Genomic DNA, 500245 nt, shown 5'->3' on the forward strand with positions numbered 1-500245 from the left:
AATAAATAAATAAATAATAAAAAATAAATAAAAAGTATTTTGGGGGCACCTAGGTGGCTCGGTTGGTTGAGTATCAGGCTCTTGATTTCGACTCAGGTCATGATCTCACAATTCATGAGATCAAGCCCACCGTCAGGCTCTGTGCTAACAGCATGGAACCTGCTTGAGGTTCTCTCTATCCCTCTCTCTACCCCTCCTCCATGTCTGCCCCCACATTCTCTCTCACTCTCTCTCAAAATAAATAAACATTTAAAAAGTATTTTTTAAGGGTTGCCTGGGTAGCCTAGTCGGTTAAGCATCCGACTCCTGATTTTGGCTCAGGTGATGATCTCAAGGGTTGGTGAGTTCGAGCCCCGCGCATCAGGTTCTGTGCTGACAGTGCAGAGCCTGCTTGGGATTCTGTCTCCTCCTCTCTCTGCCCCTCCCCCGTTTGCCCTTTGTATCTTTTTCAAAAACAAAAATAAACTCTTAAAAAGTATTTTTTAAATGTTAACATACGAACATTTTTGTATAGGTTAACAACTTTGTGAGCTGCCAAAAACAAGGATCACTATTTTTTTTTTTAATTTTAGAGAGAGAGAGAGAACACACATACACACAATGCACGCAAGAAAGAGGGAGAGGGAGAGAGAGGCAATCTTAAGCAGGCTGCATGCTCAGCACGGAACCCAAGGCCAGGCTTGATCTCACAACCCTGGGACCATGACCTGAGCCAAAATCAAGAATCGGACACCCAAGTGACTGAATCACCCAGATGCTCCTCGCTAACACTGTTTTAAAATCAAGTAAACAAACTCAGAAAAGTTAAGTGGTTTGCCCAAGTTATCTAGCTAGTAAGTGACAAAACCCAATGTAGAAATACCTCAGCGCATTATCCTGGTCTCCATACCAATCCTCACCCACCCCAGAAAGTAGGCATGGGTTAACAGGTTTCTTACTAGAATGTCAGCTTCTGAAACACAGGAACACATCTAATCTCTCTTCATTTTTATTGTACCAATGCTTAATCTGGGCTAGGCATATATTCAGGAAAGGGATGTTCAGGACAAGATGTATGGGTAAACAAAATAAACCCAAGTTGCGACTCCCTGTTCTGGCTATTTTCCACCACGTAACATTCCTTTCTTTACTGTACAGATTTCATTTCTGGCATATACCAAATACCGAGAGTCAAATGTAATGTCACTCATCTTCCATACCAAACATCCAAATGGGTTTAGTCACATAACACATAACAATATATTAAAACACATGACACCATCATGAGCCAACTGGAATCAAGTACATGTTACTGGCAGTGAATGTGCCCTTACCCACTGCTTGTACTGAAATTCCGGTAGAAGTCTGAGTTCATGTGCCTTCCTGAACGCCATCATGGTTCTTTCCAGCCTCTGAAATCAGAAAAATCTCTCAGTTCATTACAAACATCCCCACAGGGGTCTGTGGCCTCTGATAGGAACATGTGCAACCAAGAAAAGGAACTTGAGGTAGTTTCCCTTATGATTACACCAGCTAAACAGCCACACCAAACACAGCCCAGTAACAGGGTGCTTCTTAGTCAGGTGGCCGGAAAAAGGATACAGCAGGCTCAGACCTTCAGAATGACAGGTCAACCACAAGGGGAAAGAGCTTAAGTTCTTGGAAGCTGTCCCAGGCCCCAAAGGAGCCACGTGTCTGCTCTTTTTACAGAAAACAGTCACTTTCTAGTCAGCCACTATAACCATGTAACATAGGCCCTCACCTTCTCTCTGAGGAACTGACTGCTTGTCTTCTTGGTGAATCTTTCCAAGCAGAAGGTGATGTAACACTTCCACATGGCCTCTGGAAAAGTCAGATTATGCGGATCACGTCACTAGTTCTCTCCATTTAACAGTAATCTTTCATTTAACATACATTTAACATACATCTTTCCTTTGAAGGGAAAATTCCTCTGAAAAAGGGTTTAAGCTAGTCCGGTGGAAAAAACTAGTTATTCTGATTACAGCTAATCAAACATCTCAAATACTGAGTAATGACTTAACTATAAAAAGTAAAGGGCAGCCTGTGTGGCTCAGTCGGCCAGGCGTTCAACTTCGCCTCAGGTCATGATCTCATGGCTGGTTTGAGTTCAAGCCCCGCGTCGGGCTCTGCACTGACAGCTCAGAGCCTGGAGCCTGCTTCAGATTCTGTGTCTCCCTCTCTCTGCCCCTTCCTTCCCTGCTCACGCTCTCTCTCTCAAAAATTAAACATTAACACTCCAATATATAAAATTTGGGGGGCGCCTGGGTGGCGCAGTCGGTTAAGCGTCCGACTTCAGCCAGGTCACGATCTCGCGGTCGGTGAGTTCGAGCCCCGCGTCAGGCTCTGGGCTGATGGCTCAGAGCCTGGAGCCTGTTTCCGATTCTGTGTCTCCTTCTCTCTCTGCCCCTCCCCCGTTCATGCTCTGTCTCTCTCTGTCCCAAAAATGAATAAACGTTGAAAGAGAAAATTAAAAAAAAAAAAAAAATTTCTTTCAAAAAAAATTTGGAAGCAAGTCTGTATGAAAAGAGAATCAGAGAATGACAATCTTCTGAATTATCATTTCCTATGTACCATTTCCCCCAAACGGATACCATTACTATCGAGGAAGGTCTCAAAGCTCCATCTTTGACCACCACAGAACAAGTTGGAAAGGCAGGCACACTGTAAACTAGCACAGAGAGAATCCTGACACTGACGTTGGTAATGGGAACGGAAGCTTCGGCTTCCCATTCGTGAATACTAACTTCGACACCACCCCAAGGGTTGGTGAAGTTCACCTGTAGGGAGAGTCTTCACCGCCTCTTCATACACAGCACAGCACCTCTCCTCCTTCCGGCCCACCTCCACTGCTCTGGCTTGTTTCGTCGCAGGCTGCTCTCCTCCTGGCTGTGACTCTATCTCTAATTCTCGCCGTGCCACATAATCCCAAGTGAGAGGGTCATCTGTGTGTAGAGCCTGAAGGCTGAAAAGCAGTTCACTGGCATCAGCCCTATGACACGAAACTTAACTCAATATCAAACAGAGACAGTTCCCAATGCTCTAAAAATGCACCCAGGAGCACCTGGGTGCCTTAGTCGGTTGGGCAACCGACTTGGGCTCAGGTCATGATCTCACGGTTCATGAGTTCGAGCCCCATGTCGGGCTCCGTGCTGACGCTTGGAGCCTGGAGCCTGCTTCGGATTCTGTCTCCCTTTCTCTGTCCCTTCCCTACTTACACACTGTGTCTCTCAAAAGTAAACGTTAAAAAAAAAAAAAAAAATTTAAGAGTGCACTCAGGACACCCCTTTAACAATTCCATTACCAGGAGACAATTCCCCAGCAAGCCCTCCAGAGATCTTCACACTCACTGTATAAATTTTGTCAATCAATCAGAGTTGTGGCACATTTATTAGGTTTCAGAATGTTTCAGATTTCATTCACAAGTTAGCTTTCAAAGTTAAATCAACAGGTATGTGTGATGAGACAGTCCTTGAGCCCTGGAGAACCTTATATCCGGGCTCTTGATTTTCTGTAACAGAGGCAAGAAAAAAAAAAAAAAAAGCACGACCTAAACCTCTACCAAAGCTCTGAAGGCATCCAAAGGTCAAACAAGCCAAGTTCTCTTTTATCTCCTGTGAAAATAAGGGGTGCTACCTAAGAGTGATGTACCCACAAGGCAGGCTGCAAAAAATTCTCAAACAATATGCTCCAACATTAAAGAATAAAATAACCTACAGCAATCACCTGCAAACCTTTATGAGGACCACTCTCATTCTATGGACAAAAGACATGCCAGCACAGCAGAAATATACGTCTTGATATCAGCTGTATGATATGTTTGTCACTGAGTAAAGACAAACTAACTCCCAAGGGAAGCCCAGAAGTGAGTCAAACAAGTTCTCCAGAGATATTTACTTTTCTATGACTTACTATGATACAATAGCCCTAAAACCTTGCTTTCTTCCAAGGACTTAGCATAGTGTCTTCTTTCCCTCTTTCTAAACACCCAACCTCAAACTTTTACCACAAGATCGGAAATAGACATATTCACCTTTCCATGAACTTACTTACTCATCATAAATTTCTCTTTGCAGATCTTTGGCAAAGTCAAATAGCTGTGCAATTGTAAGCAGTGACACGTGAAATTCTGCACCTAAAATTTTAAAAATTGGGAAGGGGAGTTAAGACTGTCAAGTGTCATTTTACTGTAAAGAACCACTTTCTTCTATAAGAAAGTACCACTTTCTTGATGTACTAGAGCTAATTCTTTTGTATTATTTGAGAAATAGGACAAAACAGAAAAGAAAAATCACCCATAGCCCCACTACACAAGCAATGTCATTAGTGATATTTTAGAGTATTCATAAGTACTTCTTTTCTTCTAAACATCTTAAAAGCATAAAGAAATGTTCTAAATCACCTATTTCTTTCCAACTCTCCATGTGAATTAAATACTCGATAAACTTACTGAAATGTTCAAGTATACCCTAAGGGGCTATCAACGGTTTCTGAAAAAAACAGGACACTATTCCCATAGAATTTTATATACACTCTTAACAGAATTTCTAACATAAATTTTCAACATTAGCTAAAGGTCTTCCTCCCTTTTAATTTTTTTAATGCTTATTTTTTAGAGAGAGAAAGAGACAGAGTATGAGTGAGGAAGGGGCAGAGAGAGTGGGAGACACAGAATCTGAGGCGGGCTCCAGGCTCCGAGCTGTCAGCACCGAGCCCGATGCAGAGCTCAAACTCACAAACTACAAGATCATGACCTGAGCTGAAGTCAGTCGCTTAACCGGCTGAGCCACCCAGGCGCCCCGGTCTTCCTCATTTTAAATAGAACATTGTGGGGTGACTGGGTAGCTCAGTCAGTTAAGCATCAAACTTCAGCTCAGATCATAATCTTGCAGTTCATGAGTTCAAGCCCCATGTCAGGCTCTGCACTATCTGTACGGATAATGCAGAGCCTGGTTGGGATTCTCTCATTCTCTCTGCCACACCCTCCCCACACATATTTGCATTCTCTCTCTCTCAAAATAAACAGAAATAGAATGTTGCACTTTCCATCATAAATAAATATTCAAAACATACGTACCTTTAATTATGTTCACAGAATTTCTGTAGATAATCCGTGCCAACTCGCCCTTAAGGATTTCTTCAGGATAATCAAGATTCCCCTAAAGAGTATTATAGTAAACATAACTTAACAGATAGTGCCAGTAACTAGAAAAAGCACTAGGATAAAAATTAACAGCCCTAGACTATCTGTGCCATATGACCTCTGGCAAACCACATCTCTCTCTGGGCCACTTCCCTCACTTGTAAAATGTGCAGCTTGAACAAGACCACTGACCTTCCCAATGTGTTCTCTCAGGCTCCTAGAGCAATAGCAAGATCACATGGCTTAAGGCCTGACTCTACTTAGACCAGAGCAGGTCAGGTTTTACATGGCTTGTTTACCCTTCTGGGTAAACTTTTATTTGAATAAAAAAGTTCACAGCTAGGGGCGCCTGGGTGGCGCAGTCGGTTAAGCGACTGACTTCAGCCAGGTCACGATCTCGCGGTCCGTGAGTTCGAGCCCCGCGTCGGGCTCTGGGCTAATGGCTCAGAGCCTGGAGCCTGTTTCCGATTCTGTGTCTCCCTCTCTCTCTGCCCCTCCCCCGTTCATGTTCTGTCTCTCTCTGTCCAAAAAATAAATAAACGTCGGGAAAAAAAAAAAAAAGTTCACAGCTAGAAACCACAATAACAGATGATAGCAAAGTTCCTTTTTCAGCTCAAACATTCTAAAACTTTTCTTTAAAATTACCGTCACCAAAAAAATTATATAAAAAGCTAGGAACCACACATTTCACAACCTTCCTCGAGCTCCTTCAACCCATTAGTATGTCATTTCATGAAACCATAAAGTATTAGGGAAACCATTTACCCTTCTATCAGTAATAAATTATTTTGAGGACTACTTCAAACAGTCCAAATGTGTATTTTTAAAGCAAAGAATTCCATTTTTATTACTAAGCCCATTTAATTAAATCAACTCTAGATTCATCTCAAAGTTTCAAAACTGGCATTAAATAAAAAATACATTTAAAAAACTGTCTCTTATTTGGGGCGCCTGGGTGGCACAGTCAGTTAAGCGTCCGACTTCAGCCAGGTCACGATCTCGCGGTCCGTGAGTTCAAGCCCCGCGTCGGGCCCTGGGCTGATGGCTCAGAGCCTGGAGCCTGTTTCCGATTCTGTGTCTCCCTCTCTCTCTGCCCCTCCCCCGTTCATGCTCTGTCTCTCTCTGTCCCAAAAATAAATAAACGTTGAAAAAAAAAATTTTTTTAATAAAAAATTGTCTCTTATTCCTAAGAAGGCTCAAAGCACTATTAATTGTTAATGTGTGATGACACGTTCAGATCTTACCACATCCATTTTGGCTTTTTCAAATTCTTCCTTTTCCTTCCTCAGTTTCTCAGTATGCATCAGCTCCATCCTGAAGTACTATACAAGGGAAATTATAAACTGAAAATCTTTGGAAATATATTTTTTTTAATTAGAAATACATAAGATGCCATTTTTTACCCATAAATATCAGATCTGTGAAAGTTTGGGGATAGCGTGATATTTTTTGTTATGAAACTAGATGACACTGACAAGAAGGGAGTTCCTTGTGATGGTAGAACAGCTCTGCATTTTGACTGTGGTGGTGGTTACACAAATCTACACATGTAAAAAAAAAAAAAATGACAGAGAACCAACCATATGCACACATTAGACCAATGTCAATTTCCTGATTTTAATATATGTATTATAATTTCATAAAATTAACCATCAGGAGGTGCCTGGGTGGCTCAGTCGGTTGAGGGACTAACTCTTGATTTCAGCTCAGGTCATGATCTCACAGTTGTGGGATCGAGCCCTGTGTTGGGCTCTATGCTGACAATGCAGAGCCTGCTTGGGATTCTCTCTCCCCCTTGCTCTCTGCCCCTCCCCCACTTGCATTCTCTCTCAAAATAAATAAATGTGAAAAAAAAGTTTTATAAATTTCTTAAAGTTTATTTATATTTTGAAGGAAAGAGAGACAGCGTGAGCGAGAGAGGGGCAGAGACAGAGGGAAACACAGAATCCGAAGCAGGCTCCAGGCTCTGAGCTGTCAGCACAGAGCCCAACACAGGGCTCAAACTCCCGAGCAGTGAGATCATGACCTAAGCCAAAGGTGGACTCTTAAACCGACTGAGCCACCCAGGCACCCTCTAATTTACTTTGAAAAAGAATAAGCAATAAACCTGTTTCTATTTTTGGAAATACCAGTTTGAGTATTTAGGAAAACTTCCAAAAAACATAAACAATACTTCCATAAAATAACCTTATAACGGCAGGGAGGAGTGATACTTATTGTTTCTCAATCAAAATACTACAGGTAGCAAAGGGATATCGAAAAGAATATGAAAACAAGGGAAGAAATGCTGAGCTGCTATATAAAACATCATTAAAGAACTACAAGACCAAAAATCACTAGTTAGGACAGCTAGAGAACCTACAAGCATAAAGACCCAAATCGGGGTGCCTGGGTGGCTCAGTCAGTTAAGCATCTGACTTTGGCTCAGGTCATGATCTAGTGGTTTGTGAGTTCGAGCCCCGCATTGGGTTCTGTGCTGACAGCTCAGAGCCTGGAGCCTGCTTCAGATTCTGTGTCTCCCTTTCTCTCTACCCCTCTCCTGCTAGCGCTCTGTATCTCTCTCAAAAATAAACATTAAAAAAAAAAAAATTTTTTTAAAAAAAAGACCCACATCTTTTTCCATCAAATAAGGCTTCATTTTCAATTGAAGACAAGACAGTAGTTTCTCCCTTATCCTGACAAATACCTCAAAAAAGGGCAGCTTCTAATAATACACCATTTTTAGCACTTGCTTTTTTCTTAATTGAAAGTCTGGCCATCACTGTTCTAGTGCCTCCCTCTAAGGTGTTAAGTCCAGCAAGAGGGGAAGGAGGGATATATCTCAAGAAAAAAGAGACAATAAGAATAAGTGGGGAAAAATGAAGAGAAGCCAAAAGAAGAAGATAGAAAAAGAGAAAGAAAGGAAGGAGAGAAAGAAGATAAGAAGTAGGGAAGGTAGATGCAAGGGAAAAAACAACAAAGGTATAAAGATGGCTGAACCCTGGCCCCACAACATAAATAGGTAGGGTCCATTTCCCCACCCCTCCCAACCATAATGGGCAGTAAGAGTTCTAATCTCTAACAACCTGGAAGATGCACATGGTCAACACCTAATACTGGCCAAGAAACAGCTTCGCCGCTCTCCTTTTCCAGCAGCTCCTCTACTTATCCCTAGCCTCCACAAATCCAAGTCTTTTTAACTTAATCAAGAATGTAAGTCCACAGAGGACCAAAACTGAGACATCACTCTTTCACCTTACAGGTACACAACTCACTTCTTGATAAAGTTTTGGGCACTCTGGATGAAAGCGCAGAGCTCGAAGAAATAGTTGTCTTGCACTTTCTGAAGATAAGCGATCTTCCATTTCCCATTTGGCTGCCATAATCCACAAAGCTATATAAATAAAAAACATCAGACTTCATTTCAATAAATCAATCAAGTCAGACTAAAAAAGAAAGATCAATGCTCCAATTTTAATACTCAAAGAATTTTTTTTAATCTTCCCAAAAGAGGAAAGGGATGGAGAAAGGGAATTTCAATGGTTATTTGTAAAGTATTGCTGCTTTACCTAAAATTAGAGTATTCTGGGGCACCTGGGTGGCTCAGTGCGTTAAGTATCCGAGTATTGATTTCAGCTCAGGTCATGATCTCACAGTCCATGGGTTCAAGCCCCGTGTCAGGCTCTGAGCTGATAGCACAGAGCCTGCTTGGGATTCTCTCTCTCCCTGTCTCTCTGCCCCTCCCGCATGCTTATGTGTACTCTCTCTCTCAAAATAAACTTTAAATAAAATAAAAATAAATAAATAAAAATTAGAATATTCTGAAGCGAAGAGGTAAATGATAACATCTGTGGGTACGTATGTGCCTCATTCAATCTAAGATCAACATCACTATAAGTCACATATAAACTTTAGAACTATAAAAATACTGGAAGAAATTGTGCATCTTAGAATCAATGAAATAAAAATATTTCACTCTTTTTCTTTATTTAAGTAGTTTATAATTTCTTTTGAATGGCTCAACATTAAAAATAAAAAATTTTTATCACACCTGTTGGGAATAAAGGCTTTAAAAACAAAAACCTGGGGCGCCTGGGTGGCGCAGTCGGTTAGGCGTCCGACTTCAGCCAGGTCACGATCTCGCGGTCTGTGAGTTCGAGCCCCGCGTCGGGCTCTGGGCTGATGGCTCAGAGCCTGGAGCCTGTTTCCGATTCTGTGTCTCCCTCTCTCTCTGCCCCTCCCCCGTTCATGCTCTGTCTCTCTCTGTCCCAAAAATAAATAAACGTTGAAAAAAAAAAAAAATTAAAAAAAAAAATAAGAAAAAAAAAACAAAAACCTTTGTCTTTCTACACAGGAAATCAACGTCGAGTTAACATTCCAGCTATTTCCCTAGAAACTTAATAAAAGTCAGCTATGTTACCAGACAAGACTGCCTTCGGTAAAAATGACTCATGGTTAGTAACCACGTCTGGACTAGAAGGGTTATTAATGAGAGAGCGCGACTGCTTTGGGCTTTCCTGAGCATTTGACTCCTGAAATTGAGCACAGTCCTTTCTAGGATCCCTGGAAGCTGTGCCCATCCACAGGACTTCTAAATCAGAGCTGTTCCTCTACCCATTCACATGGTCTCATTCCCTCACACCTGAACTATCATCTTGGGGACCAAGGACTGGCCTCCAAATTGCTAAGAGTACTCTACTAAAGACTCTCACCTAATGCTGTATCCTCTGGTGAATTAACTGGTGCCAAATGTGGCTTATCTTAGCCTGTGTAGCGTGAACCTGGTTGAGCCTAATACTTGAGAATAGGCACTGGAGTACCTCCCCTATAAAATTATGTGCTATTCACACAGTATTCACAAGAGAAGTCTTTCTCTTACAAAACATGAGTACCTAATATGTGCCAGGCACTCTTGCAAAATCTGCGTTGACATTTTCCCCTTTAAGTTTTTAAGTTTTCCCCTCTTAGTGCCCCTTAAATGTGAATACATCCAAATAGAATGTCTCTCAAAGGACCAAGGAGTTTCTTTCATCATCATCTAAAAAGAAACTTAGTGGGGTGCCAGGCTGGCTCAGTCAGTAGAGCAGGGACTCTTGATCTCTGGGTCATGAGTTCAAGTCTCATATTGCATGCAGAACTTTTTTTTAAACTTTTAATGTTTATTTTTGAGAGAAAGTGGGAGAGGGGCAGAGAGAGGGAAACAGAGGATCCCAAAAAAGCTACACACTGACAGCAGAGATCGATATGGGGCTTGAACTCACAAACCATTAGATCATGACCTGGGTCAAGGTCGGAGGTTTAACGTACTGAGCCAACCAGACGCCCTACACAGAGCATATTTTTAAAAATAACAATAAAATAAAGTAAAACATACTTTAAAAATAAATGAATTAAATACTTTTTAAAATAAATAAATCAGTAAGTAAATAAGTAAGTAAATAAAAAAGAAATTTAGTCCTTCTTACCCACAGATACAATACTCAACACAATAAATGATACACAACATACAGGGATGAACTAAGAGGCAGCTATTCAGAAACCAGAACTGCTGAGGCCTAGTACCTATGCTCAAGTTCTCAAACTAATTTCTTTTAGGTTTATGAAGCAAAATAAATGCCAAAATAGCTTGAGTCTACATAAAAGGTAGAAGAACTGACAAGGATCTCACCATACCTGGCTTGTTTGAATGAATGGCCAACATGGCAGAAAATACCTTGCTAAGTTGAGCTTTGGTGGCCTGTAAGAGAGAAAAAGCAATTCTACTTCCTATACACTGAACTCATTATTAGTCATCTCTAAGTGATCTGTACTGTTTCCTTACCAACTCAAAATCCAATGGGGCAAGATATGCTCTTGTAGGGACACAGAAACAAATATAGACACACTCATAGTTTTTTCTACCTAAACCACTACATGCAAACAGTCTAAGTATCTAAACAAATCTAACTTTACTAAATAAATACACACAACAAAGATCATCTTCTGACTTAGAAACCATTTATATAGTCTTCAGATATGCAAACGTTGTTACACTGAAGTTCAGCCTTCTTGGAGTCTTTTCCGATTTACTAACCCTACAACTTTGGAGAAAACATGGAGTTTAGTACTCAAGCACAGAGCTTAAAAGGCAGACTTACTAAAAGAACAAGGAAGCAAGACACAACTGCGCAATACTCACCCATTTCTTACAAAAGACTATATAGGATAGCCAAAGTTGAACATCATCCTGCAAGAAAAGCAATGTAGTAAGCTGCTCGAATTTGAACTTAATACATAATACACTTTTGCACTAATTAACTTTTTTTAGAAAGAGAGGTAAATTTCAGGAAAGCCAATGTGTTATACATTGCCCAGCCTATTAGGCTGTTACTCACTGAGGTCTTAGATCTCTTAAATGTGTTAACTCCATCTGGCCACCCATTCTCACCTACCATGCTCCAAGACAAAATTTGTTGTCTATCCAATTTGCTCAATGCAGTTTTGTTTTCATTTCTTTAATGTGTATTTATATTTAATGGTGGGGGAGAGGGGGAGGGGCGGCGGCAGAGGGGGCCGGGAGACAGAGGATCCAAAGCAGGCTCCATGCTGATAGCAGAGAGCCTGATGTGAGGCTCGAACTCACGAACCGCAAGATCATAACCTGAGCTGAAGTCAAACATTTAACCAACTGAGCCACTAGGCGCCCTTTGTTTTATTTTTAAAAATATTTTATTTCATTTATTTTTGAGAGAGAAGAACAGGGGAAGGGCGGAGAGAGAGAAAGAGAGAATGTGAATTCAAAGCAGGCTCCATGCTATCAGCACACAGCCTGACATGGGGCTCAAACTCACAAACCGCAAGATTATAACCTGAATTATGCTTAACAGACAGAGCCATCTAGGCGCCCCTTGCTCAATGCAGTTCTTAAATGGTCTCAATCAGGGGTAGCAACCCCAAATTTGTCATTCCCAGGATCTAAAGTACTCCCAGTCCCAGAGCCCAACTTGAAGAACATCAAGTTAGTGAGGTGCTGCCCCTACTCTAACCATTTATCTTCCACCTCCAAGTCTTCAGTGTTCTTCACTTAGAGATTTATCCATACATCCCAAACTTCTAATCCTTAACCATGTATCAAATCCACCTTTTTCAGTACCATCCTCAAAGAAGAACTATAAGGTAATGAGATCAATTTTCTTCACGGTTTGGTAAGTGGTTTCAAATAATACCATTATTAGGTTAAGTATTGAGACACCCAAGAATAAACAATACATTTGAATACTGAAACATAATACATATAATACATATCTTCACATCTCTTACAATTAAAAATGCTCTGATCACTTACTTTCCATTTTGCTGAAGCACGCCGGAAGACACCTTGTACCCGGTGTACAATAGAATTCTCAATCTCATCCTTCTTAAATGAATACCCGATGCGCTTAAAGGTGACATTAAAAAAAAAAAAAGCCTCAATTTAATCACATTTATCCATAACAACATTCCTACCTGATCTTAAACTGTACTGATAGGGGTGCCTAGATGGCCCAGTCAGTTGGGCGTCTGACTCTCGATTTCCACTCAGGTCATCATCTAACGGTTGGTTGAAATCAAGCCTCGCATCAGGCTCTGTGCTGACAGTGCGGAGCCTCCTTAGATTCTCTTTCCCTCTCTCTCTGCCCTTTCCCACTTGCGTGCACTCTCTCTAAATAAATATTTTTAAAAAGGTGCTGATAAAGAAAACAAATGATTACAAACACCCATTATGAACACAGCACCACACAATTTATCAGTGCCAACTGCTTCCCAAACCCAAGTTCTAGCTATAGAGCCACACTACCTAATCTAAATTTTTTCCAATTTCCAGAATATCTACTTACAGTTCTTCTTCTCTGAATCAACTCCAAAAGATTAATTTCATACTATGGAAGAAAAACATATAAGAAAAGAGAAAACAATAAAATTTATAACCTTTTAAATTATAACCTTTTAATTTATAAACCTTAATTTATAACAGGAACTGCATTTAGTTAAAATCGTAAAGTAAATAAAAATCAAGAATATAAAACAAGATTGGGGCAGCTTGCTGGCTCAGCCGGTAAAGCATGCAACTCTTGATCTTTGGGTCATGACTTCAAGCCCCAAGCTGGGCATAGAGCTTACCTTAAAAAAAATTTTTTTTTAAAAAAGACTATAAAAGAAGATAATATGCTATCAAGCATAATTTGTAGTAAATGTCTGTTAAAAGTCAGTGATAATTCACCTTACATCTACAAAACTCATAAATCCATATGTTAGCAAGCATATAAACATCTTAGAATCAAAGCAAGTATGTTTCTAAAATCATAATATTTCTAAGATTTGGGGCTCCTGGCTGGTTTAGTCGGAAGAGCACACAACTCTTGATCTCAGGGTCATGAGTTCAAGCCCCACGTTGGGAATAGACATTACTTAAATAAACAAACTTTAAAAAAAAAAAAAGAAAAACTTAAAAAAAAAAGACATAAGGTTCATAATATCAGACTTTCTAGTCTACAACAGCATGTTCCAACTTTGAGTAAATTAACCATGCAAAAATGTTAGCTTAACATAAGCAAATGAAAGACACAGTTGTGCCTAATTGGTTCTCCCTACCCTACCCTCTGAAGGACCACTTAAAACCTCTTAAGGTTCTCTAAAAACCACTACTATTCAATTCCTCTCTAAGCCTCAGTTTTAAGACTGTTAGAGACACAAAACTTAAGGCTTCACAAGATTCTATGCTTCATTTTACAAGTGCTTTATGAAATATTCAAGCACACAGAACACCGAAGCAGCTATTACACAGCTACATCAAAGCCTACATTTTATTAAACTTGCTTCGAAGTTCCCTATGTATCATGTCTAATTCCACTCTTTTCCCTCCCCAGAAAAAATGACTATCTTGACTATTTATCATTCTGAAGCAAAACTTTGGACTTTATTATAATGTTTTCTTGAATGCTTTTTTTATGTGTGTGGTTTTTTTTTTTTAATATTTATTTATTTTTGAGAGAGAGAGAGAGAGAGAGAGAGCGAGAGCATGAGCAGGTGCCTGGGTGGCTCAGTCAGTTAAGTGTTCGACTTTGGCTCAGGTCATGATCTCGTAGTTTGTGAGTTCAAGCCCCACATCGGGCTCTGTGCTGACAGCTCGGAGCCTGGAGCCTGCTTCGGATTCTGTGTCTCCTTCTCTCTCTGCCCCTGCCCTGCTCATGCTCTGTCTCGGTCTCTCAAAAAATAAATAAACGTTAAAAAAAAAATTAATTAATAAGGCTAACATTCTTTTCATAAGTTGATCAGTGAATGGTGTTTCCCCTTTGTGAACTGCATGTTCATATTTTTGTTGTTTTTATCCTTCATAGTTGTCATTTTCTTCTGAATCTGTAGTTCCTTAGATATTCTAGATTCAAAATATACGTGCTGCGGGGCACCTGGGTGGCTCAGTCGGTTAAGCGTCCAACTCTTGATTTCAGCTTAGGTCATGATCTCTTGGTTTGTGAGATTGAGCCTCGCATTGGGCTCTGCGCTGACAGTGCAGAGCCTGCTTAGGATTCTCTCTCCCCCCTCCCTCTCTGCCCCTACCCTACTTGCTCTCACTCTCTCTCAAAATAAATAAACTTTAAAAAAAAAAAAAAGTGTCTATATATGTGTGTGTGTGTGTGTGTACACACATATATTTATGTACCGAAATTATTTTCTCCATTTTGTGGCTTGTCTTTTTACATTGTGGCACCTTTTTTGCACAGACATGCTTATTTTAAACATGGCCAAATCAATCTTGTCATTGTGCTTTCATAGTCTCATTTAAGAAAACCTCTCCTACTCCTCAAAGTCATTCTTTCATATTTCTTGTAGAGATACAAAGTTTTCCCCAAATTTACCTTTTCCATTCAGAAGGATTCTCATTTTGCTTATTATATGAGAGGGGTCTAATTTTATTTCCTCAATGAGGACAACCAGAACCTCACTGATTTAAAATGCCACTTACGTCTTATAGCAAGTTTATATGGTTGTGACAATTGTGTGCACAGGGCGGGGATGTGAGTGAAAGTATGTACGTGTGGGAGTGTGTGTGTGTGTGTGTGTGTGTGTGTTTAATTTACTTATTTCAGTTATGGCCTCTAAAGCTAATCAACCTAATCCACAGGTACCTCTTCAAATATTTGAAGAGTGGAATTATCTGCCACTTCTCAGGTCTCCTTAAGGTTAAACGTGTCTATTTGTATTCTTTCAATGATTCCTCCTAGAACGAGGTTTCCATGCTGGCTGCCTTTTAACTAACCTTTCAAAGTCCTTCTTAAAATGCAGTCTCAAGCCTAATACAATGCTCCAGACACTGTCTGTTAAGTGCAAAACACCTTTTTTCAAACTAACATCTTCTGAATGGCTACTGTTTGCAGTGTTCTTTGCTCAGCTAACTTACTCATCACTCTACTTTTGTTAATATGGTCCATTATTTTTTTTCTTTTGTCCTTTTCCAAGTTTATTCCTGAAGTACAGTTGACACATAGCAATCCACCATGAGCTCCCAAACCTCTTCCAAGTACAAGATTCGTAGCCAGGTCTCATTTGTTCACCTGTTGTTGTTTTTTTCCAATCTAAACTCAGAAAACCTCCAGTCTTATAATATTACGTCTTACCACTGGGTCCAGATTTTGTTATCTAACGTATTAACTATTCTCCTCTACCTGAAAATTGGTCTAGCATGTAAACTTTAGATTCACTCAAATCTCCCATTCATTTATAGTACTGAAGAATTTGCAGTATTCCTCTAAAGTAGCAGACTTACAGACACATAAATACTAACTTTCCAACCATCTACCATCATCAAACTCACTCTCCTTTATTTCTCCCCACAAGAAATAGTATGTCAATTCTCTTGCTTAAATCCTAATACACAGTATCTTTGGCAGTATCTGGTCTACTAACTCCATAGAAGGAAAAAAGAAAATTTCAGTTTGCCAAGGACTAAAGCCTTAGTGGGGCAACGTTATTCCCACACCACTTCTATTCTTGTTCAAAAATTACCCGTTTAATCATCAATTCTAGAATTTTGCAAAAAACACTGAATCAAGCTCACCATTCTAGAATTGATTTAAAATTTGTGAGGGGATTAGGGGCGCCTGGGTGGCTCAGTCAGTTAAGTGTCCGACTTCAGCTCAGGTCATGATCTCACAGTCTGTGAGTTCAAGCCCCACGTTGGGCTCTGTGCTAACAGCTCAGAGCCTGGAGCCTGCTGTGGATTCTGTGTCTCCCTCTCTCTCTGCCCCTCTCCTGCTCATGCTCTGTCTCTCTCTCTGTCTCAAAAAATAAAAAACATTTAAAAAAATAAAAAAATAAAAAATAAATAAAATTTGTGAGAGGATTAAAAAGTAGTGAACTTATCCACTTACTTGAACATAATTGATGAAGTCTTCCTTAAAAAGAGCTCTTCGCTGTATTTTGTATTCCAGATCTGAAGCCTTCTTAATGATAGCCCTGAGGAGAAAGCCATTTAAGATATAACAGTTGAAAAAAGCATAAGTTAAATAATTTTGGAGTTTTAAGTTTATTTTAATAAATTTAAAACATAATATATATATTAAAACATTTCCAAAACCTGAAATTCCCAAATTATCCTTCATAAGCAAGTTTTCTCTTACCTGATTACTTCTGTGTGCTTAGGGTGTGTGCATTAGGATTTTTTTTTAAATGTTTATTTATGAGAGAAAGTGACAGAGTGTGAGCAGGGGAAGGGCAGAGAGGGAGACACAGAATCCGAAGCGCGCTCCTGACTCTGAGCCGTCAGCACAGTCTGACACGGGACTTGAACTCACAAACCATGAGATCATGACCTGAACTGAAGTCGGATGCTCAACCGAACCACCCAGGCGCCCAGTATTTTAAAATTTTCATGAAAATCATCTTGTAGTCAACTGCCAGGACCATTGACATTCCCACCAGCAAAGCAAATAATGTTAAGTACTTTACATTATTTGTATGTGATATTAGTAAAGATTTCTTTCCCTCCAAATTCTGGTCACTTGGGTTTTAATAATAACCAAGTATCTTTTCTAAATTCCTTACTTCTGAGTTTTCCAACACTCAAACTAGGAAAAAAAAAAAAAAAAAACACCTAGATTGTCTCTACTGTCTCTATCTAGAAAGGTTTATTAACAGTACAAAGGACTCATGGGAAATAATTGACTGTATTTAGCTAAAGAGAAAACACAACATGTGTATATTAAGAGAATTTAATGCAAGATGTACGAGGTCAATTACTGTCTCTAGTTAATGGTAACTGAACACGCACTGAGTGTCCCCACTGCTGGAACACCTGGGTGGCTCAGTCAGTTAAGCAATGGACTCTTGATTTTGGCCCAGGTCATAATCTCACCGTTCTTGGGTTAGAGGCTGGCATCAGAACCTCTTGGGATCCTCTTCCATTCTCTCTCTGCCCTTCCCCCTACTCTCTCAAAAATAAACATTAAAGAAAATTTTTTTGAGTCCACGCTATGCTGCATTTCACTAACAAAGGTTTACTTCAAGGCCCCCATAGTCACATTACTACATTCCCAGCCATTGTAAAATGCAGCAACAGTCACAGAAAACCACTAAAAAACATTAGGCTTAATTGTAACAAATTACTAAATGCCAACCTCGTGCCGCACGTTGTTGGCTAAACCCTGGGGTAGAATACGAAATTGAATTAAATGGTCCACATCTTCAAGTCTTACTAGAAAGAGTTATCTCTTGGCACCCACTGCAGTTTGCATCTCTAGAGCAGTACAAACAGACCACCGTGCAACGAATGAGAAATTCTGGGAGTCAACAAAATCTGAAAATGGGCTTCTGCCATGTTACAAAATATAAACACAATTAGGTGCCCCGGCATCCCTGCCCCCCCCCAGGCTCCCCCCTCCCTTCAGCCCGCCCCAGCTCTTCCACTTCCTCAGCTCTTTCTCACTTAATCTCCGCATGACTGAACAATCCAATACGCTCCAGCTGTTCCAATTCGGGGAGTCGATCTTCTATGCGTTCCTGAATTATCTCCGCCATGAGGTCACAACTCTAAAGCCCACCGGCGAGCCTCTCGACCGCCAACACGCGCACGAAGCGTCCACCATCTATTCCGGAGACCTAGCCCTAGCGTTCGCACGTGCTGACGTAACGTGCGCCCTAGGTCCCGCCTTTTCCGCTTCCGCCGCCTCCGCCGTCGGAGATCGTCCCCCCGGCCCTTGCGCCGGCTGTCACCTCTCCGAGGCCGACTGTGGGGCTTCCGCGGAGCACCCCTCCGGCTCGGGAGGATTCACATGAACTGGAGTGGAGGGGCGGGGCCAGAGTGGGGGCGGGTCTAGACGCGCCCTGGGCTAAACGTGGGCGGGGGTTCGAGAGAGCGCCTCCCAGTGTCTAGAGGGGTTACCTGAAAGGAGTGCTATTCGTTTCTGCAGAATACTGTCTCCTTTTATTCTATTGCGGTCCCATGTCTTCCCTTTCCAATAGTAACCGTTTCAAAAAATCAGTAATGAAAAGCGTAGGGAAACTGACCAGATATCCATAACACTATAGCTTTGCTTTCGGCTAGGTTAGTAAACCAGTGTGATAACACCGGATTTTCACCTGCCAATTAGAATCTCTAATTGGCTGATTAATTTTAAAATAGGAAGACCTTTTCATTATTTAAACAATTATTCTGCCTTTATAGACAAGATCTTTTCAAAAACACATGGCCCTGGGTGGGTATCAGAAAGTACATATATTTCTTAGAAAAGGGGAGCTTGGTATTGAAAAGGTTGGGAGTTACGAAACTAAATCAGTAAGGTATGGACCCTCCTTAAACCATTGCCCAAGGAAGTTAGTTAGCATTTCTAAGGGAACCATCAGACAACTCAGCTTGGAAGCGACATTGTTGGTATAATTGCTAAACCTAAAATAATAACTACATGAATCAGTTCTTTTTAAGTTCTGAAAGATGGTTAAAAAACCAAAGCAGGAGTTCTTGCTAGACCTGTTTATTTCAACATTTGCATTAGCACCTTGTGATTTATGAAAGGGAATAAGCTTAACAGGTAACCATGTTCCGCCTCTGTGCCTTTCCTGTTTTTTTTTTCCTTTCACACTTTACCCCACTGGTCTCAGAAGTGAGGCAAAGTTTGGCTTCAGCTTCATTTCTTGATCCCTCAGCTTTAAGACACGAGAGAGGGGAAGAAACTCAGGGATGTAAAATAAAGATGAAATTTCCTTGTAACAGAAAAATCCCCAGTCTGTGTTAGGAATAAGAGTAGCAATGTCACTAGATAGTAAACTCCAAATGGGTAGGGAATAGTTGCTTTGTTCACTAAGACATCTGGGAGCTTACAACAGTGCCTAGAAAATAATAAGTGCTCAATTAAAAAATGCCTGAGAAAATAACAAAAGGCATTTGCTAAATTTATTTAGGACCAAGGGGCTCAGCCAGCTGAGAGATTTTAATCTTTCATTTCAAGGCTAATTTGATAGATACCTACGATTTTCAAATCAACTATACTCTCCTCCCTTATTTTCAAATTTAGCATCTATGTTTATGCTGTTCTAAGAATTATTATAATAATATTGGCAAAGCCTTCTTTTATTTCCTCTACATCTCAATATAATAGCTATCTCTCTTATCTAGTGCTTCTATGTACCCAATCACTATGTGTACTAAGTTCCTTATGTATTAACTCACTCTGATCACAAATATTTTAAAATATCAACTCAAAGAGCTCTTGAAGAGGTAAAAAAAAAAAAAAAAAAAAAAAAAAAAACACCTGCTAGAGGAAGCCCAGTACAGGCAGAAGAAATTGTGTTTGAATAATGTCCATTGAGTCTCAGAATCCTTAGCTGAGCACACTTTCTAGTTAAGAAACCCTAAGGCCAGAGAAAAAGTGCTCTTGAGTCTGGAGCTCTAAGGTGCACCTTGGAAAACTTGACGTTTCTTTTATTCTTTCATTTGATCTTTAAAACTCACCATGGATGTCAGATTGATTAACAGGCACTAACTGGGAGGGGGCACAGGAGAGCCCTCTGAATGTTGGAAGTGTTCTATACCTGGCTGATCTGGGTTGTCATTATACATATGCATGGATATGTGCATATGTAGAAATCTATCCATTGAGATACATACTTAAGATTTGTACACTTTATGAAAGTTACACTTTAAAAGAAAGCATTAATGAGCAGACCCTCTCTTTGAGGATATCATTCTCTTCAAAAGCTTCAATTATCATTTGTATATATGTGGCAGGGTCAAAATATTGAAACACAAATGATCAAAGCCCTCTCCCTCTGCAAAAGAGTCCATACAAATTTTACATTCTAGCCCACGATGTATTATTATTCATTTTATTTTTTAATTTTTTTGTTCACAATTTCTTTTTTTTAAGATTTCATCTTTTTAAGTAATCTCCACACCCAATGTGGGGCTCGAACTCACAACCCTGAGATCAAGAGCCACATGCTCTACTGACTGAGCCAGCCAGGCGCCCTTAATATTTGTTTTAATATAAACTTTTGTGATTTTTTTTCCAGATTGTCATGTAAGATTAATTTCAGAAAGGTGTATGCTACTCACCTCATGCTGGAGAAACATTTGACCCCATTGCAGTGCTTATGAGCCAGTTTGGAAAATAGAGAAGAGGGTGTCTCACTTAGGGTCCCAAGACAATGTCTTAAGGACTCTGACAAATGAACAGTAGCCAGAATTTGCAGATCAAGTTAAAACATCTATTCTTGTCCCCAAAGTACTTACATGTAAACTTCAAAATAAACTTGAACTTTTCCTTAGAATTATCCATTCCTTAGAATATTCACGAAGATTAAGGTCATGGACAGCTCAGCGATTAAAAACAAGAAAGGAATGCTCTCTTTTTTTTTTTCCATTATTATTATGATGATGATCATTATTATTAGATAAAGAGAGGTACCTAATGTCAGTGATAATGAGAGGTGTGACACCTGGAATCCCATCCCCCTACCTTGTTCGAAGTCCCCTGCCTGCTTCTCCCCGCACAGAGCTCTGGGTAGACTTCAAAGTCAAGCAGAAGTGATAGACACAGACTGGTCTTTGATGCCTAAGAACATCGGAGCCCTCAATTTCATGTGAATGCAAAGCATCTGTACTTTTCAAACCTTTCATGTTATCTCACGTTGCTAACAACAAAAGCTGAAAAGTTTGAGGTGACACACATTACACACATTAAAATATTTGGAACCAGGAACTTTTCATTTCTTTTTCTATTATATATAGCTTCTTTTACTTTGCAAACCACACTGGATAGTAAATTACTTCTGGCACACAGCCTTGTCAGCTTGCCAAGTTTCAACTGGAGCAAGTTTTTACAGCCGGGCTAATAAGCCCTGAAAATTAGGAGGTAAGTATAATGGAAATAATGACATAGTCTTTAACTGCAGGAGCATAGAATGACAACGTGAGATTCTAATAGAGTCTACTTTGAAAAGTTTTTTTTTTTATTCTAATGAAATCTTTTTTTTTTTAATTTTAGGTTATTCTAGTTCAAAACACATGTAAATGGAAAGAGTTTCTTTTAATTGGTGAACAGCATTTTTGTGGGTTTTTTCTTGTGGCTTAGTTATTGCTTTTTGCAAACTTGAAAAAAAAAGAATAACAAAAAGAAAACCAAGAATATGGTAGTTTGGGGATAGCAACGTACTATTAAAACAAACTGACATCTTGGAAAAACATGTTCTGAAATGATTGGCTTCCAGGATGGGGCTTGGCGATTGTGTATGAGTACATTTCATCAAAGCCATAGCTGATTAGGTACGTCAACTTTTTTTTCAGTTTGCCCCCACTCCAGATAGAAACCCACTCCCTGCTGAAGTAACTCCCAGGTCTTTATCGAACAAAGCTTCAAAAAATTGAGAGTGAATATCACACTTAATTTTTTATCACTGAAAGAAATAGTATCTGTTCTGAGGTAAATATCCATTTCCCTAAATTTAATTCTCACATCCGTTTTTGCTCACAATTTACAAGTTGATGAGGAAATTTTTTTACCCTTCTCATTTTGCCCTCCAATTAGACCTGAACTGATTAGCCTCAGCACCTCATGATCAGTCCCAAATTGTTTAAGCAAAGAAGAGGTTTAGAGTTGTGTGTGTGTGTGTGTGTGTGTGTGTGTGTGTTTAACTATACTAAAATAATATGGCCTTGCTCCAGAAATGCCAGCTTTCTTATAGTTCCCCACCATACCACGCATGCTATTTTATACTTCTTTTAAAATACACTATTCCCTACTCTGGAATGTCTTGTGTCCTAGTCCCCATTTAGTCCATGAAAAAAAAAAAAAGGAAGCCTGCCCTTGACACCTCACTATCCTACCATCGCCACCAATTTGTGTACTTATATCCATTTATGTAAAGGGTTCAGTCTCTGAATCCTTTCACCACCTCCCCTCACTAATTCTCTAGGTGATCTTACCCAGCCTCATAACATTAAATGTCATCTAAGGTGCTGTCCAATAAAAATTTCTGTGATAGTGGAAATATTTATGTCTTCACTGTCCAATACAGTAGCCCTGAGCCTCATGTAAGCTATTGAGTACTTGAAATCTGGCTAGAGCAACAGAGAAATTAAATTTTTTATTTCATTTGATTAAGTTACATTTAAATTGCCACATGTAGCTAGTGCCTGCCACATTTGACAGCCAATTAAAAAAAAAAAAAAAGGATTTATTTTTGAGGAAGAGAGAGAGAGAGAGACAGTGTGAGCAGGGGAGGGGCAAATAGAGAGAGGGAGACACGGAATCCGAAGCAGTCTCCAGGCTGTGAGCTGTCAGCACAGAGCCCAACTCCAGGCCCGAACCCACAAATCGTGAGATCATGACCTGAGCTGAAGTCAGACACTTAACTGACTGAGCCACCCAGGTGCCCCTGGACAGTCAATTTTAATTTTTTTTTTAATCTTTATTTACTTTTGAGACACACAGAGAGACAGAGCATGAGCAGGGGAGGGGCACAGAGAGAGGGGAGACACAGAATCCGAAGCAGGCTCCAGGCTCTGAGCTGTCAGCACAGAGCCCGACGCAGGGCTCAAACCCAGGAACCGTGAGATCGTGACCTGAGCCGAAGTCGGATGTTCAACCGACTGAGCCACCCAGGCGCCCCTGGACAGTCAATTTTATAGCACCAATCCATAACTGTCTCCTGAACCCCAGACTCATGCCAGTATATGCAACTGCCTACTCAGCATCTCTGCTTGGAGATCTTACAGGCATTTCAAAATTAGTATGTGCAAAACCAAGCTGCTGATGCTCTCCCTCCAAACCTGCTCCTGCTATTATCTTCTCCATCTTGGTTAATGGCGATTCCATTCTATTTTTTCAGGCCAAAGCCTGGGAGTTGTCCCTGCCTCCACATCTAATTTGTCAGCAATCCTCTCAGTTCTACAGAATATAGTCAGACTATGACTTCTCCCCATCATTGCTACTGCTGTCGTCCTAGTACAAACTGCTGTTAATTTTCACCTGGGTTATTGCTCTGGCCCCAACTGGTCTCCCTGTTCAGTGCGGAGCCTGACATGGGGCTCGATCCCACACCCCTCAGCTCATGACCTGTGTTGAAATCAAGAGTCAGGTGCCCAACCAACTGAGTCATCCAGGTGCCCCTCTTGAGTCTATTCTTAACAGAAATCTATTCTTAACAGCAGCCAAAGTTAAAATCTAAGTCAGACCACATCACTTTGCTCGTAGCCCTACAGTGGCTTCTTAACTCAGAGTGAAAACTAGAATCCTTTCACTTGCCTACAAAGTCCCATATGGTCTGGTGCCCTGCCCCTCCCTTTCCTCTCTGACCTTATTTCCCACTCCAGATACATTGGCCTCCTTGGTATCCCCTCAGCATGGCAATGTGGCAATACAGGGCCTTTGCGCTGGCCGGAATTCTCTCTGGAATCCTCTTTCCCAGATAAATTCAAGGCTCATTCCCTCAACTCCTTCAGATCTTTCTCAAATGTCACTCTCTCAAGGACGCCATTCATATTTAAAGTTGCACTTCCCACCCTCAACAACCCTTATTCTACGTGCTTTTTTCCCCTCCATATCACTGATCACCATCTACAATATAGTAGTGTTTATTGTCTCCCTTCACACATACACTAAAACATAAACTCCAAGGAGCTGAAATTGTTTGCTGCTGAATCCGGAGTTAGGCATGCAATACGTGCTCATTACATATTTGTTGAATAAATGAACGTTTGTATAGTTGCATTACTTTGTATTGCAACTTATGTCTTTTTATATGCCTTCATATTATTATGACTGCCGTAGGAGAGAGAACTAGTATTTTACTTATGTTTGAAGTCCCTAGGACCTAGCAATGGAAAACATTAGGTACTCAATAAACATTCACTGAAAAGAAGCAATGCTACATTATGCATTACACCTGGTATAAAAGTCACTCACCGTGTTTAATGTGCCCAGAACCCTTCCTAAAGGAAACCTGTCTGCCCACAGCTATTTTTTTTCTTACCACCTGACCCTGGACAATTTGCCACTACTGGTCAGACTATAAGTAAGCTCCTGATTCAAGGACAATCAGTCTGTTGGCTGGTCAAAAACCTGGCATGAAAAGATGAACTGGACTAACTTAACTCTCCCTCTTTGGACTCTGAATTAAGAGGAAAAAAGAGAATTACGTGATGTGAACATACGAGTTAAAACCAAAGAGAATCCATGAGTCAGAGATAGAAGCTTGAGGAACTTGGCAAGGCAAAGTGGTAAGGAGGCAGAAACTAGAAAATATGGAAAAGGTACACAGAGTGAAGGGGGGGAGTGGGGTGGGAACACAGTACCTAAGAGAAAATGGATAGTCACTGAACCCCATTAATAAGAGCACTGGAGAGAAGCCTGTGTGGTTCAGTTGGTTAAGCGTCCGACTTCGGCTCAGGTCATGATCTTACGGTCCATGGGTTTGAGCATCAGGATCTGTGTTGGCAGCCGGGAGCCTGTTTCAGATTCTGTGTCTCCCTCTCTCTCTGTCCCTCCCCTGCTCATGCTCTTTCTCTCTCTCTCTCTCTCTCTCTCTCTCTCAAGATTAAAATACTAATAATAATAGCAACTTGGAGGGACAAAGTCATGCAATTGAGGTCCCATTTTGAAATGCTTTGAATACAGTTCTCTTGAAGATCCTTCTTGTTCTCTGTATCAACTTACAATAACACCCAATTGCTTAGGGTGCCTTAAGAGATTGTCTCTATTCTTTACAACTCTCAACCTTGACTAAGTTCTTAGTTCATACAGTTGCTGTCACATGTAGAAGAGTGAGAATATTTTCTATCAAATGATAGATTTGACATGTTCTTCAAAGCCTTTGGCAATTGACCCTTGGAGATTTGAGCATTTATTAAGAAGCACAGGGGTGGTGGTGGGGGTGTTCTCTTTGGAGCCATTTGGTTTCCCTTAAAGTCATACTCTATTGGCAAGCTAGAATCCACTTACAGCGTGCGTGTACCTTGCTTTAAACAAATTTGAAACTCTGGATTTACAGCAATAGATTATCATTCGGTCACTTTTCACAATCTTTTATTTATCAGTCTTATTACAAAAGCAATATACTGTCGGAAATTCAAATGCTGCATTCTTTGAAAAAGTGAGGATTTATGGACCAAAAGAGAGCCACAAACCTAAAGTTCCCCTGCTACGTTTCAGTGAATACCATTGGCGACGGTAAACACAAAGCACCTAAGGAAAAAGGGCTTTCTGCTTCAAAGACTTGGTCACAATCTTTTTCTTTTTCCTTCTCCATTAGTAGCCCTCCCCTGTGGGTCCACACAGCTGTCACTACCACAGAGAAAGCCGGCTATTTCAAAATGCACTCGCTACTCTGCTCCCAGAGGCAGTGGGGCACAACGGTTAAGACCACCAGCTTTATTTGGGTACATTTTCGCAAGTTCTACCAACATTTTAAATATACATGTCTTAAGGCTCAGCCGTCGGACATCTACAAATCTCTCCTACAGAAGTACTAACAAAAGTGCACAAACAGAAGTATAAGGAAGGTAACTGAAGCAATGTTTATAACAGCAAAGACCCTCAACTGCCTATCAGCCAAGTGGTTAAATAAATTATAGTACATTTGTACACAGGTATACTATGAGGAGTGTATGAAATAAGATGAATTATACATTGTTAATCTAAAAGAGGCAAGTTGTAGAACAGTAGTTATTGTACAATCCATTTTAAATGTGTGTCTAGACGTGTTATGAGCAAAAAAAAAAAAAAAAAGCTTGGAGGATTGCCCACCAAACCATTCACATGGTGGTCACCTCTGAGAAGTGGAATGGGAAATTTACATTGGTATAAATTGAGTATTGGTACACTATTGAGTAATATAACAAAGATGAATTATGTTTGCGATTTCTATTTAAATAAAATATTTGCATAGAAAAGTGAAAGAGGCTTCAGAATCAAATTCTGTTTCAAATCCTAGCTCCATCATCTTTTAGAGTTGCTTCAAGTATTAAAATGAAAATTTGCCTTATTTTTATTTTTAGTTTCAGAGGTAGAATTTATTGATTCAACGCTTGCGTATAACACTCAGTGCTCATTACAAGTGCCCCCCTCAATGCCCATCACCCATTTACCCCATCCCCTCACCCACCCCCCCCTTCCGCCAAACCTCCGTTTGTTCCCTATAGTTATTGTCTCTTAGGGTTTGCTTCCCTCTCTGTTTTTATCTTATTTTATTTTAACTTCAGATTGACACTTCACAGCAATTGCTTGAAATATCTCAGCTTTTGTTTATACATTATCGTTTATAAACACCAGAGAAGATTCTGCCTTAAGGGACTTTTGATCTGTTTTATATATAAAGAACACTTTGTAAAGTGAGTGACTTCACTCCCTAACTTATCTGTTTGCTAATAAAATACCCATAATAAATAGGGCATATTCTGTCTCTTTCGCAAATCCTCTCTTTTCTCCCCATCTCACCCCAAGCCTCCACAACCTGGGAGCTGTCCAGGTACAAATTAACATTTAAAAAGACCTCAAGTTGTTCACACAAGCAGCTCTATTATTGCTCTCTCCTTTACAGCCTTGGTCTGCTCAAAAACCCACATTCAAATTGGATCACATCCACTCCAGCCCTTCAGCACCCAGGTATTGTGGGTGAGAGGCCGCTTTTGGCTACAAACTCCTTTATTCATTCTAAAATAACTTCATTCATAAGGTTCATTGAACAACTAGTTTGTACCCATCACAGGCTCTGACCAAGCACTTTTGCCTACCTTGTCACTAATCCTCATAGCAACTGTGTTAGGTGGGTCAAGTTTCATTTAACAGATGAGCAATCCGGCGTTCCAGAGGTGAAGTGACTTGCCCAAGGTCACACAGCTAGTAAGAGGGGGAGCCTGCTGGGAAATCTAGGCTTGGGGGTTACTGAAGGTCACTAACGGTTCTTCTCCCACCCCACCCCTTTTTTTTAGTTAACTAGTTTAAAAATAAAAATAGTGCTCTAAAACTTGTAAAGAAAAACATCGTTCCCCTACCCCACTCGTCCCCTCCCTCCTATTATAACTCTCCAGTGCAACCACTTGGAACTTTTTAAAGCTAGGTCTGCTGGTTTACCGCCCTGTATTTCCAAATGAATAACCGGTGCGTTGTGCAGATTTAACAATGTAACCAAAACCCCACTCTACCGTCAACTCCCTGCGTCCCTCTGTACTTCACCGGGTCGCCCTCCCTTCTCAGGTTGAAACCTGGGTCGGGTCCCCTCTCTTCGCTCACTCTTGAGTCTCCAGCACGACCGCTGCGGTAACTAGCCTGGCCAAGGCTGAGAAACCACCCTCCCCCGGCCCGGCCGGGCCTCGGTTCCCGGCCTTCCTCCCAGACCCTTCTCGGGCTGCGCGTCGGGGGCGGCGGTCAGGGTCTGAGAGCGAGGATAGGGCGATGGCGAGAGCCAGGGAGGCAAGGGTCGGAGTCAAGAGGCACGGGGCCGGGATCACGGGGCCAGGGCCGTGTCGCACGCCAAAAGTCGAAGTACGGGGGTGACAGCTGGGTTGGGGGGGCAAGTGTCGGGGAGCGAGGGCCAGGGTTGGGGCGTGAGGGAGGAGGGTCTGAGGCGAAGGCCCTGGTCGCAGGCAAGGACTTGGGTCGCAGGGAGAGGGCCAGGGTCGGGGTTGGGGGATCCGGTTTGGGGTCAGGGGTCGGACAGAATCGGTGGCGAGGACCGGGAGGGAGGGGACGAAGGTCAGAGTTGGGAGCAAGTGGGGTTTAGGGCGAGGGGCGAGGTGGGGTCTGGGGTGAGGTGCGGGGGTGGCGAGGGCTGGAGTCAGGAGGGCGAAGGTCAGATTTCGGGAGGAGGGCCGGAGCCTGAGGCAAGGGTAGCGATCGTGGGGCGAGGGGCGAGGGGCGGGGGTGGGTGCGGAGGGCGAGAAGCAGGGTCCGGTCAGGGAGGGGGGTGGCGGTCGCCGGGCGGGGGCGCGGGCGCGGGTCCCGGCCAGGGCTCGGGGATTGAGGTCGCGGGGTCGCGGCGGCGGTTGAGGAAGGAAGGGGAATGGGGGACGTCAGGCCGTCTGGGTTTAGCCGAGGGGCCAGGGCTCTGGGGGCGGCAGCGGACGGGAGCCGGCGCTCCCGCCGCGGCCCTTTGGAAGTGTACCGCGGGCGCTCGACAGGGCGGCAGCACTCGCGCGGAGAGGGCGCCGACCTCGGCCCCGGCCTCCTCTCCGCGGCACTCGGCGCCCGCAGCCCCAGCCCGACTCGACAGCCTCGGCCCCAAGCAACAGATTCCCGGTGGGAGGCGGGCCAGGTCGCTGCCGCCTCGGGCCTGCGGCATGGGGCGGGCTCCGGGCTTCGGGTTTCCCGGCTCCGGCGGCTGGGGCGCCTGGGAGCACCTCCGCCCCCCATTCTCGAAGGTGGGGGGCTGGGCCCACACTCCCGCAGCCTTGCTCCTCGGAAACCGCTCCACCAATCCCCGCCCACGTTCCCCTGACCCCTCTTTAAGTCCTTTATTGGGCTGAGGGGGTCCAGGGCTTAAGCAGTTTCCGAGGGAAATTTCCTTTGTTTGGGGGGTGGCGGTCTGTCTGTTTCGACGAAATGTAGTATACTTTCACTGGTCTTTCGTCAACCGTCCCCTCCCCTACACACACTCATCCTCCTCCATCCTCCCCAAACCGTCCTCGAGAATGTGGGTTAAACAATTTTTAATGTACGTTAGAATGCATTTGAAAATACTTTGTACAGCGGGTCTGTGTCATATACTACGATGATATCTTTCTCATCAGACTTTTTCTTTTCCCTGCGGTTAATCATTGTCTCGATTCTTTGTAAGCTTTCTATGTATCTGTCACTAATTTTTTTTTTTCCCAGTGCTGTACCATAACTGTAAATTTCCATTCATTCAAACTCTTCAGGTAATACGTCTGTTTTTGTGTGTGTGTGTGTGTGTGTGTGTGTGTGTGTGTGTGTGTTTGTTATGTTTTTCCCCCCTTGGAACTATTCCTCCCGTTCCAATCTTAAGTGTTGCTCTCTAGGCCAACTGCACAGCTGTTGTTTTGGGATTTCCCTTCATCATCATCCTGGGAATTTTCCTTGCTTCATTTTGGGAGCCCTGTGTCCTTGGATCCCGAGTTTTGTTTTTCTCTGTCATTTGGTACAGCCAGTCCACCGGTAGCTTCCTGAGAAAGGGTGTAAAGGAGATTTTTTTGTTCAGATTTTGCAAATCTGAACATATGTTTATTTGACCTCCTCACTTGACTGATGTGATCATTTGTTTGGGTATATAATTCTAGGTTGGAATTCATTTTTTCTTAGAACCGTGAATTGTCTTCTACCTTCCAATTTTACTGCTGACAATTCTAATGAAATTCTTACTTTTGTACATGACCCATATACCTTTGTGTATTACTCTATTGTTATTACTATTTCTGGAAGCTTTATCTTCTATCTTTGATGTTTTGAAAATACACAATGATATGCCTTGATATGGATATTTTCATTCATTTTGGTAGACACTCACAGACGCTTTTAATTTAGAAACTTTTGCCCTTCAGTTCTGGCAAATTTCTTGCATTACTTTATTTTTCCTTTGCATTCTTCATGAGATCTCTCCCCTCTACACATCTGTGCTCTATCCTATTCTATTGCCCACCCATCTTTTCCATTCTCACTTTCTCAATGTTTATTTTATTTTTGAGAGAGAGACACAGAGTGTGAGCAGGGAAGGGGCAGAGAGAGAGGGAGACACAGAATCCCAAGCAGGCTCCAGGCTCTGAGCAGTCAGCACAGAGCCCGACACGGGGCTTAACCCCACCAACCATGAGATCATGACCTGAGCCGAAGTCCAGTTTAACTGACAGCCACCCAGGTGCCTCTGTTCTCACTTTCACAAATTCCTGTTATTTGTATCCTGGGATCTGTAAATAATTCTAATCCTCTCAATCATTTTTTCTTTCACTTCTCCTTGCTCTTTTTATTGTCTGCAAATTTTCTCAACTCTATTTCTAAACTCTTCATCTTCTATTTTCCATTTTGTCTTCTAAATAATGGTGTGCTAGTAAATGTCTAACAACCAGCTCTTAGAAGGGGAGGAAAAAGCCTTGTTTGCCCATTTCCATAGTGTAAATACTTCCACCATGGCTGATTTGCAAGCTACCAAATGACATCACTGAATGCAGACTTGGAAGTGAGGCATGGTAGTGTATTAGTGTTTCTACCATATACACACCACAGACAAATAATCTCAAGAACATAGATAATATATGTAGGAGAGTAATTTGGAAGTGAGAAGTTTTTAGTACTTAGTACTTTTGTTTTTAATATATTTAATTGTAGCTTTATATAATTGAACTTTTAATAATGACTGTATTTAACAAATGGCTTGCAAAATTCCTGAAAAATCAACAATTGGTTTTTCCAAACTGGTAGGAGCCAGTTCCTGCAAACTACTGCTTCAAAGTAAAAAATCAGTCCCTAACATAGTAAAATCAAATCAGAGTAATTTAAACACAGTTCTGATCACATTACTTCCCTAAGTGAAACTCTTTGTTGTTTCTCTGCCTACTGAAAACCTCAACAGTCAACCCTCAATTCACATTCCACCTTTCCTACTTGTCTATTAAACAAATATTGATCAGGCATCTGCTATAAGCAAGGTTTTAACCAAGAGAGTGAGGATACAAGGATGAATAATACACATTTCCTTTCTTTGAGATACTCCCAGTGTAGGAGAAGAAAAACTTACATACTATTGAATGTGATAAGTACCGTAAAACACACACACACACACACACACACACACACACACACACACACACACACCATGCACAAGTACTATAGGAATGCCTAGCAAATGACTAATTCAGCATGGCGGATCTGCCAAGGAAAAACTCAGTTTGTCTTTCCTTGTGTTTTAGGTCTACTAGTGGGTTGGGATTTTTGTTTCGTTAAGCATTATATGCTTTCTCATCACAAGCCCTAAAGGTAAAAAAAAAAGAGTTCATTTTGAAGACTGCTAATCTCTCTTTTTTTAAAAACCTTTTTTTAATATTTATTTTTGAGAGAGACAGAGACAGAATGTGACTGGGTTAGGGGCTGAGAGAGAGGGAGACACAGAATCTGAAGCTGTCAGCACAGGGCCCGACACGGGGCTCGAACTCACCAGCCATGAGATCATGACCTGAGCTGAAGTGGGACGCTCAACCGACTGAGCCACCCAGGCGCCCCTCTCTCTCTTTTTTTTAAGTGAAAAGAAATGTCCTCAGAACAAACTGCTGGTTTATTCGGTTAAGGACAAAAATTTCAGAGTGAACCAACAAAGGATTTCTTTAAGCTATCAGTGTATGGGAAAGGTGGAAATATTAAAGTATATGCTGCTAAGTTTGTGAAGTATTTACAAATGTGAATGGAAGAAATGTCATGGAAATAATATGAAAAATAAATGGAAGTATTAGAGTATAAGGTAGTGGAAAAATGTACTTCAAAGATGTAATGTGCTATAGGCTAGACAGAAATCATGTATTTCATGATTTCATAGGGTTAGTAATCATCAGAAGATCACAAAGATTTTTATTTTTCTTTTCTTTTCTTCAGGCCTCGAGAACCTATTATATTCAGGAGAGTGTTTCAGAGCCAAGGAGTCATATGTATAATCTCCAGTTATCTTCACAAATTGGATTCCTGGCCCTTGCTCACTAAATAAACTTAGTCTCCTTCGAAGTATAAAATAGTTTCTTTACCATTCAGTTCACTTAACACAGCATTGGCTTTGTCCTACTTTTTACTTGTGCTTTCTGACTTGCTGCCAGATTTTCAAAAATAAGTGATTTCTAGATCTGCAAATGTATACAAACAATTTATAGTTTCTGAGAATTTTTTAAATTTAAATCTAAGTTAACAAGATTTTTCTGACCCAAAATATTTTAGGCGATGATCCTATTTCAGAAGTGAGAATAAACGATCTAGTAGAATCTTTGAATTGTGCAGGTGCACCTGGGTGGCTCAGTCGCTTGAACATTTGACTTGGGCTGAGGTCATGATTTCATAGTCTGTGAGTTCCAGCCCCGAATCAGGCTCTCTGCTGTCAGCACAGAGCTCGCTTCAGATCCTCTGTCCCCCTCTCACTCTGCCCCTCCCCCAGCTCATGCCCTCTCTCTGACTCTCTCTCCCTCTCTCTCATTCTCAAAATTAAACATTAAAAAAAATTCTTCGAATTGTGTAGAGAAATAGGCCTGAAAAGTTGAAGTGACTTTTCTAAGGCTACATAGATGTTGGCTGAGCTAGGATTAGAGGACCTAGGTATCCTGGCTCATACTTCAGTGTGCCTTTTCCTCAAAATACTTAAAATATTCACCTAGGGGCAAGCTCTGATGTCCACCAAGCAGTAGAGAAACAACTTTATGTCCATATGTTCATTCCTTTGTTGACTAGTTCAACCAAGATTTGTTGCATGCCTATTCAATAACAGGCTGTAGAGATGCACAGATGAATTCAACAGTAGCTAATAGGGTAGACAAGCACATATGCACTATTGGTAACTTATTATATCTGGGAATACTGGGGGATATTTTCATGCGCAGAGATGACATCTGAGTTAAAGTGATGAATGTGTAGAACTTTGGTGAGGGAATGGCGGGGGGAGAGGCATTCCAAGCATATTAAGAAAGTACAAAAATGTTCATGGAATAATCCTGAACCTAGTATGACCCAGAGCAGGCAGTATGGGCAGGAATAGAAAGAAATGAGGTAAGAGGGTGGGAAGATTCTGATTTGCAAGGCCTTTACCTAAGAAATTGAGGATATTGATTAACTTTACAAAAGGCGCTATCATGGTATTGTTTCAGTCAGGAATCAGTAGCTTAGGCATTCAAAAAAGTCTTCATGGCTTTCCAAACTACTTGTTATGTGTCATACTTTCCTCTGAAATACTCCTGAATTCACAGTGTCAGGAAACATCTAGCCCAGAATAAAACAAGTTCCCCAACTTTATTTGGGAGTTTTATGGTGAACTCATTCTTTCTGTTCATGTTATATTCTGCTTTCCTTCTTCTACTCCAACACTTCAACAAAATTTCAAGATTTCTAAGTAATGAAAAGTAGCATCTTTTTTTTTTTTTTTTTTTTTTGGAGAGAGAGAGAGGGAGAGAGAGAGAGTAGGGTGGGAGGGGCATTGGGAGAGGGAGAGAGAAACTTGAGCAGGCTCCATGCTCAGCACGGAGCCCATGCAGGGCTCCATCCCACAACCCGGAGATCATGATCCGGGCCAATTCGAGAGTGGCACGCTTAATCAACTGAGCCACCCAGGCGCCCCTGCAAAGTAGCTTCTAATGAGAAACAAACAAAAACCTCTGCTTTAATCGAGTATATAAGCAACATAATCACAACCATTAAAATATAGTTGCTAATACAATTTTTCCGGGAGCCCTTAAAGACAGAACCCCAAAACATGCCTCTTATGATGGGGATTCATGTTTAAATGAAGAGTAAGCCCCCAGTCTAGAGAGTGGGCTCTGCCAGTGAAGAAGAGACATCACTTTTTTTTTAAATTTTTTTTAATGTTTATTTATTTTTGAGACAGAGAGAGACAGAGCATGAACGGGGGAGGGGCAGAGAGAGAGGGAGACACAGAATCGGAAGCAGGCTCCAGGCTCTGAGCCATCAGCCCAGAGCCCGACGCGGGGCTCGAACTCGCGGACCGTGAGATCGTGACCTGAGCTGAAGTCGGACGCTTAACCGACTGAGCCACCCAGGCGCCCCGAGACATCACTTTTAAGTAGACCTTCAACTCATTCACTACCCCCATTGCCTCTTTCCCTCACCAGAGTTTGCTGGGAAGAGCTAGGAGCAATGCTGTGTTTCCTATAACTCAAGAATTTGGTTGTCATATATTTCTTCCCTGACATTTCAAGCTTCCTGGGAAAATGAAATTAGTTCTCACTAAAATATGGTAAACGTGTATGTAATTGTATTAACAACAACTGGGCCCCCTTGGAATAAGTGCTCAGGAAAGAGAGAGATTGAAAAGAATAGGACTACTCTCATTAACAACAGAGAAACAATGGGCACCTGGGCGGCTCAGTTGGTTTAGCATCCGACTCATGATTTCAGCTCAGGTCATGATTTTCACAGTGCATGAGTTTGAGCCCCATGTCAGGCTCCACACTGATTATGTAGAGCCTGCTTGGGATTCTTTCTCTCCCCCTTTGCTGCTCCTCCCCTGCACTCTCACGTGAGCTCTCTCTCTGTCACAATAAACTTAAAAAAGAAATAACAAAGAAACAAGAAAGGATTAGAGTCAGAGACAGCAGTATGAACTCATGTTTATCAATATAGAGATGGATAGATACAGAAATAATTATAAATTTGTATGCATATAAGTATTAATTTACATACACATATTTCCTAGTTCTGTCCACTGAGAGCCTAGAAGCAATGACACCCCAGAGGCAATAAACACACTTAACACCCACATCTTGGTTTCTGTATCATTTTATCATAATGAAAGGAACCAGGGCTCCTTGGAGAAATGGCTGATCTAGAACTGGGGTAGGGAATATATAAAATGAGACATGCTTCTCATAGTACAAGAAAGTAAGGAATTGCTAAAGGCAAAAAAACACCCACAATGATAGGGTCATGTCAAAGGGACAGAGGAATCAACTAAAAGATTTCCCAATGGCCAAAGAAAGAACATTATGAATAACAAAACAAATAATGTAGTATTAGATACATCAAATATCCAAGAACTCATACTGATACAAATAAATGATTGAATAAATAAAGAAATGAAGGAAAAGAGGAAAATCTCCTTACAAAAGAATTGGAAATAATTTACATAGATACTCCCCAAATAAGAAGGTGGAGCTTAATTCACCACCCAATCACTACCACCACACTTGAGTGTGGGCTACACTTGGGGACTTGCTTCCAGAATGCAAGGGAGCAAGGGAGACAAAGTAACTTTACAGTGGAAAAGCCTGTCAACTACTAAGTTGGTGGTGATTAAGGTTAACATTATCAATGACAGTCATGTTGATAGGATGTACCCTGGATATGATGTGATGAGAATGGTCACATCTGTCATTTTCCTCCCCCAAACCCATAACCCCACTCTTAGAAGAACACCAGACAAACCCAAACTGAGGAACATTCTACAAAATACCTGGGACCAGAACTCTTTAAAACTGTCAAGGTCATTAAAAACAAGGGAAGTCTGAGAAAGTGTCACAGGTCACAGACCAGAGCGGACTAAGGAGATATGAGGATTAAAAGTAATGTGGTATCCTGGATGATAGATGGAGAGATAGGTAGATAGACATAAACAGTAACCTTTTGCCCAACAGAAAATATGCATATTATTTTACAGCCATGAAACATTTAAAGTAATTGACCAGTTTAGGCCTTGAAAAAAAATTCAGCAAATTCTCAAAAGCAGATATTATACAGCATTTTCCCCCTTACTATACTGCAACACAGAATAAAAGATTGGTTAAAGAAATTATGGAACATCAAAAAAAAAAAAAAAAAAAAGAAAGAAAGAAAAATAAAAAAAGGCCTAACTTCTTTATTTTGTGATACACCTATCAGAATGTTCCTATCTTTTTGTACTTTCAGTATTTTTAAGGTATTCCTGCCATTTGTGAAAGAGGATTTTGAGATTCTTGCATGATGAGTGTGATACAAACTCTCCCTTTCATTTCCAATTCTAAATGTTTTGCAGTTCACCTTCTTACTGGCCACCCTTCGACATCATTTGACATGTTTTGAGCTGAATTTGTAATCCCCTTCTGTTATATTAGAAAAAGGATGACACGATTTTCCTTTTGTTTATTGATCATTCAGGAACCAAAAAGGGAATCCAAGCTACATAATTTTATAGAAAAGGGACAATAGTATGAATTTAACTTTGGTATAGCACAATGAAATTTCAGTGACTTTCTTAGAATTAAAGAACTATGATAATTTTAACAATAAGCTACATCATTGTTTCTTGGTTTTTCTCAATGTCTAAATTGATTTTTTAAAAATTCCTATCCCCCACTTCTGAAATTATCTCTTTAGAGCAATGTGTCTTACAAACACTGTATATCCTAACATCCAATGATGAAGAATTTTGTTTTCAGTGATTACAGTGAAAAACTACAAATGGACTTTGTTTTTGCTTGCCAAAAATAAAATTATAATGTTGAATATGATTTTCCAAATTACACATGACCCATCCTCAACTTTCAGAGATCATGGCCAAAAATCACTGACCTAAATCAAACCTTAATTTTCTATTTGAGGAAACTAAGATCAGAGAAGTTAAATAACTTTCTCAAACTCACACTGTGAATTAATGATTAAGTCAAGTCTTGAGTATAGTACAATACAATGTTCTTTCTCCTAAGATTGTTGCAAAGGGGAACTTGAGGATAAAATAGGTTTTAAAAATAGAAATAGAGCCAGAAGCGTTTCTCTCCTGTTAAGAGAATTCTCTTCAAAGAGAACTCTTCTTTCTTTCTGAAGAAAGCCCGACCAAATAAAAATTCCTTGGCCTCTGTGTGTTAATTTGATCCTTATAAACTGAAAGTTAATTTAGAAACTTAATTTATTTCAATATAAAGTAAAAGTCCTAGAAGTCCTACTCCTCCAACCGTTCCTCCTCTTTGAATGCCTGTATGATAGAAAGTGGTTACAGAATTCTGAATTCTGTTGTTGAATGCTTTTGTAATCTCAAGGAATTTCTTCCAAGCACATAGAGTACAAACTCTCCTACTAGTGACAACATATAAGCCCTTGTTCTATCAAAAACAGCTGCTAAGTCATTCTGTGGCCTCGTCAGTACATCTCTTATTCAGCTCAGTCATGAAGGTGGCAACCTTCTAAAACTAGTCACATGAGTAAGTTGTCAGAATCTTCCGTGCCAAAAATTATTGCGAGTGCTAATAAGTACAGGCAATGTGGAATGACAATGCCTTTCAATGGATTCACAGCAAATTTCAAATGCTACAGGGTCCTAGGAAAAATCTTCCTGCAGACTGAAATTAAGAGATAGGAAGCCATCAGTATGAAGAAAAAAATAGTAGTTCGACCAGAAATAACAGCAACATTTCACCAGAAACTAGTTCCACTGAGTAGTGTAAGCAGAAGTAAAATCTTGCATACAGTAAGGTGGGTAAAGGCATTTCTCGTGTGAGGTACGTGAAACATCTCAAAGAACACGGAATTTCTAAGCTAGGAGACAACTCTTCCACAAATAGATTCTCTCTCAACATGTACTTAACCTCTGGTATGATCTTGGCAAATTACTTTAAACTCTGGGATTCCATTTCCTCAGGTGTAGGAAGAGGCTTAAACTAGATGCTAAGTTTCCTCTAGCTATAAGTGTGTCTTCATATAACTAAATTTCTAAACAGTAACTGCTAAATAATATCCTTCAAACAAAAATCACATCACGGAAATAAGAACGATATTTGCAATAAAAACTAACTAAAAATTAAGGCTCCCTTTTATCTCGTAATTTGTTCTGATTAACAGTAATTAGTAATGGTGAAAAGATGAATTTATACTTTCAATGGAAATGCAGACTACAGTAGTATTACGGAAGTGGTTATAATACCTGGTTATACTGACCTGATTTATCAAGGACAGCTACACAGCAATGCTCTTTCCTCCTCAGAAAATAAAGAAAACATTTTGGAAACAATAAGCTCACACACAGATTAAGAGGGAACAACAGCAAGACTAATTTTTTTTTTTTTTCCTGAGCAGAGCATGCCTAAGAGATACACAGATTGATTCTTTCATCTGTGTTTCATGACTATGAAATGAAATAGTCTCCATTCTTATCATAGGTGTGTTTTTAGTGCTGTTGATTTTGGAGGTGAGTATAGCCCAGGATATATTATTAGTGCCACTTTAACTCATTGTCTCTCATTACCAGACTTGGGAAGGTAAAAAACACATCGTGTGGTGTTTTCAAAACACATTTGTTTAGTAACTACAACCACTTATCTTCAAACAAATTTTCAAACAGATAAAATCAGAGTAGCTGCCTGCGGGTGCAGACCCCACCATTTTGCAGCCTTGTCTTTCCCCTGGGGTAGCTTTTGAAACCCTGGGGCTTTCAACATGACAGCCTAGATACCTTTGTTGTACTGGAAAACACGTGGGGTTTTGAGTCTCCTGTAACTGGGCTCAAATCTCAGCTGACCCTCTTACAAGCTGTGGGAGGATGAGTTAATCTCTTTGAGATTGAGTTACGTGTATGTGAGGTCACCGATAGCAACTAAAATTACAGTTTATGATTGTTGTATGGATAGGACGTCCAATAAATATCAGTTCGCTTGTGCTTTTGTTTAAAATTAAACATGAAACACTGATCCCACAGTTAAACACACACACACACACACACACACACACACACACACACACACACACAGGGGTAATAGCTGTCTCCAGATGTAGGCCTCCCAAAAATTCAGGTTTAGATATTTCCAATTTGTCTCAGGTGTTTTTTCATCCCTCAGGTTATTAGTATCAAGTTTCTTCTTGTCCCAGGGGTTCTAACGATGGCCTACTACCATCCTTATTATATCTAGTTAACTCCAGATAAACACACACATTCAAATCAGCGGTTTGTTACAAACACTCCATAGTACGCAGTAAATGTTCCATGATTCCCCTGTTTTTCTTTTCTAGACAAAAGAAACAAAAGTAACTTTTGACTTTAAATTTCAAATAGAACTGTTAAAATTATTCCTTTACACTCTTATTAGGAAGGCTATTGCTATTCTTAAGGGGAGGCCATTCCTTTTTTTTAAGTCAAATTTGATTATATTTCTCTAAGAACTTATTAGCAAATATAAAGTTTTAGTCTCCTTAGAGCAAGATTAAAACAAATTTTTTTCTGATATAGCATTTATTGGCTTGTTTCAATAGTCTCAGCACTTGGTTAAGGTGATAGGAGTGGACTGAGGATAGAAAGACACTGTACAATTTAAAAAGGAAAACTGAGGGGTGCCTGGGTAGCTCAGTAGGTTAAGCGTCCAACTTCGGCTCAGATCATGATCTCGTAATTTGTGAGTTCACGCCCCACGTCAGGCTCTGTGCTGATAGCTGAGACCCTGGAGCCTGCTTCGGATTCTGTATCTCCCTCTCTCTCTGCCCTTCTTCTGCTCACGCTCTGTGCCTGTCTTTCAAAAATAAGCGTTAAAAAAATTTTTTTAATGGAAAACTGATATCTAGGTTTTGTCGGCAAATGCATTCAATGCTGATGATTATTTATCTCAGTATTTCAGAGGTAATATTTACTGATCTTTCTCGACTTAGAAATGACATGTTCAGCATCTTATATCTCTAAAACTCTCCAGCTTCATGGCATGATGGTCAAGAGTGAGGGCTCTGGAAACTGTCTGGGTTAGAATACTAGCTCCATTACATACAAATTTTGCTGTTGTTTCCTCATGTATGAAATGGGGATAATAATAATTACCTACCTCAGAGAGTTGGTGTAAGGATTGAATGTGTTAAAAATGTTAAAAACTTAAAATACTGGGGTGTCTGGATGGGTCAGGTGGTAGAGCAGGCAACTCTCGATCTCAGGGTTGTGAGTTTGAGACCAATGTTGGGTGTACAGATTACTTAAAAATAAAATCTTTAAAAAAAAATTTAAAAAATTTTAATTGGAGCACCTGGCTGGCTCAGTTGGTTAAGTGACCAACTCTTCTTTTTTTTTTAAATTTTTCTTTTGGTTATTTATTTTTGAGCGTGAGTGGGGAAAGGGCAGAGAGAGAAGGAGAGAGAATCCAAAGCAGGTTCCAGGCTGTGAGCTGTCAGCACAGAGACTGACCTGGGGCTCAAACTTACAAACTGTGAGATCATGACCTGAGCTGAAGTCGGCCGTTTAATGGACTGAGCCACCGAGGCACCCCAAGTGACTTTGATCTCAGCTTAGGACTTGATTTCAGGGTTGTGAGTTCAAGCCCTATGTTGGACTTCATGCACTGGGCATGAAGCCCACTTAAAAAACAAACAAACAAAACCTTAAAATACTGCCTGTCATTGGCACCGGTAATCATTATTGTTACTTATACTTGTGCACTGGTATCCATCCTTATTCACCAAAACTCATTGGATGAGTTCCTATTCTATGCCAAGCATAACGGTAGACATTATCTATCTAAGTTACTAAGACAAATCACCCATCATCCCTGCACCCAAGAGGTTACAGCAAAGTAGAAAGAAAAAGATTTGGCGCTATAACATACGGGTTGCTAATAACTTGAATCAGATTCGAGGAGTCCCTAAATGAAGTGAGCATTTCCTTCAACTACTCATAACAGTGATAAATCACAGTAGTGTTAGCAGTGCCTGTGGCTTTGTTTCCAGGAGAAATTACAGATATTTCCGTATCATATTACGGTTCTTGCAGGTATCTCAAAATATTATTTGCCGTCATCATTACTTTGAAAGTTATCAGATTGAAATGCTACTAGATCTTATTTAGTGCCTTCAGAAAGAGGCATGACAAGTTTCCAAAACAGTTGCCACCCCAAACTTAGAAATAACAACACAAAATAAGCTGGCCGCAGAAACAACCAACCGCGTGATGATTTCTAAATAGTTATGCCTATGGAACAAAATGTGATTATGCAGACTGGAAAAGACAACTCATCAGTTAACTCTACCTTGTCCAAGGTAATACGATTTTTTCAGTGTTCTACATGTATTCTAGACAAAGAATACAAAAAGGGAAAATCTGTTACTCTGCCTCTTCTACTGTACATCAAAACCACGCCCATGCCTAGCCAAGAATGCTACCTAACATGGAGTTCTTATGGGAAATACCCCTTAAGAACATCCCAGCTCCCTTAGCTCCATTTCTCTGTTCATCAAACACTGACGACAGCCTGTGCCTTGCTCTTTTTCTTTGATCATACCTGTCCCCCACACTCCCCTGCAAAGGAAAAACCCGGTATAAATAATGGATCACTTACGGGTTATGTTTACTGCGAATAAATTGGCATTCTAGTTTTTAACTTGATATTTTGTGATTTGCCTAGTGTGATTTAACTCTCCAAACCCCGACCGAATGATGAAGCCTCATTTTCTAACCCGGCAAAGTTAAAGACAAGCAGTTTACCAACATCTAAAACCCCAATCTAAAATTGTGGGGTGGCATCAATCAGAAAAGACTTATTTCAGAAATCTAAAAAAAGAAGAAAAAAAAAACCCTCTTTTTGTGGAAGGTGGGAGTTTTTCCAGAGAGCACAGAGCAGTATAAGAAATGAGGGCATTCTGAACTTTTTATCTGACTAAAAATACAGGCAGTACTTATGTATCAGCAACAGGTATATCTTAGTTCAGATGCGTTCCTGAAATGCCGTATTTTATATTAAACACACCATTTGTAGAGCTCATTTTCTTAGGTAGCAAATGCTTGGATTAAAATCAGTACTTCAGATGTTTGAATAACTGTTCCAAAGACACTCGTTTTGTAAACAGCTTGAATAACCAACCATTCCAAAGATACAGTGTTTGCAGTTGCCTTCTGCGAAGGTCCCCAAGCAGCCATGTGAAAGTGTGAAAGTATTGTTATTGGAAGTATGAAATGGTTCTGTGCTTTGAGATTGGGATATTTGAAGATAATGTTTCGTTTTAACGTAATGCAAGATCACAGTATTTGAACTGGAAGAACATCTCAGACATCACCTTGTCCCAGCTGAAATTCAAATCTTGGAGAAGGTCAGCTCACCTCCAAACCGCATAAATCGGGCCTATGCATCTGTCTTTTTAGCAGGACCGGCAAAACCACGGATTCCTTCGAGTTTCTGAGCGCAACACGAGCAGGTTCCCAACAAGGGTATACATACTTTTAAGAAATCGTTCAGTTTATCTCTGCCCACTCCGATGATGCCTGGCGAGGCTGAGTGGGGAGAGGGGTGGAGTGGGGGGGGGGGGGAGGATGGAATGGGGGTGGGATTTGGCTTCCGACACGTTGAGAAACCACGACTTTCTCAGCAACGATCCTGAAGCTTCAAAGCACCTACCAAAAATAGTTTTCCTCATTTCATAGGTGATTCCTGTTACACAGAAGTCGCTCCCTTTGGTGGAGCCCGGTCGCGTCCGAGAGCGGCAGCCACAATCCCCGGTTGCCCCCAGTCCTCTCAAGGGCTTTGCTGGGTGGGACTCGGCCTTGGGTGGCAAGGGGCACGTGGTGGCGAGGGGCCAGGAGACGCGCGATCCACGCCCTGGGCGCCCCTCTGACGAGAAACGACCCACCCAACCCCTAGCCAGGCCCCTTCCTGTGAAGTTAGAGACTCGATGATCTGTAATGGATCTTGGTTCGTTTAACAGGCCCCTCGCCCCCAGTTCCTCAGAGGCCCGCCTCTCTTCAGGGGTCTTGTACCCCCCTGGGGGCGGTGACTGACGACGCTCAGAAGGCGAGAAACGGCTCCCTAAGCCGTTCGCTGGGTCCCTCTCTCCCCACAATGCACCGGGGCCAGCAGGAAGGCCGCTCCGACCCCTAATTTTCCCGCGAATTCAGTTCAAAGAGGCGGCCGGGCCCGCGATCGGCAGCGCGCACGGGCCAACCAAGCCGCGCCTCCGCGAGAAGCGCCTCCGCGTGACTGACGGGAGAATCCGCGGGCCAACGGGCTGGGCGGCCGGGCGGCGCGCGCTCCCGCCGGCCAATCGGGGCGCCGGGCGGGGGAAGTGGGCGGAGCGAGGCCAGGCTAGGGTGAGCGGCCTCCCGAGCGGAGCGGGGCTCTCAGGAGGAGACACTTTTTTTTTCCTCCCTCCTTTCCCTCCTCTCCTCCTCCCTTCCCTTCCCCTCTCCTCCCCTCTCTCCTCCTTCCCCCCTCGGTCCGCCGGAGCCTGCTGGGGCGAGCGGTTGGTATTGCAGGCGCTTACTCTCCGGGGCCGCCCGGCGGGTAGCTGGCGGGGGGAGGAGGCAGGAACCGCGATGGCGCCTCAGAAGCACGGCGGTGGGGGAGGGGGCGGCTCGGGGCCCAGCGCGGGGTCCGGGGGAGGCGGCTTCGGGGGTTCGGCGGCGGTGGCGGCGGCGACGGCGTCGGGCGGCAAATCCGGCGGCGGGGGCTGTGGAGGCGGCGGCAGTTACTCGGCCTCCTCCTCCTCCGCGGCGGCAGCGGCGGGGGCCGCGGTGTTACCGGTGAAGAAGCCGAAAATGGAGCACGTCCAGGCTGACCACGAGCTTTTCCTCCAGGCCTTTGAGAGTGAGTGTGTTTGAGGCTTTGAGGGCAGGAATACCCCCTCTTCCAGCATTAGGAGGCCGGGACGCTCGTGCTGGGCCCCCCTGCCTCTCCGGGACTCGACTTGATTTGGGAGTGGAGGGAGAAATTTGAGGGGGCTGTTCCCACTTCAGGGATTACGGCCAAGGGGGCCCGAAGTCTAGGGCCTTCGGGGGAGGTGGAATAGGGGGTGCAGGTGAGGTTCTTGACTCCCCGAAGATTTACACAAGAGGTTGGGCAGTGTGGCCCCACGTTAAGAGCCGGTTTCTTTTAGATGAGGAGGTTACAGTTGGACGGAGGATGCAGTCAGATCCCAAGACTAGTTCTTGCTTTCTTTCATGTCTTTTTTACTCTGGAAGTACAAGGGGTTTGTAGGTTGTAGGTTTTGAGGAGCAAAATGAAGCCTGTGAAGGGATGAGTTGCAGTGAAATCGACCAAATTGTCATTTGTCTGATATGCTTTCGCACTAACTTGGTGCTGCATGTTAACATGGCACCTTTTGGTGCTTCTAACCTTTCAAATCTATCCACCCATTTCATGGGTACATAAACTGAGTCAGGTAGTGTTTTAAGCATCGCATCTTGCGGCGACCTCGGAATGCTGCCGGTTGTACTTAATTCCGTAACATTTTCTTATGTCAATTTCGGCTTTTATGGTCTTGTTGAAAGGGCAAAAGCTATGACATGATTTGGGAAGGCAGGCAAGGTTATCTGGAAATAAAACAATAGAATTTATTAAAAACATCATGATTGTAAATAATCTCAATTGTCCTGTAGTGAGTATTATACTCTGTTTTCCTTTTTTGCTTTTGTGTACATTTTACAATTCGGACGATCGCTAATAGCTAAATAAGAGAAACTTGAATAAACTCGGCTTTACCGCGGAATGTCTTTATTTACAATTTTACCGTGGCATATGTTAAGGCCATGGTATCAGCTGTGCTTGAAAAGACGTATTACATTGTTTAATACCCTTCTTTCATTCTCTCTGATTAGTGCCTCATGAAATTCTAATTGGAATTTAATACAAGGAATTTCAGTTTTTATTGAAACGAATATTGAACCTGCTTGAGGGAGGTTCACATTTCTTTTGCTTAATCTGCTTTGAAAATTCTGGAGACGCTTTAAATTGGAAAAATGATAGAGCATTGAAGGGCAGTGATGACAATAAACATACATGTTTGTACTCCTTCTAAAATATCCTCTCTTTTTCGTTTATTTGCCTCTAAAATTAAACTACCTGAAGATTAAGTGGACATTTAAACAGTTCCTTCTAAATGTTAAGAGAAGACAGATCTGCCAAGAAAGTTTTAGCTGTTTTGCTTTCTGATGAGTCTACGTTGGGAGGAGCAAACTGTCATTAAGGGCTAGATTTTGTCACAGAACAGCTTGATTCTTCTGTAACGTTGATCTTAATTTCAGAGAGGTTGGAATGCTTTGATGTATTTACTGATATAGTCAGTCATCTTTAGTTTGTTTTGATACTCCTTTATTAAAGGAAGTGTGAAACTAATAGATCATTAATGTAACTGGTATTATTTGTATACAGGTCCTTTTTATCTATAAAGGCAAACTGATTTTAACTAAATAGCATTAAAAAGTCTAGGAATCTCAATTAATTAAATATGTTTTGAGGTGGTATTTACATATTGGGATAATATTTACATTGAACAAAATGGATACAGACTTGAAGTATAACTAAATATTCATTGGAAATTTCAGCTACAATTTGAGTCATTTTTTTTTTCATTATTGACAGACTTTCTATCTGTATTAGGACATCTAGGAAACAGTTGTATTCTGTTTTGGTTTACTACAAATTTTCTAAAAGACCAGTTAAAAAATGAAAATTTCATTTTGCTATTTGTTATCAATAAGTTCTTTTGTTGGATCCCAGCTACCTCATTTCAGCTACTTTTAAAAAGTAGCTACCTTAGAAATGCAAGGCTTAAGCACAAGACTGTAGAGAACCTTAAATTTAAAATAAATGTAGAGGGGTACCTGGGTGGCTCAGGCGGTTAAACATCCAAGTCATCACCTCAAGGTTGGTGAGATCTGCGTGGGGCCCTTCATAAACAGCACAGAGTCTGCTTGGGATTCTCTCTCTGCCCCTTGCCCCTCACTCTCTCAAAATAAACATTAAAATAAAATAAAATAAATGTAGGTGAGTTTTGTGAATATATGCTGTAGATTGAGTGTCTTTTGGTTTTATTGTGCATACAAATTTTCTTGATGTCAAGATATTTAGTACATGATTTTCGTACAGGTGATTGATTGGTTTACATTGGTTACAACACTGGCTAGATTGGTTATTTTCTTGAGAACTTAAATAATCCTTTTGTTTCCTGTTACCTAGAACCAACACAGATCTATAGATTTCTTCGAACTCGAAATCTTATAGCTGTAAGTAATCAATGCAATTAATGAATATTATTTTTTACTAAAAATTTCACCTATTTAATTTTAATATTTTTAAAACTTTTTTTATAGCCAATATTTTTGCACAGGACTCTTACTTACATGTCTCATCGAAACTCCAGAACAAACATAAAAAGGTACATTTTATGAATTTTATTTCGAGTTGATTAAACGATGTTAAAGTTTTGTATTAAAGTACTATTTCTAATTAAAGATTAAATATGAAAACTGAGGTAAAAGAGTAATTGAATTGATTGCCAAGTGATTTTTAATAAGTACATTTTTATAAATCCCAGTTTATTACCAAAGTTTTTCCTAATAGAAATGATTTAGTAGTGAAGTATATGAAGTAGTTTTACTGATTCATATTTTTCCTTTGTGCTAAGAGTTTCTTTCAAGTTTGATAGAAGTTGAGGATTTAAATATTAAAGGGGTCAGGGGAACTATCTTTGATACATAAAATTAAGTTAATTTTTAAGTATTTCTTATATGTTCTAACAATAAAGAATTTGCTTCCATAATGATAGGTTCAGAAAGTCTCATTTTATACCTTTGATGGTGGTCTTTGTAAAAGAGGAAATATTTTTGAAGTCACTACATTGAATGTCCTTAAAAAACAAGAAGTCTTAATTATCTAGTCTTCAGGCAGAGTCTGGAGGTGTTGATCAGAGCTTATTTTTGTTTATAACATGTGATATTTAACTATATGTAATTATGGAATGCTAGTTTCTTATCCTGTGTGCAAGATTATTGAGCACATCAAGTGAACAGTTTTAAGTTTAAAGGAGAGATCTTGTATTAAGCATTTGGTAGTTGTTAGTTGTTAGTCTTGACTCACTGAAACCATTAAGTTATCCCAATAGACTTTGAAACCAAACTCCTTTGGAGGCTCATACTGGTTACTAAGTAAGCATCATGTTTCAATAGCAAGACTTGGTTTATCTTTGTAGATATACCTGTGTGTATTTTGAAGGATGGAAATGTTAAAACTATTTGTCTTCTGGTAATCTTTTCTGAACAGAGAGCGTGGGAGCGATTATGCACTTGTGCGCATTACATTTAATAGGTGAAGCTTGCCAAGAGCCTAAATAACTAGGAAGACGGTGATGGATTAGGCAACAGAATTAAATTTGTCAGCTTTTTGCCTGTCTATGCAATTATTTGATCTATGACAGAGTTCAGCAGACTTTTTCTATGAAGGACCAGTTAGTAAATGTTTTAGGCTTTGTGGTCCATGAGGCAGAATTGAGGTTATTAAGTAGAATGTAGGTGGGTACTTACACAAAAAGAGAGGTAACAAATGGCTGCAAATTTTTTATTGATGAGATTTAAAATATAATAACTCAGTACAATGTTTTGTAATATGGGCCTACTAGTGAGAAATGTGAGATTCTTTTATTTTTGTGGCTTGGGAGGAGATAACATTCTCCTTAATTGGGGTTTAGAATTCTGTATCAAATCAGTTGCAAATATTTGTCCACAAAAATCATTCTTAGCTCGTGGGCTGTGCATAGACAGATAGCTGGATTTGGCCTATGGTCCGTAGTGTGCTGACCGCTGATTTAGTCTATAAAACTAGGAGAATTTGATTAAGCAGTTAACTTTTACTCTGGTATTTTTAATATGGACGATTAATTGAGTTATCATTTAGGTTGCTGCCTGATTTTAATTTTAAAGTGATTAAGTTTTTTAGGGACACCTGGCTGACTCAGTAGAGCATGTAACTTCTGATCTTGTCGGGGGGGGGGGGGTGGGGAGGGTATAAGTTTGAGCCCCACGTTGGGTGTAGAGATTACTAAGAAATAAAATCTTTTAAAGATTTTTTTTTTTCAAAATAAGTGAGTTAATCCATAAATAAATACAAAATATGTTTAAAATCTAACCCCATTTTCTTGTCATATTTGTTAATGGACTATTTGTCTCATCGTGGGATACGTTTCTGTTGTCAGCTAATAGGTGGAGACAGTTTTAAAAGTTTGGTAGTAGAAACTACTTTTCTTAATTTGTTGTACTTTAGGCAACAAATTGTCTTTTGGGGGGGTTCTGCAGCAGTTTACCAGCCAAGAAACATATAAATCCCAGTTTATTTTCATGCAAAAATGCATTAGGAATCCCTTAATGCTTTTGTTATATGCCTGGCCTGTGAGAGATGTTAAAACTAAGTTTTAACAAATTATATGACCTACATGTTCAAATGAGAGCTGTTCTTTTCAGAGTAATTGGTGACTTTGGAGGGTGGTGAATTTAGCCTAGTGATTGTGGTCTTTGTTAAACATGTTTTAGGGACTCCTTTTACAAAATTGCTTTTAATACTATCCTTTTGTTCAAAATGTTTTTGGAATTCCCTTTTTACTATTGTAACAGCATAATATCCCTTGTTGGAATAAATATATCACTCCCTTTGAAGTCCTACACTCAGTTGTAATATTAATTCTGGTATGTTTGTCAAACTCCCCTTGTACTTTAGTCTCCTTTCATAGAGGTATTCAAATGCTTTAGACTAACACAACACTGATACAGGGGAAATACTCGTGAGGAGACAGGCATCTTTTATTAAATTCATTTTACTAGATTTCACGTAAGTTGTTTCTGAATCCTCCCAAGACAATTTCCTGGAATTTCTTGAATTTTAAAAATATTCTCCTTTTTGATGATCTTTTGATAACTATTTCCCTTGTTAAATCTGAGCTACTGTTGCAGTACCTTTCTAAAGAACAGAAGTAGAAATACTTGGTGCTTGGAGTGGGGCTGCTTTTGTATAGTTGCTTATGTGGTTTGTTTTTTTTTCCTAAGGAAGGCTGGGTTGCCTTTATGATCTTACTTATTTCAAATGGTTGTTAATATTCAACTTTCCTATGCACTTGTCCTATGCACATGTCCATAATGTTGGAAGAGATGAACCTTGTGACTTCTAGTCTTAACTTTTCTTCCTACAGACAGGATTTCTTCTTAATCATTACATAAAGATAAACATTCTTAAAAGTTTCCAGTAACTTTACAACCTTCCTCAGTAGTACGTTTCAGCATTTATACTGAAAAGTTCTTTTGTAAGTAGCCTAAAATAATCCTACATTTTTCTTCTTTCTTCTCTCTTATCTGTGGAGATTGAAAATGTATTGCCATCCTTCCTAAAATACTTCTTAACTGTGCTCATTGGATGAAACTTTAATATTGAAGTTTTCAGTAACTCTAAAGGTAAAGAGAGAAGCTTTTTTTAAAAAAAGATCTTTTGTTAATGGAGGCTATTCACCTGAATTATAGATTGCATCAATTCTCTTCCTGTTGGTGTTTTATTGTAATATATTTACATTAACATTTCTCTGTTGATAATTTTATGTTATACTAATTGAGTACGATAGCTATTTTTGAGGAATGAGCACATCAATAATTTCTAATATCTGAATTCAAGCTTTACAAAGTAATTTATATAGAATACACTAAGCTTTTCATGTTTTAAACTTGAAGAAAATATATGAGTATAAAGGGAAGTATTCATTTCCAGTTAACATATGGGTCTAGATTTTTAGCCTCTGTCTTAGGACAGGTACAATAATAGACCACCTTAAAAACTAAGGTGAAGCTTGTTCTAGAGTCCATTCATTTTCACTTTGCTTGGGAGTGCCTAGGGGTTGAGTTTCTGTTTTGTGGAAAAAATACTTTTTTCTCTTAACCTTGTAAAGTTAAAAGCTAATAATTTTATTATGATTTGATGGGTGTATCCCCTAAACTTCAAAATTTTTTCATGATGGTTGACACCCATCTCTTTAATATGACATATCATTTAACTTGAGCCATTACTAATAATCTTTAAGACCGTTTTATTAACTTCGGATATATTTTATGTGATAGTGCTAGCATATACTTGTCAAGTTACTTAATAGAAATATGAATATTTCACAGTATACATGATTTGCATTTGTTTGGTTCAGTCCAGCAGATGCTTGAATACCTTCAAAATATAAGGTACCGTGCCAAGCACTATGTGACTTTCCTTGAAGAAAAGCAATCTCTACCCTTCAGGAGCTTATAGTCTAGGAGGAGAAATAAAATATTTATGCAAGTTCACATTTAGGAGACTAAATGTCAAAATAAATATAAACCAAGTGTCGTAGGTGAGGGCAAATCACTCTGGTTTGGGAATAATTACAAAAGGTTTCATGGAAAAGTTAGCATTTGAGATGGGACTTGAAGGCTCGACTGCTGTAATATAACATACACTGTCTCAATATAGTATTCATTGTTACGGCTAACCATCCACAATTTATCTTATTAAAAATAATCAAAATCAGATTTCCAACTTGCCTATTATAGTGACAATAAAGTGTAATCTGTTTTTTTTTCCCCAGTGGAGAAGTGATTATTTTGTTTATCTGTTTCTTCCAGGAAAACATTTAAAGTTGATGATATGTTATCAAAAGTAGAGAAAATGAAAGGAGAGCAAGAATCTCATAGGTAAGATAACCTATCAGTTTACATTAAGTGACATACTTGAGGAAAGAGGAGAAATTATAGTGATCATTTCTCTAGTGATCACCCCAGTATTGTAAGGAGTTAGAAGGAACCTTAGGGGTCAGTTGGTCTAAACTCATGCACAAATCAGGAATTACTAATTCTATAGCATTTGTGACAGAGAACCCTTAAGCCTCATCTTGAATACTTCCAACATTGGGGACTTGCTGTTTTCTAAGGCAGTTGTATTCATTATTGTTTATCTCTATTACCAGCTTCTTGCATTTTTACTCCAAGTTTCTATAACTTCTGCAGTTGGTATTAGTCCTGCCACCTTATGTAAGGAGGGATAGAGACTCATATTTATGGTATACTTACTACATACCAGATGCTCTGCCAGGTGCAACACATCACATTTCTTGTCAGTAATTGTCTTCAAATCTGAGAGAGGCTCTCTTTCTATCTTGACCTTCCCCACATTTACATCTTTCCGTCAGAATATTCCTAACTTTATTTTATACTTGAAATATGTTAATCACATTACAGTTTCAGAAACTTGACCCTTTGGATAGAATCTGTTGTATGTTTTCAAGTGTAATACCCAGAACTAATCCCTAAATGTTCTGACTAGCCTAATATCTGCCTAAGCTAGATAGTGTGCTTCCATTTACTCTTGATATGTCAAACTAAAGAAATTTGAGTATTATTCTAAAGAGACACAGGAACTTGGGTCGTTTTTATTTATTGACTACTTTCAGGGAGAACACAGAACTAAAAATACTAGATTTTTAAAAAATGAAGCTGGTAAAATTGCCACAGTAGATTTTTTTCTCTTGAAAAAATTTTAAGTCATATTGATTTAGATAGCATGTACACTGACATAATGATGCTTCATTTATGATTTCTTATCTGTAGTAACTGGTGTAAAATGTCATTTTTGTAGTTGCTTATATTTTAAGTTTGGCTTTTGAATTAGGTTCTTTTGTTACTTGAATTGTAAAATCACATTTTTTATTTTATATCTTGCATTTTTGTAGGACTGAACTGTAATTTATATTTCCATATCTAGGCAGTCTTGAACTGTGAATAAGCTGTGATAGTCTATTCTGGAAGCTGAGATCCCAACTCTTTACCTAATCCTAATCTGTTACTGCCCAAGGAGTGCCTTACAACATAGGACTGAGAATATTCTCAGTAGATGTACACTTTTTTGCTTGAATTTCTATTCCAGATCCTTGTCTGGTCACCTACCGTAGACAGAGCTCTTGGGATCCTCAGGGTCTTTTTAATTTAAAGTATAAGCTGTAGAGTCAAACCCTGATCTCTGAGCTTCCTGTTTCTTCTGAACATTTTAATAGTTTGCTCTCCCGGTCTTTCAGGGTTTATGTGAGAAAGAATAATAAACCAAAAAGAAAACTTGACCCTTTTCTTCATCTTCCCCATCAAGGTTCCATGTTTATCACTGCTAAACCCTACTACTATCTCATTGTGATACTGGCTTTGATAAATACTACAGAGCTTCCCTTAGAATGTGTGTTGTGAGGGAGATCAGTAATACTGGTCAGTTCTCTCTGAATAATCACCCAATAATTTTGTTCCTTTTGACGCAGTGAGTTCAGTAGCTAGGGCAGTACTGTAACAGGGGTATATTTAACTCACAGAAACATCAGAGCTTGTAAGAATTTCTGTGATTCTGATAAAAACAACTTTTTTAGTCTTTAGTATCGAACTAGGACTAGTGAATTAGCCATCTGAACCCCCCAAGATCCCTCTCCCTCCTCCCCCCCTTCGTCTTTCTCTTTTTAAAAAAACTTTTTTTTTGGGGCGCCTGGGTGGCGCAGTCGGTTAAGCGTCCAACTTCAGCCAGGTCACGATCTCGCGGTCCGTGATCCGTGAGTTCGAGCCCCGCGTCAGGCTCTGGGCTGATGGCTCAGAGCCTGGAGCCTGTTTCCGATTCTGTGTCTCCCTCTCTCTTTGCCCCTCCCCCGTTCATGCTCTGTCTCTCTCTGTCCCAAAAATAAATAAACGTTGAAAAAAAAAAAATTAAAAAAAAAAAAAAACAAAACTTTTTTTTTATGTTTGTTTATTTTTGAGAGGGAGACAGAGTATGAGTGGGGGAGGGACAGAGACAGAGGGAGATACAATACAAAGCAGACTCCAGCCTCTGGGCTGTCAGCATAGAGCCCAACGCGGGGCTCAAACTCACAAACCATGAGATCATGACCCGAGCTAACGTCAGATGTTTAACCAACTCAGCCACTCAGGTGCCCCTCTTTCTCTCTCTTTTTTAATTACAGACCTATGTATGTTGGAGCTGACTATGCTTAATACCCAGGAAGGCACTTTAGGCCCTGGAGGTGTTGAGTTACTGTGCTAAGTGCTTCAGCAGCCCCCACCCCAGTCTTTATGAATGTCTCAATGTCACTCCCAGAGTCACTAAAATGAACTGGGAGATTGCTTCATTTTAAGTTTACCCTAAGGCTCTATATTATTAAATTATTTGAATGTGTTTCTCATCTAAAATTAGGCATAATCCTGGGGTGCCTGGGTGGCTCAGTGGGTTAAGTGTCCGACTCTTGGTTTCAGCTCAGGTCATGATCTCATGGTGTGTGAGTTTGGGCCCTGCATCAGGGTGTCCAGACTTTAAAAAAAATACAATAAAATTAGGCATAATCCTATTGTTCCACTGAACGTAACACATAGGATTGTAAGAAGTTCCTTACACGGCAAAATATGTAATGCCAGCACTGTAAAACTTTGTAAAATTTGGTCAAATTCTCCTACAAGAGAACAATACGAATCTTTGTTCTTCCTTGACGTTAATTAGTAGAAGTTAAAATCTTAAGTCATACATAAAAACATACCTCTCTTCCATCTATATTTTTTATTCTGTACCATCTCAGACAGATCTTATTCAGTCTAGTTGGACCCTGGATTTGTTCAGTAGTGGTAGTCTGGGAGTCTTTCATTGGAACTCATGTTCTTTCAGCATTTCCCAAGTTACATTTCTACTCCTAAATCCCATGTATTTCATTCCCCAAAGTTCCAGAAGAATATCATGATACGAAAAATATTGTAGTCCCACAGCCCAAAAGTTAGAACAATCAGCTGCCTGACCTATTTATGACATTTGTAATAACTCATAAACCAAACCAAATTCCCAGCATTATCTGTGCAAAATGAAGCTAGTGTTCAAGGATCTTTTATTATTTTATATTCTAGATCTACAGTTGTCTTACCTAGTTACAGATATTGGTAAAACTTACTAGGGGAAGCAGCTGATAGAAGAAAGAAAAACATGGACACTTTATGGTTTTTACTTCTTTAACATGCCAGTCAATTCATGGCAATAGGCCAGAATTGACATTTATAACCCTAAAACTCAGTAATAAGCCCTACCATCTATGAAGATTGTTTCTTTTCTTGAAGAATGACTTCTGAAAACTCCATACCAAGTAGCAAATTTTAGAAATTCATAGTGGTTGCACCTACAGTCTCAAGTTTTTCCTGCTCTTTCTCCTTGCCTTTTTTTTAGTGTGATAGGGTATATTTAAAATATGTCTTTTTAGAATGTCTGAAATAATTCCTTATATCCTGTCATCTTCAGCTCTAATTTTGACATTCCAGTATATTATGAGTTTTAATTTATTTTGGGTTTTGACCAAGCACTGTGGCTTATTGGAGTAAGTCTCTAGTCTTTCTTTAGTTTTATATCCTGGCACAATTCCAGGAGCCTTTTGTGCTGTTAGTACTACCAGTTTCGGAATTCTGTAGTCATAACTCCTCTGACTTCTAAGTGTATATCCACTGGCTAAATGGTAGCATGAAAAGATTTCCAAATTTGAGTTGCTTCCAAAAGTGTTTCCTGGGGCCAGATGAGAAGCAAAATGTCTTTTCTCTCTTTCCCTTAATCATTATCCCTTCCTGGTCCACTGTTAGTTTTTTAAGAAATCCCCTTAAAAGATACCAGAACTAGGGGCACCTGGGTGGCTCAGTCAGTTAAGCATCCAGCTCTTGATTTCAGGTCAGGTCATGATCTCATGGTCATGAGATCAAACCATGCTGGGTGTGGAGCCTGCTTAAGATTCTTCCTCTCCCTCTCCCCTCCCCTGCTTGCACACCATGCTCACTCTTTCAAAAAAAAAAAAAAAAAAGAGAGATTCCAGAACTTGAGCTTTTACTAGGGATATTTTCAAGCCAGTGTTTTTGTAGATTAATAACATAAATTGCCTTTCATCGCTTTTTATTGTTGTTGTTACAACCTAAGCTTTTGAGTTAGTAATCTTCCTTTTTTGAGCATCTTTTGTATAATGAAGTTTGTATCTATTTTTGTCTGAGATTGTAGTTTTTTGGTGTATCAGGTCCAAAATTCTATACTAGTCCTAGGGGACAGGATGATGAGCAAAACAGACGAAGGCCCTGCCGTTATGGAGAAAAAAGGCATAATTATATAATAATTACAATTAAAAAAATAATTGCTAGGAAAGAAAAAGATAGGGAAACTGGATGGAGCAGGAGAACCAGTTCTTGTTTGAGATGTTGGATTTGGGAATAGTGATGATCAGGGAGGCCTTCCTTTAAAAAATGAGCTGAGATATAAGAAAGGTGAATATAGGAATAAAATGGGGAGAGAGGGTGAAGAGATGGGTGATTCTAAATAAAGAGAATATTATATATATGTCATTTGAGGCCAGAGTAGCTAACTAGAAAGAATAAGGAGTGTGGTATTAGATAAAGCTAGAGCATATGGCCAAGGCCAGATAATGCAGAGGCTTGAAGGCTATTTGAGGATGTTGGTCTTTATCCCAAGAAACCTATAAATTACTTTAAATAGATGTATTGAATTAATGTCATTTCCCCACCCTTCTCCTTTTTAGCTTAGCTGCATTTTTAAAACTTCAGCCTGCTGCTTTAACTCAGTTGTACATCTTTTTCACCATTAATAAGATCTTAGGTGTTTCTCCCCTTTCTGTTTTCTTTAAACAATCTTGTATTGACTATAAATTTTGAAGTTGTTTTCAAATCAGCATGTTTTCATGTTCAAGTTTTAGTTGTTCCTCTTTCAGAACATAAGCCATAGATTTCTTTTTACTTACCTATTCCTACAGGTGTCTTATCGGTTGCTACTGAGCATATCTGATTCTTAAAATCTAAGTGTTTAAGAACAATTTTAAGGTGTTTCTCTTTTTATAATCTTTGGGTTTACAATAATTCCTTTATGTTTTGTCTACTGTACTTCTGAAAGGAGATTTATTTATTTGTAATGGACTCCCTCACCTCATTCAACTTTATCTTCTCATTACAAAGTGTTCCCATCTGTATCTAAACCTCAGAAGATACGCTAGATTCCAGAATAATGGGCTTGATGTAGTCACCAATTCCTCAATTTTATACATCATAGCATTAAATACATAAGAAATTATACGTTAAATACGTTAAGTGTATACTTCTAACAGAAATAGCTTATCCTGTTTTGAGGTAATATAGCTATAACTCTAGAATTGAAGCCTTACATCTACCACTGTCAGATTAATGTGTACAAATTAGAGGCACTAATCTTGGTCTCTTTCCACCATAAAAACTTTGGTCCTTCAGTGAGATCTGGCTATTGGTTTTTTTGAGAGGGCACATTCTTAAAATTTGAGTTTTCTACATGAACGTCATCTCAAAATGTTAATCCCTTATGAATTTAAATTTATTTAACCTCATTCCGTAGACAGCTTTAGAATTGTTAGATGTTTATGCTTGGAATCCTACCTCAGAATTTCAAATTCCTGATACAGTTTGCTGTTGCCCCATAGCTTGCTTCCTCAGAAGATACAGATGGGGGGGGGGGGTGCTTGGGTGGCTCAGTTGGTTGAGCATCCGACTTCAGGTTAGGTCATGATGTTGTGGTCCATGAGTTCGAGCCCTGCTTGGGGCTCTGTGCTGACAGCTCAGAGCCTGCTTCAGATTCTGTGTCTCTGTCTCTCTCTGCCCCTTCTCTGCTTGCTCTCGCTCTCTCTCAAAAATAAATGTTAAGAAAAAAAAAAAAAACAGCTTGGGAACACATCACAAAGATGAACCGGTGTCTTGTCTTGATTAAGTTAGGATCATGTGCAGCCTGGAACCAAATAGGCCTGACCAGTCCTACATGTTTCTTTGCTTTCCATTCTTAACTATTAAGATGTGGATATAGTAGCCACAAGAGAGGGAAGAGGGTAGGGGCGCTTGCGTGGCTCAGTCGGTTAAGGGTCTGACTCTTGCTTTCAGGTAAGGTCATGATCTCATGATTAGGGAGTTCGAGCCCCACGTTGGGCTCTGCTGACAGCATGGAACCTGCTTGGGATTCTCTCTCTCCCCTTCTCTTTGCCCATCACCCTCTCATGTGTGCGCTCTCAAAATAAACAAACATGAAAAAAATTTAAAAAGAGGGGGAATAGAGTATCAGGAAGGGAAAGAAAATTGCCCTTTTTCCTTGAATGAAGCCAGCTATGGAAGAGGGCAACTAGGCCTCATTGTTACATTTTATTCCAGGTATATATTAGAGTTTTTACTTTTAGAAGGGGGAGGTACAGGGGAAATTATGCATAGCAAATCACATTCCCAAAGTTATTTTTTAAGTTGGTTAATTGAAACTTGGTGTTCTTTTTCTTTTTTTTAACGTTTGTTTATTTAAAATGTCTATATTTTATTTTTGAGGCGGGGGGGTAGTGAGAGAGAGGGAGAGAAAATCCTAAGCAGGCTCAGTGCTGTTATTGCAAAGCCTAACACATGGTTCAAACCCACAAACTGTTGAGATGATGACCTGAGCCGAAATCAAGAGTCAGATGCCTAACAGACTGAGCCACCCAGGCACCCCTGGAATTCTTTTTCTTAAAGAAACAATGTTATGGGACACCTGGGTGTCTCAGTCGGTTACCACCAGGCGACTTCAGCTCAGGTCATGATCTCGCGGTCTGTGGGTTCAAGCTCTGGGTCAGGCTCTGTGCTGGCAGTTCGGAGCTTGGAGCCTGCTTCCGATTCTGTGTCTCCCTCTCTCTCTGCCCCTCCCCTGCTTGCTCTCTCTCTCTCTCTCTCTCTCTCTCAAAAATAATAAACATTAAAAAAAATTTTTTTTTAAGAAACAATGTTAGGCTGATAGCTGAATGTGTGCTTCATATCTTATTTAACTCACAGTGTACCGTTTGTTATTTTTTATGTTTCGTTAAAAATTTTTGATATTTATTTTTGAGAGAGAGCAAGTGGGGGAGGGGCAGAAAGAGAGGGAGACATAGAATCCAAATCTGTGAATATAGAGTCCAATGCAGGGTTTGAGCCTATGAGCCACGATATCATCTGAGCCACAGTCGGATGCTGAACTGACTGAGCCACCCAGGTGCCCCTAGGGTGTACCATTTATTTAAAAACAAATTTTTGTTTTTAGTATTTATTTATTTATTTATTTATTTATTTTTTTTTTCAACGTTTATTTATTTTTGGGACAGAGAGAGACAGAGCATGAACGGGGGAGGGGCAGAGAGAGAGGGAGACACAGAATCGGAAACAGGCTCCAGGCTCTGAGCCATCAGCCCAGAGCCCGACGCGGGGCTCGAACTCACGGACCGTGAGATCGTGACCTGGCTGAAGTCGGACGCTTAACCGACTGCGCCACCCAGGCGCCCCGCATTTATTTATTTTTTGAGAGACAGAGAGAGACAGGGCATGAGTGGGAGAGGGGCAGAGAGACAGGGTCACAGATTCTGAGGCAGGCTCCAGGCTTTGAGCTGTCAGCACAGAGCCCGATGTGGAGTTTGAACTCCCCGAGCCGCAAGATCATGGCCTTAGGTAAATTCGGATCCTTAACTGACTGAGCCACCCTGGCGCCCCCCTAACAATGTACCATTTAAAACTGTCTCAATCTGTCTGTGGTAAGGGACCTTTTTGTTTGTCTTTAATTTTCAGTCTTTCATAGATAGATACCTTTGTAAATACACTTACGGATCACAAGCTTAGATGTTATGGCAATGTTAGATTTCTGTAAAAGTTTTTAAGTTTCCTCTGTTTCTTGTTGTGGAATGGAAACAAGTTTCCCCTGTGACCTCAGTTTGCAGAACACATTTTGAATAACACAAATTTAAAATATTTTCTGGGGTAGATCAATGTCAGATGTTTCTGGCATTTCAGAATTGGAATTTAGAATCACATATTCTATAAAACAATGTAAATAATACTATAAGCAGAGCACTGAAGTATAATGGGTCATGATCCCTGGCCTTAAAAATCTGTTACTCTAGGGGCACCTGACTGGCTCAGTTGGTAGAGCATGCGACTCCTGATCACGGAGTTGTGAGTTCAAGCCCCATGTTTGGCATCGAGTTTTAGTTTTAAAAAAAACCCTATTACTCTAGGAGGACATTGCTATTCTTAATGAAAAGCATTGCTAGGTGGTAGGGACACTGATGTAATAAAAAGATGGTGTGTGAAACAACAATGACAAAAAAGTGGGAAATAAAAGTACTTGGGATTAAGCTCTGATCAAGCTCTGGGATGGTTGGGTGTGGGACCATGGTAGAAGAGGATGAGTACTTTGATGGATACTTTATTATTTTATACAAGCCTCACAGTTTTGAGAGTGCTCATTTCCTCATTTTACAGATATTAGGTCACAGCTCATAACTGAGCCAGAATTTAAACTTGGGTTTTTCTGTCTCTGTTTTACCATTGTATCTAATTTTCCTCTGTAGGGCTTTAGTGGAGATAAAAAGAAATGGGAGCCATATTCTAGACAGCAATTAGAGAAAAGATTTGGCAGTTAGGGCTCATTGGAAAATTTGGAGAAAGGAATGATACATACAGAATGGTGTTTTAAGAGAATTAACCTGGCCTTGAGATGTAGGTTTAACTCAAACAACGAAGAATAGGATAGATGGGTTGTAATGGATTATCTTCTAACATGTGGAAATTATAGAATAATCCTCTTTGTCTTTCAGTTATGCTTTGGAGTTTCAGTAATTCTGCTTTGTAAGGTGACATTTATGAAACTTTTTTTTTTTATAGGAAAGTGCTTGTTTTCTTCTAGTAAAATGACATGTAGATTTTGTAGATGGCAGATACACTTTTTAAAATCAGCTTTGGATATAACTACCATTCAATAAAATACACCCACCTTAAGAGTATAGAGTTTTGACAAATGTACACACTTGCATAACCATAACCACAACCAAGATAGAACATTTCTATCATCTTGAAAAACCCCTTTGGGCCTCTTTCAAGTTTGTCTCCTTAGTGTACTTTTTGGGTGGGGATGTGAGTTGTATGTAGTTAGATTCGGTCTTTTTGGTGTATAGTTCTGAGTGTTGACAACTGCATGCAGTCAGGTAGCAACCACCACAATCATGATAAAGATTCCTAAAAATTCCCTCATGACCCTTTTTTAGTCAGCCCTCTTCTTCCCCACCCTTTCTTTTAAAATCTGATGCATGTCAGAAAGTGAGTAATATACATTATTTACCTGTTTTCAAGGATCCTATTCTATCCCATTTATATTTTGTTGATGCTTAAGTTATAGTTGTTATTGTTAGTTTTCCCCTTATATTTATGCTTTCTAACTCTGCTTGGACCCTTACATTTCTACTCTTTCATAATCATTTTGTCCTCTATTGGTATCCTAGCATACTTAGTACTGTTCTAGAAATGCCTTTTGAGACCACTCACCCTGTAGTTTTTTTAGCATACAGTTTCATGGCTTACCTCAGTAAGAAGATAGAGACATTCTCACATTTTCTGTTGAAGGATCACTCTCCTTTTACTTCTCTAAGAAAGGGAGGAATCCTGGGCACAGTTACACAGCTAATCTCTTTATAGTATGACCTCATTTTCAATCATTACTTGCTCCTTAAAACTCTTTTGCCTCAATGTCTTTACATAACTCTTCTCTGATTATAAGAATGACTAGATTGTCACCATCATTAAAAAAAAAAAAAACATACAACCATACCCTTTATTGATCCTTATTGTCTTTTACACTAGTAAATTTTTTGATTAAGGAATCAATATTCCTTCCCTTCCCCAACATCTGTTCTCTATAATTTGGTATCTGTCAGTATCACACTACAAAAACCGTATTCTAGAAAGTTATGAATGGCTCCTGGTCAACTAATAGATTGCTCTCTCTTTCAGTTTAAAGGTACTACAAAAGCCTATGGATGTTTCTGTTTATTCTGTCTCATCTTCATAGTTTTTCCACGTCAGTTGATGATTCTCAAAACAAAAGGATCAGTATAGTTTATGTTTCCTTTTCCATTGCTTCTAAAACAGTGAAAATGACATGTTGAAACAATAAATTACAAATCTATAACAGATCTGTAATTGTATATTTCACCCCTAATGGAAGAAGAAAATGATGGTTCTGCATCATTTGTTAGGAGATTGAATTTCCCCAGCTTGAAAATATTCAAGCATTTTTGTATGGATTCAGCTACCCTTATCAAAATTTTCTTTTTAAGGCCTGGGAAGGGAAATGTGTTCACATTTTATAGGTAGATGGTACTAAATTACAGTAAAGTATTTGCTGATCTGTTTCTTTTCTGCCTTATTCCTTTGGTATTTTTTTTTAATATATTTTTTAATTTACATCCAAATTAGCATATAGTGCAACAATGATTTCAGGAGTAGATTCCTTAATGTCTCCTACTCAATTAGCTCCTTGCCCCTCCAGCAACCCTCTGTTTGTTCTCTGTATTTAAGAGTCTCTTATGTTTTGTCCCCCTCCCTGTTTTTGTATTAATTTTGCTTCCTTTGGTATTTGTGTATGGTGTATTTTTATGTTTTGTTTTTCATAGGCTTGTGTGAAGTTGTGGGCTTGCATAGCATTAAGAGTAAGAAGGTCAAACATTATTTGTAGATTACCTGAAGTAACTAATTTGATTTCAATCTTAATTTTTAAAGTTTAGGCTATTTTTATTATAGAGTGTTAAAGTGATACATTTTTTTTTGTTTTTTTAGCTTGTCAGCTCATCTACAGCTTACATTTACTGGTTTCTTCCACAAAAATGGTATGTACTTGAAAGTAAATGTATTGGCATTCTAACATCAAAACACCTTTGTGAATGTAAAAAATTATTTTGCGTGTATGTATAAATTTCTAAAATTAGGGGTGCCTGAGTGGGTCAGTCAGTTAAGCATCCGACTTGGGCTCAGGTCATGATCGTACAGTTCATGGTTTCGAGCCCTGCGTCAAGCTCTGTGCTGACAGCTTGGAGCCTCGAGCCTGCTTCGGATTCTGTGTCTCCCTCTCTTTCTGCCCCACCCCCCTCTCTCTCTCCAAAAATAAATAAACGTTAAAAAATATTTATAAAATTATATTTAATGGAAAAGATGTCGATTTTGATAATTCAGTTTCTCTTTAGTTGATTTTTCCAACAATTCAGTTACTGCTTTATGTGGTCAATGATGGGATGTGGAAGATATAACTTGTCACTCTTTAAACTTTTAAAGTAGTGGTTCTTAAATTTTAGTGTTTGTAGAAATATTTTGACAGTTTGTTTAAAATATGTATACCTGGACCTACAAAGACTCAGATCTAGTAGGATATAGCTTTGGTATACCAACGTTTGGTAAAACTTAAGAGTCTGCATTTTAATAAAGCACCAAGGTAATTCAGAAGTTGGTTGTCTCAGGAATAAATTTTATGAAACTGGCTTAAGAGTTTTTTTTAGGTGGACCTTATACATAAGATCTTGTTCATAGCCTGGTTTCCTTATTGCTTTCCTGCTATTGATTTAAGTTTTAAGTAGATTTTGAAATTGTTAAAATTATTTAGTGTTGTGTGTGATCATTCTTGAAGGTCAGTGTTAGCTGCATCTGGCTTATGTAGAAATAGATGAAATTCCACCTCTTCACTCCAATTGGTACTTTTTAGGGCACTAACTATTGCTATAAAAAAAGGCTTTATAATATTGTCTTACCCATCTCAGAGCCATCATCTTTCCAGAGATCATAACTAGAAAATGGGAAAATCTTTTCATATAATTAAGTTTCTTAGATTTTGTTATTTCTTCCAATGTATTTTGAACTTTAACTGTCTTAGAATCTGGAATAGGTGAAGCGTCTCCTGAGTAGAACCCTTTCTGCATAAACATTTTTAGTTGATGTTATTGCATCCTCAATTTTATTTATTTTTTTTTTATCTGTTCTTGAGAAAGAGAGTGCGCACGAGCAGGGGAGGTGCAGAGAGAGAGAGCGTGACAGAGGATCTGAAGTGGGCTGAGCACTGACAGCAGACAGCCCCATGTGGGGCTTGAACTCATGAATTGTGAGATCATGACCTGAACTGAAGTCAGACGCTCAACCAACTGAGCCACCCAGGCACCCCGCATTATAATTTTTAAAAAATACAGTAATAAAACAACAGAAGCAACCACTGCTACCAGTGGAATATATCAGTATGTTAGATATTTTACAAAGAGAAGTATATTGTCTTAAATGTCACTTCATTAAAAGAAGTTAAAGTATGCTAGGTAGAGTTTCATTTGGTTTCAAAATGGATAAAATGCCACTTGGCTTATCCATTTTTAATTGTGTAATGGAATAAAATCTTTACAAGAAACATGTCAAGTTGGTAATCCTTGGTATTGTTTAATAACAAACAAAGTTTAATAATAATATATTAGAACACTTTGAAAACCCTTATCAGGTTTTTTTACGTGAGAAGTTTGAAATCTGGTCAGATCTGTATTAGCAGCTACTGTAACTTTAATTCTAGCTTTACCTTAGATCTGGTCCATTTTTTTTTTTTATATATAAGTAAACTGAGTAGCATTTTTATGTTTTTTCCTAAATTACTTATAATCATCTTGTAGAGTCCTTTTTTCTATTCATTCGTTTTATTGGTTTTCTGTGGTACTTTTAAGGTACTCTGGGGGGCACCTGGATGACGCGGTTGAGCCTCTGACTCTTGATGTCAGCTCAGGTCATGATCCAAGTGTTGTGGGATCAGGCCCCGTATTGGGCTCCACACTGAACATGGAGCCTGCTTAAGAATCTTTTTTTTTTTTTTTTTTTTTAATTTTTTTTTTTTTTCAACGTTTATTTATTTTTGGGACAGAGAGAGACAGAGCGTGAACGGGGGAGGGGCAGAGAGAGAGGGAGACACAGAATCAGAAACAGGCTCCAGGCTCTGAGCCATCAGCCCAGAGCCTGACGCGGGGCTCGAACTCACGGACCACGAGATCGTGACCTGGCTGAAGTCGGACGCTTAACCGACTGCGCCACCCGGGCGCCCCCTTAAGATTCTTTCTCTCCCTCTGTCCATCTCCCCTGCTCACATTCTCTCTAAAATAAAAAATTGAAAAGAAAAGTAGTAATACAGTACATGGATCATAATACTTCAGAAGCTTATAGTTTGAATTTTATAGTTTCGTTAGCCCTTTGTTCCCAGGGATGTACATAAAACATGTAAAGTTATTCATAACTGAAATTGGTGATGGATATTAATTGAATATTTACTAATTAAAGTTACTTGATTAATATTTAAGTTGAATTAATTTTACTTAGTTGAAATTAACTGGATAGTAGTCTGATTAAACTTTTTTCCTGTCTACATAACAAAAATATGTAAAGTTCAAAATTGCTCAAACTCAAAGTTTTAATTTTTTCTTGATGTTACTGAAATAAATAAGAAAGTAAACTCTGTTGATACTTCTGTTTCCAGAAAATAATTTGCCACTTTTTGAAAATTAGTGGAAGTTGGGAAGAAGCAGCTATATTGCCTCTCTTGTCTAATTAAGCTATATTTATACTTGTTTTTTTTTTTTTTAAGAAACCAAGATAGAAAAGCAACATTAAGATTCCTAAAATGTGATTATTTTTCCTTTTGTTTTATTTTTTATTTATTTATTTTTTCCTTTTGTTTTTAAATGAAGACTTTTGTTAGCTATTACTACTTGAAACTGGTTAGAATGAATGTACAAAGATTATTAGGGTGCTATTTTCATAGTTAGTATTGTTTGGAGAGTGTTTTTTGTTACTGCATTTTAAACATTGGATTTTTTTTTTCTGCTGTATTAAAGTTTTTTATCCTGGATATAACTTTCAAAGATACTAATTCAAACGTATTTTATGTACACCCCTACATAAGAAGAATGTTTTCAAGTAAAAAAAAAGAGTTATCCAAAATCTCAGAACAAAAATTAAGTTTTTTTATGTCTTGTGGATTCATCTATTATGGTAGTTCTATATATATTATTGAAACAATGATAAATGATTAGTTTGAACTATTAATAATGCCTTTAGGATTGAAGACAAGTATGTTATAGAAAAGTACTCTTAGAACCGCAATTTGCAAAAGCTTTTGTTAATTAATTGATACAGGGAATATATATAAAATACAGGATTTTAAATTAAAATCCTTAAGATTTGTAAACCCAGGTAGTAAATAATATCCTAGTTTTTGCTATCCTGTGTAGGCTTTAGAGAAATTCTGGGAAAAAGATAAAAAACTAGCTATTTTTCTTGTGAAATTATATTATAGTTGTTTAGGTAACTTTTACACTGTTAAATATTTTAGAAATCCATTATTTTATTCCCTTTGGTCACAAGGCCTGGTCAAATCAAAGAACTTTTCTGGTTTAACATCGCTGTGTATTCAAAATGAACATATATAATAACAACTAGTTCAGTTTAAGTGTATCTTTAAGTAATTTTTGTAATAGATTTTGGGAGAAGGAAAAAACCTTTTAATGTTAATTTTGTGTGTGGTTGTCTCTCCTGAATATTTCATTCGTGTTTTCTGCCATGAAGCTTTAACTGTATTTGTCAAAAAATATTTTTGACTAACAGTGTATTATATTCTCTTATTACTGTAAATGTTAAATCTTTATAGCCAAATAAATTTTACTTATCTTTATAGCCAAATAAGTAAATATTTTTAGTATTAAAGTAATTGAGCATCTTACTTGAATCAAAAGAAAATCACAGTATTGTAGGAAGGTAATTATAATTGTATTGTGAAAGGTTTATTTAAATGACTATGAAGGCTTTGAAAGAGTTTGCTGCAAATTTGAAAATGATTTCGGGGGAAAAATGAGGAAACTTCTGAGAAGTATTCATTATAGGAAGTCTTTTGTTGGAAATTACTTAGGAAAATGAGTATGATATTTATATTAAAAAAATACATTTTAAAGTATTGATTTTCTGTTTAGATAAGCCATCACAAAACTCAGAAAATGAACAAAATTCTGTTACCCTGGAAGTCCTGCTTGTGAAAGTTTGCCACAAAAAAAGAAAGGTAACATGTAAAATGATACTGGTAGATTATGTGGAATACTTTTTTTAATTGAATATGTTCGTGCATATGTATTGTGCTTTTTAAACCTTGAAAGCTTTTAAATATGTCGATGCTGAATTATAAAACTCATAGCCTCTTTTGCCAACCTTGCAGACTCATGTTTTTTTCTGGACTGGCTATAGATATCTGCATAAAACTTTCTTTTATAGGAGCTTGACACTGAAGGAAAGAAACTATCTTTTAGCATCTTAGGACATAAATTCAGTTGCTGCTCTACCACTTCAGTCTCTTAGCTAATTTTTTTTTTTTAGCTATTTGAACCAATTGAAATTTAAGTAAGGGCTGAGAGAGTTACCTCTTGTAACACTACTCTCAGGAAAGAAATTTTGTTGCCAGTAGTATCAGCCATTGCTGATAATTTTTATTTGTTGCTTCAAATTTTTATTTGTTGCTTCAAATTTTTATTTGTAAGATTAAATCATTTCATCATAGAAACACATGTTACGATAGTTAAATTACCTTGGCAACCCACTAAAGCCAACAGTTATACTTCTGGTAGCTTCAAGAGCTAGGGTATTTTAAGAGTAGGAATGACCTGTATAGAGGTTCCTATTGCTGATGTTCTTCCCAAATCATGGTAAGGTGATACAGGGCTTGAACACTACTAGAGCACTTGTATGGAGTGCACTAAGGTGATAGACAGTGCAATCCTGGTATGCATGATAAACAGTGATGTGAAAATTCTTCAAGATATGTTATATTCAGGCAAAAAAAAAAAAAGTGAATACAACTATAGTGGCCGTTTTTGTGTTTCAAAAAAATAATAGATGTAAACATTTGCTTAGAAGGATATACACAACCAACTGCTAATGTTAGTTATCTTTGGAGTGTAGGACCTGGGGAAGTGGGGCGGACTTAAATATTTCTCATTTTATACTCTTTTGTAGAGTAGAATGTTTTTTTTTTAGATAATATGTTCTATTTTCAAAAAGAAGCTGCTAACTTGCTATAAAGGTCTTCCACATCTTCTCAGTTTTCAATTATTTTTTTTCAGTATAACTCCACTTATATAATTACACACTTGATCTCAGCCAAAAGGCCGAGAAGTGATTCCACTTATATAATTATAGAACATTACTCATAAGATGATTAATATTGCTTTTATTAAGCAGCATTTAAACATACGGATTTACTATTTCATAAAGTTGACAGTGATGTTATTATAATTTTCTCATTTCTAATGGTCCCATCAATTATTTTGTTAAAGTAGAAGATTTAAGGGAAAAGATTATTAATTTATATGAGCTTAACATTTTAAGCATGGTTTTAATTCCATATTTCTAAGGTAAAAGTATTTTAGATGACTACCAGCTAAATATTGGATATACTGTATCATTATCTTTATCACATTGGATTGGAGAAATCCTCAGTTGTGTTAAGATTTGGTATATGGTTATTCCAAATTTTTTTTTTTGTTTCATCACAATTTTCAGAACTATGGTTAGAATTTCAGCATGCCATTTGGTAATGATGTTTCCTATATCTGTGATTAGAAGTTTTATTATAACTCATATAATTGCATATGGATAAATAAGTATAATTTCATAATCTTTGCCTTTGCAGGATGTAAGTTGTCCAATAAGGCAAGTTCCTACAGGTAAAAAGCAGGTGCCTTTGAATCCTGATCTCAATCAAACAAAACCTGGAAATTTCCCGTCCCTTGCAGTTTCCAGTAATGAATTTGAACCTAGTAACAGCCATATGGTGAAGTCTTACTCATTGCTATTTAGAGTGACTCGTCCGGGAAGAAGAGAGTTTAATGGAATGATTAATGGAGAAACCAATGAAAATATTGGTAATTTTTGTTATAATAATTTCAATTTATTTTAAACTTTACTTTTCCAAGAAAGAAGTAGAAGTAAATTGCATGCATTCTAAAGGCATGGCCTTTATCTGCAAATCTTTTACAGTCTGATAAGATCATTAATCTTATGGTAGCTTGCCCTGGATCTTAAACTGTTGGCTATTGTGCTGTACTAGGTATTTAATCTGTAAAGTTCTCATTGTTCCATGACGAAACGTATTTCATGTAGTAAAAAAAATTAAACAGTGGATAGAGAAGACTGGTATTTCAAATTAGTCTCTCAGCAAACAGAATTTCATTCCCCGCCCCCCCCAGAATTTTATTGTGAAAAATTTCATACATACACAGCCATTGAAAGAGTTTATGTAGTGAACATCTAACTACCCACCGCTTAGATTCTGTAATTAAGATTTTACTGTATTTGCTTATCACATATCTATTCCTCTGTCTTCCCAACAGTTCTGAATCCACCTTTGAGGGAATCATTCAACCAAAATATAGGTGCTGAGGATACAAAGATTAAAACATCCAGTTCTGTCTTCCAAAAGGTCACAAAAACTGACCTAAGAGTACAGAGATATAAATAATTGTAGCAAAATGATGAGTGGTATAATAGAGGTACATGTGAAGTTTAGTGGAGAAGCACCTTGGGAGAAATAATCTTTGAGTCTTGAAGTATCCTTTGAAGTTCTTGAAAAATAATGATAAATGAGGATTTTTTTCTCCTTGCCTAGTAAGGACATACACATATGGTAAAACATAAAATTGAAGAGTGTAAATCTGGATACTGTATCACAACTTAATCGTAATTTATACGTAATTTGGGATAAGGGACCATATACCATAAATATGACATTTTTGTTTGAATATGTGATTCATGAGAAATGTTTGTGAAATACAGATGTCAATGAAGAACTTCCAGCTAGAAGAAAACGAAATCGTGAAGATGGGGAAAAGACATTTGTTGCACAAATGACAGTATTTGATAAAAACAGGTAATGTTGATGGACAAGTGAGGTTCCCATAATGTTCTAGAATGTTTTTATTCTCAAGCATAATATAGTGTGATATTTCTCTGCCAAATTTCTCTTTATTCTTAAAAATGAAAAAATGTGTAAATACTGAATTTTTCTCTTTGTCACATAGAAAGCAATAAACACAGACGAGTTGTTACTGGAATGGCTCAGTTAAGATTGTGTATTAGGCATGTATTTTCTGAGTGTCCCTTCTTTGTCAGGCACTGTTCTAGGTTAGTGAAAAGGCAAAAGAAAAAAAAAAAGAAAAAATCCCTCCCTTCATGGAGCTTAACTTCTAGTGGAGAAAACAGACACCACTGCCCCCAAAATTCTGTCAACTAATGTCACTTAGTGATGAGTGTTAAGTGGTTGTTTTATAGAGAAAGCCTCTAGGAGAAGGTAATATTTGAACAGAAATCTGAGGGGCGCCTGGGTGGCGCAGTCGGTTAAGCGTCCGACTTTAGCCGGGTCACGATCTCGCGGTCCGTGAGTTTGAGGCCCGCGTCAGGCTCTGGGCTGATGGCTCAGAGCCTGGAGCCTGTTTCCGATTCTGTGTCTCCCTCTCTCTCTGCCCCTCCCCCGTTCATGCTCTGTCTCTCTCTGTCCCAAAAATAAATAAACGTTGAAAAATTCCTGTAGAGATAAGGAAGAAATCTGTGTGTCATCATGTAGCTCTATGTGCATTTGGCACAGGGTAGCAAAGATGACCTGGATTTGTCATCGTCTCTGCAGTTTTCATTGGGGAGGGAAGCATCTTAGTGCCAGTGAAAGAAGATCTAGGAAACAAAGGCGGCATTTTTTTTTAATGTTTTTATTTTATTTTTATTATTTTGAGAGAGACTGAGCAGGGGCGGGGCAGAGAGAGAGAGAGGGAGACACAGAATCTGAAGCAGGTTCCCGGTTTTGAGTTGTCAGCCCAGAGCCCAACAAGGGGCTTGAACTCCCAGACCATGAGATTGTGACCTGAGCCCAAGTCGGACGCTTAACCGACTGAGCCACCAGTAGCATTCTTTTTTGACCCAGTTGGAGAATGGAACCTGTAATGTGCCATGAGTTCTTATTTCAGGCTGCTTGCCAGTGGTTAACACAGTTCACTAATAGGTATAGGAGAAAGAGCCAAGGACAGCAACTAGTACATTCTCCCTACTCTTTAAAAAGTACTAGCTTGTTGCTTTTTGTGATCACTTGTTAGCCACCAGGTAAAGAAAGTCACGAGGCCTTTAATAGAAAAGTAAAGATGGTTAGGAAAAATGCCATAAGTTCTGGTTACTGTATTAGAATAAATCACTTAACATCACTATTAGAATATATCACTTAATATTAAAACAATATAGTGTCTTTGTGAAGTTTAACTTACGACTTAAAGATTTATTTTTTAATGTTTATTTTTGAGAGAGAGAATGCAGGGGAGAGGCAGAGAGAGAGGGAGACAGAGGATCTGAAGCTGGCTCTGCGCTGACAGTAGAGAGCCTGATGTGGGGCTTGAACTCACAAACTATGAGATCACCTGAGCCAAAGTCAGACGTTTAACCCACTGAGCCTGCCTGGCACCCCATGAGTTAGAGATTTAAATGGAAAACAACAGAAACAAATGTTCTAGGAGATAGTAGTTATATCAGTGGGAGAAGCAAGTAGGATGCAGCACAGTGGGCTTTGTTGGTGTTGGTCAGTGTTCTATTTTAGGCAGCACGGGGTGTGTGTGTGTGTGTGCGCGTGCCTTTTAAAATTCTTTCTACCTTATATATGTATTAACACATTCCTTTTACTTATGAAATACTGCCTTTTTTTTAAAGTTTATTTTTAAGAGAGAGAGTGCACGTGTGAGCAAGTGAAGGGCCGAGAGAGAGGGGGACAGAGTATCAGAAGTGGGCTCTGCGCTGACAGCAGAGCAGAGCCTGATGTGGGGCTCGAATTCACAAACTATAAGATAATGACCTGAGCCAAAGTCAGATGCTCAACCGACTGAGGCACCCCTGAAATACTGCTTTCTGTTTAATAAATAAAAGTACCAAAAAGAAAACACAGAATTTTCCCCCCACTTATATTGAAAATTTCTTTTTTTTTTCTTTTTCTTTTTTTTTTTTTGTAATGATTTTATTTTTGAGTAATCTCTACACCCTATGTGGGACTTGAACTCGCGACCTTGAGATCAAGCATTGCATGTTCTTCCCTACTGAGCTAGCCAGGCGCCCCATTATGAAAATTTCTGAACTATGAAAAAGTTGAACAATAAATATCATTAATACCCACATAACCCTTCACTGTTAACATCAGTTGTTAACGTTTTACCTTTGCTTTATTTGTGAATGTGTATTTTATTCTTGTGCTTAACCGTTTAAAAGTTAGTTTGTGACAACTCTACTTTCATTCCTCACTCCTAAAGTATGTATGCATCTCCTGGAAACAAGGATGGTTCCTTCATAACCACAATACATCTGTCATACTCAGGAATTTTAATACTCTTCCCAGCTGACCACAATAATGCCCCCCCATAGCTATTCCCCCTCTCCCACCCCGCCCCCAGTCAAGGGTTGTGATCTGTGAGCTAGTTGTTAATTGCCATATCTATTCAGTCTCCTTCAGTTTGGGATAGTTCTTCAACCCTTTTTCTTTTTTCTGTTCTTTCTGCCTTTGCTACACTTTCTACTGTTAATTATAATTCGTATTACGTTGTTGTACATGGAAGTATAGGTGACACATGATACTCCTTTCGGGGATACAACTAGTAATTCCAACATAGTGATTTGACAATTCTGTACATTTTGCAGGGTTTCCAATAAGTGTAGTCACCGTCTGTCACCATAGAAGGTTATTACGGTGTTACTATGTTCCCTATGTCGTACTTCTCATCCCTGTGACTTATTTATTTTATAACTGGAAGTTTGTACCTCCTACTCTCCTTCACTTCTTTTTTTTTTTTTTTTAAGTTTGTTTATTTATTTATTTTGAGAGAGAGCACACATGTGTGTACAAGTGGAAGAAGGGCAGAGAAAAAGAATCCCAGGCAGGCTCAGCACAGAGCCCAATGCAGGGCTCAGTCTCACACGCCATGAGATCTTGACCTGAGCTGAAATCAAGAGTTGGACGCTTAACTGACTGATCCACCCAGGAGTCCTGCTTTCACCTATTTTGTTTATCCCCCACACCCCTCCCCTCTGGCAACCACTAGTTTGTTTTCTGTTTATGCACCTGTGTCCTTTCTCTTTTTGTTGTTTATCTGTGATACTTTTTAAAGTACAGGCCTGTAGTTTTGCAAAACGTCTCTCGTCTCTCGGTTTGGACTTTTGTGATATGTCCTTATAATTACATTCAGGTTAAACATTTTGGGCAGGAACATTGAATGGTGATGTGTTCTTTGTGTATATCACAGGCACAGGTAAAATTAGGTTTGGTCACTTGGTTAAGGTGGTGTTCATAGTATTTCTCTAATGTAATAGTACCTTTTCCTTTAATTAATAATAGGTAATCTCGGGGCATCTGGGTGGCTCAGTCAGTTAAGCGTCTGACTTTGGCTCAGGTCATGATCTCACAGTTTATGAGTTCAAGCCCCACATCGGGCTCTGTGCTGACAGCTCAGAGCCTGGAGCCTGCTTCAGATTCTGTGTCCCCCCCCTCTCTCTGCCCCTCCCCCACGTGTGTGTGTGTGTGTGTGTGTGTGTGTGTGTGCGTGCGTGCGCGTGCATGTGCACGCCTCAAAAATAAACATTAAAAAAAATTTTAAATAGGTAATTTCTGTGGTAATATGTGAAACTGGTAAATGTCCATTTTCTCCCCAACAGCCTTTTACCCAACAGTTTAGCATCCCTTGATGATTCTTCCTTGAAAAAATTATTCTTTAAAAAAGAATTTTTTCATTTTGCTTGTTGTAGAGAGCGTGAGCAGGGGAGAAGACAAAGGGAGAGAGAGAGAATCCCAAGCAGGTTCCATGCTCAGAGTGGAGCCCAGTGGCAGGGCTTGATCCTGTAACTCTGGTGTCATGACCCAAGCTGACATTAAGAGTCGATGCTTAACCACCTGAGCCACCCAGGCGTGCCTGAAAAAATTATTCTTAGGACAGTTGCCAAATTTTAACATTCTATTATTTCTTTCATGTTTATTGGCATTTTTTAAATGACATAGAAGAGCATTCTTCCCCTCAACTTATTTATTTATTTAAAAAAAAAATTTTTTTTTTTTAACGTTTATTTATTTTTGGGACAGAGAGAGACAGAGCATGAACGGGGGAGGGGCAGAGAGAGAGAGGGAGACACAGAATCGGAAACAGGCTCCAGGCTCTGAGCCATCAGCCCAGAGCCCGACGCGGGGCTGGAACTCACGGACCGCGAGATCGTGACCTGGCTGAAGTCGGACGCTTAACCGACTGCGCCACCCAGGCGCCCCTCAACTTATTTTTTTAATCAGTATGTTTTCTTAATCAGTAACAAATACCATTTTTAGTACGTCTGTTTTAATCTAGCCATTGGTTATTCATTTTAATGTCCAAATTGTCCCAAATTTAGTCAGGAGGAGGCCCTCCCAACAGGGTCCTATATGTCTTTTTTACTTTTATTTATTTTTTTGTTAGTTTTTCCTAATTTTTTGAATAGTAAGATATTTCAGGCTTACATTTTCCCTCTCTACTTCTGCTCTGGAATTGGCCACTTCAAGGAGTTTCGATCCCTTTTAGTGGAGGAAAAGTACTTTACACACCAAGATGTGAGGAGTTAGATGTATAAAAATTCTTCTTATAATCTCAGAGAAGTTAAAGTCTCCTTAAAGAATGACTACAGTTTAAAAGCCATAGAGAAAAAGTATGAAATAGTGACCAAATTAAAAACTTACTCTGAAAACAAAGAGGTTGTCACAAGCTAAGTCAAAAACGACAAGAGGAAAGTAATTTCAACTCATACTATAGAGTATGGCTGTTTCACAGCACAATAGAAGAATGAGCAAAGGATAAAGATGTTTACAAAACAATATATGTGGTTCTTAAACATTTAAAAGATAAGACATCTGAATATAAAAGTACACTGAGATGTCATTTTTTCACTTACCAGTTTGGCAGAGATCAAAAAACTGATAAAGCACTGTTGATGAGGCTGTGGGAAAAAAGGGCCTCCTCATGCATTACAGGTAGGAGAGTAAATTGGATTGTAGCTATCAAATGTGCAACTATAAAATAGGATATTTTGTAGCCATGTAAACGCATGAGGGAAGCTTCGTTTCAGTTTAGAAGTATGTGAATGTATTACCTATTCAAATAAATAAAAATAGTTTTGTAAAATACTAAGTTAAATAGCTTTGCTGATGTACTGTCAAAGAATAAATACAAGGAGCATAGCATAAAGACAAAAACTGTTAAGTCTCAAAATCATTTGGTGTTAAGATCAGACTTAGACTACCTGGGTTCAGTTGCTAGCTCTGTCTACTTCCTGTGTCATCTTAAGGCAAACTACTTAATCTTTCGGTGCCTCAGTTTCCTCTTCTGAAAAGCAGAGTAATCTACTTTATGGAGTTGGGAAGGTTAAATGAAACGTTAAGTCTTTAAAATAGTGCCTGGCACATAGTAAGCACTCAATAAATGTTAGCTGTTATCATCTAACAGAATTTTCCCAAGACTGACGAATAGAAGCCAGATTGTTGCTGTATACAATGAATTATTGAGCATGGTTGAAGAATGGTGTTTAGGGTAGTAGTGTTACCAGTGATTAAGGTATGGAAAAAAATATATATAAACCTTACATACACACACATACATGTACACACACATTAAAACTACACTGTGAATATGGGCATTAATTATTTGTTTCAGTTGGTATTTCATTCATCCATTCATGAAATGTTTATTGAGCACCTATATGTGCCAGGTGCCCCCAGGATCGTGTAGTTATCAGAGTCATAATCATCAAGTTTATTGGTCATGATGAATGAAAGTGAAGAATTCTAGTTCAGATATTTTCAATAGTTAGAAATAACAGAGGCATAATTCTTAGTGGTTCCCTAAGGCAAGTATTGTAACACTGTTGTTACCCTATTTTTTTAAAAGTATAAAGCTTACACTTATGCTTTATACTTAATGTTTAAAATTTACCAAGTTTTGAGACTTGAGGCATGTATTATACTTTAAATGTTTAAATTTATATCTGACTAGCTACAATAACGAAACAATTCTCTAGTAATAATAGTTATTAGTGCAAATCATTAAAATTGCTTTTGTCAGGAGTGGAGAGTAGGTATATTTCAAAAGCTTGTTGGGTATGTAAGCTAGTTTATAAATTTAATAAATGCTTTTTAGTATAAATCTAAAGATGTAGATTTGTGTACTTACAGTAATACACAGGTTACTTTAAAGTGTATGTGTTTGTCTAACAGGCGCTTACAGCTTTTAGATGGGGAATATGAAGTAGCCATGCAGGAAATGGAAGAATGTCCAATAAGCAAGAAAAGAGCAACATGGGAGACTATTCTTGATGGGAAGGTATGGAATACTTAGAAGGTGGAGCACGTTATAGTTACGAACTCCCATTTTTTTAATCGATGTGTTCTTTCCCAAATGCAAATTCTTGTTGGAAGTAACAAGTTCTTTGTTTTTATACCTTAAAATACACAAAGTAAAAGTTACCTAGTCAGAGTATTAAAGGAAGGCACTGTCCTTGGAGCCAGACGGCCAGGTTCAAATCTCCATTCCAAACTGTGTGGCGTTCTGGCAAATTATTTAATCTTTTGTGTCTCAGTTCTCTCATCTGTAAAATGAGGCATAGAATTGATGTTTAATGAAATAATGAAATATGCTTACCACTGTGCCTGGCATAAAATAAGTGCTCAATAAATGTTAACTATTTTAAATCCCATTCATAGTAACAGCAGGCAACATATGATGACCAATTTATCAAGAACTTAGATGAACCATACTTAAAGTAACTTTTCTAAGAGACTAAAAAGAATAAATAACATTTCTTGGGTAGGCAGACTCAACAAAATAATGATGTCGTTTGTTTCTAAACATGTTAGGTCAATGTGCTATCATGAGCAAAATCTCAGCAGTTTATTAAGTCTGAAAATTAGTCTCAAGTTAAAATAAAACAATTTATAATAATACTAAGGAAAACTGTGGAAGTTTTCTGAGAACGTTTACTTAATAAATAGTAGAACATAGTATAAAGGTAAAAAAAACCCCAAATTGTATGGTATAATAAACAGGAATAGAAGTGCTGATTACTGAAGCATAGTTTTAAAAGTTTCATGTACATTTGGACTTTAATCTGTGACAAAATTAGTATTAAATCTGTGTGGGAAAGATGGACTGTTCATTAATTGTGACAAAACTGGTCTCTAACCATTTGGAAATAAACACAGACCTAATAAATTCCAGAAGTCTCATAAATGAAATGTAAAAACTAACACTACGTAACTGCAGAAAAAAATGGTAAATATTAATATAATCTTAGTGTGAAGAAAGCCATTGTATGTATGATGCAAAAGCTAGAAAGCATAAAATAACTAAAGGTGGATCATTTCTAAAACTGCAAAAATCTAAAGTTTAAGACAACGATAGGCTGGGGAAAATGTAATATACAAAAAGCTAGTATTAAGAATGTGTAATTTTATAAATCAACCAGAAAAAAGATAAGCTATCTAATTAGAAAAATGGGTAAAGAACAATCAGGCAGTTCTTAGGGCAGCAAATATAGATGGCTAGCAAGCTTTTAAAAAGATATTCAACCTTATTAGCATTCAAAGACACATAAAATCAGAGATCTTATTTTAACTACTAGTTTGACAATTAAAAAGATTGACAGTTTCTAGTTGGAGGTGTGAGGACACATATTCTCAAATAATGCTTTAATGTAAGAGTAAGTTGGGACACCCTTACTGGAGGGCAGACTGGCAATATGGATGACATTTTAGATTGTGTATGTAGGCATTAGCAATTAAGTCCAGTTACTCAATTTTGTCACAAGGTGTAGTAACTGGTTAACTGATAAGTTGTAGGTAACAGGTCCTGGCAAAATTTTTAAATAATGAGAAATTGGAAGTACCTTAAATCTACAAAGTTAGACATAAAAAGAACAATACTTTGATAGGATTTCCATGGTATTTAATTTTTACTTAATAGTATACATATTCCTACTTTTTCTAAAATTAATAGTGGTTACCTCTAAGTGACGGAATTTTAAATTTTTATTTTTTTATGCTTATCTACAGTGTTTGAATTTCATGCAAGTGTTCATTATGTTTTAAGTTTCTTTAAAGTTCTTATTCACAAGAAAATAAGAATTATATATATATGAGTTGATGGTTTTTCCCAAGAAATTAAAGCAATATGAAATGAGCATCCTTCTAAAATTGGAACATTTAGATTTGGTTCTAACTTTTAAAAGTGTTGTGGTATTCTTTTAAATAAATGTCCCATAATTTACTACACCAATGCTATTTTAATGGGTAATTCAGTTATCTTAAATTTTTTTTTACATTTTCACAAATGTTGTGGTAAATATACTAGTACATGTATCTTTATGCGTTGTAAGTATATTTACAAGATAAATACCTAGATACAGACTTAACTGTTTTAAAACTAGTTTATAAAAGCACACTTACTTCATTCCTGTCTAAAATTACAGTTTTAAGAGGACTGTTTGTAATAAAGATGTAGGAGGTTAGGCTTGTATGGCAGTAAAATATACAGGAGCCCACTGAAGGTTTCTATGGAATAAAATGAAAGTAGTCTTTCAGAAGATTATTTGGTCTCCTATATATGAATTGAGAGGTAAAAAGTAGAAGCAGGAGAGCAGGTGAGATACTGTAGTAAAAAGGTAATAAGGATCTATACTTGGTGATTATGTAAGAGAACCAAAAAGAAAAATATGGTCAAATGTAATTCTAAAGTTTTTAGCTTAGGATCACTAGTAGAATGACAATGCTGGGAACAAAAATAATTATGCCTGGGAAGGAGAGAAAATAGATTCACATCTAAACATATTTTTGGTTCAAGGTGACATTGATGTCATCCAAGCAGTAGCGTCTCAGAGGCAGTTGGAGATATATGGGGTTAGACCTCAAGCACAAAGAATTGAGGATCAGTTTGGGATCATCAGCCTAACAGGCAAATCCTTGACGATAGGTGAGAGATTAGGGCAGATGGCTAAATGTTAGCTGGGAATTAAGGGAGACCAGAAGGGTCGTTTTATAAATGATTTGAGGTTGAGGAGGAAGGCTGATAGTTCCGGGTCCCAAAACCCAAACAAGAGAAACAAGGACAGCTATCATTGAAGCTGAAGAAGTCCAGGAAAATTTACAAATTGCCATAATCGTTCAGTTTACAAAAAGAAAGTAGTTTGTCATCTAACAGAGGTTGCAAACTGGCAGGCTTTGGTTACCACGGTTTTTTTTTGTTGCCTTTAAAGCCATATTCCATTGATTGCCAACATGTAAAAATAGGAAGATTTCCCACGCAAACTTGGATTTCTGACTTTTGAAAAAAATCTGAAAATGTGATGGTACTGGGCTTGTGTTTGCACATCGCAACAGTTCATCTGTTGCTGTTAAGTGGCTCTTTGTACACAACCTGAGCACTCCAGTACTACAGTCTGTACAGCGCCACGGATTTGCTTTATCTGCCTGGCCATCTCTGTAGGCATTTAGGTTTTCAAATCCACGTTAATTTATCATAATAAATATTGGGAGGCTTTTTTTCTCCCCTATGATTTCTTTCATTATATGGAATCTTCACTCCTCTCCTATGCTTTGTTTTTTAGAGGCTGCCTCCATTTGAAACATTTTCTCAGGGACCTACATTGCAGTTCACTCTTCGTTGGACAGGAGAGACCAATGATAAATCTACAGCTCCTATTGCCAAGCCTCTTGCCACTAGAAATTCAGAGAGTCTTCATCAAGAAAACAAGCCTGGTTCAGTTAAACCTACTCAGACTATAGGTAAGAAAACATTGCTGTCAAAATAACACTTTGCATAGGTTCCTGGCTGGCTCAGTCAGAAGAGCATGCAACTCTGGATTGTGAATTTGAGCCCCAAGTTGGATGTAGAGATTACCAAAAATAAATAAACTGTAAAAAAATTACAAAATAATGCTTTACAGAGTTAGGACTTGGCTTCGGATTAATTTGTTTGCCTTTTGTGCTAATAATTATTCTTTTAGAAATCTCAGCAGTTCTTTATGTTTTCTGCCAGATATGTCTGAGAATTTTGTGGCTCTTGTTTTTAATGTTAAAAGCCTGATAGAACATATAGTATATATATATGCCATGTGTTATGGAACGCCTCCAGATGAGGTCTAGAGATAGCCTCATGTCTATTTAGAACACGTTTTTCCAGTAAATACATTTCTCAGAAGCTCATGAGAAAAACAATTAGTTTTTCTAACTTTTTAGATTTTGGAACTGCAGCTATATTAAGGGTTTTGGAACTGTATGCTTTTTATAATTCATGTAAAGATTTGTATATGTTATAGAACTGAATTCAGTATTTCAGAGTGTTTTCACAGTTCTAGGTGTGGATCATCATAATTTGAATTTTATCAGGTTAAATTTATTTATTTATTTGTAATGTTTATTTATTTTTGAGAGCGCACAAGCAGGGAAGGGGCAGAGAGAGGGAGAACACAGAATCTGAAGCAGGCTCCAGGCTCTTGAGCTGTCAGCACAGAGCCTGACGTGGGGCTCAGCCTCTTGAATGGTGAGATCATGACCTGAGCTGAAGTCAGAGGCTTATTAACTGAATGAACCACTCAAGGTGCCCCTTTACCAGGTTAAATTTTGCAGTCAATTTTTAGAGGAAAAACTCTTCTAAATGAAGTTAATTCTGCTGAGTTAAGGCCCAGGTGCAGTGTTCTGTCATCTTGTACCTGCCTGATAGGAACACTGTCCTTGATTGAGAGCATCTATGTGTTTTTGTCTAAGTCTGTTAATTTTTTTTTATTTTTATTTTTTTCAACGTTTATTTATTTTTGGGACAGAGAGAGACAGAGCATGAACGGGGGAGGGGCAGAGAGAGAGGGAGACACAGAATCGGAAACAGGCTCCAGGCTCTGAGCCATCAGCCCAGAGCCCGACACGGGGCTCGAACTCACGGACCGCGAGATCGTGACCTGGCTGAAGTCGGACGCTTAACCGACTGCGCCACCCAGGCGCCCCTAAGTCTGTTTAAAGAAGACAGAAGGTGTAGGACAGTTGTCTTTGACATTGACCCCTCATGTCCATTTATGGTGTGCAAGTTACTGTTAGAGTCCAAGAGATGTAAGAAGTGGCCTGTGTCAGGGCAAAGATTTCCCAAGTAAATTGTGGTCTGGGTACTTCTGAAAACACTCTGTGGCCAGTCTGCTAGGTAAAGAGTTTCAAAGAAACTGAGAAAAAAAAGTTTCATACAAAATTGTACACATGAAATTGTTCTGTCAGGGAAAATAAAAACATTTTAAGTCTGTAAAGAAATAGAACAAAATTATTGATGGCCATTATCTTTGGATTTGCAATGAAATTAATACAATCATTTTTAATTTAATTTTTGTTAAACTAACACTTAGTGGAAGTCTGCTCACTGCTGTGCATTGAAAATACAAAGACCAGTCAGAACCACACTCTGACCTTCAGAGTGCTTAAAATACTGTAGTGACTACATATAATTATTTGGGGTACTTTTATAATGGTTTAGAATATAAGAGGTGGTTTTTAAAGGGGAAAAAATGGCTCCTGCCAGTAAAGACCTTAACTGATTAGGGGTGCTGGTTAAGGAGATTGTTCCTATAATCATCACATGAGGATGAGAACAAAAAGCGTTTTAAGTACCATAAGTAAAATTCTTTGAAACCTTTCATGTTTAATTATTTTCACAAGATGCATTATTTCACTTTTTATAAGCAGGTATTTGCATTAAATATAAAAGTATGTATTTTCAGCTGTTAAAGAATCCTTGAATACAGACCTACAAACAAGAAAAGAAAAAGATACTTCAAACGAAAACCGACAAAAATTAAGAATATTTTATCAGGTAAACATCTGGCCCTTCATTTTTATTTATTTTTTTTTTTTTAATTTTTTTTTTTCAACGTTTATTTATTTTTGGGACAGAGAGAGACAGAGCATGAACGGGGGAGGGGCAGAGAGAGAGGGAGACACAGAATCAGAAACAGGCTCCAGGCTCTGAGCCATCAGCCCAGAGCCCGACGCGGGGCTCGAACCCACGGACCGCGAGATCGTGACCTGGCTGAAGTCGGTCGCTTAACCGACTGCGCCACCCAGGCGCCCCTGGCCCTTCATTTTTAAGTAATCATGAAAAACCTTTGTTTTGCACATCATGTCTGGAATATTTTGCATATTTAAATGAAAGAATGTCTCTAATTTGATTTTCTTTTTAAGTCGTTTTAACTATTTTTAAAGGGGATGATGAAACAATATCTTGAGATGTTTAAGTTGGAGATTTGCTGTTTTTTGTTATTTTCAAGTTCCTTTATAACAACAACACGAGACAACAAACCGAAGCAAGAGACGACCTACATTGCCCATGGTGTACTCTGAATTGCCGCAAACTTTATAGCTTACTCAAGCATCTTAAACTCTGCCACAGCAGATTTATCTTCAATTATGTTGTAAGTAACTTTTTTTTAATGTTTGTTTATTTTTGAGAGTGAGGGTGAGCAAGGGAGGGGCAGAGAGAGAGGAGGCCGAGGATCCGAAATGGGCTCTGTGCTGACAGCAGAGAGCCAAATGTAGGGATCGAACTCAGCGAAGTGTGAAGTCATGACCTGAGCTGAAGTCGGACGCCTAACTAACTGACCGAGCCACCTAGGCACCCCCTTTTTTTTTTCCTACCAGTAATACGTAAGACAGTCTGACTTTCAAAAATTGTGCTTTTTTTAGGAGTACACTTAGCATGTTGAGCACCAAGTAATGTATAGAATTGTTGAATCACTTTTGTACACCTGAAACTAATATAACACTACGTTAATTATATTGAAATTAAAACATGATAGAATAAATTTCCCTTCTGCAAAAAATACCAAAATCTTTGCATTTGATGGATTGCTCAATGCATGAATTACAGTGATTCAGTTTGTATATATTTGGATATTGCACCTATATTGACATACATAATCCTCACACCAGCTCTTTGAATTAAGTGGTAATTTCTTTATTCTTGCTCAAACAAGAAATAATTTGTACAAAATTACCAAGCCAGTGAATGTCACAGCCAGGATTTTAACGCAGATCTTGAGTCCAGATCTTCTGACTTCCCTTTCACCATGCTGGTATGTGTAGTTTATTTTAGTTTTCAAAACATTAAGAACCCACTAGTACTTTTTAAAATAAATTGGCATGTTAGGTGTCCAGGGTAGGGATAATTAATATTTCCTTGTTATAAGCATCTTGCCATTTTTCTTACAGTATCATCCAAAAGGTGCTAGGATAGATGTTTCTATCAACGAGTGTTATGATGGCTCCTATGCAGGAAATCCTCAGGATATTCATCGCCAACCTGGATTTGCTTTTAGCCGAAATGGACCAGTAAAGAGAACGCCTATCACACACATTCTTGTGTGCAGGTAGGTAAAAAGGTCATACAACAAAAGTTTATCCTCTGACTTTTATTGATGATGGTGGAGGAACAAAGGAGAGCCAGACAAAGCTACTATTTAGGTGGGAGTCAGTATTTCAGATTGTTAGCTAAGTCTCTGGGGTGGTATACTGCTTTATAACCCTCCCCAGCTCCCACAGTGATTTTCTTACTTCCTCCTTAGAACTTTTTCCTATGTTTTAAATGTTCATATCACGACTGCTCTAGTGGTTCGAGAGATTAAGGAATTTTTCCAGTGGAAGTTACTATGTGCATACCTAGATAGGAAACAAGGAACATACTCTATTTGAGAGATGTGAAATAGAAAGAATCCCTGTCACTCAGTGTTCCATCAACATCTCTTTCCATTAGACCAAAACGAACAAAAGCAAGCATGTCTGAATTTCTTGAATCTGAAGATGGAGAAGTGGAACAGCAGCGAACATACAGTAGTGGACACAACCGTCTGTATTTCCATAGTGATACTTGTTTACCTCTCCGTCCACAAGAAATGGAAGTAGACAGTGAAGATGAAAAGGATCCTGAATGGCTAAGAGAAAAAACCATTACAGTAAGTATTACTAGTATCACTATTGACTGTGACTTTAGAATCTTATGGATTTGTGTTTAAAAACTATTGTTTAATATGATTTAAAATCTTGACTTAATGTACAGGAGCTCTTTCTAAATGAAGGAATTTGGGAATCTGCAATTTTTTTATTATTATATTTTATTTAAATAAATTTTTTTAATGTTTGTTTTTGAGAGAGGGAGAGGGAGGAAGACTGTGAATGGGGGAGGGGCAGAGAGAGAGGGAGACACAGAATCGGAAGCAGTCTCCAGGTATGAGCTGTCAGCACAGAGCCCAATGTGGGACTCAACCTCTTGAACCATGAGATCATGACCTGAGCCACTCAGGTGCCCCCACAGGTTTTTTTTTTTAAGATTTTATTTTCTTTTTTTATTTTAGAGAGCACGTATGAGTGGGGGAGAGGGGCAGAGAATCTTACGCAAGTTCCACACTCAGCACGGAGCGAGACATGGGGCTTCATCCCACAACCCTGGGATCATGACCCGAGTCAAAATCAAGAGTTGGATGTTCAACCAACCGAGCCATCCAGGCACCCCTAAAGATTTGATTGGATTTGATATTATTTACTTGAAGTTTATTTATTTATTTATAGAGAGAGAGAGTGAGCGGGAGAAGGGCAGAGAGAGAGACAGAGAGAGAATCCTAAGCAGGCTCCACAGTGTCAGCACAGAGCCCAATGGGGCTCAATCTCACGAACTGTAAGCTGAAATCAAGAGTTGAATGCTTAACCAACTGAGCCACCCAAGCACCCCAAAGATTTTATTTTTAAATAATCTCTACACCTGACTTGGGGCTCGAACTCACAACCCTGAGATCAAGAGTCTCATGTTCCACCGACAGAGCCAGCCGGGTGCCCCTCCACAATTTTTGTAATTGTGTTATTTAAACAGTTATCAACTGGGGTGCCTGGGTGGCTCAGTTGGTTAAGTGTCCCACTCAGTTTCAGCTCAAGTCATGATCTCACAGTTCATGAGTTCGAACCCTATGTCAGGCTTCACACAGCATGCTTGGGATTCTCTTTTTTTCTCTTTCTCTCTCTCAAAATAAGTCAACTTTAAAATAAAAAAAATTTTTTTCCCGTTTTTTGTTTTTTTATTTATTTTTTATTTTTTTAAATTTACATCCAAATTAGCATATAGTGCAACAGTGATTTCAGGAGTAGATTCCTTAATGCCCCTTACCCATTTAGCCCATTCCCCCTCCCACAACCCGTCCAGCAACCCTCTGTTTGTTCTCTATATTTAAGAGTCTCTTCTGTTTTGTTCCCCTCCCTGTTTTATATTATTTTTACCTCCCTTGTGTTCATCTGTTCTGTGTCGTAAAGTCCTCATACGAGTGAAGTCATATGATTTTTGTCTTTCTCTAATTTCGCTTAGCATAATACCCTGTAGTTCCATCCACATAGTTGCAAATGGCATAAAAAAGTCTTTCATAAATAAAAATGAAACAGTTACTAACTAAAGAAAATACAGGTTTTCTTCTTGTGATTTTGTATTGTGTTTTTATTTTTTAATAGGTAACTTTCGTAACTTAGGGTTTCCCTTTTAAAATTACTTAAAATAAAAGCTGTTTGATGTTCCCACTTTGCTGTGTAAGTAAGTTGTGGTATTAGTTACAAAAGTTCAGTTTTTTACATTCACACAATTTTTTCTTAGAAATACCAATTCTGTTTATTGTGCACTTAATAGATATTTTTTCTTTCCTTTTTTAGCAAATTGAGGAATTTTCTGATGTTAATGAAGGAGAGAAGGAGGTGATGAAACTATGGAATCTCCATGTCATGAAACATGGGTAGGGTATTCCTAAATTTAAATAATTCCATTTCCTTTTTGCTCTTCTTGCTACTTCACATTCTATAAATCTGTGTTTGAATCTTATTTAAAATTCCGTTAGCTTCGACATAATGTGCCCTAATCTTACTCTAATCCAAACTATTATAACTGCATAAGGAAAAAGGGATTTATGTAAGGAAGGTGTAACCTCTAATGGCATTTTTTATCTTTAATATGTCTTTTTAATGACCCAATTTTCATTTCTTTTATTGCCAAGGATTAAAAAGATAACGTCCTGTGCTGTATGTGTGGAAATCCTGAAAATTACTTATCACAGTTATTACCATAATTTTTTAAATTGCTTAATTATGAAGAATAAGATATAAGTAGCTTTTCTGATTTCTTACTACCGTTCCATAGAAGTCAGGGTAGAACAGTACTTCTTGTGCCTTTATGGCTAAAAACGTGTTCCACGACATTGCTTTTCCTACAGTTCTGTCTCCTTCCCTGTGGGAATTGTTTGCCCGTCAATGCACGTTTTTTTTCTCCTCTGACTCCATTAGATCCTCATTTAAGGCTTTCTTCTATAGTACAAGCAGCCAAGGTGTTTTCATTTGTAATGAAATAAATGGGAAGGAGCACTTTTGTTTCTTTATTCCTGGGAGTGAAGAGGAATTGGTGCAGAAGTTCTGTCTAGCCCAGATGTCTAGGGTGCATGAGCCATAGCCTTTTTTTGTATATGGTCTTGAGCTAAGAATAGTCTTCACATTTTAAGTGGGTTGAAAGAAAAAAAAAGGAAGACAACGGATCGCAAAGCCTAAAATGTTTCTCTGTCCTTTCATAGAAAATGTTTGCCTGGTCCGTGGTCTAGTCATTAAAACTCCATTGTGAGTAAAGTATGTATGTGGAAGCTTAGTGTCTATTTTTTCTTTTGTCCTGATATGCCAGTTTCAAGATAGAATTTTAGTCGTATTACTATATTGAGTTCCATTTTCATTCCTTGATCCAAATCTGCTAGAATAACAACTATTGGGGTTCATGATTTACCAACATTTATAAAGTGGCAGGTCGCTGGGTAAACTTTGGATTTTACGATATCTGCAGGCAGACTTTACAGACCTTGTTGAACTCACAGTTTCAGTGGGTAACTGAGCAGCCATTCTCCTATTTGGTTTAATTTTATTTTTTCAAATTTTATTCATTGTGGGTGCACCCTGCATGCTTTCTACTAACACAACCACACTGTACCACATTTGTTGTGACATCTTCGAATCTTTTTTTTTTTTTTTTTTTTTTAATGTTTGTTTATTTTTGAGAGAGAGACTGAGACACAGTGCTTCCTGGGAGGGGCAGAGAGAGAGGGAGGGAGGCACAAAATCCAAAGCAGGCTCTAGGCTCTGAGCTGTCAGCACACAGCCCAACGCAGGGCTTGAACCCACGAACCGCGAGATCATAACCTGAGCTAAAGTCGGACGCCGAACCCAGGCGCCCCTCAAATCTTTTTTTAACGTGGCTTTTTTTTCTATTGTATTGAGAAATAATTGACATATATCACTTTATAAGGTGTATCATATGATGGTTTGATTTACATATATTGTGAAGTGATTACCACAGTAGTTTAGCTAAAATCCCTGTTCTCATACAGATATAATAAAAAGAATAAAGAAAAAAATTTTCTCCTTGTGTTGAGAACTCTTAGTACTCTTTTGACAACTTTCCTATATATCATACAACAGTGTTAGCTATTGTCATCATGTTGTGCATTATATCCCTAGTTCTTATGTATCTTACAACTGAAAGTTTGTACCTTTTGAATACCTTCCTCCAATCCCCCCTTCCCCCCACCTTCTGCCTTTGGTGCCTGTAAGTTTGATCTTTTTTTAAAATGAGTTTTGTTTTTATTTTTTTTAAGTACTCTCTCCCAGCATGGGGCTCAAAGTCACGACCCCGAGATCAAGAGTCGTATGCTCTACCAACAGAGCCAGCCAGATGCCCCTGTTTTTTTTGGATTCCACATATAAATGAGATCATACAGTATTTGTCCTTCTTTCTGACTTCTTTTACTTAGCAGAATGCTTACAAGGTCTATCCATATTGTCACAAATGTGACATCTTTGTTTCTTTAAAGGTTTTCCATGAACTGAAAATGCAGAGAAATGCTGCTTCTGAAATAGCAAAGTGTGTCAAGGTCAAGGGAGAGAATAAAGGGGATAGCTAACTTGTTTGTAGAGAGTTCATGAAGGTGGTGCTGGCAAGAGAAAATGCTTTATATACTCTTAATACTGTTGTGTGCAATTTCATTAGGACAGACAAATGATTTCTATTTAAGCTCTGGTTAAATTAAATCTCTTAAAAATTTTAAAACAGTAAGCCCATTCAGGTCACTGAATCTCAGCTTCATTGTAGTTTTACTGCTTGTTAAATCATCACTTACTGGACTATCGTCATAGTTATGTTGCATTTGACAAAAATGCTTTGTATTACTATTGATGTTTGTGTTATTTTTATTAAATAGGTTTATTGCTGACAATCAAATGAATCATGCCTGTATGCTGTTTGTAGAAAACTATGGACAGAAAATAATTAAGAAGAATTTATGTCGAAACTTCATGCTTCATCTAGTCAGCATGCATGACTTTAATCTTATTAGCATAATGTCAATAGATAAAGCTGTTACCAAGCTCCGTGAAATGCAGCAAAAATTAGAAAAAGGAGAATCTGCTTCCCCTGCAAATGAAGAAATCACTGAAGAACAAAATGGGACAGCAAATGGATTTAGTGAAATTAACTCAAAAGAGAAAGCTTTGGAAGCAGATGGTGTCTCAGGGGTTTCAAAACAGAGCAAAAAACAAAAACTCTGAAAAGAAAAGGCCTAACCCCATGTTACGGACAAACACTGAAATTGTCATTCTAGGGAATTCAGCCTCTAGGAAGGGTTTTGTTTTTGTTTGTAATCATAGGTTTCAAACAGGCACTGTTAGATGAAGTAAATGATTTCAACAAGGGTATTTGTATCAGGGTTCTACTTCACTTCATTATGCAGCATTACATGTATATCAGTTTTATTGATGTCATTAAAACACTCTCTAGTTTGAGCATGAAAAGCAATACTTCAAAGAAAGTATTTTTAACTTTAACAATTGTCTTATGAAATATATTGAATTGATAAGCTAGAAATTATTTCCTATATTTAAATTACAATGTTTTTTGCATTTGTGACTGGCTGTTTTCTACTTTGTAATTGTGAAACCTTTTCTTGGGGAGGGAAAATTGGAGTGTGATTCCCTTTTTGAAAAATTGGAGATTTCTTGAAATTATGTTGCATTATTATTTGCAATCAAACCTTGATCCTTGATTTTGAAATCATTTATCAATTTGGAATGAGATTACAATGAGATATTTTATCTAAGTTCATTTTACAATTTTAAAATAGCACTTCTTCATCTTATGCCTGTTTGAGGAAATGTTAATTTTTCATGTAGTTGACAGTGAAATGTCATATTGGCTTACAAGGTTACTGACCATTTGTTTTTATGTGGATAATTTTATTGCATTGCTCACCCAGTATATTTTTTTAAACTTGAACATTTGCTGTTTGGTTTTTTTTTTTTTTTTTCCCAACATGGTAATCACATTGAAAATTCAGCTGTCCGCATCTTTTCATTATAAACTAAGGGAAGAATGAGTTTGGGATTTTTAAGATGCCACTTTTGAGGAAGGAAATGTTCTATAAAAATGAACCAGAGATGTTATAACTTGTTTTTTTCTTTGCAAGGATGTCTTTGTAATGTATTTCATGATTAGAATATCCAATACAGATAAGCTGACTTGAATCGTGAGCAGTTTTGCCCTGTGAGATATGTGTTTTATGCACATATTTGCAGTTGGATTTTCTCCAACAGAAAGTGGTTTCACTACTGGCACATTAACAAGCACCAATAGATTTTTATTCCAACTCCAAGCACTGTGGTTGAGTAACATCACCTCAATTTTTTATTATCCTTAAAGATAATTGCATTTTCATATTCTTTATTTATAAAGGATCAATGCTGCTGTAAATACAGGTATTTTTAATTTTTTAATTTCATTCCACCACCATCAGATGCAGTTCCCTATTTTGTTTAATGAAGGGATATATAAGCTTTCTAATGGTGTCTTCAGAAATTTATAAAATGTAAATACTGATTTGATTGGTCTTTTAAGATGTGTTTAACTGTGAGGCTATTTAACTAATAGTGTGGATGTGATTTGTCATCCAGTATTAAGTTCTTAGTCATTGATTTTTGTGTTAAAAAAATAGGAAAGAGGGAAACTGCAGCTTTCATTACAGACTCCTTGATTGGTAAGCTCTCTACATGAGGAGTTACAGTCAACTCTGATCATGCCTCTGGATAGTGAATCTCGAGCATTTCTCTCGGGCTTTAATTTGCTAAAGCTGTGCACATATGTAAAAAAAAAAAAATAGATTATTTTAGGGGAGATGTAGGTGTAGAATTATTGCTTATGTCATTTCTTAAGCAGTTATGCTCTTAATGCTTAAAAGAAGGCTAGCATTGTTTGCACAAAAAGTCGGTGATTCCCTCCCCCAAATAGTAATGAAATTACTTCTGTTGAGTAAACTTTTTATGTCATCTTATAATAAAAGCTGAAAAAATCCCTTTGTTTCTATTTATAAAAAAATGCTTTTCTATATGTACCCTTGATAAGAGATTTTGAAGAAATCATGTAAGATGATAAAGCATTTGAATGGTACAGTAGATGTAAAAAAAAAAAATTCAGTTTAAAAGAACGTTTGTTTTTACATTAAATGTTTATTTGAAATCAAATGATTTTGTACATAAAGTTCAATAATATAAAAGCTGTATTCTGTTTTGGTTTTGGTTTTGGTTTTATTATGCATTGTTAATGCGTATACTAAAATATTCTTTTGGCTATGATAGTAAGGATCCAGAAAAAGTACACCCACTGGTCAGAACTAGTAAGAAATTAAGAAAAAAAATTAATGTAAAATCCTGCTTTCAGTTCCAGTGACGTCAAATGCAACTAGTATGTTACTTATGGAAATTTTGGTAATAGTCTAAAAATATTTTTACAGTTCAATGGCAATGTTAACCTAATAGCTTATCCATCTCTGTGGTTTTTTCTTTTTAATGAAAAAGAATTTATCTTGGCCTTCAAAAAGCTCATAGAGGGGGTACAAATGAGAACTACAAAGTAAAATGAGGGGTGCCTGGGTGACTCAGCTAGGTGTCCGACTCTTGGTTTCGGCCCAGGTCATGATCTCGTGGTTTGTGAGATCAAGCCCTGCTTGGGGCTCTGCATTCACAGTGCAGAGGCTGCCTGGGATTCTCTCTCTCCCTCTTTCTCTGCCCCTCCCCCGCTTGCTGTCGCTCAAAAAAATAAACTTTAAAAGGATACGCCGTATAATAAAGTTATATACTACATTCTGTGAGGTTAGTTGTTGAAGTTAACTCTGGACAGATAGGGGAAGCTTTACAGAAGAGTTGACAGTTCGGCTGCTCTTGATTGGTAATAGCCTGTGGCCCGTATGCAGGTTGCTGTGTCTTCTTTGAGCTGAGTGCCCCTGTGCTTCCAAAGCTTACTGTATGTAGTATCTTCTAAGCAGTTGCTTTGCCTTTCATTACGTTGCAAGGCCCATCTCACTGGCCTTAGTACTGCCTCACGGTTTTAGTTGGTGCTCAGATATTTGGTGACACGAGCTCAGGGCTTTATAAGCCATGCTATGGGTTTGGATTTCAGCCAGTAGGAGTATTTGGAGATTACCGCACAGATAGGACACACACCAACCTGTGTTTTTGTGAGCCGTGGCGGTAAGAATCTGGGAGGGAAGAGGCTCTGCACAGGAAGAATCCATCACTAGGATGCTACTGTAATAGCCCAGGTGAGATATGCAACAGCCCGTCCTGAGAAGCCCTCGTTCAGCGGTGTTGTGGGATGAAGGAGTGATGAGGCGAAGAAGAGTACTGCAGAAAGGAAGCAGTAGTCCTGTAGTGTAGAGAAGGAGTAAGAGCCACTTGAAGGGAGTGAAGTGCTTGGAAACAGTGTTGATGCGTTGAATGCATGGGAAAGGAGTTAGGCTTATGAAGAGTGTGTGGAAAATGGGGCTCTACCAAGACAGGCAAAGAATTTGGGGGAGAATGGATGGGAGGCTGAAGCATGAATGCAGACTAAGACGAGACGGAAGCCAAAGATAAAAGTTACCAGAAAGGGAAAGAATAAGAGCAAGAACATAGATGGACTCCGCTTGCTAAAGGAGGAAGTTTTGCTAATACAGTCATTAGAAAGTCACTACCGGCACATCAACAAGCACTCAAGACATTTCCAGTGGGAAAATAAGTTGGTACGAGTCTAGAGAGAGCAATCTGCTATGTTCTATTAAAATCATGCATTTTGCTTTTGCCCTAACAATTCCATCTTTAGGTAGTTATCCTACAGATAAACTAGAACATGTGTAAAATGACAAATTGCTACCACTGTTGAAAACAGGTTAGATAGAAGTCACCAGGGAACCAGTTAAATGATACACTCCATATGTGGAATACTATGCAGCAATGAAAAAGGATCAAGGTTTTTTGCAACGATAAAGGGTACAGAACAGTTTCTAGCATGCTTCAAATTTAATTGAAAAACAAATATACCCCATTTGGTTATAGAATATGTCTGAAGAATACATAGAAATAGCTGCTTTGGGGGAAGATAGCTGGAGTAGAGAACAGATGAGTCTTTTCACATTGCCATTTTTGGAACATCTCAATTTACTACGTATTTTTTATAGTTCATGTTTATTTTTGAGAGAAACAGCGCGCCAGTGGGGTAGGGGCAGAGAGAGAGGGAGACACAGAATCTGAAGCAGGCTCCAGACTCTGAGCTGCCAGTACGGAGCCCGACATGGGGCTCAAACTCACAAACCATGAGATGGCCTGAGCCAAAGTCAGCCGCTTAACTGACATAGCCACGAAGGAGCCCCAAGTTCTTATATGTTTTTTTTAAATGTTTTATTTATTTGGGGCTTGGGGAGTAGAGAGAGGAAGATAGAGAATCCCAACCAGACTCCACACTGTCAGCGCAGGGCCTGACACAGGGCTTGATCCCATGACCCTGAGATCATGACCTAAGCTGAGATCAAGAGTTGGACGCTTAACTGAGCTACCCAGATGTCCTCCAGTTTTTTTTAATCTTTATTTTCGAGAGAGAGACAGAGTGCGAGCAGGGGAGGAAGAGAGAGACAGAGAGGGAGACAGAATCCCAAGCAGTCTCCAGGCTCCAAGCTGTCAGCACAGAGCCTGACGCGAGGCTGGAACTCCCGAACCGTGAGATCATGACCAGAGCCAACGTCGGCTGCTCAACCGACTAAGCCACCCAGGCGCCCCTTCCTATAGTTCTTATATTTAAAAAATCTTTAAAAAATTAAGTCCGGACAATAGAAAAGGTAATTGAAGAAGGATGGTGTTCTCACTAGGAAAAAGGCAAAATGGGTAAGTGTGTAGCACAGAGCTCTGAGCACAGTAAATTTCTATGAAGTAAAAATAGTCATTGTCAAAAATAGTTTCTAAAAATTCAATTTGGGGGCACCTGGTTGGCTCAGTCGGTTGTGTCCAACTCTTGACTTTGGCCCCCAGGTCGTGATCTCAGGGTCATGGGATCGAGCTCAGCATGGAACCTGCTTGGGATTCATTCATATTCATTCTCTCTCTCCCTCTCTCTCTCTCTCGCCCCTGCCCCCGCTCATGCTCTAAACTTAAAAAAAAAAAATTCCATTTTATTAAATATAAATAGTATGCCGCTCCTAAAAAGGTGGAAATATGCGAGGTTCTGTTAATTACACCAAGTACCATATTAAAGGAGAGATCTCATTAATGGTTCCTGGTTGTTGTCAGAATGAAATTCATACTCTTCCTGACCTGACTTTATTTATCTTTCCAGTCTTATCTCATGTATGCAGTCTCCCCTCCAACCAAGTGGAGTACCAAGACATGGCAGAAGTTAAATACACACCATGCACTCTTGTTCTCAGGATATAGTCTATGATCCAATTCCTGGAGTATCTTGGGTTCCTATGTACTGCTTCCTATGAGGGTAAGGTTGATTTTTATAAAAGGCTAAAAACTCACTAAGTACATTCTTAGACAAGCCTAAGATTGTTACTTAAATGTCACATGGGATGAATCACTTTATAAAGCTGGTTCTAGAAAACAGGGTTGATACTGGACTATTGTATTTATCTTTTCCCATTTTTAAAAAAATACTTATTTTGAGAGACAGAGAAACCATGAGCAGGGGTGGGGCAGAGAGAGAGGCAGAGAGAGAGGGAGAAAGAATCCATGCTGAGCGTGGAGCCTGATGTGGGACTCGACCCCATGAGCTGCGAGATCATGACCTGGGTGGAAACCAAGAGTCAGAGGCTTAACCAACTGAGTCACCCAGGCGCCTCGAGATTAAAAGCTTTTATGAGAGATTAGTTTTATTTTAGCAAATACAGTTTTTGTCTTTTAAGAAGAAAAGTACTAGGTCTTCATTTAAAAGTATTTCTCAGGGGTGCCTGGGTGGCGCAGTTGGTTAAGCGGCCCACTTCGGCTCAGGTCACGATCCCACGGTCCGTGAGTTCGAGCCCCGCGTCAGGCTCTGTGCTGACAGCTCAGAGCCTGGAGCCCATTTCAGGAGCCCTGTGTCTCCCTCTCTCTCTGCCCCTCCCCTGTTCATGCTCTGTCTCTGTCTCAAAAATAAATAAACGTTAAAAAAAGGAAAAAAAGGATTTCTCAGATGCCCGGATATCAGGCAATGTAGGGTGTCGAGGAGATCCCACAGTTGTGTATTTCACAGACCAGTAATACACATTTTTCACATTGCTGACTTTTTGTTTTGTCTGGTTAGACGATTTGCAAACAGAACAATCAAACCTGACTGACGTCCACTGGCACTGTCACTTTATAAAAGGTCAGTACATAAAGAACAGGAGGGATTATTTCAGAATAAAGGATAGTCTTTTTAGCAGAATACATTTAGATTTGCAACAGAATTACTGTGGAGACTGACTTTTGGTTATTTTGGAGCAGTTGCTCCCAAATCTGCCTTCCAAATAGAACCATTCTGTTTCTTTTTTTTTTTTTTTTTAATTTTTTTTTTTTTTCAACGTTTATTTATTTTTGGGACAGAGAGAGACAGAGCATGAACGGGGGAGGGGCAGAGAGAGAGGGAGACACAGAATCGGAAACAGGCTCCAGGCTCTGAGCCATCAGCCCAGAGCCCGACGCGGGGCTCGAACTCACGGACTGCGAGATCGTGACCTGGCTGAAGTCGGACGCTTAACCGACTGCGCCACCCAGGCGCCCCCTAACCATTCTGTTTCTTAAAACACACACACACACACACACACACACACACACACACCCCACAACAACAAAAAGCCTGATCTCCACTGATACGGATTACATCAGAATTTCTGTTATTTTTAGAAGTTCTCCAGGAAATTTTAGTATGCAGCCAGGACTGAGAACATCTGCTAGAGTAGATACAAAACCTCAAGGAACTTACAATCTAGTGAGTTCAAAGCAGGTTATCACCAACTTAAATACCCACAAGGCCAGTGAGTGAAAGGACACCAACTTGGGAAGACCAGGAATAAAGTTTTCCAGACAGAAAATAAACATACAACATACAAATGAACAGGCAGCAGCAAAGCACCGAGACTTCTCAATACTAGAAGCTAGAAAGAGCGATGCCTTCAAGTTCTCAGGGGAAGTGATCTCCGATCTAGAATTCTTAACCAGTCACCACCACTCAAGTGGAGGAAAAAGGAAGGAATTTCCACATCTCTTTCCCCAAAATCTTGCCTCCTGGGTAATGATTCCCAGGAAGTGGAGGAAACTCTTCACTAAAATAATGGAAGAGGGGCGCCTGGGTGGCGCAGTCGGTTAAGCGTCCGACTTCAGCCAGGTCACGATCTCGCGGTCCGTGAGTTCGAGCCCCGCGTCAGGCTCTGGGCTGATGGCTCAGAGCCTGGAGCCTGTTTCCGATTCTGTGTCTCCCTCTCTCTCTGCCCCTCCGCCGTTCATGCTCTGTCTCTCTCTGTCCCAAAAATAAACGTTGAAAAAAAAATTAAAAAAAAAAAAAATAAATAAAATAAAATAAAATAATGGAAGAATCCAAGGAAGACGACCTGGAATGTGGGGAACAGAAAGGGCCGCACTGGATGCGAGCTGAGCAAAGTCCACGTTCCGGCGCGGAGCTCTACCTGCATGTGGCTGCCTGAGCCAGGTTGGGAGACACCCACATGAGTGTGTTTCTGTCAGTAACAGTCGTCACAAGAGCTTGCTGTTACCAATAATTTAATACATTTCGCTTCTTGACCTTGGACTAATCCTTCATGTAATAACAGAGGCCCTCAGGTGCTTGCTTTTACCCCTCTACAGGGAAATCCCTCCTAAGAGCTGCATTTACTTTTTCTATTTACTGTTCTATTTTTATGTTTTGACATTAAATCTATCACATAGCTTCAGAATTTATGCTTCTCCGAGAAAACGGAGTATCATGTCTTCCCTATTCCTCCTGGTAAACACAACTAAAAGTTCTGGGAAAAAATGTGAAGAAAAAAAAAAGCCACCTAAGAAGGCTCTGAAGATCCGGTCAACTGGCTCGGAATCTCAGAACCCAAGGATCAACACAGTGGTGAGTTCCTTGGATTTTCTTGTCTCATGTATCCCAGAGCTGGGGCTGAGGAAGCCAGCAACCAGGAAATGCCAACAAAGAAAGACAAAAAAAGCCCCAACAAAAGCTGCTCTCTCTAGCCAAAGGACCACAAAAGGGGCAGCCTTGTAAGACAGCCTTTAGCCAACCACAGCTCTCTTTCAGGCAAACGCTACTGTACAGGGTTGAATAGTGGCCCATAAAACAATATGCCCACATCTTGGAACTTGTGATGGTGGCCTCATTTGGGAAAATAATCTCTGTAGATATAAATAAGTTAAGGATCTTGAGATAAGATCATCGTGGATTATCTGGATGGGTCCTAAAGCCAAGACAAGTGTCCTTGTAAGAAACAGAAGGTGGCCGTGAGAAGACAGAGTCAGACTCCGAGATTGGAGTTATGCAGGGGCAAGTGAAGGAGTATCTGAAGCCACCAGAACCTGGCAGAGGTAAAGAACGGTCCCCTGTAGACCCTTTGGAGGGAGCACAGTCTTGCCAAAACCGTGATTTCAGACTTGTGTCCTCCAAAACTGTGAGAATTAATTCCTGTCTGTTTAAGCCACTGAGACTGTAGAAATTTGTTATGGAAGCCCTAAGATTAACAAAAATAACTACAGAAAAGACTGTTTCCTTATCCTGCCTGTGTTGGCAAAGGCCCGGGGTAGCCTAGACTTCCACATTCATGAGGCTGTGATGAGATACCCCAACACCTCTGCCAAGATGGTGTCAGAGAAGACCAAATAGGGAGGCAAAACCTTCACCCCACTGGGCAGCAAGGAAGCCACTTCCCACGGTGAGAGAGGAGCCTGGACCTCCACACCCACCTCCAAGATCCCTCTCCCCCTCTCTGATATGCAGTCTTAGAAGAAGCCTACTGAAGAGTCAGGACTTCCACCACTGCTGAGGGGAATGAGGCCACCCCTGCTGCAGTGTCAGCGGGGGTCACAGAAGGAACCCCCCATGCCCATGCGACCAGTAACAGGGGTCTGGTCTCCTCCTGGCTGTCAACAGAGGCCAAGGGGAAGCTAATCTTCTATCTCCACGTGGCAGTAATGAGGCAGTGCCCACCACCCCCACCCCCCGCCCCAACTTCTCCCGCTGGAGTGGTATCAAGAGACCAGCTGAAAGAGATCCAAAGTCTCATAACATAATACAAAATGCCCACATTTCAATAGAAAATCACGTCGTATCAAGAACCAGAAAGATCTCAAAAGAAAGACAACAGATGCCAACCCCAGGCTGACAAAGCTATTTGAATTATCTGACAAAGATTAAAAAGCACTGTATTAGAGTTCTCCAAAAAACACAGAACCAGTGCACGATTAGAGAAGCTGAGAAGTCCCAAGATCTGCTGCCTGCAAGCTGGGAACCCAGGGAAGCCGGTGATGTAGTTCGTAGGCCTGAGAGCCAATGGTGTAGATTCCAGTCCAGATAGGAAGGCCCTAGAGCCAGAAGCACTGAGGGCAGGAGATCCATGTCCTAGCTCAACAGGCAGAGAGTGAATTCTACTTTCCTCTGCCTTTTGTTCTATTTAAGCCATCAACAGATTGGATGAGGCCCAACACATTGGGGACAGCCACCTGCTTTACTCAAGTCCATCAATTCAAATGCCAATCTTTTCCAGAAACACCCTCACAGAACACCCAGAATAACGTTTTAATTAGCCATCTGAACATCCCTTTACCCAGAAGAACTGACACGTACAACTAGACATCACCAGAGCCATGATTAAAATGTTTCAACAAGCAATTACAAACACACTTGAGCCAGATGAGAAAATGAACAGCCTCAGCAGAGAATATAAAAAATCTGCACGGAAACAGAAGATATGACTATGACCCAAATGGATGCTTTAGAGCTGAAAAATACAATAACCAAAATATATAACAAAGAGCTCAGTAGGGGCCCAAAAGTAGAATGAATGTGATAGAGGACAGATCAGTGGACTGGAAGTACAACAAGAGGAATTACCTAAAATGAACAACAGAAAGCCAGCTTCAAATAACCAAACAAAACCTCAGGAGTCAGTGGGGATATATGAAAGATGTAAAGTTTGTGTCACTGGAGTCCTAGAAGAAAAGGAAAAAGGGCAGGGCTGAAAAAAGTACTTGAAATAATGGCTGACAACTTTCCAAATTTGGCAAGAGATATAAACCTAACAATTCAAGAAGCTGAGGAACCCAAACAAGATAACCCCAAAGAATCCCAGGCACAGACACATCATAATTATACTTCTAGAAGAATGCCGAAAGTAGGTTCTTGGAACAGAAGGGAAATGGTAATGGACACTTGGAACATCATGAAGGAAAATAAAACATAGTAAACAGAAATACAGATAAATAACAACAGACACTTGAGTTTTCGGAAATATTTTTTTGTTAGGTCAACATTGTCTATGTTCTAAATGTTTATAGAGAAAATATTTAAGGAAGATAATTACTGTACGTGGGGGAGGATAAAGACATGTAAAGATTATTTCACTTGAATGGATAAAACGATGACACCAACAGACTGGGAAGTTTTATAGCCCCCGTATCCCAAAGTGGAGCATGGCTATTTCATAAGCGGGGTACCTGGGTGGCTCAGTCGGTTAAGCTTCCGACTTCAGCTCAGGTCATGATCTCACCGGTTCATGAGTTTGAGCCCCACATTGGGCTCACTGCTGTCGATGCAGAGCCTGCTTGGGATCTTTTGTGCCCCTCTCTCTCTGCCCCTCTCCCACTGGTTCTCTCTCAAAATAAATAAGCTTAAAAAAAAACAAAAACAAAAACTTGTTGTAAGCTGAAATGGCATAAAGTGAACAATATCCCCCGCTTTCTAAAAGTTCACATTATGCCACGTCACTTTACAAGAAGACCTACCTCAGTGCGTTTTCACTAATGCAAAGAAATCCAAAGAGGATTTATGCTTTTATGAAAAAAACCATCACCGTATTAATGTAGGTATACCTACATATGTATATCTGTAGAAACACACATACACAACATATATATGTAATGTATATGCTATACATATATTAATGTATATATACTGTGTATATCAATTGTGTATGTTATAAACGTGTATTTTTAATATCTAGAACAATTACTAAAGAAGCTACAGAATGAGACACTCAAAAACACTATAGATAAGTCAAAATGGAATTCCAAAATATGTTCAAGCAACCCACAAGAATGCAGAAAACAGAAAACCAGAGAGAACAGAAAACAAAAAAGAAAAGTGGCAAACTTAAATCCTGACAAATCAATAATAACAATTAAATATAAATGGTCTATATAGACCAAACGCAACTCAGAGACTGACGGAGTAAATTAACGACAAAAAACTGTGGCTCAGCTATATGCTATGGGAAACTGACTCCAAATATATTAATATGGAAAAGTTGAAAGCACAGGACAGAAAATATATATCAAGTGAACATTAATCAGAGGAAGGCAAGAGAGGCTGGATTCATATAGATAAAGTAGACTCCGAAGGAAAGAAAATTATCAGAGAGGGACATTACGAAAAAATGGTCAGTCCACCAAAAAAGATACGGCAATCCTAAGTGGGTATTCATAAGACAAAAGAGTTACAAAAGATGTGAGTCAAAAACTGATTGAATAAGAGAAGAAACAGACAAACCCATTATTACAACACCCCCTTCTCAAGAACTGATAGAGCAACAAGACAGAAAATCAGGAAAGATATATATAGAACTCTACAAGATCAAAACATTCTACTCATTAAGAGTAAGATACGCAGTCTTTTTAAGTGCCCAAAGAACATATACCAAAACTGACCATATGCTGGGATATAAGTCAACAAATATGAGATAATGGAAATCATATACACTGTTCTTCAAACACAGTATAATCAAACTAGAAGTCAATAACAGAATGATGGCAGGAAAATATCCCAACACTCAGAAACTAAATAACACATTTCTAGGAAGTCCATGGGCTGAAGAGGAAATCTTGAGGGAGGAAAAAAACTGAGTTCAGCAATTTTGCAGGATACAAGATAAACTACAAAGACATATTCTATATATTAGGAATGAACATGTGAAAACCAAAATTAAAAATACAATACCATTTACAATCACTAAAATAAAACAAAACAAAACACTTAGGTGTCAATGTAACAAAACTTAGCTTGTATGCTGGAAACTACAAAACGCAGGTAAAAGAAATCAAAAACCTAAATGGATGGAGAAACATACTGTATTCATGGATTGGAAGAATCAACATAGCAAGGATGTCAACTCTTCCCAAATTGATAGGTTTAAAACAATGCCTATAGAAATCTCAGCAAGATTTTTTGTAGATATAAACAACATATTCTAAAATCTACATGGGAAGGCAAAGAAACTGGAATACCTAAACCTTCTCTTTCACCTTTTTTCTTTTTTAAGTAATCTCTACACCCAACGTGGGGCTCGAACTCACAACTCCGAGATCAAGAGTAGGATGCTCTACCAACCGAGCCAGCCAGGCACTCCATTAAAACAACTTTTTAAAAGATGAATAAAAGAGAAGTCAGCCTACCCAATTTTAAAACCTTATATAGCTACAGTAATCACACTGTGTGGTACTGGCAGAGGGACAGACCCACATATCAGTGGAACAAAGAGCCTAGAAACAGGCTCACACAAATATGTCCAACTGATTTTGGACAAAGGGGCAACAGCAGTTCAATGGAGGAAAGACAGCCTTTGCTACAAACGACACTGGAGCAACGGATCAGCCGTATGAACAGATATGTTCCTAAGTGAAACTTAACCTTATAAAAAATCAAAATGGATCACAAACATAAATGTAATAGGTTAAGCTCTAAAACTTTCAGGAAAAAACACAGGAAAAACTCTTTGGGGTCCAGGGCTAGGCAGAGTTCAGACTGGAGAGCAAAAGCACAATCATAAAAGGAAAGATTAATAAATTCAACTTCATCAACAGTAGAAACTTTTATTCTGGAAAAGACCCTGGTATAAGGATGCAAAGACCAGCCAGAGACCAGGTATTTGCAGACCATAAATCCAACAAAGCACTAGCATCTAGAACATATAAAGATAACGTGCTACTCCAATAACTGCTATCATTGATCCCATGGCTGATTCTTATCTACACCTGAGGCTTTCCCCGTAGTGTCCACTCTTCCCAGGAGCACAACGGTTATGAGTAGGGGCTCCAGACCTAATCGGGTCTGGGCTAGGATCCTGACTAGGCTAGTTACTAGTCTTGACCTTACACAAATTAGTTCACATCTCTTGTGCCTAAGTTCTATTGTCTCTAAAGTAGAATAACAGTAATAACAGTACAGTATATATCATGTGGATTAAATAATAAATGTATTTTGAAAATTCAGCATTGTGCCTGGCACGTAGTAGGGGCTCAATAAAGATCAATTCTTATTATCGTTTTAATTATCATCACCCAAACTCTCTCATCCCTCCAAGCATACAAATAGATTTGGAATACTGGGCTCCTTTATCTGTTTAAACAGAATGAGTTGGCTTTTAACAAAATCTTATGTTCACAGTTCAAGGGGGCAAAAAAAAAAAAGCAGGGGCACCTGGCTGGCTCTGTCACACTGGAGTATGAGACTCCTGATGCGAGATTCCTGGTGCGAGCCCCACACTGGGTATAGAGATTACTTAAAACCTTTTTTAAAAAACTCTTTTTATTATTTTTTAAAGTTTATTTATTTATTTTGAGGGGGGTCTAGGGAGACAGAGAGAGAGAGAGAGAGAGAGAGAGAGAGAGAGAATCCGAGGCAGGCTCCGTACCGTCAGCACAGAGCCCAACGTGGGGCTCGAACTCACAAACCAGGAGATCATGACCCAAGCTGAAACTAAGAGTCAGACATTTAGCTTGACTGAGCCACCCAGGCATCCCCAAAAATAAAATCTTAGAAAAACAAAACAAAACAAAAAAACCCCGCAGTATTTAAAGTAGCTTCAGAGTTGAAATTTTGCAATCCACTCCTATCTAGAATTAAGTCAGGTTTTAGTCATTTTTGTGAAAAGGCAGATTCTAAGGATATAAATGTAAGATGTTATCCTCCTTATGCAGAGGATAAGAAATAATGAGATTCAATAAGGAACTGACAAATGAAGGAAATGAGATGAAAACACTCTGGAGAAAATAACCCATCCATATTCATTCAATCCAACTTTTTTTACTGGACACACGTTATATGTCAGGCACTATGCTCAGTATCAGATACACAGAAGATAAAGCCTAAGTAACCTGACAACAAGTTACAATGATATTTGCATTAAAATGACTGGAGACACAAGAAATCCTTTCCTCCCTCTACTTAAAAGTAAAGATTAAAATTGGATTCATCACATCTCACAGAAGAAAAAAATACACACATTTAACTTTGAGGTTTTTATTTTGTTTCAGACAGCTGGACGAGACATCTACACTCTAGCATATCTTCTTAACGGTCACTAAACAGGTGAAAGCGACTTACTTGTATATAAAAAGGCAAGGGGAAAAGGTCATGATTGTCCAACAGGGAATGTGAATCCCCAAATAAATTATCTTACAAAAATATCAAAGTTGCGTTTCCACATTTCTACTGTTAAAAATGAAGGAAAAAAATTCACATTAAAAAAAATCTGTAGGCTGGTATAGCAAGTTAAGCTAATCATTTTTACACACTAAGTCCTTCAAATAAATATTTTAAACAAATTGAAGTTTTCCAAAAAACAGGTCAAGTATTTAGCCTATAATTCTTTGGTCCACTAACAGACCGTTTATAAAACTGATATTAAACCGGACTGTAGCTCATACCCTATCAGGAGTAACACATACATCACTGAGGCTGGACATGCACATGTGCACATGACATACGTGTGAATGGCCACTGCTGTGCGTACTACTTCGTAGTTTTACCCTGTAAAAATCCTCCAAACTATCATGAATCGAACTGCAAGGAAAGAAAAAAAAGCAAGTACTTGCCTATTGTAGACATGTGCTCAGTAATTTAAAAAAACACAAAACCTATCACGCTTTTGGGACTTCAAGATCACTGAACAGGAGATAAAATTCAATACTGCTTACAGATACGTGAATATGGAGAGTATACTCAACACTCACGTGGAGAGCACACAAGTGAAGGCATATTACAGAACTCTGGCCTCTGGCTGGTCTAGCCCTGTTTTATCCTAAAGTCTTACATGGCCTTGGATCCTTAAAAGATAGAGGTTTAATAAAATAATGTGACACTAGGTTTTTCTGTTCTAATAACCAGCTTTTAAAGAAGTACAGTAGAAGGGTACAGGGCTTTCTGTATCTCCTCATACTTTAAAAGCCAATTTGATTTTTATCGTGATGTTGATATTCCAATTAACACTACGCTAAAAGTAAAACTGACTGCACTACGGTTTTGTCCACAATAGTCAAATCTTTTCTTGCTAAAATGTTCCAAATGAATCCAGTAAACAATTTCCATTTTCAATGGCTTAACTGAGAGATGAATCTAACAATTTTTTTTTAACCAATTTCAACTAAACTGAGCTGAGGACAGCTACATTTAAAACCCTGCAAACCAAAGCCAATCATCCAAAAATCTAGAACACCAACACTTTCCATCCAGGATAGAAAAATGAGCATCCAAAATAAAGAGAACCACAAGATTGATCCAGTAGCCAATCAAAAACCACTTCTCTGTTATTCGAACTAATAGTTACTCGAAGCTTGAAGTTTCCTCCTTCGTTATTATTGGTGGATCCCAGAGTCACAGCTTCAATGTCAAATGTGACAGTGGACCCAGAAGTAACTGCTGGCAACTGATTAGTCATTTCTTTTCCATTTACAAAAACTGCACCTAAAATGTTAAGGTAAAGAGTCATTTACATGTGAGCAATAATGAAGAAATGAAACGGATTCTAGATTACTGATAACACAGCTATAATCTCCTAACTCACATCAAGAAAACATTTTGGAACGCCAACTGGTCAAAGAGAATGCATCTCAATATGTTAATTAACCGCCATCCCCAAGGCAGGAGAAAAAGTTAAAGCTTTAATCACATTTCAGAGTTCTGGTCGAGGGTGCTACTCTTTTAGAACAGAGACTGAGTTTCCAATGTGGACGGGATCAAAAGAAACTTGACTCCATTACAAGATTACATCCTGTGAAACAGAAAGACTGTTGTTGCACGTGAAATAAAGAGTCTTTTTCTACCTACTGCTTGACCCATACCAGGAAATAGTAACACATCTTCAGAGGGGATTTTAAAAGTGTGATTATGGTACAGTAAGGGGCCAAAGAACCCTACGGAGTTAAAACAAATTAAGTCAACACTCTCTTCGGTTCATCGATCTGTGTTGAATTTAGATGCCCTATATACACAGAATCCAGAGGTAGACTCCCTGGTGCAGATCCCACAGTCACCTGTAAGCTAAGGGAGTTAAAGCTGGTCACTTAACCTCTCTGTGGCTCAGTTTTCATCATCTATAAAATGGGTATACTACGACTCCCCACTTCAACAAGTTGTTAAAAGGATTAAATAATTTACTATTTATAAAGGGAACAGAATAATGCCTGGTACGTGGTAGCCATATAGGTATGTCATAAAGACTTGAACTTTCTCGTGTCCTGCTACAAATGCGTGATGTTGGAATAGGTTCAGATGTTACCACAGTAATTCATGTATTTCAAAGAGGAGAGCAGTTGTGTATCTCTTACCATTTGTACTAATGCACACTGCTTGGTCACGCTGCAGAGAGTCATAGCCATTCTGTTTTTCTGCACACACTCCTATACTGTCTCTTCTGTCTGGTTGGCCCACAGTCTCAACTCTGTAAATGAGGGAGAAAGTCATTAATCTTTTTTCTTTTCTTAAATATGATCTGTAACAGTTACTAAGGTTAAAAAGAACAATGTCATCATAATTGCTCTTAGTAATAGCTAACAATGATTCAGCACTTCCTAAATTCCAGGCACTATTCTAAACATTCTGTATCTATCTGCCAATCACCTCATTCGATTCACGTAACAAGCCATGAGGTAGGTAGTACCTCATTATTACCATACCCATTTTATACGTGAGAAGAAACAGGATTAAAAAGAGGCTAAATACTCTGACCCTGATCGCCTGGCTGAGTGCTGGGCCCATGACGGCAACTCAGGCATTCTAATCGCAGGGTGTACGTTAACTACTTGCAGCTGTGATGACGCATTTCCATTTTATGTTCTGGCTCTGGACATATATTCTAGAAAGCCTGTCATGTCATACTTGCCATTATAATAAATGTGACTGTTACTGCCATCACCTAAACCTTGAACGTGAGAGTGTAAGCAATGGTTTGATTACTGTTTGTCAAGTTTTTAAAGCCTTTAAAAAATAGACACTCTAGTCTTTATCAAATGGATAATATAGTTACGAACATACTTTGCTTGGAGGACTTCATGTGTGGAAAGTTGAAGTACTTCTTTTTGTGTTTTAGTCTCAAAATACATCATCATGCCCTCCAGAAATAGGAAACTTAAATATAAAGTCAACCTATATCTCTACCACCAGATGCATCTTTCCCTCTGTTCCAGAAAGCCAGACTTTGCAAGGACAGAAAAAGAAAAATTAGCAAGGAACAAGATGTAGCTTTACCACGGGAAGAGGTGATGATTTCTAGTCAGCAGAGCCTCAAAATGTCTTATGTTGCAAAGTGGCAAATATGCAAGATCAAGATAAATACGTAGGCAGGTTTCTGAAGTCACTGCACTTGTGAACTGGCGGCAGTCTTAAAGAGGACAGTGACGTCACCGTTATAGCAGAATTGGGAGTCCCAGTCCTCACTCTACCACAGAAACATGGCTTTCACAATGATACTCAGAAACACCTTTCCGAGCACTCCAGAATCCAGTTAAGAAGTGGCAGGAGCCCCAGGGGAGCACAACGCTGAAAACAGCTACACTGCAATGGGTAACAAGAGACATTTCACTTTCCCAAGTCAGTCCCTCTTCCAAGCTACCACAGCTCAGTGCCTGGTAAGAACACCTGGCTTCTGACTTTTTCTTTGGGGGGGGTGGGGGGGAGAGGGAAGGAGAGAGAGAGGGAGGGAGGGAGGGAGGGAGGGAGGGAGGGGAGTGAAGCATTAATCCAGCATTCTATTTTTTTTTTTTTGAATGTTTATTTTTGAGGGAGAGAGAGACTGAACACGAGCAGGAGAGGAAGAGAGAGAGGGAGGCACAGAATCTGAAGCAGGCTCCAGGTTCCGAGCTGTCAGCACAGAGCCCGACACGGGGCTCAAACCCAGGAACCACGAGATCATGACCTGAGCTGAAATCAGATGCTTAAACAACTGAGCCACCCAGGCGCCCCATAATCCAGCATTCTAACTCTTTGGAAGGTTGCCTGAAGGACTAATTTCTGTGATGCCTCATTTGGAGAACTGACAGAGTGAGCATAGTATGGCTTCCCAAATGCTGCAAAGAGCAAAGAAATGTGAGTGGTGTGACTGGGAGAAGGTTCATAACTTCAGGCTTCTCTCCCTCGCGAGGAAGGGAGAAGAGGCAAATGTGCTTCTGCGCCAACTTTTCATAGGGCTGCTCAAGACAATGGTATCTGTCTCACTTGATGTGGGCACTGCTGGGGAGCTGGCCGGCTCTGGATACCTGGCGGCCACTGAGTACAAGAAAGAGGCAGGCGGCTTGCTGCTGTCACATCAGAGAACAGCCGTGGCACCAACAGGCACCAGAGGGAGCAAGAGACTATGAGCTCCGGAAAGACCCACAACACTCAGCCCAGGAAAGTCACGTTCTCCCAAAAAAAGGTTTCCGAGGCCCCCAGAATCTCTAGCTGGGTTCACGTGCGAGGGTCACCTCCTATACAAAACCAGATCATAAAAACTGTCAGAGGTGGCTGTTTTCTCATGTGTACAGATCCCAACACAACATTATAGGACATATAAAGAAGCTGGGAAAAAAGACCCAAACAAAAAAACAAAATAGGTCTCAAAAATATCCAAATAATTCAAAACAACCATCATAAAGATGCTCTACAAGCCCAAGAAAATAAGACACGAACAAAATGAGAATACCAACAAAGAGATGAAAAATATAAAAAATAACCAAACAGGTATTTTGGAGCTGAAGAATACAGTAAGACCTGAAAACTTCACAAGAGGAGTGCAATATCACACAATCAAGCAGAAGAAAAAAACATCAAAATACAGGTCTTTTGAAATTATCCAATCACAGGGAAAAAAAGCATGAAGAAAGTCTAAGAGACTTACAGGAGAAGAGAAAGGGGCAGAATGTTCATTTAAGGAAACAATGGCTAAACACTTCCCAGATATGAAGTTTTGGGAAGCATCAGCCTACTGGACACCAACTAGGATGAACCCAAGAGAGCACGCTGAAACACATTACAAACTGTCCAAAGTCAAAGACACAGCGTTTAAAAGTGACTCATCATGTACGAGGAAGCTCACATAAGACTATCAGTGGATTTCTAAGTTGAAACCTTGCAGGCAAGAAAGGAGTGAGGTGATACACTCAAAGTGCTTAAAGGAAAAAAAAATTCTGCCAACCAAGAATACAATATCTCAAAACTGTCCTTTAGAAAAATGAGGAAGAAATAGGCATCCCTACAAAAGCTGAGGGAGGTCATCCACAGCAGACTTGCCTTACAAGAAATGCTAGAAGGAATCCTTCACGTTGAAATGAAAAGACTGTAAATAGCGACATGAAAGTATGTGAAAGTATAAAGCTCCCTGGTAAAGGTAAGTATATAAACACAGAACACCATAATACTGTAATGGTGGTGGATAAATCACTTTTAATTCTGGTGTAGAAGTTAAAAGGCAAAAGATAAAAAATAATATAACTAAAAGATGTTAATGGATATACAATATGAAAAAATGTATTTATGACATCAATGACGTACAGTGTGGGAGTTGTTATCAGCTTAAAAGAGATTGTTATAACTATAAGCTGTTTTATGTAAGCCCCATGCTAACCACAAAGACAATACTTTCAGAAGACACACTGAAGAAAATAAAAAAGGAATCAAAGCATGTCACTACAAAAAACAAACAAAAACACAAAACAAAACAATAAAACACAAAGGATGGCAGCAAGAGAAGAAGAGAAACACAAAGCTACAAGACAGAAAGCAATGACAAAATGGCAATAATAAGTCCTTCTCTATCAGTAATCACTTTAAACATAAATGGATTGGAGCACCTGGGTGGCTCAGTCAGTTGAACAGCTGACTCTTGATTTCGGCTCAAGTAATGATCCCAGGATCATGGGATCGAGCCCCACATCACGCTAAGCATAGAGCCTGATTACGATTCTCTCTTTCTCTCTCCCTCTATCCCTCCATCGCGTGCTCTCTAAAATAAAATTTAAAAGATCTAAATGGATTAAACTCTCCCACTGGAAAGATTGGAGTGGCTGATGAATATAAAAGATCCAGATACTCCATTCAAATGGTAAGCAAAAGACAGCAGAGATGGCCATACTTCTATCAGACAAAATAGACTTAATGTCACAAAATAACAAAAGAGGCAAAGAAAGACATTATATAATTAAAAAGGGTCAACTTACCAGGAAGAGATAACAATTGTAAACATATGTGCACCCAACATCAGATCAAATATAGAAAATGAACAATGAGACAACTGAAGAGAAAAACAGTTACACAATAATAGTAGGAGATTTCAATATCCCATTTTTAAGAAAACAGGACAGAAAATCGATAAGGAAGAGGATTTGAACACTGTAAACCAAAAGAATGTAATAGACATATACAGAGCATTTTACCCAAGAGAAGTAGAATGAATACATGTTCTCCACAAACACATGTGGAACATTCTCCTGGAATCATCATGTTAGGTCAACAAGTCACGACAAATTTAAGAATACTAAAATCAGACTACATACATTTTCTGACCACAACAGAATCAAACTAGAAATTAATGGCAGAAGGAAAACTAGAAAGTTTGAGTACTGTCATGCTTGAGGGCCAGGTATCCCACAGAACAATGGAAACTTCATATTTGGAACCCCTCAGACCTTGCACTATGGGTCTCTCCCTTTGGTGGATTCGCATTTGTATCCTTTTGCTGTAACAAAACTCTCATCGTAGTGTAGTGCTTTCCTAAGTTCTGTGAGTCATCCTAGCAAATTACAGAATTTGAGGGTGGTCGTGGGAACCCTGGGATTTGTAGTTTTCCATGTAGTTAGAAGTGAGGGGAGGCCTTGGAGACCCCTAAACTTGCAGCTGGTACCTAAAGGGAGGCTACGCTTTTTTTTTTTTTAATGTTTGTTTGCTTAGAGAGCTTGAGCAGAGGAGGGACAGAGAAAGAGGGAGAGGGAGAGGGAGAGGGAGGGAGGGAGAGAGGGAGAGAGAGAGAGAGAGATAGAGAGAGAGAGAGAGAGAGAGAGAGAGAGAGAGAGAATACTAAGCAGGCTCCACACGGTCAGTGCAGAGCCCAATGTGGGGCTCGATCTCACAAAGTGTGAGATCATGACCTGAGCTGAAATCAGGAGTCGGACGCTTAACTGACTGAGCCACCCGGGCTCCCCTGGAGGACTATGCTTTTAACCTTGTGTCTGGCCAACTTGTTGCAAGTATACATTTTTTTAGTTATTAAACATTTTAAACCAAGAATTCAATTAAAATGTCTTGAAATTAATTAAAGATAGTAATACAGAAAAGGTCCTCAACGCAGTGAGAAAAAAGAAATCCTAGGAAGAAAAAAAACCCTCCTAATTTGAATAAATCACAAAGTAATTCCTAAAAGCATCTTACCAAAACAGCACGTAATAAATAAGACCAGCACAGCATAAAAAGTTTACAAAAGTTGCTCTGAAAATGGAATGAACCAGGGAAGTAAATAGCCAATATGCCCGAAACACAGAATTATTTTCATAGTTCACTAAGAAATAGAACGTAAGTTTAAAATCACTGAATTTTTAAATTACAAGACAAGTAGGGAGGACAATGTACCCTAAAAAAACTACTGTAGGTGTTCTTTCACATAACAAGTTTTGTAAGAAACTATATAAGAGAGAAAACTACAGGGCAAATGGGTGGCTTGGTCGGTTAAGCGTCCGACTCTTGATTTCAGCTCAGGTCACGATCTCACGGTTCGTGGGTTCGAGCACGAAGCCACTAGAAATGCATCCACTGCATAGACGAAAGTAGTAGAAAGTCCTAGGCAAAATATTCTGAGAAAGAACAGGGCCACAAAGAGGAGCAATTTCGATGGCAACAAGAAAGCTAATCTATTATCCCTATTATTCTGCACTTTGGCTAACTTTGATTGCGTTTAAGTGACACTCTTTTTATTATACAACCTCAAACTTTTTTCTTCACAGTGAATGCTTGGACAAAAATCCAAAAATTCAGTTGCGTCGCTAAGAAATATATGAAAAATACCCAGCTTTATGATAAACAGAAGAAATAAAATAAAGTTTTTGTTTTGGCCTAGCAGCTGCAGATGGAATAAAAACAGCCAGGTCTGCAGCGACATGAGTACCTCACACACTGCCGGGAGGCCTGCAAGTGCTTCCAGAACATAGCCAGTCAGTCTGTGTGTCACTAACAGGAAGACTGGCCCAAGAAGAGAGAATGAGCCGTGTGTCGACAAAGAGGGTCATGGCACAGCTTGACACGTCAGGAGTAAGAGAAAGAAGGGATGCCTTGTCAAGTCATGGCAAAGAAGGATTTTTGAAATATATTTGAAATAGAAATACGTTCCTTACCATACAAATCCTAAAACAGCTTTTATCCTGTCTCAAAACAAAACTGATAACTTGAATAGTCCTTTATTATAGAAATTGGAAATCTTCCAACAAAGAAAATTCTAGGATGGTTAACTGGTGAACTCTACCAAACACTTAAGGAAGAAATAATACCAATTCTACACAAACAGTTCTGGACACAAAAGAGGAAGAAACACTTCCCCATCTCACTTTGTGAGGTTAGCCAAAACCAAAACCAAGGACATCGTAAGCAAAAAAGACAAATACCTCTCTCATGAAGAGACATAAAAATCCCCTATATTAAAAAAAAAAAAAAAATAGATTGGGGCGCCTGGGTGGCGCAGTCGGTTAAGCGTCCAACTTCAGCCAGGTCACGATCTCGCGGTCCGTGAGTTCGAGCCCCGCGTCGGGCTCTGGGCTGATGGCTCAGAGCCTGGAGCCTGTTTCCGATTCTGTGTCTCCCTCTCTCTCTGCCCCTCCCCCGTTCATGCTCTGTCTCTCTCTGTCCCAAAAATAAATAAACGTTGAAAAAAAAAATTAAAAAAAAAAAAAAAAGATATTAAAAATCAAATTTAGTGCTAAAGTATATATAAAGAATAGCACATAACTCAGTGGAGTTTCTCTGGGGAATGTAAAGCTGGTTCAATGTTCAAAAATCTATCACTGTAATTCCCCATATCAACAGAAAAAAACTGATTACCTTAATAGGTGTATAAAAATAACTAGACCAAATTAAACACTCATTTATGGATAAAATTCTCAGCAAACCACAACCAGAAAGGAACTTTCTTAACCTGATAAAAGGTATCTACAAAAAACCTGGTGCACCCGGCTGGCTCGGTCAGGAGAGCATGCAACTCTTGATCTCGAGGTTTTAAGTGGGAGCCCACAATGGGTGTAGCGATTACTTAAAAATAAAATCTTAGGGGTACCCAGGTGGCTCAGTCAGTTGTGCATCCAACTCTTGATTTTGGCTCAGGTCATGATCTCACAGTTTCCTGAGTTTGAGGCCCACATCGGGCTCTGCACTATCAGCCAGAGCCCGCTTGGGATCCTCTCTCTCCCTCACTCTCTGCCCCTCCCCTGCACACATTCTCTCTCCCTCTCTCTCAAAGTTAATAAATGTAAAAAACATAATTTATATAAAAAAACAAGTCTTAAAAAACCCTCAAACCTACAGCTACCATTCATACTTAATGTGAAAGACTGAAGGCTTTTTTTCAACACTGTTATTCAGAATCATACTTCCTAGCCAGTGTGATGAGGCGAAAAAAAAAAAAAAAAAAAAAAGATGACAAAATACTGATGAAAGACATCGTTTAAAAAACTAAATTGGGGCACCTGGGTGGCTGAGGTGGCTCAGTTGGTTAAGCATTTGACTTTGGCTCAGGTCATGGTATCATGCTTTCGTGAGCTCGAGCCCCGCATCTGGCTCTGTGCCGACTGGCAGCTCAGAACCTGCAGCTTGCTTCAGAGTCTGTATCTTCCTCTCTCTGCCCTCCCCACTTGTGCTCTGTCTCTGTCTCTCAAAAATAAACATTAAAAAAAGTTAAACAATAAAATCAAAATGTTGTCTTAAAAAAAAGAAACTAAATTAAGAAATATATCATAACCAGGGGTGCCTGGGTGGCTTAGTCAGTTGAACCAACTCTTGATTTCGGCTTGGGTCATAATCTCATGGTTTGTGAGACTGAGCCCTGCATCACACTCTGCGATGACAGTGCCAAGCCTGCTTGGGATTTTCTCTCTCCCTCTCTCTCCAACCCTCCCCTACTCAAGCTCACTTACTCTCAAAAAAAAAAAAAAAAAAAAAAAAAAAGGAAAGAAAGAAATATACCATATCCATAGATTGGAACAATCAGAATATTAAAATACCAATTACTCCCAAACTGATTTATACATTCAAGGCAATCTCAATCCCAGGAAAAAAATTTTTCTTAGAAATGGACAAGCTGAATCTAAAGTTAAATAGAAAGACACAGGAACCAGAATAACCAAAATAAAAAAAGAATAAAGTTGGAAAAATCACATTACTTGATTTGATAACTTACTATAAAGCTACAGTAATCAAGATTTTAGTTCTGGGAAAGGAGAAACACATAAATCAATGAAACAGTCCAGAAACAGTTCCCCACACTGTCAACTGATTTTTGACAAAGGTGAAAGGCAATTCAATGGATAGAGGACAGTCTTTTCAACAAATAGTGGAGGGACTACTGGACCAGAGGCAAAACAAACACAATTCAACTCATATTTCACACATTATACTAAAAGTAACTCAAAATAGCTCAGAGATCTAAATGTAAAATTTAAAAATATAAAGTGTCTAGAAGAAAATATAGGAGACCTTATGACCTTGCATTTGGGCAAAGATTTCTTAGATACAACACCAAAAGTACTAGATGAACTGATGAATTGTATTTCATCAAAATTAACAACTTCTCCACAAAAGACATTGGTAAAAAATATTTTCAAGACATATACTTAACAAAACCTTATATTCATAAAATTTCAGTAATAAAAAAAAATCTTTTTAAACAGACAACAGGTTTGAAAAGACACTTCACCAATGGAAATATATAAATGGCCAATAAGTGAACACATGAAAAGATGCTATCTTTTAGCTATCAAAGAAAAGAAAATTAAAACCACAGTGAGGTACAACTACATGTATATAGACTAGCTGAACTTAACAGTCAAAAGTGGGGATGCCTGGAGCTCAGTTGGTTAAGCATCAAACTCTTAATTTTGGCTCAAGTCATGATCTCACGGTTCAAGATCACGACCGTGATCATCGGGCTCTGTGCGGACAGGGCAGAGCCTGTTTGGGAGTCTTTCTCTCTGCCCGTCCCCTGCTCTCTGGCTCTCAAAATAAATAAACAAACTTTAAAAAAAAAAAAAAAGCACAAATGGAGAACCTGGGTGGCTCAGTCTTAAGCATCCAACTCATGATTTTGGCTTATGTCATGATCTCATGTTTGTGAGATTGAGCTCGAAATGGGGCTCTGCACTGGGCATGAAGCTTGCATAAGATCTTTCTCTCCATCTCCCCTGCCCCTCTCCCCTGCTCACTTGTGTGTTTGCTCTCCTTCTCTCTCAAAAAAAAAAAAAAGAAAGAAAGAAAAGAAAAGAAAAGAAAAGAAAAGAAAAGAAAAGAAAAGAAAAGAAAAGAAAAGAAAAGAAAAGAAAAGAAGAACCAATACAACTGACAATACCAAATACCAACAAGGATGAAGAACTGAAAATCTCATATGTGCTGGAGGGAATGTAAAATGGTTACAGCCATTCTGGAACACAGTTTGACAGTTCATTAGACAGATAAGTAAACACAGTATGACCCAGCAATTGTCATCGAAGATATTCGTTTACTTAAGAGAAATGGAAGCTTGTGTTCACAGAGAAACCTGTAGACAAATGTTTAAAGAGGCTTTCTTATGGCCCCAAATTGGAAACAACTCATGTCTTTCAACTAGTAAATAAACTGATATATCCACACGATAAAATAATAAAGGACTAAACTGCACATACCACATACATATATTATTAATAGAGAGAGAGAGAACTCCATATTATTAATATATCACTCCATTTGTAGGACATTCTGAAATGGCAAAATTATACAAACAGAAAACAAATCAGTAGTTGACAGAGAGAGGCGGGGTTAACACAAGAGATAACACAAGGGAATATTACAAAGTGATGAGATTGTTTTGTACCTGATTGTGGCAGTGGATACATGACTCAACACATTTGTCAAAACTCAGAACTGTACTACAAAAAGACTTTTCTTTTCATGTTTATTTTTGAGAGTGAGAGAGAGAGACAGAGACAAGTGCAAGCTGGGCAGGGGGGGGGTGGGGGGTGGGGGGGGGTGGTACACAGAGAGAGAGGCAGACACAGAATCTGAAGCAGGCTCCAGGCTGTCAACACAGAGCCGGATGTGGGGCTCGAACCCACAAACTGTGAGATCATGACCTGAGCTGAAGTCAGATGCTCAACTGACTGAGCCACCCAGGCACCCCGACTTTTTTTTTTTTTTTTTTTAATTATAAGCTCTACACCCAATGCGGGGGCTACACTCACAACCTGAGAAGGTCAAGAGGTACATGCTCTACTGACTGAGCCAGCCAGGCACCCCAAGACTGATTTTTACTTCCGTAAAATTTTAAAAAGTGAAAAAACTGCCCATATACATATAAGAATGTTACTTGATCCAGACTGCTTTATGAAACCTTCAAGGAAGAGATAATCTATCATGTAAAATTAAAAAATGAAACAAAACAAAAAAACAGAAAGAAAACAGGGAGGAAAGATCACCCAATTATTTCATGAGGCTTTTATAATCTTGACACACATATTGTAAGAGAAAAATTACAGGCCAATTTCATTCATGAATATAGATTAAATTAAAAAAAATAAAAATAGCACCAAAATCAAACCAGTACTGTGAAACAGAAAGCAATACCATCAGGTAAGATTTATCCCAGGAATGCAGAGTTAATTTAACATTATAACACCTATTCACAGGGCACCTGGGTGGCTCAGCCTCGGATTTCAGCTCAAGTCATGATCTCATGGTTTGTGAGTTTGAGCCCCCCACTGGGCTCTCTGCTACCAGCATAGAGGCCACTTGGGATCCTCTGTCCCCCTCTCTCTCTGCCCCACCCCCGTGTGTGTGCACGTGCATTCTTTCTCTCAAAAATAAACAAACATTAAAAAAAAAAAAAGAACATCTCCTGGTGTATATCACTGCAGTAAGAGTTTGAGAGTGGGCAGAGAGATGCAGAAAAGATACGTCACAAAGTTCTACAGCCATTACTGATTTAAAAAAATCAAGATAAATTAGAAATAGAAACTTTTATTTCAGAAATGTTTCTTGAATTGTATTTTAAGGTGTTATGTTCCCACGGTTCTGATTTCCTTTCTCAGGGCCTCTAATTACATTTGCTGGATCTCTTTTTGCTTATCTCTTTTCTTTCATTTTCTCTTGAATCCCTTTTTGATTTTTGTTTCACTTTGCTCATTTTTCATTACTATCCCTGTTTCCCATGCTATAAATCTCCTTTGTGCTTCTTGTAATTTGGTCTTGATTTCTGAAATAGTGCCTTTTTCTTCTATCTCTCTGCTAAGTTCTGGCAGCTAGCATTTCATAGATTCCTGCTCTCTGTGCATCACCTCCTGCTATTCAGCCATCTCTTCCCTGAGTTCTTGTATTTAATCTTTGTAATCTTCCTTCATAACTGCGATTAATTTTTTTTTTTAATTAAGGTTGAAACGCTGAATACAGTTTTCTCTTCGTTTCTGGCAATTATCTTTGCTGGTGTTTCATTATCTATAGAAAAGATTTGACGATCTTTTTCATTTCTTTCCCTTATCCTATCTTTGTATAGACACCGTGGACATTCACGTTTTGTTGCTCGTATTAATGCATCGGGTTCCTGTAATAGGAGGGATGAAGGGGGTGGGTGGGAAACCCGGGTAACTCTCAGGTTTACAGCTCTATGGCCTGTCGTCCCCCCATCGCTGCAGAACTACACTGCCTCATAATGTGGCTCCTCTATTAGGCCTGTCTCCTCTGACACTCAAGACCTAATGTGTTTCGAAAGAGCTTCTACTGCCAGACTTCAGCTTCTGTGGTTTCTTCAAAGGCTGCTTCACAGACCATTGACCACGGTCACCACTTGCTTTCTTAAGATCAAGCATTTTAAACTTGCTCAGGCATTTTCCACATCTTTTCTCTCTGCTTCCTCAATCAGAGCACCGAGGCACTGTTCAGTCCTAGCCCTATTTACAGTCTCCAGGGTGGGGCCTTCTCCTTTTGGGATTGAGTATTTGGAGATTTCTAATCTTCTAATCTTTTTTTTTTTTCCCTCAGCAAACTGTCATGATTTCCTCAGTGGACTTCCTGCCTATCTGCGGCTTCAGAAGTCTTTAGACCTAATCTGGAATTGAGTTTTCTGTATCTTAGTTTTGTTGAAAAAGCACTCACGGGTCCTCCTACCTCTATTCTCCTTATTACTCCAAAAAGTTTCTGCGAGTGGAAAAAATTCAGAACTAAGGTGCCACCACATAGGCACTGGTCCCAGAAGCTCTCATGGTCTCTTCTGAGCCCTCTCACCAAGGCTTCTCCACAACGTCCCTGGAACCGTTCACGTAAGGTCACCAACAGACATCCACACTGCAAACCCAAAAGTCAATTCTCAGTCTTTTTCTTACCTGGTGGATCAGTGCCATCTGACATGACTGAGCCCACACTACCTCCTCTTTGAAACACTTCCTTCGCTTGACTTCTAGGACACCGCATCCACTGGTTCCTCCTCCTCAGAGTCCTCTGATGGCTTTCTTCCCTCCCCGGCTGCTAAATGTTACAATCCTTCAATGTTCTCTGTCTACACTCACTCCTTGGTTGATCTCACCCAGTCTCATGGCTTTAAATTAAATACTCATCTACAATCTAAAAACGCTCAAGTTAATCTCTCCAGCCTGGCTCTCTCCACTGAATTCCAGATTTCTGTATCCAGCTGTCTATCCACCTCTTTACTCGTATGTGCAGTAAGGAACTCAAACTTACTAATTTGTGAAAGAACAAACTGATATTCACTCAGAAATACACTCTAATTGCCTCTTACATACCTCAGTAAATGACAATTCTATGTCAACAGTTACTCAGACCAAAAGCCCTGCGGTCACACTGGACTCCCTTCTTTCTCACGTCCCACAAGCAACACATCCTGTCAGTCCTTCCTTCAAAATATATCCAGATTCTAACCATTTATTGTTACCTCCACTGTTCCATCCTAGTCCAAGCCACCATTCACTCTCACCAAGATTACTGTTACAGTCTCCTGACTGGTCTCCCTGCTTGTATCCACACCCTTCACAGACTAGTTTCCCCACAGCAGCCAAAATGGCCTGTAAAACATGTATCAGATGATGTCATTCGTTTGCTCAACACCCTCCAACGACCTTTCACCTCACTAAGTCGGAATAGAGGCCTATGGGGCTAGACTGTCAAGATTTGAATCTCGGCCCCACTATAAACCATCGGCACAACCTCAGGCAAGTCACTTAATCTTTTTACATCTCAGTTTCCATATCTATAAAATGTGTCTACCTGATGAGGATGTAATGAGGATTTATAGATATTAACTCATTAAGTCCTTAAGAACTAGGAGCGCCCGGGTGGCTCAGTTGTTTAAGCGTCCAACTTCGGCTTGGGTCATGATCTCACAGTCTGTGAGTTCAAGCCCCATGTCCAGCTCTGTGCCGGCAGCTCAGAGCCTGGAGCCTGCTTCAGATTCTGTGTCTCCTCTTTTTGCCCCTCCTCCGCTCATGCCTCTGTCTCTCCCTCTCTCTCAAAAGTAAATAAACATTTAAAAACTTAAAAAAAAAAACACACACACACACAGCAAAGCTCAATAAATGTTAGCTGACCATTATTATTTTGTACCATCTAGCTCAACTTGTGAATTCATGAAAAGTAAAAAGGAGAGCATGTCTCCCTCCCCAAGAGAATGAAAATGTAAACTTCACTTGGTGAGGCCTTTGTTGGGGGGTGGGGAGACCTCCATATACAGTGTCAAATATCCTCCTTGTAAATGGCCACAGGCGACCTTCAAAAGGGTATTTCTTTGAGGAATTAAAAAAGAAATATATGCAGCCTGTTCAAAAGTATAGCCTACTTTTCTGGGATCCTCTGACTATAGTGCCTATCTCTATTAACCCGATCCAGACTCATGACTTGCTATTTGTACTTTTTCTATTCCGTATCTTTGATTCTTGCTTTGTTTCCCCACCTGAACTGCCTGTCCACCTCTACCTGCACTAAGCCTCATCAACCCCTCATCTAGAAGTAACTTTTCCTCCCTCTGTATTGCAGAGTAGCTTGGATCTTTCTTACACTAATTTATAAACTGCTTACTCTACGATTAATCAAAGATTCTGGGGGTTTTTTTCTTCCCAAACTTCACACTCATGGCAATACCAAGTACTTTATGTAAATACCACCTGAATGGAGTAAAGGCTGAACGAAATGATTAGCCTCACTCAAAGACTAGAGTTGATAAGGAGAACTGTCCTTACATTAAAAAAAAGTCATTTTAGGGGCACCTGGGTGGCTCAGTCGGTTAAGCTTCCGACTTTGGCTCAGGTCATGATCTCATGGCTCATGAGTTTGAGCCCCACATCGGACTCTGTGCTGAAAGCTCAGAGCCTGGAGACCGCTTCGGATTCTGTGTCTCCCTCTCTCTCTGCCCCTCCCCTGCTCACACTCTGTCTCTCTCTCCTTCAAAAACAAATATTAAAAAAAAAATTTTTTTAAGTCATTTTAGGGGGGACTGGCTGGCTCAGCTGGAAGAGCACGTGACTCTTGATTTCTATGAGTTCAAGCCCTACATTGGATGTACAGATTAAATATTTTAAAAATAATAAATAATAAAGTAGTTTAACAAAGAAAGAGTATGGACAGGAAAAAGGTCCAAGAAATACTCCTTAGATTATTTGGAAGAGTTGCTATATGTGAACACTTCAGAGTAGATACACCTTCTGGATTTCATGTAACCCCCCACCTACAGACAAACTAAAAACTAGGGTATAGAATCCTAAAAGAGATCTATTTAGGAAAGGAGCTATCTTATCTCATCCAAATGTACATAATCAAGAGTTTGTGGGGAAAACTCTCTGTCTGGCATTCTCCACATCTGTCATAAAAGCCAAATTCCAACCTGAAAGGCCTACATATCATATCTCTAGAGGGGACCACTTTGGCAAAATACAAAACCCAGCAAAGCTGTATTCTCCCTAGGACAGAGCATTCTGTCTCTATAAAAGGAGGAACTGACAAGATTTCAAAGACTAATAAAAAACAAATTACCTTCTTTAAAAAAAAAAAAAAAAGTTTATTCATTTATACAATCTCTATATTCAATGAGGGCTCAAACTCATGACTCTGAGATCAAGAGTTGCACACTCTTCCTACTGAGCCAGCTAGGCGCCCCAAAACAAATTAACTTCTTAATTCAACTATGACCTGTTGGGCTAACAATTAGTATTGAAAATACACCCGGTAATGACAGAGACCAGCCTTATACAGAAAAGAAAGATCCCCTCAAGCTTAAATTTATTCAGAAAAGGTAATGTTAACTCTTAACCAAAGGCAAGCATTAAACCAAATTCACATATCCCAAGCGACCCCTTTCTTACAGCTATCAACCATGCCATTTCTAAGATAAAGCCCCCAAATTTTTTGACACTTCTCCCATCAAGAAGTGGGGTCTATTCCCTTCCTGGGATCTAGACTCTGTGAATGTACAATAGAATGTGGTAAAGTTAACACTATGCCAATTTCTAGGCCCAGGCCTTAAAAAGTGACAGCCTCTGCAGCTTCTACTTCCTATCTCCTGAGATGCTCATTCTTAGAACCCAGCCACCATGCTGTGAGGAAGCCCAAGCAACCCATGGACAGGCCTACACAGACAGGCACACAGAACCAGGGTTAATTTGCCAGTCATGTGAGTGAGCCATCTGGAAAGTAGATCCACCATCCCTAATCAAACTACTGCAGCTACCGACAAACAAGCAGAGATGAGCTGTCCTTGACACTGCAAATTGCAGTTTCTTGAGCAAAATAAATGACTATTGCTGTTTTAAGCTTCTAAGTTTTGGGGTGATTTGTTACACAGCAATTGATAATGCTAACTGTAACATTCACTTTTTATGTTCTTTAAAAGAGAAAGTTTATAACAATAAATAGCCAGCCTACTGCCCCTTGATTTACCACCACATGTGACTTGTGGGAGGCAGACAGCACAGTGGGTAAAAGCACAGACTTTTAGGGCTAGACTGGCAGGATCTAAACAGTGGCAAGTCATGTACTCCCTGTGCTTTGGTCTCTTCATCTATAAAAGATGACAGTAACCTCCTAGGCTATTAGGATTAAGGAAGGCTGTTTGAAAAGAAGCTGTTTTAAAGAAAGGAAGTGGTAGAGAAAAGAAAATAAAAATATGCTTAAAAAAACAGGAAGATCAGGAAATCTTAGAAGCAAGGAGAGGGAGAGCAGGAATGTTCAGGCAGGAAATCAAGGAGAGGCCTAGCAGGAGGAGTTTGCTTTGCAGACCTGGCCACCAAATGAGACAGGGCTCTAGAGACTGACGGAGCCCGCCAGTAACAGGTTTCTTGGCTTCTGCAGCTCTACACATTCCGGCAACTTCATCAGGAATAGACTGGGGGGAGCAACAGGGCAGTGCCTACAGGACTATAATCTTCCCTCTAACTGCAAGGCCTTCCAACACCCTCAAAAAACTGAATAAAGTTTACCTTTAGTCAAGTTGGCCCATCTGTTCCCCCCTTATACAGAGAAGGTGCCCCCCATCTCTCACATCTTCTGACTTAGCTGCTGATGCCTGCAATTGCTTTTAACACGGAGAGAAGATATTTTCCTTTCGCATTCAAAGGAAAAATGACAAAAATGCAAGGGTCTGGCTACAATAATACTGAGCTGAACTAAGTTTCGGTTAATCACTCTGCCAAGTGGGGCCCGGTCAGACATCTTTGGAAGAGGAGGAAGGAACAAATGGTTTACTGAGGCCTACTAAATGTCAGGTCATGGTCCACAGATAGTGAGTAGAGTGACACCAGTTTGGGTCATTTCCAACGTCTTAAATATTTACTGAATGACATAAGAAACAAACCTAAGTACACCATCTATCAGACCTCCCCCTGTGTTCACAGAGGAAGCATTTAAAAGCAGGAGAGCATCAGGTCACCACCACTGGGGGGGAAATGGTCACAGAAGAGGGAAAAGGAAAAGAGCTAAGGATACTGACAGAGAAACTGTACATTTCAACACTAACTACAATCACATTTATTCTCCTGTGAAGAGGACAAAAACAAATAATACAGACTAGCTATGCCATTTACCAGTTATGTGACACTGGGTAAGTGACTTAACTTCTGTGTGCCTTGATATCCTCATCCCTAAAATGGGTAGCTATACCTATTTTATTGGGTTATTGTAAGAATCAAATGAATATAGGGGCACCTAGGTGGCTCAGTGAGGTAAGCGTCTGTCCTGGTTTCAGCTCAGGTCATGATCTCACGGTTCCATGAGTTTGAGCCCCGCATCTGGCTCTGCACTGACCGTACAGTGCTTAGGATTCTCTCTCTCTCTGCCCCCCCCCCTCAAATAAATAAACTTAGAAAACAAAGAAATGAATATAAGTGCTTAAAATAGTACCCCGCATGTAATAAATGTCATTTAATTATCAACTGCAATTATTATTACTACGAGTACTATTCTTACTGTCTGATATATCAGACCTGAATCTATCAACTCAGGAAGCGCTATCATTACACAGGAGCACATTGTTCTCCAGAGATTCACTAACGGCAGTATTTCTATAAACAAAGGATATAAGATGAAAAAGAGTTTGTTAGCAAACAAAACTCATGAACTCCCCTTTAGGGAGTAACTAAGAGGACTTCAGGTAATAGACTCATTTCTCTCTCTCTCTCTCTCTGTTGGTATCTTTCTGGTTATTAAGTCATTGTTCAAAACCTAAGGTGTGAGAGGAGGTGTCAAAAATGAGCAGGATGGCTCAGTCAGTTAAGCTTCTGACTGCGGCTCAGGTCACAATCTTGCAGTTTGTGGGTTCAAGCCCCACATTGGGCTCTGTGCTGACAGCTTAGAGCCTAGAGCCTGCTTCAGATTCTGTGTCTCCTCTGCTCCTCCCCCACTCACTCACTCACTCTCTCTCTCAAAAATAAACATTAAAAAATTTTTTTAAATGAGACAAAGCATAAACCAGTATATTGTGAGAACTGCTGACAGTTAAGATGATTTGGCTGGGGGAGAACATGGCCATATTAGCTTACATAAAGCTTTCAGATACTCTCCAAGCTTCATATGACAAAGGGCTGAGAACAACAGAAACTCTAAGCAACGATTCACCATAAAATCTGATGATCTGGACTTAAAACTTAGAGAAGAGTTGGCTACCCTGCTTTTCCAAATCAAAACTGGGCTTTGGTTTCTAGCAGGACCTATTCAGAAATAGGACTATAGAGAACGCATCTCAGATAACATGAAAACAAGGAAATTGTTCTAATACAGGAAGACATGGATGAAGAAACAGAAAAATGATTGGTGGCAGGAGAGTTTGCTTTCAGTTCTATTTTACAGAGAATTATACACATCACATACATTATGTATGTAATTCTCATTATGTTTACACCAGCAGGTTGTCTTTCACAGAGACTTGCTCATATTCATTCATAAAGGAAAAAAATTCTTGGCCTCTGATTTTTTAAGATTGACTTTTTAAAAAGTTTACCTACTTATTTTGAGAGAGAGAGAGAGAGCATGCATGCCTGTGCACAAGCAGGGGAGGGGCAGACAGAGGGAGAGAGAGAACCCCAAGCATGCTCTGTGCTGTCAGCATAGAACCCAGCGCAGGGCTCGATCTCACGAACCCTGAGATCACAACTTGAGCTGAAATCAAGAATGGGATGCTCAACTGACCAAGACACCCAGGCGCCCCTAAGACAGACTTCTGAGAGGTAGTCTACTTACCTCTATCTCCCAAGAAAAGAGATAAACGTAAGTATGTGCTATGTATCAAGCATAAGCGAGACATCTTATATACATTATCTTAGTTCATCTTCGTAATAACCCTATGAACACATATGAGAAAACCAAAGCAGAGAGAAATGAGGAACTCTCCCCAGAGTAACACTCCCTACAAATGACGAAGTAAATTCAGGTCTACTTTGAATCCAAAGCTCATGTATGTTCTATGCACTTCGCTCTGCTGCCTAAGGCATAACAGATACTGTAATATCTACTTGCCTGAATGTCAATGTCTGCCCACAGAAGTAAGTCGGAGCGCTGGAGTAGAGGACACCTGAGGATTCAGAATCATTCCGGAGGGCTATATTTCTTCGACTACTCAGGCTGTAGCCCTCAAAGCCAGCTGTCCACTCTTTTTAAAAAGCAAAAATATTGAAATTATTGAAACCCTGTGAGGAGTATCTTCAATATAGACATATTAAATAAAACTTGGAAGCAGAAGAGGCTGCTCTTAGGGGTCATGGGCAAGTTCCATAAAAGAAGAGAGGCAGTGACAGGGTATCCTGGTTAACCCTACAAACCACGAAACACATGCTAGTCTATGGTGGCATGGAAGATCAAGTGAGAGCTCTCTCCTACCTCATAAAATCAGAGTGAAGCATAACTGTTTGAGCTTATTCCAACCTGATTAAGAACTAGTCAACAAATAAGTCCAAATGTTTTAAGGTAGTAATACAGGAGAGACCAATTTCATTTTGTTTTGTCTTTTTAGGAGAGACCAATTTCAAATCCTAAGACCTCCATCCTGATACTCATTCATTTGAAAAATCAGTATTCTGATGCAATACTTAAGTCCTTGGATTTAGGGAACGCTAATAATCCTGCCTGGCACTAGTTTTGGACTCTGGAGAGAAGAACTGATGAAAATTTCTCAAAATTCACATGAAGCAATTTGAACAGGGCAGTTTCCATGTTTTTCTTATCAATTCAGGTTTTACTGTCAGCAAATGTGGTTGTCAGTGTGCTGACGGAACAGGTACAAGTGGTCTGATACACAGTGAAGCTTCAGGAGTGAGAAGGCAACAGCATACCATGAGGCACCAACGTGGAGTGACCCATTTGCGGGACGCTCCAAGGACTCCACTCCTGTCGGCCATCTCCTCGAGCGCAGACTCTGAACTGATAATCAACGTTGGGGTCTATGTGCAATACTATGAACTCAGTTTCAGAGCCTACATACACATCCTCAAAGTGATTTGAAGTGCATTTGCGGAATTGGAGCCTGTAATCTTGGGCTATAAAGTCGTCATCCACCTAAGGAGAAAGGCTTTATGTTAGGTAAAAATCAGGAAATAATTTCTCTCAGCATCATGGCTTAAGAACTCTTGGGCCAAGCACAGAAGCCCATGTACTGAATGTGGGCTATTCACAGGAAGGTCACAGAAAATATGCCATCATTATTTCCCTTCTTTCCTTTATTGAGCCATATTGTTTTACATTCCCAGTCTGATTTGGAAAACTCTTCTTTTGAAGAATTGTATGTTTTCTATACAATAAAGCCAAAGGTAAAGTATTCAAAATTCAAAGATAAGAATCCCACAACTAGGTGCACCTGGGTGGTTCATTTGGTTGCGCGTCTCTTGATTTCGGCTCAGGTCATGATCCCAGAGTCATGGGATCGAGCCCCATGTCAGGCTTCATGCTAACTGTGGAGCCTGCTTGGGACTCTCTCCCGACCCCCAACCCTACCTCTCCCTCACTAGTATACGCTCTCTCGCTCTCTCTAAAATAACAAAAATTAAATTAAATTAAAATTAAATAAAGAAAGAACCCCACAACTACATCATTCATATAACCAAGAGAATTAATATCTAGAATATATAAAAGACTCCTAAAACTTAAAAACCACCCAATAAGGAAATGGACAAAAGACCAAAATAAACATTCTATAGAATTAAAATGTAAGCAACCAAAAATATATAAAAATACTCAACCAAATTTGTAACATGGACAATGAAATCTAAAACCAAAATGAGGGAGGTGCCTGGGTGGCTCAGTTGGTTAAGCACCTGACTTGGGCTCAGATCATGATCTCCCGGCTTGTGGTTTCGAGCCCCGCATCAGGTTCTGTGCTGACAGCTCAGAGGCTGAAGCCTGCTTCAGATTCTGTGTCTCACTCCCTCTCCTTCTACCCCTCCCCTGCCCTCTCTTTGTCTCTATCTCTCAGAAATAAACAAACATTAAAAAAAATTTATAGACCCAAAATGATGGGTGCCCAGTGGGGTGGTTCAGTCGGTTAAGCGTCCGACTGTTAATTTCGGCTCAGGTTGTGATGTCACAGTGGTGAGATGGTGCTGGACGTGGAGCCTGCTTAAGATTCTTTCTCTCTTTCTCCCTTTGCCCCTCCCACGCATATGCACACACTTTCTCTTAAAAAAAAAAAAAAAAAAGATATAGAAAAAAATAAATAATAAAGAAATAAATAAAACCAAAATGAGATACCATATCGGCAAAAATACAAAGTCTGACAAAGCCAAGTATTGGTCAGGATGCAGAGTAACAGGAACTCATACACTGCTGGTGGAAACACTGGTACAATCACATTAAAGAGAACTTAGTATTATCTAGCAGAGTATGGGTCCTATACTCTAAGACCTCATAATTTTACTGGGTATACACTTAAGAAAAACATCTTACACATGTACACAAGGAAATATGAATAATAATATGTTTATAACAAAAAACTGGAAACTCTAGGTCCACTGACAGGCAAAAGAATAAAAATGGAATGACAGTCTTTGTTTTGAACGAACAAAAACCTCTCTATTTTTTTTCTATTAATAAGGCTTCATTAGAAAACCCATTTAAGAAAATTATTTCCAGAATATGAGCACCCACTCTGAATGATGTATTTATCTGTCAACAGCCAAGACACTTATGACCCATTTAGACATGGTTTTTTGTGTTTTTTTTAAGTTTATTTATTTATTTTGAGAGAGGGAGAGCACACGCACATGCACAAGCAGGGGAGGGGAACAGAGAAAGGGAGAGAATCCCAAGCAGGCTCCGTGCTATCAATGCCAAGCCCAATCCAGGGCTTGACCTCACAAACGGTGAAATCATGACTGAGCTGAAATCAAGAGTCAGATGCTTAACCAACTGAGACACCCAAGCACCCCAAGTTACCATACTTTAGATAGAAACCACGTCCAAGGGGCACCTGTGGCTTAGTCAGTTAAGCTTCCAACTCTTGATTTCGGCTCAGATCATGATCTCAGTTCAAGCCCAGTTCCGTGCTAACAGTGCAGAGCCTGCCTGGGATTCTCTCTCTCTCCCTCTCTCTCTCTGACCCTCCCATGCTCTCTCACTCTCTCTCTCCCAAAAATAAAAACCTTTTTAAAAATTAAAAAAAAAAAATATGGTAACTCATATACATAACATGATTTAACACACAAAATTCTCAGCAATGCTGAGAATGTGAAAAAACCACATTTTAAGAACTTTATTTCAGAAATATTAGTTCAACGTGGAACAGAAAATATCAGACACCCAATCAATATTCAGTACGATCTTTTGACTTTCGTAATAAACAGAAATGGGAGAGATCTTCAACTCACTAAGGGTTAAGTTTGGGAAATATGTGATGGGAAATACTGTTGTGATACAGAGATTTTTAAAGGCATCTTCAAAACTATCTCAAACTGGAAGAGCTACCTCCATTCAAGTTCCCTGTGACTTTAATTGTAAAGCCGAAGAGACTTTTGTTTGTGAAGAGAAGAAAATCTTCAAAGGTAATTAATAAAAAACATCCTAAAGGCCCTCAAATCTCAAATCCACAATGTTGAAGCCACTTCTACAATTAATTACATACCTTACACCATCGAACAATGATGCCTCCAGGTTTCTCTATTAGTTCTTCTATCTGTACCGGTGGGCGAGATGCTACCGTTCCATGCTTGAAAATGTGGTCTTTCACTATGTTCAGAATTGAGTCATCCAACTGAGCAGATAAACAAGGCACATCAACCAGTAAAGGCACTTCTGGTAAGCTGAGGAAACAAAGCTTATGTGTTTATGAGGCTTTTAACTGGAAGTTAAAAATATGACGCAGAGTTTCAATCAGTCACATACTATAATGATGCTGAAGCCCCCAGGAAATAACGCCAATGGCAACAGAGGCTTTGCAAGATGTTACATAAAGATTCTCTTCCCAGACAAATATAACCAACAAAATAGAAAATTGGTAGGATCACCACTGTCAAGTTTATACTGAAAGATCCAATGTACTCAGTTTCAATATGTGCAGAATATCTAAAATTTAACAATTCTCTTACACATTAGAATTGAAGAAAATCTTTAATAAAACTATACCAAAAATTACAATCACAACTATTTCATACTACTAATACTGGTATTGGGCAGTGGACCCTGAAATCTATATTCTCTATCACACTTACTCAGAATCTTTAATAGGGAGGGGGAAAAAAAGCAGACAGTTTAAATGCTTAAAACCAAATCCTGAAGGTACTAACTACTTTACCTGTCCAACTGAATGTGTGAGGCCTTTTTGGTAAAGTTCCACAGTTTTTCATTCTGTTCTCCTACACCACCCAGAATGGCGATCTCCCCTACAATCAGGAATAAGAGAACAAGTACAGTGAAAAACGGTCCCGTTACAAAGTAATCACTACAACCCGTGTCAAGGTGGGTCTCTGGTTTTCCTACAAATAATTCTTAAGTGATTCCAGAGTCAAATTCCCAAAAAGCAAAAGTAGAAACTATTTTAGAAGTGACTCTAGGGGCGCCTGGGTGGCTTGGTCGATTAAGCGTCCGACTTCGGCTCAGGTCATGATCTCACAGTCCGTGAGTTCGAGCCCCGCGTCGGGCTCTGTGCTGACCGCTCAGAGCCTGGAGCCTGTTTCAGATTCTGTGTCTCCCTCTCTCTCTGCCCCTCCCCTGTTCATGCTCTGTCTCTCTCTGTCTCAAAAATAAATAAACGTTAAAAAAAAAAAAAAGAAGTGACTCTAAGGTGAAGCTCATGAGAAGGCGTACATGATGGTAACATTTTGCCAGAAATGAAAAAATGTGCTCTAAACAAAGAAATACCGTTTATCAACCAAAATTTTTTTTATAAATTTTTTTAAACATTTATTCATTTTTGAGAGATAGAGAGAGACAGAGTATGAGTGGGGGAGGGGCAGAGAGAGAGGGAGACAGAATCTGAAGCAGGCTCCAGGCTCTGAGCTGTCAGCACAGAGCCTAATGTGGGGCTCGAACTAACTGACCTCGAGATCATGACCTGAGCCGAAGTCGGGACGCTCAACCTACTGAGCCACCCAGGCGCCCCTAGTTTGTCAACCAATTTTATGTAGTGGAGAAGGTGCAGGTACTTTCTGCCATCTCTCCTACAGAATCTTGACTTACAGAACTCCAATAGGAGCCAGTACAGGTATTACCCTGACAGAAGAACAGGGCAGGGGGTCTTATAAAGTCAAATGATACAGCTATTTTCCTGAAAGAATATCACACATTAGAAATGATTCCACAGAGGGGCATCTGGGTGGCTCAGGTCATGATCTCGAGGTCAGTGAGTTTGAGCCCCGCATCAGGCTCTGTACTCTCAAGCGCAGAACCTGCTTCAGATCCTCTGTCTCCCTCTCTCTCTGCCACTCCCTCTTTCATACACACACTCTCTCTCTCAAAAATAAACATTAAAAAAAAAATTATTCCACAGAAAAATAAAAAGGAGGAGCTATATAAAGACAACTTCTGTGTCCTTCCAGGACCCCAAAGAAACAGTACCGGAACTCTTTCCATCTGAATGTGCCCTGGAGTGACTCAAGTTTTTGGGGACCATATAACATGACATTCTCCCTCACCAACAGGAAAACAGAGACATACTGAACAATGCCTGAAAGTCCTCAAAATTCCATCAATAAGTCTTTATCCCTTGAGAGGAAGAGATTGAAATTCAAAATATTTCTGAAATATAAAAAAATTTAAGCATCAGATGTTGTAACAAACAAGTTTGTGCCTCAAAGGATTTCTTTTCTAAAATAAAAACATTTCTCAGTCCTCAGGGTGATGGATGACCTGTGAACTACTTCTGCGTTTGTTTCCAAATGCAAAGCCTCCAGGGAAAGAGGTTCTGTGGTCCCACTAAGAAGCATTTTCTCAAAGGCACTGCTAGGGTCAGTGTCAAATAAGCAGTTCTCACTGAAGAGAAGACAAAATGTAATTAGCATCTACAGATAATACCAATACCACATTCTAAATGTTACCACAAAGGGATGAATTTCCAGTTGGAATGACAGACTTGTTAGCCACTCACCCTTTTTATCTCATGCCATTCACAGCACTCAATGCAGAATGGGTGATATTCAGTCTCTTCTGGCTCCTTTTTCCTCAACTGTCCTTTAAATGCTGGCATCCCCCACAGTCTACCCTCTGCCACCCTCTCTTCTCAATATTGTACACTAACTCTTGATGATTTACTTACTCTCATGGATTCAGACTCGATGTATACACCATCATTGTCATACTGCCATACTGATCTCTCTCCTAAGCCACATGCCACATTCCCAACTACCTTCTGGGCATCTTGCCCCATACTGAATGCCCAACTACCCAGTGAAGCCCACCCTTCTCCTTTGTTTATGTCCATAAACAGCACAATTCACCTGGTAATCCAAAATCAGGCTGGTTTTGGTCATCCTAAGGCCTTCCCTTTATCCTCCAATATCCAGACAATCACCAGTAATCAACACTCACTGACAAGTAAAATCATCAATTCTCTTTCTGAAAAATCTTAAAATCAGCTCCACATCATCTCTACCTGTCATTGCCTTCATCATTTCCTGTCTGGATTAGTGCTACAACTTCCTAATTGGCCTCTTTTACCTCAGTCTTATGACCTCCAATACAGTCTCCAAACTGTAGGCAGTACCATTTTGTTGTTGTTTTTTTTAATTCAAATCTGATTGTGTAACTCTGCTGCCTAAAATACTTCAATAGATCCCTGATACACCATTCACTTCACTCGTGATGTTACTTCTGCTTCAAATTGTGCTGTTACCTCCTTTTTTCCTTTGTCTGCTTAATGAATTCCTTCAAGCCTCTGTGCAACTCCTCCTACAGAAAGCTACCCTACACTCTCCCGGAGTTAAGGGCTTTCCCTTCTGTGCTCCTGTGGGTCTTAGATTGCTCTCAGCATGTATGCCTCTCTCACTGTACTGTGAACCCCACAGGGCAGAACTGTGATCTTTTTAATTAATACACTCAACAAAGAAGTGTGTGAAGGGAGGAAGGTGGGTGTGAAGACGGGAAGGTAGCAAGGCAAGATCTGGGCATGCTTTAACCACAATTAATGGGCTACAGATAGGTATGGAAATACTACAATTTCAGGAGCAAACACCGATCGTAACTTGTAACCTTCTAAAACTAACAATGGAATTAAATTATTTGAACACTGAAAAACATTTAAATAGACTCAAAAGGACCTTAAAATCACTGTGTTAACAGTGAGTAAGACCCTATCATAGAACCATTTGAGAAAAACCCTTTACTCCTTGTTTTGTAAATAATTATAATTAACACTTTAACTGCACTCACCCTGGGATACCTCGCAGTATCTGCTGTCCTATATTACAAACCATCCTAAGGCAGGAACATTCTAAGCACCCCACAGATGGCAAGAAGCCTGTTGGTACCCTGAGAAATCGACAAAGTGCCAGTCTGAATGTGCCACTTAACAGGCTCCCTGGACTCCCACCTTCTTGGACTAAGTCCTCTGCGGTATGAACTCCGTGCTCTATGAGTTTCTGGCAATCATCTAGAGGTTTAATGGTCTCCTGTTCAATGGTGTCCACCTCTTGCAGAAGGGTCACCAATCGCTCATCCAGGAGCTTCCCAAGAGTTCCCTTTAAGTCATTAAAATGCTGTTTGAGGACATCTCTGGTCTGGGATGCACTCTCTTTGATCTGAAAAGGAAGAACATAAAAACTTAGAATCTCTGAATAGGCTAATACACGGGCAGGCATCACTCAAAATCTCAAGGCACTACACAACAACCATCTTCCATTTCTTGATAAATCAGATGTGACTGATTTGCACAAACTTGCAGAAATGCATAAAACTGGCCTTCAGGTAAAACTGAATGGGCTCAAATCCTGGTCCCATCGTTCACAAACCCCGTCGATTTTGGTCACGTTAATTAAGCACTCTACACCTCAATTTCCTTAATTGTCAAATCAATGTAATGCTTACCTCATGGAGTTGCTGTAAGGATTAAATAAAAATAATCTATGTATTACACTTGGTAAAATAACTGGCACACTGATGTTCCCAAAAAATGTTAGAAAGTATTATCTACACAAAGTAGTTCTTGGCAACAGTATGTTTCAGTATAAAAAAATTTTAAATTAGGAGGGGATTAAGGTTCATTTTACTGAAAAGTAGTAAATAAAAGGTAGATTAGAAGGCCATTAATATATTTTTTTTAATTACCTAATGGATAAAATGCCCTCATTGTGGTAAAACTAAGAATTTATTTAGAGTTCAAAGAGGCTCACAGAAGGCAGAGAATGTTCATGAAAACACACCTCTGGGACAACGCTTTCATCCTTTCTGAGTCCCATTCCTCTTCGCAAATCTCAACAAGAGGTTTATAGACCCTCTTCCCAGTAAAATGAAGAACACGTACCCTAAAGAAATTAATTCAATTTCAAAGCTACAAATTCCCTCAAATTTCAACCATGGCTTGCCTGAAACAGTAATTCTGAAACTTGGTTTGCAGAAGAATCATGTAGGCTGCCTGTTATAATTTAGATTGTAGGGCTCCATCCCAGACCTAATGATTCAGAACCTTCGAGAAGGGTGAAGGGGTATATGGATACAGTTCTCATGTTTCACAAGCACACCTGTGATTTTGCATCCCAGACTCTGAGAAACACTGCTCTCAGGTCCACAGAGCCCAGAGTAAGAGCTGCTGTTCTGGGAGGTAGGGCAGGGAAATCTTTACAGCTCATACATATTTTGAAAACAAACCAGCTGTCTATATAGACACAAGATTTTTTTTTTTTTTTTAAGAATATGGATAACACACTTTTCACTCCCACTTAACAGGAAAATTCTAACAAAAGCCAAAAAATTGAATTAAAGCAAACACATACTTACTTTGCAGATATTAGTTTCATAATGACATTATTACATTTATACTCTAACCCTTTTGCTAACTTTATCTTTGCAAGAGCATTTGAAGTCCAAGAAAATCCACAAAGCATACGACTTTAACAGTTAACAGAAATTTAAAAAGTTTCCATTTATTCTCTAATACTAAATTTAAAAAGCAGAATACAAAATTGTTTTCCAGAAATATTCACAACCATGTAAAAACAAAAGATGCCTATGCTCAAAGAGTACAAAGAAATACAGGGAGGAAAATACAGGGACAGTCTGATGATTAGATGAAGTGGAAGGATCATGGAAATAATTTTTTCTCCTTCCAACATTAATTTAACTTACAATAGTATGTGTGAAGTGAACAAATTCCTTTTTTTTTAATTTTTTTTTTAATGTTTATTCATTTTTGGAGACAGAGAGAGACAGAGTATGAGTGGGGGAGGGGCAGAGAGAGAGGGAGACACAGAATCTGAAGCAGGCTCCAGGCTCTAAGCTGTCAGCACAGAGCCTGATGCCAGACTCAAGCTCACAGACTGTGAGATCATGACCTGTGCCAAAGTCAGAAGTTTAACCAACTGAGCCACCCAGGCACCCCAAAGAATTCCTTAAATCACAAAGAAAAAGAGAGATTCTGGGCGCCTGGGTGGCTCGGTTGGTTGAGCGGCCGACTTCAGCTCAGGTCATGATCTCGCATTCCGTGAGTTCAAGCCCCGCGTCGGGCTCTGTGCTGACAGCTAGGAGCCTGAAGCCTACTTCAGATTCTGTGTCTTCCTCTCTCTGGCCCTCCCCCGTTCATGCTATGTCTCTCTCTGTCTCAAAAATAAATAAACATTAAAAAAAACATTTTTTTTTTTTAAAGGAAAAAGAAAGATTCTAATTGAAGTTTGTTGATCACTGTCTGTGCAGTTACTAAGGAACTTCTATGAAATTAGCCCAAGCCAAGGTTGAAGAAAAAAAAAAAAAAAAAGGGAGGGAGCCATATTCAAAATGTACTTGATTTGCTTCATGAGTCACTTGTGGGATCTTTAAGACTCAGGCCCTAACATACATAGCACCAGGGAAATAAATGTTGCTGAATAAAAATGAAGTTAATCATGTACATTTTTAAGACCTTTTTTAAGGAACTAGGGAAAGAATGCCTTATGATTTTGATGTTATCACCTGAATGCTGTTAGAAATGCAGACTCTTGGGGCGCCTGGGTGGCTCAGTCAGTTAAGCGTCCGACTTCAGCTCAGGTCATGATCTCACAGTTTGAGTTCAAGCCCTCATCGGACTTGGTGCTAGTGGCTCAGAGCCTGGAGCCTGTTTCGGATTCTGTGTCTCCCTCTCTCTCTGCCCCTCCCCTGTTCATGCTCTGTCTCTCTCTGTCTCAAAAATAAATAAAAACATTAAAAAAGAAAAAAAAAGAAAGAAATGCAGACTCTTAGGCCCCACCAAGAACCACAGAATTAGAACCTACGTTTTAAACAAGATCCCTAGGTGAATCATGACAGACCTTACAGATTCCAAAATAAATGAAGATAACATGTCAAAACCCTGTAGTACAGTTCACACTCGCAGCACCAAGAGGAAATTCTGCAGTTGAGAAGTATACCAATGAGGTCCTGTCTCACTCTTTAACGGATACTGCACACACAGGAAGTGCATTGGTTAGGTAAAGTCAATTTCCTCTTTAGAAAGAATTCAAAAGCTCCTTCAACTGTTTCAGAGGCCAAATATGTTTTGTTTTTATTTCAGAACCTCAGAGGGGGGAAAAAAAAAGGAAGTATGTGAACATAAAGCAGTGAGAGGGCCAGGGAGGGGAGACTCCATTTCCAAATCTACTTCCTACACTTCCATTGTAAGCGTGGTCCCTTTTGTTCACAGAATCCCAACCATTGCCGGTTCAGACCTGATACTACCTTGGCATCATCTTCTCCACAAAATGGTCCCCCCCCTTTTTTTTTTTTCGAAAGAGAGAGACAGAGAGAGAGCGAGGGCCCAAGTGGGGGAGAGGGGCAGAGAAGGGGAGAGAGAATTCTGAGCAGGCTCCATGCTCAGCGCAGAGCCCAATGGGGGGCTCAACCCCACAACCCTGGGATCAGGACCTGCACAAAATCAAGAGTCAGATGCTCAATGGACTGAGTCACAGAGCACCCCTGAAACAGTTCATAATTTAAGCCACAGTCACCTTTTATCCAATCATGTAACTAATCAAGTTCATTTGCTTGGCTTTATGAAACTAAACAACACAGACTTGACTGCTGAGTGGTTTCTTCTTATTTGACGTGTTACCATGGTCCAACGTGTTCACCGTTAGCTCATTAACTTCACAATGACTCTAACAGGTGGGTCTCCATGGTTTACACTGAAGAGGGTGAATCTTGAAGAAATCAAATAACTTTCCCAAGGCTTCATGGTGCCAGAAACAGTCGGACTCCAAGGACCATGGTCTTTCCACTTTTCCCATTTTCAGGAGTTCCCAGGTAAACCTATAAATTATGTACTGACTGAAAACACTTCCTGCTATAACATGTATTTATCCTTTTTTTTCTTTTTAAATGTTTATTTCTGAGAGAGACAGAGACAGAGTGCAAGCGGGGGAGGGGCAGAGAGAGACAGAGAGAGAGGGAGAGAGAGAGAGACACATACAGAATCTGAAAACACTCCAGGCTCCAAGCTGTCAGCACAGAGCCCGACACAGGGCTCAAGCTCACCAACTGCAAGATCATGACCTGAGCCAAAGTCGGATGCTTAACCAACTGAGCCACCCAGGCGCCCCTGTATTTCTTATCCTTGCATAAAGAATCGTGTGGTTGGGGGCCCTGGGTGGCTCAGTTGGTTGAGCATCAGACTCGTTTTTTTTTTTTTTTTAATGTGTATTTATTTTTTAGAGAGACAGACACAGAGTATGAGCGGGGGAGGGGCAGAGAGAGAGGGAGACACAGAATCTGAAACAGGCTGCAGGCTCTGAGCCGCCAGCACCAAGCCCAATGAGGGCTTGAACTCACAAACTGTGAAATCATGACCTGAGCTGAAGTCAGACCCTTAACCGACTGAGCCACCCAGGTGCCCTGAGCATCAGACTCGTGATTTCAGCTTGTGTCACAATCCCAGGGTTGTGAGATCCAGCCCCACATGGGGCTCCACACTCAGCATGGAGCCTGCTTGAGATTCCCAACGCCCCTCCCTCCATCCAGCTCCTCTATTCAGCTCTCATGTTCTCTCTCTAAAATTAAAAAAAAAAAGAAGAATCATGGTAGACTACCAAACAGCCCCAAATTCTACCTAGCCATTCTAGGGCAAAACAACTGTGATAGTAACAGAGTACATTTAAATAGAATACAAATGATAAGCAACTCAAGGTCTCAAAAAGGAAGTTGTCATATACACTGTTTATGCTGATTAATAATATTCCAAACCAATTTTCCATCAAACCTCTACTGTAACAGACCATTAAAGCTTACTTACAAAGTTTCTATTGCAGTTTAATCTAATCCTTTAATCTAATCCTTAAACTGGGGGGGGAGGGGGGGGCACCTGAGTGGCTCAGTCAGTTAAGCGTCTGACTTCAGCTCAGGTCATGATCTCACGGTTCTTGAGTTCGAGCCCCACGTCGGGCTCTGTGCTGATGGCTCAGAGCCTGGAGCCTGCTTCGGATTCTGTGTCTCCCTCTCTCTCTATCCCTCCCCGACTAGTGTCCTGTCTCTCTCTGTCTCTCAAAAATAAATAAATGTAAAAAAAAAAACATTTTTTTTAATAAAAATTTAAAAAAAATTTTTTTTAACTAGGTTTCACACCCAGCACAGAGCCCAACCAGGGCTTGAACTCACAACCCTGAGATCAAGACATGAGCTAAGATCAAGTTGAATGCTTAATTGAGTGTCCCCTAAGCAACTGTGATTTTTTTTTCAAGTTTATTTATTTTTGAGAGAGAGAGAGAATGCAAGCAGGGGAGGGGCAGAGAGAGAGAGGAAGAGACAGAGAATGCCAAGCAGGCTCTGCACTGTCAGTCCAGAGCCTGACTCAGGGCTTGAACTCACAAACCGTGAGATCATGACCTAAGCCAAAACCAAGAGCAGGACACTCAACCAACTGAGCCACCCAGGCTCCACCAAGCAACTGTATTTTTAATGTTTTAACATGAGGATGGGTTCACAAAATGCCAAAAAGTCATCAAGTTTACGTATCAATACTAAGGCTTGCAAGAGCCTAGTAAATGCATACTTCATAGCCCTCCAAGATAACAGAGACTGATATATTTTCCTCATGAGTTTAGATACTAAAAAGGTTATAAAACCTATATAGAATGCAACTTAAAACATCTGTGGTCTTCAGTGGCAATATACAGTTGCTACATCAATATAATGTAAAACAATATGATATAATAAATATAATAGCATATTTCAGAAAATTAAGAAACTGAAATCTCCTCCATCTCCTCTAAAACAATTTTGACTTTATAGAAGAAAATAATTTTTATCCTCCAAGTTTAGTTTCCCAATTAACAAACAAGCAACTAAAACTCTTTTGTTATTTTTTTAAAAGGTTTTATTTTTAAGTAATTTCTACACCCAACATGGGGCTTGAACTCACAATCCTCAGACTGAGGAAACATGTTCCACTGACTAGGCCAACCAGGCACCCCAAAATTATTTTAAAATTAGAGACTGGCTTTGAACACTTAGCTGAAGAACATAACGATCAAAAATAAGATATAAAATAGTCCACTGAAATTGGAAAAGCTAACCACAATGTTTCTTCTCAATTCATGTGAAATGTACTGCATCAGCCACTTGTCTTTGCACGGACACCAAGATATCAGTCACTGAAAATAATAATGATGATGGCAATAATAATACAGCAACAACAGCGATCATCTGCTGAACACCTACTGTGTGTCAGGTACTTACAGCCATGGTCTCATTTAAATGCTACCACAACCCTGTGAAGAAAGCATCTGTAGATGAGTATCATAGTGGAGTCAGAGAGATAAACATGTCCACATCACAAAGCGAGTAAAGTGACAGAGAATTTGAATTGCATGACTCACTTACGGACTCGTAAGTGCCGCTACATTTCCTCCTTGCCTCTCTTAGAGTTAGGCGCTTTTTTTTTTTTTAATATCTATTTGAGAACATTCAGAAACATTTATTAGTGGTCCCCAGGGAACCAAGAACCACACGTCCTGATACTCTATCTTTGTTCAGTCCCCGAGAGTACGGGCCGGGCTGTGACATGCACTTGCAGGCGTAAGTGCACAGTGGAACTAAAGCTGTGTCAGTTTCAGGTCTCAGCCTTTAGAAGCTCTGGCAACTGCTGCTTCTGCACTTTTGAGGGTCTTGAGCCACTTCTTTGTAAAGAGTGGAAAGAGGAGAGAAGCGGGAAGGGAGGGAGGAGAGAGGGGGACTAGCATCCAGGCCCAGCCATGACAGCTTTCCAACTGAGTCCCACTGCCACTAAGGCTCCTAACAGGTAAGTGAATGTTCTTTCTTGAACTTTCCAGTCTTAGCTACCATCTGACTGCAATTACACGAGTGTCGCCAGCAAAACTGGAAGAAGTGCCCAACCCAGTCCCAGTCAATCCCCAGAACAGCAAGCAAATAAGATTGTTTTTTAAGCCGTTACACTTAGGCATAGTTTATTATGTAACAACAAATAACCAAACTGTATGATAAAACAAATTTAATTCTTGATTATCTGCATTAATGAATCAAGACCATGAATAATCTAAAAAGAATGTCTGCAAAATTACACCCACATCATTCATAAAGGCACTTATTCAGCATTTATTGAAGTCTAATATGTGCCAGGAGCTGGGGTTATAAAGATGAATAAAGCATGGGCCTGACCTCAAAAAAACTGTCATTCTGGTAAAAGAGATAGTTGCATGCACACGTAACTATAATAAAATGTATTAAGTTCTTATGTAAGTGGGATGGCCACAAACTGCCATCTACACTCAAAAACAGCATTCTGCTGGGAAACACGGTAGGAGACATTTGAAGAAGCAGGGAATGTCTCCTTGAATAACAATGATATTCAGTGGTATTATTACTATGGCTAATATTTATGAAGTGCTTTATATGTCCCAGGCATTGTGCTAAGCATTTTAAATACATTGCTCATTTGAATTCCCACATTGGCCAAGCAAAGTAGGTACTATCTTTATCCTCACCATACAGATAAGAAAAGTGAGGATCAGAAAAGATAAGCTTCTCGGGGCGCCTGGGTGGCTCAGTCTAAGTGTCCAACTCTGGCTCAGGTCATGACCTTGTGGTTCGTGGGTTCAAGCCCTGCATCAGGCTCTGTGCTGACAGCTCAGAGCCCAGAGCCTGCTTCGGATTCTGTCTCTCTTGGAAAGAAAAAAAATAAATAAATAAAGAATAAATATTAAATATATATATATTAAAAAAAAAGTTTCTCAAGGTCTCATGGCTAATAGGAGCAAATGCTAGCAAAGTAAAATAACTGCAAATATAAGTGACCCCTTGATAACCCTCAATAAAAGCCTGTCCTACGTTTGGTTGACTTTTTAGATCATAAATTAGCCAGATTAACCAGATTTATAGCAATAAGTAGTTTTTCTCTATCAAAATTATACGTACACTACATTTACACCGAAAACAACATCTACACAGAGAAAACCTGGGCACCTCTGTGACGTTCACACACTCTGTAATTAACATCACTGATTTTAACATTGTTGATTCAGAAGGCATGCTTTATTTTATTCTTTTAATTTTATTTTAGAGAGTGAGAGAGTGAGAGAGCGAGCAGGGTAGCAGGAGAGAAAGGATCTTAAGTAGGCTCCATGCTTAGTGCAGGGCCTCACCTGGGGCTTCATCCCATGAACCATAAGATTATGACCTAGGCCGAAATCAAGAGCCGGATGCTCAAACAACTAAGCCACCCAGGTGCCTTCAGAGTGCCATGTTTAAAAACAATTTGTTGGGGCACCTGGGTGGCTCAGTTGGTTAAGCATCCAACTTTGGCTCAGGTCATGATCTCGTGGTCCGTGAGTTCGAGCCCCGCGTCAGGCTCTGTGCTAACAGCTCAGAGCCTGGAGCCTGCTTCGGATTCTGTTTCCCTCTCTCTCTCTCTACCCCTCCCCCACTCACACTCTGTCTCTTTCTGCCTCTCAAAAATAAAGAAATGTAATAAAAATTTTTTTTTAAAAATGTGTGAAAAGAATTGAGAAAATATGTTTGAAAGCCAATGTAAACACGTGGTCTTTTGCACACAAATATGTGTGCAGCTTTTTTCTTCCCCCTTGGCTGTTGGTTAGTTTTGCTTCTAGAGAGTCACTTCCAGTATTCTGGCATACCTACGTCAATACAGCTTTAGCCTACCAACAAATGCTCCCTAAGCTGCTAAATGTTCCATATAAAACTAACCAAAAGGAAAAAAAAAATGAATATGAAGTTGTATATACAGTAGTCTCTCAGTTTTGCAAAATAATATGCCTAGAAGGATACACCAAAATGTTAACAGTGGTTGCCTGTAAGTAGTAGAATTATAGGTTATTTTAAAATTAGTTCATCTGTTCTTGGTTTTCCCCAGCTCTAGATTTAACCTTTTCTTAGGACACTATGATCACTACTACTGTAGTAACATCATTTTCAGTCAGATTTTTGGACTGTTTTGAAAATGGGTAACAGAAGGGGAAGTGGGAGATAAAAGAAGCAATGATAGCTTTTTCTTTGCTAAGCTACTCAAGACTTCCTGCCCTGCTTTTCTGAAATGACTTTTTCCTCTCCGCTGAGTTCTAGATCTGTCCCAGTCTTTAGTATGCTATGCATTTTCAAACCCTGTGGAAATAATGATCTATAGAGGACATGGTATTATGCATTAAGAATATCAAGACTGCTAGTTGAATCAAAAAATTATCTGAACTGACAGCTCAGAGCCTGGAGCCTGCTTCAGATTCTGTCTCCGTCTCTCTCTGCCCCTCCCTGGCTTGTGCCCTCTCTATCTCTCAAAAATAAATAAACTTTAAATTTTTTTAAAAAAAAATTAACAAACCTATGCTATCTCAATGTTTGTTTTGTTTTTTTTTTTAAAGTAGCCTCTACAACCAATGCAGGGCTCAAACTCAGAAACCCAAGATCAAGTTCACATGCCCTACCAGCTAAGCCAGCCAGGCTCCCCTCAAACAATGTTTTAACCTTGAGGATAAAGGACAGCAATTTTTAACAACACACCTACGGGTTTAAACTAGGGAAATCAGTAGAGGGCTCGGGGTGCCTGGTTGGCTCAGTTGGTTCAGTGTCTGAGTCTTGATTTCAGTTCAGGTCATGATCCCACAGTCTTGGAATGGAGCCCCGAGAGGGGAGTATGCCTCAATTTTTAATGTGCATGCATATCATACCTGACAATCTTGTGCAAGTACAGATTATGATTCAGTAGGTCTGGGCAGGGCCTGATTGCTATATTCTTCATAAGCTCTCAGGTCACGAACCACATCTGTGGTAGCGAGGATCAAAAGGACACCACTGTGAGGTGCCTGGGTGACTCAGTTGGTTGAGTCTCTGACTTTGGCTCAGGCTGTTATCTCACATTTCGTGAGTTCGAGCCCTGCATCAGGCTTGCTGCTGTCAGCGTGGAGACTACTTGGGATCCTCTGTTCCCCTCTCTCTGACCTCACCCATTCACGCTCTTTGTCTTTCTCAAAAATAAACAAACATTAAAAAAACAAAGGACACCACTGTCCAGAGCTATGCAGGGTCCTTACCAGAGTATCTTAATTAGGTAACAAGATCTGGCCCTCTATTCTCAAAGAACAGAGACTTGCTTTCATCAATGCCCCAAGAGACACTGAATCATACCAAAAGGCACATGAAGGGGATGCTTGGCTGGCTCAGTCAGTAGAACAGAGCGCAACTAACTCCTGATCTCAGGGTCTTGTGTTCAACCCCGAGGTCATAGATTACTAAAATAAACAAATCAATCTTAAAAAAAAAAAAAAAGGTATATGAAGGCCAACATGTTCACTTTCTAGCATGTATTATAACTGTACACAGGCTAGAAAATTGGTATTTCTCACTGTAGGCACCTCCTCCCATACCTCAAACTAATCCATCCCCCTTTATCACATACAAAGATGGAGTTTCTGGACCTGCAAAGCTTAAGGACCAGGCCCCAGACAGTGGCAATGTCATCAAGGCAGTGTCACTCTGTGAGGCACATCTGACTGGCCAGATGACATCACTAACGTGACATCTTGATCAGCTATCTCTACTTACAACAAGCAGGAAAACCAACGCTGCAGAAATAAACAAGTGAGGAAAAACACAATGGAAGTGAAATCTGAAAATGAATACACAAGGATTTAGGTGTTTGCTATTTGTTTTGTTTTTAGGGGTAACAGTCCCAAGACCCACCAACAAAGGGAAGAGTAAATCCATGAGAGCACTAGTCTGTTTCCCTAGCCACAGTATTTGTAAGACCTAGAAGTATCTCTGAGCCACAGCAGGCACCTAATAAATATTTACTGATGAATGAACAAATGAGTATTTAAGGAGAGTGGGAGTTAATTTCTCTGGTATTTACATCTTAGTACCAAGGATTCCAGGGAACTTTAGAGAATTATTCTTAATGATTTCAACATCAGTTAGGCCAGGCTGGCTGTAAACATCATCTGATTTCCTGAAGACAACGAACATACCTCTCTAGTCTTTAACTTGTTTAAACGGCAAGAGTTATAGAGTACCCGTGCATTCCTACACAGAACTTCCTTTTCTGTAAAGACAGAGGGTAGGGCCTAAACTAACCACAAGAGGAGAAACTGCTACATGCTGGCAGTTGTTTCTGACAGAATAACAAAATATTTTTACTCTTCTTCCTTCTAGATTTTCATAGACATGATTTCTTAACATGAGACAAACTTCGTAAGACATTTTTTTTTTTTGTTATGTTTTAATTTATTTTTGAGAGAGAGAGAGAGCATGAGCAGGGGAGGGGCAGAGAGAAAGAGGGTCAGAGGATACAACAGGACTTTCCACTGATAACAACAGCAAGGCTGACATGGGGCTCGGACTCACAAACTGTGAGATCATGACCTGAGCCGCAAGTCAGATGCTCAACCGACTGAGCCACCCAGGCACCCCTTGGTGAGAGATTTTTAAAGGGTAAGAAACAAAAGAAAAAATAAAAAGTGCTCAAAAGTGTGTTAAGCAAAGGGTTACCATACAGCCCAGCAATTCCTAAATATATACTGAAAGAACTGACCATGTATCCACATAAAAACCTGTACATGAATGTTCACAGCAACAGTATTCATAATAGCCAAAAAGTGAAAGCAATCCAAGTATCTATCAATTGATGAATGTATAACTAAAATGTGGTATATCCACGCAACAAATGTTATTCGGCCATAAAAAGGATTGAAGTATCGATAACGTGCTACCACAAGGATGAACCTTGAAAACACTGTGCTAAGTCAAAGAAGCCAGTCACAAGGGGCCACATCCTGTATGATTCCATCCACACGAAATGTTCTGAAGAGGCAAATCCAAATAGAGAAAGTAGTTTACTGGCTGTCAGGGACAGAGGGAGTGATACCTCACAGGGAGGAGATTTCTTTTTGGGGTGATGAAAATGTTCTGGAATTAGTGGTGATGGTTGCAGAACTTTGCAAATATACTAAAAAATGCTGAATTGTGCATTTTAAGGCATGAATTTTATGGTATGTAAATTTTATATCAATAAAAAATCATACACCAAAAGGAAACAAAACCAATGAATAAAAAAATATACACAAAGGGGAGGATCTCTCCTCTGTGCTCGTCCTTCCCCCATACAAAATCTTTGACTAAAAAGCCAAATATTATGTAGTTATTCTGAAAATGACTGGGACCCTAAAAATACCCTAGCCACTAAACAAAAGCAGCTGCTTATTTTGATAACATTTTTGTAACACAGACTCTCCTTAAAATGCAAGTTGACAGAGGGCTTATTCTACAAACCCAAACATACACAGTCCACTAGAATTAGCTTTGAGGGGAGACGCCTTGTAACTGGGACTGGCACAAAACACATTCCAGTTCACAAGAGAGAAAACTACGCTATTAGTCTAGTCAGAAGGCAACGTCATCAGGAACCTGTGATGGATGTTCTCTTGGTGTTTTCTGTCTCAAGTCTGACACAATGGGCCTCAAAAAACAAAACAAAAACCCATACTGAACTACACCAAATGGCAGGAAAGTATGTCCTGTATTTAAATGACTGGATATAAGAATTAAAATATAGGCCTGGAAACTGAATTCTAATCCAATCAGAATGGGATCATACTAAATTTGTTAAGTGAATTCAATATTACACAAGAAATTAGTAAGTACTACTCCCAGGTGCTAAACTCATTCTTTTAGTGTCAACACTACTGTGTCTTAGTTGCAGATGAGTTAAACAAAAGTCCTGCTCATATATAAGATATCTTAAGTGGCTTAAACATTAGTCAAATTGGGGCGCCTGGGTGGCGCAGTCGGTTAGGCGTCCGACTTCAGCCAGGTCACGATCTCGCGGTCCATGAGTTTGAGCCCCGCGTCGGGCTCTGGGCTGATGGCTCAGAGCCTGGAGCCTGTTTCTGATTCTGTGTCTCCCTCTCTCTCTGCCCCTCCCCCGTTCATGCTCTGTCTCTCTCTGTCCCAAAAGTGAATAAACGTTGAAAAAAAAAAAAATTAAAAAAAAAAAAAATTAGTCAAATAATAAGAGAGATACTTTAATCTCTTTCAAAACAATGAACCTCTATTTCAAAATAGCAGAAGGAATAAGGCAGATGTTTTCAAGTGGAAATCAAGATGAACGCATTGGAAGGCCATGAAAAGCATTCACCAGACTGGTGAAACCATATCTAAATTTTGCTCCCAGTTTTACTACTAGGCTACAAATAATGCCTGGCCTACAGGAGCTCTATAAGGTTTGTTTGTTTTTTGTTGTTGTTTTTTAAAGTTTATTTGAGAGAGAGAGAGAACAAGAAGGGGAGGGGCAGAGAGAAGGAGAGACAGAACCCCAAACAGAATCCCACCACGGGGCTCGAACCCACAGGAACCCCTGAGATCATAGCCTGAGCCAAGATCAAGAGTTGGATGCTTAACCGACTGAGCCACCCAGGAGCCCCTACAAGGTTTTAAAAATATATAAAACCTAGAGTATGTTGAATATCCTTAATGAGGAAAATATCCAAAGGCACTGTTATCACAGCACTTTTTACAAGTTGTACATTTTCAGATTCTGTGCAGCATGGGAGTTACTAGGATAACAATATAGATTAATATCAAGTGTGATGTAGAAAAATCCCATTCACCCAAATGATTCCACTCAGATGGAATCCATTCACTCACACAGCATTTACTAAGCACCTGTGTGACTAGTAGCTTGAGGATTATCTGTCCTAGTAACACACTGGCAGTGGGTTGTATCTTCTATATTCCAGGGTGTTCCTTTATCTTTGATAACCATGTCCCCATTGAACAGATAAAACTGTCACTTGAAAGTATATTTAGCTTCTCCTTTCAGCACTCCTTTCTTTAAATCTGTTTTTCCATTTCCCTACACTTTTGTATTCTTTCCTTCAAGTATTCTGATCTCCTTTTGCCCTTCCAACATAGCTCCGCCTTAAATTCTAAACCATATAGAATAGCGTTCTGCTAAAGACTTTTTTTTTTTTTTAATGCATCCAAGGTTATATGAGATATTAAGTACCACTAATCCCATTCATTTGGTGTTAACTCAATTGCTTCTCAATCACCCTCTGTCTCTGTGTCTTCAATCCTCCCCTTCCAATATCCTCCCCAGGCTCTCTAAAATCAGTCTCCATCCCCATGGCAGGTTTTCCCAAAGAATCCCCACCTCCCCCAGCGCTCCACGGTCCCCACTGCCCTCTCCTCTGGGACGCCCTCGGTTTTTGCTCTGCTCTCTCTCCCTCTCCCCAACCTCGGACCCCACCCCTATCCCCATCACCGCCCCCACAAGGTTTAGGGAACGCTCCTCACACTCTCCCGCGATCCCCCAAAGTTGTTTCTTCCCCTTAAGACTCCCCACTACCGCACCCCACCCCCCCGCCAGCACCCACCTCCCTCGTTCCCAGACCCTGCTGGGCCTCCCGCACCTTCAGAGCCCCCTCCCTTCTCCCTTCAGAGTTTTCGGACACTCGCGCCCCTCCGTCCCTCCTGGCCTCCACCCACCCGCCGGCCGGGCACCCCGAGCCCTCCCCGGGGCCCTCGGCGCCCCTACGGGCGCGGCCCTCCGACCTGCCTCTGCGCCTCCCGCAGCCCCTGCAGCCTCTGGCCCAGCTCCCGCCGGTAGCTCTGCGCCGCCTCCACGTTCTCGCGGGCCTCCTGCAGCAGCTGCTCCGGCTCCAACTCCATCGCCCCCTCGTCCGGCCGCGCGGCCGGCGGCTGCGGACGCGGTTTCCCCACTGAACCGGGCGCCGGCGAGCGGCCCCGCGCGACCACGCGCAGGCGGAAGCGCCGCCCCGCCCCGCCCCACGGCCGCCTTGATTGACAGCCACGCCGGCGCCCAGCGCGACCCGCCTCCGGGTCCCAGCGCCGCCCGCCTCCAGTCCCACCGCGCAATGACCGCGTGCACGCGCAGCCCCTGGCTGTGCTGCTTCCTCCAGACACGCGTGGGGTCAGGGAAAGATTAGTAAGGACACTTTGCGGGGTGCTTCCCACATCTTATCTCATTCTGGCCTCCCTGCCAGCCCCCCTTTGTGTCTCCATTTCACGGAGGAAGAGACGGGCTGAGAGGGAAATCAACTTTCTCGAGATTTCAGCCCAGATGGCTCTTAAATCGTCCTAGTCCTACCTCCTAAGCAAAGGAGCGTCCCTGCAGCGGCTTACTATGAACCAGGCACCACGCTCAGAGGGTCAGACGAGAGCCCCACCGTCCAGAAGCTCGCAGACTAATGAGGGAGCCAAGGCGATGACCAGCGGCCAAGATGGGTGTAAGCAAGCCTTTTCAGTAAGGGGCAAGTAGTAACAATTGGGAGCTTGGCGGGCCACCGTGTCTCTTGCAACATCGTGAGTAAATGGGCGTGATCGTGTGCATATTAAACCTTATGGATACAGATTTGAACCTCACATAATTTTCACGTGTCACAAAATATTCTTTGCATCATTTCTCAGCTATGTAAAAATAAAAATCATTCTTCGCCAAGGGGCCCTACAAAAATAGGCGGTGGGTCAGATTTGGCCGTGGGCCGTAGTTTCCTGACCCCTGGCCATGGATGTTAGAGCTGAAAGTTGCCTCGGCCAGGAAAGAGAACAGACAGAACGGGTTTTGCTGAAGGTTACACAACAAGACTGTAATAAAGGCTAGATCGCAATTTTTCTGACCAGAATAAAGCTCTTTCTACCACCGTGTTTTGTGCTAGGTTAATGACACTTGGAACTAGAGAAATTTAGAAAAAGGGAGCCCTTCTGGAGAAAATGGGAAAATAGCTTTATCTTGAAGGTGAGGTAGTTGGGCACTTACTAAATACTCAACAAGTATCTGTGGAATGAATCAAGGTATGAACTAAGCAAAAGGGGTGTGGAAAGGCATCCTAGGTAGGACAAAATTAAGTGAGGAAAGGTATATAGGTCTTGGAGACAGGAATGTAAGCGAATTGTTTAAGAAAAAAGAACAGACCACTTTGGAGAGGTAGGACTGAATAATATATTGCGAGATGAGGTTGAGAGAAGAATAAAGGCCATGGAATTCCTGTTAAAAAGTTTAGACTGTAGGGGCGGTTGGGTGGTCGGTTACGCGTCTTTGGTCATGATCTCAATGTTGGTGAGTTCCAGACCCACATCCCCTCTCAGCTGTCAGCGAGGAGCCTGCTTTCCATCCTCTGTCCCCTTCTCTCTCCCCCTGCTCACTCTCTCTCTCTCTCTCTCTCTCTCTCAAAAATAAATAAACAATTAAAAAACATTTTGACTTTAATGAGTAGACATTAAAGATTTTTGCATTTACATTTGCAAAAAAAAAAAAAATGTTTTAGGATGGTAAATGACAGACCTGGCATTTGGGTGTGTCTTAAGATAAAGGAGGGGGTGCCAATTGTAAATTTTCAGTAAATATTTGTTCAGTGAAATGAAAATACATAAGATAGATGGATGGAGTGGTAAATAAGAAAAGACCATAGGCACTAGTCCAGCTATGATGTGATAGAAGCTTGAATTAGGATGTTGGCCTTTATAGAGGTTTGAAAGTAAAGCAGAGGAAAAGATAGTCAAATGGTTCGAGGGAATAGGAGGGTGTAGGCACAGACTGGGTCAGTAAAAAACAGGATTTACTAAATGCTCTTGAACACAGTGTGTTCTGTGTGATCTCTAAAGCTAATTGAACAGAATTGGATCCTACCCCAGAAGGCTTACTGTGTGAAATTTAAAAAGAAAAAGAAAAAAGAAAGAAAGAAAATGTCTAGAGGCCAAGACTCTAATCTTGGTCTCGTTCAACTTTTTTCCTTGATCTCTACCACCTGATGGGAGGCAGGAAATATGTATTTAATATAGCCACATTATACAAAAAAATAATACGAACTAAGGAAAATCTTGTGAAACCACTCCTCCCAGGCTTGAAATTTTTGGTTGTTTTGTTTTTAGCTTTAGAGCAAAGTAAATACTCTAGTCAATGACAGGAAGATTGATCTAGAGGTGGGAATGATAGAAGCCAGCAGGCCATAGTTTTTAACTCTTTCACATCACACTGGTCTAGAATTGACTTTTCAAGGTTATCCAGAGGTAAGCAGATTCAGGGTCACAGACTCCCCATGCTAATAAGACTTAGAAGAAACAAATAAAGCAACTTGTTAAGTTATTTATTTACAAAAGGATATAATTGCTCTGAAGATTACAACAGCTGGAAAATCAAGTTATAACCAGAGTTATTTGGTAAACATGGATTCAGTCCAGAATACTTTGATTATCTGGTCAGCCAAGATTTCCTCTCTCCTCACTCCAGGCTTTTCTCAGAAAGCTTCTAACTGTATTGGGCATGTACTGACTTTTTTTTTTTCTTTTTTTTTTTTTTTAACTCTGACTCCCCTTTCTACACACTTAAAACTATTAATTCATTGTTTAAAATCAACTGGCTACAACTAAGTAAACCTTAGTGTCTAGTTTTTTTGTTTTTTAATGAATTTATTTAAGAAAGAGAGAGCATGCATGTTCGAGTGGAGGAGGGTCAGAGAGAGGAGGAGAGAGAGAATCCAAAGTATGCTCCATGCGGAGCCCGGCTCAGGGCACAAGTGCACAAACCCACAAACTCTGAGATAATCACCTGAACTGAGATCAAGAGTTGGACACTTAACTGACAGAGCCACCCAGGTGCCCCAATACCTGTTTTTTTAATAGGGACTCATACAAATAAACACTATTGTCCAATCAAAAATAATTCAGAGACAATTCTAATTTTGACTGTAACTCTTAACATTTTAATTAATGCCATCTAGTTTTAATTTTGAGGACTCACATTTACAGAATGTCAGAAGTCAACAGAAAAGTTGCAAATACAGCTCAAAAAATTTTTTTTCCTCAGTAAACCATTTGAGAATAAGTCGACAGATTCTTTCAGTACATTCTTCTATGAACCCACCCACAATGCACCCTCAAAAACAGGAATTTAACATTGATACTGTCTATTTTTCAGATCTCATTCAAGTTTAATCCATTGCCACAATGATGCCCCTTATAACAAGTGGATCCAATCCAGAATCATGGGTTGCATTGAATTGTCATAGGTCACGACAGTCTCCAATTCATATTAAAACACAGAAATTAAAAAAAAATTTTTTTTTTTGTTTATTTATTTTTGAGAGACAGAGAGGAATAGAGGGCGAGCAGAGAGAGAGCGAGACACAGAATCTGACGCAGGTTCCAGGCTCTGAGCTGTCAGTACGGAGCCCAACCAACGTGGGGCTCAAACTCACGGAGCGCGAGATCATGATCTGAGCCGAAGTCGGACACTTAACCAACCGAGCCACCCAGGTGCCCCAAGTCACGGCCATTCTTAATATTCTCTTCTCCACTCCCGTTTTGTTTTAATTCCCCATTAGTGCTCTGGAGTTTCTTCCCCAATCTCTTGCAAATCTCCTACTCCCTACTCAATGCAAATCTCCTGATACCCAGCTCCCTCCTTCCCACCTACCTCTTCAGTCATTTCTCTCAATTCTGTGCCACAGAATCTTGGGAGCCAGGCTGAAAACAAGCTGCAGGTGAGAAAGTGAGGGCAAAATTCTCTTTGTTGATAGGCTGGGATGTAAGAGCCAAGGCTGGGAGTGTATACATGTTAATACATTTTGGTTTTGTCAGTCTTTCCTGGGTTACCTCAATGGCCTCTTGATTTATTCAGAATGTTTCTAAATATCTTTAGTATCTATTTACATGTTTTACAAAGATCAGTTAGTTACACATTCAGTCTCCCAAGTTTTCCTTTCTATGCCTTCTTGCATCTTGCATTCTTTATGATACTTTCAGTTACAAGTTACTGCGGACTCAAACTGCCTTTAACAATAAATGGGATCCATTCCCTAACATGGTGTAACTCAAAAGGCTTTAGCATTAGTCTGATTCAAAGGTCAAACTTCCCAACTCTTTTTCTGCCATTGGTAAGGTACCATTACCTTATTTTAATCTTACCCACCTTCTGGAAGGAGGGAAAGGACCCCTTTCTCTGCTATATCAGTAGTCCAAATTTGCTTATCTCCCAGAAGCACCCAGAAGATCTCTTGAAATGTAACAATCCTACGTTGGCCTACACTTGGTCACATGCCCACCTTTGAAATTTTTCTTTAACGTTTATTCATTTTTGAGAGACAAAATGTGAGTGGGGGAGGGGCAGAGAGAGAGGGAGACACAGAACCCCATGCAGGGCTCGAACTCCTGAACCCTGAGATCATGACCTGAGCGGAAGTCAGGCAGCCAACTGAGCCACCCAGGCGCCCCAACACATGCCCACCTTTGAAATGGTAACTGGCCAGGAGGTGGAATTATGCAGATTAGTTTCAAAGGATCCAGAACCAAGGATGGAATTGACCAAGTGGGACAAGTGTATACCTGAGAATAACAACAGTAATGGTTATCAAGGGAAGGAGATATAATATTGGGGAGAAAAGGATATCTTTCACAGTCTTTCCATGTACTGACTACAATGTAACATTGCAAAAAAGCACAGAAGCTAAGAAGTTAAGAGACTTGGCTAAACACTTTGTAAATATCTCTGAACTAGTTTTTTTTTTTTTAATAACTTTTTTTTTTAAGTAAACTGTGCCCCCAAAGTGGGGCTCGAACTCACAACTCTGAGATCAAGAGTCACATGCTCTATAGGGGCACCTGGGTGACCCCGTCAGTTAAGCATTCAACTCTTGGTTTTGGCTCAGGGCATGATCTCCCGGTTTGTGGGCTTGATCCCACACTTGTGATGAGCACTGGGTGTTGTACGTAAGTGACGAATCACTGAATTCTACTCCTGAAACCAATATTGCACTGTATGTTAACTGACTAGAAGTTAAATAAAAATTTAAAATAAAAACTATATTGGAGGGTAGTGGTACATGAGAATTAAATCTTTAACCAGAAAAAAAAGGACATTAATGAATACTGTTTAAAATTGTTAAATCAAGGGGCGCCTGGGTGGCTCAGTCGCTTGGACGTCCGACTTCAGCTCAGGTCACTATCTCACCATTCGTGAGTTCAAGCCCCATGTCAGGCTCTGTGCTGCCAGCTCAGAGCCTGGAGCCTGCTTGGAATTCTGTGTCTCCCTCTCTCTCTGCCCCTCCCCTGCTTGCGCGCGCTCTCTCTCTCTCTCTCTCTCTCAAAAATAAATAAACATTGGGGCGCCTGGGTGGCTCGGTCGGTTAAGCGTCCGACTTCGGCTGAGGTCATGATCTCGCAGTCCGTGGGTTCGAGCCCCGCGTCTGGCTCTGTGCTGACAGCTCAGAGCCTGGAGCCTGTTTCGGATTCTGTGTCTCCCTCTCTCTGTGACCCTCCCCCGTTCATGCTCTGTCTCTCTCTGTCTCAAAAATAAATAAACGTTAAAAAAAACATTAAAAAAAAACATTAAAAAAATTAACAAAAAAATGAAATGAAATAAAATAAAATAGTTAAATCAAGAAATATCTGTATAAGCATATTACTGTAATTAAAAATAAGGAGATATCTAGGGGCACCTGGGTGGCTCAGTTGGTTGAGCGACTGACTTTACCTCAGGTCATGATCTCGCGGTTGGTGAGTTCAAGCCCCACGTCTGATTCACAGCTGTCAGCCTGTTAGCACAAAGCCCACTTCGGATCCTCTGTCCCTCTCTCTCTCTCCCTCTCTCTCTCTCTCTCAGTCCCTTCTCTGCTTATGTTCTCTCTTCCAAAAAATAAATAAAACATTAAAAAATATTTAAAAAATAAAAATGAGATATTTATAGTGCTAGAAGACTTTTGAAAGTGGCTGCCCTTGGGAAATTACACCAGGTTATGAAATGGAAATCAGCTCTTAGGCTGGTGGTCAGTAGATCATGTGACTCTTAATCTCAGGGTGGTGAATTCAAGCCCCACATTAGTCATAGAGTCCACTTGAAAAGGGGGAGGGGTGCCTGGGTGGCTCAGTTGGTTAAGCCTCCAACTTCAGCTCAGGTCATGATCTCAGGTTCATGGGTTCGATTCCTGTGTCAGGTTCTGTGCTGATAGCTCAGAGCCTGGAACCTGCTTTGGATTCCATGTCTCCCTCTCCCTCTGCCCCTCCCCAGCTCATGTTCTCAAGAATAAATAAACGCTAAAAAAAAAAGAGGGGTGGCTCACTCAGTTAAATGTGCAGCTCTTGGTTTTGGCTAAGGTCATGATCTCATGCTTTATGAGATTGAACCCCACATGGGGCTCTGTGCTGCTGACAGCATAGAGCTTGCTTGGGATTCTCTCTGCCCCTCCCCTGAGCACGCTCAAAGTAAATAAATAAACTTTCAAAAAAGAAAAGAAAGAAAGAAATTAGCTCTTTTTTTGATAGTAAGTTTTATAATGCTCTCTGACATTTCTTAACCAAGCACAGGCATTACTTTTGATAAATATAAGGGTTAATAATAATTCTTTTTTAAAAAAAATTTTTTTTAACGTTTATTTATTCTTGAGACAGAGAGAGACAGAGCATGAACGGGGGAGGGGCAGAGAGAGAGGGAGACACAGAATCAGAAGCAGGCTCCAGGCTCTGAGCCATCAGCCCAGAGCCTGACGCGGGGCTGGAACTCACAGACCGCGAGATCGTGACCCGGGCTGAAGTCAGACGCTCAACCGACTGAGCCACCCAGGCGCCCCGGGTTAATAATAATTCTTAAAAGTAGCAGTTAGCTAGATGGGGAAGATGATAAAAAACCACATGAGCACATTGTAAATACTTAATTGCTATGCAAATGTTAGAGCTTATTTAATTTAAAACGTATAAATGCCATGAGCTCCTTCAGAAGAACTACATATCTCAAAATAAACTCAGTGCAAATGCTTAACAAAACAATGCAGTTTAAATACTTAGAAATTTAGAAGAATGAATAGTCATGGAGATATATAGCATATAACCCCGCAATTCCACTTCTAGATGTGTCTTCTAGAGAAACATTACACATGTTCAAGGAGACATAGACAAGAGTGTTCACTGACTCACCGAGACAGAAAACTGGTGACAAATGTTCATCACTAAGGGAATGGATAAATAAAATGTGTATAATTGGACAGAATACTCAAGAATGAAAGGGAGTGAATCAGATCTACATGTATCATGGATAGCTCTTGAAAACAATGATGAATGAAAAAAGCAGATTGCTGAGTGATATTTACAGTATTACTGTTTATGTAAATAAAAACAATAGTAAAGCATTTTCTATGGATATACATACAAATATAAAAAGTGTGCAGTGCTACCCACCAAACAGGTAATAATGACTACCACTGGGCCAAGAGGTGGAGATTGAATTTGGGGATAGAAGTCAAGGAGACTTTCAGTTTTCTCTGTAATTTTCTCATTTGTTTCTCCTCCCCCCTCCTCTTCCTTCTCCTTCTCCTTGGGCAGTGTTCTTACTCTACAGTGAGGGAAAAAAACCCAAAAACCAGATCAACAAAACAGTATCTATTTTAGAAAAACCTTATTCTGGGCTGACAGTTTTATTTTTTTATTTAAAAAAAATTTTAGTCTTTTTTTTTTTTATTTTTGAGAGAGAGAGAGAGAGAGAGAGAAAGAGAGAGACACAGTGAGAGAGCAGGGAGGGGCAGAGAGAGAGGGGGACACAGAATCTGAGGCAGGCTCCAGGCTCTGGGTTGTCCTCATAGAGCCCGATGCAGGGCTGGAACTTATGAACCATGAGATCATGACCTGAGCTGAAGTCGGATGATCAACTGATTGAGCCACCCAGGCGCCCCTTGGCTAACAGTTTTAAAAGAAAAAAATAATTACCTCCAATTTCATTGGAGAAATTTGCACCCTTTATGTTGTGAAAACAATAGCAATACCATCTTTATGGTATTGAGATGGACACAGTTACATCCGTAGTTAAAATCAGTTTGCATAGCCAGATGCAACAAGGTGGCTTCCCGTTATTATTTGGTATATCCTTTTACCTGACCTACTCAGTTCTTACACACCATGCAGTTAAAAGTATGCACTCAAACAAAATAAACGTACTCTATGTCTATATCACTGCAACAATAAACTCATGTGAAAAAAAAGTCAAAGCTAAACAAATCCGTGAAAAGAATGCAAATGAAGTATGAGATTATCATCACTACAAACCAGCAAACCCCTGGAACAACTGGCATGCACTCCAACCAGCTGAGGCCATGATGTTGGGCTCCTGGCTGCCGGGGAGGAAGAAATCCGTGGGAAACAATGCCCTCTTTTGCTCAGTTTAGGGGAAAAAGTCAAAATCTCGGATCCTGTGTGTGTATTTCGAGGTAAGAGGCTTGCCAAAATAACATTTTATTCCATGGGGGTGGAACGTAATCAATTATTTCCTTTTCTGTATTTTTTGAATTCCCACTTTATGTTTTTGAATTTCCACTTTTTTTTTTTTTTTAATTTGAGAGAAAGCAGGGGAGGGGAAGAGACAGAATTTTCTTTAAGATTTTTAAAAATATTTATTTATTTATTTATTTAATTCCTGAGAGCGCACCAGCAGGGGAGGGGCAGAGAGAGAGAGAGAGGGAGACGGAGAATCCCAAGTAGGCTCAGAGCTGACAGCGCAGAGCCAGAAGCGGGGTTGGAACCCATGGACTCCAAGACCATGACCTTAGCCGAAATCCAGTGGGTTGCTTAACTGATTGAGCCTCCCAGGCGCCCCTTGAATTTCCACTTTTATTTATTTTTAACATTTATTCATTTTTGAGAGACAGAGAGAGCAGAGCGTGAGCGGGGGAGGGGCAGAGACATAGGGAGACACAGAATCCCAAGCAGGCTCCAGGGTCTGAGCTGTCAGCACAGAACCCGATGTGGGGCTCGAACACACCAACAGAGAGATCATGACCAGAGAGGAAATCAGACGTTTAACCCACTGAGCCACCCAGGCGCCCTTGAATTTCCACTTTTTACAAGGGGCTAGCCTAGGGCATCAAAAGTCTACAGTTTTAATTCTGTCACCGACGGACTTTAGTCAACTCACGTCCTCATCCGTGAAACTGGGCGGGAGAAGCCCCGCTAGTCTGAAATCCCTTGGTAAAACCAATCCCGCCTCCTGCAGTTTCGTCCGAGAAGTATTTTGGCCCTCTCTGCTTACCGTCCGCGCAGCCTCTAGAAGCAATCCTAAGCTCCGCCCCATGCGCTCCAGACGGCGCGAAAACCCAATTGACAAGAATTCCCTCCGAAGCCCGCGGGTCGGGTCTGCGTTCGGCCTGCTTTCCCGGCCGGGGTCGCGGTCCCGGGCGCTTAGCCTGGGGGCGCCTGTGTCGAGGGCCCCCTGCGCTCGCCGGCCGCGCCCCGGGGTCCTCGCTGCCCGCGCTTTCTTACCGCCCCTTCCCGCGTTCGACTCGGCTGAGCTGGGCCCAGCCTCCGCTACCGCTCCGGGCGGGTGGGCGCGGGGGGAGTCCGGGACGGACCCCACAGCCCGGCTGCTGCCTCTTCGGGGGCCGGCCGCCTCCATGGCCTTTAGGCTGGCGGGGCCCGGCCGCTCAACGCCCTAGGAGCCGGCATTCCGGGAAGCAGGGAGCATGGTGGGGGTCCTGGCCATGGCGGCGGCGGCTGCTCCCCCTCCGGTGAAGGACTACGAGATTGAGGTGAGCTAGAGAATCTCCGTCTGTAGGAGGTGGGTGAAAGGTGATCCCAACTTTGGATCCGGGAGGGGAGAGGAGGGACCTGGTGAGGCCCCACAGCAGTGACATTGTGTGCAACAATTGCTGGAGTGTGTCGCTTCCTAAAGTCGTGATAGGTACTGACAAACATCGAGATTGTGAGATGATTGCGGGGCCAGGAAAGTCAGGATTTAAAAGATACCTCGACCGGTCCCCAGGTCCTGAGATGTTGGTGGAACTTGATGTTTTGGACTTGTGAAATGTCGCAGAGGATCCCAGGATCAAGTCTGGGTTCATGGTAAGGAATCAGAACTTTAGCGTTGGAAAGAATCTTTAAGTTCCAGTAGTGTATCCATTTACCTATTGGAGGATGACTGCTTAGATTGCCATTACGGGAGTCAAAGTAATTTTTTTAAAAAATCGGTTTCTCATGGTTCCAGAGCTTAAGATACTGCAGTTAGGAGTCCCAGCGTGGAATGCTGTTATTCTTACGTATTCACCAAATTTCAGTGAAATGCAGTAAGCAGTCGTTACATAGATACTCTAATGCCATTAAGTATTGGAGTAGCATCTCAAGCTAGCGTTCTGAAATAGGCACACTGGTGTCCTTGAAGTGCGCCAAGATGTATGCTTATTTAACTAGGACTCTCCCTTATTTTTTGGAATTGAATAACTTTTGTCTACTTGCTGGTAGCTGTTACGCTGATATTTGTCTGCTAAATCAAGGGAGTTGCTCAGCTTTCTCCGATGTGAAGGACTTTTGGTACTTGAATGAGACAGTTCTTGATTTTTGTGTGGTCGGTTTATCAACCTTTTCGTTACAGTTTCTGCTTTTGGTGCCCTGCTTAGCCTATTTCATAGCAATGATACTTATTGTTTAGTATTGCAAGGGTGAGGGCCTTGTACACATTATTTTGCTTAATATCAACCCTGTGCTGAGGTATCATTGCCTGTATAATTAGAAAGTTAAAAGTAATATGCTTAAGGTCCCATGCTAGTAGATACCAGAGCCAGCACTTGAACTTAGATCTGCCTGACTCCAGAGCCTATGGCATAGTGCCTTTGATACGATCTCATGGTAATATAATAATACTGATAACTCATTAGCATTTTCTCCTAATGCATTTACCATCTCATTTTAACATACACAATTTTCATCTGTAATTTATTTTGCCTCGTAGTCATCCAAATGGTTAGAAATTTGTCCCAATACCATTTATTAAGTACTTCTTTGCTCACTAGCTTGAATACTACTGTTCTCGTGTACCAAGTTCTTAAATATATACTTATTTCTTTTTCTGGTTTTCTTTTTTATTTAAAAAAATTTAAAAAAGATTTTTCTAAGTTTATTTTTGAGAGATAGAATTCTAGTGGGGGAGGGGCAGAGACAGAGGGAGACAGAATCCGAAGCAGATCCAGACTCTGAGCTGACAGCACAGACTCTGGGCCCGAACTTACAAAGTGAGCGATTATAACCTGAGCCAAAGTCAGACGCTTAATCTACTGAGCCACCCAGGTGCCCCTAAAAAATTTTTATAAATTTTTTGAGAGAGAGAGCGCGAGTAGGGGAGGGGCAGAGAGAGGGAGACACAGAATCCGAAGCAGGCTCCAGGCTCTGAGCTGTCAGCACAGAGCCTGTCTTGGGGCTTGAACTCACAAACCATGAGATCATGACCTGAGCCGATAACGGACGGTCAACCGACTGAGCCACCCGGGTGCCTCTCTTCTTCTTCTTCCTCCTTTTTTTTTTTTTTTTTTTTTTAATGTTTATTTACTTATTTTGAGACAGAGAAAGAGCAAGCTCAAGGAGGGGAGGGGCAGAGAGGAAGGGGGAGAGAGAGAGAATCCCAAGCAGGCTCCACACTGTCAGCGCAGAGCCTGATGTGGGACTCGGTCACACAGACCAAGAGATCCTGACTTGAGCCAAAATCAGGAGTCAGATGCTTAACCGATTGAGCCACCCAGGCTCCCCCTGCCTTTATTTTCTTTCTGTCTTTCTTTCTTTCTTTCTTTCTTTCTTTCTTTTTTTTGTTGTTTTAGTAATCTCTACACCAAATGTGGGGCTCAAGCTCACAACCCCAAGAGCAAAAGTTGCATGTTCCACTGACTGAACCAGCCAGGTGCCCCTAGCTTTTAATGCTTTCAATGATGATAGCTTTGTGATACCTTTTTTCCCCCCTTAATGTTAATTTATTTTTGAGAGAGAGAGAGAGAGCACAAGCAGGGGAGGAGCAGAGAGAGAAGGAGACACAGAATTCGAAGCAGGATCTAGGCTCTGAGCTGTTGGCATAGAGCCTGATGTGGGGCTGGAACCCATGAAGTGTGAGATCAACTGACTGAGCCATCCAGGCGCCCCTGCTTTATGATAGCTTTTAATTTTCTTGAAGTATAATTCCCCATTCATTACTTAATTTTTTAAGATTTTATTTGATAAATTAATTTATTTTTAATGTTTATTTTTGCAAGGGGGATGGGGAGGGACAGAGAGAGAGAGGAAGACACAGAATCTGAAGCAGGCTCCAGGCTCTGAGCTGTCAGCACAGAGCCCAATGCAGGGCTCGAATCCACAAACAGTGAGATCATGACCTGAACCCAAGTTGGATGCTTAAGTGACTAAGCCACCCAGATGCCCCAAGATTTTTTTTTTAAGTTTATTTATTTATTTTTTATTTTTTAATTTTTTTAACGTTTATTTATTTTTGAGACAGAGAGAGACAGAGCATGAACCGGGGAAGGTCAGAGAGAGAGGGAGACACAGAATCTGAAACAGGCTCCAGGCTCTGAGCTGTCAGCACAGAGCCTGACGCGGGGCTCGAACTCACGGACGGCGAGATCATGACTTGAGCCGAAGTCGGACATTTAACCGACTGAGCCACCCAGGAGCCCCTTGTTTATTTATTTTTTGAGAGTGTGTGTGCATGGGCGGTCCCCCCCCCCCCCCAAAAAATAAATAAATAAATAAATAAATAAATAAAACACATTAAAACATTGGAAAATTTTATTTGTCGTAAGTGTCCTTCAGAATTTTTACTTGATTAGTAAATTTTGGGATGCTAGGTTTGTTCACTGTGTGCATGTTTCTTAGAGATAGGATAATTTGTTTTTAACTAAAAAAGTGAAAAGGGAATGGAGTTAATATTTGTAGAGGTTCTACCATGCAGACTTCATATATTTTCATGTATGGTGTTCATTACAAATTTTGTGGGGTAGGTGCTAGTATTCAAAGGTTGTAAACAGAGACCAATAGAAATTAACACATTTGTACATAAGTATAGTGGCCTTGAAACTTTTTTTTCAAGTATAATATATATAAAGTAAAATACACAAGTTATAAGTGTATGGCTTGTGATGTAACATTGAGATTTGAACGTAGGTTTAATTTTAAAGCTCTTTTTGCTTTAAAACATTTTTTTTTGGATTATTTTTGAGAGAGAGAGGGAGAGAATGCGAATAGGGGAGGGGCAGAGAGAGAGGGAGACACAGAAACCGAAACAGGCTCCTGGCTCAGAGCTGTCACCTCCCGAACCGCGAGATCATGACCTGAGCTCAAGTCATTTGCTTAACTGACTGAGGCACTCAGACACCCCTCTTTTTTCTAATATATATCATGTTTGTTACCTAATGGAGCCTTCCTTTTTTTATCCAATTAGGTAAAATATTAGATCCATGTTTAAAATTTATGTTTTGTATTATCTTGCTTGACATAAGTGCTTTCTTTTTCTTTTAAATTGATAGGCGTGCAAAAAGCGAAGGAAAGATGATGACAGATCTTCCTGCAAAACAATTACAAAATATTTATCACCAACAGGGAAGACTGGAGACAGTGTGTTCTCTCCACCCAAATCCAGTAATATTCTGAATTATTTTAGAAAGACGTCCCCCACAAATGAGAAGACACAATCAGCAAAAGAGTGCAAGATAAAATCATTGCCACCATTGCCTGCTGACGGTGGCAAAGACTGTAAAATACCGTTGGGAGTGTTCTCACATATAGAGTTCAAGAAGAGAGGAAAGAGAGTTAATTTATCTCATCGACTAAATAATATTAAAGCTGAAAATGAATCTCCAATTGAAATTAACAGTGACGATAGCAAAGAAGACTCCGGTCTAAATAATGATTTTGCGGAAAGTAGTACTTCTGTTTCACTCTGCAAGAAACGTGTAGAGGTACTTGCAGAAAGTATTCAAGATGTCAAAAAACAGTCAAGCACTAGGACCTCCATAAAAAGCTCCAAGAGAGTAAATCCTAAGCAAGGAATCACAAAAAATGATTGCAAAAAAATGAGGAAAAGGAAGCACAGAGATATAATAGATCTGTCTGAAAGCTTACCATTGGCAGAAGAAATAAGTCTCCTTCAAAAAGATGGTAAAGACAGGAAGGAGAGAGTGCCTTCCCTAGCTGATGAGATGGACAGTCCTGCAGACTGTGCAGACTCTAGGGGTGATATAGCTAAACCAGCCTGCTTAAAGGATAGGACAATAACTGTCTCCTACGAGGAATTTTTGAAAAGTCACAAGGAAAATAAAGTAGACCTACCAGACTCTACAGTGGCGATTTGTATTCCTTCTGAAACTGTTGAAGATATAGTCAAAAGCGGTAGTATGAGTGACCCAGAAACCTGTGAAATTTCCCAACACATACGCTCCAAGACAGTTACCGTTCTTGCACAGGTTCACCCTATTCCCCCCAAAAAGACCCGGAAAATACCCTCAATTTTCTTGAAACAAAAGCAGTTGGAAACAGAAAATAGCCTGTCAGATCCTGAGAATGAACAGACTGTTCAGAAAAGAAAATCGAACGTTGTCATACAGGAGGAAGAATTAGAGTTGGCAGTGCTGGAAGCTGGAAGTTCCGAAGCCTCAAAGCCGAAATGCACTCTAGAAGAAAGACAACAGTTTATGAAAGCATTTAGGCAGCCAGCATCGGATGCGCTTAAAAATGGAGTGCGAAAGTCTTCCGATAAGCAGAAAGAACTCAATGAAAAATCTTTGAATGACGAAGGAAGAGACGGTAATTCTAAAAAAATCATGGACAATGCTAATATTCAAATGATTTCAAATTATGGCAATTCACAGTCACATACTGACAAAGGAACTTTTCCTAAAGAGAAAAGTAAAAAGCTGAAGAAAAAGGGTAAGAAGATGTTAGATACTGGTGCTACTCCAGGTGAAAGTAGACAGGGAAGTACTCAAAAGAAAGGAACAACTTTTTCCTTTAAGGGTAAACAGAGTCAAAATAGGCTTAGAAGGAGTTTAAGACAAAAGAAAACGGAAGTTTTCAAAAACACATTATTTAGCAGTGAAAATCTTATTGGGGAAGACCCTCTAAAGATTTCCTCTCCGTATAACAAGAAGTCTTCAAGAAAAACTAGCGTACCCATTAATGATAAGGTCATACATTGTAAAACCGAAACCGAAGACAGTCTGGAAAATGTTTCCACACCCAGGTCAAGCAGAAGATCTGTAAGAACCAGCAGCACCCCTACCGCAATGGTCATTAGAAGTACTGATTCTGAAGATGATAGTCCAATAAAGGCTTCCACTCCAAAAGCAGCCACCTTACCAGAAAAGCATAGCTTATATACGGCAGAATTAATAACAGTCTCTTCTGACTCAGAGAGCCCTATTAGGTAAAGTTTTGTTTCTATTCTGAAGTTCTAAGTGTTCTCCATATATTAGTTGGGAAGGAAAATGCTTGAAGCATTGGAGAGTATCATTTTTTTCTAGAATACCTGATTTATAAGGCACAAAACAGTTTCAAAAATGCTTGTTTTTCACATTTAATTTAAGGTCAGGCATGATTTCAGAAGAATTATAGTTGTATTTCATTTATTTTTTTAGTGTTTGTTTTTAAGGGGGAGAGGGGCGGAGTGGAGTGGGGGTGGGGAGACATAGGATCCCAAGCAGGTCTGCCCTGATAGCAGAGAGCCCCATGTGGGGCTCAAACTCACAAACCATGAGATCATGACGTGAGCTGAAGTCAGAAGCTTAACTCACTGAGCCACCCAGGTGCCTCCTAGATGTATTTTAGATGAGTTCTAACTTTTACTCATCATAGTTGCTAATCTCTGAATTCTCTGCATCTAATAAACATGAGGTTAAAAATAAGTCAGAGCTTTATTTCTTGGGAAACAGCCATATCGTATGAGGTATATACTTGCATGCTGGTTTTGGTCAATGAAAGAGTGATCTTAAGAGGTAATTTTACGATTTCTAGAAAGAAACATTTTATATTTTTTAAGAGTTTGAGTTTGGCTTACTTTTGATCAGTAGTTTGAAACTAATGTAGGGAGTATTTTTGTTTTTAAGAACTGTCCAGAAATTGAAGCCCTAGGTGGTTCTTTTCTATACTTAATTAACTCTTACACATAATCATGAAACGCTTCTGAATATCTTTTTTATTCCCAGAATGAAATTCACCAGAATTAGTACTCCCAAAAAATCTAAGAAGAAATCTAAAAAAAGATGTGAGAAATATGAAGCAACCGATGGAGATTTTACTTCTCAGACTAGAAAGGTAATTGGAATATTCGGGTATTCCGTTTCCTAAAACAACAGCTACTATTAGAAGTAATGTGCCAAAAGAATATTCACATATTTTATAGATTGGTTATATTAACTATAGCATATGTTATTACTCACTATTTTTCTGTTTCTCTAGTTAGTTTATTAAGTGGTCAACATATCTTATTGTGAGATGAAAGCAATTGATAAGGACAGTATAATTTGCTTAGAAAAACTTTTCTTGGTAAGAGTTACAGTTAGTCATTTTCCTTAAGGCTGCTTATAGGTTATGATTCAATTTTTGGTTTATTTCTATAGATCAGAGGCTAAAAAGTAGGGTCTGTAACTCTGGGACAGGTCTGAAAACCCTTGTACTATTGATATTTTGGGCTGGATAATTCATTTGTTATAGGGGACTCGTGCATTGTAGGATGTTTAGCAATAACTTAGGCCTCTACCCATGACATATGAGTCGCTGTCCAGCTCCCCTGGTTATGACAACCAAAAATGTCTCCACACATTGCAAATATCCCTGGGAAGGAAAAAAAAGAATCGCACATCACCCCCCCCCCCCCGGTTGAAAACGTTTACCCTAAAGGGAAAGGTAGGATATATAAGAATAATTTAGCTGCTTTTAAAAATAATCTGCGTATCCACACCTTGAGAGAATTGGATTCTCTCCAGGGTGTAGGCACAGGTATGTGTGGGTTCACTATGCCCGTAAGGTGATTCTGATATAATCCTTGGGTGAATGGCACTGCTACAGAAAGTTGTTATCTCTTTCATTGTTACTTAACAGCTGTCATTTTTTTTGACTGCTTATCACATTCCAGGCACTATGCTTAGTACTCGTCATTAATGTCATAAAGTAAATATTTATCCCTGTTTTGAAGGACAGTGGAGCCAAAGGAGGTGAGAACATTTTTCAGAGTGGATGAAGTGACGTGCAGTGGAAGCCAAGCTGGGTGGCTGGGACTAGAGGCTGACAAACAGGGAGAATGTAGGGTGCCATCAGCAATGAAGTTCCTGGTGTTGTCAGGGGTAACCAAGTAAGGCTGGGAGGATGGGTGGATATGACTGTTTTTGAGGTGATAGGATTATTGATGGTTTTAACTTTATTTTTCTGTTTTCTGTATAAACATGAACTTTAAAAAATTATTTTAGTTTTTTTAATAGCAAGAGAGCACGAGCAGGGGAGAGGGGTGGAGGGAGAGAGAATCTTAAGCAGACATGACACCACGTTCAGTTCAGAGCCTGGACACGGGGCTCGATCCCATGACCACAAGATCATGGCCTGAGCCAAAATCAAGAGTCAGACACTTAACCGACTGATCCCCCCAGGCAGCCCTATAAACACGAACCTTTAAGAACTTTTATCAGGAAAGAAAAAAAAAACTATTAGAAAAAAAAAAAAAACTAATTTCAAGTAACGGCAGAATTACTTGCCAAAATGTGTATGTGTATGCTTTTTTCACATTCACTAAAACATATCTTTTTGTGTAACACTTTATTTCAGTAATTGAGTTATCCATTTAAATTTAGGTGGATTATTTTGAATACGAACTTAATAAGGTTCATCAGCCTGCCAAAAATTTTGCTAGCAGAACAACAGAAATCTATCACTCTACTATACAGAAGATTCTACTATAGAAGAAGATTCTACTATACAGAATCTTTGTTTTCCTAACCTTCTTACATATATTTTGAATATCCATGCCTATGCTTTTCAATATTTTTTTAAAAACATTTTGAAGGTTTTAAAAAACAGCAAACATTTGTTTAAAAACAGAAGTATATAAAATTAAAAGTGAAAAGTTATTATCTACTCTCTAGGGGTAACACACTTAAAAAAATTTTTTTTTAACATTTATTTTTGAGAGAGAGGGAGAGACAGAAACAGTGTGAGCAGGGGAGGGGCAGAGGGAGAGGGAGACACAGAATCCAAAGCAGGCTCCATGCCGCCAGCACAGAGTCTGCCGCAGGGCTCCAACCCATGAACTGTGAGATCATGACCTGAGTGGAAGTCGGACGCTCAGCCGACTGAGCCACCCAGGCTCCTCAAAGGGTAACCCACTTTAATAGTTACATTAAAACTATTAATGCCCTTCTAGACTTTTTCCTATGATTAAATAGGTATATGTGACTTTTAAAAGGGATCATATAATGTAAACTGTTGTGCACCTTGCTTGTTGGATGTCTTTAAACATAAAAACCCGTAGAACTCAATATGGAAAGCACGTTGTCTGGAAGGTAATATTTAAATGCATAGGATCACTTCGTACATCAATGGCAAAGTCAGGCCTAAAGGCCAGACTTCTTATCTAGTGCTCTTTTCCATACTTAATGCCTTTTCAGCCTCTCTCTAGTGGATTCACCCTAAAGGTGACTAAAGTCAAATAGATGCCATGAAGATGGTGGGGAAATAACCAACAATTCTAATCCATACAGACATCTAATATAGACATCTCTCTGGGTGTTTTTCATGAACGTAATTATATTTATCTGAATAAATTTCTAGTTAAAAATAAAGGTAGACACATTACATTAGACATGTTAATTACACTAGACACACTAATTTCCTTGGTTAAGATTTAAGTAACTATTTCTTTGTCTTTTTTAATACGACTTATGATTATAGTTTTATATATGTTTAATGGATTTTATTATTTAATGTTTGAGAGCGAGTGAGTGAGCTGGGGAGGGGCAGAGAGAGGGGGAGAGAGAAAATCCCAAGTAGGCCCCATGCTGTCAGCGTGGGGCCTGACATGGGGCTCCATCTCACAAACCATGAGATCATGACCTGAGCCGCAATCAACAGTTGGATGCCTAACCAACTGAGCCACCCAGGCGCCCCTGGATTTTATTTTTTACAACAGTTTTAGGTTCACAGCATAACTGAGTGGAAGATAGAGAGATTTCCCATATACTCCCTGTACCCACACATGCATAGCCTCCCATATTATCAATACCAGAATAGTACATTTTTTAACAATTGATGAACCTGCATTGACAGATCATTATCACCCAGAGTTCCGAGTTTACATTAAGGTTCACTCTTGGTGTTATACGTTCTGTGAGTTTAGATAAGTATATAATGACATGTATCCATCATTCTAGTATCATACATATAGTGTCGTATCACTGGCTTAAAAATCCTCTATGCTCTGCCTGTTCATCCCTCCTTCCCCACCTAACTCCTGGCAACCACTAACCTTTCTACTGTTTCCAAAGTTTTGCCTTTTATAATTTCTTCCTATTATTAAATATAAAATGTTTGCCACTGATCTAAGTTTTTCAAATTTTTGTTTAGGCAAGCAGTGCTTCAAAAAGTGTATCAAAAGCAAAACAATTGATTGAAAAAGCAAAAGCTTTACACATTAGTAGGTCAAAAACTACTGAAGAAATAGTGACGCCCTTAAGACGTTCATCTAGACATCAGACGCTTGCTGAAAGGAAGGAATTGTCAGAAACAGCAGTAAGTATTAGAAATATTTATTGGTGTGAGTTCTGTCCTATTCTGCTGTTTGGAGAAGGAGGAGGAAGCCATATAAAGTTATAGGTAGAATTGTAAGATACCCCTGAGGTTGTGGAAAGAGTATCATTTGCATTTCTGTTTTAAAAGCTCTTCGCTCCTTTTGCAAAAGCATACAGTCTGCATCCTCATCATGTCATTTGAGATCCTTCATAGGCTGAATTAGCTCTTCCCTTTCCTCCTTCCTCACATACACACTTTTTGCTCTAGTCACACTGAATTATTCCTTTCTCCCCAAATGGTGCAACTTTTATTTCCACTTTGTAGTCTCAGCTTGAAATGCATATACCAAATACTCTTTTCTACCTGAGGAATTTCTACTCATACATTAAGTCCTGCTAAATGCTACCCTCTTTTCTTATGTATGTATGTATGTATGTATGCATGTATGTATGTTTATTTTTGAGAGAGTGCAAGTGGGGAAGGGGCAAGGATGGGGGGTGTGGGGACAGAGGAGTTGAAGCAGGCTCTGCGCTGACAGCAGTGAGCACGATGCACGGCTTGAACTCAAGAACCATGAGTTCGTGACCTGAGCTGAAAGTCCAGTGCTCAGCTGACTGAGCCACCCAGGCACCCCTGCCTCCTCTTTTTTAAAACCAGCTTTATTATAGAGATATAAGTCACATACCATACAATTCACTATTTAAAGTGCCCAGTTCACTGGCTTTTAATATATTCACAGAGTTGTGATTCCATCACCACAATTTTAGAATATTTCATTACCCCAAAAAGAACTCCTATTTCCCTTAGCTATCACTTCCCAGTCTCCCCTCCCTCAGCTCCAGGCAACCACTAATCTACTTTTCTGTTTGTATAGATTTGCCTATTCTGGACATTTCATATAAATGGTATCATATAACATATGGCCTTTTGTGCCTGGTTTCTTTCACTCATAGTGTTTTTGGTGTTCATCCATATTGTAACATCAATATTTCATTTATTTTTTATTGCCAAATAATACCGTTTTGTATGGCTATACCACATTTTTTTAACCCTTTCATCAGTTGACGGACATTTGGGTTGTTTCCACTTTTTGATTATTAGGAATAATGGTACGAACATTCTGATACTTCCTCTTGAAAGCTTTGTTGGTGCCTTCAAGACAAGTAGTTTCCTTCCCAAAATGTACTTAACTTCTGTAGTTTTTTTGTATTTTAGTTAATGTTGCTCTCAACCTACCATGTTGTGATTGAACTAGCTCTCCCTCTGTCCCCTAAACCCTGGTACAACCTTGAAGCCAACTCTTGTTGCATTTGTCTGTGTATGCTGTATTGCCTGACACATGGTAGATGCTTAGTAAATGTGTACTGACCACCTGAAAGCATATCAGACTTTATCTAATACATTTATAGGATGTATAGCTCTCAAAGAGTAGAGCTAGAACTTGTATAGCTCAGTGATACTGACTCTTTTGTCTGGAGTAAAGTCTTTTGGTTGCTTCTTTAAAAAAGAAAACCCATGGTAATAATAAGTCCACCCTTTGATATGTGAACTTGAGTGGTATAGCACAGGCTATTGTCATTCACGACATATAGCGTATGTTTTCTGTATCAATCAGGTAGTGTCTGATGAAGAGATGGATGGAGCTGCTAATATAATTATCTTACCTCTGGCTTCTAGCACTGTAATCCTTTTGAAATTTAAAACCTCAATTGTATGACATATGGTAAAAATGTTTTTCTTATTCTGTCTTAGGACTCTGTAATAATAATAGATTCAGATATTGCTTCTTTAAAGCAACCTGAGAAAAATCAGAAGAATCTTCAGTGTCTGAATGATGTGCTAGGAAAAAAACTTAACAAGAATCCTAAAAACGTACCAGGTAATGAGATCTGATAATGTTTGTGACGAATATTAGAATGCTTTGGAGGAATTATATTGCTCTCATTTTAACTTAATTTCTTGTCTTCTAAAATATGAACGTTCAATTATATTACATATATCTATTTTAATAAGTAAAGTTATAATGTAGTGAAGAGTTTTATAAAGGTAATTGTGTGTATTCAAGTTATTGCATTTCTTTCTATTTAGCTGCAGTTAAGGTAGAGATTCCCAAACCTGATAATCAAAATCTTCTGAATAAATTAAAAATTTTCTTTAAAAAAATTTTTTAATGTTTATTTATTTTTGAGACAGAGAGAACCAGCATGAGCAGGGGAGGGGCAGAGAGAGAGGAAGACACAGAATCGGAAGCAGGCTCCAGGCTGAGCTGTTAGCACAGAGCCCAACGCGGGGCTCAAACTCACGAGCTGTGAGATCATAACCTGAGCAGAAGTCAGCTGCTCAACTGACTGAGCCACCCAGGCGCCCCAAATTAAAAATTTTCTTAAATCTTTAGGTCCTTCCCTAGGCATATTGACTAAGAATCTCTGGAGGGGGATTGTGGGAATCTATAGTTTAAAAAATTCCCAGGAGATTCTGATAATGCTATTGGGAGACTAGATGATTATATAGAAAAATTTTTAATTAAAAAGTTTAAAAATTTTGTTAAAGTTGAGAAGAGTTCATTTTTTTTAAGTTTAAGAAGATAGAGCTATAATTGAAAAGTATCTGGAGGTAAGTAGAGATGATAAACTTTGATACTAACCTAACTATTTATTTTTCTAAGGGAAAGTGAAAGTTGCTCCTTTATTTCTTACCAGAAAAGCTCAAAAAACAGCTGATCCTATTCTTGGTTTTGACGAAAACAGGTCAGTCTAATACAAATTTTAAAATGCTGAAATGTCTTATGGAATGTATTTTGTATTTTTTCCTTGACTTTGATGAGAAAGCATGTACATTATCATTTGAACCTTTAATAAGTTTATTTATTTTTAGAGAGAGTGAGCACGAGTTGGGGAGAGGGGCAGAGGGGGAGAGAGAGAGAGAATCTTAAAATTTTTTTTTTTTTTTCAACGTTTATTCATTTTTGGGACAGAGAGAGACAGAGCATGAACGGGGGAGGGGCAGAGAGAGAGGGAGACACAGAATCGGAAACAGGCTCCAGGCTCTGAGCCATCAGCCCAGAGCCTGATGCGGGGCTCGAACTCACGGACCGCGAGATCGTGACCTGGCTGAAGTCGGACGCCCAACCGACTGCGCCACCCAGGCGCCCCGAGAGAGAGAATCTTAAGCAGGTTCCATGCTTGGTGCAGAGCCGGATGTGGGGCTTGATCTCATGACCCTGGGATCATGACCTGAGCTGAAACCAAGAGTTGGATGCTTAACCAACTGAGCCACACAAGCATCCCAATAAGTTCATTTCTAAAGATGACAATATTGACAGTGCTACAGTCACAATTTGAAGATCAGACATTTTGTGGTCATCTCTAGATAGAATAGTGGAAAAATAAACCAAAAGCACCAAAGAGCTGATTATGAACTTATTCCGTATATATTTAAATACCGGCTATGAGGGTGCCTGGCTGGCTTCGTCGGTAGAGCACGTGACTCTTGATCTCAAGGTCATGAATTTGAGCCCTACATTGGGGGTAGAGATTACTTTAAAACAAAAAAATAAATAAAATGAAATCTTTAAATACCTGCTATGTACCAGGCACTGTTTTTCATACTAGGAATATTTGGGGGAATAAAACAAGACACCTTCCCTGTCCTCATGAGGCTTACACTCTAGAGGGAAGACAATCTGTGATAAAACATTAATTGGGCCATCAAGTGAAAAATTGCAGTTGTGCTAAGAAGGAGAGGTACAGAGTTTTATTAAGTTTATATTAAATGGATTTGGTCTGGTCAAAAAAGGCTTTGCTGAGGAAATGACATCTGAACTGAAGGATGAGCAGGAGTTCACCAGGGGAGGAACAGTGTTCTGGCCAGAGGGAGCAATCTGCAGAGTCCCTATAGCTCGAAGGAGCATGGTGAAGAGAGAGGTTGAAAGAATGCTAGTGTGACTTGAGCAGAGAGCTTGGGTGAGAGGAATGTGGGCCTAAGCTGGGGAGGTGGATGCCAGCCCACGTAGCACCTTTAGGCCGTGTGAGAGAATTTGTCATTTTGCCAAGGACAATAAGAAACAGAGGGTTTTAAACACAAAATATGCACATAAATGTTTGGATTTCGGGAAGGTCTTTTCTGACTGCTGGATTGGTTTGCTAGATCAAAATCCATAATGATTAATTAGATCTGGGGGGTAGGGGTAGGAGAGAGGAAAGTGAAGGTGACACTCAAGTTCTGGTATCCCTGTGCAAGTGGATGGCATGGTGGAAGACCAGGTTTAGGGACATCATGGGTTCAGGTTATTTTTTCCTGTTTCACTCTTACTGAGGTATAATTACGTATTGTTAAGATGCACAAATCTTTTTTTTTTTTTCGAGGGATGGAGGGGCAGAGGGATAGAGAGAGAGAGAAAGAAAGAGACTCCCAAGCAGGCTCCATGCTCAGTGCAGAGCCAGATGCAGGGCTCAATCCCATGACCCTGGTATCGTGACCTGAGCCAAAATCAGGAATCAGACTCTCAACCGACTGAGCCACTCAGGCACCCATTAATCTTTTTTTGATTGAAGTATAATTGACATACAGTATCCTGTTTCAGATATACATGGTAGTGACTTGATATTTTTATAAATTACAAAAAGATTCCCATGATAAGTCTCATTACCATTTGTCACTATACAGAAAGTTACTACAGTTGATTGACTATACTCCCTATGCTGTAGATTTCATTCCTGTGACTTAATTATTTTGTGAGTAGAAGTTTGTACCTGTTAATCCCCTTCCCCTATTTCTCCTGCCTCCACCCTCTCCCCCTCCCCACTCTGGTAGCCAACAATTTGTTCCTTTGTCCATGAGTGTGTTTCTGTTTTGTTTATTTGTAAAATGCACCATTCTCTTTTTTTAATGTTTATTTATTTATTTTGAGAGAGAGAGGGAGCGGGGAAGGGGATGAGAGAGAAGGAGAGAGAGAGAATCCTAAGCAGGCTCCATGCTCAGTAAGGAGTGGTGTTCTCAGTTTCACTGTGAGATCATGGCCTGAGCCTAAATCAAGAGTCGGACATTCAACCAACTGAGCCACCCAGGTGCCCCTAAAAATGCATCATTCTTATTATTTTTTTCTTTTTTAATGTTTATTCATCCCTGAGACAATGCGGGAGAGTGCAAGCAGCAGAGGGGCAGACAGAGGGAGACACAGAATCTGAATCGGGCTCCAGGCTCTGAGTTGTCAGCGCAGAGCCTGACGCAGGGCTCAAACTCACGAACCATGAGATCGTGACCTGAGCCGAAGTCAGACGCTTACCCGACTGAGCCACTCAGGTGCCCTTCTTATTTTTTTTTTTTTAATGTTTAATTTTTTAGAGAGGAAGGGGGAGACAGAGAATCCCAAGCAGGCTCCAAGCTGTCAATGCAGAGCCCAGTGTGGGGTTTGAACTCCCAAACCACGAGATCATGATGTGAGCCAAAATCAAGAGTTGGATGCTTAACCGACTGAGCTACCCAGGTGCCCCCTAACTGCACCATTCTTAAGCATACAGTTTTCATAAGTACATTATTATATCAAGATTTAACAATCTTTCTTTTACTCTGAAAGGTTACTCTTTTTCTGTTATTCCTACCACCACAACAAAAGGTTACCGCTATACTGATTCTTAACCATTGATTAGTTTGATTTCTATTGCCGTGGATTAGTTTTGTTAGTTTTAAAACTTTACGTAAGGGGCGCCTGGGTGGCGCAGTCGGTTAAGCGTCCGACTTCAGCCAGGTCATGATCTCGCGATCCGTGAGTTCGAGCCCCGCGTCGGGCTCTGGGCTGATGGCTCAGAGCCTGGAGCCTGTTTCTGATTCTGTGTCTCCCTCTCTCTCTGCCCCTCCCCCGTTCATGCTCTGTCTCTCTCTGTCCCAAAAATAAAATAAACGTTAAAAAAAAAAAAAAAAAAAAAAACTTTACGTAAACTTCAGAACTTCATGTAAATGTATATATATATATATATGTGTGTGTGTGTGTATTCTTTTGTATCTAATTGCTTTTGGTCAGTACACATACACACTTTCTTTTTTTAAATCAGCTTTATTCAGGGGCGTCAGGGTGGCTCAGTTGGTTGAGCATCTGACTTTGGCTCAGGTCATGATCTCATGGTTTGTGGGTTCGAGCTCTGCGTTGGGCTCTGTGATGACAGCTCAGAGCCTGGAGCCTGCTTCGGATTCTGTGTCTCCCTCTCTTTCTGCCCCTCCCCCGCTCACACTCTCTGCTTTTCAAAAGTAAATAATTGTAAAAAAAATTTTTTTTTCTTTTTCTTTTTCTTTTTTTTTTTTTTATTTATTTTTTCAACGTTTATTTATTTTTGGGACAGAGAGAGACAGAGCATGAACAGGGGAGGGGCAGAGAGAGAGGGAGACACAGAATCAGAAACAGGCTCCAGGCTCTGAGCCATCAGCCCAGAGCCTGACGCGGGGCTCGAACTCACGGACCGCGAGATCGTGACCCGGCTAAAGTCGGACGCTTAACCGACTGCGCCACCCAGGCGCCCCTCAAAAATAAATAATTGTAAAAAAAAATTTTTTTTTAAATCAACTTTATTCAGGTATAATGTACTCGCAATCATATGCATACAATTGAAGTAAATAGTTTGAGGTTTAACAAACGTACACATCTGTGTAATCATCACAATAGAGAACATTTTCACCACATTCCAGAAAGTTCCCTTTTGCCTCTTTGCAATTAATCCATGTCCCCAACTCAATCCCACACAATTTCTGATCTGTTTTCTGTTGACATAGATTGGTTTGCCTTTTCTAGAATTTTGTAGAAATGAAATCATACATGATGCTCACTTTTGTCTTTGTCTTCTCTTAGACAAGGTAATATATCATCTTTTTTATTACTGAGTAGTATTCCTTATATGAATATACCACAGTTTGTGTACCCATTCTTTTATTGATGGCCAATTGGGTTGTTTCCAGTATTTGGCTATTATTAATAAGGCTGCTGTGAACATTCCATTCCATTCCATGTGTAGACAGTATTCTCATTTTTCTTGAGTAAATACCTAGAAGTGGAGTTGCTCTGTCATTGAGTAGGTGTACGTTTAACATTGTAAGAATCTGCCGAACTTTCCCAAGTGGTTGTTCCATTTATACTCCCACCAGCAGTATATGAGAGCTCCGGTTGCTAACACTTGGCATTATCAGACTTTTCTTTTATCGGTTATTTATTTTGAGAGAGAGTATGCACATGCAAGCAGGGAAAGGGCACAGAGAGAGGGAGAGAGAGAGAGCATCCCAAGCAAGCTCTGCACTGTCAGTGCAGAGCCCAATGCAGGGCTCGATCTCACGAACTGTGAGATCATGAACTGAGCTGAAATCAAGAGTTAGATGCTTAGGGGCACCTGGGTGGCTCAGTTGGTTAGGTGTCCGACTTCGGCTCAGGTCATAATCTCACGGTTCATGAGTTCAAGATCCACGACGGGATCTGTGTTGACAGCTTAGAGCCTGGAGCCTGCTTCAGATTCCCTCTCTCTCTGCCCCTCTCCTGCTTGCGCTTTGTGTCTCTCTCAAAAATGAATAAACATCAAAAACAATAACAACAACAACAAAAGAGACGCTTAACCAACTGAGCCACCAGGTGCCCCCAGACTTTAATTTTAGCCATTCTCATGGGTTTCTAGTGGTATAGTGTTATTTTTTATTATTTATTTTTTTATTATTTTTAATCAATTAAAAATTTGAGTCTTATTGAAGTATAAATTACATAGTCACCTGTATTTAAAGTGTATAACTTGGTGAGCTTTGCCAGTTGTATATGTAGTGAAAGCACCACCACTGCAGTAAAGATAATGCTTTATTTCCACTATCCAGAAAGTCTTTTCCTCCACAAGCGTCCTCATGCCCTTCTGCAGTCCTCCTCCTTGTCCCAGCTCAGGCAAGCACCTGTCTCTTTTCTGTATGTTAATTTGCATTTTCTAGAATTCTGTATTAATGAAATCGTATGATAATACACTCTTTCATCTGGCCTCTTTCAGTCAGCTTGATGATTTTGAGATTTGTTCATGTTATCAAATACCGTTGACTCTTTGAATTGCACAAGTCCACTTACGTGGGTTTTTACATTACGGTACTGTGAAAATGTATTTTCTCTTCCATATGATTTTCCAATATTTTTGCCTCTAGCTTACTTTAAGAATATAGTATATAATACATATACTGTATACACAACATAACGAACTATGTGTTAATCGACAGTTAATGTTCATCCTTTAGGCTTCCAGTCAGTAGTAGGCTATTAGTAGGTACATTTTTGGGGAGTCAAAAATTATGCATGTACTTTCGACTGTGCAGAGGGTCAGCAACCCTAACCTCTATGTTGTTCAAGGTCAACCATATATCAGTAGTTCATTATTTTTGCTGAATAGTATTATATGGATAAACCACTTTTTGTCTACCTGGTTACCTGTTGATGGACATTTGGGTTGTTTCCAGTCTTAAGAATAAAGATGCCAGCAACATTCATGCAGAAGTCTCCTACAATTTTGCTGATGATTCTGTTAAATAGTGAGAGAATTGATATCTTAACAATATTAAGTTTTCTGATCCAAAAACATTATATTTCTATTTTTAATATCTTTCACCAGTGTTCGGTGGTTCTCAGTGTAGAGGTTTTATACATGGGTTAAATTCATCTCTAAGTATTTCATGTGTTTAATATAATTATAAACGGCATTATTTTCCAATTGTTGATTTCTGGTATGTGGAAATACAATTGATTTTTTTTTTAACTTATACCACAGTCTACCATTTCACCTAATGCTATTATCTTATATGCCTTTGCTTTACCCAGTAGAATTGTTTGAAGGAAGAAATTTGCTGGTTTTGGACTACTTAACTTAAATTTCTTAGAAGTTTCTTAGAATTATTCTTATGTTCCTAAATTGGTATACTATGAAAGAATTTAAAAAATAATTTATGTTGAAATAACTTTTTTTTTTTTTAACGTTTATTTATTTTTGAGACAGAGAGAGACAGAGCATGAATGGGGGAGGGTCAGAGAGAGGGAGCCACAGAATCGGAAACAGGCTCCAGGCTCCGAGCTATCAGCACAGAGCCCGACGCGGGGCTCGAACTCACGGACCGCGAGATCATGACCTGAGCCGAAGTCGGCCACTTAACTGACTGAGCCACCCAGGCGCCCCGAAATAACTTTAAGAAAAGTTGCCAGACTACTACAAAGAACTCCTATCCCCCTCACCAAGATTTCCCATGTCCTTGACTGTGTTTATTGAAGTGTGGAGACTCTCAACCTGGGTCTGTCTGATAAAGCAGATAAAGCTAGGATACATATATAAGTATGTATATATATATATATATATATATATTTTTAATTTTTTTTTTGTTTTTCAACGTTTATTTATTTTTGGGACAGAGAGAGAGCATGAATGGGGAAGGGGCAGAGAGAGAGGGAGACACAGAATCGGAAACAGGCTCCAGGCTCTGAGCCATCAGCCCAGAGCCCGACACGGGGCTCGAACTCACGGACCGCGAGATCGTGACCTGGCTGAAGTCGGACGCTTAACCAACTGCGCCACCCAGGCGCCCCTATATTTTTTATATATACGCATATACCCAAAGCAATTTATAATTGTATATATTACACAGTTTATCACATATATATAATATGTGTATATTTTGTATTAGCACTTTGTACACTTCTCCTTAAAGTTTACCTTCTGCTATTGGCATATACTTTTTTTTTTTTTAAGGTTTTATTTTTAAGTAATCTCTACACCCAACATGGGGCTCGAACTTACAACCCCAAGATCGAGTCACATGCTAGGGACACCTGGGTGGCTCAGCCCAACTCTTGATTTCAGCTCAGGTCATGAATTCACAGGTTCATGAGATTGAGCCCCACGTCGGGCCCTGTGCTGACAATGTGGAGCCTTCTTGGGATTCTGTCTCTCCTTCCCTCTCTGGCCCTCCCCTGCTCATGTGTGCATTTTCTCTCTCTCTCTCTCAAAATAAATAAATAAACGTTAAAAGAAGAAAAAAGTTGTATGCTCTACCTACCGAGCCAGCCAGGTACGCCAATCTCATACCTACTTAGCTACAACTTCACGAATCTCTTCCTCCTTCCCTCCAACTAACAGTAAAAAAAGCTACACCTCCTCTTTTCTGAGATAAATGCCTCCACACTGGCTTTAAATCTCCTTTCCCTCATTTCTCTCAAAAAGGAAAGGAAAAGAGAAATGGAAGTCTTTACATCCTCTTTTTACTTACCAACTCAAATTTCTGTTTGTAGAGAATATTATAATTCTCCATATATGGCGGGCTAGGAAGGGCAGATTAGCTGTCGTACCACCCTCTCCCCCTTCCGCTGCTCCCGTATCCCATCCTCCTCGCCTCCCTCCCACCGAAGTCAGGACTCTTAGGATTAGCAATATGAAGATAAGCGAGGTAAAACTGAGGCATCAGTAATAAAGGCCCTAATGGTCTTGCTACTATATTGGAAACATCACATTAGAAATTCTTATATTAACTTTTTGAAATATAGCACTTACTTTGTTTTCTGATTATGATACAAATGCATGTTCTTTTAAAAAGAGGACAAAATACACAAGGGAAAAAACTCACCTACCACTCATAGATAGACTCTGTTAACATTTTGCTGGATGTTCTTCAAGTCATTTTTTTTTCCCTCTATATATTTACTTTTATTTCTTAATACTGATAGCTTTCATTTTTATGATAAGCAAAAGTGAATGTGCCCAGCTAACATCTCAGATAGCGGATTCATTTTTTGAAATTAAAAAGTATTGTGTATTTTTTTAAGTGTTTATAACCTTAGCTTTCCTTTGTCACATCATTTTCTTAAAAGCCAAGATACATCTGAAAAGTCTCAGGATTGTGATGTGCAGTTTCAAGCCAAGCGCGACTTCCTAATGAGCGGTTTGCCGGATTTGCTGAAACGACAGATTGCAAAGAAAGCTGCTGTATTAGATGTGTACCTTGCAGCGAGTACTAGTTTCCAGAGAGTTGTCCACGTACAACAAAGAGATGATGGTGAGTTTATTATAATTAAATATTTTTAAATGCAGGGCGCCTGGGTGGCTCAGTCAGTTCAGCGTCCGACTTCGGTTCAGGTCACGATCTCCCAGTTCGTGAGTTTGAGCCCTTCTTGGGCTCTCTGCTGTCAGCCTGTCAGCACAGAGCCCGCTTCGGATCCTCTGTCCCTCTCTGCCCATCCCCTGCTTGCGCTGTCCCCCAAATAAATAAATATGAAAGAAAGTATTTTTAAATGTTAGAAGTAATATGAAAGTGTAAGTTGACTTGAAATGAGGCTAAAGTTTAAAGATAATTCTTAAGGAGATTTTAGTGAGAATTCGCAGTATGTGTTTCATTGTCTCTTCCTCAGTCTTGGACTCCCTGTACTGCATATGGGGTGTCAGGGCAAGAGAGCCAGAGGCATCCTCAGCCCTCACCACCTTATGCAGCGAAGAGCAGGCGTGCGGGCGGGACCTCAGGTGGATGTTGTTCTCCAGGGAGGCACTGTGTTCCGAAAGGAAGGCAGTGGTCTTCACGCATGCAGCCTGTGTATGAACAGATCACCTGTAAGACTTTCTCAGAGGAGCTCCAGCCCTGTCCTCGTCCGATGGGCTGTTAAATGTGCAAGGGAGATGTTTGCCTCCTTTCCAGAACAGCTTTTCCTCTCTCGTTGCATCTAAATCCCTCCTGGAGCAGGTAGCAAGTAGCTCCACACTCCAGTTCACCCTTTCCTCATACACACCATGCACAAGGGTGAGCTGTTTGCACAAGCCTTCTGCACGGTGGTCTCGGCTTGATCAGAACCTGATTCTGGTTGGATTCAAATGCTACCGGGGGCGCCTGGGTGGCGCAGTCGGTTAAGCGTCCGACTTCAGCCAGGTCACGATCTCGCGGTCCGTGAGTTCGAGCCCCGCGTCGGGCTCTGGGCTGATGGCTCAGAGCCTGGAGCCTGTTTCCGATTCTGTGTCTCCCTCTCTCTCTGCCCCTCCCCCATTCATGCTCTGTCTCTCTCTGTCCCAAAAATAAAAAATAAACGTTGAAAAAAAAAAAAATTAAAAAAAAAAAAAATGCTACCGCAACCACAATCTTACTTGACTTACATAGTTTTTAATTACCAAAAGTGTACAAAGCTTTATTTCTTTTCCTTGCTGTTGCTCCTACCTAGAGGGTTTTGTGTGTGTGAGTGTGCATGCTCGCGTGCGTGCACAAAAGCATTTGTATTCTTCTCAGCTGGCTTTGTGGTTTGGTTTAATGCACTACTTCTACTCCTAAAATATGCTCTATGTTCTCTTCTTTCTTTTTTCCTTTTGTGCTTCTGACCTTGATAGCTTTTTGGTTTTGTTGAGCCTCCCATTTGTACAGGGAACTTCCCAGCCAGCCCTTCTGGTGATATTCTTCTTTCTCTTTCTTCCTCAGCTCTGCCATTGGCCATTCGGTGGACGAAGCCCTTCTTGTTATTTTCACCAGTTCAGTTTTATACAGCATATTCCAATAGTATATTCAACTGTAGAAGTTAGTTATATGTTTCTCCCCTGATTTTGATCAACATTTTCACCAGAGTGCTACTGTAAAATGTATCATATGTGTTTGTGGATCAGGAGATGAATCAAGCACAGAGACAACCTCTCTCTTTTAGAGCCTGAAGAGTTGGGGCGCCTGGGTGGCTCAGTCAGTTGACCGTCCGGCTCTTGACTTTGGCCCAGGTCATGATCTCACATCTCGTGAGTTTGAGCCTCGAATTGGGCTCTGCGCTGACCGTGAAGAGCCTGCTTGGGATTCTGTCTCCCTCTCTCTTTGCCCCTCCCATGCTTACTCTCTCTTTCTCGCTCTCAAAATAAATAAAAATAAACTTAAAAAAAATAGAACCGGAGGAGTTAATCACACATTTATTTACTGGTATGCCAGGTCTGCCCTTAGAGTTTAAACCTTAAACCAGGATGTGAACTGCCCCTGAAATTCTTACCCCTAGTAGCAAGGGTTGATTTCAAAAGAAACGAAGTTTGCTATCACTTGGTTATTTTAAACAATTGGGAAGGAAGACTCAATATTTTTGTTAATTGTATTTGTTGGAGGAGAGGAGTTTGGTTTTTTGAGTTTTGGTATTTTTGTGTTAACTATGTAGCTGTCAGGTCTTTTCACGTTTGCGTATTTGGCATTCGATGTAATGAATGAAGATAATTAAGACCTTTGTTTTCTGTTTTGCTTTAGGATGCCATTTGTGGCATTTGAAACCACCCACTTGCCCTCTCTTAACCAAACTTAAAGAACTGGATACTAGAGTAATAGATCTCTCAAGATGTGTTCTTGCTCTTGGTGAATTTTCAACATTGAATTCAAGTTCTAAAAGTACTAATTCTGCTGTTGTGGTAAGTACCAGAGATCCCGGCTATTGTACGGTGTTTCCTTCATATCTTCAGAGGGAAAGCAAACAGATATCTGCTACTGTGGCCTAAAGTTCTTTTTTCCCTGGAGTCCAGTTTTAAAGAAAAAATCCTAAATGAGGTAGACATCTCTTTTAAATATTCCTGGAGCTTTAGAAACATTTTAAGAATTAATGGTAGCCAGGGCACCTGGGTGGCTCAGTTGGTTGAGTGTCGGACCTTGGCTCAGGTAATGATCTTGTGGTCTGTGAGTTTGAGCCCCACGTCAGGCTCTGTGCTAACAGCTCAGAGCCTGGAGCCTGCTTCGGATGCTGTGTCTCCGTCTCTCTCTGCCCCCCCCCCCCCTCAAAAATGAATAAACATCATGGGGCGCCTGGGTGGCTCAGTCGGTTAAGCGGCCAACTTCGGCTCAGGTCATGATTTCGCAGTCCGTGAGTTCAAGCCCCGCATCGGGCTCTGTGCTGACAGCTCAGAGCCTGGTACCTGTTTCAGATTCTGTCTCCCTCTCTCTGACCCTACCCCGTTCATGCTCTGTCTCTCTCTGTCTCAAAAATAAATAAACATTAAAAAAAATTTTTTTTTAAATGAATAAACATTAAGAAAAATTCTATAAAAAAAAGGAATTAAGGGTAGCCAATTTCAAAAGAATATTAGATTATATAGCACATTTAGATATTGTGTAAATCAGCATTCTAATCTAATGTGTAAAGTACAATTAGTTGAAGGAGAGAACAAGAAAAATATGAATTAAGTCCCTAAAAACTATGCAAATGCAGCTTTGCTGTTAAGGTTTTATTTAGTCACTGAAGCTAATCCTATATTAATATTGACTAGTTATCGACAGAAAATGGTTGGTGACTAATATTAATAGACAATGTGGGGGGCACCTGACTGGCTCACTGAAGCAGGCGACTCTTGTTCTCAGGGTTATGAGTTCAAGTCCCATGATGGGTGTAGAGATTACTTAAAAAAAAATCGAAATGTCTTTAAAAAAAACAGACAATGTGGGTCCATTATTGAGCTTTTTTTTCTTTATTGCAGTTTGTGGAGAGAAGGAAAGATTTGACTGAAGAAGTAAGAAATGTTTTGCTGGAGGAAATTAGGTGGTCAAATCCCGAATTTTCTTTGAGGAAATATTTTTCTTTGCTTCTTAAAAAACGAAGTGAGCACCAGGTACTTCCTGAGTGTCATCGTAAACAAGGTTAGTGATAACTGTTATCATTTACATTAACGTTTTGTTTTTGAAAACATTAAGACTTGGTCTTTGACTCTTGGAAGTCCACTGAGAGGATATTGCTTATGGTTGGCAGGGAAAATTGTTCAATTGTATTAAAGCATCTTGTTCAATGCAGTGTTGGCCCCTGCCATTCTCCACAGGTACAAACCCAAAGACAGCTTTAATTTTGTTAAAATGTTAATAGTTCATTTAAGGAAAGCCTTAGGTGAGATCATTTGAACTGACTTGCCTTTATATAACTTGTACAAAAGGCAATCTAAATAACACAATATCCTGCTTGCTTTCAGTGGCCCACATTTGATTCTTGCCTCTTCATTTTATAGTAATAAGATTGTTGGATATTTTGAAGTAATATTAAGATTTTGGATATTAAAATTTGTTTTTTGTTAATTAGTAAGCACATGCATTTCTCTAACTTCTGAAATAGAAAGTCCACAACTCGAACCTGATGTCAATCAAAAAGAAACCAAAAGGAAACGAGTGGAAACGGAAATTCAGAAGTCAAAAAGAAAGAAGCCAAACGAGTATTCACAAAGCCCAAAAAAGATAAATGGGAAGCCAGAAGAACTTGACAAAAGAAACAACTCCACTGGGATAAAGCTAGACTCTTGTAAAGGCCTTCTTTCTAAAACATCCAGGAAGAAACAAACTGCTTCGAGTACAACATGTAAAATAGAAACAGAAGCAGTTGAAGATTCTGATGTTCTGATAATAGATGATGGCAAAGAGCCTACATCAGAAAGATCTCCTGTTCCTGGTAAATTAGATCTTCTTCCTCTCGGCCTAGAACTTTTTTGTTTGTTTTCTCTTCTTGTTCATTTTCTCTTTAATATATGTTCTTTGCAACATTCGAACAATATATGTTTATAAAACAAGAAGTGGAAGCCTTACTAATTATAATCACAGTCTTACAGAAAACCACATTTAACAGATAGGTGTTTGGTCTTTGATTTTTCTGTGTGCTTTTTAAACAACCTGGGATTATATCTCTTTAACATGTCTCTGACTTACTCCAATTTGGGTTCTTTAGCTTTTTTAAAAATATTCTATTGATTAATTTGTCCATTTATGTGGCTGAATGGATATTTTAATATTTGTATAGCAAGTCTCCTCTATCGTTTTTTGTTTTTTGTTTTTTTTTTTTCAACGTTTTTTTTTAATTTATTTTTGGGACAGAGAGAGACAGAGCATGAACGGGGGAGGGGCGGAGAGAGAGGGAGACACAGAATCGGAAACAGGCTCCAGGCTCTGAGCCATCAGCCCAGAGCCCGACGCGGGGCTCGAACTCACGGACCGCGAGATCGTGACCTGGCTGAAGTCGGACGCTTAACCGACTGCGCCACCCAGGCGCCCCTCCTCTATCATTTTTTTAAAAACTATTCATGTATTGGGGTACCTGGGTGGCTCAGCTGGGTGATCATCTGACTTCGGCCCAGGTCATGATCTTGCAGTTCGTGGGTTTGAACCCCACGTCGGGCTCTGTGCTGATAGCTTGGAGCCTGGAACCTGCTTCAGATTCTGTGTCTCCATCTCTCTCTCTTTCTGCCCCTCTCCTGCTCGTGCTCTTTCTCTCTCCAAAAATAAACATTAAAAAAAATTAAAAAATAAAATTGTTCATGTATCTACTCTGCTGAATAAACTATAGATTCTCTTACTCCACAAATCCCACTGGGGGTTGATTTTGCATTAGTGTATAGATTAATTTGGAGTGAATCGGCATGTTTACCACATTCAGTCTTCTCAAATGGGAGTGTGGCACATCTCCATTTACCTAGGTTGACTTTGTAGGACATTTTAATGTTTCTTTTCAGGGGCGCCTGGGTGGCGCAGTCGGTTAGGCGTCCGACTTCAGCCAGGTCACGATCTCGCGGTCCGTGAGTTCGAGCCCCGCGTCGGGCTCTGGGCTGATGGCTCAGAGCCTGGAGCCTGTTTCCGATTCTGTGTCTCCCTCTCTCTCTGCCCCTCCCCCGTTCATGCTCTGTCTCTCTCTGTCCCAAAAATAAATAAACGTTGAAAAAAAAAAAATTTAATGTTTCTTTTCAGGGATCAAAGGATGCTTCACAAAAATTACGCTGCCTTTATTCTTTAGATTATTTCCTAGGGTATAAATTCCTTTTCATATATCATGTTTTTTTAGTGATTACTTAAATTTTAAGCATGTACTTTTATTTTTTCATAATTTTTTGTAAGTAATCTCTACCCCCAACATGGGACTTGAGCTTACAACCCTGAGATCGAGTCACATGCTCTGGTCACTGAGCCAGTGAGGCACCCCTAATTGAGTACTAACTTTTAAACTTTACTGCCATGAGACTTTATGGCAGTTAGTTTTTTTGGGGTTTTTTGTTTTGCTAATTATTTTTTTAGCATTTATTTATTTTTGAGACAGAGAGAGGCAGAGCACAAGCAGAGGAGGGGCAGAGAGAGACACACATAGAATCCGAAGCAGGCTCCAGGCTCTGAGCTGTCAGCACAGAGCCTGACATGGGGCTCAAACTCATGAGCTGTGAGGTCATGATCTGAGCTGAAGTCAGACACTTAACCAACTGAGCCACCCAGGTGCCCCTATGGTGGTTAGTTTTTAAGGGGGAAGAATTGATATGAAGATATGAAGAATATGATATGAAGAATTTTAAATGTTAAGTTTTGAAATTTCCCTTTTGACATTTTGTAAATATAAATACTGTACAAATATTCATTGTTTACATGAAACAGTAATGTAAATGTGTAAGAATATATGCTTATGTTAAGGAACAATGCTTCAATGTATATGTTTTGCTTTAGATTCTGGAACTGAAGACATGCTATGGACAGAAAAGTATCAACCCCAGAACTCCAGTGAGCTCATAGGCAATGAGCTAGCTATAAAAAAATTACATAGGTTGGTAAAACATGTAAAAGAATTGAGAAATAGTTTTGCATTTAGTTTGTTTTGAATCTAGTTTGTTTAGTTTGTTTGAATCTAGTTTTACTATTTATTTACTTTGTTTTATTTATACTAAAATATAGAAATTATAAAGTATTACTTGTATGATAAAATCTTTTTAAAAAAGGAAATTAAGAAAAACATGAAAAGTAAATATCCTTCTTGTCTATTTCTACTCTCTAGAGGTAACAACTATTAAAGGTTTCTTGTAGAATCTTCCAGAAAAAAATTTATGCATATGTTAGCTCCTTTCTTCCTATCAATTAGGGTCATATTACTACTAATTCAGGTCCATAGTCCTTTGTCTACAATTCCCACATCCAAAAAAGTTCTGAAAATTAAAAGTTACTAACTTACGGTTTTTATGGATCCCACTTGGTAGGAGTTCATACTTTTTTAAAAAATTTTTTAATGTTTATTTGTTCTTTGAGAGAGAGAGAGAGACACATAGCGCAAACAGGGAAGGGGCAGAGAGAGAGGGAGACAGAATCCAGAGCAGATTCCAGGCCCAAGCTGTCAGTACAGAGCCCTATGCGGGGCTCAAACTCACAAACCACAAGATCATGATCCGAGCTGAAGTCAGATGCTTAACTTACTGAGCCACCCAGGCGCCCCTCATATCTTTTTTTTTTTTTTAAATAAAAACGTTAAGTGATTATTTTGTAATACCAGAGACCCCAGAGGGGTATTGTGTTATGTGTGGTATATGTACCAAATTACTTTTCTAGTGTCTGAAAAATTTTGAATTCTAAAACTCACCTGGTCCAAAGGATTTCATATAAGAAATAGGGGCCTATAATAATAGTTAACACTTTGAGCTTAGTACTGTGCTAAGTGCTTGCATTGTTCTTAGCCCCTGTAATCCTTACAACTATACTATGAGCGTAAATACTGCTGTCCTCATCTTATAGATAAAGAATGGACCTATAGAGGTTGAATTATTTGTCCAGGGTCACCCAGCTTGAAAGTAGTGGGGCTGGAACTCAAACTTGAGCAGTCTAGCTCTAAACTAGAACTTAATCTTTCTGCTTATACTTAGCACTGTGTATTAGACATGTTTCATATCATCACACAGTCTACCTGAACTCTTTATAGTTGTTCCGTACTGGTTTCATAGGTGAGGGTACTGTAGTGTCTCTTTTCTCCTACTGAAGTACTTTTATGTTTTTCCCTTTGGAACCTAATCTGAACAAGGTTGCAGTGGATATCCTTGTACATACAGTGTTGTATATTTTGGTAAAAAATTACTTCCTTTAGAAATATTTGTGCCCATGTAAAAATATTTTACTATTTCGTTGATTCGAAGAGATAAGGCTCTATTCTGTGAATTAGTTAATTAACACATATTTTCTTATGGCAGTTGGTTGAAAGACTGGAAGAGACGAGCCGAATTGGAAGAAAGACAAAATTTGAAGGGAAAAAAAGATGAGAAACAGGAAGGTATCTTGAGGCATTTTCTCCATTTCACTGAACGTGTTTAGTTAGATTGGCTCTAAATGTGTATGAAATTTCTTAATTGTATTTTATATTTGATTTCCTAGTTTTTGTAAATAAGTGTCTAGCATCTATTGCTGCCTGGGCAATTATCAAATGATAATTTGCATTTGAATAATTTTTCAGATCTGTCGGATAGCATTGATTTTAAAGGCAGTTCAGATGACGAAGAAGAGAATCGCCTTTGCAATACTGTTCTGATAACAGGGCCGACAGGAGTGGGGAAGACTGCCGCGGTGTATGCGTGTGCTCAGGAGCTTGGATTTAAGGTTAGTAACAGCTACGCCAGGAGGATGTTAATGTAACTGTTGCACTCGAATTAAAGGAAGACCGACCATTCTGCCTTGCTTTCATGTATTCTTCCAGATATTTGAAGTCAATGCCTCTTCTCAGCGCAGTGGTAGACAAATTCTGTCTCAACTGAAGGAAGCTACCCAGTCCCATCAAGTGGACAAACAAGGTGTAAACTCTCAGAAACCTTGTTTTTTTAATAGTTACAACCTAGGCAAGTCACCAAGTAAGTAAATTCTTTTGCTTAGGCCATAACCTTTGAGAGAAAGTGAAATCTACAAAAAGAATTTTAATAATCAGCATTTTTTTTTTTTGCCTTTTGTTTTTTAACCTTTTCCTATACACACACGTGCGTGCATCTTTTTTATGTTTTCCTGGATGGTTTTAAAATAAACCTCAAGACCATCATATAATTTTATTTGTATGTACTTCAGTAGGTATCTCTAATTGATAAGGGCCTTTAAAAAGCATAACCAGGGGTGTCTGGGTGGCTGGGTCTGTTAAGCGTCTCACTCTGGATTTCAGCTCAGGTCATGATCTCACACAGTTTGTGGACCCGAGGCCCACATTGGGTTCTGCATTGACAGCGCGGAGCCTGCATGAGATTCCCTGACCCTCCTCCGCTCACACACGTGCTTGCTCCCTCTCTCAAAATAAATAAACGTAAAATAAAATAAAAAGCATAACCACAGTAATCATTATTAGACCTAATGAAATTAGCTATATATCTTAATTTGATCTAATACATACTTTTATTTTGGTGTTCTGTTGTTTCAAATGGTTCGTGCAAATTTGGATTCAAACAAGGTTTACATCTTACATTTGACTGATGTCTTTTAAATGTCTTTCAGTCTCCCTGATAATTCCCTCATCCTTTTCATATCATTTATTTGTTGAAGAACGTGGGTCATTTTTCATAAAATCTCTCACGTTTTGGATTTCGCTGATTGTGTGTTCATGGCGTCAGTTAACATATTCCTCTTCCCTATATTTCTTGTAAACTGGCAGTTAGATCTGTGATATTGATTAGATTAAGGTTCTGTTTCAGGGCTACCATACATGCATAGGCGGGGCTGTGTGCTTCCTATGGCATCAAAGTGGAAGATAACATTTGTGATAGTCACATGGCTCAGTGGGTTCAGTTGTTTTCAGGCTGATCCATCCATTATAAAGTTCCCCATCACTCTTTTATGTAGCCATGAATGATCTTTATCTAGTAGATTATTTCATTAGGAGTTAAAAAATGGGTGATTTTGTAATTCACTGAGCCTTTCTGAATTTATTAGTTGAAATTGTAAGGAGAATTTCTCCTCATCAGTTGTTTGGACACTTTGACATACAATTTGTACAGGAAAGGCACGAGAAATGTTTCATTCTTTCCTTTTTAAAAATTTATTTTGTTTGTTTTTTTAGAGAGAGCATGAGTGGGCGAGAGGGGCAGAGAGAGAGAATCCCAAGCGGACTCTGTGCTCAGCGTAGAGCCTGACGTAGGGCTCAATCCCACAACCATGAGATCATGACTTCTGAGCCAAAATCAAGAGTCAGACGCTTGATGGACTGAGCCACGCAGGCACTCCCATTCTTTTCTTTCATTTATCAGTTCTTAAAGTAATGGTGCCCTAGTAATCTCTAAAGTTATCCAATGAGTTTTTGAGTAGTCTACTTTTTTTTTTTTTTAGTATTATGAGGAACTCATGGATTTGTATCTATTTAATGTGTTTCAGTCCTTTGTGTTCATTATTCGTTGTGGCTATTACAATTTTCTTTTTGTCACTAGTTTAAACAGCTGTGATTTTGATGTGGGTTGCTGGAGTTTTCTTCATGTTTCATGTGGTTGGGGTTTGTTGAGCTTCTTGGATGTATGCGTTTATAGTTTTCATCAAATCTGGAAAATTCCAAGCATTGTGTCTTTTTTACTCTTAATTAAAATAGGTTTGACATATAACATTGTATAAATTTAGGGCATACAAGTGTTAATTTGATACATTTCTATATTGTAATATGCTTGCCATTGCATTGATAATTAGCATCTCTATCATGTTACATAATTATCACTTCTTTTTAGTGGTTGGAATAATTAAGTTATAGTCTCAGGAAGTTTGGTGATTATAATACAATGTTGCCTGTATTTACCATACTGTGCATTAGATCTCTAGGATTTATTTACTCATTGCAAGTTTGTACCCTTAAACAATATCTATCCTGTCCCCAGTCCCTTTCTCCTGGCAACCACCATTTTACTCTCTGTTTTTGTGAGTTTGACTTTTTAGATTCCATATATAAGTGATGTCATACAGTGCTTGCTTTTCTCTGTCTGACTTACCTCACTTAGCCTCATGTGCTCCAGGTCCATGCATGCTGTCATAAATGGCAGGGTGTTCTTTCTTAACGGCTGAATAATATTCCATTGTGTATATATACCGCATCTTTATCCATTCATGCATGGGTACTTAGGTTGTTTCCATAGCACATTCTGTTGTGAAATCATGCTGCAGTAAACATGGGAGTGTGTATATCTCTTCGAGATCCCATTTTTGTTTCCCAGAAGCACAACTATAGCAGATCTATTTTTAGTTTTGGGGAGAAACTTCATGTTGTTTTCAATAGTGGTTGAACCAGTTTACATTCCCCTCAACAGCGCACAAAGCTTCCCTTTTCTCCACATCTTCGCCAGCACTTATTATCTCTTCAAATAATTTTTCTCTTCTCCTCTCCTTTGACAATTTTAATTATATATATATTAGACCACCTTGAGTTGTCTTCTAGCTTGATGATTGCATGTGCAATTTTTCAGTCTTCCTTTGCTCTGCATGTTTCATCTTGGATAGTTTCTAACTATTCGAGTTCACGGATCTTATTTTCTGCAGTATCTAGTATACTGTCAGTGCCATCCAATGTATTTTTTTATTTCATACATTGTAGTTTTCATTTCTAGAAGCTTGACTTGGGTCCTTTTTATAGTTTCTGTGTTACCATGCCCAATTTTTCCTGTAAGTTTTTGAACAGAAGAAACACAGTTATGACTATTTTAGTCATAGTGTTCTTGTTTATTAATTAGTGTTCTTGTCTATTAATTCCGTCATCTGTGTCATTTCTGAGTTGGGTTCAGTTAATTGATTTTTTTTTTCATTATGGATTGTATTTTCATGCCTTTTTGGTGCCTGATAATTTTGATCAGATGTCAGACTTTGTGCAGTTTACCTTGTTGGGTATTGGACATTTTTACATTCCCATAACTACTCTTGAATTTTGTTCTGGAATACATTTAAGTCACTTAGAAACAGTTTGATCATTTCGGGTCTTCTGCTATATTAGCAAGACCATAGCAGCATTTAGTGTAAGACAAATTTTGCCATTGCTTAGGTAAAATCCTTCTGAGTACTCTGTCCACTTCCCCATTAATTCTGAAGTTTGCCGTTCTCTCTAATGGGAAGAGGAACTGTTCCCAGCTCTTTGTAAGCCTTAGATTATTTCTTCTAATCTTTCACTGATCACTACTCCATTGAAGGCTTGAGGGAGACGCTCTGCAGATTTCTGGAACACTCCATGGAGCTCTCTGCTCTTCACTATTCTGCCCTGTGATTGCAATCAGCCTTAGCCTCCCTGGAGGCCTGTTCAGTCTCCTGAACTCAAGGAAACCTCTGGACTGGCTTCCCCCTCTTCACTGTGGCCTATACATTGTCTCAAGGCAGGAACCAGGCAATTCCTGGGGTTCGCATTGTTTGTTTCTTCTCTTAGGTATCACTGTCCTTTTTTGCATTATTTCCAAAGTCTTAAAAAGCATTGTTTCATATATTATGCTTAGTTTTTTGCTGTTATTTCAGATAGATTGGTAACTCCAGTATATGTCTTGGCCAAATGCAGAGCCCTTTTTTCTTTTTGTGCTTTTTGACTAGCAGTAACCTGACTTAATTGGCTCATGGCCTTTACACATAGCCCCAGTAATCTTTGATATTTGTTTTTGCTTTCTGGCTTGTTAAGATGTTCCAGACCTAGAAGGTAGCTACTTCTCCATGGAGCTGATTGTTTTGGTGAAAGATCCTTTAAGAAGATTATAGAAATAAGGGCACCTGGTGGCTCAGTCGATTAAGCGTATGACTTCGGCCCAGGTCATGATCTTGCGGTTCATCTTGTGAGTTCAAGCCCTCTATTGGGCTCTGTGCTGACAGGTCAGAGTCTGGAGCCTATTTTGGATTCTGTGTCTCCCTCTTTCTCTGCCCCTCCCCTGCTTACACCCTGTCTACCTGTCTCTCAAAAATATATATTAAAGAAAAGAAAAGAATATATCAATAAAATTTAGCCAAGTACCTACTACCTACTAGGTATATTATTTAAATTTGGCATGTATTGGGGCGCCTGGGTGGCGCAGTCGGTTGGGCGTCCGACTTCAGCCAGGTCACGATCTCGCGGTCCGGGAGTTCGAGCCCCGCGTCGGGCTCTGGGCTGATGGCTCAGAGCCTGGAGCCTGTTTCCGATTCTGTGTCTCCCTCTCTCTCTGCCCCTCCCCCGTTCATGCTCTGTCTCTCTCTGTCCCAAAAATAAATAAACGTTGAAAAAAATAAATAAATAAATAAATAAATTTGGCATGTATTTTCTTTTTTTTTTTTTTTTTTTTTTAATTTTTTTTTTTTCAACGTTTATTTATTTTTGGGACAGAGAGAGACAGAGCATGAACGGGGGAGGGGCAGAGAGAGAGAGGGAGAATCAGACACAGGCTCCAGGCTCTGAGCCATCAGCCCAGAGCCTGATGCGGGGCTCGAACTCACGGACCGCGAGATCGGGACCTGGCTGAAGTCGGACGCTTAACCGACTGCGCCACCCAGGCGCCCCTAATGTTCATTTTTGAGAGAGAGAGAGTACAAGCAGGGGAGGGACAGAGAGAGAGGGAGACACAGAATCCTCCAGACCCCACCCAATGTGGGACTCAAATTCACAAACTGTGAGATCATGACTCAAGTCGAAGTTGGACACTTAACCTACTGAGCCACCCAGGTGCCCCTTGGCATTTATTCTCTAAAACCAGTCTTCGGACTGATGCCAATCCATGATCAAACAATCCTTGTACTATGCCAAAATTAGAAAAATAAGGACAAAATAGTGAGTTTTTTATAAATCGCAATCTCTTCAATATAAAGAAATATTTTTTTATTTTAAGATTATGTTCCAGGGCACCTGGGTAGCTCAGTTGGTTGAGCATCCAACTCTATTTTGGCTCAGGTCCTGGTTTCATGATTCGTGAGTTCGAGTCCCATGCTGGGCTCTGGGCTGCTGGTGTGGAGCCTGCTTGGGTTTATGACATAATAGTGATGTCTAGGATAATATCTCAAACTCAAAATTTTCGGTAAGTTTTCAAACATCCGTAATATGCAAAGAATATCATAAGATCTGTGGAGATGGGGTGCAAGAAAAAGAATAGGACAGATACAGTCATGGAATTGTGCACATATGATGGTACAGGAAAAGATCGTGCTCCTAATAATAATTTGCACATGTGAGGACTGAATCAGAGCACTTGGAGGGGAGAAAAGACATGCTCTGGTACAAATGCTTGGTGCCATGGGACCTCAGGAGGGTAGAGATCAAACATTTGCTTTTAAACTTTGTATTGATCCTCCATAGTATCCTTAAAAAAACATCCTTTGCTTGTGATATCCACATACTATAGGGAAACTGAAGTTGGATAACAGTGTTCTGTCTGTGCTCAGTATGTGCATTATCTCTCTTCCTCCAGCCTCCTCTGAACCCAAGCAGATGTACAGAAAGTGAATGGAGGGATTATGAACATTATTTGCTTCAAGGATGTTTGTTTGTTTGGAAAAGAATGTCTTTTCCAAATGCCCAGTTTTACCTTCTCTGATGATAGAATGACTGTAACAATATGCTAATATTTGTACACAGTGTAAGAATGAAAGAAAACTTCTGTATCAGTTTTTAACTGGTAAGAGTAGAAATATAGGCTGTGGATAACTCAGTCTTACCATCTGTTTAACCTTTAGAATATTTACCTTTATGTAAATTTGGTTTTGGCAGAAAAATTAAGCTCTCCTAAGAAAGTTATTACATCACCAAGGAAACTTCCTCCGCAGTCACCACAAAGTAGCGTACCAAAACGAACACTTCCGCCTAAAACTTTGGCAAATTACTTTAAAGTTTCTTCTAAGCCAAAAAAAAATGAAGAAATAGTACTTCTGGAAAATAATAAAGGTAAGACATTAAATTGACAAAATATATGTGGTATTTTTTAATAATGATCTTCATACATAAAATATCCTATTTCATGAGTTCCTATTGCTATTTATTTTTTTAATGTTCTAATTCTTTTTTATTTTTCTGTAATCTGTTTTTCTAAATGTTTGTTTTTGAGAGAGGGAGAATGAGTGTGGGTGGGGGAGGGGCAGAGAGAGAGAGTGTGGGATAGAGGTTACAAGGCAGGCTCTGGGTCAGGTTTCACAAACCAAACGTGAAATCATGACCTGAATCGAAGTCGGACGCTCAACTGACTGAGCCACCCAGGTGCCCCTATTTTTATTATTTTTAGAGAGAGTGAGACCACAAGCGGTGGAAAGGGGAGGGGGGGAGGTGGGGAGAGAGAGAGAAAGAGAAGGAATCCTAAGCAGGCTCCAGGCTTAGCGTGGAGCCCAATACGGAGCTCGATCCCACAACCCTGGGATCATGACCTGAGCTGAAATCAAGAGTTGTTGACTCAACTGACTGAGCCACCCAGGTACCTCCTACTGCTATTTATTAAACCTCAGCTACTTTGAAGGTCATACACATAGGAGTTTTGATATTTTGTTTCAGCTTTTTTCTTCCCCCACCCTTGTTTCAGTTTTGATAGGGGGTTTCACTTTGAGCTTAGTTTGCAGAAATATCCAGTGTTCTGTTAAAGGTTGATTTGAATCTAAAATATTAATATTTTGTTTATGCAGGAATCAAAAATTCTTGTGAACAGAAACCAATTATTCAGACTAAATCTACAAACACAACTAAGTCAAATGTCAAAGAATTTGGAGCTGAGGAATCCAACAGGAAAAACGCAACATCTCTCATTCTTTTTGAGGAGGTAGGCTTGTGGACATATTATGTTCATGATATCTTATAATACAAATTTTTGTATGAGGTGCCTGGATGGCTCAGTCAGTTGAGTGTCCGACTCTTGATTTCAGCTCAGGGCATGATCTTGCAGTTCGTGAGCTCGAGCCCAGCTTCAGGCTCTGCTCTGACGTTGCGGGGCCTTCTTAAGATTCTCTCTCCCTCTCTCTGCTCCTCCCCAACTTGTGCATGCATGCGTACTCTCTCACTCTCTCTCTGTCTCTCTCAAAATAAATAAACATTAAAGAAAAACTTATTCTACAGATTACTACATGTGTTACTGTGAAGTGTTGTAAAATAGCCAAGAAAGTCAGGAAGACTTGTATCTATTTGAATTTTAAGTGAATGAAACTGCAACCATAGAAGAATTTTTCAGAAAGATGATTAATGCAATTCAGGGTTATTAATTATTGTTCAGTGATTATAGAAATTATTCTGATTCATACTTATTCAGGTATAGGTGACTGCTTTTTTTGGTTTAATATTTATTTGATAATTTTTTTTACTTATAATGGTGTAAAACATTTTAAGCTTTCAGTGTGGGCTGAATTCACAGTGTTCATAAATTTAATAAATTCATAAACTTTGTCTCTGACAGACTTACAGTGTATCTATTATGTGTACATGACATATCCAGCACATGTTTTGTTACTCAGTACACTAATATTCTCATAAATGGTTCTTAGGTTGATGTCATTTTTGAGGAAGATGCTGGGTTTTTGAATGCAATCAAAACATTCATGGCAACAACTAAAAGACCTGTAGTCCTTACTACAAGTGGTAGGTAACAGTGATTTTACAGCTAATTACTTTTGGTTAAAATATTTGAGAAAGCCTCAAATTTTAGTTAGAAATGTTCCTTTAAAAGTCTGCTAGTGGGGGGCGCCTGGGTGGCGCAGTCGGTTAAGCGTCCGACTTCAGCCAGGTCACGATCTCGCGGTCCGGGAGTTCGAGCCCCGCGTCGGGCTCTGGGCTGATGGCTCAGAGCCTGGAGCCTGTTTCCGATTCTGTGTCTCCCTCTCTCTCTGCCCCTCCCCCGTTCATGCTCTGTCTCTCTCTGTCTCAAAAATAAATTAAAAAAAAAAAAAAAAAAAAGTCTGCTAGTGGGGCGCCTGGGTGGCGCAGTCGGTTAAGCGTCCGACTTCAGCCAGGTCACGATCTCGCAGTCTGTGAGTTCGAGCCCCGCATCGGGCTCTGGGCTGATGGCTCAGAGCCTGGAGCCTGTTTCCGATTCTGTGTCTCCCTCTCTCTCTGCCCCTCCCCCGTTCATGCTCTGTCTCTCTCTGTCCCAAAAGTAAATAAACGTTGGGAAAAAAAAAAAAAAAATTAAAAGTCTGCTAGTAAAGGGGCGCCTGTTGGCTGAGTTGGTTAAGCATCCGACTTTGGCTCAGGTCATGATCTCAGTTTGTGAGTTTGAGCCCTGCATCAGAACTCACAGCCTGGAGTCTGCTTCAGGTTCTGTGTCCTCCTTCTCTCTCTCTGTCCCTATCCTGCTTGCACTCTGTCTCTCAAAAAATAAATAAACTTAAAAAAAAAAAAAGTCTACTAGTAGGGGCATCTGGGTGGCTCATTCGGTTAAGTGTCTGACTTCAGCTCAGGTCATGAGCTCATGGTTGTGAGTTCAAGTCCCACTTTGGATTGTCTGCTGTCAGCAGAGAGCCTGCTTCGGATCCTCTGTCCCGCCCCCCCCACCTCTCTGCACCTCCCCTGCTCATGTTCTCAATCTCTCAAAAAAAATAAACAAACATTAAAGAATAAAAAATGAAAGTCTACTAGTAAATTAACTTTTTTTTTTTTCTAAAATTTGGAGGCTCCTAGATCATTTCTTAAACGAAGAATTATTCAAATTTATGATCAATTCTCAGCTTTGAGTAATTATAAAATTAATATGTTACCTTGCAAATGGCACCAAACATCATTCACTGGTCAGAACTTTTTATGGAACCCAGCCTTTCTGCAGTTCCTTAATATTGAACTTAGCCATTCCTTAACCCCTGAGAACACTTCCATATGGATTATTGCCTATATTAAAGTAAGTTGTAACCAGCCTGATTGCTCTAAACTTCCTAATGATTAGTGTTTGGTGTTCAATTTTAAAACTCATAGTTTTTTTTTTCATTATAAACACTGAATTATAACACTGTTTTCTAATATTTTTCATTGCACATATTCAGTAGCATATCTCTGCTATGAATTTCTAGAGGAAAATAAATGTTAGTTTATGTCAGACTCCACTTATAAATTAATGGGTCATTTGACTGTTAGTGATTGTCCTCTAAAAATATTGATATAAATTGTATTATTCAAAGGTTACATGACAGTTTAATTAAAAGATCAATTATTTTAGGTCAAGATAAAAATTCACTTCCTTAATGATTTATAATTTGCATATTTTTATTACCAATGAGATACAGAATATTTTCATACAAAAAGTATAACTGGACAAAGTAATTTAATGGTCTTAATGGTTTTTTAAAATGTTTTTTTTCCTATAGATCCAACATTTAGTTTAATGTTTGATGGCTGCTTTGAAGAAATTAATTTCAGTACTCCTTCGCTTGTAAGTTTTGAATTTTGATCATAAATCATACATCACAATTCTGTAAAAGATGGTTTCTTATGATAGTGCCAGTGTATTTCAGTACATTGCTGATTAGGAGAGTGAACATCTCTGCCCTGTTCCTGATGGTAGGGTGAAAGGCATTCTTTACCATTAAGTGTGATATTAGCTGTATATTTTCATAGATGGTCTTTATCGGTTAGCTGTATTTTTATTGTGAATGGTGTTAAATTTTGTCTGGTGGGTTTTTTCCTGTCTTTTGAAACAATCATCTGGTTTATCTTTTTAATTCTATCACTATGGTGAATGATGTTGTTTGATTTTTGGATGTCAGACCAGTCTTGCATTCTTAGGATAATATGGTCATCCTGCATTGTGTCTTTTATATATTTCTGGATTTGAGACTTTTTCCCTGTACTTTGTGAATATATTGTAGATTCTGTTATGTTTGTGTGAACAAATATTCTCCTGTAATATGTGGCAGCTAAAATTTCTGTTCCGTTCTTTTAGTCTTAGCTGGGCTGCTTTGAGCTAGGCCCACACATGTGAAGTTCAGGTATCAACCAGGGATTTGCATTCTTCTTTTAGCTAGAGTTTCTGTTTCCCTACTTTCACTGAACTCCCCTGTCACTTTCCAGCTACGGCCATCATCCCAAACTCTATCCTCTGGTTCAGGCCAGTAATATTGTGAGTTTGTGTCTGAGTTTTAGCCACCATTGCTGCCACCTGCCCTCAGTCAAAAATCAACTTAGAGGATGTAGGAGAGGATGGGAGTTCATCCAGGGCCATTTTCTTTTGTCCAAGTGTTGATTTCCCTTCAGTTATCTTCTGCTCAGGTTACTCTCTTGTGCCTTCAAGTAGTTTGTTTTTTATATTTATTTGTTACTGATTGTAGAGTTTATAGTTATTACTGAAGGCAAGGTTTGTCTGATAATAGGGTCTTTGTTATTGAAAGAATTCCTAGTTTGTGGGAAGCAAAAGTCCCAGAAGTATGCAGGAGTAATGTATGCACATAAAATAAAGTCACAAATTTAATAGAGAAAATCTTGTAATGGTCTTGTTAACTTCAAGGTAAAAATGCTAGTGATCTTGTAAAATATGCAAAATGTAAATACAATTTTATTTGTTTCAGCTTTTGAAGGTAAAAAGCTTTCCATAAACAGCGGGAAGAGAAGAGTATATGTTTTGTCATTTTACAAAAAAATATTATAGCAATATTGATGAAAACGCTAAATAAAATGAAAATTTTTACTCGGTCCATTTATTCTTAAGAAATTACATGGGTTTTTTGTTTTTTTGATTTTTGTTTTCATTTTGTCTCATATTCCTTGTTAACTTACATGTATATGTTTGTGCATGCATTGATATAATTTTCTAACTCTGGCTTTTAAAAATTATATGAGTATTTTTTAGTATTGTAGTATTCACATTGTTTTTCTTCTATAGTATTCACATTTATAATTTTAATGGCTGTGAAATATTCCATCAAGTTGTACCATTATTTAAGCTTAAGGGAATTTCTCAAGGTTTAATAACATTGCCTCCAGGGTTCGTGTTGGAAAATTTCCCGTAAAAGTTTCCTTACTGTTTTTAGACTGTATACAGTTAATAAAATAAGTATACGTAAAATCTTTTTAATTTAGAAGTATATTCCTTTATATTTTTCTAGATCAGTTTCACTCTCAAGAGCTAAGATATTGTGAATTTTAGTGAAATTTGTCCTACTTTTAGATATGTATTACTGATGTATTTCTGTTAACTCTACAATTCACCATGTTTCTTTTTTCTTTCTCTGTTTGTTGCTCAGCTAAATGTTGCCAGCTACCTACAGATGATCTGCTTAGCTGAGAACTTTAGAACTGATGTGAAAGACTTTGTAACATTGTTAACTGCAAATACTTGTGATATTAGAAAAAGTATCCTTTACTTACAGTTCTGGATTAGAAGTGGAGGTGGATTTTTAGAAGAAAGACCATTATCCCTTTGTCGTAAGTTGATCTGTTATAAAAGAAATTTCTATAAGGGGACCCTCTGTTAAACTATATGCTGTACCAAAATATCTGAAAGATTTAAAAAATTGTGAGCATCCAGAGATCATATTAATCTTGAAAATAAACCTACATATGTCAATTTAGTTGATTAAAATTTTATAAACATGAAATGTGGTTAGAGTAAACCTGCACATGGAACAAATTGTTACTTCTACATTTATAAGCATAGTTTCTTATAAACAAATAGAATTAAATATTATTTAGCAACTGATTTCCTTTTTCCACTTACTAAAAAACGTATTGGTGATTTTCCCCATATATAGGTTATTTTTGTCTGACTGTAAGTTCTCCTTTAGCTTCAATAGTCTATCATTCTTTTCTCATAAGAACTTTATCATTTCAGAAATGTTTTATTTCTTATCAATCTTTAGTCTCTGTTACCGAATTGAAGTCACAGACATTTATTGAGGACTTTCTCTATGCCAGGTCCTGTGTTTACATGAATAAGACATGCTTCCTTCCCTGAAGAAGTTCATAGTTCTGTGGTTTTCATGCTCCATAGTCACAGTTCTGTAGTTACAGATCCTGCTCTGGGAAATACACAAATATTTAAATAAAACCAAGGTGAAGTTCTGTAATATTAATCCCCTGTCAAGTTTTTTTTTTTTCTTTGATTAGTTCCAAATTTTAATGTGTTATTCTTTTTTGAGTTAGCAAACGTATATATTTAATTCAGTGTAAGCTTGGAGCCTTAACTGTTTCTTAGAAGTAAATATGATAAATAAGACACAGAAAAATCTTCTTATAAAAAACAAATTAGTAACTATTGCCGTATGACTGGAAATAAAATGCTATACCAAGAACTTTCAAAGAAAAAAAAACTATGTCATTATTTCTTTTCTTGAAGATTTTATATGCATTTTATTTCTGTCTGTCTTAAAAAATGCAGCTATGTACTCATTGGGAATTCAAACAGTACAGAAGTATGTAAAAGAAAAGTAAAAGGTCTCCCCCCTTCTTAAGGTTAGCCACTGTTAGAGCTTTATCTATGCATGTACAAATATTGCTACCTACTTATTTAGCAGAGTTAACCAATACTGTATGTACTGTTAAGCAATTTGCGGTTTTTACTGGAGAATGTGTTGTTAGTACGTACAGTTTTAGCCCTCTCTTTTTCACAGCTGCATGCTATTCCATAATAAGGAATGGATGTAACGTAACTTAATTAACCATCACTTATTAGTGGAAATGGAAGTTACCTTTTGTTGTCATTAAAATGTGCAGTGAATATCCATACACATATCCTTGAGCATATCTGTGAGTACTTCTGTTGGAGAGAATTCTAGAAGTTCGGTTGCTAGGCCAAAGGCTAGAGTACATTTGCATCCTGGTAGGTATTGTCCGGTTGCCCTCCAGAAGATAACTGGACAAATTTATGTTCCCAGGAATAGTTTATGATGGCTTTTTTACGTATACCTCTGAGAAAATTAGGTTGCCAGTTGTTTTAGTTTTGCCAATTTAAAAGGCGAAAAGCCAATGGTATCTTATTCTAATTTGCATTTCCAAGATCACTAGTAAAATTGCACATCTTTTTATGAGTTTATTAGATATTTGTATTTCTTCTGTTACTTGTCTGTTCATAGTCCTTGTGCTTTATTCTTTTGGATTGTTTTGTAAGCTGACCACCACCACCATCTTAACCTCTGTATGCTAGAAATAATGTTTGTATCATACTTTTTGTGAATTAAAAACACATGTGGAGAAGAAGAAAATGGGACTATAGGTCCAAAAGATGACAGGATCTTAGATTTTAAATAATTTTTTGCTGTAATTTATTAAAAATATAGATAGCTAAGATTTTCTTTTATTAATTTTGTAGGAGGAAATAGCAGAAGTGTTCAACTGGTTTGCTCTGAAGATGGCCCTGATTCCAAAAATAAACCTAAAAATACTAAAAGGAGCCCTACAGACCTTCCCAAATGTGACACTGGCTGTGTTGAGACCTTGTTTGGCCTTAAGAACATTTTTTCCCCATCGAAAGACTTATTTTCATTTCTAAAGGTATTTTCAATGTCTAGTGTAAGATACTAAATTTATATTCCTTTTCATCTTCCTAACACTCACTTCTGTGTTTTAAATCTTAAAGTTAGGGAGACCTGGATGGCTCAGTTGGTTGAGCGTCTGACTCTTGATTTCGGCTCAGGTCATGATCCCAGGGTCGTGGTCATGAGCATGGAGCCTGCTTGAGATTCTCTCTCAGGGCGCCTGGGTGGTATCAGTTGGTCAAGCATCTGACTTTGGCTCAGATCGTGATCTCACGGTTCATGGGATCAAGCTCTCTGTCATCAGCATGGAGCCTGCTTTGGATCCTCTGTCCTTTTCTCTCTGCTCCTCCCGTGCTTGTGTGTGCGCGCTCTCTCTCTCTAAAAATAAATAGACATTAAAACAAACAAACAAACAAAAGATTAAAAAAAAAAAAAAAAGGAGGGGGCACCAGGGTGACTCAGTCTGTTGAGTGTCTGAGTTTGGCTCAGGTCATGATCTTCAGGCCCCACATTGGGCTACTGCTGTCAGCCCGCCAACGCAGAGCCTGCTTCAGATCTTCTGTCCCCCTCTCTCTGTCCCTCCCCAACTTGCGTTCTCCCAAAAATAAATATTAAAAAGAATAAATTAAAAAAATTAAGATTCTCTCTCCCTCTGTCCCTCTCCCCCACTCTCTCTCTAAAAATACATACATATTTTTAAGAAATAAATAAATCTTCAGGTTAACATAAATTTGCCTATAATTTTCATAGATTTCTGATTTTAACACACTATACCACTTTGACAAACAGTTGATGGGTAATGCTCTAAATGCATATTATCAGATTTAGACTAGAATTTAGAAAGATTTCAGATTAAAAAAAGACAATTTCAGGAAAGTAGTTTTTAAACAAATGAGCGAACTATTGAATTGGGGTATAAACTATTAAAAATTTAATTCTTCAAATTTTAATAGTTTAAATGTATTTTTTAGACTCAGAACTATTTTATTATTATTATTTATTTATTTATTTATTTATTTTTAATGTTTATTTATTTTTGAGAGAGAGAGAGCACGAGCTAGGGAGGGGCAGAGAGAGAGAGGGAGACAGAGGATCCAAAGTGGGCTGTATGCTGAGAGCAGAGAGCCCGATGTAGGGCTCAAACTCACGAACCAGTGAGATGATGACCTGAGCCGAAGTCAGACACTTAACCGGCCAAGGCACCCAGGTGCCCCCAGAACTATTTGACAAATTAAGGGAGTGTAGGTTAATAAAATTATGAGAGGGTAGCAACTCATTACTTTTAAGATGGTCATATGGGTAGAAGAATGTTCAGACTATGTTCTAACACTTCTTCATTCAAAATTTTTTTTCAGCACAAGATCAGAACAAAGGAAGAATGGTATCAATTCATCCAGCTTCTTACAGAATTCCGAACACAGAATGTAGATTTCCTATATAGTAATCTTGAGTTCATTCTGCCATTACCTGTTAACATCATTCCAGAAACGGAAAACTTTTGTGGTTCATCAGGAAGTGTGGAGGACACCAGTGCAGCAACAAAAAATAAGAAATGTCTTGCTAGGAAACATTCTGAAGGAGAGAAGCCATTGAAAAAGCCACAAAAAAAGAAACAAAAGAAAAAGATGACAATTCTAGATGATAGTGACTTATTTGACTCTGAAGTGGACTTTTCTAATGAATTCCTTAGCCTTTCCCCTGTATCTTCTTCCTCAAATTCAGAAGAAAGCAAAGCCAGAGATAAAGAAAGCAATCCAGAGACAAAGAAACTAAACAAATGTTTAGAGTCTAACATTGAATCTGTTCCTTGTCCTCCTAAAACACCAGCAGAAAAAAAATGTTCTGCCCTCGTTTCTCAGTGTCTAAATTCTCTCACTGAGTTCATGGATAACATGTCCTTCTTAGATGCTCTTTTAAATGATGTAAGAGAACAAAAGGAAATTGGTAAAAATGACTTCAGTTGGACAAATGTTAAAAGCGGACTTTGTGATGAGTTTAGTCTCGAGACTACCGATGGATGGACTTCTCCGAGCTCTGGAGAATTAAAGGCAGCTGTAGAAGCTCTCAGCTTTACTAAATGTTCATCTACTATTTCAAAAGCATTGGAAACCTCCTTGAATTCTTGCAAGAAATCAGGAAGAGATCCAACAAAAGAGCTTACTTTTTATGTTTCACAAAAACGCAGCAATGTGTATTTCAGTCAGTCAGCGGCTAATTTAGAGTAAGTCTTGCCTCCTTTTACTTTTTATTTTTCAATAATAAATGATAAAGGGGAAATTATTAGTTTCTTTTTACTAATTTTGAAATGCTTGGCTTTATTGATCATGGTAAACCCTTAATATTAATAATGTAGCTCCTTTTAAAAAAAAAAAATTTTTTTTAATGTTTCTATTTATTTTTGAGACAGAGAGAGACAGAGCATGAGCAGGGGAGGGGCAGAGAGAGAGGGAGACACAGAATCTGAAGTGGGCTCCAGGCTCCGAGCCGTCAGCACAGAGCCCGACGCAGGGCTCGAACCCACAAACCATGAGATCATGACCCGAGCCGAAGTCGGATGCTCAACCGACTGAGCCACCCAGGTGCCCCAATAATGTAGCTTCTAATAAGACAGGGAGACCATCCTGATTGCTGGGAAGAAAAATGAGAGATTAGGAGACTCTTGAATGACAGGGAGTGGGGTTTTGATTTGCTGTGACAGATAGCAGGTAGCCATTAAAGGTTTTTTTCACTTGTGAGTGATTGATGTGTTGAAAATGATACAGTAAGTTAACCCGGAATCTAGTTAATCTAGTCTAGACCAGAAGCAAGAAGTGGAGACCAGAAGCTGGTTGTGTTTGGGATTGTTGCATTTTTATTAGACCTTAAAAGTAAAAAGTAATGCATTCCTTTTCATTTACAGCAGTGCCTGGAAGAGGATAGCAGTCATTAAAAGTGTATTTTCTAGCCGATCCCTTCTAAACCTGGGTAATAGACAAGCTAGTATAATTGAGTACTTGCCAACTCTTCGAAACATTTGTAAGACGGAGAAGCTAAAAGAACAAGGAAAAAGTAAAAGAAGGTAAAGAAAGGCTCTATACAAGTTACATTGTAGACAGCTATTTCAAGATTAATAAATATCCTCAGCTGATGATTAAATTGAATTGTTCCTTGTAATTTTGACAGGTTCCTGCACTATCTGGAAGGGATTCATCTTAACATTTCGAAAGAGACTGTGAACACTTTGGCAGCTGGCTTCCCTTAATGTTCACATTAACAATGCCTTGTACAGATTATTATGTGGTCCTCAAGACACATTTTTATATTGATCCATGGAAGAATTTATTTCTGAATGTACATTTAAAACAGGCTATTTGTATATTTTTTATTAGTGTGCAGATATTTAAAATGAAAAAATTTGAGTTACAAATTGTATTTATGATTGTGGTGGTATTTTTTTCTGAAATTTTTTATATTATCTGATTTAGCTTTGTTATAGTATTTTTGTATGTGAGTGAGCTGTTTCTAGAAGGGACAGTTCACTAAGATATTTCTAAAAATGTTTCAGTGTTAAATTAATCCATAATTTTTCTCTTACCTGTTACCTTTAATCCACCTCTCCCCAACCCAACCTTCAGTACTCTGTCAAGTTGTATATATGAATCATCTAGGTGGTGATCTTTAAAAAAATGAATTTATGCAATACAAAATTATGTAACATGCAAAAAACTTCCTAGGGAAGAAATTATGCGTCAGTTTTCAAAAAGTAACATCTTCCCGATAAATTTATTTTTAGTGTATTCCTCTGGCACATTTTACCATTGGATCAGCATGTTGACAAAGTGAAAACAAGATTATGAATTGTCATTTTCATAAATCTTTTTTAGCAACCATACATATGTGGTATCTTGTATATTTTGCCAACTCAAATCATTTGCCTTGTACATTTTTCTTGTATTTTTATATCAGTGATGTTTTATTTCATAAAGATATTAATGACGTTAATATATCTATTTTAGACAAAGTGCTTGCTACTCATCAAAATTGTAACAAGGGAGGATTCTACTATACAGGCTTTCTACATCATAGCCATCTCCATTTAAGGTTATGCTTTTGGAGAAAGTATATATTTTTAATTACAAGATTGTAAAATCCCACATTTTCACCCAAAATTATTTTTGCGATCATATAATCAGGTATATCTGAAAATAGTGTCCTATTTCCAATGTTTATATTATGTACTAGCCTAGACTTCAGTTACATCATCTGAATTATGTTTTTACCCCAAAAGGTAAGGATCCTAATTTTGTACAGATGGAAAATATTGTTGTATACCTGTTTACAAATGTGTATGAAGATATGTTTTTACCTCATTTGTTCAGTTTACTTTTTCTTGTTATTGATAGTATATGGATTTAATTAAAGGCTGAAGCTAAGAGGCTTTATGCAATGTTTAAATAGGTGTTCAGGTGTAATCCTCTGGGTAAATATGGGTATTTTATAGGTTTGGATATAGGCTAGGTCTTACAGGTTTCGTGCTTGTACAAGAGAGAGAATAGATCTGAAGTTTTCCGGGTTTTTAAGTATATGGATCTTTCTACTGCATACTAGTGTTCATTCACTATTTGTACATCACTTACCTGTTAATTTGGTCTTTTATTATTAGAAAATTCTGGTAATTCTCAGTAATTGAGAACCAAAGTAAAATAATTATAGAATTGTATTTAATAAGATCGAAAATCAGGGAACAGGATATTTTCCTCCCTAATAGGGACACATTTAAGATTTTTATTTAGGTTTAGCATGATTTGGGGAAAAAATTATGAATTCTTAAAGGTAGTAAATTCCTATAAGATTTAGGTCCCCTTTTGAGATAAAGTAACCAAATTCTGATGGCTTTTCAATACTTAGCATCTTATCCTATAAAGTCCTAAAATGAACACATTTTCACTTAAAGCTATTTCCAGGCATATGTGGAAGACAGAATGCCACGTATCTGGCATGAACAACTGGATGGCTGGTGAAGCTGTTTACTGAAGTGTAGAACAGTGGCAAAGTGGGGGGGAGGGAGATTTGAAGGAAAGAGAATTATTTCAGACATGTGTAGTTTGAGATATCCACAACATAGCCAAGGTGGAGATGTTTTTGTACAACCATACAGGTAAATGTAGAGCTTTATAAGTGAATGGCAATAGGTCTAGAGTGCAACCCAGATTCCACATATTTTATACATCTGATTTTTTTTTTTCCAACAAGTATATTTCACTTTTTAAAGGAAAAATGTATTGCTTTGACATCAAAGAGACTTGGGTTCAGGATTGGTGAGATAGAATGAGGGCCTGAACTAAGGCACATGTAATGTGAGATGCGGGTGGAAAATTAGGTGCTATGCTACTTTTTTTTAAATGTTTATTTTGAGAGCACACAGACACAAGATGGGGAGGGGCAGAGAGGGAATCCTAAGCAGACTCCACACTGAGTGTGGGGCTCGATCTCACCACGACATCATGGCCTTGGCTGAAATCAAGTCGGGATGCTATACTGACTGAGCCACCCAGGCAGCCCAGTCCTACTTTTCTCAAAAGATGGTCTGTCCAAGTAAAATATTTCAAAAGTGAAAAAAAATGAAGCTATTAGACAAAGCTTGTTTGTTCTGGGTTTGATAGACCGAGTTGATGAAAATCACCTTTGGAAGCAGTACATCGAAACCACATGCTACTTACAGAAGAAGAAGATGTAAGTTGTGTTCTCGGTTATAATTAGTGTTATTCCCAAGATGAGCACCACCCAGAAAAATCATTACTCCCTATTTTAGCAATATAACAATTCAGTCCTTTAGGATGGGATTTGCTTTTCAGGGGAGATAACTCTGTTTCTTGTTTTGGCTGTTTAGGGAGCATCTTACCATTTAACACTAAAACCCAAAAGGCACACAGTCTCTTCTAAGATATTTATTGATTTGGCCTAGGCCTATTATTGTGTGAACAATTCAACAGCCGAAAGTCTGACCCTAAACATCCAAATATAAACATGTTTTCTTCTCCATAAACATGGTTGTTAAAAACAGTTGGTTTTACAGCTTTAGAACTAATAAATACAATTTATTTATTTTTTAAAAATTTTTTTTAACATTTATTTATTTTTGAGACAGAGACAGAGCATGAATGGGGGAGGGTCAGAGAGAGAGGGAGACACAGAATCCGAAACAGGCCCCAGGCTCTGAGCGGCCAGCACAGAGCCCGATGCGGGGCTCGAACTCACGGACCGCGAGATCATGACCTGAGCTGAAGTCAAGACGCTCAACCCACTGAGCCACCCAGGCGCCCCAATAAATACAATTTAATAGATATAACAGAAGAGCCCATTACAGTAACCTCAGAATTTTAAGGTTCAGTATCAAAAACTGCTAATTCATAGAAGGCAATGGCTTGTAATAATGAATCATATAACTCTTCTGCTCTCTGTTGTTCAGTAGATGAAAACATCTGTCTGTAGCGGACGATCTTCTCTGATGGGAAGACTACCCGAGGCTCCTCCTTCAGTACAGACTCTGAAAGGAACTGCTTCACTAGTTCTTTTCCACTAGTCCGCGTGTCACCAATCATCAGCTCAAAGTGCTTCCCCACTCCATTTCGATTCATGCTCAGTACCCGGTGCTGGCCGTCCTGGACAAAAGTTTTATTTAATAAGGCATACAGCATGGCTTCCATGATATGAAAATGTAACAGTACAGGAAACCGAGAGGAGTTCTGAATTGAAAGCCCTATTTTTTCCAGAACATAGAGGTCAGCGTTAGGCATCTTTGAAATGACTGAAGAAATCTTAAAAAAAAAAAAAAAAAAAAAAAGACAAAATTAGTGACAAGAAATACTTTGTTGTTTGGGTCCCCTCTCCCATTTATTTTTTTAAATGTTTATTTATTGTTAAAAGGCAGAGCATGAGCGGGGGAGGGACAGAGGGAGAAGGGAAACAAAGAACCCAAAGCAGGCTCCAGGCTGTGAGCTGTCAGCACAGAACCCGACATGGGCTCGAACCCACAAACCATGAGATCATGACCTGAAGTCAGACACTTAACTGACTGAGCCACCCAGGCTCATAACCTGTATTTTTTTTAATATATAACTTAGGTTAAACTCCTGCTAACAGTTCTGAAGTAACTGAAAAAGCATTTAATGGAGGCCTCAGGACAGCCAAGTTCTAGTCATTGTTCTATCAGGAATAAGCTGAGCTAAGACAGGCCATCTAGTCCTCCCAAGTACTAGTTTCTTCATCTGTAAAATGGGCTTCATAATTTCTTTCTTCCTTTTTTTTGGAAATGTTTATTTTTGAGAGAGAGCACTCGAGTGAGCAAGTGAGCTCAGGGGAGGGGCGGAGAGAGAGGGAGAAAGAGGATCTGAAGCAGGCTTTCTGCTGTGCAGTGCAGAGCCTGATGTGGGGCTTGGGACTCACAAACCATGAGATCATGACCTGGGCCAAAGTCGGATGCCCAACCAACTGGCCACCAGGTGGTCCCCTGGGCTTCACAATTTCTAAAATCTGTACTAGACAACTTAACAGGCACCTGGGTGGCTCAGCTGGTTGAGCGTCCAACTCTTGGTTTTGGATCAGGTCATGATCCTATAGTCATGGGACTGAGCCATGTTGGGGTCTGTGCTGTGCGTGGAGCCTGCTTGGGATTCTCTCTGCCCTTCTCTCCCATTTGCTCTCAAAAGAAAAAAAAAATTTTTTTTTTTTAATTTTACAGATTAGACAACTTAAAACTTCTATTAACCTTTTAAAAATGTCTAGGGGTGGGGCGTCTGGGTGGCTCAGTGGGTTACGTGTCTGACTTCAGATCAGGTCATGATCTCACAGTTTGTGAGTTCACGAGTCCTGCACTAGGCTCTCTGCTCTCAGCACAGAGCCTGCTTCACATCCTCTGTCTCCCTCTCAAAAATAAATAAGCATTTAAAAAACTAAATAAAATAAGGGGCGCCTGGGTAGCTCAGTCGGTTAAGTGTCCGACTTTGGCTCAGGTCGTGATCTCATGGTTTGTGAGTTCAAGCCCTGTGTTGGGCTCTGTGCTGACAGCCCAGAGCCTGCTTTGGATTTTGTCTCTGTCTCTCTCTGCCCCTCCCCCACTCCGCTCTGTCTCTGAAACATAAACATTAAAAAAAAGTTTTTAAATAAATTAATTAAATAAAAATGTCTAGGGTAGAGCACAGAGTTAGAATAACTAGCCTATAATCAATCATCTGCAAATGATGAATCCCATCAGATGCTTGATTATACCAGTTTCCCTATGTGTAATCAGGATGGTAATTACTCCCCATCTCACAAGGTTTTGAAGACTCAATGAGACAATTAGTGACAGCATTTTTTTTTTTTTTTTTTTATTTTTTTAAATTTTTTTTTTTTTTTCAACGTTTATTTATTTTTGGGACAGAGAGAGACAGAGCATGAATGGGGGAGGGTCAGAGAGAGAGGGAGACACAGAATCGGAAACAGGCTCCAGGCTCTGAGCCATCAGCCCAGAGCCCGACGCGGGGCTCGAACTCACGGGACCGCGAGATCGTGACCTGGCTGAAGTCGGACGCTTAACCGACTGCGCCACCCAGGCGCCCCGTGTGACAGCATTTTTGAAAAACAAGCTTTATATAGGGATAAAATTCTGTAACATTTAGAATAATATATTTTAACACTGATTTTTCTCAGTATGTGCCTTTGACACATGAAGGTATTTCATGAACTAAATGAAGACACAACCTTTAAAAATCATAGGTGATGAAAATATGATAGGAATGGGTGAATAATAAGCACGCAAAGAGAGGCCATCCTTAGTGCTGTATTTCATTCCTCTTAGGACTAGAAAATCAAACTACACGAGGAGTTCCGGCAGGTGGGAATCTGGAGGTGCAACTGCTTTACCTCTTGTAAATAGACAGATGATAAGTATGTTCCTTTCATCAACTGGCAACACTCACTTTGCTGCCAGTCTAGCACGGCCAATTTACGATCCAGGTGAGCCCAGGCAATTCTTCTAGTTCCAAAAACAATGGATACGATACTATTAACTGCCTAAAACAAAAAGGCTGGTTTAATGACAAGTACAGACATTTTAATAGATACAAAATTGAAGCTATAAACTCAGAATGCCAAATTAGTTTCTATAACAGAAATATATTTACAGTTTATGAACTGAGAATTGTTAAAGAAATGCAGCAATAATATTTAAAAAACAAATAGTAGCAGTTTATAAACAAAGAACCTTTACTTATTCTCAGCGCCTTGCCCAAAATCGGCATTCAAATATTCAAATGTTGCTGGGGACTGTGCCAGGTACTGGGAAACAAGAAACATACCCATACATTGTAAGAAATGCCAGCACAGTTGCACTGTAGAGAGGAGACCCGGTCCGGGAAGACTGACTGGACTAGGAGAGTAAATGCTAAATGGGATGTTATTCCACCAGATGTCCACACAGAGAGGTTGTGTGACACCTCACACTCAGGCTGCGGTATGAGTGCAAGTGGGAAAAGTGCCGAGGGGTACGCAAATTTCTGCAAAAGCATCTTGCTTTATCCTGAGAGCTCCAGGAAGCCCCCAAAGCAGGTAACATTCAGGCACAACATGAGACATTTCAGAACCATCAGTAACTGCTGTGTGGAAGATGGACCATAGCAGGCTAGACTAGAGGTGGTACTGGTTAGGTGCCTGTTATATGACCAAGCATTAAGAATCGGGGGCACCTGGGTGGCTCAGTCGGTTAAGTGACCATCTCCTGATTTCGGCTCAGGCCATGATCTTGCGGTTTGTGAGATGGAGCCCGGTGTCGGGCTCTGTGCTGACAGTGCAGGGCCCATCTGGGATTTTGTCTTTCTCTTTCTCTTTCTCTCTCTCTCTCTCTCTCTCCCTCGCTTCCCCCCCCCCCCCCCTTCTGCTTGGGCACCTGCTCTCTTGAGCGCTCTCTCAAAAATAAACTTATAACAAAACTGAAGACAGTGACAGTAAGGACAAGAAATAGAGCAGAGATAATGGGGTAGAATTGATACGTGGGATGGAGGAGCTTAGGATAAATCCAGTTTTATTTCAGTGATTGAATGGCACCTGTTAAAGATGATGATAGTAGCAGATCAACTTGGGAAGGTTAAGGGGAGGTGAGTTGTTTTTTTATGTATTCCATTCAGGTTGCCTACAGGGCTTCTAAGGGGAAATGTGTAGTAGATAATTGGATATGTGTGTTCAACTCTGCATGAAGTCTGGGCATCACTTCACTCCCACACAGTTCATTTAGTTATATGGATATGCAACGTGCTCCACAGATACAAAGGCAGATAAGCAGGAACATTTTCTAATTCTATGCCCATCTCCCTTTCACTGCTAAGGAATGGATAAATATCCACTATGGGCAGAATAGTTTGGATGCCCAATCTACAAAATACAGGCCTTCTTTTGGTTCTTTTCTTTAGCTCAATGATTGCGGAGATTTACTGTACATAACAATTACTGCACCAGGTCACACACAGTACTTCACGGGCAAGATTTTTTTTAAGGACTACTGCATGACTTTTTCCATACAAAATAACTTTAGAACCTAACCCTCTAAATAAGATTGCAACTCCACTGTAGTGAGTATAAATAGTATTTGTAGCAAACACTTTGAAGGAAAATCCAACCCCTGAAAAATGTCGTTTGAAGTATGTTCCAGATCAACTGCAAGAGCTCTATCAGGAGTCCATGGATGGGCTTCATGAAACTTACAAACCCTCTGAAAGTACATGCAACATTCTATGTATACGTGTTTTTGTTTTCCTGAAAAGAGGTCCATAGCTTTCATCAGGTTTTCAGAAAGTATCCATAATCCCCCAAAACTGAGAACTACTGGTCTAGAAAAAAGTGTGCTTACTACTGGTATAGGATGAGAGAATATTTTATCATGTATTGTTACACAGGACCTAAGTCCCTCCTCCAAGGTTTAATGTCTGATGTGCCAAGTAATTCTAATATTTGTCTTAAAGTGCCTGGGTGGCTCAGTCGGTTAAGCTTCCAACTTCAGCTCAGGTCATGAGCTTGCAGTTTGTGAGTTTGAGCCCCATGTTGGGCTCTGTGCTGAGAGCCCAGAGCCGGACCCTGCTTCAGATTCTGTGTCTCCCTCTCTCTCTGCCCCTCTCCCGCTTGCACTCAGTCTCTCTCTCTCTCTCTCTCTCTCAAAAATAAATAAACATTAAAAAAAAGAAAGAGGGCACCTGGGTGGCTCAGTCAGTTAAGTGTCTGACTTCGGCTCAGGTCATGATCTCACAGTTCGTGGGTTCAGGCCCCACATCGGGCTCTGTGCTGACAGCTCGGAGCCTGGAGCCTGCTTCGGATTCTGTGTCTCCCTCTCTCTCTCTCTGCCCTCCCCTGTTCATGCTCTCTCGCTTTAAAAAATAAAAAATAAGGGGCACCTGGGTGGCTCAGTCGGTTGGGCTTCCGACTTCGGCTCAGGTCATGATCTCACCGCTCGTGAGTTCAAGCCCCGCGTCAGGCTCTGTGCTGACAGCTCAGAGCCTGGAGCCTGCTTCAGATTCTGTCTCCCTCTCTCTCTGCCCCTCCCCTGCTTGTGCTCTGTCTCTCTCTCACAAATATGAAAATGTGCTCTGTCTCTCTCTCACAAATATGAAAAATAAAAAAAAAAATTCAACATTAAAAAAAAATAAAAAATAAAAAAAAATAAAAAATAAATAAATAAATACAACACTGAAAAGGATTTGCTTTTAGAATGCTTTTTAAAAGGAGGTAGGGAGGGAAAGATTACGTTAAATCCTGCTGGAAAGACCAGTATAATGTTGTACAGTCACTCCCTGGCCATAACCATCTCTGCATCTTAATTTCTCATTACTCTCGATAGAACCCTCAGACACAGCCAGATAGCTTCTCAACATTCCTCTTAAATAAACCTTGCACAGACCTATTTCTCTACAACTGTTCTTTCTTCCTAGAATGCCCGCCTCCTCCAGGTAGCCTAATTCTCTCTCTCCAAGAGCCAGGTTGAGTTCTACCAGTAATCTGCCCAACAGTCACAGCCCACAGTTCCCTGTCCCATCCATTGCCAATTTACTATCTGTATATCTCATTCTTCAGTACTGATCACATACCAACTAAACTCTAAGCTGTCTTGATGCCCAGAATAGTGCTTTGCAAAGTATGTTCTCAAATATGTAGGCCATATAGCGGACATTAAGAAAAATGATATACCTTAAGTCTCTCTCTTTTTATCTCTGGTTTGATGAGCTTTCTCAAGAGCCGGTTGTCTTGGAACTTTCTTTTTTCCCCTTCAGTCTCTGGACAAAGAATGGAGTTACAAACTTGAATGGTAGTTTTGTACTGAAACAAGGGCACATTCATTAAACTCTCCAGATTCTGAAATGGCCCAAATTTCTCTCTGTGCTCTATAATATTGATGGATTTTCTTCCACGAAGCAATTTGAAAGCTTCAAGTTCTTTATTAGATGCTGTATTCAACACCTGCAGGATGGAAGCCTGCTGCTCTGAAGAGAAGAGCTTGTCAAGGGCATTTCCAGACTTCTTTGTATTTTCATCACAAAGAGCAACACTGGGAATAATCTTCTTAGGTGCAGTGGATTTTTTCCGACAGCAGGAATTATGGAGACCCTGGACCAAGGATGACCCTAACCGAACTGGAAAACATCGCCACCTTCCTGAAAGGAAAATTTAGCAAAATGTAAGTTGGAATGTCCTACTTCTCTTTAGTATTAGTTGTGGCTTCACCAGAGCCTTTGCAAAGTGACAGAGACTTTCCCATAATTTTAGAAGTAGTAGACCAAATTCACAAGAGGTGTCTTCTGATTTTTGTGGACAAGTCCTAAGTTTTACAACCTGGAAATTTTATGCCCTTCAATGTCTTCAACTGCTTAACGTTTTGGCATTTTTAACTTTAGAAAGATCCTTTTGTAATTACTATCTCTTGTTGAGAACATTTTCACTAGTTTCTTTCTCATCCGGGGGAGCCAGATAAAATTAAATTTTAAACGTGTGTAAGAAATGTTTCAGCTGAGTGGTAGATTGAAGGACGATTTTTGTTTCTCCGGTACACTTTTCGAGATTTCTACTATGACTATGCTTCTGCAAGTGCAAGGGCAAAAACTATGCAAGAAACAATTCTGTAAAGCCAATGGGAAGTCACTCTGACACTGCAGCCCCAGGAAGAAAATACAGCCAGAAGTCAGCAAACGGCCGTTAGAATCTGAACCGTCCGCCCGCCCGCCACCCAGTCCGGGAAGGAGCCCCTCGCGGACCCCTCCCCCGGGAAGCACAATCGCTCCGAGGCGCCTCTCAGCTCAGCGAGGACTCCAAGACGGAGAGCTGGACAGGGGACCCGAGAGAGGAAATATCCCAGGACAGACGGGAAATTAACCTAATATTCCAGGAACGCTACCTCCCGCCACGAGGAGACAATGGACGCTCATCCTCCAGGTAAAGCACCAGGTTCCCACAGTCCAATCTTCCTCCGTCGACTTCCGGTCCCGACGTGCTCCGCCCCAAAGTGCCCGGCCTCTCGGCGGAAAGGTTCCGGCCGGCGTGGCGTTCCGGCACCGGCGGGAGGTACGTCCGGCCTGAGGAGCGGGTGAGTTGCCTGTGGGCTGCGGACTCCGGGCGCGCTGCGGCCGAGGCGGTGTCTCCAGATCCCCAGCCCCTGGGCGGCCAGCACTTTCCTTCCACTGAGTCCGGGAGACGTTCTCGGCCCGGCCGGCCCCTGACAACCGCTGAGCCCAGTCTCTGGGATGAAAACGCCTAGGCCACTTCTAGTTTGTAGTTGGCAAGGTCCCTCCTTCAGGGAGACTCCCTGGGTTTATTCCAGGCACAGGAACTGATACGGCCTTGTGGGGGCCTTGCCTGGGGCTCAAGGAGCGGAGCCTGGTGGGGAGCAGAGACAGGGACACAAATAGCCCTATCTCTAGGCAGAAAGGGGCAACTGGGAGAAGCAGGGGGTCAAGGAAGGGCGAGGTAGGAGCAGCGTTCCCTTTGGCAGGGAAGGGGGGGGGGGGACATGAAGCTGGCACAAAATTTGGTTGGGCCTTGAATGCCGAATGGAGCAGTTAAATAGCTTCATTAGGTAGCCCGAAGCTACTGAGGCTTTTGTAGGGTCAGACGGGAGATGGTGTTTCTAGAAAATTGGCCATATATAAAAGTGCCAGACTGGGTTGGAGGTGGAAGAGGGAAGGAGTGTCTCTTCCCAAGGGGCAGGCAGCCATAAGGAACTGAACCTGGAAGGGGTAAGGAGAATGGAAAGGAAAGGATTCTGTCTGGAACATGGGGAGATTTAGCGAGTTTTGTGAACAACACAGAAGTCAGGAGGGAGGTGGGTTTTGAAGGGAAAGGGGGTGGGTTTGTGTTTTCATGAGGTGGTAATGTCTTTGTAGCTATTGTCCAGGAAGTAGTGGAAATGTAGGGACTTCTAAATATTCATAAGAAATACTCAGGAGAATTCTAGGAATCTTACCAATTCCTGGAGAACTTAGGACTGTAAAAAAGAAATAATCTCAACTTTTTGTGCAAAATCCTCCAAATCAAATAATTTCCTTTTTGCTTCTGGCTTATTCTGCTTCATGAGGTGTTATGGGTTGAATTGCATCCTTCAAGAGGTTGGGGGGAGGGGACAGGATCGGAAGCAGGCTCCGCACTGACAGCAGGGAACCTGATGGGGAGCTGGACCTCATGAACCGTGAGATCATGACCTGAACCAAAGTCAGACATGTAACAGACTAAGCCACCCAGGCGCCCCAATTGTTAGATTCGATTTTGGCTTAGGTCATGATCCCAGGGTAGTGGGATTGAGCCCCACACTGGGCTTCACACTGAGCATGGAGCCTGCTTGGAATTCTCTCTCCCTCCCTCTGCCTCTCTCCCCTGCTCATGCTCTCTCTCTGTATATAAAATGAAATGAAATAGTGAAGTGAAATGAAATGAGACATGTGGAAGTTGTAGCCCTCAGTACCTCAGAATGTGACCTTATTTGGAAATCGGGTCACTGCAAATGTAATTAGCTAAAATGAGGTCATCCTGGAGTGGGGGCAGGTGACTAATTCAGTATGACAGTATGACTGTGCCCTTAAAAGAATGACCAAATGAATGCCGCGTGAAAATGGAGGCAGAGGTGGGAGTGGTACATGTATAAGCCAAGGATCACCAGCGGGTCATCACCAAGTAGGAGAGAGGGAACAGATTCACCTTCAACGTTTATTTATTTTTGGGACAGAGAGAGACAGAGCATGAACAGGGGAGGGGCAGAGAGAGAGGGAGACACAGAATCGGAAACAGGCTCCAGGCTCTGAGCCATCAGCCCAGAGCCCGATGCGGGGCTCGAACTCACAGAGCGCGAGATCGTGACCTGGCTGAAGTTGGACGCTTAACCGACTGCGCCACCCAGGCGCCCCAGATTCACCTTCAGAAGGAACCAGCCCAGGGGCGCCTGGGTGGCTCCTTGGTTAAGCATCTGACTCTTGATTTCGGCTCAGGTCATGATCTCACATTTTCATGGGTTCGAGCCCTGCATCGGGCTCTGTGCACTGACCGTGTGGAACCTGCTTGGGATTCATTCTCCCTCCCTCTACCCCTCCCTCTGCCCTTCCCCCACTCACACTGTCTCTCTCAAAATAAATAAAAATAAAATAAAACGTAAAAAAAAAAAAGAAAGAAAGAAAGGAACCAGCCCTGCTTACACTGTGATTTCAGTCTTCTAGCCTCCAGAACCAGGACAGAATACATTTCTGTTGCTCTAAGCCACGTGGTTTGTGGTAGTCTGTTACAGTAGCCCTAGGAAATTAACACCTGAAGCCATCAGGAACCCTGGTGATTGATGCTGATGATGATGTTCACCTGCAATCGGGTCCCCAGTCTCCCTCTCTCTCTCTGCCCTTGCCCCGCTCACGCTCTCGCTCTCTCTCAAAAAATAAATAAACGTTAAAAAAAAAAAACAACCAACAGCTGGACAGCCATTGCAGTACATCGGGCTCCACAGACACAGCACCGGGGCAAGTGAGAGGCACACGGGCACTGGGCGACTCTGTGCCTCGCTGAGGAAAATAATTAAACACGGGCCAAAGAGATCCTAAGAAGCCGAGAGGCAAAATGTCATCATATGCACTCTTTGTGCAAACTTGCTGAGAGGAGCACGAGAAGAAGCACCCAGATGCTTCAGTCGACTTCTCAGGGTTTTCTAAGAGGTGCTCGGAGAGGTGGAGGACCATGTCTGCTAAAGAGAGAGGAAAGTTTGAAGACAGGGCAAAGACGGACAAGGCCTTTATGAAAAAGAAATTAAAACTTATATCCACCTCCTAAAGGGGAGGATATCAAAGGAGAACATCCTGGCCTATCCATTGGTGATGTTGCAAAGAAACTGGGCGAGATGTGGAACAACATCACCGCTGCAGATGACCAGCAGCCTTATGAAAAGAGGACTCCGAGGCTGAAGGAAGAATGTGAAAAGCATATTGCTGCAGACCGAGCTAAAGGAAAGCCTGATGTGGCAAAAAAGGGAGTCGTCAAGGCTGAGAAACGCAAGAAAAAGAAGGAAGAGGAGGAGGACAAGGATGAGGAGGAAGATGAAGAAGAAGAAGATGATGATGAATAAGTTGGTTCTAGCGCAGTGTTTTTGCTTGTCTACCAAGCATTTAACCCCCCTGTACACAACTCACTCCTGTTAAAAAAAAAATTGAAATGTAAAAAAACAAACAAAAAAACTGGATGCAGAGAGCCCAGCACATAGTAAGGGTTCAGTAAATGTTAGTTCCCCTTTTAAAGGATTACCTCTTCCTGGGAGCTAATTATTAATGACCTTGAAGGGAAACTCCCTCATTCCTCAGAACATTCGTTCAATATTACTTGGACCAGAACCTGGAAGTGGAAGGTAAAGGGGCAACTATGGTGTATGATTTACTGTAAACCAGACTCCGGGTGTTCAAAACAAAAGTTGTTACTCCCCCCCCCCCCCCACCAGCTCCTCCTAACTTCCCCGTTTATATTGCAGATGTCCCTGGCTCCTCCCACTCCTTCCATCTAGCCTGTTACCTGGTTTCAGTGTTTTTAAAACCTTTTGACCTTTTAAAACCTTTTTGACCAGGACGCAGGACACATAGGCGTCTGGTGTGACACAAAAGCTTCGTTAAAAAAAAATACTTGTGGGGGCGCCTGGGTGGCGCAGTCGGTCAAGCGTCCGACTTCAGCCAGATCACAATCTCGCGGTCCGTGAGTTCGAGCCCCACGTCGGGCTCTGGGCTGATGGCTCAGAGCCTGGAGCCTGTTTCCGATTCTGTGTCTCCCTCTCTCTCTGCCCCTCCCCCGTTCATGCTCTGTCTCTCTCTGTCCCAAAAATAAATAAACGTTGAAAAAAAAAAATTAAAAAAAAAAAATACTTGTGTAGGAGCACCTGAATGACTCAGTCGGTTGAGTGTCTGACTCTTGATTGCAGCTCAGGTTATAATCTCACGGTTCATGAGATCAAGCCCCGCATCAGGCTCTGCAACAAGTTCCATGATGACAGCGCGGAGCCTGCTTGGGATTCTGTCTCTCCCTCTCTCTGTGCCCCTCCCCCACTCGTGCTATCGCTGCCTCTCTCAAAATAAATGATAAAAACAAAAAGTCTACAGGACACCAGGTGGGGATGCCTAGTAGATAGATGCTAAGTCTGATGCTAAGGGAGAGGACAGTGCTGGGGTATAGATTTGGAAGTTGTCAGTGTAGAGAGATGGTACTTTATCCCATGAAAGTGCAAGGGATGAGCTGGGGAGAGGGTAGTGTGAGAAAATCACACCAAGTCAAAGAGAAAACTCTGGGAGCACCAGTATTGGGGGTGAGCAGATAACTCAGATTCCCCAAAAGACTAAGAGACAATGTTTAGAGAGATTTGAAAGGAAACAGGACAAAGTCAAGTTAAAGAGACTAAGGGCATGTAGGATCCTGAGGAGGTAAGAGGTTTTTTGTTTTTGTTTTTGCTTTTGTCTTTTAAGCTAGGTTGGGCGCCTGGTGGCTCAGTCGGTTAGGCATCCGACCTAGGCTCAGGTCATGATCTCGCGTCGGGTTCTGTGTTGACAGCTCAGAGCCTGGAGCCTTCCTCAGATTCTGTGTCTCCCTCTCTGCCTCTCCCCTGCTTGCTCTCTCTCTCTCTCTCTCTCTCTCACAAACATTAAAAAATAAAATAAAAATAAAAAATCTAGGTTAGTTGGAACCACTAAATCAATATTCATTTCATGACTCACTACTGTGTGGTAACTTGCAAAATTTTAAAAACACACAAAATTCTACAACCTTACCTGCATTATCTCTCACCTGGGCTCTTGCAATACACCCCCCCCCCCACCACCACCAATTTTCCAGCTGCCTATCAACCTAACCCCTGCCCTGTCCTTTATACACACCCTACCTGTCCTTGCCAGCAGCCCCAGGGCTGACTAAATCTCCAAATCCCTGCCCTGTGGTGGGGCCTCACCTTAATGTTCTAGCTCTTTCTCTCTCTGCACACCACCAGGCACCCTCTCTGGCACCCAACACCCACAGTGCTGCCTCTCCCAATAGATCCCTGGTTGTAGGCAGGTGGCAATGTCTCCAGGGAAGGCGAACCGGTTAAGGTAATCCATTTCCCTTTGCTGCGGATTAAGAAGGGTGTGATTCTGTTTGGGGGCGTATCAGGAAAGAGAAGCAGCCTCCTCCCCTTTCTTCCTGAGGCTCTGGTAGCCGGGAGGAGGAACTAAGAGCAACAGCCACCTCTGCGGGACAAGTAATGCTGACAACAGAGCATGAAGAACAGAGGCGCCTGGGTGGCTCGGTCAGTTAAGCGTCTGGCTCGATTTCAGCTCAAGGCATGATCTCATGTCATGGTTTGTGGGATCCAGCCCCTTGTCGGGTTCTGCACGGGGCCTGCTTGGGATTCTCTCTCTCCCTCTCTCTGTGCCCCTTCCCCCCTCTCTCAAAATAAATAAACATTTTGGAAGAAAAACTGTCAAGGCAAAACCAACACTTAAAAAAAAAAAAGCATGAAGAATGCCTTGATGACGTTGTTCCCTGAAACCATCCACCTGCAGACTTTTGGTTCAGTACGAGATAAACTGACCTAATTGTTTCAGCCACTTGTAGATCAGTATCACGTTACTTGAAGCTGATAACTTCCTCCTTAATACATCCACTCAGGAGACAGACTGGGTGACTTAAAGTTCCCCATACACGTTCCACGCTGTCTCACCTCTGCACCTCTGTGTCTGCCGGTCCCTTTCCCTAGGATCCCCTCCAAATGAATTCTCACCTCTCAAGGGCCAACAGGGGTGTCTCCTGCCCCAAGAAGCCCCCCTCTCTGCCAAGCCAGAGCATCCTGGCCCTTTTGCCAAACACTTGATTCGTATCTCTCTCAAAATACAATCTGTCTTCAACTATGGGGCTTTTTGTTTTGTTTTGTTTTGACCACATGGCTTTGTCCCTTATTTGACTCTGGGGATCTGGAAGCTACCAACTAAAATATATCAAAAATCCATTCCCGGGGGCACCTGGGTGGCTCAGTCGGTTGAGCGTCCGACTCTTGACTTCGGCTCACATCATGATCTTGTGGTTCGTGGGATCAAGCCCCGCATCGGGCTCTGCGCTGACAGCGTGGAGACTGCTTGAGATTCTTTCTCTCCCTCTCTCTCTGCCCTCTCCCTGCTTGTGCTCTAAATAAATAAATAACTGCATTAAAAAAAAAAAGACAACAGGGAAAAAGCAAGTCGCAGAGTGAAAGCAAATATTTTCAAAACATATAACTAACAAAGAACTGGTATCCAAAAAAAAAAAAATATATATATATATATATATACATATATATATATATATATATATATATATATATATATAAATTCCTAGAAAGTAAGAAAAAGGCAGGCAAACCAGCTGAAAAAAAAAAATGGGCAGAGGATTGGAATAAGCACTTCACCTAAAGAGGGCATTTAAATGACCAATTAGCAGATGAAAATGCGTTCTTTTATTAGTCATCAGAGAAATGCAAATCAAAATCTATGATGTGATAGCACCACACAGACATAAGAACAGCTGAAGTGAAAAAGACATAATACCGATCGATCAATAAACCTGGAGTGTCGGCAAGGATGTGGAACTCTCACGCTTGTGGAAGTGGGGATTGGTGGAATTACTTTGGAAAACCACCTGGCAGTATCGACTAAAGCTGAGCATATGTATCCTCAGTGAGCCAGCCATCCCACCCCTGGGTGTAAATTCAATAGAATGCAAGCATACATGCACTAAAAAACATGGAATATATGTATAAAGTTGGGAGAATGCGGTAGTTTTTGATTTACAAAAACTGCAGCTTCCCAGAGTCAAACCTCCTACCAGAATGTTCATAGCAGTGTCCTTTGTATAAGCCAAAACATGGGATATCTCAAATGTCAAAAGATTGTATATGGAATAAGCTTCAAATACATCCAGCATCATGGAGGAATTTCACAAACATAATGTTGAGGGAAAGAAGCCACATGATTTATATAAAGTGTAAAAATAGACAAAAGAATATAGGGGGATAAAAATCAGATTACCTTTAGGGACTAGAAACTGAAGGGGAACGGGAGCCTTTTGGAATGCCGGTTTCTGTGTTTTTGTGGCTTGTTTTGTTTTTGGTTTCATTTTGTTTTGTTTTTAGCTCTGGGTACTAGTTAAACATGTGTGTGCACTTAGTAAAAATTCACCAAATTGCACATTTATTATTTGCGCTTTTCTGTTTGTTATATTTCAATAAAAGTTTACATCCAAGTGTAATTCTCCAAGTCACCTGAATTAGATATGCATCATATAAGGTTTGAATGTTTATTTAGTGATATAATCTATTCTATTTAGTCTTCAAAGTTGTTCACGTCCCAAACGTAGCCCGGATTTCCATGAAAGGGCTGCTGATTCTTGCATAGACCATTCTGGGCAAGGAACACAAGACGTCTCTTTGCTCCCCCTCCCCAGGAAGAGATCAGAGGGGACAAGAATGGGTAGAGGGAAGGTAATTGGTCCTCCTAATGTCACTTGGGCAAAAGTTTTGGATTTTTTTTCCCCTGCTTTTATGTTACATTGTCTTACTGTCTTTTTAAAAGATATTACACAGGGGCACCGGGGTAGCTCAGTCACTTGAGTGCCTGACTTCGGCTCAGGTCATGATCTCATGGTTCATGAGTTCGAGACCCCACATAGAGTTCGCTGCTGTCAGCACGGAGCCTGCTTTGGATCTTCTGTTCCTCCAACCCCCCGCCTCTGCCCCTTCCCCGCTTGTACTCTCACTCTCAAAAATAAATAAATCTTTAAAAATAAATAAATTATAAATAAATAAATGGTATTACACAATTAAAATTATAAGGCAAATGATCAAAATAAGAAACTATTCAATCTGAAATTCAGAATAATTGGGTTCACGTTCCGACACTGCTACATATTACATATGTGTATCTCAGTTTACTTCTGTAAGAACAGTTTTGTGCAAAATAAAGTTCAAAGTACCGCTCTCACAGGGTTGTTGTGAAGATGAAATTATATAAATCATAGGGAAAAGAGAAAGTGTTACACAACGGAAATGACTTTTTTCCCACAGTGGAAGATATGATAAAGTGGACAATTGATTCTATAGGTTGAGATGAAATGTGATTGCCTAAGAAACCACCTCAAGAAGAAAATCCCTAGATGTTTTCTAAAACCATCCTCAGAGCACCTGGCTGGCTCAGTCAGAAGAGCCCGTGACTCTTGATCCTAGGGTTGTGGGTTCGAGCCCCACGTTTGGTGTAGAACTTTCTTGAAAAAAAAAAAAACTTAAATAAAATCATCCTCTATCTGATTAATTTAGGTATAACAATAGGAAATAGAAGTTTTAGATTTTCAAGCCCAATTTTAAAACCACTTCAACAGGGTAGCACCAACGTTCAAATCACATTTCCAACAGGTGTCACCCTAACCCCTTTGATTGTGGGTTTGAGCAAACCTCTGTGACTAACTTCTCAGTGCTCCAGGTAACGACATCAAATGTAAACACTCAATTACCGTGTGTTAACCCGGGACTTCTTTTCTGGCTCTTCAGGTTTCACAACGGGATGTTTCAACTCCTTGTTGTATTTTACTCAGAATGCAAACCCGAACGAACGAAGGGTTGCCTATGTAATGGAGGTCTCAACTCCACTCCCAGTTCAACCAACATTTTTTGGGGGTGTGTGTGGCAAAGTTCACATAACATAAAATTCACCACTTTAACCGTTTTGAAGTGTACAATTCAGTGGTGTTTGGTACATTCGCAGTGTTGTGCAACTATCACCACTATGTAGTTCCAGAACCTTTTCAACACCCTAAAAGGAAACCTTGTACCCATTTAGCAGTCATTCTCCTCCCTGCCCCTCCCAGCCCCTGGCAACCAGGAATCCACTTCCTGTCTCTATGGATTTGCCTATCCTGCACATTTCACATAAATAGATCAACCAACTGGGCGTGCCTGGGTGGCTCAGTCTGTGAAGCATCTAACTTTGGTTCAGGTCATGATCTTGCAGTTTCGTGAGCTCGAGCCCCGCTTTGGGTAAAACATGAGCCCTGTTTCTCTCTCCCTCCCTGTCTCTCTCTCTGCCCCTCATTCACTTGCGCCTTCTCTCTCTCTCTCTGGAAAAAAAAAAGTCGGGGTGCCTAGGTGGCTCAGTGGGTTAAGCATCCGACTTCAGCTCAGGTCATGATCTCATGGTTCGTGGGTTCAAGCCCCTCTTCGGGCTCTGTGCTGACAGCTCAGAGCCTGGAGCCTGCTTCGGATTCTGTGTCTCCCTCTCTCTCTGCCCCTTCCCCACTTGCGCTCTCTCTCTCTCAAAAATAAATAAACATTAAAAAATTTTTTTTTAAAAAGCGATTGATCAGCATTTTGGGGGCCCAGCGCTTGCTAAGCACCAAGAATACAAAGATGAATATGACAGTCTTCTGTTAACAAGATCACTGACAACTGGGACAAATAGATTTTAAAAAATGATAGTACAATGTGATGATTATTGTAACAGAAATATGAGCATTGTGAGGAAATAGATGCGGGAGATAGGGCAAACTGTAAGAAGTAAGATTTGAGGGTGCCTGAGTGGCATAGTTAAGTAGCCAACTCTTGGTTTCAGCTCAGGTCATGATCTCACAGTTTCGTGGGTTGGAGCCCCACATCAGGCTCTGTGCTGCCAGTGCAGAGCCTGCTTGGGATTCTCTGCTCTCTTTGTTCCTCCCCTGCTCGCTCTGTCTCTGTCTCTCTCAAAATAAAGAAATAAACTTAAAAAAAAAAAAGTAAGATTTGAATGTAGGCATAGAGGCAAGAGTTTGCTAGAACAGTGGGGCTGGGCAAGAGGGCAGGGTAGAGGAGGTGGGAGCTGCAGTAGTAGAGAAGTAGCTGGAGCAAGGCACAAGAGCAGAGAGTTGGACAGCTCTGTGCTCACAGGAGGTTGACAAAGCACACCCCAAGCATGTTTCCACCCTAGGGCCTTTGCATTTGCTGGCCCCTTTTCCTGGGACACTTCTTTCAGATCGGTGCCTGGTAGGCTCAACCCCTTCCTTCAGATCTTTGCTTCAATGTCACCTCCTCAGAGAGGGCCTCCTTCACCTCCCTATCAAAACAGCATCTTTATAATAAGCTTTTTAAATAAAGTTTTAATAAACTTTATTAAAGAAAAACAAGAGCATCTTCTGTCCCTCTCTATCTTCTTACTCTGTACTCCCTTTCAGCCTTTATCGCTCTGGTACCATATTGTATATAGGTATATGTTTCTCTGTTCATTTTCTGTCTCCCCCACTTGAAGGTAAGCTGTACAAAGGCAGGACTCTTTGCTTTGTTTATAGTTATATTCCCAGCACCCATAACAATGCCTGGCACATAGTGTAAGCCCCATAAATTTTAATGAGTGGAGAAGCAATCACTTTGGCAGCATTGCGGTGGGGAGTCCCTCTGGGTTCTGAGCTGCTTCCTGCTGAAGACAGAGCAATATTGAGAGCACCAAGCAATAGATAAACTCGGTCAGATTCTTCTGATTGGCTGTCACAGACTATGAGTCTGGAGTGCTCTCTTGTCCAGCGAGAGCAGACACAGAATTGAATACAAGAGAGGCTAACGTCCAGAAGGAGACAAGAGCCACTAACAGGGGTTTCATCTTTGTGTTTCTTGAGCTCACAAGGTATTACCCACCGTGTGAATGCGAAGAAAACAATCAGATAGCAATTGACCGGTGTTTGTAAGAACAAAGGGTCTGGGAGGCAAGTGGAGTTTGTGATAATATATTGGCATCAGGTGGAAAGTAATTTCCTGCAGCTGACATAACAAGTTACTTGTGATTCCATTACAATATCTCACTAGCTAACCTCAGGCACTTTTGCCCCGTGATGGTGACTTTCTGCCCTAAGCTTTCCTCTAACCCATTTATATAAGCAGCACCTATTTCCCCACAATTGGCTGCTTGATTTTCCGATGTTTCCCGTCCCTGCCTATTATTTCCCTCCAAAAGGAAAACATTTTTGTGATCCCAAGTCCTTTCACCTTATTGTTTATTATTTTTTACCTGTATTCATTTTTTCGTTTATTTTGCAAGTATGTTTTGAGTCCCTGCTACGCAGCAGGCAGATGCCGGGATGCAACAGAGGACAGAGCGACCTGTCCCTGCCCTCAGGAAGCTGAGATGAGTAAGGGAGACAGGAAACCAGTGAGCAATTACAGGCGATTCAGGTATTTGAAAATCCTAGCATTAAAGAGGGGAAACTCTCTGGACACAAAGATACTCATAGTTGCATCATGTGTAACAGCGAAATATTGGTCACAATCGATGTCTGACAACAAAGAAATATACATACCTCATGGAATATTGCAGAGCTATTAAAATGATGTCATGGGGCGCCTGGGTGGCTCAGTCGGTTGAGCGTCCGACTTCGGCTCAGATCATGATCTCGTGGTCTGTGAGTTCAAGCCCCACGTCAGGCTCTGTGCTGACAGCTGGGACCCAGGAGCCTGCTTTGGATTCTGTGTCTCCCTCTCTCTCTCTGCCCCTCCCCCACTCCTGCTCTGTCCCTCTCTGTCTCAGAAATAAACATTAAAAAATAATAAAATAAAATAAAATGATGTCATGATACATCTATAACAATATGATAAGGGACATTATGTGAAGAAAGTAAAAGAAAAAATTATATGAAAAAATATGATCCCAACGATGTATAAAAAAATGTATGGAAGTCCAGAAGAAAATCTAGGAAAATGTTAATAAAGACTGATAGGACAATTGAAAGGATATTAGGTTGAACTGCATGCCGTTACTTTTTTTTTTAAAGTTTACTTATCTATTTTTTTTTTAATTTTATTTTTTTTCAACGTTTTATTCATTTTTGGGACAGAGGGAGAGACAGAGCATGAACGGGGGAGGTGCAGAGAGAGAGGGAGACACAGAATCGGAAACAGGCTCCAGGCTCTGAGCGTCAGCCCAGAGCCCGACGCGGGGCTTGAACTCACGGACCGCGAGATCGTGACCTGGCTGAAGTTGGACGCCCAACCGACTGCGCCACCCAGGCGCCCCTACTTATCTGTTTTTGAGAGAGAGAGAGAGAGCGCACATGTGCCCTGGTTGTGGGGTAGAGAGGAAGGGGAGAGAGGGAGAGAGAGAATCCCAAGCAGGCTCCATGCCAATGAGAGACTCCATCTCACCAACGATGAGATCGTGACCGGAGCCGAAATCAAGAGTGGGATGCTCACACAACTGAGCCAAACAGGCACCCCAACTTTTGTAAGTCTATTTCATACCATCAACCAAATATATTGATGAAAGGGGTCCAAGGCAGACTTGGATTCAAATCCCAGCTCCAATACTATGTACCATCCAGTATGCATCATCTCAGTTGTGTAACCTGAGTAGTAAATTTACTTTGTCTGGGGCCTCAGTTGCCTCCACTATAAAATGGACATAAAAATAGTTCAGACTTCAGGGTTGTATTTAAGATTAAATGCAATAATGTCTGACATACATTCATCTCTGAATAAATGGTGGTCATAATTGTAGGTGGCGTTTTCTTCCTTCTTTATTGTATTTTCCAAATTTCCTGTAATTAGAGTTCAAAAAAACTATCTAGTAAACATAATTATTTAAATTTTCAAAGGGGTTGCGATCCATTCCCCAGGGATCTGGAGCCAAGTCCAGGGCTGGGAATGTGGTTGAAAGCTTTCTTCCAACCCCTGCGGTGGCTGGACTCAGCTCCACAGACAGTGACCCTGAGAGCAGGGCTTGATGTTTGTGCTTGGCGGACCCTGGGAGCTTTGTTTACAGAGGACACTCGGTCCCAGGGCCTGAACTGCCCCCTCACCTCTGCAGCTGCTACGGACTGAGCCCACGAAGAAGACTGCCTCAGCCCACCCTGCCCCTCACAGCCTGGCCCCTGATCCCAGTCACGACAGCCTTTGGCACAGTTGTCTTCTTCCCTTAAGAGCAGCCTCTGGTTCCCGAACACAGGCCCGAGCTGAACCCCGATCATGTCCCATGCCCACGGAGTGGGCTGTAGCATTTCTGTTTGTGGTGATGAAATAGTTGTGGAAACAGTTGTGATAGTTGCGTGGCATCGTGAATGTATTCAATGCCACTAAATCGTACACTTAAAAATGGCTAAAGGGGCCGATTTTACGTTACAGAGATTTTACTACAATTTTTTGAAAAGTGAAAAAAAAAAAAAAAAAAAAAAAACCCAGACGAAAGAGGGCAGGGTTGACCTGTGGGATTTGGTGACAGAACCTGGGCTGACACCAGGAGACCTCTATTTTGACCTCCATTCGGCCCCTTCGGCTCTTTGACCCTGGGTAACTTAACTCCTCTGAGGATAGATAACCCGCTGCCCTCAGGGCAGTCATGGAACTCACATGTGACCAAATGGTGTGAAACTCTCTGTAAAACAATCAATAATTCTTAATTAGTATTATCGCCTTAACCTTGCCCCATAAAAGAAACCCATTACAAACAAAATACAATAGTACCTTTTTTTTTTTTTTTTTAATATTTATTTAGTGTCTGAAGACCTTAAGGCTTGGAATTCTGTAAATGGAAACCTCCAGAAATAAGGACAGGTGGAGGGCAAACACAAGGAATCTCTCAATCTCTGGCTCCTCACCAGGAAGGAGATGCTGTGTTTTTCCTGGTGTTGTGGGGAAGGAATATTCAAAGATGCATAATCTAGGAGGGCTTGGGGTGTTGCCTTGGCACTGGGCAGCAGAGAAATGATGTCCTTGCCCTGTCCTGTCTTTGCCCCCCTACCTCCCCCCTCGTCTTGCCTTCCTATCTTAGGTTGCCTTTCCCATCTATCTCTTGGGAGATTTATTTCTGTCTCTTTTTTCATCTTAAGCAGCGGAAATGAATCATCTTTCAGCCTGTTTGGTAAACAGCCCCATGCCCTCTGACCCCCTCTGGGCTCTCTCTGGCTCCTCTGGAGCTGCCCCTGGGCTAGGTCTCACCACCCCCCCACCCCCCCCCCCCCACACACAGTCAAGACCCTCCTGGCTGGTTATTTTTGGTAATGTCCCTCTCCTCCCAGGCGTGGAGGCTTGACCTCCTCTGCCCTGTGGAAAATGGGAAATGACACACAGCATTCCACATGATGATCCCACGAGCTGACCAGAGAGGGACAGGGAAAGCACGGGAGCCACCATGTTCTGAGGGTTCTATGTGCCACGCACCCACTGGCACATCTCAGTGACCCTATTAAGTGGGTCTTCCCAAATCCTCATTTTCCAGAGGAGGAGTACAAGGCTCAGAGAAGTGAAGGAATATGCCCAAGGCCACCGAGCTGGTAAGGGGTGGAGCCAAGATTCAAAACCTGTATTCTTGGATCCATTCCATGATACCATGCTGCCCTATGTATCCACATGCATATATGCATGTATGTTGAACTGGGGATACAGGAGGGTCAGCTAGAACTTCGGCTGCAACGATCAGGATGAAAATGGAACATCCTTGCGCATTAAGCTATATGCATATGACAGATGGGTGTTTACCTACGGAGGGGAGGACAAGCGTGAGCAGCGTGTGCCTTCCCAGGCACCTGGGGACCACAGAGAAAGGGATCAACGAGGGCCAGGGATGGGGGAGGGAGACCCCAGATTCCAGACCACCTGAACCCTGCCCACACCTCACAGCGATGGAACCTCACAGATAAAAGTGCCTAGTTGAGTCCGCGTTGGTGAAACCACGCTTCCTGGTGAACACAGTCATGCAACTATTGGACTTCTAAAAATGTGCAGGTGCTGTTTCTAGGAATTATGTGGGATACAGAAACAAATCTGCTGACGTCAAACTATCCAGCGAGGCCACGTGTGTATTGGAGGTGTGGGAGGGATTAATATAAATACATAAATAACCGATGCAGCGTAGATAGAAAATGCTCAGGGCCAAAGGGATGGACGGATCCTGTAACAGGGTTCTAGCAGGACCAGAAGCTGGAGAGATTGCTCTAGGCTGGGTATTGAGGAGGGCTTCCCGGGGAGGTCTCTAAGTAGATGTAAGCGCTACATCAGTAGAAAGCTTTAACGGAAGTTAGATCCTGTCTAATTTTCCACGGAGCCCAGAGACACAGACATGCCCTTATTCCCCTTTTACAGAGGTGGAAACTGAGGCCAGAGAGGTCGACTGGGATGTCCACAGTCCCGCAGCTAGCAAGCGGCCGACGGGTTTTTGCTCTTGGGCCAGCCAGCGTGAGGGTCTCCCAGTCCCGCACTCGGGTCCCTCCCCGCGGGACTGGCTCCAGCAGGGCGCAGAGTGGCGGGAGCGGGGGCCGCCGGCACGCGCCGGGGGCGGGGCCGAAGGGCCGGAGGGGCGGGGCTGGCTGGCTGGCGGCGGCGCGGGCGCGCGGGAGGCGCAGGGGCTGAGTCCCTTTCCACCTGCCGGCGCGAGCGCAGCGCCATGGGCGGCCGCCAGCCGGGGGACCGCCGGGCTGAGCCCCGCTGAGCCCACCGGGCCGGCCATGGGCGACCGCGAGCGCAACAAGAAGCGGCTGCTGGAGCTGCTGCAGGCGGCGGGCACCGGCAACTCTCACTGCGCCGACTGCGGGGCGGCGGGTAAGGGCGCGGCGGCCCGGAGCAGGACCCCTGCCCTCCTCCCCTCCTTCCAGACCCGGTCCCGTCCCGGGCCCCCGCCGGACTCGGGCGTGACCCTTCTGACACCTTCGCACCCAGCCCGCGAATCTCCGACCCGCGCCCCTGGCCGAGCTCTCCACATCCGATGCGGCGCCCACCCGAACCCAGATCCCCTGACCTCCCCACTCTGGACCCCTACACTAGACCCGGACCCGAATGCCCTGACCGTCTCGATCTCCTCCCAGCCAGACACCCCGCCCTTCCCCCCCAGACCTCAGTCCCTGACGTCTTCATCCGGACCTGGTCACCTCCCACGCTCTCGGACCCAAACATCCCCCACACCGAGGGGTCCAGGCCCACGGCTCCTGACCTTCCAGTGACCCCTTCCCTGCCCCCGGACGCCCCGGGTGCTCCCAGGTTCCTGTCGCGCAGCGCGCGGACCCTGCGGACGTCCAGGGGCCCTGCGGCTCACTTCCCCACCTGCAGCTCCCCAGCTTGGCGTCCCGGGGTCGGCCCCTCCCTCCGCGCTCTCCTCTCGGTTCCCCGGAGTCTTGTCACTTCCACTTCGTGCTCGACGCAACTTCTCGCCCCGCATCCCTACACTCCTTCCAGGATTACCCTGGTCGCCGCCTGCCTTGGCGGGTGGGCCGACCAGAAGGTTGCATGCGGGTATCTTAGTTAACAAGGTGGGGGGGGGGGGGTGGGTACCGAGAGAGAAAGGTTTCCCAGCCTGGGCAGCGCTGGGTACCGCCGCATGAATTCTAACCGCCAAGCCCGCCTCTCCCAGCACCCCCAGCCCAGCCCTGGTCTCCGTGCCTAGCTCACCATACAACTCCCCTTCTACCCTCTTTGCCCCGCAGATCCTGACTGGGCCTCCTACAAGCTGGGCATCTTCATCTGTCTGAATTGCTCCGGCGTCCACCGCAACTTCCCAGACATCAGCAGAGTTAAATCCGTGAGACTTGACTTCTGGGATGACAGTACCGTGGAGGTAGCGAGGGGCGCGCGTGGGCAGCCTTGGAACCGCAGAACGGGGTGGAGGCGGTGGGTAGGGCGTCCAGAGCAGGAAACTGAGTTCCAGAGAGGAGCAAGAACTAGCAAGAGAAAACACAGCCTGTTAGAGTGCCTGCCTAGACAGAGGCCCTGAGTTCAAGGCCCTGAGCTTGTTATTTCCCTCAGTTTCCACATCTGTATTTTAAGGATACCACTACCCCTTCCCCCGGTTGCCATAAGGATTAAATGTAGGCTCAATGCCTACAAAATAAATAGTCAAGTAACAGCTGCTGTTATCATTAGCTGAAGTCTTGGACTGGAACAGTATACTGATCATGGTCTGCAGTCCCCCTTCCGGCCCCCATAACCAGGAAGGGCACCATTTTGCTCTCCTGACCTATGCAAATGGATGCAATCTGGATGATAATACCATTTTGGCCAGAAGACCTTCAGAGAACAAGCAAGTCTAAACTGTACTGGTTGGCTGAGGATTTCAAGGACTATTGGAGGAGCAGGCCCATGTTTACAGAGAGCCCACTCTGTGCTGGGCCCTGTGCTAGATGCCTTATTCGTTGGACACATAGTTACTGTAAGCTTACTAGGTGCTGGGTATTAAGGAAAGAACAATGAATGAGATAAAGTCTCGTCCCATGGGGAGCTTACACCCTTCTAGTGCAGGGGAAAGACAGGAAACCAGTAACCAGCACATAGACCTGAAGGTTGTTTCTTTGTCCTTACAACCCCCCTGTTAAACTTTCTTCATTTTTGCAGTTGAAATCCCTGAAGCTCACAGGGTTAAGTATCGCCCAGGGGTCACTCAGTGAATAAACGGAACAGCTGGAATGTGAAATCTGCTCTGTTGGGGTCCAAAGCCCATGCAAATCCTGGGTCACAGCCCAGCAGCCCCAGGGGAGGGGAGAAGGGTTCACTCTGCTCACAGGATGTGAATTAGCAACCTGATGTCTCTTCCCACATGGGCCCTAACCCCAGATATGCCACCTCTGTTACTGAGTGCTAACTCTTGGCCAGGGCCACTCTTGGCATGTCTGCCTCTGGGTACCTCGGGCGTCATAGGGCCCCAGTGATCACCCTGACTTAAGTACTCAGTGGCGCCAGCTCTGACTTCTTCCATCCTCCAGCTACGTCTATCCGCTGCAGGCTTGCCGGGACTGGTGCTGGTGGTCCTGGCCATCTGTGGAGGGGGTGGGACAAAGTACATGCGCTTTGGAGTTGGACAGGTTTGGGTTCAAATCCTAGCTCTCCACTTTCTAGCTGTGCCACCTTGAGTAAGTCATCTAACCTCTCTGAGCCCCAGTTGCCTCACCTTTAAAATGGGGATGGCGGTATTAAAATTGTTGAGGGGATGGAATGAAGTAATGGGTAAGAACTGTGAAGTTCTCTGCCAGCGTGAGGCGTGGTTGTCACTGCACCTCAGTGTTCTGGCCTGGGGCTTCCCAGCAGCATGAATGACCAAGCCTGGGGTGCGTCAAACCCCAAGTAGGAGTGTCTCCTGACTGGGTCTAGGAGCCAGTGGGAAGAGTGGCCTTCTGGGTAGACCATGGTTTCATTTCACGTTTTTTCATGTTCTAATATTACCCCAACTTGCTGCTGTCTTGCAGTTTATGACCCACAACGGGAACCTCCGTGTGAAGGCCAAGTATGAAGCCAGAGTCCCTGCTTTCTACTATATCCCCCAGGCCAACGACTGTCTGTGAGTGGGTGATTTCTCTCGGTCTCACCTCCCCCACCCCTGTTCCATTTGTCTGTGGTGGTCTTTTCTTAAAAAAATTTTTTTTTTCAACGTTTATTTATTTTTGGGACAGAGAGAGACAGAGCATGAACGGGGGAGGGGCAGAGAGAGAGGGAGACACAGAATCGGAAACGGGCTCCAGGCCCTGAGCCATCAGCCCAGAGCCTGACGCGGGGCTCGAACTCACGGACCGCGAGATCGTGACCTGGCTGAAGTCGGACGCTCAACTGACTGCGCCACCCAGGCGCCCCTTAAAAAATTTTTTAATGTCTATATCTGAGAGAGAGAGAAAGCACGGGGGAGGGGCAGAGACAAAGGGGGACAGAGGATCCAAAGCAGGCTCCGCTCTGACAGCAGAGAACCTAACGCGGGCCTTGAACTCACAAACCGTGAGATCATGACCTGAGCCGAAGTCGGACACTTAACTGACTGAGCCACCCAGGCGCCCCTGTGGTGGTCTTTTCTATGGACCTGGTGGATCCAGAAAGACATTTGGTACTGTCATGGAGAACACGTAGACGTGGCCTAGTTCCCTCTCTGTCTTTATTGCGTGGATTGTCACTTCACTGTCTGGGACTCAGTTTCCAAGCTGTGAAATAGGGCATTTTCTCTGTGATTCCTTTGCCTCTGATGTTCTCCTAGCCTACTGGTGGTGGCTAACTTGATAGAGAAGAAAAACGCTGGTATTTTAGTAGAACAAATGTGTTCCAGCTACTTCCTATGGAGTGTTGTGCTCAAGGCTGTCCCACAGGAACTCAGCATAGCTGCAACGCAGCTGTCTGGCCCCAGGTCCCTAAGTAGTAACCATATAAATAAGAGTAGCCACTAATATTCATTGAGCTTTACCTAGGTACCTGTGCTAAATGCTTATGGGCATGAATTTGTTTAATTCAACAACTCTGAGACAACACTGCCTTGATCTCCATGATACAGATGAAGTACCTGAAGCTCATAGAGACAGAACTGGGACTGACTAGCCCATCTGACACCAGGGCCTGATGTTGGGTACCATGGCACTGGGGAAATTCAATATAAGGGCAGGAAGCTGTGAAGCATCACGAGGTTTCAGGTCCCTACACGTGAGGGGTCCGTGTGACTTCAGCCTCTGCAGGACTGACTGCCTGAGGCTTAGCCTCCCTCCCAGGGACTCAGCCTCACTGCCAGGGTTGCTAGGCAGCGCCCCACCCCCACCCCCAGTATAAATGTGAAGAAGGTACCCTTTGGGCAGATATAGCTCATGGGGGGTATGGCTTGCGGAGAGCAGGCTGTATTTCAGCCACCATTGTCTTCTAGTGTCAGCAGGAAGCTCTTGGCCAGTGCACCAACTGTACAACTGTACTTAGTACCCTGCCATTTCCCAATATTTAAGCAACCCAGGGGCTACTGATGCAGCATGGAGTGGCAGGGGAGGCACAGTTTTGCACTCAGAAGATCCCAGTATTGTTTCCTGACTCTACCACTCTGTGGCTGTGAAAAGGTGGACAAGTTACCCAACGTCTCTGAATCATGGCATCATCATCTGTGAAATGTAGATAATGATGCCCATATCATGGCATGGTGGTAGAGATTAAATGAGATAATTTGTGTAAAATGTCTCACAGGCCACGTGACAGGCTAGTTTTAACCCGTTTCTTCGGAATGCTGTCTGGTCCCTGGGCCAGCTGAGGGATGGGCCAGGCTTAACTCAAGAGGGTCTGGCTCACCTTGCCTCACTGCTGCCCCTCAGCCCTTTGCTGCAAAGAGAAAGGCACAGGCATTTGATGAACACCTACTGTGTGCTCAGCTTTCTGCCAGCACTACAGATACTACTTGCTGTGACTTTAACCACAGCCCTGTACCTTACCCGCTTTTAGCAGAACACTCACGGCCCCCTCCCTGTAATTCTAAAGGTCCTCGAAGTTTCCCACCTCTAGGACCAGGCCTGGGGCCTCAGTCTCCATTCCCTCTCCCGGCTCTGATCCTGTCACTCAGGATTCCATGGTGGGCTTGGTGACTCTCCTCAACGTGCTGGGTGTGAGGGCTGTGCCTTAGGTAGGACTCTTAGTGGTAAGTGACAGAAACCCAGTTTAAACCAGCTTAGGCATGAGGGGATTTTATGGGTTCTGGGAATCAGACTGTAGGAGGGACACAGGTGGAGCCACCCTCAGGAAGGACAAGCCAGGGGCTCAAACGCTGTCAGGCCTCTCCTACTCTGTCTGGCTCTCATTCCTGCATCTTTTCCTCAGCCAGGCTTTTGTCATAGAGCTGGGAACAAGGCCACTTCCCGGTCCCCGGCCCCAGCTCTCAGCCTGACCCAGAGAGGGCTTCCAATCCATCCCTCTCTTGGTTTTGCTCCACACAGCCCAGGGCAGAGCTCTGATTGGCCAGTTTAGGCCAAGGGCCCAGCTCTAGGTCATTCCCAGTGTCTTGGAAGTAAACCTTGGAACATTTCCCTGGAAAAGGCAAGAGGGAACCAAACAGTTGAAATAAGTTTCCTGCAGGGTTCATGGAGGACAATATCTGATTAAGCTAACATTAAACTCCTGCTATGTGCTGATCGTGGTACTAGGCCCTTTTATATACATTTAAACCCCTCCTAGACCCTGAGGGGTAAGTAGGTATAATATTATCGACATATCCCCAAGTTTAGAGAAGTTAAGTAACTTGCTGTTGGTCACACAACGGATAAATCATAGAGGAGGATGAGATCCCAGGTGGTTGGACCCCTATGTCACTTCTCTGTCCAGTGTGGCATGCCCAGACGTTGTGGGAAAACCACAGGAAGAGGTTCATGGACTCCCCTGGCATCAGCTTATGAGCATGCAGTGGGGGGTGGCAGTGTAGATGGTCCAGGGGAGCCGGTTGACCTAGAGGGCTGGGCTGGGGTTGGAATAGCCCAGTGGTTTTCATAGAGCCCCTTGGGGGAAATCTTTTTCCTCAGGAGACACTGGAAGTATCTAAAGACATTTTGGGGTGTCCTAACTAGGGGTGGGGGACTATTGGCATCTAGGGGATAGAGGCCAGAAATGCTGCTAAACTGGCTACAGAACACAGGATGCTCCCCCCTCCCCCACAACAAAGAATTAGCCCCAAGTGTAATGGTAACAAGGCTGAGAAGCCCTGGGTAGTCTGAGCAGACAGTTGCTGTGGTGCTCCCACCCTGTGGTAAGAGGATGCACCAGACACAGTTGACCAAGGGCTCTCTCTTTTTAGGGTCTTAAAGGAACAGTGGATTCGAGCTAAGTATGAAAGACAGGAATTCATGGCCGATGGGAAAACCATCTCACCCCCAGGTAAGTTCTTTTGTGGTCTGCGTTCTAATGAATCCTGGAGAATAGAGTGTCTGAGTATCAGGGCCTAATCAGGAGATATCTGCCGGCCTCACTCTGGCCACAGAGGCCAAGGTGTGGGTTCCTCTGCCTCTGAAACAGCAACATGTCAGCTGGTGGGGTTTTATGGTCTGAGTGGTTGAGAAGCATTTTTGTCTCAGGTCCCCGCAGGGCCACAAGTGTGTATAGAGTCTTAGTATAAAATTGCAGGAAGATTGACCCGCTGGGCAGAGTAATTAGAAAAAGGCACCCCTGCTGCTGGTGAGGGTAGCCCCTGGTGTGGCATGAGGCTCGGGAAGGCACACGGGAGGGATTTCAGCCTCCCTTTCCACCTTTGTGTGGGGCACGACCTCATCGCTGGCCCTCGACCCCTGGTGGTTGCTGCCCAGCTGCTCTGAGTCCAAGCTGACACCGACCCAGAGTACAAAGTGCACAAAACCACTGCGAGGACCCAGCAGCAGCCGGTGTCAGCACTCCTAGCCACTAGGAGCACGCGGTATTCTTCGGCCAGCGGGTGCCTGGAGGTCGCTCATTATTTCCGCCCTCTGGAGAGTTTCATTAGGCCGATGTCAACGTGAAGTCGGGCAGGACCATATGGGCGTCTTTCAGAATCATCCCGTTTCTCAGGACTTAGGCTCCTTAAGGGCTTACTCTGTCTTGTGAAACAGCCAAAGAAGGAAGTTAGTGGGGGGAGCCCAACCAAAATCATAAGACATTGCGAATTTGGCTCCAGAGGGAACCCTGGGTGCTGCAGCTGATAGAGCTAAGTTAGATTTGAGAGGTTTTTAGCATGGGGTGGAGCGTTCGTTCTCCCCTTAAGGAGGTAGAATCTTGAGGATGTAGGTGTTCACTCTTTCTCATCTTTGGCGGCCAAGGTAACCGAGAAGGGTTCTTGTGGAAGCGGGGAAGAGACAATGCACAGTTCCTGAGAAGGAAGTTTGTTCTCCTGGCAAGAGAAGGCCTCCTGAAATACTATACTAAAGAAGAGGTAAGAGGCCAGACCGGCGAGGGCTCCCCTCCCTGAGCCCTGGCTCCCACCCCCCCGGAGGCTGCATTTAAATCAATGGTGCTGAGCCTTATGGCTAGTCTCAGACACTGAGCGTTCAGCACTACATTCTGCCGCTCTTCCTTGGTGATGCAACTCATAGAGTCCACAAAAAAACACACCTTCTCTTCGCTTCAAATCGGATTAAGCCTTGGATGATCACTTGAATTTACTTCACCTATTCATGCACTCGAGAATTTATTTAGTGAGCACCTACTATATACTAGGCATAATTGCAAGCACTGGGGAAACAGCAGCGAACTAAACGAAGATGCTGTTCTCACGGGGCTTTCATTCTAGTGGAAGGAGACAGGTGGTAACCAAAACGTACATCGATATATGACATATGAGGTGGTAGGAGGCGCTATGAAGTATAATAAAAGAGGGCGAAGAGTTAGGATGGCAAGAGCCTGGCTGACAACACACAGTGGTTGGGGAAGGCCTCTCTGATGACATTTAAGCAGAGAAGTGAACAAAAGTGAGCAAGTCATGTGCATATGCGGGGAAAGAGTAGAAGTAGAGGGAACACGATGTGCAGAAGCCCTGAATACGGCCGTGGCCATGGCTGGCACACACACCGCGTGCCAGTTAGAAAATGGCTCCTCTGAGACGGCGCAGCCCGGGGGCCCCAGTCTAGACAACCCGGAGCCTAGACTGCAGTTCTCCCTTGCACCTTAAGCCGGCGACTTTTTGTTTAGTCTACAGTCTACTCGACCATAAGCCACAGCCCTGGCCTGAGTTGGGTGTGTGGTTGGTGGATTCATAGGGCATCAAGGAAACCAAAGTGGAATGTGCAGAGGGAGCAAAGAAAAGGATGGAAAGAGGTGAACCCATGCAGGTGAGGACCTTGTAGGGCCTAGTAAGACTCAAGATTGTTTTCTGTTTTTGTTTTTGTTTTTGTTTTGTTTTTGAAACAGCTTTATCAAGACATAAATTCACTGGGTGCCTGGGTGGCTCAGTCGGTTAAGCGCCCAACTTCAGCTCAGGTCATGGTCTCACGGCTCCTGAATTCGAGCCCCACGTCGGGCTCTGCGCTGTGTCAGCATGGAGCCTGCTTGGGATCTTCTGTCCTCCTCTCTCTCTCTGCCCCTCCCTGCTTCTACACTCCCTCCCTCTCTCTTTCTCTCTTTCAAAAATAAATAAAGAATTTAAAAAATATATGTAAATACACATACTATGCAATTTGCCCATTTAAAGCATACAATTAATGGCTTTTAGTATATTCACAGTTGTGCAACTGTCACCACAATCAATTCTAGAACATTTTCATAACCCCCAGAAGAAATCCCAAACCCGTTGGCTGTAATCCTCTATCCACTCGACCCCCAGCCCCAGGTGGCCACTGCTCTACTTCCTGTCTCTCTAGATTTGCCTATTTCGGATCCTTCATACACGTGGAATATGTGGTCTTTTGTAACAGACCTCTTTCATTTAGCATATGTTTTTCTTCAAGTTTATTTATTTTGAGAGAGAAAGAGAGAGAGAGAGAGCAGGGGAGGGGGCAGAGAGATGCAGAAGGAATCCCAAGCAGGCTCCTCACCTTCAATGCAGAGCCCTACGCGGGGCTCAAACCCACCAACTGTGAGATCATGACCTGAGCCAAAGTCAAGAGTCGGAGCCTTCACCGACTGAGCCACCTAGGCGCCATTTAGCATATAGTTTTAAGGTTCATTCATGTTGTAGCATGAATTAGTACTTTGTTTCTTTTTATTGCCAAGTGCTGGCCCACTGCATGGATATTTATTTCATCTGTTCACTTAGTTGATGGACATTTGCGTTTCCACTTTTTGGGCAAGTGTGAATAGTGCTGCTAATAAACACAGGTATACAAGTTTTCATGTAGACATCTGTTTCCATTTTTCCTGGGTCTGTACCTAGAAATGGAACATACCTGGGTCATATGGTAACTCTGTACTTAATATTTGAAGGAACTGCCACACTGCTTTCCAAAGTCGCTGCACCATCATATGTTGTGAAGGTTCCAGCAATGTGTGAAGGTTCCAGTTGCTCCGCTGTTATCTCATTTTCTGCTGTAGCCACCTTGGTGGGTCTGAGGCAGTATCTGATTGTGATTTTGATTTATATTTCCTTGGTGGCTAATGATGTTGGGTGTCTTTACATGGGCTTATTGGCCATGTGTACATCATCTTTGTAGAAATGTCCGTTCACTGCCTTTTCCTATAGTTTATCTTATGTGGCTTTTTGTTATTGAGTTTTTATAGTTCCTTATTCTAGATAGAGGTCTATATTGGATAGATGATTTACAAAAAAAGTTAGGCTTTTTGGATTCTACTCTGAGATGATAAGCCACAGGAAGGTTTTGAGCAGAGAAGTGATATAATTTGATTTAGACTTTTTACCTTTTGGGAATGAAAGTCTTGTGATGGGTGAACATTTTGTGGGGACAGTTTCTTCTTTTTCATTTCATTTATTCATTTTATTTTTTAAATATTTATTTATGTATTATTTTATTTTTTTAATTTACATCCAAGTTAGCATATAGTGCAACAATGATTTCAGGAGTAGATTCCTTAATGCCTCTTACCCATGTAGCCCATCCCCCCTCCCAAAAATGTTTATTTTTGAGACAGAGAGAGAGAGAAAACACTAGTGGGGGAGGGGCAGAGAGAGAGGGAGACACAGACTCTGAAACAGGCTTCAGGTTCTGAGCTGTCAGCACAGAGCGTGATGCGGGGCTCAGATCTGGGACAGTGAGATCATGACCTAGGCTGAAGAAGGACACTTAACTGACTGAACCACCCAGGCCCCTCCATACCCCCCACCCCCGCCAAAATTTTATTTTTAAATAATCTCTACACTCAATGAGGGGCTCAAACCCACAACTCCAAGATCAAGAGTCACATGCTCTTACCGAGTGAGCCAGCCAGGAGCCCATACTTAAACTTTTTTTTTTTTTTTTGGTTCTTTTTTTTTTTTTCAACATATGAAATTTATTGTCAAATTGGTTTTCATACAACACCCAGTGCTCATCCCAAAAGGTGCCCTCCTCAATACCCATCACCTACCCCCCATCAACCCTCAGTTAGTTCTCAGTTTTTAAGAGTCTTATGCTTTGGTTCTCTCCCACTCTAATCTCTTTTTTTTTTTCTTCCCCTCCCCCATGGGTTTCTGTTACATTTCTCAGGATCCACCTAAGAGTGAAAACATATGGTATCTGTCTTTCTCTGTATGGCTTATTTCACTTAGCATCACACTCTCCAGTTCCATCCACGTTGCTACAAAGGGCCATATTTCATTCTTTCTCATTGCCACGTAGTACTCCATTGTGTATATAAACCACAATTTCTTTATCCATTCATCAGTTGATGGACATTTAGGCTCTTTCCATAATTTGGCTATTGTTGAAAGTGCTGCTATAAACATTGGGGTACAAGTGCCCCTATGCATTGGTACTCCTGTATCCCTTGGGTAAATTCCTAGCAGTGCTACTGCTGGGTCATAGGGTAGGTCTATTTTTCAGACTTAAACTTTTTAAAGGAGCACTCTGGCTACTGTTGGGTTCAGGGTGGGGTAGGGAGGGGGGCAAGAGTAGAAGGAGAGAAAGCAGTTAGGAAGCTATTGCAATAATCAAGCGAGGAATCAGGGCGCCTGGCTCAGTTGGTAGGGTCAACTCAGGGTCGTGAGTTCGAGCCCCACATTAGGCACAGAGTTTAAAGAAAATAAAAATAAATAAATTTTAAAAAAATCAGATGAGGACTAATGGTGGATTAGACCAGGCCGATGGTGAAGGAGGTGGTCAGAGGTGGTCTGATTTTGGAAGTAGAACCAACAGGATTTACGGATTGATTGGCTGTGAGGTGTGAAAGTAAGGAGAATCCAGGGTAGTTCCCAGCTTTTTGCCCTACAGAACTAGAAGGACAGAGTTTCCATTTGCTGAGATGGCAAAGACTTGGCTCCCTGAAGGGATGATCAGGAGGCTTTTTTGGTTTGAGGTGCTTATTAGTCATCTAGGGGGAAACATTGAGAAAGAAGTTGGATATGTGAGTCTGGAAGTTTGGGGAGAGTCTGGAGCTGGAGTCCTCAGCACTGAGACTGTATTGTTGTTGTTGTTTTTAATGTTTATTTATTTATTTTTGAGGGAGAAAGGGAAAGAGAAGCAGAGAGAGAGGGAGAGAGAATCCTAAACAGGCTCCACACTGTCAGCGCAGAGCTGGATGCAAGGCTTGAACTCACGAACTGGGAGATCATGACGCGAGCTGAAACCAAGAGTCAGACGCTTAACCGACTGAGCCACCCTGGCGCCCCAGCACTGAGACTGGTTTAACAATGGGACTGGCTGGGATCACCTGGGTAGGGAGTGTGGGTAGATGAGAAAAGAAGTCCAAGGACTGAAGTTCTTTGGTTTTGTTTTGGTTTCCTGTCCAAAAAAAAAATGTGTTTACTGGGATAGTTTCCCACTCATCTTAATTCAGGGGGCTTTGGTGCTGCTTCTGTTGGGGGAGCACCCTCCTGTAAGTGTTGCTTGTCGTCCTGTAGGTGGGCAGTGGGGCAGCCAACCCACACCACCGTTTGTCCGTGGCTAAAGACGGTGGTGATTTTGTAGCATCCTGGGCACGGCACGTCCATGAAGTGGGAGCTGGGTCTCTGCACCAGGGGGCTTCTTCTTGCGCTCCCTCTTCTCTTCCGGGGATGGGTGGAGGAGGTTCTTTGCAAGAAGCATGTTCTTGGGGGGGGTGGGTGGGGGGGTTGTCACCACTGGAAAGGAGTGAGAGCAGAAATCCTACAACCGAGTAGTTTAGTACTTGTTGCTGAATGACAAACCACCAAAAACTCAGTGTCTTAAAACATCAGGTTATTATTTCTCTTAGTCCTGTGGGTCGGGAATTGGGGAGGCCTTGGCTGCTGCGGTGTGCTCCATGTGTGCATCCGCCGGCTCACTCACCCTGCTGCACCGCTGGGTGAGAAGGCCCAGGAAGCCTTCGCTCATGTGTCTGGTGCCGTGGCTGCAGGTAGCCTCTGTCTCTCCATGTGCTGGTTCCCCGTTCAGGAGGCTGGCTTGAACTTCCTTGCAACATGGCAGCTGGTCTCCCCCAAGCACAGGTGGGTACTGCTTGGCCTCTTAAACGCTAGCTCAGGAACTACCTTGTGTGAATCAAAGCACCTTGAGCAGCCAGCACTGATGCAAAGGAAGGGGATATAGACTCCCCCTCTTTATGGGTATAATGGCGCGTGCGTACTGGAAGGGAAAGAATTGGTAAGGACCATCTTTGGAGATTATTTACCACACCGAGCCCTGAGACACTCCAATATTTAGAGGGCAGAAGGAAGAGACATTTCCAGCAGAGAATGTGAAGGAGTGGCCAACAAGGGCAGAAAAGGACAAGCTCTGAGCACTTTAGCCATGACCTGTCTCCATTTCCTGTATGTAGGCCTTTTTATTTAAAAAAAAAAAAAATTGTCCCTGTTGCTCTTCCAAATGGACCAGAGCAATGCCAGCAGGTCTCCAGTGTGACTGCAGCCTGGGGCCAAGTGAAACATGGTGGGGCGGGTGAAGAGTATTAACCCTCCAAGTGAGAGTCAGGGATTTCTTCTCAGTCTTCAACGTAAAGCACTGAAAAAAGTTGTAGGTGCAAAAGGCAGGAGGAGGAGAGGCAGCTTCAGAGTTAAGAGCAGCTGCTGTGAATTGGCCTCGAGGAGGGACTCATCCTTGGCTAGCAAAAGACGGTCTGTTTCCCAGTCCTCAGCCAGTTCAGTCTAAAACAGTCTAAAAACAGAATGAGTTGCTTTTGTTCTTTATTTCTTTCCCCAAAGGGAAATTGTTTAAGGTTTGTTTGTTTGTTTGTTTGTTTGTTTGTTTATTATGCGAGCAAGGGAGGGGCAGAGAGAGAGGGAGAGAGAGAGTCCCAAGCAGGCTCCACGTTCGGAGCAGAGCCCGATGTGGGACTTGATCTCATGACTGTGAGATTATGACCTGAGCCAATATCAAGAGTGGGAAGTTTAATTGAGTGAACTACCTAGGCACTCCCAGAGGGAAAGTTTTTAAATTGTAGAGGTAATTCATTTTTATGTAAAAATTTTGGGTAATACAAATGAATAAATATAAAGAAAGTGAAACTCAACATAATAAAATAGTAATACCCAGGACACATTAAAAAAAAAACTGTACAAAGTTGGGTTGGGGTGCCCGGGTGGCTCAGTTGGATGAGCGTCCAACTTCGGCTCAGGTCATGATCTCACGGTTTGTGGGTTTGAGCCCCGTGTTTGTGGGGTTGAGCTGTGCTGACAGCTCAGAGCCTGGAGCCTGCTTCAGATTCTGTGGCTCCCTCTCTCTCTGCCCCTCCCCCACTCATTCTCTTTCTCTCTCAAAAATAAACGTTAAAAAAAAATAATAAAAAACCTACAAAGCAAAAAGAAAAGGAGAACTCATTGGAAAAATAGGTAAAGAAAATAGACTGGCAGTTCAGAGTAAAGGAAGCCAAAATGATCCATATAAGAGATGCTCAATCTCTCTGGCAGTCAGGGAAATGCAAGTTAAAGCCACAATAAGATATACTACACACTCACCAGAATGGCTGGCGTTAAAAGGGCTGACCACCCCATGCCCTTGAAAGGATGTGGAGAAACCAGAACTCCCATACACTCCTGGTGGGACTGTGAAATGATACAACCACTTGGGAAAACCATTTGGCAGTTTTTTTGTGGGTTTTTTTTGGTAAGGTTTATTTATTTTTGAGAGAGACAGACAGAGCACAAGTGGGGGAGGGACAGAGAGAGAAGGAGACACAGAATCCGAAGCAGGCTCCAGACTCTGAGCTGTCAGCACAGAGCCCAACGCGGGGCTCGAACCCACAAACCACAAGATCATGACCTGAGCTGAAGTCGGATGTTTAACCGACTGAGCCACCCAGGTGCCCCCATTTGGCAATTTTTAATGAAGGCAGATACACACATAAGCATATAACCCACCCACTCCACTCCTAGGTATTCAATGAAGAGGAACAAAAACATACGTCCATAAAAAATATTTGTATGCAAATATTCATAGATGCTCTATGCATTAAAAAAATCACCAAAACGTGGAACGAACCCAAATGTCCATCCACAGCTGAATGAACAAATTATAATATATCCATAGACTGAATATCACTGGGCAATAAGAAGAGACAAACTGTGGACAAATGCAGCAATGTAGATGAATCTAAGATGAATTATTCTGAGCAAAAGAAACCTTATGCAAGGGTGTGCGCTATATAATGTCATTATAAGAAGTTGTGGAACAGGTGAAACCACTTTGTGTCGATAGAAAGGGGTATGTGATTGCCTGGGGTTGAGGTAGGGTGGGAATTGACTGCCAAGGGAGATGCGGGAAGTCTTAGGGTGATAATGATGTTCTATATTTGACTGTGGTGGTGCTAATGGGGGTATATCCATTTGTCAAAAATCAAGCTGTATTCTTAAAATGAGTGCCATTTATTATTTATAAATTCTACCCCAGTGTAGTTGATTAAATGAAAATTAGCAATGATATCCAATTTCATATCCATCATATTGGCAAAAAATTTAAATCTGCCAGTCAAGTGTTGGTGGGGATATAGGGAAAGGAGCACTCCTCTGTTATTGAGTGTGTTATTCATTTCTATTATTCCGGATTCTATAGTGAAGTAAATATTGGTACAACCACTGTGGAGAGCCGGTGAGCAGGATAATTTGGCAGTTTCCAGTAGGTCAAAGATGTATGCACTTGTGATCTACAGTTCCATTCCTAAATATATACTGCGACCTAGAGAAGCTCTCACATATGTGTGCCAGGGACACAAGCTGACTGCAGCATCACTAATGATTGCAAAAAATCAGAAATAATATCTGTGAACAGGAAAATAGACTGGTAACTTTTGGTGTGGTCATTCACAAGAGCAAACTAGGTGGGTATATCTCAACATGAATAGAACTCAAAAATATAATGTTGAGTGACTAAAGCAAGACCTAGAATGATACATATAGTATGATACCATTTATGTACCTTAAAACCACAGAAAACAATACTATGTAATGTTCACAGATATGTAGATGTGTGTAAAAGTATAAAAAACATAGCTAGTGGCGCCTGGGTGACTCAGTCAGTTGAGTCTGACTTCAGCCCAGGTCATCATGATCTCACAGCATAAGTTCAAGCCCTGCATCAGGCTTTGTGCTGACAGCTCAGAGCCTGGAGCCTGCTTTGGATTCTGTGTCTCCCTCTCTCTCTGCCCCTCCCCCACTTGCTCTCTCTCTCTCTCTCTCTCCCTCAAAAACAAATAAACATTAAAAAATTACAAAATAGGGGCGCCTGGGTGGCGCAGTCGGTTAAGCGTCCGACTTCAGCCAGGTCATGATCTCGCGGTCCGTGAGTTCGAGCCCCGCGTCAGGCTCTGGGCTGATGGCTCAGAGCCTGGAGCCTGTTTCCGATTCTGTGTCTCCCTCTCTCTCTGCCCCTCCCCCGTTCATGCTCTGTCTCTCTCTGTCCCCCAAAAAATAAATAAACGTTGAAAAAAAAAATTAAAAAAAAAATTACAAAATAAATAAAAATAAAAAGTGAGCTAGAAGAATAAACATCAGACTCATGACAGTGATTGCCTGGGGGGAATACAGGAGAATGGGATAGAGTGAATAGTGGTGAAAGGGATTTTTGCCTTTATTCATAATATCATATTTCTTTTAGAAAAAGGAAGAATATTCACAAAATTAGATACTCTTTTTTGTGTTTTTAGTATTTCTAATAGTAAATATTCAAAAAAAAAAAAAAAAAATCTTCCAGGGGCGCCTGGGTGGCTCAGTTGGTTAAGCGTCTGACTCTTGGTTTTGGCTCAGGTCATGGTCTCATGGCTTTGTTAGTTTGAGCCCCACATTAGGCTCTGTGCTAGCCAGTGCACAGCCTGCTTGGGATTCTCTCTCTCACCCTCTCTCTCTGCCCCTTCCCGACTTGCTACTGTCTCTCTCTCAAAATAAATAAATAAGCTTTAAAAAAAAAAAAGGAAAGTCTTCCAATAGTCTTTCAAGAAGACCATTGTTGAGAGTGTTGGTGTAAACATTTCTGTATTTTTATGCATGTTCAAATGGATATATGTATATATATATATATATATGGAATGTATATATACTTTTGTGTGTATGTGTGTATAATTTCTTATATTAGTAGGTTCCTACTATACATCCTGTTTTCTGGGACTTGGTGTTTCTCACCCATGGATATCATGGATGTTTCTTCATATAAGTAATATTGACCTAAATTATCCTATAAAAATTCGGTGGTATTTCACTGTATGAATGTACCATGATTTATTTATTTAACCCATTATCCCTCATGTATATTTAAATTCTTTTGACATTTATTTTTGAGAGGCAGAGAGAGACAGAGCATGAGCAGGGGAGGGGGAGAGAGAGGGAGAGACACAGAACCAGAAGCAGCCTCCAGGCTCTGAGCCATCAGCACAGAGCCCGACACGGGGCTTGAACCCACAGACTGGGAGATCATGACCTGAGCCAAAGTCGGACGCTTAACCGACAGAGCCACCCAGGCGCCCCATCCCTCATATATATTTAAATAATAGGTTTTCTTCTTCTTCTTCTACTACTGCCACCACCGTTATTACTTTTCTAAAAAACACAGCAACAAACATCTTTTGAGACACATGTTTGCATTGTGATGCAATTACTACCTTGGGATAGATTCTTAGATGTGAAACTGTGACTCAAAGCAAAATACTGAACATTTTAATAAATATGACCAAATTTCCCTCTAGAGAAGATTACCCAACAGAACATTGTTCAGTGATGGAAATGTCCTATGTCTGCCCCGTCCAATACCCTAGCCACTAGCCACACGTGGCTACTTGAGCACTTGAAATGGCCAGGCATAAGGAACTGAAGTTTTATTTTTATTTAATCTTAATTTAAATAGCCACATGTGGTTAATGGCTGGCACAGGTCTAGAGGGTTTGTATCATTTTCTTTTTTCTTTTGTTAAATGTTTGTTTGTTTTCACGCACGAGAGAGACAGATTGCAAGCAGGGGAGGGGCAGAGAGAAAGGGAGACCTAGAATCTGAAGCAGGCTCCAGGCTCCACACTGTCAGCACAGAGTCTGACGCGGGACTTGAAGTCATGAACTGCCAGATCATGAGCTGAGCTGAAGTCGGGTGCTTAACCAACTGAGCCACCCTAGGCGCCCCTGTGTCATTTTCCTCTCTCATCAGTTACGAACGAAAGTACTCTTTTCCTTTCCTTGCTTAGTATCAGTTAGTGCTTAAACTGTGTTCCAGACCCCTGCCAACAGAGTGGAGCATGGGAGGGAGTGCCCCAAGGCCCCCACACCTGCCTTCATCTGTATATCTGTTTTATTGGTTTGGCTTCCATAGAGGAACTGCTTCAGAAAAAAATCTGTGGCTAAAAAGTTTGACAAGTCCTAAGTTCAGGTCTGTCTAAGTCCCTTTCCAGCTCGGCGAAGCCAATCTGATTGAGTAGGAATGGTGGGATGACTTAAATGCAGGGAACAGTAGAACCTCTGTGCATCTTGATATTAGAGCAAGAACATTTAAAAGCCCTGAAAAGTTACAGATTGGTTATCTGTTGGCATTAAGGCCTTGGTGAAGGTGGTGAGATGTCACCTGCTTCCTCTCTTTCAGGTTAAAGGCCCCAAAGCTGTCATCAGCATCAGAGACTTGAATGCCACCTTTGAAACAGAGAAGATAGGGAACCCCCACGGGCTGCAGATCACCTACAGGAGAGAGGGCCACATCAGGAACCTGTTTGTGTACCACGAAAGTGGGAAGGTGAGCCGAGCCGTGTGGCTACCCCAGCCTCCCGCCTGCACCCCAGGACTCTGCAGGCCCGCCCCGCAGCTCCCTTGTTCAGCTGCTCTTGAGATTTGCTGCCCCAGTTTGCCTTCGTCTGTTGTCACCTTCCGGTCTGAGATGGCTGTGTGAGGAAGGCAGAGCGAGATTAGGGAGAGACACCCGACAGGTACCGTGGGTGTGTCTGGACAGTACAGAGCCACTCACGGGAGTCCAGTTGGTAGGAGGGACTATGCCCAGGGACGGCCAATCCAGATAGGGCAGGGATTCTGAACACAGCAGGAGTGGATGGAAGACCGGGTGGCAGTGAATGCAGAGGCCTTGCTTCTCAGCAGGTGGTCCTGTGGTCCTGTACTAACAGCATTAGCATCACCTGGGAGCTTGTTAGACCGGAGTCTCAGGCCCACCTGAACCTACTAAATTAGAAATTGCATTTTAACAGGCTCTCTAGGTGATCCTTAAGCACATTAAAGTTTAAGAAAGCAGGGGCGCCTGGGCGGCTCAGTCAGTTAAGCGGTTGAGCCTTGACTTCAGCTCAGGTCATGATCTCACAGTTTGTGTGATCCACCCCTGCCCTGGGATTCTCTCTCCCTCTCTCTCTCAAGATAAATCAACATTTTAAAAAAATCGGCTTCTGTCAGAGAAGACCAAGCCAATAGTACAGGTCCAAGAGGATAAGCCGGGTCACAATGAGCAGAGTCATGTGACTTGGGAGTCATGTGCTAAGTGGAGGTGGGGGTAAAGGTGAGGTCTGACATTTTGTGAGTACCTGTTAATTCTGTGCCAGGCACTGTTCTCGGCTATCACTATACATCATTTATGTCTTCATTTTTTTTTTCTTAAGTAGCCTCCACACCCAACGTGAAGCTTGAATTCACAACCCCGAGATCAAGAGTCACATGCTGTACTGCCTGAGCCAGGCAGGCACCCCACAATACAGCATTTTTTTCTTTCTTTTTAAAATTTTTTAAAATGTTTATTTGTTTTTGAGAGAGGGAGAGAGAGAGAGAGAGAGAGAGAGCGAGCGAGCATGAGTGGGGGAGGGGCAGAGAGTCAGGGAGACACAGAATCTGAAGCAGACTCCAGGCTCTCTGAGCTGTCAGCACAGAGCCCGACGCGGGGCTCGAACTCACAAACCCTGAGATCATGACCTGAGCTGAAGTCGGATGCTCAACCGACTGAGCCACCCAGGCACCCCGTGCAATACATCATTTCTTAATCCTCAAAACAATCCTGGAAATGTTTTAACCCTATGTCCCTGAGGCATGGGCACATTAACCCAGACTATGGTTCTTGGGTCCCGCAGTCCATTTTACCACTCTAGGTGGCCCTGCTGGAAGGAGAATCCTTGGCAGCAGGAGCCAGAAACCTGACCCAGGGGCTAGATCTTCCCAAGCGGCACTAGCACTGGGACGCTGTCTTCACGCTTTGGGCAGAGTTCCCAGTGGCGCAGTCTGAGGAACAGGGGTTCGGAATCGGAAACTGGAGCCCTGGGTCCTCCGCTCTGGGCTGTGTTACTGGGGCACATCCCTTCCCCTCCTCCATCTGCGTTTATAGATCAGAACACCCGCCTCCCAGAGGGGTTTTGATGGTTGAGTGACCATGAACCATGAATGTGAAAGCATTTCAGTACGGTGAAATGCATTTCAAACATTAACCACTGCTAATGATTTATTGGCACATGATGGTAACAGTTGTAAAAGGTTAAGAATCTTACGGGCAATTTCACATCTCTATCACTTATTCATTCATGAATTCACTCTTTCCTTGAATGCTTATTGGGTCTTTGCAGTATACAAAGCACTGCTGTAGGTTTAGAGAGTGTGGTAGTGAACAGGGCAGAGCCGTGGGCAGGCCTCGAGGATCTCAGTCTGGGGAGGGAGTCAGATGAGGAAAGAGGCACCTGCTGATACCGTGTTGATGGGCTGTCAGTCATGCAGCGGTCACACAGGAAGCACGTAAGTGGCCTAGTCTCGGGGGCGGGGCAGTCAAAAAGGCATTCCAGAGGAAAGAGTTTCTATTTAAAAATTATGTGAATATGTTGAAAAAGAGGACACTCAAATCAGCTAAAAGGGAGCATGAATGGGAAATATACAAGGGTGTTTATTTTAAGGGCAACAAATCTGGCTGGGCCTCCTGAGAGATTAGAGTCAAGAACTGTGGTGTGTGTGTGAGAGAGAGAGAGAGAGCCAGAGAGAGCAGTGAGCCCTCTTAACAGGAGCACATTGTTCTATGACACCTGAGGTGCAAGTAAACATAGTAATTATTTATTTCTCTAAATTCAAGGACCCCCAGGGGCACCTGGCTGGTTCAGTTGGCTGAGTGTCCTACTTTATTTTTTTATTTTTATTATTTTTTTTAACGTTTATTTATTTTTGAGACAGAGAGAGACAGAGCATGAACAGGGGAGGGGCAGAGAGAGAGGGAGACACAGAATCTGAAACAGGCTGCAGGCTCTGAGCAGTCAGCACAGAGCCCGACTCGGGGCTCGAACTCACAGGCTGTGAGATCATGACCTGAGCCGAAGTCGGACGCTTAACTGACCGAGCCACCCAGGCACCCCGAGTGTCCTACTTTAGCTCAGGTCATGATCTCCCAGTTCATGAGTTCCAGCGCCGCACTGGGCTCTGTGCTGACAGCATGGGGCTGGCTTCTGATCCTCTGTCTCCCCCTTGCCCTCTACCCCTTCCCTGCTTGCACTCTCTCTTGCTCAAAAAAAAAAATAAATAAATAAATAATAAACATTTAAATTCAAGGACCCCCATTCCCCAAAGTGGCAAGAAATCTAATATCAACCCTCTTTCTTGACTTCCTCCCTTGGTTTTACCAGAATCTTGGGACTGGGAGACATGGAGGAGAGCCCTGGTTCTTGGTCCATGGTGGGCTCTCTGCTGTTGCCCTGTGTCCACAATGGATGCCAGGGGCCACCCCTCTGGGCCAATCACTATACGAGGGCTTTTGCTGAGGTGCCCAAGGTCTCTGATACTTACAGTTTCTGGCCTCTCCCATTTGCCCAGTTGTAGAGCATCTGACAGCTTGGGTCTGGCCATTCTCTTCCCTTCAGTGCCCCAGGCTCTCTGTTAGAGAGGCATAAATAGAAGCTGCAAACTCATGCCTGCAGGGCCAGGTAGGTAGTTGAAAAGTGAAGTGGATGGGGCACCTGGGTGGCTCAGTCCATTAAGCATCCAAGTCTTGATTTCAGCTCAGGTCATAATCTCATGGTTTGTGAGATGGAACCCCTTGTCAGGCTCTGTGCTGACAGCATGGAGCCTGCTTGGGATTCTATCTCTCTCCCTCTCTCGATGCCCCCTCCCCTGCTCGCACACTCACTCTTTGTCTCAAAATAAACAAATAAACTTAAAAAAAAAAAAGTGAAGATGGCTAGAAGGCTATAAAGCAGGAAAACCTGTATAGAGGATTGAAACAAACATAACTTCAGGAACCAAACCACGTATGCAGGTTGGATTTGGCCCCATGGTCTCCAGTTAGTGACCAAAGTGAAGGTCTGGGTGAGTCTTTTCTGGAATGGCCCCATTCCTTTGGTGTCTGGGAGCTGAGAAGTTTATTAATTCCCAGGCCAAGAGAGCTCTGAACTCTGAAGTACTAGGCCAGTGTGCTTGGCTGGCAAGAGAGAAATGGTAATTATGTTGCATTCCTGGGAAACCATAGTCAAATGAATTTCTCAATCACCTTATTACATCAAGGTGTAGCACTGCCAATCTTTCGGCTCCCCCATTCCAAATTCTTGGGAGAAGGAACCTGGTAAGCCCAATTTAGCCTCTACCTTGGCCCAGCCCTGGCCCGGTTGCTGTGGCCAAGAAGGGGAGGCTCTTAGCTGCAAATGTGGCTGCAATTGTGGGTGAGAATGGGTGGGGTGGTTCTCACAGAAGCAGGGCTTGGACTGGGCAGAAACCCATTACAACAACTAAACTAAACTTGGGGATGAGTTGAAGCTCTGTGTGGGGGGAGGGAGGAGGGGTGGGCCGGGCAGAATGTGAGAGGACGAACAACATGATTGGGAGGGTTGCAAATGGTTTTGTATGTTGAGAGCTCAGAGGGCGAAGTAGTCATACTTAGATTTTTCTCCTGAGGGTGGCAGAGAGGGCTCTAAGCTAGACACGGTTGCATTGTCAATGAGAAAATTGCTCTGAAAAAAAAAAAAAATCACTCTGGCTGTTGTGGGCGGGGGACCCATTGCAAAGCAGCAAAGCCAAGGCAGAGCCTGCTAGACAGGTGGTTCACCAGGTGAGCGACAATGGTGGCCCACACTGGAGGATGCATTCCCCCAGTGTGATACAAGTCCAAGCCGGCTTGGACCCAAGTTACATGAGCATTGTTACCGGAGGAGAATCCCCAGGTGCACCTGCCCCCACTTGGGAGCTGATCTTCGACATCTGAGGACACTTGCTCCTCCAATTGTGTCCCACTGGCCAGCATCACATCACCAGAAAGCTTGTTAGGAATGCAGGATCTCAGGCCCCACCCACCCCCAAACCCACTGGATCCAAATCTGCACTTTAAAGAGATCCTCAGGTGATTCTTATGCATATTAAGCCATTGCGGAACTCTAGTGCAGTACACCTTCCTCCTCCCCCGGGCTCTGGAGGTCTCCAAGACAGAGGGTTCCCACCTGCTGGGGTGGGGGGGAGCGTCTGGGCTCTGTAATCAGCCCACTGGCCGCTGAGCAGAACTGAGGTGTGTGCATGTGCTGAACCTGAAGACCCAGCCGGCTTCCTGCCAGCGGACTCAGCCCCCCTCCCCCACTCCATCTCACAGGCTGATGTCCTCATTTTTCTCCGCAGGAGATAGTGGACTGGTTCAATGCCCTCCGTGCAGCCCGTCTGCAGTACCTAAAAACGGCCTTTCCTGAGCTCCCAGAGTCTGAGGTGAGCTAAATGTGGGCCCCAGCCTCTGAGTCTCTTCCCTGCCACCTCTTTTCCTTGTCTGCTGACCCCCAAAATACTCAGAGGCTAGACTAGCTTTGTTTGTGGACAGGACCTCGAGATTTGGGGGTGGATACCTCAGAGGGAAACCAAAGACTCTTTCTTCAGGGGGTTTGGCCTCACACATGGCAAGGCATCCTCCAAAATGCAGGTGAGACTCTCTTAGGGATGCATAGCCACTGTCCCTAGTGTCAAGGGGCTTGGGATTGGGGCATCTCTTTCTGACCCCTCCTCCCACTGAAATGTGCAAATGATCCTTAATGTGCTGCTTTCTTTTTTTTTTTTTTAACGTTTATTTATTTTATTTTATTTTATTTTTTTTTAATTTTTTTTTTTTCAACGTTTATTTATTTTTGGGACAGAGAGAGACAGAGCATGAACGGGGGAGGGGCAGAGAAAGAGGGAGACACAGAATTGGAAACAGGCTCCAGGCTCTGAGCCATCAGCCCAGAGCCTGACGCGGGGCTCGAACTCACGGGCTGCGAGATCGTGACCTGGCTGAAGTCGGACGCTTAACCGACTGCGCCACCCAGGCGCCCCAAACGTTTATTTATTTTTGAGACAGAGAGAGACAGAGCATGAACAGGGGAGGGTCAGAGACAGAGGGAGACACAGAATATGAAACAGGCTCCAGGCTCTGAGCGGTCAGCACAGAGCCCGACGCGGGGCTCGAACTCACTGACCGTGAGATCATGACCTGAGCCGAAGTCGGCCGCTCAACCGACTGAGCCACCCAGGCGCCCCAATGTGCTGCTTTCAAAGTGCTTTTCAGCCCCTTTTATCTTGTATTCCCTCGTATCCAGTAATCCCTCGTATCCAGTAATCCCTTGTAGCAGCCAGTGAGATGGGGTAATCATTCCCATTTTATTGATGAGAAACTGAGTCCCAAGAAGGTCAAGTGAATACCCAAAGGTGCTCTTCCCATTCGAGTGTCCTCCCTTTGCCCTTTTGTGTTCTGGTCTCGGGAAGGTGATGGGATCGTCTCCATTACAGTTCTGACAGGAACAGTCTTCCTTCTGTGGCCAAGGTAACAGTGACCCTGAGAACTTCATTTTGGTTGTCCTCAGACATGTAGGGCATCTGTCTGCATCTCTCAGGTGTGTGGGGCAGAGGATGCTGCCTCGAGCCAGGAGGCTTGGGTTCTCAAGGATGCCCTGTCACTAACTCGCTCTTTGACAGCTGCTGGTTATGGCACTTCTCCAAGTATCGGTTCCCACATCTGTAAGACGGTGGTTGGTCTGGGTCATCTTCAGGGTTCCTTCCAGCTCTGAGGTGCTATGGGCTGGTGTCTGCTTTAGGCCCTGCTCTTAGAGGATTTTGTAAATGATGGGGGTGGAGATGCCATATTAATCCTGGAACTTTTTTTTTTTTTTTTTTGAGAGAGAGAGAGAGAGAGAGACGGAGAGAGACAAAGAGAGAGAGGGAGAGAGAGAAAATCCCAAGCAGGCTCTGCGCTGTCAGCACAGAGCCTGATGTGGGACTCGAACTCACGAATAATGAGATCGTGACCTGAGCCGAAATCAAGAGTCGGAGGCACGACCAACTTAGCCACCCAGGTGCCCCCCCCCCCAACCCGGTATTTTCTTATTCCAAACTGTTAGACCCTCCTTGAAAGCTTAAATTCTCCTTAATTCCACGGTTTTCAGGGAGCTAAGTTTTGGAAATGGGTGTCCACTTCAGGCTTGGTGATGCACCGAGATCACAACTCCCTGGGAGTGATTCCAGCCAAGGGTCAAGACCTTCCGGGTCTGCAGAGTCAGCACCCAGCATGGGTGAATGCACGCTCTGCGAGGAAGGCGTTGTGGGTGCTGCCTGCTGACTGGAGATCTTGGAGGACAAAGTGCAGACTCTCAGCCTGAGTCATTGGGCTGACTCTCCAACTTTGCTGACCCCTGCAGAGGAAATTGGTCTTTGGCCAACTCCTCAATGTCCTCTTGCCTCCCCTCACCCACTGTTGATCTCCACCACCTCCCCCCTCCGCCCCCCCATCTCTCTGCTGCCTTAACTCCTGCTGTGCCCAGGTATGTGTGAGGTTCTGGACAACTGCCTGGACCTGCCTCAAGCTTAGGGATGCAGAGGTCAGACAGCTGAGAGTTCCAGTGCGGAACGTGGTCGTAGACTAAGAAACGTGTGGCCTCTGAAGTCAGAGAAGCTGATGTGTTACCTGGGACACATCACCTCACCTCTCTGAGCCTCGGGTTGCTCCTCTGTCACCATGGGGACAGCGCCTACTTTCCAGGGCTGTTGTGAGAATCGAGTGAGCCAAGGCTTCTGAGGTACAGCAAGCAGCACTCCATCCATGTGATCTGCCTTCTTCTGGTTGTTTCCCTAGGCCTAGCCCAGCCTTGCCCTGGCTCAGGTTCAGACTATTAAGCAGCTTGGGACTCTCTTTTCCAAATGAAGGAACTAAGGCCTGCAGAATGTATTTTAGGGAAAGGGGAGTTTATTTTCTTCACAGTTTTCTTCCTTTCAGATTTCCCAGACTTTACTTCCCCTTTGTCCCGTCCTGGGCTCTGGAGCTCTGGAGAACCCCCTCTGCCCTCGGAAGCCTGGGCTGTCATTGGAATCTCTAGGCTTGCCAGTTTGACCCCCTAGGGTATAGGGGGCCAGCGTTAATTCCTGGAAACCTCTCTGAGCATAGGTTGGCAAGCCGGAAGGGCTCCTGGAGATCACACAATCCAGTCTCCTTATTACTCAGGGGACATGGGCCCAGAGAGGGATAAGGTCTTACCAAGGTCATACACCTTGTCAAGGTCAGAACTGCAGCTAGATCCCAGGTCCCCCTGCTCCTAGTCCAGAACTTTCTCTGCTTGCCTACTCTGCTACCATCTCCTGTGGGCCTGCGTCAGAATCCCCAGGAAGGACCAGGTCTTGGACGGGGGCCTGGCCAGAGGGCTCTGGCATGTTTATGCTCAGTGTCATGGTGAAGTGGCAGGAGAACCACGAGTGTCTGTCTAGCGTCTGGCAGCCCTAGGTGTGAATCCCAGCTTTCTGTCCTACCAGCAGCCTGACTCAGGGAAAATCCCCAACCACGTCTCTGGGGCCTGGTGTGTTCAGATGTCCAGCGAAGATAAAAATATCCACCTCGCGGGGCGCCTGGGTGGCTCAGTTGGTTAAGCCTCCGACTTCGGCTCAGGCCATGATCTCGCGGTTCATGAGTTCGAGCCCCGCGTCGGGCTCTGGGCTGACAGCTTAGAGCCTGGAGCCTGCTTCTGTGTGTGTGTCTCTCTCTGTCCCTCCCCTGCTCGTACTCTGTCTCTCAAAATAAATACAACATTTACAAAATTAAAAACAAAAAAACCCACCTCACTCGGTGGTTGAGAAGGGCACCCAGAACCTGACACAGAGTAGACCCTCAGAATATGCTCCCTGATGACACCGGGAGGGTCTCCTCAGAGCCTTGCCGATGTCTACCTCCTGGGGATACTGAAGGAGTCCTTAGACTAAGTCCTTAAACCAAGATTCGGCTTTGCCGGTAAGCTCTGCAAACATCTGAGATGCTGTCGTCTGCCTCTGGTGAAATGTTAATATTGCACCCATCCCACGTTCCAAATATAGCCCCGTGAACCATGAGCACACATCCTTCCCCATTCCAAACTTCCCCTTTGTTGGGGAGCCTTGAGCCCCTGGCATGTGAGTCAGGGGTTCAGTGTATGTGTCTCTTCCCCCAGCTCGTGCCCCTCATCACCAGGAACTACCTCAAACAAGGCTTCATGGAAAAGACGGGCCCAAAGGTACATTTCACCGCTCTCTGTGGGACTCACAGGGCCCTGGTTCCAGTAGGCAGTAGGGCAGGATTTGGGAAGTAGGAAAGTGGGGACCTAGGGGGGTGGGAAGAGGAAGGGAAGTAACCCAGTGTTTGTGAGTTCTTGGGGCCAAAGACCAAGTGGAGACTGGTGAGCTGGTATGTGGTCCAGCATCGTGCTGGCGCATCTCCCGACCCGTGGGCATCCCCTCCTTTATCAGCATCACCGGCGGCTTCTTTCTCCTTGGCTCCATCTAATTGAGCTGACTCCTGGGAGAGCTGAAAAGGGACTCTTTGGGGGACAGCTTTTGCACTTGCCAGAACCCTCGTGTGCTTGGTGCTGGGGACCTACCGGGACCGTCAGTCCAAGTGAGACAGGGGCTCGTGATTGGTCTGAGAAAACACACCTCTGCACACACAGGGACACACCCCTCCCCAGCACACACCCCCTCCCTCCAACTCAGCCCCTGCTCTTTCACTGAACCTGCCCCAACCCCCAGTGTTGCTCATCTGCACTCATCTGTGAAGGCAGGGAAGCCTGGCCGCTCCTGGACCTCCCTTGGAGGCCTGTGGTGAGGGTATCTAAGCCCCCTCCTGGGTGCTGAGAAGGGTGAGGCTCCAAGCCAGGAGTCTGGCTGGTGAGGGTCCTGGTGGTTGGAAGGGGAGGAAGAGGGGAAGGGAGGAGGAGAAGGGAAAGCAGAGGGAGCCCCCTAAAACAAAACAAAACAAAACAAAACAAAACAAAACAAAACAAAACTCCCCAAGCAGCAGCAACTCAATGCTTTTTGATTTTTTAAAGGTGTACTATGTTGACAAGATGGTTGTCAAGACTGCGGTGGAAGGGGTTAGGCAATCAGTGTGAAAGAAAGCCCCTGGGCAGCTTAACAAGGACTGGAAGGGTTGCACATTGTGTTTTCTGCCTTCACCAGCCAATGGCACAGCCAGTCCGCAGTGATTCTTGCCGGGGGCTTTCTTTCCCCTGACCTCGGTTGCAATTCCGCCAAGGCCAGCGCTTTCAGCATTGCTGAGCAGTGACTACTTCTGATTTCCCCAGCTTCCTTTTTCTGAGACTTCTTGTCCACAACCTAAGAACGAGGAGAGCGCCTCTTCCTACCCACAGCAGCACCCAGAGGCACGGGGCGCAGCTGGCAGGGGGTGAGAGGGCGGGCAGAGCCTTCAGGGAGGAGCCCTGGGGTGTCTGAGGGGGAGGGGACTGGCCAGCTCCTGAGGTATAGCCCAGGCTGGCTCTCTGACCTCTTTGCTCCCCCCACCCGGCTGACCCTGGTATGAGGTTCCCTCTTTTGCAGCAGAGAGAACCTTTCAAGAAAAGGTGGTTCGCCCTGGATCCCCAGGAGCGGAGGCTGCTCTATTACAAGAACCCACTGGTAAGAGCCACTGCCGGCCCCTCTCCAATGCACCCCCAAGCAGAGGAGGGGTCAGTACTAGCCAGGGACTGTGGGGGAAGCTACAGGGCTGGAGAAGCCTAGCGAGGGACACACCTCCACCTTTGCTTACTTCCAAGTCATCTCCCGGGCGTGGAGCTATTCTCTCGCGCCTTGCTGGAAGTCGTGTATCCTAAATGCTGCCAATGCAGCTAAACAGGTCATTTCTCGTCCTCCAGTTTCCAGTGCTCACTTGTCACCAGGAGGCTAGTGGTTAGGACTGTGGGCTTTAGAACGTTCAGCCCTGCCACTTAGTGGTATGCCTTGGGCAGAGCACTTAAATCTCTGTGCCTCAGTTTCTTCCTCAGAGGTTGCCATGAGGATTATATGAGTTACTTAAGGTAAACCGCTTGAAATCTTGGGGCATATAAGCTGTCCATAAATGTCAAGTATTATTTTAACAGATCACATGTGTGATTTATGTTTTTTTTACCCTTTCACATTCTGGGTCCCACCAAACAGAAATCCCCAGCAGAGACCCCTGCCATGCACATAAAACACCTCTTTCTAAAATAGAGCTGGGGGGATGGCGGGGCTGCAGGTGTCCCTCTGCCCCAGGTGTGGCCTCTGATGACCACACGTCTTCTATTTCCAGGATGCCTTTGAACAGGGCCAGGTTTTTCTTGGGAGCAACGAGCAGGGGTATGATGTATATGAAGACCTGCCCAAGGGCATCCGAGGGAACCGCTGGAAAGCTGGCCTCACCATCATCACCCCTGAGCGGAGGTTTGTCTTCACCTGCCCCAGTGAGAAGGAGCAGCGGGAATGGCTGGAGAGCTTTCAGGAGGTCCTCTCCCGCCCCCTGACGCCCCTCAACCTCCTCGGTAAGACACACGCACGGCCTGGGGTTGGTCCTTTTGGCCAAAGGCAGAAAGGGGCCTCGTGGGGTTCAGCCGTGAGCCCTGAAGCCGAGGTCATGGCTTTTCCCATTTTCTTCTCTTCCCGCCAAAGAAAAGTACAGACAGTGCACATTATTATCAGAAAGCCCTCTCTGTCCGTGCAAAGTTCCTCTGTGGGGAGCCCTATCCCAGAACCGCTGTGTCCAGGAACCAGCAGCTTCTCTCTCTGTCCACCCTCCTCCACCCCTCCCAGTCCCTCTCCTCCTGAGAAAACCCTGGCCTATTATTATTAGCTAAGGTCACACCCACTGGGCAGCCCCCGCCCCCCAGTCTTGGGTTCCTCCCTACCCACAGAGGGAAGGCTATTTTTAGCACCCTTCCTTTCCCTGGATCCTCCCTTCTGTCTGCTTCTCTCCTCCTCCCCTTTACCCCAGATGTGTTAGAAGTAGGTTTCTTTGTGGCTGACAGCTCTGTGAAAAACGGGAAGACATTCTGAGTTAGGGCAGGAAACTTCTGGCCCAGGGCCTGGTTTGGGGGCACCAGGGAGAACTTCTGTATTTGGAAAAGTACAGAGTGAGTGAGTGGGTGACCCCATATGGGCGCTTAGGAGAAACCCTTGTGCCCTTTGAATCTGACCACTATAAAACACACACTCTTTTCACTTTCCAAAATCTTTTTTTTTTATGTTTATTTTTTTATTTTTGAGAGGGAGACAGAGGCAGAGAGCACACACAAGCAGGGGAGGGGCAGAGAGTGAGAAGGGAGACACGGAACCTGAAGCAGGCTCCAGGCTCTGAGCTGTCAGCACAGAGCCTGATGCGGGGCTCGAACCCATGGACTGTGAGTTCATGACCTGAGCCAAAGTCTGGCGCTTAACCGGCTAAGCCACCCAGTCGCCCCTTCACTTTCCAAAATCTTAAAACCAAGAGCCTAAGAAGCGGACTTGGACGTTGTTGGCTAAGGGCGTCAGCTGGTGCTTCCTTTTCCCCATGGGCCTGTGTGTCTGAGTCTCGAAGTTTCTGTGTCTCTCACTCTCTGCTTTTCTCTCCTTCTCTGGTGTGTGTGTCCCCTCTGTCTCGCACCCTTTTGGTCGGTTTTTCATTCTTGTTCACTGTCATTGTGCTCTGTCCCCTCGCTGTCCCTTCTTTCCAGTAGGACTGCATTGCCGTGGTTATTGGCTCAGCTCTCTTCTTGTTCCTCTGGCAGCTGCATCAACAGAGGGCAGCCACGGCCGCAGGTGACCCATTAGCTGAGGAGCTGGCCACTGGTCACCCGAAGCTTGTGGTGGGAAGGACAAGTTCTCACCTTGGCCTGGGTTGCCCAGCTGGAGGGCCCCATAGGCAACAGCCATCGCCGGCCATGAACTCTGCCAAGACTGAAGCTTTGGCCTTTACCTGTTGGCTCCCCAGGCCTTCCCACTGCCCAGCCCTGGGGGTCATGGGGCTCTGGCACATGTCCTCAAGGCCCAGGACATCTGAAATGAAGGCACCGCAATGGAAAGCCACCCACCGTGTCATGCAAGTGGCATTTTTGCTCAAAGAGAAAAAAAGTTTAATCTGGATCTAACCATGAGGAACTAATCAGACAAATTCACATTAGAGACATTCTCTGAAACAGCTGGCCTGGACTCTTCAAAAGTGTCAGTATCATGAAAGGATAAAGTAGTGAGGAAAGGGTTCTAGATTTAAAAAGACTAAGGAGGCAAGAAAATGCAATTCATGATTCTTGACTGGATCCTGGATTTTTATGATTTATTTTTTTAAAGATTTTTATTTGTAACTAATCTCTACACCCAACGTGGGGTTCAAACTTACAACCCCGAGATCAGGAGTCGCACACTCTCCTGACTGAGCCAGCCAGGCTCCCCTGGATCCTGGATTTTTACAAAGCAGCTATAAAAGACATAATGGAGATAACTGGGGAAGTTTGAACATGGATGTATACTAGCCAAGAGTGTTGTAAAACTGATAATTATGTTGTCTTTGTGTAGATTGTTCTTGTTCTTCAGGGATACGTGCTGAAGTGTTCAGGGGTAAAGTGTAATAATTTTTAGTCTACAACTGTCTCTGAAATGGTTTGGCAAAGAATAAGTGTATGTGTACATGTATATATAGAGTATATACATATATATATGTATATATATAGTGTGTATATACATATATATAGTGTGTGTGTATATGTGTATATATATAAGATAGGAAATATATATACAGGGAAAGAGCTAGAGAAAGCGAGCCACTCTGCAACATGTTAGCAGCTGATGAATCCAGGTGAAGTATAGACGAGTCTCTATTGTCCTTTTTGTGCAAACTTTCTAGAGATTCAAAAGTGTTCAAACTTAAAAGTTGGAAGTGGGGGAAACTTTTAAAGAGACCATCCACTTCTCACTCTTCAAAAGCACTGTTTTTTCTACATGAATCAAAAATGTCCGTGGCAAAGTCCCATCTTTGTGCACATCTGAGAAGAAATTAAAACCCAGATTAATAAACAGAACAAAACTTTCTGGGAAGAAAGAAGCAAGCCAAGGAGAACCCCACTGGACCCCAGGGCAGAGAGAGAGCCATCCAGTCGGCGTGCCAGCTCTGGCTTTGCCACTAACTTGAGATTGTTGGACACCTCACCTTCCTACCTATGTGCCTTGGTTTTTTGCTTTCAAATGAGGAAGTTGTACTAACTATTGAAATGCGATGCAAGCAACACATACTTTTGAGCAGCCCCCCCGGTGCCAGGTTCTGTGCCAAGCCCTGGGAACAGGGCAGGAACCAGATGGTACCTGCTGTCACAGATTATAGGCTTCTGGAAGGCAACTCTTATACAGGGTGGGACAATAGCACACGTGTCCAGAAAGGAAAATACAGGCTGCTGTGGGAGCATGCAACACAGGGTTACCCCTAAGGAGGGGGAGGGGGGGGCCTCCATCCTCTCCAGAAAGTGATGTTAAGTTGAAACCTTAAAAGTATTTAGAGGTTAGTCAAAGGGAAGAGGGTGAGGAAAACGCTCGTCTGAGGGAAAAAAATGTTCAAAGGCCCTTAGATGGCAAAGAGGAACCGAAAGAAACTTGGAAAGGCCGAAATGTTAGAGAAATAGATCACCGAGGTCCCAGCTCTATGATTCTTTGTCCTTCAGGTGACGTGCAGAAAGACACTTAGCGTTCTCTCTTCATTTTGGTGGAGACCCAGAGGGCTGGGAGCGTCTTATTCTCTGCTTTTTGTGGGGGTTTCCTATGGATCCCCCAGAGGGCTAGCAAAGTTATTGGAGTGTCTTTGTTGAGGCTTCCTGACAGCCCAGACATGATGTGGGTGCTCCCTCTTCTGGCTCCTAAAGCACCTTGAAAATGTCTGTTTCAACACCTGCTGGGTTGTATATTAAGGGTCTGCTTTTTTTTTTTTTTTTTTTTTTTTTTTTAAACTACCGGTGAGCTCTGTCTAGAGAGGAAGAAAGAAATACACAGGCAGTAACACAGCTAGGTACCTGGCGTTAAGAAGGAAAGTCACATGATCACACTTGAAATTGAGGAAAACAACACAGCAGCGTAGCATAGGAGTAGGAAGCAGACCAATTGGGAAGCCACTGCAGTAATCACAAGCATCATTGTAATGTGTAATTGTGGGCCTGCACCCCAGCTCTCCTTCCCATCTCTTCTTTCCTAAACCTTCTTCTCTTGTCCAGAAAAGAAAGCCATACCTCTTACCCACCTTAAACCTTACTGGAGTACATTGCTTGAAGGCATAAAAATCACTGGGATGCCAAATAAAGAAACCAATTGGGGGCGCCTGGGTAGCTCAGTCAGTTGAACATCCGACTTCGGCTCAGGTCATGATCTCACGGCTCCATGAGTTCAAGCCCCACGTCAGGCTCTGTGCTGACAGCTCAGAGCCTGAAGCCTGCTTCAGATTCTGTGTCTCCTTCTCTCTCTGCCCCTCCCCTGCTCACGCTTTGTCTCACTCTGTTTCTCAAAAATAAATAAATGTAAAAAAAAAAAAAAATTTAAGAAACCATTTGAAAGAGTGACAAGCCTTTTTTTTTTACATTTTATTTTTTTACATTGACATTTCTTTTGTATTGTTCTATAAATGTTGATATATATATATATATATATAGCCTCATACCACCCCATTCAGAATAAAGAATGGTTACATCACCTTAAAAACTCCCTAGTGTACCTCTTTCTAGACACACCCTTCCCCTGCCCCCTGGCAACCACTGCTCTGTTCTTCATCAGTCCAGATTTATATTTTTGGAGATGTCATATAAATGGCATCATTCATATGTAATTTTTTTTTTTCAACGTTTATTTATTTTTGGGACAGAGAGAGACAGAGCATGAACGGAGGAGGGGCAGAGAGAGAGGGAGACACAGAGTCGGAAACAGGCTCCAGGCTCTGAGCCATCAGCCCAGAGCCTGACGCGGGGCTCGAACTCCCGGACCGCGAGATCGTGACCTGGCTGAAGTCGGACGCTTAACCGACTGCGCCACCCAGGCGCCCCGATATGTAATTTTTTTTACATCATATGTGATTTTTGAGACTGGAATAGTACTCAGCAATAAAAAGGAGCAAATTGTGGATACACACAACAATATTGGAGTGAAACTGCCAGGTCATGTGGTGGATGTATGTTTACCTTTATAACAAACTGTCAAACTGTTTTCCAGAGCGGGCCATTTCACATTTCCGGTAGCAACATATGAGAGTTCTAGTTACTCTGCCCAGAAGTCCAATGGTCTGTTGTGCCACAGAACCAGGCAGAGAGTTCCAGTCATTCTGTATCTTCACCAGCACTTGGTATTGTCAGTATTCTTAATTTTAGTAGTTTCAGTAGATATGTAGTGTTATCTCTGTGGTTTTCATTTGCATTTCTCTAGCAGTTGATGATGCTGAACATCTTTTCATGTGCTTATCTGCCAACTTTATATCTTTGGAGAAGTGACTGTGCCTATGTCTCATTTTTCAAAAAAAAATTTTATTTTTAAGAGAGAGAGAGAGAGAGAGACAGTCAGAAAGAGAGAGGGAGAGGGAGGGGCAGAGAGAAGGGAGACAGAGGATCCCAAGCAGGTCTGCGCTGACAGCAGAGAGCCTGGTGTGAGGCTTGAACTCATGAACTGGGAGATCATGATCTGAGCCAAAGTCTGACACTTAAATGACTGAGCCACCTGGGCACCCCCATATCTCATTTTTTAATTGCATCATTTTAATTGCATCATTTAATTGCATCATTTAATTGCAAAAAAATTCTTTTTTGTTTTAATTTTTACATTTAGAGAGCATGCCTGTGAGTGGGGGAGAGGCAGAGAAAGAAAGATTGCTCAGCAGGCTCCATGCCCAGCATGAAGCCCATGGTGGAGCTTGATCCCACTACTCTGGGATCATGACCTGAGCTGAAATCAAGAGTTGAATGCTCAACTGAATGAGCCACCCAGGCACCCCAGGGGTTCTTTATACTTTCTTGATGCTAGTCCTTTGACAAACATGGGATGTGCAAATATTTTCCCCCAATCTGTTAACAGTTTTTCCCCATTCTCTTAACAGTGCCAGTGAAGGCTTCTTAAGGCATTGAGGTCAGGGTTTACGACTTCCTTTGTTTTTTTGCAGATTTTTGTTGGTGACAAAGTTTGGCATTAAAAATGGGGTGTTTTCCCCAGGCGGCTGCTTAAGATGGAGGAGGGGCAGGTCCTGGGGCTCAATGGCGGGGGCCATCTCCTGGGCCACCTGGAAGCCACTGTGTCTAAACAGGTGCTGCTGGGCTGGAAGGTTGTAGTGGTGTGCTATGAGGGCATCAGCACTTCTGGCAATTTCTACAAAAACATAAAGTACCTGGCTTTCCTCCACAAGCCGCTGAGCCTCAACCCATCCCATGGCCCATCCCCAGAGCCCAGCCGCATCTTCTGGAGGACAGTGTAAGGCACGCTGCCCCACAGGACCATGGGAGGCCAGGCTTCCCTGGACCGCCTCAATGTGTTTGATGGGATCTTGCCACCCTATGACAAGAAAAAGGGGATGGTGGTTCCCGGTGCCCTCAAGGTTGTGTGTCTGAAACCTACACGAACATTTCCTTACCTGAGCGCCTGGCTCATGAGGTGGGCTGGAAGTACCAGGCTGTAACAGCCACCCTGGAGGAGAAGAGGAAGGAGAAGTCCAAGATCCATTACGGGAAGAAAAAGCATCTCATGAGGCTACAGAAACAGGCCAAAAACAATGTGAAGAAGAAGACCGACAAATACACAGAAGTCCTTGAGGCCCACGGACTCCTGGTCTGAGTCCAATGAAATTGTTTATTCCTCAATAAATAAGTGAGGGAAGGAATGAATGAATACACAAACAAATAAATATTAAAATAGGGTGCTTGGGCTTATATTTGGATATTTTGAATTCACATAAAGTGGAGTGGAAATAAGGCTGATGTACATTTAATGACTTCTTCCCCTGACAAAATATACTTTGTCCCTGAAGGAATCCAGTAAGGGCAAAGCACTGATAGATGTTAATGGCAGTCATACTGCCATTTCATCCAGTGCACAAATTCAGGAACTTGTCCTTTCCCATCTTTCTTAACATTGGAACCCAGTGTCACAGTGATGTGGATCAGCACATCTGTTTGAATTTAACAATGTCAGACTCTCCGACAGAAAATGAGCCTTGTTCATGGGTCTTTACATCTAGGGCTGACTACCCATGCCTACCCCTTTTCTGGTAACCATTGCATGTTTTTGCATGTAACTTTTAGGAAGTGTCCGAGAAGACGTTTGAAGAGCATTGGTTAATCTGCTCTTTCAAGAAACTTAGGTGTCTCGTAGAGAAGAGAAGGAGAGGTGGCTAGAGGATGCTTCTCTCAAAGATTTTATTTAATGAAAAAAATTTTTTTGAACGTTTATTTATTTTTGAGAGAGAGAAGAGAAAGAGAGAGTGCGAGCGAGGGAAGGACAGAGAATGGGAGACACGGAATCCAAAGCAGACTGCAGGCTCTGAGCTGTCAGCACAGAGCCTGACCCGGGGCTTGAATCCACGAACCGTGAGATCATGACCTGAGCTGAAGTCGGGCGTTTAACCTACTGAGCTACCCAGGTGCCCCTTCAAAAATTTTATTTTTTAAGATGGAAAATTTGAGCATGTGGCTTTGGTATTGTGTCTATATTTCAGAAAAGACCGGCGTGGAGAAGCTGAGTTTACTACAAATGAGGAAACCATGGAACACAATCCAGGCAATAATATATCAATCAGGATAGGCAAAGTAATGCTGCCCCCACTAAATCTCAGTAAGCTTAACGTATGCCAAGTTTATTTTCCTCCTTTACTGCATGTTCTAGTATGGGTCTGCAGGGGGTCTGCTCATCTTGGACACTCAGAGACCCAGGTCACCAGTTGATGGCCTCATTTCCACAGTCAGGGCATTTGGCAGAAAGGGATACAATGACTTACTAGCTCTTTAAGTTGATGGAAAAGTAACAAGTACTCTGCATGTTTCAAGTGGGTCAGAGAAGTGCTAATCCCACCAGGGGCTGGAAAGAGCTGGAAACTTCCATGAGTGGCCTAGTACGTAGTTCTATTGACTACTACTTGTCACTTCCGGTACTGGAAATAGCCACAAATTTGTATTATCTCGTACCTACTTTGGGACCTGGCGAGATGGGGTGAGGTAAAATATGAGACACTGTTAGCTCATTTCAACAAACCAGAGAGATGGGGGTTCTGGTCTCTGGCACTCAATTATTGCCGTGTAAACCTGAAAGTTCCTTTGTGTTTGGGGGGAGGATTTGATGCTCTTCCAGCTCCAACGTCTTCTTGTTGCAATGAGCCTGGAATTGGAATAAGAGGAGCCAAGGAAGCGAGTAAACCCAACCAAGGCCCAAGCGCGCTACCTCAAGAAAACAGGCTTTCTAGAATTTTGGTCCGGATGCCTGTTGGGTAATGTGCTTTCAGCCAGCAGGGAGCGGTACGGAGCCAGCGGCACAGTTCTGTATTGCAAAAGCGATTTGAAAATCGCTAGGGGTCACTCAACTTTGAGCGTTAGAATCATCCCGGGGAGGTTTTTAAGAATACCGGCGCCGAACTTCCCCCTAGACGATGAAATCAGACTCTTTGGGAGTGGAGCCCCAACATCGGTATTTTTAAAGAGCTCCCCAGCTATGTACACCGGGTAGTCTTTAATTCTTTACTATTTGGAGGCTGGATGACATCCAGTGGGTGCATTCTCATAAACAAGTTCTTGAATCGAACCCTCTCTTTCTTCTCGCAAGAGTTGTCGGGGTTACGTTTTAACGGGCCTGGGTGGCGGTGGGGGGGGAGGGTGGCGGGGCAGGCATCAAGCTAAAGGGTCTCTAGGACATCAACGTTTCCTAGCGCTCGGGAGGAGCTGATCTCCACGCGCAGGTGCCTGTGACTCAGGCCAGCTCGGCCCTAGGGCGCCGCTCGCCGGGCGGGGGAGGGCCGAGGTCCGCTCTCAGCGGGACCGAAATCAGGAAAAATGGGTGGACCCAGGCGGGGAGTGGAAGGTCGAGGGAGGAGCGGAAGGAGACGACGACGCGGGCGGGCGGTCCCCGACGCGGCCCCGACTTCCGCGGCCCGGCGTCTAGGGGCGGCCTGGTCACCATGGCGGGCCTGGACCCCGGCCTGGCCATCCCCGTGTGGCTGGCCGAGGACGACCTGGGCTGCATCATCTGTCAAGGGCTGCTCGCCTGGCCCGCCACGCTGCCCTGCGGCCACAGCTTCTGCCGCGACTGCCTGAAGGACCTGTGGGCCGCCGGCAGCCCCGGCCGCCGGCGCTCCTGCCCCACCTGCCGCGAGGGCGCCGCGCAGCCGCCGCAGCTGCGGAAGAACACGCTGCTGCAGGAGCTGGCCGACAAGTACAGCCGGGCGCTGCGCGAGCTGAGGGAGGCCCCCGGCGCCGCTCCCGCCCGGGGAGCCGCCGCCGGCGCCGCGCCCGAGCCCGCGCGCCCGCCCCCGCGCCGCGCCGCCCAGCTGCGGGTAGGGAGGCGGACCCGCGCCGCCGTCGCGCCTCTCGGCCCCATGCGCATGTCCGCGGCCCCCCGCTCTCCCCTCTGCCCCGGCCCGTCTGCTCTCACCCTGGGCCCTCCCGCCCTCGGGGCAGTTCGGACAAGTATACGCACGCTGGGAAAAAGCCGCCTCCTGACAGCCCGGCCGCCCGGCCGCTCTAGCTACTCCTCAGCACGTTGCCACTTCTTTCCAGTCTTTCTGCAGTCTGTCTCTTTGAACATTTTTATACGGGGTAAGATATAGCCCAAGACCGGTCCGTTTAACCATTTTTTAAAAATGTACAGTTCAGTGGCGTTAGTTATATCCACAGTGATGGGCAACTATCACTTTCTGTTTCCAGAATGTCAGCACGACAAACACTCTTGCACCCCTTAAGCAGCAACTTCTCATTCCATCTCCCTGCAGTTCCTGGTAACGTCTGGTCTGTTTTTTTTGTCTCTATCATTTGCCTACTCTAGGTATTTCATATACGTGGGATCATATAATATTTGTCCCCTTGTGTCTGGCTCCTTCCACTTCCCGTAGTGTTTTCAGGGTTCCTTCATGTTGTAGCGTGCACCTGAATCTTACTCCTTTTTGCGGCTGAATAATATTCCATTGCGTGTATGTACCACATTTTGTTTATCCATTTGTACACGGATGGCCGTTTGGATTGTTTCTACCTTCTGATTATTGTGAGTCGTGATGCACTGAACATTGGTGTCCAAGTAACCCAGCCCTTCTTCTCCGTTCTTTTGGGCAAATACCTAGGAGTGGACTTGAGGGTTTGTGCGGGAATTCTGTTGAACTTACTGAGGAACACAGCCAAACCATTTTCTACAGCAGCAACAACACTTTACATTCCATTGGCAACATCCTGATGTTTCCACATCCTTGCCAACGTTTGTTGGCAAAATAACAACATTTGTTATTTTTCATTTTATTTTTATTCCCCTCTCCCTCCTGCCACTTTGTTTTTAGTATACCTTTCCCGTTAGGCATGAAGTCCTAGTGGGATCTGCATTTCCCGAATGATTAACGATGTTGACTGATCATCTTTTCATGGGCTTGTTGCTAATTTATGTATCTTCGTTGGAGAAATGTTTATTCAGGTCCTTTGACTTTTTTTTTTTTTTTTTTTTAATTGGGTTGTCCTTGGGCGCCTGGGTGGCTCAGTCAGTTAAGCGCTGGACTCGGTTAAAGCTCACATCAAGATCTCACAGTTTGTGAGTTCAAGCCTGGGGTCAGGCTCTGTGCTTACAGCTTGGGATTCATTTTCTCTCCCTCTTTCTCTGCCCCTCCCCTGCTCACACACACACTCTGTCTCAAAATAAATAAATAACTTAAAAAAAATTGGGTTGTCTTTTTCTTGTGGAGTGTTAGCAATTCTTTATAAATTCTGGATACTAAGCCCTTATCAGGTATATGACTTGCAAATATATTCCCCCATCTCGTGGGTTGCCTTTTTACTTTCTTGCTAATGTCCCTTGATGCACAAACGTTTTAAGTTTTGCTGATGTCCAGTGTATCTATTTCTTCTTTTGTTGTTCTTGTTTCTGGTGTCATATCTAAATCCACCACCAAATTCTGAGTTAACGAAGATTTATCCTCGTATATTCTCCTGAGAGTTTTATGGTAATAAGACTTGTTTTGAGGTTGCTGACCCATTTTGAGTTCATCTTTCTATATGGCATGAGGTAGGGGTCCAATTTTATTCTGTTGCATGTGAAAATCTAGCTGTCCCAATACCGTTTGTTGAAGAGAGTATTTTTCTCCATTGACTGAACTTGGAACGCTCATAAAAAATCAGTTGGCCATAGATGAATGGGTTTATTGCTAGACTCCTAATTCTAGTCCATTGGGTTTTTTTGGGGGGCGGGGGAATCTATCCCTATGTCAGTATCACATTGTTTTGATTAATATAGTTTTGTAATAAATTTTGAAATCAGGAAGTGTAAGTCTGTCTGACCCTGTTCTTTTTCAAGATTGTTCTGGCTCTCCCTGCAATTCCATATGAATTTGAAAATTGATGTTATCATTCTGCAAACAAGGCTGTTGGAATTTTGAGAGGGATTGTGTTGATTCTGTAGGTCACTTTGAGTATGACATCTTTAACAATATTAACTCTTCTTCCAAAAACATGGAATGTGTTTCCATTTATTTAGGTCGTCTTAACTTTCTTTCAGTGATGCTCTGTAGTTTTCAAAAATAGAAGTTATTTCATCTCCTTGGTTAAATATATTCCTAGGTATTTTTGTCCTTTTAGGTACTGTTATACATGCATTTGGGTTCTTAATTTCTTTTTTTTGATTGCTCACTGCAGGGGTATAAAAACACTGTTCTTTGTGTGCTGATCTTGCGCCTTTCAACGTTGCTGAATTCATTTACTAGCTCTAGTAGCTTTCTTGTGTATTCTTTAGGATTTTATTTATAAGATCATGTCATGTGGGTAGAGAGCATCTTTTCTTCTTTTCCAGTTGGGATGCCTTTTGTTTCTTTTTTTTTTTTTTTAAATGTTTATTTATTTTTGAGAGAGAGTGAGCGAGCACACAGATGCACGCACAGGGGAGTGGCAGAGAGAGAGGGAGACAGAGAATCCCAAGCAGGCTCTGCACTGTCAGCTCACAGCTAGACATGGGGCTCAACCTCAAGAACTGTGAGATCATGACCTGAGCCGAAATCAAGAGCCAGATGCTTAACCCACTGAGCCACCCAGGCACCCGATAGGTGCCTTTTATTTCTTGTCTAATTGCTCCGGCTAAAATTTCCAGTACAATATCAGGTAGCAGAGGTGCAATCAAGCATGCTTGTTTTGTTCCTGCTCTTAGAGCCTTAGTCCCGCTCTTAGTCTTTCACCATGGAGTGTGATGTTAGTTGTGGATTTCTCATAAATTCCCTTTATTATGTTGAGGAATTTCCTTTCTATTCCTGGTTTTCTGAGTGTTTTAATCATGAAAGGGTGTTGGATTTTGTCAAATGCCTTGTCTGCATCAAATGAAAAGATTATGTGGTTTTTATCCCTTCATTCTGTTAATGTGGTATATCACACTGGTTGTTTCTCTTAAGTTGTACCACTTTGCACTCCTGGGATAAATTCCACTTGATCGTGGTGTATTATCCTTTTAATACGCCACTGGACTTAGTTTGCTAGTATTTTGTTAAGGGCTATTGGTCTGTGATTTTCTTGTGATGTGATTGTCTAGCTTTGGCAACAGGGTTATACTGGCCTCACTGAGGAGTTAGGAAACGTTCCTTCCTCTTCTATGTTTTGGAAGACTTTGAGAAGGACTCTTGTTAATTCTTCTTTTTTTTTTTTTTTCAACGTTTTTTTATTTATTTTTGGGACAGAGAGAGACAGAGCATGAACAGGGGAGGGGCAGAGAGAGAGGGAGACACAGAATCGGAAACAGGCTCCAGGCTCTGAGCCATCAGCCCAGAGCCCGACGCGGGGCTCGAACTCACGGACCGCGAGATCGTGACCTGGCTGAAGTCGGACGCTTAACCGACTGCGCCACCCAGGCGCCCCTCTTGTTAATTCTTCTTTAAGCATTTGGTAGAATTCACCAGTGAAGCCATCTGGTCCTAGATTTTTCTTTGTTGGGATTTTGATTACTGATTCAATCTCTTTATTTGTTATACCTCTGTTGACATTTTTCTGTTTATTTTTAAGTCAGTTTAGGTAATTTGTGTTTCTAGGAGTTTATCCATTTCATGTAAGTTATCTAATTTTTTGGCATAATAAGTTCATAATATTCTCTTAAATTTTATTCTGTAAGGTCAGTAGTGATGTCTCCACTTTACTTTCTTTCTGATTTTGGTCATTTATGTTTCCTCTCTCTTTTTCTTTATCAGTCTAGCTAAAGATTAGTCAGTTTGTTGATTTTTTTCAAAGAACCAACTTTTGTTTCATTCATATCTCTATTGGTTTTACATTCTCCATTTTATTTATCTCCCATACTCTTTATTATTTCCTTCCTTCTGTTAGCTTTGGGTTTGGTTTGCCCTTTTTTCCCCCTGGTTCCTCAAGGTATAAATAAATGTAAGTGATTGATTTGAGATCCTTCTTCTTTTTTTAATGCAGGAATTTACAGTTATAAATTTCCCTCTGAGCCTTTTCCAGAGTTCTGACATAATTGGTTTTGACAGTGTCTGTTCTGTGATGTTTCTATGTGGAGGGAACACAAGGTATATTTATATTTATATTTATATTTATATTTATATTTATATTTATATTTATATTTATATTTATATTTATATTTATATGTTTATTTATATGTTTATTTATTTTGAGAGAGAGAAAGCACGTGAGTGGAGAGGGAGAGAGAATCCCAAGCAGGTTCTGTGCTGTCAGCGCAGAGTCCGACGTGGGGCTCAATCTCATGACCATGAGATGATGACCTGAGCTGAAGTAAAGAACTGGACACTTAACTGACTGAGCCACCCAGGTGCCCCAGAGGGATGTCAGGCTTCTTGGAGATGCAGAAGGTCCTGGGTTAATTTCAGATTTTGAGGTTCCAACATGATTTAAAAAAGAAAAGTATCAGAACAAAGTTATAAAAACTGGTTTATTGACAGTTGGATGATGAACACTGTGTATTTCTGTGACTTGACATAGGACCCCTTGTGGAGGGAATGCAATTCCAGACTTCATCCTTTGAAGTCTGAGCCCATCCTGCCTCTGATGAGGGCCCCCAGGTCTTGAGGTTGTTCCAGAATGTTGGCTGCAGAACTTATTTCCACTCCCAGCCAGGCCGCTGAGCAAATCAAGGTCTTTAAGTGGGGTTGTTTAGCGCTCTAGTTTGAATGTTGCCTTAAATGTATAGGGCGTCAGGGGTGCCTGGGTGGCTCAGTGAGTTAAGCGTCTGACTTTGGCTCAAATCATGATATCACGGTTCATGGGTTCAATCCCCGTGTTGGGCTCTGCACTGACAGCTTGGAGCCTGGAGCCTGCTTCAGATTCTATGTCTCCCTCTCTCTCTGCCCCTCCCTTGCTTGTGCTCTGTCTCTCTCTCTCTCAAAAGTAAAAAAACATTAAAAATTTTAAAAAATGTACAGGACATCAATAACCAAACAAAAGGAGCTTACATCTGCGCATCACTTGAAAGTTTCCTCAATCCCTGCACAATGATCAGTTAGGTTGAGTCTCTGCACCGTTTAAGAGGAGAAGGAGGAAGGGTCACTTTTACCTTGAAAGGAGTGGTAAGGACACAGGATGATTCTGGTGACACTGGACCTTAAACCTCTCTAGTTTGATTCCTTCCACTGCCCCTGTCACCTTGCTGGCTGCACCCACCCTGCCAAATCTCCAGGCTCTCCATTTCCTCTCTGATCTCCTCTGCAGAATGACCCCTCTCGTCCCTTCACGCTTCACTCTCACCACCCCCCACCCCACTCCTGTGGATGGTCTCTGTTTCCCTGTTATGGCCACCAAATGATCAGTAGGCACGCAAAAGTTCTAGGAAGTGTACCTCCTTGTCCTCTGGACATCTACGTCACTTACTTGCCTGCTTCCTTTATCCGGTGTTTACAACTTCCCTGTCTGGAGCTGCTTCCCGGGTCCAGCTTTGTGTTCTTCTTTGTTCTTTTAAAGGCGGCGGCACAGAAGAGCATCACAGAAGCTGGGCATGAGCTGGAAGAGTTGGTGGAACAGCTTGTAGACCTTGTCAGGAGTCTTCAGAGTCAGACACACCTCCCGGAGCCTGGACCAGACAATGAAGGGAGCACCCAGAGCTTGGTAGGCACCCAGCCAGGAGGGGGAAAGGGTGTGCCGGGGGCGGGGCTAGGGACAGCTTCCAATTGGAGCAACGAACGTGTTTGGAAGTTGAAGGATGCAGTAAGTCTTCATCTGTTACCATTTTCCTACTGTCAAACATGTTTGAGCAGAAGCGTAGAATGCTGGAGGCAAGGCGGGGGAGCTTCTGGTGGGTCAGGTTCCATCCTTAGCCCTGTACCTAACCAGCTGTGAGATCCCCAGTGACCTCTGTGCAAATCCTGCAGATAGTCTCGTCCTCATCTTCACTGACCTTTCAGCAGCCTTTGGCCACACCTTCATTCCTGAAGCTTCCTCAGCTTCTAGGACAGGATTGTTCTGACCTTCTCCTGTTTTTCTCTGGCTGGTGTCTTCTCCGTCTGTCTTGCAGGCTCACTCTCTTGTCTTCTCCTCAGCAATGAAGTGCCCAGATTCCTCAAGGCTGACTTGTACATCGCTTTTTCTTCCCCCTGCGTGGTCTTTCCCACACCATGGCTTTAATTACCACCCTGTGAACACCCTAGCTCCAGCCTGGACCTTTCTCTGAGCTATGGTCTGGTATCTTCCTTCTCACCTTTTCCTCTTGGTATCTCAAAGGTACACCGTACTTAAAGTGCCCCAAACTGGGGTGCCTGGGTGGCTCAGTTGGTTAAGCACAGCACAGAGACTGCTTCAGATCCTCTGTCCGCTTCTCTCTCTCTGCCCCTCCCCGCTTCAAAAATAAATAAATAAATAAACTTATAAAAAAATGTCCCAAACTGTTTCCATCTCAATGACTGGGCCTGGTATATCCTTCTAAGTGCACAAGCCAGAAACCTGGGAATCATGTCACCCCTTCCCTCACCAGCCTAAACATCCCTAGAATCTATTGACTACTCTTGAGCTTTCTGGAGACATCTCTGATCGAAGCCTCTGATCATTTCTTGCCTGGATTGCCGCAATAATTAATTACTCCACTCTGTTTGCACTGGTCTGCTCTCCTCATGGTCCTCTCAAACACAAATCTGATTTACAACATCTCCAGCGCCATCTGTTTGTGGGGGATTAAGACTGAAATCCCAGCAGTCCTCACAGAACCAACAGGGCCCTGTGGGACTCCTGCCCTTGTCTGCCTCTCCTGTATCCTTCCATTTGGGTCCCCTCACCCTCCTCACCCTGGGGCTCTTCAAGCTGCAGCCACCGTGGCCCACATCAGTACCTCCAGGGTGTCGTGCTTCTTCCCACCAGCAGGGTGCGCTCCATGGAATGTTCTTCTTTCATCCTGCCACCTAGGTAATGCCTGCTCATCCTTCAGACCCAGCTAGATTATCACTTTCCGGGAGAAACCTTCACTGATTTCCTCGAACAAGTCTCCCTATTAGAGAGGCCCTTATGACTTCATTTGTAACAGTTATCACAAGTTGGAACTTGATAATGATTGGTGCCATAATTTATTCCTGTTTGTTCTCCCTCTTCCCCTACCCTGGACTCTAAGCTTCATTAGGGTAGAGACCTTGATGGCTTTTGTTCTTTTGTTCACTCTTGTATCCCCAGGCCTACCACAGTGCTGGACACATAGTTAGGTGTTCAACAAATGCTCATCGAAGGAGTGAATACACAGGTCTTCAGGGATGCAAGGTGTTGGGGGCAGAAAAGCCTGAGGGTCTGACTTTCCCCCTTGGCATTGCTGCTGGCTTGTATTCTGACCTTGGGCAAAAAGAGCTCTGGTATAAAAAAGTGCTCAAGTAGGGGCGCCTGGGTGGCTCAGTTGGTTAAGCATCTGACTTCGGCTCAGGTCATGATCTCGTGGTTCATGGGCTCAAGCCCTTCATTGGACCCTTTGTTGACAGCCCGGAGCCTGGAACCTGCTTCGGATTCTGCGTCTCCCTCTTTCTCTGCCACTCCCCTGCTAATGCTCTGTCTCTGTCTCTCTCTCTCTCTGTCTCTCTCTCAAAAAAATAAACATTAAAAAAAAGTGCTCAAGTGATGGGAAAATGCAGGTCGATAAAATTCACTGTGGCAATTTAGTTCACCTCCATGAGGTGTAACTGTAACTTCTTTTTGTATTTATTATTATTATTTTTTTTTAATTTTATTTTTTAAATTTACATCCAAATTAGTTAGCATACAGTGCAACAATGATTTCAGGAGTAGATTCCTTAATGCCCCCTACCCATTTAGCCCATCCCCCCTCCCACAACCCCTCCTGTAACCCTCAGTTTGTTCTCCATATTTATGAGTCTCTTCTGTTTTGTCCCCTCCCTGTTTTTATATTATTTTCGATTTCTTTCCCTTATGTTCATCTGTTCTATGTCTTAAAGGCCTCATATGAGTGATGTAACTTCTTTTTTTAAATGGGAATAGCAAACCCACCTTGGAAGGTTGTTTTAAAAATTAGAAGTAAGCCGTGGAAAGTACTCAGTCCATTGGGCCTGCTACTTTATGAGTGGTAAGAAGAGTGGGATATGCAAATAGGATATGCAAAGTTGGGAAGGAAAGTCAGGGACCAAAGGTGGGAAGGTGGGAGCAAATGGGAGGCTGTGTTGGGGAATGACAGGTTAAAGACAATCAGGGAGCATAGGTTGGAGGCCCGAGAGAGCTGGGAGGACCTGGATGGTGGCAACATGTCTATGCTGGCTCTTGAGAAGAGAGATGATATAATGGTAGCCTCTTGGAGAAGATTATTCTGGCCTCTGAAGCTTATCTTGGTGACTATCTGTATTATTTATTTTGTAAAGCCCCTATAGGATGGGCTTACAAATTTTAATACTTTTTTTGGTATTACTTAAGAAATCCATGTTTATTGTAGAAAATACTAGAAAATACACAAGCAGTTTAAAGAAAGCAAATGAGGGGTGCCTGGGTGGCTCAGTCGATTAAGCATCCGACTTCTGCTCAGGTCATGATCTCGTGGTTCGTGAGTTTGAGTCCCGTGTCAGGGTCTGTGCTGATGGCTCAGAGCCTAGAGCCTGTTTCAGATTCTATTTCTCCCTCTCTGTTTGCTTCTCCCCTATTCTTGCTCTCTCTCTCTCTCTCTCTCTCTCAAAAATAAATAAACATTAAAAAAAATTTTTTAAAACAAAGAAAATGAACATCACCCATAACCCCACCACCCAGAAATAACCACTCTTTAATATTTTTGCTGCCCTTTGTATTCTTCCAGATTCCTTTCAAGGCATGTGGTCTGAGGGCCTAATTATGTTTTTAAAAATTTGTGAGGGGGCACATAGAGAATTAGAGATGGCAGAATCAGAATATGCTATTTGATGCATACCTTAAGAGACTTGAATTAATTAATTTATTTTGGATGATTCATCAATAGTCTTTCCTTGGTTTCTTCAAAGCTCGTGACTCCCCACACACCCGAGAGAAAACTGAGAGACATTCTGCATGACTTAGAAGAAATTCGGGAAAAATTACGGGAAAACTTGACATGGAAAGAGGCCCTTGAAGAACAACCACAGGGTAAGGTGATTTTATTTTGTGGAGTATTAAATATGGAAGTTGGGGGAAATGACAGAGTGTTCCAGGGCTTTGTTTTTGGGGGATAGGATCCCAGAGCCCAGCTGTGTTATTCCTGTGGTGCTGTAAATGAGGAAAGAGTGGGCTGAGGTGTTTTTGTGGCTGGATATGTTTTTTGGATATGACTGGCGGTATGATGTAACACAGGCCTTTAAAAAATAGAAACTCATTTTCTGAGACCTATACATCCAGAACCTAGGCCTGATTTTGCTAGCTTACTGCTCATCTGTGTTATCTACCTGAGGAGATTCAGAAATAGGCTGTTTTTTGGGGGGTCTGGGTGGGTCAGTCGTTTGAGTGACCAACTCTTGGTTTCAGCTCAGGTCATGCTGTCGTGGTTTTGTGAGTTCGAGCCCCACATCGGCTCCAAGCTGGCAGTGCAGAGCCTACTTGGGATTCTCTGTCTCTCTGCCCCTCCTCTACTTGTGCTGTTTCTGTCTCTCTCACAATAAATAAATAAACTTTTTTAAAAAATTAAAAAAAGGAAATAGGCTGCTTTTTATGTTTAACTATTAAATATCTTTGATAACAAAGCGTATGATTTTGTAAATCGTCCTTGATAAGTTCTATTAACATATCTCTGGCGAGCGTGCTAGTAATAAACAGTAAAAACATAGAAAGGAACCTTTCTGTTTGACTTTGTACATTCTCTGTTGTAACCCTAGTCATGACTGAAGAACTGTTAGTTCACGCCTGTCCCTTAGACATTAGCTCTGGGCTCCCTCTCTTCTGCCTCCTGGTCTGGCCACTGCCAGCTTTATATGCTTTAGGAACATGTCTCTTATAACGACTTTTCTATTCAAATGATCTTGCTCTGCTTAACAAGTTATTTAAAAAAATTAAAAAAAAACTTTTTTTAATGTTTATGTATTTTTGAGAGACAGAGTGTGAGTGGGGGAGGGGCAGAGAGAGAGAGAAAGACCTAGAAATCTGAAGAGGCTCCAGGCTCTGAGCTGTGAGCACAGAGCTGGATGCGGGGCTTGAACTCACAAGCCTTGAGATCATGACCTGAGCTGAAGTCAGACGCTTAACCGACTGAGCCACCCAGGCGCTCCAGAAAGTTATTTTGTATTTAGGTGGAGAAACATGATCCCTTGGGAGAAGTTTCTCAAGGGAACCAGTTATTAGTTGCTCCAAAAATTATCTGAGAAATAAATGTCCTCTTGGCTCCTGTGCACCCCTAAGTTTAGATTAGGTTCCTTAATGATCTTATTTACTTACATAAATTTAAAATCAGAATTTTAGTAGTACCTGGCTGGCTCAGCCCGTGGAGCATGTGACTCTTGATCTTGGGGTTGTGAGTTCAAGGCCCATGTTGGGTGTAGAGATTACTTAAAAATAAAATCTTAAAGTAATTAATTAATTAAAATGTTTAAATTTTGGTGTTAAGTTTAAAATTTTTAATTCAGCAATCAAAACAATATAAAAGCACACAGTGAAGGTCTCTTTCCCACCCTTGCCCAATTTGCCCATGGCAGTTTCAGTTAACTGCTTGCAGTAGTTTCTTGAGTGCCCATTCAGAATTTACTTACACAAAGTAACATTTTAAAGCACTTATGGCATTCGGTGGGGAGGTCATGGATATTCTGGGTGTCAGAGTGATGCCCTGAAACTGTATTAGCTAATTTATTTGATACATATGCATCTAACCCTTCCTATGTGCCTGGTACTATGCTTGGTGCTTAGAACATAAAGATGAACAAGGTCTCTACCAGTGTTAGAAATAAGTCCAGCATCCCAATCAGTGGAGGGACACGGAGACTCAGAGCATGGTGAAGCCAGGCTTTAATCAATGTTCTTACAAGAGCAGGTGTCTGATGGACAGGCACACTCAGGGCAGTTACAGCAGACAATGTATCTCCTGACGTGCAGGTCCCTCCCCTGATTCCTCAGCACTCATTGGCTGAGTACTACAGAGGTTACAGCCTTACCCGGATGGCGCCTATGCCCATGTCAGGCAAAAAGTAGTCTGATTGGAACAAATGTACATTCCCTGAGGTGACGCAGAGACTTTCAGTCCCTCCTCCCTTTGTTCTTTGGTGCATGCTCATTGCAAAGCCTGCGAAAATAAGCCCATGAAATGGAGAGGGGAAGAAGAACCAGGACGTGAAGTGTCTAAGGGTTTGGGACTCCATGGTGTGTGTGTGGGGGGGGGGGGGGGGGATGGGGAGGGAGGTCATACATATTTCCAATAGGTTGTAAACCTATTTTAATGAGACAGCACAGCTTTTATTTGGTGTTTCCGAAAATGAATCATCTCCCTTACTTCTCACACCAGCAAGGAGCTTAAATCTTACCAGGGAAACAGGCAGTAAAAAAGCTCACCGTGAGAACATGGGGCTGAACATAAGGATGTGGGAAACATGGGGTGCCTGGGTGGCTCAGTCGGTTAAGCATCCAACTTCAGCTCAGGTCATGATCTCACAGTCTGTGAGTTCGAGCCTGGCGTCGGGCTCTGTGCTGACAGCTCAGAGCCTAGAGCCTGCTTCTGATTCTGTGTCTCTCTTTCTCTCTGCCCCTCCCCTGCTTGTGCTCTGTCTCTCTCTCTCTCTCAAAAATAAATAAACATTGAAGAAAGATTTTTTTTTTAATGATTTGGGAAACAAAGGTAACTTACAGCCCACTGACAAGTCCTTGAAACAAGCAGAGTGACCTTCCTCTGGGAGTTCAGCTGCCTCCATGCTGACACTTTGCTAGGGGCAAAAGGCAGTCTTAGCTTAACATTATCCCAACCCTCCAGGAGCCTATAAGTCTACTTTAACATATGGGACATTTAACATTCCTTTGGAAACCTCCTTTATCTCTGTCCCCCCAATTATATGTTAGCAGTCATCCTCCAAGCATAAGGAGCATGATATACATCTGAAGGGTTTCATGACTGAGGTTTTACTATACAGTAATAAATGACTTTTTCCTAACAACAGCTAGCCCCCTCAAGGTCCTGCAAACCTTGCTTCCAAAATTCCTTAGAGACTTACTCTATCCCTAACCCCCTCCCAACTTGAAGGTATATAGTCAGCCACCCCTCACAACCCACGTACAGCTCTTTCTGCCCACGGGTCCTGTCCCCGAGCTTTAATAAAACCACCTTTTTGCACTGAAAATGTCTCAAGAATTCTTTCTTGACCGTTTGCTCTGAACCCCACCATTTCCACATCAATACCTGAGCTGGATGTCCTGTCTGATTCAAGTCTGACACTACAAAAAAGCTCTGTGCCCTGATCACGATGTTTGAATAATTCTATTTGCCTTTTTTTTTTTTGATAAGACTTTTTCCCCTTCCCAATGTTTTGATTCCTTAGTGGAACTCCAAGAAGGTCCATCTTCCTCTGCATGCCCGCTGCCTGACCACAGTCACCCTGCCCCCACAAGGACCTCCCGGTTTGCTCAGTGTAAGTATGTAGTCTGCTTAAAACTTGGCTTTGGCCTGGGGCACCTGGGTGGCTTGGTCGGTGGAGTGTCCGACCCTGACCTGATTTTGGCTCAGGTCACAATCCCAGGGTTGTGGGATCGAGCCCCGTGTTCTGTGTTGGGCTCTGTGCCCAGAGTGGAGCCTGCTTAGGATTCTCTCTCTCTCCACCCCTCTCCCCTACTTGGGTTCCCTCCCTCTCTTTCAAAAAAGAATTAAGCAACACAAAACAAAACAAAACAAAACAAAACAAAACAAAATAAAACAAAACTTGGGGGTCTGCCAGTCCACCTCCCAGCTGCTGGGCCTGTTTTTGGCTCAAAGGGGAGCAGATTACAAAGACAAAAGGGATGAAGACTCCCAAATTCCAGGCTAAAGTGGGGAAATAAAAGTTAAGATGGGAAGGGGGGATTGTTACTAGAACCATGATAGAAGACTGCAAATTGACGTACCAGTTTTAATGCCAGTGTAAATAAACTTTATCACACTCAAAGATACAAAGCCTCTGGGTGGCTCAGTCGGTTGGGCGTCCGACTTCGGCTCAGGTCATGATCTCGCCGTTCTGGAGTTCGAGCCCCACGTTGGGCTTTGTGCTGACAGCTCAGACCCTGGAGCCTGCTTCTGATTCTGTGTCTCCTCCTCTCTCTCTGCCCCTTCCCAAATCACACTTTGTCTCTTTCTCTCTCTCTCTTTCTTAAAAATAAATAAACTTAAAGAAAGAAAAAGCTACAAAGCTATATTTTGCTCTTAGGGTGAGAGCTAATCATATCCTTGTTCTTTTCCTCAGGGGCCATCAGTCCGACCTTTGACCTTCGGAGCCACTGCTGTAGTCTGGAGGTGTCCGAGGACTGCCGGGTGGTGACTGTATCTCGCTGCCCGCAGACCCATCTCTGGAGTCACGAGAGGTTTGTGACCTGCCAGGTCTTATGTTCCCAGGCCTTTTCTTCAGGGCAGCAGTACTGGGAAGTAGACACTCAGCACTGCAACAACTGGGCAGTTGGGGTGGCCTCCTGGGGGATGAGGCGCAACCAGACCCTGGGAAGGACCGAAGACTCCTGGTGTGTAGAGTGGAAGGGGACTGGCCAGCTCTCTGCATGGCACATGGTCAAGGAAACCATCCTGGGCTCTGACAGACCTAAGGTGGTGGGCATCTGGCTGGACCTGGAAGAGGGCAAACTTGCCTTCTATTCGGTGGCCAACCAGGAGACACTTCTGTACGAGTGCCCCATCTCTGCCTCCTCCCCTCTGCACCCTGCCTTCTGGCTGTATGGCTTAAATCCTGGAAACGCTCTGACTATAAGGCCAGTAAAGGTGTAAAGGTTCCCCGGGTCTTAAAACATGGTGATCTCCCGGTTTCTCCCTCTGATTTCAAGCAGCTGGCCACTTCCCAAAGATCCCACTTCCAGAGCTAATGGGTGAGCAGAAGAGGGCTAACTGTAGGCTTGGGACATTGAAACTGCACATTCCCCAGAAAGCATTGACCCTTGACTGGCTCCTGAGAGGTAACTCCTAAGCCCTTGGGATATCCTGCCTGATAAGAGTGTCTGTTTACCTGAGGGCCTCGGGCCAGGAGCTATCACCTTGACCTCTGGAGGGGCTGGAGACTCTGCCTGGGTGCCTGACCCCAGTAAAAGCCCTGGGCTCCAAGGCTGGGGTGAGCTTCCCTGGTTGGCAATACCCTTTGTACATTGCCACACACTGTCGCTAACTGTCACTAGGAGAATTAACCTTGTCCTTGTGACTCCGCAGGGAGAGGATAGTTGATCTCTTGGCTCCTGCCCTGTGTGCTGTGCCTTTTACTACTGCTGATTTTAATCTGTATCCTTTCACTGTAATAAATTGTAACCAAGACTACAGTCACTTTGCTGAGTTCTCTGGGTGCTTCTAGTGAATCACTGAACCTGAGAGTGGTTTGAGGGCCCCCCAAACTCAGGGCAGATTATCAGTTGCTGTGTAATACCATGGCCACGAATGCAGTGGTTTTAAACAACACACAGCACCTCACAGTTTCTGTGAGGAGTGAGGCACAGTTTCTGTGCCAGGAGTCAGGGCACCGTTGAGACAAGGCCTCTGCTTGGGGGTCTCACAAGCTGCAGTCAAGGTGTGACCCAACACTGTGGTGTCATCTGAGGCTCAACTGGGGAAGGATCTCCTTCCAGACTCACATGGTGGTTGGCAATATTCAGTTCCTCTTGGGTTGTCAGACTGAGGTCCTCAGTTTCTTGCTGGCTGTTGGCTGGGGACCACCCTCAGTTCCTCACCCCATGGGCCTCTGCAGTGTACCCCTCACGTTCTCAAAGCCAACAAGGAACAGAAGATCTCCTAGCCAGATGGACTTTAAATCTTGTATAATATAATCACATACACATAATCACATACATCCCATTGCCTTTGCCTTATTCTGTTGGTTAAAAACAAGTTGCAAGTCCTGCCCACACTCGAGGGGAAGGGATTAAACAGGGCAGGAATACCAGGAGGTGGGGGGTCATAGGGGACACCTGACAGTCTGGCCAGCATAGGGTGTCATTTCATTCTTGATTTCCCCTATTTTTAAAAGTCATTTTATTATATAACACAACAGATACAGAAAACCATAAAAGGGGTGCCTGGGTGGCTCAGTTGGTTAAGTGTCCTACTCTTGATTTCGGCTCAGGTCTTGATCTCACAGGTTCCTGAGTTCAAGCCCCACATTAGGCTCTGCACTGACAGTGTGCCTACTTGGGATTCTTTCTCTCTCTCTCTCTCTCTCTCTCTCTGCCCCTCACTCTCAAGGTAAATAAAAGAAAACTCCATAATACATGTGGAATATAACAAATTATTATAAACACCCTTATTAAGTACACTTTAGGTCAAGAAATAAAACCTTCCTACCCACCCGAGAAGCTCCTTCACGTGCCTTGTCCTGATCACACAGTCCTTCCTCTGCCTGAAAGGAATCTGACGTTTACAGTAATCACTTCCTTAAATTTCTTTATAGTGTTAGCACCCAAATAAACATCCCTGGCCACAAGAGTCTTGCCCATTAAACAACAACAACAACAACAACAACAACAACAACAACAACCAGATGTGTCTTTTTCTTAACAGCTTTGTTGAGATATAATTTACATACTATAAAACTCACCTATTGAAAGTATACAAAGCGGGGTGTCTGGCTGGCTCAGTTGGAAGAGTGTGCAACTCATGATCTTGGGGTTGTGAGTTCAAACCCCATGTTGGGTGTAGAGATTACTTAAATAAATAAATAAATAAATCTTTAAAAAAATAAAAAATAAAGTGTGCAAATCAACCTTTACTATGGAGTTGTGAAACTCTGATTGTATTCTAGCTTTAGAACATTTTCTTTTTTTTTTTTTTTCAGCGTTTATTTTTGGGACAGAGAGAGACAGAGCATGAACGGGGGAGGGGCAGAGAGAGAGGGAGACACAGAATCGGAAACAGGCTCCAGGCTCTGAGCCATCAGCCCAGAGCCCGACGTGGGGCTCGAACTCACGGACCGCGAGATCGTGACCTGGCTGAAGTCGGATGCTTAACCGACTGCGCCACCCAGGCGCCCCTAGAACATTTTCATCAGCCCCAGAAAGAACCCTCTTACCCATTAGCTGCTGATCCATCTGTCTTGTAGGTCTCTGAATCTACACATCTCCCTCTCCCTATACTTTCCTTGCAATTCATCTGTATGACCCCAAGCTGACCTAGCACCCATTTTGAAGATGTGGAAATTCAACTCTGCTGGACTGGGTTTAGCAGAAAGCCTCATTGCACAAACCAGCCAGGCAACCCTTGGCAGTGCATTTAAGCCCTTCTTTCTCCTGTACGATGGAAATAATAGTTATTTGCCCTTCCTTATCTTCCTCAAAGGGTTGCTGAAAAAATTAAAGTAGTAGGTGAGGAAATTAGAAAAATGCCAGGACAATGATAACCACAGCAACAATGACAGAATCATGGCAGCCTCTAATTCACCTTGGCCTCTCACATCTTGAGACTCACATTTAATTTACGTACATATCCTCGAAAACAGGGCCAAGCAAAATTCTTCTATGTGTTCTATTAATTTGCTTTCTCACAAACCAGGGTTAGTGGTTTGTCCAGGGCCAGTCAGCTGGCAGAGCAGGGACCAGGCCGTTTCTCCCCTGTCAAGTCTCTAACCTTAACACCCTCTGATGAGGTCCTGTGCTGAGACCTGGCCTTCCAGTCTGATGGGACACAGCTAGCCCTAGAGCCACGAGGTGCTCTTTTTTTTGTGGTTGGTGGTGGTGGTAATCCTCAGTATAGTGGCCTTGGGTTGTCTGAGCAAGGGACAGGGCCTCTCTCTTGGTGCCAGTTGACCATTAAAGGTCTTTCTGTTTTCACTTTCTGGATCACTCACCTTTTATCTTCTCACCCAGAGTCACTTTGATGTTTGCCCTTTAAAAGTACCAAGATTGTGGGGTGTAGCTCAAATCATGATCTCATAGTTCATGAGTTTGAGCCCCCACATCTGGCTCTGTGCTCACAGCGGGGAGCCTGCTTTGTATCCTCTGTCTCCCTCTCTCTGCCCCGGCTCCCCCATCAAAAGTAAACATTAAAAATTTTTTTGGGGGGGGCGGCACCTGGGTGGCTCAGTTGGTTGAGCCTCCGACTCTTGACTTTGGCTCAGGTCATGAGCTTACGGTTCGTGAGTTTGAACCCCATGTTGGGCTCTGCACTGACAGTGTGGAGCCTGCTTGGGATTCTCTCTCTCTCCCTCTCTCTCTGTTTCTCCCCCCACTCACACTCTATCTCTCTGTCCTAAAATAAATAAACACTTAAAAAAAAAAAAAAAAAGAAGTAGAGAGGCACCTGGGTGACTTGGTTGAGCATCCAACTTCGGCTCAGGTCATAATCTCACGTCCCGTGAGTTCGAGCCCCACATCAGGCTCTCTGCTGACAGCTCAGAGCCTGTAGGCTGCTTTGGATTCTGTATCTTCCTCTCTCTCTGCCCCTCCCCCGCTCATACTCTGTACCCCCCTCTCTCTGTCTCTGTCTCTGTCTCTCCCAAAAGTAAATAAACATCACAAAATTTAAAAAAAAAATTTTAATTAGAGAATAAAGGTTCGCACTCTGCTTCTTTGCTTTTGTCTCAAGTTTTCTGTCAGCATAAACTTTCTAGGACACTGTGAAAAGTGGTGCCCTTCCTCAAACAAAACAAAACAAGAATCCTCCAGAATAGAAATAATGAAGCTGAAATGCCAGTGGCTGAAGGGCCTCTCACTTGGATCCATGCCACACGGGGGAAGGAATCATCCACACAGGGATCCACCTGGAAAGACTTCCTGTGGGGACGGAAAGGCTAATGGGCAGAGCACTGGGGACTCCTGTGGCAGCGTCTCACCTTCTCTGCAGGTGTTTCTCTCAAAAACTTACGTTTTCTTGTACACTTGTCTCTGTTTTTTTCTAGGGGTTAGGGAGAAGGCAGTAATGTCAGTGACAAGGGCCACCTCTATCTCTTCCTCTCTCTTCCCCTCCACTTCTCTCTCTCTCTCTCTCTCTCTCTCTCACACACACACACACACACACACTTCACCTGCTGGTGAGACACCTACTGGTGTGTCTGTTGTTGGGGTCCAGGGCTTTGGGTTCCTGGAAGAACCACCTACCAAGCAGGAAGCCACCACCTTCTTAGGGTCACAGCAACCTCTAATACAATTATATCTATCTGTCTCTTTCTTTTCCTCCCTCAAATACTTTTTTTTCTGGAAAAGTTTAATTTGAAGACTTTATTTCCTAGCTGATTGCAGAAACAAACCACAAAATGCAACATGCTGCTCTTTGGAGGTACTTCAGGCTCTCTTGCTTTGGTCAAGGGAAAAATCCCTTCCCCAGGGGCACTTGAGGCTTTTGACAGGAAGGGAGAATCTTCCTTGGTATGTGCTCAGCTCCATCATCCCCCACTTCTGCCTGAGCCCTCAGCCCCAAACCCAAATTTATCTTCATTCGTAATTGCTCAAACCTTAATCACCGCAATGCGTATCTGGCTGGTTCAGTCAGTAAACCAGAGTGTGCGACTGACTCTTGATCTCGGGTTTGTGGGTTCGTGCCCCATGTTGGGTGTAGAGATTACTTAAAAATAAAATCTTACACACACACACAAACCCTAATCACTGGGACGCCCAAGTGGCTCAGCTGATTAAGCATCTAACTTTTGATTTTGGCTCAGGTCATGATCTCACCACTTGTGGGTTTGAGCCCTGCATCAGGCTCCATGCTGACAGTGTGGAGCCTGCTAGGGATTCTCCCTCTCTCTCTCTCTCTCTCTCTCTGCCCCTCCTCCAGGCATGCCTGCACTCCCTCTCTCCTTCTCAAAACAAACATTAAAAAAACCCACCCTAATCATTACATGAGTGTTCGTCCTTCCAGAGGAGTGCAATCTTCTTTAATTATACTTAGGATTAGGCCAAAGATTTGTTTCAATTTGGTATTTACCTTCCTAGCCAGCCATAGGCTTTCTTAGGACAGGGTTTCCCAAGCTTCAGCCTTTTATGTGCCACGATTCTTGTTACCCTTGCATTATCTCCTGCACCATTTTTTACTTAATATTTTTTCCTAAACCAACTCACTGACCCCTCTCAGGTACATTCATTTCCAAAGGAAACCTTATAGTTGATCTTAGCCAAAAGGCCGAGAAGCGATTCAAAAGGAAACTTTTAAAAAGTTACGTAAATGGAAATCAGGGTCATGTGTCTTAAATAAAGGGGTAACGCTAAATATATGTTTCAAGGAAAACAAAACAAGGTGACTAGCCTGGTTCTGTCCTTTAGGGCTCTGATCCCGGGATTCGTCACTTGCTTGCGTGCTCTCTCGCAAGAGGAGATTATCACGTGTTACAGACTTCCTGAGGCTTTCATTTTGGCTTAATTAGGGTAGAAACCATAATAGAAAAGGGGAAAAACTTTCTGGCCACAGGGGTCATTGTTTCTAATGTCCCTGCACCATCTACAATGACCTCTTGTTCCACTACTTTGGGAAACCCGGTTCTAAGAGATGGGGCTAATGCGGTCTGGAAGACTATGTCTTCCTTCCCTGCCCAGTGAAATCTTTTTCACCTTTATATTTCAAAACAAATATGCCCTGGGGGAGAAAACCTTATGTCTTTGGTCAGGACACAATGTCTTGGAGTTACCATAGGATCTTTTCTTCACCACCTTCTGCACAATTAGTCACCAAGTAGTGACACTGGATTCTGCCTTCTCAAATCATTCCAGCTCTGGCCCCTCCCCTTCCCTCGGGTCTTCTCTGGCGCAGACTCTAATCGCTTCTCTCCCAGATTATTTTAATCCGAGCCCCTCTGTCTCTAATCAGAACCCTCTTTCCATCTGTTCTCATTCTGCTAATTTGAGCTTCCCCGAAAACACAAATCAGAGGTTACTCCTCCATTGAAAACACCCCCAGCGCAGGGTGCCTGGGTGGCTCAGTCAGTTTAAGCGTTCGACTTCAGCTCAGGTCCTGATCTCCTGGTTCGTGAGCTCCAGCCCCACTTCAGGCTGTGTGCTGACAGCTCAGAGCTTGGAGCCTGCTTCGGAGTCTGAGTCTCCCTCTCCCCTGCTCACACTCTCTCTTTCTGTCCCTCAAAAATGAATAAACATAAAATTTTTAAAAAATAAATAAATAAATAAACTTAAGAAAAAGCAGACCCACTAGTACTAAGAGTGACCAGAAAGGCTACTCGGGCTAAAACCATGGTCATTTTCCTAGGAGCTCTCTGGGGATATTTGCATTTTTGCTGGGTTAAGGCATGGCGTTGCTTGGGAGATCATTTGTTAACAGTGCCCTGTAGGAAGAGCTGACGGGAGGAATGGGACACCATCACACGAGTCTTGTTGGTTTTGGCCAAGGAAGGAAAAGATTATGAGATGCCACCTATTTTGTGGAAGGGTTTGAAAGGTTTGGGTACCTGGAGAATGATTTGGAGGATTCTGGTGAGAAGAAAGAAGGGTGCTCAAAGATGAACTACCCGGTCCACCACTTGTCTCCCATAATAAATCAGTGATGTTCAGTACTTTGCCCCTAGCACCTAGCTCAGAGCCTCACACCTCCTGGAGACAATAACTACTTGTTAAATGACTGAATAAACATAATATCCTACATCAGTGCCTCCATTAAAGCATATTGCTATTCTTCTAAATATTTCTATTAATGTTATTTAAAAGATCTAATTATTGGGGCGCCTGGGTGGCTCAGTCGGTAAAGCATCTGACTTCGGCTCAGGTCATTATATCACAGTTTGTGAGTTCGAGTCCTGCGTCGGGCTCTGTGCTGACAGCTCAGAGCCTGGAGCCTGCTTCGTATTCTGTGTCTCCCTCTCTCTCTGCCCCTCCCCCACTCACGCTCTGTCTCTCTCTGTCTCTCAAAAATAAATAAATGTTAAAAAAATTTTTTTAAAGATCTAATTATTAAATTAACTTTGACATTGTACAAAGATAATGGTGCTAAAAATTAATTCATAATCGTTACACGTTTTCCCTTCTTTGTATTCTCAGCCAATATCTATATTCATCCATTAGTTTTAATTACCCGGTGGACACAGGTGCATGCTTGTAAAAGTTCAAAACTACACAAATATAGAGGATAAAAGTTGCATAAATGGATAGATTATAGTTCGTTTTTATATAGCTGTAATTCTATATGTGGTTTTAGATTTCTATTTTTTCACTTACTTTGTAAATCCTTTTCCATGTCTGTAATAGTCATCAGTTTTAATGACCCGAAAGTTCTCCAGTTTATTTATTTGTAATCTCTACACCAGTGTGGAGCTTGAACTCATGACTGTGAGATCAAGAGTCATGTGCTCTGCCAACTAAGCCAGCCAGGCACCCCATAATGACAGCAAAAGTGGTAATAATTTTATGTCATACTTAATTTATTCCCCTATAATTACATATTTTCCATTTTTAAGTACTGTGTAATGTTGCTATAAATAGAATATGTATATATATATATATTTCTTCTTTTGAATTATTTTCTTGAAATATATTTAATTGTGATTTCTTGGCAGAAATAAACAGATATTATACATTTACTATTCTATGGAATTTTTGGTTTTGCAGAAACAGCCTGTGGCCTAAAATTTTTTGAGAATGGTTGATATCTATAATAAGTCAGCAAAAATTTTAATGTCTTTACAGTGATCAAAAGTTGTATTAAATGCACTTTTGCTTTTCAGACTTTACAATTTGAGTGGGCAGGCTAACCAATTTGCCCTTAGAAAGGTAATGCATGTCGGCAAATGAATTCCAAATTAAAAACTGCAGTGAAGGGTGATATGTGAGCATGTGATCTGTTAGGTAATGTGATAAATGCTTTATCTAGGTTTTATTTAATTACCAAAAGAGCCCTATGAGATAGCTCCATTTTGCAGACGAGGTTTAGGTTTTTCAGAGAGGTTCTGTAACTTGTCCAATGTTGCACAGTTAATAAGGTGTTGGAGATGAAGTGTAGACTCCAGAGCCCATGCTCCTACCCATTCCATAAGGGAAATTAGACCACTTGTGGGAAGGATGGATCTGAGAGGCTTCTCAATACCAACCATCTCTTAATTGGGGGTTTTTGTTTTACAATCTGTATTTTAAAGGAGCTTAAGAAAATTATGAAGTAAACTGGATGCAACTTCATCAATACATGAGGGCTTTTTTTTTTTTTTTTAAGTATAGTTGACATACAATGTTACATTAGCTTCAGGTGTACAATATAGTGATTCCACAACTCCAAATTGTGCTGTGTTAAAGATGAGGATCCTAGGTGGAAAAATTTCCTTTCCACATGGCTATCAAATGCCTTTTAATAAGTAGTTGTGTGGAGTGACAGACCTTCCAGCCAAATCAAGCAAGCAGAACCCATGTCCTCTAGAGACCTATCCATGTGACTATGCAGAGGACATGGATGTTTGAACAATGAACCAAGAGCAAATGCATTACAAGGCAAGATAAAATATTTACTCTGTATCAATCAGGCATTGGACTTTTCCACCAGAGGAGGCTTGAGAGGAAAAGGAAGAAGTCTTCCTGGAAGCAGTGGGAGACAAAAGTGAAGAATGGATGATGGATGCTACTTTGGGTTTAACTTTAGAGACCAAAGATAGAAGGTCTGAGGAGTGGGGCCAATTCCAGTCCAAGTTTTACTGGCCTCTTGCCTGGGACTATGTCTAACTCACCAATCAGAGGCCAGCCTCTTATTTCACCCGATGTTGGTCAAATTCTGCCCAGGGGCCCAGGGTGGCCCACTGTCCTGGGATGCAGAGACAGGCTGTGTGGCAAGTTCCTCCTTTGATGGGCATAAAAGCCGGATCCTGTTATCTCCTGGCAAAGGTACTGTGTTCAGACCTCCCTATGTCCCCTGCACAGTTGAGGAGGCCTCAGGTTTGTCTTGTGATGGTAGAACTCCTTCCTAGCAGCATTCTGGAGGAAAATTCCATCAATGCCTTCTAGATTTCAATGTGTCCTCTTGGCTTTATCCAATATACTTAATACATAGTAATCAGTCTGCAATATCCCAACAGTAAATTCCACTGCCAGTAACTCCATCCCCTGGCTTGTGTTTCGCTGCAGTGCATCATCACGTGGCTCTTACTTAGGCTCAGAGACGTGTGCACAAGTCTCTTCAAAATTCACTTTGTTTATTCAACACTTATAAATCACTGACCATGTACCATGCACTATTCTGTTTTTCTACTATAGTAACTCATTTAATCTTCACTACAATTCCATGAGGTGTTACTACTATTTAGCAGATGAGGCACAGAGAGGTTAAGCAATTTGTTTGATGATGCACAGCTAGGAACTGGCAAAACTGAGGTTCAAACCTAGGCAGGTGGACTCCAGGGTCCCTGATCTTAACCCCTGAACTATGCTGTCTCCAGGAGACCTTCAGAGTGATCCCTGATGGATGTCTGTTAATATCATGAGAAGGACATAAAGCTCAAGGGAGGGCAAGGGAGGCATAGCCTCAGAAGTATAGCTGATCAAGAGATGTAGAGGTGTTTTAAGAAGAAACTTACATTGCCCAGGAGGCCCAGACACCCTCTCCCCAATTTAATGAGTGTTGGTCTCCGTTTGTGCCAAACCATTAATTTTTGCCTGCTGACAGTGGTTGCGGATTGCCTTCTTTCTGCGGCCCTTAAGTCTGGATTTTTAAGTAGGCTTTATTTACAAAGGAGTTTGCAGTATTAACTGTGTGATGTTCTCCTGCCAAATAAACTCTTCTTAGTCCTCTGCCTTCCAGACATTTCAACTAATAGAAATGCCAAAGCCGTTGCCCAGCACACATGTACAACACCATGAAGGCCTTGTCTCTCATGCTTCTGGAGAAGGTGCAGAGAATTCACATTGTAATCAGCTGGCAATGCTGTTGCAGAGCTCCTGGGGTCAAGATTCTCCACAAAGGGTTGCTTGGAGCAGGCAGTGCCCTAAAGAATTTGCCCGCCTATAAAGGGCCTTTGTCCTTTGTCATCTGATATTTGTGTAATTTATTTTTTTAAGGAAACATTTTTTTCACATGTATTCTTTTATGGGATCCTCCAAACAATCCCATAAGGTAGAAGTTTGGGAAGAGATTATAGTCTTCATTTGGGAGAGAGGAAACTAAGGCACAGACAGGTGACTTGCCCAGGGTCACTCACTAAGGATGGCAGAGCCAAGGTTTAGTCTCAGCTCGACTGCCTTTGTCAAGTCACAGTATCTCTCTGGGTCTTGCTTTTCTTACCTATAGAGTAATGGTATTGGAATAGGAGCTCTGTAATTGTCTTTTCAACTCAACCATTGTGTAATACTGAAATTCAGAAGAATCCTTTTCCCTGAAAGATCTGGTTATCAAGACTCCTGAATTTCACATTTCCATCTGTCTTATTTGTGTCCATCCTGGGATAGGACTTCATTATCTCCCGGTGAGCAGGGAGTGTATCTCTCCTATTTCCCTCCTTATACTATAGAGCGTTTTTTTTGGAAGGGCTCTCTCTCCTATGCTCTGTAGGGACATCATTATATTAAGGAGGCAGAATACTGTTGTAAGTGTAACAATGTATTTGCCTCAAAACCCGTGGCTTGTAACTTTTCAGTGCCCTTGATGATGATAATGATAGCTGAAAAAAATACAGGTACCATGAGTCGGGAACTGTACCAGATAGTTGACGTGTATTATCTTATTCTTCAAAACCACCCGAAGACATACGTATTGTTATCATTATTGCCACATTATGGAATGGACAGATTGGAGAAGTAGAAGAATTTACTCAGGATCACATACCTGATTAGGCAATGGATTCTGGATTCAATCCCATGCAATCTGTCAGCAGCGCTTAACTGCTACACCACACCCCATGGCTTCTCCTAGGAGAAAGGGGGATTGTACTTTGCACACATTTTATTTCCTTTAAAAACTTATTATGTAATATTTAAGACAGAAAAAAAGTCACGTTATGCAGACAGTGTTTCCTCATTAATTATATATATCTCTGTATCTATTTATCTCTTTCTTCTGCTGCATGCCAAACACTGTCCTAGCATTTGGGATGTAGCAACAAATTTCTCCACACAGGGTCAGGAGGGAATTAAGGCAATATTAGAAAAGTCAGTAAGAGTTCATTATCCAGTGTCACCTATGTGTCCAGCATTATGCTCAGCAAGCGTAACTAAAATATCAGAAGACCCTTCTCAGAGGAAACCACAGAAAGCGACTTAGTTTGGTTTAGAAACTAAGTTTGACTTAGAGCAGAAGGAAGTCATTTAGTTTGGTACAAAGAAATGAATCTGTTTACAAGGACAAGGTAAAAAAAAAAAAGAATGCCATTATTTAGAACTGTATTTTGTAAGCATCACAGGCAAAAAGCAGCTAGGGTGGTGGTTTTGTGTAGTGGAAAAGGCTCTATCCCAGGAGTCAGTCACCCTTTAATCAATCAAGCACTTTCTGATAAGGTGTGGATGCTACTGAAAACCAGGTAGACAGGTCGCTGCCCTCCTGGAGATTATAGTCTGGTGAGAATAATCCCGTCTTGAGTCACTGCCAGGCTCTAATGTGACCTTGGACAAATAACTTCTCCTGCCCCAATTCTGCAAAATAAATGGGGTCAGACTAGCGGATCTACTCCTCAAATTCTGAGCCCCAGGCGTATCTGCTGTCGAGGCGCCCTGGGGAAGGTGGGCTAGGCTCCCTGGCCCTGCGCCGCGGCCTGCCGGACGCCGGGGGCGCCGCGCGGGCCCTGAGAGCGTTCGCGTTCCGAAAGCGCTTGTCCCTCGCGGCGCCCCGTCGGCCCCGCCGCCGCTGCCGCCGCCGCCCGCGGAGCCGGAGGAGGCGGAGCTGGCGCTGTCCTGGCTCCCGAGCAGGGAAGCAGCAGAGGAGGCGGCGCGGCGGGCCCCGGCCGAGGCTCGGGCGGGGCGGCGGGGGAGGCTGGCAGCGGCACCGGTAGCGCGGGGAGAGGGACGCCGTGGGCTGAGCGCTCCCGGCGAGAGGAGTCCGCTCCATGCGTGCGGGCCGAGCCCGGCCCCTGCGAGCCGCCGACATGAAGAAAGACGTGCGGATCCTGCTGGTGGGAGAACGTGAGTCCGCGCACCGGGGCCGGCCGCGGCCACCGCAGCCCCTGCCGCCCCGGGCCTGCTCGCCCCTCTCCGCGCTCTCGGGCCTCCCAGCCCCTTAGCTCTTCCCTTTCGGCAGCCCGCTGGTGGCCCTCAAGCTCTCACCTCACCCTGGGCCCTCTTAACACATCCCGACCCTGACCCCCAGTCGTCCTCTCGAGCCTTGTCTCTGTGAGTCTCTGACCGCCAGCCTCATCTCTCCGAAGGTCCTCTCCTCCTTTTCCGCTTTGAATCCTTTCCTCCTGGGCCTCAACGCGTTTCCGAGGCCGCTTGCCTTTCAGACCCTTTTCTCTTCGTGGAGAGTCCCTTGTCACTGCCGGGCAGGTGCTGAAACAGGCCGACTGACCAATTGGGATGGTGTGAACTGGCTCCCGGGGAAGCTAGGGGGAGGGGGACGCAGGACTGTTCGACTTGCGGGCAAGGTCAGGTTTCTGCCTTTTTTTTTTCTTTTTTTTCTTTTTTCTTTTTTCTTTCTCTTTTTCTTTCTCTTTCTCTCTTTGTCTCTTTCTTTCCTTCTTTCCTTCTTTCTTTCACGTTCGCAGTCTTCCCACCCTCTGGCATTGACTTCAAGGTAGGGAGCGTTTTTAGAGATACTTGCACTTTACATTGGAATAACTTCTGTTATGCTCGCTGTTTCCTCAAAAATTTACTCTCAAGTTCAAGTTATACAAGTTACACAAGTGCTTAATGAATGAATAATTATCTGGGGAGGGTTCTTTAGTTGAGAGAATTATTCTTACCCTAAAGCCTAATTTACTCCCCTCTTTTTAAGCATTATTTATTCCGTAGCTTGGTAATTATTTTATAAATAACAGGCACACAGGAAAACAGACACATGCACATACACATAAGACCCCCTAGAAATTCTTAGATTTTACCCTTTTAAGATATAATAAAGGAGAAATGCCTCTGTTTACTGACTTGGGGACAGGACAACAGGGACTTCTTGATATCACTTGGCTGGTTACATGACTCATTTGGTAGGACTAAAATAAGAAAGTGGGCTGGGAGAACTGAATTGTTTGTTTGTACATTAGTTAATGCTCTGCCATTGCTGTTTTGAAGCATTCTTTTCCAAACTCCATTTCAGCCTAGAGTAGCCCCTCCAGGTCACTGTGATGCACTCCCAAGGAAGAAAGCTAACACATTTTTACCCTTCTCTGTAGTGTTCTTTGATATTCATTGAAGTCTCTGTTCACCTGCTCTGTGGAGAAGTCTTTAGAATCAGAATTTGGAAGTAAGCTTGGCCTGACACTGTTGTCTTTTGGGTTTGCAGTTGTGAATTTTAGTCTTTACTTATTATTGTATCTTAATCTGTATTTTGCATCAGTTTCCTTGACAAAGTTCAGGAAGGTGTTACTTAACATGTGATTCATAGCTGATGCATTTGGAATATGGTAGGGAAAGTGAGTAGACGAGCCACTTAAAAAGCTGATCCTTAACTGTCATAAAATCGTTTTATAGTATGGTGATTGTAATACTAATGTTCTAAAAGCAGAAATGCTATGTTTTGGTTTTAGTTTTAGGAAGCATATAATTCGTCTGTGAAACATCTAAATGGAAATGCTATATATACACGTAAGATATATTGACAGCCTTAGGGCATTTAAGTTAAAACGTTAACAGTATTACTTATTTAGAAATACACAAAAGAACTAAAAATTTGTTGAGAAAATTAAAAGCCATGTTCTGCAGATATGAAAGCAAACAGGAGAGTTGAGAAAAGTGTGCATGCAAGAGTGTTTTGATTATAGGGAGTTACCTGACCTAAGAGAAAGTCTTAGTTTTTGAGGAAGACATTTTTCTTGAAAAGGTTTGTACCAAAAGCTTTAGGCCAGCTACCATATATATAATTTTTTTCACATTTAAAAATATTAGGATTATATTTATGTGAAATATGTAATTTTAGTGAGTTATATTAAAGGTTGGTATTTTGGGAGGAAAAAGTTGGAAAGATTAGTTTTCTTTTTTTTAAATTCATTTTGAGAGGGAGAGAGTGCGCACGTGTGTGTACTTGTGCAACTGTGTGCACATGATTGGGGAGGGGCAGAGAGAGAATCCCAAACAGGCTCCAAGCTGAGCAGCACACAGAGCTCAAAACCATGAACTGTGAGATCATGACCTGAGTTGAGATCAAAAGTTGATGTTCAACCGACTGAGCTGCCCAGGTGCCCCAGAAGCATTATTTTTTGAGATTTAATGTAAATATTTGTTAGCTTTAGCCTAGCTGCCCCACTTTAAATGCTAGGTAAACATAACTGTGACGAAGGCTATTTTAATACTGGTCTAACACATGAATTTATCTGGAAAACCACTTTTTTAGGTAGAAGTGGTAGTAACTTAGTTGTCATTTTAAGATGGTTAATTAAGAGAAGTGGGAAAAGCAAACAAATAAAATCCCCACATCATTTCTGGTATTATTGTAGAGCCTGTTCCTTTGCTTTCACTTCAGTACATCTTATTGCTGTTAGCATCTGTCCCAGAACCACACAGCAGCTGCTTCATTCACTGAAGCTCCCAAATAGATGTGAATGGTTTCAACATTCTCTTGGCTAAACCTATAATGTCCTCTGAAGGTGAAACAGATCTTTTTTTGGCCCGTCCAGAATCTGGATTCTGATCCATCCAGGCTTAAATGCTAACTGATGCTTACTGTCTGTTTAGTGCTTAGATCAAAGAAGTTAGATTGTCTATGAATTTTAAGGTAATTATTTGCAGAGAAAGCCAAAGTGTTTTAAATATCATTTGCACCGTGTCTTAATTATTGAACACAGTGAATACCATTCAGGCCATGTTAAAAGTTAGTTGCCATTCTCGGGGCGCCTGGGTGGCGCAGTCGGTTAAGCGTCCGACTTCAGCCAGGTCACGATCTCGCTGTCCGTGAGTTCGAGCCCCACGTCCGGCTCTGGGCTGATGGCTCAGAGCCTGGAGCCTGTTTCCGATTCTGTGTCTCCCTCTCTCTCTGCCCCTCCCCCGTTCATGCTCTGTCTCTCTCTGTCCCAAAAATAAATAAACGTTGAAAAAAAAAAAAAAAAGTTAGTTGCCATTCTTGAAACAAAACAAAATTTTTAAAATCATTAAAAATGCAAGCATGCAAAACAGTTCTCAGGTTATGATTTTTCATGCTCAGATTCTTTGGCCAGAATTTGTGTTTAACGATCTTTGCGTTAGTATGCTTAACAAATGTCCTTGTTGCAATAAAATTAGCATGAGCCTTAATACCCTTTTATCTAAATCATGTAGGTACATTAAAATTACACAAGATTTAGTTTTAGCGAAGTCTTGTTTTTAAGTTGAGATATGTTTGTCTTCTGACCAAACTCATTAAGAAAGTGGAACTGTTACCCTCTTTTTGAATGAATCTGGTCAGAGGCACCTGGGTGACTCGGTTGGGCATGCGACTTCAGCTCAGGTCATGATCTCACAGCTCGTGGTTTTTTTTGTTTTCTTTTAATTTTATTTTTTATTTTTTAAGATTTACATCCAAATTAGCATATAGTGCAACAATGATTTCAGGAGTAGATTCCTTAGTGCCCCTGACCCATTTAGCCCATCCCCCCTCCCACAACCCCTCCCATAACCCTCAGTTTGTTCTCCATGTTTATGAGTCTCTTCTGTTTTGTCCCCCTCCCTGTTTTTATATTATTTTTGTGTCCCTTCCCTTATGTTCATCTGTTTTGTCTCTTAAAGTCCTCATATGAGTGAAGCGATAGGATTTTTGTCTTTCTCTAATTTCACTTAGCATAATACCCTCCAGTTCCATCCACGTAGTTGCAAATGGCAAGATTTCATTCTTTTTGATTGTCAAGTAATAACTCCATTGTATATATATACCACTTTTTCTTCCATCCATCCATCGATGGACATTTGGGCTCTTTCCTACTTTGGCTATTGTTGATAGTGCTGCTATAAACATGGGGGTGCATGTGTCCCTTTGAAAGAGCACACCTGTATCCATTGGATAAATGCCTAGTAGTGCAATTGCTGGGTGGTAGGGTAGTTCTATTTTTAGTTTTTTGAGGAACCTCCATGCTGTTTTCCAGAGTGGCTCCGCCAGCTTGCATTCCCAACAGCTCATGGTTTTGAGCCCCGCCATCAGGCTCTGTGCTGACAGCTCCGAGCCTGGAGCCTGCTTCGGATTCTGTGTCTCCCTCTCCCTCTGCCCCTCCCCTGCTCACTTGCTCGCTCTCTCTCTCTCTCTCTCTCTCTCTCTCAAAAATAAACACTAAAAAAAAAAGTTTAAATGAATCTGTCACTCTTACCCAATGTCTAACTGATTAGCTTATCATCGAAACTAGTTGAAGCCACTACAGGCTTCGATTGGCTCTGGCCTAGGCTTTTGTAATATCTCCTTAACCGGTCTCCCTCCTTCTAATTTTGTCCATTCTCTATGTAGCAGGTAATCATCTTTAAAAAAAAATACCTCAGATCCTGTTACCCGTTTTTAAAATTCTTTGATGATTTCTCCTTTCACTTAGAAGAAAGTCCAGACTTCTTTATGTAGGCCTGCAGACACCATCACAGTCTGGCCCTTGCTTCACTCTTGTAGTGCTGTCTACTGCTTTCTCTACAAGAAGGCCCTGACTCAGGCAGTTCTTGTGTGCATATTTGTTCACTTGTCTTTTGGGCTGGAAAGTAAGCTTCATGAGGGTGGTGGATTTGCCTCGTTTTATTGCTGTATACCCCGTGCCTGGAATAGGCCTGTCACAAAGTGGGCACTCAAATACAGTTGACCTTAGGTGGCTTAGTTGATAAGCGTCTGACTCTTGATTTTTGACTCAGGTCATGATCTCATAGTTGTGAGGTTGAGCCCTGCATCGGGCTCATGTTGGGTGTGGAATCTGCTTAAGATTCTGTCTCCCTCTTCCTCTACTCCCCTACCGCATGAGTGCTCTCACTCTCAAAAAAAAAAAAAAAAAAAAAAAAAAAGTCAAATACAGTTGACCCTTGAACAACATGCAGTTCAAACTGTGTGGGTCCCTTTATACAGGGATTTTTTTTACACTACTGTAAATGTATTTTCCTTATGATTTTCTTTTTTTTTTTTTAACGTTTATTTTTGAGAGAGAGAGAGCACACCTGTGCACGAGCAGGGGAGGGGCAGAGGATCTGAAGCTGGTGCTGATGGCAGAAAGCCTGTTGCAGTTTTCAGACTCTTGAACCGTGAGCTCATGACCTGAGCCAAAGTCGGACGCTTAACCACCCAGGCACCCCCCCCCTTATGATTTTCTTAATAACATTGTCTTCTCCAGCTTACTTTATTGTAAGAATATAGTATATAATACATAAAATATACAAAATATATGTTAATAGACTGCTTATGTCATTTGTAAGGCTTCCAGTCAACAGTAGTTATCAGTAGTTGAGTTTTGGGGGAGTCAAAAGCTATCTGAGGATTTTGGACTGCCAGGGGGGTGGAGAGTTGGTTGGCGCCCCTAACCCCCACATTGTTCAGAGGTCTTCTATAGCTTTTGGAAGAATGAATGAGTTTAAGTTAGTTCCATTTATTTAGACTTTGCTTGTTTTCCAAATCACTTAGTCATAAAAATTTGATTCTTGTTCGTTCTTTCTTTTAATTTTTTTTTTTTAATGTTTATTTATTTTTGAGACAGAGAGAGACAGAGCATGAACGGGGGAGGGGCAGAGAGAGAGGGAGACACAGAATCGGAAGCAGGCTCCAGGCTCTGAGCCATCAGCCCAGAGCCCGACGCGGGGCTCAAACCCACGAACGTGAGATCGTGACCTGAGCTGAAGTCGGACGCTCAACCGACTGAGCCACCCAGGCGCCCCTCTTTCTTTTAATTTTAAAAAGAGACAGCACAAGCTGGGGAGAGGGGCAGAGAGAAAGGGAGAGGGAATCCCAAGCTGGCTCCATGCTTAGCATGGAGTCCAATGTGGGGCTTGATCCCACGACCCTGGGATTGTGACCTCAGCCAAAATCAAGAGTTGGACGCTTAACTGAGCGAGCCACCAAAGTGCCCCTGCTCATTCTCCTTTCTCAAATCCGGTCTGATATGTGGTTGCTGTTAGCATTTGAAGGGGGCAGTGTTCATCCAGTCTCTTGTTCCAGGTTCTTAGCTTTGTTTGACCTGGGAGATTCCTGTGTTTTGGCCATAAAGTATACCAGTGACTTCTAATGATGGGGTCACGTCTATTCCATGTCTTGGCTGCCCCAGTTCTATTCCTTGCCAAAAGAAATAGAAACACCAGAGGTCGGGGCACCTGGGTGGCTCAGTTGGTAGAGTGTCCGAGTTGGCTCAGGTCATGATCTCACAGTTCATGAGTTCTAACTCCTGCATTGGGCTCTGTGCTGACAGCTCGGAGCCTAGAGCCTGCTTTGCATTCTGTGTGTGTGTGTGTCTCTCTCTCTGTTCCTCCCGTGCTCACACATTGTCTCTCTCTCAAAAATAAAGATTGAAAAAAAAAAAGAAAGAAAGAAACACCAGAGGTCATCTTAGTGGGACTGGGAAACAATTCTTTAGGCATAAGATAAGAGTCAAAGAAACTTCAGTAATAAGCTAGCATTTATGGTAGAAAAAACATTCTACAATCCTTTTAAAGCCGTATTGCTTTCCATTCTGGTCTTTGTTAAATGATACTTGAAGATTAAACTCCATTTTCAGTTATACTGTGTTTAGTACCTGGATGATAGTCTGTGACCGAGCATGTTCAAGCATAGTCTACATAGTCTTTTCTGTTCAGATAGAGTCTGTTCTGTATCATTCTCACATCTGTATTAAAACTTACCTTTTTGTTCCTCTGGCAACATTTGGGCCCTAGTGTTGATGTAGTTCAAAGGAGAGGGATAGACCGTAACATTGTTCTTCTGCAGCCCAGATAGTCTGATTTGATCAATGAAATTTTCCTTTGGAACAATACTCAGCTATTGCCACAAATGCCAAAGTTTCCCAGTTAAAATTCTAACTCCATAGTCACCCTTCTGCTCCCTGTATATTCTAATTTCCTAATTTAGGAAGAGTCAACAAGGCTTCTTAAGAAGCCAATAAAAATGAGGAGTAGGGCCCTTTGCCACTTAAAGCACGGGGTGTTTGTTATCAAGAAAAATAGCCAATATGGCTGGTAGGATGGTATTTGGAACTAGAAAATGTTATTTCTGCTTCATGAATATTGGGAATTTGCTGTCATTTAGAAGTAGATGTTCAAAAGATGTGATGAAAAGACAAAGAAATTTTTAGCCTGGATAAATCTAGATAATTTGTTCTATAGTGATGAATTATGTTTCCCATGGATGACCTACTTAGAAGCGTGGAGTGTCAGACAGAACTGTAGCATGTTGTGTTGAACTGAATCAGAAGGCCTTCTCTCTTTGGGGATAATTGTGACCGTGCCTTTTGTTCTTACAGATCACTTCAGTGTTTCTCAGGCAAAACAGAGGAAATAGAGACCATTAAATGGCTAGTTAACAAAGAATAATTTTTTGTCCTCCATATAATATACTTATATCAAATATATATATTATATTTTTACATGTATTTATTTATACTTAGGTATTATAAATTATGTAACGATATCATAGATTATATTTATCTTGCATATAAAATTTAATTGGTAGAGTAATTAGAGAGGTTTCTTCCTTTATGGAAACTATTTTTTGGAGCAGTTAAAAATATGCAGTGTTTATACTCCTGCCATTGTCAAAGAGCCTTTTTGATTGTAGGCTTATTTAAATAATTTTTAAGGGGCGCCTGGGTGGCTCAGTCGGTTAAGCGGCCGACTTCAGCTCAGGTCATGATCTCGCAGTCAGTGAGTTCAAGCCCCGTGTTCGGCTCTGTGCTGACCGCTCAGAGCCTGGAGCCTGTTTCAGATTCTGTGTCTCCCTCTCTCTGACCCTCCCCCGTTCATGCTCTGTCTCTCTCTGTCTCAAAAATAAATAAACGTTAAAAAAAATTTTTTTTAAATAATTTTTAAAATTTAGTATTCTAAAATGTCTTCCTTGTTTTTAAGGTCCTCATTAATTTTGCAGTTAAGATTAGCCTAAAGTTAGTGGCCTGTTGTAATTTTAAACCTGCCGATTCCCTGTTTCTTTGATAGTCTTACTCAGGGTTTGGTTGTTAAGCCTTAAGGGAAGCAAAAAGCTCTAGTTTAGATTCACTGAAGCATTTCTTAACTTAATCACATCTGATCTTTTATTAAAGTAGCTATCATCTTACTGCTCTTCCAAAAGGAAACCCAAAATGATACTAATGAAAATGTGCTCATTTTCTCCTAAATTCACTATAATGTGTCTCGCTCTAATTTTAAACTTTTTTTTTTTTTTTAAAGAGGAAATCACTCTCGGATTTTTATGTGAAGGAAATTCGTGTTTGATTTTTAAAAGGCCTATTATACAATTACTTCAGAAACTAGATTCGGTTGTTTTATTGTAGTGAGTACTAAACTGCATCAGATTCTTTAATGGGTGAGGCACAATACGAATGAATAAATAAATGAAAATGCCATACTCTAAATGATAGTACCCATATAAATAACTTAAATGGAATGCTTCTTACTTTTTGGTACCACTGTCTGTATCATCAAGCATCATAAAGCTCTTTAATTGTTGCAGTGTTTACAGTGCCCTTCTCCTGCTGGGGGTGGGGGTTCCTTTTCTGTCTCTGAGGCCTGCCTTGTCGGAGTAGACCTGGTGGCAGGTTTGTGTTTTGGCAGGAGCCTGCTGCTGCACAGGCAGCCAGAACTGCCTTGTTGAGCTGAGCTGTGAAGAAATCTGAATTGCCTCAGAATGTTGGGCTTTCTTTTCTGGAAATATTGCTGGGAAAAGAAGAAAGGGACGATGGCTCGGAAAAGGGGTGTTCTCCTGAGTTTTAAGCAGAAAGATGAGGAAGAATGGATGACACGTAAGGGTCATGGTGAGGGAGGGGACTTCAAAAGTAACACGGAACACCTGTTGAAGGCCTGAACTTTGCTAAGAGAGCCTAAGTGGTTGTGATTAAGGAGCAATAGTCTTTAGCTTTCTTGGAAACTAATAAGCCACTTAATGTTGGTGTTTGACTTAATTTTGATCATTTTTGTTTAACATTTTGATCTATGGATTGAAAGTTAGGTAGATTTCTTCTGAGACTTGTCAGGGCTTTGGAGTGGGGGGATACAAGCAGATTTTTAAAAAGGTAATTCTGAAAAGGGAATCTGAGGGGAATCAAGGTCTTAAGGGTATTAAGGCAGGCAAATTTCTCAAGGACCAAGCAGGAGGGAGACTTGTTTTTCTTTTGGGTAACAATGAGCATCTGAGTTATTGAACATCTGATTCATTTTTCCCATTCCTTTTTTTTTTCTTTAGGTTTATTTTTTTTGGTGGGGGGGGGGGGGGGAAGAGAATTCCAAGCAGGCCCGCCGATGTGGGGCTTGATCTCTTGAACTGTGAGATCATGACCTGAGCCGAGATCAAGAGTTGGACGCTTAACCAGCTGAGCCACCCAGGTGCCCCTCATTTTTCCCATTCTTAATAAATAGTTGATCATGGATAAGAGTGTAGAGATACGTAAGATGTCCCGGAGAGCCCTGCAGAAATGGAACAGTTTCTGGGAACATCTGTGCTGGCAGTAGTTGTGGGATTTTGGAGACACTAGGGAAAAAGACCCAGAAGTTCAAAGGTCACAGGAATTGTACAAGCATTGGATCTTCTAAAAGGTCTGTTGTTTTAAGTACCTGGGAGTTTTACCACTTACTAAAATAAATAACATACAGGGCCTGGTGGACGCAATTGGACTTCACCGCAGAGGCATTCTGCCATCAGGTGACAGAACTCTGCTGTGTGTTGTCTTAGCTCAGACATCACCGCCCTTTGCAAGGAACTTGATTAGGGCTCTTTCCCAAATGCACTCTTGCTCTGCAGCCTCAGTTGCCAAGAGTAAAAAATAGGCAGGAGGGCCAAGTTCTAGGTTTTCTGATGCTGGAATAAAGGGCATTGGCGTGGTTCACGTTAAGCTATTTTGCCTCCATTATGCATCGTCATGTGGAGTTAGAATGGACCACTGTGGATGTTGAGATGAATACTACCCTGAGCTAGCAAACGGTTTGGCGTTTCTGGGACCCTAAACAAGGCCATAACGGAAGCAGTTATTTAAGGAGAAAAGTTACAAAATGCTCATTATAAGTCAGCAAGTTCTACAGATTTCTGGACCCCATATTGGCTTGGTCCCACTTGAGTCCACTTTGTTCTTACAGATACATGAATGTTCCTCACCGATCACTTTCCCATCCACAACTAAAATAGATAACAGATACAACTTGGAGATCTGTCTGCCATTGCTAGGGTACTGTAAGGTACATGTCATATGCACTTTTTCATCTGTTGCAGGCCAGTCTTCTAGGTGTGCTACATGATAGTTTAGATTACTCGCAGAGTGTACACATTGATAGCATCTGGTCCTTTTTTCTTTCTTTCTGTTTTCTTTCTTTCTTTTGTTCTGTTGAGAAAATTGAGGCCCAGAGAGAGTCAGTGGCAACACAAGGTTATACTGCTAATTAGCTGATTCCCAAATCCGAAATTTCTGGCCCATTCTCATACTCCCTTGACTCCTTTATTTTTTTTTTTTATTTTTATTTAAAAAAAATTTTTTTTAACGTTTATTTATTTTTGAGACAGAGAGAGACAGAGCATGAACGGGGGAAGGGCAGGGAAAGAGGGAGACACAGAATCGGAAGCAGGCTCCAGGCTCTGAGCCATCAGCCCAGAGCCTGACGCGGGGCTCGAACTCACGGACCGCGAGATCGTGACCCGGGTGAAGTCGGACGCTTAATCGACTGAGCCACCCAAGCGCCCCCTTAACTCCTTTAATTTAAACTGTGCTCATGATCATCGCAACAACTATCATTTGTGTATTTTATGTTTGTCAGGTATTGTCCTAAGCGTTGTATTATCTGTCGTCTTAATTCTCTTACCAATTCTGCTGAAGCTGTTCAGCACTATATAGAGGGACAAACTGAGGCTTGATTACTTGCCTGAGGAAACACAGCTAGTCAGTACTGGAACTAAGGTTTCAGTCCAGTCTTGTCTGATTCTGAAGCCTGTATTGTTTTCCTTTTGTTTTGGTGAAAAATTTATATCAAAGGTATAAAGAATAATATAACAAATACCCATCACTTAGCTTAATAAATAAAACATTACCAATCAGTTGAAGCCCCTTGCATTTCCTTCTCTTTCTCTCAGAAGTAACCAGCCACTCTTCCTAAATTGTAAATCTGTGCTCTTAACCGCTAAGCCATAAGCTCCATTTACTAAGAGCATTTGCTAGCAGCTAAGATTCAACAGTGAACAAGAAAGACACATTCTCTGCCCTTGTGGAATTTCCTGTGGGTAATAATGAAATATTTGTTCCTTAGTCTTTCTAGAGATACTCAGTAGCTGGTAGGAAAAGTAATGTTTTCCCCAAGGTCTAGGAAGTCCTTCAGGAGACCACTAGTGATGTGCTAGAAGGTTGCCTGTTACACAGTCACAACACTGTCTTAAGAAACATACATGTCTTAACTGATTATTCAATTTTCCTCCTTGTGACCAAACTATAAGCTTCTTTTATGAGATTTTCAATTTTCTGCTATATTTAGAGACTTCTGAGAAAAGTAAGTATTCTCTTCCCATCCTTCCCTGCCCACCTTCCCGTTTTTCAAGAGTGATTGAACATAGTACTTGATCCATACTTCTTTCATAGCAATTTTATCTTGTTTAATACATTTTCCATATTATCCCCATAGAGTATCTAAAATTAAGTTTTGTGCTTGGAAGGCAATCAGGTGAATACTTCTCAAATGAATTAATGGAAGGAGTCTGCACAAGTAAGATGGGTCATGTAGAAGCATAAGTTAATATTCTCTACATGATCTTTTAGGTTTTTGTTTTGTTTTGGTTTTTTTTGTTTGTTTATTTTCTAGTTTGGTCCAGGTCCGGGAAAATATTCCAGAGTGGAACTTGTACTCTTGGATAGTTCTGTTACAGTGTTTCTCAGTTTTTTGAGCCATCCCTACTTTTTATAAATACAAAACTGTCGTGCCCTCTTCTTTCTGACGATTGTCTGACACTGGGCGTTCTACAATTCATTTCAGTTTTGACATTAACCACCTGGGGTAGCATCAGATCCTACAAGTTAAAGGGCAAGGTCCCCAACAAGATTACCCTTACTTTAGACACCAGCTACAAGTGGGGTCCCCAGACTATCCACTCTTCTTCCTGGCTGACTACAAATTTGGGGCTTTCTACAATGCCTTTAGACTTGATAATTCACTAGAACAACTCACAGAACTTGGGAAAGTGCTATACTCAGGGTTACACAAATGAACAGCCAGATTAAGAGGTACATAGGGCAAGGTGTTGAAGGATCCTGAGCCAAGACCATTTGTCCCTGTGGAGTCAGAGTGCACCACCTTCCTGGTTCATCAATCTGTTCACCAACTAGGAAGCTCCCCTGAGCTTTGATGTCCAGGGTTTTTATATGGGGCTTCATTATGTAGGCACAATTGATTATATCATTGACTGTGTGATTGAACTCCATCTGTGGGCTCCCTCTACCCACCGCCCCCCACCACACTGATAGGTGTTGGGGTGGAGCTGGAAGTTCCAACCCACTAATCACATGGATAGTTTTTCTGGCAACCAATCCCCATCCTCCTATCTAGGGCCTATCTAGGCCCTCCCCTCTCCTTAATGAGTCACCTCATTAGGATAACTCAAGTATGGTTGAAAGAGACTATAACAAAACACACTCCTATCACATGGGAACTTCCAAGGCGTTTTGAAGCTTTCTGCCAGGAACTGTGTGGGGATGAAGACCAGATGGATTCTTTGTTATATCACACCCTCCTTTGATATTATTTGAAATTTCAACATTAATTATTTTCTATTAAAGACAAATCGAAAAAAGTAATTTTAGAATTTTTTTCCCCCTGGCGTTCACAGCTTTGCAGTTGTTGTTGAGCTTTGAATGGGATAGATGCTCCACGAGGTGGAACTTAATTTCCTAAACGGCAGTGCTGAAGCAGTAGCAATGCTGTTGTGCTTGGGCGAGGTGAAAGCAAGTCAAATGAAGTCAGTCTGGTCGATGTGCTAGAAGTCTTTCTCCCATTCATATAAAATTAGAAAATTCAGTTCATTATCCAAGGGTTTTCAAATATTAGATTATTGTGTTAATGTAGACACATACATGTGAAGTATGCACCTTCCATTCATAACTGTTTGATGTAGGTTAGGTGGCACAAAAGTAGTTCAGAGGGGGAAAGGAGGTCTACAGTAGTCCTGGGATGTTTTTAAGGATGAGGCAGAATTTGAGCTGTCCTCCAGAGTTGGTTAACATTTGGAAAAGTCGACGGGAGAGAGGGACTGACTGATGTTTTAGATGAAGAAAACCTTGTGAGGAGGCAAGATTCATCATAGCTTGTTTGTGCTTGCACAGAGCAGAATGGCCTTATGTGAGCAAATTGTGTGTGTGGGAATAGTGAGCAATGAGGTTGGGTAGATGAAGTGAGGTTAAATTATGAATTGCATGATTTTCAAAGGCCAGCAGAAGAGTTTTGCCTCGATGTGGTAGGTAATTGAGAGTCAAGGCTTTTGATGAGCTGAGAAAATGAAAAGATGGAGTGGCATTTGTATTGTTGATAGATTTTAGTAAGAGGAGAGATTGGAGGAGGCGGGGAGAAAGTTGGGAATAGAGAGGTGTTTCAGTAAGAGTCCCATAATTAGGGAAAAGTGGGAACAGAGAGGAAGGAGTGAATATTTAAAATTTCAGAGGAGGGGTGCTTGGATGGCTCAGTTGGTTAAGCTTCCAACTTCGGCTCAGGTCATGATCTCTCGGTTTGTGGGTTTGAGCCCCATGTGGGGCTCTGTGCTGACAGCTCAGAGCCTGGAGCCTGCTTTCGATTCTGTGTCTCCCTCTCTCTGCCCCTCCTCCACTTGTACTCTGTCTCTCTCACTCTCTCAAAAATTGAATAAACATCAACAAATTTTTTGATAAAAAAATTTTCAAAGGAAGTTTTGACAGAGTTTAAGTGTTCAGTATAGAGGAAGGGTGAATCAAGGATGGCTAGTTTTTAAATTTTTGCTTTTTATCCTGATGTGAAAATCTCTTATTGGTGAAAATCTCTTAAATCTGTTGAAATATAATCTCCGTGAGGGGGTGCCTGCGTAGCTCAGTCGGTGGAGTGTCAAACTGTTAATTTCGGCTCAGGTTATGATCCCAGGGTTGTGGGATTGAGCCCTGTGTCGGGCTCTGTGCTGAGCATGGAGCTTGCTTAAGATAGATTAATTAATTCATTCATTCATTCTCTCTGTCTCTCTCTCTCTCTCTCTCTCTTCCTCTGCCTCTCTTCCCCGCTTGTGTTCTTTCTCTAAAAATAATAATAAATAATAAAAATTTAAAAATATATATAAAAAATAGGGATACCTAGTGCTATGATCAGTGGTATCCCTGGCACCCTGGAATAGTGCCTGGTATATAGAAGTGCTCAAGAAATATTTGTTGAAGGGATGAAAGAATGCATTTTACATGTCAGTAGGTAAATTTCAGTGGCCATCTATAAATTTAGAACATGCCAATTTTTACTGCTAAAAATTATGACTATAAAATAGTACTTGTTAACATTTTCTAGTAGCAAAAATTGTATATTTTTGTTGTAGAAAATTGGGAAAATATGTGAAAGCACAAAACACAAAAAAAGCTACATTTACTTCAGAGATAACTGCTGTTGGTGTATATATCCTTTCTGGGTTTTTTTGTTTGTTTGTTTTTGTTTTTTTTGGTGTGAGTACATATTCATTTATAAAATGGATCATATAGTAATGCTGATTTATACCTGCATAAATGCCCTTTTTGAAAGTAAAATGGAACAATTTGAGCCTCCAGATAATGACAGTAGTGGATTATAACACGTGGAATAATGTAGGAGTCCACAAGACCATGCTGTTACAAATCAGAAGGGAGTGTTTCCTCAAAGTAGAATGCAAAGTAATGTGGAAGGATTGGTAGAAATAGAAATATCACCATCTAGCAACCCCTGTAGCAACACAAGACAAGAATCATGAATGGCTGCTAAAACTAGGAGGCAAAAGTTTGATGAGAAACAGAATATTTTCGTGGTCTCAACGTATCTTCTCACGGGTTACTTTTTAATTACAAAGAGAAAAATAATAACCTGGCAGACACCACCTCCTCCAAGGGACGATAGTTAACATCACCAGTAATGGGACAAATTGCCATCATCTCCCTTCTGCTGTGATGTACTGTGAAGGATACAGTATCATTTCTGGGCCAGTCCTGCCCAAAATGTAAAATCTGAAATTAATCATGAGATAACATTATAGAAACCCAATTGAGAGCTATTCTACAAATTAAATGGTTTGGGTTTTTCAAAAATGTCTAGATCATGAAAGATACTCTTCCAAGCCAGAGACTAAAGACACATGACAACCAAATGTTGCATTTGATCCTGGGGGTAGAAAAAGATTTTTTTTTTTGTAAAAGATGGTAATGGAACAAATGGTGAGATGTGAATGAGGTCAACAGACTAGACAACAGCATTGTATTAGTATTAAATTAATTCCCTGATCTTGACAGTACACTGTGGTTATGATAAATAAGACAACGCACTTGTATTTAGGAAATACATCCTAAGGTGCTTACGGGTAAAGAGACATCATCACAACCTACTCTTAAATGGTTTAAAAAATATAGAGAGTTGGGGGTGGGAGAGGGGGGAAACGATAATGCAAATGTGGTAAAATGTTAACATTTGGGGGTTTGGGTTACAGAATAGACGTGACTCCTTTGTACTATTTTTGCAATTTTTCTGTAAGTGATACTTTCTCAAAATAAATTACAAAAAAAAAAAAAAAAAAAAAAAAAAGGAACCAGAGCTGTTGGATTAGTCACCAGTGAATCAGTGGATATTTTAATTAATTTACATAGTATTTGTATATGTTGTGCTTGCTGACTTTAGAGGCCATTATTCCTTTTCTGTATTGTGTGTTAACAATATTTTTTAAAACTATGTCATAATAAAGAGAAAGAACACTGGCTTAGTCATCAGAGGATGGGCTATTCTCTTAAGTCTGCAACTAATTGTTTAGTGAGACCTTGAGAAAATCACTGTTTCTGGGTCCCGGGTTCTGCACCTGCAAATGTTTGCAGGGAGCTGGATGAACTCACATGGATAACTGGATTCTAGCAGTTGTGTGATGATGGGTTCTGGACTCACTACCATGGTCGGAACTCAGGGAAATGTTATCTCACGGTTAGCTACTTGAAAAAGGCCCAAGCCTTCTCACACAAGTAAACTGAAAAGATCCTCGAACCCTCCACTCTGGCCCTCCACTAGCGCATGCAACTTGTTAGCAGCACATCCTCTGAGTTGTATGACCAGTACTCTTTTTTCCAGCCGTTCATCATTTTCCAGAGACTTGACTTGTGTTGTTAGTCACCCTTTCTTTTAGTCATTTAAAAAAGGAATGTGACTTTTCTTCGCTTTAAAATTTTCCAGTTCTTTCATATCTAGACTTTACCTTTGGAAAGTAATTTGCCATTATGGCAGAGACGAATAGGTAGGTGGACTGTTTTCCTCTAGGATCACGAAAGAGTTCAGTTGATAAGCAGTTGAATGTAGATGATCAGAAAGTGAATGGAAAGGGAATGGAAGTAAAATTTCAGAATGAAAATTAAGATTTTTAAGTTTGTGCATTGAAAATCTTGTGAGGTTAGAAATGTAACCAGGAAGTTACTCTTGCTCTTCTAAGCCTTTCAATATGATTCCCCAAGAAAGACAAAAACGTAAGGATACCCAAAGCAGACACTCTGGTCTTCTACTGGTGAGGATGTAAATTAGTTTTGGGTTTTTTTTAGAGGTAATTTAACAATATTTATTAAAAATAAAAGAGATTATGGAGGCTAACTTGAGTTCCACTTCTAGGCATTTATCCTGTAGAAATGTTCATTGCAGCATGGTTTATAAAGGTGAAAACTTGAGCAGTGTTCATTGTTAGGACACTGCATTAATAAATTATGACATATCTTACAATAGATTCTTATACAGCTGCCAAGAAATAATATAAGATTTTTTATGTTAATATAAAATGGATTTCCTGTTGCTGTTTTTAAAAATTGTGACAAAATATATAAGACGTATTATTTGACATTTTAACCATTTTTGAGAGTACACTTAAGGGGCATTAAATACATTCAGTGTTGTATAACCATCAGCACTTTCTACATCTAAAATTTTTTCATCATCCCCAGCAAAACCTCTGTATCCATTGAATAACTTTACCTTAGGGCGCCTGGGTGGCTTGGTCGGTTGAGCGTCCGACTTCGTCTCAGGTCATGATCTCACGGTCCGTGAGTTCGAGCCCCGCATTGGGCTCTGTGCTGACAGCTCAGAGCCTGGAGCCTGTTTTGGATTCTGTGTCTCCCTCTCTCTCTGCCCCTCCCCTGTTCACGCTCTGTCTCTCTCTGTCTCAAAAATAAATAAACGTTAAAAAAAAAAAATAAAAAAAAAACTAACTTTACCTTCACCTTTCTCCCCACCCCCAGGAGATTTTACATATTGACAAGGAATATGGCCCAAGTGCATAATTAAATGATAAGGGAAGACTGTAAAATAGTATAAATACTATGATTCTACTAGTAAATTGTGTAGGGAATTATAGTATGTTACTGTAAGTGTGGAAAAAATCTGGGAGTCTACATGTATTAAACTGGTAAAGGGGGATATTTGGGGAGATTTTAACTTTTCCGTTGTATTTTGGTAATTTTTTTGTTTTAAAGGGATGTGTAACTTTTCTAAGCAAAAAACAAGAGTTGTACTTTAAGTATTGTAAAACTTGGTGATTTGGATAACTCTGATTTTGTCTAATGAATAACAGACTTTGCTGTGTGGTTGGTGAATTTGAGTTTATATAGAACCTAAACACTTTATTAAAATAATGATGTTTGTTTTCACAGCTAGAGTTGGGAAGACATCACTGATTATGTCCCTGGTCAGTGAAGAATTCCCAGAAGAGGTAAACATTTTTATCTTTTCTATATTTAAAATCTTTTAAATTTATCAAAATTGAGTTAAAATGAAATAAATTCTGCTCTTTTTTTGGATGTGTTTCCTTTCTGACAGTTATGACTTTAAAAAGGCTCATATTAGTTACACAAGACATCCCTGAAATATAGTGCAGGAGAAAGAATCAAACTAGATCTGAGCCCACCTAAGTCCTTTGTTCTTCCTACGTTTTCTATTTCTTTTTTTTTTAATTTTTATTTTTGAAGTTTATGCATTTTTGAGACAGAGTGCGAGCAGGTGAGGGGCAGAGAGAGAGGGAGACACAGACTCTGAAGCAGGCTCCAGGCTCTGAGCTGTCAGCACAGAGCCTAACACGAGGCTCAAACTCACAAACTGTGAGATAAAGACCTGAGCCCAAGTCGGATGCTTAATTGACTGAGCCACCCATGCGCCCCATTTCTTTTTTTCTTCCTTCCTTCCTGCCTGCCTGCCTGCCTGCCTGCCTTTTTTTAGTTTATTTTGAGAGAGAGAGGGACAGAGAGAGAGTAAGCATGTTTGTGCACACACAAACAGGGGAGGGGCAGAAAGAGAGGGAGAGAGAATCCCAAGCAGGCTCCGTACCATCAGCACAGAGCCCAGCATGGGGCTTGAACTCACGAACCGTGAGATCATGACCTGAGCCAGAAATCAAGAGTTGGATGCTTAACTGACTGAGCCATCAGGTGCTCCTGCTTTTCCTACTCTGATCTTGGCTAGGACGTTTCTCATCTCTGTGCCTTAGTTGTCTCATCTGTAAAATGGGAGCTGGAAGGGATTATTAGAGATCATCTAAGCTGTTAATCCTTTCTTAAATATAAAACAGGTGAGTATTCCTTTAGTTTGAAGTAAGGGTAAAAGGTCTGCTGGTTTCCTGCCTGCCTTCCATCTGACACTCTCCAGTCTTTGAGGCATTAGAACCATTAGGATTCTGACACATGTATTTGAGAATCTTTAATATTATCCATTGCATCATTTTACAGGTGAAGAAACTAATTCATCCCACCTTTACCTAAACTCAAAGGATTGTTGTGTCTCAAATGAGAATTGCTTAATAATAGTAGAGTGCCACCAAAAGTAAGGTGGTTTTATTATTACTTGCAATATATTTATTTATATTCTGGAAGTTCCAGGATGAGGGACTGCTGGCTAAGGCCTTATGTAAAGTTAGAATTTTGTTTTGGGAAATGCTATTGATGCAAATGGGGTGAATGTTACTTCTCCTTTATTCTGTGTCTTCACATAGTCGGTACTATTAGCTCCATAATTTGCATTTTTCCCTTTTTTTTTTTTTTTTTTTACTCTTGTTTAGTTAGAAATGCATAAATTCACTGTTCAGACAGGAGTTTGATACATTATGTGGTAGTGTTCTCAGCAGCTACAAATACCACATGACCATTCATTGTTTCTTTTGCTTTTTTCTGTTCTTAAGTAAGATAGCTAAATAAGTAAGTACTTAATTTGTGAAATGAAACACATTGTCATATGATTACTCAGAGTATAATACCTAAATGTTTTCTCTGATTGTTTAACTTAGTTTAGACTTGTCATTTTAGCACTGTCCTCTTGGGTGTGGATAAAGCATTTTTAATGTATTAAAAAATCATAGTCTTTCTAAAAAATGGATTCATTAAGCAAGGCCTATGTAGCCGGTTATCTTCGAGAAGAAATGAATTTTGATCATTTATTATTTTATTTGAGAATTGCTTTGGATTAACATAGTTCCTCATTTGTATAGCATCTTAAACTTTCAACAAAATAGAATGAAAACAGCATTTTAAAAATCAAATGTTTGAGGGGCGCCTGGGTGGCGCAGTCGGTTAGGCGTCCGACTTCAGCCAGGTCACGATCTCGCGGTCCGTGAGTTCGAGCCCCGCGTCAGGCTCTGGGCTGATGGCTCAGAGCCTGGAGCCTGTTTCCGATTCTGTGTCTCCCTCTCTCTCTGCCCCTCCCCTGTTCATGCTCTGTCTCTCTCTGTCCCAAAAATAAATAAACGTTGAAAAAAAAAATAAAAAAAATAAAATAAAATAAAATAAAAATCAAATGTTTGAGGGGCGCCTGGGTGGTGCAGTCGGTTAGGCGTCCGACTTCAGCCAGGTCACGATCTCGCGGTCCGTGAGTTCGAGCCCCGCGTCAGGCTCTGGGCTGATGGCTCAGAGCCTGGAGCCTGTTTCCGATTCTGTGTCTCCCTCTCTCTCTGCCCCTCCCCCGTTCATGCTCTGTCTCTCTCTGTCCCAAAAATAAATAAACGTTGAAAAAAAAAAAATAAATAAAAAATAAAATAAAAATCAAATGTTTGAGGGGCGCCTGGGTGGCGCAGTTGGTTAGGCGTCCGACTTCAGCCAGGTCACGATCTCGCGGTCCGTGAGTTCGAGCCCCGCGTCAGGCTCTGGGCTGATGGCTCAGAGCCTGGAGCCTGTTTCCGATTCTGTGTCTCCCTCTCTCTCTGCCCCTCCCCCGTTCATGCTCTGTCTCTCTCTGTCCCAAAAATAAATAAACGTTGAAAAAAATAAATAAAATAAAAATCAAATGTTTGAAACACCAAATTAATTTAAGTATTGTTTTAGGCTGCATCAGATCCGAAGTATCCTTAATATGCATTATGCCCACACAGGTAGCAATGTACATGCTTTTTTTTTTTTAATTTATTTTTTTAACGTTTATTGATTTTTGAGACAGAGAGAGACAGAGCATGAACAGGGGAGGGTCAGAGAGAGAGGGAGACACAGAATCGGAAGGAGGCTCCAGGCTCTGAGCTGTCAGCACAGAGCCTGACGCGGGGCTCGAACTCACGGACCGCAAGATCATGACCTGAGCCGAAGTCGGACGCTGAACCGACTGAGCCACCCAGGCGCCCCTGTACATACTTTTTTAAAAGAAATATTTTGTCACGTAGCTTTTAATATATACTTGAATCCCGGGGCGTATGGGTGGCTCAGTTGGTTAAGCATCCAACTTCTGCTCAGGTCATGATCTCATGGCTCGTAAGTTCAAGTCTCGCATTGGGTTTGTGCTGACAGCTTGGAGCCTGGAGCCTACTTCTGATTCTGTGTCTCCAGTCTTTCTCTCTGCCCCTCCCCTACTCGAACTCTGTGTGTGTGTGTGTGTGTGTGTGTGTGTGTGTGTGTGTGTGTGTCTGTCTGTCTGTCTCTCAAAAGAATTAAAAGAAAAAAAAAACGTGTATATACTTGACTCTGGTAAAGCACAAAAAATAAGCATTTAAAAGTGTAATAAATCTTGAAAGGGCAGGTATGGGTGAAAGGGGCTAATACAGATGAATTTACATGCTCTGTTAACAAGTTTGGTTGATAATATCCAAAGGGTTTTTTCCTTTATTTGTTTGCTAATGAAGGTTCCTCCACGGGCAGAAGAAATTACCATTCCAGCTGATGTTACCCCTGAGAGAGTTCCAACACACATCGTAGATTACTCAGGTAATGAATATCCTCTTGTGGGTGGCGCTGTAGGGTTAATTTAATAGTCCTCCGAAAAAGTGTTCAAAGATAGGTGTTCCTTTTTCTCTAGCAGCAAATAATCATTTATGACTCTTATCTCATTTGTATCTCCCCCCACCTCACACTCCACATAAAGCCTCCATCTTGCAGTTTTCTGTCCCAAATTTACTAAGTTGGGCTCCATAATAATGAAAAGGAAGGAGAGAGATGGCAAATGACAAGTAGTAGTTAAATCATTACCCTCCTTGAATTGGCCTGTTTGCAGAAGTAAGTTCTAGATTAGTTTTGTTATCAGGCATGTAGAAAGAGTTGTGCATTTGAGAATTTGTTGAGTTCTAAATTCGTTCTTTAACTTATCAGCCTTTATTCCCTTCCCCAAATAATAGATAAAACAGTTGTCAGCTTGTTTACATTATATGATAATAGAAGCACATTTGTATCACTTAATAATTTAAAAATTTTCTACCCACTGGTACTTACTTTTTTTTTTTTTTTTTTCTTTTCTTAATGTTTGTTTATTTTGAGAGTGAGAGAGAACACAAGCTGGGGAGGGGCAGAGAGAGACGGGGACAGAGGATCTCCAAAGCAGGCTCCAAGCTGTCAGCCCAGAGCCTGATATGGGGCCCAAACTCATGAACCCTGAGATCATGACCTGAGCTGAAGTTAGACACTTAACTAAGTGAGCCACCCAGGCATCCCTAGTACTTACCTTTTTTTTTTTTTTTTTTTTTAATGTTTATTTTTGAGAGAGAGAGAGAGAGAGAGAGAGCAGAGCATGAATTGGGGAGGGGCAGAGAGAGGGAAACATAGAATCTGAAGCAGCTCCAGGCTCTGAGTGATCAGCACAGAGCCCAACATGAGGCTTGAACTCATGAACTGTGAGATCACGACCTGAGCCGAAGTCAGACGCTTAACCGACTGAGCTACCCAGGTGCCTACTTACTATTTACTCTAGTACTTACTCTATTTACTCTACTACTTACTCTAGTACTTACTATTTAATCACTAAATTATTTTGCTTGCTTTAGGACTTCTTTAAAAAAAAAAAAAAGGAGCAGTGCCCAGCTGACTCAGTCATTGGAGCGTGTGACTCTCTTGATCTCGAGGTTGTGAGTTCAAGCACTATGTTGGGTGTAGAGATTACTTAACAATAAAAACTTAAAAGAAAACCATAAATAAAAAAGGGAGTCCATTGTAATAGATGTCCCACTCTGATGGGGAATATTCATAATGTGGGAAGCTATGTGGGGTCAGGAGGTATATAGGTAATCTCTGTACTTTCCACTCAATTTTGCTACGCATTTAAAACTGCTCTAAAAATTAAAATCTGTTTGTAAGGATGGTATAACTGCACTGTGGGGTTATATGCACATCTACCATTAGGCCTGTTCCAGCCAGAGATAATATGCTAGAAAGGGAATTCTGGACTCTATTATCATGCTCCAGTTTTGCTTCTGGGGCCTGCTCCCTACCTTGTATTGCCCAGATTCTCACCTGGCCTTCTGACCCTGTGTGTATGGACTCTTTGTCTGGGCTTCTGACTCCTCCACCTAGTCTTCTAGCTTGGGTTTCTGATCTCTTTGGCCTGACCCTTCTCAACTCTGGATCAGATGCTGGCCTAGATTTATCACACAATGCCTTCTGCTCTCGAGTGCCTGACTTATCCTCTGCTAGACTTGTCTTTCAGTGCCAGCCAGCTTCCTTATCATAGCCCAGCTCTTTCCTTTCCCTGGCTTGCCCTTGTCTTTGCCACCTCATCTGGCACTACACTGTGTAGATGACACGAGGGATGAAGGATATTGGGCGGGTGCCGTGTAGATGTTAGCTTCGTCATTCGTTTTTATGAAAATGTTTAAAATAATGGACATTTTTTGACTTTGTCATTTGTAGAAGCAGAACAGAGTGATGAACAGCTTCATCAAGAGATATCACAGGTGAGTTAAAAAAAATAGTTGCAGGTTTTTATGTGGGAAAACATCGATGATTCTGTGTCTTGTCTTTTTCATTCTCTCACTTAGGCTCTTTCAATTCTTTGTTGTTATTGCTTTGAGTATGTTTTTTTGCTATAAGTCCTTAGGAATTTTTCCTCTTGAAGCATGCTAACTTTGGGGTTTTTTTAGGTTTCAAAATTTATTCTTCCTTTAGCCCAAATATATTAGCTAGTTGGTAATTAAATGTTACCATTTACATTTGTATTATTTTAAAATGCCGTTAATTTCTTAATTTCTCTTATAGGCTAATGTCATCTGCATAGTTTATGCTGTTAACAACAAGCATTCTATTGATAAGGTATGAATGTGTGAGTTTTTTCACTATATTTAGTTAAATTTCAGTGAGGGCACTTTTAAAATTGATCCTCAAAAAAGGGCTTCTGTTGTGAGTGGCACACGTAGGGCAGCTCCATTGCTCTTTGTACAGAATAGACATCAAGAGATTTCAGAAGCAAAATTTTTTGGTACCCAGGCAGTGGGTGATCATTGGTCCCGGCACCCCAGTAAAAAATAAAACTGATCTTCAGCTTAGAGTTTTAGGGGTCCAAGGACAGAGTATTTTTCAGAGAAGAGCCACATCATGGTTTAGCTCTTGTTAATTTTTTTTTTAGGTAACAAGTCGATGGATTCCTCTCATAAATGAAAGAACGGACAAAGACAGCAGGTATTTTTTTTTTCCTCTGCAACTTGCTATATTGAAAAATTTCAAACTTGAGAGAAACGTTGCAAGAAATAGTACAGAGAACAGCTGTAAACCTTCCACTTTAAAAAAAAAAATTTTTTTAATGTTTTTATTTTGAGACAGAGACAGCATGAGTAGGGGAGGGGCAGAAAGAGAGGGAGGCACAGAATCCAAAGCAGGCTCCAGGCTCTAGGCTCTGAGCTGTCAGCACAGAGCTGGATGCAGGACTCGAACTCACAGACCGTGAGATCATGGCCTGAGCCAAAGTCGGACACTTAACCGACTGAGCCATCCAGGCGCCCTAGAGATCTTTATTTAGGAATTCATACAGGGAGATTTCTTTGAAATTCTTTGGAAGATATAGGCGTGATGGGAAAAAGTAAGAGAGCACACCTTCTGTATTTTTCTGAGCAGAATGATAGCTTTGGGTATAGATGTTTTCAGTTTTAAGTGAAAATGGAAATCAAAAATTTTTCTTTCAGTATTAATCAATTGAACATGTTATTTATGAAGCATTTGAGTATTTTTAAACATTAGGAAAATCAGATTTCTCTTTTGGTTGGACATTTTTGTGCCTTGAAACTATAAAGATGTGGTTCTAAACAGATGAACATGGTCATTGACCTTGCCTCATATATTTACAGAGGCAGACTTTGTGACTGCGATGGCATTGTGTATATGCTATGTCTTGCAGCTCTGATGGCTCCTCTTTGTTATAGCTGTAAACTCTGTTGTTGTTTTTTTAATGCTTATTTATTTTGAGAGAGAAAAAACACGAGTGTGAGCAGGGGAGAGGCAGAGAGAGAGGAGAGAGATAACGCCAAGCAGGCTCCGAGCTTTCAGCACAGAGCCAACTTGATGCTCGATTCCATGACCGTGAGATCGTGACCTGAGCCGAAATCAAGAGTCGGACACTCAACTGACTGAGCCACCCAGGTGCCCCCGTAGCTGTAAACTTTGTAGTGACTTCTTAACGAGGTGAAAAGGGGAGAATGGCCCTGTGGAGCTAGTGTCCAGTGTGATAGACTCTTGTCACTTGTGGCTGGTGGTTACAGTAATAGACAGTACAGGTAAATATCATTGCCGTCAACACAGAAGGGTGTGTCAGAGAGGGCTGCCTTGGAGGAGCCCATGGCCTTATGCTCCTGACACTTGCTTTTCTTGCTGAACACTTGAGCTGTTTCCAGAGGCGACTCTTCAGAGGAGGCATTTTTTCTGGGATCTGTCAAGCACTGTATTGGACCACTGAATTAAAAAAATTAGTTTTACTAGGACAGCTTCCTGAAATTCTATGACTAGTTTTGTAGCCCTGCTGGAAAAGGAGCTTTTTTAACATTTGAAGATTGAATTGGGCTTTCTCAGGTGTGGCTGTTTTTTCCACTTCCCTGAATCCTATGAGCATACTTATTTTTCTTGTGGTTGACTTGTCCCAAGGTGATCTGTGTCTTCATTTTTGGACCTTACACTTTCCCGGTAACTTCTTTCCTGAGCCTCATACCTTAAGTTTTTGTTTGTTGCACATATATTTTTCCTTAGGATTTCCTTGGGCTGTTGTCACAGTGGTTCTTAATCACTTAATCACTGTCACCTGAGGTACTTTCAAAGGCTACATGTGCCTTTGCCCCACCCCTAGAGTTTTAGAATCTGTAGGTTTGGAGTAGGGCTTGGACATGTGTATTTTTTTTAAGCTCCATAAACTATTCTGAGCTCCCCTTCAGTTGCAAACCACTACCTTTGGAAACCTCCTGGCTGTTAGGAATCTATATTTGGGTTATAGAATGGGCCACTCCCCTTATGCATAACCATACTAGGGGGGTAAATAAATGCTTGCAAGAATTTCTCTTGCTATTTGGAGTTCCAGCAAGATGATTTGCTTTCTTTCCAAGCTCTCTTGCAGGACGTACAAATAACAGTTCCCTGCTAGACTCTCTTTGATAGTCCCCATTTGGATTTCTGATAGGCCTGTCAAATTTAACTGGTCTAAAACAAAATCCTTAATTCCCTGCCTCCTCCCTACCTCATCCCCAGATCAATCTTTTCTGTCTCAGGAGATCTACTCATTTTGTCCAGCCAAAAACCTATGTATTTTTCCTGATTTCCTGCCTTGCCCTCCACCTCCATATCTAATCTGCCAGTTGCTCCTATCAGTTCTGCTTCTAAAACATATCTCAAATCTGAATACTTTCTCTCCATCTTCACTGCTCTAATCCAAGCTTTTTAAAATCCAACCACATTTTAAAGACTTTTTATTACTGGAAAAAGCCAAACACACAAATGTAGAATCGTCTAAAGAATCCCTCTGTATCTGTCATCCCACTTCAACAGTTACCAATTCATGACCCATCTTGTTTCGCTTATTACCCCTCCCATTGGGATCATTTTGAACAAATCATACTGTAAACATTTCAGTATGTATCTCTAAAAGACAATATATGACTCATTTTAAAATGTTGATCAGATCATGTTGTTCCCCTACTCATAATTCTTCAGTGGCTTCTCATTTTTAAACTCATAAAAAAATGCACACTCCTCACCACAGCTTATGTGTATGTCCTTTGTTCCTCTTTCCAACCCCATGTCACACCTCTTTCCCTTTGCTTAGTACTCTCCAGCCACTCTGCCATTTTTCTGTTTTTCTGTTCTTTGGACTCACAAGGATGTTTTTTCAATTTGAGCTCTATGCATGTGCTGTGCTTTCTTCCTGAACAGTTCTTTTCTGGCTCTTCACAGGGCACATTCCATTTCATCCTTCACTTCTTGGCTCAAATACCACCTTGTCAGAGAGATTTCTCCCTGATTCCTATATAATTAGCCCCCTTCAATTACTCTGTCCCATATTCCCCTGTTTATTTTCTTCATAGCACTTACGGAATTGGAAGTATATTGTTTATTTGCTTATTGTCCATTTTCTGATTTTCGCTATTAGAATGGGCAGGGACTTTGTCTATCTTATATCCTGAATGCTTAGAATGGTACTTGGCTTTTAATAAGTACTCAGCACCTGGATGGTTCAGTTGGAAGAGCTCGTGACTCTTAATCTCAGGGTTGTGAGTTGGGTGTAGAATTTACTAAAGAAAATAAATGAACCTAAAGATTTTTGAAAAAAAAGTACTGAGTGAAATACTTGTTGAATATGAACATGCTCTCTAGGGGACTAGAGCGGAATACAGTAGAAGGTTCGTGTTGGGGGGGATTAAGTAAAGCTTATTAGTTAGAATGAGTTTATGTACTTCAAAATGGATATTTAAGGTCTTTTGCCTTCCTTATTGTTACAACATACCCTCTTTATTTCAGGCTGCCTTTGATACTGGTTGGGAACAAATCCGATCTGGTGGAATACAGTAGTATGGAGACCATCCTTCCCATTATGAACCAGTACACAGAAATAGAAACCTGTGTGGAGGTATGCGTTACCGTTTGATTTTGAAATTTACTAGTGAATTCTCACTAAACTGAGGTTTAAAATCAGATGTGGGAAGGTAGGGGATGGAGTAAATTACCTGCTGTTTGTGAAGTCATGTAAACCAGATAAAACAGATGACTTGGAGATGGCTGCTGTGTTCTTGTAGACATTACTGTTGTGATATCAGCAAAGAAAAATGTATTTTTCAGTTTCTTCAGGCAATCTTATTACTTTATATTGATTAAAAATTGTCTTTAACTCCCATAACTGCTTTCAGAGTATAAATTTTTTAACTTTCTTTTCAGTGTTCAGCAAAAAACCTGAAGAATATATCAGAGCTCTTTTATTATGCACAGAAAGCTGTTCTGCATCCTACAGGGCCTCTGTACTGCCCAGAGGAGAAGGAGGTAACCCCATCACCCCCAGGCTATGTTAGTAGGGGCTGGGATGTGTAGGTGGTAACTCTAGTAGTGATGATTTTTTAGTAACTCTTAAGTCTTCTTCTGAACTGCTGAAATCTAAATTTATTGTCTCCCAAACAGTTATATTTTCTAGGTACTTCAAAGGCATTCATGTTAAATACTGTGAATAACATTCCAGATCAAATAGTATTTCAGGAGATGCCATTAAAACAAACCAAAGAATTGGCAACACTAACAGCAGAAAGTCCAAAGACTTAAGTAATGGTCTACTTGCTTTGCTTGGATAAAGTTCACAAACTTAAAAACACATACAAACGAAAGCCTTGTGTAGTAATTTGACATAAGTACAGCATGTAATACAACTCGAATACTCCTTTTTGTTTCGTAGCTAAGAAACACAGTAATATCTAAAATTTAACAATATTTGCCATAGACTTTTTTCTTTGTCTTTTTAAAAAATTGTTTTTTAATTCCAGTATAATTAACATACAATGTTGTATTAGTTTTAGGTGTACAATATAGTGATTCTACAGTTCTGTATATTACTCAGGGCTCATCATAAGTGTGCTCTTAATCCTCTGTAGCTATTTGCCATAGACTTTTTTTTCTTTTTTCTTTTTTCTTTTTAATTTTCTTTTTAATTTTTTTAAATTTACATCCAAATTAGTTAGCATATAGTGCAACAGTGATTTCATGAGTAGATTCCTTAGTGCCCCTTACCCATTTAGCCCATCCCCCCTCCCACAACCCCTCTCGTAACCCTCAGTTTGTTCTCCGTATTTATGAGTCTTTTCTGTTTTGTTCCCCTCCCTGTTTTTATATTGTTTTTGTTTCCCTTCCCTATGTTCATCTGTTTCTGTCTCTTAAAGTCCTCATATGAGTGAAGTCATAGGATTTTTGTCTTTCTCTGACTAATTTCACTTAGCATAATACCCTCCAGTTCCATCCACATAGTTGCAAATGGCAAGATTTCATTCTTTTTGATTGCCGAGTAGTACTCCATTATATATATATATATATATATATACATATATATATATATATATATATATATACACACACCACATCTTTATCCATTCATCCATCAATGGACGTTTGGGCTCTTTCCATACTTTGGCTATTGTTGATAGTGCTGCTATAAACATAGGGTGCATGTGTCCCTTCGAAATAGCATACCTGTCCGGGGTGCCTGGGTGGTTCAGTCGGTTGAGCAACCGACTTCGGCTCAGGTCATGATCTCACAGTTGGTGAGTTCAGACCCCGCGTCTGGCTCTGTGCAGACAGCTCAGAGCCTGGAGCCTGCTTCAGATTCTGTGTCTCCCTCCCTCTCTGCCTCTCCCCCACTCATGCTCTGTCTCTCTCTGTCTCAGAAATAAATAAGCCTTAAAAAAAAAAACAAAACAGCACACCTGTATCCCTTGGATAAATGCCTAGTAGTGCAATTGCTGGCTGGTAGGGTAGTTCTATTTTAGTTTTTTGAGGAACCTCCATACTGTTTTCCAGAGTGGCTGCACCAGCTTACATTCCCATGCCATAGACTTTTAAAATTAACTTTTATTTTTTTTAATGTTTATTTATTTTTGAGACAGAGAGAGACAGAGTGCAAGTCGGGGAGGGGCAGAGGGAGAGGGAGACACAGAATCTGAAACAGGCTCCAGGCTCTGAGCTGTCAGCACAGAGCCTGATGTGTGGCTTGAACCCACGGACCGCGAGATCATGACCTGAGCCAAAGTCGGACGCTCAACCGAGTGAGCCACCCAGGCGACCCTAAAATTAACTTTCATTGAGATATAACTCACATACCTTAAAATTCACCCTTTAAGTGTACAGTTTGGGGAGCCTGGGTGGCTCAGTCAGTTAAACACCTGACTCTTGATTTCAGCTCAGTCATGATCTCATGGTTGATTTCTCGGATCAATCCCTGTATTGGGCGCTGCACTGACAGTACAGAGCCTGCTCGGGATTCTCTCTCTACCCCTTACCCCTCTTGCATGTACTCTCTCTCTTAAAAATAAATAAATAAACATTAAAAATAAAGCATACAGATTAGTGATTGCTAGTATATTCATTCACATTTATACATCTGTCACCATTATCTAATTCCAGAACATTTCACCATCCCAAGAAGGGATGTACCCATTAGCAGTTACTGCCATTCCCCCTTTCCCCAACCTTTGGCAACCACTAATCTACTTTTTATCTCTATGGATTTGCCAATTCTGGACATTTTAAATGGAATCACGCAATAGGTAGTGTTTTGCGTCTGGCTTCTTTCACTTCACGTGTTTCAGCATACATCCATGTTGTAGCGTGGATCAGTATTTCATTTCTTTTTATGGACAAATAATATTTCCTTGTATGGATATTCCACATTTTGTTTATTCATTCATCTGTTGATTAGCGTTTGGGTTGTTTCCACTTTTTGATTATAGTGGATAGAGCGGTTGTTAACATTCATACAAAAGTTTGAATACTTGTTTTCATTTCTTTTGAGTGCGTATTAGCAGTGGAATTGTTAGGTTACATGGTAGTTCTGTTTAGTTTATTGAGGAATCACCAAACTGAATGGCAGGTTCCAATCTCTCCACATCTTTGCCATACCAATCCTTTTTATTTTTTTTTTAGTGGTTTGTTATAGCCACCCTAGTGGTTGTTGGCATTTTGATTTGCATTTCCCTGATGGCTAATGATGTTGAACATGTGCTTATTGGCTACTTGTATATGGAGAAATGACAAAGTCTTTTGCCCATATCTTAATTGAGTTGCCTTTTTTTTCTTTTTCGTGCTGCCTTTTTATTGTTGACTTTCAAGAAATCAAAAGTTGTAGATTTTTTTCCAGTAAAAGTTTATAGTATAGGTGAGTGGTTGGCTGACTTTGACCTAATTTGGCCTGCCACCAATTTTTATATAGCCTGTGAGCCAAGAATATAGATATTACACATTTTTCAATGACTGAAAAAAAAAATCCAAAGGAATAATATTTTGTGATATGGAAAAATTATACAACTCTCAGATCTCCTCATTCATAAATCAGATGTTGTTGCAGCCCAGCCGCGCTCATTCCTTCATGTTTGTCCGTGACTGCTTTTGTGCTGCAAAGGCAGAGTTGAGCAGTTGCAGCCGGGCCCGGGTGTGGGTACTTGTCACTCCTCATCTGCTTGGCGGACTGCTGAGCGCACTGAATAGGTGGAACTTGATGGCCTGAGTCCCATGTGTGCCACAGTACCATAGCACTTCATTTTTTTATTGCTGGTGCATACCTATCACGCCAAAACAGGAGAAGAAATGGTTGGAGTTTTAGATGTCAAAGCAGATATGTTTTCTGAGCTCAGACCACAGTTCCAGCATCGGTTTTTGGGGGACCGTGATGAAAACGTGAAGGAAGTTTCCTGTTTTGTAACCCATCTGACTGTACACTAGAGGCCCTTCCCCTAACCTTCCATTGGGACTGGCTAATCTACAGTGTAATGACATGCTAACAGGCAGATATCAAGAAAAGAATCTGATTTTATAAACGCCTTCCAAGCAGTGAATGTGGTTGATTAAAATTACATGTTTACGGATGTGTATCAGTATTGTCTGCATGTATCCACAAAATGATTTTTCAAAGAGGAAATATGTAAAATCTCATTACAGATCAGCATTAACAGATGAACGTGTTCAGTTTTCACGGTAGAGAACGCTAACTTTGAACCCTAATTAAGCAAAATGTTACTCTTCCAAAAAGAATTCCATTTTTTTATTAGTAGATCTCTATAGCAAATTTATACTCCATTATTATTACATTTTGAATTCTGTCAATTAAACCTTTGTGGAAATTTGATTCTCCTTTATACCTACATGATCTTCTTGATTTTGCCTGTTGGCCCCCAAAGCCTAAAACATTTGTTATGTACCTCTTCACAGAAAAATGCTGACCCCTGGTATTAGTAATTAATCTGAGTTATCCCTTAATCCGACCCTGATTTACTCTTCCTTAATCCTGATTTCTTGTTCCATAATTGGAATGCTTCTTTCTAATTTATTCTTAGTCCCGTATTTACTTGATTTGCTTCATAATAGTCACTAGGCACACTTGTTACAAACACCAGTTCCATTGTGATTCTGCCAGGTACCACATCCTGTGATCAAGGAAATTTGGGAAACAGTCTCATCCTGTGGAGATTTACCTGAGGCCCAGGCCCAGTGGTACATTAAATCCCCTCTCCTAGTTTGTTCTCAGTGTTTTAACTGCTACTTTTTTCCTAGGCCTATTATTAGTTCTGCTAATCTGCTAATCGCCCCTGTCCCTCCCCTGGTCCCATAAAAGTAAAACACCTACCACCATCTGTTCTTTGTTTCTCAGGTGGACCTACCTGACCTAAAATCTGTAACTTTTAGAGACTAAACCTTGTTTTAGACAAGTATAAGCTTAGTGTCTAAGCTTGTACCAGAACCTTTTATTTACACAATAATAACTTTTTTTTTTTTTTTAAGATTAAGGGTTGCGTGCTCTATCAACTGAGCCAGCCAGGGGCCCCCAAAATAATAAACTTTTAACGCAGATTTGAGGTGGAATCATCAAAAAAAATATTCAAAATTAAAGCCTGATTATTAATTCAAAAATAATTCCAGTGATGATGGACTCTGTATGGCCCATGGAATCCTCTACTTAGCTAATAATGAAGAAGATGTGACTTGTATAATAACGTTTACTGTGTGAGGGTTTCAATTACTTATATGCAAACTGAATATTTTTATTGTAAAAAATTTTTACAGCTTTATTGAATACAATTTTTAATACCTTGTAAGCATAGTCATATTTTGGCTTATATTTTAAGGTAGTTATTATTTAAATATTGTATTGAGCGAATAGCTTAGACCACTTTAGTTTCTGATGCATTTCAAATTTTAATGAAAAATGCATCATTTTATTTTTCTCCAAATTACCTTTTTTTAATGTAGCCTTTTATGATGTGAGGAAAAACAAAATAAAAAGTTACTTTTCTGTTTTTTACATCTTTCTAGGTATTGCTACTTTTTTAAACATTTAGGTTATTATGTACTTTATTAATTTTGAGTACCTAATATTAGGATCACATTTATAGAAGTTATATCTTACCATTTTAAGTAAAAACTCACCCATTACTGTAGATGTTCTAGGTATGGCTCATTTAGTATGCTTACAGAGGAAGCCCTATGAATGCTTTCTAAATTTTTTACTTAACTTTTCTCAGTTCTTTATAATCTCTTTATATCTTAGGTTTTATCTTTTTCTCATATTAAATTGCTCTCCTAAAGACCCTATTTTTTTTTAATGTTTATTTATACATTTGATAGAGAGACAGAGACAGCATGAGTGGGGGAGGTGCAGAGAGAGAGGGAGACACAGAATCCAAAGCAGGCTCCAGGCTCTGAGCTGTCAGCACAGAGCCCAACGCAGGGCTCGAACTCACCAACTGTGAGATTCATGAAAGCCACCCAGCTGCCCCGTAGAGACCCTATTTAAAACAACAAAAAAAAGAAGGGTTGTCTATATATGCTTGGGAAGAAAACTGTTTCCTTTTTTTTTTTTTTTTTCTTTTTTAAGAGAGCGAGCGTGCGGGAGCTAGGGAGAGGGGCAGAGGGAGAGAGAGAATCTTAAGCAGGCTCTGTGCTCAGCTTGGAGCCTAATGTGGGGCTCAATCCCTCAACCTTGGGATCATGACCTGAGCCAAAATCAAAGTCAGATGCTCAACCAACTGAGCCACCCAGGCGCTCCATCTGTTTTCTATTTTTATTTTTATTTATTTTTAAAAAATTTTTGTTTAGTGTGTTTATTCGCTTTTGAGAGAGAGAGAGAGAGAGAGAGAGAGAGAGAATGAATATGAGTGGAGGAGGGGCAGAGAAAGAGAGAGACACAGAATCCAAAGGAGGCTCCAGGGTCTGAGCTGTCAGCACAGAACTCAACACAGGGCTCGAACCCACAGACTGTGAGATCATGACCTGAGCTGAAGTTGGATGCTTAACCAACTGAGCCACCCAAGTGCCCCGTTTCCTATTTTTAAAAGAATTTCTTTTCTGCATTTGAGTTTGATAGCATGATCAAAACTCATCATTAATGTTTGTTCTGGATAGCATGATTGCAGTTAATAAGTACACATTTCCTCACCTTGCCATCTTCATTTCTCAGATTCAGACTGTCCATAAGAGATCTCCTTCCGGGTTAACACAACGTTTAGAGATCTTCCTGAAAGTTCCATTTTCTCAAAATTGTTGACAGCGCTTATCTTACAGCAGTTATACAAATTAGAAGCCTGTGGGCCTTATTTTTAAATAGTAAAGTATTTGTTCTATCCATTATAAATCCTAAAACAAAATTAAGGAAGTTGTCAAAATATGTCTGTAGCAACATTACTTATAAAAGTTTTACAGAGTCACAAAAGGCAAGATTCTATTTTAAATGTAATTCTGGTAAGAGGAAGTTAATAAAAGCCTTTATGCTTCTAACCAGTGCTGTTTTGCCACCTGTTTGTGAATAAGTACACTTAATTCCCAACTTTGATATACACACACACACACACACACACACACACACACACATGTGACCAAAACTTTAGTCCCATTCTTCTACCAGAAGATTGGTCAAAAATCAGAAATTGGTTATACCTCAGTAAAGTTGGGGGGAAAAAATCAGAAGTTGGGAAGGAAAGCCCTTATAAGTGACTTCATATTCTTTCTTTTTATTTTTTATTAAAAAATTTTTTTAAATGTTTATTTTACTTTTGAGTGAGAGAGAGAGAGTGCGAGCAGGAGAGGGGCAGAGGAAGAGGGAGACACAGAATCTGAAGCAGGCTCCATGCTCTGAGCTGTTAGCAAAGAACCCAATGTGGGGCTCGAACCCATGAACCAGGAGATCATGACCTGACCCGAAGTCAGACGCTTAACCGACTGAGCCACCCAGGCGCCCGAAATTCTTTTTTTTAATTAGTATTTATTTATTTATTTATTTATTTATTTATTTATTTATTCATTCTGAGAGAGAGAGAGACAGCAGGGGAGAAGCAGAGAGAGAGATGGAGAGAGAATCCCAAGTGGGCTCCATGCTGTCAGTGCAGAGTCAGATGTGGGGCTCCATCCCACGAACCGTGACATGACCCAAGCCGAAACCAAGAGTCAGATGCTTATCTGACTGAGCCACCCAGGCACCCCAGTCAATTCAAAGTCTTTATGAAACAAAGGAGGGCATAAATAAATATTTTTTTTCTATATGACTGGAAAAATAAATCTCTAAAGATGAACTTCTTTTTTGCTTATCCTTGGAGAATTTGTGGTCATGAGGGGCAGAATTTGACCACCGTGTATATTGGTCTAAGTAAATAGTGCCTCATTTACTTAAAAAGGTTTTGAGTATAAAAGTTAATGGTTAGGGGCGCCTGGGTGACTCAGTCGGTTGAATGTCTGACTTCGGCTCAGGTCATGATCTTGCAGTCCGTGAATTTGAGCCCCGCGTCGGGCTCTGTGCTGACAGCTCAGAGCCTGGAGCCTGCTTCAGATTCTGTGTCTCCCTCTCTCTCTGCCCCTCCCCCACTCACACTCTGTCTCCCTCTGTCTTAAAAGTAAATAAACATTAAAGAAAAAAAATTTTTAAAAATAAAATAAAAAATAAAAGTTAATGGTTTTGCTTCAGTTCATTTTTCATGTTGTATTTGATGTTATATGTTTGATAGTGAAAACAATCAGAACTATTCTTAACATTGCTTATGAAATTCGTATTTTGAAATCCCAACTATTTTTTATTTCATTTAATTTTTTAAATTTTATTTATTTATTTTGAGAGAGAAAGAGAACTAGAGGGGCAGGGAGAGGGGGACAGAGGATCCAAAGCTGGTTCTGTGCTGATAGCAGAGAGCCGGATATGGGGCTCAAACTCACAAACTGAGATTTTCACCTGAGCTAAGGTGAGATGCTTAACTGACTGAACCACCCAGGTGCCCCCCAGCTATTTTTTTTTTTTTTTTTGTCTGTTTATTTTGAGAGAGAGGGAGAGAGAGAATCTCAAGCAGGCTCAGTGCTGTCAGCGTGGAGCCTGATGCAGGGCTTGAACCCGTGAAATGCGAGATCATGACGTAAGCCAAAATCAGGAGCCGAACACTGTACCTCTGAAATCCCAACTATTTTAATTAACATAATTGTTTCTTTTCTCAATGACGTTTAGATGAAACCAGCCTGTATAAAAGCCCTCACCCGTATATTTAAAATATCTGATCAAGATAATGATGGCACTCTCAATGATGCTGAACTCAACTTCTTTCAGGTAGCCCTATTCTTCAGGCATTTCTCTATCTTGGGGTGGGGGGGAGTTGATGAGAAAAGCTATAAAAACACTTACTGGCTTCAGTAATGTTATGTTGATAAACGTGTCTCTTTCACGTAAAACTCTTTCACATCAAGCTATTTCAGTCTTTACCTGAGGTATAAAGCTCTCCTATGCATAGGAATTGAGGGGACTCCTTGACATTGTCATTTCATGGTATACAGTGGATGTATTAAAGATGATGTGAAATCTGAACTCTGAATTATTTTTTTCTTTCTTGGTTTGTATAACATGGGTACACAGAAAACTCTGTATAAGAAACACAATGGAAAGAGTATGGAAGGTTTCTTTCCTTCTGTGTATGATAGGTTTTAAATAAATAAGGCAAGGTGGAGATTATCCTAATTTAGAATTTGTTTCTTTTGGTTACAACTGATTTAATGTTGTTTGGTAGATTAACGTTCTATATGGTTTGTGGTTTTCATGCTATTTTGTTTTTAAATTCATTTTTACATTTTTTGCTAGAGAATTTGTTTCAACACTCCATTAGCTCCCCAAGCTCTGGAAGATGTCAAGAATGTAGTCCGAAAACACATAAGTGATGGTGTGGCTGATAGTGGATTGACATTGAAAGGTGGGTGAATGGTATTTTTCCCCCTTTTAACCTTTTCAAACTTTGTCAGAAGGTGAAGGTCTTTATTGCATTATGTATACTTTAAGGAAATGTTAGTATTTACTGATATGCCTGAAATCTAACTTGGATACTCAGAAGAGACAGGCCATTGGTGGGGATAATCATCCTTACTGTCAGCATAAATTAGAGGTGGGGGAATTGCTTGGTTCTTAGGAATGCGGAGGTCCATCTGATGGACAGAGATTTCTGGGACAAACAAATTTATCTTAAAATTCTTACTACTTAAAGGCATCTTTTAGATAGAAATTATTTTTAGGGAAGACATTTTGTCTACCAGTCATATTTACTGAGTAGAAAATGTTCCTTGTGGAATGTATTCTGGAGCCTCAGTGAAATAAGAAACAAAATTGAAAACCATAGTTTTCCATTACAGAAATAAGTTCAAAGAGCAATAAAATGACTTCCGTTTATTTTTATCATATAACTGTGAATGTCGATGTATTCCTTAGGATTCATTTTTGGCTCTTTTATCCATTGGCATCTCTTGTTGACATGGGTGTATGTGAAATGATTCTGAAATCTGTTGTGTTTCATTCAGAGACTTGCAAACTGCATTTTGATTTGACCTTCCATATGCAAAGCTTTATGCATGTGTTCATGGATCTAACTCTTGCCATTATGAGTTACATGCTTTTCTCCCATGTGACTTTGTACCCTTGATCACATCAGCCGTACTTACTAATTCATTTTATTTCAGGTTTTCTTTTTTTACACACACTTTTTATCCAGAGAGGGAGACACGAAACTACTTGGACTGTGCTTCGACGATTTGGTTATGATGATGATCTGGATTTGACACCTGAATATTTATTCCCCTTGTATGTACCTTTGGCCTTCTAATTAATTTTGCTTGCCAAGTATTTTAAGTTTTATTTAGTGCACAGTTTAGGTAGGCTTTGAGCTACTCAGGACTAATTTAGATTTATAGAGAGGTTTACAGCAGGGTTTGTCAACCTTGGCACTATTGACATGTTGGACTAGACAGTTCTTTGTTATAGAGTCTGCCCTGTGCATTATAGAATATTTAGCACATCCATAGTTGCCAGTAACACCTCCTCCCCCAGTTGTGACAACTGAAAATGTCTGTTGTCTCTAGAAATTACCAAATGTTCCTTCAGGAGTGAAATCACCCCCACTCGAGAGCCCCTGATTTATAGCATGGCATAAACTTTTCCTCTTCTTCTCATGGAGAATATAAGTATCTTTTTTTTTTATTCATCTTACTATGGAAGGAGATCATAGGTGCTGGACAAACTTGCATTTGGAGTCAAGAGGTCAGAGTCTATTAGTTCACTTATTTTCATTGGTCCTTCTTCTAAGTTTTATGGCCTTTTCTTAGCTCAGGGTAAAAAAAGTATTTTTCCTAAATAGCCAGCCTGTTTGTAGTTATATTCCTGTAGATAATGCTATGTGTAAGTTGCGTTTGTTAAAAAACAGACCAGTGTCACCTAAAACAGGAGACTGCCTTACCATTGGTTGCCTTTCCTGTGCCCTAGGGAGGTGGGCTTTTCAGGGAAGTGATGTCCCAAGATCTAGCCTTTTGGGTCTTTAGCCTTTCTCTCTTTTTTTTTTTTTTCCCCTGTGGCACATTGTCTTCATATTGTCCCTTTTTATTTTAGCATAGCACCCCTCGCTCTCTATGTAAGGATTCAGAAAGATTCTTGTTTTTTTCATTTCTCATCAAGAAAGCAAAGTTCTTTCAAGCTGGATTCCTGGTCCATTAGGTCTAAGTTGGAACTTCTCTTGTCAAAGTTAGTAAATCTTGGCTCAAGTAATTTCCCAGATTTTTCAATAAAAATATATTGAATGAATGAATTTGTCCCGGGATCTTTTGTCAAGTTTTCTGTGTCATTAACATGGGTAGATAAATTTTACAGGAGATTGCTTACTGCTTTCTTAAGCATGACAGTAAGAAAATGCCATTGCTAATGGCTTTGTGGTTCACACTAATATCTTCTCAATTTCTTTGGGCTCTTTGCCTTTCGTTTTCTGTAGAATAGCCCTGTAAAGCCACCACTTGAATCTTTCTAGCCTTCTTACCAAACTGTCTCCTTCTGTCCTTCATACTGCTGCTAGATTAATAGATTTATAAATACAGATTTGCCCATGTCACTTCTCTTTGAGCCAGGATAAAGCTCAAGCTTCTTAACATGTTATACAAGGTCATTCATGATCTGCTGTGCTCATGCTCACTCCCTGCCTTCATTCTAGAAGTAAACACTAAGCTATTTTTAGTTCCCCAATCATCTGTTGTTTCGTACTCCAGGCTTTTGCCCAGGTAGTCTCACTTTCTGCCTCTCTCTCCCTTACTCTACTTACTAGCTTTTATCCTTCAAATCACCATTCAGGTGATGATGTCTCCCAACACAGCTGTCACCTTCTCATCCCCGGGCCAGAGATGTCCCCTCTCGTGTGGGCTCCCCTAGCATCCTTGGCTTACCCATATCCACCACTCGCCTCATTCTGTTGCAATAGTGAGGTTGTCTGTGATCTGTCTCCCACTTGAATGTGGTTCCGTAGAGGTAGGGAGCCTGTCGTGTTTTTGTGTCCCTGGTACCTAGCTCAGTGCATTTGATTGAACTGAACTTCAGATGTTTAAAGGTCAAATCAGGCAGAAATAATTACCTCCTCACATCATTTTTAACTCATTACAATGTTGACATAAGCAACAGTTATGACTTAAAATTTGTTTATGGGAAGAACAAACCCGTTACAGTGTAATCAGTGTTACTTGTAGAATTTTTATTTCAACCTGCCCTTCAGAAATTTGAGAAATCTTTGTGTTAGCTCAGAGTGAGCATGATCATGGCTCTTCTGAGGATTGCCATCCCACTCCGTTGACTTACCCTAGGAAAGTCTAAATAAATGGCTTCAACAAAGATACTTTATAAATGCGATCATCCCACAAAAAGACCTGTTGCAGTTTTATATTCATTTCTTGAGTTAAATTGTAATGTTTGGTTAATGATCTATTTTACTCTTAAAATTTTTTTATTTACAGGCTAAAAATACCTCCTGATTGTACTACTGAATTAAATCATCACGCATATTTGTTTCTCCAAAGCACCTTTGACAAGCATGATTTGGTAAGCTTTTTAGCTGCAGTTTTCCATGATTTGTAATAAAATACTTTTCTGTAAATGATTTAACTCTGTTTCCTTAGCTATGGGATGCTCATGTCACATAGCCAAGAATTGCTCAAACTTGTTAAGTTAGACTAACAAAAATACTTTCTTTTATTTATTTACTTTTATTATTTTCTCAAGATGAAAAAGTCTAGATTCTAATAGACTCTTATATAGGTTTTCTTATGTACATGAGAGGAATTTTCTTGATAAAATGTAAAATTCCATTTGTTTTTAGAAGCACAGCTTTATTAGACTGGGGGTTCTTATGTTTGGGAGTTATTCTCTTACATACCTAAATATTTTGTATACTTCCTTATGTATCTTCAGGATAGAGACTGTGCTCTGTCACCTGATGAGCTTAAAGATTTGTTTAAAGTTTTCCCTTACATACCGTGGGGGCCAGATGTGAATAACACAGTTTGTACAAATGAAAGAGGCTGGATAACCTACCAGGGATTTCTTTCCCAGTGGACGTGAGTACAGAGCTCACCTATCTCCTCTAGAGTTACAGCTCATTTAAAATTACGATGCGTCACATTCATCATTTTGTAAATTTGTCAGGTCTTAACGAAATGCTTCCGTCATAACTGTAAGCAGGATTTACAGTGCTGATGCAGTGTCTAAGATGAACTTTAGACGTTCTGTCAATTTATCAGGAAGGGATGTGTTTGCTTTTGGTTGATGTACAAGGAAGCAGTAATAAGTCTTACATCAAAATTGAACTAGATTGTCATACTTTTTTGATTAAGGGAACTGGAAATCTCATTGCTATTACACAATTCTTACACTTCCAGAATATGGGGAGAGCATATTTTACTTGACAGTGAAGACTTAATTTTGAGGGTTTTTTGGTTGGTTGTTTTTATTTTTCTTTATTTTTTTAAGTGTTTATTTATTGTGAGAGAGTGCCCATGTGCATGCAAGTTGGGAAGGGGCAGAGAGGGAGGGAGAGAGAGAATCCCAAGCAGGCTCTGTACTCTCAGTGCAGAGCCTAAGTCAAAGCTCAATCCCACGAACCATGAGACCATGACCTAATCTGAACTCGAAAGCTGCATGCTCAACCAATTGAGCCACCCAGGCGCCCCTTTGTTGTTTGTTTTAATGCACTTTTTTTTTTTTTTTAAAAACATTTATTCATTTTTGAGAGAGAGCATGAGCTGGAAGGGGCAGAGAGAGAGGGAGACACAGAATCCAAAGCAGGCTCCAGGCTCTGAGCTGTCAGCACAGGGCCTGATGCGGAGCTCGAACTCACGGACTGTGAGATCATGACCTGAGCTGAAGTCGGACGCTTAACCGACTGAGCCACCCAGGTGCCCCTTGACGCACTTTTAAACCCTTTTAATGAGGGTTTATCTACAGTCTGTTTACAGTGTAGTTGACATTGTATGTAGAGTACTAAGGACATCTTCTGGTCATGCATGATGACATTATTACTTTAACCTTGGTGAGACTAAGTTTCTCAACACCAGGACCTATTCTTTTCTCACATCACAAAAAGGGCTAATTTCAAGTTATTTTTGCACCCTTTGCAAACCTCTTCGGATTTAATTATCAAATCCTCAACCAGCCAGTATTTGCAATATGCTGTGTAACTTGGGAAGCAGATAATGTAAAATATCCTTGCCCTAGATTTTACCAGCGTCTCACTGCTCACCTGTGTGTAGATACAGGCATCCCATTCTACCCCTGCCAATCTTGCGTTCCCTCCCTCTCTTCTCTGCCTTGAGAATGTCAGCGTAGGGAAACCTGTGGTTGGGCACATGGGAAATTAAAGGAGTCTGACAAAAATTATCTGGGTCTGGTGATAAGATATTTAAGCTGTTGGGTTTTGTTTTTTTTTTTTCTGTAAATGTTCATTTAGGAATTTTTCTGATCTTCACCTCTTCCCTTTCCTAGGCTCACGACCTATTTAGACGTCCAGCGCTGTCTGGAGTATTTGGGCTATCTAGGCTATTCAATATTGACTGAGCAAGAGTCCCAAGCTTCAGCCATTACAGGTGCGTATTTGAATACTACTCACTCCATGCTTAGAAACGTTATTTACTATTCCGGTTTCATGTGTGAAAAGAGTGAAAATAAACTCATCTTCGTTAGTCTTCCCTGTCTGCACTCTGTTCTCCCTGCCATTTGGTAATTTGAGTCGAGAGTCTAGATTTTATTGTTTATCAAAAAAGAAAGGGTAGAGGTTTTACTTCTAGTTTCCCCCTGAGGATACTCCACTGAGGAAAATCAGGGAGGGCTGTGGGCATTAAGTGTATTGTAATGTGCCAGTTTATCTTGTGTTTTAATTTTCTGTAGACATTAAAAACTGTACCTATTAACACGTAATCCTGATATTGAACTAATTGTGTAACTTGTGGTTTTGTAACCATTTTCTACATTAGTAAATCTTTCACAGACTTTGTAATTCTTGCTAAGCAGTGTGCTCCACTTAAAGAATACCACAGGAACAGATATAACAAGTTAGGGAACTGATTGTTTCAAGATTTTCTTCTTTCTTTTTATTTTTTTAAGTTTATGTATTTTGAGAGAGAGCATGAGCAGGGAGGGGCAGAGAGAAAGGGAGACAGGGAGAATCCCAGGCAGGCTCCACGTGGCTCGTTCACCCCTCAAGATTTTTTTATTTCCTAATTGGTGGGGGGAAATGCCATATCTTACAGGAGGAAGTTCCAGCACAAGAAGACAACCAATCTTAAATCGACAGAGCAGGTACCCTTTAAAGTAGTTAACCGGGGGGCGCCTGGGTGGCTCAGCCGGTTAAGCGTCTGACTTCAGCTCAGGTCATGATCTCACAGTCTGTGAGTTCGAGCCCCATGTCAGGCTCTGTGCTGACAGCTCAGAGCCTGGAGCCTGCTTCAGATTCTGTGTCTCTCTCTCTCTCTGCCCCTCCCCTGCTCGTGCTCTGTCTCTCTCTGTCTCAAAAATAAATAAAAACATTAAAAAAAAATAGTTAACCAGGGGCCCCTGGGTGGCTTAGTCAGTTAAGTGTCAGACTCTTCATTTAGACTCAAGTCATAATCCCAATGGTTTGTGAGTTCGAGCCCCACATCCGGTTCTGCGCTGACAGTACAGAGCCTCCTTGGGATTCTCTCTCTCCCCCTTACTGTCTGCCCCTCCCCCACCTGTGTTCCCTCTCTCTCTCTCTCTCTCTCAAAATAAATAAACTTAAAAAAAAAAAGTAGTTAACCAGTTAAATGTTATTTAATTCAGCACCAGAACAAGGAGCTAATTGCTAGCTAGCATGAGGTTCTTTCACTTAACAAAATACTGGGGACATGTTTCTGTATTAATATGTATACTTCTATAAATCTTTAATGTTAAATAATGCACCATAATATGGATGTTGTAATACTTATTTAACTAGCTCCTAATTGGAGTGTGTGTGTGTGGGAGTGAGTGTTGTATCATTTTCAGTTTGGGGCTACTCTAAATAATGCCTCTGGTGAGCTTTGTTAGAGTTGAACTTTTGAGTACAGCTTAAGGAAGTCTCTTTGCCTCTGGAAGAGATTCACAGTTGCTCTGCCGTTGGAGCATTGCTATCTGGCCTGCCTCTTTTACACATTTATACTGGGAAGGCCACTTAAGCCCAGAGTGCATATTCCTTTCCTGTTTATAGATTCAAAAGAGTGCAGATTGGAGAAAGCATCTCTTAGTTTGTCATTTGTTATGACAGTCATTTATCATAGAAAAAAAATAGATGGGATATAATGTTGGCTGTATTCACTGTAATTTTCATTTGTTTTTTGGATATCATTTTCCTTATGAACATGTACTACTTATTTTATGATGAAATAAATATCACTTTAGAGCCAACTTTCAGAAATGCATCTTTTCCACTAAGTGAAGCCTTTCTGTATTATATTTAGTGCTTTATTTTCCATACAGCTTGACTGTTGCACAGTATGTTTATTAATCATACACTTCATAAAAATGATAGATAGCAATACCATATTTTGCAGAATGTGAAATGGGGGCTTGGTGAGTCTGAGTGGTACATAAGTAGGTTTTTTTTTTTTTTCTTTTCAGTAACAAGAGATAAAAAGATAGACCTTCAGAAAAAACAGACTCAAAGAAATGTATTCAGATGTAATGTAATTGGGATGAAAAACTGTGGGAAGAGTGGAGTTCTTCAGGCTCTTCTTGGAAGAAACTTAATGGTGAGAGTTGTCAGAAAATAGAGCTTTATCCAACAAATTTTTATCCTCACGAGTTTATGTAATTTTTTCATAGCCATTAACTTTTTTAGATGATTGCTACAGATCAGTCCATAACTTGTATGTATTAGTAAAGTGCAATCTAAGGGTAACAGTAATCCTGTTGAACTGGCTTTATCTTTGTTTCATTGCTGTTAGTTATGCTTTGTTTTTGTTTTTGTTTTCCTAAGCAGTGTTTAGGTGGGGGTTAAATAAATAGAATACATCTGTGAAAGCACCTAACACAGTGCTTGGCCTGAAGTGAATGGATTGTAAATACATCAAATTGAATGCTGTATCTAATTCTGGCTACTGCCCTGAGTATGGAGATGGATGTATTTCCACACGAGTTTCATGGCGGACCAAATTATAGTGTAAGGAGAATTGCTAGCAGGTGGCTCTGCAGTGCACTTGGCAGTGGTGTAGTTTACTTCCTTTTCAGCTCCTGCTTTTACTTTGTGCAGAACAAATGCATCTTTTGAACTAAGAACTAACACCTTAAGTCTTAAGACCTTAACACCTTAGGTCTTAAGACCTAAGAACTAAGAAACGTAAAATCAACGTCCCCTCTGTATGGATAAATAATACATAGCATAGGGAGGAACGCCCTTTTATTTGTAACACACTCACAGGTACATGCAGAGTGTGTGTTGATGAAAACTAGATACTGTAATTGCTTACTGTAAATATTGAGATTTCTGGTTGTTTTCAGAGACAGAAGAAAATTCGTGATGATCATAAATCCTACTATGCAATTAACACTGTTTATGTCTACGGACAAGAGAAATACTTGTTGGTAAGAAATTCTCTGGCACGTAAAGATTTCTAATTATTAGGTGTATTTTTATATGACTTTGAAAACATAATTGGATTTAATTTAGTGGCTGTTTTTAGAACTTTTGTGACTTTTTTTTTCTTTCACTTGGTTTATTCATTGGAATTAATTTTAATTCCCTTGATGTGTGTGGTGATTACATGGGTGTAGATATAAGTAAAAATCTATTTGTGTGCTAAATTGTGTATTATACACAATAGAAAGTAAAACCAACAACAAAAAATAATTTCTCTTTCCTCTTCCGCTTTTATTTAAAAAAATGTTTCTTACTCTACTGTTGACTAGAAATCAATATGAAAACTTACTGTGGGTGCTTTTGGTAGTTTATCTATACTCTGAATCGAGTTTTATCTATTTAGCAGGGAGGAGTATAGTTACCAAATGTGTTAGTCCAAAAAAACGGATGAAAGAAGTATATGACTGAAAAGATACTATGAAATACAGTAGTAAAAGATTATATGTTCTTCTGGGATCCAGCCATATTTTGGTTGGAGCCCTGGTCCACCATTGATTAGCTGGGTGACCTCAGGCAAGTGGCTTTTTCTCTCTGAGCCTGAGTTTCTTACTAAGTTAGCTAATATGAGGAGCTCCTAACAAATAATAGATACCAGAAAGAGTTCATTTCCTTTCTTTTTCTTTTTGGAAATTATTTATTCTGCCACACAGATGATCACATTGAATTTTAATTTTTTTTTTTTTTTTAACGTTTTTATTTATTTTTGAGACAGAGAGAGACAGAGCATGAAGGGGGGAGGGGCAGAGAGAGAGGGAGACACAGAATCGGAAGCAGGCTCCAGGCTCTGAGCCATCAGCCCAGAGCCTGACGCGGGGCTCGAACTCACGGACCGCGAGATCGTGACCTGGCTGAAGTCGGACGCTTAACCGACTGCGCCACCCAGGCGCCCAATCACATTGAATTTTATACAGTTTTTCCTCTTTATGATAAAAGTTCTTTGTCAGTTTCTTATTAAACCTGGTTTATCTCCCATTCTTCTCCTATAAGTTTGGTTCTACTCATTGGGTACTCTGTGAATGTAGCTGGCTGTTAATTTTCCTGTTTTTATTCTTCTATTGTTCTTTGCAAATCGATATCTTTCATGTCTCTGAATACTCATGCTATAGTAGTGTTTTATTTGGAATATATTGAATTGCTTCTGACCCTGTATCTCCCCTTTCCTCTCATCAAAGATACACTCTCTTATATAACTCAATAGTACTGAATGTTACTCTAGATCATTGTCATATTATAGGTGGGATATTTCTTTAGAGGTTTTATAATAAACATTGAAAGAGAGTAGGCAGTGAAGTCAAACAAAATGACCTTAAAGAGTGTTTTGCTCTGCTTTTGTTTTTGCTTTTTTTTTTTAATTGGTGAGGAGAAAAGGTGGTCTGTAGTCTGTTCGAAAGAGAAGAGACTTGGAATCACATCTGAGCTCAAAGTTTGGTCTGATAACTTGGTAGATGTGTTATATTGGGCAGTTGACTTAATCTCTATAGCTTGTCTAATCTGTATAGAGAATGTGTGTAAAGGGCCTTCCTGGCACACATTGGTCACTAGCTAAATGTTCACTTCTGTAAAACCTTAATTACCATTTTCAGTCCACAAAATCAGAAGCCACTTATTTATCTACACTTCCCACCTCTAAAAATAGCCTGAAAAGTTATGCTTAACTAGTACTTTCTTATTTGGAAGTCAAGCAGTAATAACACATGACTTGAAGTAAACATCGTTATGATATTAATGTTTATTATCTTTCTCTTTTTACAAGTTGCATGATATCTCAGAATCGGAATTTCTAACTGAGGCTGAGATCATTTGTGATGTTGTGTGCCTGGTGTATGACGTCAGTAACCCCAAATCCTTTGAATACTGTGCTAGGATTTTTAAGGTTTGTTGTTCTTTTGGTTGATAACTTAGTTTAACTTTATATGGAGTTAAATGGAATTGTAATGTGATGTTTTTCTAACCAGGGAGATGCAAGAAAATCACTTGCGGGGGTTTTAAAAATATGTATATTTGTGTCCTATCCCTACAGGTTCTGGTTTCATTTTGAGGTGTATTATAAAATTATTATAAAATTTTTTTCCCACATGTGCCTCTGATGGGCATTCCTACTTAAGAACCTCTGCATTAGGGGCGCCTGGTTGGCTCAGTCGGTTGGGCGTCCGACTTTGGCGCAGGTCACGATCTCACGGCTTGTGAGTTCGGGCCCCGCGTTGGACTCTGTGCCGACAGATCAGAGCCTGGAGCCTGCTTCAGATTCTGTGTCTCCCTCTCTCTCTGCCCCTCCCCCACTCATGCTCTGTCTCTCTGTCTCTTTCAAGGATAAGTAAAACATTTGAGAAAAAAAAAAAAAAGAACCTCCGCATTAATGGAAGGTCTTCTTGGCTGTTAGGAATACGCAAGGAGGGATGCCTGGCTGGCTAAGTCGATAGAGCATGCAACTCTTGATCTCAGTGTTGTGAGTTTGAGCCCCATGTTGAGTGTAGAGATTACTTAAAAATGAAATCTTAAAAAAAAAAAAAAAAGGAATGCACATGGGTTATTATACCAATAGTAATAATAGAGCAAGGGGAATAACCAGAGGCTTGAAAAGTCCTCAGTCACTTTGAGATTATCACCAAGATGCAATAGGAGTAAAAAATATATGTATAAAGGAATTTATTCTAGCATTGTTTTTAATAAAAAAAAAAAGAAAACTAGAGGGGCGCCTGGGTGGCTCAGTGGGTTAAGCTTCTGATTTCGGCTCTGGTCATGATCTCACGTTTCGTGAGTTTGAGCCCTGTGTAGGGCTCTGTGCTGACAGCTCAGAGCCTGGAGCCTGGAGCCTGCTTCGGATTCTGTGTCTCCCTCTCTCTCTGTTCCTCCCCTGCTTGCAATCTGTCTCTCTGTCTCTCTCTCAAAAATAAGTAAACATTACAAAAACAAACCAGTGGGGCACTGGGTGGTTCAGTCGGTTGAGTGTCCGACTTCAGCTCAGTTCATTATCTCACGGTTCATGAATTCGAGCCCTGTGTTGGACTCTGTGCTGACAGCTCAGAGCCTGGAGCCTGCTTCGGATTCTGTGTCTCCCCTTCTCTCTGCCCCTCCCACGCTCATGCTCTGTCTCTCCCCGTCTCTCAGTAATAAATAAATATTAAAAAAAAATTTTTTTTAAACCTAGAAATAATCCAGATGTCTAACAATAAAGGGTGGTTTACCAAATTAAGATAAAATAACAGAGCAGAATATTAAGCAGCTATTGAAAATAATGATTTTGAATTCTGAAAACATGGAAGATTCAGTGTTATATATATATTTTTAATTGCTTTTTTTTTTTTTTTTAAATGTTTTTACTTATTTTTGAGAGAGAGAGACAGAGTGTGAACTCGGGAGGGGCAGAGAGAGAGAGGCAGACATAGTATCCAAAGCAGGCTCCAGACTCTAAGCTGTCAACACAGAGCCCAACCTGGGGCTCTAACTCACGAACCACGAGATCATGACCTGAACGGAAGTCAGATGCTTAACCTTAAGACTGAGCCACCAGGCGCCCCTCAGTGTTGTGTTTTTAAATGGCTATGTCCAACATAACTTGAAGCTACAGAAAAGTTTATAAATGCATGTGCTTAAGGACTAGCAGTACATAAAAAATGAAAATAGTGAAAAAAATAAACTGTGAAGCAGAAATGTATGAAATGAAAATAGTGTGCTTTAGGATAGAGGAATTTAGATGGATTTCTCATTTCAAAATATGGTATCTTTTTCATAAAATATATATTTTTTCAAATTGTAGTGAATCTGAAGAATCGTTATAGGTTTGTATTATTACCAGTGTTAAGAGAATTGGCCCTGGTCTTATTACGAGACTGCTCTAGACCATTGCCAATCATTGCCTCTTAGTTTACTTTCTCTTTGAAGCTGTGCTTTGCCTAGGCAGAGATAATTTTTAGTACACATTTAATTAAATTTAGTGATTTTTTAAATTTGTCATCAGCCTTTGATTTTTTTATTCCATAGCAACACTTCATGGACAGCAGAATACCTTGCTTAATCATAGCTGCAAAGTCAGACCTGCATGAAGTTAAACAAGACTATAGTATTTCACCTGCTGATTTCTGCAGGAAACACAAAATGCCTCCACCACAAGCCTTCACTTGCAATACTGCTGATGCACCCAGTAAAGATATCTTCGTTAAATTGACAACAATGGCCATGTACCCGTAAGTACTTGCTCTGCCATCATTTTCATGTTGCATGGTTCATAATAACATCGCATGCCATTATTAGCCATGAAGGCAAAACTTTTGTCGCATAGAAGTTGTTCAGCAACAGAAAGAGACTTTGTTCTGAGAAGGTACAAATTTGAATAAATGCGAGTTTGGTTTGGGTGCCATAATAAAATTACATAAACAGTGCTTCTGACAGTATTTGTATATTTTTAAGCAGGCTGTAACTATCTTAATAGGATAGTACAATAAAACTCAGCCCCAATCCCAGCATTAAAAAAATAAAGTCTTACTGCATTAAAATGGGGTTGGCATCATGTTGCTTTATGCTTTTAGGACATTTCCATATGAATTTATATTAAATTATAGATATGTTTGAGTTCAGACTATAATGTCTTTTTTAAGTGCTGTAAAAAGTAGTTGTGATTGGAATTCCTGCTATATAAATGTTTTACATTAAGTGTTAATGAGCCATGAATTTTATGTACATTTATTGTATATCTATACATGCATATGCATAAGCACATAACTGTGGACATCTTCATAGCTTACTAACTGCCTTAGAAGTGCATGGTTCTTAATGGCATTCTCCTCAAGTATTGTGTGTGTATAATTCTGTTGTGTAACAAGATAGTTTTTCAGGCAGTGCGTTTCTCAGGACGTTAGCTTAATCTATTTATTATTAATTTAGTCTCTAAATAATTTTTCTTATGAAAACTAGGATATAAAATAGAGTAATAATCAAACATGGCTATAAACTGAAGTCTTGCAGAAGGTGTTAATTTGTGCAGATTTTTCAAGTCAGAGTCAACTTAACTGCTATTCTGTTAACTAATACGTTTTTAAAAAGGCAGCAAACCCTTGAAATTCTATTTGTATTGGAAGACAAGTCATTCCTATTACTATAAGATAAACAAAGCCTTATTTATGTTCTACCTTTGCTTTAAAACTCTCGTGTATGTTATCTACAGAGAGGATCATTACAGAGACAGACTCTCCCGAGACACGGGCAACCCTGATAGGATAGAGAATTTGAGAAAAATCTGGGTCTTTCTAAAAACTGCTTTGTAAGTTACTTTTTCTTTATGGCTTCTGTGGGATTTTGTTGACATTTTCTTATAGATGACCAGATCTCCTTTCTTGCCAGAATTAACATTTAGTAATTATCCAGAAACGCACTGCTTGGTCCGGCTTATTGCCTAACTGTGTATTACAGTGGTGTTTTTTATATTTTGTTTTGTTTTACTATGTAAATGCGCTATATTAATCTTGTAGATAGCTGTGACAGTGTTTTCAGAGCTGCATCTTTAAAACATTTTCCTGCAATTTGTGTGCGTGTGTATGTGTGTGTATATGATAAATGTACATACAGGGACACTTGCTTAGATGGTGACTCCCAAACTACTTCTCATGAAGCATCTCCCTGTTGCTAAGCATACTTTGCATCTCTCCTTTTTGGTGGGTGGAGCCTGTGTATGTTGAAGAGTCAAATTATAAAATAACAGACGGATTCCAGTATGACAGCTGGCAGCAACTTAGTAGCTTTGAGATGTTCATCATCGCAAGTCAGGTTTTTGAAAGGAATGTCTTGAGTCTGTAAGAGTTTTTTTTAAAAAAATTAATTCTTGTTTTTCTTCATGTTGGGAATTAGGCATTGTTGGGATGCTGCTAATCTCCACAACCATGCCACCGTGCCATGTGGTCTCATCAGATCTCACAAGCTCAGCCAAGTCAGATTGGGCCAGTCCTTTGACTGAGAAGCCTTTAAAAAAAAATGTTCAGGTGTTACAGGAAGTGATGGCATTGATTCATCAGGTGGCACTCTTCTGAGCAGGTTCTGCGCCAGTGCCTCTTCAGGGTGGTGTGATGGCTTTGTGTGTCTGAGTGGCTCTGACCACCGAGCGGTCATTGAAGACCCCCTACTTTGGTGGTTAGGACGGAGGTGAAATAGGTTGCCCCATGTGCCTGTACCAACTAGTATCACTCCACTCAACCAGAAAGGAGCCAGAAAGTCTCCCTAAATTTCTTCTCTAAAATCAATCGGACCCATTGTTGATTTTTACAACCTGAACCCGGAGTTTCATACTGTCATACTCAGCTGCTGTGTTTTAGTAGCAGATGAAATCAACCCTATATTTTGTTCAAGTGGAAATTTATGAAGCACTTTGGTTTCCTTTGGGAGCCAAGGTGCTTGATGAATTAAAGACGATGTTGTTCATATCTCCTCAGGGTTGAATATACTCGTCTTTTGACTCTTTTGTGTATTTGTCGCTCTTCTCCTTCCTGGTTTTCAGGCATGTGTGTATGCTGAGGGAGGAGGAGGAGAAGGGAATGGTTATTTAAATGCTAGCAAACTGTGTCTTTTCAGTGGGTGCTATGGCTTACTCGGTTTTTCTTTTTATTAATTTACATGAGGGTGCCATCTATTGCTGTGCATATTTATTCCACTAAAACTCTTGTAATAATAATTCCATCCCCCCTCCAAGAAAAGCCAAAAGTGTTAGCTGATTTTCCTTAGATTTTCTCTAGGGAGGGAGGAGGGAGCTATTGCTGTTTATTGTATTTTTGGTAAACGTGGAATTCTGCACAACTTTAGCATGCCCCACACTGTCCTTTTCCTTAGTGTTGCTTATGCCTAAATCTTTTTTTTTTTTTAAGTTGGCACACCCTGACTTGTGCCATATTTGTAAGTAAGAACTCAACTCCTGTCCTTCTGTGTGTTTTCGCAGCCATGCCCGGTTACGCTGTATGTGCACCTGCAACAGGTGTACATTTTGCATCTGTCAGAACTTCCTCAACTCAGACTTGCTGCAATCTGTAAAGAACAAAATCTTCACTGCAGTTCTTAACAGGTTCTTAACTTTATTTACTGGGTACCAGGCATTCTGTTAAAATACAAAAGAAAAAAGTTGGTAACTATTTATTATACATCTACTCACTACAAAGACAACAAGCCAACTGATGCCCAACTAACTTCCACTAAAATACTTACTGTGGTGACAGTGTTTTTAGGGGACTTACAAGATTTTGAATTTCTTTTTCATGAAGGAAGTTAAAGTGTTTTTCATATTAGAGGATATTATGTATAGGGAGATTACAATCTTTTGGTTGAGAGTTGTAGAATTAGATTAGGATTTTTGTGGTAAGGAGCAGACCCGTTGTTCCCAAATGTTATGCATGTTACACTCAACTAATATAACTTAATTAAAACCATAGTAATGAAAACAGTACCTTGGGTTTAAAAAAAAATTCTCTATTATAAGTACTGGAATGTTTATTTGAAAGAGCATGGCTTCTGGAAATGAGGATAATAGCCGACTTTAAGGATTCAAAGGAATATCATGGGAAAGAAAAAAGGATCGGTAGAACTAGTTTTTGAGGTCTTTATAATTGAGCCCAAAACATGAAGTATGCCTAGAAAGTAATGTGCTTTTTCAAAAGGAAAGAAAAACAAAAATATAAGATACAGACATTCCTTTAGAGTGATGAACTTGGAAGGTATATTCTTATTCTGGTTACGCTTCCATTGTTCAGATTGACATTTTGTGAACACTTAAGAGCCTGTGTACTTTGTATCTACTGTAAAGTTTTGTGTCTGAAGATGAATGAGTGTTCTGAAATTGACATTCAGCTGTTATCAGGAGCTGGGCTTGATTAAGACAGATGATGAAGCTAAACAGATTTTGGTTAGAAATGGGTCCATTCTTTGGTTTAGCACTGGACTCTCAACAAAGGCTAGGCTCTGATGGTACCGAATGAGTAGGATAGGTTGTGTCCACTAGCAAAAATAGTAGATGTGCCTATGAAACAATGAGACTGTATTTTATGTGAGTCAGAAACTGATCTTGAAGGCATTCTAAAAAGAGTTTCGATGATATTTTGAGCATTAGCAGCTCTGGAATAAGAATGCAGCCATCTCAGGTGACTGCTTTGAAGGGACCGCCACACTAATTCGGTGGTAAAGTTCTGCCTCTGTCCTTCGAATGGCTTCTTGTAAAGTAATGACACAGATTCTCTCATGGAGACTGAGAAAATACAAGGCTAGTTCAAACCAAACAACATTCAGGAGCTCCGGTGTTAGAAATGGTAGAGTTGGAAGAGATTCCAGAATTCATCTGGCCTAACCTCCCATTAGAATGCCTTCCTGAAAGCCTTCCCATGGAGAGTACTGCTTATCTGCTGGTGGCTTTCCTCATTGGAGAGGGTTTTTGCTTTTGCTTTTTGCCTTTGCTTTTTAATTTTATTTTTTAACTAAAATGATTTCCCTATAACTTTCTCTCCTTTAGTTTTAGTTCTGCCCTTTAGAACAACATACGACTATTCTCCCTCTTCAGCATAACAATCCTTCAGACATTTGAGGACGGCCATCATGTCTCCCCTAATTTTCTCTTCTCCAGGTAGAACATCCCCATTTCTTTCAGCCTTTTCTTAAATTAGATGGTTTAGTGACCTCGTCAGTCCTGGTTGTTCTCATCTGAAAGCCCTTTAGGTTTCCAGCGTTCCTCTTAAAAGAGGTGCCACTGAGGATGGAGAGCAGTGCCTCAGGTGTGACGGGGCTAGTCCAGAACAGTGGGCAGGCCTGTTCCACAGTTAAGACAGCACCTGCCCGCTGCATGAGTTAACTTTTTTAGCAGCCCCATCCCATTGTTGATGCATATTAATCTTGGGGTTAATGGAAATCAGATTTTTTAAATATGAAGTACTGTTAAGGCAGTGTCCCCTCCTCTCTAATTGTGTATTTGACATTTTTAGTTGACTCTCTGAATCTAAACACAGATACGTATGTATCTCTATTAAATGTCATATTCTTCTTTTTGATCCATTTGTTCTAGCTCAGTCATTTCAAACATTATTTTTGTCATTTGTCCCATTATATATCTCTCTCGGCATTGTGTTATTTGCAAATTCGGTAGATATGTCTTATCTTTCAAGTTACTGATAAAAAATAATGTTGAATACCCGGAGCTTGGAGAGAGAGAGAGAGACGGCGCCAAAGCCAGCAAGCCCAAAAGTATTCCACTGGAGAACTCTTTTGCCAGTGACACGGATTTAAAATTCTTGGGGAAAGACTGTCTGTAAATTAAAAATATTTTATTATCCAGTCTACATTTTCTCTTATTATCTTACAAGAGATTTCACGGAGGGCTTTTTTGGAGTCAGTATGTAACTTCCACCACATGCCTCTGATCTACCAGTGTAGTCATTTTACCTGAATAGGAAGTGACATCTATTTGGTGTCTTATTCTTGTTGAACCCGCCTTAGCTCCTAATAATTGCTAATCACAAACCATCTATTTTATTTATTCTGGAAGATCTTGAGTGTCCATAATTGCAGATTGATACATTGTCCGCACCTTTAGTGACAATTTTATTGTTGGGTTGATTTAGTCAGTTTCCAGATGAAATAGGTTGGGTGTATATTAATGGATGAGCTTGTTTATAGTAAATTCCTCTGTACAATGATCTTTGAAGAGAAATCAGTACATTTTGTCCTATCTACTTACAAACTAGAGGTAACTTAATGGTAATGTCAGCATACATCACTGACAACTAGTAACCAAGAATGGAATAAATGAAAAAGATAAAGAGGAAAACCAGTTGTACCTTTCAGAGAACTCCTTCCTGGTTCCTGGAATTTTATGGAAGTGCAGTGGACATTTAGGGCTTCTGAACTGAAGTTTCTCCTAGTTTACAAAAGGGTGTAGGTAAGGTAGGTGGGGGTAGAGGCCCAAAACTTAAGTGCCTAAGGGTCTGGACAGGCAATGTGAACGAACGAAGGTGACCAAGCAAAAGAAGTAAGAGCCCTGGGGGACTGTGACAGGCCCTGGCGAAAAGAGGCAGCCACAACCCAGCTCGGGCCGTTTGTTGTTGTCCGGGCTGGGTGTGCCAGGTCTTCTGATTCTGTGAGACCCTAGAAATCAGGGTTTTTATGTGAAATTTCCTGCTGGTCAAATAATGGCAATTAAATTTGAATCTTGGAAAGTACTAATCAGAACAAAGCGTGCTTACAGGCCACCAGCTTGCAACGTCAGTCTTAAGCTGTGGCCAGGCAAGAAAAAGAAAAATGTACACCTGGGGAATGAAAATGTCTCTTTCCCTCCCCCCTCACCACATCCTATTCCTTTTTCACCAAGAATCTGAACACATTATGGGGTCACCTCCTTTCTCTCCCATCTCTCAGGTCGTGGCAACCTTTGGTGGTTGGTCACAATTGGTTCATCGAGCTAGATCTGTCTTAAAGTTATAAAAGCAGAAGGAGGATTGACTAATTGGGTAAAAGTCATCTAAGTTTTTCACTGTAGTTCAGGAGGAGTGTCACTCAACACTGAGCCTTAAGTCTTTGGTTTCAGAGATCTGCCACATCTCGTGTTTGGTTTAGAACTGTAAGAGAGTAGTTTTGAAATTTTTATTCAAGCAACAAGTTTCATTAAATGTTCATTAAACTCTGGTACATACGTGTTGGTCTCAAATTAATGCCTTGTTTTAGTGTGCTTGTAAACATGTTGCTTGCTGAAACAAGTCACTTCTAGAAATAGTCCATGTTTGAGGCCACATTCTGCCTTCACCTGCCCCTGTCCCTGTGATTTATTCAAATACTTAAGTACCTGCTTTAGACAGAATCCTCTGCGAGCTGGGGCAAAATATAAAGATGAAGATAGGGACCTGCCTTTAAGTAAATATTATGTTATTAAAATTTTTTCCTTAAAGTTTGGTTATGTTTTCAGTAACCTTAGCCCCTCATACCATAAAAGGAAGTGCTATGTAACCTCATCATGAGAGGCTTTATTAAGCCTAACCATTTATATTCAGGCTCTTCCCACAGATTCATTTCTGAAATTATCCATTTTTTCCCTAGCTGTCTTTGGCCAGTAAATATTGTCTCCCCCTTTTTTGAGCTTATTTACTGACACTGCATTATTTTAAGTAGAAAGTAGTAAGAATTTTTTTTTCTTTTTAACGTAATCGAATATATATATATTTTTCAAGATGTGAGAAAAGTGTTAAACAAACTATGTGTCTGATATATAACTTTGTTCTTTGATAACTATGGTCTCACCCTTCTGACCTGGATAGGTTTATGTTTTTCTTTAGAAGAATTTCTGAATAACGGGATTATTTGCATTTAAATACATTTGGAAGACGACTAACATGTGGTCAGGTGATTTTAATCTTTGGCAATGCTTTCATTTCAAATATTGGTACTGGGATAATATACCTTCTGATTATATTTTAATTTTTAAAGGCCTTTTTAACCTGGAAGTGTTAAAATGAGTATGTAGGAGTGAGCTGGATTGTTGGTTTGAACTACCCAGGATTTTAGTTATTACATATTTATTATTCTGACTTCAGAAGACTCCTACTTTGCATGAGGATGTTACTATACTGTAGTGTGCTGTGAACTTTAATTTGTCCTTTCCTTTAGGTGTTCAATTTGTCTGTCTGTGTCACTTAGTCATTTTTTGAACTTCTCTCAATCCCTGTCCCAGCTAGAATTCTGAATGTAATCCGCCCACTTCTCCCAGCTTATAATGTAATCAAAATTGTTTATTTTATAATTTATTATTTTGGTGCAATTTTCTTTGATACAATTTTGGTTTTAGGATTCTTTCATCCCATTTTATTATTTGAATTAGCCACATAAATTATTTGTTCATGTTACTTCTTAAGTTTAGTAGCAGCATTATACTTTAGCGACCAAGTACATAGTTCACAGTGAGTATTTGAGTAATGATGCATTTTTAAAATTGGGTATATGTGGCATTTATTTTAAGCCATTTGTTAATGACATTTGCCCATATTGCTTTAATAATCACCTAAGTTGCTCCTTAATGTTAGAGAGGTTCTGCTGGGAATGTAAGAGTGCTTAGGATATTATGTTACAGTAAGATGTTGTATACAAGAAAGTCTGTCCTATTTGAGCTTCATATGAAACCTCTGTGTCCCCCTGTATCAAGGTCCTAAAAGGCTTTTCTTTTAATTAGGATACATAGTCTTATGTTTAAAATTATACAGGAGCTTATGTTATAGATTCTCATTAAGGAAGCCACTGCTTGTACATTTAAAATTTTTTTGCCATATTGTTAGAATATTAAAGGACGCCACAAGGTGGAGTTTGCTATTCTGATCTTTAAGTGTCAGTAGTTAACATGTAGATATTATGTGTTTCCCATGTATCTACGATCATCTATAAATTTTGGTTCTTCTAATGCTTGGTGAAGCATTTCTTGACATTGATGCACACTTATGTCCTTTTCTAAAGTATGTTAGGCATGCTCAGTTAACAGCTTTCTTATGATTTGTGTTGCAGTTCATCTTTGTTGGATACCATATTTTGACTTCGTAACCTATTTTGAGAAATATATTAAAAGATTTCATGCCTACTAGTTAGAAGAATTGTCATTGTTAAAATTGTTATTAAGAGTAATGGCATTATTATTAGGAATGAATGTAAAAAATACTTCACTAGGCAAAACAAACAAACAAAACAGTAAGAGGAGTAAAAGCAGAGAGGCCCAGAAGACTTTAAGAAGAAAGTGAAATATTTTATTTATTTATTTATTTATTTATTTATTTATTTATTTTTAATGTTTATGTTTGAGAGAGCGAGCGAGTGAGCATGGGGGAGGGGCAGAGAGAGAGGGAGACACCGAATCTGAAGTAGGCTCCAGGCTCTGAGCCCTCAGCACAGAGCCCGACTCAGGGCTCGAACTCATGGACTGCAAGATTGTGACCTGAGCTGAAGTTGGATGCTTAGCTGACTGAACCAGCCAGGCGCCCCAAGAGTGAAATATTTAAAAACAGAACACTTAACTATAGTTTTGGTGACCTCGGTACAGTTTTCAATTTGAGATATGTTTTTGCAACTAGGAAAAAGCTATATGTGATATCTCTGAGCCCTAGTAACTAGGTTACACACAGTATAGTTAAATAGGCTGTTTCAAAGTATTAACTTAAAAATTCATACTTGAGATATGTAAGTGGATAGAATTATGAAATTAAAAGTACATTAATATTACTGCATTTGTACACCTCTGAGTTGGGTTTGGAAAGGATCAGACGGTGAGATGAGAAAAACAGAAGCTAGGAAATCCACACTTATTTCTGAAAAGCTGTATGGGAGTGCTGAGAAGTACTTGGCTGGAACTGCTCTTCCTGCAGATCTCCTAGTGCTACTGCTCTTGACTGTGTTCTACTGAACTTTTCCTTCCACCTCATAGTAGCCTGCAATCCCAGGCAAGGTTAATTGATACCTTGACCTTTCTGAATTCTCCCCTTTCCTTAAATTCTAACTTTTGCAGACTTTAAGTCTTTGCAATAGAGTTTTTATGCCCCAGGTGTAAAGTTCCATGACACGTTATAAAAAACAATATTAAAAGTACCCTATTTGGGAATAGCTAGAATGGGTTTAGTTCCATTGAGCCCTTTAGAGTTTGATTGTTTTGTTCCTAAATATTGCAGCTGATAACATTCCCTTTATGATTGGTTAAATACATTGAACCAATAAAGATTTCACCTCATGTTCTTATATACACAGTAAATTGCAGAGTGAATCAAAAGTATCTTGTATGCCTTCTTTAAGGCATTCTGTGCAAAGATACATAGGAATTTTGGTCATTCTTTTATATGCCTTATGTGATTGTTCACACAAACACCTCTTCATTTAAGTCTTTATTGCCTGACGTTTGAAACCTTTCCTCCTCTTTGCCTTATTAAGTAGCAGGGCCTGGCTGGCTTAGCCAGTGGAGTGTGTGACTCTTGATCTCAGGGCTGTGAGTTCAAGCCCACAATGGGTGTGGAGCCTACGTGAAAAAAAAAAAGAAAAAAGAAAAAGTAGCACTTGTCATCTGATTGACATATGGGCCCTCAGCACTTCTAAGCAGAAAGCCAGCATCCAATATGCAGGAATTTTCCACCTAAGAACTTAGAAGCTCTGACAAGCTTCAAATGATTAACTAAGTTATATTCTAGTATTTAGTAATGATTTCTTATATTCTAAAAAGAGATACTGCTGAACTAAATTATTCCACGCAGAGAAGGAAAATGTGATTCTGGTACATCAGTAGGTATTTTTAAAAAGAATCTTTAGGGGCCCCTGGGTGGCGCAGTCGGTTAAGCGTCCAACTTCAGCCAGGTCACGATCTCGCGGTCCGTGAGTTCGAGCCCCGCGTCGGGCTCTGGGCTGATGGCTCAGAGCCTGGAGCCTGTTTCCGATTCTGTGTCTCCCTCTCTCTCTGCCCCTCCCCTGTTCATGCTCTGTCTCTCTCTGTCCCAAAAATAAATAAACGTTGGAAAAAAAAAAAAATCTTTATACACACAAATGCACACTCATTTTTGACCCTGTAATACTCATTTTTGGGAAGTCTGTCCTAAGGAAACCACTAAATATGGAGAAAAATCTTACATGGAAGGATATTGATCACTTCATAGTGGAGGTGGCCACCCATAGGAATGGAGTATAATAAAGCTGTCTAAAATGATGTTTCTGGAATTATGAAAAAGTCCTTATATAAAGGATGTAAAAGTATATAAATTATACATATTGTATTTGCAGCAATGTAAGAAGCACACAGAAGAAAATCTAAAAGGAAGTACCCTAAATTTTAATCAGTTGCTTCAAGTGATGGGACTCTAGGTGATTTTTTTCTTCCTTCTTTTATTTTCCTCGTATCTTATCATGAACATATATTGTATTTTGACAGTAAAAAAAATAATAAACTTTAAAAAGAAAGAAAAAGTATGCCATAAGATATTATAATTTATTCTAAGATGATATTTTAGGTGAGTCATTTTGAAAGGATTACACTTTTGAATTGTGGAAGGATTATTTTTGCTTGAGTTTAGAAATGAAGTAGGAAGCAACTCTCCGAAACCGTTACTCTGTTTCTGCTTGAGACCTGAAATGACAAATGTGGCCCAGTGCTGATACTCTGGAATACAGTTCAGATCTTCACACTGTTCTCTAGTCAGGTGTTGTCAGTCAGCTAATCAATGACAAATGTGCCATCCGGTATAAATGCTTTCTCCTAGATGGAGAGCCTGCTTAGGGCAGCTGTTAAAAGCACATGCTAAAGGCGTAAAATGGGTGTCTAAGTAGCTTTTCATGTCTAAAAATGTCTTAAATAACCACTATAACGTTATGGAGTCATTGAAGCATATTTTATGAGTTAATAGTTGCCTTAAGTTTTAAACTAGCTGTATCTAGAGTATGTATCTATATTATTTGTCATACAGGAGTATGAACTGCTGTTCTGCCTGTTGGAGGCTATACTATAGTTGGGGGAAAATAATAATCACTATAATTACTATCTGACATGCAAAAGTAAACCAAGCAGTAAAGTCAGAATATATTATGTCATGAATGGTAGGGAATACTTTCTTAAAATACAAAAAAAGGAGCTGTGTGAAAACAGATTCCATACTTGAAAAAATATTTATGAGAAATCATTGTGACTGATTTTAATGTGATGGCAGCTAGCTTTAATACTAACCCCTCTCTTGCCCAAGTTAAAAAATGAATGTAAACATTTTTTTTTTAATCCTCCATCAGTAAAGATGAATAAAAAATCACAGAGAGCCCAAAGCTGAAGCAGAAGCTCTAATGCACTTGTAGCCAGTGTTCTCACTTTAAATTCTGTGTATCTCTAATTGATTTGGAATTATGCACTTTGAAACTCTCATCGTAGGTCTGTTACAGTCTATGAGTTTGGGATGTTGGACCTGATTTTTTACAGATGCATGTTTGCAGTTGTTGGTAGTCTGCAATTAGAAGCCTCAGTAAATTTCATGACTAATAGCTGTTAGCCTCATTTTGAATGAATACTTACGGTCACCACATAACTGTCAGATACTGCTTTTGGTATTGGTTTCAAGGGCTTCCCTTAGTGTTTCGGGTCAACCAAGACCAGCCTCTAAGGGATATATAGATACTGTATATAACCGCCTTAGGTTTCCTTGCCTGGTACGTGAGTGTTTTTAAAAAGTACACATAGATAGGTGTTTTTTTTTAAGTTGGGCAATTTGTTACAGGATATATTTATTTAAATATAGAAAGCATGAGATGCATCCTATTATGGTGGCGACTCAATTTGTGTGTGCGATGTTTAATTGAGAGATGTTATTTTCAGTCCCCCACTTTTGTGAGCTCTGCTGTGAACTGCAAATTGTGTGCATGTGTATATAAAAGGTTAAGAGCCCGGGTAGCTGAGTGGGGTGCCATGCTGTTAGCAGACGACGAAGGCAGTATTACTCACCAGGTGCACGCCGTCAGCTCTGTAGAAGATTCCATCTTCATGGAGTCATCTCATGGTCCACTTTTTCTTGAAGCCAGGTAACATTTCCCCCAACCAGCGGGTTGGCCTTGGTGGAGTTTTTCCAACTGGAAAAACTGAAACCGAAGAATTTTCTTCCCCTAACTTAAAATAAATAATTAAGCATTGCCTGTTGGAAGAACTAACTCACAAGGTGGAATGAACCTGTTGTTACCACTTTGCTTTGTAAAATAATACTTATGTCAGGAGTGATTTTTATTTTTATTTTTTAGGAACTGGGGAGGATAAGAAATGGGAGTGCTGTGTGTTGTGTTGCCATGGTGATAAGCATGGAGCACTCTGGCTTGTATTACAGACTGTTTCTAGAGATGCGCAGGTTGCATTTTGTGACAACTAATCTGATTGTCACCCTTCGACTATTGCTGAGGCAAAGTGGTTTTGTACAATTGATATTCTTGGCTCTTAACTCTTTTGCATATGTCAGTGTCTTGGTCTTTTAATGATGTCTGACTTTTGCTTCAAATCTGTTTGTTTCACTTAGTTGTAAAATAACCTAAACTAGACAGCCTCTCTAAACTCCTAATTCTCTAAATTTTCTGTATCTCCTCAATTGTGTTCAGTTAACTCAAACTTCAGTGATACTTGAATAAAATATTCCAGCCTTTGCTTTAAAGCTTTATCCTCTCTATGGTAAGCTGTCATACTTGAGACTCTTGACGGTGCTTAGCAGTGTTATTAACTGAGCATGCTCACAAACTCAGTTTGTGGTACAGGCTGTCCCTGTTCTTGTCATGCACAATATGGCTTCTTTTACGTCATTTACCTTTCAGTCCATCTTGTTTCATTATGTCCTTTGGTTGGTGCCATTGTCACTGCCTGTCTAATAATCAGGGTTGTTTTTGTTTGTTGTTGTTTTTTTAAATTTTCTTTCTTTAATCAGCAGTAACCAGATTAATGTGAGCTGGTAAACCTTCCCCATCCCCTTTGGGATTTTTTTGGTAAATTTTTATGGGGCTCAGTGTTCCCAAAGTTGGTTTTAAGCAATGCTCTTAGAAAAGTATTGTCACTTGTCGCTTAACTGCTTACAAGATAGCTTTCAATTCCCGGGGACAGGAGATTGTATATTAAGTCCCGTGAAATTGACTCTCAAAATTGTGAGATCTCAGTTTTACCTCTCATTTTGAAGGACTGTGGTGGTATTAAAAACTGGTAGGTTGATTTGTCTATGTTCTCCATTTCCCATGTGAAGAAAACACACAATTTTAGATGTTTATTACTCCCAGATAGTAGCTAGTTGTAAAGACATTTGTCTTTATTAATGTCTACATTATATCATAAGATAATGATGATATAAACAATGTACATGTGGCTACATGGATAAATGATTTTGGTAAGCATTACTGTATGCAATTAGCCTGACAAGTGTGCTAATACTTCCCTAAAAGTAGACTGTTCATATAATTGGTATTTTCATACTAATCATGTTTTGAACATTAATTATATTTTCTAACTACAGGCACGTGACACAAGCTGACCTCAAGAGCTCCACGTTTTGGCTTCGAGCAAGTTTTGGTGCTACTGTTTTTGCAGTCTTGGGTTTTGCAATGTACAGAGCATTGTTGAAACAGCGATGATTAAAAAAAAAAAAAAATACTGGCCCCACCAAAAACAAATACTTTTATGTATTTATGTATGCTTTAAATTCTGCTAGAAATATTGAGATATTTATACATGCAGAGTTACTTTATTAATATTTGTAATTCATGCATAAGAGTATTTTAATGATAGTTATAACTGCAGTATTGACTAGCATTGGAAAGAAACAGCTTAACAGCCAAACTAAAATGGCTAAATTTCAGAGGCCAAAAGGGAATATTTTGTAAATAATGTACATATTCAGGCAAGATATGGTCTCCCACACTGAATTCTAGAAATGATGTTTCTAGACGTTTCTACATGGTATTGTTAGTGTTCAGTTGGCTCATTCTCCTAGGTCTAAGCTCAGAGATTGTATTTACTCATGGATTACTTATTTATTTCACATTTTACTCAGAATGATCCCTCTGGGTTCTTCAAAGAACACGAGGCACAATTGGCCATTTTCTCTCCATTTTTAAAAACAGATGAGTCATGTCAGCTTACACTTCTCCTTCAGCCACTCATGGTAGGTCAGCCTTGAAGCCATCGTGCAGTCTAGAAAATTGCATAGCTGAGTGTTGAAGTGCTTCTTTAAGGAAGGAGTGAGTTCCTGGCAATTAGCAGAGGCGTTGCCTATATGATTATGTTGCTTCCTTTGTCTGTATGTTGAATTTTATAGCCCTTTCAATCAAATGAGAAAAAAAGATTTGTATATTATCAATGTTTTTAGTTTAAATAAACAGTCACCATTCCTACTATGGAATTTCTTCCCAAAGTGTGTACATCATTCTCTAGTGGCTGTGTCTGTTCTAGTGTCTTACAATAGCTGCATGTGTCATACCGTTCTCCATCTGGCTAGGATAACCTAGAAGCAGCACTTTTGTAAATGGTAAAGTAAATCTAATGAATATAAACTCTCATGATAAACCTATTTTTTTCCATCATCGAACTTTTCAAGTATTTAAATAAATAACTGCTGTGTACCGTGATCTTGAGTTTTTTTGTCTTCTGGAGTAAATATTTTGCACAGATGTGAATGCAGTCCTCTGGTTTCTGTCTTTCTCACCTTGAAAATTATTTTTTTGTTCAAGAAGATAATAGTCGTGAGGAAAGAAGACAAGTATGACTTGTATTATATGAGAGGAAGTCTATCTTAAAGTTGTGGGCAAATCTATTCTCTGAGAAGGCCAGTTGTTTTCTCCTGCACGTACCTAACTAACGTGGTTTCTGCTGTGACTTACGTGTTTATCTGCTCCTCTAACATGGATTTTTTTTCCTCTTTGCTGTTGTGATGAACATTTTCTCTAAACATCACACTCCCGGAGGTCGGTTGAGCCTCTGACTTCAGCTCAGGTCATGATGTCACAGTTCGTGAGTTCAAGCCCCATGTCGGGCTCTGTGCTGACAGCTCGGAGCCTGGAGCCTGCTTCAGTTTCTGTGTCTCCCTCTCTCTCTGCCCCTCCCCTGCCCCTGCTTGTGCCCTGTCTCTCTCTCTGTCTCTCAATAAACATCACACTCCCTGAGCAGCTGGTAACAGCAGAAATTACTAGCTATACACTTGTAAGATAATATGTGCCATACTTAGCTACATACTTCCCTTCCCCCTCCCCGCCCTCCCACTCCCCATTTCCACTCAAAATGTGAGGAAAGAAGGGGTGCCTGGGTGGCTCAGTCATCTGAGCTCCAACTCTTGATTTCAGCTCAAGTCATGATCTCATGGTTCGTGAGTTTAGGCCCTGAGTCAGCCTCCGTGCTGACTGCGTGGAGCCTGCTTGGGATTTCTCTCTCCCTCTCTCTGTCCCTCCCTGGCTTGCTCTTGCGCACACACGCGCGCGCTCTCTCTCTCTCTCTCCCCCCCTCTCTCCCCCCCCCTCAAAAAATAAACATTAAAATTTTAAAAAAATTTTTTGAGGAAAGGAAAAATTAAGCAAAAATCTGGTGACTCCTCATTTTCAGAAGTCTCCTATTTACCAAATACATTTTCATCAGTTACACGGCTTCCAGAGACCATTCTTTGCTTCCAAGTTCTTCCCTGTTCAGACTGAAATATTATTTTAAAGGGATACGCCTTATGGATTGATGTGTTTGTGAGAAACAGAGGAAAGAACGTGGCTTGCCAAGACGTGAGAAGTGACGTTGATATATTTAGGCTTTTGTCTCTTAATCTTTCTCGTTTGAAGCTTAAGTGTCTGATTGACAAGGAGGCTGGCGGCCACCCCGTCTCCCCTGTTGTTGCCGCGGCTCCCACTCGGAGCCTCCAGCCTCCCGGTACTGTCAGCCAGTCCAGGTGGGGCAGATGTGCACGGCAGTGCCCCCTGGTTTCTCCTCCGGAACAACAGGCTCACGCACGCATTTCCTCCATTTCACGTTCACTCTAGAGACTAGTAAATGTGGGGAAGTATGTGAATAGATCTAGTAATAGGCTTCTTCTGGCTTTCGTGATTTACTCTCAGAGGACGGGAGCTATAAGAGCACTAAGGGAAAATGAGGAAAATAGGAACTTGAGGATTCAAAGACTACCTTTCTTTCACTTTGCACCAACTGCATTGTCTGCTAAACGGACAGCTCAGGCTGCTTGCTGCAATAGTTTAATGAGTAGTGAGGCAGTCGTGTGAAGAAACATCACTGTGAAGGTTTGTAGCCTTACTTAGCACATCAAGGGTCTGTTGCTTCGTTTTTTATTTTTATTTTTGATGTGTATTCATTTTTGAGAGAGACGCAGCGTGAGTGGAGGAGGGGCAGAGAGAGAGGGAGACACAGAAGCGGAAGCAGGCTCCAGGCTCTGAGTTGCCAGCACAGAACCTGACATGGGGCTCGAACTCATGAGCCACAAGATTGTGACCTGAGCTGAAGTTGGACGCTCAACTGACTGAGCCACCCAGGCGCCTCTTGGGTCTGTTGCTTTTGCCATTCACGTCTTTCTCTTGCACATTTGACCAAAAAACGATTCATGTCCCACATTGTTGGAGCTCATAAGTGCTACAGTAGGAGTGAGTTCGGATGTTAGGAGTTTGGGGGACACATATTGGCCTGTGAGAGAAGTAGGAAGGCTGCGGAGATCTGTGCATATCAATACATCACCCGTCAGGGGAAGGCACCAAAGAGGAGACCCGCTGATGAGCCAGTCCTGAATGAAATGAGAATTTTTCTGACCTGAGGGAAGGCAACTGAATAAAGAAGAGCAGGGGGAAAAGAGGTGAGTGCTCAAACCCAGGGTAGAGCATCAGTCTTTCCTGAATAGGCCCTGTGAACGCAACTGGTCTTAGCTTTGGTGCCCCTTTCGTCTGAGTTGTACTAGCAAAAAGCAATATAGAAGTGTCTTTAGAACATATGTGCAAGTCTTAAAACTGAGTATGTGACCTAGTTGTCATTAACGCATTTATTTGCCATTATCCTTCAAATTTTAATAGTCCATGTGTTTTTAAGAAGCTGACGGGGGACTAGATACTTCTTGCGAAATAGGACATCAAGACACTAAATTTATTTAATGTTTATGGCATGACAGTGCTCCAGGCAGGTAGCCTCACCGTTCCAGAAACCCTGATCCCCAGATCTCACAGCCCCAGTAACCCACTTGTTAAAACCTCTAAGCTTTTAAGTAATTCTTGTCTTTTTAACTCCGTTCATCAGAAGTCCGTCAGAAGGAACGTCTGTTAACCTGTTTGAGCCTCGGCTCTATGGAAGTCTCGACCTGTGAGCATCACAGTTAACAAATCTCACGTTTCTTTAGTGCATCCCAAGTTCAGAAACTCCCAGGGCACACACGGACTATTCAGACCATTTTCCCCCAGTTATTTTTGGCTCAGAAAGTATGGACATGTTTATCAGAAAGCAAGATTTTGACATCAGGAAACACTTCCTAACTTCATAGCCCCTTTCTGGTTCCTGGATGTATTTTCCAATGATAGTATTTTGCTCTGTAGATTTTCTCATCTTCTTTTAGACAGTGGCAGAAGTCAGGGAGATCGAGGGGCTGTCATTCATTCTGGGTTTGAAAGCCGTATGTTGGATGCACACTCCCAAGAAGGCACTGCCAGCATTATCTCTGTCCATTGAAAACTCCAAATTCCACATGATCATTTTTTGCTTTTTCAGGATTCCCCTATTCATGGTTTACATTTAAGTCCTTTATAATCGAATAACCCTTGGAAGTTTGATTAGAATGATGTGGGTATACATGTTGTAGTATAACTTATGGGTCACCAACTTTTTCCATGGTACGTGTTTGAGACTTCTGCTGCTCCTGTGCTCTGTCATAGCAAGAAAGCGGCCATAGACAAAACAAATGAGCATGACCGCATTCTAATAAAACTTGATAGGCACTGAAATTGGAATTTCATATCATTTTCATTTGTCAACAAATATTTTTAATTTTTTTAATTACATAAACATGTGGACCTTCTCTTAGTTCAAGGGCTGTACAAAAACAGGCTGTGGGCCAGATTTGACCGACACTTTGTAACTGATGCAAGTGTAGTAGTAAATGCATGGCAGCTTTTACCAGTAGTTAAAAAAAAAATTTACCTGATTGTTTTGGAATTCAAAAAGGTATAGTAGCAGGAAGAACTTCAGAGTATTGTAGGAGGCGTTTGATTTGTTTCACTTTTGCTAATGATGATGTTCAGAACGTGGTGCTCGGGCTGAGCTGGGGCTCATCTTGGAGGGCAGTGTGGCCTGGGAAGGTAAAGACAACATCAGTTTCCCTTCCTCTGAGCACTCCCCCGGAGCCGTTCCTTTGGTACCTTATCCGTGTTTGTTTTCTTTTGTGAAGTTGTGTAATCAGCACGCCTGCAAGGGAAAAGAATCCCACAAATGTGTGTGGTTTGAACTCTAGTTTTCTGGGGGATCTTGTGCACATGACAGCATGATAATGCTTTTCATTTCTTTAGATGTTGAAGTTAAAATTTCACAGGTGAAATAGACCAAGATATCATCTGTTCAACTCTATACTTTTATAGAATAAACTGAGCGCAGAAAGTAGAAGCGACTCATTCAGAGCCACACCGTTAGTCTGTGCTTGAGCTACGACTGGAATGCAGGTGTCCAGACTCCCAGTTCAGTGCTCTTTCCACAGCAGGAGCCAGCCCTAGACAACTTGACTTGATTTTTTAGCTTCGGTAAGTTTGCAGTATGTTCGGTTTTAAAAAACAGACCTAAAAAGAAAGAAAAAAAAAAAAAACAGTTTTGACATTTCTATTACTAAGAAGGGTTAAAGATGGCAAAGCGAATTTTTTGGAAGACTTTCAGTTCCTCTGAGGCATTTTGCCTTCACGTCTGGTAGCTGTCACCAGGTAATTGATGGTGTCTATTTACAGGAGCGCAGGCTTGGTGGTTAGGTTTATTTCAGGGATAGATAACTGAGGGAAGTAGGGCTGTAGCTTTTTTTTTTTTTTTTTTTTAATTAAAAAATTTTTTTTTAGTTTATATTGAGAGCATTTGAGCCGGAGAGAGGCAGAGAACGAATCCCAAGCAGGCTCCGTGCTGCCAGCACAGAGAGCCCGACACGGGGTTTGAACTCACAAACTGTGAGATCATGACCTGAAGCAAAATTGAGAATTGGATGCTCAGCCAACTGAGCCACTTAGGTGTCCCTTTTTTTTTTTTATTTTAAGGATGCTCCACACCCAGTGTGGAGCTTGGACTCAACCACCCTGAGATTAAGAGTTACATGCTCTACCCACTGAACCGGCCAGGCGCCCCTGTAGCCACTCTTTTAAAAGCACTGTGTATGATTTTTGTTTAATATTCTTAAACTGCTAATTTTGAAAAAATATTCTCTCTTTTTTTATTTATGAGTAGAAAAGTACCTTGGAACAGAGGCTCTACTAGAGGGGAAAACTCCTTGAATCGTGTTTTGTCACTGACTTAACTCTTTTTATCTCCGCTTCTCTAACCTCTCTCTCCAGCCTCCTGCACCCTGGCCACTTCCGGGTACCACCTAGACCCTAAGCGGCTCGGTGGGTCTTCACACATCTGCCCTCGCAGATCTCTTACTTTCCCCCCAGATTCTCCAAGTGTGGTCACAGTGCTCGGGGACTTGGAAGGAATAGAGTTCAGGCCCCACCCCAGACCTACTGACTCAGAAACTTGGGGGTTGGGGTTCAGCAAAGTGCGTGCTCACAGCCCCCCACCCTGGGACTCTGGTGCATGCTGCAGTTTGGGAACCCCTGCACTGGACACCGGGAGACAGAGTAGTTCGGTACTCAGTCTTGGCCTTCAAAAGGGGATAATGTTCATCTCGGATAACTGAGTTGACAGTGGTTACAATTATTTTCCAACAGAGTGATTAAATTGTGCACGCGTCTTTAAAAAGTTAGCAAACTCTAATGTCTTTCCTTTCCTCTCGTGATAAAACTCCTTAAGGTGGTTGACAGGGTCCTGCAGATCTGGCCCAGACCTTATTTGTCCCCAAACTTGCACTCTCACCTCTCACTACACTCTAGTCCAAGAGATCTTTCAGTTCTAACAACACCCACTGTCTGTTGGGCTCTTTGCAGATGCTTCCTCCAAAACCCTTGTCCTCCCAGCTCCATATCCTGTAGGTCTCGGGAGGGTCAAGGCCAGGCCACCAGTATCCTGGAGCTCAGTCTTCATCACCCATTTCATTGCCCTGCTTGCAGCAGGGCTCCCCTGCCCTCACCTGTGTTTTGTCCGAGAGTCTCTTCTAACCTCTCTAGAGGCTCCATTAAAGGGTTTAAACAGGTGTTAGGCAGGTCTTGGCAAATTGCCCCTTCCCCTGTCACTGAGGAACTGAACTCAGAGTAGCTGACCCATCTGTGTCTTACTGGTCGTGCACGGAGTCCCAGATCTTTGCCCTGCTTGCTGTGTCCCTTGCCTACTCTCAGAGTACCCAGGGAGATCTATGTCTGTCTCTTGTGTCTAACTTCATTTTCTTGATTTAAACCCTTTCGTGAGAAGCAGCTTTACTCAGTGACTGCCACCCTTGTGGAGACGCTGACTAGCAGCTCTAGAAACTAAATGATCTCTTAGTGGTATTGGGAATTCACTGCGTGCGGGAGTATAAAAGCATGACCTTAAGAGGTAAGGCCTTGAGTTTGAATCTCAACTTTGCCACGTCCGTTGCGCAGAGTACTTGAATTTTCTCGTTCTGTTTCCCTCTCCATAAAATGTTAGGATTGTTGTGCACATTCACTGAGATCTGTCCCTGGTTGTTTCACCTCCCTCTTTCCCCAGGTGAGTAAGAGAGCTGCCGTCCCCACAGCAGACACCATTGGGCGGCAAGGCTCTGGTCCTCCCACACGTGAGCAGAGCTGAACCATTGCATCTGGGAGAGCAGGAGAGGCCTGGGCGACAGCCAGTTTGTGTGTGTGCATATCTGAGAAATGTCTTGATTAGGTTGTCTGAAGGACTGGACCCAATAAAATGTCCCTTAACCCCCTGTTGCCTTGGCAGGTGGCACAAATAGCTGAATTTCCTATCTTTCTGGCTACCTTCTCTTTTTCGGTCTCGCTTGGCTGCTCGACCTCTGCTGAACTTCTAGAGCCGTTGGTGCGCTCCAAGGTTCTGTCCTGAGTTTTCTTACCCTATCTATGCCCTGCCTCTAGGTGATCTCACTGAGTTCCTTGAACTGTATTTTTCTTAACTTTTTATTTCGAAATAATTGGAGACATCTTTATAAGTTACAAAAATAATAACAGAGTTTGCCTGTTCTGGACATTTCCTATAAGCAGAGCCGTCTAATATGTAGTCTTTTGTGACTGGCTTTTTTCATGTAACATAATGTTTTCAAGGTTCGTCCACACTGCGTTGTGACACCAGTTACTTCATTCCCCTTTTTTTGACTGAGTGATAACTCATTGTATGGATGTACCACATTTTGTTTATATTATCTGTTGGAACATTCAGATTGTTTTTACTTTTTTTTAACAGTTTTAATTTTTTACTTTATTTTTTTTAAGTAAACTCTACGCCCAGTATGGTGCTTGAACGCAACAACCCCGAGATCAAGAAGTGTATGCTCTGACCGAATCAGCCATGCACCCCTTTATTTTTTGACTAGTATGAATAATGCTCCCACGAACATTTGTGTACGGGTTTTTGGGAGGAGGTATGTTTTCACACGTCACTTGGGCATGTACCTGGGAGTGGAATTGCTGGGCCATCTGTAACTCCGTTTGAGTATTTTCCAAAGTGGCTGCACCATTTTACATTCACCCCCACAATATATGAGGGTTCCAGTTTCTATGTATCCTCGCCAACGCTTGTTATGTGTTTTTAATTGTAAACGTTCTAGTGAGTGTAAAGTGGCATCTCATTGTAACATTGACTAATACTAATCTTGCCCAGAATAGTTATTACTGTGATACTTGCTACATTTTCTACTTCTATCATTTATTCCATGTTTTTTTAATTGGAATTGTGCTATAAGGAAAAACCATGCCATTTCCTCCATTTATTTACTCAGTTATTTATGTGCATCAGTATGGACTTGTGGATGTTTATTTTATGGGTCATAACCCATTACATTTATTTATTTATTTATTTATTTATTTATTTATTTATTTATTTATTTATTTATTATAAGCTTGTTTATTTTGAGAGAAAGGAGATGAGCTGGGGAGGGACAGAAAGGGGGACAGAGCATCCAAAGCAGGCTCTGTGCTGACAGCAGAGAGTCTGATCCGGGGCTCAAACTCACGAACCATGAGATCATGAACCATGAGTTCAGGCCCCACCTCAGACCTGAAGTCGGGCACTCAACCGACTGAGCCACCCATGCGGCCCTATCAGTGTTTATTTTGTTGCTCATCTGTTATCCCAGATTTGGGCATCGGGAGTGCCTTCATCTTGGTTCACGGATCCTTTCAACATGTACCCATGGTCTTCTTTGTGCTCCTTACTTTCTGGCTTCATAAAATGTTCCAGGCAGCTTTTGCACTTCTTTGCTCCCTTGGCATCCTTCTGTACTTAACCCCGGTCCTAGCCCTGACACCAAAAATTTCTCCAAGGAACCTTGGTTCCTTTCACTGGAGATGTGGTTAGAAACCAAGATCTGGCACTAGGTGTAGCTCATTGCTGCTAGCAACTCCTTGACTTTAAGTTGAATCCTCCAAAGACCCCCACATTGGTATTATCATCCCTAACCTCATTCCAGAAATCCACACTCCTATTCCCAGTTTCCTGCCTTTTGTTTCCTCTTGGGTATCTAAGGCACTTTCAGCAGAGCCCTTGATATCTAGCACTAACTGCCCCTTTCCCAGTTTCCCCATTTTAGCAGACTACACCATCATCTTTGTAGTTGCCCAATGTAGAAATCTTGAAGTTCTCCTCTGCTCTCCACCACCCATGCGGTCCATCAACAAGTCCTGTTGACTCTACTTTCAAAACCTGTATCTGTCCACTTCCTTGATCCACTACTATCACCTAAGTCTGGGCCACACGACTTTCCACCTGGACTAAATGCAAGTGACCTTCTAACAGTTGGTTTCCTACTTTGATTCTTTCCTTCTCAAATCCATTCTCTTTACAGCAGCCAGATTGCCATGACCATGCTTAAATTCTCTCAGTGTCTTCTTGGCACATTTTAATAAAATCATATTCCTTGCCTGCCTTCTAACCTACCTGACCTGCTCCTTGCCTGCTTCCCTGACCTTACTCTGTTTCTAGACTTTGCACCTGCTTGAGCCTCTGCCCTGGCTGTTCCCTACTCAGAATGCTTTTCTCTGATTTTTGCAAAGCTGCCTCATTCTTGTCATTCACATCTCAGTTTAAATATCACCTCTCCAGAGAGGAACCCTTCCAGACCATCTACTCCAAAAACGCTCACAGAAACATCACCCTGAATTCTTAGCATCTCACTGCCTGTGGGTTTTTTTCCTCATGTGTATCCCTTCATATGTTGAATGTCCCCACCCCCTGCTTGCTTGTAAGCTTTGTGAGAGTGTGGCCTTGTCTTTCTTTTTCTTTCTTTCTTTCTTTCTTTCTTCTTTCTTTCTTTCTTTCTTTCTTTCTTTCTTTCTTTCTTTCTTCCTTCCTTCCTTCCTTCCTTCCTTCCTTCCTTCCTTCCTTCCTTCCTTCCTTTCTTTCTTTCTTTCTTTCTTTCTTTCTTTCTTTCTTTCTTTCTTTCTTTCTTTCTTTCTTTCTTTCTTTCTTTCTTTCTTTCTTTCTTTCTTTCTTTCTTTCTTTCTTTCTTTCCTTCCTTCCTTCCTTCCTTCCTTCCTTCTCTTTCTTTCTTTCTTTCTTTCTTTCTTTCTTTCTTTCTTTCGAGGTATAATTGGTAATATTAATTTCAGGTGTACAACATAATGATTCACTATTTGTTTATATTGTGAAAAGGTCATCATAATATGTTGTTCCTATCTGTCACCGTACAGGTACAAAACTTTTTTTCTTGTAATGAAGACTTTTAAGATCTACTCTTAGCAGCTTTCAAATACACAATAAGGTATTATTAAGTAGAGTCACCATGCTGTACATTACATCCCCGTGACTTATTTTATAACTGAAAGTTTGTACCTTTTGACTTCCTTCATCCAATTTGCCCATCACACCCCAACCTCCCTGGCAACCAATCTTTTCTCTATATTTATGAGCTTAGTTTTTGTTTGCTTGTTTTTTAGATTCCACGTGTAAGTGAGATCATACAATATTTGTCTTTCTCTAACTTTATTCACCTAACATAATGCCCTCAAGATTCATCCATGTTATCTCCAGTGGCACAATTTCGTTCTTTTTGGTGGCTGAGTAATATTCTGGGGTGTGTGTGTGTGTGTGTGTGTGTGTGTGTGTGTGTGTACATCTTCTTTATCAACTCATCCATTGGACATTTAGGCTGTTTCCATATCTTGGCCATGGTAAATAATACTGCAGTGAACATGGGGTTTTCATTTTCTTCAGATAAACACCCAGAAGTAGAATTGCTGGGTCATATGGTAGTTCCATTTTTAATTCTTTGAGGAACCTCCATACTGTTTTCCATAGTGGCTATACCAATTTTTTAAAGATTTTATTTTTGGGGCACCTGGGTGGCTCAGTAGGTTGGGCAGCCGACTTCAGCTCAGGTCATGATCTCGCGGGCTGTGGGTTTGAGCCCCGTGTCAGGCTCTGTGCTGGCAGCTCAGAGCCTGGAGCCTGCTTCAGATTCTGTGTCTCCCTCTCTCTCTGCCCCTCCCCTGCTCGCTCTCTGTCTCTTTCTCAAATAATAAACATTTTTAAAAAATTTTTTTGAAAGATGTTATTTTTAAGTAATCTCTACACCCAACGTGGGGCTTAAACTCACAATCCTGAGATCAGAAGTCGCAAACACCACCAACTGAGCCAGCCAGGTACCCTTGTGGCTGCACCAATTTAAATTTCCACCAACAGCGCATAATGATTTTCTTTTTTCCACATCCTTACCAACACTTGTTACTTATTGTCTTTTTGATAATAGCTACTTTAACAGGTATGATGTGATATCTCATTGTGGGCTTTGGGTCTTTTGAGGGAAAGAGCACGCACGCATGCAAACGGGAGGGGCAGAGGGAGAGAGAATCATAAGCAGGCTCCACACCTAGCACAGAGCCCAACGCGGGGCTCAACCCAGGGCTCGATCTCACAACCAAAAGCTCATGACCTGAGCCGAAATCAAGAGTCAGACGCTTAACTAACTGAGCCACCCAGGAGCCCCTCATTGTGGTTTTCATTTGCATTTCTCTGATGATGAGTGATATTGAACAACTTGCCTGTTGGCCATCTGTCTGTCTTTGTTGGAAAAGTGTCTGTTCAGATCTTCTGCCCATATTTTAACTGGATAGTTTGGCTTTTTGCCATTGTGTTATACGAGTTCTTTATATGCTTTGGATATTAACCCCTTATCAGATACATGATTTGCAAATATTTCCTCCTATTCTGTAGGTTGTCTTTTCATTTTGTTGATGTCTTCTTTTGCTGTGCAGAAGCTTTTTATTTAGTTTGATGTAGTCCCATTTTTTTTTATTTTTTAATGTTTATTTATTTATTTGCTCTTGTTGACTTTACTTTTGGAGTCAGATTTTAAAAATCGTTGCCATGACCAATGAGAGGATGTCTTCAATCATCACTGTATACTCAGGGCCTAGAACAATAGTTGGCAAGAGTCAGTGCTCAATAAATATGTTTTGAACGAACAAATCAACAGGCAGAAAACAAAGCAGGCTGTTGGCCTTAAAACTCTCTGGGAAGTCAGTGCAACATACTGGAGTAAGGAAGTAAGAACTAAAGGGAAACCGAAATATTTCCTGCTGAGATGGTCCTGACAACTGAGCTGTGGGGAGGGGCCTCAGCAGAATTAACTACATGATAGCAGGGACTCAAATACTTTGGAGCCAGTGGGAGCAGCCCTCAGAATTGGGGTCTGGGCTTTTCTAAGCAAGTCATTTGATCAACTAGGCTCTTTAGCCTGAGCTCAGCGATCTCTCAGCTACTGCCACACTTGGTTTTGTCAGGAGGGGTTCCATCCTGCTTGGTCATTCATTCACTCAGAGACACGTATATGGAAGCTTCTGTGTATAAAGTGCCAGGCCAGGTGTGAGAAATAAAAATGAAAGAGTTACAGGGGGAGAAGGTGCTGGATCAGAATATTTTTATCTTTATTTTATTTTTATTTTTTTTAATGTTTATTTTCGAGAGAGACCAAGTGCGATCAGGGGAGGGGCAGAGAGAGACACACATACACACAAATCTGAAGCAGGCTCCAGGCTCCGAGCTGTCAGCACAGGGCCCTGCATGGGGCTCAAATTCGTGAACCGCGAGATCATGACCTGGGCTGAAGTTGGACGCTTAATCGCTTAACCAACCGAGCCACCCAGGCGCCCCAGATTCTTACCTTTAAAAAGGAAATATGTAAATAAGTGTCTACTGCAGGTAGAAAAATAACTGTAGGAGATAAAATCAAGTGCAATGGAAATTCAAGCAAAGGGGGAGTTTTCTCAAGTTGAGGAGTCCCCCAAAAGTTTTATAGAGGAAGTCATGTTCAATTTGACCTTGAACAACTTATACATAAAAAGTATTCAGTTTCACTTGGGTTGAAGGAATCAAGTGCCTTCATGCTTCCAGGGCTAGAGATTAGCGATCACCCCTTTGAAGGACTTTCTCTGGCATGGTATATAAAAATGGAGACACTTCTATAAAAAATGTCAAAGTAGCAGCTGAATTTGAAAAATATGCTGTGTAGGGGCCGTGCCTGGGAGACTTGGTTTAATCCTCACATCAACTGTAGAATTTACTCAGAAAAAATAAAAAAAAAATTTTTAAAGAAAGAATTGGGGTACCTGGGTGGCTCAGTTGATTAAGTGTCCAACTTTGGCTCAGGTCGTGATCTCACAGCTCGTGGTTTCGAGCCCTGCCTTGGGCTCTGTGCTGACAGGCCAGAGCCTGGAGCCTGCTTTGGATTCTATATCTCCCCCTCTCTCTTTCCCTCTCCCACTCATGCTCTGTCTCTCAAAAATAAATAAACATTAAAAATAATAATAATAAAAAAGAGAGGCATGTCACCCGCCAGAGAGAGCCTATCTTAAGTAGCCAGGTGTATGGAGATCCCAAAATTGAGGGACCTCGGAAGCTGGCCAAGGAAGTTTGTCTTTGGATGTCTCCTGGCTGGTTTCTCTGTCCCTGGAGCCACCTATCTTTAGAGCTCCCTGCTGTACTCTGCTGAGTTTATATTTATGCTAGATCAAATTTTTGAACTGATTTTCTTTTTGTGAATCATAAATTTTAGAACAGAAAATATGTGGTTCTGGAATTTGTGAGAGACAGGACTGCTGTATGTGTTGCTTTACTGGGTGCTTGCTTTAGAGAAGGAAGACACCGGCCTCTAATTGTTCACCCAACCCAATATGGTTCTTTCTGGTCGTAAGGCTGCATTCCTATAAGAATTAACCTCTACCTCCTACCTCCAAGGAACAGCTCAAGTGCTGCTTACATTGTTTTTTAACTAAAGATCTCAAAAAAACAAAAGGAAATCCCTAGAGTCTGACACTCCAAGCAAACCTAGGTCTGGGAGAATTGACAGACAAGGATTTAGGTGAATAGGCAACCCATTGTCCTCCTGTCTCACCTGAGGTCAGCTCACGTGTGGCAGGGGTGCTTGATGTGTCGGTATCCGCTTACTTCCTCTTTGTGTGATATTTAAGAGGTGATTACCTTACGAGGCGCCTGGGTGGCCCAGTGGGCTAAGTGTTCAACTTGATCTCAGCTCAGGTCTTGATCTTGGGGTCATGAGTTCAAGTTCTGCGCTGGGTGTGAAGCCTACTTAAAAAAACGAGGTGCTTACATTAAGGGAGTACTCAATCTGCATATCTTTCTTTACCCACTAATCGAAAAGAGTTCTTAAATTTGCAGCTAGCAGGTTGGATTCCCATTTATTCTGTAGGCAGGATGGCTCTATTTAGGGTTCCCCTTCTCAAAAAATAGAAGCAGGGAAAGGCAACAAATTCTTCTGAAAAAGTGTATGGGGTTATAGCAGACAAGGGTAAAATGCCTATCACAAAAGATAACCTATTTTACTCATCAATGAGCTGTGTGTCCTTTGACTTCTCAAGGTCCTGGAGAAATAGGAGTCCAGCTGGCAGTAATCTGTGGGGACCCCTACCTGTGCTTTAAGCAGTGGGTAGTTTAAAGTAGCACGCTGCCCCTCCTTGGTTAGGAAATGATTTCTGAGCCCTTGTAGGGGGCAATACACCATAGGAAATGCTGGGCTAAAGGATGAAAATGTCTGTGCTGGCATGCTTCTGCCTTCAGGTTACAGTCTGGGGCCCTGCAGATGGAGAGACCCCCAAGCACTTTAACCTCTTGCCAGGACGGAAATGGAGGCGTGCCCGGAAGCCTCAAAATTTGTCAGGTCTCTGGTTTTTTTCTACACCGCCTCTCTGCCCCACACACAGAAGGAAAGAGCACCTTGGCTGCCTTACCAGCAATATGGAAGAATGGCCCCCCACTCCCCATCTCAGGATCACCCCCACCTCCAGCCCATAGGAATTCGGATGCTTGGAGAACTGCTGGCCTATGAAATCAGCGAGCCCATCCTGCCCCATCCTTTTAGAATGCAGGCAGGGCAGAGTCTTGACTGAACTAATGAATCCTTTCTTCGGGATGTGTTCTTCCAGTTTCATTTTCCTTCCCGTGTTGCCTTTATTTCTAGAATTCTGGGAGCCGTACTGATCATTGTTTCTACCCATCATTATTAAGGGAGAGATAGGGAAACATTCCCATGGTAACAGTTTCATCTCAAAATATCTGAATGCTATTAGCTGCTTTCCCCTCCAGGGAAAAGACTAGATTTTTTTTTTTTTTTTTTTTCATCTTCATCCTCAGAGTAGAGTTGACAAGTCCTGTCTATCCTGCTGGGAGGCCTACCCAGGTCAGGAGCAGAGAGGAAAGCCCAGAGAACAGAATTTGTTTCCTTAGCTTACCTCACTTTCTGAACAAAGTGAAAACATTTTTTAAAAAACTTAAAATTTATATGGTTCTCACATTGACCTAGGGAATTACTGGTGGGAACACAGACGAAAATACCAACTTCTTTTCTCCAGGGGAAATCATCACCTGAGAGCACCCGAGATGGGCCAGCACAGATGTGGCTCAAAGCCCCACATGCCACGCTATCTTACTGCAGAGGAACATGGTTTGAGCAAATTCAGACGTCTGTGCTGATCATCAGAGAGGCAGGGGAGAGGAAGGGACAAAAGGCACCATATTTTATATTCATGACATACTTTATAGCCGGCAAGGGGCTTTTCGTATTGGAACAGGATGCTGAATGAGATGGGATGCATTTGTTTTAAGCATGTGTATTTGTTGTCTCACAGTTTTGGTGGGTCAGACATTTGGGAGCAGTTGAGTTGGGTGGTTCCGGTTCAGGGTCTCTGATTAGGTTACAAACTGCCAGCTGGGGTCACAGTCATCTGAAGGTTTGACTAAGGCCTCAGAATCCCTTTCCAAAATGGTTCACTCACATGGCTGTTGGCGGGAGGCCTCAGTTCCTCACCACATGGTCCTTTCCCCATGGGGCTGCTTGAGGTCATGGCGGCTCCCTTCACCCGAGAGCAAGTGATCCAAGAGACAGAGAACAAGGAAGAAGCTGAGTTGTCTTTTGTGACCTAGTCTTAGAGGACACACATTGCTTCTGCCATATTCAGTTCATTAGAAGTGAGTCACGAAGTCCAGCCCACACTTAGGAATCGAGGTCCACCTCTTGAAGGAAGGAATATCAAAGACTTTGTGAACATATTTTTAAATTGCTATATCATAGTAGTTATGAAAAAGAATGAGTCAGTGCTATATGTACCGATAATGAAACAATCTCCAAGATACATATTCAGTGAAAACAGCAAGACGCAGAACATTGAGTAAGTTTGGATACCATTTGGGGTTTTTAAAAGTGATGAAGGATATATATGCAAATATACCTATATATGCTTTCATATACATAGATTATCTCTTGGGGGATATTCAGTAAACTGGCCTCAAGGAGGAGGACTGGGGACAGAGGTAGGAGAGTGATTTGCTTTCTGTACCTTTTGAATTTTATTTGTGCAAGCATTTCTCTTCAATGACAAAATAAAATTTAATTTTAAAAATTGATTAAAATATTAGAAATAAAGGGGCACCTGGGTGGCTCACTTGGTTGGGCCTCTGACTCTTGGTTTCGGCTCAGGTGACAATCTCACGGTTTTATGGGTTTGAGACCCGCGTCGGGCTCTGTGCTTATAGTGCAGAGCCTGCTTGGAATTCTCTCTCTCTCCCCCTCTCTCTCTGCCTCTCCCCCACTTGTGCTATCTCTCTCTCTCTCTCTCAAAATAAATAAAATAAACTTTAAAAAAATGACAGAAATAGGGGCACCTGGGTGGCTCAGTCGGTTGAGTGTCCGGCTTTGGCTCAGGTCATGATCTCATGGTTGGTGGGTTCAAGCCCCACGTCGGGCTCTGTGCTGACAGCTCAGAACCTGGAGCCCGCTTCGGATTCTGTCTCCCTCTCTCAGCCCCTCCCCCCCACCTCAAAAATAAATAAACATTAAAAAAAGATAACAGAAATAGATAACATTGTTGAAAGAACCCAGAGCAAAAGAATGACCAGCTGGAGATAGAGTTCATTTTTAAAAGCTACCCAGGTAGATGATCTGGGGGGTGTTAATGTGCTTGCTTGCTTGTTTATTTTCTTTGAAGCCAGTTTGCTTTCTTTGAAGGCATGTGTTGAGACAGGAGGCTGGAATCATGATGTTCAAGGAAAATAGACCGAGCTCTCTGAAGGAGGGCTCTTGGAAGAGAACTTCCTCGAGCTCCCACACCATCTATATACCCACCTACCTGTATTTGTAAGTGGCTAATGTACTTTCTTTCCTGTTATTACACATAAACTGTCCACAAGGCAGCCCATTACTTCAGCACTGGATTCCAGCCCCTCTAATTTACTCCAGCAATTCTCTCTACCTCTTTGTCTCTCTCCCCTCCCACACCCACCCTCCTTCATCAACCATTTTTCCTCCCGGATCTCACTATACAAATATATTGTTATCGTGGCCCTCTGAAAACATTATCTTCTTGTCCTCATTCCTCTGTGCCCCTTTGTTGCTTGAAAGTTTCTCCCACATCTCCTATTCTCTTTTGAAAACTTGGGATATAATTCACATACCACAAAGTTCACCTGCGTAAAGTGTGTGATTCAGTATATATATTCACAAAGTTGTAAAATATATTCACAAAATTGTAAAACTGTCACTGTGATCTGATTTCAGAACATTTCATCACCCCAAAAAGAAACCCCATACACGTTAGCAGTCACTGCCCCCCACCCCCCTGGCAAACACTAACATACATTCTGTCGCCATGAATTTGCCTATTCTGGATCCTTCATACAGATGGAATCGTACAATGTGTGACCTGTGTCTCTGGCTTGTCAGCATGTTTTCAGGGTATATTCATGTTATAGCATGTATAAGGATTTCATTCCTTTTTATGGCCAAATAATATTTCATTGCATGGATATCCCACATTTTGCTTATCCATTCATCAGTCGATGGATTTAGGGGTTGTTTCCACCTTTTGGTTATTACGAACAATGCTGCTACGAATGTTTGTATCCAGGTTTTTGGGTGGACATATGTTTTCAGTTTTTGGTTTTTTTTTTTTTAATTTTTTTTTTTTCAACGTTTATCCATTTTTGGGACAGAGAGAGACAGAGCATGAACGGGGGAGGGGCAGAGAGAGAGGGAGACACAGAATCGGAAACAGGCTCCAGGCTCTGAGCCATCAGTCCAGAGCCCGACGCGGGGCTCGAACTCCCGGACCGCGAGATCGTGACCTGGCTGAAGTCGGACGCTTAACCGACTGCGCCACCCAGGCGCCCCATGTTTTCAGTTTTCTTGAGTATATATTTAAGAGTGGAATTGCTGGGTCATGCTTTAACTTGTGTTTAAAATTCTGAGTAACTGCCGGACTGTTTTCCAAAGCAGCTGCAACATTTTACATTCCCACCATTCTTTCCCACTGTTAACACTTGTGATTGTCCATCTCGCTTTTGTAGCCATCCCAGTAAGTATGAAGTGGCATGTCATTGTGGTTTTTGATTTGTATTTCCCTAATGACTGATGACGTTAAGCATCTTTTCATGTGCTTATTGGTCATTTATATGTTGTCATTAGAGACATGTCTATTCAAATCTTATGCCCATTTAAATTTTTTTCTTGCCATTTGCAACTACGTGGACGGAACTGGAGGGTATTATGCTAAGTGAAATGAGTCAGAGAGAGACAAATATCATATGACTTCACTCATATGAGGACTTTAAGAGACAAAACATGAACATAAGGGAAGGGAAACAAAAATAATATAAAAACAGGGAGGGGGACAAAGCATAAGAGACTCTTAAGTATGGAGAACAAACAGAGCGTTGCTGGAAGGTTGTGGGAGGGGGGATGGGCTAAATGGGTCAGGGGCATTAAGGAATCTACTCCTAAAATTGTTGTTGCACTATATATTAACTAATTTGGATGTACATTAAAAAACAAATAAAATTAATAATTTTTTTCTTTTTACTAAGCTATAAGTGTTACATATTCTGAATGCTACTCCTTTATCACATATATGATTTTCAAGTGTTTTCTCCCATTTTATGAGTTGTCTTTTCATTTTCTTGATTTTCTTTGAAGCATTTACCTTTTTTTTAAATTTTTTAAAATGTTTTTATTTATTTTTGAGACAGAGAGAGACAGAGCATGAGCAGGGAAGGGACAGAGAGAGAGGGAGACCCAGAATCTGAAGCAGGCTCCAGGCTCTGAGCTGTCAGCATAAAGCCCGACGCGGGGCTCAAACTCACAGACTGTGAGATCATGACCTGAGCTGAAGTCAGATGCCTAACCAACTGAGCCACCCAGGTGCCCCCCGCATTTAAGTTTTTTTTTTTTAAGTTTTTATTTATTTATTTGGAGGGGGAGAGAGAGAGCATGAGCAGGGGAGGGGCAGAATCCCAAGCAGGCTCCTCATTATCAGTGCAGAGCCCAGTGCAGGGTTTGATCCCATGAACCATGAGATCATGACCTGAGCTGAAATCAGGAGTTAGATGCTCAACTGACTGAGTCACCCAGGTGCCCCATAAGTTTCCTTTTTTAAGTAGTCTCAACACCCAACATGGGGCTCAAACTCATGACTCTGAGATCAAGAGTCACATGTTGTACTGATTGAGCCAACCAGGTGCCCCTAAAATTGTTCTCTTTTTTTTTTTTTTTTCAACCTTTATTTATTTTTGGGACAGAGAGAGACAGAGCATGAATGGGGGAGGGGCAGAGAGAGAGGGAGACACAGAATCGGAAACAGGCTCCAGGCTCTGAGCCATCAGCCCAGAGCCCGACGCGGGGCTCGAACTCACGGACCGCGAGATCGTGACCTGGCTGAAGTCGGACGCTTAACCGACTGCGCCACCCAGGCGCCCCAAAATTGTTCTCTTAATTTCATTTTCAGATTATTCACTGCTAGTATCTAGACATGCAATTGATTTTTATATATTTATCTTATATCCTACAACTGAGCTCTAATAGTTGTGTGTATGTGTGTTTGTCTGTCTGTATTCCTTAAGCTCTTCTATACATAAGATCATGTCATCTGTGTATAGAGATAGTTCTACTTCGTCCTTTTCAACCTAGGTTCCTTCTATTTATTTTTCTTTCTTAATTGCCCTGGCTAGAACCACTGTACAATATTAAATAAAAGTGATGAGCAGACATCTTTGTCTTATTCCTGGCCTTGGGGGGAAAATATTCCATCTTTTCAGCATTAAGTAAGTTATCAGCTGCAGGTTCTCTATAGATGCCCTTTATCGGATTGAATAAATACACTTCTATTCTTTGTTGAGTGTTTTCGTTATGAAAGATTGTTGGGTTTTGTCAAATCCCTTTTCTTATCTATCGAATAATATTTTGGGTTTTATCCTTTATTCTGTTAATATGATGTTGACATCATTTTTTTTTTAAGTTTGAGAGAGAGGCATGGGGAGGGGCAGAGAGAGAGGGAGACGGAATCCCAAGCAGGCTCCATGCTGTCAGCACAAAGCCTCCTGCTGTCAGCAGGCCTCCATCCCACAAACCATGAGATCCATGACCTAAGCTGACATCAGGAGTTGGACACTCAACCAACTGAGCCACCCAAGCACCCCTTACCTTGATTTTTGTAGGTTGAACCAATATTGCAATTCTGGGATAAATCCTACTTACTTAACATGGTGGGATTTGTATATAAAAAGGACTTTAGGTTGGCTTCAGTTTGCTAGTATTTTGTTGAGGGTGTTTGTGTCTATAAGATAAGGCCGATTGATCTGTAGTTTTCTTGTGATATTTTTGTCTGGCTTGGGTACCAGAGTATTACTGGCCTCACAGAATAATTTGGGAAGTGTTCCATCCTCTACTATTTTTTGGAACAGTTTGTGAAAGAGTGGTTTTCCTATTTTGTCTTGAATCCACTCTAATCAGGCTTTTTGCCTGCACTATTGTGCTGAAACTGCTCTTGTCAAGATTTCCAATGACCTCCACATCGCCAATTCAATGGTCCGTTCTCAGCCATCATCTTAAACTCATCAGCATCATTTGATACATTTTCTTCTTGAAATACTCTGTTTTCTTGACTTCCGTACTTCCATGGTTTTCTTTCTGTATCATTGACCACTCTTTGTGAATCTCCTTTGCTAGATTCTCCTCCTTTATCAGATCTTTTAATAAAGGGACCACAGGCCTTGACATTTTTCTCTGTCTTTTCTCAGACTTTTGGTGATTTCATCTGCTCTCCTGAATTTAAACACCAATTATGTGAAGATTCCCAAATTTGGAGCCTATATCTGTCTCTGGATTTATATGTCTCCTGCCTAGTAGACATCTTAATGGGGATTTTGAATGTACATCTCAAACTTATCACGTCCAAAACAAAACTTTTGATTTTTCCCACGAAAACCTGCTGTCCCACCATCTTCCCCATCATATTCAGTGCAACTTCATCCTTCCAACTGCTCAGACCAAAAATCTTGAGTCATCCTTTTTGGCTCCTTTCTTTCTCTTACTCCCTACCCATTCCATTAGCAAATCCTGTGTGGACCACCTTCAGAATAACCAGAGTCTGAGCACTTCTCACCACCTCTGTGAATAGATTATCACCCTGGTCTTTCTCCAGTTGGGATTGTTGGAATTGGCTTCTCACTGGTCTCCCTGCTTCTCTCTTTGTTGGCATTCAGTCTATTCTCAACGTGGAAACCACACAGGAGTTTTTGTCATGCGTAGATGTTGAGTTTTATCAGATGATTTTCTACATCTGTTGAGATGATCATTGTGCTGTTGTCTGGGTTGTTTTGTTTTGGCCTGTCAATGTGGTAAATTACATTGATTTGCAAATGTTAAACCAACTTTGCATTCCTCGGATTAACCCCATTTGGTCATGTGTATCCCCGTTTACATATATATTACATTTGATTTGCCGAAATTGCAAGAATGTTTGAATCTATGATCATAAAGGATATTGGTATGTCATTTTCTTTTCTTATAATTTTTTTCTGGTTTTGGTGTCCAGGTAATGCTGGCCTCATAGAATTAGTTAAAAAGTGTTCCCTCCTCTTCAGTTATCTGGAAAAAATTGTGCAGAATTGGTATTTACTTTTAACCCATCTTTTTTCTTTTCTTTTTTTTTTTTTAAGATTTTACTTTTAAGTAACCTCTACATCCAATGTGGGGCTTGAACTCACAACCCCAAGATCAAGTGTTGCCTGCTCCACTTGACTGAGCCAACTGGTTGACTGAGCCAACCAGGTGCCCCTTAACCTATTTTTTATTTAAAGTAATTTTCTTGTTGGGGCGCCTGGGTGGCTCAGTCGGTTAAGTTTCCGAGTTCAGCTCAGGTCATGATCTCGCAGTTCGTGGGTTCGGGCCCCGTGTCAGGCTCTGTGCTGACAGCTCGGAGCCTGGAGCCTGTTTCAGATTCTGTGTCTCCCTCTCTCTCTGACCCTCCCCCGTTCATGCTCTGTCTCTCTCTGTCTCAAAAATAAACAAACGTTAAAAAAATTTTTTTTAATAAATAAAGTTTCTTGTAGATGGCATATAGTTAAATTGTGGTGGTTGTTGTTTTATATCCAGTCTTTTTTATTTATTTATTTTTTCAACGTTTATTTATTTTTGGGACAGAGAGAGACAGAGCATGAACGGGGGAGGGGCAGAGAGAGAGAGGGAGACACAGAATCGGAAACAGGCTCCAGGCTCCGAGCCATCAGCCCAGAGCCCGACGCGGGGCTCGAACTCACGGACCGCGAGATCGTGACCTGGCTGAAGTCGGACGCTTAACCGACTGCGCCCCCCAGGCGCCCCATATCCAGTCTTTTTTATATCTAGTCTTTTAGTGCTTGCTTTAGGATTTATAGTGTATAGCGTTAGCTTATCTCCATCTACCTTCAAGTGATATTATACCACTTTACGTACTATATTAAAATCTGTGGACAATGCAGATAAAAGAGATTAAGAGGTACAAACTTCCAGATATAAAGTAAATAAATCACAGAGAGGACAAGTACAGCACAGAGAATATAGTCAGTAAGATTGTAAAAACATCCTATGGTGACAGATGTTGACTACGCATATCATGGTGAGCCCTGAGTATTGTAGAGAATTGTTCAGTCACTATTTTGTATAATCACATTCTATGTTAATTATACTTCAGTACTAAGAAAAAGAAACAACAACAAACAATAAAAACTTGTAACTGTGTATTTCTGTTTCTCCTGTCCTGGCCTTAGGGCTACTATTGTCGTATATCTTATTCTCAAATATGTTATATGCCCCATGATTCAGTGTTACTATTTTTGTTTTAAGAAATTCATTATCTCTGGGGCGCCTGGGTGGCTCAGTCGGTTGAGCGTCCGACTTCGGCTCAGGTCACGATCTCGTGGTTTGTGAGTTCGAGCCCTGCGTTGGGCTTTGTGCTGACAGCTCAGAGCCTGGAGCCTGCTTCAGATTCTGTGTCTCCTCTCTCTGCCCATCCCCCGCTTATGCTGTGTCTCTCTCTGTCTCTCAAAAATAAATAAATAAATATTAAAAAAATTAAAAAAAAGAAATTCATTATCTCTTAAAGATATATATATTTTAAGATTTTATTAAAAAATTTTTTTAATTTTTTTTTTTTAACATTTATTTATTTTTGAGACAGAGAGAGACAGAGCATGAACAGGGGAGGGGCAGAGAGAGAGGGAGACACAGAATCCAAAACAGGCTCCAGGCTCTGAGCGGTCAGCACAGAGCCCGACGCGGGGCTCGAACCCACGGACTGTGAGATCATGACCTGAGCCGAAGTCGGACGCTTAACCGACCGAGCCACCCAGGCGCCCCAATTTTATTTAAAAAATTTTTTAACATTCATTTATTTTGAGAGAGAGTGCATGAGTGAGTGGGGGAGGGGTAGAGAGAGAGAGGGAGACAGAGGATCTGAAGCAGGTTCCACGCTCTCAGCGCAGAGCTTGATGCGGGGCTCAAACCCATGAACTGTGAGATCACGACCTGAGCCGAAATCAAGAGTTGGAAGCCCAACCGATTGAGCCACCCAGGCGCCCCTATTTATTTAAGTAATCTCTATGCCCAACGTGGGCCCCGAACTCACGATCCCGAGATCAAGAGTCGCAGGCTCTACTGACTGAGCCAGCCAGGCATCCCTCCTAAAGACATTTAAATTAAAAATAAATAAATAAATAAAAGACAGAGGGGCGCCTGGGTGGCTCAGTCGGTTACGTGTCCAACTTCGGCTCAGGTCATGACCACGAGGTGCATGAGTTCCAGCCCCGCATTAGGCTCTGTGCTGACAGCTAAGGGCCTGGAGCCAGCTTTGGAATCTGTGACTCCCTCTCTCTCTCTGTCTCTTTCCCACTCACACTCTGTCTCTCAAAAAATAAATACATGTTAAAAAAAAATTAAAAAAAAAAAAAAAAAAAAGAGACACATACTTAAGTACCCATCTATTTTTTCTGGTGTTCTTTGTTCCTCTGTATAGAGCCAGATTTCTCTCTGATGTCATTTTCCTTCTGCCTGAAGTTCTTCTTTCACCATTTCCTATAGTGCAGGCCCGCTGATGGTGACTTCTTCCAGCTATTATACGTCTGGAAAGTATTTCGCTTTCATTGTTTAAAGCCATGTCACTAGGTACAGAATTCCAGGGTCACAGCACCTTAAAGACCTTGCTCCACTGCCTTCTAGCTCACGTCGTGGGTGGCGATAAACATGCTGTCACCTTATCTTGGTTTCCATGTGTCTAATGTGTCTTCCCCTCAGGCTGCTTTTATGATTTTTCTCTTTATCATGGGTTTTAATCAATTTGATTAAGAAGTGCTTTTGTGTATTTTTCTTCATGTTTCTTGCACTTGGGGTTCATTGAAGTTCTTGCATCTGTGTGTTTATAGATTTCATCAGATCTAGAAAATTGTTGACCATTATTCCTTCCTATATATTTTTGTCCTCTCCCTCTTCTTCCTGGGACTTCAAACATACATAAACATAAGCCTATCAGGCTGCTTGATATAGTCCCACTGCTCACTGATATTCCATTAATTTTTTTTAGTCTTTTTCTCTCTCTGTATTTCATTTTAAATAGCTCCTATTACTGTGTCTTCAAGTTCACTAATCTTTTCTTTTCCTTCTGTTAATCTTTTTCTTTAATTTTTATTTATCTATTTATTTTGAGAGAGAGAGAGAGGCAGAGAGAGAGAATCCCAAGCAGGCTCCACTCTGTCAGCACGAAGCCCGACGCGGGGGCTCAATCCCACGAATGTGAGATCATGACCTGAGCTGAAATTAAGAGTTGGACGTCACCCAGGCACTCCGTCTTCTGTTAATCTTATCCAGCGTATTGTTCATCTAGATATGCATGGGACTTTTCATTTCTGCACCTTCCATTTTGGTCTCTTTTATATCTTCAAAGCTCCCCATCTTCTACTTTGGCCTATCTTCAGGCTTCTGTCAACATAACAGCCAGAGTGAGCCTATTAAAATGTAACATCCTACTCCTTGGCTCAGAACTTTTCAGGGGCTTCTCATCTTATTCAGATAAAAAGTCATATTTTTAAAATGACTTACAAAAAAAAAAAAAAAAACAAGTTAGAGAGGGAGGGAGCCAAACCATAAGAGACTCTTAAAAACTGAGAATAAACTGAGGGTTGATGGGGGGGTGGGAGGGAGGGGAAAGTGGGTGATGGGCATCGAGGAGGGCACCTGTTGGGATGAGCACTGGGTGTTGTATGGAAACCAATTTGACAATAAATTTCATATTATTAATTAATTAATTAATTAAAATAAAATGACCGACAAAGCCCTATGTGACTTACTCTGACTTCATCCATTATCTCTCTGATTTTGTCTCCTCCCCTCACTCCTCTCCATCTATTCTGACATCCTTCTGTTCCTGGAATATGTGAGGCATGCTTCCACCCCAGGGCTTTTGCACTTGCTTTGAGCTCTGCCAGAAATGCTCATCTCCCGTATATCCACATGCTTTCTCCTTCACTTCCTTCAGGGTCTTACTCAAATGTCACCGCCATTAAGATCTTCCCTTCCCCCATTTTAAAAACTGCAGTCTCTTTTCATATAGGCGTTTCCTGAATCCTTGCTTTATTTTTCTCATCATCTTACACACTGCACTCTTTTATTTAATTAATTGTGCTAGTTAGTCTCAACACTGTTAGCTCTGAACGGGCAGGATTTTCATGTGTTTCGTTCACTGCTTTACCCTCTGCTCCTAACACCGTAGTACTTGGCACATAGCAAGCACCCAGATATTTATTCAGCGAATAAACGAGAGTCTGTCAGTACAGAGGGTGGAGGAAGAGTTTAGTAAAAAGGGGGAAAGGGGCCCTTGGGTGGCTCAGCCAGTTAAGCGACCCGCTTTTAAGTTCAGCTCAGGTCATGATCTCACGGTTTGTTAGTTCAAGCCCCACATCGACAGCAGGGAACCTGCTTGGGATTCTCTGTCTCTCCCTCCCTCTCTGTCCCTCCCCTGCTCATTCTCTCTCTCTCTCTCTCTCTCTCTCTTTCAAAATAAATACATAAACATAAAAAAATAAATAATAAAAGAGGGGAAATTAACACATACTACAGGGCCGTTTCTAACGTCCTTTCTCCATATCATTCAATTCTCATAACTAAGAGGCACAGACCCTATTATAAATATAACAGAACTTCAGCTAACGGAGTTAAAATCACACCTCTCGGGACAGTTAAGTAGCAGGACTGAGACTCGAACCAGCGCCCTCTGTCAGTTGCCATGACTGAGGTTAGCGTCCAGTCAACAAAGACCTTAAGGGCTACGCCTTAAGCTCCTTTCAACTTTGATTTCACTTGTGACCATTTCCCCCAAGGAAGGAGCAGGGCTTCTGCTGCAGGCTTGGTACAAGCAATTCCCTGATTCTGAGTTACAGCAACCTAAGAAAACACCAGCACGGCAGAGTGAAGACACCACCTGCGGATACCCATGAGAGCCTGGGACTTATTTTTAGCCAGAATAGGAAAAGTGCCGGATATCTTCTAGGAGAGTTGGCAGCTGGCGGGCTGCTGATACAGCTGTGTTTATGTAAGCTGGTGGCAGAGGAGAGTACGAGGGTTAGCAAGGAGGCAGGAGGTGCTGAATCCACCTGACGCTTGCTGATGCTCTGATGTCCAGTGCCTTTCGTTGGAAAGTTGTGAGTCAAACGTTACCGCTGAGGAGAGAGGGTCCCGCAGATCCTTTGGAGACTGCAGAGAACATGGGAGCCCCTGGCTCCCCCGAGTCAGCATTTGTTGAAGCGGTCCCTTACAAGATCTCTCCCCTAGTTCCTGGCCTCTTCCTGCTCTATTATCCAGGAATAAACAAGAACAGAAGTGCATTCAAATAATGCATCTATAAAGCATAGCAGTTCATCTGATTCTGCCTGTACTGCTCAGACGTGCCAGGTGAAAGCAATCTCCAATACCTCATCCTACAGAAGTTGTCAAATAGCGGGCTCCTGTTTTCTCATGGGGGCAGCAGAACAAAGTTCTTTTTTTAAAGACATTTTTAAATATTTATTTAGTTTTGAGAGAGAGGGTGAGCAGGGGAGGGGCAGAGAGAGAGGGGGACGTAATATCCGAAGCAGCATCCGTGTTGACAGCAGAGAGCCTGATGCGGGGCTCGAACTCACAAACCACGAGATCGTGACCTGAGCTGAAGTCAGACACTTAACCAAGTGAACCACCCAGACGCTCCAGAACAAAGCTCTTAAAGGAGTCATCTGTGGGCTCTTCTTAAGAATCCAGGTCGAAACTTTTTCTAGTAGGGATTTTGTTTTTACGTTGAGTTATGAAAATTTTCAAATATAAACAAAAGCAAAGCAAATAGTGTAATGAACCCTCATGTATCCCTCATCCAGCTTTAACAGTTAACATAGCCAGCCTTGTTTCATCTGTGCCCCCACCCACTCTGAAATTATTTTTCAGTCAATCCCAGACAGCACATCATTTCATCTGAAACTATTTCAGTGTATACCTCTGAAGTATGGGTAATCTATAAAAAATAAACAACCACAATACTATCTTCACACTTCAAAAATGAACAATTTCTTAAAATCAAACATACAGGGTTAGAGTTCCCAAATCGGCTAAACAAGCTTCCCCCCCTCTCCCTTCGCTTTGTTTAAATCAGTATCTCAAAAAAGGTTCATCTCTTTCCTCTCTTCTTGGCAATTTATTGCTGAAGAAAGCAGGTCATTTTTCCTATAGAGCTTTCCACAGTCTGGATTTTTCTGATCGCATTCCCCATGGTGCTGTTCAACATATTCCTCTATAAATTTATTAATTTGTTAGCTGTCAATTTGGTTCCTGTAAATTGGTGGTTAGGTCCAGAGATTTGACGAGGCTCAGGTTCAGTTCCGTGGCAAAAAATGTATCATAGGTTGCGGTGCCTGGCTGGCTCAGTCGGCAGAGCATGTGACTCTTGATCTCAGGGTCATGGGTTTAAGCTCCGCATTGGGTGTAGAGATTCCTTTAAAGAATACCTCAAGGTCATGCTGTGTACTTGTGTCGGAAGCAGCAAACGTCTGGGGTTTGTGTGTGTGTGTGAGATTGTTAGCAGCCTGGAATCATTGCCTCGACCCCATTAATTGACTGATGCCTCATGAATTTTCAGGAACAAATGTGGCTGCAGTGGCTGTCTCTGAGTAATGCATTCAGAAGAGCCTTTCCTGGAGAAGGTGTTGTTTGTCATTTCCGAGTCATGAAGACAGGCTTGGGAAACTGCGCTGGAGGCTGCGCTATGGCGCTGATCCGGGGCGCTTTAGGGAAACCGGCTTGTTGTGTTTGGTCAGCTCCGTGCGGTGTTATGACGGTCTTCCCCACTAGAGGACACTGTGGCTCCAGGACTTCACGTGATTCCTGGTCAGAGTTGTAACCTGGAGGCCCAGAGAAGAAGGCCAAACCTTTGGTGTGCATTTATTAGGCACCAACTGTGTGCCTCCTGCGTCAAAGGGAGAGACGAAAGAGGTCAAATGCAAAGTTCTGTGCCATTGTTTCCCCAGGTAGTCTCCTCGTATTTTCTTTTAAAAATAAACAGAAGTGATTCTCTGTTGAAACCACGTAAGCCCCCACAGGGCGGCTGCCTCCTGCTGTAAACAGCAAATTTGGTTATGTGGCCTTGGATTTTTTTTTTTTTTTAAACAACTGCAGTATATGGGCTTTTTGGAATGTGAATGTATCCAAGAAAGATGCCAAAGTGTATTCATCTCTGAAATAATTTATTCATCTATTCAACACCATGTATTGAGTATCCAGGGGGAAAAGGGAAGGAAAAAGGATGCTTACTTACTGAGAGCTACTCTGTGCCAGGCACTGTCCCATCCTTTTTATCTACATCCTACCAAGATGTGTCATATTAGCCTCATTTAAATACAAGGAAACTGAGTCTCAGGGAGTCTAAGTGAACTAACATGGTGAAGGTTATCCTGCCAGATGCAAATGAAAGGCTGTGAATAAGTATGTCTGTTTTCCACTTAAACCCCTAGATACCACGCTGACAGCATGATACTAGAAAATAGAGAAAGCGAGGCGGTCACAAAGGCATGCTGTTCTTACGGAGGTCACCATGTAATACAGAAGTTACAGGTCCCCCATTAAGTGGGCACCCTCACCACCCGCAGCCTGCTGCTGCTGTGATGCTGTCCATCTGCAGGGAGGGGACCCACTGACCACCAGAGCAACAGGGCATCACTGGGGCTCCGCAGGAGCTGTGTTGACTGCCCACCCGCCTCACCGCATCTGCCCCATGACCCAGGCTTGTGGGGGCATCTGCGTGACTCAGACCGTGACCACCAACCCACCCGGGATATGTAGGAAAACCACGACAGAGGTAGCCTGCAGTTTTCATGGAGGAAGACGCAGGCAGACACATGCATTATCAGGCAAAGGCAACAAGTTCGTGAAAATTCTGTGCTAATGTAGCCAATAATTTAAGATGCCCTTCCAGTTATTCATATTTTCAAACCCACTTAACCACCCCCGCCCCCAGCCTCGTCCCTATTGCCTTGTAGTTCTGTGCTGGGAGCACAGCTGAACTCACATCGTAAGAGCCCAAGCTGTGTAATTGACTAAATGCAGTCAAATACATTAAGGAAAGAGAATGACAGCTGGCAGCTGGGAAAATGAACTAACTGGCTTAAGCTGGGGAAGAAGATACAGGTGGCAGGTGTCTAAAGAAACACAGGAGTGCTTGGAGAGGCCCAATCCCGAAGGCCACTTCAACCTCAGGCAATCACAGCTGCAAGGTTCTGGGAAGAGGACGAGAGCGTGGGTGTGCTTTAAGCCACCACCCTCCTCCAAATGAGCCCTAGGATAATGAATGAGCCATCAGCCAGCGCCTTTGCTCTCCGAGGAAAGGACCTCCCTCTGCAGACCGTCCCTCTGCAAATACAATTGTGCCCCAGGAACCATCTGGCAAATGTGCCCGTTCCTTCAGCATTTCTGGTATTTCCCTGACTTGCAGCCCCCTTGTCTTGGATATAAATTGTTGCGGCAAGCCAAACCAGCAGAATGCTTACGGTGCTTCGGAGGTTTTCCCCGAGCCTGGTTAACGCCATGGTTCGCAGCCTGTGAGGCTGCTCACAGCTAACGGAGGTCTTGGATGCATGCATTTTCCTCTGCACTGTTCTTGTGTGCTTGGGAGGATGCAGAGTGGGCATGTGAGCTGCAGACCACAGCTGCAGCAACCAGATTGAGCGCATTTCCGTTGCAGGACGTCCTTCACGGAGAAGGGACAGGTTAACTCCATCTCTCTGCAGAGGACTTGGACTGCTCCCCAAGGAGCCACGACAGGCTGCCACAGCTGTAGGACAGATCATGTGCTCTGGCCACACACGGGAGGATGCCCAGCAACCCTGACTGCCAGCCTCCGGGCCCCATTTTGCACAGGGCCGCGTTCCTCTTCTGACCCGGCCTGATGGTGGGTCACCGGAAAAATTGTGGGTCACCTTAGGACCACTTGAGCCAGCCCCCAATTTCCAGCCTGCTTCACCGATTCTAGTTCGGAGAACAGATAAAGGCAGGAGATGGAAGGAGATACTCTTGTCAGTCTCTCACATCCTTGCTGTTGTGCCTCATGGACAGGGAGGCCAGGCTGAGCCATTAATCGCAAGCCCCCTCACCCCCATCCAGGGAGTGCTGGATCGTTCCAAAGGGGTGGGAGATTTGCAGTCAATGCAGAGACTCTCAGAATGTCCCCATCACCTAACAACGAGGAGGCAGTTTCCATGCAGATTTACACCTTCCTGCCTTAGTACGTGCAGTACCCTCCAACCTGAACACATCAAGCCTCACCCAGCTGGCGAGCTCCTACTTGGTCTTTTAAGATCCAGCTCCAGCATCACCCCTTTGGACCCCCTTTCTGCCAACCACATACTTGGCGGACAGCTCTACTCAGTACTTATCACACTGTACCTGTAGGTGTTTTTAGCGTGTCTTCTCCACCTGTCTTACTGCTCACTGTGGGCAGAGACTACGTCTCATTCATCTCCGTGTCTACAAGTTTCCATCTGCAAAGATGTTTATAGGCGCCGTTTTGGAATAGAAAGTTGGACATCATGGGATTCCAAGATGGATTCTCCTACTGCAGTCTCTTAGTCCCCAGGGTCACATGGCTAAACAGTGACAGAGTTTGGACAAGGACCCAGGTCTGTTGACTCCTGGGCCTACTCGCAAGTACTTAGGAATCGCATCTTGATCTGTATTTCCCCCTTCCAGCCTGGGTGGGGAGCAAACACAGTTCTGGGTGAGTGGCAGGAAGGAGAAGGGTCCAAATGACCCAAGTGTATTTCAGGGCTGGGGGAGAAGTCACAGCTCATCTAGTCTGACCTCTGCATTTACAGGCCTACAGGGTTGAGGTGCTTTGGTCAAGGTCATGCAGCAAGCTGATGGCAGATCGAGAATGAGGATGCAGGCCTCCTAATCCCCAGAAGAGGGGAGACTTACCCTCCCACCCCAGAGAGGCGATGGCCAAGCCCTCCTGTCCAGCGGCTATCCGAGGGGCAGGTTCCTGGAGTCCTCGACTCTTCTGGGCCTTTCTCTCCTTCTCCTGGTGGCACAGCACTTAAGTAGGGTGCGTTCTGCATAAATAATAAAGAACGCTTCCCTTCCAGGGAGGAAGGCCGCGTCTGGGCAGGCAGTGTGACAGATGGTATTTACAATGTGTGCGGAGAAGTTCTCACACAGCCTCACTTGGGCTGTGCGGCTGAGAAATGGAGGAGGCAGATCTGAGTGCCCACCGTCTCACTCCCCTGCCCGGCGTCCCAGGCGGCTGCTGCCGCTGCTGTGTCCCCATCATCAGAAAGCCTGCCTCACGGGCCCCAAGACATTCTTCACTGCAGCCCCTCACCGGAGTAGGTTCTGGGTTAATGACATTCTTTCCCTGAGGAGGCCGAGAAGTCCCCATGAGGCCAGAGGCCAGGCAGACTTCCCAGGAATTCTGACCCCTGGCTTGCCTTCTTTGGCCTGGAGAAGTATAAATAGGACAGGTTTATTCACTGAGCAAATACTTTTTGAGAGCTTTCCATGTGCCAGGAACCGTTCTAGGAGTCACAGACACTGCTGTAAGCCAACAAAACCAAGTCCTTGCCCTCATGGATCGTACACTCGAGTGGAAAGGCTCCCCATGGGCCTCGTGGCAGTTTCTTAATGTCTCTTCCTCTCCACACAGCTCGATGGACACCTCATAGGAGCCCGGCACTGTGCAGTGGTGAATGAAAGCGAACTTTTCCCCTCCTTCTGGGAGGAGTTTGCACATGTAATTTTATGAAAAACAAAGCAGACAGACCAGTGGCTTTTTCTCTAAAGCCAAAGACACCCCCCGATGCATACCAGCCCACAACTAGACAAGCCACCCCACTTGGGCACCCTGATTCAACCCTGCCCGGTTGCCCTGGGAGAAAGTCACTGCAAGCAGTAGTTGGGGCCAAGGGCACTCACCACATTAGGGTTTTTTTTTTTTTTCCTTTTGACCCTTTGTTTGTTGGTTGGTTTTTCTTTCTTTCTTTCTTTTTTTTTTAACGTTTATTTATTTTTGAGACAGAGAGAGCATGAATGGGGTAGGGGCAGAGAGAGAGGGAGACACAGAATCGGAAGCAGGCTCCAGGCTCTGAGCCATCAGCCCAGAGCCCGATGCGGGGCTCGATCTCACAGACCGTGAGATCGTGACCTGAGCTGAAGTCGGACGCTCAACCGACTGAGCCACCCAGGCGCCCCTCTTTCTTTTTTTAAGAAAACTTCCTGCCCAGCTCGGAGCCCAACCCAGGACTTGAACTCATGACCCTGAGATCAAGACGCGGATGTTTAACCAACTGAGTCACCCAGGTGTCCCACCGAGACTCTTAAAATAAGAAATTTGGTGAGAGGAATGGAGAATCGTATCTCCTCCGAGCCCAGGGGTTTTAGTGCCCCCGTTTGTAAACTGGAGGCAATTGTACCTATTCTGCTTTCCCTAAAAAAAGGCCAGCTTTTTGAGGATGAAATGGAATGACAAATGTAGAAATGCTTTGACATGAAGGCAGCAGGCAGACAATTGTATTTTTATTATGCAGAGGAATCTTTTCTCCACAACATAAAACAAGGAACGAGTTTCTTGTTGGGGGCTGAGAGTAATAACTATGTAATTAGACTTCGTGTCATATCAACAGACATGCTCTGTTTTTCATTAAACAGACATTTGTTCAGCTCCTACGGTGTGCAATGTTGCATATTGTGATGGATGTAAAATCGAACAGGCCAGATCCTCTCCTTCAAGGGACACACATTCTTGGATAAAGAAGATAAAACTTAGAGGAAGGAGTGGTCCGTTTGGGCTGGAGGGTTAAGGAAGGGCTGGGGGAGGAGGGGCGTGCGTCACAGGTGCACAGAGAGGTGCACGTGACTGAACGGACAGGACTTACCTCTTGCATAACCAAAGGTCGAAGAGAGTGTGGGAAGCCCAAAGAGAGCCAGAAGTGGCACCCTGGGGACCAGCCAAGCCCCAAGGAGACAGAAGGAAGCTGAGAGCCAGCAAAGCAGCTTATCGTTTTTCCCGAACATGGGGTTGGCTACATTTCGGAACTGGGAGAGTTTCCTCTGTGCCTTTCTGAGCTTCACTTTTGGGAGCCCACGCCTCTCTTTGAAAGGGTTTGGTGTCTGTGAACCTAGACATCTTTCAATAATGATTTAAGTGACTCGGCAAATTGGGGGCCCTGGAGGGAGTGAGAAAGGAAGAGACGAAAGGAGAGCAGCAGCGTTGTGCTGTTTGATCTCCAAGACAGCGGGCAATAAGGCAAGAATGTGGGAGCTGGGGTAGAGGGTGGTTGGATTCCAAGTGGCAGTCTCCTCCCTGAGCGGCGTCTGCTGTTCGGACTTGCAGGCTTCAAACATGACTGGGGGATTCCTGGAAGACAAAAGAATTCAGGGCTGGGGCTTGGATCTCGGTCAAAAATAACTCATGTCTTCATCTCGGGCAGGCAAATGGCAGGAGCTGTTTGCAGCTTTCTCAGAAGATCGGGGCTCCACGTGGTGGGAGGGGACCGTGAGGGTCAGTTTGGATTTGCTTTAGGGAGAGAAAAGGGCCTTGAGGGGTGCATGCCTGGCTGAGGGAGACGTCAGAATGGGAAACTGTTGCTGGAGAAGAGGCCCAAGCCCCCGAGAAGTTCTGGAGAAAATCACCCCCGTTCACCCCCTGCTCTGCACGGCCATTTGATTTGGGCAGTAATTACAGCCCTGAATGTTCCTTCCCCGGTTTCTCATTAGCTCATGTCCACAAACTCCTTGGCTCCCCATACCCTGCTTCCCCCTCCCAGTGGCTCCCTCTGGCTCCCCACCCCCCTCAACCCTGGCAACACCTTGTTCTGGCCCCCAGGTTCAGATCCTTAAAACTACACTCTTCCCTCTCTTGGTGGGTGCGCCTTAAAGACTCAGCCCCCAAACAGCTCTCCTCTTCCCTCTTTCCTTTTCTCACCAGGCTGTAATCAGAGGATTATCCGATTTTTCTCCCAAGAGGCCAGGGCCTGGGTCTTACTCCCTTTGTATTCTCAGCACCTCGGCCAGGGTCTGGCAAATAATGGCCACTCGCAATGTTAGATGAATTGCACTCTTGAGCGGCTGCCAACTTAATCTCCCTAAAATGCGGCTCTAGTTAGAAGCTATCACTGCTTCTCCATCGCCCACTGAGCAAGGTCCTCGCTCCTCGGCCTGGCACTCAAGGACTTTTGCTACATGGTTCTCACCCCCCGGCCACCCCCAGTTTGTGCTCAACCACTGAGTTGTTCTTAACACAGTCTGTGGTTTTTCTGTTCCTCTGGTGCAGTTTGTACCCTTCCACCCCAAAGCTGCCCCATCTTTCAAGGCTCATCTCTGAACCGTGTTTGACTCTTCAGAGCTCAGACTGCTCTCCCCCAGGCTTTTACGCTGCATCGACTAAGAGTGTCTTGTTAGGGACTTGAAGAGAGGTCATGGGTGTGGAGTGCTTACAAAATGAAGAGCTGGGTATCAATCAATGCCAATCGGCCCTTGTTTGCTGTCATTTCCCACCAGACCTGGGGTTCTCTGAGGGCAGGGCCCCTGGACAGTTACCTCAGGGCATCTACAAGTGCCTGGCCCATGGCAGCCATTCAGTGAAGGTGAGTAGGCACTGATACCCGTTCCTTCCTCTGTCCCCAGCGTGGCACAGAGTGTGCTGGTCCCCAGGCTATCTTAGTCTGGAGTGGCACAGAAGCTATCAGACAGCCTGGCCACTCCCATCCCTCAGAGGGGCCCCAGGCCCCATGTCCCGCTGCTTGCTGGGGAGTGGGGTGTACCTAGCTGCCGATTTCCCTGGGGCTGTGCGGTGAAATGGGCTGGCTGGCTGGCGAGGCCGAGGCAACAAGGAAGGCAAAAGGTGAGAGTGTGGCCTCAGGTTCACAGAGTTTGGGAGTTACACCTCGTCTCCGAGTCCAGATGGCCATTCTCCTTCCAGCCAGGGCCAGGGTAAGGGAAGCAGTCTCCTGAAGGGAAGCTTCTGGTTAGTGGTTGGCAATTCTTTCCTAGGATACTTTTGGTGTGGGTGAAATGTTCCTAGGGCAGACAGTGGAACAAGCCGCCCTTCTGGATACTTCTCGGATCCTCCCTCTCCCCTAATTGCTGCTGCACTCGTGACCTCTTCCTTGGATGGCGTTGCCCCTCTCCCTATGCTCAAGCCAACCTCCTCCTGTCTATCTTCCACATTACAGCCGGAAGGATCTTTTAAAATAGGATTCTTGGGCTCACAATCCTTCAATGGCTCCCCTTTGGCCTTAGGTAGAGTCCAAGCTCCTTTCTCATGAAACTCACAGCCCTTCAAACCATCCCTTTGAGGCCGCCCTCTTCACATGAAACGCCCAGATCTCATGTGCAGCCACACCAGGTTGCGTGTAGTTCCCCTGCCAAACCAGACTGCTTCACATTCCCAGCCTTTGCCCTCGGTGTTTTCTCTGCCTGGAATGCCTTCCCTTCAGGTGTCTCACTTCGCCTGGTTCTGGGGACGCATCCTTTGGGAAGTCTTCTTGGGCCCTCAAGGGCCCTGTCCTTTGGGTTTCTATACCCCCTGGACTTCCCTGGCTGTCTCTCCCAATCAAGCAGTTTCTGGAGGGCAGGGTCCAGATCCTACTTATCTCTGTATTCCCAAAGCCCTGTCACTGGCACTTAGGGAGAGCTCCGTACGTGTTCAGAGAACTGAACTGAGCCTGCCAAGGTCCCTTCTAGAGGGAATGACAGAGTCCAATATGTGGATAAGAGGTGCGAAAAAACCAAAGGCCAGCTGGGGTCAGAACGCCGTCCAGAGGCTGCTGGGTATCTCAGCAGAGTGGCTATGATGCCTCTCTGAGCCCTTCTTCTCCTCACCCCACCCCAGTCTTGTTGGCCCACTGGTCCAGTCCCAGAGATCTAAGTGTAACACAGCCAGCACCCATATGGGTCATGCAGATGATACCAGGAAGATGGGGAGGAGGCAGTGACATTGACCTCAGGGCCGCATGCTTCCTTTTGTCCTTCTGGGGCTTCTTTCCACAAAGGAGTTAGGCCTCTCTTCTGTCCCCCTGAAGGCTGTTTTCAAAATCACACCCTAGGCAGACAGTTTTATTTACAAGGAAATCTTGGCAGGATGTTGACTTGTTAGTAGAGTAGGGATGGGGGAGGGTGGTAAGAAACAAAAATAGTTGAAATGATCACACTTTCTGAAACCGAGATGAAAATTGGTGTCTGTAGCAAACTCACCTAATTAGAACAGAGTTAATTTCCTCCTCTGTGTTTAAGGGGAGCAGTCCTTGTCAGGTGAGATGGTCACAGGTTAGATCCCGGGGCTGGGGTTATGTGTCTGCTTTATGATGACGAGAGCACTAATTGCAACTTTCAGTGTTGGAAAAGAGCCTCCCTCACTGAGAGGGAGCAGACAGAGCAGACACCAGTGAGTGGGTGGGTGTTGGGTGTTAGGAAGAGGACTGGGAGGGGACCACTGACCAGAGGTGAGCCCCTGTGCCTCTTGGGAGAGTGGCACCTGTCCCAGCAGATCACCAGACCAGTTTGCAGGCAGAGCCTCTGTTTCTGGGAGACGGTCTCCTGGGAGGTCCTGCAGGGAAACACCTCCCCCCCTTTTTTTCTTCTTTAAAAGATCTCCTATTCCTCCGATCTAACTTCATCACTATTTGCTTTAGCTTCTTTACCTCCCATCTCCCAGTTGGGGCACTTCTCTGGGCTTGCCTCTGTCAACCTGGTCAAATGAAGCCAGGGCGCTGTCAACATAGCTCTCCTGCAGGAAGAGAAAGACTTAGGATTGGGGATCCTGGCAGCCCCTGTCTGACTTCTCCCATCCCTAAATTACTGGACCTATCTGAGACCGAAAGGAGGGGAAGAGAGATGGAAGGGTGTTGAGGATCCCGTCCTCCCAGCATCCCGCCCCCAGTTCACTCCCAGTTAACCCCGACGTTGCCAACTTAGTGAAAACCTCGCCCCTGCCTCCTTCACGCATCTGCAGCCTCCAAGTGATCGTTAACCCGGTGGGTCTCGGGAAGTGGGCACTGCACCCCACCCCGGCCCCGAGACAAACCCGGGCCCTGGCTGGAGGCTGGTGGTAATGGGGCCACGGACGGCGCGGCCCTGCCCACCCACCCCCCCTCGCCCGCACATCCCCCCCTCCGCCCCGGGCGGTGCAGCCACTTCCCCGCCAGCCCCGCCGCAGCTCTGCCCCCTCTCCTCCCAGGGCCGCGCCGCTCTGACCGATTTGGCTCTGGTGGTGGCGCCCGGGGGGGGGGGGGGGCGGTGGGGGCGGGGGACGGCGGTCCCCGGGAGCAGCCCCGCCCCCGCCCGCGCGCCGCCCCCGAGGAGTCCGCGGGGAGGAGGAGACTCCGGCGCAGAGCTGGGGCCGCGGGAAGCGGGAAGGGAGCGCGGGGAGCCGCGGGGCCGGGGCCGGCCCAAGGGCGCCCTCGCCTCTGAGCCGGGCGTGGGGGCCTGGGCGGAGGCCGGCGGGGCCGCGAGCGCGGAGAAGTTTGGCGGCGAGGGGCCGGGCGTCCCGGGGTGGCGAGGCGGCGACGCGGGGGCCGGGGCCATGGGGGCGGGCGCGGGCGGCGGGGCTGGCGCGGAGGCGGCGCGGTGCGCACAGGGCCCCCGGAGCGGCGCGGCCCGCGCCGCGCAAAGTTAGCCCGGCGCGCCGGGACGAGCCCCACAGCCGCCCGCCGGCCCTGGACCCCGCGTCGGCATGGGAGAGCACCCCAGCCCGGGCCCCGCAGTGGCCGCCTGCGCCGAGGCGGAGCGCATCGAGGAGCTGGAACCCGAGGCCGAGGAGCGGCCGCCGGCGGCGCCGGAGGACGTGAGTGCCCCCTCCCCCGCCCGGGCAAACTTTCTGGGGGGCACTGTGGGGGAGCTGCCCCCGTCTCTCCCCCGCGGGGCAACTTGGAGGTTTCAAGGTGACGGCGGGAGCGCCCCGGATTGGCCGGGTCCCCGCGGGCGGGAGAGGGCGGAGGGACCGGTCTCCCCCAAACGCGCGCGCGCCACCCCCCTGCTCGGGCTCCCGCCGTTTCGCTGCGGGACACAGCCCCGCCGCTGCGCTGGGGACCCGTCTGCCGCCGGAGCCCCCTCCCCGCGGCTGGTGCAGTGCCCGGGACACGGCGTTTTCCCGCAGAGGCGGCCGCGTCACAGCAGTGACTCCCCCTCCCCTCCCACTCGCGACCTGCGGGCTCCCTGAGCCCGGGGAAGGAGCGGGCGCCGCAGAGTCCCCGGAACCCGGCAGCGCCGATCGTTCTGGCGACCCCCTTCTTCGCTTCCGGATTAGCTCCCTCCCTGCACCTGCCCTGTCGCGACACTGATTGAAATTCAAGCCGGCCCCAGCCCCCGAACCTGGCCGGAGGAGGAAGAGGGGGAGTACTGGGAGCCCAGGAGTCCCAGACCGAGTCGGTGCCTGCGACGATCCCCCGGGCGAGGATGGGGAGGGGCTGCCCCAGAGGGCTTCCCTGCCATCTGCCGCCGGAGTCTCCTTCCCTTCGGTTCGGGGAGCCAGCGGCGGAGCCCGCGCCGGGGAGTCCTGGGAACTGGAATTTCCTAAGCTACTCCCTCCCCAGGTTAACCTGCAGACAGAGGGGAAACACTGGGCAGACGCTCTGCCCTGCTCTAGCCCTCTCTCAGAATGGGAAATGGAGGTGAAGCCAGGCCCCCAACCTACTAAACCTAAGCCGGCAAGTCTGAATGAGTGTGCCCCAGGGGAGCTTAACATCCTCCCTTCCCTCTGGCTCCCGCAGTTAAACCTCTCACCAGCTTCTGGCCCCAAAGCCCGGTACTCACCAATTAGACTCAGCCTTGGAAGGGACCACTTAGATTTCAGTGCTTTCCAGAGACCCCTCCTCCCAAGCTGCAGGCAAAATGTTAGCGTTTGTGCAGGCTGAGGTTTCCTGAGTAGGGGTCTCTGGCCCCTAGCACGTTGGGACGGTTCTGGCGGGTCTGATGGGATTGCACCTGGGTCAGCTTCCCAGGTGTGGGAATAGACACGGCTACAAGCTTTAGGCGTAAATTATTAGAGGCCCTTGGGGAGAGTTGAATGCCTTTATTTAGTAATTGTTGAGAATCACCCTTGTACTGTTTATCCCTTTCTGCGTGTCTCCAAGTGAGGGACACCCCCCACCCCCAACCTCCCCAACCTGAGTTCCCTCCCTTTGCTTAGTGCAGATTCACTTGGGGAGCTCTTCCCACATTTCCCCTGGTGTCTTGTGGTGGGTCCCTGAGTCTGGGCAGCAACTGGGAGGCAGTGTCCGAAATCTCAGGGGGGCTAGAGAGTCCTTGGTGATAAGTGTGTGTTTCTCTCTCTCCTCTTCCTCCTCTTGTGCATGGCCTCCCTCTCTACCAGCACTGGAAAGTCCTGTTTGATCAGGTACGTGAGCAGTTAAATCCGCCCCCCCCCCCCCCGACTTCCTTCCAGCCCTCCCCACAATCAGTCTCCCTGCCTGCGTGGGCTTCCCTAGCTCTGCACTCCTGAGATGCTGACGTGGGGTGGGGGCGTGGCTTAGTGCATCTATGAGACCGAACATTGCTCTCCACTGCTCTCCAGGTTTCAGGAGTAGGCGGTGGGCTCCCCTGAGAGATCCTTGCCTCCCTCCTTCTCCCAGCTCCGCCTCACCAGAGCCAGGTTTAAACCACATAGAAATTGGACAATAGGTATCGAAAGCCGGGGACATTCTCTATATGCCCGGGGATTGCAGTTGGGGCTGAGGAGGTGGGGGAAGGGCTGAGGTTAACATCCCCTCTCCTTTCCTACCTCCACCTTCAGAGATCCATGTGGCTACCACTGAAGTCAAATCTCTACCCTCCTTGGAGGATGACTCACAGTATGGGCTCTTTTGAAAGCTGTCTCTAACTTTGCGGCACGGACGAGAGTTAGGGGAAATAGTACGTGATTGTTTGCAACGCCTAGCGTCTAGGTGTGGGGGGTGGATTTGGAAATGCCACCTTTGGAATCAATTGATGGACAGTTGACCTTCGGCAAGGAAACAGTTTCTTCTTCGCTTGGTACTCCTGTTGAAAGCTTTTGTGTATTTCCCTCTCCCGCTCCATTCCTCGATGCAGAGGATAGGCAAGAGATGTCCCAGTGCAGGGGGAGTAGTGAACGCTGTGGTCCCGCGGTAAGCATGATTGTGCCACGAAGTCTGCAACTTTAAGAGCCCTGTCTGGTCGGGCCAGAGGGCACCTGTTGGATTGGAGAACGAGATAGAGCTTTAAAAGTAGCTCGGACCAGACCTCGTCCTGTTGTACGCAGGGGAAGCTTTTGAAAGCTTTTTTAGCAGGGATCTGAGCAGTGCTTTGGGAAGGTCCTGTGTGATAGGATGGAGGCAAGGTGGGTTGCAGGCATGAGGGAAAGTAGTCAGGGGTCTGCCTCAGTGACGTAGTAGACGAGGTAAAAACGGAAAGGAAGAGGGATGTGACCGTGGGGGAATTGGAAGGCTTACTGCCCCTGAGTCAATGAGTGAAGCACATAGATAAGTTTGAGATTCTGAACCTGGGAGGAAAAAGGGAAAGTCAGGGTGGGGGTCAGGTGTTGGCATAAATGACAGCTTTGGTTTCAGACCAGTCGGTTTGGGGAACCCACTAAACGCAGGTGCCCAAGTGGGACTGAGACTTGGAATTACAGCTGGAAAGTCATGGCAGGCCTGGGGTGGGGCTTGGGGGGTGTCATCCGCATTAGCATGAGGCCTGGCTGTGGTCTGGGGAGCATCCACTGGGCTCCTGTCCCAGTGGGGTGGCACATCTCTCCCTCTGCCCCCACATGCCACCCACTCTCCCTCCAGTTCCTAAGAGCACAGCCGCTGCTGGCCTGCCGCCCTGAGGCAGGAGGGGCCGCCTGCTGTCACCCATACTAAGACCAGCAAGCTGCCAGCCCTTCACACCTCCTGCCAGATTTAGAATCAGAACCTAGAACAAAGTGTTTCATTTTTTTCCCTCTGTGTCTCTTTCTCATTCGATTAGTTTTCTGTGTGTGTGTGTTTACATTTTAAAAGGAACTGTTTGGGTGAATGGAGGAAAACTTTTAGTAGGAAGACTTCGGAGCCGGGAGAGGGGAGGATGTGCAGAGAGCAGAGAGGATGTGTAGCAACTAATAGCGGGTGGTCTGTGAAATCCATTTTCTCCTGCTGGAGGGAGGTCCCTAGTGTCACGACGACGAGCATGCCCCTACTTCTGGGAAGGCCCACCCAGAAACCTTTCCAGACAGACAGAATTAATTCTAGGAAGAAAACTCCCAGACATACTCAGGGCAAACCATTTTTTTCTCACAGTAGTTTCTTCCCCATCCCTCACGTGACATTAGAAGCCCATTTCTGTTGCCTTCCTTCCTGTGGGTGCTCTGTGTTTAAGGAGAGCCGCTCCTGGGCAGGGCTTGACCTCTGGCAGATTTCCTCTGTGTTCCTTCCCCCTCCTTTGTGAAGCTGCCTGGGCCCATTCCCGCTTGGGGCTAACTGGAGAGTAGGTAGGAAGCTTCACAGAAGGATGCGGAACTTCAGGATGCTACGTTCTTCAGAAAGCTGAAGGGTTTTCCCCCTGCCTCTTCCTGTGGGCCTGCTTAAAGGTGGGACTCCAAGGATGGGTGAACCTGGTGCACTTAGGGAAAGAATGTTTGGCTGGGGGTTGAGGCAGCGCCCCAACCATCTCTTACAGAACTAGACAGCCCTGGAGCACCTGGATGGCTTGGTGGGTTGAGCATCCGATCTTGGTTTCAGCTCAGGTCATGATCCCAGGGCTGAGGGATCAAACCCCACATTGGGCTCCATGCTGAGCATAGAGCCTGCTTAAGATTCTTCCTCTACCCCTCTCCTCCACTTGTACATGCATGCTCTCTCTCTCTCTCTCAAGTTAAAAAAGAAAGGGAGGGAGGGAGGGAGGGAGGAAGGAAGGAAGGAAGGAAGGAAGGAAGGAAGGGAGGGAGGGAGGGAGGGAGGGACAGCCCTGACCAGTTGAACTGTGGTGGGGGCGTGGGGCACATGACACCTGTCAGAGTCCCTCCAAGCTGATGTGTTCACCTTCCAGAGGTCGATGGGATGAGAGACTGGCCCCAGTCGGTCCTCCTTTCCCTCCTGGGTCACGGAAACACCAGTGAGCACCCAGTTTCAAACTGAGACCTGCTGTCTGGTTCTTCAGCACACAGAGTAGCTTTGACCCAGCATGAAGCTAATTAAACCCCAAGGACTGAAGCTGTGCCCTACGCCTGTTGGTCCTGTGTGGTCACCCCCCAACTAAATGGCCAGGATGCCTTTTGTGGGAGTTCCAAGTGAAGAAAACAGGTGACCCCCTGTCCCTTGGAGGTTTCCCTGCCCCACCAGGTGTTCTGGGAATCTGGCCCTCTCAAGCAGGAGAGTAACGTGTTCTCCCTCTTCACCCCACCCCTGGTTTCTTCCCCTCGGGTCCTGGAAGTTCTAGCGGGCAGGACACCTAGACATCATCACTGCAACCCCTAGACGCTCCATATACTTTCTTTCCTATGTGTACTTCTGCTGAGGGAATCGTCTTCTCATGTACTTGGGATCTTAATGGTTTCCCTAAATATTAGATTTTAAAGTAACCTAAATATGAATCTGTGCTTATAGTGTAATATGCTGTAAAGTGTCTTATTTTCCTATAGTTGGATCTGTTGAGCTTTCCCTTCATGATTCTTCCTATTGCTTTGGACCCGAGACAGTCTTCATCTGTCTTTATTTTATTTTATTATTTTTTAAAAGTTTATTTGTTTAGGGGCGCCTGGGTGGTTCAGTCGGTTAAGTAGCCAACTCTTGATTTTGGCTCAGGTCATGATCTCACGGTTTGTGGGTTTGGGCCCCGGGTTGCGTTCTGCACTGACAGGGCAGAGCCTGCCTTGGATTCTCTCTTCCTCTCTCTCTTTCTCTCTCTCTCTCTCTCTGCCCCTCCCCTGCTCATTTTCTCTCTCTCTCTCTCTCAAAATAAACCAATAAACATTTTTTATTTTATGTTTTTTTTTTTAAATGTTTATTTATTTTTGAGAGAAAGAGCGCCAGTGGGGGAAGGGCAGAGAGAGAAGGAGACACAGAATCGGAAGCAGGCTCCAGGCTCCAAGCTATCAACACAGAGCCCAATGCAGGGCTTGAACTCATGAACCACGAGATTGTGACCTGAGGTGAAGTCAGATGCTTAACTGACTGAGCCACCCAGGTGCCCGAATAAACATTTTTTTAAAAGTTCATTTACGTATTTAGTTAAGTAACCTCTACACCCAACGTGGGGTTCGAACTCACAACCTTGAGACCAAGAGTCACTCGCTTTTCTGACTAGACCAGCCAGGCACCCCATTCTTCATTCCTTCTTTTTTAGATTTTATGAATGTGCACTTGTATTTCCTACTACTTTTTCTATACTAAAAAAATCATCAAACCCTTGACTCTATCCAGACCTTTTTCCTATCCACTTATGCCAGCATCACTTTTTTTTTTAATTTTTACTTTTTAATGTTTATTCTTGAGGGAGAAAGAGACAGAGTATGAGTGGGGGAGGGGCAGAGAGAGAGAGGGAGACACAGAAACTGAAGCAGGCTCCACGCTCTGAGCTGTCAGCACAGAGCCCGACGCAGGGCTCAAACCCACAAGCTGTGGGATCATGACCTGAGCCAAAGTCGGACGCTTAACCGACTAAGCCACCTAGGCACCCCTTGCCAGCATCACTTATTAAGAAACACTTCCTTTAGGTGTTGTTTGGAAAATTTGATCACTTGGTAAATTTTTATTTGTGGTTGGATTTATTCTTTTTTTTTTTTTAATGTTTATTTTTGAGAGAGAGAGCACGCGTGCACGTAGGGGAGGGGCAGAGAGAGAGGGAGACACAGAATCTGAAGCAGGCTCCAGACTCTGAGCTGTCAGCCCAGAGCCCGATGCAGGGCTTGAACCCAAGAATCTCAAGATCATGACCTGAGCCAAAGTCAGACACTTAACTGACTGAGCCACCCAAGCTCCCCAGGTTTATTCTTTATTTCTCATCTATTCCCCTGCTATTTGTAATTGTGCAGGTAATGTACCCTTCAGTCTTTGCTTTACCTTATTACATAGGTTCCCTCCAGGCTCCCTTTTTTCAGGTTACGCTTGGAAAGTCTCACTCTCAGTCCCTTCCTGAACCCTGGGGAAGTGCCCTCAGTGGTCCAAGGTCAAATAGTGAGTCAGTGGCAGATAGAGGACCCATGAAGGGCTTCCAGGCTGGGAAAACCATTTTTGGGTTCATCCTTAAAATGCCTTCAAGATTTACAAATGTTTAATGAGCAAAAGTGTTTGGGGGCAGAGTTCTGCTAAGTCAACAAAGCACAATTACTTTTGAGCACAGATGAGCAAGAAGAAAAGGAAAGATTGAAAGTAATTTGATTGTGCTTGTGTGTGTTCTCCCCCTTCCACTGAGAGCGTGCATTTCTCAGAACCCCCAAAAGAGCCCCAACTGCTAATCGTCCAGAAGGAAAGCAGACAAGTTTTGACTGTCCCACCACTGAAATTATAAACATGCTACAACCAGCTTGAAGAGCAACTTAGGCAGCCTCTTGGGTCCAGAACCCTGGATTTGGAGTCACAGAGACCGGGCTTCAAGCCTTACTGACTTTGTGATTGGGGGCAAGTGACATTAGTGCTCTCAGCCCCGATTTCCTCATTTGTAAAACAAGGACAGTAGTCTTTTAAAAAAAATTTTAATGTTTATTTATTTTTTGAGAGAGAGAGAGTGGGAGAACATGCACAGGGGAGGGGCCGAGAGAGACACACACACATAGAACCTGAAGCAGGCTCCAGGTTCTGAGCTGTCAGCACAGAGCCGGACGCAGGGCTCCAACTCATGAACCACGAGATCATGACCTGAACTCAAGTTGGACGCTTAACCGACTGAGCCATCCGGGCGCCTCAAACAAGGACAGTAATCTTGAACTCCAGTGGCAACTGTGGATATTAAATGGAAATGGAGACTCTTCATAATGTCTGATACCCAGTGGACATTTGACAACTGTCTCTTGACTGGGACTCAGACTTTACTAGAAGAAGCCTAGGGCTGCTTCTGAGATCCAGGCCCCCACCAGGAAGGCAGTGGCCTCCCTAAACCAGCTCCTTCCCAATCTGGGCTCCTCGAAAGAGAGCCACTTCTGAGTCCAGAGGACTTTTTTGCTTGCTCTCCCCAAGTATCTCCCCTGCTCAGCCCCCTTTTCTCCAGCTTGGGGTCTTCCCTTGGCCTGACCCTAAAGCCTACCTCATTTGCAATTCTCCCGCACGCTGGCTTAAATTCTGGGAGTTGAAAAGAGGTTCACACGGGGCTACTGAATGGATTAGTGAGGGGCCATGGAGAAAACACCTGCCCCAGAGACAAGGCATTGATGGCGGCCCCCGGAACACATGATTAGCCAGCAGAAAGAGGTTCCCAGAGAAGGACAAAGCCGTAGATTTGACTGGAGCCCTTGCTCAGGCTCTGTACCTCCACTCCATTATCAGGTGGCCTCCTGAGCCCTTGAGGCTATGGAAGTCCCTCCACCACAAAGCCAGCTTTCCTACCCTGCTCCTGTCCCAGTGACCCTGGCAGTCATGCTGAATTAACCCTTGTATCCCTGACCACTCACAGAAGTACATGTGGTAGCAGTTGAGCAGTGGGGCCAAGGGATCTGAGACTGTGTGCTGCCTGCCACATAATAGGCAGCCGTCCTGTCAGAGCTGGGACTAGAGCCCAGCTCTGCTCCCCTCTGACCTGTGTTCCCACCACCAGGCCATGCAGACTTCCATTTGCTCACTTGGCGTCCTGAGTGACTAGGACAACGAAGAGGACACACATCTGGCTCAAGTCCCAGTTCTCCTGCCAGCTGCGTGGCAGTGGGCGAGCCAGGCAACCTCTCCAAACCTCAGTTTTCTCATCTGTAAGCTGCCTAGAATGATATCCTTCCCTCAGGGTTGTGGTGAGGCTCCCGAGAGTGTGTGTGTGTAGCACTTGGGGCAGTAGGGGCAGTATGCAGGGAGCACCTGAGAAACCTGGCAGTTGTATCGTCTTACTGGGACTTAAGGAAATGGACACTGTTTTCATTTCGAAAGAACATGTGACGTGTGAGGGTCACAGGTGTTGAATCAGCATTCAGATCCCCAGGATTCCGGTGGGGTTCATCCTATCCTATCAAGCTGGCTTCAGGGCAGGAGCTGGACATCCACATTCCTCCTGAACTTTCTGCAGGAAAAGAAGAGAAGCTTTGGGACAAAGGCTGGCTGGGGTGGGGATGATGCCCAAGTGTCCCCTCTGGTCACTGCCTGGCTGCCTGCGTGGCTGAGGGTGAACGGTCCCGCCAGTCAGGTGACCAGAGCCCAGAGTCAGCCTTCTCGACCTGGCAGTCCACTGTGAGAATAGGGCACTCTTCTGTCTATGTGTATCTTGAGTTGTGAGCTCCCCAGGGGGAGCCACCACCTCTGCCCCCCCAGGTTTGAGTCAGTAAATATTTCTTCAAGAGAGCAGATATCGAGTGCCTACTGCATGCACATATCTCCTCATCTCATTTTGATCTCTCAGCCACCCTGTGAGGTGAGTGGTGCTAGACCTTCTTTACAGAGGAGGAAACTGAGGCCTGAGGGGGCGGGGCCTGTCCAGAGCTGCAAAGCCAAGGAGGATCCTCTGCAGAAGGGGTTGTATGTGTTTCTCCACAAGGTGGCTTCTGAAACAGGGTGGAGGGCCCAGGAGGCGGAGGAGTTTGGTGACCCTTTATCCTACCTTATCCTAGCTCCCCACCCCCACTCCCTCCCCTGGGTCTCTCAGCCTTCTCTTTTCTGGGGAATGAGGGACCAGAGGGACTCTTTGGTGGCTTCTAGGAGCAGCAGGAAGTGGGTTTAGGCTGAAGGGAAGGGAGGGATGGGACAGATGTAAGCCCCTGCCCATACCCAATCCTACTGCACTGACCCCCCCTCACCCCGCCTGTGACCTGTGACGGCCCCCCCTCCCTGCCAGGATGCCCGCCTTTGTGGTTGATGCTGTGACTCAGCTTCAGTCCCCAGGCGGCTGTGATGGCTGTGCCTGGATGAGTCAGCATGGGCATTATGTCTGCTCCTGGGGACCCAAGAGACCTGCCTCTGAGTCACAGCCCCCAGCTGTCTCCCCTGCCCCCGAGTCTCCAAGGCCTTCTTTGGGGGACTCTGAAAAAGAAGCAGAGTCTTCCAAGGGGCTTTCAGGGTGGAAAGAGACAAAGCCTGGAGGAAAGAGGGGTCCCACCCCTCATTGCCCTCCTAACCCCAGCGTCCTGCATCCCAGGGAAAGTCTGGGAGCGCTTCCCCTCCAGTCCAGGTGTTGAGCACATTGGATGGTTTCTGGAAACATGCCCGTTATCCAGCGACTCAGCCTGGACTCAGGCCAGGATGCCCGCTTCTCTGCTGAGGGAAGGGTGTTCTAGCTCCCTAACCAACCTCACAGCTCCATTCAGCTGTTTGACTTGTGGGGAGGAGGGTCGCTCAGGGGCCCTCCTGAGTGACCCCCCAAGGTGGGGGGGGTCTGGGCAAGCTGTTTATCTCTGTGTCCCTCAGTTCCTATGTCTGTTAAATGGGACTAATCACACTCACTCCAGGGTTGACGTGAGAAGAAAAGTAATAAAAGATTTGTGAAAATCAGTATTTCAGAGCGAAGAGAAGTCAGGGGAACAGTGTGAGGTAGTTTTCTCTACGGGGAGAATTAGCATCCTCGTTTGCAAGGAGGGAGAACTGGAAGAGAAAGCTGCTACTCCCATAACCTCACCTCCTGACCTCAGCAGCTGCAGGCCTGGACCTAATTTATGGGGCAGTAAATATCCATAATGGGCCCGAGTTCCCTGGTGAGCTCTGGCTGTTGGGTGGGGACAGCTCTGCTGAGCGTAAGCCCTTAGGTAGCCTGGTTAATTGTGCAAGGACCCAGCAGATGAGCCTTGGTAACCGCCCCCCAAGTGAGGAGGGGCAGCTGTTCATATTTTCCCCTGCCCACCCCGCATGCGTGCCATGTGGTCATTTCCCAGGGCTCCTTCTGTCTTGAAGGACAGCAAGGGCATGCAGTGGGGCCAGGGATGGGAGCCTTCCCTAGATTCCAGGTCCCGACCTTCCAGACTGCAAGGCACTCCGGGTGCTGCCTTCGGTGTCCTTGGAGGTGCCCACACCCTTCACTGGCATCCTGGGGCTCTCTAGATCAAGGAGAGGGAGGGGGTTGTCCTAGGAGCAGGAAGGAAATTCGAGTGCTGGGAACAGGGACCAGACGTGTAATTGTCCTGGAAATGCAGTTTGTACAATTCACACATACATAATAGATAGAAAATAAGTGTGTGCGTGCCTTTCTTCTTTCTCGGATTCTTTGCTGCTGCTGGGTAAACTCTGAAACCTTGGCCTGGCTCCCCAGCCAGCACGAGGGGTTGGGGGGGGGGGGTGGGGAGGGAGTAGTGGCGCCGCTGTCCTGGGTGCTGAGCAGACAGATCCTGGCTCCCGCAGGGCTGTTCTCTGAGAGCTCAGCCCAGCCGTCCCTTAGGCCAGTCCTTGATTCTTCAGCCTCTCCTTGGTGACACCCCCCTCACCCCTTGGGCTGTGGCCTGGGTCCCGCAGATCTCTAACCGCTGGGGGCCTCCAGACAAAGTGTCAGTTGACTTGAGGGCCTTTGCCACTCAAGTGATGGAGGTGACAGGCTGGTTCGGAACCATGGACAGAGGGTCAGGTTCCACAAAAGGAAGAAATTACTACTCTGTAGTGGACTCATGCGTTTTTCCCAAAGGATGTCTCATGGAGTGTTGGTGTGAAAAATATGATGCTCAAAGGTCCAGTAAGTTTGGGAAATGCTGGGCTGAGCAAAATCAGGTCTCTTCACTGTGAGCCCTTAGTATGCTTTTATGTATCAGGCCCTTCCAAAAGCGTTTCCCAAACTTACGGGACCTTATTTTAGACACCATCTTGGGCCTGATGTTCACAAAACCCCGAGCCAGAGGCTATATTTCGCATGCAGGACGGCACAGAGAGACAAGGAAGGGCAAGGCTAGAGCAGGTTCCCATGGAGGAGCCCAGAACTGTTCCTGTCTTGACCACTAAATCGCTCTGTAACCTTGGGCTACTTTCTTTTGCTCTCCGCACCTGTGTTTCCCTGTCCAGGAAATGCGGTGTGGTGCCTGGCACGTAGTCGATCCTTGGAAAATATTTGTTAAATGAACCAAGGAGAGGATTAGACTGGGCTCTCTCATGCTTTTTTTTAGCTACACTGTCCTAATGATGGGAGAGTGCAGGCTCTGGGCCCCTTCGCCCGGGCGTGAATCCATCTGCACCAACGGCGGGCTGTTCAAACTTGGAGAGCCAACTCAGCTCTCCACCTGCTTCGTTTTTCTCCCCTGTAAGATGGAGCTCATGATAGTATCTACCTGAGAGGGTTGTTGTGAGGGTTAAATGGGGGACTCTATATAATTTATCATCCAAATTGGGACCATTTTGAGGGGGAAAGGGGCGCTGGTAATAATCATGCTCAGACAATAGGTATAAGCCTATTGACTGTCTCAGCCAACCAGGACATAGGGTAACTTGAGGTTTCAATGAGGTAGTGCCTGAAACCTAGCAGCCATTCTACACATGTAGCTTCTATCATGTTGCCGTTCAACCAAGTGCTGTGCAGAAGGCCAGGACAGGAAACAACTCAGAGTGGGGTTGCCCTAAGTTTCTGCAGAGCAGTTTGAGAACCATAGAGATTCCTTTCAGCTCTGCTGGGCCATACGTTATGATCCCCTGGCCTGCTGCCCTTCTCCCCAATGTCCCCGGGTCTCCCTGACAGCAGAGACCTCACCCCCTCCCATGTGAGCTGCCTCATCCTGATCCCAAATTTCCCATCAGCCCTTTGACGGAGCAAAGATAGAAGACTGGCTGCCTCTGTGTGCTGTGTGGGTTGTGGATTTCTCTTTCCCCAAGCCTCATTTGCATATGGTTTGCTTGTATGTGCAGCAATGGGGATGGACTTCCTTACATCACCCTGAGAAGGGAGAGTTCCTACCATGTGACTGGAAGAGAAACTGAGGCAGTGTGGTTAATGATCTGCCCAAGACAGCGCAGCAGGTGGGGCAGGGCTCCTTTTGAAACTCCCCCTACTCCTTTGCCCCAAAGAGGGAAAGAGCCTTAGGTGGTACAGGACGTGATTCCCAGGCTTTTTCCCAGCCTAGGTCATAAGTGCACAGGAAGGGATCCAGGGCAGGAGACAGGGTACATGACAGAGCGTGTGTGGGGCCCCAGGCTGGGGAAAACTGGCAACCTGGGGGATTAAGGGGCCAGAGGGCTGGGTGCTGCTGGGATTAAATGTCCCTGAGGAGCCTCTGGCAGCTCTTTTCATGGTGGAGGCAGGTGGGCGGGGAGCCTGTGGGAGGGTCAGCTCTCAGTCTGTGCCTTTCTCCTCCCCCTGCTGCCAGCATCCTCCACTCAGGCTGAATGTGGACTTGGCCTGCCCCCTCCCTCCGCAGTGCTGGGAGCCCTATTCAGGAGGCAGCTGCGAGGATGCTCCTGACTCCTGGCTGCCTGCTGGGCCCCTGCCTGTAGCCCTTTCACAGCCACTGCCCCCCACGGCCCCCACATCTTCCTCCCCCCCCCCCCCCCCCCCCCCCCCCCCGTCACCGGGAACCCACCCAGCCAGACCTCATCCAGAAGGCGACCCACTGCTAACAGTGGATAAGTCCAGGGCACAGGGCACATGGCAGGGGTGAGCTTTGGGGTCCTCAGTACATTATTAACAGGGAAAATTGCATTTGTAGGGCTTATTTTCCCCAAAGCTCCAGACCATGGATCTTATCCCTCATACCTGGCCTTGAGGGAGGCCCAAGGGCAGGAAGTGAACCCAGGAGGGGCAGCCAAGCCCCCTGACACGGGTGTCCCCTGCTTCGCTCTGAATGAGGCAAGTAGAAGTGGACACCGAGTCCGTGAAGCCCTCGGCCCTGGAGAGCGGCTGCCCCCACGTTTGCTTTAACCTACTACAACCTGAAGGGATGTTAGGCATGCTTGATAGATGGGGCAATTATGGCTTGAGATGTTTACCCTAAATTATATAAACTAGTTAGTGGCTGAAACAAGAATGGGATCCCTCGTTCCTTGTAGCCTCCTTTCAAAGCCCTCGGCTTTCTCCTGGGGCATCAGGACCTACCTCTGTCCACCTTCTGCTTGCGTCTTCTCTCTGTGACTGTTTCTCCCTTTGTCTTCCTCTCTCTGCGCCACCCCCATACCCCATGCCCACTGTCTGCCTCTGCTGTCCTCTTCCCCAGGTGGTGGAGGTGGGGGGCAGAAGGCATCCTTTGTGGAGTCAGCCCCTTCCCTGTGTCTCTCTCCCTGCTAGGCACCCTTCTTCATCCCTGAGGCCTCGTTATTAGGGTAGCGATGACCCCCATTGTCTGGCTTGTCTGGCCCTGGCATGAAAGGTAGAGTTTTGGCAGAGAAGGAAGACTCGGCCTGTTTCCAGCTCATTCTCAGTAGTCTGGAGGCTGTAATGTGCTTGGGGCAGGACTGGCAGGGGGTGGGGGCTCCCAGAGCCACAGGGCAGCCCCTGTCACTAGGACAACAGCAGGGAGCCCTGGAGGGGGAGGGAGAGCTGGGGAGCAGGTGGTTCTTTGTCTGGAGCTGAAACAAGGGAAAGGGGCCCTTGCCTGATCCCAGCCCCTCCACCCCACTGCCCTCCCAAGCCCCTGGGAAGCAATTGGTGTCACTGCTCTTGAATGAGAGGGCTTGCTCCCCCCAGACCATGTCAGGAGAGACTCTATCCTATAAGCATATCAGTGCCCCCCCCCCCACCACCACCACAATGCTCATAGCGGGTGGCAGTGGGGAAGAGTGGATTTTCCCAGGACACAGGGCTGCTTCTCAGCTTCCACCCCTCACCCCTACCATCAGCCCACCTAGCACAAAGGGGCCTGTGTGAGGCCAGGCTGGCGAGTCAGATGTCCTGCATCAGCCCTTGGGGATGCAAGGGGTCCCAGGCATCAGAAGGAGACCCTCGCTGCCTGTCATTGCCACTTTCCTTCTCCAGGCCTCACTTTCCTAGCCGAGCAATAAGGAGGTCAGAACTGTTGCTATGTGAGGCTCTGTCCTGCTTTCAAAATCTTTGTTTAGGATGGGGCCGTGAGACCCCCAGAGCCCCCTCCTCCCCCTCCTCTCACCACAGTGATCCTTCACTTTTGCTCCAGGCAGCCCCTGGAGGCTGAAGGTCAGTGGCCACCAGTGCTGCTAAACTGTCTGGGTGGAGAACACCGCCTGCCAGGCACATCGTCTAACCTCTCTGTGCATCCCCCTGTGCCTCTATTTCCTCCTCTGTCCTATGGATGGGTATAGTATAGTAATAGGACCTCCTTCAGGAAGGTGTCATGGGGGGGGCGGTCAAAGAAATTATACACATAAAGTGCTTAGAGAGGTATTTGGCCCCATGAGACAGTCAGCAAATGTTAGGTGTTTTCATCCTTGAAGATCTTTGTGGCGCAGGGAGTGGCTGAGTTTCCTGAAATACTCAGTGGTGTGAACTAAATAGGTGTCATCCCTGGAACCTGGTATTTGGACTTCAGGGTGGGGACACAGGCAGATTTTTAAATAGACCACTTTAGAGATGTCCTCCCTCGTTGAGTTCTGGGAAGAATTGAAATAGCCCATGACTTGTGAGTCTGGGCTGTTTCTCTTGGATTGTCTTAGAGGTACTGCACGTGGGAACAGCCTTCCTAAAATAGTCTCCGTTGACCTTATCTAGAAAAGGGGGAGAGGTGCCTGGATGGCTCAGTTGGTTGAGCCTCCAACTGTTGATTTCGGCCCGGGTCATGATCCCAGGGTCGTGGGATCGAGCCCCACATCGGACTTTGTGCTGGCAGCACGGAGCCTGCTTGAGATTCTCTCTCCCTCTCTCTGCTCCTCCTCTGCTCACGCCCTTTCTCTCTCTCTCTCTCAAAATAAATAAATTTAAAAATGAAAAAAAAAAGGAGTAAATGTGGGTTTGGTCACCTGGACTCCCCTGTTGCGCACACACGGACGCCCACTGTTTGCTTTCTAAAATCTAAGCAGCTCACCACAGCGTGTGTAGGCACAGCGAATTCGTAGGCAGAGAGGGAAGCACTCTCTGAACAGGACAGCTCTCAGCAGTGGCGACAGACAGTTGGCATCATTCTCTAGCAGGGCGTGTGCTGTGCGGGGGACCCCGGGGCGGCTCTGTGAGCAAAGAGGGGCTGTGGAAGAGGCACGGAAAGGCTATGGGCTTCTCTGGGAGAGACGAAGAAGACCGATAATACCTTCCCTGGAAGATCAGTACCTGTCTGTCCATCCCAACACCCACTATTTATACACCCAAGAAATGTTTGCTGAGTGCCGATCATGCCCGACTCCTGCTAAACGCTGGGGTACGCGGTGCGGCCGGTGCCAGTGACCCAGCAGCCCGGTGAAGAGGCACGGGGAGGAGAGTGGAGGGCCGGGTGGGTCTGTCCGATGTGTAGGGGGCCAGCTAGAGCAGCCTGCGTCCCGGGGAATCCCGAGACTGCACGGAGTAGCTGGGCAGGGTGAGTGGGAGTCTCCCTGGGAGACGAGGGTGGAAAGGGACCCCTGGGAGGGGGGGTGCAAAGCTGCACGGGGTCTCTGGGGAGCCCCCACCGAAGCCCGTGTGTATGGCTGTAGGTGTGCCTGCATGCAGGTGTGAGAGGCGCCTGCGGTCAAGTGCAGGAGGATTTGCAAGGCTGGGCCCCTGCTCCCCAGGCCCGGGGCCTCAGCATTCCCCACTGGAGTCCCTCTGGCCCGCACGCCAGAAGTTCCTCATCTTCCTTCCCTTCTTGCCTTTTCCTTCTTGCTTTCCTCTTGTCCAGGGTCAGGATTAGGGGCGGACAGGATGGAGCTTGACCTCTCTGAGCCTGTTTCCCTGTCCATGCACGAGATGGTTGGGTTGGGCGATCTCCAAGGGCTCTGGGGCCTTCTAGGACTTTTAAGTGGTTGTCCATGCCCTATTTGGATGTTTCCTCTGGGGGCCTTGGAAATATCCCAGAGGCGTCCTGGGCCTCTGTTGGCAGAGGGCTGGGGACAGGAGCCCGTGCATGGGGATGGAGGTGGGACACCTGCAGGGCCCCACTGACCCCACTGCTATGTGTGCTTCTCCCTCAGTTTGACCCTGGGAACACAGGCTACATCAGCACAGGCAAGTTCCGGAGCCTCCTGGAGAGCCACAGCTCCAAGCTGGACCCGCACAAACGGGAGGTGCTCCTGGCTCTCGCCGACAGCCAGGCGGATGGGCAGATCGGCTACCAGGATTTTGTCAACCTGGTGAGCACTCTGGGGCTCTCGCTGCTGGGAGGGACCTGTTTGGGGTGTATGGCTTAGAAGACCAGGGGTGGTCCTGGGTGACTCAGTCCGTTAAGCATTCACCTTTGGCTCAGGTCATGATCTCATGGTTTCGTGAGCTCAAGCCTCGCTGCCGACTCCGTGCTGACAGTGTGGAGCCTACATGGGATATTCTGTCTCTCCCTCTCCCTCTGTCTCTCTGCCCCTTGTGGGATTCTCTCTCTCTGCCCCTCCCTCGCTCACTTGCACCCTCTCCCTCTCAAAAAACAGAAAACAAAACAAAACAAAAGATCTTTTTGGGCAACTAAAGGGAACTGTTGACTTGCAACATTGAAAAAGTCCAGGCTTCAGAAGGTGGAAGGACATCTCTGAGGACCTGGTTTCTCATTGTCACTCGGTTCTGCCTTCTGCAGCGTCAGCCCATACTCAAAGAAGCCCCTGGCAGTTCCAGACTCTCCGTGTGGCAGCAAAGTGGCTGCAGCTGTTCCAGCCCTTACACCCTCAGGCCCTCACCATGCAGAGGACGAGAGGGACTCTTCTGTTCCCGCACAAGGCTTGGGATTTCCTCCCGCCTATTGGCCTAGATTGGGTCAGTGGGATGTGTTGATTGACGTAGGCCAATCGGTGCCCACCCATGGAGCTGGAGCTGGGGGTGGGGTCAGTTCCACAGAGAGGAAGGGCTAGGAGTAGGAAGTGGGAGGTTATCATTGGAAGAAGAAGAGCTGGAGAGTGGATGCTGAGAGCAATGGGGCACTCGGGTGAAGGCCAGACCTCGTCAGACCTGCTGGCTGGGTACCTACCGTCCTGGGTAGTCGGAGGGGCTGGAGACAGGCGGCCTGTGAGCCCTGCCCACTGGTCCAGTGTCTTGGAGTAGAGACTTCTCCCTCAGTAGGAGGTACTGCTTTGCTGTCATGGGGGCCACTGTGGTGGGGTTGGAATGGCGTTCAGGGGGGCTCAGCAGGAAGCATCCCAGCAGGGATGCGGATGGACAGGACATGAGTAGAAGCTGTATGAACTAGCTGGGTCAGTACAAGGCCAGAAGCCTCCTCCCCATTTCCCTGTTGGTGAAGTGAAGATAGTCACCCCTTTTCTTGCCATCCGTGGAAGGGCAAGAGTGAAACGACTCGTGCGAAGTCCCCCAGGCTCCTAGAATTCAAAGGCACTGGTGATGGGGGGTCAGTACCGCCCGTGCCTGCCATTGTGCCTGGTGAGCTCTCTGACGTGGGTGTCCAGGCTTTGGGGCTATTTTAATTGCCTGGTGATGGAGACCTGCCTTTGCTCGGAGGGTAGCATGATTGCAGGGAGCAGCTGTAGGGTTTTTAGGGCTGTTCAGAGTGGAGCCAGAAAGCAGACCTCTGAGAGGGTGGGGGACGGAGCTGAGCTAAATGGAGGAGTCAGGATTCATGGGATGGGTGGTGGGGGTGAGCCCTGTGACCTGGAGCCCAGCAGTGGCTCGGGCCAGTCCTGCGTGGGCCCATCCACATCCACACCCGGAGTGCCAGCACGACTGCCACATGCCCTGCTCAGTCTCAGGCCAGAGGGAAGGCTTGGCTGGGCCCACGAAATGCTTCTCTCCAGCCGAGGATCTGTGGGTCTTCTGCGTGAACCCCAACGGCAGATTGCTTGTTGCTGTCAGGATTTCTGTGTTCACGCTCTAAGCCGGAGCAGCCAGCCAGAGCCTGGATTTGTGTGAGCAGGGCTGCCTGGAGACCGGGACTAAGGGGGGGCTCGCCAGGAGGGGAGCTCTGGGTAAGGCAGCGTGCCCAGAGAGGACCTGGGTCCTGCTCCTGCCCCTGCCTTTGCCACTCACCGAGAAAGATCCTCTGAGCCTGTGTTTTCTCATTTGTAAAATGAAGCCAAAGGATACCTTCCCTCTTCAGGATTGTTGCGAGGATTAAATAACCTGGAGTATTAGAAAGATTTTGTTATCTCTAATGTTCCTTTACCAGCTAAACCCGCCTGCATCCTTTGTGGGCCCTTCCCTAACCCAACCCAGGTAGAATGAACCCGCCTTATCCAGAGCCCCCACAGTGCTTTGCCCAGGCCTCTCTTCTAGCACAGACCACGTTGCATTACACCTGGGTGGCCAGGGTTGTCGTGTACGGGTGTGCAGCTTGTGTACTGTACAAGGATGCCTGCCAGTGAGGTGAATGGGGACTGCAATCCGGCCTGGGTTTTGTTCACCACGGCCTAGAATGGGCTCATCCACCTGGAAGAAGCGGCTCCCTTATCTAACTGGCACAAAATGGACTCTGGAGTCAGATGTAACTGGATTTGAATCCTGACTCTTTGGAGAAAATCCTGGTGTTTGGGAAAATTACTCACCTCCACGCTTTAGTCCCTATCTTCGTAACGTGAGGATAATGCTGTGCACCGAATAATTCACATGTGCCTCTGCTTGTAAGCTCCATGAGGCCTGAGACGCGGGGTGGCCCTAGACACATCAAGGGTGCGGGCGAAGGGCGAGTGTGTGTGCACAGTGCTCGTGCTGAGCCCACGTTGCCCGGCTTCAGGGTGTGGCTGTGGGTGTACTGTGAGTATGTGTGCTGTTCCCACTTGGGGATTGGGAGAGAGGATGGTAACAGGGGCTACAAAACAGTTTGACAGCATGATCCTGTCTCGGGTTTGCAGTGAACACGAAGCCCCAAGATTGCCTCCATTTACAGAACTCCTGAACCAGCGAGAGGAACCAGATCCAAGCTTTGTAGGCATGGAGAGGATGAGAATAGGGGATCAGTGGGAGGGGTTCATCTGGAAAGGCCTCCTGGAGGGGGTGAGCTTTAAGCCAGATTTTGAAAGCGAAAGACCGTGGAACCCGGGAATGGAGCAGGGGGTGCTGCAGACAGAGGCTCATTCTACCTTAAACCCCTGTGCCTTGGTCTGGCCTGGTTCACCAGCCAGCCCTCCCTGGGCTTCTGCCATCAGGTTTAGCCAAATGTTCCCTGATAGGGCCACAGTCCCAGGAATATGTTGATAACCCCCACCCCAGCTACCCAGTGGGGGTACTGGGGGTGGGAGAGCTTTATCTCCCCGTAAGAAGGATCTGGAGTGTGGTCGTGGAGGACGGGTGGGACGCCACAGAGGCCCCAGGAGCCTAGAAGTCAGCAAGGCCGGCCGCCTGGTTTCTGGGAGTCAGGCTGACCACAGAGCGAGGCCGCCAGGACTCCAGTGAGGATGCATCGGGCAGCCTGAGGCTGCGGACAGTAGGGCCGGTCCTCAGACAAGGCTCTACGACCAGTCCCTTGGCGCGCCAAGCGTTCCAGGCACTCAGGAGTGATGACCTTCCACAAACACAGCTCTGGGTTCTCGTTCTAGAGACCTCTCTACAAACTGGTCCACCTCACCAGGGCTGCCCACCTCTTCCCAAGCTGGCATCTCTGAGGACTCGAGCTCCTTCTCATCCTTCAGTTCTCACTCAGTTACCCCCTCCTCGAGAAAGCCCTCCCTGACCACTGTGGGACAGGGCTGGGCTGCCTCCTGCGTGCTCCCCCAGCAACCTTCACGCTGAGCCGCGATTGCTGGTTTCTTATTTGTCTTAAGCACCATTGTGCCTGGCAATGTGTTGACACTCACTTGTGACGGATGGATGATGGGTAGGTGGGTGGAAGGAAGGTACGGTGATCATGGGTACAGGTTCTGAGTTTGAACTTGGACTCCTAAACCTCTCTCTGATTTTGTAGAATGAGGATGTTCACTGTCCTTATCTAACAGGTAGACTAGTTAAGAATATCCAAGGAGCCCAAAACAAGTTGCTTTAGAACATCTGCCACGTGGGACCCCAGTGTAGAAGAAAGAGAAAGGTGGGATGAGGCCTGGTCGGTCCAAGGTACGTGCTGAGACCCCGAGACCCCAGTTCTGAGCCCTTCCCCCCGCCCTGTTTCCCACGCAGATGAGCAACAAGCGGTCCAACAGCTTCCGCCAGGCCATCCTGCAGGGCAACCGCCGACTCTGCAGCAAGGCCCTGCTGGAGGAGAAAGGGCTGAACCTCTCCCAGCGGCTCATCCGCCACGTGGCCTACGAGACCCTGCCCCGGGAGATTGACCGGAAGTGGTACTACGACAGCTACACCTGCTGCCCCCCGCCCTGGTTCATGATCACAGTCACGCTGCTGGAGGCAAGCACAAGGGTGGGGAAGGGGCTGCCCAGCCCTGGGGTGGGGGGCGCGGAGGGGGTGGGCAAGAGGCTGTCTGAGATCAAGACAGGAAGGGCAGCGTCTCCTCTACCACAAGGTGGCGGGTGAGGCTGAGTTGCCAGTCAGGCCGTGTCACAGGGCCTGTGAGTGTTGTTAGAACCCCGGGACCACAGGGATATTCCGAAGATTATTATCGCTGCAGCAAAATCCCCATATGACCCCCCCTACCAAAACAGCAGCAACAAGAACAATGTCCTAAGCTTGTTGACGTGGGGGATTTGGCCAGGCTAACTCCTTAAAACTAAGTTATTTTAGTTCCTCCCTGGTGAGGAACGTGGACCAGTCGTTTGCTCCCCCACCTCCCGTAGAGCAGGGATCACCAGGCCCGCCTCCTTCTCCCATAGAACTCCTCTATTTAGCGCAAGAGTGCCTGGTGGTGCTTTCTGAACACAGAAGCATTACTCAAAATGCATATGGGAGGGAGTGTTTATGAACAGGTAAATGTGGGCTTAACGTATTTTGAAAGAACGTTCTCCCCTTAGGGAATCTTCCGTCCCTATCGTTATTCTAAACGTCTCCTGCTTATGCAGTAGAAGTCAAAGGTACCGTTTTCTGAGTGTGTGCCCCTGTGTGAGAGACTGAATTCTTTTGGCTGCTGAGCCTAGAACCCATGGGCCCCCAACCCCAGCTCCTGAATGGTGTTCCGTAGTCTGCAGCATTTCTCTTCCAGAGCCACGGGCCTAATTACCACCACGGCATATGTTCCTATAAAGCTGATGCCGAATCAAATGGCAGGATCATTAAGCTCCATGGCGATCTTCTTTTTTTCCTGAATCAGAATAGCTGGTCTGCAAGGCCAAGCGCTCCTCTGTTTGTTGTTATGGCTTCATCCAAGCACATGTTGAAGATGCGATGTTTCTGAGATATTCTTGGAATCGTTCTCCAAATGCTTACTGTGTTGGTCTATTTATTAAATTCTATTTGAGGACCAATAATAATGAGCTGCCTTGGGAGCTGTATTTGCTGCCAGACCACCCGTGTCATGTAAGATGGACAGAACGGCTCCCCAGAGAACCCAGGGGAGTCCATCTGCTGGAGGGTGGGGATGGGGGCGCTGGGAATGGCACAGGTCCCTCCCAGGAGGCCCGAACCCCACACCGATTACAGCCTCATTCTCTGAGTACATGACACGCACAGCTGGCCCTTCCTGTGCTTCAGCACTTTTCAAACCTCATGACCACCTGGAAGCGTGGGCATCCCCATTTCCAGATGAGGAAACCAAGGACCAAAGCGTTCAAGTAATTTGCCCAAGGTCATCCAGAGAGGCGTCCGAGTTGGTTTCAAATTTCCAGAAACTGCAGCTCTGTAAACTCAAACCACCAATCAAGAAGAAAATGCTGAAATAACTGTTTCAGAGTACTTGTACTAAAGCCCAAAGCTTTCGTTTTACATATAGTTTCAGTAACTTGGTTTCCCGGGTCCATAACAGGGAATGGGAGGGACGTGGTGGGAAGTTACTAGAAGGGGCCCACAACCAGCCAGCAATAGGGAGTAAGAACCTGGCTGTCATACCTGGTTTACAACCTGCTGACAACCTGGCAGTATGGGTGAGAACAAAAGAAAATTTCGAAGCCGACCTGAGTCTTAAAGAGACACGCAAATTGGGGCCATTTACTGTAGGACTGAAAATCCCAGGGATGCCCAGCTGGCTCAGTCAGAGGAGCTTGCGACTCTGTCTCAGGGTCATGAGTTCAAGCCCCACGTTGGGCGTAGAGATTACTTGAACAAATAAACTCTAAGAAAACAAAAAACGTGGGTGGCTCAGTCAGTTGAGTGTCCGACTTTGGCTCAGGTCATGATCTCATGGTTTGTGGGTTCAAGCCCCATGTCGGGCTCTGTGCTGACAGCTCAGAGCTTGTTTCAGATTCTCTCTCTCTCTCTTTCTCTCTCTCTCTCCCCCTCTCTCTCTCTCCCTCCCCTTGCCCCTCCCCCGATTGTGCTCCCCCTTTCTCTCAAAAACAAATAAACATTAAAAAGAAAAAAAAAGAATGGGGTGCTTGGGTGGCTCAGTTGGTTAAGCGTCCAACTTCAGCTCAGGTCATGATCTCATGGCTTATGGGTTCAGGCCCCGTGTCAGGCTCTGTGCTGACAGCTCAGAGCCTGGAACCCGCTTCAGATTCTGTGTCTTCCTCTCTCTCTGCCCCTCCCCTGCTCACGCTCTGTCTCTGTCCTTCTCTCTCTCTCTCAAAAATAAACATTAAAAATTTTTTTAAAAAAGGAAGGAAATTTGGACACATGCTATAACATAAGTGAATCTTGAGGACATCATACTAAGTGACATAAGCCAGCCACCTGTGTGAGTCCGCCTAGATGAGGCACCCAGGGGAGTCAAATTCATAGAGACGAAGTAGAATGGTGGTTGCCAGGGTTGGTGCTTAATGGAGACAGAGTGTCACTTTTGCAAGACTTCTGTGGATGGTGGCACTGACAGCTGCACAACATCGTGAACACACTGGATGCCACTGAGCTGTGTGCTGAAAACTGATGAAGGTGGTACATTTTATACATTTTATGTTATGTGTATTTTACCGCAATTCAAAAAAATCACCTTGTGTAGAATTGCCTCTTCCCCCAAACGGGTATGTAAGTTTTTGCTGCAATTAGTTGAAACCGCCCCCCCCCCCCCCCGAGCCTCTCCCACCTCGCACCGAGGAGGTGCGGGCAGAGCCCACGTGACCATATAATACAAAATAACCAAACAGAAGTGGGGTGAGAGGTGGCCGAGAGCTAGGCAGGGTGCCAGCCATAGGGGCTGTCCCTCATTCTCCGAGGAGGAAAAGTGACAAGTTCCTGCAGGGGATTCCGAATGTTAGCACCAGAGGGGCTCCTGGCCAGTTTCGTGTCTGGTAACAGGCCCCTGCCATTCTGTTTTCATCCAGGTTGCCTTTTTCCTCTACAATGGAGTGTCACTGGGTCAATTCGTGCTGCAGGTAACCCATCCACGATACCTGAAGAACTCGCTGGTTTACCACCCACAGCTCCGCGCGCAGGCATGGCGTTACCTGACATACATCTTCATGCACGCGGGGTGAGTGCCTGCCTTCGTTCGCTCGGCTAGAGTCCCCATAGGAAAACAAGAGGTCCAGAGAGCCTAGAAGGAAATGTTTCAGTTTGTTTTTATCTTCCTGGACACAGGGTTTGAGGTGGCTCCTTGAAACTTACCTAATACCAGAAGATAGTTCATTACTGACACAGTATGGAAAAGGGGAAATAGATGGAGGAAAATGCTAAGTTTAAGCCCACAGTGAAAGCGGTACAAATGTAGGTTACAAGTTCGTTCTGAGCTTCCTAGTGGCCAAAGCAAAAAGGGAAGTGTTAGCTACCGAGTTCATGATCCATAAACCGTGTGCGTGTCAGTGCCCCCAGAAGTGGAATAAAGGACAGGTTTCTTGAAAGCGCCTTTCTCCCAAGGTGGTCTCCATAGGTGGTGAGAGTCTTTTTGAGGAATTCTCCATAGGTGGTGAGAGTCTTTTTGAGTCTTTTTTGAGAGTCTTTTTGAGGATACTACAATAATTATAGTATCTGTTGATGGGATTCCCTGCCCAGGCTGCCCAAGCCTGTGACACCACAATGGGTAAGACTGCTGCCTTATTTCCAGGACTGACCTCTGGCCTTCCTTGATCTTTTGGGGTGAGGAACAAGAATGGACAAAAGCTTCCAAAGCCTCTTTGTCCATTCTCTGCCTCTAGGAGCTAAAAGCCTGGAGGCCAAAGTGGACAGTGCACAGATGCTCTTAGCTGAGGCCCATACTGGTGGCCTCAGGCCTTTCTCTGGCTATTGCTTCTAACGGGGCAGTGCCTGCCTGGGAGAGCCCTTGGAGGAGTTTCTAGGTCTTTGATTTTGAGGGAGGGAGGGGCTCTTGGCTGGCGCTGCAGCTGACAGGAGATAGGGACAGCTGGCCAACATCTGGGATGAGCCCAGCAAGGTGACCTGTGATCCAGGGGCCCACTCTGGACCAGTGAATCCAGTGTGGTAGAGAGGAAGGAGTTCGGATTGGGACGCAGGAGCCCTGAGTTCCCCTCACCGGGTGTCTTCTAGTCTCAGGCTCTTGCCTGTAAACCAAGAAGACAGGACCGGAAAACCTCTGCAGTCTCTCTATGAATCTGATGCTCGCATCCGGCTCTTTTCCAGTGCGTTTGTCTGACACTTCTAACCCTTCGGCTGGCAGTCAGGGCTGGAAGATTCCAGGCATGATAGGAGTGTAGAACAGAGCCCCATCTGTCTGAGCTACCTTGCAGGTGCCCTCCTGGGTAGACAGGTGCTCACGTGTGCCCAACATGGCACAGTGATTAGTCTCCAGGCAGGGCCTTGCAGACCAGGACCAGGGCTGTGACCCAGGCCAAGGTCCAGACCCCTCATGATGTGCTCTGTTACCCTATAACTTAAACATCTCCAGGAAGCTGTGCAGGTGCTGTAGGCTCAATTTACGTGAGACAGTGGATGTTAAAGTGCTTTGTAAACTTGAAAGCACACATTGATATAGCAATAGTAACATGACAACTTTTTCCAATAACATAGGCGTTCGGCTAGACACCAGTTAGCAACAAGATCTGGTCGTAGATGTATGATAGTATAAAAAGGAAAGTATTCATAGGGTAAGAAAACCCAACCCTGAGTGTTGGGTAGAATGGGATTTTAAGGGATTTCATGATATTTTAAGGGATAACTTTGAATTATTAAGTTCTAAGAGATATCTCTAATACTTACAATTGTTCTGTTTTTTTTTTAATGTTTATTTATTTATTTTTGAGAGAGCGAGAGAGTGAGCAAGGGAGGGGCAGAGAGAGGGAGAGAGAGAATCCCAAGCAGGCCCCATGCTGTCAGCACAGAGCCCGACTCGGGTTCCATCTCGCGAACCGGGAGATCATGACCTGAGCCGAAATCAAGAGCTGGATGCTTAACTGACTGAACCACCCACGCGCCCCTCTAATGCTTGCACTTGTCTTGAAAACATCTTTCTCTTTGAACATCAGTAGCTCTTACAAATGTGTAGTGAGCCAGAGTAACTTCGTGGCCTGGTGAATGGAGCAGATTCTGCCCATCAGGAACCCGGGCTGTGTGACTGTAAGCCAGTCAGTGTCCCTCTCGGAGTCTTGGCTTCTCATATGTGAATGGATGGATTTGCTGGATCTTAACCGTGGTGAGGCGCCTTCTCACTATGGCAGGTGCAGGCATTGCCAAGCACTGCCCAGGCCCTGCACTGTTCCTTCCTGTCCCAGGTGGCAGGCAAGGTATGCTGTTTCCAAGACGACCTGTCTGCATTGTAATTCCTGTCCCTTAGACCCAGACCATGAGCTCCTCAAGGTAGGTATAGGGTCTTATTCCCTGCTGGATCCCCAGCATCTTGGCATACAGTGTTTGTTGAATGAATGAATGAATGAGTGAGTGAATGAATGAATAAGTGTATGAATGGAGTGGTCTTTCTGTACAGGATAGAACACCTGGGACTCAACGTGGTGCTGCAGCTCCTGGTAGGGGTGCCCTTGGAGATGGTGCACGGAGCAACCCGCATTGGGCTTGTCTACGTGGCTGGCGTTGTGGCAGGTAGGCAGGTGGGCTGCAAGTCCACAGGGGTAAACTTCCCCAGGGTGGCTGGGAGACCCCATGGGATTGGGCAAGCCCCCAGCCTCCAGCAATGCAGGACTCCCATCGCCAAGGCTCGTGACTACCAGGATTAGCAAACCTCCTCTGGAAAGGGGACTACCATCCAAAGAGGGAGGCATGTGATGGCAAGGGGAGGAGACCACAGGATGTGGAACAGGCAGATTGACCGGGGTTTCTGTCTTTATACTGCCATGTTGTAGCTGTGTGAGCTTGGGGAAATTCCTTAACCTCTCTCGGCCCCCTTAGGTTTTAGGAGGGAACTAATAAGATCTGCCTGTAGGGTGTTAGGAGGGTGGAGTGAGGTGACAAATGGAGTAACAGTGCCATATAAACTGCACAGGCACAGTAAGATCCCTGTAGGGACATCCAAGGTGTGGGTGGAGCCAGGCCCACCCACCAGGCCTACACCTGTCCCCTTGATTGACCCCCTGCTGACAGGAAGCAGGTCTGGCCTAAGAGGTAGTGAGCACTCACGCCAGCTGGAGGAGACTGGGGCCCTAGCTGACTCTGCTCACACCGCGAAGGACCATGACCTTGAGGATGGCCGGCCCTGTGGCCAGTGGGACGCCCCCTCTCCTTCCCTGGAGGGAGGTTAGGCTGGCTGGGGTGAGCCGAGGAGAGCAGACTGCATTTCTGCAGAAAGAGTCTGCGCCAACCGGGTTTCTGAACAGAGGGATCTCCCTCGTGATGTTTCCAGCCTTATAGCTGGCTGCTGCTTCTCCTTCTCCTTCTCCTTCTTCTTCTTCTTCTTCTTTTTTTTTTTTTTTTTTACAAGGTTTGCCGCCTCAGCTCTTCACCTTGACAGCTGTGCCCAAGGGAGCTTTGTGTGTATGTTTAAGTAAGATCTTAATCCTTTCTGAGTGGCATTAAAGTTGTCATCAGGAGAGTAGGGCGGCGTTGACCTTGTAAACAGTGAGCAGACAGGGACCCTGGGAGTAACTGAGGTGGCTTCAGGAATCCAAGAGGGAAGGGTCCCACCCCACTCACCCATTCGAGGCTGGTCTGCTAGTTCAGGAACCCTCAGCTTGGGAGATTGGCCCCTCACCTTCTTCATTTCTCTGTGTGCTGCGGGTGAAAACTTGGCCACCTCGCACAGCACCCACATGAGCTTCCCCAGCATCCAGCACCTTCCACATCCTTTAGCAAAGGTCTAATGAGGATCTCTGTGTGCCAGACTTAGCCACCCACGCAGTCCCTGAGTCTTGACATCTGGAGATTCATAGCCACATTTTCTATACCTACATACCCAGAGACCCAGATGGTTAATGGCGAGGAACAGGAAAGACACTCATAACACTTGCAGTTAGTAGTCAATTAGATGGGAGTGCCAATAACCCAGAAGACGGAAGTAAGATTCAAGATGACTCAGGCCTCACCCAAACTGATGACACCCAGCAGGAAGGCAGTGCAGGTGTCACTCGCCAGTGACCCCGGTGCAGAGTGGGATGGTGCACAGACAGAAGGGATCCTTGCCAACCAGACAGGAGGGGGTGGGGCTGTATCATAAAGCAAACAACATGTACTATTCTGTCTGAGGCATTGATTCAGACCAGAGGTCACTCTGGTCACCATAAATCATGTCATTGATCTTCTGGACTGAGTTGATTGATCTGCCTGCACCCCTTCCTTCCCTGTCTACTCTGTGTGCATCCCAGCTCAGAAAGGCGGCTCCATTCACAGCCAGCCAGACCCTGACCGGATAGCCAGTAGTTAGCAAGTGTTGGCCATGTGCAGGCAAGCAACCCCTCGAGGCAAGTACTATTACTCTCCCCTTGCTGCAGGTGCAGAAACAGCCTTAGGGTGTCTCAGGGACTTGCCCGAGAAGACCTAGCTGTAAGTGGCGGAACTGGCCCCAGACCCAGGCTGCCTGACCCCAAAGGCTGTGCTTCAAACCACTACCGTATGTTATGAGAACCAGAAGGCAGGCCTTGTCCTTGTGCATGTTATTTATTGTCAGAAACCAAGGGAGGTCTTTTTTTTTTTCTAATGTTTTTATTTTTGAGAGAGAGAGAGCAAGCAGGGTAGGGGCAGAGAGAGAGGGAGATAGAGAATTCCAAGCAGGCTCTGTGCCGTTATCTCAGAGCCTGATGTGGGGCTCGAACTCACAAATTGTGATATCATGACTCGAGTGGAAGGTGGGTCGGACACGAACCAACTGAGCCACCCAGGCGCCCCACCCAGAGAGGTCTTAATAGACATCAGACCCCACCATTTAGCTCCTGCCCAGTGAAAATATTGCAAAGGCAAGGCCATCACATTTTGTAACAATGACAGCCAACCTCTGCTGAGCACACCCGATACTCTGGGCCTGTGATAGAGGATGCACATATGTTTTTCTTGTATTGGCAAATCTTATGAGGTGGGTACCATCACTCCCATGTCACAGGTGGTTCAGAGAGGTGAAACGACTAGCATAATTTTCTTAGAAGGGCGAGGGAAATACTAGAAGTGAGTGGGAGCCCAATGCTTCTAACCAATGCTTGAGGCTGACGTGTCTCTTGCTTCTAGCTAACAATCACGTGGCTAAAATTTAGGTACTTTAAAAACCAGTATTTCAAGGGCTCCACCCAGCTTTTCTTATAGATTATATAGGTGATACACCACGTGTGCATCCCCAGAGACTTAACTCAGGGTTTGGCATATGTTAAGCAGCAAATATTTGTAGAACAAAGGAGAGAATACATACATAAATAAAGTTATATTGCTCAAAGGTAGATGTTCTGCTGATTTCTATTTGGATTTTTTTGTTTTAATGGCCAAGGGAGACGTTGGAAAACACCTGCTTTAAATTATTTCAGGCTAACATTATCGCAGCTGTGCATTATGATAAAGTCACCAGTTTATCTGCGTGCTGGTGTGGACCCAGAACTTTTTCAAGAGAGTTCATAGTCCAACCAGAACTAGTCCCTTGGCCTGTGCAGAGGTGCGTTTCACTCCATCTTGCCATTCTATCCCCATCCTCTGCCCCATGACGTCTGGGGCGTTCATACTGGCCTTACGGAACTGTCATCCATGAGGCTAGGTTCCACACAGCTTGTCCGGAATCCTGCGTGGCCCAGGCTTCCTGCCCCGGGATGACCTTTATTACTATATTGATATGTATGCATGCCCTTGTTCCCAGTCCCTCTAGTCCAGGGCTAACCTGCAGCCACTTGAGGAAATCTTTCTGCCGTACACGGAGGGCCGGTGAGTCCAGATTGTTACTTTCGGGATTCTAGAACCAGGATCCAAACCTCGGATCCTGGATCCCAGAATCTCGGGCTGTTGAATCTCTCTGATCTAGAAGGAACTCTTGAGGTCCCCTCCAGTGGCTGCCACATTTTACTCCCCAGGCCCCACCCCCACTCAGCCATAGGCTCTCCGTGCTCTGCTCCATGGGGGTAGGGGTGTGGGTAAGATTTCCTTTGAAAAGAGGGTTTCACTGCTCAGAAGTTGCTAAGCCTTAGACCACTTTATGTCACAGAAAGCTGAAGCCCAGAGAATGCAGGGGCTGTGCCCAAGGTCACACAACTAGCCAGCCACGCCCCCATTCCAGACTCCTGCCACAATCCCAAATTGACCCTTGACCCCGGGGTCGTGGACCCCTCTCCATGGGTAGGGTGAGAGAAAGGTCAGGGTGGGGAGGCTGGACCCTGGGGACTTCCCCACCGCCTCCCTACCGCTGTGGATCCCCGCCCCCCGCACCCAGGAGGCCGACAGAGCAGAAGCTGGGCCTGCGAGAGGAAAGAGGCCAGCCCAGGGAGGCTGGGGCTTCCTCTGTCCACGCGGTAATTAATGAGCGGCTCGTCTCCAGCGGCCAGCCCTCCACAGCCCCGCAATGCAGCCTTCCTTGCGGGCCCTGCCCGGAGAGCGTGGGAATCCTTTGTCATGCAGATCCCACTGCCTGTCTGTTTGCCACCCTGGGATTTTTTTTTTTTTTTCTGTTATATATGGCTGACCCCTTGGCTAGGCAGTAAAAAAAAAAAAAAAAAAAAAAAAAAAAAAAAGAAAATGATCTGACAATAGATCAATACCTAATTAAAGCCAGAGGGAAGGCATGAAAGGGGAGAAGAAAGATTTATAGTCACCCTGGGAGGGGAGAAGGACTTGGGAGTTCTCGGTTCATGACAGTGCTTTTTCCTGGGAGATCACATCCCCCTTGAGACCAAGAATTTGCCACAGGGATGTCCCATCGAGCTGAGGAGCCTTGAGAGAGGTCTGAGGGGGCAGCGAGGGGGGGGGGAGAAGGCGGATGATGTTCTGGGGGCTCCCGATGCCCAGGTGTGTCGGGCGCCCGGGTTCCCGGGTTGAGCCCAGCCTCCTCCTAAGTAGTGGACCCTACACTTGTGTGGAGCCTGCAGTTTGGCACTTCTGCCCATCTCCACCCAGGCAGCGGCTAATTGGCTCCCGAGCCTGCGGGCATTTTCCAGTGGTGGTTTCTGCGCACTCACCCAGGCCAGCCACCTCAGCCTCTGAGCCCTGGGCTCTACCTCCTGGTTATTTTTAGTCTCTCGTGTCCTTCCCTGGAAGCCAAAGCATTGATCACACTTAAATGAGACCAGAACAATACATTTCCCTTCTCCTCTCTGCCCAGCTTCCCTTCCAGCAGAAAAGTTTGTCATCCCCCAGACCAAAAGTCTACCCCCTTCTCCCCCCAGAGGGTATGACATCATCTCTCTCTCTTCCCTGGGACTTTTCAAGGACATTTTTCCTCCAGCGGAACCCCCACTCTGGAGATTCTGTTGGCCTTTTGTCACTCGGCCGGAGGGAGGGAGGTCGGAGGTGAAGCCAAGCGGGTTTCTAGATGCCATTGAGCAGAGAAATGCTCTGGAGCGATGGTGGAGGGAGGAGGCTGACCTCTGTCTGTACCAGCTCGGGGAGTGGCTGCCGTTGAGGCCGCGAGCGTGGACTTTGTGTCGGCAAAGCTGGACTCAAGTCCTGGTTGCAGCCCTTCCTACCAGTGACTCTGGGCTCAGCCTCCTGGCCTCTGCATTGAGGCTGCTGTCACCCTCCTCAGAGGGCGGCCTCAGGGGTTAAACGGGCCGATGTAAGTAAAACGCGTGGCCAGCGCGCCATACACGGTGGCCCACGCGTGGCAGCGGACCCTGCAGCAAGCACTGCTACCGTTTGTTATCGCTCAGAGCCCCGAGGTGACGCCAAGCGGGGCAGAGTTGCAGTGACAGGCAGGTGGTCCCTTCCCTCCACTGGGTCTTCTGTAAAAGAAGTTCGAATCACATGGCTCTTTCAAGCCATGAGTTTAAGCTTCTAGGAGGCCCCAGGGCGACACCGGATGAAAGGAAGAGATGGAGCCTTTGCTCTGGGGTCTTACCCACCCCCCCCAAGCTGCTGCGTGTGAGGGCCTGGGGCAGGGGCGGGGAGTGCGCGCCAGCACCCTTGAATTCCTGATGTCTCTCCGTACCAGGGTCCTTGGCGGTGTCTGTGGCTGACATGACTGCACCAGTTGTGGGCTCCTCTGGAGGGGTGTATGCACTCGTCTCTGCCCATCTGGCCAACATCGTGATGGTGAGCACCTGCTGTCCCAACGTGCCTATCTCGGCCTCCCCTCTGCATGTCAGTCCTCGCCGGGGATCTTCTTTGACACCCCGGCTCAGGCCCAGAAATGCCAGGCAGACCTGGCTGGTATGAGGGCTCACTGACACCTCACCTTTTGCAGGCTGATTTCAAATGGGGCTCTTCCATATACGATTCGTATTTTTTCCTTCTTGCCTATGAAATTACCCATTTCCCTATGCTACCCCTTTCCCATTCAGCTTTAAAAAGTGTTACAGTAGGGGTGCCTGACTGGCTGCGTCAGTAGAGCCTGCGACCCTTGACCTTGGGGTCGTGAGTTCAAGCCCCACGTTGGGACTAGAGCTTAGTTTTTAAAAAGAAAGACAACGTTAGGTGTGCCTGGGTGGCTCAGTCTGTTAAGCACCCAACTCTTGATTTTGGCTCAGGTCATGATCTCACAGTTCATGAGTTCGAGCCCCACATTAGACTTCACGTTGACAGTGCAGGGCCTGCTTGGGATTCTCTCTCTCCTTCTCTCTGCCCCTCCCCTGCTCTCTCACTCTCTCTCAAAACAAACAAACAGATATTAAAAAAATAATTGAAAAAGGGCACCTGGGTGGCTTAATCAGTTGAGCCACCGACTCTTGATTTCCTCTCAGGTCATGATCTCTCGGTTCGTGAGTTCCAGCCCCACATTGGGCTCCATGCTGACAGTGCAGAACCTGCTTGGGATTCTCTCTCTCCCTCTGTCTCTACCGTTCTCCTGCTGTCTCACTCTCTCTCTCAAAATAAATAAACTTTAAGGGGCACCTGGGTGGCCCAGTCGGTTAAGTGTCCAACTTCGGCTCAGATCATGATCTCACAGTTCATGAGTTCAAGCCCCACATCGGGCTCTGTGCTGACAGCTCAGAGCCTGGAGCCTTCTTCGGATTCTGTGTCTCCCTCTCTCTCTGTCCCTCCCCTGCTCGTACTCTGTCTGTCTCTCCCTCAAAATAAATAAACGCGAAAACAATTTTAAAAGATAAAATAAAAAATAAACTTTAAGAAAAATAATAAAAATTAAAAAATACAACTTTAAAGAGTATTACAATCCTTGACCACTAGCATGCATCGTAATTGTAATTCGTTCCTTGTCACAGATGATTAAAAGTAAAGGGATCTCAGCAAAATTCTCAAAAAGGAAAGGAGCCTCTAAGAGGTTAAATGATTTGTCCACAGTCACAGTGAAGATTGTGGCAAGTCGGGACTTGAACCCATACTTCCTGACAGCCACTCAGGTGTCATTCCCTTACATCAGCCTCTCACAGTGTCGGGACACAGCCATTCCTTTCCCAGGCTCTTTTTTGCCTTTTCCTGAAGGGCATTCTTTTCTTAAGATTTTGTTTTCTAAGTCATCTCTGCACCCAAAATGGGGCTCGAACTCACAACCCCGAGACACACTCACAACCCCAGAGAGTCACACGCTCTGCCGACTGAGCCAGACATGCCCCTCTTGAAGGGGATTCTAGCATACTAGCTGAGAGCCCAGGCTCCGGAGCCAGTCAGCCCAGATCTGAGTCCTGGCTACTTACTTCCCAAAGAGGCACCTTGGGCACATTACTTAACTGCGCTGTGCCTCAGTTTCTACATCTGTGAAACGAGATGATATTGATAAATGAGATAAAGTGAAAATAACCTATTCAATATAAAGGTTAACTCCCTCCTCCTCCAAGAAGAGGTCAGGGTTGGACCCTGAATGGAGACAGAGTCTTTAAGGAGAGAAATAGGAATCTGATAGTCCCAGAGGAGGCCAAAGTCCTTGTTTTAGAGGCAGTCGGGAGGAGTCGTCACAGGGAGTGGCCCTGCAGGCCCGATGCCCACCAGGGAAGGCCCAGGTTCTACTCATCCCCGGTGCCTGGCCCAGGGCTGACCAAATGGCAGGTGGTGCCAAGTAAATTTTTTTTAAGATTAAAAAAAATGTTGATTTTGAGAGAGCGCACACGTGTGCAAGTGGAGGAGGGGCAGAAAGAGAGGGAGAGAGAATCCCAAGCAGGCTGCACGCTCAGCACAGAGCCCCATGCGGGGCTCAGTCCCATGATCCCGAGATCATGACCTGGGCCGAAATCAAGAGTTGGACGCTTAACCGACTGAGCCACCCAGATGCCCCAGTTTTGTTTTGTTTTTTTTTAAGTAATCTGTACCCCCCAACGTGGGGCTCTAACTTACAACCCCGAGATCCAGAGTCGCACGCTCCACCCACAGAGCCAGCCAGGCGCCCTCCTCCCACCCCCAACTAAATTTTGAATGAAGGAAGGAAAGAAGGAATGAGCAGTGTCTAGAAACGGCATCGCTTCCCCCCCAGGGTCCTCCTGTTCTCACCTCCCTCCTCTGTCACTGTCTTCACCCACGTGGAGGATGTGTGAATGCTGTTACAACGTCTGGAGTTCCTAAATTCTCCCATTTCTTCTATATTATTTATTGTCACTGTCACCTGCCAGGCTCAACACACCATCCCTTTTCTTTTCACCAAAGTCCCCTTTGTACATCGAGAGAGAGAGTGAGCGAGCGGCAGAGGGACAGAGGGAAGGAGAGGAGGGTGGGGGGAGAGATGGACCGACAGACACCAACGACACTTACTACTCATCTGAATTTTGGCAACTTCACGTGAGCACCTGAAGAGACACAGCAGGTGTAGGAAAGCTTGCATGGACGTGCGAGTGTGTGTGTGTGTGTGTGTGTGTGTGTGCACGTGAACTTACACACGCGTGCGTGCGCGCGCACACACACACACACACACACACACACACACACACTGCCCGGTCCTCTGAAGATCCTGACAGCACAGGGCTGCCTCACACAACCCTTTTAAATGGGTCATTCTGTATCGGTGCCACAGCTTTCCCCAGACACAGCTTTTTCTCTGGATTCCACCTCCGCCGCTCCCCCCTCCCCCTGCCCCAGTTCCCTTCTGGAGGGGATGGAAATGCTAACAAACTCCCCTCCCCGCCCCCCCCCCCAAATGTGTACGTGTGTGAGGGGACCGACAAGCACAACTAAGAAGAAATAAACAGTTCATAGAGAGGCCCTGTTTCCACCCCCTTCCCTGCAGCATGGGAAACAGCCCTGGGGCCCCAGAAGTTCCCATGGTGAGGGCAGATCACCCCAAGAACCATGGGGTGGGGCATGGGGCTCGAGGAGGGAGGTGTGAAAGCAGTTTTGTTCCTGTTTACGCTTCTTTCTGGCAAGCAGCCCATGGCCTGTGGTGGTGGAGATGAGCAGTCCCATCCGAGAGCCCACTACCCTTCTAGAAGGACGTGGCTTTCGCCGGCCAATTGGGAGCATCGCAGTCCCCGGAGCATGACATATGGTAGCCTTTCCCTAGAAAGTTGTGTGGTGCTTATCTGATGGTGAAACAAACCTCGTTTTCTCATTAGAAAGGTTGGTTTCCTTTCAACAAGAGGCCGCCTTTACCCAAATTAGCTCAGCGCCCAGCACTTGAGAGATGCATTAGCACGAACCCTATACATTGGCCATTTCTGTGGGTCAGAAGCATTTAAACATTGGCAATTTCCATCTAATAGGTATGCTAGAATTTTGAATTCCCAAATGAAGACTTGTGTGTGAGTGTGTGTGTGTGTGTGTGTGTGTGCGTGCGCGCGCGTGCGTGCGTGTGTGCAGCGAAACACCTTGTCAGAACAGACAGGAGAAACAGCATGCTAGTCAGAGAATCTAGACGTGAGTACTGGACCCACCATCTTAAAAGCTGTGAGTTGCTTCACTTCTCAGGGTCTCCGTTCCCTCATCTGCAGCCCCTCTTTACAGGGTAGTTGTGAGACAGACATGGAGAGTGAAAACGGTGGATGTGAAAATGCTTTCCATGTGGCAAATCACCACACAGCTGGGGGATTGCGTGTGGGTGCGGGTGTGTGTTTACATATCCTTGAATACGTATAATTTTCTGTGTTTATCAATTTTGCCTGTTATCTGTAGGAGCAATTAGAAAATGTGTCCCTTTTACATCATACACAAGACAGAAAAAGTGTTCAAAACTTCTCAGGACTAAGTGAGGATTCTGCCTTAAATGAAAGCATGTCTTGTTTTTCATGAAAACTCTCTGGGTTCCAGGGGTGCCTGGTTGGCTCAGTCGGTAGGGCGTGACACCCTTGATCTCAGGGTCATGAGTTTGAGCCTCATGTTGGGTGTAGAGATTACTTAAAAATAAAATCTTGGAACACCTGGGTGGCTCAGTCAGTTGAACGTCCAGCTCTTGGTTTCGGATCAGGTCGTGATCTCACAGTTCATGAGATCAAGCCCCACGTTGGGCTCTGTGCTGACAGTGAGGAAGCTGCTGGGGATTCTCTGTCTCCCTCACTCCCTGCCCCTGCCCTGCTCACGTGCGTGCGCATGCTGTCTGTCTCTCTCTCTCTCTCTCTCTCTCAGAATAAACTACGTAAATAAATCAATAAAATCTTTATAAAAAACCCCACTCTGAGTTCCAAAAAGCTTACAGTTTACATCAAGGGATTAAGTTCAGAAAATATTTCAACAAAAAAACCGGATGGCATAAAAAACTTGCAATCAAGACTTCTTAGTTTATTTTTTTATTATTAAATTTTTTTTTATTTTTTATTTTTAAATTTTTTTATGTTTATTTCTGAGACAGAGAGAGACAGAGCATGAGTGGGGGAGGGGCAGAGAGAAAGGGAGACACAGAATCGGAAGCAGGCTCCAGGCTCCGAGCTGTCAGCACAGAGCCCGACGCGGGGCTGGAACTCACAAACGTGAGATCATGACCTGAGCCGAAGTCGATCGCTCAACCGACTGAGCCACCTGGGCGCCCCTATTAAAATTTTTTTTAATATTTATTTATTTTTGAGACAGAGCGTGAGCAAGGGAGGGAGGGCAGAAAGAGGAAGACACGGAATCTAAAGCAAGCTCCAGGCTCTGAGCTGTCAGCACAGAGCCAGACGCAGGCTTTGAACTCGCAAACTGTGAGACCTTAGTTGAAGTGGGACACTTAACCGACTGAGCCACCCAGGCGCCCCAAGCCTTCTTAGTTTAAAGACTAGATGTGTTAAGATACACATAATTGAATAATTTATTAATTGCCTTTTGCTGGGGCCCACAGGCCAGAGTTCCGTGATTCCATGTAGGAGATATTTACTTACACTCTCTTCTATACGATAGCTGCTTCCCTAAAATGTTCGAGATCTCAGTTTTTGCAATGGGACCATCTTGTCAAAGCACAAAGAGAGAGCGTTGTCTAAAAGACACTGGAGATCTCTATGTCGTAAGGTTCGTTTCATTACTAAAAATCCTTTCACAGGAAATCAGTCCCCAATTTGTCTGTCATGCTTTCCCCTTTCCTGTGCTGGGTCTTTTTGAGGTCTTTTGACAAGATAGGTGAAACCGTGAAGCTCCCGCCTGGGTTCCAGCCTCTGAGCTCTTAACTGGTTGGGTGAACGAGATGCCCAGGGGACTGGTTACCCCCTGGTTTGCTGAGGGTGGGTTCTTTCTCACCCTGCGAGGCTCTGGGAGGGAAAGAAATGAAAAGGGGCTGCAAGAGACTCGTGCCCTGGGGCCGCAGGCGCTACCACATTTATAGCCTCAGCAGGGCAGCAGGGCTGGCTAGAGGAGATCTTGTGCTTTCCTCCTGTTGTTTCACTGCAGTTTGGAGGGAATAATGGGGCAGGGAAATGAAGCAGCTGGTGGGAAGGGGTGACTGGAGTTTAACCCCTCAGCTGCTGGGAGAGGAGTCATTTCCCCACATCCACTCAGCTTTGGAGGCAGATGGACACACAACAGCCAGTGGGGACAGACGGCACAGACAGAACATGACCCTCAGAAGTGTGGGCAGATGGAGCCCTGGACTGAGGGCCCTAGTGACCTCGACATTAACTTACCATGACCTTGAACCAGCCCTCCTTGACTCTCCATTTCTTCTTTGCTAAAGTGCGGGAGATGTGACTGGACCAAGCCGGTCAACTCCATTGCCTTCAGGGCCAGTTAGGGACTGTAAGCGAGGCTGGCCTGGGGAGCGCTGGGGTGAAGCTGGAACTGCCCGGCTAGTCCAAGGTCATTCAGAAGGTTTAAAGGTGCTGTGCAGGGCAAACCCACTGTCTTTGCCTCAGGTCTAGATGATCACGTCAGACACTTACGTGACACTTACCACACGCCAGGCAGTGTTCCTGGTGTTTTATGCGTATGAATTCATTTTACCTTTGCAACCCGTGAGGTAGGTAATTGAGGTAGGTACTGATGTTGGCCCAGATTTAGAAATGAAGACCTTAGCCAGAAAGAAGTTCTGAGCCACCTCACCGCTGGCCTTGCCAGACCAAAAATATGGACGGTGCTTTTGAAGACAGACCCCAGATAGGCCTGAGAGAGGGAGGTATGGACCTCAGCTGAAGGAGAGAGCGGCCAATATATTCTAGACTGATTTTGCCTGATATTATCACTCAGGACACAGTGAAAGAGACGCTGTCTTTAGGTAAGATATTCTTCCAGAGATTTTTTTATTTTTTATTTTAGAGAGAGAGAGAGTGAGTAGGGAAGAAGGGCAGAGGGAGAGAAAGAGGGAATACCAAGCAGACTCCGCACTCAGTGCAGAGCCTGATGTGGGGCTTGATCCAACGACCTTGGGATCATGACCTGAGCTGAAACCAAGAGTTGGACGCTCAACCGACTGAGCTACCCAGGCGCCCCCAGAGGGTTTTTATGAGGAAAAGGAATATTGGGAGTGTTCTGTATCACTTTTTTTTTTTTTTTTTTTTACATTTTTAAGATTTTTATTTTTGAGAGAGAGACAGAGCATGAGCAGGGGAGGGACAGAGAGAGAGGAAGACACAGAATCTGAAGCAGGCTCCAGACTCTGAGCTGTCAGCACAGAGCCCAACGTGGGGCTCAAATCCACAAGCCGTGAGATCATGACCTGAGCCAAAGTCAGACACTTAACCGACTAAGCCACCCAGGTGCCCCTCACTTTGGTTTTTAATTGTGGTGAAATACACACAGCATAAAATTTATCATCTTAACTTTTTTTTTTAATGTTTGTTTATTTTTGAGACAGAGAGAGGCAGAGCATGAACGGGGGAGGGTCAGAGAGAGAGGGAGACACAGAATCTGAAGCAGGCTCCAGGCTCTGAGCTGTCAGCACAGAGCCCGACGTGGGGCTCGAACTCACAGACCGTGAGATCATGACCTGAGCCGAAGCCAGAAGCTCAACCGACCGAGCCACCCAGGCGCCCCTCATCTTAACCATTTTTAAGTATACAATTTGGTTGTGTCAAGTACATTCTCACTGTTGGGAAATCATCACCATCCATCTCCAGAACTCTTCATCTTGCAAAACTGAAACGCTGTTACCCATTAAACAACTCCCCGTTCCTCCCTCCCCCAGCCCCTGGCAACCACCTTTTACTTGATGTCTCTATGAATTGGCCACTCTCTGTGTCTTGTAGGAGTGGACTCATGCAGTATTTGTCCTTCCGTGACTGGCTTACTTCTCTGAGCATAATGTCTTCAAGGTTCGTTTGTTAGAACATGGCAGGGTTGCCCTCCTCCTTAAAGTGAATGACATTCCCTTGTATCTCTGTCCATCTAGGGATACTGGTTTGCTTCCACTCTCTTTTGGTTGTTGGGAATCAGACTGCTAGGAACGTGGGTGTCACTGTTAGCGGAGAATTAGGATCCGGGGGTAGACATGACAGGGAGGCAAAGCCTGGCCGGATGATAGCAGGAAGAATTTTTCAGTGGTTAGAGCCCCTTCACAGGGCTGCCCCAGGGGTGTCACGGGGTTGGGAGGGCCATTTTGTCAGCGGCTCAGCAGTGTGCCCTCCTTTGGGAGGAGCTGGTCCTTCCGTCAGGGACTCCCCAGGCCCTGCCCATCCTACGGTTGCATCCCGGAGAGGAGCTGAGGGGTCGCCCACCGCCAGCTAACCGCTCTGGGTTAGGTTGGGTTGCCAGATCCAGTGGAGGGCATCGATTCCTGTTGTTCCCTGTCTTCTGGTGGGGCTTCTCTGTGGGCAGTCGCCAGCAGGTGACAACATCGCCTGCCATCGGCTTGTTAGCATAGAACACGTCAGCAGGTGAAGATGAGACTTCCCCACCTGAAGAGCAGCCATGTGTCGCCACCTTACCTTACGTGAAGAGGGCTCTCCAGTCAGCGAAGAACAATGGGGAAAAGGGAGGCAATGGGCAGGAAGCCGAACGCCTTCTGCAGGATTTCACCCTCTTTTTGGCAGATGCCCCGCAGCCTGCTCGCTCCACCGAAGGTTCCACAAACGTTATTGTATGTGCCAGTGCTCAGGGCCTTGGTAAAGTTTAACACGTTCCCCCAACGTCAAAGGAGTGCGAGACGTGCCCTCAGCTGGGCCTGGGCCAGGCAGCAAAGGCAGAGCGGGTGGGTGGGAGGGAACAGAAGCCCCTGGCTCTACCCAGTAGCCTCCTTCCCTGTGTCTGGTGTGTTCCAGGGAGATTCCAGACTTGCTTCTGTGCGTGCCTCTATAAATGACACGGTGCTTTGAATGCGCCGCGGGAGAGCCCCTCAAAGGAACCCTGTGGCAAAGTCTTTTGTAAAGTGAAAAATCCTTTTGTAAGATGAATAATTGTACTCTATCTGCTTTGGAGGTTCAGAGTGTCCTGAGATTCTCAGGGGAAAGAGCGATTTGTTTGAAGGCCATCTGGCTCCCCCTTTTTCCAATGCCTGATCCTGTACAGCATCCCCCTCCAAGTGACGTAAAGCCCCCATTTGGAGCTCTCAGTGATGGGAAACACACGATCCCCCAGGATGGAGCGTTCCACCTTTGGACGGCTCTTGCTTATTAGAAATAGAAACATCCTGAGCCTAAAACAATTCTCTGATGTTTTCATCCATTGAATCCTCCACTTACAGATCACACTGAATATGCCCTTTGCTTATGGTGGCTCGCTTGATACTTGATAACAGTGAACTTGACCCTGGGTCTTCTCTTCATCTGTTTCTCACACGCAGGATTTTGGTTTCTTTCATCATCCTGATGGTTCTGCTTTGACTTTGCTTGGTTGCCGTCCTGCATCCCTTTGGCAAACGTGAGACCTGACAATTAAGGCAGCTTTTCAGGTGTTGTCAGCTCGTGTAGAGGGGGTGGGGACCTTATCTTCCTAGATCTAGATTCTCTCCCTTTTCTTTCTTTCTTTCTTTCTTTCTTTCTTTCTTTCTTTCTTTCTTTCTTTCTTTCTTTTTTTTTTAATTTTGAGAGAGAGAGAGAAAGAGGGCGGGACAGAAAGAGAGGGAGGGAGAGAATCCCAAGCAAGCTCATCATAGAACCTGACGTGGGGCTCAATCTCACGAATTGTGAGAACATGACCTGAGCTGAAACCAAGAGTCCTATCCTTAACTGACTAAGCCACCCAGGCACCCTATGATGTCAGGTTTTCTTTTCTTTTTTTTAAACTCTTTTTTTTTTTTAATGTCGTATTTATTTTTTGAGAATGAGAGAGCGCGCACACGCGTCCACGGGGGAGGGGCAGAAGAGGGGGAACAGAGAATTGGAAGTGGGCTCTGCACGGACATGGCTGACAGCAGCAAGCCCCAGGCGGGGCTCGAACTCACGAACCCTGAGATCACGATCCGAGCCAAAGTCCGACACTCAACCAACGGAGCCACCGAGGAGCCCCGATGTCAGGTTTTCTTAAACAAGATACACCCGCGGAGGCGTGGTCCGATCTGGAACTAATGGAACTTTCTCCTTTTGCTGTAGAACTGGTCAGGCATGAAGTGTCAGTTCAAGCTGCTGCGGATGGCTGTGGCCTTGATCTGTAGTAAGTACTGACGGGGCAGGCTGGGTGGTGTGGAGCCCTGCACCAGGCCTGGAGGATATAAAGATAGCACAGTCCCCGCCCTCGAGGGGTGTGTGATCAAGGGAAAAAGGGAGACATGTCAATGGTATGTGGCAAAGTGGGGCTGTTAGAGAAGTCTGGCCCACTCTGCTGCCACTTAATCTTTCTTAAACTTTTTATGGACTTACCACATGGAACCAGAAAGGTGCGGGATGAGTATCCAGCTCAATGACCAGCACCCAGATCAAGAAAAATAACTTGGTTTTTGTTTTTTTTTTTTACATTTATTTATTTTTGAGAGACAGAGTGAGGCGAAGTGAGAGTGGGGGAGGGGCAGAGAGAGAGAGGGAGACACAGGATCGGAAGCAGGCTCCAGTCTCTGAGCTGTCAGCACAGAGCCCGACGCGGGACTTGAACCCGCAGACCGTGAGATCATGACCTGAGCCGAAGTCAGACGCTCAACCGACTGAGCCACCCAGGTGCCCCAAGAAAAACAACTTCTTAATAATTTTTGGGTCATGGAGTCAGTCCTTCGAGATCTGTTAGAAGCTAGAGATCCTATCCCCAGGATAGTACGTATGTGCACATGTGCGTGCACGCGTGCACACACATATACTAACTTGCAGTTTAGCAGGTGCACAGGCTGTAACTAATCCTTGAACCCCTGTGTCCAGGGTGTGGTGGGGCTCTCATCGGGAGAAGTCAGTTCTGCCTGCAGAGGTCATTTTGAGTGTCCAGAACAGAGACCAGCTGCAAGAGGACATTTCCGGCAAAGAAAGATACAGTGTATGGAGGGAGGGTCATGGCTGTCAAGTCAGTTGGCGAGACTGACACGTGAGGTTTGGGACTGTGTGTGTTAGTGGTCAGAGATAATAGGAGTCAGGTCATGAGGGCTGTAAATGCAAAGAGAGAGGTTGGAGTTCATCCTGGATGTGCCAGGAGGCCGCTGGAGGGCTTTAAGCAGGGGAGTTACTGGCAGATTCAAGATTCAGGAGACCAGTCAGGCTCAGAGTAGAGAAGGAGTTGGGGGTGGGGAGTGAGACCAGAGGCCTTACAAGAGGCTCATTTGAGGTGATGAGCCTCTTCCAGAAGCGATGGAGGCAGAGAGAAGAGGGGACACACGGTCTGTCATTCAGGCCTCAGAACACGGCCATGAAGAGGGTATTTTTTTTTTTTTTTTAATGTTTATTTATTTTTGAGACAGAGAGAGACAGAGCATGAACGGGGGAGGGGCAGAGAGAGAGGGAGACACAGAATCGGAAACAGGCTCCAGGCTCTGAGCCATCAGCCCAGAGCCCGACGCGGGGCTCGAACTCACGGACCGCGAGATCGCGACCTGGCTGAAGTCGGACGCTCAACCGACTGAGCCGCCCAGGCGCCCCGAAGAGGGTATTTTTTATAAGGCTTGGTTTACAGGTAGACACTGGGGACACACTGCTGGCCCAGGGCCACCCAGCTGGCAGTGATAGAGGCAGAATTCAAAGCCAGCTTGTGCCATTTCTAATGCCCGCTCTTTAGCCAGGCTGGGCAGGAGCACCTGGGCTGTCTGCCTGGGTCCACCTGCTACGTGGGGAAGAGGAGGGTGGGCCAGAACAGCCATGGGCCTGTGTGGACTGCACTTCCATCCACTTGCACATCTCTTGCTCGAAGGCCCACAGATTCTTTGAGCCAGGTCAGTGGGGGACGGCGGGGTGCAGTGGAGTGGGGGCAGGGTGAATGTTGCTTCCCTGTCTGCTCAGACTCTGTTTGCATGCAAGGAAGGGAGGAGAAGCCTGAATCTTGCTGTTTAAAACAGTCTAACTCTAAGCATCATAAAAACAAAAATGCTGATTTTGGAGGTGGGGACCAGTGTCTTTCAAACCTCTTTTGTGGCACCCAGGGCCTGCTAAGCAAAGGCAGGAAGATACCCCAGGGCCTGGGTTGGAGGGGGTGGGGGGGTGGCCAGGGAGGACACAGTGTTGGTTCCCGGCTGCTCCTTCTCTGCCATCTATCGGCCATCCATGGAGTTGCAGGGCCCAGGCCAGAAGATTAGGCAGTTCCCAGGGGATGCTCATCCCTGGAGGTGCTGGCACCCCCGGAGTGGTTAAGGCGGAGAAGAGCATAATGGCTCATTAAATGGCACCTGAACAAGTGCAAAATTCACCTCAAAGGACTTCCTTACAATCTGTCAAATTTGCCTTGGTTTCCTCATCTGTGAAATGGGGATGAGAAGGCTTGCCCTGAGTGTTGTTTTGGTGGTGGGCAATGAAGTGGCAGTTTCCCAGCGACTGTCCTTTCAAGAGAGTACATCCCGTTGGACTGGCTGACTCAAGACGTTCATGCAAGAAGAATGAATTGGAGAATGGGATGGGGGCTTTTTAGACTCTGTTAAGAGAGAAATTCTAGCACTCTGTTGGCACTGTCTATTCCCAGTCCTTTGTTGCCCTTTTCTCCTTCCATCCTGTGTTTCCAGTCACAAAAGCACTGGTTCTGAGGGTTTTCTAAAGGTTTTGAAGCAATACATGAAAACACTTTATAAACTGTAAAGTGCTAGCACATATTGAAGTTGTTATTGATGCTCCAGCAGTGCGGCCTGGTAGTTAGAGGCTGAGACTGTACAGATGGGGAAACTGAGCCTCCAGGACCCATGAATGCAGAGGAGCAAGGGTCTTTGGGTTTCGGCACAAGCTGTCCCCTCTGCCTGGAATGCTCTTTCTTCTTAGGATCTTCTCTTGATATTTCGCATCTCTGCTCAAATTTCATGTCTCTAGGGAGATCTTGCCTGATTCCCCAAACCAAAGGATCCCCCTCCTTAGGCCCAGCATTGATTGAAAGTCACCTGTTTTCTCCCCCATAGAATTTTTCTTACTGGAATTATCTTATGTCTGTAATTGACGCTGGTCGATTGCCAGATCTGTAAGCCCTGGGAGAACAGAGGTTGGTCTGTCTTCACTACTGTGTCTCCAGCGCAGAGAACAGACAGTGCTCAGCCTAATGGGTAGTGAATGAATTAATGGGTGGGTGGCTGAGGCAGGGGGTTGGGTGTGTGGATGGATGGATGGATGGATGGATGGCTGGATGGATGGATGGATGGAGTGAGTGAGCGAGTGAGTGCAAGGCGTCTCTCTCAACCCCTGCCCAGTGGCCCTCCTGTGACTTCTCTGTCCTTCCTCCTTGCAGTGAGCATGGAGTTTGGGCGGGCTGTGTGGCTCCGGTTCCACCCATCAGCCTATCCCCCGTGCCCTCACCCCAGCTTTGTGGCGCACTTGGGCGGCGTGGCCGTGGGCATCACTCTGGGCGTGGTGGTCCTGAGGAACTACGAGCAGAGGCTGCAGGACCAGTCGCTGTGGTGGATTTTTGTGGCCATGTACACAGTCTTCGTGCTGTTCGCTGTCTTCTGGAACATCTTCGCCTACACCCTGCTGGACTTAAAGCTGCCACCGCCTCCTTAGGAGACTGGGGGACCGAGGTCAGGGAGGGGAGGGAGAGGCAGCAGCAGGAAGGAACATGTACATTCTTGTTCTCAGCGCCAGCTCCGCCACGCTGAGGAGGAGAGGACAAGATGCTCGGCCGCTGTGATGTTTGCGTTCAGGTTTGGACAATGGAGCCTCTTTTCTGAAAGGCGCCTGCTGGATGAGTTGGATGTGGTTACCATTGTTTTTCTACACTGTTCTGAGGACATCGGGCCAAGGCAAAGGCCTGGGGTGCCCTTCCCTTGGGCTGAGCCTGTTCTATGTGTTTAGGGGACCCCTCTCGTCACAGATTGGGCTTTCCTTCTCCCTCGTCCACACACTGAGATGTCAGGAAGGCCCAAGGATAGAGTAGCCAGGCGGACTCTTGTCCAGCCCAGCCCGGAGGTGCAGTCGCAGGCCAGGAAATGTTCCCTCCGCAGCTACTAGGTTTGGAGCTCTGGAATGGAAGAGGGCCAGGTGGTGGACATGTTAGTTTGAGTCTAGAGGAGCCCAGGGTCCCCCCTGTTGGTGGGCACTGGGGCATGGCCTCTAGTGCCTGGGGTAGGCAGAGGAGGGAGATGGTGTAAATCCAGGCCTCGCTCCTGCCCTGGAGGTGTCCAGTGAGCGAAACCCAAGAGGAGGGAATAAACTTCATCTTAAGTCCCACCCTAGGGAAGGCCCCATACCAACTTTGGCCTTCTCCCTCCCTGTCTTCCAGAATGCTGACATCTCACATCAGTGCCCCAGCACCCCGTGGCCTGCCTTGTTTTTAGAGCCTTTTCCTTCATTTCCTGACCCTACATTGTGCCTCTCTGTTCATGGGGACGTGTGTGAGTGTGTGCGTTGTATGTGTGTGGTGGATGAGGACGCCTGTGTGATGGTAGGAGATGCCACGGAAAGAACGTGAGGGGAGTTGGAGGCTGAGGAGGAAGCCTGTGGGGGGAGTGTGGGTGTGCCGAAGGGTCTGCGTGAAAGGAAAGAAAGCACTGAGAGGTGGGAGGGTGTGACTGCCGAGGATCTTGCTTTCAGCAAAGCTAGCCCCTTCCTTCCCGCTCCTCATCCTTTCCAGGCATCTCCCTGAGCGCCACTGACCAGTGGGAGACTTGTCCACGGCGGAGGGAGCCCTTGGGCCCTCCTAAGGACCCTCAGGATGCCGCGGTTTGCCTTTGCCCAATTCCGTTCTTGTTTTCCTCTGGAATGACCTTCACGTGTAAAAAGGTTCTGTTCTCTTTCCCTTAGGAGGGCAGGAGCTGTGGGGGTGTAAGGCCGGGGCAGGAATGTTGAAGCCATGTGTCCATCTGAGTAGGGGGGACAGGAGGCTGCAGTCAAAGGAATTCCAATTTAGGCAGAAAACTGCTTCTAGAGAATTGTTGGGGATTCGGATGAGGGTCCGAGGTGAGGGCAGCCCATAGACTCAGATACTCAGAGCCTGGAGGGAACTTGGCAGACTCATCCCTTCCTCTGCCGCACAAGTGGGAAAGCGAGGCTCAGGGAATGACTCCCAGGCAGGAGCGAGTGCAGGCCCTGAGCAGAGGGGAAGGGGAAGAAGGCCTTTGACAAAATCTGTGATTCCCTTTATACTGCTCGTGGGACTCCCAACCACTGACAACCCAGAAAGACGAAGAACTCCTGTCTGGGAAGCAGAGGGACTGGGTCCGTGCAGGGACGAGGGCAGGAGCTTGGTCCAAAGTCAGCTGGGCCAGGCAGTTGGGGATCTTGGGCCACTGTGGCTTCCTGTCCTCCGTGATCACACATGAATGAGCAGGGTCTTCATTCAGCCCCAGGCTATCCAACCGCTCCCCACCCCCACCCCGTCTTTGCCCAGTGCTAAATACATCATCCCGGTCCCCACACGTGGCTGCCGAGGTCACACCGCACTCAGGCTGACACGGTACTGAGGACTGCCCACCCGAGCTGGCATGGGCCCAGGTCTGTGGCGGAGCTGCGTCTCCCTCGGGCATCTTGTCTGTGTCCTGACAGCCTGTGTCTGCCCTCTAGAGAGAAGGGGTGTAGTCAGCTTCCTAGGAGGAGACCACGCTGGGACTGGGGGCCGAGAGGACTTGAGTGAGGATGGAGAGGGCGGCCCCGGCCATGGGCCACATCCCCTCAACCGGAGCAGTGCTGTCCTCACTGGAGGAGCGGGGAGGCAGGGCTTCCCTGCAGGCACCCGGGTGCTCTGGGTTGTGGGTGGAGGGAGCAGTCACCCCTGCCTTCTCCGGGTGTGGCCTGGAGAGGGTCTTCCCCTCTCAGGGGCGAGAAGACTGTGAATAGAAGGCTCTAGCAAGCCCTCAGAGAAGCACCCGGGTCCCTCAGGTCTCCAGACGGGAGCTTGCTCCCAAGAAGGACTGTCTGAGGCGGAAGTCCCATTTGCCATCCTGTCTGAGACGCACGAAGGGAGCCTCACCCGACTTTAGGCCGCCAGCCGCAGCTGTTCCCTGTCAGCAATGTCCAAAAGTGACCCCGAAGCTCATCAGTCTGCTTAACACCCCCCTCTCCACCCTTGCCCAACCATCAGCTCCAAGCAGGGCCACCCAGTGGTGTCAGCAGTCACTCCACACAACCCAGGTCTCCAAACCAGGGCCAGAGACAATCGTCTGGTAGGAAAGGTTTCCTTTTTGGTGTCTGGCTTTCTCACCCTCCTCTCCCCCCCCCCCCCCACCACACCCCCAGGGCCCGGCCAGCAGCACATCCCCATCATCCCTCCTTTCCGGTCCGGCACAGCCCCTGGCCCAGTGTGGAGGGCAGTGTGCTATGGGGCCGGGGAGGGTGGCTGGTCTTGCATCCATAGGATACAGAAATTGAAAGCCGGGGATCCCCCAAACAGCAGCCATGGATTTGCCCGCTCATTAAAGAGAAGAGGAATCACAGAAACTAGGGAAGGGAAAACAAATCTTCAAAGGAGAAATTTTGCTTTAATGACACCATCAATCATTCATTTTTTTAATTAGGAAAAGCTCCCTAAAGAGGCATTTTTGCCAGCTAATAGGACTCTCCATTTCCACGAGGACCGTTCCTACCCAGAGGATTAGGAGAGTCATTGCTCACAAACCCAGATCTTCCCCCACAGTGTCCAATTTCGCTTGCAAATAATGCAGATTCCCAGGTGCAGCGGAAGCCATCTCCTGGCTGCCTTCATGTTGCTCCCGGGGCTGGCCGGAAAGCACCGACACTCCTCTGCCTTAAAAACCGTGAATTCCACCCCCAAGGACTTGAGTAAGTGGAAAACAAAAGGAAACACAAGCTGCAATGTTTGTTTCTAAATATTTTTGTATTGTGTACATTCTGTATATTTTTGTCGTAACATATTATTCGAACACAGATTCCATTAAAGATTTTTTTTTTTTTTTAAGCCATCGGTTATTCAGGAAGTGGCATAAAGGGCTGGCGTGGGAGCCCCGTTTCATCTTTGGAGGTGGGAGGTGGGGTGGGGGGACAGCAGCGGTGCTGGGCCTGTGATGTGCACAAGACAGAGCTGGGACTCGGCGCTTGGTGCTGCTGCTGGTGCTTCCAGTCTGGTGGAACCGTTTTTGAATTGCTGAACTCTTTGGAATGGTTGATGAGAGCTAGGTTTTCTCTTGCCCTAACAATGCGCGGGTAGACAGTTTTGTGTACAATGTGGAGGGGGGAGGTGGTCTGCAAATAAGGAAATTCACTCAGCTTCAGGTCAAGAGCTTTTGTGCCAGCTGTGCTCGTGGGGGTCCCGTCTTCCCCTTCTACCCTTACACGGTGGGAGATTAATGTTTTGACTACTGTTATTTGTCGTAATCTTTGAAATACCTCGGTACTTCGTTCTTTACCCCAATAGCCTAGTCTGTAGGTCTTTCTAGGGGCAGTCAACATTCTGATCTGGAGGAAGGGATAGGGAACGTTCTCAGGGTGAAAGGACATGGTTCACGTACAGAAGGGGAAAACAAGAAGGGCGTAAGCATGAAGGTCCAATGCTTGGTAGGTTTAACAACCAAATGGGCTTTGAATGGATGAAGTCTGAGGAAGTGAGTTGTTTACTCCAGCTTTTCTAAACTGATGACAGCGTATGTGGTTTTGCAATTCATAACCGTTAAATTTCATTCGGGGATTAAACTACTCTGTTAAATTCAGCACGGAGTCGTTTCCCATAATGTTCTTTCACATCAGTTTCCTGTATGTTATTAAAAGAAAAAAAAAACATTAAAAAAAATTTTTTAATGTTTATTTTATTTTTGAGAGAGAGAGAGAGAGAGAGAGAGAGAGAGAGAGAGACGGAGCATGAGTTGGGGAGGGACATAGAGAGAGGGGGACACAGGATCTAAAGCAGGCTCCATCCAGGCTCTGAGCTGTCAGCACAGAGCCTGATGCAGGGCTTGAACTCACGAACCGTGACATCATGACCTGAGCAGAAGTCGGACACTGAAGCGACTGAGCCACCCAGGTGTCCGCCCCCCCCGCCAAACCACATTTTTAAATGCTGCAAAAGTCATGCTAGAACAACTTGAGTACAGCTCAGGCTGAAGGTCAAAAAACTCATTTCTCTTTCAAGTGTGGATAACTAACTTCCCTAGAGGGAAAATCAGGACCCTGTCTGAGCACCCGTGCACCCCCTGTACCCCATCAGTTCCAGGCTCCAATACCTGAGGCACTGACAGACAAGCTCCCTGAATAGCCAAAAGCGGTTTAGGTGGCTTTGCCTTTGGCTCCCTATCACTTCCCCCTTCACTTTTCTGGTTCCTCCCTTCTACCAGATTCTCATTCTTCCCATAACTTTGTAAGACATTAACCAGTGATAAGGTAATTATGAAGACAATTTACTGGTTACTTAGTATGTGCTGGGCACTGGATGAGGCATTTTCAATGTATTATTTTCATTTAATTGCATAGCTACTTGTGTGAAGTGAGTATAAATAACGCCCATATTTACACATGAGGGGAAGGCTTAGAGTTTAGTGACTGGCAGGTGCTTTATGGCATAGATGGCTTCTTACTATGGTTCCAAAGTTCATGCTCTCAACCCTCAGCTGTTCGTCAGGTGTTCAAGGACACTGAAGTGTCAGGGTGTTTGTTTAAAGATCCAGTCTCATTGCATTAGTAACAGTAATGAACCTTGGAATGTTTGTTCGGTGTTCACTTAATAGGATCTCTTTATCAGCCCTCCTGGAAGTGGTTTACAAGAAAATCCACAGCTATGAGTTCATTACTGCTCCCTAATCACCCCTGACCCCCAGGATCTAGCATTGATGCCAGCTCAGAATGATATGAAGTCTGTGACCCATTTGGGAAGGCTAGCAGTTGTAGAACTGGGGCTGCCCTCCTAGACCTCCAAGTAGAGAGACCATCGATGTCAGGGGTGGGTCTCCACTACTGAGAAGACGCATGGTTAGGAAAACGTGGTCCTAACTGAATCTTAGCTCCCAGATGCCTGCAGGCTTTCCTTGCATCCAGTATACGTGCGCCTCCGGTAAAGGACATGCGTTCTGTCACGTTAGTAATGAGTGAGAGTGAGGGGAAGTGACCTGCATTATTGGGTCCTACAGCTGTATTTCCTTGGACAGTGAGTAAAACACCGCGATGGAGACTGCCCTTACACTGCCTGATGCCTCCTGCGAGGTGCAGAAAGGTGTATGCCGGCGGGTGGTGTGATTTTCTTCAACAGGTTCCTTAGCGTAACAGGTGTAATTTCCCCATAAACTTGTTGCGGATGAATAAAAATGTCAGCGTTGAGAATGGAGATAGTTAAATAAAAATGACTCTGTCGGTGAGAAGCTAAGTCAGTTTATTATTATTATTACAAATCTAATTATAGGTAAACTGAGGCCATTTTTGATACATGATATACATTTCCTCTGTGTGTCGGGCACACAAGTAATACATAAATGTATTCCGTGCCTGGACAAATCCTGTTTAAAAACTTTAAAAGTTAATTCATTAGCTTATTAAAATTTGAGTACAGTACATGTTTCTGGTCATGAGCTCTCTGAGTTTCTTCTCATGGCCAACCAGCTATCCAGTTCCAGGTCACCGTTGTCCTTGCCTACAGTAGTGATAGTTCATCACAGACTTGTAAAATAAGACTGTATGGTATACAACTGTGTAATGTAGTGAGCCTGCTTCACAAAATAAATACATATAAGTACACATAAGGAATGTACAGTTATACCTTGACTATATCCATAAATAGCTTGAAGCAGGTAATACATTTACTTTTAAAGGCCATTTACATCATGGGCTGTTGATATGTGAATTTGAAAATGAAAAATATTTTTTTTTAGACTCCAAATGTTGAGGTCCTAATGTTGTCTATTAAAAAAAAATTGATTTCTAAATGAGCAACAGAGTACATTAGATAAAGTCAGATTCGAGGGTAGTGCCACAGAATTGCCTGTTTCCCATAGTCATTCTGTGAGTAATGCTATAAAAAATGCTATTTGGAATTTTTTTTCCTATACTGCCTACAATCCAAGTTATTAAAGTTTAAAACCATAGGAGAGCCTTTATGAAGATCCTGAATTGTATTTCTCATTAAAGGAAAAGAAATGGCTTGGTGAGTCATGTTCCTCGACTTCTGTAGAAGAGAAAGCAGAAGGCCATCGTCAGTCATTCTGAAAGTTAAAACTCAGCACTTAAGTGAATTTAGATGAGTTTAGGAGAGGATTTTTACGGGCTTGTGTTCCTCTGAGCATCCTGACGGCAGTGAGAATGGGACTTCTGATCTTCTAAACAAAAATCATTATCAAATGGATTTATTAAAGAGCTGCGCAGAACAAACTGCCATCATATGTGTGTAGCTACGGTTGGCTTCCGTGGGAATTATAAATGGCTCCAGCTGAGGGCACGTTCAATTGATTCAGAGTAAAACAACGTGAGGCTTGTAACAAATATACAAAAAACTGAAATCAATGAGTAACTGTGATATGAAGAATCTGTTTGCGTCCTTCATGTTACAGTCTGCTTGTAGAATATGTACTTTCTGTTTTAACATCTGGAAACTAGCATTTTCATAGAAAAGACAAAGTACAGGCTGTTGGCAAAATACCTGTGAACAAATGAATGATAGGGGCCACTTCCGCAGTAGCTTTCCATCCGAGATAAGGTTTTATCTTGAAGCTAGTGCGTCTATTTTTAAAGCTCATTTAATTTCTTACACACTCATGATTTGTGTATTGACTTAAAAGCTGGTTTTATCATCCATATCATTATCAATCAGACCAAAAAATCTATCCAAGCACCCACAGGATGCACAGATCTATCTTTGAAATGGTGTTGGAGGGCTAATCTTGTCCTAGGACTAGGAGGACATTTTTTTCAAGAAGCTATAATACATTGAAGAAAGAAGTATTACAATTTTTCTGGGAGGAAAAATTGCTAAATACTGCAGCCAACTTCTCAGAGAAGCCACAGAATTACTGTTCAAGATTTTTGAGCATCAACCCCCCGAAGTCTAGAATTTATGGGGCCAGTGGTATACCAAAATTCCACGACTCTAACGCACGTGTGTCTAGGACTCAGTGAAGACGGTCCTCGGATTTTTATGTCTAAGTAAGTTAAGTTTTACAAGTACAAAATGAAAAAAATCTAGACTGGGTTTCAACTAATCTTAAGTAGCAATCCTATGACAATCATGACAAGTGCAGTTTCAAACACCAAGGCTTCAATGTACGACTTCACAATACAATGATCTCAAAACGTGTGATCACAAACTTTGGGCGAGGGCTTCTTCCATAAATTCCTCGAGGACAGCCACCACGTTCTTGGCCTCGGGCATTTCTTCGTGTTCCACTTTAACAATCTTCAGAAGGATATCTCCACTCCCACAGTTCTTCAGGAACGTGTAGCATTTAAACAAAGCATAATGATTCATTTCTGCCTGTCGGATAAATCTCTTCAAATTATTTGTGTCTTGTATGGCCTAGAAAAAGATTTCCCAGTTAAATATGTGCTTAGTGAGATAATAATGAAGCCTGAAAAATATCTCCTATCCAGCTGAGAACTCAACTTACATTGCTGAGATGTTTTTTATTTTAAATATTTCTATCATTCTTACTGCTAATATGCTTTGCCCATGGGAGAAAATTTCTTATGAAATTACTTTATAAAAATACTTTTAAAAATACTTTTAAAATCAACTAAAAAAGTAACAACATTCCTCCCCATCAGAATTCTGAACCCTTAGGCACCGAACTGGGGTGTGTGTGTATGGGTGTGTGTGTGTGTGTGTGTGCGCACGCGTGCACGCACAGTTCCCAACTAAGATACATCACAAATTAGAAGACTGATGTGCCTGAGATGCAAGCAAGCGTTCAACCCAATTAATTGGAAATGCAAGGATATAAATGCAGAAGCTCCTGAAAAATATAAAGTAAATGGCTTCTGGAGATTCTGGTTTTGAGAACGTCCTGTTTAACAGACATCACAGCCGTAAAGCAGATCTGTTACTCTCTCACTGGTACTAATGAAAATTCAGACAAAAATTATATGTGGCATTTGGCACATAGCCAACTAATTACCTTTAGTTTAAAGTTCTCCAGTACTTGTCGAAAAAGAAAAGGGTTACCTCCTTCGGTGCCATTTAAAAAAGCCTGCATCCAATCCTCACAAAACCGGTTGCTTCCTATAAGGTATTTTAGAAAAATTAAATGAATAAAAATGAAATCCTACAAAGCATAAGACATTTGTTCTATTTATTTTTTTTATTAACAGGTGTAAATGACATATATTAGTTTCAAGTGTACAACATGATGATTCAATATGTGTGTACGTCGGGATTTTCTTTCTTGATAAAAACACTTATAGTGAATTATTTAAGACTTCTATAACAGTCTAAAATAATTTACTCAACACCTGGCTAAGAAATACCAACTGGCGGGGCGCCTGGGTGGCTTAGTCAGTTAAGCATCCAACTTCAGCGTAGGTCATGATCTCGTCATTCCCAAGTTCAAGCCCCACGTCGGGCTCTGTGCTGACAGCTCAGCACCTGGAACCTGCTTCAGATTCTGTGTCTGCCTCTCTCTCTGCCCCTCCCCTACTCACACTCTGTCTCTCTCTCAAAAATAAATATTAAAAAACAAAACAAAACAAAAAACAACTGGCTAGAGCCCTGTGTGCCTCTTCCCACACTCCCCTCCTTTCCCATCAGAAAGGATTATTATTCCCCTTATTTATTTTTATTTTTATTTTATTTATTTATTTTTTTTTTTAATTTTTTTTTTTTTTTTTCAACGTTTATTTATTTTTGGGACAGAGAGAGACAGAGCATGAACGGGGGAGGGGCAGAGAGAGAGGGAGACACAGAATCGGAAACAGGCTCCAGGCTCTGAGCCATCAGCCCAGAGCCCGATGCGGGGCTCGAACTCCCGGACCGCGAGATCGTGACCTGGCTGAAGTCGGACGCTTAACCGACTGCGCCACCCAGGCGCCCCATCCCCTTATTTATTTTTAAATATATTTTTTTTTATTTTTGAGAGAGAGCATGAGCACAAGCGGGAAAGGGGCAGAGAACTTTTGCCACATACTTCTTTTTATCTCTAAGCCCTAGATAGTATTACTTTGCATATGTTAAAATGTTATGTATTTTTCTTTAATAGCTGATTCACTAAATAGTATGCTTCTGAGCTATTCCAAGGCACACGGCTCTAGTTCATGCATTTTTGCTGCTATGTAGAACTCCACTGTACAAATATAACAGTTTTTCAATCTCCCTGTTGATAAACATTTGCTTCCAGTCTTTGCTATTTCAAATGACGCCTTTATGAACATTTTTGTACTTGTTTCCTTATGCACACATACGAGAATTTCCCTATATACACAGGAGGGGAATTGCCTGGCATGGCAGGATTTCCATGGATTCTATTCTAACCAGCAATCCTGGTTCTAGGATTGCTATGGTTTTTGGTGAGTTTGAGATAAACATGTACAACTGCACAAGGCAGGAGGGATAAATCTGTATCATGTGTTTTCGGTGCAAAAACAGAGGCTCCCAAGAGTGCCAGGAAGGCTGCCTCAGAAGTTGCGCTCACCTGCATTGTAGAACTGGGGCTGGGAGCTACTACAATCGATGACCACAGATTTACGCGGCTCCTCTGTCATGGCCATGCACAAAGACGTCATGGTGCCTTCGTGGATGAGGCCTTGAAGACTGGCTACGCTCAGAAACCTGCCATACACACAAGTTCTTTTCCACACACAGTATTACAGGATAGGGGGAGAAAGCAAATTCATTCTGGGGTGGGGGTGGGGGTGGGGAGTTAAAGATGTATATCAGGCTTGCTGTGGAAAAGGTTCCCTCCTTGCAAAACTGTTCTTTACCTGTTAATGTCTCTCTTTGTTTTTTCATCTGATTCTTTAACTTCAACAGGGGTATAACTGAGAGCCTACAAGAGAAAAATAAAGCCTAGTTGATACATGTATTCCAGTTTTCCTTATTGAGTAGCTACTTGAGACTAAACTTCAGCTTCCCCAATAACCACTGCACTAGACGGTGCTTGATGGGCACTAGCCCAGAACTCTCCAGAGCCTTGTTTAGAGGCGTCAGTGGGCAGTCTAAAACGTGCTTTACCACCCTGGTCTCATGGACCATCCAGTTTCCACTGAATTTACCCACCACATATTTACATAAAAGCCTGGCCATACACTCTAGCCTTCCCCATTGCCTGGATATGTTAATGCATTTTTCATTTTTCATCTGGCATTTTTTTTTTTAAGTAAACTCTATCCCCAATGTGGGGCTAGAATTTACATCCCCAAGATTAAGGGTTGTATGCTTTACTGACTGAGCCAGCCAGGCGCCCCTATCTGGACATTTTTATATGGTTAAAATCACTTTGGATTTTTATTTTCCTTTTCAAATTGTTTTGGAAATTATACCTCTCCCAGATCACTTCAAAAAGTATTATTTAAAAATGTTTATCCTATTAGGAAGATTTAGTATTTGTGATTCTACCTTAGGAACAGAACTTTCTAGATCTCAGTAAACAAAGTGGTCTATCCCGATTGCAAGCATAGTTTGAATATTCAGGAGGGAAAAAGTAATGTTCAGAGACAGTGAGTATGTCTTTAAATAATCCAGACTCTGTCAACGTGACTCTCAAAGAAATATTTTTGTTTGGGCAATACTCACGGCATGCAGCAGAAAGGTAAGCTTCTCCTGAAAGAGAAGAACCACCCTTTGGATTGGGCATACAACATCCTCAAACCAGCTGCTCAAGTAGGATTTTATATGGTTCTCCAGGCCCCTTTCCTAGATTAAGAAAGAATGTTATTTGGTTTAATATAAGCCTTCACTTTAGTGGACTTAACATTTTCTTCATGGTATGTAGTTATCTATTTATTTGTTGAGAGAGAGAGAGAGAGAGAGAGGGAGCACACACACAAAGGGAAGAAAGGCAGAGGGGGAAAGAGAGAATCCCCAGCAGGCTCCATGCTCAGCACAGAGCCCGATGCAGGTCTGGGTCCCACTACGCTGGGATCATGACCTGAGATGAAATCAGGAGTCAGACCATCAACTGACTAAGCCACCCAGGTGCCCCAATTCATGATACTCTTTACAGTGTAAAGAACTGGGAATAGACACTTCCTTTTTTCAAGCTAACACGACCAACTCAAAAAAAGGAATTGTGATTTAATTTTCCTAGGCTTGCTGAGCACAGTGGGGATTCATTCTGTACTGAATTTCTTAAGGAGCACCTGGCTGGTTCAGTTGGTAGAGCATGGGATGGGACTCTTGATCTCAGGGTTGTGAGTTCAACCCCCATGTTTGGTGTGAAACCTACTTTTTTTTTTTTAATTTTTTTTTTTTTTCAACGTTTATTTATTTTTGGGACAGAGAGAGACAGAGCATGAACGGGGGAGGGGCAGAGAGAGAGGGAGACACAGAATCGGAAACAGGCTCCAGGCTCCGAGCCATCAGCCCAGAGCCTGACGTGGGGCTCGAACTCCCGGACCGCGAGATCGTGACCTGGCTGAAGTCGGACGCTTAACCGACTGCGCCACCCAGGCGCCCCGAAACCTACTTTAAAAACAAAACCAAACCAAAAAAACACACACACTTAGAAATGCATTACATAAAACAAAGAGACCAAATCAATAGGGTTCCATGCTATGTTGTCACTGGGAAATGTCGAGCACTTACTTGTCCATCTCCCCACCCCCCCACCCTCCCCCACCCCCAGTATACCGTGTGCACTCTGGAGATTTTCTTCTTTTAAGATTTTATTTTTCAGTAATCTCTACACCAAAGGAGAGATCGAATTCACAACCCCGAGATAAGAGTCATGCTCTACCAGCTGAGTTAGCCAGGCCCCCCAGGAGATACTCTCTTAATAATTCTTGTCTCTCCAGCACCTGGAAGTGCCTGAAACATCCACGTGTGAGCTTATAAAGCACCTGCTGAAAGGCTGAAGGAATGAGACGGCTCATTCACATGTGAACAGGATCAGAGAAGGACACACAAGTTAGCTCATCAAAGCATTCCAGCTGTCAGACAGGCTGCATATCTGGTTTTCTGGGCTGTGCATATCTGGGCTGAGCATATCTGGTTTTCTGGGCTGTGCTGCTCACTGGGGACTAGCAGAAGAGCTCCACTCTGGGAGAGCAGCTTGCCCCGGACTCATTGCTCTGGCTAACTCCTATGCTCTCCTTCCTGCAGGAACTTGTAAGCTCATGACAAAAGGAATTGTTACCACATGTAATGGGTAGTAAAGTCGTAATTCTTAACGACTTTAGCAACTGCCACAAATGGAGTGTGTAGTTTTTTAAAGGTATGGATAAATTAATCAATACAGATGTGTCTAATTCACAAAAGATCGATTAATGAAAAATGGAATTTTTCTAAAAATCTTTGATGTTGAGTTCAAGGGCAGTCAGACCACTATATAGCATGTCTTTGGTGCCAGAGGCTTCTTCATGGGCATTAGTTCTGACCAGAATATAAATCTTAGGGGCCTAGAAGCCAGGAAAAGATCATACTCTTCCTTCCTGGCAAGTTAACCATATACACTGAATTTAATAGAGCATATCATTCATGGATACAAAATATTACAAGCAGTCTTGTGAAACTTAGAGCACTTACAGGACTAGGTTCCCTGCTTCTCTTAACAAGTACCCTTCTAGCCCATAAAGCAGTACATTTTTAGAATCTGTGTGTCTTTGTATCCACCTGTTTGGTTTCATAAGTACAGCAGTTATAGTATGTTAATCATCTCAAGCTGAATAGTTAAAACAATCATCTTACCTCACAGTTCATGTTATTTTTCAGGCCTTGAATGTACTTGTCCAATTCAAGCCTGAAAGTACGTTCTTAAGGAAGCAATAAAGGATGGATCAAGACAGTGTTTTTATCTCTCAATGGGAAATATAAAATCTCTCAATGAAAACTGTAAATTCAAAGACAAAGTGGTCGTATGAAGGTATGAAATGAAGCAAACACTTAAGGTGTAGGAAAGCTCTTTAGAGGTTGGTAGTAATACTCCTCCACCTGGCTTCCCATGTTTTTCTTCCTGATACCATCAAAGACAAAAGAAAGGATATAGCTCAAGTCCTTTTTCAGACCCTCCTAAAAAACAGACCACATACTCTGAAGCATTACGTTCAGAGTCCACTGTTGCTGTTTCAGGAAGCAGTTTTTCTTGCTGGAAAAGACAGTAATAACAACCGACCCGGTAATCTGGAATCCTGGAAAAGAAAAACCAGTAAAATGTAGTATTTTGCTAACTCATGCACCTAATTTTACGGACTGCTCTGAGCCCTGATCATCTGGACCTGGCAATACTGTTAGATTGCAAACAGGGTCGGAACTTCCTAGACTTTTCCTTGGTTTACTTGTAATAGCAGAAGAAAATTAACATGCACCATCATGGGCTTTAGCGAAAGCAGCACCTAACAGAATTCCTTTGAATTCTCCTCTCTTACGTGAAAAACACATACAAATTCTCTTGTCATTCTTGGTATATCCACATTTACATAAATATAACCATGTTCTCTCTCTCCCCTAAACCCTGACGCTCCAGGCAGATACAACACGATTATCCTGTGGCTTTATCTTTGGCCTGTGGCTGTCCTCTGAGGGGACTTGATGCTAAAATCATATTCTGAAGTGAACTACAGTCAAGGGATGTAACGGAAAGATGGCTGGAATTCAACGGAGGACACCTATGTTTACACCTGAACTCCATCAACATGACCAGCCTTGTGATCTTAGTGTCTTTGACTATATTTGCTTCTCTGCTCTTTGACCCCTTTGTAGAGAGAATGGCATCAAAGTTTGTGAAAGCACTTTACAGACTGTCAAGTGTACAATTTTCGTTTTGGTAATTAACTCTCTTCTTCCAAGTGCAAGACTAAATAAGTGCACTTAGGAGGCAGAGTCTGCCATTCAAGTAATTCCATTCCACAAATGTGTGTGTGTGTGTGTGAGAGAGAGACCCAGTGCTCAGGCCGCCAGGGAACAAAGATGCACTTTGCAAGTCTAGTAAGAGCTGATCATTTGGAATTTCTCATCACTTCTCATATTTAGCCCAGAAAGAAAAATTCAGGACACAGCACATTTTACACTTACCTCAGCTCCACAGATGCAACATTACCCAGCCCTTCAAACACTGCTCCCTTAGAAAGACGCTTAGCAATGAAACTGCGCAGGTCTGGCTCCGCTTCAGATGGCAGATTAGTGTCCACCAAGGAGAGGCTTGACAAATAAATAAAAGACACACATCCCTTACCAGTGGACTAATGCACGCACACCCCGTAAGGCAGAATATTACCAAAAGCCCCAATCTCTTTAAGGACTTGAAAAAGCTTCTTATGTTTCCTGTTGGTGAGCCTTCTAGGAGTGCATGTCACCAAGTAGGATCTACATCATCAAACACTTAAAATAATCCTACCTTTCCAGCTCATTCTCTCTAGTATTATGACTCCACCGGAATCCCCTCCACTCACCTTACCTACTTTTCACAATACAATACGATTGCAACACCTGAAAAATTCCTTAAACCATCCATCATCCAGTCCGTGAACATATTTTTGTAGTATACCCTACTTTGCATCAAGTGTTAAGGTTCATTAATTCATCCATTCATTTATTAAATAGGTATTAAATGTCTACCCTAAGGGTTCCTGGGAGGCTTAGTCGGTTGAGTGTCTGACTCTTGGTTTGGGCCCAGGTCATGATCTCATGGTTCGAGGGATCGAGCCCTGCGTCAGGCTCTGTGCTGACAGTGTGGAGCCTGCTTGGGGCTCTCTTTCTCTTTCTGTCTGTCTCTCTCTCTGCCCCTCCCCCGCTCACACTTTCTCTTGTCTCTCTCAGAATAAATAAACCTAAAAACCAAACGTCTACCCTAGTACCTACCTAGGTGCCAGGTAGGGAGATACCAGTGAACCAGAGAGACAACAATCTCCTGGAGTTTATATTCTAGGGCATAGCAGAGAAGCTCTGAAAAGGTATTGAAAGGAGGGGGAGAAGGGAGGATTTTAAATCGCTTTATACCCATATGATATTGAATCTCTAATGCAGTTTCCAATCAAGAACTAAGATTCATTGCCTCTGGCTAATCAGCAGGGGCACCACCAGTATTTCGATCTGCCCAGCCTTGAATGAATGAACTAATGAGGAAATCCAGATGAGGTTCCTAGGGGATAGGTGGGCTTGATGGTTTGACTTGGGGAAAGCCGAATGGAAATAGGATACCCACTGATATCTAGAGGACAGAGAGATGCACAGAAGATAACCACACACACGGGTTATGGCCAAGATGTTTTTACCTGAAATCATCACCAGAGGGAGTTCCTGCATTTGTGCCACTTGGGCTTCCATCGTCACTGTCCCCTCGCTGCTGTGCCAACCTGCACATGGCAAAAGCAATACAGCTATCAATTATGGGCTATAACTCAAGCGGAGTATGGCCCCTACCCCTGCAAGCAGGGTGGGGGTGAACAGTCAACTAAAATGCTGCAAGGTGGAAGTGCATGGATCCTCCATTGCCTATCCTCATGGCAGGGAAAACCCATGAAACAGTGCTGACAAGAGCCCCTTCTCTCTCCAGGCCGTTAAGGGCTGGAGGAAAGGTTAAATTAGATATCCACAAAAGTCAAAGAAATTTCTTCTAAAAAGCAGACTTTATAGGGCCCAGAGAGCCCCAGGGATGTCTGCCCCAACAGAGGAAGTAGAGGCAGCGAGGGCAGAGGATAATCGGGGGGGAGGGGGGGAGAGGGTGAATGTGTGGGGTTAATGGAAGAAAACAGGTGATAGTAACAGGAAGGACAGGGGTAGAAATTGACGTTATAGAGTGTGCGAAGCACTGCGCCAAAGGGCAGGGGCGACAGGAAAGGGCTGAGAAGACGACAGGGACAGTTGGGGAGCAGAGGCTTAGGAGGGGCACGACAGTCCAGGACGGTGGCCAGGAAGAACGGCGTGAAACGAGCTTAGGGCCAGACACTCTAGCTAGCCGAGGGGAAGAAGGCTTTTCGAGCCGCCAGGGACGGGATGCGGGGTCGAGATGCGGGGCCGGGGCCGGGCCATAGGGTCGACCGGGGCGCTGCACCTGCTTCCGCGGTAGCTGTAGAGGCAGTAGTGGCTGCTGGGCGGTGGCTCGGGTCTTCGCTCCTCGGCGGGGCCTCCCTCCTCGCTGCTCTCTAGCTCCTTTTCATCCCCATCCAGAGACTCTTGCAAGGAGGGGAGCATCGCGGCGGCGGCGGCGGCGGCCTCCGAGCGGCCCTGTGTTCCCGCCAAACCACTCCCCCGCTGCCGTACAGTCCTGCGAGGCCGGGCTCGTGCGGCTCCCAGCCCTCGCACACCTGCGTTCCGCCGGTTTTCCGGGTCGCAGGTCAGGAAGCCAGCTGGCCTAGGAGCACTTTTCTCCCCAAAGGGGCTCGCGGGTGCGCCGAGTCACGCAGAATCTTTTACCATTCCTCTTTTGGCTCCTTTTCTCCTCTGGCTAGCGTTCAAGACGTCTAGGAGACTTAGCTAATACATATGGTGCAGCTGGCTAGCCACGTGGAAAAGGTTGAATCTGCCCTCCTACCACCTTTCAGGGGGGCGTGGACACGCATTCACATTCACCAGTTTGATAAAAGATTTAGAAGAATTTAAAAATGCTCCTCCCAGGTGAAAATAGAGAATTTTAAAGATTCTTGAAGAAGGCCTTTCTAAGTGTTTGAAACACTTAGAAGCCACATGGGAAAGATTAATAAATCTGACTAGGTAAAAAACTAAACACTTCTGTGTGGCTCAAAGTCAAAACACAAATGACCAACTAGGAAAAATATTTGCAACATATATAATAGATGAATGGCTGTCGTTCGTCAGGAAAAAAAAAAAAGTAGGCAGTTCATACAAGAAATAAAAATGAGGGGCGCCTGGGTGGCTCAGTCGGTTAAGCAGCCGACTTTGGCTCAGGTCATGATCTCACGGTCTGTGAGTTCGAGCGCCGCGTCAGGCTCTGTGCTGACAGCTCAGAGCCTGTAGCCTGTTTCAGATTCTGTGTCTCCCTCTCACTGACCCTCCCCTGTTCATGCTCTGTCTCTCTCTGTCTCAAAAATAAATAAACGTTAAAAATAAAAAAAAAAGAAATAAAAATGAAAAATAAGTAAATAAACTGTTCAATTTCAAATGAAATTGATGGTATATTGTGCAACTTTCACCTGACAGGTTAGCAGAGATTTGAAAGTTTGATGGTACCTTGTGTTGAGGTGTGTAAAGAAGCAGTCAGTCTCATAAACAGTTGATAGGAATAAAATTACCACACGTGGTTAATTTTAATTTTTTAGGATTTTTTAACTTAAAAAAAAAACCCTCTTTTTAAGTCTATTTATTTTTGAGAGAGACAGAGACAGCGTGAGCAGAGGAGAGGCAGAGAGAGAGGTAGAGAGATAAGAGAATCCCAAGCCAACTCCACACTGTCAGCACAGAGCTGGACACAGGGCTCGAACCTATGAAACCATGAGGTCATGATCTGAGCCGAAGCTCCGAGAGTCCCATGCTTAACTGACTGAGCCACCCAGGTGCCTCAATATTTTATTAAGTAATCTCTACACCCAACGTGGGGCTTGAACTCACACCCCTGAGATGAAGAGTCGCATGCCCTGCCAAATGAGCCAGCTGGGCACCCCAATGTATATGGTTTAGAAAGGAATTTGAAAATACTTGTCAATATTTTAAATGCACATACCCTTTGACTATCAGTGCAACACCAGGACATCATCAAATGGATATACATGCATATAAGTGTGAAAATACATGAGTCCAAAATATTCCTTGCAGCCTGGTTTGTAATGATGAAAAACTAGACACAATCTGAATGTTGGTCAATAGAAGACTGATTATGTAAGTTTCGGTGCATGCAGTGGTAGGCAGAATACCCACCCCCCAAGATGTCCATGTCCTAATCTCTGGCAACTGAGAATATGTTACCTCACATAGCAAAAGGGACTCTGCAGGTGTGATTAAATTAAAGAACTTGAACTCACGGTTCATGAGTTCAAGCCCCACTTCAGGGTCTGTGCTGACAAAGCAGAGCCTACTTGGGATTCTCTCTCTCCTTCCCTCTCTGCCACTCATGCTCTCTCTCTCTCTCTCTCTCTCTCTCTTTAAAATGAATAAATAAACTTTAAAAAATATTAAGGAACTTGAGGGGCACCTGGGTGGCTCAGTCGGTTGAGTGTCCAACTTCAACTCAGGTCATGATCTCAAGGTCCATGAATTCAAGCCCTGTGTTGGGCTCTGTGCTGACAGTTGGGAGCCTGGAGTCTGCTTCAGATTATGTCTCCCTCTCTCTGCCTCTCCCCTGCTTGCACTGTCTCTCTCTCTCAAAATTAAATAAACATTTTTTAAAAATATTAAGGAACTTGAAATGGGAAGACTTTCTTGGATTATCCAAGTGGGCCCAGTGTAACCCACAAGTCTAAGACGGAGGCAGGAAATCAGAGAGGAGAAGGCAATTGTGACATATAATGCAGAGACTGAAGTGATTTGGTAACCAAGGAATTTGGGCATCTACGAGAAGCTAGAAAAGGCAATAAATGATTCTCCCCTAAAGCTTTCAGAAAGAAGACAGGCCTGCCAATTCATTTCAGAATTGAAATGGGTTCTCAACTTTTTTTTCATGTTTATTCATTTTTGTGTGAGAGAGAGAGAGCACAAGTGGGGAATCGGCAAAGAAAAGGAGAAAGAGAGAATCCTAAGTGGGCTCTGTACCAGCGGTTGCAGGGCTCAAGTCCACAAACTGTGAGATCATGACCTGAGTCGAAGTCGGATGCTTAATCCACTGAGCCACCCAGGCACCCCTCCATTTCAAACTTCTACCTCCAGAACTGCAATATAATAAATCTGTATTGTCACTAAACTTGTGGTGAATTTGTTATAGCAGCAGGAAGAAATACATGTGTACTAGAAGACTATGCAACTATCAAAAAGAATGAATTAGAATATGTGCACATATAGAAAGACAATCCGGTATTTAAGTTGTTGTCCTGGCACACACAACTGAGGAGAAAAGGCATGCACACCGGGAGGGGCAGAATGTGACTACTGCCAAGAAAGTAATGCAGACAGGGTGATCTTACGGAATCTCATCGCTGGCTTCTTGACCATCTACGAACACAATCTGAGGACGTTAGTCTTTGCGAGTTGGTCTGTCAAGTGTCGATAGCAATAATCATATGAATACAGCATTTATACTTTAATAGTTGTCATTTAGTTAGCAGTAACCATGGGCCAGGTTATTTATCTGTTTTATTTCATTTATCCTTGACCGACTCTGTAACAGAGGGGTTTATCCTCATTTTATAGATGAGAAGAAAACTGAGGCTCAGTCAATATAAGTGATCAATCTACAATCTTAACTGCTATTTTGTATTGTGTTCTCCTGCTCGGGTCTTAGAAACAACCCTACCAAAAGGGCTCTTATTATGTGATGCACGGAGGCCTTCATAATTTAGCCTTTAATTCCCCCTCTGTCTTCATTTCCCATCACCCTCTCCTTGCTCACTCTGTCCTGGTCACATTTCCTGTGTTTCTCAAATATTTCAACCCTCCCCCCCAGTGTAACAGTCTTTTAATTTGCTCCTCTCCGTCTGGAATGCCCCCAGATATTTGCATGTTTTTTTTTTCTTCCTCGTAATTATTCGGTTTTCTGCACAAATGCAGCCTCCTGAGACAGAAAATGACCTGTACAAAAAAAACATCCCACACAAATCTCTGCTGTCAAACCATCAGTCTCTACCGTGTCCCCTCATATTGTTTAGTTCTTCTTCAGTGCAGTTATCACTCCCGACATGACGTACTTAGTGTTTCCTCTACTAGAGCGGCAGCTTGCTCACCGCTAATGAGGCACTGGGGGTTAGGGTTTACTAATTTTCTTTGTGAGTGAAGTTCTGCCGGTAACAAAATCATGCGATCTGCGAATACGGTTTTACTTCTTCCTTTCCAGTCTGGATTCCCTTTTTTCTCCCTAGGAGTCTCTTGCCACCAGCCCCATTACTATGAGTTCCGGTCCGAAAACCCCTGGTGTGTTTCAGACGCTAAGCCTCAAAGACTTACACGTTTTGCTCCTTCAATGACATCCTCTCTCCTCCACCTCCCTTGCTCCCATTAACTTTTCAGTTCAGAAAACCTTTCTTGACTCCCCCGTGGCCTCCAAGGCCCTGTTCGTGTGTTCCTCTTCTGTCCGCAGCCCCTTGTATTTCCCCCATCACAGCGCTGACCACACTGCCTCGTTTACTCATCTGTCACCAACCTGCAAGTCACCAGGCAGAGACTGCGACTTCTTTGATTTAGCAGGCAAATGCCCAACCATTAGTACAGCAAGGATTAATCCGGGCAATGAAACAAAATTAAAAATTGAGCGTTCTCTCATTATTCTTTATTTGTAGTCTGCCCTTAGTTACGCTGGCAATCTTCCCAGGTTTTTTTGTTTGTTTGTTTGTTTTTTTCCTTCGTGCACCTCGGCCGCCAGCTCCCTCACAAAGGAAACCGGAGGAATCACCCAGCGCAAGCAAACAGGGCCGGGACACCTTAAACGGACAAGATGGCGGCCGCCCGTCAGCCGCCACGAGTCTCCACCCACTCAGGGAGGAGGTCTGCGTCATGTGACCCTTCCCTGCCTGGCTCCGCCTCCGGCCGCAGAGCCTGACGGGAGCAGAGCGGCGAACGAGGGCGTCGGCCATTTTGTGTCTGTTTCCTGTGGGACGCGGTGGTGGCCGTTGGGTCGGAAGAGTGAGCGATTTTTGCCTCGTTTTTCCTGTTAGTTTTCTCCCTCTTTCACTTTGTCGGTAGAGCGCAGTTATGGGTCGCAAGAAGAAGAAGCAGCTGAAGCCGTGGTGCTGATATCCTTTGTGGGTTTGAAGTCGAGGCCGAGCGGGGGCGCCGGTTGGTGGTGACTGGGACTGGGAGGCCTTGCTTTGGCCTGTGGCTGAGAGTGTCTGGGATGTAGGCCTCGAGGTGGGTGGCTTGGTGGCTGGAGCCGGATCTGGGAAGGTTTTGTGGGAATGAATTCCCTAGGGCGAGAGGCTCTGGCAGTTGTGGATCGTGGGACTCCGTGACTCAGGAGGTTCTTGCTTCGGTGCGAGCGTTGACCTAACCACTGGGAGGCGGCTTGGACCCCTCCACCAAGGACAGTGTCCCCTAAGGATATTCTGCCACATTCTGTTGTTTTGGTGACGATTCAACAAAGGGACTTTCTTCGAGCATAATACGCTGATTGACTCTGGAGGATTAGGGGAGAGCTTCCGGAGTGTGTCACCCACTTTTTCCGTTTAATTGGGGAATCGGTGGTTTAGGGAAGGCTTGTGTTAGTCAACCATGGTTTCTTTCTTTCTCTTTTTTTTTTTTTTTTGCCGGGGGTGGAGTGGGGTGGGGGAGAACTAGCTTCCGCGTCTCACCCGCTGGCGCCTTAATCTTCAAGCGTAAAGGGTGGAGTTTCTTGTGTATCACCCAGCTTCGTAAGACTGAAAAAAAAAAAATGCGTTTTATTTTTTAGTAAAACGTGGCGTCTTTTTAATACTTTTTTCGGGAAGGGCTAATACCGTTTACGTTAAAATTGATTTACTTCTGTCTCGTACCTAAAAACGGTTACGGAACTGCATTTGTTTATGTAATGGTTGAAAAACGGTCACGAATTTCTTTAATGAGCTTTTAGGAAAGTCTGCCCAGTGAGAGAAAATTTCTCAGTTCTATTAATGTAACTTATCTGTGAGTTTAGATACATGCCATGGCAACATATTCGCAAGAAGTTGCAAACAACTTTGTGGATTATTCATACGAAATTGTGTCATTCTTACTCACTGTGAGTTTATTCTTGGATCTAAATAAAATAAATATTCCTAAATTCCATATGTTAGGTAGATTTTTTAACATTTTGATTATTTTGTTTTCTAGTTAATGAGTTCTGTTTTGAAATCCATTCTTGACATAAACTTGGGGATTTTTTGACATTGAACTGTCCAGTCCACAGCGTGCATTTGTAAATTTTGAAATACTGAATAGAAGTTATTTTACTTAAATCTTTGTAAAATGCGGGAATTTTACAGTAATCTTGCTGATTACTGAGATGTGTTCGTTTAGAGATGGTGAGAGATTATGGGCATAAAGTACCTTCTTGGTTTTAACTGCTCTCGTGTTTTAATGTTCCTCTTCTTAGTCTCTTAATATGACAGTTTTTTTTTAATAGGCAGTGTCATTTTGTGCTATTTTTGTACCTTAACAATATTGATCAGGTATTGTAATAGAGATTTTGATGATGAGAAGATCCTTATACAGCACCAAAAAGCAAAACATTTTAAATGCCATATATGTCATAAGAAATTGTACACAGGACCTGGCTTAGCTATTCATTGCATGCAGGTAAGGATTTTTTTTTGTCTTTAACTTTTAACCCCTTGTGTGGAAACAACATGAAAAAAAAATATTTTAACAGTTGTAGGGTTTTGTTTATTGTGAAAGATTAGATATGGTCAGTCAGCTTAAAAAAAACCTGTTTTTTGGCCATTAAGTTAAATAATTGATTTTTTTTTTTTTATGTTTGAAGAAAACTTATGTTCATAGTGTTTATCTTTAAGTTATTAATAATATTTTTTATTTTAGACTGGGGACAAGTTGAGGTCCCAGAGTATCTCCTCAGTTACTTGAGTTAGAGAACAAAGATCAGTGATTTAAATTTTGTGGTCTGACCAGTTCTAATCCCATGAGAATGATACATAATTAGCTACCATTACTCTCTGCCATTGAAGGATTTGTTACAATTTCTTGCCTGAGGAGAGGCTTACTTCAGTTATTATTCCTTGGACCTCTTTTGGAAAGGTAATGCGTTTCATATAATGATGTCTGGGTTTCTTGAGCTTTTCACTACTTAGGTAGGGAGAGCTTTGCAATTTATGTTTTTAAGGATCTAGTAAGTGCCTTTATGTCTTATTCAACATTATTTCTTCTACTTTGGCCAGTCCTAGTGCTACCTGAATTTTTGCCTAATTGGACCCTAGAGAGAGATGAGATGAGCAAATCCCTATTTATTGGAAACTACTGTTGGTAGGAGGCGGGGAGGTAAATTAAAATAAGATGTTGTTTCCCCTAGTTAAAAAATAAGTTTATTTAAAAAAACAAGTTTATATAGATTCTCTTCAGTTATGTCACTGTAATAATAACTTAATACCCATTCAGAAATATTTTAGGGCCTGCTGTGTGCTAGACCCATAACTTTCCACTGTGGCAATCACTAGTTACATGTGACTACTTAAAAGAAAATTTAAAAATTGAAAATTTAATTTCTCCACATTGTAACCACATTTCCAATGCTCAGTCACATGTGGCTGGTGGATGACTTGTATTGGATAGTACTGATACAGAAAGAATATTATAGTTTATCACAAAAAATTTCTGTGAGACAGCATTGTGCTAAGACAAGTGTTTTAGGCACTAGGTGTACAGCAGTGAAGGAAACAGTCACCATCATGGAGTTTAGATTTATATTGTGGAAGAAAACACTGCAGTATTTAGTTTGTCTTTTCACGATAAGTGAGAGAGAAAGCTAAAACTAGGTAAGAGGCATAGGTAGGGCCACAAGATAGGAAAGACCTGAATGAGAAGCTGACATCTGAACAGATCTGAACGGAAATGAGAGAGAGCTTCCAGAGAACAGCAAATGAAAGACCCTGACATACAGGAACATTCTTCTATATTGAAAAAGAAAGGGGAGCAATGTGCTTTATATAGAAGGGTTTACTTATTGTAGGCCATTTTCTTTCATTCTGAATGAAATGCAAGGTTGAATAGAGAGGTGTAGCATATTCTGGTACCTTTTCTTTTTCTTTCTTTTTTTTTAAATAAGGATTCTCCTGGCTATAGAGTTGCAAATAGACAGACTGCAGAATGCAGTGAGAACACTTAGGATGACTGGAGTATTCCAGGCAAGAGGTGATGGTGACAGAGACCAGAATTTGCTGATAGATTTAGATGCAGAGTATAAGAAAGTGAGGAGTTGCAGATTGATCTGAAGGTTTTTGGCCTGAGGACTGTGAGAAATGAGTTATCGTATACTAAAACGTTGAAAGCTGCAGGAAGACTAGGCTTAGAGATGAGAATGTCACGATTGTGTTGTGTTGTTAATTTTGAGACGGTCTGTTGACTATCCAGTTGGAAATGTCATATAAACAATTGTATCTGTAAGCCTGGACTTCAGAGAGGCTGGAGCTGGAGGTAGAAATTTGGAAGGATGCTGTGGTGAGCATAGCTATTTTAATCCATGATACTAGATGTCATTTCCTATTAGAGAGTAGAATATAGATCTAGAATAGGTGCAGGGACTCCAGCTTGGGCCACTCACAGCACTTAAAGGTTAGATTAAAAGAAACCATTCAAGGACATTGAAAAGGTAGGAAATCCAAGAGAGTAGTGCCCTGGAAACCAAATGAGATGATTAAAGGAGTTACTTAACAGAGTGAAATGCTGGTGGTGGGTCTAGGAAGACGAGGACAGAGATTGGATTTAATCAAAGTGGAGGTCATTGGTCACTTGCCAAGAGTGATTTCCTAGAGTGATGAGGATGAAAGCCTAATTGGAGTACTCTCAAGAGAAAATGAGAAAGTAGAGGCACTGTTTCAAGAAGTTGTACTATAGGGGCGCCTGGGTGGCGCAGTCGGTTAAGCGTCCGACTTCAGCCAGGTCACGATCTCGCGGTCCGTGAGTTCGAGCCCCGCGTCGGGCTCTGGGCTGATGGCTCAGAGCCTGGAGCCTGTTTCCGATTCTGTGTCTCCCTCTCTGCCCCTCCCCCGTTCATGCTCTGTCTCTCTCTGTCCCAAAAATAAATAAACGTTGAAAAAAAAATTAAAAAAAAAAGAAGTTGTACTATAGAGAAGAACAGAGAAATGGAATGGAACTGGAAGGAGATCAGTTGAGAAACTATTTTAGTGACATTGTTGATTGACCAAGTGCTTTTTTTTTTTTTTTTATGGTTTTAGTGTAATTTCACAGCAACCTGTGAAATGGGCCTGGCAGTTAAATCAGACACATCCTCCAATTTTATAGATAATAAACTCAGGACATTAGTAATTTAGATGGTTCACATCAGTGCTTGCTCCACCTATCTTTTCAACCAAGATCATCATCATTTCTACTAGGCAAGGTTGTAAGAAGTCTAATTCTGGCTAGGATATTGTGAGGTAGTTAAGTAAATCATGTTACTTTTCTTCTCTTTCCAATAGCTTTTGATTAGTATATTCTTGCCCTTATCATTTAGAAATATAACAGAATAGTTAATGTGTATGAATACAATTTTATTACTTTGAGGAACATAGGAGTTCCTTTATCAGCATTTGTCAAGAACAGTAACATGCCAAAAAACCAGCGTGATTAAGTCCCTTGTTGAGAAGCTTTGTTCATGGATCTTTTAATCACAGTAAGGAACAATGGTTAAAGATCAATCAAAAATTAAGATAATTTCTGAATTTGATTTGCATGTCTCTGTTTAAAGTCTTTGAGATATATGTCTTAAGAAGAAAACACTTAGTTTTCTTTACTTTTCTGTTCTTGCATGAAAATGTTTTGGGAGGAAAGAGAAATTGAGTATGAGACAAATATGTCCCCTAAAGCAGTGGTTCTCAACCTTGGGCATGCCTCAGGATCACCTGCAGGGCATGTTAAAACAAATTGCTAGTCTTAACCAAGAGTTTCTGGCGGAGGGGGTGGGGGGCCCCTGAGAATTTGCATTTGTAATGAGCTTTCAGGTGATGCTGATAGTCTAGGCAAAATACTTTGACATTTTTTTAGCCTAAGTTAAGGCAAGTTGTTGAAGAAACCAAGACTGATAGGAATTTTACCATATTGGCAGAAGTTACCCATGTTTGAGGGTTAGAAACATTTGATCTAGCAAAAACCATTAGTAAAAAAAATCGTAGGTTTCCAGTGTTTTATAATAAAATCTCTTTCTCTTTGTAATCTGTCAAATTTAGTGTAATGACAGGATCACTGCTGTGGCAGTGTTAAGTGCCTCAGGTAACGCATTAGTTCTGGATATGCTAATTATAAGTGCCACTTTTGCAATTTGTAACTACCAGCTTGTGTCAAGATCAATCTTGGAAGTTTTATGTTAGTTCTTCATATAGTAAGAACTTTCATAAGCTGTGCTTAAGTCAGACTTGAACCTTCTCTCATTTGAGTGGGACTGCCGGTTCATTGCTGATAATTCAAGCAAGCAAGATTACATGGTAAACTTAATGTTTATTGAGTCCTTACTATGTGTTAGACATCCTGCCAAGTGCTTTCTGTATTCACTATGTTTTTTTTAACATATATAATTTAATACCTGTAACGTAACAGGTATTAAATAGTTTTATATATTTACTTATGTAATTATATAAATTATATGATTTAATGCATTTATTCCTAAAAATGATGCTAGATGTTAGGTAGTGTATATAGGTTGGATAATCTTAAATCAGAGGATTTGCATAGGTTCACATACCTAGTAAGTAAGCAACAAAACTGGGGATTGAATCCAGATAGTCTCACTACAGAACAAGTTATTCTTAATGATTATACTAAGTGTTCTCTGAGTAATTTCAGATTGCTCTTAAAGGACTTTATGAGACACTTAATCTAATGGAAGTTTGTTTTAATGTTAGGTGCATAAAGAGACAATAGACGCTGTACCAAATGCAATACCTGGGAGAACAGACATAGAATTGGAAATATATGGTATGGAAGGTATTCCAGAAAAAGACATGGATGAAAGAAGACGACTTCTTGAACAGAAAACGCAAGGTAAACCTTAGGATGTGTGCTTTTTCTTAACACAGCTTCACTAATGAGAGTATTACTACTACTTTGAGGTATAAATTTAATAGTGGATGTTATTCAAAATTCCAATTTTGAGGGTTTTTTTTTTAAATACTTATTTGAGAGAGCAAGCATGTGCGTGAGTGGGGAGTGGCAGAGAGAACTCAATAACAGATGATGGTCTGAGTTGAAATCAAGAGATGCTTAACTGACTTAGCCACCAACACTCTATTTTTTTCAAGTTTATTTTGAGAACAATGGAGACAACACAAGTGGGGTCGGGGAAGAGAGGGAATCCTTAGCAGGTTGCACGCTGTCAGCGCAGAGCCCCATGTGTGGCTCGAATCCATGAAACTGAGATCATGTTCTGAGCCAAAATCAAGATTCAGACGTTCAGCCGACTAAGCACCCCAAGCATCCCTAGTTTTATTGTTTCTTGCGTCTTAATGTTTGGAGTTGTATATTTGATTTGTAAATATGTAATATCACATGGATTATTCCAAACACTTTATTATAATATAGTTTTGTTCATAACTGCATTCCAAGTGGAATTAGCAAGCGTTGAGGTTTCTGAAAATGAAGGTAGCTTGTTTTGATTTGATTATGTAACCACTAATAGTAAATTTTTTGGTAATGCTGTTACTTGACTTGGAATTTACAATCACTTATTATCCAGATGGTAGAAGTTATTAATTATGAAAAAAAATTTTTTTTAAAGTAAGCTCTACACCCAACGTAAAGCTTGAACTTGTAGCCCTGAGATCAAGAGTTAAATGCTCTATTGACTGAGCAAGCCAAGTGCCCTGAAAGTTTTTGTTTTCGAAAGCATTGTAGAAAGGTCAGACCTCTTTGTCATAGTTTACCTTTTGAGATGGAATAGAAAGCTGTTTTGTTTTTGTTTTTCAAAAAAGAGGAAAATTATTTAAAGTTTATTTCTTTTGAGAAAGAGAGCACAAGCAGGGGAGGGGTACGGGAGGAGGGACAAGAGAGAATTTCAAGTAGGCTCTGCACCATGAGAATGGAGCCCATTGTGGGGCTCGATCTCCCGAACTCCAAGATTATGACCTGAGCTGAAGTTGTATGCTTAACTAAGCCACCCAGGTGCCCCATAGGAAAATTATTTTTTACCTGTCAGGATAGGGAAAGGATGTTAACCTTCTTGCTTAATAGAGATTGAAAACACATTTGAAGAGTAAAAAGAATAATATTGACTGAATTTCTTTGCAAGAAAAATCTCATGAGCTAATTACAGTGAAATAACTTTTTTTGATGTTGAATGTCCCAAGCTTGCTTAGTTTTTTTTTTTTTACTTCATGGGAAAAATTAATTAAAACTTTTGTTAGCAGAGAGTCAAAAAAAGAAGCAACAAGATGATTCTGATGAATATGATGATGATGACTCTGCAGCTTCAACTTCATTTCAGCCACAGCCTGTTCAACCTCAGCAAGGTTATATCCCCCCAATGGCACAGCCAGGACTGCCACCAGTCCCGGGAGCACCAGGAATGCCTCCAGGTATCACATAAGGGTTACGATTTAACATTCTTAGGACTTTGTTGATATGGTATAGAAGTATTAAAATTTTTCTCTTAACCCTTTAATATTTGTGACTTTTTTCTTGGTAAAATTTTTATTTATAGGCATACCTCCATTAATGCCGGGTGTTCCTCCTCTGATGCCAGGAATGCCACCAGTTATGCCAGGCATGCCACCTGGGTAAGAAAACTTTTAATTGACTTGTGGGCTTGTGCCTAGTAATAGTCTTTTCAACTTGGGTGTTACATGAATTGTAAAATGTTACTTTGCCTTTTTTCTTTCTTTTTTTTTTTTCTTAAAGGTATGGGCTCCCTAAACTTAAACTTGTCTAAAAAGGGGTCTACTAATAAATTTAAGGAATATAAATTTGCCTCTGAAGAGAATAGATTTTTGGGTTTTAGGATGTGTGTAGGCAGCCATCTACTTCAATTGCCTCTGATGTAATTAAAGTAGTTGGTTGTAGATTTGTGTTTCTGAGATTCAGAACTGTCCATGACACTTTGTAGTTGTGACAAGAAGCAAACTCTGTAAATGATTTATTTGTCAAATCATCAAGAACTAAAAAGAATATGAGGTGCTCGTGCCTATCACTTTTACTTAAAAAATTGTTGGATGTGAGAGGTATACAATACACTTTCCCACTGTATTTTGAAAATCACAGTTAGATTTTGATTTTGTCATACATTTTCACAGATTGCATCATCAGAGAAAATACACCCAGTCATTTTGCGGTGAAAACATGTAAGCATCTCATTCATAATGTAATTCAGGAGGTATAATCATAATGTCATTTTTTTTGTGTGTTTAATGGTATCTATTCAGTTGACTTCAGAAATTTTCTAACCTTCCTCACTAAAACTTCTAGAATGTGCAGCTGGTTGACACAAGTCTTAATGGAGGGGAAAAAAAAAAGACATTTGTGAGGAACTAGTAATAAATAGACCCATATAAATAAAGCATTTTCTAAACGTGCAGCTGTTTTTCACCAGACTGCTAAAGTAATGGAATTTAGTAAAAAGTGTTGATATTTAAGAAAGAATAGATACTCTTTTGCCAAATTAACATGCGTTATTATAGAAGGTAATTCGGTTTTTTTGTAATGAAATCTATATATAGAAGTTAATTTTCTAATAAAGTCCTCAATTAAGAATTCACAAACTTGTAAATGTTTTAAGTGAATGGACACTGGTATTTGAAGGTGAGCTCTTTTAGGGGAAGGAAAATAAATATGGGTTATGTTTTTAGTCATGGTTTAGTGTTAGGTGGCCGTTAGAAATTAGGCAATTGTGTGAGGTTACTTTTGACTGTCATTAATTTTGGTGGTAGTTTTTTTGTAACCCTCCTCCCAAGAATCTTTACTCCGCAGTGTATATTCAATATTTTCTTTTTGAAAAATATAATGACTCTAAAATAATTTTTCTTTTTTATTTATATTCTGTATGGGTATTTTCCAAATGAGACCAAAGGTGATTATGATTTCCAATTACACATATTTTAGATGAGGCCTTTTGTCTGTATTGAGGGTATAATTGTTCGTAGTGACCTTAAATGTATGAGAATGTTTTGTAAAAGAGACTGGTTTTTCCCCCTTACTTTACTGATAAACCCAAGACGTTTGATGGTTTTTAGAAGACTTACTTTGATAGAATTGTTCTAGTGTTGTGTGTTCTTTCAGCTTGATTTTCAATATTAGGGGTCAAATTCAAGTCTTTTATCTATTGTTTCAGGCTTTAGCCAAAATGTTTTCTAATAGTTTATACTGTTGATTAACTTGCTTTGTTTCTTGAAATTTGCTTTCTAATAGAATGATGCCAATGGGTGGAATGATGCCACCTGGACCAGGAATACCACCTCTGATGCCTGGTATGCCACCAGGTATGAAACGTTAGACAATAACCTTTTTACTAGGACTGGCATGCTTTATTCTTAAGTATTGTGGACAGTAGGTTTGTGGACGTTGGTGCAATTTTAATATTAAAATTTAGTTCTTTTTTAAATTGATTGGACAAGTGTTAGAATGGATGCTTTTTTTTGAGTTTTGAAATAGTAAACAGGTTTCAAAGCAATCAGAAATGAGTCACAGAACCTATGCACCAAAGCTCATATACCTAAAAGGGGTTTTATTTGTTAGGAATTTTTTAGATAAGTAACGGAGAGTCTTAGAAAATAATAGGGAACCGTAACAAAGTGTATTAAATAATATAGGCATTTATGGCCTCCCTCAATGAAAAGTGGTAGATTCAGTGGCTGGGGATCTCAAGAACCCATGTGTTTAAAATTTTCTCCTTTGCCAACTTGAGCTTTTCTCCCTGGGACATGTTGCTCAGTTGTTACAAGATAACTCAGGCAAGAAAGGGTGTCAACAGCAGTGGGCTCTTGTTTTAAGTTTATTTATTTTGAGAGAGAGTGCATGTGTGCACACGTAAGCCAGGAAGGGACAGGGAGAGAGGGAGAGAAAAGCCCAAGCAGGCTCTGCACTGTCTGTACAGAGCTCGATGTAGGGCTCCATCACATGCCTGTGAGATGATATGAGCCGAAATCAAGAGTCGAATGCTAAACTGACTGAGCCACCCAGGCACCCCACCTTTTTGTCATTAGGCAGCAAAGTAACTCTCCCAGAAGCTCCTTAGCCTCTTACAGTTGACCGGAAACAGGGATAATGGACCCTTCAGCTGAAACGGAGCCTGTGTTAAGAACTGTCTTGACTCTGTCCTATAATGTGGGGAACCAAATTTCATTAGCCAAGTAGGTGTGCCACACAGGCCTTCATGAGGCTTTCTCAATTGGTTGCCTTTTTTTTTGTATGTAATCCTAGCAAGTTTGGTGTGCAGTCCATAGCAGATTAAGAAGTATTCAAGTGATAGTTGATGTAAAAGTAAGAGGATAAATGAGGCAGTGGCAAAATGTACATCATTGCCAGGACAGGCATTAATTTATAGGCAATAGCTCCACGTGTGTTCTGAGAGAATTTTAGGCATTTAAAGGAATGTAGAATAATAACCAGTGTTCAGTTGATAATGTGAAGTTAGTAAGTTTTTAAGTTACGTTTAGGAACTTTGAAGAACGTACTAGTAATGGATTTTTAGGAAAATTTACTTGAACTGCTTTAAAGGAGGAGTGCCTGGCTGGCTCAGTCAGTAGAGCGTGTGACTTTTCACCTCAGGGTTGTAATTTTGAGCCCCATGTTGGGTTTAGAGATGACTTAAAAATCTTTTAAAGTGTTTGCAAGAGGGGCGCCTGGGTGGCTCAGTCGGTTAAGCATCCGACTTCCGCTCAGGTCACGATCTCGCGGTCCGTGAGTTCGAGCCCCGCGTCAGGCTCTGGGCTGATGGCTCAGAGCCTGGAGCCTGCTTCTGATTCTGTGTCTCCCTCTCTCTCTACCCCTTCCCCGTTCATGCTCTGTCTGTCTCTGTCTCAAAAATAAACGTTAAAAAAAAAATTTTTTTTTTAAATAAAGTGTTTGCAAGAATAAGTTTCCTGAAAAAAAATTTATGGGTATATGACCTATCAAAAGTTTTTACAATAATTTGAATTGAATTCGAGTTTAGAGAACATCCAGCTGTTGGATGATTGTAATAGTTCTCTTACGTGTTTCACAAGGTTTGCTAAATCAGGAAGATTAGTAACTTACTTTCTACTTTTCCTATACAAGGAGTCTCTAGTGGTGTCTTTCACTTTCCAAAATTCTGAAGAGATACAAAGGAATAGAAAGGTTGAGGGAAGATTGTTCCAAGGAACAAATGCCTAAGATATTTGGACTTATTGAATTGAGCAGTTCATCAGTAACTTTCTAGTGTAGAATTGTTTTTTAACATGGTATATTTTAACAAGAAAGTCTTGGAAAAATACTTTTTCTGAATTAAAAGTTTCAACAACTCCCTTTCCCCAATATTTCGTCTTTACAGGTATGCCCCCTCCCGTTCCCCGTCCAGGAATTCCTCCAATGACTCAAGCACAGGCTGTTTCAGCGCCAGGCATTCTTAATAGACCACCTGCACCGACAGCAACAGTTCCTGCTCCACAGCCTCCAGTTACTAAGCCTCTTTTCCCCAGTGCTGGACAGGTAAGGTGAAATTTCTGAAAAGGAGTGCACTTGTATTTAAAGGTAAAGTGTAGTTGTTAATAGAAATCCTTTAGATGGTCATAGGTCAATTTTTTGTTGATAATCATTTTCGTACAATTTATTAAATACAAAGAAGTGTCCTACTCTCTTCCATGTTTGCACACATTGATTTCTTCTAGTCAAAAAAGATTGGCTGGAGCCCAATAGTGTAGTATGTTTTTTGTTTTCATAGCTGTGAATTCTGGTCATTCTTAGCTTTAGTTAGGAATGAAAGTTTAATTTCTGGGGACTTAAATACATAATAGTGTTTAGAGGTCCTCCTTCACATCTTGAACTATGAATGGAATGAAATCAAAGGCAAAGGTGAAAATCCTAAGACCTTAGCAAATCATTCGTTGGACTCTTTAATGTAGAACAATGACGAAACACAGTGCTGCACTTTTGCAGGAAGGCATCGTTTGACCTAGTTAGACTTCTCTTTCCTACTGGCTTTGTCTATGTTCAGAACTCAGAAGCTAAAGATGCTTTTGTTATATATAGTAACTGTATAATGGTGGTTACTTTTGGGCTTTTCCCCCAAGTTGTATTCAAAATTAAGCAGATGTAATCGATTCAGAATTAAGGTCGGGATGTATGTTCTTATTTTTTTCTTTTCACTTTAACGTTATCCCATAGAGGTTTTCTTTTCTCAGTTTTTTGTTTGTAGTTGCTAAGTTAAAAGTATTGCTTTTTAAGTCCCCTTTAAACACATTAACTACGTTTTTGAGGTGGGTGGGGATTTTGTTTATTGAGAGATGTCAAACTTTTAGCAAAAATCATTCAGTTGGATTGAAGTGTAACGCATCTTTAGTCTCAGTTGAAGGTATCATTTTTGAAATATCACAGTGCAAAACACATCCAGTTTTAGAAAAGAAACTGGTTAATAACTAGGTTTATTGGTGTAGAATTTAAAAAATTTTATGAGGCTCATACTGTCACTTTGTTTATTGTAAATGCATTAACTGCCTGCCTCTTAAAATAAATCTGATTTGATTGCATTATATTTTGCATTTATAAAAATGCAATCTATACTAAAAAAAGTCTACCACATGGCTTATTTTCACCCATTTGTTTGGAGACTTTTCATTGTTTCCTTTCTTTTATGCTACAGATGGGGACACCTGTAACAAGCTCAAGTACAGCTTCATCCAATTCAGAAAGTCTGTCTGCATCTTCTAAAGCTCTGTTTCCTAGCACAGCACAAGTACGCAGGAAGTTGCAGTTTAAAATTGTTAAAATGGCTTTATAAACTTAACCCTTTGGACCTTACTTTAAAACTAAATCTTTTCTGAAAAATATACTATGTTTAATCTTTTTTTTTAAGTAAAGCTAATGGTATAAAAATCAATGGTATTTGAAAATTTGAACTCGTACCAATAGAAAAAAATGTACCCCAAACTCCTATGGTTCTAAAGGGTTAAAAGCATGTAAGCAGTAAATGCATTATAGTGGCCAATGGTTAGCCTGATGCATGATTAAGCTTTTTTGATTTATGCTGTTTAATCTAATGCATCACATACAATGTAAGGAAATTTAGTACTCTGCGTTTGGTTCTAAAAGTTGGCCTACTCTTCATATTTCAGTTGTTTGGTATTTTGAAAAGTAACCTATTTACTACTGGTAACTTTATGTTTAAAAGTTCCTACTAAACCCTTTTGTCCGTGATAATCATCTAGCTGTTGTTAAGTGGGAGGACATTGTATTATCTATATAAAGAAAATTTCTGAAGGACATTTTTTAATATGTCATCACTGATGCAGTTTATGTTATGCTTGGTAATTGAAATTTATCCAAGCATTTGTATTCTGTAATTTCTGAACTTTTTGTTTTGAACTGCTTGGTAGATTGATTAAACAACTAATTTAGAATAGTATCAATAGAGCATACTATTGTGATACAATGTGTTTCATCAGCCTGAAATAATTACACAGCTTTGTAAAGCAAACTTTGGTGAGAAGGTAGATAAACTCTTAGAAGTTACATATGCAGTCTTTATTTCTGCTGCTGAGTTTTGGATGTGACTTTGACCCAGCATCTTTAGATATTCTTACATATTATCTTGATTTTTGTGGAGTTTTTATCATGTTAACTTTGTTTTAATTTCATTTAAAGTTTGGTCCTTTATCGAATGTTGGTGTCTCACTTTTAGGTTAATTATAGTAGATATACTCACTTTTGGGTTTTGAAGTTTTGTTAATGAAAGATTGTGTTTTACAGGCTCAGGCAGCTGTCCAAGGACCTGTTGGTACAGATTTCAAGCCTTTAAATAGTACCCCTGCAACAACTACAGAACCCCCAAAGCCTACATTCCCTGCTTATACACAGTCTACAGCTTCAACCACTAGTACAACAAATAGCACTGCGGCTAAACCAGCAGCTTCAATAACAAGTAAGCCTGCTACACTTACAACAACCAGTGCAACCAGTAAGTTGATCCATCCAGATGAGGATATATCACTGGTAAGTTTTTCACATACAGGTTTTTACTAGCATAATTTGAATACTGTTGTAGCATCTCATGCTCCTCTTGAGAAGTGTTAATTTGTACACTGATGGTCTTATGATCTGATTTAATGCTTATGCTGTGGTTTTTATCATTCTGATTTCTAAGAACCACAGAATAAATATTGCATGCGTGTGTGTTTTGATTTTAGACACACTCCTCCTACTCCCAGACCGTTTCTTAAAGAAGACACTGATTTGGGTTCTGGCTGTCAAAAATCATATTAGTTAACATAAATTTGTAAATTAATCAAACAAGTGGGAGAGGTAGAATCTACAGATCCTTTGAAACTTACCTACCTTTCTCACTAGACCCTTTCTTGCTGAGGCAGGTGTATATTTCCTGGAAAGTTATTAACCATTCTTCAAATATAAAAATAGGTGAGGTTTTCTTGAGGCATTGAGATTTTAAGTAGTCAGTCTGGTTTGTGGAGCGAAAGTAATGGTTGACAAGGGTACACTTGTTAAAGGTTACTGTGTAAGATTTTAGATGTTTGCTGTTTATGCTTAATGATTCTCTCTGCATTCAAGTGTTTAACATTGTGTTCATTTTTATTCATAGGAAGAGAGAAGGGCACAGTTACCTAAATACCAACGTAATCTTCCTCGACCAGGACAGGCTCCCATTGGTAATCCACCAGTTGGACCTATTGGAGGTATGATGCCACCACAGCCAGGCATCCCACAGCAACAAGGAATGAGACCCCCAATGCCGCCTCATGGTATTTCTTTTTATGTTTATTTAGTGGATTTTCTGAGTATACACAAATTTATCTTCAAAATACATTGCATTTAAAAGTACAGTGCACAGACCAACTCAATCTATTTTTTGTGTTTTAAATGTGTTTTTTAGGTCAGTATGGTGGTCATCATCAAGGCATGCCAGGTTACCTTCCTGGTGCTATGCCACCGTATGGGCAGGGACCGCCAATGGTACCCCCTTACCAAGGTGGGCCTCCTCGACCTCCGATGGGAATGAGACCTCCTGTAATGTCGCAAGGTGGCCGTTACTGATCTTACTTCATCCAATCTAATAGGTTTGGAGATTAAACCTTTTCTCAACTTGTGCTGTTTATATAGCCAAGCTTCCGTCAATAAGGCTTCATTGTGACTTTAACAAACATTATCTTCCCACATACCAGGAACTATTGGACATTTATTTTACATGGGAAAAATTATTTGGAATAATAAAGCAGGAACTTTTCCTGAAGTTGCAATTTATACTGTATGGCTTCTTTTTCATGTTTCATCTAGGTTTTTAGAAGTGAAGTATAGTAAATTTGGTTCGTTATATTGTGAAGGCGCTGGAATTACATGAACATACCACCTTAATAAAGGCAAGTTCTGTAAGCTTACATTGCTATTTGTAAAGTTATGCCTTCACAGCATTTCAGATGCTGTTGGACTTCATGTCCCCAACCTAGCTTGGTGAGGGCTGTAACTGTTTCCGAGACCTGTACATTGGAAGTCTGAATGTATAACAATATTTAATGTATTTAGAGTTCCTCATGTTGCAGGGTTTAAGAAATCTGACCCACCAAGGTCATGTGACTTTTCTGTACTGTTAAACTTCATTGTAATAAAATGAGAGAAAAACTTATGCCTTTTTATTCATAACCCAGCTGTGGACCACTGCCTGAAAGGTTTGTACAGATGCATGCCACAGTAGATGTCCACAAAATAAAATTCATAGTTACCAATACAGTTTTGATACATCATTGGATTCTGTCTTTGAATTGTAGGTTGTTCCTTAGCTGCATGTTTTAAACTGGACAGTATGTATAAACTTGTATGTTAGTGCTTAAGTTGACAGAAAAACTTAGTTACATATGAGCCATTACATAGTGAGTATGAAATCTTTATATTGTGTCACCTTTCCACGCCCTTGGTGTCACTACATGTTAGATGTCCTAGATATTTAAAACGTAACTTTAGTGTGCCCTCTTTCCTGCTGATGAGGTTTAGAGCCTAGTGCCAGACCCATTATTTTCCTTCTGATTATTTTTGAGACTGCAGTACTGCGTGGACCTCAGAAGCTTTTCAGGTGCAAACTTCTAGAAGCTTAGGTGCATGCAGTAAGAGTTTTTTGTGTTTTTTTTTGTTTTGTTTTGTTTTTTACTGTTAACGGATTGGAATCTTTTCTAAGTGTAATGCCAAATAATCTAAATGTGCCTCTGTTAGGATGGTTAACAGATGGATACAAAATTTTCTATTATGTTCCTGGAAAATTACATTATTTCTTTGATTAGATGGTTATCTTCTGTTACTTAGCCTAAATGGCTTCCCTATTAACCTTTTCATCTTGGAAATTTGAATGTTACTATGTCCTGTGAAGAACTTTTTTGTAGAGGTGACTGCTATTCGTATCTTGTATTGCACGTCTCATACAGTAATACCTCTTGTTGACTTTTTGGCATCCATTTTTAAAAATCTTTTGCAAGGCAGTTTCGTGGTTATTTAAAGTATCAAGTGATCTATACAAAGCATAATTATTAATATGATGAACTCAAGTTGAGTTTTTCTAACCTAAAGTTAAGACTTAAAATGGTGATAAGTCTTTATAACCTATATGTGAAGGTATAGATATGACCCAAAATCAGAGTTTTTGTCTTTGAAAAAAAGTTTTAACCTTGTAGGAAGATGTTGAAAACTGTTTTAATCATCATAAGAGTCTGTATTTAAGTGACAACTAGAAGAGATTGATTTAAACAAAACCTGCAAATATCTACAAAGCTGAGTGCTAATTTAAATCACACATTTTGCTCCAGTGAAATGTTTTATAGCTTTTTTCTTATGATACCATTGAGGTTCAAAAATTCATAGCTTGAAAAGGCAACGTCCATGTATCACTGAGAATGCATTTGTTCCGTCTGCCAGCAGCGAAGCCCCATACTTTTTCTCTCACCTGCCTACTAAGTAGTTGTGGGATTAATACATATTTCTTAGATTTGGCAGCACGTTTATCATATTGCCAAAGAAGAACCTGTGTTGAAAATTTGTAAGGTAAAAAGGGCATGATTAAATTTAGAATGATTAAATAGGAAATGTTTTCCCAAACCACGTCTCAAGCATTTCATGTACAGGTTTATCAGCAAAATACAAATGGGTTAGTAATGTTTCAAAACTTTTATAAAGTTTTATTTACGTTTAATGCAAAGATGATATATTTTATGCCAAGGTTTGTTGCTTTCTGAAGACTGAAGGGAGAAGATACCAGTACTTTTAAATAAGTGGTAGAATTTTAATTAAAAGTTAATCCAAAGCGTTACGCATGGCACTAAAGCACACTGTCTTCCTGTGTCGTGTTAGGTATATATAGCTCAAGTGGTGCCCATTTTGGTATTATTTATAGTGTAATTTGTGCATGCATCAGCATAATTAAGCTTCTAGAAAATACCTTTTACCTAACTGCTTCTGGGGTCCATAGTGTGGTTAAAACATGAGTGTAACAAATCATGTTGAAAGAACTCTTACTTTGACTTACGCTGCTTTTAAGTAATAGGTGGGGTTGAGTTGAAGTAAACTATCTGCCCTCACAGAAGACAACCTTTAGGACTTGTTACATTCAGGCAGGCATTGTAATTGCCATAATTTAGGAAGTTGTAAGATTAGTGGGACTGCAAACGTTGGCTGTCCCTTACGTCCACTCCTATATCCTCCTTTTTTAAAAAAAACAAAGTGACTTAACGTTTTGTCTGGCACTAGTTTCTATTGTGTGTAGATTTTACCTAACTGTATGACAGAACAAGACCAGCAGGTGAGGATCAACTTTTGAATGGCTGCTGGAATTCTCATTTAATCGGAGTACTTCTATATTTTAGTAATAATCTCAGACATTTTCCATTAGGATTGGGGAAAATACTCTTCGTGTACTCCTGTTCACTGATCGAGTTATATATTGAGCGTAAACTCAGCTTAATTGAACTTAGTTATTTGGGGGGAGATCCCCAACAAAAATAAGTATGGGTTCAGAGTGGAATTATAGCAGACATAGCTTTTTTTAAAAAAAAGCTGCTCTTTTTTCCTTTGCTTGCTTGATCATTGGGATTTTTTTTTTAATGCATGTCTTTTAAATTAATTGGGTAATGTTTTTCTAAAATTAAAATTTTCTTCTTCCTATAGCCCTGCCATAGGACAGGCTGAGGCTGAGTCTCAGTGTTGCCCTGTTCAGTCTGAGGCAAGTGGGATTTATTTTATTCCTTATAGGGGCTTTCACAGCTTTATGGCTGTTGGATATTTATGTCCCCAAACTTGCAGCAAGTTTGGTGAAGGCCCCTAAATTTAATTAAACTTAGGATTTTTATACTCTTTTGGCAGAGAAGGCTCTATATTAATATTCACGTTTGACTGTGGTGTTAATAAACATAAATAAAAATATTTGATATATGTAATTTACTTTGTGTTAACAACCTCAGTAAAGCTGGTATTGATATATTGAACTTTAGTAAATTAACAAAATTTGACGGTTTTGATTTGGAGGCATGAAATGTTTCGTTCAAATTTTCCACTTTCATTTTTAGGAAAAACTTGTCATTTTCTTCCCAAACTGTTAAATTTAACCTCATGGATAAGTTTGATCATTGGAAATGCCACTGGTTACTGAAATCTGCATTCTTAATCCCAAAGTCAATGCTTTGAACATTAAGGTTGAAAGGTCATGTGGAAATGCTTGTGATTTTTTTTTAATATTTTCATACTTCACCACATTAGAGCAAATGTTAATGTAGAGCCCTGTGAAAGGTGGGAAGGTGGTGTGTGTGTGTGGTATGTATGCATATACACTACACATTGATAAAATAAAAGTAGTACAGACCTGTCAGTATGGGTAGATTACTATTTTTCAAGTAGCCAAACTGAAATTGAATCATGTGGTAAAGTTAGTACATTGAACTGTGGTTTTGGAACAGTCATTTTGAGGTTCATTTTCAGCCTTAGTGAATGATATTTTATGCAATATGCACACATTAAAAGTATCCACATTTGTTCCCAACTAAAATTTGCTTATATTTGGTGTGAAACATGTTTATGTGTGTATGTTGTGGGGGTAAGAAGGAACTAGAAGAGAGGCCAAAACATGAACCTGGATTACTTTTCGTTCTTTCCTGTGTTTAAGCAACTGTTCTATCCAGATAGCATTTTCTTTCAAACAGTAACAGCATATAGTACAATGTTTAGCTAACCCAGGATTGTTTTCCTTGTGGTTTTAATTCTTGGAAGCATAAAGAAAAATTACTCACTACGTGAATTCCAAATTTTCAGTGTGTAATTAGAATATATGATTTTTCTCTGTAACTGAATCATGGAAAAAAGAGTTTAATGTTTGAAGAAAATTTTGTTACAACAAAAGAATACATTCATACCTTTGTTCAGTAATTACACCTTTTACATCTCCTTAACTGGAGATGTTTTCTATTGCATCCACCATCCCCCAGTATAGTGAAATGTTCGAGTGAGGCTGCTGCTTGTGCTAATCTAATAGTGATAGTTGAAATAATTATAATTGAAATAGGCTCTTACATACTTCTGGAGTTGGAGGGTCTCAGGGTGGCATAAATTGTTGAAGTTAATTTTCTTAATATCTCTGAAGTAGTATGATTTTGAGAATTACATAACTTTCAGGTGTCTATTACTTCCACTGGTGAACTTGGTAAATGAAAGGAAATATGATAAAATTTTGTTTTGAGTAAACTGATACTTGTATTGGTTAGGGGATATAAAGAATATTTAAAATACAAAATTTTTGTATAAATCAGGTATGTCTTTTTAAAGAGGCAGTATTTATCTGCCTAATATTAAGTAACCTTTGTGTGTTATTTAAAAACAAAATCGGTTTTCTCTTACTGTAACTTTTATGGAAAAGTCTTCTAAAAGGAGAGCTTCAGTTATAAGACTATTGACTCTGAGGCAGTTTTGTAAGTAAACATTCCCCTAGTTACACTTCTGCTTGCTATCTCATGACTTGAATATTAGTGAAGGTTACTCTTTTTTTTTTTTTTTAACCCTTTCTCAGTATTTTATTTTCTGTCATCTGAATCACTTTAATAAATGACTTTTTTTTCCTAGCGTAGAAATCCTCTTTGTGCTATTTCTTGGCAAAATAATAAACAGTTACTTTAATGATGTTGTGTATAGTGTTATGCACATAGTGGATATTCACAATTTTGTGATTAATGTTGAATTTTCAGAACAGTACTTTTAATATCTTGCTCTTAGGCAACCCCTATTATGGATCTAAATCAAACTATTGTGTAGGAAATGGGGAAAGCGGGATTTCAGTTTGAGCACCCTAATACTTGAAATATCTCCAACTTTACCCCAGTGTCTTCATGTTCTTACTTGGCATTTTTGTTGAGAAATAATCAGCTTGAAAGTTGCAATTTTTTAAAAAGATTTCTTCATTAAAACTCAGGAGAATTGCTTCTTATAAGCATTGTTTTTTTGTTGTTGTTCTGAGCTCTATACATTCTTGCATAATAATTTGGCCATAAAGGGAAGAGCCTTTCATTTTCTAACCCTGGAAAAATAATAGCTTGAAACAATATATTAATTTGAATTTTTAAAACAATCTCTCTTTAAATCTGTTCAATTAATCTTATGTATCTTTGGGAAAATATCTTTATTTTACTAAAGCAGGATGTAGAAGTCATATTAAGGCAGAAATTGAAGATCTAAAGGAGCTCTTCACTGAAGCTAATTTGAACTATTTCTATTTGAAGCAAATTGAATACTGTTACTATAAATCAAGACTGGTTCCTGGTTAGGTTCTTTAGAAGGCATATAATCAGCTATATTAGAATATGTTTGTGTGTATATTTTAATTTTGATCAAATTAACTACAGAGAAGATACATGTGAGTAAACTATTTAAATGATTGATAACTTGGACCCCATCCATTAATTCTAAATGCTGTAATGGTGTGTAAGGTTGTATTATGGCACAGCTTCAGTAATATGCTGTGTGTTTGGTCAGGGGTTTGTGTAATGCTGTGTTTGTAAAGAGGGAAAGGCCTTTTTTGGAATTCTCCTGGCCCTTTGGCATTCTTACTGTGTCTGGGTTTTGTTTTTTTGTTTTGTTTTGTTTTTAAGCATTATTGTGTTTAAAGAATCTGTATGCCTTCACTTTTGGTTAAATTTGAGGAACTGGCAGCGAAAATTATTGATGCTCAACTTTGATAAAAATGAAGAATGATGTTCATACAGACCAGTATTATTTGGGGGAGAGGTCTAATTATATAGTGTTATTAGGCTTAAGAACCTTAAATGTAGTGAAAGTTAACAGCCCTCCTGGTTTGCATTTGTGATTAAGGTTTCATCGAATCCTTTATTCCAGTGTAGCTTATTCTTAACATTTTATTCCTAAATGCTTGAGCAATCAGAAGGAAATAAAATATGCAGCATCATTTCCTGTCTCTACTAATAAAACAAGGCTGCTTAATCACCCAAGTGAGCCAAGGGAAGAGTTACTGATGTTTCTGTAGGTTTGAGTTAGAATAATATGGGGTGTGTATTTATTGAGCAAAGCCTTCCTTTTAGTTAGTAGTTTGTTAGTATACTTCGAGGAGAAACAGGTTTACTTTTCAGCCCATGTTTTAAATCCACAATCTCTAATAAAATGAAATCAAGTATTTTGAAAATTGAATTTTAAACTAATAAAAGTTGCTTTCCTCTGTTCGAGTATGTCTACACACACTTAAATTTAAAAATTACCATGTTGAGATTTTTCCCCCCAAATCTATGCCCCCCCTTTTTTAGAGTAACAAAAACTTCCGCATATACATATCGGAATACATAGTTTATTAAAAGCGAGGTATGTCCAATAGATACAGTGTTTTAAAGTCATTCTCATAAAGTCACTCTAAATAAAGAGCCAATGTAAGGTTACTTTTGTAAGACTTAGGGAAAAAGTTTAAAATGTATTAATGTCAGGCTCTGAGGAAATTTAATGCACATTGACTTTTTAAAACTATGGATTGAACTCCTCAGTTTAATACAATTTGTGTTTTTGTTAACTAGCAGCAGAATTTCAGCATTTGCTACTTACTGGTAGAGAAGAAAAATCCCACAGCCCTGCCAGTACAGGTTAGTTTAATCTGTAAGTACCTGATGTTCCTATTTTTTTCAAACATATCCATATAACCCACACAAGGAAGAAAGCTGTGCAGTTACTTAAATGTGAGTATAACTAATAATAGATCCATTGGACACTTTTAAACACTCAGTTCTTGGGCCAAAGTAGCTCTAGGTTTGCTAATAACCTCAGTTGTAAGAGAGGTGTATTACTGCTCCTTTATGTCTGGTTGTGGTTGACCCTAAATAAATACATTGTACATAAAAGGAAAAGACGGTGAAAGTTTCAATTGGCTATACACACGTGTTGGCATGTGATCTGGAGTGCAGGGCTTTGGGTCCAGGCTCTACTGAAGCCACTCTCATGGTGGTTACTCATACTTACCTTTTAACTTTTTACAGTATGAATCAACCTAAGAAAAAAGTCAAGTTTCCTTACCTCTAGCAGTGATAAATGGTGTGCAGTCATAAGCTAGAAAATGTTTTCATACTGTGTATTTTGTTAAATGTTTGTAGTAGCTCTTGCTGTAAATAAGTACTAATTTTGTTCATCTTTTTTTGTAAACTATAACCTATTCTGTTGTTGCACCACCACTGTGGGCTCATTTTACTTTGAATTAAGAATAACAAAACTTTTTAATATTCAAATGAAAACTGACTACCCATCAAGAAACCTAGACAAATTCCTTGTATGTTCCTTTTGAGGGGCAGTAAGGTCATAATGGCTTGTAAAAAACATGTTAAGGTTTTTATTACTGTCATTGGTTCTATCAGAATTCATTGTTGTCTTGAACCATCTTTGAGAGTTTCCTTTAACCTTTAAATATTATGCTTTTGTGTTGCTAAAAATTTTTAATGCAAAGGTAAAAAGAATAAAGCATACAATTTGGTTTGCACAAACCTGAACCATCCTTCAACTCTGTAGCATTGACTAGGATGCATGGCTACCTCCTTTACACCCTAAGTGTAATGATGTCTAATTTGAGAACATCTATCCATAAAACTAGTTGATCTTTTATTCCTATTAATTGGGGGTGGTGATTAGCCACTGAAAACAGACCATCTTAGTGTTATTTTGTTTGAAAGTCATGCATTTAGTTAATTAAAAATCTCAATATATCAACTGATAATAAAATTTTAAGATATCCACTTGTTTTTTTAATATAAAATTGCCTAAGGGCTTAAGTTTCATTGCCTTTCACAGTTTAATCTGTATAAGAAATGGCGTAGATACAGTGGAAATGGTTTTCCTTAAAACCATCTCTATAAAGCTGCCTTTCTGGTGAGTACTATTTTATACTTATATGTCACAATTTTTCCTTTTAAGTTTAACTGAAATGGGATACTGATCAAAGAAGTGAGCAGTCTGAATTTGTACACTCTTTAGATAATATCTGAATCAGAAATGTATTTTATTTAAAAGTTGAATATTTTACTTCCTGACATTTCCCTAATAAACCAGGATCACTTTCTGACTTTGACTTAACAGACTAACTGGAAAACCTATTAACATGTAAATTGTTTCCTTTTAGTGAGATGGAAAAAAATGTTTTTATTCAGAATTATCTAGTATTTTTACAAATATTAAGATTTTCCTTTTAGCTAACAACCGAAAGTGTTTTCTCAATGCTTTCACTTCCCACACTGCATAGGTATAAAAGTTAAATAGCAGAATTTGTCTGTTCTCCGTGAAGCTGTTGTTGCAGTGATTCATGAGCTATTAAAGCCAAGGGTAGGGTTGAAGAAGGACTTGCCTGAAATGTTCCTGCAGACTAATGCTTTACAGGATTCCCTTTGAATGAGCTTAAAAATTTCAAGTGTATTTTTAAATCTCTCTAACCTTGCATGGAAAATGTGGATTAGAAATGCTGGTTTCTGAGACTGTATGCCAGCAGAAATTAGCCTCTGGGTATATTTCTAATTACTTTATGCCCTGTTCAGTACTTTCCTTCAGTGTAACACATGGATTTTTTCCTCTCTAGTCTTAAACCACATCCTAGATGATGTCAATATAAGCTAAGGATGTTTTCACATTGTATTTCCTGCTGTTATCTTTGTAAACCAACAATGAACAGTAAGCTCCTAATACTTTTTAGTATGGAAAATGATAGTCTTCTCTAAAATAAATCTGAAAATTGATGTCTTGAGTATGTGATAATGGTGATGTATTCTTCTAGATAAGCACTAAACAAAGTATGGACCCTCAATTTATGTCTTTAAGATTTAAAGTGAAGTAAATTTCTAAGGAATTCTGTCCTTTCCTAGCAAGGATAAGCAGACATTGAAAATGTGGTAAGTATGTAACTGTGAATGCATGTAATAGTGGTGAGAGTAAGTAGCCAAATTTCCATAGCATAAAATAACTTAGACATAAACAAGATTTCTTGAATTTCCTTTGCGACTTAATGTATGTGTGTCTAGCATTTTTACAAATTTGTGTGCACAATGATTAAATTGGAAAGTACCTTACTCCTTTGTCTGGTTTCTTTTTGTTTTGTATGGTGCTTTAAATACTAATTTTATTTCAAGCTTTTTTCAGGGTAGAAATAAGTGGCTGATAAAGAAAATACCTTCAAGAAGAATTATTTAAATGTTCCTATTTTAAAACCCAGTGATGACTTTCAGTTTTCTTAAAGCCTTTTGTTTTTCAGCTCCAGTTAAAACTGACAATAGACAGCAGATCAGAAATGGGAGAAAACCAAAACAAAAACCTTTGTGCTCATTCTGAAATATTGTAGGAATTCATTATTGTCCGATAGTAAAATGTTGTTAAGCTAGTATTTGATTTTCATGGAAGCAGTGCTTTTTTAAAGTAAGAGAAAAAGGTGATGAGGTTTGGAATCTCCCCTATTCTCCCTGGGGTGTTGTATTAAGAAGAAGATAGTAAATGGAAACATTTCACTTGATACATCATGGAAGGTGATTTATTTCTGAGTAATATGTCCATTTCTTTTCAGACTAGCATTGTGTGAAGCAGTTCAGGATCCCAAAGGGTTTGTAGTAAAGAGGAGGCCCTTCTCAGTTCAGTCTACAGGTTTTATTTACCTTAGCATTATACTGGTAAGGAGTAAAATGGAAAAGCAAGTTCTACATAGGGGTATGATGGTAAGGGGTACCCGAACAAGCAAGGGAGAATAAATGGCTAGTCCATTTGTATGGTTAAGTGATCTAGCTAAACAAACAAATTGGGTAGCAAAATTTTTAATGTGGGTAAATGAACTTATTTAGTGTTGTAATTAAATTTTAACTCTAAAAATTTACCAACATAAAAGCTCTAGTAATCAGTCTATTTTTATGGTTTGGGGGGAAGAGATGTTCCTTAGTGTATAGAACCATACACTAAGATTAAAACTCACAAAAGACACTGAAGTTTTTTGTTTCTCTTTGAGGTAGTCTGGCGGGGCGGGGGGGGGGGAGGGGTGTTTCCTAGGCTTTGAGAAAACCAAAACTACCATTTGAGAAATGGTGTTTTTTATTTTGATAGCTGAAGCAATTTTCGGTCTGTGTTTTCATCTAAAAGTTGAAGGATATTTGCTTCTTGCTAAAACTAAGCCTCTTTATTCCAGGGTTATGGTTGCCCATTAACATTTGAGTGCCTGTTCTTCACAAAAATAAATAAAATCTTTCATTTATTATTTATGATACTACTTGTCTGAGCCCATTTTATTAAGTTGTATCCAGAACAGTTTATATTGAGAATGATTAAAATAATAAGCATCAACTGTCCTGAACAGTTTTTTGGTGTGGAAAAGACAGGGCAGTTATTTTTATTAGAAATGGTGTGTCTAATGGGAGAAAATAAGAGGTAAATGAGGATATTTAGACTGTGGGTATATGGGGTATATGATAAAGTGTTAATTGAAGTTGAACAGGTAGAATGAACCAGAAGTGGTGTAGTCGTTTAGACTAAGCATAAGATTAGAGCCCGGTTTTATGACTGTAAGCAAGTTATTTCTCTCAAATGATGATAGTTACAAATTTCCTAGGCCTGTGAGAAAATGTAAAGGCACTTAGCCTTGTCACACCAGTGGAGATTGTAAGGATGGGGTGGAGGCAGGCTGGAAACCTAAAAATTTTTCATTTAGGAAATGCATATGAATGCCTACCATATGCTTGGATGCTATCCTATGTACAGATAGATAGGAAATGGATCTGAAAGGGGACCTTGGAGCTGAGGGTTTAAGAAGTCAGCCCTTGCAGAAAGTCTTGCTGGGTGACCATATGCCAGGCAGAAGGGATAGTTGGTGTAGAAACCGGAAAGCATCACCTTTTTTGGAAGAACAAACAAATAATGAGTGGTGGGTTAGGAGGGGTTGTGGTGTAGTATGAGGATTTTGGGAAGGTTAGATAATAAGATCACACAGGACTGTGATTTGAATTTTATTCCAGTGGAAGTTATTGAAGGACTTTGAACTGGTGAGTAAATACATCTTTGGATTTTTAAAAGTTCACTCTGTTGTGTGTGTGTTGGGGGTCAGTGGGCATTATAAAGACTAGTTAGAAAGCAGGAAGAACCCTGACTCAAGACAGAACTCAGCAACTTGTGTTACGAATTACTTTTCATTGGAAAAATTAGATGATGCCAACCCTCTTTTAGGAGCAATGAAAAAGGCAACAAGGAGATTTGGAATTTAAACTTTTTTTACACATGTTTGATCTGCAAGACTTTCCTTTAGGAAATATGTGCTGAGATCTAGTAAGATACTGAGACGTAAAAACAAAACCAAACTTATGTCTTCTTTAGAGTTGGGTAGATACTAAGAAAGTCAAAATGCCTCCCAGTGGATGTCAATTTCGGAGAAAGGTAATTCCACGTGCATTGTGTCAGGATAAATGTGGCATTTGAACTAGGTCTTGAAGGATTGTTAGGATATGGACACATTGAAAATAGTGTTCAGGAAAGAGGAAAATCCAACAATATATAGAGTTATGTGAAAGAGAATAGGATAAGGTAATTTGAGGCTAATGTGTAAAGGTCTTGAATACCACATTCAGGATATACATTTTCTCTAGGAATTGGAGTGATTTAAAGAAGTTAGCACTGAATAGAGCTATGGTTTTGGACTTCACCTCTCAGAAGTACCCCAGATCTGCATTCCCACATCACCAGAGGCTGCCATAATTTCCTCGTTACTATTGGCCTGGTGATATGGGGGCAGTAGGATTCAGAAATTATTATTAGTCCTGACTGCTATTGAGTTGGACAAGTTAAAAGAATTTCTTGAGGTGTCTGGCTGGCTCAATAGAGCATGCAATTTGATTTCAGCGTCATGAGTTCAAGCTCCATGTTGGGCATAGAGTTTACTTAGAACACTTTCTTCTGTTCACCAAGTCTAGCTTAAAATGTTTTAGAAATCCCATGTACCTCCGATCTTTGTTTTCCTTGGTTACCTTCCTGTAAATGCCTCAATTTTTTTTTTTTTTTGCCATTTTTCCAATGGTAAGACCTTGCTCCCCTCCCTCAATAACCTTTCTGTTACGCCCACAGAAGTCCTGTTGCATATAATTGAACTCCCCTCTTATCTGAATTCTGCATAGAACCTTCCTGAAACTTGGTTCTCCAGTGAGGTACAATGTCTAATATTTGTTTTGAGTGAATGTGCTATTCATCCTTCCAGATTATTTGTACCTGGAGTTTGAGAGATCAAATCGGTGAGCGCTCATTACCTAAAATGAAACGAGTCATTTATAAAATACATGCATTCTGTTTGCCCTCATGACGTCTTTATCCCTCTGCCTTTAATCCACAGACTCCTGAAGTTCCCCTTCATTGAAGTCTTTGGTATATTGTGTAGTGGGTGCTCAATAAATTTGAATGGTTAATATTCTTTCTTTTTGAATATTAGTTTTAGTGCTGTACTACTGAAGACAATCATGTAACCTTCCTTGCAATTTGGTGTCTAAATGTATAATTGGTAATTAAGGTGTATAACGTGTAAGACTACATTTCAGTGTTTGCTGGGTTCCTGATGGTGCAAAGCAATTCCGTATAAGGATTTAGTCACCTTTCCCACATCTCTTCAAATCTTTATCCGTTGCCAACATCACCCGGTGCCACTACACATGCACTTGTCTGATGACTTTGCCCCCTAAATCATGAAGATAATAAAATCCAAGGCCCATAACTTTTAGATGCCCTATCTATGAAATAACTTACAAATACCTACATTTACATTTTTTATTGCTTTGGACTAGGTATCCATTTTTTTAACGGCTGAGCCTTTTTGCTACATTCTGGAGTAGCACCACCACCTTTTTTTTTTTTTTTTTTTTTTTTTTTTTTAATATTTTTTTAGAGCAGTTTTAGATTTACAACAAAATTGGAAGGAATGCACAGGGATTTATCTTATGCTTTCTGCCCTCACACATGTATAGCCTCTCATTGTTTACCAGAATGGCACTTTTTAAACCAAGGAAGAACCTACACTGATCTGTCACTGTCACCCTGTCGTTTGTACCATAGGGTTTGCTCTTGGTGTAGTGTGTTCGTTCTACATGAGTTTGCATAAAAGCAAGATGGCATATATTTGTCATTATACAGAGTTTTCATCCTAAAAATCCTCTATGATCTGCCTGTTCATCTCCCTCACTCCCACACTTGGGAACTACCTATTGTATTTTCTTTTGTTACTGATTCATTTTCCTTTTTTGTAAGAATAGTTGATGTGTATTAGTTTCAGGTGTACAACATAGTGATTGGACAGTTACATCTGTTATGGACAGTTACCATCTGTCAGCATACAGTTATTACAGTATTATTAACTGTATTGCTTGTGCTGTGCTTCATCCCACTGACTTAAGCTGGAAGCTTGCATCTTCAATTCCTTCACCTTTTTTGTCCATCTCACCTCCCTCTTTGGCAACCACCGGCTTGTACTCTGTATAAGTCTATTTCTGTTTTTGTTTTTTAGGTTTTACGTATAAGTGAAATCATACGTGTTTACTTTTCTCTCTCTTTTTTAATGTTTATTTTCGAGAGAGAGTGCATGAGCAGGGGAGGGGGCAGAGAGGGAGACAGGATCCAAAGAAGGCTCCGTGCTGACAGAGAACCCGATTGGAGGCTCAAACTTTCAAACCAGGGTATCATAACTTGAGTTGAAGTCAAGACACTTAACCACCTGAGCCACCCAGGCTCTTCTGCCTTTCTGTCTTACTTCACTTAGCATAATACTCTTAAGGTTCATCTTTTGAATGGCAAGATTTCATTCTTTTTAATTATGATTGAGTAATGTATGCACACTATCCATTCACCTATTGATGGACACTTAGTTTGTTTTCCTATCTTTGCTATTGTAAATAATGCTGCAGTAAGCATAGAGTTACATACAACTTTTCAGAATAGTGTTCTTGTTTTCCCTAGGTAAGTAATCAGAAGTGGGATTGCTGGACTCTATGATACTTGTTTTTAATTTTTTGAGGAACCTTCATACTGTTTTCCATAGTGGCTGCACCAACTACATTTCCACCAGCAGTACAGAAGGGTTTCGTTTTCTCATCCTCACCAGCACTTTGATCATTTTTTGTCTCATAGTTTTGCTTTTCCAGAATGTCATATAGTTGGAATCATACAATATATGGCCTTTTCAAATTGGCTTGTTTCACTTAGAAATAAGCACTTAAATTTCCTCCATATCTTTTCTGTAAGAAACTGCCAAACCATCCTCCACAGTGTCTGTACCATCTTCCCATTGCTCCACTGGTCTCTATTTGGTGTTGTCTGTGTTCCAGAGTTTGGCCATTTTAGTAGGTACACAGTGTTACCTCATTTTACTTTGTATTTCCTGATAACATATAATGTGGGGCATCTTTTCATATGTTTGTATCTTGGTAAGGTGGGTGTTAAGGTCTTTGGTCCATTTTTTAATTGGTTGCTTATTGTTGAGCTTTATGAGTTTGTTGTATATTTTTGACATACAGGGCCCTTTATTGGGACACCTGGGTGGCTTGGTGGGTTGAGGGTCTGACTTGATTTAGGTGATGTTGTGGTTCCTGAATTCAGCCCCGCATAGGACTCCACACTGACAGTGTGGCACCTCCTTGAGATTCTCTCCCTGTCTCTCTGCCCCTCCTGCACTCTGTCTCTCAAAATAAATAAAAATTTTAAAAAGTCCTTCGTCAGATGTGTGTTTTCCAATTGCTTTCTCCCAGTTTGTGGCTTATCTTCTAACTTTGTTGATACAATTTTTTGCAGAGTGACTTTCACCTCCTTAGTAGTCTCTACATTATTTTTTTTTTGGTGTATCTTCATGTTTCTCATTATTTTAACGATTCCTCTTTTCCTTAAGGATAAAACTTGAATGATTGGAGTGGCATTAGGGGTAGGAGTAATGAATGACACTCATGTTTTACTTCTCTATTTGGTTTAGAAGACCTTTCATAATCTGAAAATCTGGTTGTCTTCCCAGCTTCATTTCTTGTCATTCCCCCTGTGGTTCTCAGCCCAAGCTCTTTTTCTTCCTGTATCTCCAAATCTGCCTATTTGCCTTGGTTAACTTCCGCTTCCTCATGTACCAAATTTTAGCTTGGACGTTATTTCTTTTTATAAACCCCCAAGTCTTCTTGATGACCTTCATTTGTGCTTTCATTGATCCAGTTGTTTAACCTTTAATTTTACTTGTTTGTACTGGGTACAACCTCCTTGAAGGCAGGAGTATGTCTTATTCACTGCATTCCTAAAACCTAGCTTAGTGCTGCATGGTGCTTAATTAAAAAGGGGTACTCAATTGCTGAACCCAATTAACTTGCCAGTAGTGGCAAGTTATTCAAGTGGCAATTGATTCATCACAACAGACGAGAGGTCCATATAGGTGCACGCCTTTATTTGAACATTGTGCAATCTAAATCTGACTCATGAGTCATGCTGTTATTTTTAAGTAGGCTCTAGAAGATACTTATTGATTGGCCAAAGAATAACCGATTTTAACAGCAGAGTTCTCTTGGATAGAGCTGTTGTGCAAAACAGTGTAATTTGTATTTTTGCAGGAAGATGAGAAGGATTTTTTTTCATTTTTGTAGGATTTTTGTGAAGTAACTTTTCCTGTGTGATGTCTGCCAGAATAAAAAGTTCCTGTTTCCTGGGACACCTGGGTGGCTCAGTTGGTTGTGTCTGACTTTGGCTCAGGTCATGATCTCGAGTTTCTTGAGTTCAATCTCAGCATAGGGCTCTCTGCTCAGAACCTGGCGCTTGCTTCAGATTGTGTCTCCCTCTCTCTCTGCCCTTCCCCTGCTCATTCTCGGTCTCTCTCTCAAAAATAAAAGAAAGTTCCTGTTTTCCTACTTGGTGAAAGATTAGCTCTAGTTTAGTTTAAACACTTTATTTTGAGAGAGAGTTTGGTGCCTGGGAGGCTCAGTAGGTTAAGCGTCCACTCTTGGTTTTGGCTCATGTCGTGGTCTCACCGTTTGTGAGTCCAGCATCAGGCTCTGCACTAACAGTGAGTGCAGAGCCTCCTTGGGATTCTCTTTCCTGCTCTCTCTGCCCCTCTCTTTATTCTTCCTCTCTCTCTCTTTCTCTGAAAATAGTAAATATAGGGGCGCCTGGGTGGCTCAGTTGGTTGAGCGTCTGATTTCAGCCTAGGTCGTGATCTTGCCATTTGTGAGTTCAAGCCCGCGTCGGGTTCTGTGCTGACAGTTCAGAGTTTGGAGCCTGCTTCAGATTCTATGTCTCCCCCTTTCTGCCCCTCCCCTGCTCATGCTCTCTGTCTCAAAAATAAACATTGAAAAAAATTTTTAATGAATAAATTCAAAAACCAAAAGGAAAAAAAAATATGAGCATGTGCAAGTGAGGGACGGAAAGAGAATCCCAAGCAGGCTCCACACTGAGTGACCGGCCGGGGGCTCAATCTCATGAACCTTGAGATCATGACCTGAGCTGAATACCAGAGTCACGCTCAACTGACTGAGCTACCCAGGCACTCCTTGCTGTAGTTTAGAATAAAGGTGGGCTAGGCTAGGGATTGCAAGCTAAAATACCTCCAAGAACCAGAGAAGTAACGGAAATGAGTCAGGCCAATTGGAAAGTAGTGAACTCCTATCCTTCTGAACAAGGTCCATGCCATGTGTAATCTTTAGTCAGGTTGCCAGATGGCATTTTTCTAGGGAATGTAGAAATCTTTTCAAGTTTGGCAAAAAAGATAGTTTTGTTTGAAAACTTAAGGAAAGACTGGGTGGCCCAGTCAAGCATGCAGCTTCAGCTCAGGTCATAATCTCAGCGTTGGTGAGTTTGAGTCCCCCCCCCCCCCCCCCCCCCCCCCCGTGGGCTCTGTGCTGACAGCTCAGAGCCTGGGGCCTGCTTCAGGTTCTATGTCTCCCTCTTTCTCTCTGCCCCTCCCCTACTTGCACTCTGTGCCCCTATCTCTCTCAAAAATAAACATTGAAAAGATTGTTAAGATATGAAACCCACTTGGGGCGCCTGGGTTGGATGCTCAGTAGGTTGAGCATCCAACTTTGGCTCAGGTCATGATCTCATGGTTTGTGAATTCAAGCCCCACATCAGGCTTGCTGCTGTCAGCATGGAGCCCACTTTGAATCCTCTGTCCCCCTCCCTTTTTGCCCCTACCCCGTTCATGCTCTTTCTCTCTCAAAAGTAAACATTTAAAGAAGAAATAAAGGAGACCCACTTGCAGGCCAGTTGTATGGGTTACCAGTGTGGGACTTCTTGGATGGAATCTGATATTTGTGGGAATTTAGTGGCTGCCCAAAGCAAGAAACTCAGTCCCAGGGACAAAGATTTGATAATAGAGAAGAGGCAAATGATCTGTCAGCATGATGGAGCCCTATGTGAGCAGGACTGAGACTGCAGTTGAGCCAGTAATTGGCCACTATGATCCAGCTGCAGGTTGCAGGTGGGAATAAATGCAGGTGTTCAGTATTATTTCAGTTCCTAGGAGGATTTTTGGGCAATACAGTACACCAGGAGTATTGAGATCACAAAAGTAAAACTTCAGAACCATCAGTGAACATATTTGGGTAGGAGAGAGCATATCTTGGAAATAGTCTATTGACTTGAGTTTATTACTTTAGTTTTTGAAAAAGAGGTCATTTTGCCTGTGGTTCATAGTGCCTTTGCAACTGGCAGTAAATGGTTCATCCCTATGATATCACCCTCAAAAACCTTTGATAACTGTCCGGGTATGGACAGTCGTCTTTCTCAATCAACAAATAGTGATGAGACCACGTATTTCACTCTACTAGTTCATAATTACCAGGAGCACATAATCATTTACCTAGTCCCTGGAAATTTGTACAAAGTTCATACTGTCTTTTTAAAAAATCTATATATCCTTTTTTAAAAAATATTTTTTAATGTTTATTTACTTTTGAGAGAGGGAGAGTGAGAGAGCAAGTGAAGAAGGGGTAGAAAGACAGGGAGCTAGAGGATCCAAAGTGGACTCTGCACTGACAGCAGAAAGTCTGATGTGGGGCTCGAACTCATGAACGATGAGTTCATAAACTGAGCTGAAGTTGGATGCGTAACTGAACCACCCAGGTGCCCCCATACTGTCTTTTTTTTTTTTTTTTTTTCAACGTTTATTTATTTTTGGGACAGAGAGAGACAGCATGAACGGGGGAGGGGCAGAGAGAGAGGGAGACACAGAATCGGAAACAGGCTCCAGGCTCTGAGCCATCAGCCCAGAGCCCGACGCGGGGCTCGAACTCACGGACCGCGAGATCGTGACCTGGCTGAAGTCGGACGCTTAACCGACTGCGCCACCCAGGCGCCCCATACTGTCTTTTTTAAAAATAAAAATTTGGGGGACGCCTGGGTGGCTCCCTTGGTTGGGCGTCCGACTTCAGCTCAGGTCATGACTGCGCAGTCTTGAGTTTGAGCCCCGCGCTGGGCTCTGTGCTGAAAACTCAGAGCCTGGAGCCTGCTTTGGATTCTGTGCTTCCCTTTCTCTGCCCCTCCTCTGCTCACACTCTGTCTCTCAAAAATGAATAAACATTAAAATTTTTGCTGGGGTGCCTGGGTGCCTCAGTTAAGTGTCCAACTTCAGGTCAGGTCATGACTTCTCAGTTTGTAGGTTCAAGTTGTACACAGAGCCTGCTTCAGATCCTCTCTATCCCCCTCTCTCTGCTCCTCCTCCACTTGTGCTCTCTCAAAATTAGAAAAAAAAATTATAAGGGACATCTGGGTGGCTCAGTTGGTTAAGCGTTGGACTTCAGCTCAGGTCATGATCTCACAGTTCATGAGTTCGAGCCCTGTGTTAGGCTCTGTGCTGACAGTTTGGAGCCTTCTTCGATTCTCTCTCTCTCTCTCTCTCTCTCTCTCTCTCTCTCTCGGCCTCTCCCCTACTCGTGCTCTGTCTCAACAGTAAACATTAAAAAAATTTTTTTTAAAGTTAGAAAATAGGGAGAACATGTTATTGAAGAAAGGTAGAATTAATATTTTGGACCTCCTAGCCGCTGCTTACAAACACAGTAAACTACTTCAATCACTTTGGAGACCAATTTGGCAAAATTCAGTGAAGTTGGAGATGTATATATTCCTAGACCCTCTGTACAAGGAGATGTACCAAATCTTATTGTGGTATTTGTAATTGAAAAGTTGGAAACAACCGAAATGTTCATCAGTAGAGAACTGGATAAGGATATATAGAAAAATGCAGAAAAATACAGTTAAAATGAACTATGAGTTACGTGTATCACTATGGAAAAAAAATAACATTGTCCAGTAAAAGGTTGGGTAAAGGTATGTACCATATTGATGACCTTTAATTAACATTGGATAGGGGCGCCTGGGTGGCGCAGTCGGTTAAGCATCAGACTTCAGCCAGGTCACGATCTCGCGGTCAGTAAGTTCTAGCCCCGCGTCAGGCTCTGGGCTGATGGCTCAGAGCCTGGAGCCTGTTTCCGATTCTGTGTCTCCCTCTCTCTCTGCCCCTCCCCCGTTCATGCTCTGTCTCTCTCTGTCCCAAAAATAAATAAACGTTGAAAAAAAAAAATTTAATTAACATTGGATAACATGCAACATGATAGTATTTATGCATTGGTGTATGTGTAACAAGTATGAAGACTTACATGTGAATGAGAATACTAAATACACATTTAGGATAGAAGTTACCTCTTGTGGGGTAGGGTGGATAACGTGTTTTACCTGTATCTCATATTTTCTTGATCTGGAACAAATAGGGGCGCCTAGCTGTCTCAGAGGAGCATGTGACTCTTGGTCTTGGGGTCATGAGTTTGAGCCCCACACTCAGTGCAGAGAGCTTACTTTAAAAAAAAAAAAAAAACAATAGTTTTTCCCTGGCTTGTAAACATAGTTATGTGCATTTTTCACTTTTTGTTCTTGTTTCTCTGAAGTTCTTTTTAGAGGTGAAGGGGATAGGGGTCCCATAGTAATATGACGTTTTTATTCTTTATACTGGGAATTTGTAATGTAAATTTCTAAAGTATTTAATCATCACAGAGACTTAATAAAGCCTCATTTTTTTCTTAAAGTTTTAGATTTATTTTTTGAGAGTGTGGGGAAGGGACAGAAAGAGGGAGAGAGAATCCCAAGCCGACTGCACTGTCAGCATGGAGCCCAACAAGGGGCTCAAACTCCCGAACCGTGACATCATGACCTGAGCTGAAATCAAGAGTCAGACATAACCAGTGGAGCCACCCAGGCACCCTGAAGCCCCATTTTATATTAAAAGTTTTCCTTAAATTTCTGTGCATTAGAATTTTATCAGGGGCACCTGGGTGGTTCCCTTAGTTAAGTGTCCAACTTTGGCTTAGATCTTGATCTTGCAGTCCGTGGGCTCAAGCCCCGAGTTGGGCTCTGTGCTGACAGCTCAGAGCCTAGAGCCTACTTTAGATTCTGTGTCTCCCCAACTTGTGCGTGTGCACTCACTGGCTCTCAAAAAAAAAAAAAAAAGAATTTTATCAGGAATGTCCTACCTTCCTGGAAATGAACTCTTAGTTTGCCTATTTATTATACTTAACATACCTTCCACCCTTTCAATAATCAGCTTTATGTACAACCAAATGGCATCTAGTGATTTCCTTTCTTCTCTCCAACTCCGTAATTGCTGTACTTTTTATGTGTTTTTTTGATGTCAAGATTTCTAAAGAGTACCACATACAATGTTTTAAATTTTACAGGAGCCTAGGAGTGTCTGGGTAGCTCAGTTGGTTGAGTGTCCGACTTTGGCTCAGGTTATGATCTCTCGGCTGTTGAGTTCAGGCCCTGCGTTGGGCTCACTGCTGTCATCACAGAGCCTGCTTCCAGATCCTGTGTCCCCCGCACCCCCCACTATCCGGTGCCTCTCCCCTGCTCATACTTCTTCTTTCTCTCTAGAAAATGAATAAACGTTTAAATTTACAGGAACCCAACCAATACATTGGCCTTAATTTTATTGCTGACAGAACGTATCTAAATGTGAAAGAAAAAAGGTGATGCATCTAACTTCAGAAATTCACATTCTGTTGTAAATTGTGTTCCTGTAAGTTTGTCTCAGTTTGCTCATCTCCAGGCTGTGCTCTAGTCTTCCACTCTCCAGGGCTGAGGTAGGTGCTCTCTTTGTATTCTCCTAGAACTTTGCTGTACTTCCAGGAATGGGGATAATAATGAAACTTGCCTTATAAGATTATTGTGAAGGTTAAGATCAAACGTGGTACTTCATGTGAAGAATTTAAAATTGTTCTTAGCTCAGTAAAAGTAGCTTTTTTTTTTTTCCCACTCAAAAAATTTGTTTTTGGGGCGCCTGGGTGGCGCAGTCGGTTGAGCGTCCGACTTCAGCCAGGTCACGATCTCGCGGTCCGTGAGTTCGAGCCCCGCGTCAGGCTCTGGGCTGATGGCTCAGAGCCTGGAGCCTGTTTCCGATTCTGTGTCTCCCTCTCTCTCTGCCCCTCCCCCGTTCATGATCTGTTTCTCTCTGTCCCAAAAAAATAAATAAACATTTAAAAAAAAAAATTTGTTTTTATTCTTAAGTAGGGTTCTCTCTCCTGTAGGGGTCGAACTCATGACCTCGAGATCAAATGTCTCATGCTCCACTGACTGAGCCAGCCAGGCTCCCCTCTTTCCTTTTTTTTTTTTTTTTTTTTTTTTTTTTAACATATCCAACACATACATAAGAATATACAAACATGCTTATCATACTTTTGCTTTTAAGTTGAAGTATAACTGACTACTTTTACTTGTAGTTTTATTATTCATTACTTATATATAGATACAAGATACGGTTCTGTCTGTCTCTAAGCTGTGGGAGATTGGAATCATGGGATGCTAATCATAATAAGGTTCATCCATGTTGTCTTGTTTAGCCGTAGCACGTTTGTTTCCACTGTTGTATAGTATTCTGTTGTGAGATATACCAGAATTTATTGATCCATTTTCGTTTTTTTTTTTTTTTTAATTTTTTGAAAGTTTATTTATTTTGAGAGAGTGAATGGAGGAGGGGCAGAGAGAGAGGGAGAAAGAGAATCCCAGGCTGGCTCTATGCTGAGCCCTATGTGGGACTCAAACTCATGAACTGTGAGATGATGACCTGAGCTGAAACCCAGAGTAGGACACTTAACCAACTGAGCCACCCAGTCCCCTCGATCCATTTTCCTTTTGATGGACATTGGGATTCCAGTTTTTTGCCTTTATAAACAGTATTGCTGTAAACATTATAACCTCTGTCTCCTGGTGCACACATGAAAGGGTTTTTCCAGGGGTGGAATTGCTGTGTGATAGAGAATGCCAATAATAAACTTTATTAGAAAATGTCAAATGGTTTCCCAAAGTAGTTGCATCAGTTTATACCCCACCAGTGATATATAAGGGTTCCCATATAAGAATGTCCTCTTTGGGGCACCTGGGTGGCTCAGTTGGTTCAGCGTCCAGCTTCAGCTCAGGTCATAATCTCATGGCTCCTGAGTTTGAGATCTGCATAATACTCTCTGCTCTCAGCACAAAGCCTACTTTGGATCCTCTATGTCTCTCTCTCTCAAAAGTAAACACACACATAAAAATATCCTCTTCAACATTTAGGGTTCTCAGATTTTTATTTTTAATCTTTTTCCCTCCCTCCCCACTTGCTGGTTTTCACATTTTTATTTAACATTAAAAAAAAATTCAATGTTTGCTTTTGAGAGAGAGAGGGAAACACAGAATCCCAAGCAGACTCCAGTTTCTGAGCTGTCAGCACAGAGCCCGATGCGGGGTTTGAACTCACAAACTGTGCGATCATGACCTGAGCTGAAGTAAGACACTTAACTGACTAAGCCACCCAGGCACCCCTAATATTTTATTTTTAAGTAATCTCCATACCCAACATGGGGCTTGGACTCACAACCCCAAGGTCAAGAACCACATGCTCCACTGACTGAGCCAGCCATGAGCTCCAAGGTTCTCACATTTAAATATTTTTTTGCCAATTAAGTGTGCATAAAATACCTTCTGGTCTCATCTTTCACTTTTTCAGCTAACTTATTCTCTCTGGTCCTCTTTCTTTTCTCATACAAAAATAGATTTTTTCTTTGTTCTGATTACAAAATTGACTCATACATAGTCATTTTTCAACAAATAATTGTGTGCCAAAGTTTGCTGCAACATCCTAGGGGAGAGATGAAGACAGCAATGAAAAACAGGCAAGCCTCTCCCCTCACGGAGCTTCCATGCCAGTGTCAGAGATTAGCAAGAGGCAAAGGAAGAGAAAAAAGCTAATTTTGAATTTCTGATACTGATAAGATGCTGTGAAGGCACTTCACAAGGTACTAAGGTAATAATGGTAAAATAATAGTGGTTGGTGGGGATGGAACTGCAAGGAAGGCCTTTCTGAGGAAATGAATTAATTATTTGTGAGCTGTATCTGAGTAATGAGGAGACAGCCACACAGAGAAGGAGTTAGCTTAGCCATGTGAAGAATGAAGATAGGCTAAGAGTGTTGCAGGCGGTGGGAGCATGGGTGGGAATCATGAGGTGAGAAATGAACTCGTAAAGAAAATGGAACTACCCTCAATCCAATCATCCAGAGATAGTGTGTTACATTTTGATGCATGTTCTTCCAGACATCGCTGTGTGTATTTTGGTCTTTCTCTCCAGGTTCTGGCATATTAAGTGGTAGACTTTCTGCTTTTATTAGTGGTTACTTTTTTGTATTTTAAGATAATGTTCATATACATACCTTGATTCATCAAGAATGAAATTGATTCACTCTATTAAATGTGAGGAAATTATCATAATTTTATTTTTTCCCATCCTCCTACCCAACCTCTTGGGTTTTTTGTTTTTTGTTTTTTGTTTTTTTAGTATTAGTGGATTAACATTGTGGGCTTATTCATGAATTGTAGCATATTTAATTTTTTTAAGGTTTATTTTTGAGAAAATGCAAGCAGGGCAGGGGCAGAGAGAGGAAGACAGAGGATCCAAAGTGGGCTTTGCACTATGAGTTTCTGTAGTGTAGTAGTTACCACGCTCGCATAACAACAAAGTGGACTCCACACTGACAGCAGTGAGCCAGATTTGGGGCTCAAACTTGAGAACTACGAGATCATGACCTGAGCCAGAGTCAGAAGCTCAACCGACTGAGCCACCCAGGTAGCATATTTCATTTCTGCTTCATAGCCATAATTACTAATTTAGCTGTAAAAGCGTAAACATTAACTGTTAGTCCTTTGATATCACAAATTCCTTGGGGCACCTGGCTGGCTCAATTGGCAGATCACTTGACTCTTAACTTCAGGATTATGAGTTCAAGTCCCACACTGGACATAAAGCCTACTTAAAAAAAAAAAAAAAATCCAAACCAAAAATGTGTTTTCTTTTTTCACTGGTTGGTTGGCTGGATGATATATTCAGGTGCATTTTTTTTTATAGTTTACTTTTTTTTTTTTTTAAGACTATTTATTTTGAGAGAGAAGGAGAGCATGAGCAGGGAACAGGCAGAGAGAGAGAGAGGGAGAGAGAGAATCCCAAGCAGGATCCACGATGTCAGCATGGAGCCCAACATGGGGCTCGATCTCACCAACTGAGAGATCATGATCTGAGCCAAAAGCAAGACTCAGACGCTTAACTGACTGACGCAGGTGCCCCCAGGTACATTTTAGAGAAAACCGTATATAGTTGGTGTGTGTATGTATTTGTGTATATACATATATACACATATATATGTGCGTATATGTATATATATATATGTATGCACATATATATGTATATATACGTGTGTGTGTGTGTGTGTGTGTATAGTTTATTTTATTTTGGAGAGAGAGTATTAGTGGGGTTGGGGCAGAGAGGGGGGCAGAGGATGTGAAGCAGGCTCTGTGTTGACAGCACAGAGCCCAATGTGGGGCTCAAACTCATGAACTGTGAGATCACGACCTGAGCCAAAGTCAGATGCTTAACTAACTGAGCCACCCCATAGCTGGTATATTTTTTGACTTTTTATATTTGAGAACATTTTTCTGTTGCCTTCAGACATGGTCAGCAATTAGGCTGGATCAAGATTTCCTATCAATATTCTGTAAGTTTTGTACCTACTGGTGTCTAATGTTGCCAAGAATGAGACCACACCCCCCCCTTTATATATAAACTAATTTTTGTCCGCATTTTTTTTAAGTTTATTTATTTTGAGAGATGGGGGAGGGGGAAGGGAGGGACAGAGAAAGAGGGAAAGAGAATCCCAAGCAGGCTCCATGCTGTCAGTGCAGAGCCAGATGTGGGGCTCGAGGTCAGGAACGCTGAGGCAAAATCAAGAGTTGGATGCTTA

At 42.4% G+C, this 500245-nt stretch overlaps 11 protein-coding genes, 1 non-coding gene and 2 pseudogenes across 49 annotated transcripts in view; 10 read left to right on the plus strand and 4 right to left on the minus strand.

Annotated features, from left to right (window-relative positions):
• UTP6 (UTP6 small subunit processome component) overlaps positions 1-18330 on the minus strand; it is a 30404-nt gene extending 12074 nt beyond the window's left edge. The window contains exons 1-13 of one of the 2 annotated variants that reach the window (XM_045488029.1): positions 18060-18325; positions 16507-16591; positions 12976-13017; positions 12444-12536; positions 11298-11345; positions 10793-10856; positions 8395-8513; positions 6385-6462; positions 5075-5156; positions 4051-4132; positions 2778-2962; positions 1742-1821; positions 1314-1391 (exon numbers count right to left, since the gene is read on the minus strand). In XM_045488029.1, the coding sequence (XP_045343985.1) occupies positions 1314-1391; positions 1742-1821; positions 2778-2962; positions 4051-4132; positions 5075-5156; positions 6385-6462; positions 8395-8513; positions 10793-10856; positions 11298-11345; positions 12444-12536; positions 12976-13017; positions 16507-16591; positions 18060-18151 (1128 nt within the window). In that variant the 5' untranslated portion in view covers positions 18152-18325. Of the gene's footprint in view, positions 1-1313; positions 1392-1741; positions 1822-2777; positions 2990-4050; positions 4133-5074; positions 5157-6384; positions 6463-8394; positions 8514-10792; positions 10857-11297; positions 11346-12443; positions 12537-12975; positions 13018-16506; positions 16592-18059 lie in introns of both variants that reach the window. The other variant, XM_045488028.1, reaches the window with a different exon arrangement.
• Positions 18331-43260: 24930 nt separating this feature from the next.
• SUZ12 (SUZ12 polycomb repressive complex 2 subunit) lies at positions 43261-92910 on the plus strand. 3 transcript variants are annotated; one of them, XM_045488033.1, is made up of 16 exons: positions 43261-43784; positions 46155-46201; positions 46289-46353; positions 50600-50668; positions 61631-61680; positions 65827-65912; positions 67536-67767; positions 68678-68771; positions 75144-75249; positions 78527-78704; positions 80678-80769; positions 81224-81367; positions 82164-82321; positions 82705-82903; positions 84636-84715; positions 92641-92910. In XM_045488033.1, the coding sequence occupies exons 1-16, from the start codon at positions 43514-43516 to the stop codon at positions 92702-92704; spliced, it is 1935 nt and encodes a 644-aa protein (XP_045343989.1). In that variant the 5' UTR covers positions 43261-43513; the 3' UTR covers positions 92705-92910. The 3 variants fall into 3 exon arrangements, with proteins under 3 accessions (XP_045343989.1, XP_045343986.1, XP_045343987.1); XM_045488030.1 differs by lacking the exon at positions 92641-92910 and adding an exon at positions 87212-89565 and having other exon boundaries at positions 43262-43784; XM_045488031.1 differs by lacking the exons at positions 50600-50668; positions 92641-92910 and adding an exon at positions 87212-89565 and having other exon boundaries at positions 43262-43784.
• An 8846-nt stretch (positions 92911-101756) lies between these two features.
• CRLF3 (cytokine receptor like factor 3) lies at positions 101757-145312 on the minus strand. Its single transcript, XM_045488034.1, has 8 exons — positions 145081-145312; positions 130442-130649; positions 127211-127298; positions 126542-126719; positions 123762-123984; positions 122950-123082; positions 104079-104191; positions 101757-103215 (listed from the first exon to the last, which is right to left on the minus strand). Exons 1-8 carry the CDS (start codon positions 145195-145197, stop codon positions 102959-102961), a joined length of 1317 nt encoding a protein of 438 aa, XP_045343990.1. The 5' UTR covers positions 145198-145312; the 3' UTR covers positions 101757-102958.
• Positions 145313-154627: 9315 nt separating this feature from the next.
• On the plus strand, positions 154628-202512 carry ATAD5 (ATPase family AAA domain containing 5). Of its 3 annotated transcripts, none has more exons than XM_045488035.1 (23): positions 154628-155048; positions 158799-160693; positions 161472-161580; positions 164878-165042; positions 166795-166921; positions 167708-167789; positions 175895-176079; positions 178270-178427; positions 179484-179643; positions 180107-180436; positions 182464-182560; positions 183966-184045; positions 184226-184368; positions 184466-184616; positions 190421-190594; positions 191320-191453; positions 192169-192262; positions 193978-194042; positions 195850-196030; positions 197913-198094; positions 199434-200299; positions 200978-201136; positions 201241-202512. In XM_045488035.1, exons 1-23 carry the CDS (start codon positions 154983-154985, stop codon positions 201317-201319), a joined length of 5682 nt encoding a protein of 1893 aa, XP_045343991.1. In that variant the 5' UTR covers positions 154628-154982; the 3' UTR covers positions 201320-202512. The 3 variants fall into 3 exon arrangements, with proteins under 3 accessions (XP_045343991.1, XP_045343992.1, XP_045343993.1); XM_045488036.1 differs by having other exon boundaries at positions 200981-201136; XM_045488037.1 differs by having other exon boundaries at positions 154982-155361.
• Positions 202513-203990: 1478 nt separating this feature from the next.
• On the minus strand, positions 203991-211827 carry TEFM (transcription elongation factor, mitochondrial). Of its 2 annotated transcripts, none has more exons than XM_045488039.1 (4): positions 211448-211827; positions 210268-210731; positions 206962-207111; positions 203991-204875 (listed from the first exon to the last, which is right to left on the minus strand). In XM_045488039.1, exons 1-4 carry the CDS (start codon positions 211497-211499, stop codon positions 204438-204440), a joined length of 1104 nt encoding a protein of 367 aa, XP_045343995.1. In that variant the 5' UTR covers positions 211500-211827; the 3' UTR covers positions 203991-204437. The 2 variants fall into 2 exon arrangements, with proteins under 2 accessions (XP_045343995.1, XP_045343994.1); XM_045488038.1 differs by having other exon boundaries at positions 211469-211595.
• Positions 211828-214119: 2292 nt separating this feature from the next.
• Positions 214120-214784, plus strand: LOC123604231 (annotated as a pseudogene).
• A 12108-nt stretch (positions 214785-226892) lies between these two features.
• On the plus strand, positions 226893-270659 carry ADAP2 (ArfGAP with dual PH domains 2). Of its 7 annotated transcripts, none has more exons than XM_045488052.1 (11): positions 226898-227116; positions 227995-228125; positions 229747-229838; positions 233070-233149; positions 234061-234173; positions 244851-244997; positions 249821-249904; positions 253633-253695; positions 255014-255091; positions 255744-255972; positions 257140-259423. In XM_045488052.1, the coding sequence occupies exons 1-11, from the start codon at positions 227023-227025 to the stop codon at positions 257226-257228; spliced, it is 1200 nt and encodes a 399-aa protein (XP_045344008.1). In that variant the 5' UTR covers positions 226898-227022; the 3' UTR covers positions 257229-259423. The 7 variants fall into 7 exon arrangements, with proteins under 7 accessions (XP_045344015.1, XP_045344014.1, XP_045344008.1 ...); XM_045488053.1 differs by lacking the exon at positions 257140-259423 and adding an exon at positions 270547-270659 and having other exon boundaries at positions 226899-227116; XM_045488057.1 differs by lacking the exon at positions 257140-259423 and adding an exon at positions 261579-262328 and having other exon boundaries at positions 226899-227116.
• On the plus strand, positions 261642-262857 carry LOC123603313 (annotated as a pseudogene).
• Positions 264323-279471, plus strand: RNF135 (ring finger protein 135). The gene is made up of 5 exons (XM_045488051.1): positions 264323-264947; positions 270547-270690; positions 274029-274149; positions 277509-277598; positions 278403-279471. The coding sequence occupies exons 1-5, from the start codon at positions 264573-264575 to the stop codon at positions 278930-278932; spliced, it is 1260 nt and encodes a 419-aa protein (XP_045344007.1). The 5' UTR covers positions 264323-264572; the 3' UTR covers positions 278933-279471.
• RHOT1 (ras homolog family member T1) lies at positions 278477-355396 on the plus strand. Of its 11 annotated transcripts, none has more exons than XM_045488044.1 (22): positions 278477-278520; positions 309132-309190; positions 312569-312650; positions 314562-314605; positions 314907-314960; positions 315274-315326; positions 318639-318747; positions 319053-319154; positions 327346-327444; positions 327970-328078; positions 328836-328956; positions 331140-331224; positions 331594-331739; positions 333163-333263; positions 335293-335423; positions 336172-336255; positions 338064-338183; positions 340292-340494; positions 341472-341567; positions 343230-343352; positions 352685-352828; positions 354286-355396. In XM_045488044.1, the coding sequence occupies exons 2-22, from the start codon at positions 309158-309160 to the stop codon at positions 354401-354403; spliced, it is 2157 nt and encodes a 718-aa protein (XP_045344000.1). In that variant the 5' UTR covers positions 278477-278520; positions 309132-309157; the 3' UTR covers positions 354404-355396. The 11 variants fall into 11 exon arrangements, 10 of the variants coding, with proteins under 10 accessions (XP_045344000.1, XP_045344005.1, XP_045344004.1 ...); XR_006714823.1 differs by lacking the exons at positions 278477-278520; positions 352685-352828 and adding exons at positions 290921-291159; positions 344787-344897 and having other exon boundaries at positions 354286-354374; XM_045488040.1 differs by lacking the exon at positions 278477-278520 and adding an exon at positions 290921-291159.
• On the plus strand, positions 315032-315165 carry LOC123604745. Its single transcript, XR_006715476.1, has one exon. It is a non-coding gene; the product is annotated as a U11 spliceosomal RNA (small nuclear RNA).
• A 37355-nt stretch (positions 355397-392751) lies between the features above and the next one.
• Positions 392752-442240, plus strand: RHBDL3 (rhomboid like 3). Of its 6 annotated transcripts, XM_045488064.1 has the most exons (10): positions 393123-393208; positions 394736-394759; positions 401104-401251; positions 409452-409610; positions 413518-413742; positions 416700-416848; positions 419252-419364; positions 424826-424926; positions 434634-434694; positions 437872-442240. In XM_045488064.1, exons 5-10 carry the CDS (start codon positions 413518-413520, stop codon positions 438141-438143), a joined length of 921 nt encoding a protein of 306 aa, XP_045344020.1. In that variant the 5' UTR covers positions 393123-393208; positions 394736-394759; positions 401104-401251; positions 409452-409610; the 3' UTR covers positions 438144-442240. The 6 variants fall into 6 exon arrangements, with proteins under 6 accessions (XP_045344018.1, XP_045344016.1, XP_045344017.1 ...); XM_045488060.1 differs by lacking the exon at positions 401104-401251 and having other exon boundaries at positions 392980-393208; XM_045488062.1 differs by lacking the exons at positions 394736-394759; positions 401104-401251 and having other exon boundaries at positions 392752-393208.
• A 1632-nt stretch (positions 442241-443872) lies between these two features.
• CE1H17orf75 (chromosome E1 C17orf75 homolog) lies at positions 443873-454858 on the minus strand. The gene is made up of 10 exons (XM_045488067.1): positions 454643-454858; positions 453864-453944; positions 452665-452790; positions 451638-451781; positions 451342-451399; positions 449230-449349; positions 448419-448483; positions 448130-448266; positions 446621-446724; positions 443873-446022 (listed from the first exon to the last, which is right to left on the minus strand). Exons 1-10 carry the CDS (start codon positions 454780-454782, stop codon positions 445807-445809), a joined length of 1191 nt encoding a protein of 396 aa, XP_045344023.1. The 5' UTR covers positions 454783-454858; the 3' UTR covers positions 443873-445806.
• A 4374-nt stretch (positions 454859-459232) lies between these two features.
• Positions 459233-484037, plus strand: ZNF207 (zinc finger protein 207). 11 transcript variants are annotated; one of them, XR_006714824.1, is made up of 14 exons: positions 459233-459422; positions 460812-460938; positions 465210-465348; positions 466707-466877; positions 467003-467078; positions 467592-467639; positions 468703-468773; positions 470804-470961; positions 472112-472204; positions 473218-473460; positions 474065-474224; positions 474356-474839; positions 477625-477679; positions 481515-484037. XR_006714824.1 is itself a non-coding variant. In XM_045488069.1 (13 exons), the coding sequence occupies exons 1-12, from the start codon at positions 459382-459384 to the stop codon at positions 474514-474516; spliced, it is 1488 nt and encodes a 495-aa protein (XP_045344025.1). In that variant the 5' UTR covers positions 459233-459381; the 3' UTR covers positions 474517-474539; positions 474757-475206. The 11 variants fall into 11 exon arrangements, 7 of the variants coding, with proteins under 7 accessions (XP_045344025.1, XP_045344024.1, XP_045344027.1 ...); XR_006714825.1 differs by having other exon boundaries at positions 474356-474539; XR_006714826.1 differs by having other exon boundaries at positions 474356-474539; positions 481518-484037.
• Positions 484038-500245: the final 16208 nt, after the last annotated feature.

The sequence above is a fragment of the Leopardus geoffroyi genome, chromosome E1, assembly GCF_018350155.1.
Source record: "Leopardus geoffroyi isolate Oge1 chromosome E1, O.geoffroyi_Oge1_pat1.0, whole genome shotgun sequence".
In the NCBI taxonomy this organism is placed as follows: domain Eukaryota; kingdom Metazoa; phylum Chordata; class Mammalia; order Carnivora; family Felidae; genus Leopardus; species Leopardus geoffroyi.

What these genes read in the sequence shown, in the direction of transcription:
- SUZ12 (XM_045488030.1), top strand. Translation starts at nt 43,514, where the DNA reads ATGGCGCCTCAGAAGCACGGCGGTGGGGGAGGGGGCGGCTCGGGGCCC. An exon ending in GAACTCGAAATCTTATAGCT is followed by an intron (nt 46,202 to 46,288) that starts GTAAGTAATCAA and finishes CTTTTTTTATAG; the next exon opens with CCAATATTTTTGCACAGGAC. An exon ending in TAAACCTACTCAGACTATAG is followed by an intron (nt 78,705 to 80,677) that starts GTAAGAAAACAT and finishes ATGTATTTTCAG; the next exon opens with CTGTTAAAGAATCCTTGAAT.
- CRLF3 (XM_045488034.1), bottom strand. Translation starts at nt 145,197, where the DNA reads ATGGAGTTGGAGCCGGAGCAGCTGCTGCAGGAGGCCCGCGAGAACGTG. An exon ending in TCACACATTCAGTTGGACAG is followed by an intron (nt 126,720 to 127,210) that starts GTAAAGTAGTTA and finishes TTGTTTCCTCAG; the next exon opens with CTTACCAGAAGTGCCTTTAC. An exon ending in TCATTGTTCGATGGTGTAAG is followed by an intron (nt 123,985 to 126,541) that starts GTATGTAATTAA and finishes CTTTCTCCTTAG; the next exon opens with GTGGATGACGACTTTATAGC.
- ATAD5 (XM_045488035.1), top strand. Translation starts at nt 154,983, where the DNA reads ATGGTGGGGGTCCTGGCCATGGCGGCGGCGGCTGCTCCCCCTCCGGTG. An exon ending in CTCTCATTCTTTTTGAGGAG is followed by an intron (nt 191,454 to 192,168) that starts GTAGGCTTGTGG and finishes AATGGTTCTTAG; the next exon opens with GTTGATGTCATTTTTGAGGA. An exon ending in CAAGGAAAAAGTAAAAGAAG is followed by an intron (nt 201,137 to 201,240) that starts GTAAAGAAAGGC and finishes TAATTTTGACAG; the next exon opens with GTTCCTGCACTATCTGGAAG.
- TEFM (XM_045488039.1), bottom strand. Translation starts at nt 211,499, where the DNA reads ATGAGCGTCCATTGTCTCCTCGTGGCGGGAGGTAGCGTTCCTGGAATA. An exon ending in TAGCGTTCCTGGAATATTAG is followed by an intron (nt 210,732 to 211,447) that starts GTTAATTTCCCG and finishes TTTTCCTTTCAG; the next exon opens with GAAGGTGGCGATGTTTTCCA. An exon ending in CATCTGTCTATTTACAAGAG is followed by an intron (nt 204,876 to 206,961) that starts GTAAAGCAGTTG and finishes TTTTTTTTTAAG; the next exon opens with ATTTCTTCAGTCATTTCAAA.
- ADAP2 (XM_045488052.1), top strand. Translation starts at nt 227,023, where the DNA reads ATGGGCGACCGCGAGCGCAACAAGAAGCGGCTGCTGGAGCTGCTGCAG. An exon ending in CCCCAGGCCAACGACTGTCT is followed by an intron (nt 229,839 to 233,069) that starts GTGAGTGGGTGA and finishes CTCTCTTTTTAG; the next exon opens with GGTCTTAAAGGAACAGTGGA. An exon ending in TGTACCACGAAAGTGGGAAG is followed by an intron (nt 244,998 to 249,820) that starts GTGAGCCGAGCC and finishes TTTTCTCCGCAG; the next exon opens with GAGATAGTGGACTGGTTCAA.
- RNF135 (XM_045488051.1), top strand. Translation starts at nt 264,573, where the DNA reads ATGGCGGGCCTGGACCCCGGCCTGGCCATCCCCGTGTGGCTGGCCGAG. An exon ending in CCTTGAAGAACAACCACAGG is followed by an intron (nt 274,150 to 277,508) that starts GTAAGGTGATTT and finishes TTGATTCCTTAG; the next exon opens with TGGAACTCCAAGAAGGTCCA. An exon ending in GACCTCCCGGTTTGCTCAGT is followed by an intron (nt 277,599 to 278,402) that starts GTAAGTATGTAG and finishes TCTTTTCCTCAG; the next exon opens with GGGCCATCAGTCCGACCTTT.
- RHOT1 (XM_045488040.1), top strand. Translation starts at nt 291,084, where the DNA reads ATGCGTGCGGGCCGAGCCCGGCCCCTGCGAGCCGCCGACATGAAGAAA. An exon ending in CCTGAATATTTATTCCCCTT is followed by an intron (nt 328,957 to 331,139) that starts GTATGTACCTTT and finishes TTTTATTTACAG; the next exon opens with GCTAAAAATACCTCCTGATT. An exon ending in ACAACAATGGCCATGTACCC is followed by an intron (nt 340,495 to 341,471) that starts GTAAGTACTTGC and finishes TGTTATCTACAG; the next exon opens with AGAGGATCATTACAGAGACA.
- RHBDL3 (XM_045488060.1), top strand. Translation starts at nt 393,098, where the DNA reads ATGGGAGAGCACCCCAGCCCGGGCCCCGCAGTGGCCGCCTGCGCCGAG. An exon ending in TACATCTTCATGCACGCGGG is followed by an intron (nt 416,849 to 419,251) that starts GTGAGTGCCTGC and finishes CTTTCTGTACAG; the next exon opens with GATAGAACACCTGGGACTCA. An exon ending in CGTGGCTGGCGTTGTGGCAG is followed by an intron (nt 419,365 to 424,825) that starts GTAGGCAGGTGG and finishes TCTCCGTACCAG; the next exon opens with GGTCCTTGGCGGTGTCTGTG.
- CE1H17orf75 (XM_045488067.1), bottom strand. Translation starts at nt 454,782, where the DNA reads ATGCTCCCCTCCTTGCAAGAGTCTCTGGATGGGGATGAAAAGGAGCTA. An exon ending in CCCTCTGGTGATGATTTCAG is followed by an intron (nt 452,791 to 453,863) that starts GTAAAAACATCT and finishes TTATTTGTCAAG; the next exon opens with CCTCTCCTTGGTGGACACTA. An exon ending in TTACCTTTCTGCTGCATGCC is followed by an intron (nt 448,484 to 449,229) that starts GTGAGTATTGCC and finishes TTTCTCTTGTAG; the next exon opens with GCTCTCAGTTATACCCCTGT.
- ZNF207 (XM_045488068.1), top strand. Translation starts at nt 459,382, where the DNA reads ATGGGTCGCAAGAAGAAGAAGCAGCTGAAGCCGTGGTGCTG. An exon ending in TCATTTTGCGGTGAAAACAT is followed by an intron (nt 467,640 to 468,702) that starts GTAAGCATCTCA and finishes GCTTTCTAATAG; the next exon opens with AATGATGCCAATGGGTGGAA. An exon ending in ACCCCCAATGCCGCCTCATG is followed by an intron (nt 474,225 to 474,355) that starts GTATTTCTTTTT and finishes TGTGTTTTTTAG; the next exon opens with GTCAGTATGGTGGTCATCAT.